The 530,649-nt window shown below is 51.8% G+C and overlaps 18 protein-coding genes, 1 long non-coding RNA gene and 1 pseudogene across 44 annotated transcripts; 8 read left to right on the plus strand and 12 right to left on the minus strand.

Moving 5' to 3' along the window:
- Positions 1-2,099: 2,099 nt before the first annotated feature.
- RYR1 (ryanodine receptor 1) lies at positions 2,100-120,098 on the plus strand. Of its 2 annotated transcripts, XM_072751802.1 has the most exons (105): positions 2,100-2,358; positions 8,104-8,223; positions 9,173-9,277; positions 10,356-10,430; positions 10,525-10,603; positions 10,914-11,026; positions 11,348-11,441; positions 12,531-12,624; positions 12,784-12,858; positions 13,410-13,566; positions 13,704-13,868; positions 15,604-15,725; positions 16,198-16,393; positions 18,614-18,749; positions 18,830-18,925; positions 19,010-19,128; positions 19,796-19,929; positions 20,987-21,228; positions 21,785-21,977; positions 22,973-23,189; positions 24,520-24,624; positions 24,840-24,943; positions 25,321-25,404; positions 26,211-26,518; positions 27,139-27,341; positions 28,744-28,918; positions 29,089-29,297; positions 31,608-32,002; positions 32,948-33,080; positions 33,919-34,079; positions 34,520-34,685; positions 36,680-36,766; positions 36,927-37,153; positions 38,639-39,251; positions 41,197-41,460; positions 41,793-41,993; positions 42,363-42,474; positions 44,298-44,444; positions 45,943-46,216; positions 46,979-47,093; positions 47,180-47,312; positions 47,704-47,798; positions 49,076-49,211; positions 49,429-49,615; positions 49,702-49,810; positions 50,201-50,321; positions 50,418-50,587; positions 52,448-52,668; positions 53,492-53,582; positions 54,485-54,625; positions 55,026-55,189; positions 55,305-55,383; positions 55,637-55,726; positions 56,202-56,342; positions 56,719-56,793; positions 56,895-56,970; positions 57,299-57,422; positions 57,975-58,090; positions 59,607-59,674; positions 59,775-59,896; positions 60,367-60,416; positions 60,829-60,889; positions 60,989-61,227; positions 64,131-64,212; positions 64,909-65,039; positions 65,157-65,489; positions 66,355-66,595; positions 68,796-68,883; positions 68,967-69,059; positions 71,037-71,207; positions 72,948-73,007; positions 73,277-73,414; positions 74,116-74,228; positions 74,413-74,509; positions 74,733-74,839; positions 76,818-76,869; positions 77,001-77,069; positions 78,158-78,257; positions 78,539-78,618; positions 78,709-78,785; positions 79,334-79,407; positions 80,044-80,061; positions 81,192-81,272; positions 84,773-84,861; positions 84,963-85,091; positions 85,185-85,289; positions 87,339-87,420; positions 88,838-89,025; positions 102,749-103,090; positions 105,365-106,171; positions 106,818-106,888; positions 107,453-107,606; positions 108,600-108,686; positions 109,736-109,987; positions 110,967-111,097; positions 113,883-113,925; positions 115,489-115,619; positions 115,714-115,774; positions 116,204-116,350; positions 116,572-116,706; positions 118,679-118,835; positions 119,235-119,299; positions 119,395-119,495; positions 119,669-119,720; positions 119,862-120,098. In XM_072751802.1, exons 1-105 carry the CDS (start codon positions 2,311-2,313, stop codon positions 119,955-119,957), a joined length of 15,102 nt encoding a protein of 5,033 aa, XP_072607903.1. In that variant the 5' UTR covers positions 2,100-2,310; the 3' UTR covers positions 119,958-120,098. The 2 variants fall into 2 exon arrangements, with proteins under 2 accessions (XP_072607903.1, XP_072607912.1); XM_072751811.1 differs by lacking the exon at positions 80,044-80,061.
- Positions 120,099-120,193: 95 nt separating this feature from the next.
- MAP4K1 (mitogen-activated protein kinase kinase kinase kinase 1) lies at positions 120,194-136,105 on the minus strand. Of its 3 annotated transcripts, XM_072751817.1 has the most exons (32): positions 135,842-136,066; positions 135,614-135,671; positions 135,408-135,498; positions 134,640-134,704; positions 133,073-133,128; positions 132,939-132,986; positions 132,721-132,763; positions 132,559-132,631; positions 131,855-131,986; positions 131,347-131,409; positions 131,171-131,252; positions 130,653-130,769; positions 130,344-130,422; positions 129,743-129,801; positions 129,623-129,666; positions 129,498-129,542; positions 128,993-129,121; positions 128,671-128,713; positions 128,050-128,215; positions 127,873-127,955; positions 127,411-127,495; positions 126,323-126,399; positions 126,181-126,241; positions 125,306-125,414; positions 125,161-125,219; positions 124,848-124,951; positions 124,506-124,680; positions 124,188-124,250; positions 123,255-123,344; positions 123,099-123,169; positions 122,148-122,203; positions 120,194-120,382 (listed from the first exon to the last, which is right to left on the minus strand). In XM_072751817.1, the coding sequence occupies exons 1-32, from the start codon at positions 135,938-135,940 to the stop codon at positions 120,313-120,315; spliced, it is 2,595 nt and encodes an 864-aa protein (XP_072607918.1). In that variant the 5' UTR covers positions 135,941-136,066; the 3' UTR covers positions 120,194-120,312. The 3 variants fall into 3 exon arrangements, with proteins under 3 accessions (XP_072607918.1, XP_072607930.1, XP_072607926.1); XM_072751829.1 differs by lacking the exon at positions 128,993-129,121 and having other exon boundaries at positions 135,842-136,105; XM_072751825.1 differs by lacking the exon at positions 124,188-124,250 and having other exon boundaries at positions 135,842-136,064.
- Positions 136,106-137,103: 998 nt separating this feature from the next.
- EIF3K (eukaryotic translation initiation factor 3 subunit K) lies at positions 137,104-147,220 on the plus strand. Its single transcript, XM_026010111.2, has 8 exons — positions 137,104-137,300; positions 138,249-138,347; positions 139,592-139,712; positions 141,173-141,247; positions 143,485-143,551; positions 143,651-143,728; positions 145,627-145,752; positions 147,155-147,220. Exons 1-8 carry the CDS (start codon positions 137,242-137,244, stop codon positions 147,184-147,186), a joined length of 657 nt encoding a protein of 218 aa, XP_025865896.1. The 5' UTR covers positions 137,104-137,241; the 3' UTR covers positions 147,187-147,220.
- Positions 147,221-152,772: 5,552 nt separating this feature from the next.
- ACTN4 (actinin alpha 4) lies at positions 152,773-225,763 on the plus strand. Of its 7 annotated transcripts, none has more exons than XM_026010106.2 (22): positions 152,786-153,069; positions 198,642-198,756; positions 198,993-199,112; positions 202,369-202,455; positions 203,461-203,548; positions 204,209-204,287; positions 205,458-205,539; positions 206,267-206,352; positions 210,624-210,716; positions 212,311-212,541; positions 213,135-213,282; positions 216,702-216,852; positions 219,230-219,338; positions 219,551-219,691; positions 219,769-219,951; positions 220,053-220,187; positions 221,111-221,290; positions 222,082-222,228; positions 223,100-223,180; positions 223,483-223,548; positions 224,130-224,288; positions 224,420-225,763. In XM_026010106.2, the coding sequence occupies exons 1-22, from the start codon at positions 152,908-152,910 to the stop codon at positions 224,576-224,578; spliced, it is 2,802 nt and encodes a 933-aa protein (XP_025865891.1). In that variant the 5' UTR covers positions 152,786-152,907; the 3' UTR covers positions 224,579-225,763. The 7 variants fall into 7 exon arrangements, with proteins under 7 accessions (XP_025865895.1, XP_025865893.1, XP_025865891.1 ...); XM_026010107.2 differs by lacking the exon at positions 206,267-206,352 and adding an exon at positions 207,336-207,421; XM_072751906.1 differs by lacking the exon at positions 223,483-223,548 and adding an exon at positions 207,336-207,421 and having other exon boundaries at positions 152,825-153,069.
- Positions 225,408-237,520, minus strand: CAPN12 (calpain 12). Its single transcript, XM_072751915.1, has 21 exons — positions 237,016-237,520; positions 236,545-236,614; positions 236,292-236,410; positions 235,967-236,100; positions 234,849-235,017; positions 233,407-233,481; positions 233,249-233,334; positions 233,098-233,172; positions 232,325-232,488; positions 232,010-232,239; positions 231,646-231,657; positions 231,273-231,481; positions 231,128-231,170; positions 230,989-231,048; positions 230,547-230,604; positions 230,166-230,254; positions 230,015-230,077; positions 229,245-229,323; positions 226,532-226,648; positions 226,395-226,453; positions 225,408-226,303 (listed from the first exon to the last, which is right to left on the minus strand). The coding sequence occupies exons 1-21, from the start codon at positions 237,250-237,252 to the stop codon at positions 226,277-226,279; spliced, it is 2,175 nt and encodes a 724-aa protein (XP_072608016.1). The 5' UTR covers positions 237,253-237,520; the 3' UTR covers positions 225,408-226,276.
- A 26,483-nt stretch (positions 237,521-264,003) lies between these two features.
- Positions 264,004-268,527, plus strand: LGALS7B (galectin 7B). Its single transcript, XM_072747085.1, has 5 exons — positions 264,004-264,111; positions 265,462-265,656; positions 267,040-267,128; positions 267,848-268,049; positions 268,364-268,527. Exons 1-5 carry the CDS (start codon positions 264,004-264,006, stop codon positions 268,475-268,477), a joined length of 708 nt encoding a protein of 235 aa, XP_072603186.1. The 3' UTR covers positions 268,478-268,527.
- An 8,240-nt stretch (positions 268,528-276,767) lies between these two features.
- Positions 276,768-285,259, minus strand: LGALS4 (galectin 4). Of its 2 annotated transcripts, none has more exons than XM_072751863.1 (9): positions 285,153-285,259; positions 284,623-284,711; positions 283,060-283,264; positions 280,761-280,895; positions 278,632-278,670; positions 278,423-278,452; positions 278,104-278,192; positions 277,799-277,964; positions 276,768-277,714 (listed from the first exon to the last, which is right to left on the minus strand). In XM_072751863.1, exons 2-9 carry the CDS (start codon positions 284,664-284,666, stop codon positions 277,568-277,570), a joined length of 855 nt encoding a protein of 284 aa, XP_072607964.1. In that variant the 5' UTR covers positions 284,667-284,711; positions 285,153-285,259; the 3' UTR covers positions 276,768-277,567. The 2 variants fall into 2 exon arrangements, with proteins under 2 accessions (XP_072607964.1, XP_025866183.1); XM_026010398.2 differs by lacking the exon at positions 285,153-285,259 and adding an exon at positions 285,017-285,150.
- Positions 285,260-286,397: 1,138 nt separating this feature from the next.
- On the minus strand, positions 286,398-295,562 carry ECH1 (enoyl-CoA hydratase 1). Its single transcript, XM_026010105.2, has 10 exons — positions 295,368-295,562; positions 294,743-294,950; positions 294,534-294,622; positions 288,937-289,061; positions 288,798-288,846; positions 288,535-288,599; positions 287,656-287,726; positions 287,495-287,566; positions 286,868-287,018; positions 286,398-286,704 (listed from the first exon to the last, which is right to left on the minus strand). Exons 1-10 carry the CDS (start codon positions 295,489-295,491, stop codon positions 286,600-286,602), a joined length of 1,059 nt encoding a protein of 352 aa, XP_025865890.2. The 5' UTR covers positions 295,492-295,562; the 3' UTR covers positions 286,398-286,599.
- Positions 295,563-298,204: 2,642 nt separating this feature from the next.
- HNRNPL (heterogeneous nuclear ribonucleoprotein L) lies at positions 298,205-312,835 on the minus strand. 3 transcript variants are annotated; one of them, XM_072751950.1, is made up of 13 exons: positions 312,508-312,835; positions 307,565-307,683; positions 306,739-306,976; positions 306,535-306,620; positions 305,916-306,012; positions 305,759-305,831; positions 302,308-302,379; positions 301,916-302,196; positions 300,779-300,900; positions 300,280-300,481; positions 299,327-299,384; positions 299,132-299,227; positions 298,205-298,578 (listed from the first exon to the last, which is right to left on the minus strand). In XM_072751950.1, exons 3-13 carry the CDS (start codon positions 306,961-306,963, stop codon positions 298,520-298,522), a joined length of 1,371 nt encoding a protein of 456 aa, XP_072608051.1. In that variant the 5' UTR covers positions 306,964-306,976; positions 307,565-307,683; positions 312,508-312,835; the 3' UTR covers positions 298,205-298,519. The 3 variants fall into 3 exon arrangements, with proteins under 3 accessions (XP_072608051.1, XP_025865889.1, XP_025865888.1); XM_026010104.2 differs by lacking the exon at positions 312,508-312,835 and adding an exon at positions 310,045-310,323; XM_026010103.2 differs by lacking the exon at positions 312,508-312,835 and adding an exon at positions 310,045-310,323 and having other exon boundaries at positions 301,916-302,379.
- A 19-nt stretch (positions 312,836-312,854) lies between these two features.
- On the plus strand, positions 312,855-337,236 carry LOC112928410 (uncharacterized). The gene is made up of 5 exons (XR_012000343.1): positions 312,855-312,936; positions 317,640-317,750; positions 326,147-326,188; positions 328,641-328,746; positions 335,723-337,236. It is a non-coding gene; the product is annotated as an uncharacterized lncRNA (long non-coding RNA).
- Positions 337,237-337,724: 488 nt separating this feature from the next.
- On the minus strand, positions 337,725-343,140 carry RINL (Ras and Rab interactor like). 3 transcript variants are annotated; one of them, XM_026010102.2, is made up of 11 exons: positions 342,972-343,140; positions 342,617-342,776; positions 341,033-341,135; positions 340,717-340,789; positions 340,566-340,630; positions 340,187-340,336; positions 339,665-340,096; positions 339,011-339,328; positions 338,645-338,776; positions 338,338-338,510; positions 337,725-338,255 (listed from the first exon to the last, which is right to left on the minus strand). In XM_026010102.2, exons 1-11 carry the CDS (start codon positions 343,019-343,021, stop codon positions 338,199-338,201), a joined length of 1,713 nt encoding a protein of 570 aa, XP_025865887.2. In that variant the 5' UTR covers positions 343,022-343,140; the 3' UTR covers positions 337,725-338,198. The 3 variants fall into 3 exon arrangements, with proteins under 3 accessions (XP_025865887.2, XP_072608022.1, XP_072608026.1); XM_072751921.1 differs by having other exon boundaries at positions 339,011-340,096; XM_072751925.1 differs by having other exon boundaries at positions 339,011-340,096; positions 342,617-342,760; positions 342,972-343,114.
- Positions 343,141-344,465: 1,325 nt separating this feature from the next.
- Positions 344,466-361,807, minus strand: SIRT2 (sirtuin 2). 2 transcript variants are annotated; one of them, XM_026010101.2, is made up of 16 exons: positions 361,554-361,807; positions 360,652-360,698; positions 357,635-357,683; positions 357,279-357,392; positions 354,678-354,719; positions 354,414-354,520; positions 354,263-354,319; positions 353,897-353,965; positions 348,883-349,012; positions 347,055-347,114; positions 346,719-346,774; positions 346,524-346,600; positions 346,382-346,433; positions 345,549-345,619; positions 345,361-345,427; positions 344,466-345,237 (listed from the first exon to the last, which is right to left on the minus strand). In XM_026010101.2, exons 1-16 carry the CDS (start codon positions 361,567-361,569, stop codon positions 345,076-345,078), a joined length of 1,176 nt encoding a protein of 391 aa, XP_025865886.1. In that variant the 5' UTR covers positions 361,570-361,807; the 3' UTR covers positions 344,466-345,075. The 2 variants fall into 2 exon arrangements, with proteins under 2 accessions (XP_025865886.1, XP_025865885.1); XM_026010100.2 differs by lacking the exon at positions 360,652-360,698 and having other exon boundaries at positions 361,554-361,738.
- A 114-nt stretch (positions 361,808-361,921) lies between these two features.
- On the plus strand, positions 361,922-372,472 carry NFKBIB (NFKB inhibitor beta). Its single transcript, XM_026010094.2, has 6 exons — positions 361,922-362,197; positions 369,691-369,796; positions 369,876-370,209; positions 371,091-371,179; positions 371,269-371,538; positions 372,323-372,472. The coding sequence occupies exons 1-6, from the start codon at positions 362,019-362,021 to the stop codon at positions 372,416-372,418; spliced, it is 1,074 nt and encodes a 357-aa protein (XP_025865879.1). The 5' UTR covers positions 361,922-362,018; the 3' UTR covers positions 372,419-372,472.
- A 79-nt stretch (positions 372,473-372,551) lies between these two features.
- CCER2 (coiled-coil glutamate rich protein 2) lies at positions 372,552-376,155 on the minus strand. 2 transcript variants are annotated; one of them, XM_072752032.1, is made up of 6 exons: positions 375,248-376,155; positions 374,875-375,099; positions 374,577-374,617; positions 374,338-374,425; positions 373,501-374,033; positions 372,552-372,888 (listed from the first exon to the last, which is right to left on the minus strand). In XM_072752032.1, exons 2-6 carry the CDS (start codon positions 374,948-374,950, stop codon positions 372,799-372,801), a joined length of 828 nt encoding a protein of 275 aa, XP_072608133.1. In that variant the 5' UTR covers positions 374,951-375,099; positions 375,248-376,155; the 3' UTR covers positions 372,552-372,798. The 2 variants fall into 2 exon arrangements, with proteins under 2 accessions (XP_072608133.1, XP_025865880.1); XM_026010095.2 differs by having other exon boundaries at positions 374,875-374,985; positions 375,248-375,816.
- Positions 376,156-376,564: 409 nt separating this feature from the next.
- On the minus strand, positions 376,565-386,201 carry SARS2 (seryl-tRNA synthetase 2, mitochondrial). 2 transcript variants are annotated; one of them, XM_026010093.2, is made up of 17 exons: positions 385,911-386,177; positions 382,982-383,077; positions 381,588-381,635; positions 381,386-381,475; positions 380,916-380,984; positions 380,780-380,834; positions 380,287-380,350; positions 379,965-380,070; positions 379,092-379,139; positions 378,751-378,859; positions 378,450-378,495; positions 378,280-378,367; positions 378,088-378,197; positions 377,467-377,560; positions 377,286-377,378; positions 377,108-377,173; positions 376,565-377,021 (listed from the first exon to the last, which is right to left on the minus strand). In XM_026010093.2, exons 1-17 carry the CDS (start codon positions 386,175-386,177, stop codon positions 376,878-376,880), a joined length of 1,593 nt encoding a protein of 530 aa, XP_025865878.1. In that variant the 3' UTR covers positions 376,565-376,877. The 2 variants fall into 2 exon arrangements, with proteins under 2 accessions (XP_025865878.1, XP_025865877.1); XM_026010092.2 differs by lacking the exon at positions 381,386-381,475 and having other exon boundaries at positions 380,916-381,056; positions 381,606-381,635; positions 385,911-386,201.
- A 5-nt stretch (positions 386,202-386,206) lies between these two features.
- On the plus strand, positions 386,207-389,721 carry MRPS12 (mitochondrial ribosomal protein S12). 4 transcript variants are annotated; one of them, XM_026010096.2, is made up of 3 exons: positions 386,207-386,459; positions 386,747-386,814; positions 389,037-389,721. In XM_026010096.2, exons 2-3 carry the CDS (start codon positions 386,766-386,768, stop codon positions 389,405-389,407), a joined length of 420 nt encoding a protein of 139 aa, XP_025865881.1. In that variant the 5' UTR covers positions 386,207-386,459; positions 386,747-386,765; the 3' UTR covers positions 389,408-389,721. The 4 variants fall into 4 exon arrangements, with proteins under 4 accessions (XP_025865881.1, XP_025865883.1, XP_025865882.1 ...); XM_026010098.2 differs by having other exon boundaries at positions 386,458-386,613; XM_026010097.2 differs by lacking the exon at positions 386,207-386,459 and adding an exon at positions 386,468-386,620.
- A 752-nt stretch (positions 389,722-390,473) lies between these two features.
- On the minus strand, positions 390,474-420,784 carry FBXO17 (F-box protein 17). Of its 5 annotated transcripts, XM_072752007.1 has the most exons (8): positions 420,691-420,784; positions 420,291-420,382; positions 412,067-412,153; positions 397,510-397,872; positions 396,883-396,994; positions 394,231-394,326; positions 393,233-393,368; positions 390,474-391,460 (listed from the first exon to the last, which is right to left on the minus strand). In XM_072752007.1, the coding sequence occupies exons 4-8, from the start codon at positions 397,853-397,855 to the stop codon at positions 391,317-391,319; spliced, it is 834 nt and encodes a 277-aa protein (XP_072608108.1). In that variant the 5' UTR covers positions 397,856-397,872; positions 412,067-412,153; positions 420,291-420,382; positions 420,691-420,784; the 3' UTR covers positions 390,474-391,316. The 5 variants fall into 5 exon arrangements, with proteins under 5 accessions (XP_072608108.1, XP_072608113.1, XP_072608118.1 ...); XM_072752012.1 differs by lacking the exon at positions 412,067-412,153; XM_072752017.1 differs by lacking the exons at positions 420,291-420,382; positions 420,691-420,784 and adding an exon at positions 418,193-418,405.
- Positions 420,785-453,266: 32,482 nt separating this feature from the next.
- FBXO27 (F-box protein 27) lies at positions 453,267-460,605 on the minus strand. 2 transcript variants are annotated; one of them, XM_072752094.1, is made up of 6 exons: positions 460,110-460,605; positions 459,476-459,865; positions 459,161-459,272; positions 458,964-459,059; positions 454,617-454,752; positions 453,267-454,042 (listed from the first exon to the last, which is right to left on the minus strand). In XM_072752094.1, the coding sequence occupies exons 2-6, from the start codon at positions 459,825-459,827 to the stop codon at positions 453,899-453,901; spliced, it is 840 nt and encodes a 279-aa protein (XP_072608195.1). In that variant the 5' UTR covers positions 459,828-459,865; positions 460,110-460,605; the 3' UTR covers positions 453,267-453,898. The 2 variants fall into 2 exon arrangements, with proteins under 2 accessions (XP_072608195.1, XP_072608199.1); XM_072752098.1 differs by lacking the exon at positions 460,110-460,605 and having other exon boundaries at positions 459,476-459,946.
- A 1,304-nt stretch (positions 460,606-461,909) lies between these two features.
- LOC112928577 (ATP synthase subunit d, mitochondrial pseudogene) lies at positions 461,910-462,432 on the minus strand (annotated as a pseudogene).
- Positions 462,433-505,781: 43,349 nt separating this feature from the next.
- On the plus strand, positions 505,782-523,286 carry ACP7 (acid phosphatase 7, tartrate resistant (putative)). The gene is made up of 13 exons (XM_072752104.1): positions 505,782-505,912; positions 506,641-506,924; positions 513,344-513,544; positions 513,856-514,038; positions 514,953-515,076; positions 515,319-515,381; positions 515,471-515,585; positions 515,682-515,789; positions 515,887-515,944; positions 516,036-516,103; positions 516,211-516,282; positions 519,222-519,359; positions 520,872-523,286. The coding sequence occupies exons 2-13, from the start codon at positions 506,813-506,815 to the stop codon at positions 520,935-520,937; spliced, it is 1,308 nt and encodes a 435-aa protein (XP_072608205.1). The 5' UTR covers positions 505,782-505,912; positions 506,641-506,812; the 3' UTR covers positions 520,938-523,286.
- The last annotated feature ends 7,363 nt before the right edge of the window (positions 523,287-530,649 follow it).

Consider the following 530,649-nt stretch of genomic DNA (forward strand, 5'->3'; position numbering starts at 1 on the left):
CAAACACTATTAATATCTTATGATATAATGCACAATGACACAGAATAATTTTATATTATATATAAAATTCTAAGGAGAAATTTAATATTTAATATACAAGTGTGTGCTATAGAATGTATATAAACATAATTACATTGGATTGTGTGGCTATATTAGCCTAAATATAGAAGTATATAATTACGCATGATATAATTCAAGAATATGGTACAACCTTATGTGTTGTGTTATGACAGTTGTATCAATATATCAATATTTAACTATGTGACACATACCAACCTATTATACATTTAACATTTTATGTATAATTTTATTGAGCTGTGAGATATTGTTTTGTTTAGTTTTTAAGATTTTACTTAATTGAGAGAGAGCATGAGTGGGGAGGAGGGGCAAAAGGAAGAGGGACAAATAGACTCCCAGCAGAGTGGGGAGCCGGATGCAGGGCTCGATCCCAGGACCCTGAGACCATGACCTGAGCTGAGGGCATATGCTTACCCGACAGAGCCATCCAGGCACCCCTGCAAGATGCTGTTTTGTATAACTTAATAGATACCATTACATGCTATTGATAATTTTAAGATTATCAAGAAGTTACATGTGTCAATAAGTTATCATATCATAGGCTCTAAAAAGTTTCCTTATGGGATCTTTCCCATGACCACCCCTCCCGTGTGAGGACTATTCCAAATGAGCCCAACTGACAGATGAAGACACTGAGGCCCAGAGGCACGAAGGTGCACGACTGGCAGGAGGCCCAGGTATGTGTGATATCCTGCACGGGACCTCCAGGCCGAACAGCTGCCTGTTTTAGGGAACTGCAGAGGGCCTCTGCCCAAGCTTCCCAGGGCGGGTGGGGAGCCAGAGGAGCCAGTGCCGCCTCCAGGCCTCAGGCCAGAGCAAGAGGTGCAGCCCTCTGCAGTGGGGTGCTGCATAAAGGGGCAGTCCAGGTGGGGAGAAGCTGGGCCTGGGTCTGAGGAATTGAGTTTTTGTTATAACTAGATTTTATGCAAATATCAAGACAATAAAGTGCAATGAGTAAGAACGTAACTCGGGGTTCAGATCTTTTGCTCAGCCTCTGCATGGCCCTGGGCAAGTCATGCCAGCTCATGGTCCTCTGCTTTCCTTATCTGGAAAATGGGCACCATAAGTCTCCTGACTTCACAAGGTTGTTGTGAGAACTACATCATTCATTCCAGTCCTGAGAATTACATGTGGTAAGAACCATGCATTTTTATGTCCTCTTCTAAATAATGTGAATAATAGCAGCATTGTTGGAACAACTAAATGAGATGCGGTAAAAATATCTTTGGGGCCTCAAATACAACAGGCACACAAAAGACATCTGCTATGGCTATTATTTCTGCCTTAGAAGACTTTAAAATGGTGATGATGATGATGATGTAAGCAACACTTACATAATATTTACTATGCATTGGTACTAAGGGCTGTAAATAGGATGGCTCAGTCAGGTAAGCCTGTGCCCTTGGCTCAGGTCATGATCCCAGGGTCCTGGGATTGAGTCTCCCATTGGGCTCCCTGCTCAGCGGGGAGTCTGCTTCTCCCTCTACCCCTCTGCCCTGCTCGTGCTCTTTCTCTCTCAGATAAATTTAAAGAAATCTTTATTTTTTTAAAGAAATCTTTAAATATAAAAATTTTAAGTTCTATAAATAAATTATCTCATTTAATCCTTGCAAATGTCCTGTGAGGTAGGTATTATTAATAGTCTCCTTACCAGTTGGGGAAACTGAGGCACGGAGCGGAGAAGTGACTTGTCCAAGGACACTTGCCACTGCAAGACTAGGATTCAGATCCAGACTGCCTGGCTTGCACAGCCCTTGCTTTTAATCACTGACTATGGTGGTTTTTAAAGTCGGGAGGCCTTGGCGTGCACCCCAGCTGTGCTGTTCTACGTGAAGCGGAGGCTTCCGGCCTCAGAGCCTCAGTTTGCTTCCTGTGAAATGGGAGAATGAGGGCATCTTCCCTACCAGGGAGGTGGAGAGGGGGCAGCTACCTTCCAGAAGCTCCGCCTACAACCTCCAGGCCACCCACGCCTACCTCTGGCCCAGGTTTGGGGTCTGGGGGCGGGGCTCCGGGAGGGGGCGTGGCCCTGGAGGCCTGGCCCAATGGGAGCCGGGGGGCGGGGCCCTCCTCCCAGCTCTGTCCAGCACGCGCATCCTCCTCCTCGCAGTTCCATCGACCCCGCGGGTGCCCCAGAGGTCTCCGACCCCAGCCCACCCCCAGCCCACCCGCCCCGCCTGCGGCCCCCTCCTCCTATTCCCTGACCTCAGCCCGCGCCCCTCGGGCCTCGACATCATGGGTGACGGAGGAGAGGGCGAGGATGAGGTCCAGTTTCTGCGGACGGTGAGTATCTCTGTGTTAGGGGTCTCTGGGGCTATCTCTCGGGGCCCTCTGAGTGTCTCTTTGTCTCGGGATGTCTCTGTCCTGATTGCTGGTGGTCTCGGAGTCTATTCCTCTGTCCCTTTGGGTGGCTGTCACCCTTTGTCCTTTTTTGTCTCTCCTGCTCGCACACCTTTCTCATCATAGAGAATTAGAAGAATTTGGGACTGCAGAATGGGGAGGGGGATCTTCGGCCACCCTCTCTTCTGACTTTAGCTGTTTGTCCCAGAGAAGAGGGGCCGCGAGGGAGCACCCCCTCCCACCACCCTGGAAGCCGGCACTTGGGGAAGGTGGTTCTAATTCCTGAGCTTAATTTAGCTGTTCCCCCTCACCCCCCCCCCCCAACCTAGGCCTGATTCTCTTCTTGTTCCAGACTCTGACCTAATTTAAATTCTTGGGAAGGGGGCTGGGGTGGGCTGGAGGACCTAACTTCTTTGAACTCCCAGCCCTTGAGGGTCTGGGGAGGGGGGACTCTAGGGTTCTGGGTCTTCTTTCCTCCCTCCTCCCTTGTGGGTAGGAGGGCCAAATATGGCTGCTAATGGTCTCTGGGTGGTGTCTCTCCCTAGCCATCTCTCTGGGTTGTCTCTGTGTTGCTGTCTTTCCATCTCTGTCTCCCTGTCTCTGTCTCTGTCTTTGTTCTTTGACTTTAGGCCTTCTGCATTTTGTTCTGCCTCCCTAGCTCTGTCTCTCCTGGCCTCTCTGATCCCCTGCTGGGGGGCAGGGATGGGAATTGGAACAACAGGTGTCCCTCCCAGAATAGCCGGCTTTTCTGGGGCCTGGGCAGGGGACAGGGAGAGGGTGGGGGGGAGGGGCTGCCCATCTCAGAGTCCTTCCCACTTTTCCCTCCAGGGGCTGAGCTGCGTGTGGGGCTGCCAGTATGGGAGGGGATGAGTATGGGAGGGGATGTTCTCTCTTGGGGCCAGGTCTGCTGACCCCGCGCTAGCCCCTCCCCTCCTCCTCCCAGGCCCTGGGAAATGCTGACACAGCATTCCGGGCCCCAGAATAGGACCCTGGTGAGCTGGGTCCGGTTTCCTGGGAGGGAGGAACTAACAGCTGAGACTGGTAGTGAAAGATAGAGACAGCTGGACATTCGGCCACAGGAGGAGGCCTAGCTTCACCCTAGACTCTTGCCCCGGCTCCAGCCCCTTAGCAGACACCATGGGTTGGGCTTTCCCCTCCTCCCTGGCCCTAATAAGACCATGGCCATGGCCATCAGCCCTTGAGCAGCCACTCTACATCAGGCCCCATGCCCAGGGCCTCAGTCTCCTGAGACATCTAATTATATCCTCGCCTGCCCTATCTTCTGAGGTAGGGCCCTATCTTTATCTCCCTGGGAGATTTGAGGGAAACCAAGGCCTGAGTGGTAGAGTCACTTGACCAAGGTCAAGGCCAGGAAGTGCCATCTCTGGATGCCCCTGGGACCCAGCCCTCTTGCTTTCACAAGAGAACTGAGCTCAGACTTGCCAGGTTAACCTGCACTGGCTTCTAGAGCTCTGGCCCTGGCATCTCTTGGCCCCAGAATAGGTCTGTTTTCCTAAACTTTATTGAGATTGTGTAGCGTTTTTCTTACACTTTTGGGACTTCATCCCACCAATAAGAAATAGATTTTATCTTGCAATCCAGTCCATGCAAATACACACATGTTATTTTTATTATTTATTTTTTTACAAAAATATTTTATTTATTTATTCGTGAGAGACACAAAGAGAGAGAGAGGCAGAGACACAGGCTGAGAGAGAAACAGGCACCATGCAGGAAGCCCAATGTGGGACTTGATCCCAGGACCCCAGGATCACACCCTGGGCCAAAGGCAGATGCCCAACCGCTAAGCCACCCAGGCGTCCCACACACGTTATTTTTAAAACCCAACTTTATTGAGGTATAACTGACGTCCCATAAATTGTACCCATTTTAGGTATCATAGTTCAATGAGTTTCGACAAACTTTACACACCCATGTAACCACCATCATAAAGACCTAGAACATTTCCTTTACCCCAGAAAGTTCCTTGTTGCTCTTTGCAATACTTGCCCTGTCCATCTGCTTTATGTCACTGTGGATTCTATCAGGCATTTTCTGGGGTTTCATGTACAATATATGCTCATTTGCCTTCCTTCTTTCACTCAGCATGTTTTTGACATTTATCCATGTAGCGTGTGTCAAGAGTTTCTGTTTGTTGCTGAGCAGTACTGCACTGTGTGGATGTGCCACATAATTTGTTTATCAGTTCACCTGCTGGGGGATTTGGGTCACTTCTAATCTGTGCTATTACAGACAAGTTGGGTGCATTTGCACACAGCTATTTTTTACCGGAAATAAGTTTCATAAAAAGTAGATAAACCTTAGAACAGGAGGGGCATGTTTCTATGTTCTGCTCCCGCTCTACTGTATTTCACTGTTTTTTTAAAGATTTATTTATTTTATTATTTAATTATGATAGACATAGAGAGAGAGGCAGAGACACAGGAGGAGGGAGAAGCAGGCTCCATGCCGGGACCCCGACGTGGGACTCGATCCTGGGACTCCAGGATCATGCCCTGGGCCAAAGGCAGGCGCTAAACCGCTGAGCCACCCGGGGATCCCTTATTTCACTTTTTAAAAAAAAGATTTTATTTATTTATTCATGAGACACACACACACACACACACACACACACACAGGCAGAGACACAGGCAGAGGAAGAAGCAGGCTCCATGCAGGGATCCCGATGTGGGACTCGATCACAGGTCTCCAGGATCAGGCCCTGGGCTGAAGGCGGCGCTAAACCGCTGAGCCCCCAGGCTGCCCCTTATTTCACTTTTTAAGCATGGTGGCCTTGGCCCCCCAAAATGACTTCATTTCCATTTGATGGGTGGTGACCTCTAGCCCTACCTGGGCTGGGGTTTCTCAAAGCATGGCCCATGTCAGTGCCTCCTGGGGGCGGGTCATGGTCCGGATTCCCTGCTCACCTCACTCCAGAGCCGCTGAATCATGCTCTTGGTGTTGGGTCGGAAACTAAGGCAGCAAGGCAGCTGCATGTGTAACCAGGCCACCTCCGCTCATTGTGTGGCAGGAGGAAGTTAGAGAATCTTGGTGTAGTGATTAGGCCTCCAAGTCTCTGGTTTATATCCTGGTTTGTCATTTACTTGCTTCCTAGTGATTTTAATTTTTCTCTCCGAGCCTCAGTTTCTGAATCTGCAAAATGGGCGCAAATATAGATACCCTAAGGATGCAAGGGATCCATGCAAAAGCTCTCTGGGCTCACTTCCTCCTGCTTTCTCGCTCCTGCTGCCATAGCCTCCTGTGACCCTTGCTCTTCCTCCGCACCTGTGGCTCCCTCCGGCCACAGGTCTCTGCACAGGCTGCCCTGACTTCCAAAACATTCGTCCTGCAGAACAGACCTGATTCCCTTCTTGTTATTTGGATGAGGCTCAAATGTCACCTCCTTGGAGAGGTTGCCACTTCACGCCCTCACTGATGTCACCCCTGCCCCCAAAGCCACTCTCTTATATCAGCTTGGGTTATTTTTTTCATAGCACGGATTGCTGACATGAAAATTGTGAATCTGTTCGCTTGTTTGTTGCATGTCCCCCACGAGGATATCAGCTCCACGAGGACAGGGGCTTTGTCTGCTTTATTTGCTGCTCTGCCTCCAGTGTGTAGATCAGGGCCTGGCGATCGCTGATTCAATAATTGTCTGAATGAATGTAAAGCCCTGAGCACAAGGCCTAGCAGACACTAAGTGACACATGCAAGCTGTCCATGCCTAGGAACACACAAGTGGCCAGGGTGCACCAGGGTGTCGAGGTTGGAGGTTTCAGGGCAGAGCAGTTGTGGAGGCCTCCTGCCCCACAGATCAAACCTCTCCTTCCTCCCTGGCTGAGCAGCAGATTGAGGGCCGCCTGTGTGCTCTGGGGGCTGGAATGCGACAGATAGAAGGGCTGGAGGCTGTGTGACCTCAGGCGGGACACTGAACTTCCCTGAGCCTGTTTTCTCAGCTGTGAAAGGAGATAACCACTGCCTGACTCAGTGGTGAAGAGCTGGGGTCTCTATCATTTTTGACTGATGTCAAAATGTTGGGCATTCCCCTATGAACTTTTATATTAGTTAGAATTGTAGACATGGGCTACTTGACTAACATACGGTCTAGTGTCCTAAGAGTGTGGCATATAGATCAAATCCCAGCTAGGTCGTATGACAGCTGTGTGACCCCAGGCAAGTTACTTGACCTCTCTGGGTCTCAGTTTCCAGGGGTTCACATCACAGAACTCATCTTAGAGGATTCAGTAATGAGTTCATACGTGTTAAGTTCTTGAAATGGGACTCAGCACATAGAAAAGACTTTTTTACCTAAAACTTTAGCATCTCATCTTGACATCGTTTCCAGCCTAGAGCGAAACTGCAAGGTTACTTGGAAGAACTCCCACGTGGCCTTAAGTCATTTTCCCCACGTGTGAAGATTTGGCACATCTGCCAAACATTTATCCTTTTCTCTCCCCATTCCTCTCTCTGGTCACATTTTCCTCCTAAACTGTTTGAGGATGAGTTGTGGCCAAGATACTCAAGACCTAAAATACTACAGTAGCTGTTTCCAAAGAAACAAGGGTTTCTTACCAAACTGCAGTATAGTTACCAATGTCAGGAAATGTAGTGTGGCTCTGATGCCATTATCTGTCACCGTCCTGCTTGGCTCTCACCAGCGGTCACCAGGAGTGCCTTGTTGCATGTCCCTTCCACCCAGGATGCAGTCTGGGCTCTGGCATTGCAGTCACGTGTCATCAGCGAGCACTCCTTGGGGGCACCTGGGTGGCTCAGCCGGTTAGGCATCTGCCTTCTGCTCAGGTCATGATCCCGGGGTCCTGGGATCAAGCCCCGTATCAGGCTCCCTGCTCAGCTTCTCCCTCTACCCCTCCCCAGCTTGTGCTCTTTCTTTCTTTCTCAAATAAAATAAAATCTTAAAAAATAATAAATAAAAAGCACTCCTCGCAGCACCTGAGTGGCTCAGTCAATTAAGCATCTGACTCTTGATCTCAGCTCAGGTCTTGATCTCAGGGTCATGAGTTCAAGCCCTGCATTGGGCTCCATTGCTAGGCATGGAGCCAACTTAAATAAAAATTAAAAAAAAAAAAAAAAAAGGGGGACGCCTAGGTGGCTCAGTGGTTGAGTGTCTGTCTTCGGCTCAGGGTGTGATCCCGGAGTCTCAGGATCGAGTCCCACATGGGGCTCCTGCATGGAGCCTGCTTCTCCCTCTGCCTGTGTCTCTACTTCTCTCTGTGTCTCTCATGAGTAAATTTAAATAAATAAATAAATTTTAAAAAAGAGAAAGAGAGAGAAAGCATTGCTTAATGGATAGCTGTTACTGAAACAATACACAAAAGAGCAACTAAAGAAGGCTGAGCTTAAAAGCCATTGAACTTGGAGTGCTTATAGTTTCCACCTCCAGTGGCTCACCTTGCGGACCCCACTGGAGCCAGCAGGACGGGGGTTCAAATCCCAGCTCCTCCCCTTATCAGCTGTGCAGTCTTCGACAATCTGTGCCCCCTCCTTGTGCCTCAGTTTCCCCATTTTAACATGGGGATGACACTGGCTTCTAGCTCACGGGACGTTAGAAGCATGTGGAGCCCGCAGCGCGGGGTGGGTTTTATCAGGCGCCGTCTCTTTGGCGAGGAGAAGGGTGGCGTGGTGGTCCGCAGTGTCTGCGGGAGCCCTGACCCCACAGTCTGCTCGCAGGATGATGAAGTGGTTCTGCAGTGCAGCGCCACGGTTCTCAAGGAGCAGCTCAAGCTCTGTCTGGCCGCCGAGGGCTTCGGCAACCGCCTCTGCTTCCTGGAGCCCACCAGCAATGCCCAGGTCTGCGTGGGAGCCGGGGGGGGGGGGCAGGGTCCAAAGAGGAGAAGGTCTGGGTCTGAAGAGGGGGTTCCGAGAGGAGAGAAAGGGCTAGGAGGGAAAGGGGGCCAGAGGTCTGGGGCAGGTAGCGGTGGAGGTCTGCGGAGGGAGGGGCAGGGGCTCAGGACTCTCAGGAGGCAGGTGTCTAAAGGGGGCAGGGGGCTGGGATCCAAAATTAAAGGGCCTGGAGGGTTGAAGGGATGTTGTTGGGGGCAGGGTGCTGACTGGGGATGGAGTTAGAAGCTGGGAGTGCAGGGAGCCCAGGTCTGAGGGTGAGGTGGACTCAGGGTCAGAGAGTGGAAGAGAGTGGAGGTGACCGCGGCGGGGATGGGCAGGGGGGCTGGGAAACAGGGGCTGTGGAGTCAGATGGCGGAGGAGGCTGAGGCTCTGAGGGGGTCAGAGAGCCTTGGGTCCAAGAGGGAGGGTGCTCAGGAGTCTGAGGTGGCTGGGTAGGAGACCCAGGAGGTAGGCACAAGGTTGGCCCCTCCTGTGATTTGGAGGAGTGTTCACCGGTGTCTGAGGGAGGAGGCAGGAATGGGGACAATCTGATGGTGACGGCAGGGGTGGGGCTTCCTTGGAGATCGCAGGGGAAGGCCGGCGGAGTCTGGCTGTGTGCTAGCAGGTGCCCCGTGTCTGAGAGAGGGCCGCGGCTCCCTTTGAGATTAGGTGGGGTGTGGGGTACTCAGGCGGGGAGGTGGTGTGGAAGCTTCTGTGAGCTTCGGGTGGAGTTAGGTGTTTGAGGGAAGAGGCATATTTTCTGTGATGTTGGTGTGGATTTGGGGGGTCTGGAAGGGTAGCAGAGGGCAGGGGCTTCTTGGGGTGCTGGGGTCAGGTCTGAGTCTCCAAGGGGTTGGGTATGTAGACCAGCACTCAGGAGCCCTCAGGCCCCCCACTCATATCTGCCCACCCCCAGAATGTGCCCCCCGATCTGGCCATCTGTTGCTTCGTCCTGGAGCAGTCCCTGTCCGTCCGAGCCCTGCAGGAGATGCTGGCCAACACGGTGGAGGCTGGCGTGGAGGTGAGGCCCCCAGTCCGGGCGGGCCAGGTGGCGGCCGGGGGCGGGGTGGCACGGGGAGGGGGGCGTCTGGGCTTCCTCACCATCTGCTCTTCTTCCTCTCTCTGCCCCGCCCCTCACAGGCCCTCAATTTGGATAAGTGGGTAGGTCTGGCCTTGGGTGTCACCTGTCCTTCCACCTCTCCTGACCCCAGGGCCCGCCTCTTGGGCCCACATCCTGCACACCGGGGCTGGGGTTCTCCCCACTCCAGTTGTCAGGGGCTGTGGAGCCCAGACAGGCCAGGCAGGCAGGAAGGAAGCAAAGGGGTGGGGGCTTCTGAGCCCCTGTTCCCCACCCGCTCCTTTCTCCTCTCGCCCATCCTTTCCTCCAACCCCGATCCCAGCTCTTCTCTGCATGGGACTCCCCCCTCACCTCCCCCTGCCCCAAGTGTGGGTCCCCTCCGCTCCCAGGATGGGTCTGCCATGTGATCATGGGCCCCATCACATGGCCCCCTCAGAGCATGGGCATGTGACAGCCAACACAGGAGGCATGATGCCATCGAGAGACCGGGTGTCACCCCTGTTCCCTCCCAGGAGGGGCCGAGTCTCCTTGTGCTTGGGGGTGCGTGTGTGTGGCAGCACAGGGCAGGTCCCTACGGGGATGTTCAAATATTCAACAATTGGTAGGACTACACTGGTGTGTACCGGCTGCCGCTTAGCTGTGTTATGACAGGTTACAGCAAAAGCAGCCAAGGTCCCCGGTTTATGAGGTCCTGGGGCTTCCCCGAGAGTCCCCAGGCAACTGGAACAAGGGTTCAGCCTCCCTGAGTGACTTTGGGACTTGGTTAACCAGATAAAGGAGGCAGGGAGGACAGAGTGGGCTTTGGGGAATATAAAATACCCTATCCACGGCTTCTCCAAGACACAGCCCCTACTTTGTGAATGGGGAAACTGAGGCAAAGAATCTGTTAAGGGTCCGAGCTAAGGCTTCCTTGTGTCCAGGCCTGAGCATGGGATTTTATAGGGGAGCATCCTGCCATCTGGGATAGGCCAGATGCCTTTGGGGGTCCTGTCCTCATTCTGTGCCCCCTCTCCCCCCGCAGTCGTCCCAGGGCGGGGGCCACAGGACACTCCTGTATGGCCATGCCATCCTGCTCCGGCACACACACAGCGGCATGGTGAGTGCCAGCATGGGGGCGGGGGGGGGGCAGGGGCAGGGGCAGGGGACGCAGGGCCTGCCAGGAGGAGGCTGACTGCCCTCCCCACCCCTAGTACTTGAGCTGCCTTACTACCTCCCGCTCCATGACTGACAAGCTGGCCTTCGACGTGGGACTGCAGGAGGATGCCACAGGTGCGGGGCTGGAGCGGGAGGGCGGCAATGGGGAGACCGCAGGCAGGGGTCGGGGTGCAGGAGGTGCAGGCGTGGCGGGGCGCAGCAGCCACAGCAACGCTCTGGGGACAGGGGCGCAGGCGACAAGGGGGTCAGCGTGGGGAACCCCAGGCCGAGGGGCTGAGGGCAGGAATGGAGGCCACGAGGCCAGGAGCAGGTGGGGGTAATGGGAGAATTTGGGGCAGAGGGCTGGGGAGGCTCGCGGGCTGGGGATCCCTTGGGGAAGGGCATCGTGGTAGCCCTCGTGCTGACGGCACTCCCCGCCCCGCAGGAGAGGCCTGCTGGTGGACGGCGCATCCGGCCTCCAAGCAGAGGTCCGAAGGAGAGAAGGTCCGCGTCGGGGATGACCTCATCCTCGTTAGTGTCTCCTCAGAGCGCTACCTGGTGAGCAATCCCACCCCCAGCACAGCTACTGCTGCCCCAGGGCTGGGGGCACACGGGACCGCCCACCTCCTCATCCCCGGTCCCCACTCTCTGGCCCCAACATCCTGATCCCGAGTCCTGGTCCCCTGACCTCTGACATCCGTTTCTGGTCCTCGGTGCCCCATTTCCCAGTTTGATCTTGCTTTCCTGACCTGTGATTTCTGATTTTCTGTCTCCTGTCTGCCGCTTTCACGGCTTCCACCTGTGGCTCCTGGCCTCTGACTCTGGATCTATTGCTTACCCCACCGTCGTCTCTGACTGCCACATCCTGGCTGCCCCCAGCACCTGTCCACGGCCAGTGGGGAGCTCCAGGTTGACGCCTCCTTCATGCAGACGCTATGGAACATGAACCCCATCTGCTCTGGCTGCGAAGAGGGTGAGGGGCCCAGGCCTCCTGCCCCTAAGCTGAGACCCCTCAAAACAGACCTCCCGCATTGCCCCTCAAACATGTCCATACTGAGCATTGGAGCCTCAGACCCCAAACCTAGCTCTCCAAATTATGACCCTCATACTTAGATATCCAACATACCCCATATCCAGAACCCTGGAGCTCAGACCCCTAACTCCAAACTCGGTATTGGACACCCAAATCCAGACCCCAAAGCGCTCACGCCAAACTCAAGTCCTGGAGGTCAGACCCTTAAATCCAAAGCTGAACATATCACATCTGGAGCTGATCCCTGAGATCCTGAGGCCTCAGATGACAAGCACAGATGGAGACTTCAGATTCCCACACCCAGACCCCCAAATTCAAACTCAGATACCCAAACCAAGATCCCTAATTCAGACCCCAAACCTCAGCCAACGGACCTCAGACCTCCAAGCTTTAACCTCGAATATCTAAAGTTTTCCAAATTCAGGCCCTCATGCTAGGATCCCATAGCATGACCCCAAAACTTTGACCCCAGTTCTAACACCCATAGCTCACACTCAAACTGAGACTCAAACCACAGATCCTGGAACTCAGGCCTTAATCTCAAACCCAGCAGCTTCTAACCCTGAAGCTCAGATCTCTCTGACTTCAGACCCCAAACCTCAGATACCACCCTCAGACCTCCAAAATCAACACTCAAAGTTCAGACCCTAGCCCCAGACTTCCAACCCCAGACCCCTGGAACTCAGAGGCCAATATCTGGGAACATTAGACTCAAACCTCTGACCCAACCTCAAAATCCAAACTCAAACCCACAAACTCCCCCAACCTCAGCCCTGTACACTCAGACCCACAAACTTAGATTCCCTATCTCAGACCCTAAAGCTTATATCTTCACTTTCAGGCCTCAAACTTAGCCCAAATCTCAGACTGCCACTTCGGATCCTGAAACTCAGATCTCCAACTGCAGACCCCCAGACCCGGCCCCAGCCTCCCACAGGAGAGAAGCAGGACCCCTGGCCTCCACTTTGGCTCCCGGGCCTCCCCAGGGCGCCAGCCCCACAGTGACCACTTTCCCTTGTTCCTCTCCAGGCTACGTGACCGGGGGCCATGTCCTCCGCCTCTTTCATGGACACATGGACGAGTGTCTGACCATCTCCCCCGCTGACAGTGAGGACCAGCGCAGGTCTGGGATGGGGACCAGGGGCCCTGGATGTCAGGCAGGGGGAGGGGTAGAAATAGGCAGGGGGGATAGCATCTCATGGGTGGGGCTGGGGATCCCATCCTGGGAGTCCTGGGAGGCTGGTGACTGAACCTCTGACTTCATTTTCTCTCCTGCCCGTAGACTTGTCCACTATGAGGGGGGATCTGTGTGCACCCATGCCCGTTCCCTCTGGAGATTGGAGCCACTGAGAATCAGGTGGGGGGTTTGGGGCTAAGAGCTCCTGGGGGGCCTGGGAGGGGAGAGACAGTGCTGAAAGAAGATCTGAGAAAGATACTAAAGAGTTGTGAGGGAAAATCTGGGGAGCCCAGGACCCTGAGGAGGGTCTTCAGGGTCTTAGAATCCCAGAGGAGAAGGTCTTAGGGGAGGGTGGGCATTCCTGAGGGAGAGATTGAGGGTCCCCAGTAAAAATGTGGGGAGTAGCCCCGCCCTGGAAGAAGGCTGGGGGCTCAGGGCACCTGGGTGGCTCAGTAGTTAAGCATTTGCCTTCGGCTTGGGTTGTGATCCCGGGGTCCTGGGATCAAATCTTGCATCTGTTTCCCGGCGGGGAGCCTCCTTCTCCCTCTGCCTGTGTCTCTGCCTCTCTCTCTGCATCGTTTATGAATAAATAAATAAAATCTCTAAAAAAATTTTTTTTAATTAAAAAAAAAAAGAAGGCAGGGGCTTGATGAGGTTTGGACCAAGCCTGTGGTGTCCAAGGGAGGACTGGTGGGCGGTCCTCTGACCCTCCACGCCCTCCCCCTCTGCAGCTGGAGTGGGAGCCACCTGCGCTGGGGCCAGCCGCTTCGTATCAGGCATGTCACCACTGGGAGGTACCTGGCGCTCACCGAGGACCAGGGCCTGGTGGTGGTTGATGCCAGCAAGGCCCACACCAAGGCCACCTCCTTCTGCTTCCGCATCTCCAAGGTCAGTGGGGTCAGGGTGCCCTCCCTCACTTGGAACCCCAAATCCAGCCCCAGTCCCCCACTCTGCAGGTTCTCAGGGGAGCTCCCCAATTAAATGCACAGGCCGAGGAGGCTGACCTCTGTCCCCTGCCTCTGCAGGAGAAGCTGGATATGGCCCCGAAGCGGGATGTGGACGGCATGGGTCCCCCTGAGATCAAGTACGGGGAGTCACTGTGCTTCGTGCAGCATGTGGCCTCGGGCCTGTGGCTCACCTATGCCGCCCCGGACCCCAAGGCTCTGCGGCTTGGTGTGCTCAAGAAGAAGGTGGGTGTCTGGCAAGGGGAAGGGGTGGGAGTGCCAGCAGGGGACTGGGAGGTGGTCGTGCTTGAGCCTTCAGGAGTTTGAGGGCAGGACTGAGAGAGAAACTGAGATTGAGAGAAACTGGAAAAAAGAAAGAGGGATAAGTAGGGGGAGAGAGAGGCAGAGAGGGAGAGAGAAACAGAGAGAGAGAGAGAAAGGCAGAGACAAGAAGACATGGAAACAGAAAAACAGAGAAAGACAAAGGCAGAGAAGGAGAGATGGAAAAGACAGAGACAGAGACAGTGGCAAACTGACCAAGAATAACATTTGGCAAATTATTGAGTACCCAGTTATTCTAGATGTGTGTGTGGGAAAGTAGGCGAGCTATGCAGATCTGTCTCCTGCCCTCCCAATTCTGAGATGTGGTCAATGAACTGCCTTTAATGCAGTACATAGCCACTCTGGACAGAGGGTACAGCATGTGCAAAGGCCCTGAGGTTGGAATGAGATTGGCTAATGTTGCAAGACCAGAAAGGAGACCCAGTTTGGCTGGAGCACAGTGATTGAGGGATGAGTCTTAGAAGATAAGGACAGAGAGGAGATGTGAGCAGATCATGTGGGGCCCTGTGGGCCAAGGGGAGGGTCCCAGCTTTTCCTTTAGTGAGATAGAGCCCCAAGAGAGTTTTGAGCAGGCCAAGGAGGTGACCTGACTCAGGATCATGGGGTTCCTTAGCTGCTTGTGGGGAGAGATGGGGCGGGGGTGGGGAGCAGAGCTGGAGTAGGGAGCCCAGGGAGGTGACTGCTGCCCTGATCGGGTGGGGAAAAAACAGTGGACAGGACCAGGGTCGGGACTGAGGAGTGGGGAAGGTGGCCGATTCTGGCTGTATTTTGAGAGTGAAGCCGACAGAACCTCCTGATAGACTGGATTTCGAGGTGAGAGGGTCAGGGGTTGAAGATGATGCCATGATTTTTGTCCTGACATTTCCCACCTGGGAAATGCCATTAACTGAGTCAGGGACAGTGAAGTGTCAGCTCAGGATGACAGGGATCCAGGGACTAGAACAGGGCCCCTCAATATAGAGTGAATGAGTCAGAAGAGTAAGGAGACATCTGTTTTGCAAAAAATGAGGCTTGGGGTTGGATACCCGATCTGAGGATGTAGGGACGGGCCTGGCCCGAGGGGAGATGTGGGAGTTGTGAACAGTGGGTGGTATTTACAGCCACAGGACTGGATGAGGCCCTGGGAGGGTCAGCCCAGGCGAAAGCTGGAAGCCCCGATGGTCTCATCTTACAGAAATGTGGTCAGGCACTCAGTCTGAGACATGTTAAGTTAGGGGTGCCATTAGAGCTCTCCAGTGGGGGGATGTTAAGTCAGTAGTGGGTACCAGGTGGAGAGGGTCTGGCCTGGAGATAAATAAGACAGCGTCAGAGATGAAGAGAGGCAAACACAAAGGGGGGTAGGGACAGAGGCAGAGAGAGATGGAGATAGAGACAGAGAGGGAAAGGGAGAAAGAGACAGGCATGGGGAGAGATGTGAGAGAGCTAGGGCGGGAGACAGAGACAAAAAGGGGGACAGAGAGTGGACACAGATTGGGGAAAGAGAATGGAGTCAGGTGAAGAGGGATAGAAGGGGGTGTCTGGCAGAGAGACTCAGTGGAGGACAGGGGGCAGCTTTGGGGCTGGAGTTTGGATAGAGGTCTGGGGCTGTTGCCCTTGGTGGCCCGGCCCACCCCTGCCTTCTCTGTTCTCCCGCTGCCAGGCCATGCTGCACCAGGAAGGCCACATGGACGACGCATTGTCGCTGACCCGCTGCCAGCAGGAGGAGTCCCAGGCTGCCCGCATGATTTACAGCACTGCTGGCCTGTACAACCAGTTCATCAAGTGAGCCACCTGCCCACTCTGCACCCCCCCCACCCCGGTGCCAGGCCACACCTTGACCCCCAAGCTCCTGGGGGTCACACACCTGACCCTCTTAATCACCTCTAACTTCCACACCGTGTCTAACATACACGGGATCCCTAACCTCTAAACCTCTGAGCTCTAAACACTTGACCCCTGATCTGACCTTGATGACCATGATTTTGACCTCACGTCCCCGATCACCCCTGACACCCAGACCCTTGATCCTGGACCTCCCCAGCCGGACACCTGCTTCCACACCCTCCTGTGCTTACACAGGCGTGAGTCCCAGTCCTAGCTCTGTCCTTGGCCGCTGTCTGACGTCGGGCCAATGTCCGTGTCTCTCCGAGTCTCAGTCTCCCCGAGTCCTTTCGGGGGCCAGGGGGCAGAGACTCGCGAGCCCCCCACGGGAGTCAGCTCTGGGGCTCACTGCTGACGCGTGCGCCTCCCTCAGGGGCCTGGACAGCTTCAGCGGGAAGCCGCGGGGCTCGGGGCCGCCAGCCGGCACGGCGCTGCCCATCGAGGGCGTCATCCTGAGCCTGCAGGACCTCATCGGCTACTTCGAGCCGCCCTCCGAGGAGCTGCAGCACGAGGAGAAGCAGAGCAAGCTGCGCAGCCTGCGCAACCGCCAGAGCCTCTTCCAGGAGGAGGTGAGGCCGCGGCGCGGGAGGGGGCGGGGCCTGGGGCGCGGGGCGGGGCCGGGCGGGGCGGGGCGGAGCCTGAGGGACCCGGGAGGTACGCAGTGGCCGGAGAGCGGGCGGGGCCGCAGGCTGCGGGGCACAGAAAAGGGGCGGGACATCGCGGAGGCGGGGCGTTTGGGCTGGGGGCGGAGCCTCGGGGGGCGGGGCCTTGACGGAGGGGCGGAGCACTGGGCAGAGCAGGGGCGGTGCCTGTGAGCGCCGGACGCCTCCAGCTGCAAGGGGGTGCGGCGTGCCTCGTTCCTTCACCCCGGGAAGGAGGCGGGGCCCGAGAGAAGGCCGGTGCGGCTGCTAGGGCTGTGGAGGCTGTCAGGCCTGGGAACAAGTCAGGGGAGGCTGCGGGACTCACGAGGCCGTGTCTGTGGGGGCTTGGCCTGCAGTTGGGAGGACCGAAGCAGAGGGGGGCACGGGGATGGGGGCAGGGCCGGAGGTGACTGAGCATCAAGGGTGCAGTGCAGGGACGGCCCTCAGTTGGAGTCAAGGGCTGGGGGTCAGTGCGTTTGAGATGTGGGGGGGCCTCCGCTTAGCACCAGGACTAAGGGACTGGGACGTGAGGAGTGGACTGGACAAAGGTCTGGAGATCTGAGGTCTCCACAAGGGGATGGGGGGTATGTTCATTTAAAGGCTAACGGCCTGGGACGCCTCAGTGGTGAGCATCTATCTGCCTTCAGCTCAGGGCGTGATCCCGGGGTCCTGGGATCGAGTTCTGCATCAGGGTCCCCGCAGGGAGGCTGCCTCTTCCTTGGCCTCTCTATGTGTCTCATGAATAAATAAACAAAATCTTAAAAAAAGAAAAAAAAAAGCTAACAGCCTGGCCCTCCTCCTCTCCAGGGACCCCCATCTGATTCAGAAATGATAACAGAACAATAGCAAAGCTTACTTATGGAGGGAATTAGCATATGCCAGCCCAGTGCCAGCACATAGCAGATGCTGTGTAAGTGTTAGTGGTTATTATTACCTTGAATGAAGAGAGGTAGCCTAACTGTTACTCAGCCATTAGAAACGACAAATACCCACCATTTGCTTCAACATGGATAGAACTGGAGGGTATTTTGCTAGTGAAGTAAGTCAATCAGAGGACAAACCTTATATGGTCTCATTATTCGGGGAATATAAAAAATAGTGAAAGGGATTAAAGGGGAAAGGAGAGAAAATGAGTGGGAAATATCAGAGAGGGTGACAGAGCATGAGACACTCCTCTAACTCTGGGAAATGAACAAGGGGTAGTGGAAGGGAGGTGGGTGGGGGGATGGGGTGACTGGGTGACGGGCACTGAGGGGGGCACTTGACGGGATGAGCACTGGGTGTTATGCTATACGTTGGCAAATCGAACTCCAATAAAAAATATACAAAAAGAAAGAGAGAGAGAGAGAGAGAGAGAGGCAGCCACATGCCCCCTGGGGGAGGGGCAGAGAGGAGATAGAGGGGAGAGCAGGTGCACAGGGAGTGGGCTTGGTGGGTTCCAGAACCATAAGGAGGCCAGGCCACAGCTGTGCTCACCTGGAGCAGGGTAAGCCAGGCGCAGAGTGGGAGGAGACGAGGGCAGAGAGGTGACAAGAGTCAGACTATAGTGAGGATTTTCACTTTGGGAGCCACAGGAGGGTTAGGTCTCCTAAGGGCACAACTAGTTGGTGGCAGAGCCACTCTGTGTGACTCTCACCTGGTTGTGCTCTCCACCACGATGTCCTGCCTCTCTTACTAGTGGTATGGTCCCCACGGTATAGATACAGCAATTGTCACAGCAGCGCTATATATGATGGCCAAGAGCTAGAACAGTCCAAATGTCCAGCAGCCCCAGAATGAATCCACAATGTGGCACGCCCACACAACGGTGACAACGGGTGTGGATACTACTCAGCAAGGGAAATGAGCTACAGCCACATGAAACAATGTTCTTGACTCTTTTTTTAAAGATTGTATTTATTCGCGAGAGACACACAGAGAGAGGCAGAGACATAGGCAGAGGGAGAAGCAGGGTCCCTGTGGTGAGCCCGATGGGGGACTCGATCTTGGACCCCGGGATCATGACCGGAGCCAAAGGCAGATGCTCAACCACCGAGCCACCCAGGCGTCCCTTAAAAATTTTTTTTTAAGAAATGAATTAGCAAATCCAAGAAAGGCAAGGAAGAGAGGGCCTGGGACTCCTGTGGTGAATCACCCTGTTTTCCCCAGGGGATGCTCTCCCTGGTCCTGAACTGTATTGACCGCCTAAATGTCTACACAACTGCTGCCCACTTTGCGGAATTTGCAGGAGAGGAGGCAGCCGAGTCCTGGAAAGAGATTGTGAACCTGCTCTATGAACTCCTGGGTAAGGCGCCCCATCCTGACTCCCCTAGGGCTCCCAGAATCTCAGTTCCATTGGGTCTGACCCCCTCTTTCCACCCTCAGCCTCCCTGATCCGTGGCAATCGTAGCAATTGTGCCCTCTTCTCCACCAATCTGGACTGGCTGGTCAGCAAGCTGGATAGGCTGGAGGCCTCGTCTGGTAGGAGAACCCCAGGGGAGGGGATGGGGACTGGGGCGGGGGGGGGCCACATTCCCCTCACCTGTCACTCTGCCATCTGCACAGGGATCCTGGAGGTGCTGTACTGTGTCCTGATTGAGAGTCCTGAGGTGCTGAACATCATCCAAGAGAACCACATCAAGTCCATCATCTCCCTCCTGGACAAGCACGGGAGGAACCACAAGGTTGGCCCCCACACCCCGACCTCTCATCCCCTGAACTCTGAACCCTGACTTTTCCACATACCCTGGAATGCTCCACTTTGCTCCCCAATCTTATCTCTTACCTGGACTCCTCTCCACACGCTTCCATCTCAACACGAGATGTACGTTTAAGACTTACAGTTCTTAATGGATTCTGGGCCACAGCTGTGCTTCATTAGATCTCTGAAATATTTTTTTAAACTTCTAATTTTGTAGCATGGAGGTGGGCTGTGTCTATACTCTCCAGTTTGCCACAGGGTCCTACCCGTCCCCAGTGCATGATTTCTGACCACCTCACACATGTCCCACTTGTCCCCCTGCTGACCCAAAATCTTCTCTTGACCCCCATGCTCTCCCTAACCAACCCTTTCTCTCCTCCCTCTGGCCCTCGCCTCCTCCTCCAGTCTCTCCTTTCTTACACTGCTGGTGCCTTATCTCAGCTCCTGTGACCTCTAGCCTGACCTTTCCCTTTGACCCTTGACCTTCCTCCGTGAGCCTTGACCTCCCACTTTCACCACCTCCTCACAGTCAAAAATCTCCATCTCCCATCCTGGCAAGTTATCCTTAACTTCTGGTTTCCCACGGTAGACCAGCCATAAACTCCCTGCCCTGGTGCTCTCGCAACCTGACCTCTGACCTTGACTTCCAGGTGCTGGACGTGCTGTGTTCCCTGTGTGTGTGCAATGGTGTGGCCGTGCGCTCCAACCAAGATCTCATTACTGAGAACTTGCTCCCTGGCCGTGAGCTTCTGCTGCAAACAAACCTCATCAACTATGTCACCAGGTCTGACCCCTAAACTCTGACCCCAGCCCGGCCTCACCCTGACCACAGATCTCAGAACCTCTCAACTCTTTCCCAGACTCAGAGACTCCACATTCAGGTGGATGTCCCTTCCAATGTCTGCCACCCTAGGACTCAACATTCGGTCCTCACAGATGTCCACTCTTGCCCGAGCTCACCCCTGGCTCCCATTCCTCTTGTCTTCTCTCCCTGCTCCATTTCTGCCTCTGTCTGTTCCTCTATCTCTCTTCTTGTCTGTCTCTGTTTCTGTCTGTGTCTGTCTCTATTTCTTCTCCATTTCTTTTTTCTATCTCTCATTCATCTGTCTCGTTTCTGTTTTTTTGTTTTGTTTTGGGGTTTTTTTAGAGACAGAGAGTGGCAGGGGGAGATGGAGAGAGAGAGAGAGAATCTTAAGCAGGCTCCATGCCCAGTGCAGAATCCAACACGGGACTCAATCTCACAACCCTGAGATCATGATTTGAACCGAAATGAAGAGTCAGACACTCAACAAATTGAGCTACTCAGACACTCCTCTGTTCTTTTTTTTTTTTTTTTTTTTTAAGATTTTATTTCTAGGGGCGTCTGGGTGGCTCAGTCGGTTAAACATCTGCCTTCAGCTCAGGTCATGATCTTCGGGTCATGGGATTGAGCCCCGCATCAGGCTCCCTATTGAGCAGGGAGTTTGTTTCTCCCTCTCCCTGGGCCTCTCCTTCTGCTCATGCTCTCTCTCAAATAAATAAATAAACAAAATCTTTTTAAAAAAAGATTTTATTTCTAAGTAATCTCTACATCTCATGTGAGGCTTAAACTCAAAACCCTGTGATTAAGAGTCACAAGCTCTACTGACTGAGCCAGCCAGCCACCCCTCATCTCTCTCTCTTTTTTTTTTTTTTGTCTCTGTCTTTGTCTCTGCTTTCTCTCTGTCTCCATGTCTCTGCCTTCTGTTTTTCCTGTGTATATCTCTCCTCCTCTTTCTCTCTTTCCCATCTTCACCCCTGTGACAACCTGGCTCTGTTCCCAACTCTCCCTCACTTGCTCTCCTGTCCTGTCTCTCCTGCAGCATCCGCCCCAACATCTTTGTGGGCCGAGCAGAGGGCTCCACGCAATACGGCAAATGGTACTTTGAGGTGATGGTGGACGAGGTGGCTCCATTCCTGACAGCTCAGGCCACCCACCTGCGGGTGGGCTGGGCCCTCACTGAGGGCTACAGCCCCTACCCAGGGGGCGGCGAGGGCTGGGGCGGCAATGGGGTCGGCGACGACCTCTATTCCTACGGCTTTGATGGGCTGCATCTCTGGACAGGTACCTGGACCCTTCCGGGGGCTTTCATCCTTGACTATTGTCCCCAGAGTTTTCAAGACTCTCACCATGTATCTTGGGGTTGTTGGGATCCTGATCCCCAGAATAGGCCAACTTTTGACCCTTTACTCCTAATTTCCCAAGATTCGAACCCTAAAGCTTCCAGAATCTTGGCCTTAACCCATTTCCTCATAGGCTCCTGAACTCTGACCCCAGGAGATGTACGATTTCTGGCCCTAGATATCCTAGAGAACTTCCCAGATTTTTATAACTTCTGATCTTTGACTTCTGACCCCAAAGGTTCAGAGAGAACTCTAACTCCAGAATAACTTTAATCTCTGACCTCACAGCTCTCAAGAGCCTTGGGGGAAATTTGACCTTCTCACTAATCTCAGAGCTTCAGGGTCCTCCATAGGAACATTTGACCTTAGGGTTGCTAGGATCTAGATCCCGTAGGATCTTCTAATATCTGCCTCTTGTCTCTTGAGACCATTGGTCTCTGACCAATGAGGTCTTGAGACCTCTGACTTCTGACCCCTCCCTGATGACCCCAATGCAGGACACGTGGCACGCCTGGTGACTTCCCCAGGACAGCACCTCCTGGCCCCTGAGGACGTGGTCAGCTGCTGCCTGGACCTCAGTGTACCGTCCATCTCCTTCCGCATCAATGGCTGTCCTGTGCAGGGTGTCTTTGAGGCCTTCAACCTGGATGGGCTCTTCTTCCCTGTTGTCAGCTTCTCAGCTGGTGTCAAGTGAGGACTTGCCCTTGCCCCATTGCCAGGCCCCTGACCTGCAACTGTTCCAAGACAGCTTCCCTAGTCACAACATGACCTCCTGTAAGGCCAGGATCTATAGCCTGCCCTCAAGACTGACTGGTCAGATCCATATGTGAAGGTCCCAGTGACCTCTATGTGGTCTCAGACACTTTAGTGTCCTCCCAATGACCCGAACCCTTCTAGTGACCTCAGCTTCTTCCCAACCCCATATCCTTTCAGTGACCTTCAAGTGTCCCCCAAGTTGCACAATGACCTCAGAGCCCCAGACTCTCCCATTTAATTCCCAAATGACTCTTCAATGACTCTACGCCATTCCAGTGACTGCCAAATGACTCCAGAAGTGACAGCTGTCTTCCAGTAACCCTGGACCCTCCCAATGACCCCCGGATAATTTTGGACTCTCCCAGTGACTTCAAGCTCTTAACAACTTCTCATGACTCCAGCAACTCCCAGTAATCTTCCAATTGCTCTATAATCCCCCAGTGACCACAATCCCTCACTGAACCCAATTATTTCAAAGACCTCTCAATAACTCAGTCTTTTCCTAATGATCCCAAGCTCTATGAAGGGCTCCCCAGTGGCCATTCAGTGGTGATTAGGGTTATTTCATAGTTACATCGGATTCTCAGTCATTTCCAAATGACCTTCTTGGTCTCCCAGAAATCTTCTGATATCCCCCAAATACTCTGTTGAGCCAGGGTCTCTTCCAGTGGACCTTCCCATGACCTTGCATTAACTGCTCAATGACCCCACACTTTCTTATTTTGATTCTCCAGTGATTCTCATTGACCTCAGACATTCTCTTTGACATTGTACTTTCCTTTATGACCCTAAATGACTTCCATGACTCTATGACTGCCCAGTGATTTTTCCCAGAACTTTCCATTGATTCCAGGGTAGCTCCCTTACCCCCACGGAACATAGATTCTCCCTGTAATGTGTCCCACCAGTGACCCCACTCTCCCACTTAGGGTGCGGTTCCTCCTTGGTGGCCGCCATGGTGAATTCAAGTTCCTCCCTCCACCTGGCTATGCCCCATGTCATGAGGCTGTGCTCCCTCGAGAACGACTTCATCTGGAGCCCATCAAGGAGTATCGGCGGGAGGGGCCTCGGGGGCCCCACCTGGTGGGCCCCAGCCGCTGCCTCTCGCACACCGACTTTGTGCCCTGCCCTGTGGACACTGTCCAGGTAGTGCCTGCTCTACAAGGGTTTCCTGGTGAGGCAGACCCCCTTAGGAGCCAGGGAGACTGGGAACTGAGCTGGAAGTTGGGAACCTTGTTGTTTAACAGATGGGGAAACTGAGGCAGGGTGGAAGCAAAGAACTCTTAAGGCAGAATCCCGGTTTCCAAGAGCCCTCAGTATAGCCCCCTAAAGAGAAGACGATTATTGTCCCAATTTACAGTTGAGGAAAGTGAAGCCCAGAGAAGTAACCAACCTGTGCTAGCCACAGTCGCTGATTCCAAAGCTGGAGATCTTTTCTACTAGTTTCTTGGCATCTCTTCCATCTGGGCCTTCCCATGCCTCTTGTCCCAACCTGAGCTCCCCACCATCCCACTCAGACATGTCCCTATCAGAGACCACAGAAGTCATGTTCAAGAGCCTGACCTTGAAAGTCTGATTTTGAGTGTGTTATAGTAGGCATGTGGCCTCACTCTTCTGGGCCTCAGTTTGGTCATTTGTGAGGAAAGGAGGATAATACACCTGGATAGAGCCTACCTGGGAGCACGGTCCCAAAGGTTAGATGAATTAATATCTGTGGAGTGCTCAGCCCAGTCCCAAGTAAGTAGTAAGTACTCAGTACAGTTCCTATTATTGGGAGCATTAGTGATATTATTTCACAGTGAATTACCACCCCCTTGTAGCCAAGCCAGAGCCTGGGCCTCCTTCTGGATGTCTCCCTCCCACTGTTCCCAGCTTGTCAGCCTCATGGGCTGTCCACCTGGACTATTGGACATGCCTCCCTGCCTCCTCTCCTCCCCATGGCCCACCCTGATCCAAACTATCATTATCTCTTCTCTGAAGAACCCTAACGATGTAAATATTTATTAGGCACCTACTGTGTGCCAGGCATTTATATAAACTATGTAAGATTTAGGAGTTTATCTAGGTTATATCACTGAATCCTTATGAGGTAAGTATTGTTTGGATCCTCACTGTACAAAGAAGGAAAGACTCATCCATTCATTCAGCAACCACTTCCCGAGCATCCCCTCCAGGCCTGGCTCTGGACTGGGATGGGCAAGGCTGGGAAAGTGAGGCAGCCTTAGGCCCTGGCCTCATGGAGCAACCAGTCCACAGGGAAGTATAGTCCCACTCCCAGATAATTCCTTAATTCTGTGATTCTAAAACCTTACTCAGCAGGGTGTCAACTCTGCAGTCAGGGTGAGATGATGAGGAGCAGGGCTCAGAATAGGAGGAAAGGTCTGGGGGAACTGTTTAGGGCTCATACATGTTCTTTGAAAGAAGGGTCACAGGCTGGAAGGAATGCAGGGACCTCACGAACGTTCCTTACCCTCAGATTGTCCTGCCTCCCCATCTGGAGCGCATCCGGGAGAAGCTGGCAGAGAACATCCATGAACTCTGGGCGCTGACTCGCATTGAGCAGGGCTGGACCTACGGCCCGGTGAGGGGTTGCCTGCAGCGTGAAGGCGTTAGGCTAGACCTGCTGTTGGTGGAATGAGCAGGGAGGGGCCAGTGGTTGGGGGAAGGGACTTTAGGGCACCAGGGTGTCCTTGGGTTTCCTGTGGCAGAACTAAGGGCAGGAGGTCAGGGGTCATAGCCTAGGAGTGTTGGGGGGAAGGACGGGGACCCTGAGGGGTTGACACTGGGTTTCTCCAGGTTCGGGATGACAATAAGAGGCTGCACCCATGTCTTGTGGACTTCCACAGCCTACCGGAGCCCGAGAGGAATTACAACCTGCAGATGTCGGGAGAGACACTCAAGTGAGGAGGGTACCGGGGAACAGGGGCCAGGGCCTGACTGCTGGTGAGGAGGAAGGCAAGGAGAGGCGGGGATCGTGAGGCAGAGACTGACAGAGGACGAGAGAGAGGCATAAAGAGGGCTGGTCAGTAAGAGAGAGAAAGATGTGGAATCAGGGAAAGATGGACACAGTCAAAGAGATATAGAGACAAAGAAGCAGGGAGAGACAGGAGTCAGAGAGACAGAGACCAAGACAGAGAGATGGGGACAGACCCCCAGAAAGCTAGAGCAAGAGACATGGAGGGCCAAAAGGGGCCAGGGTAGGAGGGGGGCCGGGCTTGGGGAGAGGAGGCCAATGGCTGGGAGGCCGTGTGGGGTGACCCTGTCTCCCCCACCCCAGGACTCTGCTGGCGCTGGGTTGCCATGTGGGCATGGCGGATGAGAAGGCAGAGGACAACCTGAAGAAGACCAAACTCCCCAAGACGTGAGTGTGGGTGGCCCCAGTCCCCTCTGGGGAGTACAGTAGGTGGCTGGGGATGAAATGGTGAGGGCTGGGCAGTTGAGGGAGTCTTGTAGGGAGGCTGAGGTCAGAGATAAACGGGCCACAGGGTGAAGGTCATAGGACCAGGGTGTCAGGGCTCTGAAGTCAGTGGGGAGTGTCCTGGAGAGGTGTCAAGATTGCAGAGGTGGGAGTTCCAGAGGGACGATGGGTATGAGTTGGGACCCAAGGCCAGGGTCAGCCATGGGATCAGGGAAAATGAGGGAACAGAGGTAATATCTCCAAGTCAGAGGCAGAGGGTCAATGGAAAGAGATGATAGGTTGTTGGGAGTCCTAAGTAAGGGACCCTAAAATTATAGGTGAGCGATCAGAGGTCCTGGGGATAGGGGCCAGGGTTCAGAGCTCAAGGACTCCAAAGCCAAGAGGTTGAAGGGATAGGGTCCTGAGGTCAGAGGTAAGAAACCTCAAAGCTAGAAGTGAGAGGTCAGAGTTCCAGGGTTGAATTTGAGTCTACCGAAGTCACAATGCAGGGGTCAGAGAGGCCAGAGGTCAGTGAAGCAAAAGGCCTTGCTGGGGTCACAGGATTCTGCATTAAGAGGCCAAGTATCTCAAAGCTTCTTCAGGGGAGTCATGGAACCCCGATGTCAGAGGTCAAAGGTCAGAAATTCCAAAACTCGGAGCTGAGGGTCACAGGACCCTGGGAGCAAGGATCAGAAGTCAGGGATCCCATTGTGCAGAGCCCAGCGGTAGGGGTGAGGGTCTCCCCTCACCAAGCTCTGCCATGCCCACAGGTACATGATGAGCAATGGGTACAAGCCGGCACCGCTAGACCTGAGCCACGTGCGGCTGACGCCGGCGCAGATGACGCTGGTGGACCGGCTGGCAGAGAACGGGCACAACGTGTGGGCACGAGATCGCGTGGCCCAGGGCTGGAGCTACAGCGCCGTGCAGGACATCCCAGCACGCCGAAACCCTCGCCTTGTGCCCTACCGCCTGCTGGACGAGGCCACCAAGCGCAGTAACCGGGACAGTCTCTGCCAGGCCGTGCGCACGCTGCTGGGCTACGGCTACAACATTGAGCCGCCTGACCAGGAGCCCAGTGAGCACTAGCCCTGATCCCCTGCTCGGCTTCCGGACCCCCAGCTGTGACCCCTAACCCCTAACCTCTGGATTATAGCGACAGACAACACGGAGCCACCCACCGACCAAGCACTCAGGGGGCCTCCACCCCTACCCGTAACCTCACCCCTGACCTGTCTCTGACTCCCAAGCCCAGTCTCCATTGGCCACCCAACCCCTGGTCCCCAGCCTTCAGTTTCTCTGCCGCTGGCCCCAACCCCGATTTCCGTCCTCTACCTGAGTCTGACTCTGCCACTCTCTCCCAGGTCCTGCTCTCAACCCTTGAATCTAAACATTGACCCTAATCTTGACCCTTAACCCTAGACCATAACGGTGACTGAGCTGCTTTTCTGTCTGTGTTAGCATCTCTTCTCTGAGGCTCTGCCTGCTAAGGAGACGGTGTGGTGGTCGGGGGTGGGCAGGGAGGGGAGTCTCTCTTCGTAGGTTCTCCCCACCTCGCTGACTAATCTGAGATTCCCCAGCTCATCTCCTGTGACACCAGGAAATCATCCCTCTTCCCCCAGCACCCCCCCCCGCCCAGGTCCCAACCTCTCAGTACTCCCCATCCAGCCCCTGACCCTGCCTGGCCCCCATTTGTAGGTCAGGTGGAGAGCCAGTCTCGCTGGGACCGGGTGCGCATCTTCCGGGCGGAGAAGTCCTACACGGTGCAGAGCGGCCGCTGGTACTTTGAGTTTGAAGCAGTCACCACCGGGGAGATGCGCGTGGGCTGGGCGAGGCCCGAGCTGCGGCCCGACGTGGAGCTGGGAGCTGATGAGCTGGCCTATGTCTTCAATGGGCACCGCGTGGGTACCTCCCTGGGCTCCATTCTGCGAGGCCCTGGGGTCCCTCACACAGCTTGCACACTGTCTGTGCCCCACTGTCCACTCATCCCGGAGTCTGCCCTACTACTCATTCATCCATCATCCATCCATCTATCCACCCATCCCACCCTCCCTCCCTCTCTCCCTGCCCATGCATATATCTTTTTTTTAATTTTTATTTATTTATGATAGTCACACAGAGAGAGAGAGAGAGAGAGGCAGAGACACAGGCAGAGGGAGAAGCAGGCTCCATGTACCGGGAGCCCGATGTGGGATTTGATCCCGGGTCTCCAGGATTGCGCCCTGGGCCAAAGGCAGGCACCAAACCACTGCGCCACCCAGGGATCCCCCCCTTTTTTTAATAAAGATGTATTTAGTTATTTGAGAGAGAGAGAGAAAAAGAGAGAGAGAGAGAGAGAGCACAAACAGGGCGAGGGGCAGAGGGAGAGGGACAAGCAGACTCCCTGCTAAGCAGGAAGCCCAACATAGGGCCCCGTCCCAGGACCCTGAGATCATGACCTGAGCCAAAGTCAGATGCTTAATCAGCGGAGCCACCTAGACACCCTTGTCCATGCATGTATCTATCCATCATCCATCTCTCTATCCAGCCATCCTTCTGTTCATCCATTCATCTACCCACAGATCCAACTATCCCTCCATCCATCTACTCATCTGCCAGATAATCACTTAACCATCCACATTTCCATCTGTTTGTTCATTTATTTGTTAGTTCAGCCTTTCACTTATTTGTAATTTCATTTATTTATTGAATCATTTAATGCATGAATCCATCAATTCATTCATTTACCCACCCACCCACCTGTCCGTTCACCCACCTGCCCTCTTATCCATCCATCATTCTGTCTGTCCTTTCTTCTTTCCCTATATCAACCCATGTAGACTCAATTTCCATCCATTCCATTTTTCCATCCAGCCATACACCCTGCTTCCCATCCATCCATCTCATTACCCGTTTATCTATTCTGGGGGCATATGGGTATATATGAGTCTGTAGAGGGAACACTGGCAGGCTCATTTTTCCTTTCCAGCCCTCCCGTCCCACCCCCAACTCCCCACTACCATTTTGGTGGTCTGTATAACCCCAGCCCCAGCCATGGAAACAGTACAGAACTCAGGCAGAAGAGATGGGATACAGAGATCATTGGGAAGGGAAAGCATGAGAGCCTATCCCTTATATTCCAAGGATCATCGATACAGATGTGGAAAAAGATGGGGACCTTGTGGGAGTGACCCCTCTTCTGACCCCCACGCCCTGAACCCGATGCCTTGTATATGTATCTTTACATGTCTCTCCTTGCTTCTGTATATCTCTGTCTCTCTATGTGTCTCTGCCATGTCACATCTTCCCCTCGCCTCTTCACAGGGCCAGCGCTGGCACTTGGGCAGTGAACCATTTGGGCGTCCATGGCAGTCAGGTGATGTCGTGGGCTGCATGATCGACCTCACAGAGAACACCATTATCTTCACCCTCAATGGCGAGGTCCTCATGTCCGATTCAGGCTCTGAGACGGCCTTCAGGGAAATCGAGGTTGGGGATGGTGAGGACTGGCCTCATGGCCCATTTCTGGTTTTCTTTCATCTCACCTGACCTTACACTACATCCCTAGCCTTGTGCTTTTCCATCCCTTCCTTCCATGGTACCTCCTCCCCTCCAGCCCCTGCCCTGCCCACCTGTCTTCACCTCTGCCCATCCATCCCCTCCCACCAGGCTTCCTGCCTGTCTGCAGCTTGGGACCCGGCCAGGTGGGTCATCTGAACCTGGGCCAGGATGTGAGCTCCCTGCGGTTCTTTGCCATCTGTGGCCTCCAGGAAGGTTTTGAGCCTTTCGCCATCAACATGCAGCGCCCAGTCACCACCTGGTTCAGCAAAAGCCTTCCACAATTTGAGGCCGTGCCCCTTGAGCACCCCCACTATGAGGTGAGGACTGACCCCACTCAGTACCTACTTATCTGCTTCCAAACCTCATTCTTCCCACAGTTCTCTTCCCCAAATTTCTCCTTTCCTTCTGTGATAGCCCGCGAACAGTGTAGAAGGGCATATCAGGACAGTAGTTCCCAGGGCTGCCTTGTAGGGTGTAATGTCAGCAAACCACAACCTATCTGACCTCCAGGTTGCCTTGCTTATTAAGTGGGGAAGGGAAAAAAGAGGAGCTGGGTTACGTGACCCCAGTGGAAATTTCCAGTCCTTAGCACTAGCTCATCTTACAGCAAGGTTTAAAGACATATAAAGCTCTTGGTACGTTTTGGCACCATCCTTACTAATTGCTATCCGCATACACATATTTTTTTTAGTTTATTTGTTTTTAGCAGCTCTTCATTAATTTCAGTATTCTAACTCTTAGGCTCTAATGTCTTTTCTTTTTTAAAAAAAATATTTTATTTATTTATTCTTGAGAGACAGAGAGAGAGAGAGAGGCAGAGACACAGGCAGAGGGAGGAGCAGGCTCCAGGCAGGGAGCCCAACGTGGGACTTGATCCCCAGGCTCCAGGATCATGCCCTGGGCTGAAGGCGGCGCTAAACCGCTGAGCCACCTGGACTGCCCTCTAGTGTCTTTTCTTTACCAGGGTTAAACTTAGCATCAGATGCTGACCATAAAAAAGACCAAAGTTATAGTCCTTTTCTCAACCTGGAAAGAACCTGAATCCTGCATGGTTGAGCTTCAGCGGGTTCTTCAGAAGCAGCCAGACCTGGGTTGGCCTCTTATCTGCTCTGTGGCCTTGGTCATGTGACTATTTCCTCCTCAGCTGTGTTCCCATCCATGGCATTGTTCACATCTCCTCACATAATCCTTCTTCCTCTCTCTCTCTTATGAATCATTTGGCTAAGTTGGAGACATCATGCCTGTTTTTTTAATCTGTGTAAGCTCTGTATCTAACACGGGGTTCAAACTCATGACCCTGAGATTGACAATCACATACTCTACCGACTGAGCCAGCCAGGTGCCCCCATCATGCTTCTTTATCCCTAAACATTTCAATGTGCATTTCCTCAGAACAGGCTATACTTTTAAAGAACTACAGTCATGAAAATCAGGAAATTTAACACTAATACATACTATTACCTAATTCATAATCCATATTCAAATTTTATTAGTTGTGGTGATCATGTGAATTTTATTTTTCTGGTCCAGGATCCAATCCAGGATTACATGTTGCATTTAGTTGTTGTGTCTCTTTCTTCTTCTTCTTCTTCGTCTTCTTTTTTTTTTTTTTAAAGATTTTACTTATTTACTTATTTGAGAAAGAGAGAGATGAGCATGAGCAAGTTGGGCAGGCGCAGAGGGGGAAGGAGAGAGACAAGCAGACTCCACACTGAGCGTGGAGCTCTATCTCACGACTCTGAGATCACAACCTGAGCAAAAACCGAGAGTCAGATGCTTAACCGAGGCGCCCCATGTCTCTTTATTCTTTATTTTTTTCTTTATTCTTTAATGTAGAATGTTCCGAGTCTGTCTTTGTCTTTCATGCCATTACCATTTTTGAAGAGTACAGACCAGTTATTTTGCAGAATATCTCTCATTTTGGTTTGTCAAGTGTCTCCTCAGGATTAGGTACAGGTCACATGTATTTGGCAGGAATACCAGGAGGTTGTGTCCTGCTTGATGCAGGATATCAGAAGGCACATAATGTTGCTATGTCTTATTACCAACTATGTTAATTTTGACTGGCTAAGATGAAGTCTACCAATTTTCCCTACTGTAAATTATTAGTTTTCTCTTTGTAATTAATCAATAATTTGTGGGGAGGCATTTCAAGACTAGGTGAGACTGGATGGGTTTTAAGCAGGGGAATGTCTGATTTAGATCTGAGTTTTGGAAGGTCCCCATTGAGAGTGGATTATAGGGGGTGACAACAGAGGCCTCATGGCCCATTTCTGGTTGGCCAGAGAGGTGCCAGGGGCCGGAGAGGCTGGTGAAACAGAGGCGAACCTCCTAATTCCTGCTACTGCCAGATGTGTTCTCAACCCAAAGAACAGAATACTAGACAGTGGTGAGAATGAATAGACTGACCTGCGCACAACTACGTGGGTGAATCTCACAGACATAATGCGGAGTGAAAGGAGCCAGAGAGAAAAGAGCCCATCCTGTGATTTCGTATTCATAGAAAGTTCAAGAACAGGCACAGCTAATCTGTCATGTGTTCAATCACATGGTGGCTCCGTGGGTACTGGGTTTAGGACCAATGGCCTGGCCTGCCTGCCTGGCTCAGCTTTCCTGCTCCCCCTTAGGTGGCCCGCGTAGACGGCACCGTGGATACCCCGCCTTGCCTGCGCCTGAGCCACCGTACCTGGGGCTCCCAGAACAGTCTCGTGGAGATGCTCTTTCTCCGGCTCAGCCTTCCAGTCCAGTTCCACCAGCACTTCCGGTGCACTGCAGGAGCCACCCCCCTGGCTTCTCCTGGCCTGCAGCCCCCAGCTGAGGATGAGGCCAGGGCAGCAGAACCCGACCCCGACTATGAAAACCTGCGGCGTTCAGCGGGGCGCTGGGGCGAGGCTGAGGGGGGCAAAGAAGGAAATGCCAAGGAGGGGGCACCCGGGGGCAATGCCCAGGCTGGGGTGGAGGCCCAGCCTGTCAGGGTGGAGAATGAGAAGGATGCTACCACAGAGAAGAACAAGAAGAGAGGGTGAGTCAAGGATGGGGCCAGGGTGGGTTTAGGGAACCCCAATAATGTAAAAAACCTGATTGTGTCCCACAGGGCCCCCATATATGTTTAGCGGAGTCAGAATGCTAAGGGAGCCTATTATGCCTCAAGTGAATCCCATTATCTCCCGGGATGCTCTCATTTCCCTGAGAATGTAAAATTGGGGTACACCACTATATCTATGGAGGACTCTACTATCCTTGGGGTACCTGGTAGGCCCCAAAGCATTCACCCAATGGACTTTGTTGTCTATAGACACTAAAGTGGACAGACATTGAAGTGTCTTGAGAGAGTTGACTGTACCCCAAGGCATCCCAGTGAACACCACTGATCTTCTAAATTGGAATCATTTCTGTGTCTCAAATGTGCACCCCAAAAGCTAATTTCAAAGGAGACCCTCAAAAAGGCATTAAACCTGACTTGAAACTAAAAGTTCTTACCCCCTACTAGGGCAGTGGTTTTCAGTGGGATATAGTTCTGTGGCTCTTGGCGGATGTTTGGAAATGATGGATGATTTGGGTTATCACAGTTTGTTGGGGAGGTGCTGCTGCTACTGAGGGAGTCCAGGGATTCTAAAGGCTTTCAGTGTATAAGACAGCACCACATGATGAAGGATTATCCTCTCCTAAATGCCTTTAGCACCTATATGAGAAATGCAGCTGTGGGGGACCATGTGCCCCCAAAGGAGCCTCCATGTCCCCAGAAGCACCTTTAAATTTGGGCATCTGCAAGCACAGAGCACAGCATCCCCAGGAGGGATTATGCTGATGCAGTTGGGAATTTTATCCCTCTAGAGGCAAGGGCTTGGGTATTAGAAATGAGATGTATTTAGGATGGATGTGGGAATCATGAATGTTGTGGTGGACAGGGCTGGGGGGCTGGGCTTGACAGCTGGTTCTCACAGTAGCCTCTCCTCCCCATCACCAGGTTCTTATTCAAGGCCAAGAAGGCCGCCATGATGACGCAGCCACCTGCCACTCCCACTCTGCCCCGCCTCCCTCGAGAGGTGGTGCCCGCAGACAACCGTGATGACCCTGAGATCATCCTCAACACCACCACGGTGTGAACCTGGGACCCTCAACCGAGACCCCTCAGATTTCCAAATTTCATGCTGCAGTCCCTCATAATTGCCCTTACCTGGGGACACCCCAATATACACTGAAGACCACAAAACAGAGCATATACTGATTTAGTCCTTTGAAACCCTAAGTTCATAGAGCTGGGGGACCTAAAAATTGCAGGAACACAATGAAGTACAAGGCACACTGATAAAACTCCTAGGGATCCCAGAATCCAGAGGATATACCAATGTAGACTTGGGACCTTCATATTTGGGTTTACCCATATAAACTCAGTACCCCCAAATTTAATAGCTTTCTGGTATATTCTTGGGAACCAACATTTAACAATTATCGCAGTAGAGTTTGGGATTTCCCAAATCTGGAATGTTTTCTGAGACAGAGAGCCTCATGGTTAGGATTATGGGCCACCTGGATGCTAAGTGGGTACGTCACTTCACTGCTCTATGCCTTCTCCTTTATGGAAGTCTTATGGTTTTCCCGTCTGTAAAATGGGGATACAAATTGTACCCTCTTGATGGTGATTATAAATTAATTTGTGAATTATTTGTTAGCTATTATTTATTGATAACTTTATAATTTGGAGAGGGATCCAAATTTGGGGCATCACAAATAGTCCCGGAGCATTCCCAAGTCTGAATATATAGTAGACACAGAAATAGAGACACATAGACCTGGGGTGTGTATGTCTCAAATCCAGTAATTTTTTGTTGAACTTCAAGGGGACTCTGAATCTAGAGAGACCAACTTAAGAGTCCCAAGGAAGCCCTGTGTCCCCCACCTTCTGGGCTGACCATTGGTCCCCCTCTGCCTCTCCAGTACTATTACTCTGTGAGGATCTTCGCTGGCCAGGAGCCCAGCTGCGTGTGGGTGGGCTGGGTCACCCCTGACTACCATCAGCACGACATGAACTTCGACCTCAGCAAGGTCCGGGCAGTGACGGTGACCATGGGAGACGAACAAGGCAACGTCCACAGCAGGTGCCAGGGAAGGGTGGGAACCACGGGAGGTGAGAGGTCAGCGCTGGGCCCCCGGCTCAACAGCTTCTCTCCCCCTCTACTTCTCTCCTCTCCCTGTTTACTTTCCTCCTCTGGGTTTTTCCTCCTCTTCGGTTTCTGTTTGGTCTTTTCCATTTTGTTTTCCTTCTTCCTCTCACGCTGCCCTTTCTACGTTACCTCCTGTCTTTGCTCTCTCTTCCTGCTCCCCTTCCCTCTCTTCCTCCCAGAACCCCAGCCAACTTCTAAGAACTCTCACTCTGAGGGGCTTGGGGTGTTGGCACTTGGGTGTGCGTGCAGGTGATGGGGGGCTTGGGGATGGAGCTCTGAAGTCACAGTATTCTGGGAGTTTGGGCAAGGGAGCATCCAGTGTCCAGAGCACCTTGGCTAAGGCGCCATGCACTGACCGCCCCTGTTTCCTCCAGCCTCAAGTGCAGCAACTGCTACATGGTGTGGGGCGGGGACTTCGTGAGCTCCGGACAGCAGGGCCGGATCAGCCACACAGACCTTGTCATTGGCTGCCTGGTGGACTTGGCCACTGGTCTGATGACCTTTACTGCCAATGGCAAGGAGAGCAACACCTTTTTCCAGGTGAGTCCAGCCCTCAGCAACTTAGCAATAGTGTCCTCATGTCCCAGGATGCTGGGAAGACCCTTCCCAACCCCCCACTGAGGACAGACCCCAGAGAGACAGGACAAAACAGCTCCTAGCCTGTCCTCAGGGAAGTCCCTGGGAGACCACTTAGTTAACTGTCCACTGAACTGACACCCAGAAAGGAGGATACGGAGCACTGTCTTGACCTTGGAGAAGGATCCACAGTCCCTCTTGGTCCAGGTGATACCTACTGCCAACTTTTCACCAATCAGGGAACACCCTACGATGAAACCTAGGGTGGGCTTTTCTTTCTTGATATTTTATTATGAAAGGTTTCAAACATACAACAAAAATAAATCCTTTTTAAAGAATATTTTATTTATTTATTCATGAGAGACACAGAGAGAGGCAGAGACATAGGCAGAGGGAGAAGCAGGCTCCCTATGGGGAGCCCAATGCAGGACTTGATCCCAGAACCCCAGGATCATGCCCTAAGCCAAAGGCAGCTGCTCAACCACTGAGCCACCCAGGCGTCCCAACATAAAACAAAATTAAAGAAATTGTACAGTGAACGCCCATATACCCACTGGCTTCATCACAAGAACCTACCACTCACACTGGCTTTATCACCTATTTATCCACTTATCCATCCATTAATGCGTCTAACTTGGAATTTATAAAACTTTATTTTAAATGGAGAATTTAAAAATATGCAAAAATAGTGTCTTAGACCTCTATGTCCCCACGCTCTAGCTTCTACTATTACAGCTGATCCTACTTCATATTTACCCTCCATGCCCACTGGATGATTTTGAAGGAGACCCCAGATATCATATGTTTTCATCTCTTTTCAATTTGTATCTCTACAAAAATAAGGATTATTTTAAAAAGCATAACCAGGGGTGCCTGGGTGGCTCAGTGGTTGAGTGTCTGCCTTGGGCTCAGATCATGATCCTAAGGTCCTGAGATCGAGTCCTGCATCAGGCTCCTCACAGGGAACCTGCTTCTCCCTCTGCCTATGTCTCTGCCTCTTTGTGTCTCTCATGAATAAGTAAAATATTTTAAAAAATGATAATAAATAAACACAAAATAAAAACATAACCAACTATACCATTTGTATCTTTAAAAAAAAAACCAATAATTCCTAATTAATTAATCAAATATTTAGTCCATGTTCACTTCTCTGGTTGTTTCAAAAAATGTCTTTTTCCCATTTGTTCATTTGCATTGGAATCCATTAAGGTCATGTATTTTAGTTGGTTGCTATGCCCCTTGAGTCTCTCCTATGTAGATTTCCCTTCTCTCTCTTCTCTGAAATGTGTTTGCTGAAACCAGGCTGCCTGTCCTGAAAAGTTTGCTTCTCAAAGTCCTGGACCAGCAGGATCTGCGTCACCTGGGGGGTTGTTAGAAATGAGGAATCTCAGGCTTCCCCCTAGACCTGCCCAATGCGAATCCAAAACTTAATCCTGGGGAATTCGTGTGTCTTCTCAGCCTGCGTCTGGTTGACGCATCCCCCATGGTGTTGTTTTAACGTTTTCCTCTGTCCCCTGTATTTCCTATCAACTGGCAGCCAGAGGTGAGGTTAGGTTCAGGTTCGGCAAGATGGCTTCACAGATGATGGTGTTTGTGGTGATAGAGGCTGGGTGGGTCCACTGCGGAGATCAGAGGGGCTGGAGGGACAGTGCAGTCAGAAGACCTTCCTGAGTTTTGAAGAATGAGTGGCATTGCCACTTGAACACAAGTGGCATTCCAGGTGGAAGGCATGATTTGCACAATGACCTGGAAGATACGTTGCCACCGAGGGAGCAGGAGGAGGTTGGTGTATCTGGATCAGAGGTGGTGCAGCTCACGAGCAACCTCGGTGCCTAACTTTGGATATGTAGACACCAGGAGGATCAGGCTGGGGCAATCGACCCCAGAGTTCAGGAGCCAGAGTCATCATCACCTCCAGTTCACCCTCTTCCTCACCCTGGCCTCTTCTCCCTTGCCAGGTGGAGCCCAACACCAAGCTGTTTCCTGCTGTCTTCGTCCTGCCCACCCACCAGAATGTCATCCAGTTTGAGTTGGGGAAGCAGAAGGTAGGAGTACAGTGATGGGGCAGGCTGAGGCAGTAGGCGTGGGAGGTCAGGCTGGCAGAGTGGCTGAAAAGTGGGGCAATCCAGGAGGTCTCCCTGGAAGCAGAGTGGCAGGACAGAGAGGCCTGGGAATCCTGACCTGTGCACACCTCCATGCCCCCAGAACATCATGCCACTGTCAGCTGCCATGTTTCTGAGTGAGCGCAAGAACCCGGCCCCACAGTGCCCACCTCGGCTGGAGGTGCAGATGCTGATGCCCGTCTCCTGGAGCCGTATGCCCAACCACTTCCTGCAGGTGGAGACACGACGTGCGGGCGAGCGGCTCGGCTGGGCCGTGCAGTGCCAGGAGCCGCTGACCATGATGGCTTTGCACATCCCTGAGGAGAACCGGTCAGGGCCAGCCCGGGCTCATGGGGGTGGGATGGGTGTTGCAAGTCTTCTGGGGTCCGGAACCCATTCAGTGCCCCCCTCCATCAGTACCCCAGGGCTCCAGACAGCACCCCAGTGGGCCCCAGACCTACCTCAGGGAACCCTGACTCAGCTCGGGCATCCCCAGATAAGACTCCAGGGGACTCCAGACCCACCCAGAAGGCCTTGGGTCCATCTTTGGGACCTCCAGGGACCCCAGACCTACCCTACAGGGCTGGCTCCAAGCCCATCTCAAGGAGCCCAGATCCACACTGAGAAGCCACACAGACTCCAGGAGCCTCAACTACACCTCAGAAGGACACAAACATTACTCAGAGAGGCCTGAATGCACCCCAGGGTGTCTTGGGCACACCCCAGGAGACTGAATGTATCCCTTGGGGATCTCAAACCTCGTCCAGGGGACCCAGACACAATCAGGGTACAGATGGGTTCATGTGTATGGCATGAATGCTCTTAGGTACCCAGAACAGACTCCAATCCCAGACAAACCAGGAGGCTCTGATATGCTTCATCTGTCCTTTATTCATTCATTTAACAGATAGCTCTGAGCTCTTCCTGTGTGACCAGCAGCATTCCATTTTTTTTAAGATTCTAATTTATTTATTCATGAGATCCAGGGAGGCAGAGACACAGGCAGAGAGAGAAGCAGTCTCCCTGCAAGGAGCCTCATGTGGGACTCAATCCTGGATCCTAGGATCATGCCCTGATCAAAAGGCAGACCTGATCAAAAGGCTCAACCGCTAAGTCACCCAAGCGTCCCAACCAGCAGCATTCTAGGCGGGAAACACCAAACCCTTGTGAACGGACATTCTAGCGATGCCCACATATAACTCAGGGGCTCAGACTTGTCCAAGAGGACTCAGACCCATCCCTGGGGAATCCCAGATACACTCACTCACTCATTCTATCTATCTATCTATCTATCTATCTATCTATCTATCTATCTATCATCTGTCTAGTATTTATTGAGCACTTACTATGCTAAGTCCTGTTTAGGTGATGGGGATATAGCAAAAAACAAAACAAAACCCCAAAAGGCAGAAATGTCCTACCCTGGTGGGATTACATTATAGTCTTATTCAAACATAGCCAGGTTACTCAGGCCTGCCAGAGGGAGGTTCAGTCCCAATCTGGGGATCCCAGACATATCTTCTGGTCACCAGATCTCCTCCACCGGCTCTCAGATACCCCAGGGTATCAGACCATCCCAAGGATTCCAGATACATCCCAAGTAGCTCCCAGACCACTTAGGGACTTCCAGAACTATTAAAAGATTCCTAGACCCAGCTGCGCAGACCTCACAGAACCTTGCCCAGCAGCACACTGGGATTCCCTGCTGGGGCGGCCGTCGCTCACCTTAGCATTTCTTTGCCTGTCTGTGGTCTGTGCCCGTCTCCCTCCTCCTCTGTGGGCTCTGTGCCTGTCCGTGGCCCACCTCCGCCGCAGGTGCATGGACATCCTGGAGCTGTCGGAGCGCCTGGACCTGCAGCGGTTCCACTCTCACACCCTCTGCCTCTACCGCGCGGTGTGCGCGCTGGGCAACAACCGCGTGGCGCATGCTCTGTGCAGCCACGTGGACCAGGCGCAGCTGCTGCACGCGCTGGAGGACGCGCACCTGCCGGGCCCGCTGCGCGCGGGCTACTACGACCTCCTCATCAGCATCCACCTCGAAAGTGCCTGCCGCAGCCGCCGCTCCATGCTCTCCGAGTACATCGTGCCCCTCACGCAGGAGACCCGCGCCATCACTCTCTTCCCACCTGGGAAAAGCGCGGAAAACGGCCCCCGTCGCCACGGCCTGCCTGGCGTCGGCGTCACCACCTCGCTGCGGCCCCCACACCACTTCTCGCCGCCCTGTTTCGTGGCTGCCCTGCCCGCTGCTGGGGTGATGGAAGCTCCGGCCCGCCTCAGCCCCAGCATCCCTCTGGAGGCCCTGCGGGATAAAGCACTGAGGATGCTGGGGGAGGCCGTGCGAGATGGGGGGCAGCACGCACGCGACCCTGTCGGGGGCTCTGTGGAGTTCCAGTTTGTGCCCGTGCTCAAGCTTGTGTCCACCCTGCTGGTAATGGTTTCCTCCTGCTTCCCTCTGTCCCATTCTTCTTCCGCATTCCAAATCCTCTATCCATCTGTCCCCCTCTCATTTGTGTATCTAACCACCCATCTGTCTCTCCATCCTCCACCTTTCAATTTATCCTTCTATCCTCTACTCATCCTTCATTCACTTTTCCTCCCATCCATTCATCTGTCTTCTATTAATCTGTTTATTAATCTTTTCTCCCTCCTTTACATTCATCTAGACAACCAACCATCATTCGTTTATCAATCCATCCATCCTCCACCCACCTTCCCATCCATCCATCTATTCATTCAGATACCCCCATCTTCCCATCCGCAAGTCCACCCATTTACTTATATTTCCATTCTCTGCCCATGTATCTCTCCATCCATCCATGTATCCATGTATCCAATTTTTCTTTTCTTTAGATTTTATTTATTTATTTATTTATAGAAATATTTTATTTATTCATTCATGAGAAACAGAGAGAGAGAGAGAGAGAGAGAGAGAGGCAGAGACATAGGCAGAGAGAGAGGCAAGTTCCATGCAGGGAACCCGATGTGGGACTTGATCCTGGGACCCCAGGACCACGCCCTGGCTGAAGGCAGGTGCTCAACCACTGAGTCACCCAGGCGTCCCAGATTTTATTTATTTATTCACGGGAGACACACAGAGAGAGGCAGAAACACAGGCAGAGGGAGAAGCAGGCTCCCTAAGGGGATCAGGCCTTGACCCCAGGACCCTGGGATTTCGACCCGAGCCAAAGGCAAATGCTCAGCCACTGAGCCACCCAGGTTTCCCCCTCCATCTATCCAGTTTTCAATCTAGTTGTCCATTCATCCTTCCATTTACTCATACACGAGCACATCCCTGTTCCATCTATTTATTTATCCACCTATTCATTTATTTATTAAGCTATCTCTCCTTTCATACATCCAGTTATCATCCTCCTTGCACCTGTGCATTCATTCATCCACACATCCATCCACCCACCCATCTACAGATTCATCTGTTCCTTCATCTTCCGCCTACCTATCTGTCCACCAATGCATTTCTCAGTTCATATATATATACATTCATCCACCTACCCACAAATCTATCCAACCATCTACACCCATTCATCCACCCACCATCCACTCATTCTTCATCCTTTACTGCATGTACCCTTTATTCACATACTCATCTAATGACTCACCCACATATCCATCCATCCAAATTTTTATGCACAAACCTACCCACCCATCCATCATCCAACCATCCCACCCTCCCCCCTACTTCTTTGCCTATTTATCTATTTACCCATTCATTCATTTACATACTCATGCACTTATCAAATCATCCATCAACCTACCCACCTATTCATACATTATATATCCTGTCATCTATCTACCCATCTCTCCCTCAGCTTTTACCTTCACCTCTCTATCTACCATCTGCCCATCAATTTCTCTCCCCTTCAAACCTCTACTATTCCATCTATTGATTCAGCCACCCAGTGCTCCCTCCACTTATCCATCTCTCTTTCCTCATTGTTTTTCCCTTTCATCTATCTGCTTTCCCTCCATCTGTCAGCATCTTCATTATGTTTATTGAGTGCTAGCATATACTGGGAGCTATGAGGGCATCTATCAGAGTAAGGGGTGTCCTGCTCCAGAGTCACATATGCTCAAGCTTAGGAGAAAGGACATTTACTAGGCAAGGGAAAGATGCTAATGTTTGGCTACATGGTCTGGGCCAGGTTAGGTGGGACACAGATATGGACCTGAGGGGATGTTAAGGAAAATGGGTGGCAGGGCAAGGAGGTGCCATTTCTTTGTGTAGGAGGAATCATATCTAGCCCATGCAGGAGTGAATCTGACATGTGCAGGAGAAGCAGGTCTGGGGAGTGAGGCTGGGACTTGATTTGGGGGTCTCAAGGGCCACAGTGAAGGACTCAGGTTTTGTCCTGTAGGTGATGGGCATCTTTGCTGATGAGGATGTGAAACAGATCTTGAAGATGATTGAGCCTGAAGTATTCACTGAGGAAGAAGAGGAAGAGGAAGAGGAGGAGGAAGAGGAGGAGGATGAGGAGGAGAAGGAGGAGGATGAGGAGGAAGAAGCACAGGAGAAAGAAGATGAGGAAAAAGAGGAAGAGGAGACAGCAGAAGGGGAAAAAGAAGAAGACTTAGAGGAAGGGCTGCTCCAGATGAAGTTGCCAGAATCTGTGAAGTTACAGGTGGGCTCATTCTTCCTGTTCTCCAGCCACCATCTATCTGGGCTGAGAGACAGGATCTGGTGCAGCATGAGTCTGGACTTTGTTCCAAGGAAGTGGGGAGCTGTGGAAGTGCCACAGATGATTGGAGTGCTGCTGGCTTCAAATGATCTCTCTGGTTGCCATGTAGCAGGTGGATTGGAGGGATGAGACCATTGAGAAGGCGGGCATAAGGATCCAGGCAGGAAATGATGGTGGCAGATAGGGCAGGGCCATGAAGAGGAGGGAGGAAGCAAGAAAAGTTTCAAGGATGGTCTCAGCACCATCATTCCTACTGCATGGTTGTCCTCCCATAGATGTGCCACCTGCTGGAGTATTTCTGTGACCAAGAGTTGCAGCACCGTGTGGAATCCCTAGCAGCCTTTGCGGAGCGCTATGTGGACAAGCTCCAGGCCAACCAGCGGGACCGCTATGGCCTCCTCATGAAAGCCTTCACCATGTCTGCTGCTGAGACTGCCCGACGTACTCGCGAGTTCCGCTCCCCACCCCAGGAGCAGGTACTCTGACCCCTGACCCCAGCTAGCATTACTGTCTAAATCCCAACTTTAACCTCTCCCCCTACAGTGATCACTGATGGTGTTAAATCTCTAAACTCATGCTTGACATCTGACCCTATTGAAATACTTCTCTCTTACTCTTCTACTTATCTCCAAACCAATTTGTCCTCTTCGTCACCTCAGACTGACACTGACTCCATTCAAAACTCTAGTCTTCAGACGGTCTGCATCAACTCATGACCTTAGACAGGGTCTCACAATTGAATCTTTTTTTTTTTTTTTTTTACAATTGAATCTTTGATCCTTGACCTCAGAGTTTCTGCCTTGGGTCTCTGACCCTCATTCTAATAACTTTTGACCTTCCTCTAGATAAACATGCTATTGCACTTCAAAGATGGTGAAGATGAGGAAGATTGTCCTCTCCCTGAAGAGGTTCGACAGGATTTGCTCGAATTTCATCAAGACTTGCTGGCACACTGTGGTAAGAGATCAGAGAACCCATCTCCCAAATTTTCTCTTGAGACCTCTCCTGAAGTTTCCCTAAGATTTCCTGATCTTAAATATTTACAGTATTGGTGCAATGTAATTTTTGGTTGAATGAATGAACAAACATATTAGTGAACAGATAAAAAATGAGTGGAGGGATATTTGTACTGGCATTTGAGTATATTATACATGGATGGATGTCTATAGGCAAGTGAATGGTGAGTGTAAATTGGTAGATAGAGAGATGAATGAATAAAGAAATGGATGAGTAGATGGCTGGGTGGATGGATGGATGGATAAAGAGAAGGATGATGGTTGGATGGGTAGATGGAGAATTGAAAATTGGATGGAGAGATGGTTGGGTGGCTGGAGGGATGAATGGATAACCTCCATTGTTTCTGATAATAAGGCAGCTAATAATCTTTTTTAAAAGATTTTATTTATTTGTTCATAAGAGACACAGAGAGAGGCAGAGACATAAGCAGAGGGAAAAGCAGGCTCCCTGCGGGGAGCCTGATAAGGGACTTGATCCCAGGACCCCAGGATCAGGACCTAAGCCAAAGGCAGATGCTCAATTACTGAGCCACCCAGGTGCCCTAGGCAGCTAATAATCTTACAGAGATTCTTTTATATGTGACGAGTGGTTTTTCTCTGGCTGCCTTTCAAGTTTTCTGTTTGCCTTTGCTTTGAAACAGTTGGGTATAATGTATCTAGGTGTGGCACTCTTTGCTTTTATCCTACTTGAAGTTTATTAAATTTCTTAATGTGTAGATTAATATTTTGCATCAAATTTGGGACTTTGGGGCTATTATTTCTCTAAATATTTTTTTGCCATTTCTCATCACTCTTTCTGGGACTCCCATTATGCATATATTGATATACTTGATGATGTCCCACAGGCTCTGAGGCTCTGTTAGCTTTTCTTCATTCTTTTTTTTCTTCATTCTTTTTTACTCTTCAAACCGATAACCTCTATTGTCCAACCCTCAAGTTCACTGATTCTTTCTCCCACCAGCTCAAATATGCTGTTACCTCTCTAGTGATTTTTAAATTTCAGTTATTGTACTTTTCAGCCCCAGAATTTCTATATGGTTATCTTTTATGTGGTCTACCTCATTATTAATATTCTCTATTTGAGGAGTCATTGGCATCATACTTATCTTTAATACTTTCTACATGGCTTCCTTTAGTTCTTTGAACCTACTTATAATAGCTTATTTTTAAAAATATTTTATTTATTTATTAATGAGAGACAGAGAGAGAGGGAGGCAGAGACATAGGCAGAGGGAGAAGCAGGCTCCCTGCAAGGAGCCCAATGTGGGACTTGATCCCAGACACCAGGATCACACCCTGAGCTAAAGGCAGACACTCAACCACTGAGCCACCCAGGCGTCCCTATAATAGTTTAAAAGACATTTAACATGCTTCAAAGAATGAATAAATGAATAAATATGTGAATATATGGAGAAATAAATGAAAAAACCCAAGAATGTACACAAGAATGAGGAATGAATGAACCAGTGAATGAGTTAAGAAGTGAATGACTAGAGCACCTGAGTTGCTTAGTTGGTTAAGTGTCTGCCTTTGGCTCAGGTCATTATCCCAGGGTCCTGGAATCAAGTCCCATATTGGGACTGCTTGCTTCTCTCTCTCCCTCTGCCCCTTCCTCCCATCCTTACTCGTGCTCAATTGCTCACTCTCTTGTGTTCTCTCTCTCAAATAAGTGAATAAAATAGTTTTTAAAAAAGAAGTGAATGACTGAATAGATGAAGAAGCACACAGATGAATAACACCCTCTCCCTTCTTGACCAACTCCAGGAATTCAGCTGGAGGGGGAGGAGGAGGAACCAGAGGAAGAGGCCACCCTGGGCAGCCGCCTGATGAGCCTGTTGGAGAAAGTCCGGCTGGTGAAGAAGAAGGAGGAGAAACCTGAGGAGGAATCCCCTGCTGAAGAGAGCAAACCCCGTGAGGACTCGGGTCTTTAGGGAGGGGACAGGGATGGGGCAGGCAGCCGTGTGCTTGAGGAGCCAGTAGGTCCCAGATAGGCCAGGCCATGAGGAGTAAGCAAGGGAGGGGTATATTGATGAGAGAGGAGGAGTATGGGGTGCGGTAAGAGAAGAGGTATGTTGGAAGTGTGGCCCAAATATGGCAGCTCTACAGTATGTGTGTTGGACCAGCATGCTGTATGGCCTGCCAGCACAGAGATATACATCCCACCCTGGGGTGGTGGCAGCTCCTGTACCACCACCACGGCTTCCGTGTCCTCATGGCTTTTCTTTGTTTTTCTCTTCTTTTTTTGGTGAAATGATTACTATGATGAGGGATTAGAAAAACAGTTATGATAAATGTTGGTCCAATGGGCCATTATGCAAAATATATTTAATCTCCAACCAACAAAGACAGGTCCCTGAAGTTGGTATAGAGTTTATTCTACAACATTCAAGAAACTGTTATTGGGCCAGCTCTGAGCCAGGAACTGTTGGCAGGGCTGGAGAATGCTGTGGGGAGAAGGAGTAAAAATCTCTACCCTCCAAGAGTTTAGAATATTATAACAGATGCACATATACATATACCATAATGTCAGGTGGCCATGGCTGGCTAAGGAAAAAAATCAAGCTGAGTAATAGGAGACAGAGGGATAAAGATGGAGGGGTCAGAATAGGGGAGTGAGGTGTGCAAAGATCTGGGGAAGATGATTGTTACAAAGGGAATAGCCAATGCAAAGGCCCTGAGGCAGGAACATGCATGGGGTATTTAGAGGCCAGTGTAGCTGGAGCAGAGTGAGCAAGGGGAGGGGGGCAGGAGATGAGGTCAGAAGTGACAGGGCCAGATTGCATAGCGCTAGAAGGTCATGAATTGACACCATCGTTTAGTGCCAGTGCATGGAGGTTTCTCCTAACCTGAGAACATGAGACATCTCTTTTCTCCCAAAATCCTGGGAATGAAAAGGGTTGGGAGAGAAAGAGAGACACAGAGAGAAATGGATGCTGGATGTAGGAGAGATGAGTCCCAGGGAGATGGCCAGGGAAAATAAAACAGTTAATTTTGACATCATTTTCAAATGATGCCAAAGTCCACCAGGTATTCTCGGTGTCTGTTGTCTCTCTTGATGAAAAATCAACAGTGTTTTTATAGAACAAGTGGAATTGTGACTTGTGCTTTCAAAGGTACATTATATATTTCAAAGGTGCTTATAATGTACTCTGGTATTTTGAAGTGATACAAGTTCTTTTTACCTCTTGAAACCTTTAGGGAGCCCTGACTGTCTGGGTGTTAGGGTGAAGAGAACAGGGGAGCTCTTAAGGCAATAAAACGAAATCTTCCAGAATCTGCCTACTCCTGGCAGGTGGAGGGTCAGGGCAGTTAGTAACTGAGAAGCCCTCTGGGAAGAGGGGCCTTTCTGCATTGTTTTGGCTCCAGGCCTCAACCTGGGAGTGTTCTGACACGCATGTCCCCTTCCCAGAGTCATTGCAGGAGCTGGTGTCCCACACAGTGGTGCGGTGGGCTCAAGAGGACTTCGTGCAGAGCCCTGAGCTCGTTCGGGCCATGTTCAGCCTCCTCCACCGGCAGTACGATGGGCTCGGGGAGCTGCTGCGTGCCCTGCCCCGGGCATACACCATCTCACCATCATCCATGGAGGACACCATGAGCTTGCTTGAGTGCCTGGGCCAGATCCGATCGCTGCTTATTGTGCAAATGGGTCCCCAGGAGGAAAACCTCATGATCCAGAGCATTGGGTGAGGCTCTGCCCCCTCTCCTGACTTTGCACATCCCCCCCGGGAAGGAGGGGAGCCCCCACAAGCTCCAGCTTGTCCCCCGGGCTCATGTCCCGTGGATGCAATAATGCCTCCTTCCTCCACTTCTGCTTCATCCTTGTGGTGATATATACTTCTCCCAATAGCTAGCCCATCTCCTTGGCTAATGGCCCCTCCTCTCACCTCTCCATCCAGACCCTGGGATAACAGCTCTTACTCACCTCTTGGCACAATAGTTACCTTCTTTGAGCTTCAGTGTTCATCTCTAAACAGGAAGAGCCATGCCTACCTCATACAGTCATGGCAAGGCTTCCAAGGGCTTTTGCACATCGTAATGATACTGGTAATGGTAACGATAGTACTAAACACTCACTCAGTGTCAAGAGTGTCTCATTCATTCACCCAGCAAGCATTTATTGAGCACCTAGTTTGTGCCAGGCCCTTTCTAGACACTTGGGGATACCACATGCAGCATGGTAAGGATCTCCACCCTAGGGGATCCATGCCTCAGTTTCTTTTTTCTGTAAAATAGGGATAACTATAGTTCTTGGCTTCTAGAGTGGAGATAAAGATTGAATGAATTCAGATCTGTTAAGGGGCATGGTGCCAGGCATGAAGGAAGAACTCAGTAAATGTTGACTGTTATTACAGTGGTGGTGACAGCTCTCCCAAGGGCCTGGGGCTGTCCCTGAACTGGGGCTCCACCGGGCCCCTGGCGACCTCACGTTCTTTACCTGTTCACAGGAACATCATGAACAACAAAGTCTTCTACCAGCACCCGAACCTGATGCGGGCACTGGGTATGCATGAGACAGTCATGGAGGTCATGGTGAATGTCCTCGGGGGTGGTGAATCCAAGGTAAGGGGTCTGTGTGGGCTAGGGAGCTCAGGGCAGGGGGCCATGGAGGGGCAGGCATTGACCACAGGCCCACTCTGCCTCCCCAGGAGATCCGCTTCCCCAAAATGGTGACAAGCTGCTGCCGCTTCCTCTGCTACTTCTGTCGTATCAGCCGGCAGAACCAGCGCTCCATGTTTGACCATCTGAGCTACCTGCTGGAGAACAGTGGCATTGGCCTGGGTGAGAATCCCTGAGCCCGGGGTGGCGGCCTGTCCCTCACGACCCACTCTTGGCGGTCCATCCAGGCATCCATCTCTACTCCTTCAGTCATTCAACAAACACTTATTCTCAACCCACCCTGGCTGTAGCCCTGTGATGAGCAGTCCTGGGGATACCCAGACAGCCCTGGCCCTGGCCCTCACAGAACTCACGGTGCAGCATGACAGATAGACAGTGACAGCCCAGAGTGGTCAGGCCTCAGATGGGGAAGCACAGATCAGAGGACGCACTTGACCTAGGCTGTAAAAGGGGGTGGTCAAGGAGGGCTTCCGAGAGGAGGTGAGATGAGCAGCAGTGAGACTGTCAACTACATACCTCTGAAGAGCTTTCTCACTGCCTCTCGCCCTCACAGGCATGCAGGGCTCCACGCCTCTGGATGTGGCAGCTGCCTCTGTCATTGACAACAACGAGCTGGCCTTGGCATTGCAGGAGCAGGACCTGGAGAAGGTGGGGAAGGAGGAGGCCTGGCCCCTACCTGGCCCCTTGGGGCCCCTGCTGACTTGGGACCCACTCCATGGGATGGTCTAGGATTGAATCAGAAGGGGGATAATTTGCAGGGGAAAGAACAGGAGCCAGTCACATGGGGCTGAGTGCAAATAATCCATACCTCACCCTCCTGCAGCTGCATGTCCTTGGCACATTTCTTGACCCTCTGTGCCCCCCTCCCTCCTCTGCTTCTGTACTAGTGTCAAAGGGCATAGGCTCTGGAGTTCAGCAACTTAGGCTGAACCTAAGTGAGATGGTGCTCTCTCTTGTTGTGTAGCCTTGGACAAGTGACTTAAATTCTCCAGGCCTGTCTTCTCATCTGCAGAATGAATATAATAATAGAATAGGGTTATTCTCAAGATGAAATAACTTAATCCATGAAAGCATTTGTAATACAGCAAGCACTCAATAAGCGTTATCTGCTACTATAGTGTTACTCATTCAACAAATATTTACCGAGCACCTACTATGCGCCAGGACCTTGTCCAAGGCAGTAGGGGTGTGACAGTGACTGAGACAATCAGAAAATCCTTGTCCACATGAAGCTGACATGTGGTTGGGAAGATGGATAATAAACAAGACGAATAAGTAAAATACATAGTGTATTAGCTAGTGACAAGTGTTATGGATGAAAAAAGTGAACAGGGGAGAGAAATATCAAGAGCCAGGAGGGTGTCCAAGTTTAGATACGTGTGATCAGAGAATGCCTCACTGAGAAAGTGACATTCGGGGAAAGCTCTGAAGGAAGAGAGGGACCATATGGACATCAGGGGGAAGAGCATTCCAGGCAGGGGAACAGCCAATGCAAAGGCCCTGAGACAGAAGTGAACCTCATGAGTTTGAGGAACAGCGAAGAGACCAGTATGGTTGGAGCAGACGGAGTGAGAAGTTAGCGGTGGGAAGTGAGGTCAGGAGGTGGCAGGGAAGATTGTGCAGAGGGTCTTAGTGGACCACTGTGAGGGCTCTGGGTCCACCCTAAGTGAGATGGTGCCCCAGGAAGGTTCCAAGCAGGGAAGGGATGCTTCTGTGTAGGAGGAATAGACCGAAGGAGCAGGGAGCCCAGGAAGGAAGCCCCTGGCATGGTCCAGGTGGGAGAGGAGGGTGGAGGATGACGATTATTGTTTGCTGAGAGATCCAGAAATGCATCAGATTGCAGAGCTCCAGGGATGGGCAGGGACATGAGCCTTGGGGAGGAGGTGGTGCGGGTCTGCCTCTGGCTGAGCCCCCTCCGCCCCCAGGTGGTGTCCTACCTGGCGGGTTGTGGCCTTCAGAGCTGCCCCATGCTCCTGGCTAAAGGGTACCCAGACATCGGCTGGAACCCGTGTGGCGGCGAGCGCTACCTGGACTTCTTGCGCTTCGCTGTCTTTGTCAATGGTGAGTCAGGAGCTGGTGGTGGCAGGACAGGGGGCTGGGGCCACTGACCAAAGCCTCCCTCGGGGTGTGGGCCACACCTTGAGCCACTGGCCTAGCCCGGGATTCCTCCTGGTGGGCTGGGGCAGCACGCAGAAGCCAGTGGGGGCCTGGCCTTAACCCTTGGGGCGGGGTCCCTGGGCCGTGGCTCATGAGGCCTCCTGACCGCCGGAGCCGCCAGGTGAGAGCGTGGAGGAGAACGCCAACGTGGTGGTGCGGCTGCTCATCCGCAAGCCCGAGTGCTTCGGGCCTGCCCTGCGGGGTGAGGGCGGCTCGGGGCTGCTGGCTGCCATCGAAGAGGCCATTCGCATCTCTGAGGACCCGGCACGTGATGGCCCAGGCGTCCGCAGGGACCGGCGGCGTGAGCAGTGAGTCTCCCACCATCTCGGCAGAACCGGCCCCCCTTCCCAGTGCCTCTGGCTGCCTCCCCAACGCTGCCCACTTTCCTCTGCAGCTTCGGTGAGGAGCCCCCGGAGGAGAACCGGGTGCACCTGGGACACGCCATCATGTCCTTCTATGCCGCCTTGATTGACCTGTTAGGACGCTGTGCACCAGAGATGCATGTGAGACCCAGAAGTCCAGGGATGGGGAGGGGCACACAGGGCCACCCTTGAGCCTCCTCAGTCAGGCACTGGACAGCACTGATAGCTCTCACTCTGCGGGTGGTCTTAGGAGAGGCAGTTCTGAGGACAGACACACTGGTGACCAAGACAGCCCCAGGCCCAGCTCTCACGGAGCTCCCGGACCAGTGGGGGTGACCAAGCAAGGTGGGCCAGGGGTGGCCAGGGCTGCAGTGGAGAAGCACAGGCCGAGGAGTCAGGGCTGGGGATTCTAGAGTTTGCCCTGCGAGGAGTCCTGGTCTACCTGCCAGTAGATCAGGAAAGGATGGATGGGGTATTGAGCAAATGGGGCACAAGGTGCCTGATGATGTGGCCCACACTTCCTTCTTCCAGCTAATCCAAGCTGGCAAGGGAGAAGCACTGCGGATCCGCGCCATCCTGCGCTCCCTCGTGCCCCTGGATGACCTTGTGGGCATCATCAGCCTCCCACTGCAGATCCCCACCCTGGGCAAAGGTGCGGAGGGGGCCGGACTCAGCAAGGCAGGGAGGCTGAGGAGGGAGCGGATGGGTCCGAAGGGCATCCCTGACCCCCTGCCCTCCTGGCCCACAGATGGGGCTCTGGTACAGCCAAAGATGTCGGCATCTTTCGTGCCGGACCACAAGGCATCCATGGTGCTCTTCCTGGACCGAGTGTACGGCATTGAGAACCAAGACTTCTTGCTGCATGTGCTGGACGTGGGGTTCCTGCCTGACATGCGGGCGGCCGCTTCGCTGGACACGGTGAGCAGCCCGCCCCGCCTAGCCACCCTCCCTGCCTCCAGAGAGGATGCGAGATGGGGCGTGGGCATAGCAGCCGGGCTTCTGTTTGTTCTGGGCTTGTGTACGTATCAAAATCCTCCCTCCCCACCCCCCTCACCCCTGTCAAGATAGAAAACAAAACCAAGATAAACTCTGAGTTCTGGGAGAGGGTGGGTGGAAATCTCCAACATCTCCTCATTCTTATTTAAGAAATAATTCTCAATGATGGCTCGGCACCAAGGAGACAGACCTGCGCACGACAGCAGCAATAATGCTTATATAGATATATAATAGCTACACAGTTAGATTGCCGTAGGGGACAAAGTCAAGTAAGATGAGGACAGAACTGACCGCTGGTGTGGCCACATGGAGGCCACTGGTGACTTGCTAAGCACTTTCAGTGAAGTGGTGGGGGAAGAGCCATACCGGAGGGGGTTACGAGGGTCTGGCAGGTGAGGTATTGGAGTGTCAACAAGTCTTTACACAAGTTGGTGACAGAGGAGGCAGAGGAATGATGGATATGCTGGACAGGTGACCTTGTCCCGGAAAAGACTCTTCTCGAGATGAGAGGAAGAACTGTTGGCTACTTGCACACTTGAACTTGCTAGTACTTGCTACTTGAACATGGCAACTTGATTCTGTAAATACCAGTTTATCAGAAATACTGAGGGCAGGGGCGCCTGGCTGGCCCAGTTGGTGGGGAGTGCGACTTTTGATCTTGGGATTGCGAGTTCGAACCCAGTGCTGGGTGTAGAGGTTATGTAAAAATTTAAAAAATCTGGGAATCCCTGGGTGGCGCAGCGGTTTAGCACCTGCCTTTGGCCCAGGGTGCGATCCTGGAGACCCAGGATTGAATCCCACATCGGGCTCCCTGCTTGGAGCCTGCTTCTCCCTCTGCCTATGTCTCTGTCTCTCTCTCTCTCTCTGTGTGTGACTATCATGAATAAATAAATAAAATCTTTAAAAAAATTTAAAAAATCTTAAGGAGAGAGAGAGAAAGAAAGACAGACTGAAGGCAGAAGAACAAGTTCAAGGACACCACCAGGACCAAAATAAAAATGTAGGCAACTCCACTGGATAAGTTGATCCAGTTTTTTTTTTTTAAAGATTTTATTTATTTATGAAAGACAGAGAGAGAGAGAGAGGGAGGCAGAGACACAGGCAGAGGGAGAGGGAGAGGCAGGCTCCATGCCGGGAGCCCGACGCGGGACTCGATCCCGGGGCTCCAGGATCGTGCCCTGGGCCAAAGGCAGGCGCCACACCACTGAGCCACCCAGGGATCCCCTGATCCAGTTTTTCCAGCAAATAAATAGCATTTAAAAGAATAGGAAAGGAGACCATTACAGATGAAAGGACCTGAGATCCAGCAGCCAGATACAAATGGTTTGGGGGCCTTCCTGGTGCCCTGATCCAAACAATCCCAGCTAAATGTACAGCAATTTTTGAGACAACTGGAGAAAGCTGATCATGAATTTTACACACTTGTTAATTCTGTTGGGTGTGAAAGTGGCGGCCCGGGATGTTGAACAGAAGCATTAGTCCGAGTGGAGATACATATTCAAATTTCCATGGGTAGAGCCGTCTAGGGCTGGGGTTGCATAAAAATATTACAGGAAAAAAGGGGAGCTTGGAGAGGAAATAAGCAGCACAAGGGTATCTACAGGAGACTCTACTCTGGGTAAGGAGGGCTCCTTCTTTGGTTCCTCGACTTCTGTAAGTTTGAAATTTTGCACAGTTCACAGCGGTGACAGAGGCGGGGCGGGGGACAGTGTTGGCGGGAGGTGCGACCACGGCCACCCCGGGAGCCCGAAGCGGGCCTGATGCCCCCGCTCTGCGCCCCAGGCCACGTTCAGCACCACGGAGATGGCGCTGGCGCTGAACCGCTACCTGTGCCTGGCGGTGCTGCCGCTCATCACCAAGTGCGCGCCGCTCTTCGCGGGGACCGAGCACCGCGCCATCATGGTGGACTCCATGCTCCACACGGTGTACCGCCTGTCCCGCGGCCGCTCGCTCACCAAGGCGCAGCGCGACGTCATCGAGGACTGTCTCATGGCGCTCTGCAGGTGCGGCGGGGACGGGGGCTCTGCAGGTGCGGCGCGGGCGGGGGCTCTGCAGGTGCGGCGGGGACGGGGGCTCTGCAGGTGCGGCGCGGGCGGGGGGCTCTGCAGGTGCGGCGGGGACGGGGGCTCTGCAGGTGCGGCGCGGGCGGGGGCTCTGCAGGTGCGGCGCGGGCGGGGGCTCTGCAGGTGCGGCGGGGACAGGGGCTCTGCAGGTGCGGCGCGGGCGGGGGGCTCTGCAGGTGCGGCGCGGGCGGGGGGCTCTGCAGGTGCGGCGCGGGCGGGGGCTCTGCAGGTGCGGCGCGGGCGGGGGCTCTGCAGGTGCGGCGGGGACGGGGGCTCTGCAGGTGCGGCGGGGACAGGGGCTCTGCAGGTGCGGCGCGGGCGGGGGCTCTGCAGGTGCGGCGGGGACGGGGGCTCTGCAGGTGCGGCGCGGGCGGGGGCTCTGCAGGTGCGGCGCGGGCGGGGGGCTCTGCAGGTGCGGCGCGGGCGGGGGCTCTGCAGGTGCGGCGCGGGCGGGGGCTCTGCAGGTGCGGCGGGGACGGGGGCTCTGCAGGTGCGGCGCGGGCGGGGGCGCCGGGGCGGGGGCTCTGCAGGTGCGGCGCGGGCGGGGGCGCCAGGGCGGGGGGGGGCTCTGCAGGTGCGGTGGGGACGGGGGGCGCAGGGGCGGGGGTCGGCGGGGGTCTCTGCAGGTGCGGCGCGGGCGGGGGCGCCGGGGCGGGGGTCGGGGCGCTCTGCAGGTGCGGCGCGGGCGGGGGCGCCGTGGCGGGGGCGCGGGGGGCGGCCGGCCTCCGGCTGAGCCCGCGCGGCGCGGTGCGCGTCTCCGCAGGTACATCCGCCCTTCCATGCTGCAGCACCTGCTGCGGCGGCTGGTGTTCGACGTGCCCATCCTGAACGAGTTCGCCAAGATGCCGCTCAAGGTGAGGGCGAGCCCCCTCCGGCGCGCGGCGACCCCGGGCCCCGGGGCTCGTCGGTACCGCCCCGCCCAGTTAGCCTGCAAACCCGAGGGCGGCGTCCCCATGGAAACCTCTCTGGCCTTCTCATGGGCACACTGGGATTTCCAGGACGGTCGCTGGGCGGCATTGGTACCTCTGACACTCCCTCATCAGTGCCTGATTTGCCTAACAGAGAGCCAGGCCTCACCTGAATTAGCACATATTTGCATGGAGTACACTGCTTTTCCTAATTAGCATGCTTACTGTCTGCCCAGACCACCAGCCTTACTCTTTGCAAATGAGTGCATTTATTTCAATAAATAGCACCACAGCTATTCTGCATATTTGCACAGCGTCTCCTATAATTTTTTTATTTGCCTGCTGGTTTGCATAAGGAGATACCTCCAACTCAGATATCGACTGTTTTACATGATACATCTAAATCAGCCCGTTTCAAATTTGTGTAGTGGATATGGAGGCCCGCTTCCCAATTACCATATATTTGCATGGGGTTCTGCTTATATTTGTGTGCCATGGTCATTCATGGGAGCGCAGACTACTCCGTCCATATGGCCATTCGCACTTTGCACACAGTCCTACTCATGGATTAATATTAGCACACTTATTTGTGTAAAGCGACACCAGACAAATCCAGCTCCAGTTGAATACCCATCCTGACTCTAAATTGGAATGCTAAATTTGCATAGTAAATGGGCCCAGACCACTCTCCAATAAGCATACCATTTTCTTTCATTAGCATCATTTGCAAAATCTGCATCGCCTTCGTAATATAAAAGCCCTGGCACCCCTGGCCTCCTTGGCTTTTCTTTTGCCCGCCACCTACTATGTGCCTCTCATTTATGTGTCCCCCTCCTTCTCCCACCCAGCTCCTCACCAATCACTATGAGCGCTGCTGGAAGTACTACTGCCTCCCCACGGGCTGGGCTAACTTCGGAGTCACCTCAGAGGAAGAGCTGCACCTCACTCGTAAACTCTTCTGGGGCATCTTTGACTCGCTGGCCCATAAGGTCTGGGCACGTGGTGGACGAGGGGCTGAAAGGAACCTGATTGGAGGGTTTGGGGCCCAAATTTGGGGAATGCACAATGAAATTCCCAAATTTGGGGGTTCAGAGAGGGAGCCAGATGTACAGCTTTAGAACCAGTAGAATCTATGAGTTTGGTCTCTGGTTTGGTTGTAGTGCAAGAGGGAATGGGCCTCTAGTTTGGGGGTTTAGGGAGGGGTGATAGAGGGTGGTTTTGAGGGTCCAGGTGGGCTGAGGTTTGGGTTTCAAGAAGAGAGACGATAATTGATGTCTGGGGACCAAGGGAGGAGGGTTAATTATTGGAGGGGTGAGTTTGAAGTCCTAGGGCTCCAAGATTTGAAGGCGCAGCCAGGCCTGCAGTGACCCCCACCCCTGGCGTCCCCAGAAGTATGATGCAGAGCTGTACCGCATGGCTATGCCTTGTCTGTGCGCCATCGCAGGGGCCCTGCCCCCTGACTACGTGGACGCCTCATACTCATCCAAAGCTGAGAAAAAGGCCACGGTGGACGCTGAAGGCAACTTCGATCCTCGGCCTGTGGAGACCCTCAAGTGAGGCCTGGGGGCAGGAGTGGGGTGGGGATGGGGGCTAGGAGAAGGAGAAGAAGGTTTCAGACATGGAAGGAGGGGCCAGCCCCAACATCTGCCCACCCTATCCCCCTAATAGTGTGATCATCCCAGAGAAGCTGGATTCCTTCATTAACAAGTTTGCTGAGTACACACATGAGAAGTGGGCCTTCGACAAGGTTGGTGCCAGGGTCCCCCCTCCCCAGCGACCCCCATTCCTGCTGGCCTTTCTCAAGAGCCCAGCTTTTCCCTGTGGCCCTGGATTTCCCTGAGACCCCCAACTGTTCCTGGGACCTAAAGTCTCCCCTGGAACTCTCAGCCCCTCCAGGGTTTCCCTTGTGTGTGCTCCAGACTGCTGTCTACCCCTCATGCTGCCCCCTGCTCTCAGCTCCATAGTGGCACTACCCTTACCGGTCCCCTCTCCACCTCCAGATCCAGAACAACTGGTCATATGGGGAGAACATAGATGAGGAACTGAAAACCCATCCCATGCTGAGGCCCTATAAGACTTTTTCAGAGAAGGTGAGCAAGTCTTTAGGCCCAGTGCTAGGGTTCCAATATGTAACCTCCAAATTTGGGCATTCAAGGAGGAGGGAGGCCGCTTCATCAGCTTGGATCTAGCTGGGACTGCAGGCTAGGGCTCCTCATCCATGGACTTTGCCTTCTCTCAAAACATAGTTGCCTCCCCTACACCCCGAACTCCCTAGGTTCCTTCTTAGAGTCACAGATACGGGGTTTTATTCCTTGAGCCTACAACTTAACTCCTCTGAGTCTCATGTGTAAAGTGGGATATCGGAATGAGTTTGTTTGGGAGGCCCTGTTACAAAGCAAGTTAAGAGACCTGGGTTCGAATCCAAGCTGGAACACTTCCTCCTAGCCCTGTGGTCGAGGCTTTCCCCTTCTTAGGACACTGGAGGCCAGGCAGTAAGGCTCCTACCTCCGCCTCCCTCCCATCTCATCCCATCCCACCAACTCCCCGGCTTCCTGTCCACCCCAGGACAAAGAGATTTACCGCTGGCCCATCAAGGAATCTTTGAAGGCCATGATTGCCTGGGAATGGACGATAGAGAAGGCCAGGGAGGGCGAGGAGGAGAAGACGGAGAAGAAGAAAACGCGGAAGATATCCCAAAGTGCCCAGGTCAGGGGAGGGGCCTGGGCAGGGGGCGGGGTCACAGGGTAGTGAGCCGCTATCGAAGGGGCGTGGCCAGTAGGGGGCGTGGCCAGACCAAAGGTGGGGTTTGGGAGAGTTGCCCCGCACAGGGAAGAAGGTGGGGTCAGCGGAATGGGGGGGCGGGGAGCGGGGTGCTGGACCAGGCTGAGCGACCTGGGAAGGCGGGGCGACTGGGTCTGCAGAACCGCAAAGGGCAGAGAAGAGGAGGGCGCGGCTTAGAGACAAGGCCTTAGGGAGAGGGCGCAGAGCGGGGCCCAGGGCCAGGTGGAGGGGGTGAGCTGTGTTGGGGCCCGGGCTTCCTGCCAGCCCATCAAGCCCTCCCGTCCCTCCCTCGTCCTCCCAGACCTACGATCCGCGAGAAGGCTACAACCCCCAGCCGCCCGACCTCAGCGGAGTTACCCTGTCCCGGGAGCTGCAGGTGAGCCCCCTGACCCTTCATCTAGGAGGTATGCCTCCTAGGCATGGACGTGTTTGTTGGGGTTGGGGAGGACATCCCCTGACTCTCTCACCCACTCCCAGGCCATGGCGGAACAACTGGCAGAAAATTACCACAACACGTGGGGGCGGAAGAAGAAGCAGGAGCTCGAGGCCAAGGGTGAGGGCGCCCATCGCATCCCCGCACAGACCCCTCTTCACCAAAGTCCTCTAGGCACAGGCTCCAGAGTCATAGGGGTCTAGATTAGAGTTGTGTCACTTTGAACAATTGCTTTCACCCCGCCCCCCCCCCCCCCCCCCCATAACAACACCATCGACTACCCTAGGGTTTTGCTGAGACTATGAGGATCATCCAAAAGCCATGTTTTGGTTATTCTTATCTCTGTTTTGGTTACTATAATTATGCATGCCAGCAGCTGCAGGAGCCACCAACATGAGCGTGGCCTGGGTCTCCCCAGTCCTCTGATTTCTGGTCTTTGCTGCTCCAGGTGGTGGGACCCACCCCCTGCTGGTCCCCTACGACACACTCACAGCCAAGGAGAAGGCGCGAGATCGAGAGAAGGCCCAGGAGCTGCTAAAGTTCCTGCAGATGAACGGCTACGCTGTCACCAGGCACGTGGGCTGCGAGTCTGGCCGGGAGGGGCGGGGAATGTGGGAGGAACCAGGGAGGCAGAAGCCGGGAGAAGCTGGCCTGGGGCGAAGCAGGGCCCGAGAAGGGAGGAGGCTGCGGGGGCGGGGCCTGGAGGGTGAGGGAGGGGCCAGAGAGGAGAGGAAGCCCAGAGGGGTGGGGCCTGAGGGGGCGGGGCGCGGCCAGGGGGAGGGGCTAAAGGGGCGGGGCCGCAGGAGCCGGGACTGAGGCTAAGGGGTGTGGTCAAATGGGCGGGGCCTGGGGAGGGGAGAAGGCCACGAGGGGTGGAGCTTGGGGCCAGAGAGGGGAGGGCTCAAGAAGCGGGGCCAAAGGAGGAAGGGGCCGGGGTGGGGAGGAGCTAGGAGGGGTGTCTGGAGTGGGGGCGGAGTCAAGGAACAGACAGGAACTTGAGGGGGTCTTGGGGTGGGGCCGAAGCCTGTGGAGGCTGGGCCTAGGGGAGCAAAAGGGGAGCTGGAGAGGATTGGGAAACAGGGTGGCCGTCCCTCCGGGCTGACCCCCTCTGCCTGTCCACGCAGAGGCCTTAAGGACATGGAGCTGGACACGTCTTCCATTGAGAAGCGATTCGCCTTTGGCTTCCTGCAGCAGTTGCTGCGCTGGATGGACATTTCCCAGGAGTTTATCGCCCACCTGGGTACGGAGGAGTCCCTCCGTCAGCCGGCTGTACCCGCGGTTTCACCTCAGGCCCCACTTCATGCATTTGTCCTTCCCTCCCCGTATCTCATTATTGTGCCAGACACTGGGCCAAAGGTGTTGAGAACATAGCAGCGAATGAGACCAAAGTCCCTGTCCTCCTGCATTGACATTCCTGTGGTGCATTCAGACAATTAACATCGGATAACTTAGGTTTTTAGAAGACAGTTAGTGTTTTGAGAACAAGAATACACTAGAGTCAGCTAAGGAAAATAGGAGTGGGATGAAAGTGGAACTGGTTAAAAAATTTTTTTAAAGATTTTATTTATTAAAAAAATTTTTATTTATTCATGAGAGTCATAGAGGCAGAGACATCAGCAGTGGGGAGAAGCAGGCTCCCTGCAGGGGAGTTAATGCGAGAGAGACTCTCGATCCCAGGCCTCCAGGTGTTGGAGGCAGATCACATAGAGCTGTGCAGGCATGGGGAGTGCCCTGAGGGGAATGGCACCACAGCAGGGTTCTGAGCCAGAGGGGGCCCTGACCTGCCTCAGGTGTTCACAGACTCCCCTTGGCTGCACTGGGGATGGCATCTGGACGTAGGGGCCAAGAGGGTGAGGACTGGGCAGATTCTGGAACTCTTTTGAGGCTGTTGGTATTCCCCGCACATGTCTCTTACATCCTACTAAGAATCACAGTTGGCCCTCGTATCCCTCCCAGCTTCCCCCAGAGATCCCAGCGTGTCCCTGAGAGCCACCCACGGAGCCCCTCAGATGAGTGGCACAGCAGGACTCACTCAAACATCTCGCCTTGGGTCCCACGTGCTGACTCTGTGCTGAGCACCTCGCCTCTCTGTGCCTCAGTTTCCCCATCTGTCCATCATAACTGGCCACAGTTCTGTCCCTTTCTTGTTGGGTGACCCAGGCTGAGTTATTTCACCTCAGTTCTCTCATCTGTAAAATGAAGAGGGACCCACTATACAGACCTCCAAGTTGGGAAGAGATTGTGCAAGCACATTTCTCACATTTGGCAGGGACGTTGCAAATGTTTGACAATGGGAGCCAGCATTACTATTTTAGTTGTATTTACTAGTAGTAATTATTACGGTCACTGTTATTATTTTCTGAAATTGATTTCCACTCTAAAAGCAATTCTAATCTGTCTGCAGTGACTTCTTGTTTTATTCATTCGTTTATTCATTCCAAACTGATTCAGTGTCAAGTATCAAAGTTCAGGAAGAAAAGGGCTTGTGAGGAAGGGGATGTCCCATGGCCTTACCCTATCTGAGTTTATCCTCCTCCCCATTTTCAGCCTCAGGAAGGGTTTGATCAAGGAGTTAGGGGATTAGATGAAAGATCGGGGAGAGAGGTTCACCTCAAAGCCAACAGAGGGGACTTTATACCAAGAGTTAATCTCTCATCTTTTCCTACCTTTACCCTGGTGTCCCCTCTCTCCAATGGAACACCCTGAGTTCCCCAGCCTTGAACCCACCATGACCCCTGTTTTCCCTCCCCCACCAGAGGCTGTGGTCAGCAGTGGACGAGTGGAAAAGTCTCCACACGAACAGGAGATTAAATTCTTTGCTAAGGTGAGAGGTGGGCTCAGAAAGCTGGAGGGGGCTGGGGACCGGGTGGCCTCCCCCACCCTTCACCCAGTCCCCCTCATCTCTTCCTCTCCCCACCCCCCAGATCCTGCTCCCTTTGATCAACCAGTACTTCACCAACCACTGCCTCTATTTCCTGTCCACACCGGCCAAAGTGCTGGGCAGTGGCGGCCATGCCTCCAACAAGGAGAAGGAAATGATCACCAGGTGGGCTCTGCTTTGACCTCTGACCCAGCCCCCTGACCTCACAGGATTGTGATTCTGGACCCTTGCTGCCCAACTCTGGACCTTAGGGGCTCTGTCCTGGGTGTTGGGCACCAACCACTCCACCTGCAGAGGGAACTGAAGGCTGAGGGTGACCAATTGTCCTGTTGTGCCCGGGCCCAAGGGTTTTCCCAGGTCATGGGACTTTCATGGATGGACTGGCTGCCTGGTCAGAAAGACAGACCAGTCTCCCCAGCCCCCAGCCCCCCCGGTTCTGGTTTCTGCCCCTGACTCTCAAACCTGCTCATCTCCCTGGCCCCTCCTCACCCTTCCTCTCTTTCGTTTTCTTCCCAACCACTTGACACCCTCCTGGCTCTGCTTCCTGTCCCTCTGTCCCTCTAATTGCACCACTGCTGTCCTGGTCCCTTGGTGTCCTCACTCTTTCCTCTGTCCTCCTGTCCCTCTTTCTTCAGCCTCTTCTGCAAGCTTGCCGCTCTTGTCCGCCACCGAGTGTCTCTCTTTGGTAAGTAGCTCTGTTCCCCGAGCTCTTCTCCCTGTCTTTCCTCTTTCCCTGCACTCACCCACCAAGCTCACCCTAAAGCGTTCCTGGTTCCTGGTTCCTGCCTCGATTGGCACAACCCTCACTGTGTTCTTCTTCCACACCTGGGCGCACCTGGGTGCACCTGGGCATAGGCTGGGTCATCCTGGGGACAGGGCTGGGACTGGGGCAGCGGCGGGCCCTGACCTCACAGAGACCCTAGGCTGGGCACTGATGGCCCAAGGGGTCAGGGCTGGGAAGGGGGAGGCACAGCGGGTTTGGGGAAGGACAGGGGCCTATGGGGTCCAGGTGGAGGTGGGGTTCGGGACGAGATAGATGTAGAGGAAGGCACTGCCCTCCAGCCCTTCCTTTACCCTGGCCTGTCCTCCTTCCCCAGGGACAGATGCTCCAGCTGTGGTCAACTGTCTTCACATCCTGGCCCGCTCCCTGGATGCCAGGTACGGGGCACGGCGCCCACTCCCACCCCTGTTCCCCTCGCTTTTCTGAAATCTAGAACCTCAGATTCTAGAACGGGCGCACCCCGGCTTCCCTCCTAGGACGGTGATGAAGTCAGGCCCCGAGATCGTGAAGGCCGGCCTCCGCTCCTTCTTCGAGAGCGCGTCGGAGGACATCGAGAAGATGGTGGAGAACCTGCGCCTCGGCAAGGTGTCCCAGGCGCGCACGCAGGTGAAGGGTGTGGGCCAGAACCTCACCTACACCACCGTGGCCCTGCTGCCCGTCCTCACCACGCTCTTCCAGCACATCGCCCAGCACCAGTTCGGAGACGATGTCATCCGTAAGGACCCCTGGCCCCAAGGGCGGGGGGTCGGGGGCCAATTGGGCCAATGCCAGCCGTCCTCGCGTGCCTAACCCCAGGTGTTTGCGAGTGTGGATTCAGGGCTCGAAGCCAAGCGTGCACTCAGTGAGTTGGAAGTAACAGAATGAGTTAATGAGGATAGGAGTTCAGCTGCTGCTCTAACGGAAAGACCCTAAACCACTGCAGCTTAAGCAAGAAGAACGTATATTTCTTTCTCATGTTACGTCTAGTTATAAGTGGCTCATTATAAGTGGCTCATAATGTCAGAAGCCCAGGTGCCCCCCACCTTGCTACCCTGCCATCTCGGAAAGACTGCCTCTATCCGTGGGGTCCAGGATGGCACGTCATTGCATCCTCAGTCTAGCCTGGAGGAGAAGAGAAGCAGCAAAGAGGAGGGCATTGCAGTTCTTCTGAAGGAACGACCCAGAAGCCATCTGCATCACTCCTGCTTACCTCCGTCTCATTGGCTCAATTTAGCATGTGGCCACGTGTCACTGCAAGGGAGGCTGGGAAAGTGGCCTTTATTCTGGGAGGTCGTGTGTCCAGCTAAATATCGGAGGTCTGTTAGTAGAAAGAAGAAAAGAGCAGAAAAACGTTAAGAGCAGGTACTGGGAGTCCGTTAGCAGCGTGTACCCTGTTTATGCTACCAAACGGCACGTATGGTGCGAGACCCAGCCCCTGGGGTCTTGGGACACATGGCACACAGGGTGCAACATGCCTTTGCTAATGAGACACAGATAAGGTGTTACACCCGGGGTGGTGTCGGGTACTCAGAACAAAGGAGCTTATGAGACGTGGGCTGGACTATGGTGGAGCAAGGGGGAAGGACAGGAGGAGGTGGGAGAGATGCTCAGGAGGCCGAAGGGGTGGGCTGTGGAGGGGAGGCAGGCAGAGTGGGGCCCACGGCCCTGGCCCGGGCCCTGCGGACAGTGGGGCTGCCAGGGGACAGGGGGTGGAAGAAGTAACCAGTTTTAGGGAGATGCTGAGGTCAGTTCGAGACTTGGTGGTTGCAAGGGACCCAGGGAATACCCTGGAAAGTGTCCAGGATGGGCTGGAGGCCCCATGGGCAGTGGGAACTGGCAGAGAGTAGGGCCATGTGTCAGCTCACGGTTTATTTGAAACTAGAACCTCTTGATAAAAGTAAGAAAAGTTGTGCTTGGGTCGGGTACTTCCCCCACCCCTACATTTTATTTAGAAATTTTTATTTATTTTTCTTAAAGATTTTAGTTATTTGAGAGAGAGAGAGAGAGAGAGAGAGAGAGAGAGAGAGAGAGAAAACAGAGGAAGAGTAGAGGGAGAATCAGACTCCTCACTGAGCAGGGAGCCCAACCTGGGGCTCCATCCCAGGACCCTGGGATCATGACCTGAGCCAAAGGCAGACGCTCAATCACTGAACCACCCAGGTGCCCCTATTTAGAACATTTTATTTTATTTATTTAAAAAAAATTAAAAAAAAAAAAAGATTTTATTTTGGGCAGCCCAGGTGGCTCAGCGGTTTAGCGCCGCCTTGGGCCCAAGGCCTGATCCTGGAGACTCAGGATCGAGTCCCATGTCAGGCTTCTGCATGAAGCCTGCTTCTCCCTCTGCCTGTGTCTCTGCTCCGGTCCGCCCCCCCACCCCCGGGTGTGTGTCTCATGGATAAATAATAAAATCTTTTTTAAAAACTTAAAAAAAGATTTTATTTATTTGTTCATAAGAGACACACAGAGAGAGGCAGAGACACAGGCAGAGGGAGAAGCAGGCTCCCCGTGGGAAGCTCAATGCAGGACTGGATCCCAGGACCCCAGGATCATGACCTGAGCCAAAGGCAGACGCTCAATCACTGAGCCACCCCGGTGCCCCTCTTTAGAAAATTTTAATGTATCCAGGAAAGTCAAAGAAAGAGAATTGTTAATAATTTGCCCCATATGCTTAGCCTTTCACTTTCTGGGTGAAAGTGTTTATAAACCATTTTCTCAAACTTTTGAACGTGAGTTGCACACACGGTGACACCTCATCCCTAAGTACTGAGTTTGCATCTTCTGGAATGAGCACCTTTTCTCATTTAATTGCAATATCATTATCACCACGTAGCCTGACTACTTCAATTTCCCCCATTACCCTCAAAATGCCTTTGCTTTTCCTTTTTTTTTTTGTTTTTAAATCAGAATCCAGTCAAGTTTCTCTCATTGCGGGGGCAGTTATGTCCACATAGTCTCTTCAATCTAGAACCTGCCCCTTATCCTCTTTTTGCCTCATGACATTTGTGAAGTTGTTGAGGTTCGTAACCTAGTCTTCCCGCAGCGGGGCGGGTGGAGGACGACAGTGGATGACCTAAAGTTATAGTCAGGATTGGATGTTTGCTTGCATTTTTCCGGAAAGAGTGCCCATCACGTCATTAAAGAGATCCAGGACTCCTCTCTCAGGAAGGAACAACTAGCTTTTGTTGAGTGCCTGCTCTGTGCCATGTTCCAGTTGATTTCCAACCATTAACTCTTTTTACAAAAATATTTTATTTATTCATGAGGGACAGAGAGAGGCAGAGACACAGGCAGAAGGAGAAGCAGGCTCCATGCAGGGAGCCTGACGTGGGACTCTATGCCCGGTCTCCAGGACCAGACCCTGGGTTGAAGGTGGCGCTAACCGCTGAGCCACCCGGCCGCCCTCATTAACTCTTTTGATTCTCACAACCACCCCACAAGGAAGATACTATAATTATGCCCATTTTACAGACAGGGAAACTGAGGCCAAGAAAGTGTTAGTACTTGCTCATATGACAGAGTGGTAAACAGCAGGCCGGCTTAGAGCCCTGCCCTTACCCAGTATCCGGAGACTGGGAGGAGGGCGGGGAGAACTGGGATCGCGGCTGCATCCCCCACCCTCACTCTTCCTCTCTCCCTCAGTGGACGACGTCCAGGTCTCTTGCTACCGAACGCTGTGCAGTATCTACTCCCTGGGAACCACCAAAAACCCTTACGTGGAAAAGTAAGGAGACAGAGTAATATCTGGGGTTGCGGTGGGTACCGTGGGGGCTCAGGGACAGGGGGGAGCAGGAGACGATGGGGGGAGTTCAAAGTCCACAGACCTGCTTGGCGGCAGCTGCAGTTCACGGAGGCGGCCACGTGAGGGCGCTCAGGGGAAGGCCAGCGAAGGAAGTGGCGGCCTCGGCTCGGAGGCCGGATGGGCACCAGGCCCGCGGGATGCCAGGTTGTGCCTCCCTGGGGGCCGAGCTTGCCCTGGCAGGGGGCGCACAGGAATGGGGGTGGCACGTGGGAGCCACAGCAAGCTCGGGGCACCGGGGAGGGCTCTCCTGGGCTGGGATCACCGGTTGGAGCAAGAGGGCACTTAAGCCCAGGGTCGGGCGCCGGGGTGGCTCAGCGGCTGAGCGTCGGCCTTCGGCTCAGGCGTGATCCCGGGATCGAGTCCCGCATCGGGCTCCCTGCGTGGAGCCTGCCTCTCCCTCTGCCTGCGTCCCTGCCTCTCTCTCTCTCTCTCTCTGTGCCTTTCATGGAGAAAAAAAAAAAAAAAAACAGGGACAAGGCCACACCTGTGCCCTCGGGGGACCGCAGTTCTGCTCCCAAGAGTTCTGGGGAGAGGCACTTCCGTGGGGACAGAGGCTGGGACCCAGGACCAGGCAGCAGGCAGGGGCGGTGATGGGAGCTAAGTCGCCCCCTCTTCCAGGCTGCGCCCAGCCCTCGGGGAGTGCCTGGCCCGCCTGGCAGCGGCCATGCCCGTGGCCTTCCTGGAGCCCCAGCTGAACGAGTACAACGCCTGCTCGGTGTACACTACCAAGTCTCCCCGGGAGCGGGCCAGTAAGTTGTGCGCGGCGGGGGACTCCAGAGCTTGTGGGGGGAGAACACTGAGGTCACTGTGGACACTGAGGTCTGGGGGTGATGGGTCGGGGTGCCTGACTCCTCCCCGCACCCCAGTCCTGGGGCTCCCCAACAGCGTGGAGGAGATGTGTCCTGACATCCCGGTGCTGGAGCGGCTCATGGCAGACATCGGGGGGCTGGCTGAGTCGGGGGCCCGCTATACAGAGATGCCACATGTCATCGAGATCACGCTGCCCATGCTGTGCAGCTACCTGCCCCGCTGGTGGGAGCGCGGGCCCGAGGCCCCCCCGCCTGCCCTGCCCGCTGGGGCCCCCCCACCCTGCACAGCTGTCACCTCCGACCACCTCAACTCCCTGCTGGGTAACATCCTGCGAATCATCGTCAACAACCTGGGCATTGACGAGGCCTCATGGATGAAGCGCCTCGCAGGTGGGTCTGGGGCACCAGGCCCCTGAGGACTGGGCACTAGGGTCCTGGGGCTCGGGCCCTTGATCTGATGGTCCGAGGAGGAGATTCCAGGGTCCATGGTTTCGTGGGAGTTGGGGGGAGTCTAGGTTTTCTCAGGGTCAGAAGGCCAGGGGTCATCACAAGGGGTCAGAATCTCAGGCTCATAGGTGGATGGATGGGCCCTGGGCTGGATTCTGAATATCTGGAGCCTTGGAGAGGTGAGGAGCTGTGTCAGAGACAGGCTCCTTACACAAAGGGTCAGAGAACCAGGTCAAGCATCAGGGTCCCTGCTATGGAGGGGGCTGTAGGTCAGAGGTCAAGAAATGAGTCTTTAAAGGACTGGGATTCTTGGCTCAGAAGTTCTGTGTCAGGCGTTGGCTCAAGATAGATTGGGGGCCAGGGCCAGAGGTCAGGGCCAGAGGTCAGAGGCTGGAGTAAGAAACCAGGGGTCACAGAATGAGGTAGGGGTCTAGGTATGGGCTAGGTCAGAGGTTAAAGACTAGGGTGAGAGGTCATGGGCTAGGGTAGGTATTAGGTTATGATTCAGTTGTTGGGGTCAGAGGTCAGGGGCGGCTCTGAGGCCGGCATCACAGGTTCAGCTCAAGGGATATGGTTGGGCCCAAGGCTCAGGGGCTGGATCAAAGGTCAGGGCCTGAGATTAGGAATGGGATCAGAGGTAGAAGCTGAGGTCAGAAAGCAGGGTCAGGCTGGGGTCAGTGATCACTGCTGGGTCACAGGTCCAGGTCAGGCATCATGGGCTGGGAACGGAGGTCAGGAGTGGGATCAAGGGTCACAGGTCAGAGGCCAGCTAGCAGCAAGTCCCCGGCCACCCGTTGTGCCCCTGCAGTGTTCGCCCAGCCCATTGTGAGCCGGGCCCGGCCTGAGCTCCTGCACTCACACTTCATCCCCACCATCGGGCGGCTGCGCAAGCGGGCGGGGAAGGTGGTGGCCGAGGAAGAGCAGCTGCGTCTGGAGGCCAAGGCCGAAGCAGAGGAGGGCGAGCTCCTGGTGCGGGACGAGTTCTCGGTGCTCTGCCGGGACCTGTACGCCCTCTACCCACTGCTCATCCGCTATGTGGACAACAACAGGTCAGCATGTCCCCAGGCGTCCCCATCTGCAGTCAGCCTGACCTCCCGATTCCCTGAACACCACCTGGCCCCCCCACCTTTTGAGTTACTATTAACTTTTTCGACCTCTCACCTGATCTCACCCAACCTTCTGACCACATCCCCTACTGACCACTGCTTCTGGCCCCACAAAACCCAGCCCGCTGGTGTCTGCCCCCCTCTGCTCCTTTATATCTCCTGAGTCGAAGCCAGTGTGAGGCTACCGTGTTGGCTATAAGGAGCCCCGCTTTCCCCTCCAGCACTGTCTCCAGGCTCGGGTGGATGGGGGGTCTGATCTTCGTGGTGAAGTCCAGAGGTCAGGCCTTCTTCCATCACCGAGAGGTCTGGCCAGCCTGCTTCTCCTCAGAAACGGGTCTTTAATAAAAGCCGGAGCAGCTATCAGCCAACTGTTAACACCCCCCTTAAATCAGAAGCACCATTTAGAGAATTATTAACTCCTAGGGGCAGCCTAATCCAGGGATCCTGAATAAATTTCAACTCCAGGTTCCATCCTGGTTGAAAGATTTTTTTTTAATTTATTTTTTAAAAAGATTTTATTTATTTATTCATGAGAGACACACACAGAGAGAGAGGCAGAGACACAGGCAGAGGGAGGAACAGGCTCCACGTCCAGGCCTGACGTGGGACTCGATCCCGGGCCCTGGGCTGAAGGCGGCGCTAAACCGCTGAGCCACCCGGGCTGCTGGGTTCAAAGGTTTTAAGGTTGCATCAGTCAGGGCTGTGTAAGAGAGGGGGCTCGGATTGGTAGCTATGTCTGTCGGAGCAGACATGGGAAGCCGTGGTACGAGTGCTGCGGACATCCGGGCCCACCCGTCCTCCACCCACCCGAACTGACCCCTTCACCCAACCAGCCTGCCCTGTCCCAGTCCCAGTCCCTGCAACTGTCATAGTGCCCCCTCTCCCTCCTCCTGCCGCCCACCCACCCGGGCCCACCCATCCTGCGCTGATGAGCGGGTATTGCCATAGGGCAGGTTCCCAGGAGTCGGAGCCCTGGGTCAAAGAGTTGGGGTCAAGTAAACTGGGGTGCCTTCACACAGTGGAATACTACATGGCGACGAAAATGAGCCAACCCTGGCAACACACAGCAACATGGGTGAATCCTGAAAGAAGGCCGGAAAATTAAAAATGGAATACAGGGCAGCCCCGGTGGCGCAGCAGTTTAGCGCCGCCTGCAGCCCGGGGTGTGATCCTGGGGACCCGGTATCGAGTCCCATGTTGGGCTCCCTGCATGGAGCCTGCTTCTCCCTCCGACTGTGTCTCTGCCTCTCTCTCGCTCTCTCTGAATAAATAAATAAATCTTTTAAATGGAATACATATTCCACCATCTATTTCTGTAACATTCGAGAAAAGATAAAAATAACGCACGTACAGGATGAGGGTCACCTGAGAGGAGGGAAAGAAGAGTGGCTGGGAGGGGCGGCGAAGATACCTCTGGGTTCTAGAAGTGTTCTATTTCTCTCTTTTTTTTTAATCTTTTTTTTTTTTAAAGATTGTATATATTTATTCATGAGAGACACAGAGAGAGAGAGAGGTAGAGACACAGGCAGAGAGAAGCAGGCTCCAGGCAGGGAGCCCGATGTGGGACTCGATCCCGAGTCTCCAGGATCACACCCTGGGCCGAAGGCAGGCGTCAAACCGCTGTACCACCCAGGGATCCCCGAAGTGTTCTATTTCTTGACTTGGGTGGCGGTTGCACAAGTGTGTGCATTTTGTGCTTGTTCGCCAAGTTGACACTTTGTTACCCTTCAAGGAAAAGGGTAGAGATAGAAAAAAGGATCCCTTATTTTATGATAGTCACACACACACACACACACACACACACACACACACACGCACAGAGAGAGAGAGAGAGAGAGAGAGAGAGAGGCAGAGACACAGGCAGAGGGAAAAGCAGGCTCCATGCACCGGGAGCCCGACGTGGGATTCGATCCCGGGTCTCCAGGATCGCGCCCTGGGCCAAAGGCAGACGCCAAACCGCTGCGCCACCCAGGGATCCCCGGGTCCCTTATTTTAAAGGAATGGTTAAGATTTTAAGATCACCTGAATGGCCAGATTGTCCCAGAAAACTACCCCCCCCCCGACTGGGCGGTCCCCTCCTCTGGGAGCTCCCTGTGCGGGTCCCTGCCCCCAGGGCTCACCGGCCCCCTCCGTGCCCACCCAGGGCGCACTGGCTGACGGAGCCCAATCCCAGCGCCGAGGAGCTGTTCAGGATGGTGGGCGAGATCTTCATCTACTGGTCCAAGTCCCACGTGAGTTCCTGTCCACTCCGCCCCTCCTTGCTGTGACCCTCGCCACCCGGTCTGATCCCGACACTGCCCCCCCCCCCCACCAGAACTTTAAGCGAGAGGAGCAGAACTTCGTGGTCCAGAACGAGATCAACAACATGTCATTTCTGACTGCCGACAACAAGAGCAAAATGGCCAAGGTGGGTGCTTTGCTCTGAGAGGACTTGGCGGGGAGGGGGGAGCACCCTCCAGGACTTCCTACCTGACCCCTTCAGCCAACCAGCCTGCCCTGTCCCAGTCACATTCCCTGCAGCTGTCATAATGCCCCCTCTCCCTCCTCCTGCCTCCCCATCTCCCTCCTCCTCCTTTTCCTTCCATTTCCCCCTTCTGCCTCCATCTCCTCCGTCCTCCCCATATACCTTCTTGTCCCCATCACCCTCTTTCCAGGTCCCTCCTCTCTCCTCGTTCCTCCCCATCTCCTTCCTCTCCCTCCTCCCCATCTCCTTCCTCTCCCTCCTCCCCATCTCCTTCCTCTTCCTCCTCCCCATCTCCTTCCTCCCCATCTCCTTCCTCTCCCTCCTCTGCATCTCCTCCTCCTCTCCCTCCTCCCCATCTTCCTCTTCCCTGAGATCTCCTCCTCATTTCCCTCTTTTCCCTCCTTTCCCCTCCTCCATTTCCCTCTTCCACCCCGATGTCCTCCTCTACCCATATCTTTCCTCGTATCCCCACAGCTCCTCTCCCCTTATGCTTCTCAGAACTGCCCTCTTCAGGGTCCTAAAGAACAACTCCCCCACCCCTCCCTGTCCTGAATCGGGGTCTGGAGTGCCCAGCTAGGGGATGTGTGTCAGGCTGGGGCAAGGGAGCTGTGGTAGGACCCACTTGGAGTCGGGCCTGGGGTTCTCTGAGGGACGAGGGTAACCCTTCTTGTCTCTGTCTGCAACCTGATGAAGCAGGCGGGAGATGTACAGGTCAGCCCCACGTCTGGGACCTCCGCATGCCTCTTGGCTTAATACCCTGTCCTCCCCCTCAGCCCAGCTTCTGCGTCCCCTCCGGAACACCCTGCCCCCATTCCCCAACCCCCACCCTTGGCTCCCAGCCCCCAGCCTATTTCTCTCCCTGATCCCTGCCCTCAACCATCCATGCCCTTCCCAACACTCAGCTTTTGGCAATTTACCTTTTTTTTTTTTTAACTTTTGTTAAAAAAAAAAAAAAAAAAAAACAACCACCCCTGAGCTTTCCTCAAAGCATCAAAGCGTTGTGGTCTGAGGTCATAGGGAATGGGGATGGGGTGGGAAAGGCACGCGCATGGTTGGGTTTAAGGCTTGGGCTCTGGAACCAGATAGACTTGGGTTCGGATCCTGACTCTTGGCAGTTGGCTGCGCGATCTTAGTCAGGCGTCTTATTTTTTTGAGCCTCGGATGGCAGCTGGGTGGCGGCCCCAGGCCCTGAGGCCCCGCGAGGACCCAGTGGGATGCTGCATGTGTGGCCTCGGCGGTGTCTGGCACATACGTGGGCCATGCTCCACGCCCTGAGCTGGAGTGGATGTGGCCAAAGCTTGTCACTGGGGCTTCTCTTTGGCATGACTGGGGTGGCCTTGGCCATGGGTCTGCACCCAAGGCTCCAGAACATGGCTGTGGGGCTCTGTGCCCCGTGTTTCTGCTTCCGGATCTTTCTGGATCTCTCTTCCATCCTCTGTCTTCCTGTCTCCTCATCTGTCTCAATCTCTCGGTGTCTCTCTTTTTCTTCCAACTTCTTTTGTGTCTTGAGACTCTTTATGGCTCTGCATCTTTATTTCATTCTTGGGAACTCACTCTTGGGATGTAAAGTATAGGGTTGTGCATAGTGTAGGGGAAGGGAGGTGTTGGACTAAAGTCATTAGGGGTTCCAGGGAGAAGACTACCAGAGAAAAGCCTGGAATTTGGGGAAATCTGGGAGGGTTTGGGGTAGAGGTTGGGAATTTGAGATAGAGGCTGGGTTCTGGGAGGATCTAGGGTGAGGGCGGGGGCCTGAGGTCAGATCAGCAAGGTCCAGGGTGGAAACTGATGCAGGCTCTAAGATCGGGAAGGGATGCCTGGCACCCAGGTGTTGGGCTGGAGTGTGGACAACAGCGGAGGTTGGGGCTGGGTCCTGGGGCTGGGTTGGGAGTTGGGCTGGTGCTGAGCCCCCTGTCCCCACAGTCAGGTGGGTCGGACCAGGAACGCAGCAAGAAGAAGCGCCGAGGGGACCGGTACTCTGTGCAGACATCCCTGATTGTGGCCACGCTCAAGAAGATGCTTCCCATTGGCCTGAACATGTGTGCACCCACGGACCAGGAACTCATCACGCAGGCCAAGAACCGCTATGCCCTGGTGCCTGCACAGCCCCCATTGTGGGAACCAGCACCCACCAGCCCCTGAGACCCTCCTGAACCCCCAGGACCCCACTGGCAGCCCTCTCTTAGGACCCTAATGAATCTTTCTCCAGGACCCTGAGGACTCAAGGGGTCCCTAGGATGTCCTGAGCACTCCCCACCCCAGGATTCTGAGGACTGCCCTCAGGATACTCCCAGAACCCTGGGACCTAAGGACTCTAACTGGAACCCAACTGAAACCCAGGAATACCATTAAGATCCCTGGGACCCGCGGATCATATTGAGCCTTCAAGGACCCTACTGAACACCGCCCCTCTCCCTCAGGACCATGCCTAACTTATTAGGACCCTGAGGGCCCTGCCAAGACACCATGTCCCTCCCAAGACTCCTCTGAGTCCTCCACCAGGACCTCCTCAAAATCCTTGGGACCCATCAAGTCCCCCATGATCCCACTGGCTCTCCCCTGAACCCTGGAGGTCCCCTGAGCCCTCCAACTCACCACCTCTTTCCCCCAGGGCCCTGCTGGCCCCACCCTCCTGACTCTGTTAAGACCCAGCAGAGGCCCCAAAGACTCTCAGGGTGCCAGTGAGTGCTCTGTGATCCTATGTAGCCCCCCAGGATCCTAATGGTCCCTTTCCCAGAACAACACCCAAGCCTCTGATGCATCAAGATTCCTAAGACCAACTGATCCCACCACCCCCAACCCTCTTAAGTCCCCTGAGACTCCACTCCAAGGAGGCCTCCCAGGATCCCACTTACCTTTTTTTTTTTTTTTTTTTTTTTAGATTTTATTTATTTATTTATGAGAGACACAGAGAGAATGAGAGGCAGAGACACAGGCAGAGGGAGAAGCAGGCTCCATGCAAGGAGCCTGACGTGGGACTCGATCCCAGGTTTCCAGGATCATGCCCTGGGCCGAAGGTGGTGCTAAACCACTGAGCCACCCGGGCTGCCCCCACTTACCTTTTAAGGGATAAAAATCCCCATCCTTGTCAGCCATAGATCCCCACAGAGGGATCCTAAGAATCCCTCCCCACCCAGGACCTGCTAAGCTCCTTGACAACCTATTAACTCTTCTGGGGCCTTGACGACCACTGGTTCCCCCTGGTATCACAAACACTCCCTTTCCTGGAACCCTAAAGACACTTTCCCTCAAAACCCCAAGCTCCTCCCAGGACCTGTTGAGTCTTGCCAAGAACCCAAAGAGCCCTCCAGGCCCCCTCTGACTCCTCAGCTTGGTTTTTGAGGGTCCCAGTCTCCTGGGACTCTTCTAAGAAATCTCCCCTACTGATCCCTCCTTTGGCCTCCATAGAAATCCCACCAGTGACTTGAGCTGCCCAATCCCTCATGACCTGTTGATCTGGCCTCTCCCTTATAACCCCCTCACCTCCTCTGGTCTTCAAAAACTCCCTGCCCCCAGCCCTGCTTTGACTCTCCTCTGACTCCCAATCACCCATCGGTGGCCTTACTTGACCTTCGAGAATATTCTCTCATCATCCCCTACCTCTTCTCACACCCCAAGGCCCCTCTAATCCTCACTGTCCCTTCAGGGTGTGACTGTGGCCTCCAGAACTCCCTTCTGACCATTCCTGGCCTTTGGAACCTTTCTGTTTCTCCCAGAATCCACCCCACGCAGCCCTCCGCCAGCTGCTGGGGTGATAGCCTGGAAGGGAAAGGGGTGAGGGTTAAGGAGGACGCTGGGACATCACAGTGACCCAGCCTGGCCATGTCTCCCCAGAAAGACACAGACGAAGAGGTCCGGGAATATCTGCAAAACAACCTTCACCTTCAGGGAAAGGTAACTTCCTTAACCGGCAAACGGAAGGGGCATGTTAGGACCAGAGCGACAATGCCAGCCAAGGGCACTTACTGTGTACCAGGCATCCTGAGGGACCTTAACTTGTGCTCACCCACTGAATCGTCACAGCACCGAAAGGGGGGCGGGGGGCAGCCACAGAAGCCCACCCGCGGCAGAGGGGCCCTCAGACGAGCCCGGCTGGGGAGCGGGGAACGGGGAACCGGTCGGAGAGGGGCCCTCACGTCTGCCACCTGTCCTTCCTCCCTCAGGTCGAAGGCTCCCCTTCTTTGCGCTGGCAGATGGCCTTGTACCGGGGCCTCCCGGGCCGCGAGGAGGACGCCGACGACCCCGAGAAAATCGTGCGCAGAGTCCAGGAAGTGTCCGCGGTGCTCTACCACCTGGAGCAGGTGGCTGGGGCTGCAGGGGTCTGACCCGGAGCCCGCGAAGCTTGGGTCTCGGGGCGGGCAAGGGGCGGGGCAGGGGCGGGCCTTGAGGCTGTGGGCGGGGCCTGAGCTGAACCGCAGGCATCTGGGCGGGGCAGGGGGCGGGCCTTGGCGCCGTGGGCGGGGCCTGAGCTGAACCGCAGGCCTCTGGGCGGGGCAGGGGGCGGGCCTTGGCGCCGTGGGCGGGGCCTGAGCTGAACCGCAGGCCTCTGGGCGGGGCAGGGGGCGGGCCTTGAGGCTGTGGGCGGGGTCTGCGGGTGAACCTTCGGTGGCCTGGGGTGGAGCCTGGAATTGAACTGGAGGCTTGGAATGGAAACTTGGATCTGGGGCAGGACCTGGTGCTTAAATCTTGGACCTAGGGGTGTGGCCAGGGACAGAATTGAGGGGTCTAGGGTGGGGCCTGGTGAAGACACCTTGACTCTGGCCAGGGCCTTGGGTGGGTCTTGGGATTGGGGGTGGGGGCGGGCCTGGATTATGACCCTGGACCCGTGGACGTGGACGCGGCCTAGAAGAGACAGTTTGGTCTGGAAGGAAAGCCCAGGTCAGAACGTTGACTCTGTTGGCGCAGAGTCTGGATGTAGACCGACAGTTTCGCCCCGGGACTGGGAGTGGGAATCAGGTCAGGGGCAGGGTTTGGGGACATGACAGATTGCCCCCTCCCCCAGATCGAGCACCCTTACAAATCCAAGAAAGCCGTGTGGCACAAGCTCTTGTCCAAGCAGCGCCGGAGGGCGGTCGTGGCCTGCTTCCGCATGACCCCCCTGTACAACCTGCCCACGTGAGCCGCCCCCGGGGAACAGGGAGGCTTGAGGGCCGGTGGAGAAGGGTTGGCTGAGGAAGGGGAGGAGGGCGTGCCAACACGACGGGGTCTGGGGGATGGCTGGGGAAGGTAGAGGTGTGGGAGCACGGGGAGGCCTGGAGCGGGAAAGCTCTCGGTGACGCCACGCACCGCTCCCCTGCAGGCACCGGGCTTGTAACATGTTCCTGGAGAGCTATAAGGCCGCGTGGATCCTGACTGAAGACCACAGTTTTGAAGATCGCATGATAGATGACCTTTCAGTGAGCTGGGGCCTGTCTGCGAGTGTAGGGGGCAGGGCTGGATAGGGGTGGGGAGTTGGGCGGGCTGCCTTGGCTGCTGGTTGCACTTCCAGGGGTCACCTTTCACATTGAGGGGTAAGGGGAGGTGCAACATGTGAGGGCTGATGAAAAAAAATCTAGCCCATCAGGGCTATGGGCGAGGGGACTCTAGAAATCCCTTTCCAAAGCCCCACACCTCCCCCAGAAAGCTGGGGAGCAGGAAGAGGAGGAGGAAGAAGTGGAGGAGAAGAAGCCAGACCCCCTGCACCAGCTGGTCCTGCACTTCAGCCGCACGGCTCTAACTGAAAAGAGGTAAGGACCCTTCCTATGTCCTGGGGAAGGAATCTGCATCCTCCCAGCCCCACAGCTGATCCTTCAGTGTCACTTTCCCCAAACAGGCAAGGCCACCGGGGATGATTTTGCAGGCTGAGCACTCGGCAAGGCTCGCTCTTCTGTAGGGTTCGCATCATAGGCAATATTGATTGAAGCTATTCTGGATGAAAGGGTCTTGCTTGAACAAATCAGTAGACCACGAGAAAAAACTCAACATGTTATAACAAATTTCCAATAGATGGAAGAAAGGAGGGGGCTTTTCTGAATGTAATCAAAGGTTTCCTGTAGGCTAATAACAGGCTTGGGAATGAATAGAAAGAAGGATACTGCTGGGAAGGATAACAGGCAACATTTATCAAGGGCTTATTCTGTGTCCGGCACCGTGCTAGGCACTGGACATATCTGTTCTCTCACTTAATCTTCTTCACACTACGAGATAGATACTAATATCAACTCCTTTTTGTGGATGAGGATATGGAAGCCTAGGGACTTATGATCCTCACACATGTGTCAGGAGATAGAAAGTCCAGGGCACAGTGACGGACGGGGCCCCCGGGCTCACTCGGGCTTTCTGCCCTGACATTCTGAGCTTTTGTCTTGTGGTCCTAAGATGGACTGTGGAACTTCCAGACAGGACCACAGGCCGGGCAGAAAGAAGGAGAAAGACTTTTTTCACCCCCCTCTCTAATCAAGATCAAGATCTTTTTTATCCAAGAAGGGCAACTCTCCTTGCCTGGCCTCTGCACAGAGCTCATTGGCTAGAATCCTGACATCTGGCCACCATGAACTACAAGGGAGACTGGGATGCAGTGTCCTGTTTTCTATCCTTTGGAAATCAAGGACTCTGGTGTTAGATTATGCAGGGTTTTTTTTTTTAAGATTTATTTATTTATTCATGAGACACACACACACACACACACAGAGAGAGAGAGAGAGAGAGAGAGAGAGAGAGAGGCAGAGACACAGGCAGAGGGAGAAGTAGCCTCCTGCATGGAGCCTGATGTGGGACTCGATCCTGGAATCATGCCCTGAGCCAAAGGCAGACACTCAACTGCTGAGCCACCCAGGCATCCCAGATTATGCAGGTTCCAATCACAGTACAAGCTGTGTGGCTTGGCCAAGAAGATCTCTGTGCTTCAGTTTACTTATCTGTAAAATGAGGCTAACTATCTAATCTACCTATGTGATCCTATTAAGGATTACAAATCCTTAATTTGTTAAGACATATAAAGCACTTACAATAGTGACTATCTTAGTCTAATCTATTATTACTTAGACTAATCTATTACTTAGGTTACTATTATTACTAATTAGACTAATCTATTACTTAGATTACTATTATTACTAATCTATTACTTACTATTACTATTATTACTTAGACTAATCTATTACTTAGACTAATCTAATCTATTATTACTTAGACTAATCTTAGACTAATCTATTATTACACTTACACTTAATTTGTTAAGACATATAAAGCACTTACAATAGTGACTAATCAACAGTAGGCATTGGCCACTACTTCTGTTATTATCATTATCATTATCATTATTGCTACTAAGGACACCCAAGAAAGTGGTTGATCAAAGGTGTCAAATGAGCCAACACGTGACAAGATGGCCCTGGAAGCTCCAGGCGTCCATCACACTATTTTAGCAACCCCCATGGAAAGGAAGCACCTCTACCAATAGCTCCAGCAAAACTCCCAGAATGAATTCCAGGGGACCAGCATGAAGCCCATGACCATCTCGTACCTATTGCTGTGGCCAAGCAGATTGAAAGTAGTGATTGGCTCAGCCTCTATCACCCGCCCACTCTGGCAGTGGACAGTCTACCCCACCTGAACCACACAGCCTGAGCGTGGGGAGGGGTGGCTCTCCAAAGGAATACCGGAAGCAGTTATAGGATGGGGGTCCTCTCCCCTGGGCCCTGACTATCTCCCCCCTTATTTCTTCAGCAAACTGGACGAGGATTACCTGTATATGGCGTATGCTGATATCATGGCAAAGGTGAGACCCTGCCCCCATCCAGGGCAGGTTCTCTTCTTCCCAGCAATGCCTGGCCACTGCAAGGGCTGGGGGTGGACTGGGGTATCTCCTCTGTGCACTGACCTCATCCCTAACTGATGTCGCATCCCCAGAGCTGCCACCTGGAGGAAGGAGGGGAAAATGGTGAAGCCCAAGAGGAGGAAGTTGAGGTTTCCTTTGAGGTAGGTGGGGTCAGGAGGTCCCTGAGGAATGGGATTAGGGACCCTGGCTTCCATCTTGCCCTATTTATTCATTGTGTGTCCACAGAGTAGTGCTCTGGGCCCAGTCCTGTGCTGGGTGATGCTGGGGACACAGCAGTGGCTGTCAGTCTATTGGGGAGACAGATACACCAGCCAGACAACAGCAGAGTATTCACGATGGTGATAAGGAGAGCCCAGACAAAGTGGGCAGGGCAGGATGGGGGGGAGGCATGGGCAGAGGGGTCAGGGCTGGGGAACACAGAGCAGTTCAGGGGGCTCTAGAAGCCCAAGCAAGGTCCCTCCCCCCCGGGGAGGGGGAAGGGTGTCAGGGGGATTTCTCGGAGGAGGGGATGTCTGAGCAGGAGGATAGACGGAGTGTGCTGGATGAAGAAAAGGAGAAAGGTGTTCCAGGTTGGGGGGGCGGGGGGACAACGTATGCAAAGGCCAGGCAGTGAGAAAGAGCTGGTAAGCCATAGTTAACCCATCCATTCCTGGTTAACAGTAATACCTGCCCTTCTTTATCCATCCATCAAATGACACAATCTCACAGTGGACCCAGTAGCTACAGTATTTGATGAGTAGTAATGATGAACATAAGCAATATTTCAAGATGGCTGCAAAAATAATGTGATATGGAAACATCTGTGGTTCTAACTGGTGACCCACCACGGGTTCTGCTAATATTGCTATGATTTATGTCCTCGTCCACGATGGAAGGAAATGCTACGTTGCAGTCGGAGGGCGATAAACATAAACATGTTATTCCCCCCCCCACCTAAGTTCACAGACCTCTGACCTCCTAGATTTTATCTTCTGACCCCTTGGAGGTCCATGGGCCCAGGTTAAGATTGCTCCATGCCTGGCCCTGCACTGAGCACAAGAGACAAACCATGGACTTCAGTGCCAGGGAATAGAGGGAGCCCACAATTAAAGGAATGAGCCAGTGGGCGTGGTTGGGGAGGGGAAGGGAGGGGAGAGGTGAGGAGGGGTGAGGGATGAGGCTGTGAGGGGAAAAGGCCGGGCTGGTGAGCCAGGACTCACTGGGCCCTGCGGGCCTGGCTCTGCTGCAGGAGAAAGAGATGGAGAAGCAGAGGCTCCTGTACCAGCAGTCACGGCTGCACAACCGAGGAGCCGCGGAGATGGTGCTCCAGATGATCAGTGCCTGCAAAGGTGCCTTCACACAGGCACTCCTCCTGAGCACACGCGCCCTGTCCCCACTGCCCCTAGGCCACCATCTCCTGTGGACCTCGTGGCGCACGCTCCCACCCTGCACACCTGTGCTTCTCACGCTAGCCCTCACACGTTCCACTTGCCTTGCAATTTCCCACTCTTCCTTCCCCCTGGTGCTACGTCACTCCCTTCTCCCCACACCCTGGGGCCTCTGTCTTCTGGGGGGTGGAAAACACAGCCCCCAAACTGAGGGGGCCATCTTTTGCCCCCCACCCCTCCAGGAGAGACGGGCGCCATGGTGTCCTCCACCCTGAAGCTGGGCATCTCCATCCTCAATGGAGGCAATGCAGATGTGCAACAGGTGACAGATGGGACTTGGGAGTTGGGCTAAGAGGGGTGGGAGGCTCCCATGTGACTCCCAGTTCCCCCTCCCCTCCCGCCCCCTCTGTAGAAAATGCTGGATTATCTGAAGGACAAGAAGGAAGTGGGCTTCTTCCAGAGTATCCAGGCGCTGATGCAAACGTGCAGGTGGGTCTAGTGGACATGTCACAGTTAAGCCACTTGGTGTGGCTGTGGCCTTGTCCCCGTACGACTTCCAGGAACAGAGACCTCCTCAAACGAGCTCAAGAGCTCAAATACCGGGGAGGTGATTATAACAATAATAAGAGGCTTTAAAAATGGGCAGCTGGACCCAGAAGGTGGTAGAGAATTCAAGGGGCTCTCAGGCAGCAGGGAACTGGGGCTCTGATGACCCGGCTCATGTGACCACTACCGTCCGCCTTTCTTCTCTTCTGTCAACAGACTTTCTCTCCCCCTCTGGCTTTTGCTGATTGAGGGTTTCTGTTTCCTCCTGATTCCAGCTTGTGCATATTTCATCCCAGCCCCATGTCACTTGACAGCTGCCACCACGTGGCTTCTCCCAATTCTGTGTCCACTTCCTCTTGATTTCAGCTCATGCATGGTTTACTGTGGCACTCCGCCTGATGGGGGGGGGGGGGGTCCTGAAGGTTCTGGAAGAGCAGGCCAGAGGTCTTAGCCCATCTTCCCTATCTTTCCTTTTCTTTCCGCTCTCCCAGCGTCCTGGATCTCAACGCCTTCGAGAGACAGAACAAGGCAGAGGGGCTGGGCATGGTGAACGAGGATGGAACTGGTGAGGCCCTCTCTTGGGCTTCTCTCCTGGGACGTCCTCTTCCTTCCGGATGGCCCCCTCGCCCACACTGCCCAGAGCTCCCTTCCTCCCAGACACCCCCTCCCGCGACCATCCCCAAGGTCCCCATGTGTGGTGGTCCCCAATCCTGCCTGCACATTCCTCCAGAGCCTCCCTCCTCAGGGTCCCCACCCCCAGCTGTCCCTCCGTCCTGTGTTCTCCAACCCCACCCTGCGCCCCCATCACCACACGGACCCCGCCCTCCACATGCCCCGCGTCTCCCACCCTGGTTGCTGTTCTCATTAATGTCCCTAATCCGGGTTAATTGAGTCTCCTCTTTGCCGTGTTGTGACGTGTCTAACTTTTCTGCCCCGACCCCGCCTCCTGCCTCTCCACCTCTACCTGCCCATCTTTCTCTCCCCTCTTCTTTCTCTCCCTCCGCTTTGATCCCCATTTCCTACTCTTCCTCGGTTCCGTCCGTCTCCTCATCGCTCTGATTCTCTGTGATTGTTCTCTCCGTGTTGATGTCTTCGTCCCTGACTGTGTCACTGTTTTTCCGTGTCTCTCTCTGTCTCCTTCCTGTCTCTCTTTTTCCCTCTTTTCTCCTGCTTCCTCCTCCCATCCTGTTGGCTGCCCCAGTCATCAACCGCCAGAACGGTAATTCCCCCAGCCCATTCCCTCTTGCTGTGCTACCGCGCCCCGCTCCCTTCTAACCCCCAAGCACCCCCTCCACCTGGGGGCTGAGGATCTGGGACATCCAGGGTGGCAGGGCCCCTTCCGTGAGGCGCCAGGCCCGCGCAAGGTCTTGAGCCGGAGCCCGAGATTCGGGTCCCAGGTGAGCCACTAACAACGTGGGAGACTACGCGCAAGTCTCTTACCTTCTATAAATAAGCCTGTTTCTCACTGTGTAAAAAAGAAGCTAGAGGAGCTGGCAAAGATCCCTTTCCGGCTACCTGCTCTCAGACTTCCAGACCCAGATTCGCAGTCCCGGGGTGGGGTCGTCCCCACGCGTCACCCGCCCCCCCCCCCCACTCCGCCTGCTCTCTGCGCCCGCGACCCCAGATTGGTCAAGGCTGCGGTTCCATCCGCCAACCGGATTGGCTGCCCCACTCCGGAGCACCCACTCCGATTGGTGCGCGTGCCCCCCCCCCCCCCCCCGCGCCTGCTCTGACTGGCCCGTCCCCGCCTCGCGGCCCTCCCTCTCTTCCCGCCCTAGAGCCCGCGGTGACTGGCTGCTTTCAGATGCCCATTCGGATTGGCCCAAGTTTGCACGCCTTCCCCTCGCATCCCCCGGACTGGCTGCTTTCAAGGCATCTGAGCCAATTGGCTGGCTGCGACCCCACGCCCTGCCCAATCCCCTCCCGCTCCGAGCCTTTGCGTGAAAGTGACTCTGATCCCCTTAATCCATTAACCCCCACTCCCACCCACCCCCCAGGCCCTGGATGGGGGCTAAGGGAGACCCCAGCAGCCTGAACCTCTGCGGGGTGGGCAGACATGCCCTGACAGCTCACAAGTGGTGACGTCAGTGGGACCCTGATGTTTAGAAAGACGCTTGAGGCCCCACCTTCATGACTCAGGGCCCTCGGGTCTTCATCTCCCCATGACTCTGAAGCCGGGACTCCCTGGTGTCGTGGATGCGCGGGGCCCTCACAGCGTCTTTGAAGTGGCGGCTGCTCCTCCCTGCGCTTTGTGCATGCGTGTGCAGTGTGCAAGGGCCCTGTGCATGCGTGTGCTCTGTCCTGGCGCGTCTGACCCCTTCTGCGCGCTGTCCCCCTCCTCCCCACCAGGAGAGAAGGTCATGGCAGATGATGAATTCACCCAAGACCTGTTTCGATTCCTGCAACTGCTCTGTGAGGGGCACAATAATGGTGAGGAAGAAGGAGTGGGGGGGAGGGGGGAGAGGAGGCCGGGGTTGCCTGAGTTCATCTCCAGGCCCTGCACCCCTTATCAGTAGTGGCCTCACCACCCACGCTTGGCCCGACTGTCCTTCATCCTTCCTTTTCAGCCATTATCAAGCCCTGTCCACCCTCCTTCCTAAATGCTTTTCTAATTTCTGCAATCTAGCCACTTTGCTACACTTGCACCTCTTCTGGCCAGGCCAAATCCCCCAAAGGCAATCCGCCCAAAACCAGTTTGCCCCCACCCCCTGCCTCCAATCAATTTGAACAGATGAGCACTTAGCCACGTGCCTTTTTTTTTCCACCACAGGCATTTTGTAGCAGCAGACCAAAAAGTTAAGTAGATGTGGTAGATTTCCATACTTTGGTTCTGCAAAGGGGGCAAAAACCGCATGGCATTTTAAAATGAATTTATCAGAATCACTTCTTAATTTTGCTTATAAAATACTTTGCCAAGAGGAAGGCCTTAGAGATTCTTTCCCAACCTAAACAAGAGTTTCCCCAACTTTCCTTCTGGCGCAGGCAGAGGATGTGCCAAGGATGACACAGAAAGCGAAGGAAACCCATCACTGATGAGAAAATATAACCACCCGTGTTGCACACACAGCTCACAACATTAAATAATGCACAACAAACATTCTACCCAAGGCTGTTTCCTATAACAAATATGCACAGTCTCAAGGTTGAGGTTATGACACATAGCAGATGATTGTGAAACCACAGACTGCCCAGAAACTAACCTTTAGCACTAGAATGGAAGTAATTGTAAATCTAACTTCCACAGAGCTTGCACCTCGTTTGGCTGGTGTTCATTAGGTGAACTCATCTGTAAATTCCTTTCATCTTCACCCTCCTCTGTTCCACAAGGGGTACAGCGTGATCCATTGCTTTGCACTCTCAAAAGCTCTTATGTCCACAGCTGGTTTTCCTTCAAGGTTTATGAAATACCTTTGTGCCACGGGACTAGGATTTTCTCTCTTTAATTTTTAACTGAGGTAGAATCAGTCTTTGGGGCTTTGAAGGAATTTTATTCCCTGGATCTCTGATTTCTTGGAATGTTCTAATGGTTTAATTCCTCTCCCCTACCAAATTTGCAATCCCGTCCTCTGCATAAATGCGTGGGTTCATTTACTAGCCCAATCAAAGAACTATTTGAAACGGCTTTCAAATCTCAGATGCCTTGCATGTCTTGAGTATTTGGTACCATTCAAAGTAGACAAAAGGTTTGTTTCTTGTACTTGTCTATGTCCATGTTCTCAGTTGACAGTTCTCAGTTCTCTCTCTTTACAGGAGAGGGGAGCTGTGTATGTACCCATTTAGGCATGCGGGCCAATCTGAATTAACACAAAGGAGTTAGAAATGAGAGTTGAGAAGAATTGTGTACATTTGCTTATAAAATTTGAGTGTAATCTTCATCTGTAATGTACAACCAGGCAAAATGGGCATTCAGCATGAGGCAGTGATTGTGACATAGAAATTAGATGGACAGTAAAACTTTGGGAGGGGGGAACCTTTCTAGGACGGGTAAAGCCATCCTTTGCAACATGACATTGCCATAAACATTAAAAGGACTTAGCAGAAGCCTGTTTTTGTTGCCTTGATAATTTGATGATTCAGTCATTTGCCAAAGCGTGCCTCAGAATCACTTGGAGGCCTTGTTAAAATACAGACTTCTGGGCCCCATCCCTAGGATTCTGATTTAGTAGTTCTGGGGTAGAGTCCAGGAATTTGTATTTTTGAAAGGTTTCCAGGAGATGCTGCCGCTGCTGGTCCGGGGCCCACACTTTGAGAATCACTGCTCCAAAGTGCAGCTCAACCCACTCTTTAAGACCCTTTAAGAACAGCTAACGTTTATTGAACACTACATACCAGATGGCTGTCCTAAATTCGTATGCATGCCAAGGCATTAAGAACTTCCAAGAGCTCCATAAAGTAGGGTCTCTTGTGACCACCAAATTACATATGGGGGAACTGAGGCACAGTCTGTGCCACACAAAGATTTAACAACTTGTCCAAGGTCACACAGCTGGGAATCCATACAGCCCAACCCTACTTACCTTTCCTGTCTCAGTTCAGAGGTCCCCTCCTCCAGGGAGCTTTCCCTGGCTACCTCAGTTGGGTCAGGCATCTCCTCCTCTGGGCAACTCCAGCCCCCTGGGTGTCCCACCTCACAACCCTGATCATTCTGCCCAGTATTCTTCACCACCACCCCTACCAAACAGTGGGGTTTTAAAAATTATTATTATTATGAACTTCTCAGCCACACACCAAAATTGAAAGGATGGTCTAATAAGTCTCCATGTACCCATCACTCCGCTGTAACAGTTATCGGCTTTTTGCCATAGAACATTTTTAAACTAGTGGGAACCAATTCACCAATGGCTCATGAATCAGTGAATTGCAGAGGCTCACGTCTTAATTCCATTGATATGTCCACGGAGCATATTTTTAAAATATTCTAAAGCCCAGGGTTCAAGCTCAGAGATTCTAATTTAATTGGTGTGGGGTGAGGCTTGAGCCTGGGGATTTTTTTTAAAGTCTCCAGGTGATTTTAATCTTCAGCCAAGGTTGAGAAGTTGAGGACTACAACTGTAGTGGGTTGAAATCAGAATTCTTTTGTAGCTAACTAGACTAGCACAGGACAGAAAGTACCAGAAGATGCGGTACATATGTGGGCATGTGAAACTTGTTTCAGGTATATGTGGATATAATTTCAGGTTAAACAGGGGCACTAGGTCTCAATGTAAAATGGATTCCTTGCTGTAATTTGCCGTTAGAAAAGATTGAGAAGTTACTACTCAAGAATATAAACCTCCCTAACGCAGGGACTTTATTTTCTTTTCCTGCTGTATTCCCGGGGCCTAGAACAGTGCCTGACACATAGTGAATGCTCAATAAATTTGTAGTACCAAAGAGTAAGTGTCCAATCTTCATCTCACATTAGCATATAGTATATGCTCAGTAAATAAATATTGAACAAATGAACAAAAGAAATGACAGATGCTTATTTCTTCTGGCTTTGGGCAGGTGCTCAATAAGTATTTGTTGGGTAAATGAATGAATGAATAACCAATCTTCAGTCTTCCCCAGCACATAATAGACATTCAATAAAAAGTTTTGGAAACAAATGGAAGACTGAATCTCCATTTTCCCGTGCTATACTGTAGGTATTCAAGAGACATATTTGGGGGGAAGAGAATGAATAAATGACTGGCCCTCCACCATATCCAGCATGTATTAGGCCCTCGATAAATTGTTACTATATAAATGAATAAATGATCCTCACCTTCCTCGGACACACAGTAGGTACTGGATAAAGACTAAATAAATAACGATGATGATGATATGCCTTTGGCATACAACAGGCACTCAATAAACACTCATCGCATGAATGAATAAATGACCCGCTGTCCACCTCCCCTAACACCACTGTAGACTCTCGATGAACGAATGACTTTTCATCTCCCCAGATTTCCAAAACTACCTACGGACACAAACAGGGAACACGACCACTATTAACATCATCATCTGCACGGTAGACTACCTCCTGCGGCTGCAGGTGAGGATGTGAGCCGTCCAGGTGTGACCTGGTGGGGGCCTGTGGGGCCCTGGTCGGCCCCAGCACCCCTTCACCCCCTGTCGCCCCACCCCGCACCCCAGGAGTCCATCAGCGACTTCTACTGGTACTACTCCGGCAAGGATGTCATTGAGGAGCAGGGCAAGAGGAACTTTTCCAAGGCCATGTCGGTCGCTAAGCAGGTGTTCAACAGCCTCACTGAGTACATCCAGGTACGGTCCGCCGGCTGGGGCGGGCAAGGCGGCCCCCCCGCACCCCGCAGCCCACCTGGCTCTCACCGAAGCCCTCTGTCCCCCCCCCCCCAGGGCCCCTGCACCGGGAACCAGCAGAGCCTGGCGCACAGCCGCCTCTGGGACGCCGTGGTGGGATTCCTGCACGTGTTTGCGCACATGATGATGAAGCTCGCTCAGGTGCGGGCCCCTCCGCTCTCCCTCCAGCCGTTTCGGGGCATCCCCCAAGTGGCCCGTTCCCAACTCACTTTCGCACCCAAGTCCTCGCGGCATGTTCCAGACCAGTTCCCTCGCGGTGGCCAAATCCATCTTTCCCTCTGGATTGGCTCTGCATGGCCCCGCCTCCTCCTCTGCCACCACCAATCGGCTGGCTTCCCGTCCACACTTCCATTGGTCCGGTGTGTAGGCCCCGCCCCCTCCTACCCGGAGCCCCTCTATGATTGGTTGGTGTTCCTAATCCGACGCCCCGGGGATAGAAAGCGGGCAGCTTTCTAGATCAGGGGCTGGGGCTTGAAGGAATGTTCTGTTTCTTGTTTCGGCCCGCGGCAGATGACGCCCATCTCGGGCATCCATGATGTAAGGTCCCTGTCGAGTCCTCCCACTTCTAGAATCCTGTGCTCCCCCCCCCCCCCCGACCCCTGTGCAGCCTGGTCGGTGTCTCGCCTTGTCCGTTTGCTCTGCTTCTGTCTGGTCTACACATCCAAGGCGGCACCGTCCACATCCTGAACGTCGTAGGTGCCGCAGCTCCCCAGCAGATGGCGCTACCCTGCATACTGAACTCTAATTGCCCAGCAGGAAGCGTCTGGAGGAAGGAGGGAGCCTCTTTCTAGCTACTCAGAGCTGCCACCGGGGCTGGAGGAATCCTGTCCGGTGTCCTCTGGAGTGCAACTTGGAATGCCACTCCGCAGTGTCAGTGCATTCGAAGTTGTGTCGGTGGTGTGACCTTAAAAGTCTAGAGAATATTGGTATTTTAGTGTAGAGCTTCCAATCCTGCAGTGTTAATTCGTTAGCCAAGGACTAGGGCTGGGGTGCGTGGGCGAAATCCAATGCAAAGTGGTGGCTTGAGGTGGGGGCGGGAGGGGAAGAATTTATCAGTTCACAGCAGAGATCCAGGGGCCCTAGAATGATGTCAGCACAAACGCCTGTCCTCTCTCTGGCTTCATTCTCAAGCAGGCTCTCATACTGGCTGGAAAAATGGTGCCCCACGGGTCTGTGCACCCCACTAACAAATCCAGAGGGCAGAGAACCCCTCTTTTATGAGACTTCGGACCTGCGATTCTCAGAGTGGACTGTTGGGGTCACATGCTCACCCCTGAGCCAATCGGCGTGGCCAGGGGAAAGAGCTCTGATTGGCCAGACCTGGTCATCTACCCCCTCCACCCCCAAACCAGGAAAGTGGGGTTAGCCGTGCATGTGTGATTGTCACGCGAAGCAGGGTGCTGGCTCAGGCATCACCTGCAGACACACACCACAGGCACCCACCCAGATTAGGATCTTGAGATTCTGGTATATTGGGATCTTAGAGTCAGAATGCCGAGTTTGGAACTGTGTAAGAATTAGAATCAGCACCCCCAGAAGGAGCATCACTGGGGTAGAGGAGCTTTACATGCCCTTTGTCTGGTATCCTTCCCCCTTCTCCATTATATTAGGTAGAACCAGATGAAATGACCACTCGGTGGTCAAAAATGCTTGATATTGACAAGTTTTACGTAGATCAACCTAATACAAATAGGGAACGTGAGGCAGGTCTCTGACCATGTAGGAAGCTTCTGTAGGCCCTACATGAAGCACTGTGACAGGGGAGGCAGTGAGCCCCCACCTTCTCCCCAGGTTGTTTACTGAAAGCCACCTGGCCAAGTCCTCCAGTCTTTCTTCTGAACCCAGCATCCAGCTTTTTCCATTGCACATTCATTCAACAAACATGTGTCAAGCACCCACCACCCACGCTTCTGCTTTCCCAGCCCCCTCATCTGCCAGCTCTTGCTCCCACATATCACTTGTTGAGCCCGCTTCCCCAAAGTGCCAACCCCACCCCCACAATCTTGTCTCTCTGCCCCTTCCCCTGCTTCCGAGGAACATGTCTGGACTCGGGTCCCCTCGGAGGTAAGAGGAGAGTAAGAAGGGGTCTCAGGCCCTGAAGGTGGCTGGGGAGGGGTGGAAACAGATGGAGGTGGGGGAGGCATCTCTACAGAGACCAGTCATCACATAACCGGGGTGTGGGGTCTCTAGGACTCCAGCCAGATCGAGCTGCTGAAGGAGCTGCTGGATCTACAGAAGGACATGGTGGTGATGCTGCTGTCACTACTAGAAGGTAAACACCCAGCAGGTGGGAGGCAGGGTAAAGACAAGCAGGGAATGGCCCTCAGACCCAGAGACCCTAACTTCAACTTCATCTGACATCGTGTCAGAGTCAAATGGGTTGGTGAAGGGGTCACAGTAACAAGCTCAGCAAATATGTATTGAGCACTTACTATATACCAGGCCCTGCCTGTACGTACCTTAGTTTATTGAATCCCAAGAGAGGGATCCCTGGGTGGCGCAGTGGTTTAGCGCCTGCCTTTGGCCCAGGGTGCGATCCTGGAGACCCGGGATCGAATCCCACGTCTGGCTCCTGGTGCATGGAGCCTGCTTCTCCCTCTGCCTGTGTCTCTGCCTCTCTCTGTGACTATCATAAATAAGTAGAAATTTAAAAAAAAATCCCAAGAGAAATCCTAATAAGGTGGGTGGCCCCGATGCTTTTTAAAGTTTATATACCTAATAGTTATTGATGTATTTATTTGTTCAGTGGGTCAGTTTTTGCTGCCTAATGAGTGTCCTCAAAGCTTAGTGATCTAAGTGATTTAAAACAGCCATAAGTTATTGCTAATTAATAAGACAATTTGGGGCACCTGAGTGGGTCAGTCGGTTAAGCATCCAGCTCTTGATTTCAGCTCAGGTCATGATTTCAGGGTTGTGGGATAGAACCCGGTGTGGGGCTCCACACTCAGCGGGGAGTCTCCTGGAGAGTCTCTCTCTCTCTCTCTCTCTCTCTCTCTCTCTCCCTCTCTCTCTCTCCCCCTCTCCCTCAAAATATATAAAGAAATATTTTTAAAAATAAAAATCTATATAAATATATAAAATTGAAGGGTACAAAAAGAAGCTGGAGCCAGTTTGCTGTAGACTGGGGTGGGATCCCACTTTACCACAGTCTCCACTTCTCCCTGCTGTCTTTACTTTGGCCCTACCTGGCTCACCTCTGGACCTGCTTGGCCTCAGAGGACTAGCAGAAGGCTTGAGCATGTGAGATCTGAGGTCATGCATCTCTGGCTTCAAATCCTCCTCACCCCCTTGCTGGCTCAGTAACCCTGAGCGTGTGACCTTCTCTGAGTCACTGCCTCTTCATCTGCACACAAGGACAGTAACACCCCTCCCCTGCTAGGGTGAGGGCACAGCCCTGGGCACGGCCTCCGGGACCTGCTGGTACCTTCTGGCAGTGTTATCTTTATTGATGCCCCCCCCCCCCCGCTCTCAGGGAGGTGGACCAGGTGGACCAGCCAGGTCCACACCTGATGCTGATGCAGGTCAGGAAACGAGCCGTGTCCTTGGAGGGGAGGCGTGGGAGCTGGCCAGGGAAGCTTCCACCAGCACAGTGGATCCTGGGGGCTCCCGAGCCGGAGAAGGAGGCAAATGAGGTGGGGCTCCAGAAAGGAGGCTTTGCCAGCCCACACTGACCAGGCCCCTGCCCACAGGGAACGTGGTGAACGGCATGATTGCCCGGCAGATGGTGGACATGCTCGTGGAATCCTCGTCCAATGTGGAGATGATCCTCAAGTTCTTCGACATGTTCCTAAAACTCAAGGACATCGTGGGCTCTGAGGCCTTCCAGGACTACGTCACTGATCCCCGTGGCCTCATCTCCAAGAAGGACTTCCAGAAGGTGAGTGCTGGAAGGCAAGGTGGGGTGCAAGCGGCAGTCCTGCCCTGCCTGGCTGCCTGCCTTGGGCAAGACTTCTCTGTGAGCCTCAGCCTCTTTACCTGTAAAATGGGGATAACACCATCTTTGGGGTTATCTTGAAGGTGAAATGCATCAACACAGGTGAGAACCTTTATTTCTATTATCATTATTCATAGTCATAGTATTATCATCGTTACAGATAACAGTTATTCAGCTGATAAACATTTGCTGGATTTCTCCTCTCTGCTGAGCCCTCTGCTGGTACCAGGGACATGGCAATGACCGAGACAGGCACAGTCCTGACTTCATGGGGCTTATAGTCTAACGGGAGAGGCAGCTACTGATGACCATTATAGGTCAAATAATGAGGCTTTTAGGAGGGAAGTGCAGGAACCGGCTTTATGCAGGGGCCCCCTCATCTGCCTCTGTCAATCCTCCCAGCCCAGCTCTGCCCTCAGTCCCTACAGCACCCAGGGTGAGTCACTCGTCTGCTCTGTGCCTCAGTTTATCCCTCCGAGAAGTGGGACTAGGATAGTAACATTAACTGTCTCCCAGGACTGCTGTGAGGCGGACAGTGTGTGGACAGTGCCTGGGACACAGGAGCACTCAAGACATGCTCCCTACTATCATTCCTGCCGGATCGCCCCCCTTACCACTTTGTTAACTGGTTTTTCTTTTTTAAGATAACTCATGGCCTATAGAGAAGCTGCGAGAACAATACATAGACTCTCTGATCACCTTTTCACCCAGATGGCCCAGAAGTGCACTTTTTCCCACATTTGCTCTACCATGATTCTCCCTTTCTTCTTCAGTGTGTTTCTCCCGAGAACAAGTTCATTCCCTCCCGTAACCACAGGACAACTATGCAAGTCAAGAGCTGAGCATCAGTATGACTCTGCTCTCTCCAGATCTTAATTGAGTTTCCAGTCAGGGAAGACATTGTTTTCCCTGCTAAGGAACCCGATCCAGGGTCAGGGACCACCTTTAGACACTATGTCTCTTTAGCCTCCTTCAATCCCGAACCTTTCCTCGATCTGTCCTCATCTTTCATGACTTTGACATTTTTGAAGAATAGAGGCCAGTTTTCTCGAAGAGGTTTCAGACTGTGGGTTTGCCTGAGTTTTCCCCATGGCTCCATTCAGATTGTACGTCTTTGACAGGAGTATCACGGAAGTGATGTGTCCTCAGTGCGTCCTATCAGGTGGCATGCCGCGTTGGGTCTTCCATCGCTGTTGGCTTTAGCTTGGCTCACTTGGTTCAGGTGGTGTTTTGCAGGGTCTCCGCTGCAGAGGTGCCATCATTCCCTTTAATATCCTGTAGGATGTGCTTTGAGACAATGTAAATATTCTGCTCCCCCTCTCGGGCATTGCCATGTCCCTGGTACCTGGGTGGCGTCCACTGGTGATTCTTCCTGAAACAATGAATACTGTGGTAGTTGACAGATGGTGGTATTCTTATTTTTTTCCTTTTTTATTCTTTTCTAACTTTTTAAAAGATTTTATTTATTTATTTGAGAGAGAGAGAGCACAGGAGCGGGGAGGGGGGCAGAGGGAGAACTAGACTCCCTGCTGAGCAGGGAGTCTGGCATGGGGCTCAATCCCAGGACCCTGGCATCATGACCTGAGCTGAAGGCAGATACTCAACTGACTGAGCCACCCAGGTATCCCTCTTTTTAACATTTTTTAGGGATTTTATTTATTTATTCATGAGAGACAGAGACAGAGAGAGAGAGGCAGAGGGAGAAGCAGGCTCCATGCAGGGAGCCTGACATGGAACTTGATCCTGGGACTCCAGTATCACGCCCTGAGCCAAAAGCAGATGCTCAACCACTGAGCGACCCAGTGCTTCAGATGCCTCAAAAGAGGCATCCCTCTTTTTTAATTTTTTAAACTTTTTTTTCTTTTTTTAGAGAGAAAAGGAGGGGAGAAGGGTAGGGGGGAGAGAGAGAATCCTAAACAGACTCCATGCCCAGCACAGAGCCCAACATGGGGCTCCATCCCATGACCCTGAGATCATGACCTGAGCCAAAAACAAGAGTGTAATGAATGCTTAACTGACTGAGCCACCCAGGTGCCCCAACAGGTGGTGGTTTCCCAACTTCACCATACCCTTTACCTTTATTAGGTACCATTTTGCTATATTTGTCCATCCATTTATTTTTATGTATGAATATAGACTCATGCCTTCTTATTTTTTTAAGCCTTCTTATTTTAATCTAGGAGTTGCAACTGCTGCTGCCCATTTAAGAAGTCATTTAAATAAGTTCAGGGTCTCCTCAGTTAAAAATAAGGTGTCCCCAACCTTCCAGGTGTCCCAAGAGCCTCCCTGTGTCTCTCCCTCTTCTCAACCATGCCTCCTGAGGGCTGAGTACCTCTGCTCACTCCTTTCTCACCTCCCACCCTGTCCCTGACTCAGAGCTTGCTGGCTTAGAGTCTCTGTCACTCTCCTAAAACTACCCTGACCAAAGAGGTCAGTGACCTCTTCACCCCTGAACCCTCTCCTCTGTTGTCTTAATATCATTTGCCACTGTCTGTCATTTCCTCCCCTCTGCAATGTCTGCTTCCCTGGGTGTCTGTGTCATGCCCTCATGGGACCCCCCCCCTTCCCTGCCAGCCTCTCCTGGTCTCTTCATTGTTGCTGCTCCTGAGCCCTCCACCTACCAGAAGAAGAGCTGATCTTGATCATGTTCTCACTCTGTGCCAGGTCCCATGTGCAAATAACTTAGGTCATGTTGTCCTTAACAGCAACCCTAAGTGGTAAGAACTATTTTTTATTCTCATTTACAGAAGTGGAAACTGAGGCACAGGGAGGTGAAGTGACATGCTCAGGGTCACGCAGCTAATAAGTGACAAAGCTGGGATTAGAACTTGGACAGTAGGGGATCCCTGGGTGGCTCAGGGGTTTGGTGCCTGCCTTTAGCCCAGGGCGTAATCCTGGAGTCCCGGGATCAGTCCTACATCGGGCTCCCTGCATGGAGCCTGCTTCTCCTCTGCCTGTGTCTCTGCCTCTCTCTCTCTCTCTCTCTCTCTCTCTCTCTCTGTCTCTCATGAATAAATAAACTCTTAAAAAAAAAAAAGAACTTGGACAGCCTGGCTCCAGATTCAACCATTGACCTAGTCCAATAAATTGTCAGTGAACATTACCTGGGTCCCAGGCCCTGGCTGAAAGTCCCAGCCCTACTCTCGAGAGTGGCAGGTTTAGGGAGAGAATCTCAGTGAGCTGGGGAGCCGAAAAGCAACACACAGGAACTAAAAGACACATCATTCATAATTTTTCAATGATTCTTCCCAGAAAGGGAAACTATCAACAAAATGAAAAGGCAATTTATGGAATGGGAGAAAATATTTGCAAACCACAGCTATGATAAGGGGCTAATATCTGGAACATGCAAGGAATACACAATAGCAAAAAAAACCCCAATAACCTAACTTTTATTTTTTTAAGATTTTATTTATTTATTCATGAGAGACACACAGAGACATAGGCAGAGGCAGAGAAGCTCCCCAAGGGGAGGCTGATGTGGGACTCGATCCCAGGACCCAGGATCACAACCTGAGCCAAAGGGAGACACTCAACCATTGAGCCACCCACGTGCCCATAATCTAACTTTTATTTATTTATTTTTAATTTATTTATGATAGTCACACACAGAGAGAGAGAGAGGCAGAGACATAGGCAGAGGGAGAAGCAGGCTCCATGCACCGGGAGCCCGACGTGGGATTCGATCCTGGGTCTCCAGGATCGCTCCCGGGCCAAAGGCAGGCACCAAACCGCTGCACCACCCAGGGATCCCCCATAATCTAACTTTTAAATGAACAGAGGACCTGAATAGATATTTTTCAGGAGATGTACAAATGGTCAACAGGTACATGAAGAGGTGCTTGAGCGGCACAGTCGGTTAAGTGTCTGACTGTTGATATCAGATCAGGTCTCAATCTTAGGGCTGTGAGTTCGAGCCCCACATTGGGCTCCACACTGGGCATAGAGCCTTCTTAAAAAATAAATAAATAGGGGCACCTGGGTGGCTCAGTCGATGCCTTCAGCTCAGGGCGTGATCCTGGAGTCCTGGGATCGAGTCCCACATCAGGCTCCCTGCATGGAGCCTGCTTCTCCCTCTGCCTGTGTCTCTGCCTCTCTCTGTGTATCTCTCATGAATAAATAAATAAAATCTTTTTTAAAAAATAAATAAATAAAGGGTGCCTCGACATCATTCATCATCAGGGAGATGCAAATCACACCCACAATGAGATACTACTGCACACCTGTCCTCACAGAGATAGACAAGAGATAACAAGTGTGGGCGAAGATCTAGAGAGAAAGGAACCCTTGTGCACCCTGGTGAGAATGTAAATTGGTGCAGCCACTAAGGAGAACAGTATGGAAGGATCCTCAAGAAATTAAAAATAGAACTGACACTTCGAGGTATATATCCAGAGGTAACAAAACCATTATCTCAAAGAGATGTCTGTGCTCCCATATCATTACAGCATTATTGACCGGAGCCGGGGTATGGAAATAACCTATGAATGTGATATATAATAGAATATCATTCTGCCTTTAAAAAGACGGAAATCTTGTCTCTTGCAACAACACGGATGAACCAGGAGGGCATTATGCTAAGTGAAATAAGCCAGAAACAGAAAGACAAATACCGCACACCATCACTTACATGTGGAATCTTAAAAAAAAAAAAAAAAAAAAAAAAAGTCGAACTGGTAGAAACAGAGAATAGAAAAGTGAGTGGTGTGAAGGGCTCGGGGGTGGAGGAGATAGGGTGAGGTTGGTAAATGCTGAGTTATAAGATGAATTGAAAAAATGAAATGGGTAGAGATCCCTCCCGACTGTTCAGAGCTTCACACATAACAAGATTTGATGTCACATGCACAACGGTTTGTAGCTCAATATCTCTGTTTCACAAAGTTACAATCTGTAACTTGAAAAGTGCTGTTTTATTTTGTAATAAATAATACAACCACATGATTTAAAAACCAAAATGTAACAAGGTACGAAGTGCAGAGTCTCACTCCCACTGCTTTCTCAGCCTACTCCCCCTCCCTCCCCACTGCTGTGAGTAGCATTAATTTCCTTCATATCCTTGCATCCTTTTGGGGGTTTTTTTTCTTCCAGATTTTATTTTCCTCCTCTTTTGCATAACAGGCAGTGAACTACATACACTGGTCTATATCAATTAATATATTCTGGAGAGGGACAACTGGGTGGCTCAGTGGTTGAGTATCTGCCTTTGGCTCAGGTCATGATCCCGGAGTCCTGGGATCGAGTCCCACATTGGGCTCATCATAGGGAGCCTGCTTCTCCTTCTGCCTATGTCTCTGTCTCTCTGTGTCTCTCATGAATAAATAAATAAAATCTTTTAAAAATAATAATATATTCTGGAGATCAGGGAGTGACCTCATTCTTTTTGTACAGGTGCCCAGCTTTCCATTTTCAGTATATTTTGACGATTCCTTTCTGACAGACACTTGCTTCATTCCTAGTCTTTTGGTTTTATAACTCATGGATAGTTGTGCAAGTTGTGCATTGTACAGAGATACAGTTTTTAGCACAGATATTGTAACTTTGTGCTGCAGATTTCCAGCAGGTGGGACTAAGTGTGCTGAGGAAGGCTCCATTTGGACCACTAGCAATGCTGGCTACAACAAATACCCTTACACATATATCATTCTTTATGTGCAGTTTTATCTAAGAAGACACTTCCAAAAGCGGGATTTCTGGGTTAAAGAGCAAATGCATTTGTCGTTTGGAAAAATTCTGCCCTCTGTTTTTCCCTCTCATTAGCAGCATGTGAGAGTACCTGTTTCCCCACAGCCTCGCCACCAGACCGCACTGTCAAATATTTGGACCTTTGCCAATCTGATAGGTGAAAAACAATATTGCTGTGCAGCTTAAATTCACATTCCTCCTGGTATGGGCGCAGTGAAGCATCTTTTTATGGTATTTCTTTCATATTACCTGTTCAGTGAACTGACCATGTCCTTGGCTTCTTTTTCTATTGGGCTGTTGGTATTTTTCTTCTTGATTTTTAAGAGCTCTTTATGTATCCGGATGATTATAACTTTGTTAGTGATAGGAGTTGCACCTAGGTTTCCTAGTTCATTTTTTGTCTTTTGACTTTGTTTATGGTGTTATAATATATTTTTGACTATGTGGAATTAAATATTTAATTTATTTTTAATGAAATAGGTAATACAAGAGTACATTCTTCTTGTAAAGAAACTCAGAACTTATCACTATGGTTGAGGTCACTTTTGGCCCCCACCCCCAACCCTGTTCTCATCCTACCTTTCCAAAGACTGCCACTGTCATCCACTTTGGTGTACATCTCTCCAGATGTTTATTTCTTTTCTTTTTTAAAAATATGTTATTTAGGGGATCCCTGGGTGGCTCAGTGGTTTAGCGCCTGCCTTTGGCCCGGGGCACGATCCTGGAGTCCTGGGATTGAGTCCCGCATTGGGCTCCCGGCATGGAGCCTGCTTCTCCCTCCTCCTGTGTCTCTGCCTCTCTCTCTCTCTCTCTCTCTCTCTCTCTCTGTCTATCTATCTAAATAAATAAATAAATAAATAAATAAATAAATAAATAAATCTTTTTAAAAAAAATATGTTATTTATTCATGAGAGACACACAGAGAGAGGCAGAGACACAGGCAGAGGGAGAAGCAGGGTCCCTCGGGGAGCCCAATGTGAGACTGGATCCCAGGACCCCGGGATCATGATCTGAGCTGAAGGCGGATGCTCAACCACTGAGCCACCCAGATGTCCCTCCAGGTGTTTATTTCTGCATTTCTGTCCATAGATAGATCTGCATTTTGAAAATATAGCATTGTTTGGGGCACCTGGGTGGGGGTGATATATATATATATATATATATATATATAGCATATAAACCATAAAAACAATGCTATATATATTTTTAAGCAATGATATATATATATCACCTATATTATATATATGTATCGCCTGTATATGTCACCTATATATATATGTATATATATAGCATTGTTTTATGGTTTCCCCAAGTCCGTCATGGTAGACAGAGTTTACACTTTGCAGAGCATATCTTCATTAAAAAGTACTTTGCAGATCCTAAAATATCTACTACAGTTTAGAAGCCCTCTTTGGTGGCTGAAGACACATTTCAGGCTATTCACTTATTCTTGGTCAGTACTGTTTTGAGGATCCCCCCTCTTTTTTTTCAGACTGCAAATATTTTTGTATGTATCTTGAAAGGTCATCCATCTAAAATGTATAATTCAATGGCAGGTTTTTTAGGCATATCCACAGAATTGTGCAACTATAACTACAATCTAACTTTAGAACATTTTAATCACCCCGAAAAAGAAACCCTGTGCCCTTCAGCAGTCACTTCCCATTTCCCCCATCCAGGCCCCTGGTAACTGCTAATCTACTTTCTGCCTCTATAGATTTGCCTATTCTGGACACTTTGTATAAATGGAATTGTCTAATAGATGATCTTCAAAAGGCTTTTCTTTTATAAGGAAAATTACTTTTCCTTTTGTAATAACAAATCACAATGTCATTATCACTCCTAACCAAAAAGGGAATAAAAACAAAACTGAAAGTATCCACAAATTCTTTGAATCACCAAATATTTAGTCAATGTTCACATTTCCAAACCTCAGAAATTTCGCTTATAATTTAAAAAATATTTTCTCAGGGCATCTGGGTGGCTCAGTTGGTTGAGAGTCTACTCTTGGTTTCAGCTCAGGTCATGGTCTCAGGGTAGTGAGATCGAGCCCTGAGCCAGACTCTGCCATGGGAATGGAGCCTGCTTAAGGTTCTCTCTCCCTCTCCCTCTTCCTCCCTGTTCCCCCCCACCCTACTCTCCAATAAATAGGGGCACCTGGGTGGCTCAGTCTGTTAAGCAGTCAACTCTTGATTTCGGCTCAGGTCATGATCTCAGGGTCCTGGATGGAGCCCAATGTGAGTCTCCACACTCCATACTCCATGGAATATGCTTGTTCCTCTCTCTCCACTCCTCCTCTGGCTCTCACTCTTTCTCAAATAAATAAATGAATAAATATCTTTTTAAAAATAAATAAATCTTAAAAAATAAAAAATGTTTTCCGAACCAAGATCCAAACAGGGTCCGCCCATTGCAATTGGCTGATATTTCTTTAAACCTCCTTGTATCAACTGCTTCCTGACTAGCACTTTTCCTTTACCTTGTAGTTGATCTGCTGGAGACCCAGGTTTTTGGCTCCTATAGAGGAGCACTCTCTGATAGAAATACAATGTGAGCAGGGAGCCTGGAGGGCTCAGTTGGTAGAACCTACAGCCCTCGATCTCAGGATTCTGAGTTTCAGCCCCACCTTGGGGATAGAGTTTATTTTTAAAAAACTAGAAATGCAGGGGAACCTGGGTGGCTCAGTGGTTGAGCATCTGTCTTCGTGATCCCAGGGTCCTGGGATTGAGTCCCGCATCGGGCTCCTAGCATGGCACCTGCTTCTCCCTCTGCCTGTGTCTCTGCCTCTCTCTGTGTGTCTCTCATGAATAAATAAAATCTTTTTTTAAAAATAAATTAATTAAAAAACCTATTCAACATCTTACATTCTTTTTTTCATGCTAAGTCTTTGAAATCCAGTATGCAAATCTCAATTTGCTCCAGCCTCCATTCAAGGACTTAGCAGCTCAAGTGGCCCTTGGCTCTCATTGGAAAGTGCCTGTCCTGTTTGTAGAGTTTCCCACAGTTTCTATCTGGTCTAGATAAACTTGTAGTGTCACTTAACGTGCTCCTTCTTCCCCTCTGTTTCCTGTAAACTGAGACTTAGAAGCCCATCAGATGCAGGTATGGGTTGGTTGGTTTGTTTTGTTGGCACATCCTCTGTGGAGATGCATACATTCAACAGGAGGCAAATCTTTTCCTGTTATTTCACCTTTGGTTTGGTCAGCAGCTACCCATGTTCAATACCCAGACACATTAGTGTACTAGAGATCACAAAATGACAATATTCTCTCCCTCTCTCTTTTTTATTTTTATTTTTTAATCTTTTTTAAGACTTTATTCATGAGAAATGGAGAGAGAGAGAAGAGGCAGAGACACAGGCAGAGGGAGAAGCAGGCTCCATGCAGGGAAGAGCAGAGACACAGGCAGAGGGAGAAGCAGGCTCCATGCAGGGAGCCTGATACGGGACTCTGGGTCTTCAGGATCACGCCCTGGACCAAAGGCGGCGCTACACCGCTGAGCCACCCAGGCTATCCCTCCCTCTCTCTTTTTAAAAAAATATTCTCATTTCTAAGTGTTTGACCGTTTACCAAGCATTGCATGGTTTTGTAAACACAAAGCTTCATAGGATGCCCAAATGCTTTACAAATATGTGTTTCACAACATGCTTTTTGATTTCTTTATGGTTTATTTTTTTAAAGACTTTATTTATTCATGAGAGACACACACACAGAGAGAGAGAGAGAGAGAGAGAGAGAGAGGCAGAGACACAGGAAGAGGGAGAAGCAGGCTCCATGAAGAGAGCCCAAAGTGGGACTCGATCCTCGACTCGAGGATCACTCCCTGAGCCAAAGGCAGACACTCAACTGCTGAGCCACCCAGGCGACCCATCTTTATGGTTTAAAAGGCAAGTTCAGGATTTAAAAATTTTTAAAAGATTTTATTTATTTATTCGTGAGAGAGATAGAGACATAGGAAGAGGGAGAAGAAGGTTCCCCACAGGGAGCCCGATGCAGGACTCAATCTCCAGACCTGGGATCAGGCCCTGAGCTGAAGGCAGATGCTCAACCACTGAGCCACCCAAGTGCCTCAAGTTCAGGATTAAAAGGACTTTTTAATTTTCAAAAATTATAATAAAGGGACAGACTCTTCTCTGATTTCAAGATACTTAATTCACTTGAATAAGTGTGTCCTGAGCATCTACTGTGTGTAACAGCAAGTAAAACAGAGTCCCCACCATCAGAGCAGACAGCCCAGTCGGGGGTGAAAATAACTAAAGAGGGCCTCCTGGCTGGCTCAGTGGGTTAAGCATCCAACTCTTGATTTCAGCTTGGCCCATGATCAGGGTTGTGAGGTCCAGCCCCGCAGCTCTGGGCATGGAACCTGCTTAAGATTCTCTCTCTGCCCCTCCCCCTCCCTCTCTTTAAAAAATAAAAGAACTGAACAAAATAATTTCAGTTCTGAAAGGAATTTGCAGTCTGAATGAAATAAGCAGGGTGGCATGCGAGAGAGCATGGGTAGAATAAGCCCAGTAAACTGGGTGGTTGGTGAAGGCCTTTGAGAAAAGGACATTGAAGCTGAGCTGAAATGTGCCACGTGGAGGTGGGGGAGGGTGTGGCATCCCAGACAAAGGGACAGCAAGTCTAAATGCTGAAAGGTGGGAACCAGAGGGACAGCAAGAGGGCCAGCATGACTGGAGAGGGCTGTTGATGGGGACAATGGGAGAGGTAAAGTGCAAGAGGGGAGGGAGGCAGGCAGCAGGCGTGCAGTGCCAGGTTGACTGCGTGGAACACTGAAATTTTTAACCTGAATGAGATGGAGCCAAGGGACGATTCTGAGCAGGGAGGGGTATGTCCTTAGATGTTTATAGGGTCCCCCTGGCCCTGTGTGGGGGAACAGACTGGGGGGTAGAGGGGGACCAGGGACAACAGGGAAGAGGTTGCTGTGAGAGTCCAGTGGGAAACAGCATGGGACAAAATCAGGGTGGGGCCAGAGAGGGGGCAGATATGTGTGGGTTCTTGATCTGTGAAAGCAGAGCTGACAGATTTGCTGATGAATCAGGTGTGGGCGGTGAGATTAAAAAAGAGGAATCAAGGATGACTCAAAGGTTTTAGCTTAAGCAGCTGGGTGGGTAGCAATGCTATTCCTGAGATGGGTAAGACAGTGGGAGGAGAGGTTTTGAAATCAAAAGTTCAGTTTGAACCATTTCCAGTTTGGGGTATAGATCCACAAAAAAAAAAAAAAAAAAGTTGGGTAGGGGCTTCAGCTGTTAAGTGTCTTTATTTTGGGATTTTGGGGAGAAGTTAGGGTGAGGTGTAAACTGGACAATCATTGGTGTGGGATAGTGTCCATAGAGCCTTGGGCCTCAATGATATCTCCATGGAGAGTGTATGTCTCAAGAAAGGGGTGCAGATTCCAGGCGTGGTGCACCCAACCATTAAAATTCTGGAATAAAGGAGGACTCCAGCATAGGAAACTGATAGCAGGCAGAGAACGAGGGGGAGTGGGCATATGGACGATGACAAAGAGGGAGCCGCAAATCACAAGAGCAGAGTCCAAGACTGAATGGAGGGGATGGAGTCCCAGGCTTCCCCCTAGGGAGAGGGTCTTTTAAGAAGGGGCAGTGTCACACTGCATCATAAGGGGAGGAGGCAGGTCGGTGCACTGAGGGTAGATGGTGAGGAGTTCCTGTGTGATTATGTCTCCACATTCTGTGGTTTCTAGAGCCCTTCATGATTTGCAAAGCATGTTACTCATTTAGAAAGCATTTTGCAAAGTTCTTGGCTACAAAGCACTTTTTAGAGCCAGAAGATTTCGCTTCTGTTCATACCTCAGAGCAGCATTTCTCAAACTGCATGCTGCCATTCATCTGTGGGCCACAAAATTAAGTCATGACCGGCATCCTTAAAAATAAAATAGACTAGAACACTGCAGAATGTGTTGCATAGTGAAAGTCAGAATTGTCTCATGAGTCCCCTTCTTTTGAGTCACACCGTAAAATGCACTCTTACTGTGAGTGCAGTCAAAACATCTGAAAAATTGCTCAAGGGAACTTCTTGTAATAAGTACATGGGAGAGCAATACAAGACTGTTCAATGAAAGTGTTGTCTGTAAAACAAAACAAAACAAATAAAACAACAACAACAACAACAAAAAAAACCCACACAAAACCAAAAACTGGAAACAACCTAAATGTCCAGTATCAGAAGGATATATATAGTGTTAGATCTATAAAAAATACTATACAGCAGTTAAAATAAATTCATTTGATATATTTATCAACATCGATAGATATTGAAAACCAACAATCAAATGAAAAAAGCAAGTTTCAAATTATATGATTATGATAGCAATTCTTTAAAAAAATGCACAGGATACTATGTATTTTTTTGACAAAAATGCCAGGATTTAGGTAGTAGAAGTACTGACACAGGTTTGGAAGGATATTATCAACTCCAGGATCGTGGTTACTTTGGGAGAGGGTGGGGGTGGCCAGGAGGGGAACGGACCAAAAATACACAGAAGGCTCCAATCATACCTGCAATGTTTTAGCTCTTAAATATATAGCATTAAAAAAATGTATCAGCATGAGCATTTAAATCTGGGGTGATGAGCATGATGAGCATATGGCTATTTGCAGTTGAAATTCAGAGCTCTCCCTGGTGTCAAGTGTCAATTATGTACTTGCTGGAAGGGGGTGGGGGTAGCACAAAAGGGCTTCGGGGAAGGTTTGGGGTGGGAAGTGACGTGTGTATCAGTCAGGGCCCTAGCCTCAAGGGCCTGGCCTGCAGAAGAGAGGAGTTACCTAACTTGGAGATAGAAGCAGCTGTGCGGGCAGGGCTGCAGGACTGACTTTGAGGGAGACACAGGACCAGCTCAGGGAGGAAGTGAGGGAAAGAAATGCCACAGCTCCATCCTCTTCCTGTTCCCTGACCCCAACTGGATAGACCCTGCCTACGCTCTCAGCGTCCCAGAGAGCCTGTGGGGCAGCCCATAGGTGCCATCAAGCAGGGAGGGTAGACAGCAGGCCTGCAGGGCACATGGAGAGCCTAGGGGCAGCATTTCTTTTTAAATTTTATTTATTTATTTATTTATTTATTTATTTATTTATTTATTGCGCACAGAGAGAGAGGCAAAGACATAGGCAGAGGGAGAAGCAGGCTCCATGCAGGGAGCCCGATGTGGGACTCAATCCCAGGACCCAGGATGGCGACCAAAGCCAACCACTGTGAAGCCCCCCTTTTGGGGATCCTTCACACAAAACCTCTCCCAGGAAACTGAATCTCAGGACAGTCATATAGCTTGACTCCTGGGCTCTGCGCTGCCCTTTGGATATCAAGTGATCACTAAGGTCATCTCTCAGACCACACACTCAGGCGTCCCGGGGGGGAGGGGGGGGCAGCATTTCTTTACCAATTACTACACAAGTGCTGAGTCTCCTCAGTTCACATCTTGCCATCTCTGAAAAAGGAATGTGTCTTACAGGAGACGGTGGCTCAGCTTTGTGGAAATACAGCCTCCTGGTATTTTATTTTATTTTATTTTATTTTATTTTATTTTTATTTTATTTTATTTATTTTATTTTATTTTATTTTATTTTATTTTATTATTTTATTTTATTTTATTTTGGCCTCCTGGTATTTTAATAGCTGGGACAGCCCCATCTGTGCCAACCTGCCGGGTGTCGGCCTTGGGTGCTGCTTATGATTCTGGAATTTTCTGTCGTTATGAAAAGTCCACAACTGGGGCAGCCCCGGTGGCTCGGCGGTTTAGCGCCGCCTGCAGCCCAGGGCGTGATCCTGGAGACCCTGGATCGAGTCCCACGTCGGCCTCTCTGGGTGGAGCCTGCTTCTCCCTCTGCCTGTGTCTCTGCCTCTCATCCTCTCTCTGTGTCTCTATGAGTAAATAAATAAAATCTTTAAAAAGTCCACAACTGTTTCGAGAAGAGCACTGAGGCTCCCGGGGCCACCCCGGTGACCTCTCCCGCTCACCCCGCCCGCCCCAGGCTATGGACAGCCAGAAGCAGTTCACAGGCCCAGAGATCCAGTTCCTGCTTTCCTGCTCCGAGGCCGATGAGAACGAGATGATCAACTGCGAGGAGTTCGCCAACCGCTTCCAGGAGCCGGCCCGCGACATCGGCTTCAACGTGGCGGTGCTGCTGACCAACCTGTCGGAGCACGTGCCGCACGACCCGCGCCTGCGCAACTTCCTGGAGCTGGCCGAGAGCATCCTGGAGTACTTCCGGCCCTACCTGGGCCGCATCGAGATCATGGGCGCCTCGCGCCGCATCGAGCGGATCTACTTCGAGATCTCGGAGACCAACCGCACCCAGTGGGAGATGCCCCAGGTGGGCGGGCCTGCACGTGCATGCTCGCCTCCCCCGCTTCGGCGCACGCTCCTCGCACGCCTGGGCCCCGCGTCGTGGGTGCCCGCTTTGTGCACCCGCTGTGAGGGCCCTGGGGGGGCCCTCGCTCCGCCCATGCAAGCCCAGGCCCGCCCCTTGCACACATGTTATGGGCCCTACTGTGCCCTTGCACGTCCCCGGGTCTCCCCACCTCTTGCAGATTTACCCCTCGCACATGCAGCAGCATCGCTGTGCCCTCACTGGCTGCTTGAACGCCATGCCTGCCACTCGCACACCCACTCCGGGAGCTCTAGCGTGTCCTTATAGTTCTGTTGCAACCACACCCACACGGTCACATACTGGAACACATTGGTTATACATGGTTATACGCCCCTTGCTCATCTGCGCTGCAGCTCCCCGTGTGCCCTCTCTTGGCTGTGGCCTACCCATGCCCTCTCTTCTGTACACTCACCTTGGGGGCTCCGGGGTGCCTTGCTATGCTGGCCTGCCCCTCACCAGTCAGCACATGGGGCTGCAAATGCTCTCTAAGGTCCTGGCACACGACGCCCACTTCTTTGGGGTTCACTCGTGGGTGTACATCCCTTGTACACTCACCCTGAAGATACAGTCCTGGCATACCACATGGTTGTCCACCCCTCACTGATTCACTCCTCCCCCACATGCCCTCTCTGGCATGCCCATGATCACCTGTGCACACTTGGACCACCCTCCTGCTCACCCACAAGAGCACCTGAGTATTGTTGGCGGCCAGGCCTACTCCTCGGCCTGATATGCGCTAACTCAGCCCGTCTCATGCCCGCCCACTAATGTCTGAATGCCTCTTACACACTCGCCCCAAGAGTGTGCTCATGTAGCCGTGGCAGGCCCCCAGCCCACCTCACACTTGGCTTGCTCATAGCTCCTATTCCCTTTTCTCTGGGACTCTCAGGTGCCCCTCACACATTCAGCCTTTAGCCCTGACTCTGTTGCCCTGGTGGCCCTCCTGCTCACACACACTGCATGCCCCTTACACACACACTTCCCGTTTGTTCCTCACCTGCACATTCCTCCACATGCTCTTGCACACTGCTTCCCATCTCACACTTGTAGCCCATGAGGCTTGCACTCCCATCACCTCTTCAACAACTGGGCTGCTCATGTCTCCTTGGTGACACCTGGTTCAAGCACACTCGGGCTTATGTACCACACTGAACCCTGTCCTCATATTCTGGGTCTTACTGCACTGGCTCCCGAGTCCCCGTTGCACACTCATGCTTGCTTCACATGCACTGATGCTAGGAATCGTAGGCCCCTCCCACACTAACACTACCCTCTGGTTTGGGCCCCAGGCCCCCTGCATAGCTGCCCTGTGTGCCCATGTCCACCGTGTACACTTAAGCCCCACATGGCCACATATTGTCCAGATCCTTCTCTATTGCCAGCCAATTCCTCCCTTAGTCCCTGGTGCCCTCTCACAAGGCTCTTGCACGTCAGCCCCCTCACATACTCCCAGGATCCCTCCAGACTTTGCACATTCCCCTGTGTCCCCGGGGCCCGATTGCATACTCCCCACCATCACCATCCTGGCACTCAGGATGTCTCCCACGTCCCTTCATCTACAGGAAGCCCGGGCTCACCACCTGCCCTTCACCCTCTGGCACCTGCCGTGGGAGCTCCACCCACCTCCTCCCGGTCCCCACCTCTCACGTGCTCCCCACATGCATCCTCTTTCTCTTAGTGTCCTTCCTCCAGACACCCGCCGCTGCCTGCTTGCCCCCTCCTGTTCCCACTTTCTCCTTCTGGTCAAGTCCACGCATGCGGAGTGCACCGCCCCCGCTCTGCAGCCACGGAACAGCGGGCTCTGTGTGGCGTTTATTAGGCACCGGGCGCTGTTGTAATCCCTGGGCATCTATGAACCCATTGAATCCGCACACCAACCCTATAACTGAGGTCCCACTATTATCCCCCAGTTGTGGAGGGGGAAACGGAGGCCCCGGGGGTTACGTCTGAATCACCCGGCGACTCCGCGGCAGCGGGGTTGGAGCCCAGACGGGCGGGCTGGCTGCAGGGCCTTTCCCTCCACGCTCCATCTCTCGAAGGAGCGACCAGCATCGAACCCCTCGTCCGCCACCCCTGGGCCTCGGCCCCCCGGGGACGTGACTTGCGAAGGCCCCGTTCCCCCGGCTGCGAAGTGGGGATCCGAGCCCGGCGCCCAGGAATGCTCGTGCCCGCGCGCTCACCCCGCGCCCCGCGCCCCGCGCCCCCCGCCCCGCGCAGGTGAAGGAGTCCAAGCGCCAGTTCATCTTCGACGTGGTGAACGAGGGCGGCGAGTCCGAGAAGATGGAGCTGTTCGTGAGCTTCTGCGAGGACACCATCTTCGAGATGCAGATCGCCGCGCAGATCTCCGAGCCCGAGGGCGAGCCCGAGGCGGACGACGACGACGGCGCGGCCGAGGCGGGCGTCGAGGGCGCCGAGGAGGGCGCGGCGGGGCCCGAGGGCGCGGCGGGGCCGGCGGCGGCGGGCGTGACGGCGCGCGCGGCGGCCGCGGCGGCGCGGGCCCTGCGCGGCCTCAGCTACCGGAGCCTGCGGCGGCGCGTGCGGCGGCTGCGGCGGCTGACGGCGCGCGAGGCGGCCGCGGCGGTGGCGGCGCTGCTCTGGGCGGCGGTGGCGCGCGCGGCGGGCGCGGGCGCGGGGGCGGCGGCGGGCGCGCTGCGCCTGCTCTGGGGCTCGCTCTTCGGCGGCGGCCTGGTGGAGGGCGCCAAGAAGGTGACGGTGACCGAGCTCCTGGCCGGCATGCCCGACCCCACGGGCGACGAGGTGCACGGCGAGCAGCCGGCGGGGCCCGGCGGCGACGCGGACGGCGAGGGCGCGGGCGAGGGCGCGGACGGCGAGGCCGAGGGCGCGGGCGACGAGGAGGCGGCGGCGCACGAGGCCGGCCCCGGAGGCCCCGACGGGGCGGTGGCGGTGGCCGAGGGCGGCCCGTTCCGGCCCGAGGGGGCGGGCGGCCTCGGGGACATGGGCGACACGACGCCGGCGGAGCCGCCCACGCCCGAGGGCTCCCCCATCATCAAGAGGAAGCTGGGGGTGAGCGGGCCCGCGGGGGGGGGGGGGGCCGGGGCTGGGAGACAGGGGGCGTAGGAGGGAGGACGGGGCACCGCCGGGGAGGGAGCCCCAGACGGAGAGCCTGAGACATAGGCCCGCAGAGACGACCCAGAGACAGACAGGGGCCGGCGGTGGGGACCCGCGGAGCGGGCACCCCGAGATGGAGCCCCGCCAGCCGCGGCGAAACAGGGAGTACTGCTGGGAGAGGTGAAGAGGGAGGAGGGACCCCGAAACCAAACCAGACGGGAAACGGGGCCAGCGCCGAGAGCAGCCCGGGGTGGAGTCAGGGGGCTGGGGGAGCCCCCCTCACAGAGGCACATGTTGTGAGGAATCAGTAGCCCACCTGCCCAGGCCCTCCGTGCCCCTGGGGTGCCCCGGGGAACAAGAGCTGCATTGGAGTCCGCCTGCTCCTGCACAGGGCTTTGGCAAGGCGCTCCACCTCTCCGAGCCTCAGTTTCCCCTCTGTGAAGCGAGTCTCATAATCCCTCTTCTGATGGGAGGAGAGGAAAACGCAGGGGGAAATGACCAGGAAGGGACCCCGAGAGAGAGAGAGAGAGAGAGACAGGCAGATCAGCTCTGAGAGGCGCTGGGAGTGGGGGCTCCTCCCTGACGCTTGCCCTGCCGCCAGGTGGATGGAGAGGAAGAGGAGCTGCCCCCGGAGCCGGAGCCTGAGCCCGAGCCCGAGCCCGAGAAAGCCGAGTGAGTAACCTTGGAGTCCAAGGGGCCCGGCCCCTCTCATTGCCTCCCTCCTGGACTGGGAGCCTCCTGAGGTCACCTGTGCCCTCAGCGTCACCCAGACGGGGACGGGGCCCAGAGGATGGGCTCTGTCAAAGGGAGAGGAGAAATGAAGGCTCCTCTCTTACCCGCAAGCCCTCCTGGGGGCTGTTCCTCTGCCCGGAATGCTTTCTCCCATGTTCATCTCAGTCTTTCTCTTTCCTGTTTTGGCTCACCTGTCTCCTTCTCCAGGAAGCTTACCTTCACACACACACACACACACACACACACGCACACCAGCCACCAAGTCGAAGAGGTGTTTCTGGGCCCTCACACACCCCTGAGCTTCCCTCATCCCAGCCCGGACCTCTCTGGGCTGTGCTGCCTGGTGACCATTGGACTGAGCCCCATGAAGGCAGTGACTCCTCACCATGTCCCCGACACCATCTAGACCCGGGCCAAGGATGGGGTAGGCCCCCAGCACATGGCTCTGAGTGATTGAAGGGATTGCCCCGGGCACCTCCTCACTTTCCATGTCTTGCCCTGCAGTGCTGAGAATGGGGAGAAGGAAGAAGTCCCCGAGCCCCCACCAGAGCCCCCCAAGAAGACAGCACCTCCTCCACCCCCTCCAAAGAAGGAGGAGGCTGGAGGCGCAGGCTTGGAATTCTGGGGAGAACTGGAAGTGCAGAGGGTGAAGTTCTTGGTGAGGACCAAGCAAGGGCTTGCTGACACTTCCTTTTCCAGGGAGACCCCTCGGGGCACTCACACCACCTCTTCTCTGCACCCCACCTGTGAGCTCACCCATGCCAGGCTGATCTCTCAGAAGAAGCCAGACTGGCCTGAGGGCAGAGATGTCCCCAGACGGAGTCAGGACCTGGTCACAGGGCAGCATTTTGGGTGGTCCCCCGCTTGGCTCCTCAGCCTCTCCTGCTCAAGACCCTTATTCCAGCCTCCATACCTTTGCTCACTCGGGGCCACCTGCCCAAGCTTCCCACCCCCATCCACTCTCCAGAGCTAAACCCAGCCGAGGCCTGTCTCTTGGCTCTCAGCCTTTGGGTCAGAGCCACCACACCAGTCCCAGCCCCTCCTGTTCGAGCTTGAGGGGAGAACTCCTCTCCTCATCCAAGCCAGGAAGAAGGGAGGGAGTTTAGGGTTCAGGGCTCCACCTGTCCTGCCTCCTGTCCAGGCCCAGCCTGACATGAGGGGCTGAAGGAAACACGTTGGGAGGAAGGTGTTCCAGCGAGGACGCATGGGAAGAACGAGGGGCAGGGAGAGCGCTGGAGAGAGACAGAGAGGGAGCCAGAGATGGAAGTAGGTGTCCTCTGCCTGGGGTACCGCAGACGGGGCAGCCTCACACAGGAAGCAGCATAGCAGGGTGGTCGGGAGCGCGGACTCTGGAGGTTGAGTGCCTGGCCTCAAACCTCTGGTCTCCCACTTCTTGGCTGTGTGGGCTTGAGCAAGGCCTCTCACCTCCCTGAGCCGCGGTGTTCTCATCTGTAAAATGAGCATATGGACCGTGCCCGCTTCATAGGGATGCGGTGAGAGCCACACAAGTTCGTAGATCTTGGTATACAGTAAGCACTCAATAACCACGAGGTTGTGGGACCAGATTGTGGACTGTCGGGTGGACGATGGGGTGAATTCCTCAGGGAAGAAGGTGGACTGTGAGCTCTTTCTGTTTCTCTCCTCATCTTAGAACTACCTCTCCCGGAACTTCTACACCCTGCGATTCCTTGCCCTCTTCTTGGCATTTGCCATCAACTTCATCCTGCTGTTCTATAAGGTGCTGGTCACCAGGGGCCAGGAGGATCCGGCGCTTATCCGGGCTGGGGGAGGGGCAGCTCACCCCCTACCAGGTTCTCCGGGCCCTCGCAGTGAAGGGACAAGGTGTTGGATTAGGGGGTCCTAGGGAGGATACTAGCTGGACACCTGGATCTTGGGGCCCCCAAAGGAGTGTGTGTGGGTATCTGGGTGCATCTGGGGCAGGTGCTTGGGTGGGTGCAGGAGTTACAGCAGGGAACCAGTTCAGGCTTCCATGCCCAGCTCTGCCACTTACCAGCCCCGTGTCCCTGGGTGCGGGCCTTCGCTCCCCCTTCCCCCCCCCCCCCCCCCCCCCCCCGCAACACACACTGAGTCAGTTAAGCCTATTTGCTTTCGCATAAGCTAACATTTGTAGGGAGGAGGAAAACGGGCAGCTCATGGAATGGAAGGAAAGGGCTAAGAACCAGGCCTCCTGAAAGACACAGCGCCCCATGGGGTCTTGCCAGAGATCTAGATACCAGGACAGAGAAGCAGTTCAGCTGGCTTCTGTGGGGTCGAATCCTGGCTCTACCACCCACTGGCTGCATGATGTTAGGCAAGGGACTTAACCTCACCAGGCCTCAATTTCCTCATCTGCAAAATGGGACAATGACAGTGTCTACCCCGGAGAGCTGTAGGGATTAAAAGAGGAGCAGCATGTGTAAAGCACTTAGGACAGTACTTGGCATATGGAAAGTGCTGTGGAAGTGTTAGCTGTGACGAATTTTAGGATTCACGTTAATAGTGGTGGTCAGTCTCTTTAAGGCTCCAGTGTCCAGTTGAATCAGCTGGAACTTAGTAGTCCCATCAGTTCAATAGTCAAATTCCCAGGTCAGAGCCTGATTGGCTAGCTAGGGTTCCAGGCCCACCCTTCATCTTGATTGACAGTCTCATTGAGATTGTATCTGACAGGGGCCCCCAGACCAGCCTCAGGTGTGGAGGCTGTTAATTTTGATCGTGGGTTCTGGGTGAGACAGACCAGGGGCCAGGACGCCAGGGTCCCCGCCCTGACCCACCTCTGCCCCCCTGCAGGTCTCAGACTCTCCACCAGGGGAGGACGACATGGAGGGCTCAGCAGCTGGGGACCTGTCAGGTGCAGGGTCTGGTGGCGGCTCGGGCTGGGGCTCGGGGGCCGGCGAGGAAGCAGAGGGCGACGAGGATGAGAACATGGTCTACTACTTCCTGGAGGAGAGCACGGGCTACATGGAGCCCGCCCTGCGTTGCTTGAGTCTCCTCCATACCCTGGTGGCCTTTCTCTGCATCATCGGCTACAACTGCCTCAAGGTGGGTCATGACCGTGGTTCTGGGGCAGGGGCTGGGTGGGTGGGGTCTCCTCTGGTGGTTGGGACAGGGGACCTGGAGCCAGAGTCAGGGCCAGGGATCTGGGTACAGGACTGGGGTCTTCGGCAAGGACAGCGTTCAAACTGGGAACGAATGGGGGTCACAGCGGAGGAGCCAGGTCTTGTGACTATGGTAATTTGTGGATCAATTTGTGGCCAAATCTGTCATTGCAAATATTACTTTCTGTACACTGATCAGTTGGTGAATGGAGGCCCGTGGGTGTCTGTGGGGTCTCAGACATAACATGGGTGCTAACAGGGGGAGAGTGGATTCCGACACAACGATGCCTGAGGTTTGTGATGCCCCCGAGAGCTTCAGTTTGGGGTCCACGGGGTCTATTTCAGCAAATCTTTTTTTTTTTTTTTAAGATTTTACTCATTTATTTGATAGAGAGACACCACAAGCAGGGGGAGGAGCAGAGGGAGAGGGAGAAGCAGGCTCCCCGCTGAGCAGGGATCCCGATATGGGGCTCAATCCCAGAACCCTGAGGTCAGGACCTGAGCCAAAAGCAGACACTTAACTGTCTGAGCCACCGAGGTGTCCCTAAATTTCAGCAAATCTTGATACTTTGCTATGGGATGAATAGAGTTCTTTTGACTTAGGACTTTGGCATCTGCTGTTCCCTCTGCCCGGAATGCTTTGCCTTGCTTCCAGATCCTTTTACCTGGCTCTGTTTTATACATCCCCCTCCCTTGGGAAGCCCCAGAGTGCATCAGACACCACTTCTGGGCTCTCCTGACTTTCTCCCACCCCAGCCCTGATCCATCGGCCTACCTTTCCCCATTGCCACCCTGATTGCTTTGGGGAAGCTCCTCTGACCTGGGGTCTCACACTCGCTCCGGCAAGATCTCATGGTTCCCACTGAGGCTTTGGTCTCCTCAGGTGCCTGACGCCCACCTCTGTACCTCCCTGCACAATCCAGGTGCCCCTGGTGATCTTTAAACGGGAAAAGGAGCTGGCCCGAAAGCTGGAGTTTGACGGCCTCTACATCACGGAACAGCCTGAGGATGATGACGTGAAGGGGCAATGGGACCGACTGGTGCTCAACACACCGTAAGGACCGGCCCCCCACCTTGGGGCGGGTGGGGGCACAGAACTGGGGTTCTACTCCAGGCCAGGCCTAGTCGTCAGAAGACTGAGGTTCCCTATCACTGGAGGCCCTGACTCAATCTCCCCAAGCCTCAGTCTTCCTCTCCATAATGCTGACAAACTTCTAGTGTGTTAAAGTACCTGTGGGGGTGCTGGTGACACACGGGGATCCCTGGGGCCCAGACCCTGGAGATTCTGGTTCAGTGAGTCTGGGGTGGGGCCCAGGAACCTGCATTTAAACTCCACCCCTGGGGATCCCTGGGTGGCTCAGCGGTTTAGCGCCTGCCTTTGGTTGGGGGTGTGATCCTGGAGTCCCGGGATCAAGTCCCACATCGGGCTCCCTGCATGGAGCCTGCTTCTCCCTCTGCCTGTGTCTCTGCCTCTCTCTCTCTCTCTCTGTGTCTCTCATTGATAAATGGATAAAATCTTTAAAAAAATAATAATAAACCCCACCCCTACGTGTGATTCCTACCCAGCTGCCATGAGTAAGCAATAGGAAATCATTCGGTTTTTAAATTGACCCCAGAGAGGGAATGAGGGTATGTAAGAGCAATGGGGTGGGATTCTGGACTCCCAAACTGCTCTCCCAGCCCACTCTGTCCCCGCCTCCCCCCCCTCCCTGCCCCATCAAGTCCCATTTCATGTGTTCATACAGTGGGGCCTCCTCATTTCTGGAATAAGAACACCAGATCAGGTTCAAAGCCTGGTAATTCTTGGTCAAGTCACAGCCTCTCGGTGCCTCAGTTTCCTAATCTGTGACAGTAATAGCACCAAGGATCTTTTTTTTATTATTCATGAGAGACACAGAGAGAGGCAGAAACATAGGCAGAGGGAGAAGCAGGCTCCCCGATGCGGGACTCAATCCCTAGACTGGGATCAAGCCCAGAGCCCAAGGCAGAGATGCTCAACCTCTGAGCCACCCAGGCGACCCGAGCACCAAGGCTCTTGTAACAATGAAATGAGCTCATGTAGTTTCTGGGCCACAGTGAGTCCTAAATGAGCATTGGAAGTTATTTTATGATGCGGTCGTGCCCAGGAGAAGTGGTGTGAGGAGGGACAGAGGCCACACCAAGGACATCCTGTGCTCTGTCACCATCCCAGGCACATCTAACTTCTACACATTCAAGTACACGTGCTTAACAGAGTCAAGGAGAAACATGTTTATTTTTTTAAAAAATTTTAACATTGTGTTTATTTATTTGAGTGGGGGGGAGGAGCAGACTCCAGACGCAGGGCTCCATCCCGGGACCCGAAATCATGATCTAAGGGGAAACCAAGAGCTGGTGGCTTAACCAGCTGAGCCGCCAGGGTGCTCCAGAAACATCTGTTTAAAGTTGTGTCTGCCCAAGACCTTGACTTCTAAATACCATTTCCCACAAAAAGGAGCCAGGCTCCTTGGAGAAGCAGCTTTCAGGGCTGGGGCAGGGAGGTGCCATCGCCGAGGTCACCCTGTGTCAGAGAGGGCAGCGCGAGGGCCTGCTGAAAGGACCGCCTGCCCGTGGAAGCGGCTCCCGCTGGAAAAACCAGGGGACAGTGAGGAGCCACGCTGAACCCGTGGATCCATGATAACTCTCCACTCCAAACCCCACAAAACCCACTGGCCACCCCTGCAGGATTTGAGGGCCTCCACTTGTGGGCCAGAATCATCCAGTAAGGTTCCACAAAATGGTGTGAGAAAGCACAGCAGTGCCCCAGAGGAGCCGGAGCATACAGGCTGCTGGCTGGGAGCCCTCCCTGCCCTCCCTGCCCTTCCCACGCAACAGCTGCCCCACGGGAGGGCCGTGTGGGGTCTTCCGCACATCCTGGCCCCGAAGGCACACCTGAGGCCTCCCCCAACATGGCGGCCTCCCCAACATGGCGGCCTCCCCCAACACAGCAGGCTGCCCTCCAACATGGCGGCCTCCACAACATGGCGGGCTCCTCCAAAGATGGCGGTGGGGGCAATGGTTGACCTGGGGCAAACTTGACCTTGCAAAAGGTTTTTTTTTTCCTTCATTTTTATTTATTTATTTGTTTGTTTGTTTGTTTATTTATTTATTTTTATTTTTTATTGGTGTTCAGTTTGCCCACATATAGAATAACACCCAGTGCTCATCCCATCACGTGTCCCCCTCAGTGCCCGTCACCCAGCCTCACACACACACACACACACACACACACACACATGCCCACCTCCCTTTCTACCACCCCTAGTTCGTTTCCCAGAGTTAGGAGTCTCTCATGTTCTGTCTTCCTTTCTGAGGTTTCCCACTCATTTTTTCTCCTTTCCCCTTTATTCCCTTTCACTATTTTTTATTTTTTTAATAATAAATTTATTTTTTATTGGTGTTCAATTTACCAACATACAGAATAACACCCAGTGCTCATCCCGTCAAGTGCCCCCCTCAGTGCCCATCACCCAGTCACCCCCACCTCCCTTCACTATTATTTATATTCCCCAAATGAATGAGACCATATAATGTTTGTCCTTCTCCGATTGACTTATTTCACTCAGCATAAGACCCTCCAGTTCCATCCACGTCGAAGCAAATGGTGCGTACTGTGTTGTTTCTAATGGTTGAGTAATAGCAAGAGGTCTTTAAAGCCCGAATCCAAGTGAGATACAGCCGTACTGTGCAGGGTCCCCAGTGAGAAAGCCATGGGAACTGCGACACCCTGGCCTGGCTGGCGACTCCTGCCCTTCCTGCCCTAACATCTTGGTCTCTCTATCTCTCTCTCTCTCCCCCCCCCCCGCCCCCGTCCCCCGCAGGTCTTTCCCCAGCAACTATTGGGACAAGTTTGTCAAGCGGAAGGTGAGGGTGACAACGTGGATGGGAGGGTGGAAGGGCCTCCTGGGCTGGGTCCCATGCTGTGCCACCTGGCCATCCCAGCCCCACAAGGGCTCGCTTTGTGTGCGACCTTGGGCAAGGGGCTGTGGCTCCCCGGGCAGCACCTCAGTTTGCCCATCTGGAAATGGGCGCAGTAATCACACCCCTTCTGTGATGACGTGATACGTGCAATGGGCGTAGCATAGAGCCTGGCACGGAGCGAGTACCAGTGAGTATCAGTGAGGAGGGAAGAGGGGGAGGTGAAGCGGACCGTTCGGAGCGCACAGACTCTCGAGCTGAATGGCCTGCTTTAACCTCTACCTGTGTCAGCCTTTCTGTGCCTCAGTTTCCCTCAGATTCAAAGTAAGGTTGTAAGGGGGCTGACCCCATGAAGCTGTTGCAAAGATTATATGGCCCACTGCATGGGCAGTATCTAACACGTAGGAAAATCAGATCATTCGCTCAACAAGCATTTATCAAACACCTGCTGTGTGCCAGGAATCACTTTAGGGAGCTGGAATCCAGCAGCAAGCACGACACTGGAGCTGGCAAGACAGATGATGAGCACATCCGTAGGGGGTTAGGCGATGATAATGTGCTACAAGAAGAAAAAGCAGTGAAGAGGGGAGCGTGTGCGTGTGCGTGTGCATGAGTGTGTGTGTTGGCCAGGAGGAGGCAGGAAAGGACACACTAGTTAATGAGGTGAAGGGGTGAATCAGGTAGAAAACTGGGGTAAGGGAAGCCTGGGTGGCTCAGTGGTTGAGCGTCTGTCTGTCTTTGGCTCAGGTGGTGATCCCGGGGTCTTGGAATCCAGTCCCCCATCAGGCTCCCTGCATGGAGCCTGCTTCTCCCTCTGCCTGTGTCTCTTCCCCTCTCTCTGTGCCTCTCATGACTAAATAAATAAAAATATTTTTTTAAAAAGAAAGAAATATGGGATCCCTGGGTGGCGCAGCGGTTTGGCGCCTGCCTTTGGCCCAGGGCGCGATCCTGGAGACCCTGGATCGAATCCCACATCGGGCTCCCGGTGCATGGAGCCTGCTTCTTCCTCTGCCTATGTCTCTGCCTCTCTCTCTCTCTCTCTCTCTGTGACTATCATAAATAAATAAAAATTAAAAAAAAAAAGAAAGAAATCTGGGGGAAGTGTCCTAGGCAGGGGGAACAGCCAGTGCAAACCCCCTGAGGCAGAAATGTCTGGTATATTTGAGGAACTGTGAGGAGGTCTGCGGGTCTGTGTGGCGGAAGCAGAGTGAATGAGGGAGGTGAGTGGGAAAAGTTCACAGATGACAGAGGCCCGATTATAGAGGGTTCCTCGACTACCAATCTAATAATAAATTATCCCTTAATGTGGCCAATGAATCAACTGAAACTTTATCACGTTTGGACCCTCCCCGAGGATCTGAAGAAAACTGGCCCTTCTCTCCAGGAAAAAATGCACCCCTAGTTTCTCACACCAAGTTGAGAGTGTCTCCAGAACCCCCCAACCCCATGGAGGCTGGGGCCCTCCCCCACTCCAGCTGCATCCCCACGGCCACATGCTCCCCTGTGCAGGTCCTGGACAAGCACGGCGACATCTACGGGCGGGAGCGGATTGCAGAGCTGCTGGGCATGGATCTGGCCACGCTGGAGATCACGGCCCACAACGAGCGTAAGCCTGAACCACCCCCTGGGCTGCTCACCTGGTGAGTCAGGGACTGCCCTGCACAGCCCCGGGGTGGCCAGGGAAGGTGGCCAGGGCCTGAGCCTCAGGCATCCCCTTCTTCCCACCCCACACAGGCTCATGTCCATTGATGTCAAGTACCAGATCTGGAAGTTCGGGGTCATCTTCACAGACAACGTGAGAAGGGGCCCATCGGTGGGGGAGGACCTGCAGGAGAAGGGCCTTCGGGGGGCTGAGGGCTCCACTCCCAGGTGTCTCTGACCAGGGACTGACTCCTGAGCCCCTGTGCACCCCTGCTCCTATGAGACCCGCTGCCCCCCAAGGCCCCCTGTCCCTCAGGTGCTCTTAAATTCTCAGACCGTGTCCTTCAGCAGAGGGTTCCCCAGCTACCCCTAGGATGGCTTCGCCCCCAGAGTGCTTCATTACTGCAGAGTGCTCCCGATCCTCTAAATACTCAGATGGCACCCCGACCCCAGAGCACTGGACCCGTGTTCCCAGAGTGCTCCCTAACCCCCCAAATGCTCCTTGACCTTCATGAACCCTCCCTGAACCCTGAGTGCTCCCCCATGAGTCCGCTCCCTGACCCCTGACCCTGTGTGCCCACAGTCTTTCCTATACCTGGGCTGGTACATGGTGATGTCCCTCCTGGGACACTACAACAACTTCTTCTTTGCTGCCCACCTCCTGGACATTGCCATGGGGGTCAAGACGCTGCGCACCATCCTCTCCTCCGTCACCCATAACGGGAAGCAGGTGTGGAGAGGACCTGACTGTGGGCTGTGAGCCTGGCAGGGAGGAGCCTGCGGTCTGAGCGGGGGTGGGGGGGAGGGTTGGGCAGGTCCCTCGAGGAGGGGCGAGGCTGGGCGGGCTGAGCCAGGGTGGGTGTGGGTCGTAAGACGCTGGAGGGAGGGCCACACTGACGGTGAGGGCCGGGGAGGCCCAGCACGGAGCTGACGGCCCTGCACGCCCCCCAGCTGGTGATGACCGTGGGCCTCCTGGCAGTGGTGGTCTACCTGTACACCGTGGTGGCCTTCAACTTCTTCCGCAAGTTCTACAACAAGAGCGAGGACGAGGACGAGCCCGACATGAAGTGTGATGACATGATGACGGTGAGCCCCTCCCCGGGCACTCTCGGGCCGGTCACTGACCATCCGACCCTCAGTGCTCCCATCTGTAAAGGGGGTTAATGGTGGTACCCACCCCGTAGACTCATCGCGAGGGTTCCGCGAGCTGAGACTCGTGAGGGACTTTGAAGAGCGCCAGGCTCCTAACCAGTGCTCAGTAAGCGTCAGCCGCCTCTGGAATGCTACTTGAGCCTTTAAAGCTGGTATGAAACTATTATGGGAAGGTGCTGAGGCATGGCGCACCTGTCACTCATGTGCCATGAGACCTTGGGTGGTCCTCTCAACCTCCCGGTACTCTGGTGTCCTGCCCTGCAAAATGGCTGTGTAATAACAGTGCCTACAGCCTACAGCTGGTTTTAGGGCTCAGTGGAGCTCCCTTAAAAGTCATAAAATGGTAATGGCATGAATTAAGATTGCATAGGTGTAGCTGCTCTCATCGTTAGCTATAAAAGTTTCACCCAGGGGTGCCCCGTGGGCTCAATAGGTAGAGCAAGTATGCGACTCTTGATCTCAGGGTTGTAAGTCCAAAGTTCCACATCAAACATAGAGATTACTTAAAAAAATATATATATATAGGGATCCCTGGGTGGCACAGCGGTTTGGCGCCTGCCTTTGGCCCAGGGCGTGATCCTGGAGACCCGGGATCGAATCCCACGTCGGGGTCCCAGTGCATGGAGCCTGCTTCTCCCTCTGCCTGTGTCTCTGCCTCTCTCTCTCTCTCTCTCTCTCTCTCTCTCTGTCTCTCTGTGACTATCATAAATAAATAAAAATTAAAAAAAAGTTTAAAAAATATATATATACACATATATATAAATTTCACCCAAAGTATCAGCATGCCATGCTTGTTTACACTTTCTCTTTTACTCCGACCGTGGTGGTCCTAACCCAGATGGAGCTGGCTCAACTGGAGGCATAGGTCACAGTGGAGAAGAATTATCTCTGGGCTATCTCACGAGATGTCCGGTACCCTGGTGCCATGTTCTCAGGACCCAGTTCAGCTCCTCAGCATGACATCTGAGGCCCCGCCAGACCTAGTCTTGCCCCGCATAGCCCTGTTCCCACCAGTCACCAGCCTTGGCTCTTAACCAAGACGAGGGGTCCTCTCACTTCCTGGGGATGCAAAGAGAATAAGCATAAAGTCTTTTCCAAAGGCCAGGAAGACCTTGCCCCCGTCCCTGCTCAGAACCTTCTGGTACCTCTCCAGTGCTGTGTGATAAAATCGAATCCCTCACTGTGGCTCACAAGGCCAGGGAACAGCCAGCTTTGCCTGAGTCTAACCACAGGCTCTCTTGCTTTCTGCTCTCTGGCTGCCCGTCTTCTTTCGGTTCCCCTAAGACCATGTGTTTCCTCCCACCCAGGCCCTTTGCATCTGACATTCTCTCCCTCCGCCACCACAGGCCCCAGGTCCACGCCTCTCTTTCATTGACACGTCACCTTTCAACTCCAGTGCTGCCTCCTACAGAAAGCCCTCCCTGACCATTGGCGGGCCTCATTTTTCTCCCTGCTCTTGCTCACAGGAGCTCTCATTTCTAGCCTCGCTGAAGCTCTTTCAGTTCCTCCCGGGAGCAAAATGTCTTCTTCGCTCCCCAGTGGTGACAGAACACATGTGGTTTCCTCTGCCTGGAACACTTTCTCCCACCTAACACCTCCTTCAAGTTCCAGCTCCCACGTGTCCCCTCTTCTAGGGAAATCTTGCCTGGTCCCCCTGACTGAGGCAGGCCTTCAAAGCTTCAGAGCTTCCTGTGCTTCCCCCACCCTGGCTCTGTCCCTCTGCCTGTGTTCTCCCTATCACAGCCCTGATCATTTCTGGGCTGTCACTATCTGATGCCATGTTCGTGAACCCTGAGAGGGTGGGGCCCAGAGCCATCTCAGTCCATTGCTATGTCTCCTGTCCCCTGCTCGGTGAATGTTGAGTCACAGAACGCATGACCAGTATGCTTCTCACCCAACCCCACAGTGTTACCTGTTCCACATGTACGTGGGTGTCCGAGCTGGTGGCGGCATCGGGGATGAGATTGAGGACCCAGCGGGCGATGAATATGAGCTGTACCGGGTGGTCTTCGACATCACCTTCTTCTTCTTCGTCATCGTCATCCTGCTGGCCATCATTCAGGGTCAGTGCTGGTCACGGCTGTGAGAGTGGGGGACCCAGTGCCCAGAAGCACATTAGCTCCTTTTAAGAGTGCAGACTGCCTGGACTCATATCCTGGCTCTGTCTCTTCCTACTGTGAGACTTGAGGCAAGTGACCTCTCTGGGTCTCAGTTTCTCCATCTGCAAATGAGGAAATTAACAATCCTAAAACCTCGCAGGGTTATGGTGAGAAGTAAGTCACTTCCTAGGTGTTTTGCTCATAGCAAGTGCTCAATAAAGGCTACGTGTTATTATCTCTGGGAAGCAAGGTGAGATGGGGGAGATGGGGGACGGGAGGCAAGGCTCAGAGGGAGGTAGCCGGAAGAGGGAGGAATCTGAGTTGGGTCAGAGGGTGGGCGCTGACTTGCACCTGCCACCACAGGTCTGATCATTGACGCTTTTGGCGAGCTCCGAGACCAACAAGAGCAAGTGAAGGAAGATATGGAGGTAGGTCAAGTCTGGGGGCGACCCCGAGGGAATTCGGGATCGTGGGGGGTAGGGTGTGAATGGGCCTGGATTCTGATGTCCCCCGTCACCCACAGACCAAGTGCTTCATCTGCGGCATCGGCAGCGATTACTTCGATACGACACCGCACGGGTTCGAGACCCACACGCTAGAGGAGCACAACCTGGCCAATTACATGTGAGCATGGGCCCGCTGGCCAATCAGGGGGTGGGGGCGTGGCCGCCGACCGCGAGGGGCGTGGCACTGAGCCTTGGCCAGTTAGGTGTGGTCTCCAGGTGGTGGGTTCCCAGCCGGCCAATCAGAAGGAGTAGGGTAGTCCTGACCTATCTCCGCTGCTCTCCCATCCCCAGGTTTTTCCTGATGTATCTGATAAATAAGGACGAGACGGAACACACGGGCCAGGTAACGGGGTGTTAATGGGAGGACAGTGGGCAGGGTCTTGGGGAGTCTAAATTTAAGGTCAAGCAGCAGGTGGCAGTAAAAAGCTCGCGTCAGCATGAGCGTTGGAGGATGTGACCATTCTTCCCCACGCCCCAACCCTAGGAGTCTTATGTCTGGAAGATGTACCAAGAGAGATGTTGGGACTTCTTCCCAGCTGGCGATTGTTTCCGCAAGCAGTACGAGGACCAGCTTAGCTGAGACACCCCCAGCTGGCCCTTCACCCCCCACCTCAAGTGCCTTAGTCTTCCAAGTCCCTTGGCCCCCAAACCCGCCCCCAAAGGCAGCTGGGGGACAGGTGACCATGTACTGGAAAAATAAAAGTCTGTGCTATACCCCTGACATCATTGTGTTGGATTCTTGATATTTGGGGTGTGGGTGGGCCTCCGGGAACTCTGCCCTCCCCTTTCCCTGTCCAGAAGAACAAGATGACAGCAGAGGCTGGAGTCATGTTTATTGGAAGATAAGTTCATGTCATGACCACTAATGTGTATGTCTGTTGGGGATGGGGCTGCGGGACCAGTTCCTGACACCGCCACCCCTTCCCATCCTGGGCTCATTCCTGGATGTAGAGGTTGCTGGGGGCAGTAGGATCATCTGCTGGGCGTGTCTCCACCACCACAGGCCTGGGAAAGGAGGAGAGAAGTCAGTTCATTCATTCATCTGTTCATTCATTCATTCATTTATTCATTCGCAAAGGAGTTAACAGAGGCTGTGCCAGCACAGTGCTGGGCTATCACGGTAATGAGCAGACAGGGTCTCTGCCCTTGAGGAGCTCAATCTAGAATGGGAGACCAACATGAATTAGTGATATACAGGAGTGCAAAACAGCATGGGGCGTACTGCGTGGAAACCTATCCTGAAGGGTCAGCCAAGGTGGCCCAAAGAATAGACGGTGGAGCTTCCAAGAGGCTCAGGAGGGAACTTGGTGAAAGGTCAGAGAAGGGCCTAGGGGAAAGGCCTTGAGGTGGGAGAGAGTTTGGGACTTGGTTGCAGAAGTCAAAGTCTTGTGTGCTGTGGCCAGGACTGGGTATTTATCTTGAGGCCACAGTAGTTTTAAATGGGGGTTGGGAGGGTAAGTGACATAATGGGACTTAGATTTTAAAAGACCTCTCTGGCATGTCGAGAGGTCATGAGAGATCCCTGAAGGGGCCCTCACTGGTTAAATGTGGGAGTTCTTGCATCTCAAAGTAAAGAATGGTAGTAATAGATTTTAACACCCAGAATAAAATGGAAATCCATGAGGCTGTGCTGAAATTACACACACACACACACACACACACACACACACACACGGCGGAGAAGGGACAAGCTCCTCCACAGGAGCATGCCAACTAATAAGTGCAGAAATAGGAATTCACCATTTAGTAACTCTCCTCATAATATATTCAGGCAGAAATCATTAATAGATGCTAAAACCAGTGGGTGAAAGTCTGATGAGAAAGAGTATATTTACACATTCACAACAAATCACCCCAAAAGATACTTATTAATACAAAGAGTAGCTTTACAGCAGGTTTCTCTGCTGTAAAACCTGCACCCTACCCAATGCTCAAAGAGAACATCACCCATAATGGGACAAACAGACATGTGTTGATAGGATGCACTGAGAAAGACAAGCCATCACTTCTGGGAGTATTCCTACCCCGAATGCTTAACCTCAAACCTCAAACCCAACTGAGGAATATTCTGGAAAACAACTTTCCTGTACTCCTCAAAAGTATCAAGGTCCTGAAAACCAAAGAAAGCCTGAAGAATTGTTCCAGGCTAAAGATTAAAGAAACCTGACCCTACATGCAGCCCATCATCCTGGATTGACTACTGGACCCCCCAAAAAAGTACTGTTTTTTGGTTATAAAGAGTATCATTGGGCCAACTGGTGAGACTTGGGTGTGTGGATAGAAGGCAGTGAGAAGTCTTAGTGCCATTTTCTTAATTTTGACAGCTGTGTTGTGGTCTGCAGGAGTAGGTCTTTGTTTCACACCCAAATGGTCAGAAAAAAATCATATACATATGAAAGAGGAAGACAAATCAAACATGGCAAAAACAAAACACACAAAATACCCCCAAAACAGTCAAAATGTTAATATCTGGGGAATCTGGATGAATGAAGGGGATACAAGGATTTAAGAATTTTTACATTTATTTTTGCACCTTCTCTGTGAGTCAAAAGTTATGCCAAAATAAAAAGTGAAAATAAAAATTAAGAAACAAAAATGTCCCCTTGGCTGCACTGTGGAGAATAGACTACAAGGGGCAGAGATAGAAGCAGGGAGACCAGGAGAGAGAATGTCCAGGCCAAAGATACAGGTGGCTGGAGACATTGCAAGACACCTCTCCACATCAGAAGCCCCCCTCCCAGGCTCTGTGTTCCCTTCCCCAAGTCCATACCTGGGGGAGCCAAGCAGACGGAAGGTGAGGGTAGGGTCTCTCAGCTCCTGCAACAGCTGGGGAAAAGGTGTGTGTGTCAGTATCTAGAAGACTCTTCCCCTCTCCCTTAAAGAGAATGGGGTGGAGAGGGGGGGTCTCTGAACTTCTAGTCCTAGGTCCAGAAATAATCATTCTTGCTAACACCATTCACCAGCTGTGTGACCCCAAGCAAGTTACTTCTCTGTGCCTTGGATTACTAACCTGTGAAGTCACAGGACCTTCCTGATAGGTGATTGTGGGGATTAAATAAAATACAAACATATAGGGGCAGCATCTGAAACATAGTGTTCTATGAGCTAAGGAGCATTTTTCACTCCATTTTCCAGATGAGGAAAGTAAGGCATGGGAAAGTTAAGTCATTTGCTTAAGGTCCATCAGCCGGATTCCAACCCAGGCAGTCTGTGCATGCTCTTAACCACCCACGTAGCTCTTTAGTGACCCCCCACCTTTGATAGTTGGAGACTGAGGCTCAGAGAGAAGCAAAATCTCTTGCACAAGATCACACAGTGGCCTGTAATGACCTCTGGACCCAAGAGACTCTGGGGTATAGACGAGGACCTGGCCAAGGACGCATGGGTGGCTCAGTGGGTTAAATGTCTGCCTTTGGTCAGGTCATAATCCTGGGGTCCTGGGATTGAGCCCCATGTAGGGCTCCCTGCTCAGTGGGGAGTCTGCATCTCCCTCTCTCTCTGCCCCTCCCCCTGGATCATGCACTCGCTCTCTCTCTCAAATAAATAAAATCTTTAAAAAATACCAAAAAAATTAAAAAGAAGAGGACCTGTCTGAACTGAGACTAGAGGAAGCTTCTTGCCAGGGCTCCACACCCTGACTCAATACTTCTGCTCCATCTGCGGAACCAGAAGACCCACAGGGGAGGGGCAGGGTTGGGGGTGGTCAGATGGAGAAGCTTACCTGGTCTGAGCCTGGAGCCCACACCTGTACTCCGTGCTTCCAAAAGGCCTGGAGCCGACCCCCGACCATAGCTGGGAGGAAAGCAGTGCCCATTACCCTTGGGTATCACTAAGCCTCCCCTCTGGGCAGGGGGGTGCCTCCCAGCCCTGCACATACCCACGGCTTCCACCGCTTCAGTCATGGGGATCTCCGGAGTTCGAAGCCCTGGGACTGGGGCTCCCTCTGGGGTCACCAGCTTCAAAGATCCTAGAAGAGAGGAGAGAGAGAGAGAGAGAGAGAGAGAGTTTTGTTTTTTATTTTTTCATATTTTTTTTAAAGATTTTTAATTTATTTTTGACGCACGCAGAGAGAGAGAGAGAGAGGCAGAGACACAGGCAGAGGGAGGAGCAGGCTCCATGCAGGGAGCCCGATGTGGGACTCGATCCCGGGTCCCCAGGATCATGCCCTGGGCCAAAGGTGGCGCTAAACCGCTGAGCTACCCGGGCTGCCCAACTTTTGTTGTTTTTTTAAAAAGATTTTATTTATTTATTTGAGAGAAATAGAGCGCACATGCAGGCAGAGCGGCAGGGAGGGAGAGAGAGAAGTAGACTCTCCGCTGAGCAGGGAGCCTGATGTGGGGCTTGATCCCAGAACCCCAGGATCATGACCTGAGCCAAAGGCAGACACTTAATGACTGAGCCCCTCGGGCACCCCAAGAGAGGGCTTTAAGAGTGAGGGTCAGAGGGGATCCCTGGGTGGCTCAGCGGTTTAGCGCCTGCCTTTGGCCCAGGGCGCGATCCTGGAGTCCCGGGATCAAGTCCCACATCAGGCTCCCTGCATGAAGCCTGCTTCTCCCTCTGCCTGTGTCTCTGCCTCTTTCTCCCCCTATGTCTATAATGAATAAATAAATAAAATCTTAAAAAAAAAAAAGAGTGAGGGTCAGAAGGATGGAGAATAAATTCATTGAGAAGCAAAGCAGAAAAAAAAAAAAAAAAAGAGAGAGAAGCAAAGCAGGACCCCGTCAAGGCCTGGAGGGGTTCAGCATTTCTGAGCAGCACAGGGTCTGCGAGGCAGATATCCAGGAACAGTGGAGGAAAGGAGGGTCCTTACCGTCCATCAACACCATCACCTTGTCTTCCTCCACCTGGGTCACCTGTACCGGTCCCCTGTGCTCTATTTGACAAGAGGAGGGAGGTTCGAAAGCCAGTCCCGCCGATCCTGCCTTCCTCCGCTAGGCGCCCTCTCCACTCCCCGGCCCGCGGGCCAAAGCCGCCTATCACCGCGGCCCGACGGGCGGACAATCTCAGCAGGTGTATAAATTCCACCTCTGCCCCGCCCCGGGTTCAACCCCTTTCGCAGTCACACCGCAGGCTAGAGCCCGCCCCGCCGCCAGCCCCGCCCCGCAGCCCCGCAGCCCCGCCCCCTCACCTGTGCTCATCTCGCCCAGCCAGCAGGAGAGCGCGCCGAAGCGCACGGTGTGGAAGAGCACGGACTTCGCCGGCTGCCCGGGGCTCACGCCGATGCAGACGGCGGGCAGCTCGGAGCCTGGCCCGGTCAGCAGCGCGAACACCGGAAGGGGCGTCGGCAGCGGGAACAGCACCTGCTGCAGGCCGCACGGAGAGGGGCGGGCTCAGGGGAGGGGGCGGGGCCTGGGTGGGCGGGGCCTCGGGTGGAAGCGGGGCTCCCCGAAGCTCTCAGCAGAAGCGTAGTAAGGAGTGCAAGCCCCTGGCCACTGAACCTCAGAATCCCCAGCCTCTACAGACCCCCTACCCGGACCAGCAGGAACTTGTTCATGGGCTGGTACCACTGAAGCAGGACCACGGACGTCTCCAATGCCCCGCACAGGAACGGGCCCCCCGAGCTCGCACCCTCCGCTGTGGGGGTGGGTAGGGATGGGTTAGGGTCAGTCCTCTCTCCCCTTCCCCGACCCGCTCCTCCCCCCCCAAAGGGCACACATCTTTCCCCAGACTCTGGACAGCCTGCCTTAACCCCACCATCCTCTCCAGTCAATGCAGCCCGAGCCTGCCCCCGGCCCAGCACACCCTCCCCCCTTCAGGTCCACCCAGTAGGGATTCTCTCTCACCCACGCAGCAAGCTCGGCACCCTTTGGTGTCCTGGATCTTGGTGGAGACCATGTTCTTCCTGCAGAAGAAAGTAGGTGCGTAAATGCAGAGGGACGGCAGGAAGGGGGGATTACAGGGGTCTGCGGTGCCCCTGGGGGCTGGTACCTTGCCAGTAGCCGGTGGGGGCTAATGTGAGCGATGGGGCTTCCTGCTCTGGTCTCCTTCCGTTCCAGCAGGCCCAGGATGCTATGAGAATACAGGTGGGGGGTCTTTCCTGCAGTGTGTGTGTGTGTAGGGGGAAGCAGGCAGTTATAGGACACCAGACACTCCCACCTTTCCCTGGCCCTTCACTTGGCCCCATCCCTTTGAAACTCCCAAGGCTTCAAGTCTCAGCATTTTTATTTGTTCATTTCTCGCTCAGCGTATTTTAAATGCCCGCTGTAGGCCAGGCCAGGCACTGTGCTTGGCTCTGGTGATTAATGAGTAAGGTGAAGATGTTCCCTATCTTCCCGTGCTTGCTCAACCACGGGAGAACCTATGGACATTTAACCAGTCAGATGAAGTTATGCACGTTACTAAGTTTAAGGAGAAACCTATCTAGAAATTCTCCTAAGATTTGTCGTCACAGACATGATAACTAACTCAAGAAGCCCATTTGCTTGGTGTTTCTCCTATACATTAGAAGTTCTTTTACACCAAATGTTTCTAAAACAGCAACACAAAATTTTAATTTATAACCCCATTTCAGTAACGTGTGGAATAAGTTCTCATTGGCATCTATACATCGAGGAAATGTCAAGACTCACTGTGGATCTTACCTCAAAACTGGCTTGAGGTGAGACTATTGTGAACCCCATTTTCAGATAGGGAAACACAGATAGAGTCCCACCTCGAAAAGAGGGCTGAGATTTTAACTGTGGGCTCTGTAAAGGGGGAGCCTACTTTTTTCTCCCCCAGCTGTGCCCATGTATCTCCCAACCCCCGGGCTCTCAACCCCTTAACTTCTGACCCCACTCCTCCCACCCAATCCACAGCCAGACCTGAGAGAGACATGAGGACATTGTTGATGGAATACACCCAGGTGGTCCGGCTAGGGAAGAGCTGCAGAGAATGGAGGAGATGGCTCCCATAAGACCCTGGGAACCCCCAACGCCAGCCCCCCCACCCAGGCTCTGGCCTCACCATCTCCAGTGTGGCCTCTTGATCATTCCGGTTCAAGATGAAAATGCCTTCCTCTGCCCCCAGGAGCAGGTGCTGGTCTGTGGGGACAGACACAAGGACACTAGGACCTATGTCATCTTGGGGGAGGCCTCCCAGACCCCCACATGACTGACCCCAAACACTGGTAGTCTGTTCCCCATCCCTGACCCTCAATTCTCTCTTACTCCCACACCTGACATCCCCAGCTCCTGTTTCCCCATATGTGAACTCAAACCCTGACCCAGTTCCCTGAGCTGGTCTCATTCTCACCTACCTCTCGGGCTTGCACCCACAAATCCTGCAAATCCTGACGCCCCCACCCCACGACCTTTGACCCAAACATCAGTCCTGCTTCCCTAAATAGCCCTCTACTTCTGTTCTGTCCATCTGTCTTCCCAGTTCTGGTCTCCAAAACTAATCTTGTCTCAACAGGGATCCTCAAACTTGGGCCCTTTGAAATGTGTTTTTTTCTGTCCAATGCATCCCCTGTACATCCTAATGGTGTTTTTTTTTTTAAATAAATTTTAGTAATTTTTTTAAGATTTTATTTTCAAGTAATCTCTACACCCAACAATGGGGCTCGAATTTATAACCCTGAGATCAAGGGTCGCATGCTCCACCGACTGAGCCAGCCAGGCGCCCCTGATGCCATTTCTTTAACATTTACCCCTCACTGACCTTGTCTCCACATCTTTCACCCTCGAACTCTTCCCTTTCTGCATTCCCACCCCCAAACTCCTGACCCCAAATGCTGACCCCAGCCTCGCTACCATTAACCTCTAACTGAGGTTAGAGGGTTGCAACTGCCCCCATCTTAGATCTCAAACTCTGACTTTTCTGTTATATCTGACACCCATGGCTCCTAGACTCTTATTTTCCTAGTTTCCACCCTCATACTCATCTCCATCCTACCTGTATGTGATCCCCAAACCCCAACCCTGGGCTCAGGTCCTGCCTCAGCTCTGCCCGTCCCCGTCTTATGAAGACCCTCCCTTGTTTCTGCCTTTGTGCCTCCACTAAAGCCCCTGCCCACCCACCCCGTTGCTCTCGGAGACCCTCTGAATACCCACCCTTGGTGGAGGGGTGCGTCCAGGCAGCCGTGCTGTGGATCCGGAGCGGGCAGCCATTGAACAACTTCACGAGCAGGGCACATCCCTGGGCAGGCCCCGGGGGCAGAGCAGCAGATCCAAGGAAAGGAAGGAGGGGATGGGAAGGTGCAGGGTCAAGACTCTGTCCCAAGAGTACCAGCCCTCAAACCCTGCCTCCACTTCCTCAAAGGTTTATCACCTTGGCAAGCTACGGATCCCTCTCTGCCTCTGTTTCCCCATCTGTGACATGGGAATAATGTCTATCTCTGTGATATTACCCCCCATGAAGGCTTACACCCCATAAAGACATGAGGGCAGTGTCTGGTGCAAAGGCACTGCTCACCAAGTGTCACCTCTCATCACTATCACTCTGCCCCTCCCCACAGCCCATCCCAGCCACCGCCCCCCCCCCAGGGTGTGAGTCCTCAGCACAGCCGAGCTCACCTTTCTCTTCATCTTTACTTTCTTGGGGGGTAACAGTGGGGGCTGATCAGGCTGCCGGGTGGGTGGGTTCCAGAGTGAGGGTTCTAAGACGGGGTGAGGGAAAGTCAGCCTCCAAAGGCCCCCCTCCCCTACCCACCCACATTCCTGCCTGCCTCCTGTCCCAGCCCGCCCCGTTACCTGAATGGGCAGTTAGGTGGGGGCTTCGGGTGGCGGGGGGAAGCCCGAGGTGGGGGGTTCGTGGGGGAGGCCCACTGGCACACCGGACCAGCACCCCCGGGCTCAGCTGTCCCTCATCCCCAGTGCCCCCAGTGGGCCCCTCGTCTGATGGAGAACGGAACTTGGGCTAAGGAGATGGAGGAGGAGCAGAGGAAAGTACCTTAGAATATCTCGGAGAGGGCGCCCAGCAGTCCCAGCCCTGCCTCCACCAGGCCTGACGTTGGTCATGGTTCTGACCCTCCCCACAGTGCCCTATTACCACTCCAGGCATCAACCCTGACCTCCCTCTGCCCACCTCGTGCCATCATCATAGTCCAGCAATTAAAGGATTAATGCCGGATAGCTTAGAGCTGGGGTCCCTAAGACCAAGGCCCACCTGGCTAAGACTTTGAATCCCGCCCCCTAGGTTCAAGGAGGCTGCTCCCAGATCCCCACATGCTCATCATCCGGTCTCCCAGACTTCAAGGGACCTGGTGTCCCAGATTCCAGGGTTAAAGTGTCCAGTATTCCAGCATCTAGACCCATCCAGATCCTGGCCTCCTGGCCTCCAGCCCCCAGCTCCAGTAGGGCCCAGGGCCTTACCTTGGGAGGCAGTGGAGGAGGTGTGTCCTCTGCAGGGGTAGGGCTGGAACACAAAGATGAGGTGAGCAGGGGCAGGGAGTGAGCATGGGGGGGTGTGGGTAACAAGGCCGGGGAGGCAGATGGGATGGTTTGGGACTGGAGGTCTGAGGTCAAGAGGATCGGGGGTGACTGGGTCTGGGCTGGAGCTGAGGATTAGAGCACTCATGATACTGGCAACAGCAGCGCTGGATATCAAGTGTGGACAATACACCGGGCCTGAACTGTCGTGGCCACCTAGTGATGCGGGTCACATGGGCTCCCCCGGGGTGGGGCAGGTTCTCACTTGGTGCTGGGCACAGCCTGTGAGCCTACTGCAGCTGGATGTGTAGACCCGACAGGTGGGCGTGAGGCTGACGCAGGCCTGGGGGTGGGGCTGACTGCTGGGGCCAAGGTGGGGTCTCCGGTGGAGGGTCTGGCGTGGGGGAAGTTCCCAGGGGGAAAGATGCAGATGAAGTCTGGGCTTTGATGGTTAGGGGTGCAGTGGAAGTCTGGGGGTCCGAGCAACATCTGGGAGTGGTGGGGGGCCTGGGACGCAGTGGGGGGGGGTCCGGAGGTCAGATAGGATGGAACCGGGGTGTTGGCTTGGGGGGATAGTAGGGGCTGGGCCAGGGAGGGGGTGAAAGAAGGTTGAGGGGGCAGGGGGAGGCCGTAGGGTCTAGTCAGGGGTCCGGGATGAGCAGCAGAAGGAAAACAGGAGCTGAGGTTGGGGTAGGGATGGAAGGGGACGGTGGTTGTAGGAAGGTGGGGGCGGTGAGGGCCAGCGGGGCTGGGGGCCACGCCTCTCTTACATGTCCACGTCATCGTAGTCATCGTCAGATTCCGACAGGTGCCTCCTGAGGAGTGACACCCATGACCATCGGGCGGTTCCCCCACAAAACCCAGGCCCCTCCCCACCACACCGAGGGTCCCTGACCTGGGACTGCTGCTCCGGAAGTCTCCGGGGGGCTGTAAGTGGGCCTGCGGGATAGCAAAGGGTCAGCAGTGCCCAGGGGGAGGGGAGGGCATCTGGGGCCAGCAGAGGGAGGCACCTCACCGTGTGGGTTATGGGTCTGGACTCCATTGCTCTGAGCTTCCGGAACTCCATGTGCCGCCCTGGAAGGGAGGAGGGTGATGCAGTGAGCAGAGGCAATGGGTCTGGGAAAAGAGGAGCCTTTGGGGGGCCCGGGGTCAGGATCTTAGGACCGGGGCTGTCCCCCAGGGGGAAGGATCTTGGTTTGCAGGGGTCTCATCTGGGGGTCAGGGTTTGGGATCAGGGAGGTGGGGGCTCAAAGTTACATAGTGTTTGTCTTCATGGTTCCATCCTGGGGGTGTGACAGAGATTTCTGAGATCTCTTTGGGGGTCCTGGTGTTATGGGAAGTCTCACTGGGTCTGTTTGCAGGTCAGAGAAGTTGGGGGGGTCTCTATAGCCATTTTGAAGTTCACGTGAGGATGAGGTTTTCTGGAGTCTCTTGCAGGGTCAGATAGTGAGTAACAAGGGTCTCGGAGGGTCTGTGTGGAAGTGACGCGGGTCTCGGGGCTCTATCGTGAGATCAGATGGTGCTGAGGGTCTCTGGGAGAATCACTGGGGGTGGAGTGGGTCTCTTGGATCTAGTTTATGGTCAAGGATCTCCAAGCTTAAGGAATCTCTACTCACGACAGCAATCGGCATCTGGGATCCCTAGAGAGCTGGATCGGTGGGTGGACCGGATCCGCCGGGGGACGGCAGGGGGCACCTGGGCAGAGCGGCAGCGGCATCAGGCCATGGCCCCCTGGCCCCCCTACCACCCTGTGGGCCCAAGTGGGAGCCCATAGCCCTGTGCCAAGCCCCCCTACACCCCTCCCCTTTTTCCTTTTAAGAGAAGCAGCAGGAAAGCACTCCAGGCGGTGCGGGGTGAGGGAGGGCAGTTACAGCTTGAGCAGGGGCTGGGAGGTTCCACCGCCTTCTCAGCCAGGGCTCCCTCACCTCAGGCTCCTCATCTTCAATCTCGACCACAGAGGCCCCCTTCCCTGGATTCCTCAGTTTGTCAAGAAGATCTAGGATCAGGCCTCTATGTAGCCTGGGCTGGGATACCAGCTGATGCTAGAGAGGAGAGGAGGGGGCTGGTGTGGGGGAGAGGTTGGGACAGGGGCTCGAGGACCTGGTGGGGAAGGTGCCCACTGAGGGAGAGGCAGGGAACTCTGGGGAATGGAAACTAGGGGATTTTAAGGGGTTGGAACAGATTAGAAGAATCTGGGGTTCCCAGCAAGGGCAAATGGAGAACTTTGAGGTGTCTTAGAGGAGACGAGGCTTCCCCAGGATTCCAGAGCGTACCCAGGAATGGGTCTGGAGACCCTGGGAAATTTGTGAGTTTTAACAGCTCGGGGTATCTTGGCCAAAGGTCTGGGGTACAATTTGGAGAGTCTTGGGGAGTTCCTGGGGAATTCTGGGCAGGGGGCGGGGAGTTAGGGAAGGGCCTTTCAGGGAAAGGAGGGGAGGTTTACACTGAGCATCTTGGTGGCACAGGGTCGTTTCTTGGGGTTCTTAGTGAGGGTGACTTTGACAAAGTTGTGGAAGGCAGCCGACCTTGGGAGGAAGAAGCCAAATCCTAGGTGAGGAGACCAGAAATTCTCCCAGCAGACCCTCCATCCTGGCTCTGCTCTCCCTCGCCCTGTCCTACCATTTGCCTTTTTCTTTTAGCCTGGGGGGCTGGTAGCCACTCTTCGTCATGAGGAAGAGAACTCTAGAAGAGTAAGGAGAGAACGTGGTGGTCAGACTCCCAACAGGGGTCAGACCTCGCGGCTTGAGGGGTCCCCAATAGCACTGAGGTCAGCAGAGAGCCAAGCAAGGGACAGAACAAGAATGAGGTTTAGGTTTTACAAGGCCCTGGGATGCCACTTCTGGGGGGCTCTGTTTACCACACAACAGAGCTGCAGCAACCTCCACGGGAGGCTTCAGATCAGGAATCCTGCCTTGGGGGTTCCCACTGGGGGGGCCTGAAGAAAAGGCTTTCTGGGTTGAGAGGTTCTTTGCAGGGGGGGTCTCAGATTTCACTGTGAGGATGGGGTGTCTCCTGGAGGGGGCCTCCAAGCGAGGGAAGCAGGTGGGGGCAGGGGGTGCTCTGGGTCAGGGCTGGGCAGGTCTCTGGGCCCAGCGGGGCGGGGGGGGGGCTTGTCAGGCCTGCCTACCTGAGAGGGTGCACGTCAAAGAGCGGTGGTTGTAGCTCCGCTAGTTCAATGGCTGTGATGCCCAGGGACCAGATGTCACACAGCTCGTTGTATCCCCCCTTCAAGGCCACGGCCGCCACTTCTGGAGCCATCCTGGGGACAGAGACCCTCAGCGAGCCGGGGGTGACACAAGGAGGGGAAGGGGGCGACTCCTTGGCGTGCAGGTGGGGGCAGGAGGGAGAGAGAGAGAGGAGGAGGGGACAGAGAGCGAGCCAGATGCTGAGAGAAACATCAAGGTGAAGAGAGAGACAGCAATAAAGACAGACACACGGGGACGCCTGGGTGGCTCCGTGGTTGAGCAGCTGCCTTTGGCTCAGGGTGTGATCCCCAGTTTGGGGATCGAGTCCCGCATTGGGGTCCCCAGAGGTAGCCTGCTTCTCCCTCCGCCGGTGTCTCTGCCTCTCTCTCTCTCTGTATTTCTCATGAATAAATAAATAAAAAAATTTAAAAAGACACGCAGAGGTCAAGAGACAGAAAATCAGAATAAAAACCAACACAAAGAGACATCAGTAAATGTAATACTCGAGAGAGAGCCAAAAAGTGAGCGGAATATTCAACAGAGAGGCCGACACAGGGAAAGGAGCTGGGAAGGAGAGTCCTGGTGACCCAGGTGGGGACGGCCACTGCCCCCATGCACCCCTAGCTGCCCGCCGGGCATCCCTCACCAGTAGGGCGTCCCGATGAAAGAGAGGCGTCGAGCCAGCGTTGCCCCAATCTGGGCCGAGATACCAAAGTCGGCTGGAGGCAGAGAGAGATATAGTGACCTGGGGCCCCCACCCCCTTGGCCCCCAGCCAGTCCGCTCCCACCTCCCCCCCATCACACTTACCCAGTCTGACCTCCCCAGCATCATTGATGAGGATGTTGGCTCCCTGGAGAAAGAGGGGAAATCAGAAGCTTGTCAGAGACACCCCCAGCCTGACGCTGCCTCCACACCCTGGCCCTTCCCAACCCCACAGCTCAACACCACCCTGAGTCCTGCAAACACTACTTCCACCTCCTGCCCTCCCCACCCCCCCACAAAGCCACTTTGCTGCCCCAGACCACCTTGATGTCCCGATGTATCTTCTTCTGTGAGTGCAGATAGGCAAGTCCCTAGGGGAGAGGGTGGACATGGGGTGCTGTGAGTCCCCAGGGGCTGGAGCAGGACCCTGCCCCAGGCCCACCGGGTCTCGCCTCACCTGGAGCACTTCCCGGCAGACATAGCTAATCTGGAGCTCTGACAGGGGGCCTGTCACTGCAAAGATCACAGCAGTAGTGTTGGGTGGGAAACAGGCAACCTGGCTCCCCCACACACAGGCTGAGAAGGTGCCATACGGGGACGGGGAACAGATGGGACAAGTGCAAGAGGGAGATGGAGGGATGGTCAGCAACCAAGGCAGGGGACCAGAGGGAGATAGATTCACTCAACAGATATTCACTGTGTCTACTGGGTGCCAGGCACTGCTGTGGGCACTGGGGAGGTAGCCGTGGACAAGAGACAGCGATCTCTGCCCGCGTGGAGAGAACATTCCAGTCGGGGCAACAGACGGTAAACAAGACAACTAAAGCAGAGGGCATAAGATGCTAATAAATAGTAAGAACTAAAACAGCAAGAAACAACAACAGGAAATATGTGTGGGAAGGGGTATGACATTTTATAGGGTGGTCGGTGAGGTCTACTCTACTCGGAGAAAGCAGCAGCGAGAAGATGTGATGAGTCCGGCCTGGAGGGGAACAGAAGAGCCAGTGCAAAGGCCCAGAGGTGGAGACGGCCTGGTGGGTTTGGAAAGCAGCGAAGTGGGTGGAGCGGAGTGGGGGTGGGGGAGAAAGTGGAAGGAGGTGAAGTCTGTCAGCTGGGGTGCAGGTGGGGGCCGCACTGGGCTCGGGCTTGTCTTTGGAGGGAAATGGAAGCCACAGGACTGTTCTGGGCAGGGGGCAATGGGACTTGGCCAAATGAGGAAAGGTTGGGGTCACAGACACCGACACACACACACACACACACACACACACACACACAGATAATGAGAGAGAGAAACGGGAACAGATTCAAACTGAGACCCAAAAGCGCAAAGAAAGACAAACTGAGAAAGACAGAGACGCAGAGATGGAGGGGGAACGATGGAGAGACCACACACACACACACACACACACACACACACACACAGAAGTGGTCAGAGACCAGGTCGGGCAGCCTGGCTGTGTGAGCCACTTCCTCTGAGGGCCTCAGTTTCTCCCCATGTTCATTTATAATGAATGTCTTCCTGGTCTCACCTCTGAGATCTTGAGTTCAAGGACACAGAGAGATGGTCAAAGGCAGAGGTGGCCATCAGAAACTGAGAGGTGATCAGAGGTCCCCCCCCTTCATCCCCACCCTCACATTTTTCAAAAAAAAAAAAAGTAGGGAGAGACAGAGAGAGAAAGAGAGAGGCAGGCACTCATTCACTCGGTCAACGAAAATGGGGACCTGGCCTATGGGCCCAAAGTATAGAGATACTCAAATACCTGAACAGACACATTGGTGAGAAAATGCAGACACAGGGAGTTGGGAGGGGATCACTGCGTGCAGAGGGATTGGGGCCGGATCATCAAGTCCTGGCCCAGGGCCCACTCCATCACCACAGTGTTCCCAGCAGCAACCAGGCCAGGCCTGGGCCCAGAGAGAAGCTTGTTGCAGGAAAGACGGTTCCAAGAAGACACAACCCCAGAGAGACAGTGGGGGTGGATGGGAGGCGGGGAGGTATCCGGATCCCCTTGCCTTCCTCTCACCTTGGTAGATGTCCTGGAGAGAACCAGCCCCACAGAACTCCATGCATATCCAGAACTTCTGAAGCCTACAATTCAAGAGTAGTGATAACAGCAGTAAGAACTTATCACTTGGGGGACAGCCCCGGCTCACCATCTGTCTTGTCCCAGTTCAACAAGGACTTGAATGTAACAGCTGTCATCCTCCTCCCCTTGTCCATCAGAGTGAGATCACCATGTCCATTTTACAGGTGGGGAAATTGAGGCTCAGAGAGGAAATGTATGTTCAGGGTCAACCAAACTCGAACCCGGGTCTTTGGACTCTTAACCAAGGGGACTCTGAACTCTGCTATCCTGCACTAACCCAGAAGACAGAGGAGACATCTCCCAGGTTGGGCAGGGAAAGGGGGTGCAAAGGGGCCCAGGGTTCCAGGTCTGGGGGACAGAGGTCATTACTGGGACACCTGGGATATTAATTTAGGGGTCCAGAGATTTAGGGAATTAAAAGAGCAGAGAGTAGAATGGGGGACCTGAAGGGCAGGATGAGGAAAGATTAGTTTTAGGGGACTTGCTTTCAGGTTTGGTTACTACGAAGGGACTGCCCAGAAATGGGAGTCCTGGATTGCAGATCACATCAGAGAATACTCTGGTCAGAAAGCTGGGACTTCAGACTGGGGATCGAGTTGGGCAGGGGGCCCCAGTTTAAAATGGGGCTCCAGGACTGGAGGTCAGGAATGGGGGTTCTGGACCAGGGGCTGGGCAGGGTCCCTTGGCAAGTTTGGGGCTCATCACCAGAGATAACTCCCATGGTAGGCCACGATGTTGGCATGCCGGCAAGTTTTCAAGATGAGGATTTCCTTCTGAAGTGTGGAAACATCATCGTCTGTGAGGAGGAACAGGAAAGAAAAGGCCACTGTGGAAAGGGAGTGTGGGGGAGGCGATCCCAGTGTCCGGAGAGGAGGCGTAGGGGTGAGGGGAAGGAGCTCCTGTGTCCTCACCAGGCTCCATCTTCACCATCTTCACTGCCACCAGGTCCCCCGTCACCTTGTCTCGAGCCTTGTAAAGGGGAAGTTGGCAGTCAGGCAGGCTCCATTCGCCTGAGTTCCTCCTCAGCATCCCTGAGCCAAAGCCAGGGACTGGGATCCTCTCTCATCCCCTTCCTTTCTTGGGCCCCGTCCCAATGGCTCGCTGGTTTGAGGGTGATGGAGAAGGAGGGGTGTCCTCACCTTGAAGACTTCTCCATAGGTGCCGCCACCCAGCCGCTGCAGCAGGTCATAGTGGTCCCGGGGGTCTCGATTAAAGATGTCGGGGTCCACGAGGTCCATCCCTGGGCGCTGGAGCTGGGCCTGCGCCCAGGGGCCAGCAGGGCCTCAGGGCTCGAGTGTGGCACCTCCCTCCCTCCCCACACGTCCTGCGCCCTGCACCCGCCTAGCCTTGCCTCCGCTGGCTGTGGCCTCCCCCCTCCCCACTCTCGCTTCCTGCCCCAGCACAGGGCTGTGCAGCCGGCTCCACCCCCTATCCCCTGGGCCCTGAGAGCCTGTGAGGGGTAGCTTGCCTTGGGACCCAGGGGACCCCCCCCCAGGACCCGGGGCTGAATGTAAACCAGATGCAAACTATCTTATGATCTGGGGGGGTTGCTCTGGCACCCCCTCCCGCGTTCTGGGCGGTGGCTAAAAACCACAGTTGAAACTCTGCTGAGTGCTTGAGGGTTTGGCCACCATCCGGAGATGGAAGGCCTGCACAGGAGCGGCCATGCAGTGTACGTCCCCGTTCTCCGGGGTACATGTACACACTTAGCACCCACCTGTGTACCCACTGTGCACAGACCAGTAGCCGGACACATGCCTGGATACCCATGTGCATACATGCGGTTGTACCCAGAGCACATACCCCCACGGATGTGACACATGCTTGTGCATTCACGCCTAAAGTGTGCAGAATGGTACACATGTAACTCATGAGAGCACACACAGGGGTCTCTCCCCTTCTGCAAGACTGGAGCCTAAAGGGGCCTGAGCGCCCTGCACCTCAGCCCCTGCACGCCAGGGCATCACAGCTTTCGGGGTGCCTACCCCTGGGGCTGGGGCGGAGGTTGGGGAGAGGTTCAGGGCTCCAGAGCTCAGGATCTTGCCCAAGAGGCCGAGGCCTGGGGCAAAGGAGACCTCAGAGAGCACCTCCCTGGGGAATCTGGCCAGGGCCCAAACGAAGAGATACGGCGCGCATATCGGCACATTTTTGTGAGTTCACGACCGCGCGCAACACGCCGCGTGCACGACGTTAGGGAGCCGTGTCCCCGCGGGCGAGCTCGCGCTCACGTCCCGGGGGCTAGAGCTCGGCGCCCGGGGCCCGGGAAAAGCCTCGCCCCGCCTCCTCGCCCGGAGACGGCGCCTGCGCACTGGGTTACATTAAGCCTTTTCTCACGCTGTCGGTCCAGCTCGGGGGGCGCTTGTGCGCACGCGCCAAATGCGCCCGCCGGGAAGAAAGTCACGTGGCGGCCGCCGCAGGCGCCGCGGAGGAGACAACAACGTAGTTTCCGCTTCCGCCACCTCTTCCTCTTCCGGTCCTCGAGGACGCCGTACCGGCTGGGTCTCCTGCTCCCGCCCGGGTGTGGGAGGCGACGTTCGTCATGGCGATGTTTGAGCAGATGAGAGCGAACGTGGGCAAGTTGCTCAAGGGTATCGACAGGTCTGAGCCCGGCCGGAGGAGCGCTGCGGCCGCGCGGCGTGGTGGGCGGGATTTTGTAGAGGCCGCAAGGGGTGGTCGGGTCCTAACTTGGCCCGGGGGAGGCTTTCCCGCTTCTGGAGGAGTGTGAGGAAACGGCCCCACAGGGGCCTACCTCGCAGTGCTCGCCTTTTTCATTGCTTTAAGGTCTCCCTCTGCTTCTCCGCGCTCTGCTCCTCAGCCTCTCACTGCGTGTGTCACGCCTTTTCATCTCCTTTTTTCTTACCTCTCATGCCATTGCTTTAGCACACGGCACTGAAATCTATTCCATCAGCGCTGGGCAGTGCTGGGGAACCAGAGGTGACCAAGACAGCCCCGGCCCATGCTTTCATGGGGGTTCCCAGTTCAGAATCCATACTAACCGGGCAATAGGCAGTGATAGCCAGCAATCGTCGGGGCCGGGATTGGGGAAGCCGAGCCGGAGAGGATGGGGATAAACCAGGATGGGGGCCTGAGGAGGGGAGAAGGGGATGAGTGGCAGAGATGTCCAGGAGGCCTGGTGTACAGGTTGTGAGACATCTGGGAAAGACCCAGGGCTCTGATGGGGGTCAGAGCTCAGGCTTAGGTGTGTAATGTGGATAAGTGTTATTAGAGGTTATGGAGCTGATTCAAGACTTTGATACAGGGGCAGCCCCGGTCGCCCAGCGGTTTAGCGCCGCCTGTAGCCCAGGGCGTGATCCTGGAGACACCGGATCGAGTCCCGCATGGGGCTTCCTGCATGGAGCCCGCTTCTGTGTGTCTGCTCCCCTCTCTCTCTCTCTGAATGAATGAATGAATGAATAAATAAATAAATCTAAAAAAAAAAAAGACTTTGATACAGTTGCAGGTTACAGTGGCCTTCTCCTCTCTACCCAGAGTGACTGGCCTCAGCTCCTGTTTCTTCTCTGCTCACCCATCTTGATTCTTCTGTAGGTACAATCCTGAGAATCTGGCCACCCTGGAGCGGTATGTGGAAACACAGGCCAAGGAGAATGCCTACGATCTGGAAGCCAACCTGGCTGTCCTGAAGCTGTGAGTCTCTGCCTTCACCCCCGCCTGCATGACAGTGTAGCCCGCAGCGTGCCACTCTCAACATTGGATGAGGCCAGAGTTGGGGGGTAGTCTTCGGGATGTGACTTCTCTTGGTGTGTAAGACAAGGAAGCCAAAAGAGTTGGGGCAGAAGGAGAGGTAGTTTTTTAAAAAATTAATTGCAAAAAAAAAAAAAAAATTAATTGCAGTTTGCACGAATAGGTTGGTACAAAACACAAAAATATGGCTAAATAAGTATAAGTGCAAACCTGTGTGGACATCACACTTATTACAAAATTGAGTGTTGTCAGGTTCCCAGGCTCTTTGCCTTGTGTGCTTTCTGCCAGCCACCTCACCCCTGCCCTGGTAACCACTTTTATGCTCTCATGGTCTGGCTTCATGTGAGTTGACCACACAAGCATGCATCCTGATTAGCTTGGCTCAGGTTTGCCTGCGTTGGATATGACATAAATAGTATGTGACGTGAGCTTTTCTGCATCTGGCATCTTCTGCTTAGCACCAGGGTTGTGAGATGGATCCATTTTTTCCTGCAGCTGCAATTTGTCATTTTAGTATAGTGCTTCACTGTGTTTTAATTACCCTTTCTCCTGCTGATGGGCATTTGCATCCTTTCCCCACAGCCTGTATTGTCATGCTGTCAGTTACATAATTTTTATACATTGTCTCAGTTTGGGTGTCTGTAAAGGGGAGATAAGAACACTTTGTATTTGTGAGGTTGTTAAGATTGTTACTGGTGTAACTGCTGCTTAATGAGCACTCATAGTGTGGTAGCTACTGCGCTGTAAGCTTTGTATGTATTAACTCAGATGTCGTACTGTCTTTGTGAAGTAGATAGGGTTGTTATTGTCCCTTCTTGGAGGGGACTGATGCACAGAGAATTTAAAAGAACTAGTTCAAGGTCACTTGTCAGGGAAGTTTGAACCCAAGCAGTCTGGCTCCAGAACCTCAACCACTGCTTTAGACTATACTTAGGTATTGGTTTGTTTGTGACCACTTAACAGCATTTGCCTTACAGAATGGTTGAGAGGATTAACTGTTCCCATCCACAAACAGGAAAGTGGGTCAGGGAGGTTAAGGTCACAGAGCCAGAGTGCTGTGTTCGGGGTTGGAGCCCAGGCACATGCCAATTCCTGAGCTCTGAGCCACACAGTACTGGGTATCTGGTGAGGCCCAGGGACATGAAGAGGTCTGGGCCTATTGCTCTGTCTCTTGTTTCCCTTCTCAGGTACCAATTCAACCCAGCCTTCTTTCAAACTACGGTCACCGCCCAGATCCTGCTAAAGGCCCTCACCAACCTGCCCCACACCGACTTCACACTGTGCAAGTGCATGATCGATCAGGCACATGTATCCTTCCAGCTTATCCGTCCGGCCGGGTGTGTAGGACGGGGTGGGGGCAAGGTAGATGAACTCCCAGGGAAGTGGTCTGTGGGTTCAGCCACAAACTCCTGGATTTGGTGCAGTACTGGGTGGGACATTTTGGTGGCTGCAACAGACCCGGCCCCTGCCCTCACAGGGCTCACAGTCCAGTGGCGGAGATGAGCCCTCTGTCATTGACAGCCTGCAGTAGTCAGGGGTTGGGGTTTAGGGAAGCCGGGGGAGGCACCTCTTAGGAAAGGCTTCTTGGAGGAGGGAATCTCTGAAAGGAGGGAATGTCAGTTAAGGAAGGGTGATCTGGGCGGAGGGAATAAATATGTAAGGAGGCCTGGAGAAAAAAGATGAGGTCAGTGCTCTTTTAGAGGCAGTAGAGGAAGATTTCAGCACGGATTTCAAAATGCAATTTGAAGGGCACTGGGAAGCCATAGAAGGCTTTGAAACCACACAGTAAGATGGGTAGATTTATGCTTTGAAAGGATTCCTGTGATGGTTGTAGCTGAGTGAAGGCCACCAGGCAAGAGGCAGTGGGCAGGAAGAGCTGGATCGTTAGCTGAGCTTCATTGTGTGTATCTTCTGTGTCTGGCTCAGTGCTGGCCTTCAGTGAATAAAGGTTCAGTGAAAATAAACTGGCTCCTTCCCACCACCTCGCCCCACTTTGCTCTGGTCTGCTGTTTGGTAACTTGTCCACCACTTGGCCAGGTGATCCTCCCACTGTCCTGTGATTACCTGACAAGCTTGGCAGAGTCTCCCTCCATGCTAGGCCCTGTCTTCTAGCGCTCGCAGTCCCAATGCCATCACACTTAACCTGCCCATTGATATCTGAGTTGAGAAATGATGGCTTCCTCTTTGAACCTGCTCTGCCAAAGTGGGTCCGTAGAAGTACCTGCCTTCTGAGAGATTGTCTACCTCCCCCAGGGGTCTTTTCTGGTGGCTTTTCAAAAACAAAACAAAACAAAAAAAAGCATACAGTACACTGTTAGAAGTGTGGAGAAGTATACAGTGGAAAAATGACAAGGCTTCATCCCTCCCCTGTCCCACAGCCACCCTATTCCCCTTCCAGGAGGCAACAGATGCTTGCAGTTCTTGGGTACGTTTCCACAGATAACCCTAGAGTCACACAAGTAGTGTGTGTTCACATACACATGTGTGTCCATCCCCACCCAGATGGTGGGCTCTTATGCATGTTGGTCTGCATCTTGCTTTTTCGTATCCCAGTGTGTCTTGTCGAGTCTCCACGTTGGTTCTCTGAGAGTTGCCTTGATCCCAGTGTGTGGATGGGCCAGCCATTGGTTTAATGTCTCCATCGCTGGATTGTCTATTGCCTTTAGCAGCCGTGTTGCGATGAACCGAAGGTGGGCGGCAGGAGGTGGTGGGCCCAGCGGCAGCCTCCTAAGGTTCAGGGCTTTTTTCCCTTAACACTCTCCCCTTAGCAAGAAGAACGGCCAATCCGGCAGATTTTATACCTCGGAGACCTGCTGGAGACCTGCCACTTCCAGGCCTTCTGGGTAATTTGGCTCCAGGGGCAGGGTGGGTGGCTGGGCTGAGTGGGGCAGGCTGCTGAGCTGCACAAGAACGCACATTTGTCATCTGCCTGCATAACTGTGAGCAGTCCCATGCTCAGTCTTTACAAGTGTGACCACATGGACTTGTCATCCTCGCACTGAGCCAGGATTCCCATGTTGTCCTAGGGCACACATGCATGAACCCTGTCTGTCCTTCCTGTTGAAGTCCTCCATCCTCTGGATGCTCCCTCCCTTTCTTGCTCAAACTGGAGTCCCATCCTCCACTTCTGTAGTTTTTCCCAGTGGGGTGCCAAGGGTCCTTCTCACCTGTCGTTCCCAGACCCATCTCTCTCCCACTGAAACCCTGCAGTCCTGAAGCTTGATATTGGCACTTCCTGCCCCACCTAGTTGGTTTGAGCCCCCTGACCACCGCTCTTCCTTTCATGAATAACAGCTCCAACTCACTGCCACTTGCAGGACCTTAGCGTCCGTCCTCCTTGTGACCTTGGCCCTCTCCCGGTCATGCCCTAGAGCAACTCTCAGTGCATTGGATCCCTGAGGAGTTAAACAAATTGATAGTTGATTCCGAGCCTCAGAGTCTGATATAATTGGCCTGAATGTGGTCTAGGTGTTGGGATATTAAGCAGTTACCCCCAGTGTTTCTGATGCCCAGGGAACATGGGGAGCCACTACCCAGTTCCTGTCTTCAGCAGTGATTGCTCCCTTCTCTGCCCACGAATGTCAAACATAATCCACCCTTTGACTACTTCCTCCTAACATTCTAGCTCACCCCTGTGAGGTCTCCAGCCTGGTGTTCTTGGGCCTGACCAGCGGCCCTGGTCCTCTGTTGGGCTTCCTCCTCCAGCATAAATCTGTACCTGAGACCGTGAGAGAGAGAGAGGCTGGAGGAAGGCCTGTTAGATCCACTGTGCTCCTCATCTCCTGGCCTAGTGTCTAGCTCGCTCCCATCTCTTCACACTCTTCATCCCCTCTCCTCCCTCCCGTCTCAATCTCAATTTGAGCTCGTCTGCCTTGTTTTGTGGGAAAAGAGAAGCAGCCAAAGCAGAACTCCCACGCATTAGTGCTCTTGGCCTCGACATTGACTGGTAGCTGACTGAACACTTTTCTGTTTGAGAGGGTGAATCGGCACTCCCCATCTCAGGCCACCCCTCAACTGGTGCACAGTTCCCCTTCCCTCTCACCCACTCAGCAGCATAACACCAGCACCTCTCCCTACTCTCACAGGGCAGCAAATTTGGCCTTCCCTGATTGTTTCTGTCATCAGACCACGCCTGCTGTGTAGTTAGTTCTACACTACAAAAAGAGAACTCTCCCTGAACCTCCACGTTCACCTTTGTCTCTTGCTCTCTTTCTCTGTTCCCCGTTGAGCAGAAAGTCTCCCATCCCAGGAAATCCCTCAGGGGTTGGGTGGAGGGGGACTGTTGGTTACTCGTGCTCGCGGGAGGGGTTGCCTGTGCTGTCTCTCTTCTCCTTGCTCACTTGAACCCACTGCACTCACTTCATTCAGGCTTTTGTGATCAGCCTTCTTTCCCCCAGTCTCCAACATAAACATGAGCACGCATGCACCATGATACCCATACTGTCTGCCCTGTTGGCCTCCTCTGATGGGGATGCCACACTGTTCTCTCAAATCCTTTTATCATCTGGCCCTCATGACAATTACTCTCCTATATATCCTTCTGTCTCACTGGCTGCTCCCCTTCATTGTCCTTGTAGGTTCTTCATTTCCTGCAGTACTGTTGGAGGGAGCTCTTGTTGGGAGGGTGACCTTAAAGTGGGCGTGTGCATGGTGTGTCTGATGAGGAGCAGCGAGGAGTCCCCCATGGCTGGAGCAAAGGGCTGAGGAGGGTGAGGTGACGGGCAGATCCTGTGAGGCCTTGTAGGCCAAGGTGGGACACTTGGCCTTTTCTCTGAGTGAGATAGGAGCAGGAGGAGGTAGGTGAGTGCAGTTAGCTAATCTGTCTCTGTTCCCTCTTTGGATGTGTGGTTTCTGCCTGCCTGATTTAAACACCAGCTCTGAGGTTTGGGGCAAGTCACTTAGCTGCTCTGAGCCTTACTTTTTTCATCTCTAAAAGTGGACAAAAATAGTACCTTACATCATAGGGTTGCATAGAGAAAAAAAGCTGGCATGTGGGGTGAATGCCCAAGTGTCAGCTTCTATTGCTAATTTTGTTAACTGTAATAATCTTGATGTTACTAACATTATCATTGCCCTCCAGCAAGCCCTGGATGAAAACATGGACCTCCTGGAAGGTATAACCGGCTTCGAAGACTCTGTCCGAAAATGTAAGTCCCTCTCGGAGCCTGGGCTCCCCAGGGGGAAGGGGTAGGGAGTGGCAGCAAGGTCCCAGGAATGACCACCATCTTCGTTCCTTATCTCTGCAGTTATCTGCCACGTTGTGGGCATCACTTATCAGCACATTGATCGCTGGCTGCTGGCTGAGATGCTTGGGGACCTGACAGGTAAGGCCTCTTTGGGTCTCTGGTGCCAATCGAGGAGGCTGGTCAGGGGCCGTGGGCCTCAGTCAGCTCCTCAGATGGACTCATCCCTGCCTCAACAAGTCATTGACTTGACAAGTCAAGTCAATAACAGCCCAGCTTGTTATTGAGGGAGTAAGAAACTGGTATAAAACATACCCTTAAAAAAAAAAAAAGTACCATTCCTTGGGGGGAGATGCCATGGCATTCATTTATTTTATTCTACGTAAGTTATTTGAATGCCTTCTGTGTACCAGACTGTTCTAGGCCTTAGGGATACAGCAGTGAACGAAACAATGGCTCAGATTTGTTCTCACAGAAGTAGCAAAACAGATAACAAAATGAGATGTATAAGTCTAATGTCAAGTCATGCAAGACAGCTCAAGGGGCTAAGGTGAATAGATGCTTCGGTGGAGTCAGGCAGGCAGCCTGAGAGCTGAGCAAACCAGAGAATGCTGAGACAGGGGCGTGTCTGTCTTGTTTACAGAGCCGCCAGGGTACCTGGTGGGAGCACAATGAGGGAGGGGCAGAGCTGAGGGTGGAGAAGTGGTAGGAGGGAGATCCTCAGATACTATGGGGCCTCCTGAGGACTTAGTCCTTTGTCCTGAGTGAGCTGGAGCCGCAGGGAGGGACATGATCAGATTTGTGTTTTTAAAAGATTCTTCCAGGGGCACCTAGGTGGCCCAGTGGAGTTAATCGTCCAACTCTTGATCTCAACTTAGGTCTTGATCTCAGAGTTGTGAGTTCAGGCCCTGTGTTGAGCTCCATGCTGGGCATGGAGCCTACTTTAAATATAATAAGTGGGGATCCTTGGGTGGCTCAGCGGTTTAGCGCCTGCCTTTGGCCCAGGGCGAGACTTTGGAGCCCCAGGATCGAATCCCATGTCGGGCTCCGGTATGGAGCCTGTTTCTCCCTCCTCCTGTGTCTCTGCCTCTCTCTATGTCTGTCATAAATAATTGAACAAATAAATCTTTAAAAAAATAATAATAAATATAATATAATAAGTAAAAAATTAAAAGATCCTTCCAGAAAGAAGAAAGGAAAGAGAAGCATGTTTGTGTATTTATTCATTTTTGGAAAAGATACACAGGAAGAAAAATAAAACTAAGGAAAATGGTTACTCCTTGGGAGGTTGGGGATGAGCACAGGGAGAGAGAGCTGTGGGTGGGGGGTGAGATTTGTCTAAGTACCTTATTTGGATAGGTTTGCCTTTTGATCCAGTAGTTTGTGTGTATGCCCCCAGACACAATTTTTTAGCAGAAGCTAACTTTTATTGGACACTGTGTATCAGGCTGTGTTTTAAGTGCTTTACATCAGGTAGATGTTTTATATCCTGAAAAGTGAAATTATCCTGAAAAGGAGTGAAACAACCCTTAGACTTGAATCAGAAGAGAGGGAGATGAATTTATCAAATTGCTCAGGGTCACACAAAAGAGTGACTTCAAGTAGTAGGATATTTTTTGGCTGTACCTTCTACCTTCTTACTGGCATGTTTTTTAAGAGCAAAACGGCCCGCAAATAAATTCTCAACTGATGCTTTGGGCTTATGGTTAGTGATAGTGATGGCATAATTTTAAAACCATCTCAACGTTGTGTGGCAAAGCAGAGAAGGGAGCTGTTGGAAACCAAGACTTGTGCTGGGAGAGAAAGGGGGCAGAAAAATCAAAGAAGTGGTGACAAAAGCCCTGCTCCATAACTGTGGGAAAGCTGGCAGGCTCCCTCTGGCTGCTGTTTGGAGAATGAATTGCAGAAATGCAAGCCTGGCAGCTGGAGCTCCTGGTGGCCCCTGAAGCAGTTGAGTGGGGAAGGCACCCTGGCCTTCAGCTGCCTGGTACTGGGGGATTGGGGTGACTGAGCCCCTGCACGGCCTGTGTCACCCACAGACAGCCAGCTAAAAGTGTGGATGAGCAAGTATGGCTGGAGCGCAGATGAGTCAGGCCAGATCTTCATCTGTAGCCAAGAGGAGAGCATCAAGCCCAAGAACATCGTGGAGAAGATCGACTTTGACAGTGAGTGGTGGCCCCACGCTTCTGGCTGTGGGACTAAGGAGGTGCCTGTTGACAGGAACTTTCGTAGATACAGTCTGGTTCAGGGCCAGGAAATTTGCATCTGCCAGAGTCCATTGACTTCTCTCACAGGGCTGCCTGCAGAGGCTGAATGACAGTGGAATGATGGGTGTCCTTCCCCAGGACCCTGCAGGGCTTGGACAGGCCTTGCAGGGTGTCTCCACACCCTTACTGGTCCCAGGGGCTCTGTCGTAAAGTGAGTGAGAACCCAGAGCCAGGGGGTAGGCTGCTCCCATACAACCGGGGTCCCCTCTCCATCTCTTGAGTGATTCTGGGGTCTTAGAATGTCTTGGTACAGCGTGGCTTCCTGGTCCAAACCAGCTAATTTGGTACTGATCTGGGGATCAGGACTCAGTGGGCAATCATCTCTGTGCATGGGGCCTGTGGACCTTTGTTGAGGTTCTGGGTGAGAAGTCACTGTGGCAAAAGGCTCTACAGGAGGAGATGGAAATCCAGTGCTTAGAGTGTCTTGCAAGTGGCACGTAGTAAATGTTACTGTGATGGTGATGAGAAGAGCAAAGAATTGTGCCAGGCATTGTTCTGAGCATGTCACTTAATCCTGGGACTATGTGGGGTAGATGCTTCGTGCAGATGGAGGAGCTGGTGTTAATGAACTTGCCTGAGGTCACCCACCTGGGAGGAGGCAGAGCTGTGATTCGGATGCAGGGCTCCTTGCTCCAGAGTCGAAATTCTTTTTATTATTTTAAGATTTCATGTATTTATTCATGTGAGACATAGGCAGAGGGAGCATCAGGCTCCTTCTGGGGAGCCCGATGTGGGACTTAATCCCAGGACCCTGGGATCATGACCTGAGTTGAAGGTGGATGCTCAACCACGGAGCCACCCAGGTGCCCCCAGAGTCGAGATTTTTTTAAACTACTGCCCCAAGTCGGGCACCTGGCTGCTCAGGAGAGCATGTGACTCTTATTCTCAGGTTCGGGAGTTCAGGCCCTGTGTTGGGCACAGAGATTACTTTAAAAAGAAACCAGGGACGCTTGGGTGGCTCAGTGGTTGAGCATCTGCCTTCAGCTCAGGGTGTGATCCCGGGATCCGGGATTAGTACTGCATTTAGCTCCCTGCAGGGAGCCAGCTTCTCCCTCTGCTTATGTTATATCTCTGCCTCTCTCTCTGTGTGTCTCTCGTGAATAAATAAAATCTTGGAAAGGGAAGGGAAGAAGGGAAGGGAAGGAAGAGAAAGCAAACTGCCTTTGTGAAGGGGACCAGGGTCCAGAAAGGGGTTTGTGATATGCCACGCTTGAAGAATTGTGAGTGCCATGGTTGGTGGTTGGAGGCTGGTCTCCCAGTCTTCCCACGTTGACCTGCTCCCCTCTTCTCTTCTCAACAGGTGTGTCCAGCATTATGGCCTCCTCCCAGTAACCTGGCAGGTGTTTAATAAAGATTTGTTGATTTATTTTTTTGTCTCCCATTCCTTTTTTTTTTTTTTTTTCCGCCTCTGCCCTTTTTTTTGCCTCTGCCCTTCGCCCACTAGAGGGAGCCCGGGAGCAGGCCTCCGCCCACTCTGTGCGGGATCCACCTCCATTCCGCATTACACACACACACACACACACACACACACACACACACACACACACACAGTAGGGCTTGGCTTCCGGCTCCTTTCTTCCCTCCTACTTCCTCCCCTGCCCCTTTCCAGCAACCGACCTTCCACTCCCACCTTCCTGACCCATCAGGTCACCAGTAGGGAGCTGGCTGTGTGAATCAGCAAGGAGGAGGATGTGACTAGGATGTAGGAGTCCAGCCCTGCCCCTGGGTGCGGCCCTATCTCTTCTGCCCTCTGGAACACCTAGGTGGACAGGAGTGGGTTCCTGGTAAGGGGAGGCACAACCTTTGCCCCTTGGCCTCAGATGGGGGCACTAGTGGCCCCACAGTGGGCGGAGGAGTGAATGGGAGGGGTGGTGGGATTCAGCCTGCCTCTTACCCTGGCTACTGCTCAGCCCACCAAGCTGTGTGTCCTTGGCTTGGTGACTGCCTCCGTCTCAGTTTCTTCACCTGTGAAAGGGGGATGACACACCCTTGTCAGTTGTGGGGGATTCCATGATCTTCCAGCTAGGCCCCTCATTAGAGCCTAGCTCAAGGTTACAAACTAGTCCTCACCATTCTGCTTGGGGAGACTTTACCAAAAAATCAGGATTTTCAGCCAGGCCATTCCCCTGTCCCTCCCCATCCCCAAGTCGCAGCCTACAGTGGCCAGGAGGCCTAGCTGATGTTCCTTAATCTGCAGCTGGGTTGCTTCTCTGTCTTACACGGTAGGTATTCCAGAGTCTGGCAGGGTGACTTTGGTCAAGTGTCTTCACCTCTGATCCTGCTGTCTGCAGGAAGAAGGGGTAGAGACCACAGTGACTGCCTTTGGGGAAAAATAGAAGAAAAGACAAACCATCAGAGATGTCCAGCCCTTAATGTAAAATGAGGGAGTGTTACATTTCTGTAAGCCTTTACACATGAACTTTGCCTACGAAGAGGGCATTGACAGTGTCTGAGCTGTGCCCCCTTGGCCCTCCCTCATGTGTTTGCATTCACACCCATCATTCTTTTGAGGACACTGACAGGCAGGGCAGGGCAGGATAAACTTTGCCCTGAGTTCCAGACCTGAGCAGGAGCCAGGAAGCAAGATGTACCCAAGCCCTGGGGGCAAAAGGTGTCTCTAGCTCACAACTTGGGAGCCAGCTCTAAAGGAGGGGAGAGGGGCGTAGGACAATACTGGGACGCTGTTTGATTGTGTAAATTAAGGAAAAGGCACCTGCCACCCCATGTGAGTACAACTCCCACTCACCTACTCAGCAGGTGCCTTTGTGTAGAATACAACCTGCACAACTAACTGTGGCTGCTCAGCACCACGTCTTTTCCCACTTAGCCTGCTTTTGCTCTAGGTGGATCCTTTGAGCAGCTAAGAGACTTGGCTCTGGAGTAAGACAGTTCAAACCTCAGCCTACCAACCTGTTGGCAAATTGGTTAACCTTGTGCCTCAATTTTACAGCCAGGGAGAGTACCCACTTCAGAAGTTGCTGGGAGTTCATGCATCCGAAGAGTTGAGAACAGTTTGGCGTTTAGTAAGAGAATACGCTTGGTGCTTGTCTTGTTCACGTGGACTTGGGTGTATTTAGTTGCTTCCATAGTCTCTTCTTGGCACCCCAGTGTCTGTTCATGTCCCACCCTAAGAGGACACAGCCCTTTTTTGTTCACTAACTAGAATTAACAGTGGACTACAACAGGGGCGCCTGGCTGGCTCAGCCAGTAGAACATGCGACTCTTCGTCTTGGGGTCATGAATTCAAGCCCCACATTGGGCATAGAATTTACTTAATAACATGTCAGAAATGAAGGGAGCTTTTAATTTAAACCTCCCTGACAAGCCATCCACTTATCTCAGCCCTTCGTCTGGGAGGTATTTCAGTGTCCCCTGGGAGCCGTCAGGGTGGAGTCAATGACCCATAGCCCCAGTGGCGCTCTCTGCCAACTAGGCCCAGCACAGAAGTCCTGGGTTTGTTCTCCAGGTCACAGCTAACATTCCTGGATCTTTGGCCAGGTCCTGGCATCCCCTGGGAAATTGAGCCGTGCCCAGGCCTCGTCCCCTTCCTTTGCATGCCAGTGGATCTCTTCCAGTGCCTTTGAGAGAGGTGGGGAGAAATCCATGAGTTCCTATACCTGGAGGAGCCATGTCTTCTCATCCCCATCCCCAGTAGTTGACTCCGACACAATCTCCTTTGTTCATACTGTGGGCCAATTCCTGCTCTACTCTAACTCAAACCCTTAACCTTCCTACCTTTCCTGACCAGTCGATTTCACCTTCCCGTCGCCCAGGTCCAAACCTTGGGAGCCATCTTGAGTCTGGATTCTTCATTCTCCTGGCCACCCCCTCCCCCCATCCAATCCATGACAGTAAGTCCCGTCAGCTCCACTTTTCCAAATCCTTCCACTGCCCATCCTCCATGGCTGTCTCCTCTTCCAGGATCTTGGTCCTGACCACATACATCGGGACCACTGTGGCCACTCCCTGGCTGGTCTCCTTGCCCTCCCTCTACCTACAGTCTGTTCCCCTCCTGTGGCCACTGGATCCTAGAACAGCTGCATTGGATCCCAGCCCTGCCCTGCTTAGGGTCCTCCCTGAATTTCCCATTGCATTTTCTTTTTTTTTTTTTTAAATATTTTACTTATCTATCCATGAGACACACACACACACACAGGCAGAGACACAGGCAGAGGGAGAAGTAGGCTCCATGCAGGGAGCCTGACGTGGGGCTCATCCGGGGTCTCCAGGATCAGGCCCTGGGCCAAAGGCAGGCGCTAAACCACTGAGCCACCCGGGCTGCCCCCCCCCCCTTTTTCCCCATTGCATTTTCAATAAAATTCAAACTAATCATGGCCTTAAGTCTATCCATTCACCTAAGATATATTAAGCTTCAATCTTGTGCCAGACACTGCTTCAGAGACCAGGGAAACAGCAGTGACCAAAGATCCCCATTTTCACGGCTGACACTCTTGGAGGAGGAGACAGATAAACATGGTAAATAAGCCAATCAGGTAGCCAGTATGCTGGAAAAAAATAAAGCCAAGGACGGAAGGTGTAGGATGCTATTTTAACTAAGGTGGTCTGGGAAGGTCTCACTGAAGGGGTGATATTTCTGCAGACCTGTGGGTGAGGAGGCTGTTGAAGCCCTGGGCTTCCAGTATGTGGGGAAAGCATTCCAGGCAGTGGTAACAAGGCATCACACAGTACAAAGACCCTGAGGCTGGGAAGTGCCTGGTGCATTTGAGGACCAGCAGAGAAGTCGGCAGTGTTGCAGAACCTCAGAGACTGAGAGGGAGAGAGGGCTGTGACCTGGGAGAGGAGATGGGGACAGGATGGGGAAGGGCCTTGGGGGTCTGGCTGAAGCCCCAGGAGTGTCTTGTTTCAAAAGCAAGGCTGGGGGATGCCTGGGTTGCTCAGTGGTTGAGGGTCTGCCTTGAGCTCAGATTGTGATCCCTGGTCTGGGGATTGAGTCCCACGTGGGGCTCCCTGACAGAAATATAGGCAGAGGGAGAAACAGACTTCTTGTAGGAGCCTGATGTGGGACTTGATCCTGGGACCCTGGGATCACAACTTGAGCTCAAAGCAGACCCTCAACCACTGAGCCACCCAGGTGCCCCACCAAGGAGGGATTCTGAGCAGAGGAGGGAGAGACTTAGGTCAGAGATTTGACTCAGGTGTTCACAGGCTCCCTGGGGCTTCTTGTGGGAAAGAGAATGGGGTAGAGGAATGGGAAAGGAAGCAGGGAGATGGTAAGGAGCCTACTGTGGTGATCCAAGTAGAGATAAGGCAAGAGTGGACAGAGCTAGAGTGGGGCGTGGCAGCAGGAGAAAATGGCTGGATTCTGTATATACTTTTTTTTTTTTTTTTATGATAGAGAGAGAGAGAGAGGCAGAGACATAGGCAGAGGGAGAAGCAGGCTCCATGCACCAGGAGCCCGATGTGGGATTCAATCCCGGGTCTCCAGGATCGCGCCCTGGGCCAAAGGCAGGCGCCAAACCGCTGCGCCACCCAGGGATCCCCTGTATATACTTTTTAAAAGATTTATTTATTTGGGAGAAAAAGAAAAAGCACACACAGTGGGGGAGGAGGCAGAGCAAGAGGGAGAGTCTTAAGCATACTCGGCTTAAGCAGGCTCCACATGGGGTTGGATCTCACGACTCTGAGATCATGACCTGAGCAGAAACCAAGAGTCCAGCACTTAACCAACTGCGCCACCCAGGCAGCCCCCATTTATATTTTTAAGATGGAACTAACAGAATTTCCTAAACTGGATGTGGGGTGTGAAGACAAAGAGGAGGCAAGGATTGACCTATTTGCCCCACAGCTGGAAGGATGGAGGTGCCATTAATTGAAATGGGGATGACTGTGGGGGCAATCAGGTTTAGGAAGATCAGAAGCTTAGGTTTGGATATTTAAATTTGAGAGGCCTGTTAATATGGCAACATCATGGGACACCTGGGTGGCTCAGAGGCTGAGCGTCTGCCTTTGGCTCAGGGAGGAATCTCGGGTCCTGGGATGGAGTCCGCTTCTCCCTCTGCCTATGTCTCTGCCTCTCTCTCTGTATCTCTCACGAATAAATAAATAAAATCTTCAAAAAAAATATGGCAACATCATTTATCTGTATTTGTTTATTTATTGTCACCCCCCCACCATGTGAGCCATTTGAGAACCAATCCTGCTTATCACGCTCAGCACTGTATTGCCAGCATCCAAGAGCAATTCCTGGCACACCACAGATGCTCAATAAATGTTTGATGAATGAATGAAGATTGACAAGTCCCCAAATTCTTTTACCTTCTAGGTCAGCCAGTATCAATTCCAATCTACCTAACTCTCATGTGCATTTTGTGAATCCTCCAGGTCTGGATTCAAATGTCCTCCTTTTCTGCAAAGCCTGCCCTGACTACTGTTTGACATTCCAGCTCATGCTTAATTTTTCTCTTTTTTTTTTTTTTTTTTTTTATGCTTAATTTTTCTCCATAACACTTACCACCCTGGCATACATACTTCCTACGACTCTGTTACCTTCCTTCACTAGAAGGTAGTTCCAAGCGGGCAGGAATTTTTGCCTATCTTGTTTAGTGCCAATGGGTAATAAAACATGATCTGGCACACAGTAGGCGTTTAATAAATACTTGCTGAGTTTGTGTTGCTGACCGGGAAGACACGTTCCAGGCCCGAGCAGGTTAAGGCTTGAAGGCGAGACCCCGCCTCATGAATCATTCATGACCTGGCCCCGCCCACACGCAGAGGACGCGCGCGCTCACGCGGGAGAGAGGACGCGGCGCGTACCTGAGCTGAAGGCGCGGCAGGGGAAGTGGGCTCTGCGCAGGCGCCGAACTCCCCGACGCGGGTCTCAGCGATTTCTGGTTAGGAGGTGCGCGCGCGCGCGAGAGGGCGGCGGCGGCGGCGCAGTGCGCAGGCGCGGCAGGCAGTGCGCAGGCGCTGCGGGAGGGCGGGCTGAAGCGGCCGAAGCGGCGGCGGCGGCGGCGGCGGCGGAGGAGGCTCGGGCAGAGGGGCGGGAGCTGAGGCGGGAGCGGACGGGCTGGTGGGCGAGCGAGAGGCGGCGGAATGGTGGACTACCACGCGGCGAACCAGTCGTACCAGTACGGCCCCAGCAGCGGGGGCAATGGCGCCGGCGGCGGGGGAAGCATGGGCGACTACATGGCCCAGGAAGACGACTGGGACCGGGACCTGCTGCTGGACCCGGCCTGGGAGAAGCAGCAGCGCAAGGTGCGCGGCCCGCGGGCCGGACGGGCCCAAGGGGGGGGCTTCGCAGGGAGGTTGGGGCGCTGGAAGGGGGTTGGAGGTCTCGAGAGGGAATTGGAGGGTCCGTGATGGGAATCGGGGGGTCAGGAGAAGGAATTGGCGGGACCGGGAAGGGATTTGTAGTCCTGAGAAGAAACTGTAGAACTTGAGCAAGGAATTGGGAGCCTGAAAAAAAATAATTGGCGGCCGAGTAGGGAATATGGAAGTCAAAAACAACGACAACAAAAAAAAACCCCAAAACCAAAAAACGAAATCAGCCCGATGGAGGAATTGGAGGGTCTGGGCGGGGAACTGGGGGAAACCGAGATGCTTGGAGGCTCTAAAATGGAATTGGGGTCTGAGGCGGGATGGAAGGGTCAGAGGATGGTTGGGGGTGCGGAGACGAACGGAGGAGTCTGGAATTTATGGGCCAGGATGGAATTGATGTTTGGGGGAGCCTGAGGAGGGGCTGAGAGGTGGAGGGGGTTATTTGGAGTGCAGAAAGCTCTGAAGAACCTTGGGGTTGGGGGAGTTCTAAAGGGGGTGGAGATTCTGGAAGTCTGAGGATGGAGTAGGGGGGTACTAAGAGAGGGATGTGGAGTCTGACGAGTAGTGGGGGCACCTGGGAGACTTGGAAAAGGAGAGGGGCAGAGGAAAGAAGTGGGTGTGAGACTGGGGTGTGGGGGGAGAGGGGGGGCAGGGGTGCAAATGAAAGAAGGTACGGAGTCGTAAGAAGTGTTTGAAGAGATTTATTTGGGGTGTCCTGTTCTGAGTGGGAGGCGGGAGGAGTAAGAGGAATTGATGGAGGGATGGAGAGGTGGAAGGGGGGATGCAGAGGGAACCTGGAGTGTTTTGAAGAGGGGATTCTGAAGAACTGATGGAAGGTTGAAAAGCTCAGCCAAGAGTTTGGAGGAGCCTAAGGAAAAGGTAGTGTGGAAAAGGTGAGCATCCTGGAAAGAAACAATGGGAGCGGCGGAATGGCGGGTAATGAGGGAGATTAGTTTAGGAAAATGAAAGTCTCATTAGGAAGGCAGTGTGTGATGGATGGACTGAGAAAGGAATTTGGGGGGGAGGGCTTCTAGAGGTACAGTCGCAGGACTACAGAGTGTGTTTGGGGGTGGGGGACAGGGAGAGGGTCAGGGAAGAATTGTGTCTTTGGTGGGGTGGGGGGTGAATGGACCCTGAAAGCAGGGTCTGTTCTCAGGTGGTATGTTGGGGTGTGGAAGCTGCTTAGCGGGGGAACCACAGCAGTGAAAAGGAGACCAAGAGGAGTGGGAGGCCCAGAGAAGGTGTGTGTGTGGGGGGGCTCTCCAGTGATAGAAGAGAGGGCTTGTGCGCAGAAAGAGCTAAAGAAAGGAGAGTGTTGAGTGGATGTGTGTGTTTGGAGAGGTGGTTTAAAGTGTGTGAAGAGAGTGGGAGGTACTCGAAGTTAGAAGCTTTTAGTACGTTCAGGAGATCTGAATTTTCTTCCCAGATTTGTCACTAATCAGCTTTGTGGTCCTGGGCAAGACCCTGCCTTTCTCTCTTAGTACAGGTCTGTCATCTGTAAAATGAGGGTTGGGGGTGTGGAAGCAGACCCTTCTGCGAGGCCTACAGAAGTGGATGTGTATGGTGTTGGGACTTAGGGAGGGCGGATTTGGTGGAACTTTTTCAGGAACATAGGGCAGACTCAAGGGGTTTGAGTGAGAGCAGGAGTGTGACTGGAAGCCTCTTAAGGGTATGAATTGGTACCCTGGGGGCCCAAGTGCAGAGAGCCCAGTGAGGAGGGGAAGGGTGAAAGGGGCAGCTGTTCCAGGGCGGCCTGGGGTGGGGCCTGGCATGACCTTGGGTAAATTCCCAAGCTCTGCTTGAATTTCCTCATCAGGAGTGGGGGAGTGGCAGGTTGGTGGTGGTGTTCTTCTCCTTATCTCCACCTATCTCAGGGTGGCCAGGTTGAGATGATCTGATGTGAAAATGCTTTTTGAGGGGAGAAGATCTAGCCTGTAGTCCCAACAAGAATTTGTTGCCTGAGGCCTTGCCAGGGTGGCAAAGGTTAAGGGTCGCCAAGACACTTGGAAAGTTGGGAGGGGAACAGGGGGCCATGGGGTTGTTGTTAAGTATTTTTGGGATCTGACTTCTCCAGCTCCAGGTGCTTGGGAGAATGAGGCTTTTTCGGTCAGGTGGTGGGAAGAGGGGGGGAAACCTTCCTTTTCCCTCCCTTCCTGTCTTCTATGCCTCCCCAGGTGACTCCTTTTGCTAGCTCATTTCCACTCCCTTCTGGCAGTTAGGGTGTGTGCTCCTTCGTGGTTAAGTCTCCCTTGCGCACAGGGTGAGGCCAGAGCACCATTCAGGCCCTGGGTGGGAGCGAGGACTCACCAGAACCCCAAGGCCCTGCCTGCTGTGTATTATTTTTCCCTCTTCCCTTCCTCAAGGACCAGGCAAGGTTGAGGGAAAGGGTGGCTCACAGTGTTCTCTAATACAAGCCGCTTTCAGTTCTCAATAAGGGTCAGATTCTAGCATGTCCTGCTTTATACCTACCGCAGCAAATATTTACACATAGCTGTTCTTTGGGGGAAAATATTGCTTCACCGCTGTGCACTTTCCTATTATGGAATAGGGATCCTTTATGAAATGGGGGAAGGAATGATGGAAAGGAACATGTACACAAATTTGTGCTGTTCTTTTCCTTCTAAGAAGAACTACCCCCCCAACCCCTCAAACAGTCTGGGCGAGTTTTTCTGCATTACAGTGTCGCTTAAGTGAATGACAGGTTGCCCTTCTTGCCTTGCTGAGCCATTGGCACAGGGAGAGTGAGTGGTAGTCCTGTGAGTATCTTGTGCACACTCACGTATCCTGAAAATCTGTTTCCAGGATCACTGCAGTCCCGTAAAGTGCTTGGAGTTGTATTCCAAGTTCCAGGAATTAGGCCAGGGTTGGTTTGTGTCAGGGTGTATGTAGCATCTGATGGTTCTCACTTTGACCTGAAGCCATTTGCTCTGACTTCTAGGGACCCTTGTAACCAACCTGCTAAGTAGGTTATAGAACAGTTCTGACGTGGAAGGCCCTGAGTGTCCTCCTGGGAGATAGGAGAAGGACTGGCCTGGGTTTTGAGTAAATGCTCCAGCAAGTACAGTTCTCTGCCACAGTTCCTTTTCCCAGCGTCTGAGAGGGTCCTGGGTAGCCTTGGTATTATTCCTTGCTCTCCTGGACAGGAGCTGTCTCTTCATAGCTCCTTCAGATGGATCCCCTCTCAACATAGCAAGAAGGATCGCCTCCTTCGCTAAGCTTGCTTGTTCCTTGAAACATCACTGTTTGCAGGGCCTCAGGTTAGATCCCTGACCTTTAGCTTGGGCTCTATCAAGGGTGAGTTAATTATTTGAAAGTTCTGATGGTTCATTTTTCTCCAGGTTTTTTTTTTTTTTTTTTAAGCCTGACAATAGGGGCCTCAAAGTAGCCATCTGTTATTTTGTTCCATTACTGTAATTGCTTTCCTCTTGGGTTCTGGCTAAGATTGACAGGTCCTTAGCGGCTTTCAGAATTAAATAATATACCTAAAAAAAATTAATAGTAATTTTTAAAAACCCCATCAAACTTAATTATCATCTAGAAGTAAGACTATAAATATGAGAGGGGGACAGCTATACTCAGGAGAGGGATAGAGAAAGCTACTCGGCTACTAGCACTATTCCCTCCCCAATCGCTGAAAACGTGTCTTAGAACATGGTTTTCTTTCCTGGTGACTGCCAAAGAGGTGAGGTCTGGGAGGGTGGCCTGGGAGTAACTGCACCCCTTGTAGCCATTCACACTTGTTCAGTTGAAAGTTGGTACCATGAAATGGGAGCGGTGCCTGTTGTTTCATCTAATCCTAGGCGGTCCTGGGCGGCAACCCAGAATTGCCCTCTGCGTTTTGAAACACCCTCCCTGGTTCCGGCTTCCAAGACCAACAAGGAGGCTAGTTAGCTAAGCTACCTGGCGGCAGGGAGCTGACTCATTCTTGGGTTGGAACTGGTGGTAGATGGTTTTATTTAAGGCAGCTGATTGCCTGGCCTCAAGTGGGCTTCATTGTGGCGAAAGTTTGGTGAGCACGTTGGAGGAAACAACCCAGGAAATGAAGGGTAGTGCTATAGTATCCTGGCGAATGCCCTTGCTGCCAGGGAGGTCAATTAAGACACAGGATGGCGCTCTCAAAAAGTCTTCTTTTTTTTTTTTTAACTTTTTAAAAAATTTTTATTTATTTATGATAGTCACAGAGAGAGAGAGAGAGAGAGAGAGAGAGAAGCAGAGACATAGGCAGAGGGAGAAGCAGGCTCTATGCACCGGGAGCCCGACGTGGGACTCGATCCCGGGTCTCCAGGATCGCACCCCAGGCCAAAGGCAGGCGCTAAACCGCTGCGCCACCCAGGGATCCCTCAAAAAGTCTTCTTAATCAGATTTCAGGACAACAGGGACAAGTGTGGATTCTAGTGTTAAGCCTCTGGGATGGAGACTTCTGTCATTTACTTATTTATTTAAACTCCCCCCCCCCTTTTTTTTTTTTTTTTAGAATTTTATTTATTCAGAGAAAGACACACACATAGGCGGAGGGAGAAGCAGGCTTTATGCAGGGGGACTCGAACCCAGGTCTCCAGGATCATACCCTGGGCCAAAGGCAGATGCTCAACCACTGAGCTACCCAGGCGTCCCGACTTTTGTCATTTAAATGTAGACTTCAGTTGCGGCACCTGGGTGGCTCTGTTAGTGAAGGGGCTGCCTTCAGCTCAGGTCATTATCCTGGGGTCCTGAGATGGAGCCCCTCCATGGGCTCCCTGCTCAGCGGGGAGCCTGCTCTTCCCTCTGCCTCTGCCCTTCCGCCTGCTCATGATCTGTCTCTCTCGAATGAATAAATAAATAAATAGATAAAATCTCTAAACGTAGACTGCAGTCCTGGTGGACTTTGGCCAGACAGCACTGTTTTTCAGAGTTACCCTGAGTGATTGTACAAGTTACCTGGCAGTGCTGTCTAGCAGATGACAGAAGAGAGAATGGAATAAAAAAAGAATTGATTTGAGAAGGCTGAAGGAATTTCTAAGACTGTTGAGGTGGACACCTTCAGCTTGTGCTGTATTGATTTGTAGTGTGCTAGGAATTGTACAAACCTTTGACCAGATCTTAAGGCTTCTTAAAACAAGGATTCCCTGCTGCTTCTGTTTTTTTGGGGGGAGGGGAGGAAAGGAGAAGGGCAAAAATAATTAGCGAACACCTGTTTGTCCCAGGATCACTTGCTCAGGTTTTCTGAATAGCCAAAATATCTACATGTTTCTCTCTTCCCTGGCATGGAGTATATTCTAGACCAGTGTCTTGCTCAGCTTTGTCCCTCTTTCCTTCGCTTAGTGATGTCCAAGGTCTCATCTCATCTCATCAGTCAGGTTCAGGTCCCTTCCCCCAGATTCCCTTCCACTGCCTTTATTTATGGATTTATTTTACAGAATAACAAAACACTCCTGTTACCTGGTTCAAATTCCTCTCCTCCCCTTTTCTTTTTTCATGGAAATGGAAGGCAAGCGACAGCAGGTTGGTCATTCAGTGACAGTGGTAATTGAAACACCTAAGAAAGGGAAAGGTAGGCAGACGGAAGTTTCTACTTGAGCGGATGCAAATTCTGTCATCCATGGAGGTTTGAAAGACGTCTTTATATCATGGGTGGTGTGAGAGCTCAAGACAGTATCCTTTAGGATGAGTTTAAAGTTTAAAACATCAAAGCACAGTTACAAGGAAACTTAGTTTTACAGTGTTGGCAGTCAAGGCGCCAGAATTTGTTATAAAGTGTCTGAAAGTGGCACACTAGCACTTGCTTTGTTTCAAGAAGGTTTATGAGTTACATTTTAGTCAGTATTCCAGGTATCAAGGAGTATGTAAGGGTCAGTGAATCAAAAGAAACAATCATATTAAATTCCGGACTCTGTAAAGAACGATCTTATTTGGGTGGGGGGGTGGGGTGGTAGGAGGAGAAGGATCTTGCATCTCCCAGAAAGTGAAATCTTTCAATGGGCAGGGGTGTCTTTACATCAGTGCTGGGAAAGTTTTATCCAAGTAGCAGTCTGCCTGGGATTATAAAAATCTCTGAGACATTCGCCTTGGTGTTGTGCCTTTTTTGGTTGTGGTGTTCTTTCACGTCCCTTCCCCCTCCCCCTTCCTTTGTAAACAATCGATGCATTAACTTGGAATGTCCAGGGAAAGTTTTGAAAAGCTGGTTGGTGTAACTTGGTTGCCTTCTCTTTAGTTGGAGCTGCAGTTACTCTGGGAGAAGCCAGTGGTCTTTTTCTTGGGCATAATTTATTGAAGAGTTATTGGAAAGCCAGTGGATTGAGTTTATTGGAGATTTGATATTTGCCACCTATTTCTATGCTGGCTCCTGCCTTCCTGGGATGAGCCCCCATCTCCCCAATAGTGAGGGCCCATCCTGAATTTCTGGAAAAGACAGTGGCTCCCCAGCCAGAGCAGCATTCCCCCTCATCCCTCAAAATCCTTGCTTCTGTGATTTATCTCCCTGTTTCCTAAACTTCAGCCATTTGTGACTTTTCCATGCCCATTTTACTTTTATATAATTAAGACTTTTTTTTAGAGTTAATTTGCCTTTCTTCAGTTTTAAAAGGAAAAGTTATATAAGTATGATAAATGAAAAAGTCAGCCTCCCTGGCCATAAATAGAAGGAAACTGGGAAAATAAACATGCTGAAAACAAAACTGATGTCGTTAAATTCCAGCTAGGTGTTATTCCTGCTGAAGGCTCTGGGCCTGAGCTCTGCTCCGTTTGTTAAAAAGAGAATTTGGCAAGTATTAGTGAAGTGCTAAAGACCCACAGTGCCAAGCAGAGACGTTCTCTTTGAAGTAATCAGAAGGTTTACAAGAGAATCAAAGGAATAACCTCACAGTGATTCGAGGATTAATGTAGGATATGAATAACCCTTAAAATCTCCCATATGTGCCTGCCACTTTTGGAAAAAACTATCTCATTTGACCCTGGAAAGATTCCATGAGAGTCAGAGCAGAGTGACTTACCCAGGAACACACTGCCTATCCTGCTTGCCCTATGTCCCACATATCACTCAAAATTGGATGACACTGGATATATCTTTGCTTTCTTTTTTCTTTTTTTAAATTAAAAAAAAAAGATTTTATTTATGTATTAGGGAGAGAGAGAGCTCACATGCACACAAGCAGGGGGAGCAGCAGGGAGAGGGAGAAGCAAACTCCCCACTGAGCAGGGAGCCCAATGCAGGGTTCAATCCCAGGACCGAAGGTAGATGCTTAACTGACTAAGCCACCCAGATGCCCTATCTTTGCTTTCAACTGTTAGGTTTTGTTTGTTTGTTTTTTAAGAAACCTGGGCCACGTTGTAAATATAAGAATATATGCTCTTTTTCTTTTTAAGACTCCAGTTTTCGTACACATACACTCTGGAAGTTTGGCTGCCCCCCATGAATACAGTGCTATGCTGTTTGGGTATTTGAATCTGAGATCCTGAGAGGAAAGCAGTGCCCTCCTGCCGAGTTAAGAAAGGCTTATTTAAATGTTTTTCTTCCAAATATCAGAGCAGAACAGATTCTTTGTTTTCCAGTGGAACCATCCACACAGGGCAAGAGTAGTTGAAAGTGGCAGTTACTACTCGCCCAGCACAATGAAGTCATCTTGGGAAATATCGTTGACGGTGTTGAAATGATTGAATGGGATGCTAGAACACCAGCAATACAATAGCATTTGTGTCTTCAGCTTCGGGCAGGAATAAAGAAGACATTGTGGTTTGTTTTATGCTTTTTAAAGTTTCCCCCCCAAAGGTGTGGGTCTGAGTGATGTCTGTCACTGGCTTTCTAGTGGGTTTTTCTTTTCATCTTCTCCCCCTCCCCGATGGCTGTTGACAGTGGGTGGAAGCCACATTCTAGGTGGATGGGAGGCAGTGCGGAAGGCAGGCAGTCGGCTTTGCTCCTTGTTCTCCATGTGTGAGAACAGTCTGGTTTTTTAATCTCCAAAACCCCTAAGATTAAGAGTTTTCATGTCGTACCTCCTGAACAATAATGACTGATTTAAAAATGTCTTAACCATCAGCCATCCAGGCTGGAGGCACAACAGGAAGTAGTATGAGTGCATTTTTTTTCTTTTTTAAATACGTATTTCATTTCGATGGCCAAGAAGGCCAATTTGCGAGTAGAAGAAATGTCACGGGTGGAAGCTTGAAGGTGATTCAACAGCCAGCCTTGCTGGGAGGTTGTTTGAGGGACTGTCACTCTAGAAGGCTTGGTGGGTCTTCAGCTTGTGTTATTGAAATGATAGGCCTTCTTTCACCAAGTGCCAAGGCAGTGCTGGAAGCCTCCTTCTGTCAGGGTCATTGTCCTAGTCCGTGTGTGTGTGTGTGTGTGTGTGTGTGTGTGTGTGTGTGTATAAAATAGTCAGCATATGAATGCCCTATGATCTGTCTACATCTGGGTGTGAGTAAAAGGTATTTACTTGATATCACCATGGGAACTGAGTCGCCTATTTATTGTTTTGGGGAGTGCCTCCACACCAGAGGCAGCACTAACGTTGGAATGTTGGGCTCTTGGGCAGAAATATGATGCCAACTGATTTCCTAGGAAAATATCCAGGGGCATGGTGGCCATGCTGGGTAGGTGGACGAGGAGCCTCTGTTGTGCAGGAATCACAGGAATCACACCGACCAGTCTGGTCCCTCTTATGGATGAGGGGTGAGGGTGTGTGTTTGTGCAGGAGAGAGAAAGAAGGAAAAGCTTACAGCATGAAAGCCCCTGTTGGCTTTGTGGCTGGGACGTGTGCTTTTTCTCTAGGCATTTAGAGTTGGAATTTCAGCTATGTGACTTCTTAATAGCAGGGCAGAATGTGCCTGCATCTTTTGCCTGCTTTCACAAACACTGACAAATTAAAAAGAACTCTAAAGTTTCCAGCAAATCCCAAGTGCGGTTCATTCCATGATAACATTAAAAAAAAAAAAAAATCCACATCCTTCCTACCCCAGCTCCGACAGTAAATAAACTTTTTTCTCCCTGTTGCTTCCCCCTCTTTCCTTTAAGGAATTGAATATCTTTACAGTAAACTCTGAGTCTGATGAAAATTTTAAACATTTTTTACAAAGTGCTTATTTGGCTCCTGCTACCGCCATAGATTGTGTTTGGAAGTGTCAGGTTGTCTTTGCTTTTGGTTTAAAAAAAAAAAAAAAAAAAATATATATATATATATATATATATATATATATTTATTTATTTATTTTTATTTTTTTAGTTTTATTGGTTAGTGGGCACCTGGGTGGCTCAGTGGTTGAGCATCTGCCTTTGGCCCAGGTTGTGATCCTGGGTCCTGGGATCGAGTGCCACATCAGGTACCCCGCAGGAAGCCTGCTTCTCCCTCTGCCTATGTCTCTGCCTCTCTCTGTGTCTCTCTCATGAATAAGTAAAATCTTAAAAAAATAATTTTATTGGTCTGTATGATCTAGTTCTGGCTTATGATATAAAATCAGCATCAAAATTCAAAATGTCTGGAAGCAGCTGGTTTTCCAGGCTGGTTCAAGGGGCAGTCTGATTGATGAATCAACCCTTCTTACAGGCGGGGTCTGCTAACCAGTCCTGGAAGGTATCCAGACAGTAAACATCACCAGGATTGTGAGGCTTCTTTTCTTTTCTTTTCTTTTCTTTTCTTTTCTTTTCTTTTCTTTTCTTTTCTTTTCTTTTTCCTTTTCTTTTTCCTTTTCTTTTCTCTTTTTTGGGGGAGGGGTGGATGTGGGGAGTCATTTGAGCTATGCTGCCAAGCCTGGTAGGATTTGGCTTTCTGTAAAATAGAAAGGTCTGTATCAAGATGTCTTTTTCAAAGATGTCAGGCCTGTAGTCATCCAGAGCTGTGTCTGCTGGGTACAGTAAGAGGAAATACCTAGACGGGTTTGGGGGGCCTTCTTGACCATTTTGGAAACTTTTTGTAATTTTCTTTAACTCACACAAAGACGATCCGCGGAAAAGAATTTGATCCATTGAGAGCTGCAATCCATTTTAGGGATGGTGGGTTAAGGGATCCTGGCCCAAAGCTGCATCAAGGAGTGGCACTCAGCTCTTACCTGCTGCCCAGAAACAGCTTAGAGATTCAGAGGGAACAAGCTTTGATCTTAAAAACAGAAGACTCAAAGTGCATTCAGTTCTCTTTGCAGCTACCTTAGACTTGGGAAAGTTCTGGACCTCTTTAATAAGCAACCACAAAGCAATTCTTGCCAAATACGGCCTGCTCCAGGGCCACAGGGTTAGCTTAGGAGACAACTTTCTTGCCTAAAAATAAGTGCATGTTCCTATCAAACATTCCAAGCATTGTTTAAACATGAGACTTCTGAGTAGCAGTTCAGGCTTTGTGGGTTCAGTTATGTCAGAATGTGGGCAATTTGGGGAGCTCGCTCCCCATTTTGGGATTGGCCAGTAGTCACCCAGGAACTCAGATGACCAAATGCAAACCATCTTCCATCTCATTTCTGTATGTTCTTGGTCTATTTATAGGCTGGTGGGGAAGACAGAGAGCAAGCATGTAAATAAAACAAGGCAATTTCAGATAGGATTGTGTGTTGTAGTGTGAATTAAATACTAATTAATAATCGCTAGTGTGTTACCCTGTGCTCAACTCTATTCTGAGTGCTTTACCTGGACTCACTTGTGTAATCCTGTGAGGTAGGTGGTATTACCTTTACAGGACAGGTGTAAAAATGGAGCCATGAAAGTTTAAGTCACTTGTCTGGACAACAGTGCCAGGGCTTGAACCTCGAAGGTCTGGCCTTCAAGCCTGTGCTCTCATATCTACAAACACTAATCTAGTGATTGGGAATGGCTTGGGGGGGAGGTGGGTGAGGGGAGTAGGGTGCAGTGCAGGTACTTTAGATCAAGAGGAAGATTTCTTTCTTTCTTTGATTTTTTTTTTTTTTTAAGATCTTATTTATTCATGAGAGACACAGAGAGAGAGAGAGGCTGAGGGAGAAGCAGGTTCCACACAGGAAGCCCGATGTGGGACTCCGGGATCACATCCTGAGCTGAAGGCAGATGCCCAACCATTGAGCCTCCCAGGCGTCCCTCTTTCTTTCTGTTTTATTTACTTATTTGAGAGGAGAGGAAGAACAGAGAGAAAGAGAGAGCTCTCTACCTTGCTGAGTAGAGAGCCCAATGCAGGGCTCAATCCCAGGACCCTGAGATCATGACCTGAGCCACCCAGGTACCTCCAAGAGGAAGATCCTGGAAGACAGAACATATTGGCTGTTCCCTAAGGGATGGGAAAGAGGGAGCCAAGAGAACACTACAGGGAGGCTCTTTCAAGCAGGGGGGAAGAAAGTGTGGAGGCCATGAGGAGGAGAAAGAAGGCCAGAGTGGCCAGAGCAGGGCATGTACAAAGGATGGTCCCAGCCAGATCTCTTAGAGCTTTTTTGTTGGAAATGGTGATGAGGCCTAGAATCTGCAGATTCAGTGCCTCTTGGACTCCCATTAGGCCAGGAATCTCCTACTTCCAGAACTCTGGCCCTGTAACCCTTTCCTCTCAGAGTCTCTGGACTGGCCAAACCAGAACTGACTTCTAAAGTGGGAACCCTGGGACGATGGAGCATTAAACTGAACAAAAGCTTCAATTATCCCTCTGCTTATTGCTGCAGTAGACACCTGTGTTTGATTAAAGCACTGGTAACTTTTGAATCTGGAGTTTTACAGCACTGCGGGCTCATGTGGCTTTGTAGTGTCTCTCTTACAGAACTCAACTCTTACCCTCTGAACAAATTCCAGTCCCCTTCAGTCCCATCAAGAGGCTGCTTGATTTATAAAGCATCTTTGGTAAAATGTGGTTCCCTCTTTGAAGTGGGAAGCCAGGAAGCCTGATTTTTTTAACTGGCTCTTTTCCTAGGACCTCCCTTTCTCTGTAAATCCGTCTTCCATTTACTCAATATTTCCCCCTTGTTTCTCTTGGTCAGGTTGAGTTATAGCTAGCATGGTTCTAATTCAGAGAGACATACATGCAGGCTGATTGAGGCGTTCAGCCTTCCATACCCCACTGGAAGCCAATCCAGTGACATTGGATTTCATTTGGCCCATGGCTCCCCATCTGAAGGCACACCTTGTCAGACTAGTTATGTGGCTTTTACTCAGGGAGGAACAGCAACAGCTCTGGGCTATCCATAGACACTCCTGACTGTATACACAGCACTCAGCAAGAAGCTAAGTTCACAGATCATAAGGTGTCCATCGTGAATGTGGGCTGGAATTCTCTCGCCCTGCCCTTAATGCAGCTCGGCTGCAGAAATCATCCCTGTTGACAATATAAAGGAGTGAATGAGTATGAAGGTGTCCTGTGGTAGCATGGCCAGCCCAGCTGCTTCAGCTGGAAAGAAGATGGTGAGGTTTCCATTCTCCTGGCAGCATACCCATGTGAACTTGTTAAATCTTTTAAGTAGCTGTATAGGAGGAGAGATAAGTGTGTGTTTATCTTTATCCTCTTAAATACAAACATAAAACCTCCCCTTTATAAAACCAGTTCAGAGTGGGAAGAAAGTGTATGGAAAATGGAAAACGTGGCCGATTATATTGAGTCCTACTCCACGTTTGGGATACAGCTGTAAGTTTCCACGGTGGGTGGCTTATTATGCATTTATGCTGAGCTGAACCTGCTCCAGGCTGTTCCTGCAGATAGAAAAGGCTTTCTTGGGGTGAGACGGGGGAGGGGTGTGGGGTGTGTGTGGGGGAAGCTGTCTCTTTCCATTGCACTGTAAAGACTTGGAGGAAGGTCTTTTGAGAGACTTCAGCAGCTGTCACTTGGGTAGCAGAATTGGGGGCTGCTGACCAAAGTGTGTCTGCATTTTATAGCCAGCCAGCATGTTGTGTAACATGAGTTGGGGCTTCATGAGCCCTGGAGTCCAGCACTCAGGTAGAAACATGACCGCCAGGGCCAGACAACAACCCTCACTGGGCCCCTCTGCAGAGCAGAGCTCTGCGCCGAGCCTTTGGGGGTATGAAAGAAACCGGAGACCCAACCCACTCTCAAGGAGCTCACGGTGTAATTGGGGAGAAAGCAAAGCCACATGAGACGTCAGGAGGACACTAAGCGGCACACCGAAAGGCCTACAGCACTCTAGCTGTGTCCTGGGAGAGGAAAGGGGTGAATAAGGGCAGGTGGGGTCAGTCATGGAAACTTTCATAAAGGAGGTGAGTGTGCAGGAGGGGTGGGCCTTTGCCCCAGTGGTGTGCAGGTTTCTGGGAGAAGTGTTAGGGGGTCTCTCGTGTGCAATTGAACAGTATTCCTGAGATGTCTCTTTCGAGCAGTCCTGCCTGTTCCTTCCCCTGATGAGCACTGTCTTGTGGGGAGTTTCACATTTGAGGTACCATGTCTGGTATATCTTAACTATACCTTGGAAGCTCTGAGTAACCAGACCCCAGGGTCTGAATCCATAGCCATTGGCAGGTCCTGTCACTTTCAGAACTATTGTAGGCAGGCTGGACCCCTCCCTATGTGGGAGTCTGCCCTGAGTACTCTTTAAGAGTGCTTTCAGCTTGCTGGTGGTCCCTTCAGAATAAGCGCAGGCTTTAGGAAAAGGAACAGAGAGACTTGGTTCTTAGATCTAAGAGTCTCTCCAAGCCTTGTGCCTTACAGCCTCTCCGGGTGTGTGCTGCTGCATAGTCCAGATGACCACTCCAAGCTGGAAGAGGCAGTTCTGTATTGAGATTGCACAAATGAATGGGGTTGACTCCTGACAGCCTGGTTGGCTTGGTGTGCCACAGTTAACATGCCATCCCTAGAATGAGGGTAGCCTGGAAGTGTTCTTCCTTGAAAGTTTATTCTTGCCTGCCAAGCTCGGCTTACAGGTGCTATTCTTTAAATAAATGCCTTAGAGCTGGCTTGTGGAACTTAAGAGTTCCCATCCCCGGAAATACTCCAGTGTGTTTTAAAAAAAAAAAAAATTCATTCAGGTGCTCACGGCCAAATGTGTGACTCAGATAGTACAGTGCCCTTGATATGCTTTTCCAAAATTGACATACTTGAGTTGCACTCTGGCCCCGCTGCAAGATAAGGTTCGGGTAGCTGGCCCATGCTTCTTTCTTTGTGTGGTTTCAGGTTGGGTTTTTCTCCCTTTAGATGATGCTTGAGACCTGTGACATAGATCAACTCATGAAAGTAAAGTAGCGACTGCAATCACCCAGCAGAAGCTGGCTTGCTTGCTTGCTTCCTTCCTTCCTTCCTTTATTTATTTATTTATTTATTTATTTATTTATTTATTTATTTATAAGATTTATTTATTTATTCATATGAGAGAGAGAGAGACAGGAGGAGGGAAAAGTAGGCTCCATGCCGGAAGCCTGACGTGGGACTCGATCCCGGGACTCCAGGATCACGCCCTAGGCCAAAGGCAGGCACCAAACCCCTGAGCCACCCAGAGATCCCCCCCCCCTTTTTTTTGGCTTCCATCTTTTAGACTGCTGGGGGAGGGGGACCAGTAGGTTTGCTGTGGAAAGATTGGTGGCGGTGGTGAAGGTGGAAAGTATTACCTGGAGCGAGCCAGACTTTGTATCTTGGGCACCAGAGCACTGCTTGTGCTGTTAGGGAGAAAGTGCTGCAGACTATTAGCATTAGCCGGTTTCCTTTCCTAGCTTGTTACGGCTTTGAGGCAGACTCTGCCTCATAATCGTTAAGAGATGCTTTCTCCCCCACTTCTGAAAGGCTGTGATGTTAGGGAGGTGGGCTTTCTTGGTGGAGAGAACCTGGGGTTCATTGGTTGTAGTGGGAGAATGCTTGCTCTACCCGTGTTTTGGGAGAGCTTTCTCAGGGAGAAGTTGCAGAATATACAGGGTCACAAAGTTTCTTGCACAATCCCAGGCTCTGAGAAGAGATGCCTGCTCAGCTAGTGGGTTAACCGATAGCACCCAGCCTACCCACCAGACCAGAGAAGGCGGCTCAGATGTCACTGGGATTCAGGCTGTCTCTTGGTCCAAGCAGCTGCAAGCCTGGAGGGGGTGTTGAGAGTGCTGAAGCTCCTGTGGGAGGTGTTCCTGCACTGCCATCTCCAGGCTTGGTTCTGGCGACAGAACCGGGAGGTGGTGGAAGGTGTGTGGTGGGAAGAGGGTCAGAGCACAGCCTTTAGAGGGAGACAGACCTAGCTTCTGCACACATTCCTTCCACCCACTGGCTGTGTGACCCTGGGCAAGTGATAGGGGTTAAGCCTTAGTGTCCTCCTTTGGAAGGGGTCATCATCCTACCTCACAAGATGATTCCAGGATTCAGTGAGATAGTGTATATATAAAGCATCTGGCACAGTGCCTGGCACGCTTCTCAGAATTATTTCAGCGGCTCACCAGCCTGCATCCAGGTGGGCTCAGCTGCTTATGTCTTCTCTCTCTCTCTCTCTCTCTCTCTCTCTTAAAGATTTTATTTATTTATTTGACAGAGTGTGCACAAGCACAAGTAGGGAGCGGCAGGAAGAAAAAGAGGGGGAAGGAGACCCCTCACTGAGCTGGGAGCCCCAATGTAGGCTCCATCCCAGAACTCTGGGATCATGACCTGAGCCAAAGGCAGATGCTTTACCAACTGAGCCACCCAAGCACCCCGCATCTTCTCTTTAAAGGAATTGAAGGGATCCCTGGGTGGCGCAGCGGTTTGGCGCCTGCCCTTGGCCCAGGGCGCGATCCTGGGGACCTGGGATCGAATCCCACGTCAGGCTCCCGGTGCATGGAGCCTGCTTCTCCCTCTGCCTATGTCTCTGCCTCTCTCTCTCACTGTGTGCCAATCATTAAATAAATAAATAAATAAATAAATAAATAAATAAATAAATAAATAAAGGAATTGAAGAGGTCTGCTGAATTGTGCAGCTCAGTGAAAACCCAGAACATGTACCCACTTTCTTCAAGTCTTCTCTTAGGGAGCTCTGAACTCTGAAACCTAGCCAGCACCTTCAAAGACCAATTCTCTGTCAAGTATCTGGGCCTCATTACCTAGGGAGGTAGCTTATTTCAGAGTTGCAAATCCTGAACAGTTTCATGTCTGGATGAGCCATAGGTAGTGCTGGCAAGGCTTTTTCATGAGTAAGACAGCTTATTATTAAGTTTGGGATCAGCCCAGGGGCTCTTTCCCTAGATCCCCTTCTTGCCCTATCCTCTTTCCTCTAAAGAAAAAAAAATCTTTATCCACTCAAGTTAGAAACAACCCACAGCCTCAGGTCATGCTGCTATCCCTCAACTGGTAATGATGTAGAAAGAGGAAGAGCTTCTCACTGATAACCCCAAAAATAACTTGCAGAAATGCTATCACAGGGTGTAGAGGTGTTCCAGTCATTGACCTGGAACATGGGACCTTCTAGAGTGCTTCACAGAGCCATGCTTCTTCCAGGGTTCCTTCCCCAGTGCTTCTCACTGCCTGCTCTTCCATCCTCTGTACTGCCTTCCTCCGGGGGAGCCCCCCCTTCCGGAGGTCACTTCCTGATGCCATTCCTCAACTTAGCCCCTATCCCCCCCAAAAGCAATCAAATCCATAACCTAATAAGGCAAAAGAATGAGGAGAATGTCCGCCTCCCAGCCTCTCCCCTAACAGGGCGCAGGCCCGCAGCAAATTTGGAAATTGGAAAATGTTACAATGGAGGGACAACTGACGATTGGGGGAGTAGTGGGGGTGCAGGCAGACCCTGCTGGAGGGCCACCCGGTTTGCGCTTTCCAAATCTGGCCCACACATCCCTCTTGCACAGAGAAGTGTATGGAAAGGAACTGCCTGAGTCAGCCGTACCTCCTTTTGGGATTCACGGGCCAGGAGAACCTGAAGCATACATAGGAAGAGTCCTCGGTGGGAGCCCCCTTGGAGGGGCACTCCTCCGTCACTCCTGGGACTCACAAATCGAAACACGTTCTCCAAGATGAGCAGTTTTCTTCCCCTTGACTGTGCCAGGGTTGAATTAGCCCGGGCGTTAATTAAAACTTGTCGGCACTTAGAGTAGGGCCCCCCAGAAACCTGTCACCCCTCCTACATCATTATCCCAGGCGAATCAACCCTCTCTGACGCAGTTTCCATTCTCCACTCAGAAGGAGGAACAGCCTCTCTCCGCCTGGGAGCCCAGGTGGAGGGGGGCTGACTGGGCCAGACCTACTTTGTTTTGGAAGGTCAAGCTTAGTAATTAACCTGAACGCTTCTGGGAGGGGGTGAAGGAGAAGGAACCAGCGCTAAAGATGTGCCAGGTCTTTCAAATTGCTAATTATCAGCAGGCATGAGGTCATCCGTAAATATATCTAATTCTTTAGCTGTAATTAAGGTGCTCATTAAAAGTGCAGGGAAGTTTTGGTTTTTTTTTTAAAGGAAAAAACACAAAAAGCCTTTGTTTCAACTTGACAGGATGGTTCAAAACAGGCGGAGGACTCAAGGCACAGGACTAGTTTCCTGCCTTAAGAACCTTTACAGGAAATCCACTGCAAACAATATTGGTGACCCTGCCAAAGAGGCAAACCTGGGGTGATGTCATTGTTCGGAGCTGTCATTGCGAGCCTGGCTTTGGGGGAGGAGGGTTGGTGGGATTAAAAAAGGAGTTTGTGAATGTGTGTGTGTTTAGCTGTCCTCAGAAGAGGCAAATCAATTGAAAAGCAGGGCGGGGAGGGAAATCATAAGTGGGGGGGGGTCTTTGAAATATTCTTAGCTGGGTTCAACTTCTCCAAGTTTAAAAAATTCTCTCTTGCTATTTTTGCTCCTCAAAATGCTGCTGCCTTTTTAAGAGACAGCCTTTTCTGAGCCATTCCGCATTTAGTGCTTTTCTCTATAGTGGGATTTGTGGCCCACAAGGCAGGGTGCTAAGTTCAGCACTAGGTGAACGCTGCCACTCCTCTAAGAACGAGAGGCTCCGTTGTGAAGTGTGGAAACTGAGACACAGGCCTAGTTTTGTGTGTCTGTTTTTTCCACAAAAACCATTTTGGAAAACCACCCATGCCATGAGTTGGCACCTGTAAGTTGTTAATCTTCCCATGTGCCTCCAGGAACCGTCTGGAGCATCTCTGAAAAAAGGACAAGCTTAGCATCTTGTCATTTTTCTTCTGGCTGGAAGTCTAACAGAGAGGCATAAACACAGTCTTAAAATGAAAGCAACAAAAATAAACTCAAACCAGCCCTGCATGAAGACATTAATGCAAAATATGCAAGCTGGCTTGCTATTTATACGGCAGAAGGCAGTCATAAGAAGATCCAGGCCTGGTTAAGGAGAGTTATGTCTTTTGAGGTGCTTGTTACCCAGAATTCCAAATAAACCATGGATGATTTACTCGGAGGAGGTTCTAATGCGGGGTCTCCTTTCATGTTTGCACAGTCTGGTCTCTTGATGAAAGCTCTGAAATGCTAATGCAGGATCAGGATACAGTTTGGAGTGCCCCCTGCACCTTCCTCTCCTTAGAAAACATCCTAACAGCTTTAAAAGGAAGTTTGAGGATTAAATACAAGAGCCATGTAAGTTTCCTGAGGTTCATATCCTGTGATCGGTTAGTATTCCCGCCCCCCCCCCCCCCCCCAACTGATATTTACCCAGACACCATGTTAGAAAACTAACCTACCTCCTCTCCTCATAGCATTTACATTCTGGAGGGGAAGATGGTCAATGAAATTAATGGCAAAAGTGAATTGGATGTTAAGGTGACGTGTACTTATGAATGTGACTTTTGGTTTACTACTCTCTCATAAATTGACCTCCGGGTGAGTCCTGAGCATTTGGTTCCTGCTGTGTGGGTTCATAAGTTCCCCAAGGCTGAGGGATCACTGTGGGATCCAGCTTTTCTTAGAACTGTCCTGGCTTGAGACACACTGCTGGAAAGAGAATGATGTGGGCAAAAAGGATGCTTCTCTGGCCAAGGAAGCCAGAGTTGCAGTTGTCCACCATCAGTGGCATCTAGACTTTGTATGTGGGAGAAACTTCAGTGCCTCCTCAGTCTGGTCTTAAGTGAATGGGTAGAGGAGTCTAGAAGCCATAAGACTGCTGTTTTTATTTACATTGTGTGTGTGTGTCAGCTGGGGAACTGGTGGAGATCATGGTGGGGTGGTGGCAAAAACCACAGCCAGTGCCTGAGAAGATGGCTGCCCTTGGATTTGTTCGAGCTGCAGCTTGATTCTAGATCTGCCTTGGGCATCAGGAGCCATGTTTTTTGTGGTAACCACCAGGAAGCTGAGTCCTATGTGGCCTCAGGAAGTTGGTGAGGTTAGCACCACTTTTTGATGGGCTCGTAGCAGTCCCAGGGCTGACATCCTCATGGTTGTAGTCCTGGGATTTTGTTCTTTGGGAACACTTTGGAAATCATCCCTTGGAATGCTAGCTCACTTGCTAATTAGGTGGAAGCAAGAGTTGAGGGAAGGAGAGAGAGGCAGTTGCAGCCCAGCCAAAAATCTCAAGGCTTGATCTTCAGTGTATGGAAACTTTAGCGCTTTTCTGATCTTTAGTGGAAATAGCTGTTCACTCTTAGCACCAATTGGAAAGTGTGGGCAGCCGAGGGGGGTGTCATTCCTCTTGGGCCCCGTAAAGCCAGTATATCCTGTTTCTAACATTTTCCTGACCATACCTTTGCCCCATGTCAGCCTCCCAGCCCCACCATTTGGACACAGTGCCTGGAAAGAATGGCTTCGAGGTCCCCCAGGGAATTTGATGTTTCCATTCTGGAGTTTGGGGACCACAGAACACCCTCCATTCCCACCTGGGATTTCAGGTTGTCTCTGGGTCTCTGGGAGCATAGCACAGTGGGATGGTGGCCAAAGGAAGCTGGAAGCTGAGTGGGGGTGGTTTTGTCACCCTGGGTGGGTGGTCCTGTCACTTGGGCCATTGTGAGGGGAATGGATGTGAGTGCTTCTGGTTTTCTTCTGGAGCTGAGGGACTGTGGTCCTGGATTACCATAGGGCAGGTGACAAAAACCAGTGAAGTAGCCTGGGTAGGGCTGTGGCAGCCACTGTTCAGCTTCATCTGATTGTGGCCAGGTGGGAATGAGTGTCTGGGATTTCATGTTCCAAAAATTTGGAATGGAGTTTTAAGAGGCAATTAATTCAACTTAAAAAAAAAACAAAAACCCAAAACACAACAACTAGCAAGCTGAACAAAATGGGGCCTTTATGGCTCCTAGAGCTACCCATTTATGACATCTGACCTTGGACATTTGCATGCTCTTGATCCTCTCTGCAGTTTCCTTCAGAAGTTCCTTCTTTCCTCTTGACTGGATTTCTACTGCTTAATCCTCTTACCAGGAAGGAGAAAATCCATTTTCTTTTGCTCCTTGTTGACAGCTCTGATAAAAGGTGGCTGAAATGAATGGCAGTGAAAGCGGGTTGCCTTATCTGTGGTTTTCCATCTTTGGGACCCCCCCCCCCCCCTTACCATAGCTAACAAATAGTTGGCTCCTCAAAATTCTCACAATGTACATGTTTTAGGATCTGGCTCCATGTTTCTGTGAACAAAAATAGCAGAAAGGTTTTTATTGTTGTTTTTGTTTTAGAAGGTCCCGAACCACACTTACATACAAAGGCAGCTATTCTGCACACACAATAACCTGGTGAACAATGCCAACGTTCAAAATTAGCTGCCAGTTCAAAATTTACACCCAAGTGGCAGGTGTACAGAAATACTCATTTAAGAACGATCCCTTTAATTTGACTTCTGGAAGATATTGGTAATCCAGATTTTGTGAAAGAGACCAATTCTAAGATCTTTTCTTAGAAAAACCACAATGCAGCACTAATTACTGATGAGGGTTGATGGATTTCAGAAAAATGGGATGTACTTGGTGTGCAATAAATTTGTTAACTTGAAAAAAATTTTTTGACGCTGATTCCTGAAAAATTCACATAATTTTTTCTAAGCTCCGATCGAGGCTCCTGTTAATTGTATGAATGGTCCCACAGAAAAGGATCCTTGTTGAACTTTGAATTTGGACCTTCTGTCTGGGAAGAGCCAGGAAACTCTCCAGAAAGCCATCGCCCTCAACTTAACTTTTTTGGGCTCTGTTGCCTCCGCACTGGCTTGAGTATTTCCTGGCTCAATTGTTTTCTCAAGCTGGCCTTGAGTCCTTACATGTTATTTGTGTGCCTAGAAATAGCTAGAGGAAAAATGGTTGTAATGCTTTGCATTGCTCACTGCCTCTCCATGGATGGAAAGTCTCTCTGAGAGGGAAAGCACTTTCCACCCAGAAAAACAGCTGGGTGGAGGAGACTTCGTCACCCTCGTAGGCCCGTCACATCAGTCCAGCGGGGTTCTCACACTACCACAGCAAGGAGGGTGATAACGTTCTAGCTCTCCACTGATCGTCAGGCCAAGGTTCATTAGGTAATAGGAGTTCTAAGTGGGTTCCGCTGCCAGCCATTTGGACCATACATGGGTGTTTGTTTTTTTAATCTCTGTCCCTTTTGGTGGATTTGGGATGAATAAAGGAGGAAGGGAATGAATTATGGAGAAAGGAGAGGTAGAGCAATGCATTGGGGAAAAAAAAAAAAAGAGAGAAGGTGAAGCCTCCTCACCCATTTTAGGTAATTGATCCCACTGTGGTTGATGAAGGAGATGAGGTGGTCTACGCATTCACTGTAGGCTGAGCATTTATTCGGTATGTGCCGGAAGCAAGATACTGAGTAAAATGAGATATTCCTTCCTGTCCTCATCAGGCTTACAGCCCAGTGGGGAAGATAGGCTTTCAAAGCAGCAACAACAAAAATCCCAAATACTTAGTGTTCCAAAATGTGATCACGTTTATAAAGAAAAAGCAGATCCCTTTAAGAGGGTGCAGAGGGGAATTCGCTGTCATTAGGGGATGGTGACAGGGAAAGGAGACTTGGATGGTAAGCAGGAGTCAGCCCGGGAGCAGAGTATGGGAAGAGAGAGAATGGGACCGGGGTGGCTGGGGCCCAGTGGGGAAAGGAGTACAAAAGGAGGTCAGAAAGTTGACAGCGGCCTGGATGTGCATCTGGTCAGGATCTTGGGTTTGATTCTAAATGCAATCAGAAAGCATTGATTCTATAAATACATATTTCATGCCAGTCACTGTTTGAGGGCTCTGAGTACACAGCTGTGAAAAACCCCAACAGAACCAGCCCTGCCCTCATAGGGCTCCCAGTCAAGTGGAACACCATGGAAACATGTCCTTTTTTGATGCTGGGACAGGTCCCATGACACCTCATAAAGCATATGGCACTTTTCCATCTTTCCTTAGTTTTATTGTCACATCAGCCTTGTGTATTTTTTGTTTGTGTGTTTTTTTTTTTTTAAATTTTTTTTTTATTTTTATTTTTATTTTTTTTTTTTATTTATGATAGTCACAGAGAGAGAGAGAGAGAGAGGCAGAGACACAGGCAGAGGGAGAAGCAGGCTCCATGCACCGGGAGCCTGATGTGGGATTCGATCCCGGGTCTCCAGGATCGCGCCCTGGGCCAAAGGCAGGCGCCAAACCGCTGCGCCACCCAGGGATCCCTGGGTTTTTTTTTTTTTTAAGATTTTAAGTAATCTCTACACCAAAATGGGGCTTGAACTAACAACTCCGAGATCAAGAGTCGCATGTTCCTCTGACTGAGCGAGCCCGACACCCCTGCATGTTTTGTTTTGTTAAGATTTTAGTTACTTATTTACTTGAGAGAGAGTGTGCGTGCGGGTGAGCATGCACACATGAGCACACACACACGTGCACACACGCACACAAGCAGAGGTGCAGTGGGAGGGAGGGGAAGATGGGGAAGGAGAGGGTCAGCTGACTCCCTGCTGAGTGTGGACCCCCTAGTCACTACCCTAGTCACCACCCTGAGATCACGACCTGAGCTGAAACCAAGAGTCGGGTGCTTATTAACCAACTGAGCCACCCAGGTGCCCTTGTTTGTGGGTTTGTTTGTTTGTTTGTTTGTTTAAAAAGGATTTTATTTAATTTATTCATGAGAGATGCAGAGAGAGAGAGAGAGACAAAGACACAGGCAGAGGGAGAAGCAGGCTCCATGCGGGGAACCCTACATGGGACTCAATCCCAGGACTCCAGATCACACCCTGGCCTGAAGGCAGGTGCTAAACCGCTGAGCCACCAGAGATCCCCGGGTTTTTTTTTGTTTTTTAAAAAGATTTTATTTATTTATTCATGAGAGACAGAGAGAGGGGGGCAGAGACACAGGCAGAGGGAGAAGCAGGCTCCATGCAGAGAGCCCGACGTGGGGCTTGTTCCTGGGACTACAGGATCACACCCTGGGCCGAAGGCAGGCTGCAAACCACTGAGCCACCCAGGGATCTCTGTGTTTTTTAATAGAAGTATAGTTGATGCACAATATTACATTAGTTTCAGGTGTACAGCAGTAGTGATTGACAAGTCTGTATATTATGATGCTGTGCTCACCACAAGTCTATCTACTTGTCTACAGTCTATCTGTCCTCACACAACACTATTACAGGACCATTTAGTATATTCCTTATGCTATAATTTTTATCCCCATAAGTTATTCATTCCCTAACTGGAAGCCTGTATCACCCACTCCCCTTCACCATTTTGCCTGTCCTCCTACGCCTCCCCTCTGACAACCTCAGTTTCCACCATTTGTGTGTTTCTGCTGTTTATTCATTTTAGTTTTTCAGATTCCGTGTATAAATGGATATTTGTCTTTCTCAGTCTGACTTATTTCACTTAGCATCGGCCCTTTTAGGTTCATCCATGTTATCACAAATGACAAGATCTTACTCTTTTTTATGGCTAACATTCCATTGTCTGCATGTATGTGTGTAAATATACCATATCTTCTTTATTCATTCATTTATTGATGAATACTTGAGTTGCTTCCAACATTGGCAGTTACAGATAATGTTGCAAAAAATGTAGGGTTTCAGCCTAGTGTTTTTATTTCCACCTTACAGATGAGGGAACAGATTTGCAGAGGTTATGTACTTGCCCACGGGCACTCAGCCAGTAAGCCGCACAACCAAGAATCAAACCGTGCTCTTCTCTTTCTGATTATTTCTCCCATGTCAGGGCTGAGCGATTGGTTCTCTTCTCTGTGACTTCATATGCCTAAGAGTAATACTCAAGGGCTCTTGGTGATCCTTCATGGACTTCAGGCATGTGTTGGCATCAGACCACCTACGATTTGGGTCCTGGGGAATGGGAGAGGACAGAGTTGGTGATGGCCCTGCTTCAGTAGCCTAGAGTTCTGTGAGTCTGTGGGCATGTCACCTTCACCTCAGCACCTTAGATTGGAGACAAGCATTTGACAGAGCAGGACTGTTGAAACGGTGGTGTGATGTTGAAGAGTTGACTTAGCTCTCTGGCCAAACCAGGTGATGGCAATAGAAGTTGTTTTCTGTGTTGCTGGTGGGAGGTGCCCAGCTACATTCCTTTGCAGGCAAGCACAAACTAGATATTTTTGAAATTGAAGGTCTAAAACCAGCCAAAGAATTAATCCTGGTCTGAAAAGCATATGGTGAGACTATAGCCAACCTGACTTGGGTGTTGCCTTTTCAGCTTTGTTGGTTTTTAATAAGTCTAAAACTATGTCTCAAGAGAAAGGACTTTTGCGAACATCTTAAGCCATGTTCCTTATGGCTGACAGTGGCTAATAGTGAGGCCTGCAGCCATGAAGGGTTCAAGTCCATCTTATGTTCATGTGCACCTTGGCTGATGAGGTGCTGAGCAGATGTTTCAGCTGCTACCATGGACTTTCCTGATGATAGGTCAGCTGGATTGGCCCAACTCTCTATCACCTAGCTGAGAGGCCTTGTAGCAAAGTGAAAGCAGGCCCTGGACATTGGGCGCTCCCAGGGTCCACAGCGGTGCCAAGCAGAGGCTGAAGCTGGGCCTGGTGTCTTCTTAGGCTTTCTCTTGCCTTGGAGGCTGTAGCATGAACATAGGCTGTGAAGCCAGAGAGGCTCCAGTTTGGTCCTCACCCAATACTTACTGCCCAGGGCACCTTGGGGAAGGAAGCGTCAACTTCCTCATCTATAGAATGGGTCCAATAACATATCTATGTCCTGGTTGTCAGAGTCCAGTGAGGTGATGGTGTGGGGCTTGTCTGGCACATTGTAGAGTTCAGTACATGGGGGCTGTTTTAATAACTGCTCAGTCTCCTGGTTTGGGGGTTGGGATGGAGTCTTTCTGAGGTCTCATCCTGTTGGATACGGAGGATCCTTTGGAGGTAGGAGGTTGGGAACTGTTCAACTAGGGAACTGCAGGCAAGAGTGCTGTCTTAGGTCTAAACTTGCAGCCAGCTCCTCTTTGAAGATTGTACTTGAGTTCTAGAAAGTTCAGTTGCTAGATGTCAGCATTAAGCATTGAAGGGGTCTTCATTGAAGCGGAAGTGAGATTCCCAGAAAGAGGTACCAATCTATTATTCATCCTGATTATCTCAGACCTGGCATGGTGGATGGAGCCTCTGTGGCTCAGGGGCAGACTCAGTATTGCTGGGTGAGAAAGCCAAGGCGGGAGAGAATGAGTGCTTTGTATAGCAGTGTCCTGTGAGGGGGCTGTAGACTTTTCTGAGGGAGGCAGGTGGGCCCCCCCAGGGCTCTGAGGAAGCTAGATGAGGTATTATGTGTCCTACAGAGCACCACATGCGTCCTTCCCTCTGGGAAGCCTTCCACCCAGGCAGGGCAACTGTGGCCGGATGTGGAAGGTAAACAGGCAGCCCTTCTGCTCTTTACTATAGTCAGGCCCGGAAAGGCCCGAGCTGTAGCTTTTCATCTCAGGAAGCCCTGAGGTCCGCCTGGCTCTCCTGAAGCAGCCTCATTGTCCCTTTGCAGGAGCATAACCAGGTGCCCCAGCTTCTGCGGCGCCAGCATGGCCAGGTGCCGATGCTGAAGTTTGAGCAGCAACCCTGGGCCCTCTCCCCTCCATTCTCTACTTGGGAGCCAGAGAATATTCTGCTTGAAATCTTGATTGATAACCCTTGCCCTTGGGATCAAATCTGGAAGTCCCCTGGGCCCTGCAGGATCTTCTCACCCCTTCCCATCCTATCACCGTGCTCCAGGCACACCAGCTGCCTCTGCTCCATGCTCTTTCCTACTTGTGGAATCCTTTCCACCCCCTCCTGCTGCCAAATCCCCAGCAATCCCAGCTCCTGCTCATTCATTAGATCTGAGTTTATACTCTTCTTTGTAGAGAAATCATACCTGACCCCTCTAGCCTAAGGTTCAGTACCTTTCTTAGGGGCATGTCTGTCATCTCTATTTCTCCTTTTTTTTTTTTTTTTAATTTTTTTTTTTATTTTTTATTTATGATAGTCACACACAGAGAGAGAGAGAGAGAGAGAGAGAGAGAGAGAGGCAGAGACACAGGCAGAGGGAGAAGCAGGCTCCATGCACCGGGAGCCCGATGTGGGATTCGATCCCGGGTCTCCAGGATCGTGCCCTGGGCCAAAGGCAGGCGCCAAACTGCTGCGCCACCCAGGGATCCCTCTATTTCTCCTTTTAATTGGAACCATCCTTTGCTTTCTCTGCTCACCATGAGACTGTGAAGGCCTTGAGAACAGAAACTGAATCCGTTCTGTCCATGGCTGTGTCCTTAGCGTGATGCCATCGCATGTCTGGCAGATACAAGTGTTCAGTAAATAAATATTTATTGGATGAATGCAGAAATAGCCAATCAAGCAGGTAGAATGGACCTGCCACTTCTCCATCCATCACTTGTTTGAGTGTCTTCCGTGGGACAGTGTCTCTCCTTGATGTTAAGGGTAGAGATTGAGTGTCCACAGGCCCTCCTCTGAGAAGGCACTGTCACTGTCCAGAACCAGGCCGTCTCTGCAGGCCAGTTGAATCCCATCTAAACGCGGCCTCTCTGTTAAGCTCTGCGCTCTGGAACGTCCTAAGAAGTCCTCCCTTGGGTCACTTCCAGCCTCAGTAGGGTAGCCAGCTGTCCTCACAGAGTTGTGCATCAATGCCTGTAGTGATGAGGCACAAATAGGATGCTTTTCGAGTGGGGAAAGGAGGGAAATCATAGTTAGAACAGAATCCTATTCTGTGGAAATATTTAACAAGTTAGATGTCCGCACGTTGTGTGCCAGGCACGGGTCTCGGCAGCGGGACACAACGGTGATTAGGACAAGAGGAAGGCCCCTGCCTTCAAAATGACACAGGTGGCTAAATGCAGGAAGACCTGTCTTTCTTTTTTTTTTTTTCTTTTCTTTATTTAAACTTCGTCCTTTTATACAGAAATTGCTACCTATAAGTCAAATTAACTTATATGGTAGGAGAGCGAAGTGTCTTGTTTCTAGGGATAGCTGGAAAAATCAAAACATAGCCCCATGTTTTAGCAGGCTGGCCACCTTCCTGAAACCCAGCTCACTATTGTACCGTGGTCTGGGGCAGCCCACTCGTCTCCACATCCTGAGCTGAGCCTGGAGACATGCAGGACCAGGAAAGGAAGCTCAGTCGGGCTATCCTTGGTGGCCATTGTTATTTATGGGGCATTGGCAGAGAAGCCCAAACCACGGAAAATCTAGAGAAAGATAGGCTACACGGTGTGGTTGAGCAGAATTTGATAGCTCCTCGTTGCTCTCCAGGCCATGGGACCCAGAATGACAGTCTGCCCTGTGTCTGCTGTCAGGCCTGGCCTTGGGCTTTGTCTGCCTCATCCCTCCACACCTCTCTCACTGTCCACGAGAGCGATGGTGGGGGAGCAGCCACTCTCTGTTCCGAGTCTGTGCCCCTGGGACCTCTCTGTTCGGGACACAAAACCTGAGACTGTTTTTCCTTCTAAATGCAACTTTGTTCTGCAGGAGAGGAGAAAAGCGAGAAAGAGATTATTCGTTTGACTATAGGGAGGTGTGCTCTGATATGCCTCTGAAAAGGGCCCATTTGCCCCAGCAGCCTTTGCTGGGTATAGTGAAAGGAGAGGAGCCCAGGGAACTTAGTGGGAAACCAAAGCTGGGGGCAGTGGACTCTATGTCTCTCTCATAGGAAAACAGAATGGTGCTGGATGGTTCTGTCCTGGGAAAAAGAAGTGGGCTTGGATATTGGCCTTGGTGATTTTAAAAATGTGTAAGCCTTTGCTTGCTGATTCTGTTTCCTCATTTCCCATATACATTTCTGGGCCCCACGGCTGCTCTCTTGGCAATCTCTAGAGACTGGCTAATTTCCACCCCCAAGAGGGGATGGATTTGGCGCTCCCCCTGCACCAGGCACTGTGTTAAGTGCTGGGGATTCAGGTGGTGGTGGCTGCCCTCCTTTCTCAACATCTATGCAGTGCATGATCCTTTTAACACACACACACACACACACACACACACAGGAACAGGAACATTTGCAAACAGAATCCGTATGTACCCATCACCCAGCAGGAGCGATTATCATTTTGCCAAACTTGTTTTCAGCACCGTCCAACACTCCACTTTAGAGTATTTTAAAGACAACTCCAGACGTCACCCATAAATGCGCCTTATGTTTAACTGATACGGATGTATGTTTTCAGTATAACCACACCACACCCTGTCACACTTGATGCTTCTGACCTTGCCTTAAGAAAAAACCAGAAACTCCTCCCCTTTGCCTTCCTTGACATTACCGTCTATTTCTTGACTTCCTCTCATCCCCGTCTCTGGCTCCTTTCCCTCTACCCATCTCTTAAATGTGTGTCCTTTTCCCTGGAGGATTTTTAAGATTTTATTTATTTATTAGAGAGAGAGAGAGCAGGGGCAGGGGCAGGGGCAGAGGGAGAAGCAGGCTCCCCGCTGAGCAGGAAGCCTGACTTGGGGCTTGATCTCAGGACCTGAGGATCCCAACCTGAGCTGAAGGCAGACACTTAACCTATTGAGCCACCCAGGCTCCCCTCCCTGGAGGAGTTTATCCTCCCTGGCCTCTGGTCTTACCTCCCTGTGCAGGACTCCCGTGTCTCAAGTCCCAACATACTCGTTATTCTCCATGCAATGGTTTGCTCACGTATCACTGTCACCTGTTAGGCTCTGAGGTCTTTCATGGAGGAATGTGGCCTTACCTCTCCGTGAATGCTGGGCACCAGTACCACTCCCGGCCATGGGAGCAGCTCAGGAGATGTTTAAATGAGTGACCAAGGGAAAACGTGACCCTTCAGTTTCTGAGTGCTGGCTGCTTGTGCAGCACATAATTCACTTTCAGCATAGCCTAGACTGCGCTCATTCTGCAGGCCCTTCCCTCTGGGGCTTTTCTGCCCTGGTTGGCCATTGCCCTGCCCGTGGGTCACATCCAGCTCAGAAGCCTTGGAGTCATCTTGTGACTTCTCACCCTGCCTGGAGGGGCATCCAGGTTTGCTCATTTCTGTCTCTCAAGTATCTGCAGATGCTCACCTTCCTCCTTTCCTTTGCTACTACTGGTGCCCTAGCTCGGGACCACACACGGGCTGCTTCAGGGTGCACATTCCAGTCAGACTGTCTGGGTGCGGCTGCAGTGCTGCCATTCACTGTGTGGCTCCGGTGAAATGCCTTAACCCCTCTGTGAGGATAGTGCGTCCAGGGGCTGTTGTGAGACCTCCGTGAGTTAATGCTCGTGTGCCCAAGTCTCCTCAGCAGTCTCCCAACTGTCTTCACTCCAGGCCCCTGCTTCATCGCGTGTTAGCCCTGTGAACGTTATCTTTCTGAGACTCATATCTAATCAGGTCACGAAGAAACCTGCCCCTCATGGCCCAAAGAATAATTTTGGAGTTCTTCAGCCTCTCTGCCTTCTGGCCCCATCTCCTCCCACTTCTCAGGGGTCCCTGGACATCTGCCCATTGTTTTTTACGCTCTTGACGTTTCCACCGCTCGGAATGACCTTCTTCCCAGGTCATCCCCTATCAGAACACTGCTCCTCTTTCACAGCCTGGATTGGGTGTCGCCTGACCTCTACTGTACTCAGATCACACTGCCCAGCCTATAGTGTCCCTCTCCAGCCCGACCACACACTCCTTTGGGGGGGGGGGGCGGGGGGGCGGGTAGAGCTGTCAGATTCTGTAGGTCTCCCCAGACTCTTGCTTGTGATTCTCTTTACTTGTCCTGAATCTCAGCTCCTCCAGGAGATGGGAAAGTAACCTGCAGGCCAGTTTTACCTTAGTAGTTGTTTAGTGAAAGAAACTGAGGATTTTTCATCCCCTCTGCCTGTAGTTTGTTTTCTTTCTTTTCTTTCTTTTCTTTTCTTTTCTTTTCTTTTCTTTTCTTTTCTTTTCTTTTCTTTTTTCTTTTCTTTTTCTTTTCTTTTCTTTTCTTTTCTTTTTTCCTTCCTTCCTTCCTTCCTTCCTTCCTTCCTTCCTTCCTTCCTTTTTTTTTTTTTTTTAAAGATTGTATTTATTTATTCATGAGAGACACAGAGAGAGAGGCAGAGACATAGGCAGAGGGAGAAACGGGCTCCACGTAGGGAGCCCACAGGGAGCCCGACGTGGGACTCAATCTCCAGGACCAGGTCCTGGGCCGAAGATGGCGCTAAACTGCTGAGCCACCGGGGCTGCCCTGCCTGTAGTTTTCTTGTTCGAGAGGAGAGTATGCTGTGGAAGTTAGAATTCACGGCAAGGGTTTGCTCCCCCCAGGAAGAATGGCTGCCAACTCCGGCAACTCCGCTGTGGATTCAGGCTGCCTTTCTCTTGTCCTCCCCGTCAAATTCTATCTGTGGGCACCAGGCCAGACACTGAGGGAACTTTGGGATCTAGGCCTTCTTATCTTCCCTTTGTTTGTTGCTCCACCTTCCAGAAGGGAGCAGGCCTCCACCATCTCAGACTGGAATGGCAGCACATGTGGTGTCTGCCTTCTCCAGTCGCCTGCCACCCACGGAGCAGAGAGGATCAAAGGCTTTAGCAGAGGAGGGGAGGGAAGGGAATTCACGTCAGTGGTACCAGAAACCCCCCTTTCCCCTTCCAGAGCTCCACAGAGCCCTGTCTTACACTCATACTGGATCCGGTGGGATGTAGCGGCTACCATGGAAGGGCCACAGCCACTTGGAATAGATTTCACACGGAGGATTTGAGACTTAACACCATGGTATTTTTCAGCAGCACAACTGTGTTTCAAGTTGAGTTTTGTGTATCTGCCATTTTTATAAAATAGACAAAAAGAGCTGCTGAGGGTAAATTTGAGTAGGGGGCACCTGCCCTCATCACTGGCACCCCTCAAGGCAGAGCTCTTTTGGGACTGCTGTTTGAAAATCACTCCTTGTTCACTTCTCCACTCTTGTTGGCCTTGTTTAATCCCAGTGCTCAGAATAGTAGGTGGTGTGTCATAGATGCCCAATAATTTGAAAATTAGAATGATTGCAGTTTGGTTGGGGCTCAGAGCGGTGTCTTCTTCTTGGGGGGTGGGGAGGTAGGGGCTAGGGGCTGCCCAGGAGGGGGGTTGTCTGATACCAGCATTTTGGGCCCAACCTGGAATGAATGACTCTGGAATCCTGGAAGGCCTAGTCAGTCACCTTCTTTGGTTCTCAGGCAGTGTCAGGGAACTGACACCTAGCCATTTTGTTCTCTGTGGACCTGAAAGGCTGTGCCTCCCAGTGCAGCTCCTGTTTCTCCTTTTTGAACTCCTCTGAGACAGAGCAGGTGGTTGGGGCTCTCTGAACCCATAGAGGACTGGCTGTTCTGCTCCAGCCTGAAATCAATTTCCTCCAGGCCCTGCACTGAACCAGGCCCTGTGAACAGAGGGAGGGGTCTAAGCCAGGCCTCCCCTGCCACGTGTGAGAAGGAGAGTGATAGAGCCACTTGGCCTGTGAGCCACCAACCTTCCCCCACTTCTCTAAAGGGCACAAAATGGCAGTTGGGCTGCACCTTTGTTTTATGAGTCACCAGTGATAGCCTGTCATAAATTGTTATTTCCTATACTTTCAGAGCTTTATCAAGCCTCTCCTCTGCAATCCGGGAACAGATTTGATGCAGGGTCAGTTAACACATTGTGTTGAAATCTGTCATTGTGCCCATATAAGGCAAACTCCTCAGGTTACTTTTTACCTTGGCAGAATCACAGGAATGTCAAGGTAACCAGGCCACCTCAGCATAGCTCTGATTCTCGTTGGGTCACCTGACTTGCCCTCCCTCTCCCATGACTCACCCTGCAGCCCAGCGCGAGGCCTGCGGTGCTTATGGTAGATGGAATTGGCCAAGGGCCTCTGGGACTGCACTTGGTTTTGTGTCTTCCTTAGAGTGGGTCAGGTGAGAAAAACTACAGGAGGCACCTTATGTGGTGTCTGACAGCAAGATCCACAAACAAAGCAGTCTTGGTCAGACTTGAGGCTGGTTAGGAGATATGTGGATCCCAGCTCTGACACCTTCCAGCTGTGTGACCATGGGCAGATTGCTTCAGCTTTTGGAGCCTTATCTGTAAAATATAGAGCACTCAGAACAAATTCTGGTAAGCAGTAAGTGTTCAATAAATGTGAGTCATTTGTACAGTTAGATTAGGGGAAGCCTCATACCCCACCCAGTCATAAAAACACCTCTTGCTCTCTCCTCTGAAAGACCCATAGCAGCACTAATGGGTCAGAGAGAGCTGGAGCACTTGAGTCCTCCCTGGAAGACTGACCCCACACCTTCACGACGGCGCTCCATTACCTCTGCGCTTCCCAACACACACGCACAGACAAAGCCACTCCTCTGTCCTGACAGGGCCAGGAGTCAGATCTGCCCCTGAGAGCAGCAGGGGCCTCCTCCTTCGCTGACGTCACACTGCTCCTGGAGACAGTTGCCCCTTACTGCTCTATGGTTTGGCCAGGCCTTAGTACCAGCCCCAGGAAGGCCTGTAGGTGGGGCGAGCCGGAGTGGGAGCCTAGCCCTGTCACTCTGCCAGGGCAGACGGTTTCACCATTTTTAATGGAGCGATTATGAGTCAGAGGTTTCACTCTCTCTCTCGACTGGTTCCTCCCAATCCTGTAATTACCCTTTGGCTATAGAACCTTATTTTGGTTTTTCTTTTTTTAAAAAAATCCTTTCAAGACACTGTTGATACTGTCCTTTTGTGTTCAAGAGATCTAAGACAGAGTGAATATAGCAAAGGAAAAAGACCCCCAGAGCCTGCTTACACGAGGCTAAGGGTTAGAGTGGATAACTCTGAACACCACCAATTACCTCTTGGCAAACTCCGAACTCTAAGCCAGGAATGTTGGGTCTGAGGCACCTCCCAGATTGACGATGGATTCATTCACTCCCTCACCCAGTATTCACTGAGCCTCAGCAGAGGGTGGGCAGGCTGAGGAGTACTCAGCACCTCCTTGGGCCCCCTGCCAGTGCTGGTCCACTCAGGGATGAGAGGAATTGATCATGCAGATAAATGCCCTATATTCTCTTGGCCTCTGAACTCACCCTTCTTCTCGAAGGGATCATCTTACTCCCGGGCTCTGAGTGGGAAGCCAGTGGGACAGAGTACATCTGAAACAAATTTATGTCTTGAGTGTTGCCCCAGGCTCTAGTCGTCAAGAGCATAGATTTCTAGACCAACTAAGTTCTGCCCTAGCCATGTCACCCATCCCCAGACACCCCTCCCAGCTTTCACTGGAGTAGGAGAAGGCTTCTGACCTGATTGGTGGACCATTAAATCAGAATGTCCCAAAACAAGAAAAAGGAAAGAATCACCAAGGAGGAGTTGTAGTTGTCAAAAGCAAAATCTGCCCCACTGTTAGAAATCGCTTGTAGGCCTGGCATAATTACCCTTCCCCTACCACAGCCCAGTTTGTGGATCATGTAAGTTCCAGCAGGAATCAGGCTGTCTGCTAGAGGGTGAACAGAGGGAGAAATGGTGGTATTTGCCCTCCCTCCACATGCCACCTGCCTTTTCACTTCTCAGTTCTGTCGGGGAGTTTCTGGGGTGGGCCTTGGTGGCTCAGGGCAGAAGTAGCACTTGCCTGAATGAGACCGGAGTCTGCTCAGTGCCCCCTCTTGCTTTTTCTCCCCCAGTACCAAATGCCTGTTACCTAGGTAAGCAAGTCCATGGGTGGATTGTCCACGCTGAAATGATAAATCTAAAGACTTGTTTCTTAGGCACCTGTTAGGATTCCAAGCCACACAGTCTCAGGGCCAGAATTGGCTCACTTGGCTATCTTTCTGAAGGATCAAAGTTTAAACCAGACGATCTTTAATCTCTCTTCCTACACCGAAACCTGAGCTCAGCTGTAAGCTATTGAAAGTAAATGGGGTTTTTGTAGTTCAGACTCCCTGTTCTTCAGGTGAAGCGCCCCTGTGCCTGATGGTTTCACAGCAAAATGCCAGGTTGGGTGAGAGGAGGCGGAGGGCATGTCCCCAGTCTCTGCTGCTGCCCTAATTTAAAAACTGCCTTTTGGGAGTGGAAGTTTTCTCTTTTAAAGGTAGCTATTTCAGGTAGGCCTCACCCATCTCTTCTTCCTGCTGAAAAGCTTTCTTTTGAGAGCTGAGTGCTGCCTCTACCTCAACCCTGTGGGCCCCAACCGCCTTTAGTTGAGACCCTTATCTCCCTGTGTACTCTGTGGAGAGGGCAGCGTCTTCCCCCTTGGGGAGGACTCATTTCTTTTGAGTGTAATCTGAGTAGCTTTGGGTTGGCTGGTTGGTTGGTTGGTTTTCCGTGTGTGGGATAGCTCCGGAAAAGGTCCATTTAAGAACAGAAACAAGTTTAGACTGGAGGACCCCCTCCCCTACCCTGGGTTGCCTCTCCCTGCTTTTCTGGGGGGTTTCTTTTAGCTCCATGGTCCGGTTCAGTTCGACAAATCCAGGGGCTCCTTAGTTCTCACTGGGCCTTGGATTCCTCACTTACAGAATGAGGGAGTTAAATTAAAGTGGTGGTTCTTAACCCTGGCAACATGTTAGACTCAACTTGGTAAGCTTCTTGAATTTCATTATTCAAGACCCATCTCCAGGGAATCTGATTCATTTGACCTGGGGTGAAGTAGGCATTTTTATGAAACTCCTAGGTCCCATGTATTTATTGTCAGTTAATCTCCATCAAGGGTGAAAGACATACTAAACAGGGAGAGTTTTCTTTCAGTTTTTTTTTTTTTTTTTTTAAGATTTTGTTATTTATTAGAGAGCACACACATAAGCAGAGGAGGGACAGAGAGAGAGGGAGAAGCAGACTCCCCGCTTAGCAGGGAGAAGTATCTGGAGCTTGATCCCAAGACCACTTGAGCCGAAGGCAGACCCTTAACCGACTGAGCCACCAGGCACCCCAAAAGAGTCATCTTTTCAATAAATAGTGCTGAGACAATTGCATATGCACATGCAGATAATGGAGTTGGACCCCTATTTCAAACCATATACAGAATAATTCCAGCTGGATCAAAGACCTGAAGGTAAGAACTAAAACTATAAAACTTAGAAGAAAATGTAGACATAAGTCTTCATGACCTTGGATTGGCAGTGATTTATTAGATAGGACACCAAAAACACACATAACAAAGAAAAATAGTTATCTTAGACTGAGTGAAAATTAAAAACTTTTTTTTTCTTCAAAGGACACTCAGAAAGTGAAAGTAAAAAGACCTCAGAATGGGAGAGAATACTTGCAAATCATGTATCTGATAAGGGTGTAGTGTCCAGAATATATAAAGAATGCCTACATACAACCAATGAAACGACAAATAGCCAATTAAAAAATGGGTGAAGGGGGGATCCCTGGGTGGCTCAGCGGTTTAGCGCCTGCCTTCAGCCCAGGATCCTGGAGTCCTGGGATCGAGTTCCACATCCGGTGCCCTGCATGGAGCCTGATTCTCCTTCTGCCTGTGTCTCTGCCTCTTTCTCTCTTTCTCTGTGTCTCTCATGAATAAATAAATAAAATCTAAAAAAAAGAAAAAATTGGGTGAAGGATTAGAAACCTTTTCCAAAGAGGTTAATACAAATAGTCCATAAGTACATGAAAAGATGCTCAACATCATTAGTCATTAGGGAAATGCAAATTAAAACCACAGTGAGGGGATCCCTGGGTGGCTCAGCCGTTTAGCCTCTGCCTTCGGCCCAGGGCATGATCCTGGAGACCCGGGATCGAGTCCCACATCGGGCTCCCTGCATCGAACCTGCTTCTCCCTCTGCCTGTGTCTCTGCCAATCTCTCTCTCTCTCTCATGAATAAATAAAATCTTTAAAAACGAACAAACAAAACCACAATGAGATGACACCTCACAACCACCAGGATGACTGTAATCAAAGCGTTCAATAATAAGTGTTGGCAAGGATGCGGAGAAATCAGAACCCTCATACATTGCTGATGGGAATGTAAAATGGTAAAACCTCTTTGGAAAACAGTCTGGTCGTTCGTTAAATGATTGAACATATTGTTGCTGTATGTCCCGGCAGTTATACTCCTAGATGTATATCCAGGGGCGCTGGAAATGCACATCCACTCAAACTTACCCATGAATGTTTGTAGCAGCCTTATTCACAGTAGCATCGGTAGAAATGACCCAAACGTCATTCAACTTGTGACTGAATGGGTAAATAAAATATGACACATCCAAACAATAGGATAGTACTTGGACAAAAAGTAACAGAGCACGGACACCCAGTATAACGTGGATGAACCTTGAGAACATTCTGAATGAAAGAAGCCAGACACAAGGCCACATACCACATTATTCCATTTATATGAAATGTCCATAAAAGGCAAATGCACGGAGACAGAAGGTAGACTAGCAGTTGCCAGGAGCTGGGCGTTGGGGGGACAGAGTGCTCACAGTTTGGAGAAAATATTCTGAGATTAGATAGTGATAACTGTATAGCCTCATGAATAACCTAAAACCTAAAACTCACCGATTTTTTTTTTACTCCGATTTTTTATACTTTAAAAGGGTGAGTTGTATGGTATGTGAATTCTAACTCAATTTAAAAAAAATGGTTCTCCAAACTATGCACCTCCCTCGTTAAAAAGAAGTACGGGCACACCTACGATCCAGCAACTTTGCCTCTGTGTTGCATTAGTCCTCTGCTGTTGGCTAACAAATTCCCTCAAAGCTTAGTGGCTTCAAACAGTATTTGTTACTGTAAAAATTGAGAGAAAAAAACACCAGAAGAGCTTAAGAGTAATTCTAATATACAGCCAGAGGCAAAAACCTCTGGGCTTAAAGGGTCTCTGGAAGCATGAAGAACTAGGTCTGATCATATAGTAAAGGAATACCTTTACTCATTTGGTAGTCAGATAGCCAGGCTAAAGGAAGGGAGGTTTGGGGAAAAGTATGTGGTGTCAGCCACTAGTGTATAACCAGCAATGTGGTGAATCCTAGGGGCGGGGGTGTGGGGGAGCTGGCTTCACCAGCTGCAGCACTGATGCCGTGGGTAGCACCTTTTGGAATAGAAAGGATGCAGTGATGAATAGAGCATCAACTGATCACTTACTGCACACTGTGTGTGTAGCCCTGTTGTTAAACATTCACATCATTGTCTGTTATCCTCATTTTACAAAGGAGGGAGTGGAAAACAAAACAAAAAAAAAAAACAAAGGAGGGAGTGGAAGCTGAGAGAGGTGACTTTGTTTTCTATGGCCACACACAAGTGGCGAAGTGAAGGTTTGAACCCATGTGTGAGCTTCGAGGGCTCTTGCTCTCTGGAGCACCATGCCACTTTGTCCTCTCCTTGGCTCGCCTCCTAGTCTGCTCATTGCTACAGTGTCCCGGCCCAGCCCTTGAACCTGGGTCTCAGCAAGTCCAGTGGCCCCGATGCCTAGGCAAACAAGGCACCTGAGGGCTCCCGTTCCCCTTCCATTGGAGTGGCAGGCCAAGAGCGTGTCTTCCCTGGCTCGTTTTTGGAATATGTACAGTTCCAGGATTTATTTTTGTGAACTGTTGAAAGCAAGCAGTTTTATCCCTAAGTTGGGACTCTCACCAGTATAAAATGGGATTAGAAACCACGAAGTCATCCGTGACTGGACATGAGAAGCCCCCAAACCATTCTCTTGGTTCTAGGGTTTACTGAGCACCAGCTGTGCAATGCGGTGGGGCCCTGCAGCCAACAGGACTCGGCTCTCACGGAGATTATGGTACACTTGGGAGGGACACTGGTTATGGACAGAGGACATAATTTCTGAAAGTAACAAGTACAGCAAATACGACGTAACAGAGTTAAGTGATTGTAGGGTGCAGATATCAAGATCGGAGAAGGCTTTCTGAGATGATGTTATCTGAAGAAAGTCCTGACTGATAGGCAGTAGCCAGCCCTGTGAGGAGCTGCAGGAAAGTTTTAGACTGGTGCTTCTCATGAGGTAGGGACTGCACTCCAGAATCAGCCTGTTGCAGCAGCAGCAGCACATGTGTTTCCGAGAGCTTCACAGGGTGATTGGCTGGGGCGGAACATTGGCTACTGGGGAGGGGGTGTGGGGGAGAGATGGTTTCTGGAGAGACACGCAGGACCTCTGGAATGCTCACTACTCCGCTCTGTGGTATTTATACCTCTCCTTCAACTGGGAAGTCAGAGCTTTTTCATGTAGGCTGAGAAAACTCCGAATAAGGCAACGTCAGGCCAGGACCTAAGAAGCATTCCATATTTCTCTGTAATTGCTTTCAAATTAGGTTATGTCATCATGGGGCAGGCACATGCAGCATGCCCGCTTTGCCCTTGGCTAGCTGTGGAATTGGGTTCTGGGTGGGCAGCTCATTGTGTCCCCCATGCTACAAAACCACCAGCCTTAATTTCCCCCCTCTGGCTGGCCTGCATCTGTCTACATGGTAGCCCTGTTATCATGAGTGGTTCATCTTCTTTTCTCAGCCTGCTCCCTGGTTTCTGTCCCCTTCGGCTGTGGTCAAAGGCAGTGGGTCTTCAAAACAGTACTTATGTGTACAGTCTCAGAACTGTTCCAGAGGCTCACAGATTCCCTGGACAATCCATACAGCTGTTGCCAGGGTGATTGCCTTTTTGCTGGGCTGCTGGCAACCCAGATTCCAGTAGGCTGAGGCATCGGGCCCTGAAAGGGCCTTTATAGTTGGTGGATGAAGCCCAGAGGCCAGGAGAGCAGTTTCTGCTTTCAGGAACTGAAAAGGTGCCCCACTGGGGCCAGGCCTCATCTGAAGCCTGGCAGTAGCCAGGCAGATAGGTGATAAGAAGGGTGGATGCCTATCCTTGGGATAAATAGCTGTCCCTCCCTTGTGTCCAAGCCCCAGACACCCTTCCTGAGGACCCGTGGAAGCAGGAACCATGGGCAGCATCAGAGGCCACACCAGGCAAGGTGGGAGTTCAGGAGGTGGGACGGCGCCCTCCCCCTCAAGGCAGCTGATGCCCCAGCGGAGCGGCAAACCCAACACGGTATTGCAGAGCTGAGGTTTGAAAACTCCCAGCACCTGTCTTGCCTCCGTGTATCCTGGGGGAGTTTGCTATGGCCACTTCCAGTCAGTCCTGGGTCTGGGGAAAAGATGCAGCTGGTCCTTGTAGGTCAGGCTTTTGGCCTGCCATGTGCTGCTAAGGGGGTGGGCAGCACACACAGCAGAAGGCGGGGGATGCCGCATGAGGCAGCAGAGAGTTTTTCCTAAAATTCTGTGAAGCGTGGTGTCAATGGAATCCACATGTGAGGATCTGCCGCGTGAGTAGGAATACTGCAGCCTCCGACCCTGGTCCAGGAGCCCTCCTTGCCAGGGCTGATCATCAAAGCCAGCGTGCTCGCCCCAGCCAAGGCACTTGGCCGAGTCTGTTTGTAGGAGACTGACTTGCAGGAGACTCCCTTTATTCTGGGTTTAGTGGAATTCCAGTTTCCAACAGATACTTCCCTCCATACCACCGCCTTCAGTATTACGACCATGTTTTGTAACAGGGACCTTGTTTTGTAACAGGAAGTCGTTGAGAGAAAGAGTGAAGCAAAGTTTTTCCAGCTGGGTCAGCCGCATCCTGCCAGAACCCTTTCTTGCACTCACCATCACTCTGCCCGCTGGAATACCACTTGGTTGCCCTGGGTCTTCAAATGTTTGTTTCTTATTCAGTGACTGCCCCCAAGTAGAGTTTAACTCTTTGGGGTGGGGGAGGGAGTCATCGATGAATGGCTCATTAAAGGGCCTCCCCCCCCCCCCCCCCCGCCACATTCCTGGCTGCTTAGGTCACCTCCCAAACAATATCCATCATTCATTCCCCCTGCCGCACCGACATCCTGGCCACTGGGAGGGGTCCCTGTGACACAGGAAGGACTTTATGACCAGCATGCTAGACCTCCTCTCCCTCCCCCCACACACAGAGTGACAAAGCAGAAACAGCCCAGGGGCCCCTCTGAAGCCTGCCTTCCCTGGTGCACCACAGCACTGGGAGTGGTGACTGGATCCCAGCAGAACCAACAAGCCCATCTTTCTCCTTCTACCCCTTCCTCTCCCCCACTCACACCCTGTGCTATTTTAACAACCAGAGAAGAATCTTGAACAGGCTGCCAGTGTGCAGAGGCAGGTTCTAAAGCCTCTTCTCTGTGGTTTTCTTCACATGTATTCTCAAAGACAAGTCCACATCCTTCCTTCCTCCCTAGATAGGTCAAGGGCTGGGTGCAGACTCCCTTCTCAGAATGGCAAGGACAGGCGGGAAGCGACAGAGCCACCACTGGTGTTGTTTTGCCTGCCTTGCACTGGGTCCTGGCCACCCTTTAAGAAGTAGGCGAGCTTTGGGAGGCACAGCTCTGCCTGCTTCACTCTGTGAGCTCCCCTCCAGCTCGGGGGCTGGGCTGAGGCTGGGACCCTTGGGACCCTTCTTGACTCCATCCTGCTGGCTCTGACAGGACCCGGCATCCCACTAGGACATTGTGGATGCTCGGCTGCCCTGTGTTTGTGTTGACAGGCTCTGTGACCTTGGGCAAGTCACTTCACCTCTCCCTGCCTCAGTTTCTTTATTTATAAAGTGGAGATGATAATTTACATGATCATGAGGTTGGTGGTTTTAAAGCGTTACTATGTATAAAGAGTAAGAACTAGTAATTAGCAGTTCTTGCATAATTACCTTTGGCATGCCCCTCCCCCCCACATGTAAATTCTGTTTTGCTTCTTCCCATGCCCAGTATCTAATAGGGGTTCCAAGTCAGGATTTGGGATTTATTGGCCAGGTGAATGCACTGAGCGCCCAGGGACATGGCCATTGCTCAGAGTCAGTGCTTACCCTGAAAATGACCTTAACAGTAAAGCCCAACAGAGCTAGATGCCTTGTGCCTTTTCCTCCTCCCACAGAGTGCCTGCCAGTAGCTCTGGATACCTCTCCCCTCACCACCACCCCCCCCCCCCCACCAAGTGAAATGGAAACCTTGAGCTTGCCTTTCTCAGGCACGGCAGTCCATATCTCCAACCTGGCTCTTCTACCTTCCTTCCGCAAGGTTCTCTCAAAGGCTCTTCATTCTCTCTTCTTCCTGGTGGTCCAGCTTCAACCCTCATCCCCTTCAGCTCTCCCCTTACACAGCAGCTGGGGTGACCTTCCCAAGGCCCAGGGAGGTAGGCCTGGCCAGCCTCCTGGCACAGCTTGCTCCCTTCTTCCTGCTCCAACCTGCTGGAGGGCCTTTGCACAGGCTGTTCCTGTTATCTGGAAAGTCTCCCATATTTTTGTCTTAACTCTTTCTTGGTTGTATCAGAGTCTGGGGATCACCTTGTTAGGGAAACTTCCCCGTGTCTGCCCCTAACCACTGGATCAGGAGCTAGCATGCTGAACAGTCTTCAGCTCCCTTTCCGAGGGCAGCAGGGAGGAGGGCACATACCTGCCACCTCAGAGTGGGGCCTCTGGGATTTAAGTCCAGCTCTGTAACTTTCCAGGTGCATGATTCCTGGGGGGGGTGGGGTGGGGTGGGGTGGGTGGGATGTCAACACCTCTCAGACCCTTGGTTTCTTCTGTAAAATGGGGCAGTGGTGGCAACTACCCCACAAGATACTTGTGAAGATGAGAGAAGCTAATATGTGACACGGTGTCCAGCACACAGTGAGCTCTGTTGGAAGTGTCTATGCCAGTTGTAACTCTTACCATTTCCCCTGCGGGTGTTACCTCTGTAGTTTAGTAGTTGTTTGATTGATGAGACCCTCTCCCTGTTCAGACTGGGCAGTCCATGAGTGTACAAGCTGTGTGCAGTGTGTTCACGCCTGGGTAGTCAACCCAGGACCTGGCCTGGGGTCGACACCCAGCAAATGCTTGTCAAGGGAATGGATGTGTTCCAACCCCATGGACCTGGGACGTTGTGGAACGGTGGGGCCTGTTGGTGCTTGGGCTCTGTATTGCATGCTCTGAGAATTTTGCATAGCAGAAGGTGGTGTGGTGGGCACACACGGCCTCTATCTTTTTTTTTTTTTTTTTTTTGGCCTCTATCTTTGAAACCACCCCTCCACACTATCCACCTCACACATCTTAGTCTAAACTGGGTAGGGAGGGGAAGTGTATAAGTAGAGAGTTATTCTCATACCCAGCTAGAAAAAACTGAATCTTTAATATCGTGTTCAGATTCCAGCTCCTACTCACCAGTCACTATGTGAAAAAGTGGCAGTCTCTGGTTGACTTGTTCCCTGAGAATGGCCTCATGAGGTCCTGTTCTCCTTGTCCATGAGCCTCTGGTGTCAGTACCTGCCCCTCATCTTCCAGAAGGAGAAAATAGAGCTGAGCAGGGCATGGAGTGGAAGGGTGGGAGGCCTCTCAGTGGGGTTTTCATTCTATCTGTGGCAGATCCAGGAAGAAATCCTTCCTTCTCACCCCTAGGCCAGGCAAGTGAATATTCTGTGTTCTGCTTAGGACTGTGCCTGCTTCCAGCTAGGGAGACAGCAGTGCCCAGTGCAGAGATACCATTTATCTGTAATACCTCTTTTCCTTGACATATGTATAATACTGAGTGCTTACTTAATCTGTGCCAGGCACAGTCCTAAGTGACTTACTTGAATTACTTTGTTTAATCTTCATTTAAGAGGAGAGGTTACTGTCCCTATTTCATCAGTGAAGAATCTGAGTCTCATTGCTTGCCCAGGGTTATCCTGCTGGCAGGTTGCCTCACTGGCAGAGGCAAGACTTGAATCCGGATCTGTGTGAGTCCCAAGCCCCAGAGCTCTTGTGTGGTCGCCAGAGAATATGAGCAAAGGATGGTGTATGTATTTGGAGGGCAGATAGTACAGTGACCTTGTGAGGATGGATAGCCTGAACCCGACAAGGTGAGATTTGTTCACAGCCTCCACAGAAAGAGGGTCTCCTGCAATTTCCTTTCCACTCCCAACCATGGTGCTGGGGTAAGGGCCTCTGCAGAGGGAAGCAGCCACTGTGCACGCAGATAATTCATCTAGCATTTACTTGATGCCAGGCACTGTGTCAGATGCTTTAAAGCATGTCCATCTTTTAATGCTTACAGCAGCTACAGGAGGTAGGTTCTGATAAGACCATCCTACAGAGAAGAAAACAGGTATAAGTAGGTCAAGGAGCTGGCATTCAAACCCAGACCCTCTGCCCTTTGAGAGCATGTGGGCATAACCCAGGCAGGCCAAGCTGATGAGGGCTGCCGTTAGACAGATCTGCAGGCCCTGCCTGCAGATCAGGGGCCTAGATCTTGGCCCCAACAGCACCAGAGCCCTAGGGGAGGATGGGATTGGTCACTTTGCTACTCACCAGCATGTACTCTCTCAGATACATGCATAAGCAGAGGCCTGGCATTCCCGGCCCGCTGCTGCCCGTGGCTTTGTAGGATGGTTGAATTGCCTACCTGCTCACTGCCCACCACTGCAGTCGGCTGTGCCTTAGGCGTAATGGCACGTGAGATGTGAGACCTGACTCCTACCCCCTCAGAGCGTGCACACATGCAGGCAACATCCAGTAAAACAGAATAACTGGAGAATGCTGCTGAGAGCTGCAGGGGTTTTGTGGTGGCCAGGGCAGGCAGGGGACCGAGAAGGCACTCTGGAAGAGGTGGCAGAATTTCGGGAGAGGAGGAGGTCTGGAAAGGCCCAGCGACGATGACCAGGGACCTGCTATTGACTGAGCACCTGCCATGTGCTCTACAGACATCACCATCGCGAATTGTCACACAGACTATGGCTTGAGTTCTGTCCTCACCGCTGTGTTGCAGATGAGGAGGCAGATGTGTCCACATGGGTGGCATAAGCAGCAGTCTAGCCCTGGTTTGTCTGAATCGAGAGTTGTGGAAGGGGGAGCTGGGAAATGAGGTAGGAAGGCGCATTCCTGTGTTCCTCAGTGAGCACCTGCTTGGTGTCCAGAGCTCATACATGTGGGGAGGCAGAGGATGACACTTAACTGTAAGAGCCCAGAGGGAAAGGTGCCGTGATGAGAGCTGCCCAGAGGAGGTTCAGAACATCTGTGTCAGAATCGGGTTGAGACAAGCAGGTCAGTGTGGGTGTCCCCAGGGAGCTGCACTTGAAGCTGATTTTGAGGGATCAGTAGGTGCCAACTTAGGAAAGGCGGAAGCAGGGCCCAGGCACCCTTAACTGAGGGGACAGCCCCACACGTCTGTGTCCCCCATGCAGAGTGGCGATAGGTGGGGTGGGAACCCCTGGCCCACCCACAGTCTACCCTTCAGATTTGGGTCTGGAAGGCAACCCTGTGCCCATCCTTGCTGTGGCACAGCATGTTAATTAGGCGGCTTCTTTGTCTGGGAGGGGCCTTGTGTTGAGTCTCTGAATGAGCAGGAGTGGTGACAGTTATGAAAACACATGGTGCCCCGCCAGAGGCTCCTTGGAAGCCCCTCGCCCCCCACCTGGCCTCTGCCTGTGCCTGGGCATGGAGTGTGCTCTTGTGTGCTCCTGGCCCTCTGCCCACGTCCATCCTGGCCCCTGTAGATTGAGGGGGCAGGGCGGGGCACAGGGGTTCCATGAGAAACAGAAGTGTGGCATTTTTCCCAGACCCTGCTGTGGGACGCTAAGTGGGCCGGTTTCCCCAGAAGGTGTCTGGACACGTCCATCTTTAACTGATGTGACGTACTTTCTGGAGCTGATGTCTGGTGACATGCCCAGCCAGTGGCGGGCTGAGTGATGGAGGCCCTATGCTCAATATTCTGTGTTGGGGTTTGGGACTTGGGCTTCTTATTTGTGGCCCTTTCTACCCAAAAGCATGTTTTCACCTCTCAGCATCTGCATTCTCTGTGTTTTACGGAAACTTCCTCAGAGACAGCTGCCTAACCCAGGTGGGAGGTGGGTCCCTGCCTCCCACTTGCCTTCCAGCCCCCTTAAGATTTGGAAGAGTGGGATATGGAATGTTCTCCAGGGAACAGAGGATGTCTGGCCTGCTGGGAAACAAACTAGGCTTGCAGAGGGCTCCAAGGGTCTGGGCTCCTGGCCTTTTAGGGTAGGTGTTTGCTGCCAGGCCAGCCAAAGCTCCAAGAGAGACCGATTGAGGAAACCTTGAATTTATAGACAGCTTTTATTTTCCAACTGCTTTCCTGCCCCATGTCATCTCTGTGCTTGCCCCAAACCCCTGAGGGGCAAGGAAGCCAGCGCCAGAGGGGCCCTGTGGTCTCATCCACTTGCTCTCAGGGAAGAAGGGCTCAGTGTGTCTATCCAAGAGAATGTAAGGTCCATGAGAGCAGGGACAAGGCATCTCATTTCCATACTCGGTGTTGGTGAGGGGGTGCTCAGTCACGTTTGCATGACTGGGCTCTAGTCCGCGCTCTGCAACTCACTACCTGGCTGATCATGTGGTGGGTCTATCAACTACCCTAAGCCTCAGTTTCCTCAGATCAACTTGCCTAGGTCGCTTAAGATCAGAAATAGTAGTGCCCACGTTGTCCCAGGGTCAGGGCTGTGGCCTAGCCCTTGTGCTAGGAAGCCCTAACAGCTGTGCTGATCCTCCAAGCCTCTCTGTCACGTTTCCCCAGACATTCACAGCCTGGTGCAACTCCCACCTGAGGAAGGCTGGCACACAGATAGAGAACATCGACGAGGACTTTCGAGATGGGCTCAAGCTCATGCTTCTCCTGGAGGTCATTTCAGGTGAGGCTCCTTTCCACCGCAGCTCAGCCCACACCTGGGACAGGTGCCCTGTAGCAGATCCCAGGGACCTACCGTACTGGGCCTGCTAGAGAGGAGGGTGACGCACAAAGGGCTGCAGTGTGTCCAGGCACTGCTGTGGTGGGGTGGACCAGAGTGCCGTGGTGGCTGGTTCTGGAGAGTGGTGGGGACACTAAAGCTTCCCTTTCCCTCCCTTTTTTTCGGTGTGTGGCTCTCAGGAGAGCGGTTACCTAAGCCGGAGCGGGGCAAGATGAGAGTGCACAAAATCAACAATGTGAACAAAGCCCTGGACTTCATCGCCAGCAAAGGAGTCAAGCTGGTCTCCATCGGGGCAGAAGGTGAGCTCAGATGAGGCAGCACAGTTCCTGACCTGTAGGCTCTGAGCCTCAAGTTCTGTGTTCTGAACAGAAGCCGTGTGGGTGGTAGAGAGAACACTTGGGGGTGTGCAGAGCACCAATATATATCCAGCAGCGACCACAGTGACTACCCTCAGTGTGATCACTGAGCCCACAACCTCCTCCGCCCCTCCACTTGCAGAATAATCTCCTGCGGGGTGGTGGGGGTAATGGCTTTGACTTGAACCCTGGACACCCTCATCACCCTGCTTGTGCTGAGCCGGGGAGACACTGACAGACATGTGACCTGGCATCTCTGTGTGCCTAGAACACCTTTGCCCTTTGGCCCTGCCTGCTATCTGTGGGCAGGAGGGAACAGAGAAGAGGGGGACACTTAAGGCCCAGTGTCAGGGCTCTAGGGTGGGGAGGTGCAAGTCCAAAGGTCAGTAAGTAGACTTTCCTGGCTTCATGACCTGAGGGTTACCCAGGACACTCTGTGCCCCGTGAGGACACCCAGGACTGCGGTCCTTCATTCTAGACCCTCCCACTAGATCAACAACATGCTGTCCCCTCCAGCAGCCAGCTTGTCTTGAGCTCACAGGCGCTTTTGGAGATGAGGTGAGGCCTGATGGAGCCCAGAAGCTCACCATCAGCTTGCACTCACAGTTCAGCTCATTAGAGCAGGATTTCCTACACCCTGACATCCATGTTGTCCCAGCTTTTAGAAAAACAAAGAAAACTAATTGCCATTAATGACAGGGCTCTGCGAGTTTGGCGAAGACTCTAGGCCAGAGTGTGTATGCTGGGTTCCAAGGCTCTGGCCTTGCCTGGGACCTCTTGGGGAGGGGTGCCAAGTGTCATATGCCATGTCGAGGTAGTTGGTGTTTATTTTTAAAAAAAATCGAAACCCAAAAAATCAGTTGGGCCCTCAGATTTTCTGTTCTTAACATGGATCTTTCCTTCTGGCTCCACTCCAGCCTTCTGCTTCTCACAGCTGCATTTATTTTGCTCAAATGCTAGCCTGTAAATACAAGTAGGGGTTAGAGGAGAAACCTGGTGGCACTCATCAGTTTTCATTTGAAGAAAAACTCCGTCGAAAAATGTTCTCTGTTCCTGCCCAAATTGGTTCACTCCCAGTCCCTGTGACTGCTGGGCCCTGAGACAAAGCTGGAAGGCAGCCCACTGGAGGCACCCCAAGGGCTCCAAAATACTTGAGAGCCTAGCCCCTGCCTTGCCCCCTGCCCCTCCATGCAGTCTAGGCTGGAGCAGAAACATGGCTTCGTTATAGGGGCGCAGCTGGTGCATGTGTCACCAGAGAAGAGGTGTTCCCTTCCCCCAATTCCCCCGCCCCCACGGTCTCTCCCTGCGTGACTTGCCCGATGAGGGAGCTGCGGCCTCCTCTCCAGCTGGTGTCCGTCCTCCTGCTCTGGAGTGCCCAGCACTTGGGGGGGAACGCAGTGTAGATTTCCTGACTGGGTTGCCGCCCTTGCCCTAGGCTGGGAAGACTGCCTGGTTTCCGGGTCTGGGGTTCTGAACCCTGGGAAAGGGCCCCACAGACATTGTGTCCTTCCCCTGCTCCAGCCAACAGGCTATGCATGTCTCCTAATCCCAAAACTCTACAGCGGAAAGCTGCCCTCTGCCATTAGCCGGTGGCTTTGCTGTGGAGAGTATCTCTATTATGGCTCACGAGCCCCTCCCTTCCTTCTCCAGTGTGCCCTTGGGGAAGGCTGGGCCTCATCCTCTGGGTGATGATGGCTCTACATTGAGCCCATCCCAGAGGTTTCTGTTCTCCAGGGTTAGTGGACAGGGTCTGTCTCCCTGCACCTGCTGTGCTGAGATGTCAGGGGGATGGGGTGGGCAGAAGGCATTCACGGGACCACCACGGCCCATCCGGCTGGCAGACTGAGGGATGAGGCCACTTGCATGCAGTTCTCCTACCCAGCCCTAAACACATGGTGCCCCTGAATGTTACAGAGGTAACTTCTTTCTAAGCCCCTGAAGCTGAAGAACATGTGATACAGACCCTTTTCTCTCACTCCCGGAAGTTTGAGAGTGTAGTTGGTCTTCTGTTAAGAAAGCATGTCCCTTCCCAGCTGGGCCTATGTCCCCGCTCTCCCTGTCCTGCATCATCTTCCACAAGGGTAAGGTGCTGGTACAGCAGACAGTAGTGCTCACGAAGGCAGGCAGAGAACAAGTTAACCCACAAACCCACAGTTTTATAAATGATGGTCAGTGTGTGAGGGGGAGGGCAGGCTGCTGGGGGGAGGCCCTGGGCTTGTACCTTCTGATTGATGGTTGGAGAAGCCGTTTCGGGGAGGTGACGGCAGAGGCTCAGAGGGTGGGAAGGCCATCTGATGAGAGAGTCCAGGGGTGCACTTGGTGGGTGGGCAAGAAGTGTGCGCTCTTTCGAGCAGGAAAGACCTGGCTTTCCGAAAGGACACAGCCCGAGTATGCCGGGGAGCAAGGGGCTGGGTCACCCCGGGCAGGGTTTGTAAGTGGGATTCAGGAGCACAGGCTTCATTTTAGATGTGGTAGAGCATTAAGCAGGTGAGCAACACAAATCCGATGTACTTTTTTTCATTTATTTTGTGCGTGTGTGTGTGTGTATATACACACACGTACATATACATATATATATTTAAAGATTTTTATCTCTAAATTGAGTGAGAGAACACAAACGGGAAGGGGCAGAGGGAGAGGGAGAAGCAGACTCCTCACAGAGTAGGGAGTCCTCAATCCCAGGACTCTGGGATCATGACCCGAGCTGAAGGCAGATGCTTAACCACCTGAGCCACCCAGGCATTCCCCACCCCCCCACCCCCGCTCCCCACCACCCCGTACCTTTTAACGTGATCTCCCTGGCTGCTGCGTGGTGGTGGGTTACATGAGGCACTTAGGAGGCAGTGTGTCGAGCTCTGGGTGAGACCACAGTGGCCTGGAGAAAGGTGAAAGGACGTGGACAGATTCTCAACAGACAGTAGTACTAGTCCAGCATGCACCTGCCAGTGGAGAGATGTGCCTGTAACAGCATGAGGGAGAGGCTGACAGACAGCTGGGGGTGCCAGCCCGGCACCTGGGATAAGCCTCAGGGAGGAGCAGTCTTGAGCTGGGTGAGAGAACAAGCTGGCCAGGTAGGAAGAGGCTTGTGTGGCCCACAGCACATGTGCAGAGGCTAATCAAAGCTGATCTACATAGAGGCAGAAGGAGTTCCCTCTGGCTTTAACAACCTTCTCACCGTCTGCCCCCTTCCTGCTTGCAGAGATTGTGGACGGCAATGCAAAGATGACCCTGGGAATGATCTGGACTATCATCCTCAGGTTCGCCATCCAAGACATCTCTGTGGAAGGTGAGAGCCCACGGATTGGCAGAGTACAGCCTTTTTGCCCCACCCTGCTTCTAGGTTGGGGCAAGTTAGATGACAGTGTTGGGGTTTTGTCTTCTTGCTTGAGGCCCTGCCCTGTTTCCCGAGTCCCTCACAGGGCCCCTGCCCTGTACAAGAGTGGTTAGTGAGATGCTGGCCCCGGCTGCAGGGGAGGGGGGCCCCAGCAGCTGCCCAGTTCTGGTACCCACGCAGAACCCTTTGGCTCCTGAGGTCTCCGTCTCAGTGGACCCTCACACAGTCTTCGTCAAAGGGGCATAATTGGTCCCATTTTACAGTGGTGGAATCTGAGACACAGCAAACTAGTGATGGAGTCAGGCCTGGCCTGGTCCTCCCCGCACATCAGCACCTTCGTGTTTCTGTTTGACACCCCCACCCTCAGACCTTTGCCTCCGTGAACCTAGGGCCAGGCCAGGCCAGCCAGGAATGAGCTGCTTAACTTTCCTCCGAGCACTTGTGTGTGCCACAGCATGAGAAAAGTTCTCCCAGCCAGTGCGTGGAGGGAGCTCCTGCAGCAGGCCACAGTGGTGACCAGAACAGAAGTGTACCCTGTCCCCAGCACTCCCAGTCTGTCGAGCACAGAGCCATGTGTGGGGAACAAACGACCTGGCCCCCTCCCACTCCACTTCTCTGAAGCAGCCACATCTGGGAGACCCTGAGTGGGCAAAGCCAGCATCAGAGGCTTGTTTGGCACCATGTTCTGGCAGATAAAGGCACAGGCTTTGTGGTCAGAAACATGGCACAGGTTCAGGCCCTGGTGCTCTCCTGTCACTGCCACTTCCTGGGCAAGTGACTGCTCAGGGTTCTGGGTGCAGGTTGGTGGTTAGGACCAGCAGAGGCCTGCCAGTGCTAGGAACAGGAGGAGTTCTTACTACTGGCCGTGCTCCTATTCCGTCTGACTCCTGTCCTTGATCTGAAAGTATCCTTCGAAAGTATTTGAGCCAGTGCTCACTGTCCTTGTGTGTTCCTCAGAGACCTCTGCCAAGGAAGGGCTGCTCCTGTGGTGCCAGAGGAAGACGGCGCCATATAAGAACGTCAACGTACAGAATTTCCACATCAGGTAAGCACCCAGCCAGAGCATCCCAGCCCATTTCCTTCCCTCGCTGCTCCCTAGGACGGAGATCTATTCTGCCACCTACTCTGTTTTCCTGGTTCTGCCCCATGGGTCAGGGCCACCAAGGCAGGAAGTCACGTAGCACAGGCACTGGTCTCCCACAGTGGGCCATCTCCCTCCGCAGTGGGCTGTCCATTCAGGGAAATCTTGCAACGCAGTGTTCAGCAGGTTATGCTGTCCCAGTGGCAAGCACTTGCTCATAAAGTATTGGTCACACATCAGAGGCTGGTGTAAGTGTTTACATGTATTTACTCCTTAATCCTCACAACAATCCAGTGGCGTGTAGGTGCTGTTACTACCCCATTTTACAGACATGGAAACTGAGAGAGCAGGAGATTATGAAACTGGCCCACGGTTACACTGACAGTAAGTGAGAACTGAGATTTCACCCCAGACCATCCAGCACCAGCAGTCACACTCACGGCTTCTCTACCATTCTGTCTCTGGGCAGTGCCTGATGCACGTACACACACACACACACACACACACACACACACACTCTACCTCAATAAATGGGAATTAACCATTCCTATGAATTTCCTGGGCCATCAGTGCTTGTGTGATGGTGAGAGGGCCTCGTTTTAACCTTTACCTTTCCATCCCCAGCTGGAAGGACGGTCTTGCCTTCAATGCACTGATCCACCGGCACAGACCAGAGCTGATCGAATATGACAAGCTGAGAAAGGTTTGCTTCTTGCATTCTCCTTAATGGCCCAGAGATACATTGAGTCTGACCCTGACCCTGGGACGCCTTCCCCTAGTTGGCATCTGTAGCTGGATTCTGTGCTCAGATGAGCTGGGAGAGCCTGTGCCAGCTATCACCAGACCCCAGGCTCTGATTCTTACCTCCCTTGCTCCCCTGGGGGACTATCTCCTTCTCCCTTTATGGCCATTGCGGCTGCCCACAGTTATTTTAGGGCCTGGCCAACCATGCCATCTAGCTCCCCTCCCTTAACCTTTTAGATTCTAGAAGCATTTTCTCTCTGCCTAACGGAGAAGAGTGGTAAGGAATTTGAAACTGTCATTGCTGGCAGGTGTTTCCCGTATAGGGTCCTGTTCTGATTTGCCTGTACAAGGCTTGTGATCCTGTAAGACCAAAGCCCTGCCCTGTAGGAGCTCCCAGCCAGTGGAGAAAGCAGGATAATGTGTCCAGAGCAGACCAGCCCCACAAGGTCCTGTACATGTGCTCAGGCTGAATGGGGGCAGGAAGGGAATAGGACCAGACAAGTGCTGTGGAGGAAGGATGACACATCTGAGCTGGCATGGTCAGGCAAGGGCCCCTGGAGGAGGGGACATACTCACTGGGGGTGGGGGTATGAGCCTGCACTTGGCCTGTTCATGCTCTGCCGAGTAACCCGATTGAGCTCTAGCTGGATATTGACTAAGGCACGTGAGGGAAGATCTTTAATTCTGTGGATAGTGGGGAGACAGTGTGAAGGATGCTTCAGGAAGGCTGGACCTTGGAAGCTCTCAGTTTACTCCCTCCCCGCCGCCCCCCAGTGCTCTCTTAGGTGTGGAGCACACATTTTCTCAAGTTGCAGGACAGAAGTCTTAATCTGGAGTCTGGAGGGCTGGAAAATGTAATAAAAGAGCACACCTGCATTTTCTCTGGAGAAGAGGTCGACAGTTTGCCCCACAAAGATTTCCAGAGGCGTTCTTTTGAGTGGGAGTTGACTGTACCTGGGTATCCCCCTCTAGCCCCGACAGCAGCACAGGGAGCTGAGAACTGCCTAAAGAATGCTTTTAGTCCTACCCCTTCCCAAAATGCTTCCCTTCCGGGCCAGCCTTGGCCCTGTGCTTCTACACCCTGCCCCTGACAGAGTTCTGCCTCCTTCCTTCACCTCCCTCCCGCCAGGACGACCCTGTCACCAACCTGAACAATGCCTTCGAAGTGGCCGAGAAATACCTGGACATTCCCAAGATGTTGGATGCGGAGGGTAAGCACATCCCTTTGTTCAGTCACCACCCTGTTCTGTGAGCATGTCTTGCAGTAACTTGAGGTTAGCTGGCGGTGCCAGTGCGAAAGGCTGAATGAAGCTGGTCGAGCCAGGGACAGGGTGCTGCCTGGGAGCCAGAGTGGGAGCAGCCCGAGCAGACCAGACAGGCTCGGGTAGGGCTGGGGGAGGACTGGGGGAGTGAGGGAAAGGAGAAGCTTGAAGAGGACCAGTTCTGGGGGCTGCATCTCTGAACAGAGCCCTGCCTGAGTCCTGCTGCTCCCCTGGAATGGGCAAGCCAGGTGGCCCTGGAGGGCTGGCTCCTGCAGACAACCAAGTCCGGAGCCCATCAAAGTGGAGTGTTTGTTTTTTCCTTTTCCGGCTTTGCTCCATTTCCCAGCCGCGCACCACCCCCAGCCAGGACCCATGGCTGTGGCCTCTGGTGGCCCCTGGGCTTGACTGTCCGGCAGCCCCTGGAGGCCATTCTCAGAGAGAGGAAGTGGCCTCATTTTAATCCAGTTCCCACAGCCTTGGCCTTTCTAGAGACCACGGGGGATAGAGGGGCTGAGGGTGTGGACAAGCCCACTGGAGTCACCGGGGGTCACTGAACCCATTCTGAGGGTCCTTCTCCTGGGATGCCTGTGGCCTTGGGAGACTTTGGATCCCAGTGAGCGACCACCCCTCCCCCCGCCCCTACTTGGGCAGTTTAACCCTTGTCGTTCACTTACAGACATCGTGAACACGGCCCGGCCCGACGAGAAGGCCATAATGACCTATGTGTCCAGCTTCTACCATGCCTTTTCGGGAGCGCAGAAGGTACCGGGCAGGGCCAGGCCGGCCCACCTTGCCGCCACTGCCCAATGCCGCTGCTGCCTCTCGCCTCCCACGCTCACCTCATTTCTCTTGCAGACGGCAGTGGCCTCTCTCCGACTGGAAGCCACCCCCCCGACTCCAGGCATCACTGCCCATTTAGTCTTTGCTTACGCTATCTATTGAGTGCCTGATATGTAACAGACTCTGTTCCAGGCACCGAGGACACGGTAGTGACTGTGTCAAGCGGGATCCCTGGTGTCACGGAGCTTATATTCTGGTGGGCAAGACAGGGGGCAGGCATGTCCACAGATAAAGTCCTTTCATGTGCTGATGAGCACAGTGGAGAACATGGAGCAGGATGGCTATTTCAGCTGGGGGCCACGCCAGAAGGCTTCTGAAGGGTGCTTGGGATTTATGGCAGGAGCTACCGGATGAAGATCAGCAGGAAAAGCATCTCAGGCTGAGGGTAGAGCAAATGCAAAGGTTCTGAGGCAGAAATGAGCTGGGCTAATTCAAGGAATAGCTGAGAGGAGAAAAATGAGGTTGGAGATGGTAACAGGGCCAAGATGTTAGAATCACAGTAGCCCGGGATCAGGAGTTTTATTCTAAGGGCCCCAGGAGACCACTTGGCAATCTATTCTGGGGTGGTAGGTGGTTACATAAGACATGATCTCACTGATGTTTGCAGAAAGATTGGTTAGCCTTTGACCCGTCTGGCCCTAAGCAAGTCTTCCTTTCTAAAGCCAGTAGCTCATGTCACAAAGCCAGCTCTGGTTAGGAAAGGAATCCTCCTATTTGGACTTCCCTCTCGCCCTCTACAAAACCTTAACGAAACATGCCCACACCGCCGGAGCCGGGGTTTGGCTTCCAGTCCAGAGCAAGCGCTATTCCTCCCGCATGAGCCTAGGGTCCGGCCCCGGCCGCCCTCCCTGCAGCTTTCACTCTCTCCTGCCTCTCTTTCTCTCTCTCTCTCTCTCTCTGCGCAGATATTGTAGGCACTCTGAGGCCAGATGAGAAAGCCATCATGACTTACGTGTCCTGCTTCTACCACGCTTTCTCGGGGGCTCAAAAGGTGAGCTGGGGCGGGAGCACCCCTCGCTGCTGTGGCTGGAGACTCACCCTTGCTGTCCCCCTTATGTCCCCACCACCATTTGTGGTTAGAGCCCTGGCCAGAGGACAGGCCCAGTCAGGAAGGGTTCTCGTGATCATGGGCCCCCAGTGCCACCACTGAGCCAGCGCTGATCCGGTGCTGACACGCCATGGATATTCTCTGTGGACACAGCCCACCCTGTGGGGTGGTGGCATCCCAGTGTCTCAGGATGGTTGAGTCCCACCAGAGCCTCAGTTTGCACCCGTGCTCCTGACCCCTTGGTCACCCTCCCCTTCTTTTATGTAGTCCACACTGGCCACTTTCCTGCTGCCCTGGCTGTGCTCTTTCACAGGGGAGCATTGACCATTTTGGCTCTCTTCACAAGCTCCTTCCTCCTCCCAAATGCCCCGGGAAAGGCTTGGCATTGCAGGTTAAATCCTCTCTTGGTCCGCCAACCCAGCCTGTCGGGCTCCAGTCTCCAGCAGGGCTGCTGACACAGGCAGAGCAGTTGGAAGTGTCTGTTTCCAATAGCAGCTGTCCTCTTCCACAAGAAGGTGTCTGGCTGCCCCTGGGGAGAGAGGCCTGGGCACCTTTGTCCCCTTCATCTGCCTTCCAGTCTCTGGTCTTGGGCAGTATCCGTGTACTCCCAGTGACTTGATACTTGTGTCACCAATTAAAACTGGGCAGGGCGGAGGAGGGGAAACTAGCTCTCACTAATTGAGCACTTACTACATGCTAGGCAGTTCTCCAATGACTCTGCCTGTACAGTTTCTAGGCGAGTTCTGTGTACACCCCAGGGCGGGTGGGTGCTGTTACCTTCATTTAACAAAGGAGGAAGCCAGAGTTCAGGGAGGTAAGGAGCCATTCCTGCAGTCACAGGACAGGGACTATACCACCTATCTTGTCCAGACCACCTTCTCCAGGGCCCCAGGCCCAACGGGGGCCTTCTGTGGGCGGTCTGCTTTGGTACCTCTTAGCAATACGACCTCGAATGAGTCCCTTCCCCTCACCTTCCCCATCTGTAAGACAGGGATCATCCCATTCCCTGTCTTAAGATTGTCCTGAGGATGAAATGACCTCAGGTTGGTAAAGGGTTTAGTTTAGAATAGCGCCCAGCCCCATGAGTACTCCGTCATTGAGCTAGTGGTCAGCAGCCTGTGGGGCTTGCCCCTGTCTACCATCATCCCTCTAGCCCCGTGGCCACAGAGTGAGTTTCGTGGCCTCTCACTATCTATCTGGTGTGTGTGGTTGGAGCTTATGTTTGGAGTGTTCTGCTGGGGGGCACAGGCAAGGGGAGCAAGGGTGGGCAGTGCTGGGATTCCTGGACTCACACCCAACCCGACTAACAGCACGTTTGCCGTGGAACTCACTACTCTGCAGGCCCAGGCCAGCCTCACTGCCTACCACTTCACCAAACTGCCCTCCTGGGCTGAGCACTGGACTCTGCTGTGGTGGGGGCTGGGAGGCCTTGAGGGATTTGTGGGAGCGGATACTGGCAGGAAAGCTCAGGCCAGAGCATTCGGGGGTTTTGGAGGCAGCTGGGCCCCTCTTGTGAGAGAGGAAGTAAAGGCCAGGCTGTTGGGAGCCAGCGGCTCACCAAGGGACGTGCAGCACTTGGGCTTCTCCAGCTGTGGGTGCGGCTTCCCCCAGCCTGTGTTTACTTCTCAAGACAGCAATGCGATGCTTCTATTATTGCTGCTTTTTGTCCTCAGAGACTCAATCCTGTCTCTTAGAAGAGTGCTCTCTGGCATTTGTTTTGTTTTATGAGCACAAGGCGAACTCCAGACCTAGCATGAAGCATGCCCATTCTCTCCTGGAGAGTTTATTTCTGGTCACTAAGCATTTGCTCCTTATTCCTTTGTTCACTCATTCATCAGTGCTGAGTACCTAAAACATCCCCAGCCCTGAGCTGAGTGCCAGGAATTCAGTGGTGAAGCAGAGCACTGGTGATTAGCAGCTCGCACCTTCATGGGTCTGCCCAGCAGGGTGGATTTGAGCGCTGGGGTGCCCCTTGTCTCTCTGAAGTCAGGGCTCAGGGACTGACCTCCACGATGCCCTCACAAAGCTGTGACCTTAGTTCTGTTTCCTGCACTTACTGGGGCTGGGTATTCATCGGCCGAGGCCCTCCTGAACCTCGTCTTTGAGGAGCACTGCCTGGGGCCATTGATGTGTGTCCTGCAGCATGATGCACAGTGTGTGCATGTGTGGGCACGTGTGTACGCACCTGATCTCGGCTGGCCCCCACTCACCTCCCCGTCCATCCCAGAAGCAGCGTGTTGATGGGAGAGGCTGGGCGTCAGTGCCCGCAGCCAGCGGGTCTGGAGCCATCCCCAAGCCTCTCTGTTTTCCTTCCCCACCGCTCTGTAGACCCTCCTCACTATTTCTGTTCCTGTTCTGTTGCCGTTTCAACTTCTCCTCTTGGACTCTTTCTGTGCTTCCTGAAAGGTACCTAGTCTCTTCTCTCCCCGTGTGGCACCCCCTCACTCTCCTTCTTCTCCACTCCTTGAATTTCCACCCCCACAGCAGGACAAGGCAGCACATAGTCCTGTAGTTCTGAGCAGAGACTGGTCACAGTCTTCACTGCTCCTGCTCCAGCCAAATCCCTGGCTCCCTTCTGCCCCCTGGATTGTGACTTCTGCCCAATGAGCCATCAACACCCACCTCCGAGGGGAGGATTAGGAAGGGGACACGTGTACTTTGCCTATGCACAGACTTCTTGGGGGCACCAGCACCTCCTCTGCCACAGCTTCCTGGTGCTGGCCTCTCTGCAGTAGACCTTCCCACCCAGGGGGAGACTCCTTCAGGGCTTGGCCTAGCTGAGGACCCCACCTTGCGTCACTACTCAGCCTTCCTCTCTGTGGGCCTGTTAATCCATTTTTGTCATAGTGTGAGGGGCTCCCTGGCCCCCTTCAACCCCTCCAGGGTCTGGGCCAAGGGATCCAAGGGGCCCAACTATCTGAGGGGCAGGGGGTGTGCCTTAGCCGTAGGCTCTGGGGACATCGGCAGAACCCATCAGGACACAGCTACTCAGGGTGCCATCTTGCTGGAGCTGTGCTTCTCTCCTTCCTTCCTTGGGGAGTGCTGTGTGGGCTATGGATGAGCCAGCTTATAGGGGATGAGCCTGGCAGGAGGGAGGGTCACTAGCTCCCAGGCAACCCTGACTGTGGTGCTTCCCCTGCCCCAGGCCGAGACCGCTGCCAACCGGATCTGCAAGGTGCTGGCTGTCAACCAGGAGAATGAACACCTCATGGAAGATTATGAGAGGCTGGCCAGTGACGTAAGTCTGCTACTCACTCCACGCCGGGTGGCCCCACCAGAGCAGGAGAATTGGGTTGCCTCTTGTTACCCTTGGGCAAAGGTCATGTGACACTTGCAGAGGATTGAGCAGGTATGGCAGTGACACTTTTCTAGATAAGGGCGTAAGGTTCCAGACTGGACTGTGGCCAAGCCAGTATGTGACCTTTCAGGCGAGTCTCACAAGGCTAAGGGGTCAGGGCGGTGTGTCACCATGTTCCCTGGCTCCTGCAGTCCTGAGCTTGGGTTCCTGCAGAGGTACTCAAGGACAGAGTTTGCTGAACACCCCACCACCTCAGAAGTACTGGGGGAGGTCTTTAAAAGCTTCCCATGCCCTCACTATGCAATGATCAATTCTGTAGGATGGAGTAGGACTCCGGAGCTGATAGGGTGACAGGACTGTGGTTTGTCATAGGGGGCCATGTGCCAGCACTTCTAGAAAAGGATCTGTTGTCTCCATAGCAGCCCCAGAAGGAGGGAACTCGTGTTATCCCTTTCCCGAGGGGGGAAACTAGGACCCAGAGGGTCAGGGACCAGGCACGCAGCTAACAGTAGAGGAAAGAGCTGGGTTCAAACCCAGGCAGCTCCACTCCAGAGCCTGAACCTAGAAACTCAGTTGGGAATGTAGTACCTCTCTTCTGGATTCTGAAGCTCCTCGAGGGCAGTGGTTTGACTATTCTTTGAGACTGGTGGAAAAAGCTAGCAGGGCACCTAGCTGGCTGTCGGTAGGGCAGCGGACTCTTGATCTTGGGGTTATGAGTTCAAGTCCTAATTTGGGGCAGAGATTACTTAAAATTTTTTAAAAATTAAAAGAAAAAGCTACCATCTGTTAACCACCATTCTAACACCATGGAAAAGTTAAGATTCTATCTTGGAATCCCATTGCTTCCTAAGAACGGGCAGCTGGCACCATGCATCAAGATGTAAAGACCTAGATACCCCTCTCCTTGGTTTTCTCATTTTGTCAGAGCTTGACATTTGGGAACCACTTCTTCAAGCATATCTATACTGGGCAAGAACTGATTTTCCTCTCCTAGGATTGTTCTGGAATGTCTAGTTTGTTTGCTTGTTTGTACCTTGGCCTCATTGTATGAGTGGCTCATAAAAATACGTGTCACTTTTATCCCCCCAATTTTACTGTTGAATTTTTTACATCCTAGGCCCTTGAAGTGTATGCTGGTCACCTTCAAGTGAGCCCAGCGTGCTGTGGGCCCTGCCCTCGAGGCGCTTATAGCCCCTGAACAAGAAGCAGTGAGATGTCTCTCTCAGTGCTGAGTTCAGCAAGCATGGCAGCAGTGGGCCCGTGTGGTGGGAGGGGCACTTGAATGAGGCCACTTTGCTTAGATCTGTGGAAAAGGAAGCCCAAGAGCAAACACATGAATAAGAAGTGACCAGAGAATAGCGCACTGGTTCAGAGGGGGCACACACAGCCATAGAATCCCAGCGGGAATCCTGGAGAAGTCAGGCTGGGGACCAGGGGTGATCCCCAAGGCGAGGCCCTTGAAAACCCACATCCCTGGTGCCTGTGAATGGGGCCAGACCCCTCCAGCACTCTGAGACGTCTCATGGGCCCACAGCTCCTGGAGTGGATCCGGCGCACCATCCCGTGGCTGGAGGACCGTGTGCCGCAGAAGACCATCCAGGAGATGCAGCAGAAGCTGGAGGACTTCCGGGACTACCGGCGCGTCCATAAGCCGCCCAAGGTGCAGGAGAAGTGCCAGCTGGAGATCAACTTCAACACGCTGCAGACCAAGCTGCGCCTCAGCAACCGGCCCGCCTTCATGCCTTCCGAGGGCAAGATGGTCTCGGTGAGTGCCTGGGGCTGGCCAGCCGGGGTCCAGGGGGTGTGGCCCAATGCCCCAGCCAGCTACAGAGGAGCAGCTTCACGCCACCACCAGGCTTACTGTTTGGCCAACATAGGCTTTCTTAACTGGAAGGCATAGCCTCTGGGGTGCAAGGGTGTGGTAGGGGGTTGCTTGACTCTTTACCACGTTCCTCCTCCCCTCATCACTTCCTGGAATTTTATAGTCATCCCCAAACCACACCTTATTTTGTGTGGCATTGTTTGAATTTTGACCCCAGTTGGCCATGATTTGAGGACGGCCACGTGCTCAAGGCCCCTTTTCAGAAGAGGGATGGTATTCACTGCACAGTCACCTGGCTCCCATAGCGCCGGCCATGGCATTCCTTCATTGTCTCTCATTCATTTAATGCAAAAAATGAATTGTACCCGGCATGTGCAGGGACCCTGTCTAGGCATGTGGATATAGCAAAGCAGAGGCTAGATGTGACCCAGCCCATCTCTGCTGCCTGCCTTGCCATCAGCATCCCTCAGGAAAGTGTTGCCCTGCAGGGCGCCCCAGCTCCCCTTTTTGAGCCTTGATCTCTCTTGTCCCCACAGGACATCAACAACGGCTGGCAGCACCTGGAGCAGGCCGAGAAGGGCTATGAGGAGTGGCTGCTGAATGAGATCCGCAGGCTGGAGCGGCTCGACCACCTGGCAGAGAAGTTCCGGCAGAAGGCCTCCATCCACGAGGCCTGGACCGACGGTATGGTCCTCTAGCTCCCTCAGCATTCCTGTCTCTCACACACGCACACATGTGTGCACACAGCCCCTTCTGTGTCGTTGATCTGTTTGTCAGGCCCTCTTTCCTGCTGCTTGGGTATGTGGCTGTCAGAAATGCTGCTTTGGGCTCACCCAGCCCCAGGGAGACGGAACGCTTCAGAGCAGAGTTGCCTAGTCTGCTCTGGCCTCAGAGAGTGTTTACAGGTGGGCCCCTTCTAGGTGGTCGGAGGCTGTCGTCCAGGAACACTGGCCAACCTTGTCCCAGCTCCATCGAGAAGGGAACCCTTGTCCCTCCACTGCCTTCCCTGAGGATGGTGCCGCTGCCAGGCTAAGGGGGAGAGGGGGACTTTCTGCCTGCCTCCCCGCGCCTGCACACTTTGTGACCATGGACTTCACACAGAAGAGCCCGTGTGCCTGAGCACAGTCCTTATGGGCAAGGCCAGGGAGCTGCCTCCTGGTTTGGCTGCCTGGCCTGCAGCTGGTGAACACTGACCCGCAACACCCACCCAGGAGCTCTTTCTCCCCTTCTGAGGCCCAGGCCCCCTGAAGAATGGCTTCTCCCAAAAGGGTGGCCAGCGGTGCCTGTTTCTCAGAAGCTCTGCAGCTGCCTGTTCCCTTGGCTCTAGATGTGGAATTCCATCATGTCCCTGGCCCTCGGTCAGGACCCACACAGTGGCTGAGATTCCAAGTCCCAGGGGTCTGAAAGCCTTTAGAATTCGGCCAGTGCCTGGGAAAGCCACGAGCCAGGACGCCTGTCCTCCCACTGCTGGCCACCTCCTTCCCGGGTGTGTCCTGCTGCCCCCACTCTGCCTGGCTGGTCACACTCTTTATGTGGCTTAGTGTGACATCCTCCCACCCCACAGTCTCCCATGAGGTCCTCATTGTGCCTCTGAGAGCTCCTCTAGCTGTTGGGCAGGCAGCCCCAACACAGGCCAGAGGCTGAGATCTACCTAGATGCCCCTGTACAGACCCTGCCCCAGCCCTGCCGGCCCATGAACACACAAGCCTGCAAGATCTACAGAGCCAGGGCCCATGTCCCACACATCCCTGGCTGCAGTTCAGCCAATGCCTGCGTCACATTGTGCAGGCTACTGTTTTCTGGCAGCAGCTGCCAGCCCGAGAGAGATACCCTAATCCATCTGCTGGGGAAAACATGCGGACCAGGTAATGAAGAGTTGGCTCAAGAGTCCACTGGGCCCAGGGGTGGGGGCCACTCTCCATCTTGCAGCAGCCTGTGGATGCCAGAGGGAGGGGGGGGTGCCCTTTAGTGCATTTGTTCATTTATTTTTTCATTCGGCTCTTCCTGAGCCCAATACTTTCCCAGGGGGGGCGAGGCCCCTGCCCAGGGAACTCACAACCCCACAGACTCTGGCTTTTCTCTTGTCAGAGGGTTCTGGGGCGTGTAAGTGGGTTTTATAGCATCCGTACTCCATTCCTGAACTCCGCTGTCTCCTCCTTTCATCATCCATGTCCTGCTTCTCCACTGTCCTTCCATGGACTCTGGGCACCACCCCCATGCACTTCCTTTCTCGGGCCTCATGGCCCATGTGATCAGCTCTTCAGCCCCCACCTGGAGCTGTAGGAGGTCCTGGCAGGATGGTGTCCTGAGGCTGAGGGGTGTGGATATGATGGCCCACCAGAGTTCCTCTCCTGGGAATGACTAGAGTTGGACTTCACCCAAAAGGCGTTTAGGAGAGGTTGATTCAGTCTATAGCCAGGGCCCAACTGGTTCAGAGGCCTCCACACGCCCCTGCCCCACCCCTGCCTCCCTGCAGGCACTTTGGCATCTGGCCCTGCCCCTCACGTCAGCCTGGAGCCCCCAGGCAGGCTTGCCCACTCTCGTTCCCAAGACCTAAAGCTTCTGTCCTCTGAACCACTTAGTTCTGCAATGCAGGAGGACAGACTGACTCTTGGCCTCCTTTACACTCCTAGGATCCCACGCTAGCAGCCTCCTTTCTCTGGAGGGGTGGCCCCAGAGCCTGGGTTGAGCTACCATCATTCTGTGCCTCCTTCACCATCCCCCACAGCCTGCAGGGGCAAGGGTCCGTGTGGAGGCTGTGCAGAGGGTTTTGGATCGTCTGGGTTAAAAAATAAAAAACGAGCCTCTGTATCCCTACTGTGGCTGCCCCTTGGCCTAAATCCACAGCATCCATGGCCACGGGCCAGTCCTCCTGACTCTCCCCATTGCACCCCTTGCCAGCTCCCTTACTGAAACTCTGCTGAGGCAGAGAAGCAGTAACCTACTATTTCTGGTTCCCACCCTTGGGAGAAAGCAATTTGGTGAAGGGAATTGCAAGCTTGCCTTTGTGGTTAAGCCTCCTGCCCCAGGGCTGGGGCGGCAGGGCCAGTGGAGTCACTCTCTGCCGCCTCCTGCCCACCAGTGTCAGCCCCATCCTCAGCACGGCTCAAATGCGGATGGTACCAGCTCCGTGCCTGCCCTTCTCAAACACCACCTTATTGAGACTTGAGACTGGGCACTGGTGTAGGCCCCATTTTACAGATGAGGGAACAGGTGGGGAAAGGCTGCGTGCCATCCCACCACTAGGAGTTGCTACGCCAGGCAGGCAGCTGTTGGTCATGGGCTCCGACGCCAAGCTGAGCAGTAGGTCTCTGAGCTGCCACTCCAGGGGTAGCCCCCAAGGGAGCTTACCTGAAGCAGAGCACCTTTGGGTGCCAGGGTTCCCAGCTACCTTCACAGACTGGCCTTTTCTCGTCCCGTTCTCTGCAATACCACCGCATACTTCCAGGGCCTACTTGAGCTTCTGTCCTGGGGTATATAATTAGCCAGGCTCCAGGACTAATAATAGTGTTCTTCTCTCCCTTCAAAGGGCCTGACAATGGGCCCCACCTCACTGTGTGTAGAAGGCCCGTAGGGTGGCAGAGGACACAGAGGTTTGTGATAGGGCCCCACCCCGAGGGAACCTGGCCCCCATGTGCCAGGAGGCAGCCACAAGGGGTTGGGCCCATGGAGAGCTCTGACCAGAACACTCCCCCTTGCCCACACACCACTGGGGCATGGGCTGCAACCCCAGTGGGGCTGGTCAGCTTGTCCAAATGCTGACCCTCCACAGATGGGTGTCTACCTTTCCAGCAGTGGTGGCACAGTTTAGTTCCTACAGTCTACTGATAAAGAGCCCCAAGTTAAGAACACACAGGTTGAATTGGGGTATCTGTCTCAGGCCCCCCAGCCCCACAATGTCTCCCAGCTCCATCCAGGTGAGAGTTGGGTTTAGAGATCCCTTGAAAAGGCAAGGAAAACAGTTCTGGGGGTTTCTAGTCTTCACAGCACCGTCCTCGTGAGGCAGGATGTGGAGTCTGTATCCCGTTTTCTGGGGCTGGACAGCCCTCTGAACTCCCGCGGCCCTGTTGTCTAAACACCTCCTGCCCTCTGCCTGCCCCCAGGGAAGGAAGCCATGCTGAAGCAGCGGGACTATGAGACGGCCACCCTGTCGGATATTAAAGCCCTCATTCGCAAGCACGAGGCCTTTGAGAGCGACCTGGCCGCCCACCAGGACCGTGTGGAGCAAATCGCGGCAATTGCTCAGGAGCTCAAGTATGTGTGGTCTCGCGGTGCCCCTGCCCAGTGGGAGGGCAGCATCCCGAGGCGCAGCCTGCTTCTCGGCCTAAGTGGGGGGTGTCCCGCCCCTCACCCCCATCTCCTTTCAGGGGCCAGGGAGGGGCCTTATGGAATGATGCCTTTTGCCCTCTTGGTCTTAACCCCTAAATGAGAAACAGCAGAATCTATATTCTCAGGCCGAAGAGAGGTCTCTGATGCCCTAAGCTGTCGGGGTCTCTGGGCTCTACCTTTTGCCTGCCACACCAAGGAGAGCCCCCCCTAGCCCCCGCTGCTCCCACCCGCCCCTCCCTGGGGGAATCGGGCGCACAGAAAGCCCATTGTTCTGCCCAGCCCCTTCCCTTGCTCGCTCAGAATACATTTATTGTACGAGCTTCCAGGCAGCCGGGTTCTTGGCTCCCCCTTCCCCGCCCCAGTCAGATAAACTTGTGCACACAATTAGTACACTGAACCTCCAGGAGCCAGTGAATGGGGCCTTATTCTACCAGCACAGCGGCCAGCAGCAGGGAGGGCCGAGGGAGTGGGAGGCCTAGGCCATTACTTCATGGAAAATCCACAGGCCTTGGAGGGGCGGCAAGGCTCCCAAAATAGCTGTCTGCTCAAAAATAGGATGCTTGGCTGGAGCTGCCCTTTCCACAGACATATCCCCCCCCCCCCCCCCATCATCCCTGAAGTTCTGCTTATTTCTACGAGGCTGGGGCCCAGCTGCAGTGCCTGGTGGAGCCCCATGCCAGGCAGGACCAGTTTCTTCCCTGACTCACCCCCTCTGCACCGCCCAGTTGCTTTGGGGGTTGCCCCGTTCTTTCAGCCAGAGGCAGAAGTGCTCAACTGCTCGCCCACGGGGCCTTCACGGTAGTGGGAAGACAATGTCCCTGTTGGTCACTGTTAAGGGCCTCCCTTGGGGTCTCGCAGCCTCTTGTAGGGTTGAGCCTCTGTGCCCGGCCTGCCCAGGTGAAGGAGAGGTCACACATGCAGATGTCCATAGGGACCATGGGAGGTGGGGTGTGGGCATATTCCGCCATGGACTGGTGAGCCCCTGGAGGCAGACAGGAAGCCGGCTGGGGTAAGTGCTCGGCCAGCCTACCTCCCAGGCACAGAGGACAGATGTGTGGCACCCACTCTCCAGAGTGAGGCAGCAGGCAACTGCTGAGGTAATTTTTCTGGACAACAGCCCTGGAGGAGGAAAGGGCTGTTTGGGGTTGCTGTCTCTTCCCCCAAGGATGAGTCAGAGGGCCAAGTGCTGGCCAGAGTAAGCCTGAATAGACAGACCAGCTGAGCGTTGGTGAAGAGCACCAGAGCTCAAAAACCCAGAGCGCCCTGTGTTCCACACACTCCTTTAATGGCCCAGCAACCCCATGTTATGGAAGGGGAGCTGAGGCACGGAGAGGCCGAGAGGCTTGCTCAAGGTGACACTGCTGGGGCGTAGTTGAGACGGGAACAGAGCTCAGGCTGCCTGGCCCCTCTCTGGAGCACAGCCTTGTGCCTTCTCCCAGTCCTTGCCTGTCCCTGTGTCCCACCTGCCTGGTGGAATCACAGGTGGTCCCTGGCCCCCACGTCCCGTTCCTTCCAGACTCGTTTGCTGCTCCCCATCCCTTACACCAGGCCCCCAAGATTTTGCCTGTACATCAACTCCCTGGGAACCTCCTTCTGAGAATATCCAGAGTCTAGAGCCCAGGAGGAAGAAATCTTGGAACAGATGGGAAGAAAGTAGGGGCAGGAGGCATGCTGGTGGCAGAGGGGCCAGGAACTGTTAAGGCACCCACTTCTTTCTTAGATGTATTATTAATTGCTAAGAATGACATTGCAGGCTCGTTACTCAGTTTTTTAGTGTTCATTAAAATAAATCCCTTTAATTTGTGTTGCTACATTTACCTGCTGAGTACCAAGGACTGCTGTCAGCACTTCACGTGCACTCAGTAACTGCATCTCCACAGTGACCCCATGCCCATTTCACAGATGAGAAAACTGAGCTCGAGCTCTCTGGAATAGGGAATTCACGCCCCTGGGATCACACAAGTACAAAATTAGAGCCTGGATTCAGACCTAGGGAACTTTTCCCAGGAGTCCATTCTTTAACCAGTATGCTCTGCTAGACTTCTGAGTGACAAAATCAGTCCCAATACAGGTGTGGTTGAGGGCCACACTCTGGGGACCCCTGCGTTAGTGTGTCATGACAGCAAGTCTAAAGTAAGTGAGCAGGAGCCTCCCCCCACACCTGCCCCGCTTTGTCCCCCCTCCCCTCTACATTCCTCCTGTCTTGGGTGGAGGGGAGGCACTGAGGGGGGTGATGCAGAACGGATGACCTTGAATGTTGCCTGCTGCCTGCCGGGTCTCACCGCCATGTGCCCACCCACAGTGAGCTGGACTACTACGATTCCCACAATGTCAACACCCGGTGCCAGAAGATCTGTGACCAGTGGGATGCTCTCGGCTCCCTGACCCACAGTCGCAGGGAAGCCCTGGAGGTGAGGGACGACATCACCCATGGAGCTCTGTGCCCCTGTGGCTCTCAGGGCTGCTGGGGTTGTGTGGATGATGCCCAGACTCCCGAGCTTCTCCTGACCCACCCCGAGGGGACGCTTTCTGAGCCCTTGATGCCCTGGACCAAGGGCAGGCCAACCACCTGCTCACTGATCACCATCCCTTCTCTGTCTTTGTCCCTGCCGACACACACCAGAAAACGGAGAAGCAGCTGGAGACCATCGACCAGCTACACTTGGAATATGCCAAGCGGGCAGCCCCCTTCAACAACTGGATGGAGAGTGCCATGGAGGACCTCCAGGACATGTTCATCGTCCACACCATCGAGGAGATTGAGGTCTGCTCCCACCCGCTTTTCTCTTGGGACCTCTGTGAGACTGGGCTGCCCCTTCACTCCTCTTCTCCTCCTTCCAGGGCCTGATTTCAGCCCACGACCAGTTCAAGTCGACACTGCCAGATGCCGACAGGGAGCGGGAGGCCATCCTGGCCATCCACAAGGAGGCCCAGAGGATCGCTGAGAGCAACCACATCAAACTGTCGGGCAGTAACCCCTACACCACCGTCACCCCGCAAATCATCAACTCTAAGTGGGAAAAGGTAGGTGGGCTTGTTGCTAGGGCTGGGCCGGGGCTGGCCAGGTGAGGAGCTGCCACCCTGACCACTGTTGCTTGCTCCTCCCTCCCCCCACTGTCCCCCAGGTGCAGCAGCTGGTGCCCAAGCGGGACCACGCCCTCCTGGAGGAACAGAGCAAGCAGCAGTCCAATGAGCACCTCCGCCGCCAGTTTGCCAGCCAGGCCAACATCGTGGGGCCCTGGATCCAGACTAAGATGGAGGTGAGGGCCCGTTGCCCCAGCCTAGAAGATCTAGGTGGGTCTCTCGGGGGAGAATAAAGAAGGAGTCACTGTGAGCAGGAGGCCGCGCGCCCCTTGTGCAGGTCCCCAATACTCCTGGGTCCCTGCTCTGGGAGCAATGACAGCCTCATAAGATTGGAAAGGGTCAGTGATTGTTGATGGAAATGGCAGCACCCTCCAGAGGGAAACTTGGCAGAGGAGTCAGGTAGGGGAGGGTTCGAGTCTCGGGTTTGCCATGCCCGCTGACCAGGAGGTCAGGTACAATAGAACTTCTGCCCTGAGCTTTCTCATCTGCCAGAGGGGTTGGAAACAGTCCTTTCATTGCCTCAGCAAATGTTTTGGGCCCTGCTCTGTGGCAGCCTCATTACAAGCACGGTGTAGCTGGGACCAGGGTGGTCCGAGTACAGACCCTTCTGGCAGGCTCACCTTTGGCACCCAGCCCTGGAAGGTGTGTCAGGAGGCTGATGGCAGCTCTGGGCACGCCTTAGAGAGTGCTCACTCCCTGCCAGGCACCAAGCTGGACGGGGGGGGGGGTGTTGGACCCCATGCTGGCTGTGCCACCCGGCCACGGTGGGATCCCACGCTTCGGGTACTCATGCTTCAGGAGCACAGATGCTGAAGCTGGCCAGGCCTGGGTCCCGATCCTGGCCCTGCCTCTCACTGTGAAGAGTTGCTCTCTTTGGGCCTCAGTTTCCAGGCCTCCCAGGGAGTCCAGGGTGCACTGAGGTTAGGCCTGGCAGCCTCAGTCCAGAAACTCCCCCACAGCTGCTTGTATAGCGGAGAGTAGGACTGGAGGGGACAGTCTGGGAGTGTGGGGATGCCAGCAACAGGTCTCCTCCGCGTGGCTGGTCATGGCCGAGCATCTGGCCACCTCCTGCATGCAGTAGCACCTGCCTTCTGTGCAGGAGATTGGGCGCATCTCCATCGAGATGAACGGGACCCTGGAGGACCAGCTGAACCATCTGAAGCGGTACGAGCGCAGCATCGTGGACTACAAGCCGAACCTGGATCTGCTCGAGCAGCAGCACCAGCTCATCCAGGAGGCCCTCATCTTCGACAACAAGCACACCAACTACACCATGGAGGTACACCCGCCGGGCGCCCCTTCCTCCCCTCCTGCCAGCACTAAGGGAGGTTTATGCAGCTGGCGCAGGCCGGGCCTCTCTAACCCAAACAGGTTTTGCCCAGCAGGAAAGGTGTTTGCTGTTGCCTCAGACTGAAAAGACTAGATTAAGTGTTTACACACTTTTTAAAAATCACACTTTTCCTATCATTTTTTCCATCACTGTGATGACACAGTGTCAAGGACCCACTCCTGGGGGGGTCAGGGGGAGCTGGGAGGGCAGCATTTGCCCCATTGTGGCCTCAGCTGTGTCACCCTCACTCGAGGACCCAGAGCCAGCCAGTGTGTGCATCCTCTCGCCATGGCCAGGTTGAAGTGTCAGGGCTGGTTGTCACCCTTTGGGCAGCCTGAACTTGTTCACAGTGACACAGTGCAAGTGCACTGATACCACAGAGAAACCTGGTTTTTTTTCCCCTGGAAGCTGGTTAAACGTTGCCCACTCTACTTGTGTAGTTTCCGCATGCATGCTGCACATGTTGGGCCCTGGCCCTCAGCTGCTTCCAGCACCAGACATACACAACATGATGTGACCCTGCTGCTTGGCAGAGGCAGTGGATAGGGTGCCATGCCTGTTCCCTGTGTGCAGAGGAGGTGCACAGGAGAGTGTGGGGCTGGGTTGGGGTTTGGGAGAGAGTCAAGGCCTGGAGTGCAGGGAGAGCCAAGTTCAAAGCCTCCTCGCCGCCCCCGTCGGCTATGGCTGTGGTGGTGCCAGCAGCTGCCCAGCCCACACTCACACCCTTGCTCCGCCCACAGCACATCCGTGTGGGCTGGGAGCAGCTGCTCACCACCATCGCCCGCACGATCAACGAGGTCGAGAACCAGATCCTTACCCGTGATGCCAAGGGCATCAGCCAGGAGCAGATGCAGGAGTTCCGGGCATCCTTCAACCACTTCGACAAGGTGAGCAGCTCCCTCTGCCCCTGGCGTCTTCCCTCCCCACTGTCAGTGTCCCATCCTGCCCCCTCCGTCTTTGCATCTGTCCATTCACCTCACAGTGCTGAGTATCAGCCACCACTCACAGGGCCCAGCAGGCTCCCCACCACTGAACCGGGTGCAGAGGTGCATTACCTTGACCCATGGCCTGGGCACGTTTCCTCAGGAGGAGAAAGTGGGGTGGGGGTCCCAAGTCCTGCCTCTGAGGCCATGTGTCCTCACCAACCTGCCAATGAGACCCTGGGGCAGCCTAAGTCCCAGCATACCCAAGATTTGTGACCTGACTGTGTGTCTAGTCCACGTGTACGCAGAACATTCTAAAGATTCAGAAGTCTGGATCTCGTCTGGCAGGCCCACTAGGAAGGCGCTGAGCTCCTGAGTTTGCTGTGGTCCCACCCGCCCTGCTGGGCCCAGTGTGCTATCCACCTCCCCTCTGTGGGCGCACGCTCAGCTCCACCGTGTCAGGCAGGGACCCTGGTGTCCCAGATAGGACAGTGTCAGCTCCTCCCATCCCAAATCCTGGAGGCAAGGAGAGCTCCCTGTTCCCTCCCAAGAGCCCTGGGCCTCGGTCTTCTGTTCTGCACCACTCAGCCCCATGCCTGCTCTGGCCAGGCGGCGGGCTGGCCTCCGACCGCCCTCCAGGCCGCCATGCCCGTCCCCCTGCTCCACTGTCCCTAGCCATCACCTTGTCCACGTTACCTCTAACTCTGTGTTTTCCCCCGATGTGTTCCCCTTCCCCTGTCCTCTGCATGTGACCCTGGCCCCTCTCCCCATGTCTCTGTGCCGGCCTGGTCTCCACACCGCCCCTCGCACACTCCTGCCTTCGGACGCCCGGCAGGACCACGGCGGGGCGCTGGGGCCGGAGGAGTTCAAGGCCTGCCTCATCAGCCTGGGCTACGACGTGGAGAATGACCGGCAGGTACGCGTTCCCTGGGCCCCAGAGGACTGTGGCATTAACTGCTCTTCTTTCTCTCTCCTTCTCTCTGTCTTCCCTCCCTCTCGCCATTCCACCCCTTGCCATGTGTGTGCCATTTCACCGGCTCTCTTGCCTCCTCCCTGCCCTGTGTCTCTCTGGACACCTGCCCCCTTACCTGGTCTCTCGGGGCCGCCTCTGTCTCCCTGGCTCCCGCCACTGTCCTGTTTCCCTGCTGTGCACATGGGGCGGCCCCTCTTGCCTACTCTGGGCCTGGCCTCCTCTGCTGTCCCTGCGTCCTCGAGCAGAAGCAGACAGGCAGCATGGACTCCGATGACTTCAGGGCTCTGCTTATCTCCACAGGATACAGCCTGGTATGCAGCCTCTGCCTCCCCCTCGCTGCTCTGCCTCTACTCCTCCTCCCTCTCCTCCTCACCGCCTCCTCGGGGACACTCCCCCACCAGAGCAGCGCAGCCTTGCCTCCTCCTCCTCCTCCTCTACCTGTGCTGCTTCTGCTGGGCTGGGGTCTCTCCGATGACTCCCTGAGCCACCCACCTCCTTCCCTGGAAGTCTCCCGAGAGAGGAGGTCAGGCCTCTGGCTCTCTCCCCTTTTTCTTTCTCTTTCTCTCTTTCTCTCTTCCCCACCCTCCAGAGCTAAATCGTGAGCCTAGGGCTGAGAAGCAGTAGACCTGTTTGATCCATTCCCCAACTCCCCCACTTCCCAAAGACGTGGGTGGGGAGGAGCAGAGGGAGCACATCCCAGTCTGGACGAGTGGGGCCCTTGGCCTGGGGAAGCCAAAACCCCTGGAGGCAGACTGACAACAGGTGGTTTGTCCTCCGGCGCCGGGCCCCGCTCTCCTGGCTCCGTTCCATGGGGAGAGCATCCACCAGGCCAGGCCTGGCAGTCCTGCCCTGCTCAAATGCTACCTGTCCCCCACCCCACTCCCCCTCGCAGGGTGATGCCGAGTTCAACCGCATCATGAGCGTGGTTGACCCCAACCACAGTGGCCTCGTGACCTTCCAAGCCTTCATTGATTTCATGTCAAGGGAGACCACCGACACAGACACAGCTGACCAGGTCATTGCCTCCTTCAAGGTTCTGGCAGGGGACAAGGTAAGCAGGATACCTTGGAGGCACCTCGGGGGTTGGTGCGGAGGAGCCCTTGCAGCCAGGACTGGTCGTGAGGGGCTGGGCAGGATGGGTGTGGGTGTGGGTGGCCCAGAGTCCCACCCTGCCACCCCCAGAACTTCATCACGGCTGAGGAGCTGCGGAGAGAGCTGCCCCCGGACCAGGCGGAGTACTGCATCGCTCGCATGGCTCCGTACCAGGGCCCTGACGCTGTGCCCGGCGCCCTCGACTACAAGTCCTTCTCCACAGCCCTGTACGGGGAGAGTGACCTGTGAGGCCCCTGCTGGAGAAACCCTGACCGAATGCCCCCTCCTCACAGCCTCCAGGAGGGGCTGGGGGAGCCCTCTGCCCTCCTCCCCGCTGTGGGGGCCGCCCAGGTCCTGTTCCTCTGACTCTGTATCTATGCAAAGCACTCTGTCAGTCTTTTTTGGGGGGGGGTGGGCAGGGAGGGGCTGGGGCAGGCTCTCTCCTCTCTCTTTGTCAGTCGGCCCTTCCCCCTGGAGAGGGGTGAGGGAGACACAAGGCGTCAGCGCTTCTGGTCTGGTAAATATATATGATGTGTTGTTTTGTTTTTTAACTATGTGGAGGGGACAGTGGATTCCCACAGCAAAACAGGTCCCTTCAGGCCCTAGGAATGCCCTCCCCACCTCATCCCTCCTTTGCCTGCCCTCCCCTCTCCCCCTACGAGGTCCCTTCAAGGCCTCCCACATCCAGGCCAAAGCCCTACGTGCCTTGTCCAGGAGCTGCCCGGGCCTGCGTGGGCCCCACAGTGGGCCCAGCAGAGGGCGACACAGCTGCCCGACAGGAAAGAGGACCCCGCCCCTCCCTTCTTCCCTTCTTCCCCCACTTGGCGATTGCCAGGAGGTGAGGGGGTGCAACTCAAACCCCCCGTTTTCTGCCACAGAGGAGTAGGGTTGGGCAGACCAGCCTCTCACCCCCACCCCCTGCGAGCCCCCACCTTGCTTTGTCCAGACACGTGTATCTCGCAGATTTTCTAAGGACCACAAAACAAAAACAAAAACAAAAAAACAAACAAAAAAACCATAAAACAACAAAAACAAAAAATACACAAAAAAAATCTATAAAAAAAAAGGAATTAAAAACTTTCAGAGAATTACTATTTACTTTATTAACTTACGGATTTATTATATAAATATATATTCACCTAGCAACATATCCTCGCCGCCTCTTGCTCATAATGAAGACATAGCTGATTTGCTGCCCTCCCGCCAGCCCCTTACTGATTTCTCTCTGTTGTCTGTCGTTGGGCATGGGTCTCTGGGGACCCTCCTGAGGTGGAGGGTGGGCTGCTGGCCTGGCTGCCTGTTAGTTGATGGGTTTTGCTCCCTTCCCCTCCCCCCCTTTTTTTGAGTTTATTCTGATTATTTTTTTTCTCGGTTTCTGGATAAACCACCCTTCTGGGGACAGGATAATAAAACATGTAATATTTTTAAGAAGGATTCCTATAGTGGTCTCTCTTTATCTCTCTCCTGTGTCTGTTCTCTACTTCTTAGGAGAGCCGCAGGAGAACCTCTTCCCTGAGCAGGGCTGGGCGTGGGAGATCCCTGTCCCCATGAGTGTGTAGACATGAGGGTCTCCTGGGGGGCTCGCGCTAAGCCAGGTCCTGTTCCGAGTGCTAACTGGTGTAGCCTGCGCGAGAGAAGCGCTGTAACCGACCGTCCTTGTTTATAGGTGAGGAGGGCAAAGCACAGAGAAGCGCAGGGAGCTCACCCTGCTGCTGAGTGGTGGGGACGGAAACCCCCCAGGCTGGCTGGCTCCCAGGGCGGTGCTCTGAATGGCTGCTCAGCATCAGAGCATCAGCCCCACGTGCCAGGCAGAGAGGCAGAGGGGTCGGTTCTGCTCAGGCCCCCTCCCTGTGGAGGAATAAACCCCAGGCCAGGCTGGGAGAGGAGAAAAGGCAGGGCTCCTGGCAGCTCTCCCGCCTCCAGCCACAGGTGCTCCGCGCGGAGATCCTAGGAGAAGGTGGCCACCTCCATCCACTGCGGGAGAGAAGACCGCCGGCCTGAGGTAGAGGTCTCCAAGGGCTCCTGCTTGGCCACCTGCGTGCCCCCAGTCCCCAGCCCGGCTCACCTGTCTCCGGGTCAGGCAGATGACCCCCTCACCTCCATCCAGGTGCTGGCTGCAGTGGCCTGTGCAGAGTGGGCCGGTTGAGCGCCCACGGTGGCCCGTGGGGGACCCCACCCCACCCATGCAGGGGCAGCACTCACGGAAGATACAGGTGAGCTGGGCTGCACAAGACACGAAGCGCTCGAAGTCCACCCGCAGACGACTGTCCCGGTAGCGGCTAGTGAGGGCCTGGGTCAGCTGGTTGTTGAGGTGGAAGCCTAGGGCAGGCCACCTCTGAGCCGAGGCTGTCCCTGTGAGCCCCACCCCAGGGGCCTGCTGCCACCTCTCTGATCCCAGCTGTGCGACCACCCGCAGCTCCCTTCACTGCGCTGTTTTCTCTCCTGGGTCGGCCCTGACCCCATAGGTTGCGGGACGCTGTTAGATGGAGAGCCTAGAACGGCGTCTGGCACGTAACGACTGGGTGCCTGCTTTCTTACGCCTCTAGATTCTGGCCAGTTTCTGCGCATGGGCACGGAGAAGATTTCTGTGCAGTTGAGAGCCTTTTTGTTAGCCCTACATGGCATCAGTTTCTTCACAGGAGACAAGGTCTAAACTTTAGAAATCACCTCTGACGAGAAATCTCCATAGGCTTTCGAAAGCCGAAAACCATGGCTCCTCCTTCCCCCACGTGTGCAGATAAACACGGTTCTGAGGCTGATTTCCTGGGCTGCCCCTGGCCCTGGAGCCCCTCTGTGCCCCTGTTCATCGAGCAGATCTCTGCCTGGTGCCATGGACAGCCCCACACTGGCACAGTGACCTCCCGCAGTCCCTCCAGCTTCACCCACCTTAGGGGGGGCCCTCAGCTGCCCCCTCAAATTCCTGTCAGCCTTCGTGCACACTGTCAGCTTCCTCTGGTCCCTCTGGTGTGTCCCCTGCTGCAGGGTCCTGCCCAGGAAAGCCCTCCCCTGGGGTACTAGGTGCTGGTGGCCTTCACAGACCATGCCTCACCTACCCCTCCTCCCCTCCTCCCCTCCTCCCTTCCTGCACTTGGGCTCGGTGCTGTCTTGCCTCCCTTGCCTGTGATGTTCCTTCTGCCCAGAAGGCCCGGTCCTCCCTTGGCCCAGAACATTCCTACTCCTCACGTGGGCCCCCTGCTCTTCCCACCTGCCGCACGGGGCACCTCCTGGGGCTCCCTGTGCCAACCCTGTCCCCACCCTGACCCCTCTGAGCTGTCACCATCATGGGTGGCTCTGGCACGGAAGCCGTGGGCGGAGGAAGGGAAGGGTTTCTGGCCACTGCCAAATCCCCAGAGTCCCCAGCCTCAGAGGCACAGCCAGGAGCAGAGGCAGTGTTTGGGGGACAGTGGTGCCGCAGAGCAGTGCGTGGCTGAGTTGCAGCACGTTGCTTTTCTTGCTAATTCCCCCGTCCCGATCCTGCCCATTTCCAGGGTCTCTGGAACCTGCTTCCTGCTGGCCCACTCCCTGGTACTCCCTCCATACACAAGCGTGACCCTTCCTTTGCTGTCACCTGTAGTCCCCCCTCTCCCCCACCAGCTGGACTTGCCTCACCCTCCTCCCTCTCATACATTTTTAAAAAAAAAAAATTTTAAGGCCCCAGGTATTCATGAGGTCTCATGGGGCTTTACTGACTCCCTGCACTGACGTTTCATCTCTGACCGCCGCCGTCCTCCTCTGCATTTCCTGGCCCTTGAAGCTGGTCCGGCAGGGCTCATGCTCACCTCAGGGCCTCTGTGCTGGCTGTTCCTTCTCTCTATACTGCACCTGCCCCCGTGTCCCCAAGGCTCAGGCCCCCTCCTCCAGGTCTGCTCAAACAGCACCTCCGACCTTCCCTGACCACTGTCTCAAGCCACCTCCTCCCACACGTACACACCTGCTTTCTCTTCCTGTCGCAGCATGTATTACCATGTGGCCCAGACGTTCTGTGTGCACCGCAGTACATTAGCTCCCCACCCCTCTCAACCCAGCACGATCTCAGTCGTCTGGCTAGAATAACAGCAAGAATGTACACACCAGGTGCCCAGTGACATCGATGAGTCGGGGCAAACCTTCCGTCCTCCTCCCTCTCTGGCCTCTGCTCTGTGCGCCCGGGACTCCCCGGGACTCCGTTTCTGTCTGCGTGCGCCACCTCCCAAGGTTCTACTCTGACTCCTCAACCCCCCTGGCTCGGCTTCTTTCCGTGCACATCTCTGGACGCTGCAGCGCCTCCCTGGGGCCTCCCTGCCTCGCAGACGGGGTCAGAGCCAGGCGGCAGCCTCCTGCCTCCCCTGTCTCACCCTTGGAGCCCCGGGTGGGGGGTGGGGATGTGGGAGTTCCCTTCCGGTCCCAGCCCTCCACTCGGGAACTTCCTTGACTTGCCCCAGAGCCCGGGAGAAGCTTAGCTCCTTGGCTCCGTCCCTCGTCCCTCGGGTAGGGCTTTGTGCTACACGGAGGGATGGGGCTGTTCTGCCTCTCCTGGAAGCCTTCGGAAACCTTCGCCGGCCGGGCACGCCGGGCACTCCGGGCACTCCTGCAGTAACGCAGCTGCGTGCCCCGCAGCGCTGCCCCCGCGGCCCATCCCGCAGGCCCCTCCCAGCCACCCCGAGGAGTGGCCAGTTTACACTGAGGCTCCAGGAGGTGGACTCGCAGGCCCGGGGCCCCCAGGGAGTAAGTCCCGAGAAGCAGGATCCAACCCAGGCTCCTGGGAATCCAGGCCATTTTACCACAGTGCCCTGGGGCCCGGGCCTCTCACACCAGCTCCCAGGCTCTCCCCATCTTCCTCCCTCCAGGAGGCCCGGCTGGCTCCCGACAGCCAGGCCTGCAAGAGTATGGCAGGTGTGTGTGGGGGGCAGGTCCCCATGACACCTCCCCAGCGTACCTGCTGCGTTCAGCGCTAGCCTCAGCTCATAGGAGTTCATCGTTCCAGAGGCGTCCTCGTCAAACTTATCAAATGTGGCCTGGGCCGGGAGGTATAGGTCAGTCTCACCTACCCCCCCCCCACTCACCCACCGCCGTTCACCCTGAAGAGGGCTGAGAGGGGGCCTCGGAGGCCAGTCAGCCAGGGTTCCCACCCCAGCTCCCTTTCTTCCTGGCTTGGTTCCCTGGGCGCGCAGCTTTACCCCTCTGAGCCTGTTCCGCAGTCTATAAAGTGGGAATAATCGAACCAGCTGGAATAGGGCGGTGAGGACAAGTCGGGATCCTAGCCACAGGGGGCTTGGTGAGGGCTCAGCAAACAGTGGCTCACCGCTCACGAGTATAGTGGGGCCTCAGACCATTTCCTCACGGGGATCCAGAGTGGTGGGGATTAATGCCTCCCACTGGTAGACAAGCAAAGGCCCCTCAGAGGGGAGACGACTTGCCTAAGGTCACACTGCCAGAAAGGGGCTGAACCGGGGCTGGGATTTCACCCGAGGACCAGAGCCTGTGCTTTCCATCCCTGAGCTATTTAGGGCCCCAAGAGAGACCACAGAAGGGTAGATGGGGCAAGGACATCCCAGCCGATCCCTCCAGGCTGTCCCTCCAAGGTATGATGTGGCCCACCTTCTCCTGCCCCCGGGGCCCTGCTAGCCCACAGGGCACCTAGGTCCTTAGTAGTAAAGGTGCCTCACCCTCCGGGAGGAGAAGGCCCCAGCAAAGCCCCGACCTTACCTGCCACTCCAGGAGATGGCCCCAGAGCTGCTGGAAGTGGTGCAGGGTGAGGCTTTGTCCGTTCTGGGGATGGGGCATCTGGTTAAAATCTATCCCCAGAAGGGAGACAGAGACGCCAACATCCCCACCCAGGTACTGCCCCCTCATGTACCCCAAAACACCGCAGCAACTGCTCGCAGGTCCTGAGCCCGATCTCTCGAGGGGTCCGAGTGTCTCGAGGGGTCTGCGTGCGGGCCCTGGCTACAGGAAACAAAAAACCCCGGGGGACTTCCTGTGTGCTGGCCATCGTTGTAAGTGCTGGGGATTATTGCTGTCCCCACTGTTGGAATGGGGGTACAGAGAGCCACGTGACAGCTGGTGGCCAGCAGAGCAGGGGTCTGAACCCAGGCGAGGGGGTTCCGAGCCGCCTCACGGCAGCTACACTCCCTGCCTCCCTTAGGGGAAGAGGGGGCCTTATGGTGGCAGTGGCCTGGTGGGGTAACACACACGGGGGGCGGGGGCTCTGTGGGGTCCACCTCGGTCCCCAACTCACCAGGCTCCAGGGCAATGCTTAATAAGGTCTGGAGCTGAGCGGCACTGAGTGCTTCCTCCTGGTCAAGGAGAGAGTCAGTTGTGAGGCCATTGGCCCGGGCAGTCTCAGGGCTGTGCTGGGGACACAGCGGAGACAGGTTGGTGGGGGGGGAGGGGGGACCTGTCCCCAGGGCGGCAGCCGGCAGCAGGGAAGCACCGAGCTGTGGGAGTCCGGGAGTCCACAGTGGGAGGCCGCTGACCAGCCTGGGGGAGAATCCGGGAGGGCTTCCGGGGGGAGGCATATGAGAAAGATGAGGCCTTAGGCAGGACAAGGGACGCGAGGGGAGAGCAGGCGCGCCAGGCAGAGGTGCAGACAGGGCAAAGGGCCTGAGGCAGGGTCGAGCTGTGAGCACTGGGAGGAGAGTCAGGAGATTTAGGCACCTGGGAGTGCCGCGAGCCCTCACCTCTCCTGCCAGCTCCTGGAACAGCTGCTCCAAGCCCAGCTCCAGGGGGACGTAGGGGACCTGTGGGGCGGGGCGGGGGGCTCAGTGCGGGGGTGCGAGAGGCCCCAGCCCGCCCCCCTCCGGCCGCCCCGCCCCGCACCAGGAGCGCGTGCAGGTCGGCGCTGATGACGTCGTCGATCTCCCTGCGAGGACAAGGGAGGCGAGTCGGGGCGCGGCCCGGGCCGATCCCCGCGGGGAGGGGGCGGCCCGGGGACCGCTGGGGAGGGGGCGGGCGCCCGGCTCACACGGCCGCGTGGCGGCGCTCGGAGAAGACGCGCAGCGTGAAGTCGGCCTCGTCGCCGGCGCGGGCGGCGCTGGGCACCACCAGGTAGTGGCCGGGGCGCAGGCGGCAGCGGCGGCTCACGTCGCGGCGGGCGCAGAAGGGCGAGCGGTCGGCGCGCAGCAGGCCCGGCAGGAGCGCGCGGCTGCGCGGGGAGTCCCACAGGCCCAGCAGCTGCGGGCCGGGCGGCTGAGGTCACCCCAGGCTCCTCCTGCCCACAGCCGTCTGACCCCGATCCCGGCTCCCACCGCCTGCAACTGTCAGGGCCGACCGCCCCACAGCCTGTCCCAGCCCCCGCCCAGGGTGCACCTGCAATCCCGGGTCCCGCCGACACCCACCTCCTCTGGGATCTGCAAGAAGGGAGAGCGGCGAGTCAGAGCCCACAGCGGGGCGGCCACCCTTCAGAGCCCCCACCCCACCCCCTCGTTAAGCCCCCACACCCCTGTCTCTGACCGGCCACGCCCCTCCCGGCCCCTCCCGTCTGCGCCCTCAAGGCCCTTCTCTGCTCCGTGTCCCCTCCCTGATCCTCCAAGCCTATGACTCTCCTCTGACCCCTGGTCCCCTCCGTGGGGACTGGCCCCCGCCCCCGGGGGCCCTCCCCACCTCAGTCTCTCCCTGACCCTCTCCCCGGCAATCTCCCGTCTCTGACCCCCCCAGGCCTCCCCCACCTCGCGGCCCCCACCCCCTCTAAGCCGGGACCACCTGGAACACATGGAAGCCCACGGTGAGGTAGGTGAGGCCCTGGGCCCTCAGGCGCCGCCGGTTGCGCTGGATGAGTGACAGAAGGACAGTGCACTTGGGGATGCGCCCCCCCCTCGCCGGGCCCCACGCTCCTGCTGCCCCCCAGCCCCCCCAGGGCCCCTCCTCATCATCATCCTCCTCGTCAGGCTCCAGCAGCGTCAGTCGGAACTGGGGGTTGGTCCAGAAGGTTTCTAGCAGGAAAGAAAAAGACGGGGTTACCCGGCCTGCGGGGGGCACCCCCTTGCTCACCTCTCGGGGCACCCTCCGAGGCCTCACCAGTGCCAGGCTGGCTCCCGCCAGAGTTGAAGCCGCGCACCCAGCGGCCCTGGAAGGTGTGGATGTGCCAGCCGCCTCCCGCCGGGCTGGGGCCCAGCACCTCGGGGCTCAGCGAGCAGATCTGCACGGTGTTGAAGTGGCGGAGGAAGTCCCTCAGCTCCATCCTGCGCGGTGGCCGGCGGTCAGGACCCCAGGGCCGCTCCCGAGGATCTCAGCCCCAGATCACAACCCCGCCAGTCCTTAGACACTGCCGAGCGCCCGTCGGCCCACCACATAGTACCGCGTCTCCGGAAGTGACCCCCAGTCACTGAGCCCTCCAGCTCCCCCAGATTGCTCCAAGTCCCCAGAAAGGCCCCACAAATAGCCAAGATCCACGCACTGCCCCCACCTATCATCAAATTGCCTTCAGCCCCCAAATATCAAGACCCTCAGACTCTCAATGGCCAACAAGTATCCTTCAGCCCCCCAATATTACCAGATCTGAAGAAATGCCCCTGATGTCACCAAGCCTCCCACAATTGTCCTAAATATTACCTGTTACCCATGCCCCCTCGACCCTCCCAACATGCCTGTGGCTCCCAGTTCCTCTATTACTGCTGATTGTTCCTCGACTCCCCCGAACAGACCGCAACCCCAAACCCCAAAGCTGCCGCCTTACGGACAGCTTCTCGCAATGCACTTGTCCCAGTCCCTGCAGGCAGGCCTCGGCCCTCCCCACGCCCCTGTGGCCTGGCCCCAGCGCAGAGGCAGGGCTGGGACCCTGGGCCGCTCACCAGAACTCGCCATCCTCCTTTTTCACCAGCAGAGCATCTCGCCACTCGGTGGGGAGCGCATCCCAGCGGGGGCAGCTAGGGAGACGTGGGGTGGGGGCGTGAGGGCTGAGCAGGTGGCGCCGGGCCCCCCCCAACCCCACATCCATCCCACCTGTCGCTCCAGGCCCCCGTCCACTCCACACGGCCCCATGGGTTCCGAAGCCGCAGCAGCCGCACCTTGGTGAAGCCCAGGGTCACCTGGAGGCAGCATTGTCAGTGGGGGTTGGCGCTGGGACACCCCAGCAGCCCACTCATGGGGGGGCCACTCACCTTGTACGTGCCCGTGACTGAGTACGCGTGTCCCTTCACCAGCCCGTCTTCTGTGCGGTACTCGCCCCTATCGCTCTGGGCAGAGGACAGGGGACGGTGAGGCCACAGTGGGGAACCAACTGCTCCTCTGTGTCCCCCCCAGCCTCCTGCCACCAAAGCAGGAGTCAACCAGGGCACCCAGCTGAATGACACAGGGCTCCAAGAGGGCATCGGATGGGTGACGGAAGGCCAGAGAGGGAGACGGACACAGGACAAAATACGTGGGGAGGGGGCCCGGGTGGCTCAGAGGTTGAGCGTCTGCCTTTGGCTCAGGGCGTGATCCCGGGGTTCTGGGATCGAGTCCCACATCAGGCTGCCCGCAGGGAGCCTGCTCCCCCCTCTGCCTGTGTCTCTGCCTCTCTCTCCTCTCTCTCTGTCTCTCTATGTGTCTCTCATGAATAAATACATAAAATTTATTTTAATAAATTATTATATTAATAATTAATTGGGATCCCTGGGTGGCACAGCGGTTTGGCACCTGCTTTTGGCCCAGGGCGCGATCCTGTAGACCTGGGATCGAATCCCACGTCAGGCTACCGGTGCATGGAGCCTGCTTCTCCCTCTGCCTGTGTCTCTGCCTCTCTCTCTCTCTGTGACTATCATAAATAAATAAAAAAATTAAAAAAAAAACAAATAAAATTTTAAAAAAATAATTAATTAATTATTATCATACACACACAGAGGCAGAGACACAGGCAGAGGGAGAAGCAGGCTCCACGCAGGGAGCCCAGCGTGGGACTCGATCCCGGGTCTCCAGGGTCACGCCCTGGGCTGAAGGTGGCGCTAAACCGCTGTGCCACCGGGGCTGCCCAATAAATAAAATCTTAAAAAAAAAAAAAAAAAAAAAAAAACACAGGGAGGACAGAGACACGGGCAGAAAGAAACCCAAAGGACAGACAGCCCACAAATGAGCACGGGGTTAAGCAAAGAACGAGAGCAAGAATTAGATCAACTCCGTGAACGACGGGGCGTGTGACTGGGTCACCACCGATGAACGCATGACTCCGGCTGAGCCCGTGGGAATCGATCCTAGGCCTTTTGCTGAAATTCTCAGAAAGAGGCTTTGCCTTTACTACTTTTTTTTTTTTTTTGGACCCATTGGGGTGATGGGAGGGCCCTGCAGCTGTGGGGGCCCCTTTGGTGCCCATGAGGGGAATGCCTGCCCGAGGGTGAAGCTAAGCCGGAACCAGGAATAGAAAACCACATTCTCCGCGTGCGCTAAGCACCTGGATTCAGCTGTGCCTGAAGCTTGTGTAGCTATGAGAGCACATACATCGCCTTTTGACTTGCTCGAGGTTGACTGGGGGGGCGGGGGGCAGAGCAGCCAATGGGGAACACAGAGGAGGACGCGGCCCCCCACCGCAGCCCTGGCTGGGCTCTGGTCCTGGCGGGGGCTGTCTCACCAGGGCGGTGGCGCCCACGAGCGACTCCTTGGCCAGGGCATGGCGCAGGGCCGAGAAGAGGCCCGGGATGTCCTGCCTCAGGTAGAGCACCTCGCCCACGCCGCCTGTGAAGTCCACGAAAGCCTCGTTCATGTGGCCGCCTCGCATCACCTCATAGGAGCCGTGGAGCCTGTGGGAGCGGGTGTCGGGGGCGCGCGTGAGGCGTGTGCGGGCAGCTCCCACGCCCCCTGGGACCCGGGGGCCGCTGTCCCGGGGCGTGGGCCCGGGGCTGCCCCTGACACCTGCGGGCCCCTGAGGTGGGCCGTGGCACACTCTGGAAGCCCTCGGAAATCGGGCCTGCGGTCCCCGGGCCTCCAGGACTGTGGCATTCAGGGGATCCCAGGGGAGCTGTGTCAGAATTGGGGGCACCCAGGGGGCTATGTCTGAAACTCCGAGTCTCCGGGAGATGTCTGCTTTGGGGGTCATCTCTATGGGGCTTGTCAGGGATTTCAGAGCCACAGGATGGAGGAAAGCAGAGATGGAGGGTCCCGGGGATTACACTCCATATTTGGGAGGCGTGGGGCGCCCGGGGGGCTCAGGCGGCTAAGCATCTGCCTTTGGCTCAGGTCATGATCCCGGGGTCCTGGGGTCGAGCCCCGCGTTGGCTCCCTGCTCAGCACAGAGTCTGCTTCTGCCTGTTGCAACAACCCCCTCTCGCTCGTTCTCTTTCTCTCTCTTTAAATAAAATCTTAAAAAATAAAAAATTTGGCAAGTGTTTTGGGTTTCTCAATGGAGCAAGAGGTCTTCTGAGGTTAGAGGTCCCCCAAGGGGGTACATCTTAGATATAGCGGTTCCCGGGTCTGATAGATGAGATTTCAGGGATTGTGGGTGTTGGCGGGGATTGTGGGTGTCGGCGGGGCCCTAAGGAATGTTCTGTGTGAAATGTCCATAGAGGGAGGTATTTATGATTTGGAGGCCCTCAGGGAATGGTGACATCAGACGGTGTGACATCCTGGGCGCTGTGACGTGGTTGGGGAGGACCCTTGGCAGGGTGTCTAGAGGATCGCAGAAGTTGGGGGGTCTCGGGTTCCCTTGGGGCTTGGGGCCTGCTGGCCGGCGAGGTGCGCCCGGGTCCTTACTTGGCGTAGGCCTTTTCCAGGAGCGGGGCCCAGAACTCGTTCCGCTGATCCGAGCGCACGAACATCAGCTTCCCCTCACGCACCGGCAGCCTGTCGTCCACCACCACGTCCACCCAGCGGCCAAACTGCCAGAGCTGGGGGGGCAGGGGGCTGAGGGCGGGCCCCGGCTTCGGCCACCAGCCTCCAACCGCGCCGGACCCCATCCTCCGCCCCCTCGCCCTGCTGTGCCCGTCCAAGAATGACAGCCCCAAGGGGACAACGTCAACTCTGAAATCCGTGTCACGAGGGGGGAGACTGAGGCACGAGCAAAGGAACTGGGCTTTACCTGGAAGTGGAAGACACCTGCATAGCCATCTTGGAAGCCTTGTCCAGGGGGGACCACCCGGCTCAGGAGTCGGGGGTACAGAGTGAGGGAGGCAGCGGCCGCAAGGAACCAGCAGTTACCTGGGAGGAGAGGCGAGGATGGGAAGAGGGACACTGAGGTGCGGGGAGAGGCCGAGGGGGCACCCAGGGGTGGAGCCGCAGGGTCCCAGCCGCCGCCTGCCGGATCGGGGGGCCAGATGGCTCCGTGGTCCTACCGAGGCGCCCCTGACACACGTCTGTTCGGCTCATGTCCTCGCAGATGAACTGGGGCTCCGCGCAAAACTCCTGGGGGCGACGGGGGATTCCAGGCCTCAGCCAGGGAAGGGAGGGAAGGGGCCACCTAGAGGTCCCCAGCCTGGGCCCCCGGCCCTCGCTGCCCCCCAAGGAGATGCTGGCAGAGCCTGCGGGAGGCACCCGGCTTCCTTGGGCCTCTCCACACCCAGCGGGGAACTCCCAGCCTTCCTGCTCATGTCCAGCCCCCCAGCCCCTCCTCCCTCACACTCAGGGGCCCCGTCCCCCCAATCCCCCCTCCCTCAGACCCAGGGGCCCAGCCCCCCAGCCCCTCCTCCCTCAGACCCAGGGGCCCAGCCCCCCAGCCCCTCCTCCCTCAGACCCAGGGATCCAGGCCCCCCAGTCCCATCCTCCCTCAGACCCAGGGGCCCAGCACCCCCCCCACCACACATTACATGGGGCCTCATCCATTCCACCCCTTTGGCCTTCTCGGAGTCGGGACCCAGCTCGTTGTAGCCAAGGGCGTCGGGGCCAGCAGGGAAGTAGGGGTCTCGGAACAGGATCCCCTCATCCAGGCAGGCTGCTCGGATCGCCTCGTATCTCTGGCCCCGAAAGGGCTTCGGGCCTCTGGTTCCAGGCCCTGCCTCTTCGTCCACCAGCTGGATGGTGACCCTCCCGCTGCCACACGCCATCCGGACACTCTGGGCTCCCGGGCGGCCCCAGGCTCTTTAACCTCCTGAGTCACGGGGGTGGGGCTTCCCCTCCATCTGAGCCCCATCTGCCCTGATGGGGGTCTTTAGGCAGCCAGGAGCCTTCCTTTATAAATACTAATTGATGGTTTGGGGAGCCACAGAGCAAGGGACGCCTCGATGGCGGTTTCCTCCCCAGGGCGTGGGGCCTTCAGTTGTGGCCGGGGCAGCAGCTTAATGGGCTTGGCCCACAGCAAGAGGGAAGGCGGGCAGAGCTGAGGGAGGACCGGCTGCCCCTGGAAGGAGGTCAGTGTGGGGGTGTGTTCCTGCCCTCTGGTCCCTGCCTCTCTCTCTGGGGGGTTGGGGGGGGGGAGGGTACGGGGCCGGGGCGGTGCCTTTACACTGTATCTCTGTCTCTCCATGTGACAGTTTCTTTCTCTATCTGCCATCGTGTCTCTCTTCTGTCTCTGTCTCTCTCTGTCCATCTCTCTTGTCTCTTCCTGTCTTCCTCTGCTGTGTTTTGGGGTTTTTCTTCTGTGTGTGTTTTGGGTTTTGTCGCTGTAACTACCCCCCTCCCCGTGTCTCCGTCCCTGTCTCCGTACCTCTGCGTGGCTGTCTCTCCCGCACCTTCTCTCTTGTGCACCCCCCTGTCTGCCCCTCTGCACCCTTTTCTCTGCCCTGTGGCTACTCGGTCCCCCAGCCCCCCACTGCAGCTCCCGGGGCGGGGGGGCCCAACCTGCCTCCCTCGTCCTGAGCCACCAGGACCCTGCCCCCTCTTCCCGGACAGACAGCGACCTGCTCGCCAGCACAGCACTGAGTGTGGGGTCCGCCCTACACCCCCTGGGCTGGGAGCCACACTCTCCAGTGACCTTGACACCTGATCCGACCCCCTTTCAGGGTTGGGGCCCCCAGGGGAAGCCAGAGCCCCTGGAAGCAATGACAGAAGTAGGTTCTGAGAGGCCAGAGACTCACCGGGTTGGGTCCCAGCAGACTTCCACCCCAGGAGCGGGGCCTCTTGCACTGGCCGAACCTTGTCGCCTCTGCGACAGACGTCCCTGAGTCCTCCCACGGCCTTCCATCCAAATGGACCAACAGATCTTGTCTGGGCCCCCCTGCTGTGTGGCCACCAAAACGGGGTTGTAAACAAGATGCCTTCCTGTAGAATTGCCAAGGCCACCCCCCACCCCTGCCATGTGAGGTGACAGTGGTCTGGAGCACCTGCCAGGGTAGGGGCCAAAAGGCCTGGATTCAAATCCAGCCTCTGCCACTTAGCACTGTGTGTCTTGGGCAAGTCGCTTAACCTCTCTGTGCCTCAGTTTCCTCAGCTCTACAGTGGGGGCAGTCGCAGGACAGCGGACCTGAGGGACCGAGGTGGTAGGTGGGGCACGGTCAGAGCAGCGCCTGACACCCAGGAGGTGCCCCGTCCACATCAGCTGCTGGGACGACGTCTGAGGCCCGGTCCACAGCCACTTGTCACCTCCTGCTGCCGTCGCTTGCACAGCCGCATCTGCCACCGCGCTCCCCTCCGGGTCACAGCCCTCCCCCGTATTTGTCCCCGAGGTACTGCACGAGGACGCGAGGAATGACACCGGCCTGACAGCCTGCAGCGGGCAGGAAACAACTACCTGTGACCCCGGCCCTTCCCCGCCTCCGTCTTCAGGTCCCCGCGGGCTGCTGCTCTTCCCGGCCTGCCTCGCTGGAAGGTTCTGCTCACACCCCACGAACAGGACCCCCGCGATCATCCCTCCCCGCCTCCCGCCTCACATCCAGGATCCCAAATATGCCTCCGGGGCCAACCTAAGAAAAACGCACTGAAGCCAGCGTGGTGGGTGTCCGTTGCTTTGTGAGCCCAGCACCCCCTACCTCCTTTTCTAGAATCAGCACCCCCATGGTTTGGGGGATCCACGGGTCCTTAGCCTCAAGCCCCGCCCCCTCGCTCCGGGAAGACACTCCAGCCAATCAGAGAAGCGCAGCCCTGGCCACGCCCCTCCGTGCCCGGGACTCGGGGCGGGGCTTCTCTGTTCCCGGGACCCCTGAGCCGTCCGACGTCATCCCTGAACCCCGGCCACCCGGTCGGGGGACCCGGCCTGAGGAGGAGGGCAGCGCCGAGCGAAGCGGGGCCAGGCCTCGCGGGCAGAAAGATGCCGTGAGCCGCGCCCCTCGGTCCGGGCGCCGGAAGCCAGACTTTTACATCGAAGGAGCCAATCAATCCTGCTCCTCTCTTTCCCAGTTTTAATTTCAATTTAATTGGGTCTTTTGTTTTTGTTTTTGTTTGTTCGTTTGTTCGTTTTTTTGTCACTAGCAACCGAAAAAACCCTTCCCGATTTGGTTGGCGTGAATGATACCTGCACCCATGCACCAGCCGGAATGTCCCCACATCCCTATGGGGTGAGAGCTCCCCCACAGCCACGGAGTAAGGGATCAGGGGCCAGTCTGCACTGTGTCTAGCCTGCCCCCTCATCCAACCCGCACAGGGTGGAGTGTTCCTGCTTCACCAAGGCTGCACCTGAGCCACTATAACAACAAAAAATCTACTTAAAACACTATCACGAGGGGCACTTGTGGCTGAGTAGCAGCTTCTTGATTTCAGCTCAGGTCACGTTGTGGGATTGAGCCTCTCAGTTGTGGGATTGAGCCTCTCATCAGGTCAGGCTCCGTGGGGAGTCTACTTCTCTGCTGCTCCTTCTGCCCCTCCCCCTGCTCGTGCGCTCTCTCCCGCAGCCCCAATAAATAAATCTTCTTCTTTTTTTTTTTTTAAGATTTTATTTATTTATTCATGAGAGATACAGAGAGAGGCAGAGACATAGGCAGAGGGAGGAGACTCCATGGGGGGGCCTGATGTGGGACTCGATCCTGGGACTGTGTAATCACATCCTGAGCCAAAGGCAGATGCTTAACTGCTGAGCTACCCAGGCGTCCCCTAATAAATAAATCTTTACAAAAATAAAACATTGGGACACAAACATAGTCATGGCCAGCGGTAAGGTGTACAGATGAGAGAGTTGAGGCCTAGAGGAGCGCGGTGCTTTTCCTGTGCTCTCACGGTTTTAGAATCAGGATTTGAATCTGATGGTCCGGCTTACTGACTCTACTATATCGTCTCTCAAAGATTAGTATTCAGAATATATAAAGAGCTCCGATAAACAAACCACAATTGACTCCATAGAAAATGGGCAAAAGATGTGAATAAGCAATCACAGAATCAGTGTCCAATAAGCATGTGAAAACATGCTGCTAATTAAGACCATCTGAAATTCCATCACACCCACTACACTAGGAAGAAAGTTAAGAACCCAGAAAATGGGGGCGCCTGGGTGGCTCAGTCAACCATCTGCCTTTGGCTCGGGTCCTGATCTCAGGGTCCTGGGATAGAGCCCTGCGTCAGGCTCCCTGCAGAGAGTCTGCTTCTCCCTCTTCTCCTGCGTCCCCCTTGTGGGTGCTCTCACGCACTTTCTCTCAAATAAATAAACAAAATCTTAAAAAAAAAAAAAAAAAAAAAAAAAAAGGAAGCCAGAAAATACTAATTGTCAACAGGGATGTGGAGCAACAGACACGCTGATACTTGCAACTTGGTACACGTGAGAAGACGAACTGGCTTTCCTCGGTAAATGCCTACCCCATGACACAGCGACTCCACTCCCAGTTATGCATGTACTAGAGAAATGCGCGGGGTCGCCTGGGTGGCTCAGTCAGTTAAACATCTGACTCATGATTTCTGCTCGGGTCCTGAGTTCGTGTGATCGAGCTTTACGTTGGGCTCCTTGCTCAGTGGGGAATCTGCTTGGGATTCTCTCCTCCCTCTCCCTCTATCCCTCCCCCCACTCACACTCTCTCTCAAATAAATCAACCTTTTTTTTAAAATAAATCTTTAGGGCAGCCCTGGTGGCGCAGCGGTTTAGCACCGCCTGCAGCCCGGGGTGTGATCCTGGGGACCCGGGATCGAGTCCCACATCGGGCTCGCTGCGTGGAGCCTGCTTCTCCCTCTGCCTGTATCTCTGCCTCTCTCTCTCTGTGTGTCTCTATGAATAAATAAAATCTTTAAAAAAATAAATAAATAAATAAAAATAAAATAAAATAAATCTTTAAAAAAAGAGAAAGAGAGGAAGAAATGTGTGTACACATAGCCCAGGAGATGCCTGCAGAGATGTTCATAGCAGCATGGTTTGTAATAGAAAGAAAAAAAAAAAAGAACAAAAAACAAACTCAAATATCCATTGTCAACAAAATAAGAAAATCGTGCTATATTCATACAGGGGAAGACTACACAGAAGCGAAAATTGGATGAATTGCAGTTACAGCACAGGTAAATCTTGGAAACATAGCATTGAATGAAAAAGCAAGCCTCAGAAGAATACCCGCAGTGCAATATTATTCTCTAAAAAGGTATTTTGCTCCAGAAAATTGAAAGCATCAACAAAAGTAGACAGGATGGTATGAGGAATCCCACATCCCCCTCACCCAGCCTCAAAAATTATTAACTCTGGAAATGCAGCCTCACTTATACCCCACCACTACCACCTCCCTCCCCTCCCACTACCCTTCCTTCATATATTATCTCAGTAAATATTTCTTAAAAAAAAAAAGATTATTTAAGAGAGACAAAGAATGGGAGGGAGGGGCAGAGGGAGAAGCAGACTCCCCACTGAGCAGGGAGCCTGACATGGGCTCAATCCCAGGACTCTGGAATCATGACCTGAGCTGAAGGCAGACACTTAACTAACTGAGCCACCCTGGCATCCGTCCCTCAGTAAATATTTTAATACATTGCTCTAAAAAGTAAAACTCTTCTTTTTAAAAAAAATATTTTTATTTATTTATTCATGAGAGACACACAGAGAGAGGCAGAGACACAGGCAGAGGGAGAAGCAGGCTCCTTGCAGGGAGCCTGACACGGAACTCGATCCCGGGACCCCAGGATAACCACCTGAGCTGAAGGCAAATACTCAATCACTGATCCACCCAGGTGCCCCAAAAGGGAAAAACTCTCAAGGAGCACCATAACTAATCCAAATACCATTGCCACAGAAATAAAATTAACAAAAAATTCCTTAATATTACCAAATACCCAGTCAGTATGCACATTTCTGTCTCTGAATGTCATAAAATTGTTAGCAATTTATTGGAATCAGGACTCAAATAAGATGGATTTACTGCAGTTGATTGACATGTCTCTTAAATCTCTCTTAATCTACAAGTTTCTTCTTTCAGCTCTTTGTTTTTCTTATAATTTTTGGCTGAACACCTCGATTATCCTGGAGACTTTGCCAAGGTCCGGGTGAGGCTGATGCACCGCCCCCCTAGTGGCATTTCACATGTGCCTCTGTCTCCTGTAATCCCTGTAATTGGGCATGAAATCTAGACACTTATCCATTGCAGTCTCCGTTTTTCGGCAAATGACACCCCAGGAGGTGTTTGGCTTTTCCATCTGGCTGTCTCTGCATTCGTGATGCTAAGCAGCAGGTGCTCGCTGCCTACAAGTGCTGATGCCAGATGGGGACTGCAAAATGGTGACATTGTGCTTCTGTCATTTCATCTTCCTGTAGTAGCTGGAATATTATACAAAGGGAAACCTCCTTATCTGCTGTTTATTGGCCCTAAAGTACAGTCATAAAAGAGAGACAGGGCTGCCTGGATGACTCAGCCTTAATAGACTGCCTTCCGCTCAGGTCAGGGTCCCGGGGTCCTGGGATCGAGTCCCACATTGATGTAGGGCTCCCCGCAAAGACTGCTTCGCCCTCACCCTCTACCCCTCCCTGCCCCTCCCACCCCTGCACTCGCGCTCACTCTCTCTTGTGCTGTCTCTCTCTCAAATCAATAAATAAAATCTTTGAAAAAAATACATAAAAGAGAGGATGCTTCCTTGATTCTTTCCTTTTATTTGCCAGTTTTTGGAGCATGGCTTGTGTGTGTGTGTGTTTAAGATTGTATTTATTTATTTATTTATTTATTTATTTATTTATTTATCTATTCGTGAGTGAGTGAGTGACTCAGAAAGAGGGGCAGAGACATAGGCAAAGGGAGAGGCAGGCTTCTCATGGGGACCCCAATGTGGGACCTGGGGATTAGGCCCTGAGCTGAAGGCAGACGCTCAACGGCTAAGCCACATCCCTGTTTTTTGTTTTTTGTTTTGTTTTGTTTTTTAAGATTTATTTGTTTATTTATGATAGACAGAGAGAGAGAGAGAGAGAGAGAGAGAGAGAGAGAGGGGCAGAGACACAGGAGGAGGGAGAAGCAGGCTCCATGCAGGGAACCCAATGTGGGACTAGTCAGGGACTCCAGGATCCTGCCCTGGGCCAAAGGCAGGTGCTAAACCACTGAGCCACCCAGGGATCCCCCTTGTTTTTGTTTTTTAAATGTTCTTACATTTGCTTGAATTCCTTTGGAGAGGTTTTGTTTAACAGATTACTGAGTAGTGAGGTTGTGTGAAGGGAAAGCCCTGCCTCCAATTCTTGGCAGCCACTGATACCTCCCCCTAAAGAACTGGTATCGGAGCATGATGCATTGGCTTGAACATGATGCATTGGCTTACGTCAATTCGCATCAAGAGGCGAGTGTGCTGGAGAACCAAGCCCACGCCAAGGGCAGCAGAGCTGAGACTTGCTTAGACTCGCTGAGACTCAGCCTAGACTCGCCAGAGACAAAGCAGTGGCTGATGACGACTCATAGCACCAACAAGAATGGCCTCCCAACCTGTCCTGTAGGTTTGACGAAGTCCCAAGAAGCTGTCTCTTTAGAGGTGCTCTGAACTCACCCTTCATGAAAGGCTCACTTGAGGTGCACCTGACCACATCCTTGAGGACCACATTCAATTAGCCTTGTGAGCTGGTGTCAGGCAACCACAGCCCTTCTGGGGTCACTGACCCATCAGGGGATCATTGAGAACTCATGCTTTGGGCACCATACCCCCAAGTGAGCAGTGAAGGTTCACTAGATTCTTATCACTGTTCAAACAAGGGTGGGAAGTATCGGAGATCTTTTAGCCAACGCTGCTTGTTACCAATTTCACCAATAGCAGCCCATTTTTAACACACATTATGCTAATTTTTTAAAAGATCTATTGGGACCCCTGGGTGGCTCAGGGCGTGATCCTGGAGTCCCAGGATCGAGTCCCACATCGGGCTTCCTGCATGGAGCTTGCTTCGCCCTCTGCCTGTGTCTCTGCCTCTCTCTGTGTGTCTCTCATGAATAAATAAAATCTTAAAAAATAAAAAGATCTATTAATTTTAGAGAGAGAGAGCACATGCGCTTTGGCAGGGGGAGTGGAGGGAAAGTAAAAAAGAATCCCCAGAGAGTCCCTGCTGAGCACAGGGCCCCACACAGAGCCAATCTCACAACCCTGAGCCGAAACCAAGACTCAGATGCTTAACTAACTGAGCCACCCAGGCACCCCAATAATTTTTTATTTTTATTTTTTTTATTTATTTTTTTTCCCAATAATTTTTTAAGTAAACTCTATGTCCAACATGAGGCTTCAACTCACAACCCTGAGACCAAGAGTCCTATGCACTATCAACTGAACCAGCCATGTTCATTAGCTAAGCTAATTATTAATAAGCCACTCGATATATAAATGAAAACCCATTGCTTTTTTTTTTTTTCCCCCTGAGTAGTCTCCACACCCAGCATGGAGCCCAACACAGGGCTTGAACTCATGACCCTGAGATCAAGACCTGAGCTGAGATCAAGAGTTGGTTGCTTAACCGTCTGAGCCACCCCCAAAACCCATTTCTGACATTCATTGTGCTAATTTTTTTTAAAAAGATTTTATTTATTTGAGAGAGAGCATAAAGAGGGAGGGGCAGAGAGAGAGGGAGAAGCAGGCTCCCCACTGAGCAGGGGCTCAATCCCAGGACCCCAAGATCATGACCTGAGCTGAAGGCAGACCCTGAACGGACTGAGCCACCCATGCGCCTGCATCATGCTAATTAATGAAGCCTCTTGTGTTTCTCAAAAGTAAATACTTGAAGCTCTTGTAGTAATTGCCTGTTTGGCTTTTCATCAGATGCTGGCTGACTATTCTGGAAGTGAGTCTTCCAGCTAAGGCCACCCGAGGGCCCCTGGACTGTACCTAATGCCACATATATTTATATCATCCTGTGTCTTAGGTTGAGTTCCTTAGAAATGGAGCCAGAGGGGATCCCTGGGTGGCTCAGGATTTTAGAGTCTGCCTTTGACCCAGGATGTGATCCTGGAGACCCAGGATCGAGTCCCACGTCGGGCTCCCTGCATAGAGCCTGCTGGTCCCTCTGCCTGTCTCTGCCTCTCTCTCAATGTGTCTCTCATGAATAAATAAATAAAATCTTAAAAAAAAAAAAAAAAAAAAAAGAAATGGAACCAGAGACAAAGGGCTGCATGCAGAAGGGCTATTGTGGGGTGGCCTCAGGTGACACTCTCAAAAGGAAAGGGGGACAGGATTGGACGGAGGGAAGATTTGACACACAATCTGGTTGAGATAAGCCCAGACAACACTATGAGGAGATCTGGAGCTGGGGTGGCTGCTCAGAGTTGTTCCCAGTGAAAACAAAGGGGCCAGGGCTTTGTAGCCCAGTAACCATCTGGTCACTGGCATGGGCCACTCCCTGGGAAGGACATGACATTTGGTGAGGCTGTTCTCTGTGACAGAGGGCACGTCCTTTGAGGGACACAGTCGTGAGATGCAGCGGCCCAAAGCCCAGCATTTCCCAGCTCTGCCCACCTAGAGTGTCTCTATGAGGGAACTTCTCCATAGGTTTGTGATTATTTCAAAATCAGAACAAATAGTAGCTAATGACTGCATTGGCTATAGATCGGGCTGGCCTTTGTCCTCTCCTTGCTGTTTTGGTGGCCTCATGGAAACCAAACACTGGGAAAGGAGAGGCAAAGAATAATAAGAAAGCCCTAAAGTATATCAACAAAAACCAGAATAAGTTACCGGGAAGAAGGATTAATTATATCATCTCCCTTGTATTACCTGGGGAGAATTAACAGATCACATTTAATTCTTGACATCGTTAATTAAGAAACCACAGGTTCAAGTATAAGCTGAAAAAAATTTACATGTGAACTATACTTCAAAAAAAAGAAACAAAAAGAGGGACGCCTTGCTGGCTGAGTTGGTAGACAGAGCGACTCTTGATCTTGGGGTTGTGGTTTGAGCCCCACATTGGGTATAGAGATTATTCAAAAATAAAATCTTAAAAAAAAAAGAAAAAGAAAAAGAAAATCTGTAACCATTAGTGGAATAAGAATAGGACATATAAATTTCAAATTAGTAGAGCAGTTTATTTTTTATTTTTTATTTTTAAAAAGATTTTATTTATTCGTGAGAGACACACAGAGAGGCAGAGACACAGGCAGAGGGAGAAGCAGGCTCCCTCTGGGAGCCTGATGTAGGACTTGATTCCAGACCCTGGGATCACTCCCTGAACCAAGGCAGACACTCAACCGCTGAGCCACCCAGATGCCCCATAGAACAGTTTAAAACGAAAAAAAGGGGCAGCCCTGGTCACCTGGCAGTTTAGCACCACCTTCAGCCCAGGGCGTGATCCTGGAGACCCTGATCGAGTTCCACGTCGGGCTCCCTGCTTGGAGCCTGCTTCTCCCTCTGCCTGTATCTCTGCCTCTCTCTGTGTGTGTCTCTCATGAATAAATTTAAAAATAAAATCTTAAAAAAAAAAAACAAAAAAAATACAATCAATTGGCAAAGGTCAAAAAACAGGAAAATGTGGAGATCATACAAAATAAAAACAGAAAAGATGAGACAGTGATCAAAGTAAAGCTAAGTTGTGCAAATGTGTAAAACTTAGGAGAGCAGGTAAACAAACAAAATCAACTGTACTTACATCAAAACACTCTCCAAAAAACCAATCTGATTTAAAACTGGGCAGAGGACCTGAATAGACATTTTCCGAAGAAGAGATACAGATGGCCAACAGACACATGAAGAGATGCTCAACATCACTCATCATCAGAGCGATGCAAATTAAAACCATAATGAGATATCAGCTCCCACCTGTCAGAATGGCTAAAATCAACAACACAAGAAACATCGGGTGTTGGCAAGATGTGGAGGAAAAGAAACCCTCGCGCGCTGTTGGTGGGCACGTAGACTGGTGCCGCCGTCGTGGAAAACAGTATGGAGCTTCCTCCAAAAATTAAAAACAGAATTATCATAGGATCTAGCAATTCCATCTCTGGGTATTTTTCCAAAGAAAATGAAAACACTAACTGGGAAAGATATCTGCCCCTCCCCCTTGTTCATTGCAGCTTTATTTACAATAGCCAAGATATGGAAATAATCTAAGTGTCCATCGATAGGTGAATGGATAAAGAAAACGTGGTACATATACACAATGGAATATGATTTACCATAAAAAAGAATGAAATCTTGCCATTTGTGACAACACAGAGAAACCCACGGGCGTTATGCTAAGGGAAACAAGTCAAACAGAGAAAGACAAATACCACATGATCTCCCTTTAATGTGGAATATAAAACAAACCAACAAAAAACTCAACCTCATAGAGAACAGATCAGTGGTGGCCTGAGGTCGGGGGGATGAGGGTGGGCAAAATGGGGGAAGGGGGTCACAAGGTACAAACTTCCAGTTGTAAAATAAGTAAGTCCTGGGGATGTAATGTACAGCATGGGGACTGCAGTTAATGATTCTTTGTGGCAATTAGTACGTTTTTTTTTTTTTTTTTTTTTTTTTTTTTAGATTTTATTTATTTATTTGACAGAGCAAGAGAGCACTAGCAGGGGGAGCAGCAGAGGGAGAGGGAGAAGCTGGCTCTGCTGAGCAGAGAGCCGGATGCAGGGCTCCATCCCAGGACCCTCAGACCATGACCTAAGCCAAAGGCAGACACTCAACCGACAGCCACCCAGGCTACCCTATAAGTTCTTAGGGCCGCCTGGGTGGCTCAGTCGGGTAAGCAATGACTCTTGCTTTTCCCTCAGGTCACGATCTCATGAGTCGTAGGATCAAGCCCTGCATTGGGCTCTGCATTCAGCGAGGAGTCGGCTTGAGATTCTCTCTCTCTTTCTCTTCCACCTCTCTCTGTCTCTCAAATAAATAAATAAGACTAAAAAAAAAAACGAAAGTGCATCTTAAAAGTTCTCATTAAAAGAAAAAAATTCCATGACTCCGTATGGTGATGGCTGTTTTTTTTTTTTTTTGTTTTGTTTTGTTTTGGTGATGGCTGTTTAACTAGACTTATTGTGATGATCATTTCGCAATGCACACAAATATCAAATCACTGAAACACTTGAAACTAATATATTGTTATCTGTCACCTAGACCACAATTTTAAAAAACAGGACCTAAGACCAGTCTTATCTAGTTCTGGTCCCCAAAAGAAATAAAATCTTGAACAACAATATAATTTTAAAACAATCATAATAAAGTAAAAATATATACAAAAAATCTAGAACTTTTTGTTAAGTTACTGGCTTCTAATAAAAATGATTTTATAAAAAAAAAAAAAATGATTTTATAGGGCAGCCCCGGTGGCTCAGCGGTTTAGCGCCGCCTTCAGTCCAGGGCGGGATCCTGGAGGCACGGGATCGGGTCCCACCTGGGGCTCCCTGCATGGAGCCTGCCTCCCCCTCTGCCTGTGCCTCTGCCTTTCTCTCTCTCTCTCTCTCTCTCTCTCTGTGTGTGTGTGTCTCTCATGAATAAACAAAATTCTTTTAAAAAATTGCTGAATCATTGTATTAAAAAAAAATGACTTAATAGGGGAGTCTGGGTGGCTCAGTTGGTTAGGCCTCTAGCTCTTGGTTTTAGCTCAGGTCATGATCTCAGGGTCCTGGGATTGAACCTGCATGGGGCTCCCTGCTCAGCGTGGAGTCTGCTTCTCCCTCTGCTCCTCCCCTGCTCATGCTCTCTTTCTCTCTAATAAATAAATAAAATCTTTTTAAAAATGACTTTATTAAAAAATGACTTTATTAAAAAATGACTTTATTGTTTCATAACTTTATTGACTTTTGCAATGTTGGTATCTAAAGGTAATGTCATAAAGGCACCTGGCTGGTTCAGTTGGTGGAGCTAGAGATTCTTCTTCTTTTTTTTTTTTTTTTCTTTTTTTTAAGATTTCCTCTATTTATTCATGAGAGACACACACACACAGAGAGAGGCAGACACACAGGCAGAGGGAGAAGCAGGCTCCATGCAGGGAACCTGACGTGGGACTCGATCCCACGTCTCCAGGATCATACCCTGGGCTGAAGGCAGGTCCTAAACCACTGAGCCACCCAGGGACCCCCATGGAGCTAGAGATTCTTGATCTCCATGTCGTGACTCTACATGTTGGGTGTAGAGATTACTTAAATAAATAAAACTTAAAAAAAATAAAGATAATGATACAATTTTTGAGGTTAAAACACCCATGTGAGATGACTATTTTTTTTCCCCAATGATGGACAGAATAACTCTAAACTTGGTAATCCTGTGTTTGCTTTCTTTTATTTTTTTTTTAAATTTATTTATTTATTTATGATAGTCACACAGAGAGAGAGAGGCAGAGACATAGGCAAAGGGAGAAGCAGGCTCCATGCACCGGGAGCCCGACGTGGGATTCGATCCTGGGTCTCCAGGATTGCGCCCTGGGCCAAAGGCAGGCGCCAAACTGCTGTGCCACACAGGGATCCCATGTGTTTGCTTTCTTTTATTTTTTTATTTTATTTTATTTTTTTTAAAGATTTTATTTATTTATTCATGATAGTCACACAGAGAGAGAGAGAGAGGCAGAGACACAGGCAGAGGGAGAAGCAGGCTCCATGCACCGGGAGCCCGACGTGGGATTCGATCCAGGGTCTCCAGGATCGCGCCCTGGGCCAAAGGCAGGCGCCAAACCACTGAGCCACCCGGGGTTCCCATTTGCTTTCTTTTAAATGCGTGTTGTATATTTTATTTGGCAAGTCAGTTCTTATAAAACCCAAACTCCCTTGCAATTCATCTTTGCAAGCAAAATGTTTTTCTTTTTCTTTGCTGAAAAAAAACTTTTCAGTAATATGATTAGTAAGGTTAATTTAATAACTATATATATATATTTTAAGCATCTATCAAACATTTACAAAAACTCTATTTTTTAAAGATTTTATTTATTTATTCATAAGAGACATAGAGAGAGAGGCAGAAACACAGGCAGAGGGAGAAGCAGGCTTCCTGCAGGGAGCCTGATGCAGGACTCAATCCCAGGACCCTGGGATCACAACCTAGGCCAAAGGCATTCGCTCAACCACTTGAGCCACCCAGGTGCCCCCAAAACTCAATTTTAAAAATAACAAGCCATGCAGGCATCCCAAACAATTGTGTTTTAATTATATGCATTATTTTATAGATAGTCTCTTCACCTATGGAAGTTATGAGTGTTTTTAAATTTCTGCTTTTTGTCAGATTTTTGCTTTTCTAATTTTTGCTAATTTCCAATTCTATTGTAATCACTATACCTGCTATGTCTCGTTTATATCTTATCACAATATCTAATATTTCCAGAGTATTGAATGGTAGAGATAGTAGCCAAATTGTCTTTTCCTGATTGTAGTTGGAATTTATCTATTGTTTTACAAATCCCGATACAATTCTTGTTCTTTTTTTCTTTTTCTCTTTTAAAGTAATCTGTACACCAGACGTGGGGCTTGAAGTCGTGACCCCAAGGTCAAGAATCACATGTTCCACTGATTGAGCCAGGCAGGGACCCCTGACTACTATTTTTAAAAATATTTTTTTTTATTTGAGAGAGAGAGAGCGCACGCACAGGCGACAGGGAGAGGGGCAGAGGGAATGAATCTTGAGCAGACACCCTGCTGAGCACTGAGCCTGGAGCCCTGACATGGGGCTCAATCTAACAACCCTGAGATCTTGACCCAAGTGGAAACCAAGAGTCAGCAGCTTAGCCAACTAAGCCACCTAGGTGCCCCTGCTTATTATTTTTAAAAATGAGTTTTGGGGCACCTGGATGGCTCAAGTGGTTGAGCGGCTGCCTTCGGCTCAGGGTGTGATCCTGGAGTTCCAGGATCGAATCCTACATTGGGCTCCCTGCACGGAGCCTACTTCTCCCTCTGCCTATGTCTCTGCCTCTCTCTCTGTGTCTCTCATGAATAAATAAATAAAATCTTTAAAAAATAATAAAGCACAATTGTTAGAATAAATTATAATCAGGAATATGTTAGTAGACTTAAATTATTTTGTTATTAAATAAGAAAGCATGGTGTTCTAGGTGGCTCAGTCGGTTAAGCATCTGCCTTCAGCTCAGGTCCTGATCCCAGGGTCCTGGGATGGAGGCTTGTACTGGGCTCCCTGCTAAGCAGGCAGTCTGCTTCTACCTCTGTCTATGGCTCCTCCTGCTTGTGCTCTCTCTCTCTTTCTTACTCTCTGTTAAATAAATAAACAAAATCTTTTTAAAAATAAGTAAAAAATAATGGAGCAGTAAACTAAATATAGGTAAGTTTTAATTTTTTTATTTATTTTTTAAAAGATTTTATTTATTTATTCATAGAGACAGAGAGAGAAAGGCGCAGAGACACAGGCAGAGGGAGAACAGGCTCCATGCACGGAGCCCAACGTGGGACTCAATCCAGGGTCTCCAGGGTCACGCCCTGGGCTGCAGGCAGCGCCAAACCGCTGCACCACCGGGGCTGCCCTAGGTAAGTTTTTAAATAAAATAAAATAGGTGGAAAAAGTAAACACAAAAGTAAATATAAAGAATTAGATAATCAGAGAAGCAATATAATGGATACAGGCACTGTTGTACACAGTTACAATTTGTTGTTACAAAATATTGTTGGAAGAAATTAGAGATGTCAGTAAATGGGAAGATAGCCCATGTTCATGGATTCAAAGACTTTTTTTTTTTTTTTAAGATTTAATTTATTTATTCATGAGACACAGAGATAGAGCCAGGCAGAGAGCCAGGCAGAGGGAGATGCAGGTCCATGCAGGGAGCCCGACGTGGAACTTGATCCCCCATCTCCAGGATCACGCCCTGGGCTGAAGATGGCGCTAAACCGCTGAGCCACCCGGGTTGCCCTCAAAGACCTTTAATATTATTAAGATGGCAATCCTCCTCAAATTGATCAGCCTGTTTCAGTACAATACCTATCAAAATCACCGCTGATTTTTTTCTTTGAGAAACTGACAAAGTGATTCTAAAGTTTATTTGGAAAAGCTAAGGACTCAAACTAAACAAAGCATTTTGAAAAAGAAAAAAGTTGGAGGCGTCAAAGTTTCCAATTTCAAAATCACAGTAATCAAGATGGTGATATTGGGATAAGGATGGACATGTTGTAGATAGTAAACGGAATAGAATTGAAGATCCAGAAATAAACACAAACATCTATGATTAATTAAATATTGATGAGTGTGTCAAGACCATGCAATGAGGAAAGAACAGTGTTTTCTTTTTTTTTAAGATTTTTAAAATTTATTATTTATTCATAGACATAGAGAGAGAGAGAGAGAGAGACACAGGCAGAGGGAGAAGCAGGCTCCATGCCGGGAGCCCGATGCGGGACTCAATTCTGGGACTCCAGGATCGCGCCCTGGGCCAAAGGCAGGTGCTAAACCGCGGAGCCACCCAGGGATCCCCAAGAGCAGTGTTTTCAGTTGGAAATCCATGCACAAAAAAACCAAAGTTGAGCCCCTACTTCACAACATAGGAAAAAATTAACTCAAATGGTCTCCCTCTATATGTATGAAATGACATTTTTTTTTTTTTTTTGAAATGACAAAGTTTTAAGTACAGCCCAAACTTTAATAATTTTGACTGAGCCGCTTAGGAGTAAGTTGCCAACTTTCTGCCTCTTACTTTCAAATACCTTCTTAATATGTAGTAATGTTTTGTGTGAACATGAACATTCTCCACTGTATATATAAGACAGAAATGAAAAATCAGGAAATGAACACAGATGGATCACTACCGTCCAACCTAGTTTACCAGCTCTGCCAACAGTGTCTTACCTTCCGCTGTCCTCCAAATCTGTAACCTATGGGTAGGTACAACTTAAAAAAAAAAAAATGCTCGGAAACTACATGACACAGATGAATAAAATAAAAAATAATTCACTTAACGAAGAGCCCTGGTGTACCAACCGATGTGAGATTTCTCAGGTCTCCCACTGCGAGAGGAGGACCCACCCAGAAATATACAAAGAAGGGCCCAGAATGAAGAGCGGCTGCACCCTGCGGGAGCTCCGAAGGTGCAGAAAAAGTTGTCCTGCAAGGATCCGAATTCGCCGGATTTGGAGGTCGTACACATTCTTTTGCATCTGCCCACGCTCCTTCACCAACTGCCGAAGCTGCAGCATCCGCAGGAGCCACGGGGAGGCGACGTGCCCACGCCGGGAACCGGGCACATCCCTCCAGGGGCCTGACTCCACGACCCGACCCAAACCCCAGGCCGTCCCTGGATCCGTCTCACAGTCAGGACCACGGCCACGGCAGAGGACCCTTCCTGACACCTCCCGCTCAGAGCCGCGACCTGCCTCCCTCCCAGCCAAGAAGTCACCAGCAGCCGCCGCCTCCGATCGGAAACGCGCCGCCTGGCGGGCGGTGACGGCGTCTGCGCGGGCCCCCACCCCGCCCCCGAGGGCGCTCGCGCAGAGCCAGGGCCCGGCCGCCCAGGCGCCCAGGAGGAAGGAGCGTGCGAACGGGGCGGGGACCGCGGCGGGGCCCGGGGCCTGAACGCCGCGTCTCCGTCGGCTCGGCGGGGAGAGGCGGCTCCGGCTCCGTGCGCGTCTGCCCGGCGGCGCCCGGGCGGGGCCCGTCCCGACGCCCCCTCGGCCCCCGCCCCCCGCGCCAGCCGCCGGCCGGCACCCGAGGGCAGCGGGCGCACAGCTGGCGGGGAGGCAGGCCGCCGGGACCGTCGGGGCGCAGCACCCGTCTCCGTCCGCTGCGGTCGCGGGGGCCAGGCGAGCGGGCACTCGTCCCCGTCGGGCCAGCCCGAGCGCGCTGCAGCCTCCGGGGCACCCCGCACTCCGGCCCGGCCGCTCCGCCAAGCGCGGCGGGAGGACGCGCCCGACACGCCCGCCCGGACCGCGACTCCCGACGCCTCCCGGCCCCGCCGTCGGCCCAGAGCGGGGCTCGCGTCGCGCCTCGGCCGCGGAGCCGCGCGGCGACCCCGGCAGCCTTCGCCCCTCGAGCCCGCCTCCCGCGTGGACGCGCAGGGGACACACACGCACACGAGGCGCAACGCGCGGAGGCTTTATTTGCGCTGCGGGGCGCCGGCGCCTGCGGGCTCAGAAGACGCTCACGGACTCGAGCTGCAGGTCCCCGCCCACCTCCAGGAGGCGCACGCGCGCCGGCGGGATGCGGTAGCGGAAGTGGTGGTACTCGGAGTCGCCGACCACCGCCTGCGGGGCGAGGGGCCGCGCTGCAGGGCCGCGCCGTGACCCGCCCCCGCCCTGGGCCCTGCCCCCTGCCCCGCTAGGGGACCCCGCCCTGGGCACCGGGCCTCGCTCGCGGCTCCGTGCCCTGCCACACCCCTGCCCTCTGACAGCGGTGCGGATGCGCCGGGGGAGGGGAGGGGAGGTGGGGAGGGGAGGTGGGAGGGGGCCCACCCCGCCCTGCTGGCTGCGCTCCCCCCTCCGCCCGCAGCCGCCCCGGTTCCCTGCGGGCGGGGCCTGGGCCTGGGCCTGGGGGGCCGCCTGGGGGAGCAGGGACCCACCTTGAAGCCTTCCTCCGTGGCGATGAGCAGCACGTCGAAGGGCTGCCCGCGCTGGAAGGGAACGCCCGTGCCTCGCTCCTCGCGGCCCCACGCGCCCTGCTCCAGGGTGTTGAAGACCACGGTGGACTCATCCAGGCGGGGGTTGAAATGCAGCGCAGCCTCACTCCCCGGGGCCTCGCCGCACAGCAGGTTCACGTAGAACCTGGGGGGGGGGGGTGCGGAAGGACCTCAGGGGCCTCGGGCCTGCCTCCCCTCTACCAGAGCACGGACCAATATAGAGACCTGGAACGGCGCACACCACAGGGAGGGCTGTAGACTGCGGCCAGGAACCCAGATTCCAGGGGACCCAGAAACTTCTAGCTGGACACATCCACCACACGAGGGTCACCGTGCCATGGCCTGGGTCCCCCTCGATTTCCAAAGCCTCTGAGAGTTGCCATGAGTCATGGTACCAATGGCCAGGGTGCTCCCCATTCCTACACTATCCCCTTTCCTACAAGGCTGAGAACAATACCATGGACCCCATCATTCCTGGTTTCCCCAAACTCCTACTGCAGCCGGACCCCGATATCACAGGGCTGACTGCGTGGCTTTCCCAGATGCCCCAGGCACCCCGCATCACAGGACATATTTGCAGAGTTCCTGGGGATTCCGGCTGGGAGGTAGAGGACTACAGGCAGGAATCCTGAGATTGCCCTGAAACCCCAGTTTCCTAGGGACACACGGGCACCCCAGCTTGTACACAGCCATGGGACACAGAGTGAAGACATGAGATTCCAGAAAGTCAGCCAAGGTCTGGGGATTCCAAGCCCCTGGGGGACAAAGGTGGCCCTGGCATCCTCGGGTCTGGGCTGGAAGTGTCGGGGTGAGCTGAGCCTGGACAACTCCCACCCCGACTGCTGGGCCTGGGCTCTCACCTGCCAGCCTTGTTCGGGACCACACCCCGAATCCTCATCACAGTGCCGACTCGGATGCCCTCGGGCAGCGAGGTCTTGTGGGGCACGTTCTGCAGGAGCAGCAGCGGGGGGGGAGGGTCCGAGGGGAGCAGGGGTGCAGGGGAGAGACGCACATGGGTCACCCCAGGGAGCAAGCGACCAGGACCCCGATCAGCACAATCAGGGAGAAAAAAGGCCCCAGAGAGACAAGGGAGAGGCAGAGGCAGCGGCAGAGGTGGAGAGAGACATGGGATCAGTGGAGACAGGGACACCCGGAGGGAGCCTCCAGGGGCACTGGGAGCCCTGGGACGGGCTGGGTCAACCCAAGAGCCACAGCCCAGGCTCTTCAAGCACCCCTGGCACCCGCTTTCTCCTTCCCAGCAGGCCACCTCAGGCGGGCCCAGGCCCTCCCCTAGTCCGGTGGGGCCTTGGGTCCAAGCCCCCCCAGCCCCCCAAGCCCCCGGCCCCGGGGCACTCACAGAGCTCTCTGCCATGGCTGGGGCGCGGGGCAGGCAGTGGCGCTGCTGGGGATGGCTGCTGGGACCTTATATGAGGCAGGGTGTGGCAGGCCTGGCTGACTCATCCCCCCCTTTCCACGCCCACCACCCACACCTGGCACAGACCCTGGCCCTGGGGCCACCTGGCCCAGCACCCTGTCTCGGGGGACCAGGATTCCCCTCGCTCCCCGCTCCTTTGAACTAATGGTCCTAATGACAGATCCCAGGGAACCACCAGGGCCAGAGGGGACCCCGGGGAACCCCGTCCAGGCAGCCCCCTTCCTGCAGCTTGGCAGCCAGAAGAGAGTATTTTGCCCATTTTATCTGGGGAGACTTGGCCCAAGGGGCCGCGCCGGGGGCTGGAAGCGCGGGCCCCCTCCCAGGCTGGACCTCCCGCCCATGGCTGGGCTGCACCCCGACAGGCTACCTCTGCCCCCCCCCCCCAGAATCCTGACCCCCCCCGCACCGACAGCCCCAGCACAGGGGCTCCCAGGGGCCTGGGCTTCGCCTGAGGGGCGCCTGTGGCCCGGGGGCCCAGAGCATAGGCCCGCACCCAGGAAGTGCTCCCGGACTGCGGCCCAACGAAGGAGTCAGACTTGCCAACTGGGGCCACTGCCCAGCGTCGGGGCGCGCCTGCGCACTCGGGACCCCTGCGCTCAGCCCGGCCTCAGGGGCATCGGCGCCCCCATTCCACACACAAGGAGCCGGGCTCAGAGCGGGAGGCTGATGCCCAGAGGCCCTGGCCCGGCCTCCGCCGTCCCTGTGGCCCTGCCTTCCCTCGGCCCAGGCAGTGTCTGTCTTGTGCCTCGTCCCCAAGGGTGCTCTGGGCCCCAGCCCCGGCCGCGCCTCTGGCTCCCACTGCCTCCCCCAGGTGTCCCTGTCTGTCCCTCCCTCCCTCCCTCCAGAGCTCTATCCTGTTCCACCTCCCAGGGCTGCCCGCACTCTCCCAGCCAGCCAGCTCCCAGGGGCAGGGACGGCAGGGGACCGCTGTCCTAGGCCGCCCACACCCAGACCCAGGAGGATGACAGCAGCCAGGGACCCTCCACCCCAGCCCACTGCCAGCCCCACAGCCCGAGCCCCACAGGAGCACTCCAGGATAGGAAGGGTGGGGTCAGAGGGAGGAGCTGACAGATGGTTCTGGAAGGCAGGGAAGAGGCAGGTGGGGCAGCTGAGCAGAAACCCCTCCTAGCAGCCAGCAGCCCTCCCCCCACCTGCACCACCCTGCTCCCAGCTCCCACTCCTGCCCCACCCCGCAGAGGCAGGAGGCCTGGGGCAGGGAACTCAATGGAAACTCTGGGTGGTGACAGCAGACCCAGAACCTGATCCACCGCCTCACTGTCCCCCAGGCCTCCCAGACTCTCCATCCTCCCACCACGCGAGGCACCCAGGTGGGGCACAGCTTGGGAGCCAGGGCCTCGGAGAAGGAGGCCGAGTACTTGTGTTTGGGGGACCCACAAGCACCCCCAGTTTACAGGGGAGCCAACTGAGGCCCAGAGAGGGGCAGCCTCTCAGCCCAGGCCACAGGGCAGGGAAGCGCCCCGCGCTGGGTGGGGCCCGGCATGGGCCAGGCCAGGGCATGGGGACTCCCAACCCAGGGCCCAGGGGCCTGAGGTGTCCCAGGGTGATGGGCCCACCACCCACATCAGGGTGTCCACTCTCTGGGCCCCGCCTCTGGGTCCCCCCGTCCTTCCCCCTCTTCGCGCCTGGAGATTTCTTCCCGTGTGGCCGACCCGCGAGTCCCAGCTTGACTTGGGTGCTTGGCCCAGTGTTTGCACGTGATCCCTTATGGGATCCTTATGATCCCTTATGGCTCTGAGCTGGGGCTCAGAGCGGCGCGCCCCGCTGCCTCCTTGTTCTCCTCTGTGGATCATCCTCCCATCAGTTCCGGAATGATATTTTCGGGAGCAGTTTTTTCATTTCCAAGGAAGTAGTGGATGTGTTTGTTTCTCAATACTCTCACTCCCCCCGCCCCACCAGCTGTACTTCCCAGGGGGAAACGTGCTCAATGCGCAGGGTGTTGCAGATTGTCGACCAGGGTTTGGGTTTTTGTTTTTGTTTTTTTTTTTTTTGAGATTTAATTATTTGAGTGAGTACAGAATGAGAGACACAGAGAGAGAGAGCAGGATCGGGGGCGGGGTGCACAGCAGGCTCCCCACTGAGCAGGGAGCCCAATGTGGGTTCCATCCCAGAGTCCCGGATCCTGACTTGAGTTGAGGCCAGACGCCTACTCGCCTGAGCCACCAGTCGCCCCTGATGGGGAGATCTGCTGAGTGTGCAGACGTCAGCCACTGCCACCCCCATGGAGACTCCTGGCGCCCCAGACAAGCCAGCTCCCCTCCACTGCCCAGGAAGCCACCGCCACCCCTTGGCAGTTCATGGCCACAGGGTTCACTTGCCATGACCCTCAAGAGGAGGGGTGAGCAGACTGAGTGGCCCGTCCCTGGCCTCCTTGGGGAAGCTACTGGGGTCAATGCAAAGGAACTCACTGTACCCCAGTCCCTGTCCCCCTGGTCGTGGGCACTGAAGATCCCAGGCTCTGCCAGCGGCAGCTTGTTGGGGGCTCGGGCTTGTTTGTGGTTCCCGGGGAAGACCATGCAGGGGCTTCTTGGTTTTGTACAGGGCCATTCAAATGCGGGAAAGGACACCTCTCTAGCCTATTTCTGTTTTTTCTTTCTTTTTTTGTTTTGTTTTTGTTGTTTTTTCTTTTTGAAAGAAAATTTGTTTATTCCTGAGAGACACAGAGAGAGGCAGAGACACAGGCAGAGGGAGAAGCAGGCTCCCTGCGGGGAGCCCGATGCAGGACTCGATCCCAGGACCCCGGGATCACCCCCTGAGCCCAAGGCAGCCGCTCAACCACTGAGCCCCCCGGGGGCCCCGGCTGACTAGGTCTTAGGCCAGAATCCAGTGCAAGCCTCTCAGCTATTTATAGACAGTGCATTTCCCCTGGCGGGTCCCTGCAGATGGGAGGCAGTTTCTGTCGCCTTTGTCCCATTGATAAACTGAGCTCAGGGAACTCTCTTCCATATTCGAAGCTGCACCTGGGAGTTTACCATGGATTCAGGTCTAAGTGTTTCCACTTGTTCCAGCACATTCTTCCAAGTCACAGGAATTATGTATCCGTGCCTGAGCTGGAGATACACTGACTTTCTCTTTCTCCTCGTCTCTTTCCATCTTTCCTCTTTCTTTCCTCCCTCTCCCTCTCTCCCTCCCTTCCTCTCAGACTGCTTGAGATTCTTCCTCCCTCTGCCTCTTCCCTCTCAAACTGTAAATACGTTTTTAAAATAAATAAATAAATAAAAATCCCTTCTGAGCAGGGAACCCAATGGGGGATCAATCCCAGGATGGAGGATCATGACCTGAGCCAAAGGCTACCACTGATTGAGCCACCCAGGCGCCTCAGTAAAATCTTTTAAAAATCTTTTTTATTTTATTTTTTTAAAATTTTTTATTATGATAAAACATACAAATATAAAATTACCGTGTTAATTGTGTGTTTCTTTTTTTTAAAAGGACTGTATTTGGTTGAGAGAGAGATGGAGCGATAGCAGAAGCAGGGGGCGGGGTAGTCGGAGAGGGCTAGGGAGAAGGAGGGGGACAAGGTGACTCCCTGCTGAACGGGGCTCCATCCCAGGGCCCTGAGATCATGACCTGAGCTGAAGTCAGACACTTAACCGGCTGAGCTGCCTCATGTTACTTGTTTTTTAAGTGTACAGTTGAGTGGCACAAGTACATTCATGTCATGTGTGGCCACTGACTCCTCACTCCCACAGCCCATGGCCCCCAGCCTTTACTCTCTGTCTCTATCAATTTTTTTAAAATATTTATTTATTTATTTATTCATGATAGACATAGAGAGAGAGACTGAGGCAGAGACACAGGCAGAGGGCGAAGCAGGCTCCATGCCGGGAGCCCGATGCGGGACTCGATCGCAGGACTCCAGGATCACACCCTGGGCCAAAGGCAGGCGCTAAACCGCTGAGCCACCCAGGGATTCCCTATCTCCATGAATTTTTAAAAAGATTTAGTTATTTATTTGAGAGAGAGAGAGATTGAGGGAGAGTATGAGCAGGGGGAGGGTCAGAGGGAGAAGCAGGCTCCCTGCTGAGCCAGGACCCCTACTGATGTCGGAAGCTTAACTGGCTGAGCCACCCGGGCACCCCTGTCTCTATGAATTTACTACCCCAGGGACCAGGTAGGAATGCAGTCACACTGTTTGCCTTTCTGTGACAGATGAGTATTATTATACACACAAAAGTTAAAGAAATACAGGTGTAAATACGTGCGTGTATGTTGAAGGGTGTCCCATGTGCCACCCCAAAATATGCCCCATTAGTGTAAGGATTATTTTGAACTAATAGCACTTGCAAAATAAAAGAGGCAAGAAGGCCACTTAAAGTCCTATTTGCTTCCTGAGAACAGGGGAGAAAATGTCCCCTGTGCCAGACACTAACCCTGGGCCAGTAGGAGAGTCACATTCTCCACCCCAGTTGAGACCTAGAGAATTCTATACAAACAGACCTTGTAAAAGTAATTCCTCTCTCCCTTTACCCACCCCACAAATTAGGGACTTCTCTGCAATTACCCCTGTTGTTAGCTTAATATAAAAGCACGAGACTTTAGGGTCACCTGGGTGGCTCAGTGATTGGGTTCAGGTCATGATTCCAGGGTCCTGCGGTCAAGTTCCACATCGGGGTTCCCGCAGGGAGCCTGCTTCTCCCTCTGCCTGTGTCTCTGCCCCTCTCTGTGTCTCTCATGAATAAATAAATCAAATATTTTAAAATAAAAAGCATTAGGGTTTAGCGATTTCTTAGAGGCTTTGTTTCCTGAGGAGGCCTCAGGTGGCCGGTGACATAAGTGCAGGTGCCTTTCTCCTGTCGACCTGCTGGATACATCAGTTCGCTTCTTGGGCGCTGCTGAGAAACCTGGGAGGGCAGAGGCACAGGGTCGGGCCCCCCTCCAGGTGCAGACCCATGTCAGGATTCCCACATCCCCCGCCCGGGTTCCCTGAGAGGTGCCCCAGGGGACTCTGCCCCAGTCTTGGTGCCTAAGGCTTGTGCCTTTCCCTACAACAGAAACTCCTAGGGATGGCTGTTTGCGAGCTCCCAGGGAATGTGCCAAGGCAAAAGATGTGCCAGGGAGAGCTTCCTGTGTCAGAGGAGAAGGAAGCTTTCACAGTGCTGGGGACTCCCACAGGCTGATGGGGGACAGGGAACGTCATGCGGAATGACACCGTGAGTAATCCCGAAGCCCTCTGTCCCTACTGATATGTCATCTTACCCTGTCGGGGATGCTATGACCAAAGTACCACCAACCGGGGGGCTTAGAAAAACCACAAATTTATTTCTCGTGCTTCTGGAAGCCTGCAGTCAACACCGGCATATGCGGTGTCCAGTGAGAACCCGATTCCTGATTCATAGATGGCCTTTTTTTTTTTTTTTAAGATTTTTATTTAAAAAAAAGATTTTTTAAATTTATTCATGAGAGACAGAGAGAGAGAGAGAGAGAGAGAGAGAGAGAGAGAGAAAGAGAGGCAGAGACACAGGCAGAGGGAGAAGCAGGCTCCATACAGGGAGCCCGACCTGGGACTCGATCCCGGGACTCCAGGGTCATGCCCTGCACTGAAGGCGGCGCTAAACTGCTGAGCCACCCAGGGATGCCCCATAGATGGCCTTCTTGTCCTGTGTCCTCACATGGCTGAAGGGGATGAAGTTTTGGAATATGGGTGAGGTTTAGTGGGGTGAGGTCCGGAGCCAGCGACCAAAAAAGAATTCTTGAGACATCTTCGGTGCAAAATGGTGGTTTTATTAAAGCCCAGGGACAGGACCCGTGGGCAGGAAGAGCTGCTGCCCGGGGCCTGGGAGGGGTGGCTGATTATGTACCCTGGAGTCGGGAAGGGTTTGAGGATAGTGCACTCTCGGGAATTTCGGGAGCAAGGTTTCCAGCACCTTGAGGGGGTAGCTATTGTTGGGAAAAGGGCACTTATTACCCTCTAATAAAGCCGGAGTCATCAGACCCTTCAGATGTATGTCGGTGGGCCACGTGCTCGGGGGACGATTGCCAACATGTATCTTGGGGACTTAGAGATAAAGGAAATTTCTAAAGGAATTTTTATATGTGAAAGTAGACTCACAGGATCCTGAGGGTCTGGCTTAGGTTGCCTTTTGGCCTTAGCAAAGTATGAAGATAGAGGCAGTTGAGGAATGTCCTTTTGCCTGTTTCAAGGACTTGTCAATGTGCCACCCTGGGCTCATGCTTTGTCCTCAGCTAGTCCTTTGTTCCTCCATCAAAGGGGCAAAGGAGCTCCCTGGGGTCCTGGTGTAAGAGCACCAGCCCCAGTCATGGGGGCTGGGCCTTCATGACCTCATCACCTCTGAAGGCCCCACCTCCAAATACCATCCCACTGGGGATGAGGCTTCACCCTAGGAATCTGGGGGGACACAGACGATAGCAGATGTGAATGATGAAATGATAAAGTTTAGTGAAGATTGTGACATTTGCATCATTTCCCAGCACTTTCCACAAAACGCTGACTAATGACAAAGAACAAATGGGTGATTTCATGGTGGGCCAGGCTGGGAAGTACCACTAGTGACGTGATCTAAGTTAATCCACCCACCGCAGGATACGAGGAGGTGGTGGGCACCTTGATGGGATGCACACGGTGTCCCTTCTGTGGGTCCTCTGCCCAAAGCTTATAACCTGACTCTACTGATGGGGATACCTCGACCTCCAATCTTCCCAGGTGTCCTGGTCTTCAAGACAAAGGAAGACTAGGGAGTCATTCCACACTGAAGGTGACAGAGGCCTGACTCCAACATCAACACCGGGTTCTGAATTTCTCCCCCACTCCCATCCCAGGTGCAGAGGACCACCCTCTTCTGAGCACCCTTGTCACCACCTCTGACGCCACAATGGGACAGCAGCCCTCGGCCCACTACTGTCGCCCCAGAACCCTCCCCCAACGGGGGACCACGTGAGCAGCCCACCTGATGGCTGTAGGACCCAGTCCCTCAGGGATGGAGAGAAGGAAGGAAGGGAGGGAGGTGGGGAAGCAGGAAGGAGGCAGGAGGGAGGCAAGGGGAGAGGAAGGAAGGAAAGAGGAAAGATGGAAAGAGGAAGAGAAAGAAGTCAGTGTATCTCCAGCTCAGGCACGGATACATAATTCCTGTGACTTGGAAGAATGTGCTGGAACAATTGGAAACACTTAGACCTGAATCCATGGTAAACTCCCAGGTGCAGCTTCAATAGAGAAGAGAGTTCCCTGAGCTCAGTTTATCAATGGGACAAAGGCGACAGAAACTGCCTCCCATCTGCAGGGACCCGCCAGGGGAAATGCACTGTCTATAAATAGCTGAGAGGCTTGCACTGGATTCTGGCCTAAGACCTAGTCAGCCGGGGCCCCCGGGGAGCTCAGTGGTTGAGCGGCTGCCTTGGGCTCAGGGGGTGATCCCGGGGTCCTGGGATCGAGTCCTGCATCGGGCTCCCCGCAGGGAGCCTGCTTCTCCCTCTGCCTGTGTCTCTGCCTCTCTCTGTGTCTCTCAGGAATAAACAAATTTTCTTTCAAAAAGAAAAAACAACAAAAACAAAACAAAAAACAAAAAAAGAAAGAAAAAACAGAAATAGGCTAGAGAGGTGTCCTTTCCCGCATTTGAATGGCCCTGTACAAAACCAAGAAGCCCCTGCATGGTCTTCCCGGGGAACCACAAACAAGCCCGAGCCCCCAACAAGCTGCCGCTGGCAGAGCCTGGGATCTTCAGTGCCCACGACCAGGGGGACAGGGACTGGGGTACAGTGAGTTCCTTTGCATTGACCCCAGTAGCTTCCCCAAGGAGGCCAGGGACGGGCCACTCAGTCTGCTCACCCCTCCTCTTGAGGGTCATGGCAAGTGAACCCTGTGGCCATGAACTGCCAAGGGGTGGCGGTGGCTTCCTGGGCAGTGGAGGGGAGCTGGCTTGTCTGGGGCGCCAGGAGTCTCCATGGGGGTGGCAGTGGCTGACGTCTGCACACTCAGCAGATCTCCCCATCAGGGGCGACTGGTGGCTCAGGCGAGTAGGCGTCTGGCCTCAACTCAAGTCAGGATCCGGGACTCTGGGATGGAACCCACATTGGGCTCCCTGCTCAGTGGGGAGCCTGCTGTGCACCCCGCCCCCGATCCTGCTCTCTCTCTCTGTGTCTCTCATTCTGTACTCACTCAAATAATTAAATCTCAAAAAAAAAAAAAAACAAAAACAAAAACCCAAACCCTGGTCGACAATCTGCAACACCCTGCGCATTGAGCACGTTTCCCCCTGGGAAGTACAGCTGGTGGGGCGGGGGGAGTGAGAGTATTGAGAAACAAACACATCCACTACTTCCTTGGAAATGAAAAAACTGCTCCCGAAAATATCATTCCGGAACTGATGGGAGGATGATCCACAGAGGAGAACAAGGAGGCAGCGGGGCGCGCCGCTCTGAGCCCCAGCTCAGAGCCATAAGGGATCATAAGGATCCCATAAGGGATCACGTGCAAACACTGGGCCAAGCACCCAAGTCAAGCTGGGACTCGCGGGTCGGCCACACGGGAAGAAATCTCCAGGCGCGAAGAGGGGGAAGGACGGGGGGACCCAGAGGCGGGGCCCAGAGAGTGGACACCCTGATGTGGGTGGTGGGCCCATCACCCTGGGACACCTCAGGCCCCTGGGCCCTGGGTTGGGAGTCCCCATGCCCTGGCCTGGCCCATGCCGGGCCCCACCCAGCGCGGGGCGCTTCCCTGCCCTGTGGCCTGGGCTGAGAGGCTGCCCCTCTCTGGGCCTCAGTTGGCTCCCCTGTAAACTGGGGGTGCTTGTGGGTCCCCCAAACACAAGTACTCGGCCTCCTTCTCCGAGGCCCTGGCTCCCAAGCTGTGCCCCACCTGGGTGCCTCGCGTGGTGGGAGGATGGAGAGTCTGGGAGGCCTGGGGGACAGTGAGGCGGTGGATCAGGTTCTGGGTCTGCTGTCACCACCCAGAGTTTCCATTGAGTTCCCTGCCCCAGGCCTCCTGCCTCTGCGGGGTGGGGCAGGAGTGGGAGCTGGGAGCAGGGTGGTGCAGGTGGGGGGAGGGCTGCTGGCTGCTAGGAGGGGTTTCTGCTCAGCTGCCCCACCTGCCTCTTCCCTGCCTTCCAGAACCATCTGTCAGCTCCTCCCTCTGACCCCACCCTTCCTATCCTGGAGTGCTCCTGTGGGGCTCGGGCTGTGGGGCTGGCAGTGGGCTGGGGTGGAGGGTCCCTGGCTGCTGTCATCCTCCTGGGTCTGGGTGTGGGCGGCCTAGGACAGCGGTCCCCTGCCGTCCCTGCCCCTGGGAGCTGGCTGGCTGGGAGAGTGCGGGCAGCCCTGGGAGGTGGAACAGGATAGAGCTCTGGAGGGAGGGAGGGAGGGACAGACAGGGACACCTGGGGGAGGCAGTGGGAGCCAGAGGCGCGGCCGGGGCTGGGGCCCAGAGCACCTTGGGGACGAGGCACAAGACAGACACTGCCCGGGCCGAGGGAAGGCAGAGCCACAGGGATGGCGGAGGCCGGGCCAGGGCCTCTGGGCATCAGCCTCCCGCTCTGAGCCCGGCTCCTTGTGTGTGGAATGGGGGCGCCGATGCCCCTGAGGCCGGGCTGAGCGCAGGGGTCCCGAGTGCGCAGGCGCGCCCCGACGCTGGGCAGTGGCCCCAGTTGGCAAGTCTGACTCCTTCGTTGGGCCGCGGTCCGGGAGCCCTTCCTGGGTGCGGGCCTATGCTCTGGGCCCCCGGGCCCCAGGCGCCCCTCAGGCGAAGCCCCAGCCCCTGGGAGCCCCTGTCCTGGGGCTGTCGGTGCGGGGGGGGGGTCAGGATTCGGGGGGGGGCAGAGGCAGCCTGTCGGGGTGCAGCCCAGCCATGGGCGGGAGGTCCAGCCTGGGAGGGGGCCCGCGCTTCCAGCCCCCGGCGCGGCCCCTTGGGCCAAGTCTCCCCAGATAAAATGGGCAAAATACTCTCTTCTGGCTGCCAAGCTGCAGGAAGGGGGCTGCCTGGACGGGGTTCCCCGGGGTCCCCTCTGGCCCTGGTGGTTCCCTGGGATCTGTCATTAGGACCATTAGTTCAAAGGAGTGGGGAGCGAGGGGAATCCTGGTCCCCCGAGACAGGGTGCTGGGCCAGGTGGCCCCGGGGCCAGGGTCTGTGCCAGGTGTGGGTGGTGGGCGTGGAAAGGGGGGGATGAGTCAGCCAGGCCTGCCACACCCCGCCTCATATAAGGTCCCAGCAGCCATCCCCAGCAGCGCCACTGCCTGCCCCGCGCCCCAGCCATGGCAGAGAGCTCTGTGAGTGCCCCGGGGCCGGGGGCTTGGGGGGCTGGGGGGGTTTGGACCCAAGGCCCCACCGGACTAGGGGAGGGCCTGGGCCCGCCTGAGGTGGCCTGCTGGGAAGGAGAAAGCGGGTGCCAGGGGTGCTTGAAGAGCCTGGGCTGTGGCTCTTGGGTTGACCCAGCCAGTCCCAAGGCTCCCAGTGCCCCTGGAGGCTCCCTCCGGGTGTCCCTGTCTCCACTGATCCCATGTCTCTCTCCACCTCTGCCGCTGCCTCTGCCTCTCCCCTTTCTCTCTGGGGCCTTTCTTCTCCCTGATTGTGCTGATCGGGGTCCTGGTCGCTTGCTCCCTGGGGTGACCCATGTGCGTCTCTCCCCTGCACCGCTGCTCCCCTTGGACCAACACCCCCCCCCCCCCCCCCCCGCCCCGCCGCTGCTCCTGCAGAACGTGCCCCACAAGACCTCGCTGCCCGAGGGCATCCGAGTCGGCACTGTGATGAGGATTCGGGGTGTGGTCCCGAACAAGGCTGGCAGGTGAGAGCCCAGGCCCAGCAGTCGGGGTGGGAGTTGTCCAGGCTCAGCTCACCCCGACACTTCCAGCCCAGACCCGAGGATGCCAGGGCCACCTTTGTCCCCCAGGGGCTTGGAATCCCCAGACCTTGGCTGACTTTCTGGAATCTCATGTCTTCACTCTGTGTCCCATGGCTGTGTACAAGCTGGGGTGCCCGTGTGTCCCTAGGAAACTGGGGTTTCAGGGCAATCTCAGGATTCCTGCCTGTAGTCCTCTACCTCCCAGCCGGAATCCTCAGGAACTCTGCAAATATGTCCTGTGATGCGGGGTGCCTGGGGCATCTGGGAAAGCCACGCAGTCAGCCCTGTGATATCGGGGTCCGGCTGCGGTAGGAGTTTGGGGAAACCAGGAATGATGGGGTCCATGGTATTGTTCTCAGCCTTGTAGGAAAGGGGATAGTGTAGGAATGGGGAGCACCCTGGCCATTGGTACCATGACTCATGGCAACTCTCAGAGGCTTTGGAAATCGAGGGGGACCCAGGCCATGGCACGGTGACCCTCGTGTGGTGGATGTGTCCAGCTAGAAGTTTCTGGGTCCCCTGGAATCTGGGTTCCTGGCCGCAGTCTACAGCCCTCCCTGTGGTGTGCGCCGTTCCAGGTCTCTATATTGGTCCGTGCTCTGGTAGAGGGGAGGCAGGCCCGAGGCCCCTGAGGTCCTTCCGCACCCCCCCCCCCCCCCCAGGTTCTACGTGAACCTGCTGTGCGGCGAGGCCCCGGGGAGTGAGGCTGCGCTGCATTTCAACCCCCGCCTGGATGAGTCCACCGTGGTCTTCAACACCCTGGAGCAGGGCGCGTGGGGCCGCGAGGAGCGAGGCACGGGCGTTCCCTTCCAGCGCGGGCAGCCCTTCGACGTGCTGCTCATCGCCACGGAGGAAGGCTTCAAGGTGGGTCCCTGCTCCCCCAGGCGGCCCCCCAGGCCCAGGCCCAGGCCCCGCCCGCAGGGAACCGGGGCGGCTGCGGGCGGAGGGGGGAGCGCAGCCAGCAGGGCGGGGTGGGCCCCCTCCCACCTCCCCTCCCCACCTCCCCTCCCCTCCCCCGGCGCATCCGCACCGCTGTCAGAGGGCAGGGGTGTGGCAGGGCACGGAGCCGCGAGCGAGGCCCGGTGCCCAGGGCGGGGTCCCCTAGCGGGGCAGGGGGCAGGGCCCAGGGCGGGGGCGGGTCACGGCGCGGCCCTGCAGCGCGGCCCCTCGCCCCGCAGGCGGTGGTCGGCGACTCCGAGTACCACCACTTCCGCTACCGCATCCCGCCGGCGCGCGTGCGCCTCCTGGAGGTGGGCGGGGACCTGCAGCTCGAGTCCGTGAGCGTCTTCTGAGCCCGCAGGCGCCGGCGCCCCGCAGCGCAAATAAAGCCTCCGCGCGTTGCGCCTCGTGTGCGTGTGTGTCCCCTGCGCGTCCACGCGGGAGGCGGGCTCGAGGGGCGAAGGCTGCCGGGGTCGCCGCGCGGCTCCGCGGCCGAGGCGCGACGCGAGCCCCGCTCTGGGCCGACGGCGGGGCCGGGAGGCGTCGGGAGGCGCGGTCCGGGCGGGCGTGTCGGGCGCGTCCTCCCGCCGCGCTTGGCGGAGCGGCCGGGCCGGAGTGCGGGGGTGCCCCGGGGGCTGCAGCGCGCTCGGGCTGGCCCGACGGGGACGAGTGCCCGCTCGCCTGGCCCCCGCGACCGCAGCGGACGGAGACGGGTGCTGCGCCCCGACGGTCCCGGCGGCCTGCCTCCCCGCCAGCTGTGCGCCCGCTGCCCTCGGGTGCCGGCCGGCGGCTGGCGCGGGGGGCGGGGGCCGAGGGGGCGTCGGGACGGGCCCCGCCCGGGCGCCGCCGGGCAGACGCGCACGGAGCCGGAGCCGCCTCTCCCCGCCGAGCCGACGGAGACGCGGCGTTCAGGCCCCGGGCCCCGCCGCGGTCCCCGCCCCGTTCGCACGCTCCTTCCTCCTGGGCGCCTGGGCGGCCGGGCCCTGGCTCTGCGCGAGCGCCCTCGGGGGCGGGGTGGGGGCCCGCGCAGACGCCGTCACCGCCCGCCAGGCGGCGGGTTTCCGATCGGAGGCGGCGGCTGGGTCCCCTCCGCACTGGCCGCGGCCCCCGCTGTGGATGGAGCCCACCCCGGTGCGGGCGGCGCGCATTGCCTCCCTCTCAGGGCGGTGGCCTGCGGTCCGCGCCGGCCCGTCGGGAGCCACGTCCCGGACAGACGCTGTGGCCCGGAGCCCGCGCCGGCAGCCGGACCTCCCAACCCGGGCCGCGCGGGCGGAGCCGTCCTCGCTACCAGCGGCGCCCTAGGTTCTGACCGCGCCCGACCTCACATGAAGGGAGCGAGCGTAGGACCTGAGTCTGTTCAGGATCCCGCGTCTGCCCCTGGAGATCCTTTAGGGAAAAGCCCCCCCTCCCCGAGCCCTTGAGACAGTGTCTCCGGGTGGGCCCTGTAAGGAAGGGATCCCTCTCGCCGGGTGGACTAGAGAAAGTCTGAATTCCCTCACGGAACTAGGGAGGTCACTGTCGAATGACTTAGTGTTTATTTTTATTTGCCCGTTCAAGTGCTTGTAATTAACTACAAATTTTATAGATATGACACATTCCTAGGGAACAAATTTCAGAAGTAATTGGTGGAAAGGAAGAGCATTTATTGGCACAACTGGTAAAGGTAGTTGGGGTTTTTATTTTTTTATTTTATTTATTTATTTTTTTTTTGTTTTTTTTTTAGTTGGGGTTTTTAGATTAGACCGTAGTGATCCATCCCAGCTAATTTTATCTATCTATCCTCTATCAAAGTCTTATTTATTTATTTATTATTTATTTAAGAGAGAGAGCAAGCGACCATGAGAGGTGGGGGGAAGGACAGAGGGAGAGGGAGAGGCAGGGTCCTAGCTGAGCGGAGCCGAGCTCACCACTTGATCCCAGGACCCTGAGACCATGACTTGAGCCGAAGGCAGATGCTTAAGGGCCTGGGCCACCCAGGCGGTCCCCTGTTAATTTTTAAAATTTTTTTTTTATTTTATGAAACTTTAACATTTTAAGTAGGCTTCACGCCCAGTTTGGAGCCCAATGCTGGGTTGAACTCAGAAACCTGAGGTCAAGGCCTGAAACTGAGATCCAAAATCAGATGCTTAACCAACTGAGCCACACAGGCACCCCTGTTAATTTCTTGATTTTCTTTCTTTTTTTTTTTTTTTTTAATTTTATTTATTTATTCATGAGACACACAGAGAGAGAGGCAGAGAAACAAGCAGGCTCCCTGCAGGGAGCCCAACGTGGACCTTCCGGGGTTTCCAGGATCAGGCCCCAGCCAAAGACAGCACTAAACCACTGAGCCACCCGGGCTGCCCATTTTCTTGATTTTCACCTTTGTCTTGCAGCAGACAAGCAGAATGTTCTTTTTTTTTTTTTTTAAGATTTATTTATTTATTTATTTATTTATTTATTTATTTATTTATTTATGATAAACAGAGAGAGAGAGAGAGACAGAGGGAGAAGCGGGCTCCATGCTGGGAGCCTGACGCGTGACCCAATCCCAGGACTTCAGGATCGCGCCCTGGGCCAAAGGCAGGCACCAAACTGCTGAGCCACCCAGGGATCCCCAGAATGTTCTTGTTTGTAGAAAATACACAATCAGGTATTTGAAGGTGATAAGGAAGCATATTATCAACTCATTCTCAAATGCGTGTAGGAAGAAAAATTGCTTTACAACGGTTCACATGACAAAAAAAAAGTATTTTTATGCAAAATTTTAGAGCAGGTGAAACTATGTTGTAATGAGAATAGAGAGCCGATCACTGGCTGCCAGGTGCCAAGGGTGTGCTTGGGAAAGAGGATGAGGGACACATTCTGTGCCTTGACTGTATGACCAAGGGGTCATGCAACTATATGTTTTGTCAAAATTCATGGACTGTACACCTAGAGAGGCTGAATTTTATTATTGTGTGTATTATAAAGAAAATTGATATTAAAAACAACCTTAATAAGATTAATTCAAAAAACATGGGGCACCTGGGTGGCTCCGTGGTTGAGCTCCTGCCTTTGGCTCAGGGCGTGATCCTGGAGTCCTGGGATCGAGTCCCATATCGGGCTCCCCGCTGCGAGGCTGCTTCTCCCTCTGCCTGTGTTTCTGCCTCTCTCTGTGTGTCTCTCATGAATAAGTAAATAAAATATATATTTTTAAATGGGGTGCCTGGGTGGCTCCATCAATTAAGTGTCTTACTCTTGGTCTTGGCTCAGGTCTGGATCTCAGAGTGATGAGTTCGAGCCCTGAGTTGGGCTCCATGCTGGGTGTGGAGCATACTTGAGAAGACAAAATGAAACCTGATTTCCCGGTGGTTTATTTTTTTTATTAAAGATTTTAAAAATTTATTCAAGAGAGACAGAGAGAGGGGCAGAGATATAGGCAGAGGGAGAAGCAGGCTCCCTGCAGTGAGCCCTATGTGGGCTCAGGACTTGATCTCAGGACCTGGGGATTACGACCTGAGCCAAAGGCAGGAGCTCAACCACGGAGCCTCCCAGGTGTCCCTTGGGATCTGTTAGTATACATTTTTACTTGATACATATATTTGATATATTTATTATATGTGTGTATATATGTGATGTATTGTCCATTTTATCACTATGAAATGTCCCTCTTTGTCTCTGGTACAATTTCATTCTTTCTCTTTTTTTAAATAGGCTCCATGCCTGTTATGTAGAGCTTGAACTCATGACCCTGAGATCAAGAGTCACGTGCTCTACTTACTGAGCCTGCCAGACACTGCAATTTATTATTTTTGTTTTTTAAAATATTTTATTTAGGGATCCCTGGGTGGCGCAGCGGTTTGGCGCCTGCCTTTGGCCCAGGGCGCGATCCTGGAGACCCGGGATCGAATCCCACATCAGGCTCCCGGTGCATGGAGCCTGCTTCTCCCTCCGCCTGTGTCTCTGCCTCTCTCTCTCTCTCTCTCTCTGTGACTATCATAAATAAATAAATAAATAAATAAATAAATAAATAAATAAATAAAAAATATTTTATTTATTTATATATTTGAGAGAGAGAGAGAGAGAGAGAGAGAGAGCAAGCCCATGGGAAAGCCAGGATAGAGGCAACGGGGGAGAGAGAGGGAGAGAAAATCTGAAGAAGACTCTGTGCTGAGTGAGCATAAGCCTGACTCTGGATGGATCCCTCCACTATGACATCATGACCTGAACCGATGCTCAGAGTCGGATGCTCGATCCCAGGACCCCGGCATGATGACCTGAGCCAAACACACACACTCAACCACCAAGCCACCCAGGCGCCCATCCCCATTTTAAAGATTTTATTTATTTATTCATGAGAGATACATCTTTTAACATCTATTGTGTCTGATAGTAATTTTGTCCTTCTTACTCTCTTATGGTTATTGTTGGTATGGTATATCTCCTTTTAAGTTTTTTTTTTTTTTTTTTTTTAAAGTAATGCCTACACCTGACATGGGGCTCAGACTCATGACCCTAAGATCAAGAGTCCCACACCTCTCAGACTAAGCCAGCCAGGTGCCTCCATGGTTTATCTTTTCTCATCCTTTTACCTTCAGCTTATTGGTGTCTAAGATCTAAAGTGTGTTTTTATGGACAGCATTCACTTGAATCTTGCTTTCTAATCCAGTCTGATGATATGTTACTAATGGATTGCTTCATAATCAATTACCCAATAACTTAGCACCATAAAATTTTTACGATCTTACACAGTTTCTGAAGTTAGGATCCAGGAGGGCCTCACCGAGGTGGTTGTGGCTCTGATTTTTCCACGGAGTTACATTCAAGCTGTCTGTGGAGTTGCAGTCATCTGAAAAAAGCTTTCAAAAACTCTGGCTGTGGCCAAACCCACTCTTTGCCTGATTGGGTATGGCTCACAGGCTAATAGGTCGTACATTTTTAAATAGCTGAAAACAATAAAAATAATATTTCATAATACTAAAATTTATATGAAATTCAAATCTCAGTGTCCATAACTCAAGTTTTATGGGAACACAGCCAGGCTCTTGCATTTCTACTGCCTAGTGGCGGCTTTTGGGCCTCTTCAGTGGAGTTCAGTGGCTGTGGCAGAGGCTAGATCCCTAGATCACCATGGTGGCCCTTACAGAAAAGGTTTGCAATCTCTGAGCAGAAGGCTTGACTCGGACTAGTGGAGCATCCTCAGGGGAGGCTCACACACATGGCTGTTGGCAGCAGTTTTCAGCTACTTGTCACATAAGCCATTACACACGACTGTTCCAGAAGTGAGACTCCTCCAAGAGGAGCGATCCAGGAGTGAGAGAAGCGGAAGTGTCTCTTACAATCTAACTTTCTGCCGTATTGTTAGTTACACACATCAAGCCAGGTACAGCTTAGGAGGGGAGTTCTCAGGCATGTGAGCACTCTTGGAGGCCACCTTGGTTGCTGACTATGGCAACAGTCTCTGCCTTTTGATTGGAATGTTTATTTCATTTACATTTGATGTAATCATTGATATAATCGGCTTCCTGGTTACCTTTTTTGCTATTCGTTTTTACTCTGTTAATCCCTCACTAACAGGAGCCCGAGTGGCTCAGTAGTTGAGCATCCGCCTTTGGCTCAGGGCGTGATCCTGGGGTCCTGGGATTAGTTCCACATCAGGCTTCCTGCAGGGAGCCTGCTTCTCCCTCTGCCTATGTCTCTGTCTCTCTCTGTGTTTCTCATGAATGGATGGATAAAATCTTAAAAAAAAAAAAAAATCCTTCACTATCTTCTTTGGTGTTAAACAATTTTCAGTGAACAATTTAAATTCCTCTACTGATTTTTTTTAGCAGTATTTTTTTGAAAGCTGGTTTTTAAGTGGTCATCCAGGGGTTACAATACACATCTGAACAACTTTATTTATTTATTTATTTATTTTTAAATGTTTTATTTTTAAAAATACAGATTTTATTTAAAAAATAAAGATTTCTGGGATCCCTGGGTGGCACAGCGGTTTAGCGCCTGCCTTTGGCCCAGGGCGCGATCCTGGAGACCCGGGATCGAATCCCACGTCGGGCTCCCGGTGCATGGAGCCTGCTTCTCCCTCTGCCTGTGTCTCTGCCTCTCTCTCTCTCTCTGTGTGTGACTATCATAAATAAATAAAAAATTAAAAAAAATAAAAAAATAAAAAAATAAAAAATAAAGATTTCAAAAAACAATTTTTTAATAAAAAATAAAGATCTCATTTTTAAGTAATCTCTGCACCCAGCGTGGGGCTCAAACTCACATCCCAAGATCAAGTTGCATGTTTTACTGACTGAGCCAGCCAGGCGTCCCACTTACCACAGTCAAATTTAAGTTAATACTGCCTTAATTCCAGTGGAATATAGGACTTTTGCTCCATATATCTCTATTTCCCACCCCACTGTATGCTATTATTTTCAAATATATCACATACAGATATGTGATATACTCTACAACACAGTATTATAGTCTTAATTTTATACAATCTTTTTTAAAAGAAATCAGAAGAGGAGCACTCAGTCAGAAGAACATGCATGCAACTCTTGATCTTGAGGTCATGAGTTGGAGCCCCACATTGGATGTAGAGATTACTAAGAAAAATAAACCAAAAACTATAAAGAAATAAAAAATAAGTAAACAGAAAAATATATTTATTGACTTAAAAAATATTTATCTACATACTTGTACTTCCTGAGGCTCTTTGTTTCTTCCTGTGGATTTAAGTTTTTGCTTGAGGTCAGTTTCTTTTGGTGTGAACGACTTCCTAGAGAGCAGTTCTACTAGCCATGAATTCGCAGCTTTTGTTCACCTGAGAATGTCTTTATTTTGCTTTCATTTTGAAATACATTTTGTTGAATATAGAATTTTTTGTTAACAGTTTTATTTTTCTTAGCAGCACTTTGACTAAATCATTCAATTACTTTCTGACCTTCACTGTTTCTACAAAAGTTAGCTGTTAATTGTACTGCTGTTCCCCTCTATGTGATGAACTGTTTTTCACTTCCTGCTTTCAAGATTTTCTGTGTCTTTTATTTTATTCCAGCAGTTTTGTCTATGATGGATCTAGGTGTGGATCTCTTTGTGTCTATCCTATTTGTAGTTCATTGAGCTTCTTGGATCTATAAATTAATGCCTTTCATGAGTTTTTGGTAAGTTTGCAGCCATTATTTCTTCAAACATGTTGCAGCAGTGATAGAAAACTAAACATGACCCCTCCAGCTTTTCTGGGAGGAGCTCCAGGCTGGCCCCTCCAGGCTATGCTACTGATTTGTCTCTCCACTGCCATCCCAGGGGCAAAAGGGAGTAGTCTCCCCTCCCGTGTGGCCGAGAAGGAAGAAAAGAACATCTCAGACTGGAGGCTGCCCAGGTCAGCCCTCATCCTTTCCCAATCTCCTCAGCATCCATTCCAGGTCTGAGGGCCTACAGTACATCCTTGACCAGTGTTTGCCAAAGAGGCAGAATCATCTGGAGAGTTTAAGAAAAATATTGATCCCTAGGACCCACTACTGAATTACTAGGCTAGAACATATGAAATTAGTGACTTTTAGTCTACAAAAAAAATGGCATATTTATATGGCTTAACTTGATAATGGTCTGGGTTGCGGTCAGGTATCAATATTTTTTAAAAGCTCCCCAGATGACATCCAAGTTTGAGAATTAGATTAGAAGAATAAATGAGAAAATAAACTGAATGAATGAAGGAAGGAAGGAATAGACACCGAGAAATGCCTGAATAATGGCTATGTGAATAAGTAAGTGAGTGAATGAATAATAAAGAAACGAATGAATGAGTGAATGAAAGTGTAAATAAATCAACACATGATTAAATCAACCAAGAATGACTATGGGAGGCCTGGGTCGCCCAGTGGTCGAGCGTCTGCCTTTGGCTCAGGGCCTGATCCCGGAGTCTGGGGATCAAGTCCCATATTGGGTTCCCTGCGTGGAGCCTGTTTCTCCCTCTGCCTGTGTCTCTGCCTCTCTCTCTCTCTCTCTCTCTCTCTCTCTCTCTCTGTCTTTCATGAATAAATAAATAAAATCTTAAAAAGAGTGACATTGTAAGAAGACAATTGAATGGATGGCAGATGGTTATGGAAGGAGGGAGAGATGAAATGAGAGATAAATGCACAGACAGTTGGAAATGGATGGAAATGTAGTTCCTAAAGAGATGGATGGATGACAGGATAGAGAATAAGGAAATGGATGGCTGAACAGAGGGATGAATGGGCATATGGAGGAGGGATGGATGGATGTGATGGAAGACAGATTTGCATGGACAAATGGAAGAATGAAGAGATGAATACGTGAATGAGAGCTGGATGTAAGGACAGCTGAATGGAAAGACAGATGGATGAGTAAATACATGAATGGTTAGATATTTGTTGTTATTGTTGTTTTTAAGATTTTATTTATTCATTCATGAGAGAGAGAGGCAGAGACACAGGCAGAGGGAGAAGTAGGCTCCCTGCAGGAAGCCCAATGTCCAGGATCCCTGGACTCCAGGATCAAGCCCTGAGCCAAAGGCAGATGCTCCACTACTGAGCCACCTAGGCATCTCATGGTTAGATATTTGAATGGATGGATGGCCAGATGAATGGTTGAAGGGTTGGACGGCAAACGAATGGACAAATAGCTGGATAGGTGGAGAGCTAGATACACAGGTGAATGGATGGATAGTGGATATTTTTAAAAAGATTTTATTTATTTATTCATGAGGAACACAGAGAAAAGCAGAGACATAGGCAGAAGGAGCAGCAGGCTCCTCACAGAGAGCCCGATGTGGGACTCGATCCCTGGATAGGGATCATGCCCTGAGCCAAGGCAGATGCTCAACTGCTGAGCCACCCAGGAGTCCCTTTTAATTTTTTTTTATGTTTTAGATTAAAAAAAATTAATCTCTACACTTAAGGTTTGCACACTCCACCAACCAAGCCAGCCAGGTGCCCCTGGTTGGATGTTTAGATGGATGGATGAACATATGCTTGGATGGATGTTTGGAGAGTTTAATGGGCTTTGAAATGGATGAATGGAAAGCTGGGTGCATGTATAGATGGGAAAATGGGCTGTAGAACAATTAAGTAAGTGTGGAGCCAGACCACCTTGATTTGAATCCTCATTTTGCCACTGGTGGGTGATTTGCCTTATTTTAATTTGCCTGTTTCCTCATCTTTTCCAGAGGGATGATAATAATAGTTCCTATCTCCTGGTGTTTTTGTGAGGACTGAATGAGCTGATACATATAAAACCCAAGATCTGTGTCTCAGATATTCCTAGATTTATTGTGATGGGAGGATGGATGCACAGATGATTGGATGGCTGAATGGACAGTGTATGACCAAATCAAGGAAGGAAGAACAGTGAGGGAGGTGAATGGAGTCATGGACACTCATGAGACACCCACAGGCATTTTATTAGGGCCTTAGGAAGGAGTCCTGTGGAATCTTTCCCTCTGTGATTCCAAGGGTTATGGCCCTGGGAATAGGTTAGACTTGGATATAGGACAAGGTGACATCACCCTTAATCTCCAGCATGTCCACGTTCTGGAGGGCTGAAAGGCGATGGGAAAAGTCGAAGAGATGCTGGCCGTTGGCGTAAACCTTGAAACGATCCGTGCCACAGCGAATGGACAGCTGCAGGGAGAGGGCAGGCTTGAGGCCAGGGCCGGGACAGAGGCTCTGGAGAGAAGGGGGGTGGGAAGGAGACCCCAGACTCACATCAAAGAATTGCCCAGGACTAAATGGGTTGTAGGAGAGCTTCCTGTCCTCAGATCCCCATGAACCATTCAGACAGCTGTTCCGAACCACAAGACCCTCGGTCAGGCGAGGGTTAATGTGCAGAGCCAGGTCCCCGGAGGATTCCACCATGAAGTTGATGACAAAGCTGAAGGCAGAGAGTGAAGGAGGTGGGAGTTGGATGGGGGGTCAGCACTGGTTCTCCCAGGGAGGTGATGGGGGCCCAGACTCCTGGGTCTGAGGGAGGAAGGGGGCCGAGGACTCCCACCTTGGTCTAGATTGGGTACCTTTTGCTTGTGAAGGGTACGAAGCCCTTGATTATGACTGTTCTTCGGACTGTAAGCCCTCCTTGCAATCTCTTCCTAAATGGCACAGGCTGGGGGAAGAGAACATGAGGTCCCATCATCCTCAGGTCACCAGAACCCAGGCAGGGACACATTTTCAGAGATGAGTGCCCACTCCTAAGAAATGTCCCCAATCTCCATCCCCTCCCTGCTCTGGCCACCAACTCCACCCTCTCGCTACCTCCCAACCCCACCCCCCATTGGTTCCCACTTCCCCACAAACTACCCACCACAGATCCCTAAGCCCCATAGGACACTTTACCGGGTTGAAGACTGGGGGTCCCTCCATGGTCTGTGAAGTGAGGAAGGAGAGAGATTACTCTGTAACATTCGACACATATTTACGGCACACCAACAACATGCAGGCATATCTCTGGGTGCTGGACTGGTACGACTGGGACCCAACCTCCTTGACTCCGTCCCACTTCTCGCCACCCCCCCACCAGGTGGCCCCACAACCTTCCCACTTACAGGCAGGCTACTTGGCTGCTGCTGGGTGTGTCCAGGACCCTACACAGACAGATGGAAGCACGAATGATGAGGGAGTCTGGGGGTCCTTCGGCTGCCCCAAGACCTCCTCACACCACCAAACCCCTGCCACAAGGAGAAACCCCTCAGCCATCAGTAGGGACTTCCTGGGTAAGCCAGAATTCTCATGTGTGTCTGTGGACACAAAGGCAATGTATGAAGGCAGGCAGGCAATGAGGGAGACCCCAAACTAGGGCCTGGAGGGTGTCAAGGATGCCTGCCCAGGGTAGCCCCACCACCACCATCTAAGGGAACTCTGAGGTCAAAGAGCGGCACTAGGTGGCTTATTAATGGAGCTGAACTTGCCATGTTTAGAGAACTCCAGTGCGCGGTGACACTCACTCCACCCCTTTGGGACAAGTCTGGCAAATGCTATTCTTGTACTCTCCCTTATCCTGCTTCCTCCTGCCAGGGAGCCCCTCATCGCCCCTCTCCCCACTGCCCCTCCACCTGGAAGCTTCTATAAAGCCTGTGCTCCTCAGATCATCTCCCCAGCCCACACCACAGGCAGCCCTGCTCAGCACCCTGGGTACTCGCCGCTGGGGCTCTGGGGAGCCCTGTCTCTCCCCCATCGGCCTCAGGCTCTCAGCCTGCATGGGGCGCTGATCCTGGGTCTCAGGCTCCGTGTCCCTGTCTGTCTCTGGGTCTCTCTTGTCCGCACCTCCACGCAGGCGCAGCAGGAAGGCCCAGCCCTACATCACTGAGAGCCGCCTTTCTGCCTTGACTTCTATTTTCAGCCTGCTGTTCTGAATAGGCTTATTCAAAAATAGACTTATTGTGGGATGCCTGGGTGGCTCAGCGGTTGAGCATCTGCCTTTGGCTTAGGTCATGATCCTGGAGCCTCGGGATCGATTCCCCTGTCGGGCTCCCTGCATGGAGCCTGCTTCTCCCTCTGCCTGTGTCTCTGCCCCTCTCTCTCTCTGTGTCTCTCATAAATAAACAAAATCTTAAAAAAAAAAAAAAAGCCTTATTGTCCTTTCTCTCGTTCAAATGCTGGTTGAGGGGGATCCCTGGGTCGCTCAGCGGTTCAGCGCCTGCCTTTGGCCCAGGGCGTGATCCTGGAGTCTCGGGATCGAGTCCCGGTCGGGTTCCCGGCATGGAGCCTGCATCTCCCTCTGCCTGTGTCTCTCTCTCTATGTTTATCGTGAATAAATAAATAAATAAACCTTAAAACAAAAACAGAAACAAATGCTGGGTGAGGATGAGTGTCGATAGTACACGTGAGCACCCGTAGGCCCCGGGCCTCCTGTCAGATGAAGACATTCCTGCTGTTCCTTCATCTGGGAGGCAGAGGGGCCCCACTGAGCGCACACACACACACACACACCCCGCTTGTGTGTGATCTGTGGCTCTGCCACCTGCCAGCTCTGTGACCTGCGGCAAGTTATTTAAACTCGGTTCCCACATCTATAAACCGGGGCGCCTAGGATCATCAGAGGGCTCCCCTGTCCATGGAGGTGGGGGCCTTACAGGTTGGGGGTTGTAGAGCCCTCAGCTGAAGGACAGGGTGGGAGTCCGGAGTTTGGGCGTCTCTAAGTGCTCCCGGGGCTGTTCTGGTGGCTGGCTGTCCACTGAGGGCCTGGGAGCGGGGTTCCTAGGTGGCCGGGTGCGTGTCTGCCCAGCGGTCACAGAGGCCGCCGGGTCATTTCCAGGGGCGGGTGGGCCGGCCCCCAGCCTCGCCAGCAGTGGGTATCGTGTGCCTTTCTGCCTGTGGGTGTGCAGCGGGAGCTCATTGCAAATTGAAGTGGGTTTCTCCGCGATTAGGCGAGGCAACTTCTCGTGAACTCATCTGCTGTCCCTGTGGCTTTCGAGCCTTCTGATCTAGACCTCCTGACTCAGCTTCCCGCCTTCCTCTTCCTCCAGGAAGCCCTCCCTTTAGACTCCCCAAACCTGCCCTAACCGCTTGCACCCAACACCATCCAGTGGAATGTCTGCCTTCCGAGTGGACTGTTGGTTGCCTTGGGGTCTGTGGCCCAGCTAGCAAAGGGGCTGCCCCTGAGCAGGTGCCCCGGAAATAGACGGGAATGAATGACGGAGAGGAGAGGGCACACAGGGAGGGAGACACCACACACCTGGCCCAGGGGCTGGGTGCCGCCAATGAAATTGATCGATTGAAGCTCCACGTCCCCTTCCACTTGCAGGTGGGTGACCAGCTGTAGGGGCAGCCGGTGCCCGAACTCATAGAAGGGATTTCCATTTACGACCACCTGGAGGGCAGAGGAAAGGGCAGAATCAGCACCCGTGACCTTGGGAAGGCAGAAACAGGAAGTAGGGAGCAGTGATCATTTTAACTTGGAGTCCAGTCTTGGAGGTGAGCTGGATGGCCACAGTCAGGAATCTTGGAGTCTGGGGCACCTGGGTGGCTCAGTGGTTGAGACTTTGGCTCAGGTCGTGATCCCAGGGTCCTGAGATCAAGTCCCAGATCAGGCTCCCCACAGGGAGCCTGCTTCTCCCTCTGCCCGTGTCTCTGCCTCTCTTTCTCTCTCTGTGTCTCTCATGAATAAATAAATAAATCTTAAAAAAAAAAAAAAAGCTCACAGATTGGAGGACAGAAGAGAATGGAGATATTAGTCAGGATAGCAGTAAGGAAAGAATCAAGTCTGAGTCCTGGTTTGGGCACCAAATAGGTTAGGGCTGAGTCTGGCTCTGACGTGTTGGTTGTCTGACCTCAGATAAGTCACTTCATCTCCCTGAGCCTCTGTTTCCCCGTCTGTAGAATGGAGGCTGGCTCTGGTCTGGGCTTGTTGGGAACTTTAACCCCCCCCAGATAGGCATGTCAAAGGCGTTCTGGAAATCCTGTGTAGAGTCTTGCCTTGTTATCATATCTAAGTGTCTTTCGTGTCATTACAGCTCTACTTAGAGTGCTAAGCAGCGGGCACGGGGCTGACAGCAGCTCCGAAGGCCTGGGTGCTTCTCGCACACTAAACACTGCGTGGTCATAGCAACCTGGTGATTCTCTCTTTAGCCCCATAAGCTGGGACAGGGGATTGTCCCCGTTGTTCAAGAAAGCAGAGTCTCCAGGTGGTAGAGTGACCAGCCCAAGGTCACACACTGGGAAGTAGCAAAGCCCAGACCTGAGTCCTTGCCAGTCCAACTGCAAACCATGACGTTAACCTCTGCTGCTAAGGCCAGGAATCTGGGTGCCTGTGTGAGGGCAAATAAAGTCCAGGTAGGTTCTCTAACCCCATGATCCCCCTCCAGGAGATTCCCTGCATCGTTCCGCAGAAGGGAATGTATACAAGGATGTCGCTGGAGTGTCATTGAGGGGAACCAGAGGCAGGAATGCAGGCAACCCAGAGCAGGGATGCAAGGAGGCCCACACTCTTGTGTACACAGGTCACACATTTTTAAAATGCTGGCATGGTAGTAATCAATCACGTGTGGGACTTATCCAGAGCCTGATTCCAAGTGTAGAAAACAACAAACATCAAGGTATTTATGGGATGACAGGACCGCTGACTAGATGTGGGGGCCCGGAAAAGAATGGCCAATGTCTTGGGTGTGGTAATGGCATCGTGACTGTGCTCCTGAAAATCAAAAATGTATGAATAACATGATAGATTTGGGATTTGCTCTTAAATTGGATGGGAAGGGAAATGTGAGAGAAGGATGACAGCAGAGGGACCTGGAGCTCACGACCACCGAAGTTTCCTTCTCTGTGTGTTCAGAGTTCGCCATAAGAAATAGGAAAATTAGGGGCACCTGGGTGGTTCGGGTGACGGTTAAGTGTCTACCTTGGGCTCAGTCCTGGGACCAGCCTCACCTTGGGCTCCCTGCTGGGTTCTCTCGCTCTCTCTGCCCTCGCCGCCAAGCTGGTGCGCTTTCTCTCTCTCTTTTTAAGATTTCATTTAATTATTCATGAGAGACAAAGAAAGAGGCAGAGATACAGGCAGAGGGAGAAGCAGGCTCCATGCAGGAATCCCGATGAGGAACTGGATCCGGGTACTCCAGGACCATGCCCTGAGCCCTGAGCCGAAGGCAGACCGCTGAGCCACCAGGTGTCCCCTTCTCTCTCTCAAATAAATAAATAAAATCTTAAAAAAAAAAAAAAGCAAAAATACACATTTTGCAAGAACACAGAGGAACAAGGTGAGACACATGCAATCTTGGCCGTTCATGGTGGAGGAATAGGAATGAGAAACGAGAGGGGAAATTTTTGTTTTTTTTTGGAGAAAAATGTTTTCACAGGCAGGAAAGGAGGAAAAGAAAAAGGGAGGTGGGAAGGGTGGCGGGGAAAGGGAAGCAGGGCGGGGGCGGGACGAACGGAGACCCCGCCCCCGAGCTCAGACCTCATAGGGCTCCGCGGGGAGGGGGCGGGGCGGAAGGAGAGGGAGGGGCGGGGCGAACGGAGGCCCCGCCCCGAGCTCAGACCTTGTAGTGCTCCGCCAGGACCATGAACACCAGCTCGAAGTGGGTGCCCTTGCGGAAGGGCATGCTCCTCTTCTTCTCCTCGCTGCCCCACTTGCCGCCCAGATGCGAGTTGAACACCACCTTGTCCCAGCCATCAAAGCGGGGATTGAAGTGGAAGGCAATGTCGGAGCCCGGGTGCGCCCCCGCCACGAAGTTCACGCAGAACCTGGCCAAGAGACAGGAAGGGCCGTCCCCTGCAGGATCCCGCCTGCCCAAGCAGAGGACCCTCCTCCGGGAAGCCCTCTCTGACCTACCCTGTTCCAAGGTTCCACAACAGGTCCCTGAACTGGGCGGGAGGGGGGTAGGGCGCCACGACTAAAAGGGGACAACACATTAGGCACTGTTGACCCAAGAGCGGAGGGGTGGGTAGTGGTCCTGAAGTCCAGGGGCAGATTCCCACCGCAGCGCGTTCCCTCACTCCGTTTCCCTACCAGGCCGCCGTGCCCCCAGCCTCTCCCAAGTTTGCAACTGAGACTCCTGCATTTCTGCGTTCACCACGGGTCAGACACTGTCCTAGGAACCCTACATGGATGGGTTCAGGTCTCTCTGCTCCCTCCCTGCCCCACAGGCCACTCCCCACCTGCAGCCAGGGGGGTGCGGAGTGAACACGTGGGTCAGAGCACCACCCTCATGCCAGCATCCCTGAAGTTATTCCAACTGGGCAAACACACCCCCGTCAGGGCCTTTGCACTAGCTGTACTTTCTATCTACTGGCTCCCTCTCTCCCCTCCTTTAGTTCTTTGCTGAAGTGTTCCCTCCCCAAAGAGGCTTCCTCCTCTATTTAAAGGGACAATGCCACACCCCACCCTGCCCCACATCCAGTCCCCATCTCCTTTCCCTATTTGTCTCCATAGTGCTTAGAACAACTGGACCCCGCATATGTAATTTTTATCTTTCCTCTCTCCTCTCTACTAGGATGTTCGCTCCACGTGGGCAAAGGTCTTTGTCCTGCTGACTGCTCTGCCCCCAGTGCCTAGGCACATAGTGGGCACTTAGTGAGCAAAGAAACAATGAATAAAAAAACAACAGTGCCTTGAGTTCAGTTCAATTGTCATCACCAATTTAAGGCCACAAAAAAAAAAAAATGCTAAGACTTATTTTAGTCCTTACTTTCCAGTACTACATGTTTCACACATTGAATCCTCAAAACAATCGCATCTTACAGATGGGAAAGTAAAGCACGGAGAGGGACAGGAGCTTTCCCAGCCGGCGGGAAGGCTGTCAGTGGCAGAGCTGGCCCGGCTCTGAGCCTGCGGGCTGAATTCATGCTATCACACCCGTCAATTCCAATCCAACATCCCAACTCCTGGGCTGCTCCCTGACCTCTTCCAGGCCCCCATACTCCCTGCTCTTGGTCACCAAGCCCCGGACATCCCAGGCTAGAGCAGGTCTTTGGCCATCGGGTACAGTGGCCCAGAGCCCCCTTCCCGAGCAGGGTGAGGAAGAGAAGGGCTCCTGCATTAGAGTGGAAGCCCCTCTCTGCAGCCCCCTCCTAGCCTAGCCTGGTGTGGGGGAGCGTCTTACCTCTTCATGTGCTCACTGGTCATTCCTTGGATGTACACAGACATCCCCACACTGAGACCTCCCGGGATGGGCTTGTTGTAGGGCAGAGTCTGTGGAAGGGAACTGGTGAGGCTTTACCCCTCATGGAGAAGTCCCCCCACTCTCATTAGCAAGGGAGAGGACATCAGGGGTGAGGGATCAGCAGGAAGGTGGAGAGAGCCAAGAGTCAGGGATAGACATAAATAGCCTGAATGTCAGGGTGGGAGTTCAGTCAAGCTTCAGAGTCAGAATTGGCTACATCAGATTTGAGGGTGGGGTGGGTGCCTCCGAGGATCAGGGTGAGAGTAACTGGTGTGTGGGGGTCAGGGTGGAGCTAAGCCAGGACCTGCAGTTAGATCCTGGGTCACTGTCTCACCGGATTGTAGGTGGGCTGGTAGCCGGGTGCAGGGACATAGGCCATCTTGAGAGGCTGGGCTGGTGGCTAGTCCAGCGAGAAGAGATGCAGGAGCAGGGAATGGTGGTAGATGGCAGGTAGTGGGTGGCTCTTATACCTGAGGAAAAGGGAGTGGCTGGCAGGGCAGGATCCACGGGTCCCTCTTCTGGGTACCCCAGGCTCACATCTTTTTCTAGGGTACCCTCTGTGTCCCTTCTCTTGCTAGCCTCACTGGTAACCAGCCAGGACCTGGATCGTCTGGGCTGGGCTGGGGGGACTCAGGTCAGAGACCCCTCCTTTAGGCCTTTCTACAAAGAGGAAGTGCTAGTGAACTTTGGTCCTGCCAGAGCCTTATCAGAGCCCATAAAAGCCTACCCAGACCTTTGTTAGCAGAGGGAGGGTGAGATCAGGAAGGTTGGGCCGGGCAAGACTGCAGGAGTGGCCCATGACAGATGGGCAATGTTAGGAAGTGAAAGGAGGGAGGAACCGGGTGCTCTGGACACCCCTAGGAACTACAAAAGCACCTACATTTATTGCACGCCCGACCCATGTACATTAGACTATCTATAGTGGCTTAAAAGATGATTTCTGGAGCCAGATCTTAGGGTTTCAGATCTTCCCTGGGCCACTTCCTGACTGTTTTGTCTTGGGTCAGTGCCTCAACCTCAATTTCCTCATTTGCCCATCTGTAAAATGGGATTTTAATAGTTCAACCTCCTAGAAGCCTTGAAAGGAATCACTAAGCTAATAATTGCTCAGAACAGGACTTGAGTATAAAAGGCACTAAAGTGATCATTGGCTTCTTGCACTCATTTCAAACATAAACCCAGGAGGTTGGGATTATATTGGGACATGAAAACCGTAAGGTTGTTTTTTTTTTTGAAATCTTAAGTTTAAAGAAATGAGGCAGGGATGTCTGGCTGACTCCGTTGGTAGAGCATGGGACCCCCTTATCGTCAGGGTGGTGAGTTCAAGCCCCACCTCATGTGTGGGGCCTACTTAAAATAAAAAATAAAAGAAAAATGAGGCAGTTGGCCAAGACTGGGTAGCAATGGAACTCTAGCCAGATGCCAGCGTCAGATCCAGCAGGCTGTGCAGTGAGTGGGTGCCAGGCAGGGCGCACACCGCCCTCCAGTCTGGAGCAGCAGGGAGGCCATCTGGAGCCTTCCAGCCCAGAGGCAGCCATGTGACTTTTGCTTGCTCGTGCCGCCAGGCGTTCTGCCGGGCCTGGCCCGCCCACTGCCAGCTCTGAATGGGCATCGCCTTCCGGTTCCATTGGTCAAATCTCCATATGGAGCTTGGAGCCCGCAGGGCCATCCTGGCTCCTTTCGGCTTCCTCTCTCTTTCCAATACAGACACCAGGTTCATTAAGTTGCTTTATTGTTCGGGTGATGATAAGTCAGTCCCTGGGCATAAGGATCAGTGTCATAATGTCAGAAACAGGGAGACCAAGGGAGAAGGCACGGGCGACCATCTTCACTAATCCTCCTTCTCTGCCCATGAGGAAATGGGAAGGAGGTAAGATAAGTCCAGGCCCCAGGCCAGGCCCTGGGCCGCAGCGGTTCTCAGAGCTTGGAGAAGGTGACGCTCTTCAGTTCCTTCTTCTCCATGGCAGCCTGGACCGACTTAATGATGTCCTGGGTTTGCAGCATGCTCATGTTCCAGGTCGCCTGGATGAAGAGGGTAGGGGAAGGCTGGAGTCGAACCAATGAAAAGCAGGGAGGAGGCAGCAGCGCACCAAGCAGAGGACAAGGCCTGCAGAGGGCTGCTGGGACCTGACTGGTTGCTATGGGATCAGAGGAGGGCTGTGATTGGTTGGACGCAGAGCCTTACCATGTAGTTGAGGCCCTCAGTCACCGGATGGTTGCGCGAGTAGTTGAGGTTGATCTTGGTGCTCTGCACTGCCACGGGGCTCTTGGTGGAAATCTCGGCCGCCAGGGTGAAGGCCGCATCAAGCATTCCTTCCTTGTCTGGGAACAACCGGCTGCCGATGAGGGGAACCCGTAAGTGGGGCGCAGGGGGAGACGCGGCCGGCCGCAAAGGACTGTTTCTCTTAAGATTTTTTCAAAGATTTTTATTTGAGAGAGAGAGGGAGCATGAGCAGGGGGGAGCGGCAGAGAGAGGGAGAAGCAGACTCCCCGCTGAGCAGGGAGCCCCAACGGGACTCGATCCCACGATCCTAGTAGGACCATGACCCCAGCGGAAGGCAGTCAGTCAAGGGACTGAGCCACCCAGGCGCCCGAAGGGCTGTCTCCCATGGATGCATAAGTGGCCAATCACAGTAGAAGGCAGAAAACCCGCCGTGAAATGAAACAGTCAGAGCAGCCGCTGGAGCGCAGACTAAAGAACTGACCACACCGAGAGAGGAAGCCCCGGGAATCTGCGAGGATGCACACCCGCCCGAAGCGCCCGGCCCCGGTTGCCCCTAAGCTGTCAACCAGCGCAGGCCGCGGCTCCTACCTGACCAGCCCACTGCCCAGGGCCTCATCAGCCATCATTGTGCGGCAAGTGAAGGCCAGCTCGTTGACCAGACTGCAAGAGGACAGGGTGTATCAGGGGGACAGCAGTCATCCTGGGCCCAGGACACGCCCTGCGGTCCCCTCCCTGGCTCCTCCACCCACCTCTGGTTTCCGATGATTTTGGGTAGTCGCTGCAGCGTTCCCACATCTGCCGCCAGACCTATGTCCACTTCCTGGGGGGAGGAGGGGGGGCATCATGTCAGTCCTTGGTCTGTGGCTTTACTGGCCCCCACCATGCAACCTCAGTGGCAGCGAAATTCTGCATATATGGCAGAGGTCCCACTCCACAGCCACCTCAGAGACTGCCCCCACAACACCCCATTTCATTGCCATCTACCTGCTTTTGCCCATGTAGGTTCCTTCAGCCTAGAACCCAGCCCACCTCCCAGTTCCTCTGCCCTCCCAGCTCCTCTGGGTCGGCCACATCTATCTCCAGATGGAAGCCCTCAAACCCTGTCCATCTGACCCTCTTCCTGCCTCTATGGGCTCCATCCTGGCTCAAGTCCTCTCCAGCACTGATCCCAGCAGCAACCCCAGCCTCACCCCCACCCCCATACCTTTACTTACTCCAAACCCCATGTGGACAGCATGGCCTACCCTTGACTTCCTTCATGGCCAAAGTGTGACTTTTTTTTTTTTTTTTTTTTTTAAAGATTTACTTATTTATTTGAGAGAGAGAGCAGGGGGAAAGGCAAAGGGAGGGGAGACTCCCAAGCACACTCCCCACTGAACATGGAGCCCAATGCATGGGGCTCGATCTCACCACCCTGAGATCATGACCTGAGCTGACATCAAGAGTCAGATGCTTAACCCACTGAGCCACCCAGGCGCCCCCAAAGTGTTACTTCTTAAGGTTCAGAATTGAACCTCACTCTCACTCCCACCCTCTTAACCTGCTCTGTGGCTGCTCGGCTCCCGCCCTGCCAACCATCGCCCACCTCTGAGCAGGATCCCAGGAACTGGAAGCTCAGGAAGGCTCACCTTCACCTGGAAGAAAGCATCCTGGGCACAGTAGCGGATGTCACAGGCAGTGATGAGGTCCACACCTGCGAGGTGGAGGCCAGGGGGGTTAAACAACCACAAGCACCGACCCCTCCTCCCAGGTAGTGGTGTTGTGCCTCTGGGCATCGTTTAACTAGCGATTGATCTGAGGCTGGAGGTCACTGGCTGAGGCGGAGAGGCAGCAGGCAACAGGCACCCCCGCCAGAGCGAGGGCCCAGATGGGTGGTGGATGGCTGACTCACCCGCACCGATGCAGGCCCCATGGATGGCAGCGATCACTGGCTTCGGACACTGCAAGGGAAAATAAAGGGTGGTGTCAGGGCTGGTCCACAGGAGATGGACAGGGTTGGGGAGGGGTACCCTGCCAGCCCCCCAGAGAACCTTCTCGATGACACTGAAGGTCTCTTGGTATCTGGTGATGAGGTTACGGAGATTCCAGCTGATGCGGGCCACATCATCTCCTTGGGGCTGAAGGATTTCTGAAGCCATGTCCATAAGGTCGATACCTGGTGGGGAGGCGTGAGGAGGACCCTGGAACCTCCCAGGCACCACCCTTCCCACTTGCCCCACCCCAGCATTACCCCCACTAGAGGTCAGAACTTAGCTTTAGCAGATTCGAACCCCCAAACCACCATGGGAGAAAGCCGCTTGACACAGGACCTAGCAACGGACTGCATCTTGGGTGTGAAATAAATAAAAGCTAGCATTTATAGGGTCATGATTCACTTTATTCTCACAACAACCCTATGAAGTGGGTCCTATTACTATCTCCATTTTACTGGGGGGAGGGTAAACTAAGGTACATGGAGTTTAAGCCACTTGCCCAAGGTCACACTGGCTTGTGAGTAGTGGCACGGGGTAAGCCCAGAACCATGCACTGGTTCCAGAGGTCACGCTTTTCACCATGGTGTCAGGTGGCTTAGGAGACAAGGGTTTTTGGCATGAGTCAACGGTGATGACTTTCCTCAGGAAGATTCAAAAGATGGAGCAATTTTTGTGGCTCCAACTGCAAGACGATCCCAAATCTGACCTTTCCTCCACTAATCATTCTCCAGGACCCCTACTCTACCGAAAATTGTTTCCCCTGATCTCCCCACTCCCACCCCTGCCCTGACTTTTCTCCACAGCAGCCAAGCGAACTTGTGAGCACATCAGGGTCTTCTCTTCTTCCCACCCATCGCACTTACTTGGAAGAAAATACAAGGTATGTGCCAAAACTTTGCCAGCCCTCATGGACATCGTTTCCAGCCTGTTCCTTTGGGCACAGAGGCCTCCAACAGCTGTTTCAACAACATCATATAGTCCCTTCCCGGGACTTTTGTTTTCCTACCTACAGGTCTCTGCCTAGAATAGTTCCTCCCTCTGTGGTGGTCAGAAGATGGACTCCAGAGGCGTCTGGGTGGCTCAGTAGTTGAGGTCTGCCTTTGGCTCAGGTCCTGATCCAGGGACCTGGGATTGAGTCCTGTATCGGGCTCCCCACAGGGAGCCTGCTTCTCCTTCTACCTGTGTCTGCCCCTCTCTGTGTCTCTTGTGAATAAATAAAATCTTTTTTTTTAAAAAGAAGACTGACTGCATCGTTCTGTTCAGGCCACAGCTCCTCAGAGAGGCCTACTCCGCTACCCTGGCTAAGTAGCATTCCTATCACCCTTTATATCCCTGTTATCACATAATTGTGGGCTTCTCGCACTTAGGGCCTGTCTCCCTCTCTAGGATGTGAGCTCCAGGAGGGGAGTTTTGTCTTTCTGCCCACTACTGCATTTGCATGCCTAAACAGAGTCTAGTATACAGCAAGTGCTCAATAAGGGAACTACAGACAGCAATGCCCACCCTCATTGAGCAGGGGTGCACGGGAGGGAGTGGGGGTAGCGTGGGAGGAGAGGAGGAGCAGAGGGAGAGGGGGAGAGAGAATCTTAACCAGGCTCTATACTCAGGGCAATGCCTGACGAGGGCTCGATCTTACAACTCTTGGGATCATGACCTGAGCTGAAATCACGATGAGTCTGATGCTTAACTGACTGAACCACCCAGGTGCTCCTGACAATGTGACTGTTGAGTAGAGATCTGAAGAAAGAGAGGGAGGGAGCTCTAGGGATATCTGGGATTAGAGCTCCAAATGTCAGGAAGAGCCAGTGCAAAGGCCCTGTGGTAGGAATGCTCCTGATCTGTGTGAACAGCATGGAGGAAGTGGGCAACCAGGTACGTGGGGCCTCACTGGCCAGGGGGTGGACTTTGACTTTTACTCTGAGTAAGACCTTGCTATGAGATGGTTCTAAGCAGAATCATCCCTTGCTTTCTTCCTCCTGGGGTTAATCATTCTCATCCTTTTGCCTCTGAACAAAGTTATTTGATAAAACTGAAAAACCGCTCCCATATCTGGCCACACTTGGGGGGGGTGGGTGTGTGTTTGCGGCCTCCAGGGCTTGTTTAAATAAGAGGGACCTGGAGCACCTAGGTGACTCAGTCCTTAAGCATCTGCCTTCAGCTCAGGTCGTGATCCTAGAGTCCTGGGATTGAGCCCATACCGGCTCCCTGCTCAGTGGAAGTCTGCTTGAGATTCTCTCTCCCTCCCCCTCTGCCCCTTGGCCCCATTTAGATGCTCGCACTTCCTCTCTCAAGTATATAAATACAATCTCTAAAAATAAAGAAATAAGAGAGACTTGAAGATTTTTGGCTCAGGGTATAGCTGAATTTGTGCAAGGTAAATACAGGTAAGACAGGACTCCCCTGTGACCTCGGCCAGGCCACTTCATCCTCAGGGCCTCAGGCTTCTTCTCCACAAAATGAGGGTAAAACCCTCCCCAGAGGTGATAGAGAGGCCAGGCCTGGAGGAGACAGAGCCCCAGAGGTGCTTCGCCCTGGGCCTGCCCTGTCACAGGGCATCCCAGTTACTTCATGTGCCCCATTTCAGCGGAGGCCAGAAGTGCCCGCCGGCATCTGCTGGCTTCCACAGCGGGTCTGTGAAGCCTGTGTGACTCAACAGAACCCACGCTGGCTCCCAGAACAAGCCCAGCCTGGAACCTTGCAACACCTCCTATCCCTGGCTTTTCTGGTTTACCCACACCGCCCAGACCTGCACACCTGGGCTTCTGCAAACGCTTGAAATAAAGGACCAGACCATGGTACGAGGTGTCCTCCTCCCACCTAAGAACTGCTCATTGCAGACAAGCCCCCCATCGGGCTCCCCTGGGAACCTCGAAGTGCTCCAGATCTCATTCATAAACCTTACTCTGTTATTCATTATTCTAAGTAATAATGGCTCCAACAATAAAAGGTCTACACGTTTTAAGGGTGCCTCGGTGGCGCAGTCGGTTTAAGGATCTGACTCTTGATTTCGGCTCAGGGCATGATCTCAGGGTCGGGAGATTAAGCCCCACGTTGGGCTCTGTGCTCAGTCTGCTTAAGGTTCTCTCTCTCCCTCTGCCCACCCCCTCCTGCTCTCACACTTCCTCTCTCTCTCTCTAAAAAAAAAAAAAAAAAAAAAATCCTAGCTCTGCCATTTTCCACTGTGAGAACCGGGCAAGTTTCTTCCTCTCTCTGGGCCTCAGTTGCTTCACACATAAAATGGGGGACGATAATTGCACTTATCTGGAAGGGTTCTGGGGAGAATTAATTAATATGTGGACAGGTCCAGACACTCTGCAGATGTTAAATACGTGTGGGCTACTTCCCTCCTTTTATTTATTTATTTAATTAGTGGTTCTATTCTATCACTGGAACTACTAATTATATTGGGTTTCTTCTTTCTGGCCTTGCAAGTCTTGCTGTTGAAATGAGAGCAGACGGCTTCAGCCAGTTAGGAACTGAGATGATAGCCCCAGGCCTGACACAGCCACTGACGAAGCCTAGTCTTTCATTTCTCTGGCACGAGCTCCGTGAAGAGGAGGGCTGAGAACCAGGGGCTACCTTCCTGTTTCTAGGTCCAGGGCCCCCAGGAAGGGGCTTGCGCTGTGGTGTCTGTTATCCAAACAGATCAACGAGAGGAGAACGAAGAGAGGGGACATGTAAAAATGTTAAGAGGGGAGACAACGAGAAATAGCCTGTTTACTGTCTGTCTTCCCCACTGAGCTGGCCACTCCGTGATGCCAGGGCCTGGGGCTGCCTCGGTCACCACTGTGTCCCCAGCAGCGGGCTGGGCCCTGTGCAGAGAGCAATGTACCCACCTACTGCTTCACTTCTGGAATGGAAGCTGCCCACATAGGACAACTAGCATGTTTTGGGTTGACAAGATATAAACCACCACCTGATGGCACAGGGTAGATTCTGGAGGAAGTTGTCACTTAAAAGAAGGGACTAGCACCGTGAGAATTAGCTGGAGTTCTTTAAAAAAATTTTTTTTAAAAAGATTTATTTATTTGTTTGAGAGAGGGAGAGAAAAAGAACATGAGTGAGAGGGGCAGAGGCAGAGGGAGAGAGAATCTCAACCTGACTCCACACTGGGTTTGGAGTCTGAGCAGGGCTCAAGTTTGCAGTCCTGATATTAGGACCTGAGCTGAAACCAAGAGTCATACCCTCGATCGACTGTGTCACCTAGGCACCCCGAGAGTTAGCTATTTTTAAAGTTTCTAGACTAAGGGGAGGCTGGAAGTTGTGCCTGAAGAACCAGAAAACAGAGTCCAGGGTAACCCTAGCTGCTGGAAAGTGAGGCGGGATATTCCAGAAAAGAGAGAGCCAGAGAAAGGAGCCCCAAATTCTATGGACCATCTCTGCCCAAATCTCTTGCTGACCCATGAACCATGCATGCAGCCCAGCAAGAGATTTAAAAACTGATTCCAGGGATCCCTGGGTGGCGCAGCGGTTTGGCGCCTGCCTTTGGCCCAGGGCGCGATCCTGGAGACCCAGGATCGAATCCCACGTCGGGCTCCCGGTGCATGGAGCCTGCTTCTCCCTCTGCCTGTGTCTCTGTCTCTGTTTCTGTCTCTCTCTGTGTAACTATCATAAATAAATAAAAATTAAAAAAAAAAAAAAACTGATTCCAACTAAGCTGCTAGAACAGGAAATTCAAGTCTCCAGAGGTAGAGAATAGGACCCAGAGTTTCCACATCGTCTTTCCATATCCCAATATCCAGGATACAACCCAGAATTTATTCCAAATGCAAACAAACAGGAGAATGAGACTCAGTCTTTCAAGAGAAAAGATAATGAACATAGACTGACCCCAACGTGACCCAGATGTTGGAACCAGGAGACAAGAGTTTTAAAGCAGTGGTTAAAACTAGGAGCAACAGTGCAAAGAACATGCTTGTGATCAATAACAAACTACAGTAGAGAAACAGCAAATATAAAAAAAAGAACCAAGTGGAAATTTGTGAACCAAAAACCACAGTATCTAAAATTTTTAAAATCACTGGATGGGCTTCACAGTAGAATAGGATGACAAAGGATTCAGGGAATTTGGTCAATGGAAATTATCCAGCCTGAAGAACAGACACGTGGGACAATTAAAAGTCCTAACAGACATGTAACTGGAAATCAGTGCGTGTGTGTTGAAAGCATGTTATTATAATACACTTTAGTGACATTAAAAAACAAAAACAGACTGATAAGTTAAGGGCCTTGGTCAAGGCCACGGATCAGACTTCAAAGCTCATCATTCAGTCATGTTCTATTGGACTCATTTTGGTATTTGAATGTTTTATTTTTATTTTAAAGATTTTATTCATTCATTCATTCATTCATTCATTCATTCATTCATGAAAGACACAGAGAGAGAGGCAGAGACATAGGCAGAGGGAGAAGCAGGTTCCCTGCAGGGAGCCCGATGTGGGACTCGATCCCAGGACCCCGGGTCATGACCTGAGCTGAAGGCAGATGCTCAACCACTGAGCCACCCAGGCCCCCCGTGGTATTTGAATGTTTTAAATTAAAGAAAGAAAAAGATAAAAGTGGAAGTTAGAAGCTGGAACCCTAGTTAGGAAGCACTGCTCTAATGCCAGGAGCAGGGGAGACTGGCAGGGGTGAGGGTGGAGAGCAGCTGGTACCTGCAGTGAATACTTTTCCTGCACCAGAGATCACCACAGCCCGACAGTCAGGGTCTTGTGCTATCTTGTTGAAGCACTCCACCATCTCTCTGGGCGGGGCAAGGAGAGAAGGGCTGTGTCTTGGAAGGGTATCCCGTGCCCTCCTGAACCCTGTCCCCCACACCCCACTCCTGCCCACTCCCTCAGCCTCCATGATCCGCAGGCCCTACCTCCAGAAGGCCTTGTTCATGGCATTCCTCTTCTCAGGCCGGTTCAGCTGCACGTGCAGGATGTGCTTCTGAGCAGCTGTCACCCGAAGGGACTCATAGTTGTGGCCTGGTGCTTCTCTGGGGGCTGCTGTGGAGGCCTCATCTTGCGCAGCGGAGCTCAAGGGGCGAAGGCAAAGGCTGAGGCCCTGCGGGGTGGGCGCCACCAGTCCTGGGGAGATAAAGGAAAAGAAGAGGCTTTGAGGTGAGGACCCCAGGTTGGGGACACAGTGCCTTCAAGAGCAGAAGGGCCCCATTTCATTTCAGTGATGTTAGACTGGGGAACGCGGGTCCCTAAGAAACCTCAGTTTAGGAGGATACAAACTTTCAGATTAGGAGGGCACTTATCAGTGGCCTCAGTGAGAGGACTTCTTCAGACCCTTGATCGTGGGGCTGACCCCACAGGGGGAACGCGAAGCGACCCAATTGTAAGGCACAGGCTTACAGAATTAGGGCGCTCTTTGGTTGGGAGCATATGCACCCCCTGTGTTTAAGGTGCTCAGCCCGGCACCCGCGACAGGCCTCCCCATCCTATGGCGCTTATGACGGCACGACGGAGCAACGGACTCCAGAGGTCGAGGTGACTCACGCCGCATTAGCAGATCTCGGAGACTGCGAGAAGCCACCATCGCTGCCGCCATCGCGACCCAGGAGCTAGCGGAACTAGCCCGACAGACAGGAAGAAGCCAAGGGGGCGGGTACGACGCCACCATGTTTGGCGAGGGCACCGATGCCGCAGCCTGATGGCGCTGGCGCCCATACCTCCGCCATCTTTATTAAGGGCAACCGGAAACAGCGTTTAGTAATGCGCCCTTTGCCCCAGTGGGAACCTGGCGTATTGTTGTTGCTGCACGTTTCAGCCCAGCGCTGTTGCATAATGGTGGGAGACACCGGGGACGGTTGAAATGTTCAAGGACATAATGGCAGAGTAACTGCAGCCTTGCAATTTTGTCATCATGCACTGGGAACTTGTTAACTGAAAAAAAAAAGTTATCTAGTACTGAGCTTACCCTTGTAAGAGAATGAAAATATAGAGGAGCCAACATTGCGCGCTTTGCAATCTGTTTGAACTCGCACACCACCAAGAGGTCGCACTATTTTTGATTGTGCCCTGAGGAAATTGGAGCTTGGGGGAGGGAAAGTACTAGTTGAAGGTATCTGGGCTTCAGGAGTGCCAAAGAGGGCATCTATGCGGCTCTGAAGTTCATGTGCTTAAAATAATTTCTTTAAAAAATAAAACTACTTCGGAAAAAGCCAGTTACCCAAGAACCTCAAAAGTGCCATAAAACTGCTTAAGCATGCTCTTTAGGGAATTGTGCACCAAGACAGAAGCCTCCAGGCAAATGGAATTATAGGAAATACCTTGCCTTCTTAAATGTGTCATAGACGGGTAAGTTCTTTTGGAAAACTTCCATCAACAGAGAACTGTTTATGGTTATTGGAAAACTTCCATCAACAGGGAACTGTTTATGGTTATCTATATAATGGGAAGCTCTGAAGCCACTGTGCAGACGCCAGCATAGGAAACAATTTTAAATTTTAGAATTTATTTCTTAAGATTTTCTTTGAGAGCAAGTGTGTGATAGCACAAGCAGGAGAGAGGGAGAAGCAGACTCCCCACTGAGCAGGGAGCCAGATGCTGGATCTCAAGACCCCGGGATCCTGACCTGAGCTGAAGATGTTTAACAGACTGAGCCACCTGCTGGGTGGCCCCTCTTTAGGATGTTTTAAAGTAAACTCTATACCCAGCATGGGGTTCAAACTCACAACCTGGAGATCAAGAGTCCTATGCTTGACCAATTGAGCCAGCCAGGCACCCGAATAGAATTAGCATGATTGGTTGGTGTAAAAAAGATGGTTATATATGGCTGTTTGTGCATGGAGTACAATACATACACAGAGGATCTTCAAAACTGACAAGGGATAAAACTGGGTGCTGGGGGATCCCTGGGTGGCTCAGCAGCTTAGCGCCTGCCTTTGGCCCAGGGCATGATCCTGGAGTCCTGGGATCGAGTCCCACATCGGGCTCCCTGCATGGAGCCTGCTTCTCCCTCTGCCTGTATCTCTGCCTCTCTCTCTCATTGAATAAATAAAATCTTAAAAAACAAAACAAGACTGGGTGCTGGGAGACAAAACGGGAAAACATTCTTACCCCCATGATTTACTTGAAAACAAATCCTAGAGGACTTAGAAGTTTATGGCTGCAAGGCAACTGTAGTTTCTCCTTTGCAAAGGTTGTTTGAAACCCTGGTGAAGCAGTTTGTTCGTTCCATAAATGCCATGTGACTTCAGATGTTAATAATCAGTTTAAATAACTTCACAGCAAATTACCAAAGTGGGTTTTCTTTTCTAAGATTGTTTTTAAGAAATCGAACTCACAAGCCTGAGATCAAGAGTAGCATGCTCCACTGACTGAGCCCACCAGGCGCCCCAGTGAGCTTCCAGGTGCATATGCATCAAAAAGGCACAACGAACTGACCTTTGCACTTGTTCTCTGCAGACTTTCTTCCTTCCAGCATGAATCAAGGTCTTTAAAGTAGGTTCCTTCCACCTACAGCCCTCCCTCCCCCACGCCCCACTCCAACCATATACACATGTTCCCATTTACCACAATCTCAAGAGTTCTGTCACATTGCAATTGTTAGCTTTCTAAAGTAGACTCTGCATCCAGTGTGGAACCCAACGCCAGGCTTGAACTCATGACCCTTGAAACCAAGATCTGAGATCGGGTCTGATGCTCAACCATCAGACTGAGCCTGAGCCACCTAGGAAGTATCTTTTACGTCAGCAATTCCAGTGTTAGGAACTTACCTCCAGATGAGTATGGGGAAGTTGGCTTGAGGTATTTGCATGCATATAGCAATGGTTTACAATAGCAAGAAACTAGATTTTCCCTTTAGGACCAGGGAAATTAGGACACAGCCCCGACACACTGCAGGGGTAAAGATAAGGAGAAAGCTCTGTATGTGATACAAAACACTGTATAAAGGGTTTTGTTAAAAGTAAAACTTTGTGGTGGGAAGCACACCAAAAATTGTTAAAGGGGCTGGGTAGCAGAATTTCACTTTTTATTATAAGGTTGGAAAATAAAACCTCATAAAAGTATTTACTTGACAGGATTAAGGCTTTTTTCTTTAATCTCTTGAAGTTTTTAGTATTTTCAGCACCATTTATCTTTTAAGTGACTCCAACTAGATTCAGCTTGCTTGGGCAGGGCCCATGAACACCACCAGACCTCCCAAGATTTTCAACAGACTGCTTAATTGCCAGCAGCATTCCCAGGGCTGCGACGACGGCCTGGCCCACCGGCTGGGCCTGTATCTCCCAAGGGCCTGCAGCTGTGCTGTGTCCTGGCCTGCCCGCTCCTCCACAAGAGACCAGGTGGGAGGGAAGCAGACACACCCTAGGATCCCAGTAAGCACGATGTTTATTTTCCAAACAATTTTATTGAATTGTGCTAAGAGTACACGGGCAGCACAAATGTATGAACAGGAAAAAAAAAAATCACATGTACAATAATTCTTTAAAAAGTGAAGGTTAATCTTGGGAGATATCAGGTCCCCTTCCCCTCCCCCTCCAGACTTCCAGCGTTTCCGTTATGGTTAAGCCCACTAACCTAGCATTTAAAAAAAGGAATATAGGAACTTTTGCAAAGGAAAAAAAAAAAAAAAACAGAAACAAAACAAACAGCATAAAGGAAAAATGTTTTCCTGCTCAGATGGGACTCTTCCTGGGCACCTATTAGGAGGCGTGCTGAGCAGTGGAGAAACACAACTTCAGAGTGTAAGGGTATGGACCATCTGCAAAGGAGAACAAAGAGAGGTTTAGCTGGGCTCCCCTCCATTTCTGCAGTTTGACCACAGGGATCTAACTGGTCCCTGGTCACTGCCCACCATGAACCTCGCAAACAAGCCCAATAGTGAAGGCACTTCCCCTCCCCTTCAACTCCATGGACAATCCCATTCCCAGTTCCTCAGCTGGCCCAGGGCCTAAGTGGGCAGGTGTTCCCTCCTGCCAGAACAGCCCCTTCCTGGGTACTATCTGAGCCAGCCTCTGCGACAGACAGTGTTGAGTGTTTACTGGCAGCTTCTGACGCACAGAATGCCAGTCCCTGGAGGAGGAGTCTCAGTAACCCTCAGGCTGGCAGTGGGTCGTGGCAAGCAGCCAGGCTAGCCCTCCCTCCCATGGGGACCATCAGGCTAATCTCCTGGTGACCAGGTATCGCCTGCCCATGTCAGCAACAGTGAAGAGATCTCTGGGGTCCTATGTTGATAGCAGGAGGACAGCTCTGGCTTGAAGCCAGACCACCATTAGGCCACGAGGGGGATGACTACAGGACACACAGATACTCACTTGGGTTTTTCATCTGGTAATGATTCAGGAAGCCCAAAGTCTCCAGGGCATCGCTCTTGGATTCCCACTCCAGCAGCCCAGAGGAGCTGCGTTCACCTGATCAAAATGCACAAGTTTTAGGCCAACCTGAGCAGGAAGCAGGGGGCCACCGACCTACAGCCAAGGAACAGGGAAAGGTGGGGACACTTTACTCACTTTTGCCTGAGAATACTTTCACAGAAGATGGCCGTTTCACTCCCAGCTCATCGCAGATCTGCAAGACACAGAAAATGGATTCAGAAACAGGAACATCACGTGGCAGGACTCAAACAGCCCATGACAAAGTACTTACATTTTCCTGGACATTTTTTTTTTAAGATTTTACTTATTTATTCATGGGGGGGGGGGGGGGGGGGCGCAGGCTCCACACAGTGAGCCCGTGGGACTCAATCCCAGGACTCCAGGATCATGCCCTGGGTTGAAGGCATGCGCCAAAACAGAGCCACCAGGGATCCCCCTTCCTGGACAGTTTTTAAGCTCTGATCACACAACATACTCTAAGGTATCCCCATGACTAAAAAAAGGTTTAGAAACACTACTCTTAACCGTGTTCTCACTACTGCTAACTACCATCATTACAGTAGAAACTGCTTTCTGAAATTCTCACCTGGGTGTACTGGCAGCAAGTGTTTGCTGAACTCATGTGCAACACCCCGGGCCAGAGCAAGGTCTGAAGTCCAACCCTGCCAGTCAGCCAACCTCCCCCTCAGTGTTCCAGTTTCCTCTGATGAGGCCTTAACAAGAGCCTCCCTTCTGATGTTATCTAGGCATGGGAGGGCCTGATTACGTAGACACTCTGAGACTGGACTCTGATCACCCCTCTATCACCCAGACACGGAGAAACCTTTTTCAGCAAAGATGCAGCCATTCTCACTTGTCAATAATAAAACAGTATAGCAAACTTCACCATTGCTAGAGGTTTGATGCCCTTCTCAGCCACTCCATCCTGGTCCCTGCTGCAGCCCTGGGATCCAACCCAGGGCCTGGCAGGGCCGGGGCTCAATAGGAACTGGTTGAAAGACAAAACAAACAAACAAACAAACAAACAACAAAAAAAAAAACGGCCCACCCAGATGGCAGTGGTGAGGGACCACCTCCACCGCACCCACCTCGAAGAAGTTCTCCTCGGTCACCTCCAGAGGTGCATTGAAGAAGTGTAGCACGTTGCTAGGGTGCTGGATACGATTCTTGGCTGCCTGCTCCGGAGTAGAGAACCGATTGTTCCTGGATTCGCTGAAGTCTTTATAACTGCAGGACCCGTCCTCTAGCCCATAAGACTGTCCGGGCATGATAGCCGGTTGCTTGGAGACACTGTGCCAGGGGAGGGGAGCTCTGTTAGACCCCAAGCCCTCCACGCTGGCCCCGTTCCCAACTGAAACACTGTGCGCCTCAGGGGCATTGCGCGCCACAGCTGAGGCGAGGCCAGCTCTCTCCCCCTGCTTCAGCTGAAGGCTGGGGAGCCTGCCCGCCACACCCAACTCCTGCCTGAACAAGCACCCAGTTGCGCTATGCTCCTGCCGGGCCCTTGCTAGAGCTGCCCCATTCCACTTCCCTTCTTTCCTCGGCCCCTCTCCAACGCTCCCAAGCCTGAGGAAACGCAGAACCTACCAGACGTTCAGCTTCTGGCCGAACATGAAGTTGTTGTTGAGGTGAGTGATGGCCCGGTCCACAGCATAGCCATCAGCCATCTCCACCATGGCGGCCCCCGGCTTGCTTTTCATGAATTTCACCTTAAGGAGAGCAACTGTGATCAGCACTGCTGCCCAGCTCTCAGAGACCCTTCTCCCACCACGTCTGAGCTAGTTAAAAACAAGGAACTCCTGGCTCTGGAGCGAGGCTTCCATTTCCTCACTTGTGAAAGAGGAATCCGGAGCAGAGAGAAGAGCATCTGGCCCACAGTAAGGGCTCAGCGCAACGGGCAGTGTTGTCACCTCAGGACGTAACCCATGCGTGCAATGCTTAACGGAGCCCAACAAAAGCCGGGGGCACAGGGAGAAAACAGAGCAGCTACTTCTGTCGTCTGTTCACAGACGCACACGGTCTACGGAGGGCGGGCCACAATGGGACACACCGCCGTGGGTGACAGTACCGACGACCGCGAGAACCCATGCCAGAGGCGCTAAAGCCAGCTTCTGTAGCCTGAAAGCCAGCTTCTACGTAAAGGTCTGTGAACCTGGGCAAGTTATTTACCCTCCGTGCCTCCGCTGCCCTGACTTCTCATCAAGGATTCTAGGAACGGGCAAGTTGCTACGCTTCAAGCCCTTTCAATGCCACGAACGTTTGACCTGTGCTAGCTGTCACTGCTGTGAGCCCCAGGCTAAGCCAGGGGCCAGGAGCTCTTTAGACGCTTTCAGGACTCAGCTGGGTTCGAGACAAGCCACCCGGTCAGAGGTGCACAGCCACCTTTCCTACAGGCACAGCAGGAAGGCCAGTGTTGCCAGATCATCATAAGTTTTCTGAAGAAAATCCTCACACGATGATCTTCGGCCACAATAGTTTTGTAAGTCATAAACGTTCGTGTTAACGTTAATATTTCCACATGAAGAAGTCCTGGTTAACACCCCCGGTTAAAAAACACAACGCCGACGGTGAGGACAAACCAAATGTCTGCAGCTGGCCGCCTGCTTCAGCGAGCCACCCTCTCTGCATCAGCCTGCTCCCAGCCAGGCTCCTTCCCCCACCGGGACGTCTGAGGTTCAGCCCGCTAGGTCTGTAAGGGAAGCAACGGACCTGACAGAGGCTCACCTTCTCCACATTGCCATACAAGCAGAAGACATTGAAGACCCGATCACAGTTCATCTTAGATTGATCCAAGCCATAGACCATGAGCACAGGGCTGTCGGCGTGGGGGCCATACTCGGGTGGTGGGGGAGGGGGTGGGGGGTGCCCATACTGGGGGCCGTAGCGACTTGGGCCCCGACGGTGACCCCCCACTGGTGGGCCCATCCTTCTCCCTTCGTAGTGAGGTGGGGGGGGCCCGTAGCCCTCATCATGGTAATGGCTGTGGTACCCACCGTGGGGCCCTCCTGGGGGGTGGGAAGGAAAGAGAGGGAGGACGGGTGAGAATTTGCGCGGCGGGCGGCGGGCAGGGGCACATGAGCCACGGGAGTCCACGGAGGGGAACCCCCTGCCCTCACCATATTCTGCGGGATGATCTCCCAGGAGAGGGGGCTGTCTCTGGCGTTTGTTAGGGTTGCTGCCAGGGTCACCTGTGGACAGAGAAAGCAGTCAGAGGCTAACTTGGAACAAAGAGGGTCACCCTCCTGACTAGAGGCTAACCTCAAAGCCCTTCAGTTCCTGCAAGCCTTAAGCAAACCCTCCCTTCCTCACTGGAGCTGCTGGGGCCTCCTTCCTGTGGCCTGACCCAAGGTGGGCATGAAGCCCATCCTCAAGGATGGAGCCTGCTTCTCTTCCCCTGCCCATGCCAAATAGCAGATTTCCTTTCTCTGGGAAGGATGAGGCCAGCTTCTGGGCTTTCTCCTGCCCTGGCCCAAATGGGAAGGCCAGCTCTTGGGCCCTCTGGGGAACCTGCAGATGCTACAGAAGCTGTTATATTATGGAGCCAAGAACAGATTTCTAAAATAACTCCCAATAAAGGGAGAGGAGCTTGAGCAAGAAAACCACCAAGATAAAGCAGGACAGAAAGATATAACCTGGCTCCCAAAGTTCCAAGGTTCTAGGAGCTCTAGGCCCCACTTTCTAGGCCCTTTCTTTTGTCAACCCTGATCCCCCCTCCCACCCCATCCCCTCCCCTCCCCCATGTTACATCCAACCCGAGAGGGGGACTGTAGGAAAGGACAAGCAGGGCAACAACAGAACCAGTTCAATTGAGCAGTCATGTACAAGGCATCAACATTCTCAGACCCCGACAATGGCGCAGATCCACCCCAGACCCCAGCTGCAATTCATAGTCACTACATGAATTTAGCGCTCGAGTGGCAGACACTGTTGCTAAGCGCTTTACAGACATCACCGCTTCTAAAATTCCTCACAACAACCCTATGAGGTAGGTACTATTTTACCCCCATTTTACAGATAAGGAACCTGAGCACTCAACTTTTAACTGAGTAGTTAAAAGACACTTTGGCCCAAGGTTACAAAGCAAGTTAGTGGCCGAGCCAGGATTTGAACCCAGGTCTGGCTGACTCCAAAACCCAGGGCTCGAGACCACTGCCCTTTCCTGCCACCCGGCCTGGGTTTTGTTTTCAACAATCAGTCATTACAAAGATGGAAAAGGGCTACTTACAGCAGAAGTACAGAGTACAATGTCCATTTGTCACAAAAAACAAATCTGTATTTTCTCTTACCATTGGACGCTTCAACAGTGAGTTAGCACAGTTCTGAAAGATGGCGTCCCATCAAACATACACTGCGACCCTGCATCACATGGTTTTACAGTCATAAATACAAGTTACGGTACACATCCGCTACAATTTTTCTTTTAAGAATTGTTTTTTAAAAGTCAATGTTTTGATTAAATCAAAAATGGCTCACAGATGTTCTGTCCTCAGAAGATACCAGAAAGTGGAAAATAAAGGTGTATGAAGTGGGTAGTGTCCCTCCATGTTGTCAGCTCCTCACATTGTGTGCTGCAGTGCGGTGGTGCGGTGCTTCTGGCTGTGTAGCGCTCCGTGTGCGTGTCTCCTGGTTATGAAGTGTGCCAGTGGCCCCACTATGCCCGCGCTTTTGGCCTTGGGAGCGCGCCCGGTTACCCACCAGCAGGTAACTGTGTACCTCTGAGCTGTTTGGCTGTCTGGTTTTAGGTCTGTTTGGTTTTTTTGATTTTTTTTTGTTGTGGTTTAAGTTTTTTTTTTTTTGTTTTCTGATCTCCAGTTGGTGCAGATTATGTTGGCAGCCGATGACTGCGGAAAAAATAAAAATATCGAAACAGAAAAGAACAAAAAAAAGGCCCTCCCCAAACCAAAGGACTTAAAAAACCAAAAACCAAAAAACAACCCATATGGCGAGGAATGGAGAGAGGATCCTATTGTCTTGGAGGCCCATGGAATCTACTTCGGTCTATGAAACGTTCTCCGAAAAGAGCGCCGCTGGCTGGCTGGGAGAGCTCTGTTCTCTGTGTTTCCTACTTCTGTGTACATTCTCGGGTTCGAGTTTGCTTGGATTTTGACTTTTTTTTTAATGTTTAGTAAAAAAGCAGTGTCTGCTGCCATGTTGCGTCTCTTTCTCTCTTTGTCTCTGTCTGCCTCTGTCTCTGTGCTTGTAGCTGTTCCTTGGAGCGCGGTGTGGTGTTCTTGATGTAGTGAGCTCAAGTCTGCGGCTGTTTCTGGGGACGTGGTGGAGGCTGCGTGTTCTGTTCTCTCCAGGAAGAGCTAGTGGTTTCTACCCTGTGTGTTGGTGAGCAATGTGCAGAGGCAGAGCCGCTGAAGTATGGTTCCCGAGGGGTGGCGAAGCACCGCCCTCACTCCAGGCCACCTCATCAGCTCTCGTTTTTGCCCCCCAGCCTCGGGGCGGCCAGAGCTGAGAGGCATCAAAACCAATGCACAGCCAGCCCCTGCCACTAGCCCCTGCCGGTCTGCACATCTTCTATTATGTTCCTTGGAGAAGAAATGGTTGGTTGCCATGTTTCTGTTAGCAGTCATGTAATGCCATTGCCCGCTCTGGTACATTCACTCGGTCACCAATTTGCCTCTGACCTCTGGAGGGGCAGCCAGGCCCACAGTGCCCACTGTGAGGGTCCTGGGGAAGAGTCTAGCCCACCCTGCCCACTGCTTCCCAGCTGTGAGGGCGAGCAAGACAGGCCCGCCTAGGAATGGGGGCCTTTGGCCTCCCAGGGCCCGTTGAGAGGTCAGCAACCGGCCTCCTCCCTCAGCCCGTGGCCTAGTCCGACGTATCAGACCAAGATAGACAGAGATGGACGGTCTTGCTGAGGGGGTGCCGCTGTTTTTCAAAGGCAATCCTCGACCTCTCCCTCCTATCCAAGGCAAACCATTCTTGACAGATTCTAGGAAGGGGGTTGTCCATTTGGGCCCCCTGTAGAGATGTTGAGTCCCCGCTACAAGGGAGGTGAGGCATGTCCGCCCTGCTCCAATCCAGGGTGTCTCACCTCCACAAAGTCAACTTGCTCAAAGGCTCTCCTCCAAGGGCCCGGGAGCCCTCATCGCCTCCCCACTCTGCCCCCGCCCTTCCCCCAGCAGACCCTCTCGATAGTGGAGAGCAAGAGAACCATTCCTGGCCCAGTGAGGATGGAGAGTCAGTGACCCTAGGCAGGCTCCTAGAAGGGAAGCAGCAGAATCCATTTGGGAGCTGCTGCTGGTTTATGTAAGCCATTGCCTCACCCTGTGCTCAACGAGGCCCTGCTCCCCCACCCCGTCCAAGCCTCTGCCCTGGCTCTATACCCTCAGGCACATCAAAGGGCCCCCAGCAGCAGCTAGAACCTAGAGACCCCCTCATTCAGCCTCTCCCACTAGGGCATCTTTTCCAAGAGCTGACCACCCCACCGCCCCAGGCCCTCCCATGTCCACAGGGAGCCCAATGGCATTACATAACCCTGAGCCCGGGTCTATGGAGTGCACTAGTCGAGTGAAGGCAAGGCGGGTGTGTTTAAAACAAAGTGGCCATCAGGATTACCTTGTCCACTGAGATTGGGATTTGTGTAGTCCCAAGTATCCTGATCGTTCTTGAACACATTCAAGCGTGTGGGCTGCAGGGACAAGACAAAGCTTGAAATTAGCCAGGCCCCAGTTCACCTGGAAGGTGACAAGGGGCAGTCACTTCCCAGACCTACCTTCGCATATTCAATCTTCAGAGTGCAACAACCCGAGTAAATATCAGCCCCATTGAGCGAGGCCTTGGCCCGCTGGGCACTCTGCACAGAGTCAAATGTGCGTAAAGTTAAGGAAAGCCCCGAGACGGGTGTGCTTTGGGAAGGGCTTCACGGGAGGACGACGAGGGAATCCCCAAAAACCATATACTGCATGTGCACTTAGCTCACTGCCCGGTCACTAGCCGCTTGCAGGAGACGCGCTGGAGCGCTGTCCCAGATGGGCAGTCACTGTCTGGAGTTCCTGTCATCTACACTCACAACCCAAGACCCACAGGTGGCAGCACCTCCCTCTGCCACCATCCCAGGCCAAGCCACTTTTCCTTTGCCCACTCCTCTCTCCTGTGCCATGTCCTTTGACTAAGCCTGGACAACCCCCACCCCCCACGGCACCCTAGACTCTGAGCTTTCACACTACACGCCCCATTCTTTAACGATCCCTCCCATTAGACCAGGGGCTCTGTGAAGAAACCAGGCACATGGCAGGCATCAGGAGCTCCATGCTGGTTGAAAGGATGCACTCCTGCCGAGCCTTGAGAGCACCCCCAACTCTGAGAACACCCCCTTTCCCATCAAAGGATATTCCACCATGGCCTGGACTCCATTCTTCCGGAAAATAACGATTCTCTGGACAGGACCACAAGGGTTGCAGATAGTGTAAAGAACATCCTGTAGAAAGCATACAAGCAAGATGAAAAGGCACTGGCAGGTCAATCTGGCTCAGGGGAGAGGAAGGGAGGAAGAGAGGCTCACGAAAGCATCTGAAAGGCGGCTCATTGGCACATACCGTGGTAATGGAATAGATCGGGTTCAAGATGGTAAAGAGAAGCACGCTGTTGACGCTCCGGGAGTCATCTGAGTCCCCGGGCCGGGAGATCTTCTGGCTGGTAGAGTAATTGACAAAAGCCGGGTGGCCAGCAATGTAGATTTGGTTGTCGGCTGCGTAGTTCACAGCGTTGCAAGCCCCCAACACATCTTCAAACTCCACCAACGCTTGTCTCTTTTTAGGCATTACTACCACATAGCTGGCAGAAAGAACACATATATTTCAGCCCTTGCAGGAGAATATGGACAAGAAAGTGGCATTCCAGATATTCCCTGAACAGACTCATCTCTCTGGACTCCTCTGTACCCCCACCATGGTTTCCTGACCTGAACATCCTGCACCCTAAGTGGCACAACATGCAAAGAGACGTAGGCATCACCTCCTCTGGGGAGCCTGCCTTCCAGAATCCTCCTCCCCTGGCTGAATCAGATGCCTCCCGCAGGCTCCTGGGCTTTCCTATCACAGTGCTAATCACTCTGGATGGGAAGCTATCTGGGAGGGACCCCCAAACAGTTTCATTTGCTACTCTATTCCCAATGCCTAACATGTGACAAAAACGTTTGCTACGTGAGTGAGAGAATGTGGACTAGAAGCTACAAATGGAGGGTGAGAAGACATGGAACTTGCCACCTCACCCAAAGTGTAAGGGCTAAACCCAAGAGTGGAGAAGCCCCAGGACCTAGCCAAAGAACCCTGGGTCCAACTGGTCATGTCACTTCCAACCAAAACCCAAGGACACAAAGGACACCAACTTCTATGTCCAATCCGTGGCCTCTGAATGGAGTACCTGATGGGTCCAAATTCCTGCAAGGCCTCCACAAGGTCAGCTTCCACCACGCCGTCAATCAAGCCCCTGATGTGAACAACCGGGGAGGCAGGGGTTTTGTGTGGGTCATCGTAGTTCTCCTGTGAAAGGAAGCAAAATCATAACTTCATTTCCTGCTGTACAAGATGCAGGCCCACTGTCCTCTGTGTTGTTGGGACCCAATCAGATAAGACACTTAAATGTCAAACAGGGCGGACAACAAGGGATGGCATACAAACCAATCACCCCAAAAGGATTTTAGACCTGCAGAGCACAGGGCCTGAGTGCGTGACCACTTGCCACTGCCTCTTGCTGTAGCTTCTTCTTCTTCTTTTATTTTATTTTTTTAAAATTTTTATTTATTTATGATAGTCACACAGAGAGAGAGAGAGAGAGAGGCAGAGACACAGGCAGAAGGAGAAGCAGGCTCCATGCACCAGGAGCCCAACGTGGGATTCAATCCCGGGTCTCCAGGATCGCGCCCTGGGCCAAAGGCAGGCGCCAAACCGCTGCGCCACCCAGGGATCCCCTTCTTCTTCTTTTAAAGATAATGTATTCATTCATGAGATACACAGAGAGAGGGAGAGCGAGGTAGAGACACAGGCAGAAGGAAAAGCATGCTCCATGCAGGGAGCCCGACGCAGGACTCGATCCCGGAACTCCAGGATCACACCCTGGGCGGAAGGCAGGCGCTAAACCGCTGAGCCACCCAGGGATCCCCTCTTGCTGTAACTTCTGAGGAAGGCAAAATGTAAGATAAGACATGCCCCATATCTTACATTCCTCCTAGAATTTTTCTCTACCCACTGGTCAAGGAAACGGGGAAACAACTGAGATAAGAAGGGCACAGCACTAAGCAGGAAGAACTCAAACAGTTTTCTGCTGCAGTCTGAATCACAACATTCTCTTGGAATGTAACTTTGACCTTTCCCTAATGGAACAAGCCCAGTCAAGCATTACAGTTCCCCACCACTCACCCCCAGGACCAGTCACACAGTAAAACAGCCATGCCCCAGAAGCTGTGAAAGCCAGGGCAGTCTGGACCACTTCTAGCCTTTAATCACCCACCCAAATCTGTGTTGGAAAATACTGCCTAGGCCAGACTAAGGAAAAACAAGATATGAAAAGTCTTTCAGAAAGAAAAGAAACTCCAACCCACACCACTAAAACTCAAGACGGCTCTCTTGCAAGGAGAACTATCTTTCCACCCACACAGAGGGAGACGCCTCTGGGAATCAGGAAGAAAGTAACTTTCTCCATGTCTCCTGGGCTCTGGGCCCAACCTCCTGTCTGAGAGCCACCAAGCAGAAGCCCATGGAACAGGGGCAGAATTGGATTCTATTTCAGGAATGAACCACACAAACCACAGGAGGCACACCCGCCTGATGGTTACCAGCTCAGCAGTTTAGAGTTCCATAGCCCATAAATTCTAATCCCAGCCCCGCCCCCATAGCTATATGATCTGAACAAACTTCCCTCAGCCCTTGGGAGTCCCGAATTGTAATACCACCGTGTAACTCACACAGAAGTGTTAAAGATTTAGCTTAAGTACTTTCAAAATGTGTGCAACAAGGCCTGGCAGAAATTGAAACACTAGAAATCACAGCTACAGGTCACCACCAAACCCTGGAAAATCCTGCAAATGGCTGAACGGGAGAGGACTTCGTGAACTTGGGAGGGAGGGAGGGAATGGGCTCCAAGCCAGGAGGAACAAATGGTGGTCCTTCCCAACTAGGAGGTCAAAGACGTCGAAAACCTCCCAAAACGCCCACCCTCATGGAACATTCTGGTTCATCACCTACTTAAGCCCCGGAACTTTTAAGCAAACTTGTGATGGTTCCAAAGCTTAGTTCAATTCCCACACAGCTAAAAAGACCTTTCGCAAGCCTTTCTTCTGGTTTTCACAGCCCACAAAAACGGGGACACAGTCTGTTCTCGGGGAACATCCTCAAAGTAGATCAACTTCTGTGTCGACACGAACCATGACGCGATTAAGATTTAATAGCAATCGGGCAAAATTCCCCACTCAAGTGCGGAAAAGGCCACCGCCCACCCGTTCCCGCTCACGCGGTGCTCCCCCCCACCCGCCCACGAGGCCCAAGCACAAGTAGTGCGCTTGCGCAGGAGGGCAGTGAATTAAACGATAAAGGAAAAAAAACGGCCCGGCCGCGTGCCCGGCCCCCACACTCCAGCCCGCGGCGCCTGCGCATTGCGCCACCCGCAGCGCGAGCTCCTTCCTCCGCCTCCCACACCCCCCCTCCGCTTTGACTAGCGCGCACGCGCAAGCGCCTGTCCTCGCGCAAACCCCGCCGTTTGCCCAATGCCTGCCCCTCCCCCACCCCGTCACGGCGTGAGGGCCTGGGCGCGTGCGCAGAGGCGCCCCCCCTCAAATGAATACCCTCAAGGAGGAAATTTTTCCCTCCCTTCACGGCCGTCCCCGGCGCCTAGGGCCCTGGCCTCACCCCGCCGCCGCCGCCCGCCGCCCCGGCTCCTCCACCGCCGCCGCCACCGCCTCCGTGCTGGTCGCCAGCGTTGTCCGTCTTGAGCCGCTTAGGGGCTCGGCCGCCCTCACTGCCGCCGCCGTAGTAGCGGCCACCGCCGCCTCCGCCGCCCGCCGCCGCCATCTTCACCATCGCTCCCGACCGCCTCCGCTGCTCGTCCGGCTGCTGCCTCTGCTCCAGCCGCCGACGCCGCTTCTCCGCCCGGGGCAGCAGCCTCCGCGACATGGCGGCGCAGAACCCGCCTCCCCCCGCCTCTCATTGGGGGAGGGACACGCCCGTCACCCGCCGCCCCCACCCGATAGGGGGAGCCACTGGTCCCGCCAAGGGGGGAGGGGAAGCCTCCGCACGCCTCGCGCGCCTATTGGGTACAGCCCACGCCGTTCTGCAGCCGGGCCCGCCCTCGTTTGTCTGGGACACTCCTTATAGGCGAGTGCTTTCTGCCAGTCATTCGCCCGACCCCGCCGCCTTAAAATAAACTCCAATTTGATAGGTCGGATTTCTGGCATGGCCAGGCCTCCCGTGGAGCCCCTGATAGGAAGAACGCTCCCCATTCGCCTGGGGAGCCCCGCCTTCTTCCCGCTTTGATTGGCTCCCTCACGGGTCCATCAAACCGAAAAGCCTTAGTGTTCCAGTCACGACTCCCCCCTTCCCGCGCCACTCCGCAAGGAGAAAAGGAAAGCCCTCCCTCTGGCCTCTCTCCAGTGGTTACTGCAGATGCCCATCTCCTGCGTCTCTACCCGATTAGTCAATGACGAGGGGGAAGGGTCCCCTCGCTTGGACGCTACGACCACCGGTGGTCTCTGATTGGGTGCAGAAGGGAAGCCCTCCCCAGGCCGACGGGCGTTCTTTGGCGCAGTCTAGGACGGGATCGGGGGCGAGGGCGCGAGCGCCCATAGGCTTCCAGGCGTCTCTGGAGGCGGGGCGACCCTATAAACGAGCCAAGGCCTGGGGTACCCCGAGTATTTATTGACATGCTGTGTGTGGCGCCGAGGGCCCGCCCGAGACGGGGGCAGCTGCCAGTGCAGTGTCCCCGCCGCTGTACCTTTTCCCTCCCCACCTCGATCCTTCACGGGGCCGGAGGAATTTTAATAACCCAAACTTAACCCTTTCGGGAGAAAACCATTTGCAGCTGCCGACTGTCTTCGGACCCTGTCAAGTTGGCCGGCGTCATCTCACGCATCCGCTCCGCCTCTAAATTCAGCCAGAATAGCGCCTTTCAGTTTGCACAAAGGGAGGACCCTTCACGCCCCTTTCGACCTTTGCCCGCGTAGGCCCTTCCAGCTACAAACCCCTCCTGCCGGAGCAACCTCTCGCTCTGTCCGTGCAGCAGTCGCTACTCTGAAAGAGGTCCCTGTCCCTACTCGTCCCTGTGATAACTCCTGACCACCCAGGCCAGTGGCTTTCACGCGACTGCCCTGGTCCTGATCTCTGTGGCTCGTCACAGGCTGGTGACTGTCCGTTTTCCCGCGCGGAAGTCCTGTGTGGGTAAGGGAGCGTAGTGACGCTGGCCCCCTACCAAGCACCAGGCACGGCGCACCAAAGGGGAGTCCCGGTGTTCTAGGTGTCCGGGCCCTCCTAACTTGGGGACAGGGTAGGGCAACCCTGAGGATCCCCCCCTCCCTCCGGCTCCGGGGTCCAACGCCGTTCCCAAGAGCCGGGACCCAGGGGCGGGGTGGGGGGTCGAGCCAGGAGCCCGCGTTAGGGGGCTGTCTCTCGGAGGTGGGACGGGAGATCCTGAGCTCAGAGAGGACAGAATCGTGGGAAATAGGGGCGCCCTCCCAAGGACGCTTCGGAATCTTCCCTCCGGTGAAAGGAAAGGGGGTTCCTAAAATAATAGGAGCCCTCGTGGAAACTAAGTTTGAAATGGGGTCAGTGAGCTACGAGAGTGGGACAGGACCGACGGGCCCGCAGATTTGGGGAGATGAGAAAGTTGGGAGCCGGCTGCCGGCGATCTCAATCAGTTCCCGGTCACACAGGGAAAATCCCAAAAGGCCGGCGGAACACCGAAAAGGGCGGGGGGGGGGGGGGGGGGGCGGCGCCTCCAACACGTGATCGTGGCGACGGAGGGAGGCGGGGCGGGTCCCACCGAAGGGCGGGGTCGCGAGGTCCCGACGTCAGAGGAATGCGGTGGGGGGAGGGGGGAGGGGGGAGAGGGGCCCCTCCCCTCCCCGCCCCCGCGCCCGGCCCGTACGCCCCTCGCGCCGACGCGCGCTGCCGGGACGCGGCGGAACCGTCCTCGGCGCCGCGCGTTCCGGGTCGCCCGCCCGCCCGCTCACACCCTCGGCGGGCGGCCGGGCCGTCGCGTTCCCCGCACCGCCACGCTCCCGGCCTCCGCCCCTCCCCCACCCCCTGCGCTCCGGCGGCGGGCGGCGCCTCCCCCCCGCCCCCCGGCCCCCGCCCCGACCCCTCGCCCCCAGCCCCTACCAGCTCGGCGGCGAGCCTGGCCGGCCGTCCGGGATCGAAAAGAGCAGACACTGGGAAGTTTTGGGGGAGGGAGGGGCGGGCCTTAAAGGGACCACGACCTCTTTTCAGCCTGGGGAAAAAAAAAAAACGGGGGGGGGGGAGATCGAGAGTTGCTCTGCGTTTGAATGGAGGAAACAACGCCAGAAGGGAATGGGAAGACTGGTGCGCCGTCGCGTTAGGGCTCCGCGTCCCTTTTCCCCAAACACCCCAACTCCTCACTCCACCTCCCCCCTCGCCATCTCGGGAAGTCACGCAGAGGCTTGGCGGTCACGCCTCATTCCTCCCAGTCAGCCAAGTGCTGTGTTAGTGGAGGTTAATGTTGGGGTGCACGTTGTACGGATGGGGGAATGGGCTCAGGACGCAAGCGGCGAGTCGAGGATCCCGCAGCTTGTAAGTGGCCGTAGCGGGATTTGTCTGCCCCCCCCCCCCCGCACTGCAGTCCCCGCTTGTGGTTATGGGGGCTGCAACATGCAGTGCAGGATAAGGGCGCGGGCTCCGGGCCGGACACCCGGGTTCAAGTATGGAGCATGCACTTACTAGCTCTGGGGTCTTGGGAAGTGAGTTAGCCGTTTTCCCCTCATCCAATAGGAAGGAGAAGGGTAATAGCACCTGCCTTCTAGGGTGGTCTTGAGAGATGCTGAGAATGTCTGGAAGCGGAGGGACCTCAGGCCTACCCCCATTTCACAGATAAGGTAAAAGTGAGGCCCAGAGAAGGGAAAAACCAGTTGAAATACGCCACAAGAAGACCTGACTAGGTCTTACCCTCCTTAACAACCACAAGATGCCATCTGACCCCTGTAGATCCATCCCTGTGTACCCGTTTTCCACCTGTCCTTGACCTGGTACAATGACTTCCTTCTGTTCCATTAACTGCCCAGAGCCCATTCCTGACTTTGCACCTGCTCCTCCTCCTGCCTAAAATACTCTCCTAGGGCTTTGCTCCTCCTCAGACAGACCATGGCTCAAATGCCACTTCCTGGCCCTGTCAGCCTAGTTACTCCCATATGCTGTTATAATCCTGGCTCCTCATTTCTTCTCCCTTTTTGCACTTATTGCCATGTGAAAACATCTACTTGTTTGTTTAATTTGTCCACTAGTCTGGGCTCTTTTGGGGGTGGAAGTAGGTATGTTTCAGTCATTCTAAGGATCTACCCTAGGGTGGTTCATTCATTCAATGGGTGCTTATTGAGGCAACACTAGTGGGGTCACCTGGGATAAAATGGTGAGGAAGATGGGGAAACTTCCCTCCTTCCTGGGGGTTATATTCTAGTGAAATACTTAAGGAAAACATTGTATCAGATGGTGAGAACTGCTTTTCAGAAATTAAAACAGGGGTGGCTGGGTGGCTAGGCAGGTTAAGTGTCAGCCTTTGGCTCAGGTCATGATCCCAGGGTCCTGGGATCAAGCACCTCATTGAGTTCCCTGTAGGGAGCCCGCTTCTCCCTCTGCCCATGTCTCTGCCTCTCTCTGTGTGTCTCTTATGAATAAATAAAATCTTAAAAAGAAGAAGGAGAGGTTGGAGTTTATGCAGGCAGTTTGCTTGAAAGCTTATTCAGAGGAAGTGTTGCTGAGAAGGTGACATTGTTGCAAAGACCTGAGGAGGGGAGAGGAAATCATGTGGCTTCTAGAGGAAGCACATCCATTCCAAGCAGAGGGAACAGCCAGTGCAAAGGCCCTGAGGTGAAAATGTGCCTGGTGTGTTGCAGGAACTGGCTTTGTGGCTGGCTGGCGTAGGATGAGGGGAATGGTAAATGATAAGCGATGCTGCCAGAGACGGGAGAGGGCCAGTCCAGTTGAGAGGGTACTGAGGGGCCTCACAGGCTTGGGGAGGACTTTCACTTTTACTCTGAGGTGGAGCCCCTGGAGGCTTCCCAGCAGAGGAGGACCACGATCTGGCTCAGGTATTCACAGGAGGACTGGGGCTGCCTGCTGTGGGTGTGGGAGACAGACTGTAGGAGGTGGGGTGGGAGCCAGGAAGACAGTGAGGAGGCTGATTCAGGGGGACAGTCTGGAGAAGAAGGTGGATGGGATCAGGGTGGGTGCCATGGAGGGGTTGAAGTGGCTGAGTTGTGAATCTGTTTGGAAAGTAGAGCCCACAGGACAGGCTGAGGGGTCAAAGTTCCCCATGATTCAAAATCCTAACTGCGGGGCTCATAGTGATGGCCAAGGTCACCAGCTCCTTCTGGTGTTCTATCCACTGTGAGATGCTGCTTTTTAAAGGGGGATCCCTTCTCTCTCTCTCTCCCTTTGAGGCAGACCTGTCCCATGGGCTCCCAGGACCAGTTATGTACATCAGTGATCCTAGGAGACATGCATAACTGCTCTCAAGCCCCTACAGCTGGAGGTTGGGGTTCCCTTGGCTGGTATCCCCTTTCTTTTTTAACATTAATTTTTTAAAATTATTTATTTATTTATTTATTTATTTATTTATTTATTTGGGGGTGGGGGTGGAGCGCAAGCAGGATCAGAGGGAGAGATCAAGCACCGGATCAGAGGGAGAGGGACAAGCAGACTCTGCTGAGAGCGTGACAGAGGGCTTGATCTCATGACCTGAGCCAAAATCAAGAGTTGGAGTCCAGACATCCCTAAAATTTCTTTTTTTTTTAAATTTTTATTTATTTATTCATGAGAGACACACAGAGAGACGCAGAGACACAGGCAGAGGGAGAAGGAGGCTCCATGCAGGGAGCCCGACGCGGGACTTGATCCCAGGACTCCAGGATCAGGCCCTGGACTGAAGGCAGCGCTAAACCGGTGAGCCACTCAGGCTGCCCCCATCCCTAAAATTTCTTTAATTAAAAAAAATTAAGGGGCAGGGCACCTGGGTGGCTCAGTCAGTTAAGGTTTGACTTCAGCTTAGGTCGTGACCTCAGGGTCGTGGGATCAAGCCCTGCATTGGCTCCCTACTCAGCTGGGAGCTTGCTTCTCCCTCTGCCCCTCCCCCTGCTCGTGCTCTCTCTCTCTCTCTCTCTCTCTCTAATAAATAAAATCTTTAAAGAAAATATTAAGGGGTTCAGTTGGTAGATCATTTCAGGGGTTGTGAGTTTGAGCTCCATGTTGGGTGTGGAGATCACTTAAAAATAAAATCATAAGGGGTGCTTGGGTGCTGTTGGTTGAGCAGTCTTCCTTCAGCTCAGGTCATGATCCCAGGGTCCTGGGATTAAGCCCCACATTGGGCTCCCTGCTCATCTGGGAGCCTGCTTTTCTCTCTCCCCCCAGCTCATGCATGTGAGCGCACTCTTTTTCTCTCACTCAAATAAGTAAAAACCTTTTAAAATATAAAATCTTAAAAAAATATATTGAGGGGCACATGGGTGGTTCAGTGGTTGAGTGTCTGCCTTTGGCTCAGGTCCTGGGATCAAGTCCTGCATCAGGCCCCCTGCAGGGAGCCTGCTTCTCCCTCTGCCTATGTCTCTGCCTCTCTCTGTGTGTCTCATGAATAAATAAAATCTTGAAAAAAAATATTGATTGGATAACCCATGAGCATGGTACAAATGTCAAACAGCATAAAGTAATTTGTAGTGGACGTCCTCCCTGCTCATCCACATTCCGTTCCAGAGGGGCAGAGGAAGAGGGAGAGAGAGAACTTTAAACGGGCTCTGAGCTCAGTAGGAAAACTGATAGAGGATTCTCTCTCTCTCTCTCTCTCTCTCTCTCTCTCTCTCTCTCCCTCTCCCTCTGCCCCTCCTGCTCATGGGCACGCACTTTCTCTCAAATAAATACATAAATCTTAACAACAGCAGCCAGGGGCTCCTGGGTGACTCAGTTGGTTAAGCATCTGCCTTCAGCTCAGGTCATGATCCTGGGGTCCTGGGATCGAGTCCAGCTTCGGGCTCCTGCTCAGCCAGGAGCCTGCTTCTCTCCCTCCTTCTGCCCACTAGCCCCCCCACTTGTGTTCTCTCTCTGCGTTAAATAAAATCTTGTACTACCTGTTCCCACTGGCAATATTGGAGAGGGTCTGGTTCTTTTTTTTTTTAAGATTTTATTTATTTATTCATGAGACACACAGAGAGAGAGGCAGAGACACAGACAGAGGGAGAAGCAGGCTCCATGCAGGAGCCGGATGCGAGACTTGATTCCGGGTGTCCAGGATCATGCCCTGGGCCTGAAGGCAGGCACTAAACGGCTGAGCCACCCAGGGATCCCTCTTTAGTTATCTTTTTGTTGCTGATTGCTAAAGTAGTTACCAATTGATACATTTTACTTTTTGTAAGATTTCACCAAACTATCCTCTATAAACACTGTAACAATTTGAGTTCCCATCATCACCCTGTAAAAATACCTGTTTGCCCACCATCTCAAAAACACTGCAACATTTTTTTTACATTTGCATTTTTTTTAAAACAACCTAAGCAATAAAAGCTGGTTCTAATTTACATTTGCTTTCTATTTATCATACTGAAAGTGAGTCTAGGGCACCTGGGTGGCTCAGTTGGTTAAGTGTCTGCCTTTGGCTCAGGTCATGATCTCAGGGTCCTGGGATGGAGTCCCTCATTGTGCTCAGCAGGGAGCCTCTTCTCCCTTTCCCTCTGCCTGCCCCTCTCCCTGCTTGTGCTCTCTCTGTCAAATAAATAAAATCGTAAAAAAAAAAAAATTATAGTGAGTCCATCACGCACACGTGCATGTGTGTGTTCACATGCCATTGGAATTGCAGAGATAAAAACATTCCAGGCAGAGGGAGCAGCAAATGCAAAAGCCTTCAAGTGAGAAAGGAAGTGTGGCTGAGTAGGACAAGTGGTGGTGTGTGTGAGAGAGGCTCAGAGAGGCAATCAGGGCAGGTTTGCAGCACGCAGTGGGAGATGGTGGGGATGAGGACTTTGGCCTGAAAAAGGAACCATGAGTGAGTATAAATCCCAGAGTGACCAGGGGATGGCACTTTGACTCTGATGTGGCTGGTGCCTTTGGTTCACGTTGGAGGTCACTAGTTCAGAGGACACAGCATGGGCAGCTAGAGGCAGTGGAATCGGTCATGCCAGGGACAGTGTGTATATCGAGCTCCCGTACAGTTTCCCCAGCTGACCACATCCCAGGTGATCTGGGCCACGTTCTTCAGTCCATCTATGTGGTTCTGGATTCTCTGGTGCTTTTGGTAGGACTCCGAGGCCATGCTGGAGCCCTTTTGTATCCAGGTCCTTTCCAATGGATAATCTGCAGAATGAGGAATCCTTCCTGATGATGAAGACTCAACTCTTTCCAAGAGCCAGGTGAGAATTTCAAGAAATTACAAACTTCATATTTGCAGTAAAGTTGTAAATGAAGGGTTACCTGGATGACTCAGTCAGTTAGGCATCTAACTCTTGATCACAACTCAGGTCTTGATCCCAGGGCTGTAAGTTCAAGCCCGGAGTTGGGGCTTGAACTCCACACTGGGTATGGAGCCTTCTAAAAACAAAACAAAACAAAACAAAACAAAACAAAACAAAACAAAACAAATAATGTTGTAAATGAAAGTGTTTTGGTCAAAAATGAAAAAAACTGGGATACCTGGGTGGCTCAGTGGTTGAGCATCTCCCTTTGGCTCAGGTCGTGATCCCAGGGTCCTAGAATGGAGTTTCCGCATTGGGCTTCCCACAGGGAGTGTGCTTCTACCTCTGCCTAGGTCTCTGCCTCTCTCTGTGTCCCTCATGAACAAATAAATAAAATCTTTTAAAAAATGAAAAAAAAACCAGAATGACTACACAGATTTTTTAATTAAAAAAAAAGTTTAGGGATCCCTGGGTGGCGCAGCGGTTTGGCGCCTGCCTTTGGCCCGGGGCGCGATCCTGGAGACCCGGGATCGAATCCCACGTCGGGCTCCCGGTGCATGGAGCCTGCTTCTCCCTCTGCCTATGTCTCTGCTTCTCTCTCTCTCACTGTGTGCCTATCATAAATAAATAAAATTTAAAAAAATAAAAAATAAAAAAATAAATAAAAAAATAAAAAAAATGTTTAAAGATTTTATTTATTTAAATTTGAGGGAGAGATAGAGAGAGTGAGTGCTTGTGTGCTCGAAAGAGAGAGAGAGAGAGCAGGAGCATGAATGAGGGGGAGGGCAGAGGGAGAGGAAGAAGCAGACACCCCACGGAATAGGGACCCCAACATGGGGCTCAATCTCAGAACCCTGGGATCATGATCTGAGCCAAAGGCAAGTGCTTAACTGACTGAGCCATCCAGGTGTTCCCAGATTTTTTAAAGTAACAACTTTATTGAGATATATTCATTCCTTTAAAGTATACAACTTACTGGTTTTTATTCACAAGGTTGTGCGATGATCGCCACTGTCTAATTCCAGAACTTTCTCATCACCCCCAAAAGAAACTCCACATCCTTTACCAATCACCTGCCTTCAGCCCCCAACCCTTAACGTACTTTCTGTTTATGGATTTGCCTATTCTGGATAGTTCATATAAATGGAATCACAAAATAGGTGACCAGCTGTGTTCAAGGTTCACCCAGGTTATAGGATGTCCTTCATCCCTTTTTTGTGGCCAAATAATATTCCACTGCATGGACATAGAGTATTTGCATTCATCGGTTGATGATCACTACAACTCACTCATCCAGGACTTTAGCTCCTGGCTCATTGTCTCTCATGCTGCCTCTCTCATCGTTCTCAGTGATTTCCATACCCAGGTGGGTGACCCTCGGACCATCCTTGGCCTCTTGGGTTCCTAGATCTCTTCTCCAACAATTTGGTCTTCCCCTCAGCCTCTCCCCCCAATGGTTATGCCTAGACCTTGTCACAGTAAGCACAGCCTCTTGGAATCTCAGCTTCATGCATCTCACTCACTGTGCACTGTATCCTGTCTTTCTATTCATTCTCTCCAAAACCTTAACTCCAACAATTCACTGACCCTACACCTTTCCCTACACCTTTCCTCTACCCCTCAGCGCCCTCATGTCTTCACACAGATCAAACTCCTTGACCAACCATTATGATCACCCCCTCACACATTCACTACACACCTCCCCACTTCACTATACTCATCTGGCAACACCACATTCCTTATTAAATCGAACGTCCCACCTATCGCATGCTTGCATTTGTGCAGCTGAATGTGGGCAGAGGAAAGTACACACCCATGCTAACTGGCCTCGCCTTAAATTCATGCCCACTGATTTGGAGTGGACCCCCTGGTGCTGCTCAGCAAATTCGCCGGGGTCCCTGCTCCCTGGATTGTCCCAGGTGACCTATCAGACCATCTCTTCAAACCTCCAAGAGCTCCTTCCTCATCCTCACTCTCAGCAGTGACCTCCTTCTTGCTTCCTGAGAGAACCACAGTCACCTTCCCACCACGTCCACCCCCTCCTCCTGCCTCGTCACCACCCACTCCGCCTTTTCCCTTGTGTCTGGGGTTGCGGGTAGCTAGCTTATGTTCCCATCTGCTGGGCTTCCTTTTGTTCCCCCTGGATATTCTCAATTTTCTCTTCCCCCATTCAAGAATTTGGTCCCCTGTGGTTCAGGGTCTCAGGAGAGAAATGTGACAGGCTTGAGAGCAGAAATAGGTCAGCTTTCTTTTCTTTTTAAAGCCTCTTCAGGGCTCTAAGCGGAAATAGCTTCACGGTCTATTGAGCTTCAGAATGAAAGTTCAGATGCCCTCGGGGGCCAGTGTGCTAAGCAAGTCCAGTAGAGGGAAAACTCTCAGTTGCATTCCACAGCTGGGACACCCCCTCCCCCCAGATCTACTGAAGCACAAGTGACATAAAGAAAGCACACATATGCACATATTTAAAGTACCTCAGTTGAGGAGTTTCGGCTTGCGTAAGCCTAGGAGGCCACCACTGCAATCAAGATCATGAGACTGAGAATGAACCTATCCATCATTCCTGAATTTCTCCATCCCTGGCCCCTTCATCCCTCGTCTCTCTGCGCAACCCCTAATCTGCTTGCTTTCCGCCACCATCAGTTAGTCTGCATTTTCCAGAATGAAATAATGTAGTATGGATTCTCATGTCTGGCTTTTTTCATGCAACATCGTTGTTTTGCAATTTGTCCATGTTGAACAGGGCCATTGCATGGGACGGTTTATTGAGTCGCCATGATTGGTCTATCAAGTCACCTGTTGGTGGACGTTGGCCTTCTTTCCAGTTTTTGGCAATCACAAGCAGAGGTGCTGTGAATGCTGGTGTCCAAGTCTCTGTGTGAACATATGCATTCATTTCTCTAGCACCACTTCTATGCACCTAGGAATGGAAGGCCTGAATCATATACAGTAGGTATATATTTAACTTAAAAATTATTTATTTATTTATTTATTTATTTATTTATTTATTTATTTGAGAGAGAGAGAGTATATGGGGAGGGGCAGAGGGAGAGGGAGACAAGCAGACTCCCCACTGAGTGGGAAGCCCAATGCGGGGCTCCATCCCATGACCCTGAGATCATGACCTAAGCCGAAAAGAGTCGGACGCTTAATTGACTGAGCCACCCAAGTCCCCCTATATTCAAATTTTTAAGAGGCTGCCAAGGTCAGAGCGCCTGGCTGGCTCAGCTGGTAGAGCATGTGACTCTTGATCTCAGGGTTGTGAGTTCGAACCCCATGTTGGGTGTAGAGATCGCTTAAAAAAATTAAAGGGGCACCTGGATGGTCCAGTCAGTTGGGCGCCTGACTCTTGGCTTCAGTTCGGGTCATGGTCTCAGAGGCTGTGAGACTGAACCCCACATAGGGCTCTGAGCTCAGTGCTCAGCGTGGAGTCTGCTTGGGTTTCTCTCACCCTCCCTCTGCTCCTCCCCCCACCCCCAAGCTTGCTCACTCTCACTCTCTTTCTGTGAAAAAAAAAAAAAAAAAATCTAAAAAAAAAAAGAAAAAAATTTTAAAAAAGAATCTGACAAGCTATTTTCCAAAGTGGTTGTACCATATGTCACTTATTTCATATTAATAATAATAGACTGGTTGAAAATTGAGTATTTTAATTTGTCTACTTCATTTAACAAGTATTTTTTTTTTTAAGATTTTATTTATTTCTTCATGAGACACATGCAGAGGGAGAAGCAGGCTCCCCGTGAGGAGCCTGATGTGGGACTTGATTCCGTGACCCTGGGATGATGCCCTGACCCAAAGGCAGATGCTCAAGCATTGAACCACTCGGGCGTCCCTTGACACGCATTTATTAGGCACTACTCTGTGCCAGGCCCTGTTCTAGGCACTGTGAATTAAGCTGTGAACAAGGCACACAAAACTCCTGTCCTCAGGGAGCTGAGGTTTGACTTCATCCTCTCTCAGTGGGGGTTTAGAGATTGGGATCACACAGACGCTCAGGAGACAGGAGACAGATGGACTGGGATCCAAATCCCGATTGCCCCATTTCCTAACTGTGTGGCCTCAGGCAGGGCCTCTTTTTTTTTTTTTTTTTAAGATTTTATCTATTTATGAAAGACACACAGAGAGAGGCAGAGACAGAAGGAGATGGAGAAGCAGGCTCCACGCAGGGAGCCCGACTGGGGACTCGATCCTGGGTCTCCAGGATCCCACCATGGGCTGAAGGGTGCGCTAAACCACTGAGCCACCAGGGCTGCCCCCAGGCAGGGCCTCTTATCTCTGAGTCTCACCCTATAAAAAGGGAATGGGGATCATGCAATCTTTACTGCCTGAGGTTGTGGCATTGCTGGTTCGCAAACTGACCCCTGTACACAGAAGACGAGGAGAGATCGAAGAAAGAGCCAGACCGCTCCAGATCAGTGGGTGGAAGGTTTAATAAGCTTACATACAAGGCTTGTCTTGGGCGCTGCAAGGTGAATGGGTCTCCCCACCCACCCACCAGAATCTTAAAGTGTATATGGAGGCCTTAACTGGGCTCGGTTACCAGCCCGGTGGTGACAACACCTTCCTCTGGCAGGGCTGTGTCCTTGGAGCAGCCCCTGGTGTGGGAACGGTGGGCAGAAGGACATTCCTTGGTCAGGGGACGGAGGGAGGAGCCTCTGATGGCCTGAGTCCAGCTCGTGGGTCAACAGGCAGTCACGTCCTCTGGATGACGTCCCCCAGTACTCCTCCCCCCTGGCCAGCTCTTTCAATCTTACACACACCCCCTTGCACAATGCGCCCTGAGCATGGAGTTCCACTGGCGCAGCGGTGGCTCGTTTGGTGGCTCATCGGAGGCGGGTAGTACAGCAGCAATAGGACATGTGGAAGAGAGAACACAGATAAAGACAATGATTCCTAAAATAACTAACAGTTTTTCTACCAAGAGTCCCATGATCAGGGACGCCTGGGTGGCTCAGCGGTTTAGCGCCTGCCTTCAGCTCAGGGCGTGATCTTGGAGACCTGGGATCGAGTCCCACATCAGGCTCCCTGCGTGGAGCCTGCTTCTCCCTCTGCCTCTTTCTCTCTTTCTCTGTGTGTCTCTCATGAATAAATAAATAAAATCTAAAAAAAAAAAAAAAAGAGTCCCATGATCTGAGCCACTGATGTATTAAGTCCCCTAGGCTGGGGGTGGGGGAGATTGCTCAAAATATTCACTTGTGTCCCTGTATCATTTAATAAAGATGATGCATTAGCTGCCTTATCAGGTGGGAGTGCACAACATTGTGTGGGTAATGACACGGGTGTCCTTGCCAAGTAGTGATAATGCCCAGAGCCGTGCTATTTTGGGGGGACAGCTTTCTTCATTGGAGAGGTTTTGGTGTAGTGTAAAGGTGGGCTCTGTTGACTATCACTCAGGGCTTCCTGGGCTACTTGAGCAAGGGCTTCTATGTGTGCCATAATGTCCTCTAGGCCAACAGGAGGAACAAAGATAGAGCCAAAGGATGGTTCCAGTGAAAAGAATGTGCCCACCTGGCCTCAAGGAGAGGGAGATTGGCAGTTTTAGGAACTTGACCTGGCTGGGGTGGGGGGGCACGGCAGGCCAGTCGGGTGTGAGGAGATGGACTGGGGGCTGGGGGCTGGCTGCACATGCCTGACCAGGACCCCCACTTCCTCCCCTCTCTCAGTGAATTGTGTGTGTCCCATTCCAGGTATAACACATTTCAACAAGTCCCGTTTGCAGCAGGACAATGGGACTCAGTGGAGACTGGGTAATTCCCACTCGCTCAGGGGTGCGGAGTAACTCCCCCATCCTGGGGGGCTGGCTTATTGCGAATTCCAGGAGATAATGCCTGTCTCAGGTGTGACGGGGCTTGGTGTTCTCAGTAGCAAAGCGTGTTGATCTGCAGTGGGAGTTGGGGCAATGGCTGTTTCCCATGACTTCCATGCCCTGTTGGGTGTCTCAGCGGGGATGTCCAGTCTGGCATTTGGGGCAAAAAGTCCTCCTGGGTGATCATTCACTCAAATGCAATGGGGCACCTTGGTGGCTCAGTCAGTTAAGCATCTAACTCTTGATTACAGCTCAGGTCATGATCTCAGGGTCCTGGGATCGAGCCCCATGTCGAGCTCTGTGTTGGGTATGGAGTCTGCTTGAAGTTCTCTCTCCTCAGCTCTTCCTCCCCTGCTCATGTTCTCACTCTCTCTCTCTCTCAAATAAAAATAAATGAATCTATAAAAAACAAAACAGGGCGCCTGGGTGGCTCAGTTGTTTAAGCATCTGCCTTCAGCTCAGGTCATGATCCCAGGGTCCTGGGATCGAGCCCTGTGTCAGGCTCCCTGCTCAGCAGGGAACCTGCTTCTCCTTCTCCCTCTGCCTGCCACTCCCCTTGCTTGTGCTCTCTTTCTCTGTCAAATAAATAAAATAAAATAAAATAAAATAAAATAAAATAAAATAAAATAAAATAAAATAAAATAAATAAAGTATTAAAGCCTGGGAGGGTACTGCAGTCCATTGAGCCCGGATGGCTTTACCTGTTACTAACCTAATCTGCTGCTCTAATATTCCACTTTTCCTTTCCACTAACCCTGCTGCTTGTGGGTTATAAGGGAGAGGGGACCTCCATTCAATGTCCTGCTCTTTTGCTCTATCTTGTATATTGTGCTCTTCGAAACGTGACTCCTGATCATTGTTCAGCCTATGAGGGTATCTGTACATGCTACCCAGCTTCTCTAATCTCCCTGTTGGTGGCCCCCTGGTTTGCACAGTGATAAGGGAAAACTTGGGTTAGGCCAGATGCTGTGTCCACACAAAGGAGTTTAGAACCCTCACACAGAGGAAGGAGGTCAATATAATCTGTTGGCCAATTCCTCAGTAGTTGGGAACTCTGGTGGATGACCCCAGACTCCTTTGGCCCTTACTTTGGGCATTATTGAGGACACACAGGACATGGTTTTACAGCATTAAGCAAGTCACTGTATTTCTTTCTTTCCTTTTTTCTTTTTTTTTTTAAGATTTATTTATTCATTCATGAGAGACACACAGAAAGAGAGAGGCAGAGACACAGGCAGAGGGAGAAGCAGGCTCCTCACAGGGAGCCCAAAGTGGGACCCGATCCCAGATCCCGGGATCACGCCCTGAGCCGAAGGCAGAAGCCCAACCGCTGAGCCACCCAGGTGTCCCAAGTCACTGTATTTCAAAGGCAGTCTGGCCTCCCTGGCACTAGGCCCTCCACCTGGGCGCTCCGGTGGTCACTCTTTCTATGCTTCTCGCTTGCCAAGGAGTGTCAGTGTCTTATAAGCCACCGAATGGGAAGACAATGAGGACACCTCAGGCTCTTACAGGTAACCCCAAATGTCTTTCCGCATATCCTGACCCCACATGACTTATTCATGATCATCTATCCATACCTCGGCTCCCTGTTGTCCGAGCCACAGGGTTCATCCCTTTAGAACGGCCCAGCTGTCAGGACAAAGGGGGAGCAGCCAAGGCTCAGGAGTGATCATCAGCCAAACCGCTCCGAGTTCAGCCCACTGGCTACCGCTGTTTGTTCGCGTTTCCAGGCACCAGCAGGAGTTTCGCCCACCCCCTCTGTGGGGGCCACCGGGGCCACCGGGGCCACCGGCGGGAACAGGCGTGGTGCATTTGCAGGATTTACACACTCTGCAGGCCCTAGTAGCACCTGCCCTTCTAGAGACAGTGGGGCGGCGGACAGCGCGCTTCTCTGCTGCAAATAGGCATGCCACTTAGTCAAAGTGGGAGTCTGAGTTATGACAGAAGTGGGTCGATGAGACATATCCTCAACTTTCCCTTTGATAAGACAGGAAGTTCTTATCACCACGATACTCCATTCCTTCATGAGAGGCTCTCCTCGGAGAAACGCTGTGTACACTGCTGGGAGCTATTGCTCTGTGGGGCTATATCGGGTTTCTGCCCCCTTCCAGACCTGGGACCCAAATCCTAAGGGTACTGTCTCCTTCTGTTGTCTTTGCCATAGTGCCCAGGCCATACCTTCTGGAGCCCGGCACCATCTAACACAAACGGTAGCCTTTAGGAGATGCCCAAACTTTACTCCGCCCCACCAGCATTTTTGACTTCTCGAAGGTGGCCTCCCGCTCTGATCCCGAGCCCCCTTGTGCCCTTTCTTTACCAGGTGGTACAAGGAATGGAGGCATTGTGCCAGGGGGGAATAGATCCCTCGAGAAACCCCAACACCCCACAGAGGCTAGCACCTCTTTCATGTTCTTGCGGGTCGGATAGGCTGGCATCTCAACAATCCCAGCTTGTGCGACAATGTGCATCTTAAAATAACTCCCTGAAATGTTTCAGTGGTGCCTGGGCCTTGAATTTTCTATGGGTTCACCACCCATCCTCTCCCTTGCAGATGTTCCAGCAAAGTCTACACGGAGTCCTGCAGCAGAGGCAAGTCTTCTCGTGTTAACATTATATCAGTGTAATGGGCCCATTTTCCTGGTGTGAAGGAAAACAGGAACAGATCTCTGGCTACCATCCCATGGCATATTTGGGGGCTCTGGAGGTAGCTGAGGTCCATTGTCCCTCCCACATAAAGGCAAATTGATCATACTTATCAGAAACCTGCACTTGCCAGGCAGGGCACCTGTGTGACTCAGTTGGTTAAACATCTGACTCTTGATCGCAGGTCAGGTCTTGAACTCAGGGTTGTGAGTTCACACCCTGTGTTGGGCTCCACGTGGAACCTACTTTAAAAAACAAGCCACAAGGGTGGCTCAGTGGTTAAGCATCTGCCTTAGGCTCAGGACATGATCCCAGGGTCCTGGGATCCAGTTTGAGTCTCACATCAGGCTCCCCTCGGGGAGCCTGCTTCTCCCTCTGCCTATATCTCTGCCTCTCTCTCTGTGTATCTCATGAATAAATAAATAAAATCTTTTAAAAAAATAAAAAAACAGGGCAGCCCAGGTGGTGCAGCCGTTTAGTGCTGCCTTCAGCCTAGGAGTCCTGGAGACCCGGGATCAAGTCCCATGTCAGGCTCCCTGCATGGAGCCTGCTTCTCCCTCTGCCTGGGTCTCTGCCTCTCTCTCTCTGTGTGTCTCTCATGAATAAATAAATAAAATCTTTAAAAAAATTTAAACCAACCAACCAACAACAACAACATCCCCCTGTACTGGTTAGAGTCTTTCCAAAGAATATCCTTGAAAAAAACAAAAAACAAAAAACAAAAAACAAAGAATATCCTTGAAAACAAAGTATTTTTTCAGGAACACTTTCACCAAAGCATCGGAGCAAAACAGTAACTGTAAATGGTAAGAAACCTTAAAAGAAGCACTGGTAAAGATCTGATGAGAGTTATAATGCAATTGACAAAGAAATTTGGTTGTTTCTATGACCTACATTTTATTTATTTTTTTAAAAAAGATTTTATTTAGTTAGTTATGAGAGACACACAGAGAGAGGCAGAGACCCAAGCAGAGGGAGAAGCAGGCTCCAGGCAGGGAGCCTAACATGGGACTCCATCCCAGGTCCTCAGGATCACACCCTGGACTGAAGGCGGCGCTAAACCACTGAGCCACCCGGGCTGCCCTGTGACCTACATTTTAAAATAAACTGATAACACTATACTAGGACATATCAGATTTTTAGAAATTTCATAAGAATATAAAAAAGGTTTAGCATCACTTCCTATTTGCATTGTTTCTCATGTAATTTATTTTTATTATTTTTTAATATTAAAAAAATTTTTAAAGATTTTATTTATTCATTTGACAGAGAGAGAAAGAACACAAGTAGGCAAAGAGGCAGGCAGAGGCAGAGGGAGAAGCAGGCTCCTCATCCAGCAGAGAGCTAGATGCGGGGCTCAATCCTAGGACTCTGGGATCATGCCCTGAGCGAAGGCAGATGCTTAACTGACTGAGTCACCCAGGTGCCTTAAGATTTTAAAATTTTTTTGAAAGAGAGAATGCACACCCAAGAGTTGAGGGAGGGGTCCCTGCTGAGTAGGGAGCCCTATGCAGGGCTCGATCCCATGACCCCGAGATCATTACCTGAGCCAAAATCAAGAGTCAGACATTTAACTGACTGAGTCACCCAGGTGCCCCTAAAGATTTTATTTTATTTTATTTTATTTTATTTTATTTTATTTATTTTTTTTTAAATTTTTATTTATTTATGATAGTTACACAGAGAGAGAGAGAGGCAGAGACACAGGCAGAGGGAGAAGCAGGCTCCATGCACCGGGAGCCCGACATGGGATTCGATCCCAGGTCTCCAGGATCGCGCCCTGGGCCAAAGGCAGGAGCCAAACCGCTGTGCCACCCAGGGATCCCTAAAGATTTTATTTTATTTATTTATTTTAAGATTTTATTTATTTATTAGAGACAGACAGAGAGAGAGAGAGAGAGAGCTAAAGATTTTATTTTTAAGTAATCTCTATACCAGAACCCCAAGATCAAGAGTCACATGCTCTACTGACAGAGCCAGCCGGGTCCCCCTCCCATGTAATTTAAAACATAAAATAAGCCTAATTAGTTTAATAGCTCCCTTTTATAAGGAGAGAGAACACGTCTTTTGATATTTTGTCTGGAAAATCCCAGAGTTAGTTTGAGGTTAACAAGCCTTGCTTTAGATATGATTTGGGGGGAAGTTTGTCAAAAATATCAAAAGGTTTTAAAACACTTGATTAAATAGGATCATGGGTCACTGCGAAACAATCCTTAGTTACTCATTTAACCAGAGAGACAATGAAAGACTTCACAGGCCAATACAGTAAGTCACATAGTTGTAAAAATACTTAGCTCTTTTAATAGAGAAGAATCAGTTTTCTTAAGCAACCAAAGACCTGATAAAGACGACAGGGAGCATGGGAGGTTGTTTTGATAAAACGGAATCTGTTTTCTAGGCAGATTACCTACATCAAGAAAAGCCTCTCATAATCTCATCAAGAACAGACCAATGGTCCAAGAAAACTGTCCTTTTAGCAGATGAAAGAAAATCACACTTTACTTTTATGTAAGTACACTACTAATACTAAGGCTTACTTTTCTTTAAGCCAATTAAATAGAGCTCTTTTACAAATTAATTTTGGCAATACCCCCTGGAGGTAGAAAAACATCACATATCCATAACATACATCTACAGATGTGCATAAACATACAGGCAGACGCAGAGACCCCAAGCTTTCATTCCAAAGCTTTAGCCCTTGACCTGTAATCTTCTGGAAGTTGTGGACTAGATTTTCTGTGAGGGAACTTCTACAGCAGTTCTGTATTTTATTTAATTCTATTTTTTAAATGATTTTATTTATTTATTCATGATAGAGAGAGAGAGAGAGAGGCAGAGACACAGGCAGAGGGAGAAGTAGGCTCCGCGCAGGGAGTCGGATGTGGGACTCGATCCTGGGACTCCAGGATTGTGCCCTGGGCCAAAGGCAGGCGCTAAACCACTGAGCCACCCAGGGATCCCTTCTATTTTATTTTTTTAAAGATTATTTATTTATTTATTTATTTATTTGAGAGAGCAGAGCAAGCGAGAATATGAATAGAGGGAAAGGGGCAGAGAGAGGGAGAAGCAGACTCCCTGCTGAGCAGGGAGCCTGATGCAGGACTCAATCCCAGGACTCTGGGATCATGACCTGAACCGAAGGCAGACACTTAACCGACTCAGCCACCCAGGCACCCCCATCTGTTTTTTATTTTATTTTTATTTTATATTTTATTTTATTTTATTTTATTTTATTTTATTTTATTTTATTTATTTTATTTTATTTTATTTATTTTATTTTATTTATTTTTAAGTAATCTTGACACCCAAGGTAGAGCTTGAACCTATAACCCTGAGATCAAGAGTCTAGCTCCACCAACCCAGCCGGCCAGGCGCCCTCAGCAGTCTATATTCTGAAAACCCTTTTCCCCCGTTTCCCTCCTCAGTTTCAGGCTATCATGGGCAGTGTTTATATTTCAAAGGCATAAGATTGACATCTTCAAGGGACAGAAAAAATGCTAGTTTTCTCCTAGGAGTTTTGGGACATATTTCTTCATTATCAGCAGTCTAGGGTGATCGCTATTTAAATTTTTCCTTTGGGGCCGCCTGGGTAGCTCAGTCGGTTAAGTGTCTGCCTGCCTTGGGCTCAGGTAAGGATCTCAGGGTCCTGGGATTGAGTCCTGCATGGAGCCCTGCATTGGGCTCCTGCTCAGCGGGGAGCCTGCCCCTCTCTCTGCTCCTTCCCCTGTTCATGCTTTCTCTCTTTCTCTCTCAAATATAATTTTTTAAAAAAAAAATTTCCTTTGTATCAAGGCTCCGACAGCATGGGGCCCGCGGTCCATCTCATTGTCAGGCACTAGGGCATCCTCATCGCTTTCGCAGGGACTGTACCTGTTAGCATCCTAATCAGGCTTCGTACAGGTGCTCGGATCTTAATCTGGGGCTGTTTGCGCCCTCCTAGCTTTGCAAAAGGGCATGATAAGGTCTGCAACTTATTATTACCTTCTCCCACTGTGCTGTGAGCCCTGAAGCTAGCAGAGTAATGGAAACCGCATGTCCTTTTCCTGAATTCAGTTCTTCCGATTCCCTAGGTCCAGCTGCAGCCTGGGGTGGCCAGCCAAACTGCCCCCAGTAGGGGACACCCCTGTCATAGCCATGCGCTTCCCTGCCCTGCAGTGTGCGCCCTGTGTAGTTCCTCAGGTGCATCAAAATGGCCAGCATCTTGGGGGTGTCCCCATACTTGTGCGGGAGTCCCCAGACATCTAACTCCCTTCCGCACCCAGAGGCCTATGGCCAACTGGAGAGTTTCCTTGCAGGTGTGCCTTTCCGAAGGCCCATTTCTTTGGTCTCCTAGCTGATTCCTTAATTGCCAGTTTCCCAACTGGCCCCATACACAGAGGACAAGGAGGGACCAAAGAAAGAGCCAGACTGTTCCAGATTGGTAGGTGGCAGGTTTAATAAGCAAGGGAACTTATTTACAAGGCTTGTCTCGGGCGCCACAAGATGAATGGGTCTCCCCACACACCCACCAGAGTTTTAAAGTTTATATAGAGCCAGATGGTCTCAACAACACCTTCCTCTGGCGGGGCTATGTCCTTGGAGCAGCCCCGGGTGTGGGAACAGTGGGCAGAAAGACATTCATTCCATGGTCAGGGGAGGGAGGGAGGAGCCTCTGATGGCCTGAGTCCAGCTCATGGGTCAACCGGCGGTCACATCCTCTGGATGATGTCCTAAAACAGGCACGCAAGCCCTGAGGCATTAGGCATTATCATGTTGGGGTGGCCAGAGAATATATAGGCAAAACACACAGTGTTCCTCAATGGGTGTCATGCAGTGTCTCATTTTTGATGTGGGAGACCAAGTCAAAGAAAAAAAATTAAATTTCCTTATTATTTCCCGTCCCCTGACAAGTCCTTGAAACAGGCAGAGTGACATTCTTCTAGGAACTCTGCTGCCTTGATGTGAATCCTCTGCTAAGGGCAAAAGGCAGGGATCCCTGGGTGGCGCAGCGGTTTGGCGCCTGCCTTCGGCCCAGGGCGCGATCCTGGAGACCCGGGATCGAATCCCACATCGGGCTCCCGGTGCATGGAGCCTGCTTCTCCCTCTGCCTGTGTCTCTGCCTCTCTCTCTGTGTGTGACTATCATAAGTAAATAAAAATTAAAAAAAAAAAAAGGCAACCTTAGCTTCGCATTATCCCAACCCCCCAGGATCCTGTAAGTCTCCTTTAACGTATAAAAATTCTGTTGGACGCTTCCTTTATCTCTACCCCTGAAGATACATGTTGGCAACCATCCTCCAAGCATATGACCCACTGATAGAGATCTGATCTGAAGGGTCTCGCGATTGAGTTTTTACCAAACAGTAATAAATGATCTTTTCCTAACAATAGCCAGCCCCCTCAGGGTCCTGGAAACCTTGCTTCCAAAATACCTTGGAGGTTTGTGCTCTCCCTAACCCCCTCCCAACTTGAAAGTATATAAGGGGCCACTCCTCACGACCCCAGTGCAGCTCTTCCTGCCCACAGGTCCTGTCCCTGTGCTTTTATAAAACCACCTTTTTGCACCAAGGACGTCTCAAGAATTCTTGCCTCCTCACTGTTCCCCCACCTGCCAGGCACGCACCCACTGCAGGGCTTTTGCCTGGCTTTTCTCTGCCTGGAACATCTTCCCCTAATGTGTGCCTCTGACTTGCATGCCCCTGACTCTCATGCCTGTGACTCATGCTTCTGGCAAAGTTTTGTTCAGGTGTCACCCTCTCTGTGACTTCTCAAAAAGTATAGCCTCCCTTCCTGTTTTATTTTTAATCTGCTATATATATATCAATGGTTCTCAGCAGCAACTTGTTAAAAACACAAATTCCAAAAATAAACCTTTGCGTATAAGGTGAAATGATTTTTTTTAAATAAAGGTTTATTCATTTATTTGAGAAAGAGAGAGAGAGAGAGAGAGCACGAGTGAGAGGGTGAGAGGTAGAGGGAGAGAGAATCCCAAGCAGACTCCATGCTGAGCATGAAGCCCCAAGCAGGGCTTGATCTCAAGACCCTGAGATCATGAGCCCAGTCAAAACCAGGAGCAGCTCACTTAACTGACTGTGCCACCCAGGCACCCCTAAGATTGGATGATTTTTGACAAGCGTGCCCAGCTCATTCAATGGGAGGAAGGCAGTCTTTTAAATGATGGTGCTGGGAAAATTCAATGGATATCCGCATGCAAAAGAGTCAAGACCCTTATCCAACACCACATACAAAAATGAACCTAAAATGAACCAAAGACCTAAATGTCAGAAGTCAAACTATAAGACCCTTAGAAGAAAAAATAGGGGAAAGCTTCATGACATAGGATTTGGCAATGATTTCTTGGAGGTGGCACCAAAAGAACAGGCAGCAAAAGAACACTAAATTGGACTCCACCAAAATTAGAACTGCAGGGCACCTGGCTGGCTCAGGAGGTGGAGTGTGAGATTCTTGATCTCGGGGTTGTGAGTCTGAGCCCCATGTTGGGTATAGAGATCACTTAAAAGTAAACTCTTAAAATAAAATAAAATTTCCTTCTGCTGCCATGTGAGTGGGGGATTGGAGGGGATCCCCTGGACTGGGAACCAGGAGGCAGTGGAGGTTGGGCTGGACCAGGATGAGGCCATGGAAGGGGAGAATGGGGAAGCATGAGAATGGGGGATGCAGGTGTCCAGGGCTCAGGGCTCTAGCCTAGGGACTGGGGAGATCATGAGGGCCCCCTGTAATGGGTACTAGAAGGAGGAGCAGGATTGGGGGAGATGCTCTGGCCAGTTTGGGACACCATGGGAATGGGACCACAAGAGGAGGCATCCAGCAAAAAACCCAGAGCTCCAGTGAACAAGATGCTGGGTGTGACCCCATAGTCCTCAGCCAGCAATATCCCAAATACCCACCTTTTGCGTTTCACTTTCCCATACTTTGCCACATATCCACGCATCACTCGTATACTTAGCTACTGGATACTTTTCTTGAAATCAGCTCAGATTTTTTTTTTTTACACTCAACACGTTTATTTAAATAAGAAATGTCAGGGGGCGTCTGGGTGGCTCTGTTGGTTAAGCATCTGCCTTCAGCTTGGGTCATGGTTCCAGGGTCCTGGGATCGAGACCCATGTTCGGCTCCCTGCTCAGGAAGGAGTCTGCTTCTCCCTTTCCCTCTGCCCCTCCCCACTTATGCTCACTCTCAAATAAATAAATAAATAAATAATCTTAAAAAGAAAACCCAGGAAATATCACCTCACACTAGGAGGTGGAAAACCATTATCACTTGCCATAAATAGAACACATAGTATGAATAAACCCAATGACTCAGCAAAAACCAAGAAAAGGTACCAAGAGCATTGGGTGAAAGGCAGTCAGGGACCGGTTCTTCACAGGGTCTCAGGGCACCACCCACAGATGATACCATAATTCAAAAGGAGGAGATCCTGGCAGCCCCGGTGGCTCAGTGGTTTAGCACCGCCTTTAGCCTGGGGTGTGATCCTGGAGATCCGGTATCGAGTCCCATGTCGGGCTCCCTGCATGGAGCCTGCTTTCTTCCTCTGCCTGTGTCTGTGCCTCTCATGAGTAAATAAATCAAATCTTAAAAAAAAAAAAAAAAAAAGGTGGGGGGGAATCTGACAGTCACCTCCAGTCATGGACAGAATTGTGACCCTCCCTTCTAAATTCATAGGTTGAAGTCCTAACTAACCCTCAGTTTCTTAGAATATGACTATATCTGGAGCAAGGGCCTTTAAAAGGGTGACTAAGTTAGGGGCACCTGGGTGGCACAGTTGGTTAAATATCTGCCTTCAGCTCAGGTCATGATCTCAGGGTTCTGGGATCGAGCCCCTGTGGGGCTCCCCACTCAGCAGGCAGTTCTCCCTGCCCCTCCTGTCCTCTCCCCAACTTGTTCTGTCTCTCTGGCTCTCCCTCACTCAAATAAGCAAAATCTTAAAAAGAAAAAAATAAATAAAGAAGTGATTAAGTTAAAATGAAATCACATGGGTGGCCCTTGTGCACTCTGAAGGGTGTCCTTACAGGAAGAGATTGGGAACTAATGTAACACTGGGTGTCAACTGTACTTCAATTTATTTTTTTATTTTTTTATTTTTTGTACTTCAATTTAATAAATAAGTAAGTGCTTAAAACTTTTTGAAAGAAGAGATTAGGATGCAGAGAGGCACAAAGGGAAGGCCATGTGAAGACAAAAGGAGAGAATGGCCATTTACAAGCCAAGGAGAGAAGCCTCAGAGGAAACCAAACCTGCCGAGGTCCTGATCTTGGACTTGTGGCCTCCAGAACTGTGAGAAACCAAATTTCTGTTAAGTACCCACTCTGTGGTTTTCTTCTATGGCACCTTGATCAAACTAATACAGCCTTTAACTCCATGGGCACAGTTCACATCGCTGGTCATAGGGCCCCTAATGGGATGTGCGGAGAAGGACACAGTGTCTACCTTCAGGGTATACTTCCCTTCACTACAGGACTGGAATCTAATGAGGAAATCCAGAAACTGGGACTGCCCAAAGACATACACATCCAGAACATAAAGAACGTCTACAACTCAACAACAAAAGCCCAAAATAACCCAATTTAAAAATAGGCAAAGGGCTTGAATAGATATTTCTCCAAAGAAGATATATGAATGGCCAATGAGTGCACGAAAGGATGTTCACCTCACCAATGCAAATCAAAACTACAATGAGATACCATCTCATGCTCCTTAGGATGGCTACCATTAAAAAAAAAAAAAAAAAAAGTGTTCCCAAGGACGTGGAGAAATCAGAACTCTGTGGTTCATTGGTGGGCATGTAAATGGGACAGTTCCAATGGAAAACAGTCTAAGATTCCTCAAAAAATTAGACGCAAAATTACCATATGATCTGGCCATTCTACTTCTGGGTATGTATCTAATAGAAATGAGAGAAGGATCTTGAAAAAATGTTTGCATCGGGGCGTTCATCGGGGTGTTATTCACAATAACCAAGAGGTGGAAGCAACCCAACTCTCCACAGAAAGATGACTGGATGAACAAAATGTAGTATATACATACAATGGACTATTATTCGGTCTTTTATTTATTTATTTTAAAATATTTTATTTATTTATTCATGTCACACACACACACAGAGGCAGAGACACAGGCAGAGGGAGAAGCAGGCTCCATGCAGGAAGCCCAACGTGGGACTCGATCCCAGGTCTCCAGGATTACACCCTGGGCCAAAGGTGGCTCTAAACCGCTAAGCCACCCAGGCTGCCCATTATTCAGTCTTTAAAAAGACAGAAATCCTATAACGTGCCACAACATGGATGAACCTTGAGGACATAATGCTTAGTGAAATACGCCAGCTCACCAAGAGACTGTATGATTCCATGTAAAAGAGAGATCTAGCTAAAAATACTTAAGAGGGTAAATTTGGTATTATTTGATTTTTACAATTATAAAAAATGATATATAAATGCATAATAGAAAGACACAACGAAATTCTTGGTGCCCTGCTTGCCCTGAAGGTTCTTGAAGAAGGCGATGGTCTCCTCACGTCTCCTAGGATCCAGCGAGCCCACTCAGTTCTGTCTGAACAGAAGATCAGAGGCCACATCCTGCAGTTCCCCGGTCCCTGCTTCCTGCTTCGCTGCCTGGCGCAACCATTTTAAGCTTTTTTGGTTTTGAAAAACAATTGCAAAAAACTCTCTTCTGGTACCTTTTTTTTCCCTGGTACCTTTTTTATTTGATATCTAGTATTACAGAATTTCAATCATTATGAAATCAAAATGTAAAATTTTAGTGGTAGGACATCTCTTTGGGAAATGGACTGAAGGGGTTTTCCTAGTTTTCTAGTTCATTCCTGTATCAGTTAGATGCATGTCCCTCGTTGTTAGAGTGAGCCTGGGTTGGATATGAATTCTACTCCATTTTTCTCTTTTTTATATTAAGTGATGAATAACTAATTATTAAGTTTCCTGTGGTTGCTGTGACAAATGACTATAGACTCTGGCTTAAAACAGCAGAAATTTCTTCTGCAGCTCTGGAGGCCAGAAGTCTGCAATCGGTATCACTGGGGTGAAGTTAAGGTGTGGACAGGGCTCCACTCCTTCTGGAGGAGCTAGGAGAGCATCCGGCCTGCACTCCCTCTGGCCTTCCTTCTATAAGAACACCTGTGATTGCATTTAGAGCCCTCCCCCAGATAATCTAGAATAGTCTCCCCATTGTAAAATCCTTAAATTAATAACATTTGCAAAGACCCTTTTCCAAATAAGGTAATGGTTCCTGGATTCCAGAAATTAGGACAGGGATATCTTTTGGGCAGCCATCCTCAGCCTGTCGCAGAAACTTTGTCATTGAATCATTCAGCAAGTACTTACTGAACACCTACTGTGTGCCAGGCCTTTGTTTAGACACTGAGAATATAGCCATGCACAAAAGAGAGATCCCTGGGCTCCTGGAGCTGACATTTTAAGGTGGCACCATCCAGAATGGTAGCTCCAAGCCCTGTGTGGCTCTTGAGCACTTGAAATGTGACTAGTCCCAACTGAGATGGGCTGAAATGTAAAACATGCACTGGATTTTGAATATTTTGCACGGACGCAAAAAGAATATTAAATAGAGCAATAATTTTTGAATTTTGTTAAGGACTTTTTTTTTAACTTTTACGTAATCTCTACACCCAACATGGGGCTCAAGCTCACAACCCTAAGATCAGGAGTCGCATGCTCCACCGACTGAGCCAGCCAGGTGCCCCTAATTTTTGGATGTTGGTTACATGCTGAAGTGGTAACATCTGGGATAGATTTGGTTCAATCAGATAAGTTATTAAAAATAATTTCTTATTTTTTTAAAATTTTTTTGTTCTGTAGCTACTAGAATAATATATAGAATTACATATACAGCTTGCATTGTATTTCTGTTGGACAGCCTAAGGGGAAGGAGACTATGGACAACTAACACAATAAATAAATACATTTTATGGTCTGTTAGGAAGTGATAATTTCTATGGAAGAAAAAAATAAAGGTCAGGGTAAGAGAGTATATTTGCTTTCCTGTTGCTCCTGTAACAAATTACCACAAGTTTAGCAGGTCAACACCCACAAATTTATTAGCTTGCAGTTCTAAAGGTCAGAAGTTCAAAATAGTACTCTTAGGGCCTAAAATCAAAGGCTGAGTCTTCTGGAGATTCCAGGGGAAAATCCAATTGTCTTTTTCAGCTTCTAGAGGGTGCCTACTTTGGCTTCCAACCACATCACTCTGACCTCTCCTTGCAAAATCACATCTCTTTCTCTGACCCTACTGCCTCCCTCTTATATATCTTTTTTTTTTTAAGATTGTATTTATTCATAGAGACACAGAAACATGGGCAGAGGGAGAAGCAGGCTCCCTGTGGGGAGCCTGATGTGGGACTTGATCCCAGGATCCCGGGATCACGACCTGAGCCAGAGGCAGACGTTCAACTGCGGAACCACCCAAGTGCCTCTCCCCCTTATATCCTTATATAAAAACATATATTACTATATAAGGATACATAATAATATAAAATAATATATTTAATACATGTATTAAATCCTCCTGTGATTATACGGGGTCACCAGGATGACCCAGAATTATTTCCCCATATCAAGATCCTTAATTTAGCCACATGCATAAAGTCCCTTTGTCCATGTAAGGTAACATATTCACAGATTCTGGGGATTAGGAGGTGGATACCCCAGGGAGGGTCAAGTCAGAGGAGCTGGGCCTTTACAGAGGGTGTTTGGGAGAGCCTCACTGAGAGGGGACATCTGCCTAAAGACCCAAGGAATGGAGGGAAAGAGCAATACGGATACCAGGGAAGGGGATTCCAGAAAGCTGGAGCAGCCGAGGCAGAGGCCCAGGTGTGGGTCTGTTCCTGGGAACCCCGGCTACTCCCCTGCACCTAAACCAACCAGAAGTCGGTGCTGTCCTGGTGCTTCTGGAATCTTGCCTGGAGAGCAGGAGGGTTTGAGACCCCGATCGTCACTGGTCTCTGGGCACAGGGTCTCTCACCCACGGTTCCTCAAAGGACAGGCTGACCTGTGCGGAGGGGCAGGAGCCTGGGTCAGAAAGGCAACGGGTCCAGCGCCCCCCGCCCCCCGCCGTCCGGAGGGACGGTCACCTGGGCTCCGTCGTGGCTCTGTCTGTCCTGTCTGTGCAGCGTCCGCCGGCTGTGCCACTGGCGCAGGGAGGCGCGAGCCTCGGAGCTGAGCCCCTGGGGGGCGCGGCCGGCGTCGGGCTGGTAGTGCGCAATGTGGTGCAGCGCCCCAAACCACGTGGTCAGGTAGTACCCGGCTGGGGACAGGAAGGGGCGGTCGGTGCAGCCCGGCCCCGCAGTGCGTCCGCCTCTCCACCCCCTGCCGCCGGGCGAGGCCGTCGGGCCCGAGGGCGCCCCGGTTGGGTCCCGGCGTCCCGGGGCGGGGGCCCACCTTCTCCCCGTAGCTCGTCGGGATCCAACAGCTCCATGAGAAACTCCACGTCCAGCTGCGTCTCCCCAATGTGCGGACTCCAGATCAGCTCCTCCGTCAGCGCGGGCAGGAAGGCGTCGGCCCCCAGCGGCTCTGGCGGAGGGACGGTGCATGGGGGCGTGCAGGCGCCTGCAGCCCATCCCCAGGACCTCGCGGCGCTGGCTACCCCTCCACCTGGTGGGCGTGCACACGCCCCTTACCAGATCCCACGCCGCCCGCCGGAGCGTGCCACCCTCTCCCCTCGACGTGCACACGGGCGCCCCCACCCGGCTCCCGCGCCCCTCAAGCTACCGCGCATCCAGGGGGACGCAGGGAAGCCCCCTTTACCTTGGTTCTCGCCCCGAGCCAGGCCCGCGTAGACGTCACTGCACACGGCCAGCAGCAGCGCCACCTTGCGGCGTGGGGCGCAGGCGGCGTGGAGGTGCGCCAGGCGCGCGTGGATGCGGCTCCGCAGGGCGGGGGCGGGGCCCTGCCCCGCCAGCCCCGCCCCCTGGGCTCCCGGAGGCCCCGCCCCCGCCCGTAGGGCTACTTGTCGCTGCCGCAGGCGCCGCAGCTCCCCGGCCCGCAGCGTGCGGAGTCGCGTCCACAGGGCGGGCTTCAGCGGCGCCAGCACCGCCCGGCACAAGGCCGCCTCCACCGCGGCGCCTGCGACGGGTTGGGGTGGCTGAGCGAAGGGGCGCCGGCTGCTGCGCGCCCCCCCTCCCTCCGCCGACCCCCTCCCGGCTTCTGGCCACCCGCACGTGTAGACGTGGGTGAGAACACGTGTGGAAGGGGGAGCCCGGACGTGTGAGATGAGCAGAGTGAGCGGAACAGGAGCTCCTATACGGAGGCAGAGGTGTGCGAGTGGACAGGCCAACGGCGCACAGAGACGGAGAGAAAGAAGTTGGCTGCGGACACACACGTAGCGCCAAGAGGTGGCAAAGGAGAACCCGAGTGGGTTCAGGGAATGGCCATAAATTCCCTCCCAGTCCTCCTTATTACCAAGACCGTCGTCCTTCCGGGGGGTCCCAGGCCCCAGGCTCCCAAAAACAGCCCTGACGTCGGGGTCCTTTGATAAGTGATCCTGGAGGTCAGTAAGGAGGTGCCGCACATCCTGAAGCAGCTCTGTGGCTGGGTCCCCAGGCCTGTGGGGGCCTCTGGCATTTGAGGTGAGACGCGCCCTCAGGCCCTGGAACTGCCTGCCCACGTAGCTGCCCCGGGCCCTGGCCAGAGCCTGGATGTGATGGGTGAGCACGTCCTCCGGTTCGTTCTCTTCATCTCTGAAGTCGTCCTCATTTTCGTCCTCGTTCTCATCCTTGTCCTCCTTCTCTGTCTCCTCCACCAGGCTGGCCAGAGCTGGCCCAGCATGGTGCACCTCTGGGCTGAGTGGGCCTTCAACCCAGGAGACCCTGTGAGGGGCAGGGTTCCTGGGGGCTGGATGTGAGGAGACAGTTGGCCCCACAGTACAGTGGTAGTGGCTCCCTCATCCCTCAGGGGCCCAGGGCCCTGTCCCACCCAGCTAACCTGATCTGTGTCTTTCTGCAGTTTCTGGAGGTGTCTCTGGCCGCATCTGCTCCGTCCTCCACCCTCTGTGGGTCTCCACGTAGAGCTTGTTCACCACGGAGAGCACCCTCTCCGACATGCTGAGTTGGACACCACCAATCTGCAGAGGACCTGGGGACCAGCATAACCGAGGCGTCCCAGATGTCCAATGAGCCAGCCCCTGGTTCCTTCAGGGCACCAGGAGACCTAATTCCCAGCCTCATTACTGGCTTGGTCCCCGGCCCTTTGTCACTCAGGCCCAGGGGTCAAGCCTCCCACAGCTCTCTCCCTGAAGTGCCATCCTCCCAGACCAAGCAACCCGGAAAGTGGCTTCCCGCTCCCTTAGGGAGCCACCCCTCACCTGCGTGTTGGTCTCCAGGCCTTAGAGTGGGAGGGGGCAAGAGCAGAGTTCTGGGCAAAACATCCCTGAGAAAAGATAAGGGCGAGCTGCGGTGTGGGTGGGATGTCTTAGGGATGGATCCCCCTTAGCCCTTTTGACGGGTGACCTGTACCTGCTGGCTGAAAGGAAGGCCAGGAGATGGGGCAGGTCTGGCATGCAGAGGTTAGAGTATTTCAGGGACACACCTGGGGGTGGAGGGAAACAAGGGGCGAGGAAGAAAAGGTGAGGGGTGGGAGTCTCTTCCTCAGTCCTGCAATCCCCCAAAGGATCTTCAACACAGGGAAATGTCTACCCCTTAGAGTCCCCATCTTTTCCTGTGTCTTTATGTCTGCATCCCACTTATGGCACCAAATAGCACTTGGGAGATATTTTGGAAGCAAAGCTGACTAAATTTGCTGTGGGCTGGAAACTGGGGGTAGGCTCCTCACCTCCAGGAAGCTTCTGGATCTGGTAGGTGCGGACTTCTCCTCGCGAAGCTCCTGTCCTCAACACCAGGACCTGGCTAGGGTCGTATCCTGTGACCAGGAAACTCTAGGGGGTGGGGTGGCGAGGGTAGCAAAGGTCAGCTTTTTTTTTTTTTTTTTTTTAAGTTTTACTTATTTAAGTAATCTCTACACCCAATATGGGGCCCAAACTCACAACTCCAAGGCCAAGAATCCCCCACTCTGAGCCAGCCAGGCGCCCTGAAGCAAAGATCATCTTGAAGAGGATCTGTACAAATCTCTGTTACTTTGGCCTGCCCAGCATCCATTTCCCTTACTTTGGATTCCACACCCCAAACTTCCTTTAAAGAAATCTGCTCCCTCCCTTGGTTCCTGTGGGTGGGACTAACTCCCCTCAAGCCCTAGGGTTGGTCCCATGACCTGACCTCGCCAATAGGGTGACAGTACTTTCTCACTGTGATTGGTTTAGAGATGGGCGTGTGAATCAAACCCAGCCAATGGAAATCTTCCACAAGATTTTTGTTTCCTCTTTCTTTGGAAGGAGGCCTCTATTTATACTGGCTTTGCTAAGCTTGAGGGATATGGCCCTGAGCTGGGAACACACATCTCTGCCACCACAAGGACAGAGCTCCCTGGAGAAGGAAGCTGCATAGACCAGCTAGTGGCCTTATCCAAGTCCACCCCCTATTCCTTGCAGGACTGTAGCTTTGTCCCGAGCATAATCTGCTCGGTTGGAGAAGACGGATGATGATGTAGGTAGGCGGCATTTCTCACCTCTGGCTTTTATAACTCCCAGGTGAGCTTTATTATTTTTTTTAAAAGATTTTATTTATTTATTCATGAGAGACACAGAGAGAAGAAAGAGAGGCAGAGACACAGGCAGAGGGAGAAGTAGGCTCCATGCAGGCAGCCCGATGTGGGACTCCATCCCGGGACTCCAGGATCACACCCTGGGCCAAAGGCAGGCGTTAAACCACTGAGCCACCCAGGGATCCCCATCCCAGGTGAGCTTTAAAAAATATTGCCACGGCGGCCCCATCCATATATATGGAATCGATTGCGAAGGCTTTTGGTTTTCCTGGTGCAACTGGTGCTTCTTTTTCTTCCTCCTGCCTGGAGCGCACACATGTGCTTGGACCTGGGGCAGCCACCGGGCAACCGTGAAGGGAATCCAAGAGAATGGCAGAGAAGCAGGCCTTGATGTCACTAGAGCTACTGAGCTAGAGCCCAGGCTGCCCTTTCTGAATGTCTTACAAAGATAAATGCCCGTTTGCCTAAGCGACTGTAGAACGCCTGCCCGTTCCTCGAAGCCCCAAACATTGGGCTTTCCGTACAGCTGAAGCAAAGCCAAGAAATGGGATGGGGAGAAACGGACAGGTTCCCTCATGCTCAAGATCCAGGCATTCCTGAAATTCCCTTTACTTCTGGGTGTTTCAGTTATTTGACTCAGTCGGTGGCCTTTTTGGTTTGCCTGGTTTATGTTGTCGGTCACGGGGACCCGGCAGAGTCCGGGCTGATCCACGGCCACATGGGGAAGGTCAGAGAAGGTCCCTGGTTGTGAGTACTCACCCCCGGTGGCCACAGCTCAAGAAGGGCTTCTGCATCCTGTGTGTCCAGCTCTGGGACCTGCCACACCCCTGACGTCCTCCACAGGCGAAGCAGTGGCTCTGGGGTCCCCAGGACCCCTACGGGGGTCTCACCCACTCCATTCACCTGTGACAGAATCGGTCTGGGACATGCAGGGTCCAGGAGACCAGGGGTTAGAGGTGCGCAGTTGGACGGTAAGGTGGGGTCAAAGGCGCAGGAAGAGGTAGCCCAGGGATGAGACGGGATTCGGGGTCTATATGGGGGGTGCGCATTGGGTGGAAGGGGCTTCTGAATCCAGGGGCAGGAGTGGGGAGACCCCAGCCCCAGTAGCCCTCACCTCTCTGCATTGATGGGGCATGCAGGGGCCTCGTCCTCCAGCTGAGCCATCTTCAGGATACGCGAGGCCAGCAAGCCATGGTCTGGCCCCTGGCAGGGAGGGAGATAAGGCTCAAGGTTGCTCCAACCCAGGGGTAATATTCAACATGTTTACAGCCAATATAGCCTAAACCCTGACCGATCAGAACGGACCCAAAGCCCCTGGCCGTGCCAGGTGTTAATTCTTTAGTCACAGGACAGTGGGGAGATCTGGGGATCCCAGGAGGGAGGCCGATGTGTCTTGGCAGGGAGGGCAGGGGTGTAAGGGAGGCCCCAAACTGACAGCTGTTTACCGAGTGGCACAGAAATATTTCAGATTTTGACAACCAGTGCTGCCATAATACAGATGGGGGCCAGTTGGAAAACCACTTCGCCCAAACCCAGCGCCCGGACAGCGCTCAGCCCACAGCAGGCACTCGGGAAATAGGACATGTCTCATACGGCAGCCCCTCCTCCTCCCTTCCCAGGCCACAGAGGGGCCCTCAAATATTCCCCCATCCAACATCTTATTTATGAACACTTTCAAACATTCAGAAAACCCGCATTTTACAGGCAACATCCATAACACCTGCTCCCTAGATCTTACTGTCGGCGTTTTATTTTTTGCCCTATAACACATCTGTCCCTCTGTCCGTCGGACCTCAACTCTCGTAAGCAGGCACACAGCCCTAGCTAGCGTGAGTGATCGCTCGAGGTGGGCGATGTTGAGTGTTTTCTCTGCAGCAGTCCCAGGAGTGGGACCCCTGGGGCCATTCAGGTGTGCGCCTCACAAATACTTTATAAGCACAGGCCCAGACTGGGTGCCCTGGGGACACGATGACGGCAGAACAGGCCCCTGCCCTCACGGGGCTTCCATTCTTGCTTGGGCTGGTACAGGAGACGGGTAGGAGCCAGCTGAGCAAATCAATCAGGCCGCTGAGCAGAAACCCGGGGTTTTAGGAAGGGCAGGTGCCCGTCCAGGGGAGAGCAGGCGGGAAGGGTGGGGCGGGAGGCAGATGCTCTCCTGGGTCCCACCCGAGGTGGTGGAGGGGGCGGCGGGCGGTGCTGGGCAGGGCGGGATGGGTGCAGAAGCCCGACACCAAAGACAGGCTGTGGGGGCTGATGCTGCCGGCTAGGTCCCGGGGGACCCCTACCTGTTCTCCGAGGGGAGGCCTGGAGTAGCAGGAAGTGAAAGTGTTCCTCACCAGAGAGAGAGGAAGCCGGGCGGGCGGGGGAAGAGGCGGGGCTGGGGGGATCTGAAATCAACCTTCCTCTCTTTTTCGGGGCTCCGGCCTTAGGTGAAGGGCCTCCGACGGAGGGGACTCTGGTAGTCTGGGGGTCCAGGGCTAAGAGCCCCGAGGCTTTCTCGCAGCCCCTGGGGCCCCCTGTCTACCCCCCTGCTGTTCCCCATGAGAGCCTGGAGGTGTTCTGCGTCCCTGGGTGCCCACGGAAAGGAACAGGGACGCCAGACAACTGATTGTTAGTTGTTTTCACTTTTATTTTGTATCCAATAAGCAACGTTATCTGCCCCTCCCCACGGAGGAAGTGGGTCCCCAGGGAAGGGGCCCAGCACCCACTTTGGTGGTGGGAGGCACAGACTTGGGAGGCTTTCAGGCTCAGCTGCCCCCAGAGTGTGTTACGTTTGGAGGGTCCACACTCCACCCAGGGTAGACTTGGTCTACTTTGCCACAGGCTGCCCTAGGAGCAGTAGAGAGCCCAGAGGGCTCTGGGGAGCCCTGGGGAGCCCTGGGGAGCCCTTGGGGCCCCTGTCCAGAACAGTTAGGTGTTTAGAGGCAGCTCTGGCCTCAGGAGCAGTTAGAGATTAGGGGAGGTTGATCCCGTCCCCGCGGGTGGTTAGAGACCGCGCGGGCTGTTACAGATGGGCTGCCCAGGCCTCGGCCCCTGGGTGATGTTAGAGGTTCACCAGGGTCAGGGGGCTGGGGCCCCAGTTTTGAGCGGGAGTGGTTAAGAGACTGGGGAAATGTTCTGAGCTCCCCAGACAAGAGCTGCAAGTTAGAGGGGGCCAGGGCTGGCTGGGGCTCTGCTGTCCCAAAGGAACTGGGCATCCTGCCCGGGAGAGGCAGCTGTCATTGGGGTTTCTCTCCCTCCTTGGTCCTGGCCTCCTCCTTGGCAGGAGGTGGAGACTTGCTGGGAGAAGCTGAAGTTGAAGTGCTGGGGTTGGGGGCCCCTGACCCTGCCTGGGCGTCTATGCGGGCATGCTCCTTCCGGACAAGGTCCTCCAGTTCTTTCTGCAGGGGGCAAAGTTCATAGAAGTCAGAGGTCACTGTGCATCATGGGATCACACACAGGACCTGTGGGGCAGGGGTTTGGGGACAGGCTCCGGGTGGGCCGGGGTCGCCTAGACTCCTTACCTTCCATCCGAGGAGGTCGGCAAGGGCCAGGCAGCCCTGGTCACAGTCACCCAGCCAGGCCACGTCCCTGTGGGTGGGAGAGTCAGAGCTCTCAGCTTGTCCCAGGCCCCTGCCCACTCTTCCCAGTCCGCGTGCCTTCATGCCCTCCCTCCCACCTCTGCTGTGACCCTCGCAGGCCCAGGACTCACCTGTAGGCCTTCTTGGAGTCGAAGTCCATGCCTCCTCCAAGGCCCATCATCATCCCCAGGAAAGGGTCAGTCTGTGGGGGAGAGGGGAGCTCAGAGCACAGAGCCTGGAGCCAGGTGGCCTGGGGCTGCTCCCTGCTCTGTGACTTCACTCAGTGACCTGGCCTCTCCAAACCTCAGTTTCCTTATCTGTAGAGTGGGGGCGATTACCAGCCACTCCTGGCATTGTCCTGTCAGCGGGTTAATACTTAGAAAGCGCTTACGGGGCGCCTGGCAGGCTCAGTCAGCAGAGCATGTGACTCTTCATCTCAGGGTTGTGAGTTTGAGCCCCATGTTGGGCATAGGGCCTACTTAAAATTAAAAAATACAAAATAAAATAAAACAAATCAAACCAGACAATGCTTAGAAGAGTGGCTGGCACATGGAGTGTTTGGCTGTTCGAGGAACCACCCCTCCGCAGGGATGAGGGATGAGGGAGGGAGGCCACCTCAGGAAAAGAGCCGAAAGCGGGAGTGGGCGTCTCCTCAGGCTGTGCTGTGGGCCCTGGGGCCTGCTCACCCTGACTCCTCACTCACCCAAAGCCCAGCAGTCCTGTTCTGGCTTAAGCTGCTTTGAGTTACTTCACTTGCTCAGAAGGGGCCAGAGGGACCCCGGGGCTTGTAGAATCAGATCCAGGTGGCCTGGAATCTGACCCCTCCGGGTTCTAGAGCACCTAGTTCTGAGCTGAGGGGTCTCAGTTTCTGAGGAAGCCAGTGAAAGGGAATGTGGGACCCCCGAGAGGAGGAGGAGGAGGAGGAAGAGAAGACAGAGGGGGGCTCACATAAAAGCCAACTCACCTGCCCAGTCTTCTCCTTGTTGATGAGCAGGCGCGGGGTAGAGAGGGGCGCCCTGGGGGATCGGGAGCTCAGTGGTAAGGGTCTGTCCTGGCCACCCCCACCCCCGGCCCCAGCAGCACCCCTCAATCCCAACCCAACCTACTTGCTGATGAGGGAAGCAAAGGGCTGCACTTGCAGGGAGGTACCCATGATGATGAGGAGGTCCACCTTCAGGAAGTCCTGGGGAGGGGGGGTGGTCAGTGAGGGTCCCAGAGGCTAGGCAGGGGCCAGGCTGCCTCCCCCCACACCCCTGCCCTGCAGCTCGCTACCCCTCCCCTACCTGGGGGGGGGCACTTACTGACTGCATGCAGGAGAAGAACCTTGCTGGGAGGTTCTCGCCGAAGAACACGATGTCTGAGGCAGACGGACGGACAGACACAGAGACAGAAAGAGAAGGTGAATCGGGAGGCAGAGACAGGGTCAGAGAGAGAGAGAGAGAATGAGAGAGAGAACAGGCAGCAGCAGAAGGCTGACCCGAGGGGCTGGGGTGGGAGCTACAGAGTAGCGGGCGCAGGTGAGGGGCTACAGGACCCATTCTCCCGGGGACAGATTTGGGGCACCGGTCAGGGGCTCGTGGAGGGCCGGGGTTCCCAGCCCAAGTCCATCCAGGCTGCTCCTTGGCCCCGAGGCTCACCAGGCTTCACCACGCTGTGACATTTCTCACACTTGGGAGTCACCTCGGAGAAGATCTTCTCTGGGTGTGGGGAAGAGGAAGGGAGAGGAGGTAAGCGACTCTGGGCTAGGGTCTGGGGTTGCAGCCAGCCCTCACGGTCCACGCACACCTCGGTCGCTGGGGGGCCTCCTGGGGGTGTGCCCTGCTCACGAAGGCCCTCCCTCCTTAGAGAGCTGCCCCTTACCTCCCCCCACCCATCGCCCTGGGTTCCGGGGTGGAGGGCATGGGGGGCTTCGAGCACCAGGTCACGTCTATTGATTTAATGAATAAACACAAGGACAGATGAATGAGCAGATGCTTGCCCTTTACAGGGGTAACTGGATCCCACCCCCCACCCCCCAACGTGGGCAATAAAGCTCCCCTAGGGGTCTTTGGGGGCAGTTCTATTTTATCCTGGGTGAGAGGCCTGGTGAGCCCCAGGCCTGGTAACAGAGAGGGAAGACATTGCAGACGATCCTGGGATGGGGACACATCCTTAGGCCCAGCTGCCCACCATCCTTGGGTTCTGGGACAGACACCCCCCCACACACACCACCATCCTTATGACAATCATGCTCCTGATTGCTTATTAAGGAAGGAAGCTTGAAACATGCTGTCACTTGCACCCCACAGAATCCTAGCTCATTTGTTCAACTGTTCATTCATTCATTCCTTCAACAGGTATTTAAAGAGCCCTGTTTTAATGTCTGCGATTCACTTTAGACTATTTTGGCACGGACAGCATGATATTTTGCGGGGGATGCGCACACTCTTGCTGTAAGTGACACACAATGGGGTCGTGTTCCTCGTCCATTACCCCCAGCTGCGCGCACTTGAGCTATTCTGGAAGCCTCACCCCAGCGGCGGTCAGCTGGCGTTTTGGCAGAAAGGCCTGCTCCAGAGGCCCCACCACAAATGCTGCAGCTGTCCCTGTCTCACATGAACACCAGAGGCTTTGTGAAACCAGCATAAAGAATGTCAGAAATGGCTTTCCATGGGTGAAATGTGTGGCTTCTCGGGAGCACAATGGATGTCAGACAAAGGCTCTCAATGGCATTCGAGAAATGTGGGCCGGAGGAATAGTTCCCCCCTTTTCTGGACACTCTGCCCTTCCATGGACGGGGACGCTGACTTTGACAAGCCCTGTTGTCTGGACCCCTCGGGACAGTCCCCCCACTGGCCCCCTGCCTTTGTCCCTAACCAGGCCTGCGTCCAGCTCCACGCTCCATGGAACATGCTTGCCTGCATCTGACTAACGGGCCATCGGATCTGGGGCCTCCAGCCCTGTTCTGTCCAGTATGGTGCACGTAGCTACATGTGGCTTTTAACATTTTAATTAATAAAAATGATGGAAAATGAAACATTCAGTCCACCGGTCACGGTAGTGACATCTGTGAGCGCTCCAGAGCCACATGTGGCAGCGGCTGCCATACTGGGCAGGTACGGATTAGAGTGCAGTTGTGTCTCCCTCCGTGGGCCCCTCTTGTAAGGTAAGATCAGAGCCCCTCAAAGGACAAAGGGCCGGGGCCTCAGACCCCACAGAACAGACTGCATGGCTGTCCGGCGACCTCTCTGCCAACACACATCTCTGCGTGCGGCTGAATTGGGTCTGGACCTTGCTCCCCTAATAACCCGGCTGTGAGGTGGTGCTGGGAGCCCACTGCAGACCCCGCTGCTGCCTCAGATCTCAGGGGGCCACAGAGCAAGGACACCACTGGAGCCCACAGCATGGAGCCCCTGATCTTGGCGCCGGAGAGCCGTCGGGAGGCAGGAGGGCATCCGCCCTCGTGGATGACCTCCAGGGCCTCACCTTTCATCCAGCTGAGCGGGTACTCCCGTCGGCACAGGGGGCTGATACAGTGCGAGGTGTAGAAGGTGCCGTGGGCCTCCACCAAGTCCTCAGGCTCCAGCCCGGCCACCCGCTCCAGGGTGTCTATGTTCTGCAGGGAGAGGTGGGGGGAAAGGCTCAGCAGCGAGCCGCGCCCCTCAGGGGCAGGAGCAGGGCGCTGCGAAGAGAAGCAAATGGGACGGAGGGAGAAGGAAGCGAGGGAGAAGCGAGGGGCAGGGTGTGCCCGTAAAGCCCTCCGCTCATTCTCATGGTGCCACCGAAGCGTAAAAGTCACAGATGCTTAACGGCGGGGCCCACGCTCATACATCTGTGAGCCCAGGCCCACGGCCACCATCAGCCCATATGGAGGTTTTCCGCATTATCGGGCCACTTTGTTTCCATTTTTCAGAAAATTTGTTTTGTTAGGACCACACGACGTTAGTGCCACCTGCCAGAAATTTGTTGGCCTTCATGAACAAGCCCTACAATGTCTCTGCTGTAGATAGAGCCCCCTCAGGTGTGGCGTCCTTGTGCAGTAGCCAACCCGCGCAGCTGGATATGGCAGGCCTGGCCAAGCATTAACAGAAATAAGTGAATCGGGAGGGTTTATTTGGGTTTTTTTGTTTTTTTTTTTTTTTAATTTTTATTTATGATAGTCACAGAGAGAGAGAGAGAGGCAGAGACACAGGCAGAGGGAGAAGCAGGCTCCATGCACCGGGAGCCTGATGTGGGATTCGATCCCGGGTCTCCAGGATCGCGCCCTGAGCCAAAGGCAGGCGCTAAGCCGCTGCGCCACCCAGGGATCCCGGTTTATTTGGTTTTAATCACTGTTTTCCTAATTAGCAGTAGGGTTTCTTACTACGGTCTGTTTCAGAGATGGCACAGTAATCGCATTCTTTTCAGACGCAGGTATATCCCTCCTTCAACCAGCCAGGCTGTTCTTCTCTTCCATATAGACATATGAGCGCTCTCATTTTTCTTAAAGCACGCAGCCCCTCGGGAGCAGCTTTTGCTGGCCCGTGAGGAATGCTGCAGAGGCAGGTGCTGACGGGGCACATGGGCACATGCCACCCAGAGATGGCCGGTCACATGCAGCCCCCAGCTGCCCTAGCACGGTTTCCCCGAGACTCCGTGAACAACCGAAAGGGTTCTCTTTCAAGGGCAGACGGCCCCCACTGCTCTCTCTGCTCCCTGCCAGCGATCAGCTTGTTCCCCCAACGGGCAGACAAGAGCCACTGTTCCCACACTCCCTGCAGCTCTCCCCCTTCCTCCTCCCCCTGCTTTAGTTTTGCCTTTGTGACTTGACTCAGTCTACTGACTCCCTCACACATGAGTAAGCAGTGTGCGTGCAAATAATTGTATAGCATGTACAAGAACCACTCAGATGCCTCTGTTAGTCTGAGGCCACTTTTGATAAAGAAACCACAAATTGGAAAAGAACGAGGCTGACCTGTGTGTCCTGATGTTGAAATGATCCCTCCAAGAGGTTAAAAGGCTCAGGAGAACAAGGGCTGTGGGAAAACTATATATGAATGTGTGTACTTGTTTCCCTATGTATAGAATATTTTTTGGAAATATTTTATTTATTTGAGAGAAAGAGAAAAAGAGAGAGAGAAAGAGAGAGAGTGTGTGCACAAGCAGGGGGAGCAGCAGGCAGAGGGAGTAGCAGGTTCCCCACTGAACAGGGAGCCCCATGTGGGACTCAATCCGAGGACCCTGGGATCATGACCTGAGCTGAAGGCAGGCACTTAACAGACAGAGCCACCCAGGCACCCCTGTGATATGAGAAGCCAGCTAGGGGAGAGAGGCTGGGGGCTGGGGAGTATGGCCCCAGGAAGCCCCCTCCTAAAGGACAAAGGGTCATGAGCACATGATGGTAAACGGCAAGTGACATGTGGCTGGGGTGTGTGGCACGAAGCAGGGCATGGTGACAGTGGGCAGTGGCCCCCCAGCTCCAGCCCAGCGCTCCCTGACTCTGGAGGACCTCGGGCGGGGCAGGGTGGGATGTAGCCAGCTCTTCTCAATCTGCAAGAGGAGCCTGGAGTCTGGATTTTCATCTGAAATCTCCTGTTTTAAACCTTGGGTCCCTTTTTGTTTTAAAACACTGTGTCCCCCTGATGGACACGAAGGCAATGGCAGCTTTGAAAAAGCATGAAGTCGGGGGCGCCTGGCTGGTTCACTGTGCGATTCTTGGATCTTGGAGTTGTGAGTTCAAGTCCCACGTTGGGTGGAGAGATTACTTAAAAATAAAATCCTGGGCAGCCCAGGTGGCTCAGCGGTTTAGCGTTGCCTTTGGCCTGGGGTGGGATCCTGGCAACCCGGGATCGAGGCCCACATCGGGCTCCCTGCATGGAGCCTGCTTCTCCCTCTGTCTGTGTCTCTGCCTCTCTCTTTGTGTGTCTCTCATTAATAAATGAATAAAATCTTTTTAAAAAATCCTAAAAAAGGAAGAGAGAAAGAAAAGAAAAGAGCAAGCAGGAAGCTGCTATGTGGGTGTGGATATGGAAGGGTCTTCCACACAGGAAGTTAAGTGAGAGAAAGCCCTATGTGTCGGGTAAAGGCCATGCAGATATTTAAAAGGACGATAAGCTGCTTTGCTGTGGAGATCACAGGGGCTTGAACGAACAGGGCAACTGTTCTCATGTTTGAATGGAGACTTGTATCTGGAGATAAAAATAGCTATCGTACATAGCTTCAGAAGTGCCACATCATCACAATTCGGAAAGAAGTGAAGACAGTGTGTTCCAGAAAACTGGGTCAGTGACTCAAAAAGTGGCTGAGGTTGACGGAGAGGGTGACAAGTTTGAAACAAAACAAAACAAAACAAAACAACAAAATGGTTTCTTGAAACATGAGAGTGGAACTTTTTTTCCACTTTTGCCTCTGTTTTCTGTAATAGGCCTCAAAACATACGTTTTGATGACGTATGTGTAGCTAAATGCGTGCATTAATTATTGCCGGGAGGGGACGGATGCCTGCACCTTTCCCACGGCCCCCAGAGTGCACTGATGCTGGATTTCACGAGAAGGTAGCCCGCCGTCGGCGTGCTTCTGTGCTGGGGCGGAGGCTTCGGCCTCACATGGCTCCACCTTTGAAGCAGATTCGTGACCCGCACACTTCTCCCCTCATTGGCCCCTGCCTCCAGCCTCTTCTACTTGGACATCACAGGACCCCCTTCCTCACCCCGCCCTCCCCATCAGCCCCCTACTTGCAGCCAGAGAGGGATGCCTGGCTCAGGTCACCCCGTCCCACCCCACGTAGAGCCCTCCCGTGGCTCTATCTCACTCAGCCCTTCCTTTGGCCCTAGGATCCCACAAGGTCAGCCCCTGTCCCCCTCCTTGAGCTCGCCTCCTCCATTCTCTCCTGCTCTCCTTTCTGCTCACCCGGATCCAGCTTCTCGAACACACCACATAGTCTCACCTCAGGGCCTTTGCCCTGGCTGTTCCCTTTGCTTGGAACACACTCTCCCGGCCAGATGATCCCATGTCACCCTCCTTCCCTTCCTACAGGTCTTTGTCTAAATGTCCCCTTCTTGGTGAGGCCTTCTCTGATACCTGTTGACAATGGCACCGCTCCCCCACCCCAGCACTTCCAGTTCCCCTTTCCTGCTTAATGGTGCTCCACAGACATCGTGGCACACTGGACGTGCTACCAACCCCGTCTTGTCCATTGTCTCTCTCCCCTCATTAGACTATCAGCTCTAGGAGGGCAGGGATGTTGCTGCCAGCAGGGCCTGGCATGGGGTTTGCGCTCAGTAAACACTCATGACGGAAGATGACAACACAGGGCTGTGGGGCTGATGTCATGAAATCGTGCACAGGGGGCCCTCGGCTTGGAGTGAGCTGTTTGTACCATGTCTGAGCCACATGGATAAAACGGACTCTGGGAAGAAAGGTCAGGTTTATCTTGAGTGGGGGTCCTCCTGGAAGGAGAGGCTGTCCCTTCCCAGGCCACCACCACTGCAAGCCCTGGGCAGGAGCTCCTGTTCCGGTTTGAGAAATCTGGGACTTAAAACAAATTCATCCTCCCCCTGGTGGCAGCTTCCCAGGCTGGCAGGCTCCAAATTGCCAGGTGCAGGAAGAAAATATTAGAACGCCCATTTATATCCAAGGATTCCCTGTCTTTGATAATTTTGGGTTCTAAGGTATCATTTTTAAAAAAGATTTATTTATTTATTTATTTATTTATTTATTTATTTATTTATTGAGAGAAAATGAGCACAAAGAGGGGAGGCTGACGGAGAGAGAGAATCTTAAGCAGACTCTCTGCTGAGTGTGGAGCCTGATGCGGGTCTCTACCCCACAACCCCGAGACCATGACCTGAGCTGAAATCAAGGGTCGGATGCTCCACCGACTGAGCCACCTGGGCACTCCCAAGGGATCAGTTATGGCATGACATTGCTGTCCCCACTATATAATTTCGTCCCCACTATATAATTTCAGTGCTTGTTCACAAAACACATATTCATAGAACAAAGGTAGAGGCGCACTGTTTACAGTTAAGGGGTGCGAGTCCCTGAAAATATCTTGCTGATTAGTCCAGAAGCCAACAATGTGAGCCATTCTTGCCGGAGAGCCCGGGACGAGGCCCTTGGCTCAGCACCTGACACGGATGAGCCATGGCCCATGGCCCATATCAGGCCTTTGTGCAAATTATCAAAAGATGCCCCTTCCTTAAGACCATATCTACCAGTGGGAACACGGTCACAGTGTCCTGATTTCGTTAGACCCACTCACTCTGTGCCCGTCTGCTGCAAACCCTCACCAAACATGAAACCCACCTCGCCAGCCATGGCCTCTCCGACGTGAGGCCCTTTCTCACTACGCACAGGATGGCCCCAGGAGGAGCTCACTGCCATGTCACCATGTACCAAAGGGCAAAGCTGTTCTGGTCTCTGCTTTCCAGAAGGGGAAATTGACGCTGAGCCCGGGCCCCAAGGGGCCAGGACACCTGCGGCCAGCCCTGCTCCTCCCGGGGATGTCCACAGCCGCCTACCTGTGTGTAGCATCGCAGCAGCAGCCCCTTCTCCTTCAGCAGCCGGATGAAGTAGTGACACACAGTTGGCTGGAGGGGAGCAAGCAGGACAATGCTGAGCATGATGGGGCACCTTTGCCACATGTCGCCACGTTGTCGTTTTATGTCACAGAACCATCCTGTTGGCCTTGGGAGCATCCCTATCCCCATTTCACAGACGGGAACACTGAGGTGCCAGGTCACAAGAATGGGAAAGGAGGGAGCAGGTGGCCCGGAGCCCATGTACTTGGTGACCACGTGACATCTGTTAGAAGGGTCCCAGTGGAAGCCTTTCCTGTGCCTGTCACCCCTCAAGCTTTCCCATCACCTGGGCAAAAAACAGCTTACCTTGAACTGGCCAGGATAGAGTTCCTTGGCGAGAGCGAAGAAGGGCTCTGGGTGTTTCTGTGGGAGAGAGAACCGGAGGGCAGGTGGGCACCCAGAGCCAGGCGAACCTGTGGCCCCCACCATTAGACATCCCTGCCTGGGGGGCACGTACCTTGAAGTAGCCAATCTCAAAGATGGCCTCTGGGTAGGGAAGGTGATACTTCTCTAGGTTGGCGTAGAGGCCCGTGGATGGGGAGCGGAAGTCAGGGATGCCGGCGGCTGGTGGGGGCAGAGGCAGGGAGCGATGGGTAAGAGCCTTGGCCCCATCAATAGCCCCTCAAACCCCCTGTCAAGGGCCCAGGCACAGCTCCCTCCAGTTCCTGGAAGAGGGCCCCCCAATGTGGGGGCATCTGGTGGGGGGAGGGCTGGCACTTACACGTGGAGATCCCAGCTCCCACCAAACAGATGACCCTGCGACCTGGAGAAGAGGAGGGTAGGCGTCACATGACCGTACGCTCAGGCCCAAGTTAACGCCGCCCATCACAGCCCCTGACACCCCTGACTCAGTGCCAGGCCCACGGCTGACGTTTCAGATGCACGAAGGGTGTTCCCCAGCATCTTGAGGTGGGTGGTGTTAACACCCTCATTTTACAGATGAGGAAACCAAGGCTCAGGTAGAGGCAGGATCGCACAGTCCGCTGGTGGAAGAGCCAGCGTGGGGATGAGGAATCCCCTGTTTCAAATTATACCAACATGGACAGATTCGAGAAAAGACCACTTGGAGAGAAGTTTCTCCTCCTAACTAGATCTAGACAAAAACACATGAGCTCTTGGTGAGAGGGCTGGGGGAGGGGGTACCCCCAACCCCGGAAGAGCTACAGGTTATTGTAAAAATCTGTGGCCTCGCCTCACCTTTCAGACACAATCTTTTTTTTTTTAAAATGAATTTATTTATTCATGAGAGACACACAGAGAGAGGCAGAGACACAGGCAGAGGGAGAAGCAGGCTCCCCATGGGGAGCCCATTGCAGGACTCGATCCCAGGACCCCGGGATCACGCCCTGAGTCAAGGGCAGATGCTTAACCGCTGAGCCACCCGGGTGCCCTTTTGGACACAATCTTGAATGACCATCTATTTCTAGCATGTTCCTTTAGCATATTCCTTTCCTCTATGATCAAACACACAGCAGCCACCAGGAGTCTGAGAATTTCCAGGTGAAGACTAAAGATTTGCCACTCTCGGCCCTCACCCGATGAACAGCAAGCAGGTAGATAAGGGGGCTTTAGATGCTGGCTCTCCTGTTCACCAGTGGGGGGCAATGGGGGGGACTGGGGTCTTAGCTCAGATCTCCCCTCTGGGCTTCTGCTTCCTGCTCTGTAAGATGGGCACAATTATAGTACCGCCTTCACGGGGCTGTCGAGAGAATGAATTCATTCACGTGAAGCTTAGATCAGTACCTGGCACTGAGCACACACTATATGTGTGTCTGCTATTATTCTTTGAGCCAATTGCACTTCTTGACACCCAGGGTTTGTACGCGTAGAAGCATTTCGTTCCCCCATTTTCCCCTGGCTTTCAGAAAAAAAGATGGGAAGGTGTGGTAGGAGTCGAATCATTTCACAAACACACGGGGCTGTGCAGAAATAGCCCTGTTGCCTCGTCAGCTGCTGGCGGGCAGGCCTGCCACGCGGTACCCTGGCATCTGCCCGTCAGCTGATAGACAGGCGCAAGTGTGGGGTCCCTGAACCGGGTGCCTCTGGGGTGTCCTGTGTGAAGAGGACAGCAAGGGTTATGAAGGCCTTGGCTTTGTCTTAAGAATGCCATCGGACCAGGCTCAGCTGGACCTAGCAGGGGCCACGTGGGAGGGAGCATGCTCTGGATTTAGGGGAGCCTGGGGGGGGGGTGTAATCCTGACAGCTGTGTGACCCTGCAGCAACTCACAACCTCTTTGTGCCTCCACTCCTTCCTCTGTCCAGATCATTCCTATAATGACCTCAAAGGTACAGTGTGAAGATCAAAGGAGAGGATGCCTATCCAGTGCTTAGCCTGGAGCCTGGCAAATGGTGAGGGCTCAGTTAACTCCTGTTAACCAACTGCCCCCAAACTGCTCCCAAACCCAAGTGCAGGAGGACAGAAGGAACAAGAGCTTTGTGGCCACTGCCTGTGTCCTCATAGGGGAGGAGATGTCTGCAGATGGCTGCCTGGCCTGGCCCGGGAGAGGGGGGCTCAGGGCAGCAAGCCTGGACGCCTGAGCAGGGAGCCGGCAGCAGCTGGAGGACAGGGAAACGGGAGAAGACGTCCTCAACAAAAGGCCGTTCAGGACCCTCAAAGGGTCGATTGTTCTAGTTAAGGACTGCCGAGGCCCGGTTTCTCAGACTTTGATGACCTCAACTTGCAGCAAGAAATAGAAATGACGTGGTGACCTAGTGGAGAGGCACCTACATCCCACCCCTGAAACACACTTCCTGTGATAGTCATCGCAGGGCACGTGGCTCTTGCTCTGCTCTGGGCCTTTTTTGGGGCATTTACGTTTATATTCACGGGTGGCACCCCTAAGAGTCCCATGGGGTGATTACTACTGGTATTGGCTTCATTCTGTCCAGCAGGCCTGGCCAGTCAGCAATGGGAGTGTGACCCAGGTCTGGCCAAGCAGAAACCCGGAGATTGGTTTAAGGTAGGAGTGTGACGCAACGTGGCCCAACTGGAACCATTCTTGGCCCTTTTGCTTGAACCACTGGAAGGAGGCGCTCGGCTGGTGCAACTGGCATTCGGTACTGCCAGGAGCCCCCTCCACCTCAACACAGAAAGCAGCGCCAGACAAGGTTAAGATTTTTGACAATGTGGAAGCCTCTGAATCCAGCCATGCTTAACGCCGGATTTCAGTGACAGGATCGATACTCCTTTTTGGGCATAAGCTATTTTTGAGTTGGGTTTGTTACTTGGAAGCAAAAGGTGTGATGGGTCAGGTGGTGGTGGCTGACAAGCCACTTGGGGCCAGGAGTGGGGAAAGTGGCACGAAGCAGGGCCACGACTTACAGCGTTCGCTCTGCATGTAGCGGGTCACCCCCTCCAGGGTGAGGTCGTCCAGCAGACGCTCCTTCTGGGTGCCCAAGCCCAGTGTCTGGGAGAAGAAATTCCGCAGGAAGTCCACTGGCCAAAAAGCAGAGAAAAACATCAGGGTGGGTGTTCAGTCGCGGTGCACAGGGGCCGCGAGTGCCCCCTGCCCCAGACCTGGGATCCCCCACCCTCCCGCAACCAGGGACCTCTAGGCGCTGGCATTGCACCTAGTATTGCATGCTTTGAATGTCAACCGCAGTGGAGGTGACAGGTAACAACTATATCCCTGCCCTAAACCGCTCCCCCAGAACCCCTCTCCCAAGGAGGATACTTACTCTCTGCCTCTCTGCCAGCGGCTCCTCCCTCAGTATCTGAATCTGAGTCCTGGAAGAGGTGGGGGTGGGGTGACCAGGCCCCAGAAGCGGGGTTAGGGAGGGAGGAGAGGGGAGGGTGGCACCCCGGTTTGGTGGGGAAAGGCTCTGGCTGGGAGTGGGTCCAAGGAAGTGAGAGGCGGTGGGGGAGCCAGTGTGCCTCGGCTCTGGGTTGGGCTGCCTGGGTTGGAAACCTGGTCCTGCGACTCCTGAGGAGCGTTAAGTTCTTTGCTGCTCTGAGTCTGATGCTCCTCATCTGGGAAATGGAGCTCAGAGGCAAGGGCACAGCCTGAGGGGCTATCTGAGATGAACCGAGTCAACCCACAGAGGTGCTCAGGGCAGCACCCGGTGGGGTAAGAGCGTGCAGACATGGCCCGGTGTCCACGTCCTCGCCTTGCCTCCCTGCTTGTCCCCCGTGGCGTGGGCCCACTGCCCTCCTCACCAAAGTCACTCCTGTGAATGATGCCAGTGGAAAGGCCTCAGTCCTCACCCCAGGGTCCTCAGCCCTCCTGTTGGAAGCCCCGGGCACCGCCTTGCCATCTCCTCCATGTCATTATCTAACTTCTCCTGAGTCAGGCTCCCAGATGGCAGGTCTGAGACGGTCCTGGGCCCTCCCTCCGTCCTCACTCCACCTTTCCAGGGCTAGCTGCCTCATCTGTGCCCAAGGTCTTGGCCTAGGCACTGATCATGCCACCTCTTAGTCCCCAGATCCGAGGTTCCCGCAGCCCACTGGATGCCTCCCCCTAAGTGACCCTGGCCTCTCTCTCCCGCCATATCTCAGACTGGCCTTGGCCTCTTCCCAGGCCCCAACTCAGTGTGGTTTCTGTCCCCCAGTCTTTGTCTCCCTCTCCTGCCCTCCCACCATCATGGGTCCCCTCCCTAAGGCTCTCCCTGGCCCAGCCTGTCCTCTCTCTGGGGGCCCGGTCTTGGCCTCCTCCCTAAGCTCCCAGCCTCAGTCCCTACCTCTGATTGACTCTACTGCCCTCCGGGTGATGGCCTGGCTGTGTCAGCCCACCCCCTCCGCCCCAAGCACCCCTCTCACTGGCTTTTCCAGTCTGACCATCTGATCATCAACATGTATGGAGTCCGCCCTGATGTCAGCTCCAGGATGGCAGGGATTTTTCATGTTCACCAGTGGACGCCCAGCACCGAGAATGGGGTCTGGCCCCTGGCAGGAGCTCCAGAACTATCCACCACTGATCGAATGGATACTTGCTGTGCGCTACACCAGGGCTGGGCCCTGCAACGGACCTCACAAAAACACAATTCTGACCAACGCACTCCCCTGATTAAAACCCTTCCACTGACCCCGTCCCCCATCATTCTCTGCTCCGGCTCCAAGCCTTTTTTGAACGGGAACCGCCCTTCCAAATGTATTTAAAATTTTCTATAAGCTTTGCAAAAGCTTTGACCACTAGACGATGTATGACTCGAGGCACTCGCCTCCCGTTCCCACCGCAGTCACCATAACCACTATTAACAGTACAGTGGTAATTACTCTAGATTTTTTTCTCTGCATATAAAACTCGTTATTTTTCCAGAAATGGGTCATGCCACAGTACAATGCTGCACCTTGCATCTTCCGCAGAACAATATACCATAGATCCACCTCATTCTTTAAAAAAGCTACATAGTGTTGCATTGTAGGGATGAGCCATAGTTCATTTAACCCGCCTACTGACAGCCACTTGGGCTGTTTCCAGGGTTGCCCCATCGCAGACAATGCTGCAATTTATATCCTCGGATCTCTCTTGCTGGGACTGAGGATCCCTTTTTAACATTAAAACTTTCTGTGACAGCGGTTGAGCCCCGGGAGCCAGGCGAGGGAGAAGCCCTGGCCTGACAGGAAGCTTTCAGACCCTCAGTGTGGCCCTCTGTGCATCTGTCAGGTGCCTTCATCACAGCTTCTGTGCTGCCCTACATCTGAACTGCGAGCTCGCGTCTGTGGGGGGTTGGCGTTCTTTCAGGCTGCAGACAGTGAGCCTCTGTGGAAGGACTCGAGGGCCCTGCCCAGCATGTGAGAGCGACTTGGGCCTAAGGGGGAGCTGGAGGTGCTGGTTGGGGCCTTCAAGTCTTCGTGAGGTGGCCTGGCTACCTCTTCCTGAAGCGTCTGGAAGGCGACGTGCTGGGTGCCGTGGGTTGCAAAGCAGTCCCTGCTCTTCTAGCTGGGGGGCCAGAGGACAAGTTACAGAACAGCTCTGCTGCAGATTCCTCATCTGTGAAATGGCCCCAGTAGGCCTTGCACTGCCCCCCCACTACCACCACCACAGGGATTCTGGGGAGGTGAAATGCTACGATGTACACAGAGCACTGGGTGGAGTACCTGGCTCAATAAATGCTAACCTCAAATATAATTAGCTAACCACCCACAGCTACCAGACCACTGACCACATCACACCCTTCGTGCCCCCCTCCCAGTCCTGGTACAAGCTGTACACTCTGCGTGGAACGCCATTTCTCACTGTGCCTAAGAAACTTCCAAGTCACTCTTCACTTACTGTCATGTGTCTGTACCTCAATCTGACTCCTGGACCGGCCTGTGGATTTGCCCTGGGAACGGACCGGCTGGAAACTGTTGACCCTCACAAAGTTTACTCTGCCTTGAGCTACTTTCATAATCACTCTGGAGGGTCATTTCTAGTCACTTGTCCGTGGGATCTGGGCGTTCAAGGACCAACTTGGATGCCTGTCTCTTCCATGCCCAGCATAAATGAGGTTCAGAAAGGGTAAGGGTAGGGAGCAAGGAAACAGAAAAGTCAGGGAGGGCAGGTCTGGAGTTGAGGGCGCACAGCTTTTTCTGCCAGTCCCCGGAATTCACCATTCCCAGGGGGCCGAACCAGGAGTGGGGGCAAGGGGCTGGGGTGATGCCCTGAGGGCCCTGGGGTAACTGTCTCCCCTCTGCCACCTCCACCCCCCCCAGAGTGTGGGGTGTGGGAACACGTCCATTTCTCTCCTTCCCTCCACCCTTCCCCAAATCTCACCTGAGCCTCCTGCACCTTCCCTGCCTGGGTCTCCAGAGGGTCAGAGGCTGGGGGAGGAGGGGGAGCAGACGTGGTTACAGTGGGGGGCACAGTTAAGTGGGGATAAAGGGCTTCAAAGCAGAGGGGCAGGGAGCAAGAAGACCCACCAACCTAATTATACTGGGGTGGGAGGTGGTGGTAAAAGCTGAGCAGAGGGAGGGAGGCGACGGGGAAAAGCAGATCTTATTAGGATAGACAGTGCTGTCTGGAGAAGTGGTTAGTGAGAGACAGAGGCTGGGGCAGGAAGGTTTGGGAGAGGGAGGAGAAAGTAAAGCCTACAGGCATGGAGGAAGACTTAGAGGTGAGGAAGTAAACAGTAGTGAGTGTGTGTGAGCACGTGTGTGTGCAGGGAGGGTTAGGGTTTACAAACAGAGGGAAGTTTAAAAAAGGAAGAGAGGAAAGAAAATACTCTTAGCAGAGACAGGTTTAGGAAAGGAGGTGCAGTGGGGACAGCACGTTTAGGAGGGGCACAGGAACAAGAGGGACGAGACAGGAGGGGGCGCCAGGGGTCCCCGAGCATCCTACAGTTCCCCCTAACAACCAGGTACCCTTAGCAACCGGGGCCGCGGCAACCTAAGTCCTTAGCAACGAGGGTCCTCAGCAACCGAGGTGCGAGAAACACGCGGTCATTAGTAACTTGGGGGACGTAGCAAACGGACCCTTACAATCTCGCGACCCAGAAACCCACCAGCCTGGCAAGATGGATCACTTAGCAACGACCCCCCACCCCCGCCCCGATTCCCACTGCCCGCCATGCAGCCCCCGTCTCCAGCCCCACCACGCCGGTCCTCGGGCCCCGGGGCCTGCAGCCCTCAGCCAGGCCCCGGTGCGACCCGACCCTCCCACCGGGGCCCCCGACTCACGGTCCGGCTCGGCCATGGGCGCGGGGCGGGGGCCCTCGGGGCTGTCACCGACTGCTCTGTCCCGTGACGGCACCGGAAACAGGAGGGGCAGAGACAGGGCAGAGAACTACGACTCCCAGCAGTCATCGAGGATGCATACAGGCTTTTCGTACAGCGGCGCCTGCCGCTCTCGGGCTAGGAAGACACGGACGGCGGGACTACGAGTCCCAGAGGGCTCCGCGCAGGCAGCCATGTTGGTCAAGGGCGGCCGGAAACTGTGGGAATGGGTAGAGAGCCGCAGTCCGTCTGAATACTCTGAATGGTCACTGTGTGGTAAGGGGGCGGGGCGTGTGCTCTTTAGGTCATTCTGATTGGGTGAGCCAAGGGGGAGTGTTGGGGAATTCCCCGCAGGGCGGAAGCGCCGGGGCTTCAGGCAAAGCCAGCTACAGGCGGGCGGCCGCTGGGGCCCCTGAGGCTTCGGGGGCCATGGCCGGGGTCGCGTGCTTGGGGAAAGCTGCGGAGGCCGACGAATGGTGCGACAGCGGCCTGGGCTCTCTGGGTCCCGACGCAGCAGCCCCCGGAGGACCGGGACTGGGCGCCGAGCTGGGCCCGGGGTTGTCGTGGGCGCCACTCGTCTTTGGCTACGTCACTGAGGATGGGGACACGTGAGTGAACCTTAGGCTGCCTAACGGGGCCCTAGGATCCCACCTCTGATTCCCTATTAGTCTCCTATCCCGGCTCCCTAACCTTTCACTCTTAAATCTAACTTCTGATGCTCGACTTTCTGATTTCTAACTCCTAACCTTTAGTAAAACCAATTTCGTAGCCAACTTTGACCCTAACTCCTTAATTTCTCCGACTCTCCTTTCTTGAGCTCTGCTTCATAGAGCTCCACATCCCTATCCATTGATCCCCAAACTGGGTTTGATCTTCCGGACCCAAGTCCGGAGACCTTTGTTAGAGTTGTGGTCCAGACAGGCTCCTCCTCACCTCCTACCTCCAAATAGGATCCTTGATCCTTAGCCTCCTGATGGATGCGCCTTGAACTTAGATTTCCAAAGTTAATACATGACCTTGACTCATAAGATTCTACCTTCTGAGCACCGATCTTCAGATCTTACATCCAAAGGGAAAACGTCAGCTCCATGATAGCAGGGATTGATGCCTGTTAAGTATTTGTTGAACACCACCACGTTCCAGGCACTGGTTTAGGTGCTGCGATAAAGCAGTGAGGAAAACAGACAAAAATTTCCGCTCTTGTGGAGTTTACATTCTAAGGTGCGTATGTAGACAGACAAAAGGACAGACAGGCTGACAGAAAGACAGGAAGGAAGGGAGGGAGGGAGGGAAAGAGGAGAGAGAAGGAACAAAAGAAACTAAGACACAGACGCAAAGTGAGAAAGGAGAGAAAGGAAAAGAAGAAACAAAGAAAAACGAAAAACAGTATAAAGGAAAGGCAGAAAAATGGTGTATCTGAAGGCAGTAAGTTCTTTGGGGGAAAAATAAAGCAGGAAAACGAGACCCGTAGAGTATCTGGGGGAGAACTCTCCAGGCAGAAGGAACCAGAGTCGTAAAGGGCCGTGAGGGATTGTCCTGGGGTTTTTTTGTGTATTTGTGTCTACTCATCCAGTCATGGTGACTAAACAGGGCTTGACCCATAAGAGGCGTGCAGGAAATATTGTTCTTTCCAAAGCCCCCTGCTGAGGTTTCATTAGTTTTCTTTATTGGTTTTTTGCTTTCTATTTCATTGATCTCTGTTTTGATTTTCATTATTGCCCTCTTCTGCTTACTTTGGGTCTAATTTTTTTTCTTTCTTTCTCTCTCTTTTTTTTAAAGTTTCTTAAGGCGGCAGCTGAGATCATTCATTTGAGACCTTTCTTCTCTAATATTGGTGTTTCATGCTATAAATTTCCCACAGCAGTACTTTAGCAGTCTCTCACAAATTCTGATATGTTGTGTTTTCATGTTCATTTAATTCAAGATACTTTGTAATTTCCCTTTTGATTTCTTCTTTGGCCAGTGGATTATTTTAAAATATGTTATTTAGGGGCGCCTGAGCTCAGTTGAGCTCAGGTTGTGATCTCAGGGTCCTGGGATGAGCGTCCCGTTGGGCTCTGTGCTCAGTGTGGCATCTGCTTGGAATTCTCTCTCCCTCTCCCTCTGCCCTTCCTGCTTATGCTCTCTCTAAAATAAATAAATAAATAAATAAATCTTTTAAAAAGGGGTAGAGGGCAGAGGGAGAGGGAGAGAGAAACCCAAGCAGGCTCTGTTGGGAGCCTAATGCAGGGCGTGATCCCATGACCCTGAGATCAGGGCCTGAGCTGAAACCAAGAGTTGGTCATCCAACCCACTGTGCCACCCCGATGACCCTAAATAAATCCTTTAAAGAAAAGAAATATGTTATTTAGTTTCCAGATATTTGGAAAGTTTTCCAAATGTCTCTCTTTTATTGATTTTTAATTTAATTCCCTTGTAGACTGAGAACATACTTTGTATGACTTGGATCCTTGTAAATTTATTGAGAATTGTTTTATGGTGCCACACATTACGTGTGCACTTGAAAAGAGGGAATATTCTGCTGTTGTTGGGTGTAGGCTTCTCTAAAAGTCAATTAGCGGTCCTATTGGTTTATCGTTTTATATATCCTTACTAATGGTTTCTGTCTCCTTGTTCTATCAATTATTGAGGAGGGGGCATTGAAATCTCCAGCAGTCATTGTGGATTTGTCTCTTGTTCTATCAGGTTTTGCTTTGTGTAATTTGATGCTCTGTTATTAGAGCACGGATATGTAGAATTATTATGTTCTTTTGCTTAGTTGACCTCTTAATCATTACAAAATAACCTTCTCGATACTTGGTAATATTTTTTGCTCTAAAGTCTAGTATGATATTAAAATACTCACTCCTGGGCAGCCCCGCTGGCCCAGCAGTTTAGCACTGCCTTCAGCCAGGGCATGATTCTGGAGATCCGGGATCGAGTCCCACATCAGGCTCCCTGCATGGAGCCTATGTCTCCCTCTGCCTGTGTCTCTGCCTCTCTCTCTCTCTCTCTGTGAGTCTGTCATGAATAAATAAATAAAATCTTAAAAAAACACAACTGAGTCCTGCTTTCTTTTGACTGACTGGTGTTAGCACGGTATATCTTTTTCCACCCTTTTATTTTAACCTATCTTTTAATACTTGTATTTAAAGGGTATTACTTGTAGGGAGCATATATAGTTGGGTTTTGCTTTTTTGTTCAGTCTGACAATTTCTGCCTTTTAACTGGAATGTTTAGACCATTTACATTTAGTTATTGATACAGTTATGTTTATCATCCTTTTGCTAATTTTCTACTTAACATGTCTCCTTTGTTTACCTTTTCTTCTTTTTCTGCCTTCTTTTGGAACCTGTAAACTTTGTCCCGTTGTATTCTTTTTTTTTTTTTTTTTTAAGATTTTACTTATTTATTCATGAGAGACATGGAGAGAGAGAGAGAGAGAGAGAGAGAGAGAGAGGGGCAGAGGGAGAAGCAGGCTCCATGCAGGGAGCCCGACGTGGGACTCGATCCGGGGACTGCAGGATCATGCCCTGGGCTGAAGGCAGGCGCTAAACCACTGAGCCACCCAGGGATCCCCCATTGTATTCTTTTGTTGGTTCATTAGCTTTATGTATTTATATAAAGATTTTATTTTTAAATTTTATTTATTTTGTGGGGGAGGGGCAGTGGGAAAGGGAGAGAGAATCTCAAGCCGATTCCTAGTATGGAATCCCATGCAGGGCGTGATCTCACAACCCTGAGATCAAGAGTCAGACACTTCACTAAGCTACCCAGGCACCCCTTAAGGTGTTTTTAAGTAATCTCTGCACCTAACATGGGGCTCGAACTCATAACCCCAAGATCAAGAGTCGCACACTCTACTGACTGAGCCAGCCAAAAGTCCCTGGTTTATTAGCTTTAACACTTCTGTTGATTAAGTGGTTGGCAAACTGTGGCCTCCAGGAAAAATCTAGCCAGCCATCTGCTTTTGTATGGCTGTAAGCTATGAATGGTATTTACATTTTTAAATGGTCGAAAAAAATCAAAAGGCTATTTTGTGGCAAGTGAAAATTATTATGAGAGTCACATTTCAGACCCCACAGATGAAGTTCTGCTGGAATACTGCTTTGCTCATTCATTTACATATAGCTGGTGGCTGCTTTTATATCAACCATAACAGCAGAGCTGAGTAGGTAAAAGAGACACTAGAATCCACAAAGCGTAAAATCTTTATCTGGCCATTTACAGAAAAAGTTTGCTGACCTCTGCTTTATAGCTTATACTGTACAGCTTCAACTTATGATGGGTGTCATTTCACATAGGGTAAAAGATAAAAGAACCTTAGAATAATATATTTCCATTTGTTCCCTCCTGGCCTTTATGTTATTGTTGTCATACAGTTTAGTTTCACGTGTGTTATAAACTCCACCATACATTGTTAGTAGTTTTGTTTAAACAAACACTCAACTATTTTTTTTTCAAATTACCTTCTAAAGAGACTTGTATAAAAAAAAAAAAAGAGACATAACGAGAAAAAATCTTCCAGATTTACCCACATAGTTGTTATTTTCAATGTTTGCTATTTATGTGTATAGGCCCATATTGCTGTGGGATGTCATTTTCATTTTGCTTGCAGGTTTCCTTTAACCTTTCTTTGGCGACAACTTATCGTCTGCTGGCGATAAGTTCCTTTGGCTTTGGTATATCTAAAAACATCATTATTTTGTCTTTGTTTTTGAAAGATATTTTTGCTGGGTTAAAGACTTCTAGGTTGGGGGCACTTGGGTGGCTCACTTGGTTAAGCATCTGCCTCCTGTTCAGGTCTAATCCTAGGGTCCTGGGATCGAGCCCCAGATCAGGCTCCCTGCTCAGCATGGAGGAGTTTGCTTCTCCTCCTTCTAACCCTCTTCCTACTCTCTCACTCACTCACTCTCTCTCAAATAAAATCTTTTTTTTTTTTTTTTCTCTCAAATAAAATCTTAAAAAAAAGTCTAGGTTGAGGGATGTCTGGGTGGCTCAGGCAGTGGAGCATCTGACTCTTGATCTCAGCTCAGGTCTTGATCTCAGGGTTGAGTGTAAGCCCTGTGTTGGGCTCCATGCCCAGCATGGAGCCTACTTAAAAAAAAAAAAACAACAAAAAACAAATCCTAGGTTGAGTGTCTTTGAATACTTGAAAGGTATTGCCTCAATCTGTTCCCCTGTCTAATTTCCTATATGACATCCACTGTCATCCTTATTTTTATTTTTCTATAAAGTATCTTTTTCTCTCTAGCTGCTTTTGATATTTTTATATTTAAAAAATTATTTTAAAAGATTTATTTATTTTAGAGAAAGAGAGAGCAAGTGAGTATATAAGTGCGAGGGAGGGGCAAAGAGAGAAGCAGAGAATCCCAAGCAGACTCCATGCTGATTGTGGGGCCCAAGTGGGGCTTGATCTCATAACCTAAGGTGAAACCAAGAGTTGGACCCTTAACCAACTGAGCCACCCAGGCACCACTGAGATTTTTATCTTTACCGTTGGGGTTTTGAACCAGATTTTTATGTTGGGCTTTGGTATAGTTTTCCTAATATTTCTTGTTCTTGGGAGTCATTGAGCTTCTTGGATCTGTGAGTTTATAGTTTTCATAAGTTTGGAAAATTTTCTAGACATTATTTCTTCAAATATTTTTTCTGTCCCCCACATCATTTAGGGACTTAGTTTCAAATATTAGGGACTCCTGCGTGGCTCAGTGGTTGAGTGTCTGCCTTCAGCTCAGGGCGTGACCCTGGAGTCCCGGGATCAAGTTCCGAATCAGGGTCCCTGTAGGGAGCCTGCTTCTCCCTCTGCCTGTGTCTCTGCCTCTCTCTGTTCTCTAAAGAATAAAGAAATAAAATCTTAAAAGAAAAAAAAAGTTTCAAATATTGTTAGGCTGCTTGAAGTTGTTCCATAGCTCACTGATGTTCCTTTCATTTTAAAATAGTCTCTTTTGAGGGTGCCCAGCTGGCTCAGTCATTGGAGTGTGAGACTCTTGATCTTGGTGTCGTGAGTTCAGGCCCCATGTTGAGTGTAGAGATGACTTAAAGATAAAAAAGAAATTTAAAAAATTCTCTGTGTTTCATTCTAAATAGTTCCTATCACAAAGTCATTCGGTAATTTTTTTTTCTATATTATTTATTTTTTTAGATTTTATTTATTTATTCATGAGAGACACAGAGACATAGGCAGAGACAGAAGCAAGCTCCCTGTGGGGAGCCTGTTGCGGGATTCAATCTTGTGACCCCAGGATCACCACCTGAGCCAAAGGCAGCCACTCAGCCACAGCGCCACCTAGACCTTCCCTCTTCTGCATTGTTTAATCTCTGCTCATCCTGCCCAGTGTATTTTTCGTTTCAGATGCTCTAGTTTTTATCTCTAGGAGTCTGATTTGAGTCTTTGGCTCCTATCACCCATGTCTCTACTTAACTTTTGGAATGTATGAGAGTCACTTACAATGAACTCTTTAAATGGTCTTGTTTGCGGATTCAAACACCTGGGTCATTTCGGGGTCAATTTCAACTGATTGATTATTCTCATTGTGGATCATGTTTTTCTGCTTCTTCTCCTACCTTGTAATCTTTGAATAGATGCCAAACATTGTGAACTTTACCTTGTTAGTCTGGCCAGTTGTATATCTTTTCTTTTCTTTTCTTTTTCTTTTTCTTTTTCTTTTTCTTTTTCTTTTTCTTTTTCTTTTCTTTTCTTTTTTCTTTCTTTCTTTTTTCTTTTCTTTCTTTTCTTTCTTTTCTTTCTTCTTTCTTTCTTTCTTTCTTTCTTTCTTTCTTTTTTTTCTTTCTTTCTGATTTTATTTATTCATGAGAGATACAGAGAGAAGCAGAGACATAGGCAGAGGGAGAAGCAGGCTCCCTGCGGGGACTGTGATGCGGGACTCAATCCCAGGACCTGGGATCACAACCTGAGTCGAAGGCAGATGCTGAATCACTGAGCCACCCAGGTGCCCCTATGTTCCTATAAATATTCTTGAATGTTGCTTTGGGATGCAGTTAAACTACTTTTAAGTAGTTTGATCCTTCTGGGTTTTGCTCTTGTGATTTGTTAGGTGGGTCTGAGCAGCGCTCTATCTAGGGTTTATTACTACCCACTACTGAGGTAAGACCTTCTAGAGCCTTCTACCCAATGTCCTGTATTTTAGGGGTTTTTCCTAGTCTCACCGGTGGCAACAGGCACTATTCCTGAACCCCTGTGAGCAATGGGCACGTTTCCCTAATCTGTTTATATGGTTTCTTTCCTAGACAGGGGTAGTTTCTCCATATTGGTGCACTGATCAGTCTTCTCCTAAATCCTCTAGAGGTCCCTCTGCAAATCTCCAGCGTCTTTCCCTGTTCAGGTCTCTCCTCTTAGGTTCTCTGTCCTTTGACTCCCCCTGCCTTGCTGTCCCCAGACCCAGCTCCATCTCACTCATATGCAGATGGCCAGAACCCTGCCTGGGTTTGCCCTCTCTATGCCATGTCTTCTCTCAAGATAAGAAATGTGGCAGTCTGTCACAGGTCTCACCTCACTTTGTGTCCTGTGTCTTAAGGATCACTGTCATTCATTGCATGAGGACTAGTGTCCGGAAAACTGTTGCTTCCTACACGGCAGTTTGTCTGTTTTTTTTTGTTGTTGTTGTTATTGATTCAGAGGGAGGGAAATCTGGTCCCTGCTATTTCATCTTGGGAGGAAGTAGAAGTCCCACTTAATAAACACCAATTAATCAAATCTGCTGAATTAATTCTGACCTGACCCTCCTAGATTCTTGACAGTTGGTTTCAGGATTGTGGTCATAGGGCTTAGCACACAGGAGGTGCTCCAGGTTTGTTGAATGAAGGAATATAGGAGTACTTGATGACTACTTTTTTTTTTCTTTTTAAAAGATTTATTCATTTATTTTAGGGAGAGAGAGCGCATGTGTGCGCTCCCATGAGTGGGAGGGGCAGAGGAAGAGTGAGAGAGAATCTCAAGCAGATGCTGTGTTGAGCACAGAACTTGACGTGGGGCTTGATCGCAATGACCTTGAGATCATGACCTGAGCCGAAACCAAGAGTCAGATGCTTAACCCACTGAGCCACCTAGGCATTCCAGGAGTACTTGACCTCTGACCTCTGCTCCTGTCTTTGTCTTCAGGGCACTGCACTTAGCAGTGATTCATCAGCATGAGCCCTTCCTGGATTTCCTCCTAGGCTTTGCGGCTGGCACTGAGTACCTGGACCTGCAGAATGACCTGGGCCAGGTGAGCCACCTGGGGACAGTACAGGGCTTGGGACTAGGTTCTCAGTGCAACCCCTAATCCCTGCCCTCTGCTCCTGCAGACAGCCCTTCACCTGGCAGCCATCCTGGGGGAGGCCTCCGCAGTGGAAAAGTTGTATGCGGCGGGTGCCGGGTTGCACATAGCGGAGCGTGGGGGCCACACGGCGCTGCACCTGGCCTGCCGCATGAGGGCACATGCCTGTGCTCGTGTGCTACTCCAGCCCCGTCCCCGGTGCTCCAGGGGAGCCCCCAACACCTACCTCGCTCAGGGCCCTGACCGCACCTCTGACACCGACCACCCACCTGTTGCCTCGTACCCTGAACCTGACTCGGAGAAGGAAGATGAAGAGAGTGAGGAGGATTGGAAGCTACAGTTAGAGGCTGAAAACTACGAGGGTGAGGGTTTCTGGTCACTGGGCAGGGCTTGGATGCCCAGGCAGAGAGAGAGCACTGGGCTCTAGGCTCAATTCTCCTGAGTCAAGACCCAGGCCCTTGGGAAATAATACTGAGGCTCCAGGGACCCAGGCACTGGAGAACACGTCCCCTCTGAGGCCCCAGATTACTGAGAATCGGTCACATGGGACTCAGGCCCCAGACCACTTGGGACCCAGTCCTGTCACCTGCAGGCCTAGAACTACTAAGATCTAGTTGTTGGGTTCAGGTTCCCCAGCTGGAAGGCACAGCTCACTCTGGATCTCGCCCCCTCCCACCAACCACAGGTCCTAGCCTACCCTGGATGAGGGATCTTAAGGCTCAGATTCCCAGAGATTGACACTAGGTTCAGGGACAGCCCTCGGCCCATTTACCTGGGGCCTTGGCATCTGAATCTTAGCTCCCCCACCTCTAGGCCCAACTACCTGCACCAGGCCCCTTCCTGAGGTCACCCAGGACCCAGTGTTCAAGGCCTACTCCTTCCTCTAAAGTCACACACAGGTCCTTGAACTACTCAGGACCCAGGAATTTGGGGTCCAGATCTTTTGTGAGATAAAGACCAGAGACTCAGTCTCCTGGTCCCAACATCCAGGCTTCCTGTCCAAAGCCCCTAGGTTCTTCACCCATAAGCCCCAGACTTTCCACAAGCCAGGCTTTACACTGCCAGCAGGTTCCAGAACACCAAGACTTAGGCATTGGGGTGCATTTGCCTCTTTGACATACCCAGGAATTCAGGGGCTGGACCCCAGACTCAGTCCCCTCAGGCCATGGTGTTCTTCTCTGGGAGCTTGACATTTGGGGCCTAGGCCCCTGACCTGCATCACATGATACCACTCTGTCCACAGGCCATACCCCACTTCACGTGGCCGTCATCCACAAAGATGCAGAGATGGTGCGGCTGCTCCGGGAGGCTGGAGCGGACCTCAATAAACCGGTGAGCTGCCCTAGGGAGAGGGTGTGGCCGGGAGGGTTGTGCCCCGGAGTGGGGCAGGGCCCCCTTGACCTCTCCGCTGCCCCTTGCAGGAGCCCACGTGTGGCCGGAGCCCCCTGCACTTGGCAGTGGAGGCCCAAGCAGCCGATGTGCTGGAGCTTCTCCTGAGGGCTGGTGCTGACCCTGCTGCCCGCATGTATGGTGGCCGCACCCCACTGGGCAGTGCCACGCTCCGGCCCAACCCCATCCTCGCCCGTCTTCTCCGTGCACATGGAGCCCCTGAGCCTGAGGACGAGGACGACAGGCCTGGCCCCTGCAGCAGCAGCAGCAGCAGTAGCGACAGTGACAGCGGGGACGAGGGCGTGAGTCAGGAGGAAAGACCGGGTGGCCCAGCTGGGGGGTCAGGGTAACAGGCGGGTGGGCAGGGGTGAAAAGAGAAGTTAGGCAGTGTACTGAGATCGACCTTGGGCCGCTGTGATCGGAGAATGCAGGCAGAAGTCCGGGGTGACCTGGATGGGGTGGTGGGGAGAATGTGGGGAGCCATGGCTTGAGTAACGGCGGAGGGAGAACTCAGGCAGGCAGAGTTAGAGAATGAGACCACGGTCCAAGGGACCCGTGATGGCAGTGAGCAGCAGCGGTGGCTGAGAGTGTTGGGAGTGACTTCCCGGAGCAAGAGATGGAGGACTGAGGCTGTGGGAAGGTGACCTCGGGCAGCAGTGGTTCCGACGCTGGCAGCAGTGGGGAAGGACCTTCGCCAGCAGGGAGGAGGCTGTGTGGGGGAAGCCAGGGGGCAGAGATGCTGCGTTGGGCAGGGGACGAGGCTGGGTAGTGAGGGGGGTGAGTAGGGTGAAGAATCTGGGTAGAAGCAGAGGGAGGGGGCAGAGGAAGGAGACCCCAGTGGCTGTGGCTGCCGAAGACGCCAAGAAGCAGCAGGGCCGGAGCCCAAGCAGGAGCCCAAGCAGTGGCGGGTGGTGGGAGAAAGCAGATGACCTTGAATGTGGTGGTTGGAAAACCAGGAGTGGGGAATTTGCGTGGGGGAACTTGGGTGTCACCAGAAGACCCAGTTGTCGGGGCGGGTGGAAGAAGCTGGACAGCCGGTATGGTGACAGCCGCCTGAGCCCCTGTGCCTGCCCCCTCTGCCCTCAGGATGAATACGACGACATCGTGGTTCACAGTGGCCGGAGCCAAAGCCGGCTCCCTCCCACCCCAGCCTCAAAACCTCTCCCCGATGACCCCGTCTGACCTAATTGTTAATAGAATCTCCAGTTTAATAAAATCCCAGTTCTGACAACCCGAGACTAGACTGTCACCGTCGCGGTCCTCTGGTTTATTCCCAGGTCCCCGTCCCTCCAAAATCAAGTGCCACACAAGCCTCTGGTTTTCTTTGTGCTTTATCCACACAGAAGGGTTGGAGTGGGTTACATGGGTGGCCGGGTATGTCCTGAGTCAGCATGAGGCCAGCCGCTCTCCCCAGCTCAGACTCGGCCCCTTGAGCCCACTTGCATGGCACACCCTTCTCCCCATTCCTGCAGTTGGGCATGGAGTGGGCTGGTAGGTGAGCTTTGGGGGTCCATAGTCCTAAGCCATAGGGTGGGCCGGGAAGGAGGCCATGAAGTCGGGGGTCATCCCTCCCTCCTGATCTCCTCCCCCAGAATCTCAGTTGCCTTCTTGAGCTCGTCTCTCACATGCTCCAGCCGCTCCATGTCATGCTCCTGGTGGGATCAGAAATGGGTTGATCAGCACCCACCTCCAAGGGCGGGCCACCTCAGTAGTCACCCCTGAATGTGGGCCATGTCAGTTTGCACAACAGTGGTCATCCTGGTCACTGTGGACCACGATGGGGACCTTGGCGGAAGAGTTACGTTGGCCAACGTGCCCAGCAGCGCGGTTCGTGTGTGTGTGGACTGTCTAGCCAACGGCAACGGATAGGACAAGTAAACTTGGATGCCGTGACCCTTCTGTGAGGTGCTGGCCATTTGGGCTACTGCCACCAATCACGGGGACATCCTACTTTCCGTGACCCAGCAATGGTGTCCATCTGTAGTCCAGTGAACCAAGCAGCAGCCCCTTTTCATGTGGCCAGACTGCTAAGTCAGCTACCTCTCTGCAATACTAGTGGCCATCTGGGAAGTGATGTCAGCATGGAAGCCATCTTGGTCAAGCAGAGGCCTCGCTGGGCTCTTGCTGCCTAGTCCTGGTGTCAGTCCTGGTCACTACGATCCATTTGTGGTGGGTAGTGGTCATGGCCCAACACTGGTACGGGGTTGGTAGCAATCCACTGGCTGTTGGGTCCGCCCCACTTGCCCATCGCCTCCTCCACTCACCTCCTTTTCCGAAGCCTCTTCCTTCTCCTGCTTGGGCTCCTCTTCCGGCTGGTGGAGGTGGTGGTGATGCGGCGAGTCCTCGTGCATCTCTCCACCCGCCTCAGCCCCCTGCCACAGACTGCGGCCCCCGCCTAGCACCTGCAGGCCCTTCTCTTCTGCCTCAAACTGGGCTGTCTCCTCGTCACTGGCCTGCTCTGCCACTCGCTTTTGGGGGCCCCCTCTGCCTTCTAGGCGCCGCTTCCACAGGCCTTCAAAGGATTCTGTGTGCCCCCTCTTCTTCCTTTTTTCCTCCTCCTCCTCCTCTTCCTCTTCCTCGTTGTCCTCCTCTTCCTGGCGGAGCCGGCTCTGAAGCTGCTCATGGATGGTCTGTTCCCGCACCTCGGACTTATGGGCCCTTTCTGCAGCCTCCTCTTCCTCATCCCTCATCTCCTGGCTGGACCTCGTCTTCCCAGCCTCTTGCTTCTTGAAATCCTCAACCAGTAGGGCTTTCTCTTTGCTGGACACACAGCCATAGGGCTCTGTCTCACACATCTCTGGTGGAAAGAGAGGGTGCTCTCTGTGCAGCAAATTGGGGGAACTGAGACCTGGAGGGGCTGGGGTCTGCCCAAAACTGGGAGAGGAGGGTCAGGTCTGGGCCACACTCTCTGCCCCCATCCTGCACCGCTGCAGGGAACCCCGATGGTGGGTCTGGAGGCCAGGCTGGACACTGTGCAGTGCTATGCCAGCCCAGGCAAGGGGACTCAGGGATGAGACACCCCTTCCTCCAGGAAGCTCTGGCCCAAACCCTGGGTGGGGTGGGGACTTCCCAAGAGGAACTGGGGCCTGGGCCCCCCTTACCTTTGTGGAGGAGAGCTGTGCAGGGGCTTCTCTGGGCCTGGCCCAGTGTCAGCACTTCTGTGACCACCTCTGCCAGACAGCGGGTCAGCTGGGGGTGAAGGGTCAGAGGGGAGGTTGAGGGCAGGGCAGATGGGGGTAATGAGAGCAGCAGGAAGTCTGGAGGGGAGATGATCATGGAAGTTGGTCAGGGTGGGCCAGGGTGTGGGGGAGATGAGGCAGGGCAAGGGGTCTGCACTCACCTCTTCCTTGGAGGGTCTTGGCGCCAATGGAGCAGCGGTGGCTGTGGAGGAAGGAGATGGGTGCTGGGCTGGGACCCCCAGGCGCTGTCCTCAGTGCTGATCTCAGCTCCAAGATGCATCCCGTTACTCCCCTGTCCCCTCTTCAGCCTACCTGACAGGTGTTCCCTCCCCACCTGGAAGCTCAGCCCATGAAGTCTCTGGTCCGACCCCAATGGGTGCCCCGTTCCCCCCCCCGGTTCCCTGAGTCCCTGGTCCTTGACAGGTCTCAGAAGTGCCCTCTCCAGTTTCTGGCACTCACCTGCCCCCAGCAGCAGCACCAGCAGCAGGGGCAGTGGCAGCGGGAGCAGCACGGAGGTGGGCCCGCGGTGTTGCATGGTGGGGCGTCCGGACCTCGGTGCTCGGTGCTGTGCTGGACGGCAGGGCAGCTGCTTATAACCCAGGCCCGTGGCCCCGCAGGGGAGGAAGTGACGTCACCACTACCCCTTCCCTGCCTGTGGCAGGGTGACAGCTGCAGGGCGGCCACCTGCCCAAGACCCTCAATTATTCATGGGGACCCACGTCCTGCACCCGCTCCGCTCCAGATAATGGCCCCTTAGTGCCAGCAGGGAGGGAGGGTGTGTCCGCCAGACAGACACGGTCTGATGGGCTTAAGGCTGCACTGGGAGGCTGACCTGGGTTCGAATCCAGCGGCGCCACTTAACAGGTAGACTCAGGCAACTCCTCTTCTTTGGCTGCTTCCTCGTCTGCAAACCTGGGCCTTGTAAACCTGCTTCCTCTGAGGTGGTGGCTGGACTCTGCCTGAATCCCTGCTCCACCACTACCAGCTGCATGGCCCTGGGAGAACCGCCCAACCTCTCTAGGATTGGTTGCATCCTTTGTGAAATTGGCCTGGTGACCCCCTCCTCCAGGTGAGGCTTGGCAGGAGGTGAGGAGTGCGTAAGGTAATTTAGACAGCGCCCAGCACCTTCAGGTCAGTGCTTTTTATTGAGCACCTACTATATGCCCAGCCCTCTTCCAAAGCCGGGGGCTCCAGCAGTGAACAAACTGGGCAAGCTCCCTGTGCTTGTGGAGCAGACAATTGAGAGGCACAGACACAACACTCAAACAGCCTAAGGAAGGAGGAAATGACCGCAGACTCCTGCATCACGAGTGCTAGGGGGTTTACTTTGGCCGGTCAGGGAAGTCCTCTTTGAGGAGGATATTTGGGCCAAGGCCTGAGTGATCAAATGGAGGCATTCGCACAAGATTGAGGGAAAGAGTAGTCAGGGGAGGCACTGCCAAGTGCACGGGTCTGAGTCAGGAACAAGTCTGCAGAGTTAGGCCGGACCAGAGCACGACAAGAAGTGGGCTGAAGTGGAAGGCAGGGGGCAGATCAGGTGGGGCTTTGTGGATCACGGGGACAAGTGTCCTTTCCCCTGAGTGAGATGGAGCAACATGAGGGCTCTGGGCAGGGGAGGGGCGTGACCCAACACAGGGGTCCCACAGGGTCTGCTCTGGCTTTGTGTGGGACCCAGGGAGCAGGGCAGACAGTGAAGTGGCTGCTGTGCCTCTGAGTCACAGCGGACGGGCCCAGGGAGGAGAGAGGAAGGGTGACTTCTGGAAATATTGTGAAGAAGGAGCTGCCAGGGTCTGCTGAAGGAAAGACTGACGTCAGTGTGAGAGAAGCTGGTCCCGGGCCAGGGTGAGTTCCAGCTTCACTGAGTCTGTGCTGCCTACTGGACCCTTCCCTGCCACTGGGGATGGAGGGGTGAGGCTGAAACTGGGGTCAGTGCAAGGTGCCTCCTGTCCTAGAGCTAGGGGAGAGGACTTGGCCTCTCAGTTCTGGCGGTGGCCTCTAAGTTGCCCTCCCTGTGCTCTGGGGGTTGCTGGGGGTTCCTGGCCACGGTCTCCGCAGCCACAGACCCTGGGGCAGTCTGGCACCTCTGCCCAGCTGCCCAGCATCCCCAGCTAGTCGGCCAGGGTCCTTTGCCCACAGATCCACAAAGGCCTTGGTTCTGACCATTTATTGGGGACTTTCTGCTACATCCTGAGGGAGGGAAGGAAGGAGGGCTGGGGACTCTTCCTCTCCTTCCCCGTCCTTACAACCGTCAAGTCCCCAGATGTCCTGCTTTCTGGTGCAGGGTTGGGTTGACCTGACGACAGGGTCACTGGCTGGTTCTGAGGAAATCAGGGAAGAAGGGAAGGGGCTGACACGAGGAATGCAGATGTCAGGACAGGCTCAGGAAAATAGGTCCCGGGTTTCCAGAGTCCCCTGAACTCCAGGAAGCAGCGACAGCCCTGCTGACTGATGAGAGTGAGCTCTCAGCTCGGAACAGGCTGGCCGGGGAGCCTGGACTTCTGGGGCTGGTTGGGGCCGATGTACTGGAGAGGCACGTGAGTGGGGATGGTGATCCGATCGGTGCCAAGGTAGGGCTGGAGGGCAGGGGGCACGAGGACGGAGCCATCCTGGGGACAGAGCAGGCCTCAGGACGCTGCCAGTGCCCCAGGCCTTCCCCCTCTGCCTCCCTGAGGGCGATCCTTCCACCCCTCACCTCTTGCTGGTTGCTCTCCAGGAGGGCGATGAGGAGGCGAGGGACAGCACAGGCCGTGGCGTTCACCTGGGAGAGAGGCATGCTCACGTCCATGTGATGACCTCTACCAGCCCTGGAGAGGCTGAGGCCTAAGAAGGAAGGCTGTGGGGACGGTGGGCAGGGCGGTGCGGGTGCTCACCGTGTGGGCGAACTGCAGTTCCCCGGCCTCCTTCTGGAACATGATGTGCAGCCGGCGGCTCTGGAAGTCCGTGCAGTTGGAGGCACTGGTGACCTGGGTGAGGGGGCGGGCCAAGAGGGTCAGCTGTGGGGGATCCCATTCCCTGTCCCCACTGCGCATCCCCACCATAGTGGGGGCTCACCTCGCCAAAGCGGCCGCGGCCTGGCATCCAGGCCTCGATATCGAACTTGCGGTAGGCGGGAAGGCCCAGTTCTTGGGTGGGCATGTCCAGGACACTGCAGCCCAAGAGACAGTTGTGGTGAAGGTCAGAGGATAAGGAGGGGAGGCACGAGGTGGAGGAGGTGGTAGGATGCGGCAGGGTGTCAGGGGGCAGGAGTGGAGCGGATGGAGCAAAGGACGCCACTCTCAGCACCCTGGGTTTGTAACAGGTAACTGAGGAGAAAGCCCAGATCCCCCGGCCTCTCTGGAAGCCTGACGGATGAGGCAGGAGGGCGCGGGGCTGCCCGCCAGGTCCTGCCCAAAAGGGAAGGGGCAGTGAGGAGCCCCTGGGTGCAGCGCAGATGGGGCGGCACTTAGGGATGGGAGCCACGAGATGGAAGGGGCCCGGGTCTCCACCCCGGAGCGCCCCGCGCTGCCTTGGCTGCCGTCTCCGTCCTGTGGCCTACACGGAGACTCAGACACACACCCTGTATATATTCCTAATACGGGAAAAGGGGCCGGAGGGAAGGGGTGTGAGGGTGTTCACGGTGAGGGAGCACTAGCCAGCCCATCCCTCCTCCCTCACCCCTGCCCTTCTCCGCACCGGAAATGCAGGCCCAGCTCTGTCAAGATCTCCATCTGCAGGGACAGGAACTCATCCAGCAGCTGTGAGCTCTGCTCCAGACCAGGGCCTGTCACCCCAAACATCTCCACCTGGGGCAGCGCGGTGGGCACACGGGTCAGGAGGCCCTGGGCCACTGCGGAGGCCCTCCTCCCCGGTCCCGGCTACACCAACCTTGGTGAAGTGGTGTACTCGATACAGTCCCCGTGGCTCCTTCCCTGTGTCTGTCTCGGCCCGGTAGCAGGTACTAGAACAAACCATCCTGGGGGAGCCAGGGAGGTGGAGTCAGGGAGGGGAGAAGGAACGTCACAGGTGGGGACATGTTCTACAGGAACGGGCATCACCTGATCGGCAGGTCCCTGAAGGCCACGGAGTGGTCCATGAAGTAGCCTAGAGGGAGAGGGGGACAGGATGGGTCAGCCAGGGCACCACCCACTCACAGGAAACCTCTGGGAGAATTAGAAAAGGTGTCCCCTCTGGTATGTGGCTGGATCCTTACTGTGCTGTTGTGCAGTAAACGACCTACACAACTGTACGTGTTGGCCCTGGGATCACTGAGACATCCTAAGCAGGTGGCCCTGGTTGTTCCCCTGCAATCTCTGGAGGCATCCTCACCCCTGCTGTTGCCTCCAGGCAGGTGCTTACCTGCAAGCCCCACCTCAGCTGTCCCAGCCAGGTTGAGGTCTTCAAAGCGGGAGGGGTCGATGTTGTAAATCTGGGATGGGTTGGCATTTGGCGTCATCCCACAGCCTTCCTGGGGAGGCCAAGCCATTGAGGTCAGGGGACAGATGACCTCGGCCTCCATGTTGCAGTCACAACCCCTGATCCTCCCCCAGAAGCTTCTAGAATTGCCCTGGGCTCCCTGTTGTGGCCTGGGACCCTCAACCCAGTCCCAGGGTGGCCTCTGCCGGGGAAACAGGCTGTTCTTTATGAGTGGGGTCCCCAGAACAGGGCCTGGCACACAGCCGGGCGTGGGGAGCACTCACAAACACAGCTCCTCGGAGGAGGTCTGGCACCGTCATGGGGGTGAAGCCCTGTGAAGAGGAAGGGGCTGGCTGAGGCGCACGGCCTGGACCCCCACCAGGCCCCAGGCTCAGAACTGAAGAAGCGACACTGCAGAGCGGGCCCATAGCTCCCGCCTGTCCTTCTAAAACCCATCCCGCCTCAGAGGAAACCGAGGAAGGCCCGAGTGGGGGGGCTTGGAGCCGTCCCTGGGGCCCCTCTCTGCTGGCGCTTCATGGTTTCCTCGCTCAGTTCATCCCGCCCAGGTAGTGAGAGGTGTGGCGAAAGCTTTCTGTGGCTCCCCAGTGCCCTCCGGAAATGGCCGAGTCCCTCGCCTACACCCCACGCCTCCAGCTCCAGTTTCAGCAGCACGTTTCCCGACACCCCCTCTATGCTGCAGGCAGGCACTGAGGTCACACAGCTCTGGGGCCAGCTCCAGGCAGGGGCCATCAGATCCTGGACTAGTTGCGCCCCCTGGAGGCCTTAATTTCTCCATCTCTGAAGCGGGGGTAACAATAGCACCTACACCTAAGGTTGCTTTAAGAATCAAACGTCTTAACAACACGCCTAAAGTGGGAGCCTGGGTGGCTCAGTGGCTGAGCATCTGCCTTCGGCTTAGGTCGTGACCTGGGGTCCTGGGATCGAGTCCCGCATCAGGTTCCCTACATGGAGCCTGCTTCTCCCTCTGCCTCTCTGTGTCTCTCATCAATCAATAAATAAAATCTTAAAAAAAGAATACACCTAAAGCTCTGTAACCAGTGACTGGAGCAGAGGTTACCCCCCACCTCCCCACCTTGAGCCTTTGAGTCTGTGTCAGTGTCACCCCCTCCAGGCAGCCCACCCATCCTGGCCCATACCCGGTGGATGAGCTTGTTGAGTGTGAAGTTGACCAGGCCGTGCTGCAGGAGGGCACCAGCCCCACGCAGGTAATAGGAGCGGTGGCCAGACACATGGGACAGGCGCCTGGGAGACAGATGGGCGGACAGGCGGGTGCGTGTGGGCTGGGGCTGGTGGGGGGCGAGGGGGGCTCTTCTGTACCCCAGGGCAGAGGCCAGCTGCCAGGCGGGGGACCGGGCATCAAACATTCATGCGGAGTGAGGCCCTGGTGGCTGCACACCTGGTGCTGAGCCAGCTGCTGGGGTGGGGAGGGTGGGGAGGGCCACGAGCGGGCGGGCTCACTTCTGCCGGAGGATGTCGAGTTTTTCTGCGATTTCCAGGTGGCCCCGGGGTTGGAAGGAGAAAGCTGGATCGGGATGAAAAGCTGGATTAGAGAGATGGCGGGGAGGAGCGGCAGCAAAAGAGAGAAAGAGAGAGAGAGAGAGAGAGAGAGAGAGAGAGAGAGACACGGGGAGAGAGGAGAGGAAGGGAGGGGAGATGGTGGCAGAGACGGGACTGGCAAACGGAGAGAGGGATGGAGAGAGACACGAAGCAGAGGGAGAAAAGGGGCGAGAGGGTAAGGGGGAGAGAACATTAGGAAGAAGAAAGAGGGAGGTCGAGAGAGAGCCAGAGCCAAAGCCAAAGCCAGAGGGGAGTCAGGCAGGAAAACCCAAGGGAATCAGGGGCCCGAGCGAGACAGGACAGCCTGCCGCGCACACCCAGAGGAGACAGGGCGGAGGAGGGGAGCACCGGGACTCTACAGGCTCCAGCCGCATCCGACCCCGGGGCCCCCCACCTGGCTTGTCTCCGACCACGTGGAGCACTCGGGCCTGGCTCTCGTCCCCGGTGGGCTGCAGAGAGACAGCAGGGGGTCCTGAGGAAGGTGGTCCCAGGCGGACCCCGGGGCTCCCCCACGGCCCATCTCCGCTCACCACATCCGGGTGGGTCCGGTTGGGCAGCTTCAGCGCCTGTAGGTAGAACTGCTCCTTGAGCTGGGTCTCCTTGGGGTACAGGACCGTGAGCTGCTTGCGGATTTCCCGGCCATGTGCCCGCAGACTCTGATACTGGGGGTCCTGGGGGTGGGGCAGGCAGCGTCAGCCCAGGAAGGGGCAGGGTCCCTCAACCACTCTGACCTCGAGCAGAGCCTCGACCTTGCTGGGAGAGCCTCTGTGGTGGACACCCATTGTCTCTTTGGCCCAATGTCCTGAATTTCCTTCTGGGAAATTCCCTCACCTCCCTTCACCACCACGTGGTATATCCAGTGGGTCATGGACTCCGGCCCGGCCTACCAGAACATTCCACTGCCTTGGCCACAGTGATTGGCTCAAAGACAGGCACGTGACCCAAGCACCAGGACTACGGGTGCGGCTATGGGGGGAAGTGGTCCCCTTGGCGCCCCAGCCAGCCTCCCCTTTCCTCTGAGGGGAGAAAGTTGGTCTGGGAACGAGAGGGAAGTAGAACCAAGTATGGAGCCAGGCCCTGGAGCCAGCCTCTTGTTTCATGAACCAACAGATTCACCTGGATGGACAATCCTGTTGTCTTCTGTTACAATGTAGGAATCGGGACTCACTTTGGCACCTGCCCGCTCCCCCCAGGGACGGGACATCAGCCCCCTGTAGTACCTGCTGCACTTGACTGTTGTCCTGGTTAACCTGGTAGAAGAGAGGTGGAGGCGGTGATTAGGTTCGTGGGCCCGGAAGGAGGGAAAAAAACAAGGGGTGTAAGGTCAAACAGGGGCAAGGGGTCAGGGGTAGGTATGTGGAAGGGGTTCTGAATTCCTTGCTCTGCAGGTGCCTGGCCGGACAGACCTTCCTCCGCTCTGTGCCTCAGTTTCTCTATCAGGAAAGCCGGGAGGAGGCAAGACAACTGACAGTAATCACAGCTGCCGCTCCGTTGACTGAGAGCCATGTCACACCTGACTCTGCAGAGGCCTCTCATGCGGTCCTGTCTCTCCATAACCTACTCCATGACGTGGGCATCGGTAAATGACAAAACCGAGACTTGGAGACGTAAAGTCTGTGAATGTGCGACTTCCTACGACCCCGAGCAGCAGACGGAATCAGGCAGACCTGGGTCTGAACGTGGGGTGTCTCCCGGATGCGTGTCCTTGGGCAAATCTCGTCCCTCCTCCGAGCCTCGGGATTCCCATCTGTGAAATGGGCTAATCGGACATCCCCAGCAGGGCTGCTGCGTGGCTTCCGTGAGATGAGTTAGCACTCACTGAACATTTAACTGTGGTCACTTTTGTTGTCTGCACTGGCTGCTGGCCTGTGACGCATGTAGCCCGGGGCCTGGCACGCAGGTCCCAGTGTCACGGGGAGATGTAATGAGTCTTGCAATTGGCCTTCGAGGGGAGGGGTGGGTGGAAAGCAGCCCGAATGCCTGGGTGCGAACCCTGCCTCTGCCACTTCTTTCTGGCTGTGACACTGAGGCACATTTTAACATCCTGGGGCCCCGGCTGTGTCAGTTGTAAATTGGGTCCGTGCTGTTCCTGTCTCACAGACTCGTGAGGGTCGCACCCAGAACAGTGCCTGGCACGCAGTGATTGCTATATAAATGTCTGCTGTTGATTTTAGGATTACTTTTCTGCCCCATGGCAGACGTTATTGGCCATCTAACCCAAGACTATTTGCCCTTCCTCCTCCAATCCCACAGACACCTGACTCAGTTTACCCTCCCTGGGCACCCTGAAGTTCAGGGAACATGGGCTAAGCCAGGGGCTGCCTCTCAAGGAGTCCTAAGGCCACTGTAGTAACTCCATCCCTCCTACTGATGACAGGTGTGGGTGTCGGGCATGAAGGGACCCTGCTGGATGCTTCAGGAAAGACCTCCCTGCTCTTGAAAAAGGACATGTGAGCCACTGAAGTCCTGCTTTCTGCCTCTGGCAGAGTCATGCAAAGAGACGCAGTACTACGCCAGCCATCGTGGACTGCAAGAGGGGAAACTGAGGTAGAATCAGCACAGTGAAGCCCCCCCCACCTAGGACCCCCATGCTCACCAGCAGGGCCCGTACTGCCTCAGCCACAGTCCCCTTCTCTTCCTCCAGACTCCGGATCTGCTCCTGCAGCTGCCTCAGCTCCTGCCATGTTGAGATCTGGGGGTGGACACGGAGGGAAAGGTGTGAAGTGGCCTCTGTCTCCTGCCCCTTCTCGCTGGAGCCTGGCCCTCTGGCCACCTGGACTCCAGTGGCCCATCTCCCCTCCTGCCCTCCCATGCTAGAGCTCCCTGGTGTAAGACACGTGGCTGCCCAGAATTTAGATACATTTCCCAGCCTCCCTTGCAGCTGCATGTGCTCCTGGGTCCAAGACCAACCAATGGACATGAGTGGGCATGTGAGTCTTGGGTCACCTCTTTAAAAATAAGTCCCCATGCTGGACTTTCTGTCTCTCACTTCCTTGGACTGGATGATGGACTCTGAGGAGGGTCAAACCGGGCAGCATCCTAAGGGATGCGGAGCAAGAAGATGAAAGGACCCTCCATGCTGAAGGGCATGAGCTGAGGCCCTGCCAGCACTCACCTCTGAGTCTCACAGATGAGAAGCAGCCTCTGTCCTATGGGGCTGTGTGCTAAACCTGTCCCCTCCACATGCAGGCTCAGCTCTCGTTCATGGGCACCCCTACTGCTGTCTGCTGTGAGGTCCTTCTGTGAGCCCACATCCCTGGGCAAACCCCATTGACCTCTCTGGCTGCAGTTCTCCCTTTGACAAAATGGGGCAAACAACACAGCCCTACCCTCGGGCTGGAAGCCAGAAGGGGAGAGCAGGCCACAAAGTGGTTGGCTACCCATTGGGTGGCTCCCCCTGGATGTCCCCTGAACACTTCACCACTCACTACGTGTAAGAGTGCCTTGAGGAAAAGCATCTCTCCCCCAGATCTGGCCCACAAACTCCCATCCCCCACCCCAGAGCCCTGAGCCTCCTGCTGGATGCCACCCCAGCTCTGTGGCCAGGTACCATGTCCTGACTTTTCTGCCTCGGGAACATCCATCAGGTCTGTCCTCCTCCCATCCCTTGACTCCTGCCTCAATCCAGATCCTGTCCTCTCCCATGAGGACCCCTGTGCCAGCCTCTCAGCCTGCAGGCTCACCTCCTCCAGCCAGAGTTCCTACACAATCCCTCTCCTGCCTGAAAGCACCCATAGCTCCCCAGGGTTCCTAGGAACAATTCACGTGCCTTCTTATTGCCCATAAAGCCACATGCCATATTTTTCTTCAAACTTCATGCCCTAAAGAAGTTTTGCAAGCTTTGGGATGTGATCCATTAGTAGGTTATGAATAATTTAGGATCTCTAAACCAGCACTTTAAAAGGCTATGGTAGGGGTGCCTAGGTGGCTCAGTTGGTCAAGTGTCTGACTTTGGCTCAGATCATGATTGCAGGGTCCTAGGTCCAGCCCTGTGTCAGGCTCTGCACTCAACAGGCAGATTGCTTCTACCTCTCCCTCTGCTCCCCCGCTACGTTCATGCACTCTCTTTCTCTCTTTCTCTCTCATAAATAAATAAAATCTTAAAAAAAAAAAAAAAAAAAGGGATGCCAGGGTGACTCAGTGGTTGAGTGTCTGCCTTCGGCTCAGGACGTGATCCCGGGGTCCTGGGATTGAGTCCAGCATTGGGCTCCCTGCAGGAAGCCTGCTTCTCCTTCTGCCTATGTCTCTCACGAATAAATTTTTAAGAAAGATCTTTAAATAAATAAAGAAATGACTATGGTAAAATATACATAAAATTTGCCATTTTAACCATTTTTAAGTGTATAGTTCAGTGGCATTAACTGCATTTGCACCGCTAAGCAGCCCTCTCCACCATCCACCTCTGGAACTTTATCTTCCCAAGCTGAAACTCTACACCATCTTCCCATTCCCCGCTCTCCCCAGCCCCTGGCAACCCCCACTCTATTTTCTGTCTCTGTGAATTTGACTACTCTAGGTACCATGTATGAATGGAATCATACAGTTTTGTCTTTTTGTGATAGCCTTATTTCACTTAGCATAACGTCCTCAAGGTTCTTTCATGTTGTAGCACGTGTCACAACGTCCTTCCCTTTTTACTGAATCATATCCCACTGTAACGTATGTACCACATTTTGTGTATCTATTCATCCATCCATGGGCACTTGGGTCGCTTCCATCTTTCGGCTCCTGTAAATAATCCTGCTATGAACGTGGGTACACAAATACCTGTCCAAGTCCCTGCTTTCACTTCTTTGGGGAATATACCCGGAAGTGGGATTGCTGGATAATGTGGTAATTCCATGTTTAATTTCTTGAGGAACAGCCGCACTTTTTAAGTAATTTTTCTGGGCCTCAGTTTCTCCTCTAATGAGGGCCATCATGGCACCATAGGGTGGTTGTGAAACTGAAATGAGGCAAAAATGTACAGAGCCCTTAGAACAGGACCATCCTGAGCACCCCAGCAAGGTCTAGCAATATGGTGACTCTACTTCTCGTTCCCTGGCAGGTAGTATTATATTATTTACCCCCTTATCCTCAACACCTGGGACATAGTAGATGCTGCTGAAATAGCTGCAGGTAGAACGATTCATTCATTAAATATTTAGCTGCCTGCTACCTGTGGGGCAGGGGCAGGACTCTACCTCTTACTCTCCAAAGGCAGATCCCTCCACCCTCTGATTTACACCCCACCCCTCATTTTTTGCCCCTTTCCCCCATTTTTTTGTGGTCTTAAGCCTGGCATGTGGGAAGTTCCTAAGCGCAAAGCAGGTATTCAGCAGCTTTATGAAACAGACTCATCATGGGTGTGTAGACACGAGGACCCTGGCACTCCGTGCAGAACTGGCACGTACGTGGGTGCCAAGCACGTGTTGGCTAAACCTGGGAAAGAACTAACATTCCTGCGATAGGTTCGCCCCCTGCCGGAGAGTCTCCTGCAAGCCCGGCGCGGCCCCGCGGCTGACGGCCGGCGCAAGCGCACTCACGATCGCGGGCAGGTCTTCCGGCCGCAGCTCCCCCTTGCGGAGCTGCAGGGCGCGCGCGGCCTCTTCCGGGCATGCGCACAGGCGCTCCATGTCCAGCTCAGGGAGCGCGCTGTAGCCCTCGCGCGCGTGCTCGTACAGGAGGTTCCGGTCTCGTCTCTCCGTGGCGAAAGTTCTCCTCGGGCTATGGCTGCGGACGCAGCCTCTCCGGGGCCGAAGACCCCGACCAGCCACCAAAGGCCACAAGCGGCGCGCCATGGACGCAGCCATCTTGGACAGGGGACAAGGAGTCGCGCACCCTTCGCCCCGCCCACTCCGCGTTTAGACCAATTGCAAAGCAGCTGCGACCCGGGAAGGCGGTGAACGCCGCTCGCGTCTGCGACGCAGTTCGGCAGGAAAAACTGACCGAGATTGACTCTGTCGTTGACCAATCGTGGTCTACGCCCCGCCCCCTCAGCGTACACGACAGGCAGATCCAGCCAATCCCTGGCAGGGTGGCCTCCGGGAGGCGGGGCTAGAGGTCGCTTCAGCGTGCCTGTGGACCTTGCTAGGGTGGGTGATGGAGCCCCTGCTTCTCCAGGACTTCCCGGACCTTTCCTCAGTTTCCCTTCTGTGTGCGGGGTTGGGGGGTGGGGAGAGGTTGCTGAATGCCCGGAGTCTACTCGGAGCGAAAGTAAAATTGACGGAGGGAATTTGTGTCAGCAGCGTGAGCGGTTAGACTAGGAAATTCCTCGGATTTAAGTCCGAAGGCTCTGAGGACGGGATGGGGAGGATTTGGGCCCTGCCCGGGCTACGGCCAGTCCCCTTTTCCTTCCTGATTCTCTTATCCTCCAACGCAGGGACCCTGCAGACGGCGGGATGTCCTGGTCCGGCCTTCTCCGTGGCCTCCGCGCGTCCCTAAGTTATGGTAAGTTGGGATCTCGAGCTGCAGAGACGCAGCTGGACGAGGGTTTTCCGCGCTGGGACTTGGGTGCCTCTGCCGCAGCCCCCGGGGAATCGCGGTTTAAAACTAGGGATGCGTGGCGGGTGTTAGCAGAGCTCGCGCTGCAGGGGTGACGGGGGAAGTCGTTGCATTGGGGGTGTCGTCGGGTCGGTTGGGTCAGTTATCGATTTCTTCAGCAAATACTTATTAAATACCCCCCCCCCCTCGCCCGGTGGGTGAGACATCCAAGCAAAGCGTTTAACTCATTCGTTCAGCTGGTATTTTTCAAGATCCTAGTGTGTGCCAGGTACGGAGGGGGATGCTTAATTTACGTCCTTACTGGCTCTAGGGACATCACATCCTTCTCCTGGCCATGCCCTTTGCGAGGTATTTCGGTCACTTATTCACTCTTTGCAAATATTTATTAAGCACGTTCTGGTTGCCACTCACTAAGGATCACATGACAGGCTTGCACCCTGCCAGGGAACTGGGGTAGATTTTTTTTAATTTTTATTTTTTTAAGATTTTATTTACCCATGAGAGACATACAGAAGGGTAGAGACACAGGCAGAGGGAGAAGCAGGCTCCCTGCGGGGAGCCTGATGCGGGATTCGATCTCAGGATCACAAGCTGAGCTAAAGGCAGGTGCTCAACCACTGAGCCATCTGGGTGTCCCAACTCTGGGCTGGCTTGACATGTGTCTCTCAGGGTAGCCCCTCATACACGTACTCAGGGGGGCGGAGGGTGTGATTATGGTGCCTGTGACACAGTGAGGACATGGAGGGGCATGAGTCTTACTTAAGGCATACCACTTGGAAGAGGCTATCACCAAGAGGAAGAAGAGGAATGTCTCATCCCTTTTAAGGATTTTGCTGTAATTTGACACATAAGGAGACATGGAAATAGACATAGGGCCAGGACTGGCCCTGGATATGGAGGGACTGTAAAGTTTGGGTGCCAAAAGACATCCATGCTAGTGACAGGAAAAGGATAACCTAAAGCCCTGAACTGGGAGCTCCAAGAGGGTGTGCCAAGGGCTGTCTCTGTCACCACTGTGCCTCCAGGATTGGGGCCAAGACAGGGTGCTCAATGAATGTTTGCTGAAGAGGCTCCAGTTATGGTGGTATCTTCTGACATCCTACATCCTACATCCTATCCATAAGCAAGTCCCATCAGTCTGCCTTGAAAATATACAGCTCTGCTCCCCCACACCCCCAGTCTTCTTAGTAGACTGCAGCCACACTGGTCTTTCTTCCTTTTTTTTTTTAAGATTTTATTTATTTATTCATGAGAGACACACACACACACAAAGAGAGAGAGAGAGAGAGGCAGAGACACAGGCAGAGGGAGAAGCAGGCTCCCTGTGGGGACCCTCATGTGGTACTTGATCCTGGGACCCTGGGATCACACCCCGGACTGAAGGCGGTGCTAAATCGCTGAGCCACCCGGGCTGCCCGACTGGTCTCCTTTTCTGTTGGTGTGTCTGGGGACACTGGCTGGAGCAGGATGAGCAAGGGGGCTAGTAGGGGAGATGAAGGTCAGGGAAGTAATGGGGGAAGATCAACTGGGGCCTCATGGGCCATGGGAAGGACTTTGTCTCTTGCCTAAGTCAGAGGGCACCGCAGTGGGGAGGGCTCTGAGCAGGGGAGGGACATGGCCTGACCCAGGTGTCCACAGGGTCCCTCCAGCTGCATGTGGGGACTAGAGTGTAGGAGGAGGGAGGAGTAGAGATCAAGAGACGAGCCTGGACAGGCCCAGAGGCGATGCAGTGGAGAGAGGAAGGGGGTCTATATGAAAGTTCAGCTGACATCATCTACTTATGGGGGCTGGAAGTGAGTATGACAGGGAGGAGGAGGGACCCCTCCCCAAAATATCCCGTTGGGTTGCTCTGGAGATGGCGTGAGTTAAGGTGGGTACAGTGCACAGAACAGTCCCTGACATGGTGTCAATCTGTTCACTTTTATTATTATTTTTAAGCAGCATTAAAGTCAGTATCTTTCTTGCAGCATAAAATGAGTTAATCCACATTAAATGTTTAAAACAGAACCTGACATGTGATGGTTGCCCAGTAAACATTACTACTCCTACTTGTGACCGCCCCTAGACGTAAACACATCCTTGTAAAGTGCTTGGAACAGTGCCCAGAACTCTTACCCCTTCACTGGGATAATAACCATCCCCTGTTGTCCCCGGTTGTGTGTCTCCAGGCCAAGCCCTGGCCTCCCAGCTGTGGACCACCCGCCCCATGGCCACCCTGAACCAGATGCATCGCCGGGGGCTTCCGAAGTGGCCGCCTCCACCTCTGGGCCCCACGGCTGGCCGGCCGCAGCTGAAGGGAGTGGTTTTGCGCACATTCATCCGAAAGCCCAAGAAACCCAACTCGGCCAACCGCAAGTGCTGCCGTGTGCGGCTCAGCACAGGCCGAGAGGCTGTATGCTTCATCCCCGGAGAGGGTCACAGCCTGCAGGAGCACCACGTCGTGCTCGTGCAGGGTGGCCGCACCCAGGACCTGCCTGGCGTGAAGCTCACTGTCGTGCGTGGCAAGTACGACTGTGGCCATGTGCAGAAGAAGAAGTGACTGTCCGGGCCGCAGCAGGCTGGGGTTCACCCAGAACAGGATCTTCCTCTCTGGAGGCCTGCAGTATTCTTGGGAAGCTATTCCAGTTCTGGAAGCACCTGGTCCTGGGTTCAAGTCCTGGCTTCACCTCTTCCATCTGGAACACTGCTTGCCCATAGGGGTTCTGGATGTGAGTTAGGAAAAGCACCCCTCTGTCCACACCCTTGCCTTCCTTGTGTAGTGCATTGACTCAGGGGACCTCTTCTGCTGAGATAAGGAAGGCCCTGTACTGCCGTCCCTGGGAAGGGGTTGCAATAAATACAGACACACACACACCCCCATGGTTGTAATGTGAACCCTCTTGCACAGTATTTGCCCGCTGCGTGGTATTAGCCACTGACGTCCCTTATTGGCTTTAGTTTTCTCCAGAAAATAGCTCTACCCATAGTATCCTCCTTTTTGGGTTTGGTGAAGATTGAATTTGTTGCTCTGAGTGCATGACATGCAGGTGGCTACTCTGTTGGGAGTTTTGGAGTCAGGTAGGCAGCACCAAGGTCCATTTCCCTTTCCTGCAGGCCCAGGATCTGGGCAAGGACAGCCGGGTCCTCCAGCTTCCTATCTGTGGAAGGGGTATTGAAAGGATCGGATGGGATGCACTGCTGCCTGCTTGGGAGCTGTTCTGGGTTATTTTCAGACTCACACACACCTGGGTCTGAATCCTGGCTCTCCCTCTTTGTTCTGTGACTTTGGATATATTTGTTCCTCCCTCAAGAAGTGGCACCAAGAGTAATACTGACCTCACCTGACCACGTGCTTGGCCATGTTAGATTTTACCATTTGGGAGCTGTCCTTCTATCATTGGGCTTGGTGCAGGTCCTGCTTCCCCTGCTTACCTACTGGGTGACCTTGGGCAGGCCATTTAAACTCTGAGCCTGTTTCCTCCTGGATCAAATAACAGCGCCTGCCTTCCATTTACTGCATGGAGCTTTGTACACCTAAAGTTCTCATGGTTGGAAACATCCCACAAGGCCTTTTAGGATTAGGGCTGGGGGTGGACAGTGCATTGATCATAGACAAAAGTCCCCTGTCATTTCACATTTAGCACCAATTTTATTGAGCTAGTTTGTTGGCTGTGCCCAGCTGGGGAGATAGCAGGAGACACCAGGGAGGCAGGCAGGCGCTCTTTCCCTTGTGGCATGCCTTGCTCCTGGAGTCTGTACACCAGAAGAGTAGAGAAACGCAGTCTGTTGCCCAGCAGGAAGGGAGCTGTCCTGAGGTAGGGGCAGGAGGTAGGGTGGGGGGCATGGTTTAGGGATCAGCAGGGACTCCGGAATTCTGAAAGAAACAGCACCAGCCAGGCCCAATGGGCAGGTGCTGATAGGTGGTGCTGGAGGAAGTTGCACAGGCCCCACGTCCGAATCCCAGAGACTCCCCAAGACTGCAGAGAGGGTCCCCTTTGGTGCTCCTGTTAGTGACCTCAAGGATAGACCCCCCGCCTAACCTCTGCTCCCTGCTAGCAGCTGGGATCCCCCCCAGTCACTGTCCCAGGTTGTCAGCAGCTTTCCCCCACTATTCCAAATCCTGGTTTGGCCTTTGTGTGTTGACTCAGTCTACTGACCGACATCCACGCATGTAAGAAAACAATTTGCAAGCAAAGTAAACATCTCTGAGTCACTTTGAGTGACTTCCCCCACCCCAGGAAGCTGGGGCAGTGTGAGCAGCCTGGTTGGATCCCAGTTTCTTGTACAGCATGTGGGCCACCATGCTGAAGCAGTAGCAAGTGGGGTTCACTGGAGGTCTGCTGGGAATGGGCCACATGGGACCCCCACCGTCTACAGGCATCTGGCTCCCGGCTGCAAAGCTGCTCTTGACCAATGATGATGTCCGGCAGATGGCAGTACATTCTGGAAGGCTGGGTCACCCTGGTTGGCTAGGACAGGCGGATCCTGACCCTCACGCTGGAGTGGGTCACCAGGGCACCATAGTGCCCGACCCAGGAACGTGTGTCTCTCCCATACTGCTCAAAAGACACGTAGCGGATGCCCTTGCCGAAGTTGGTGAAGACATGAGACACCTGCATGGGGAAGGAGAGTGAGAAAGTGAGGACCTGTGGGGCCTTCTCTTCCTCCACCTCCTCAACAGGCGCTCCCAAGGACTGGCGAGGTACCAGGCCCTGCTCTAGGTGCTGGGGATACAGGAGTGAAGAAAACAAAAAGGCCCTTCCCTGGTAAAGTTGACAATCTATTTTTTTTTTTTAAAGATTATTTATTTAGTTATTCATGAGAGGCACAGAAGGAGAGAGAGGCAGAGACACAGGCAGAGGGAGAAGCAGGCTCCATGCAGGGAGCCTGACGTGGGACTCGATCCCGGGTCTCCAGGATCATGCCCTGAGCCAAAGGCGGCGCTAAACTGCTGAGCCACCGGGACTGCCCAAAGCTGACAATCTAGAAGGAGAGTCAGACCCTGAAGACAGCTGCAGGTAAGGGGCAGGGGCGTGAGGTTGTTAAGTGAGTGAGTGGAGGCACCACTAAGGCACTATTTAGCAGAGACCTGAAGTGGGGAAGGAGCCATGTGGGGATCAGGACAAAGAGTGTTCCAAACAGGAACAGTCAGCGCAAAGGCCCTGAGGTAGAATTGTGTCTGGAGCAGAGTGAGAGAACAAGAGGTCGTGTCGGGGGTAAAGAGCTGATCATGAGGGACCTTGTGGGCCATGGCAGGACTTTGGCTTCTGGCTTTTCTTATCTTGTGAAGATTTTTTTTTGTTGAAATAATATTCACTTAACAAAATGCTCCATTTAAAACTACAATTTCATGGTTTTTAGTATATTCACAATGTTCTGCAACTATGACCACTAATTCTGGAACATTTCCATCACCCCAGAAAAAAGCCTCATATCCATTAGCTGTCACTTCCAATTCCTCCTCCTAGCCAACCTATCTGCTTTCTCTTTCTATGAGCTTTGCTGCTTCTGGACATTTTGTATAAATGCAGTCCTACAATATGCGGCCTTCTGTGCCTGGCCTCTCACTTAGCATCCCACTGCCAGGGTTCATCCATGCTGTAGCATGGATCCACACTTCATCCCCTTTTATAGCTGCATGTTAAAACTTGGGCTTTTCTTCTGAGATGCAGCCCTCGGAGGAGAGACTTGTGATCTGACTCACTTTTAAATGGGCTCTTTCTGGATCTGTGTTGGGTGGGGAGGAGGAGATCAGGAGAGGAAACAAGGCCACCTCAAAAGTTAATTTTTTTTTTTTTCAGAGAGAGCGTGCCCAAGCTGGGGGTGGGGGACGGAGGGGCAGAAAGAGAGAGAATCATAAGCAGGCTCCGACACAGCGCTCAGTCTCACGACCCTGACATCACGACCCAAGCTGAAATCAAGAGTCAGATGCTTAACCGACTGGGCCCCACAGGCGCCCCATAAAAGTTACTTTGGTAACAGATGTGATGACTCCATGCACAAGCTTGGGAGCCCGCCTGGGTGTGCATGGAGCCCTGCATGCTTATTGTGACTCGGGGCCAGTCACTTAACTTTCCATGCCTCAGTTTCCTCAGCTCTAGAACGGGGATAGAGGAAGGACTTTGATTTGCCCCCCCCTCCCCCCCCGGATCCCAAGCATCTAGAGCAGTGCCCAGCACACCGCAGGTGCTCTGCTAATAAAATGAATCGGTTGGCAAAACTCTTGGAAGAGCGTCCAGGATGAAGTAAGGGCTTGGTGATTGTTAGTGGTTATTGTGAGAGACATCCGGTCGTGGTGAGGGCTGAGAAGGGAAGCTGAGCAGGCAGGCGGTGGGGTGTGTCTTTGCACAGGCCAGGGGTGGTGTGGAAGGCAGTCTGGACCCACCTGTCGGCAGCCTCTCTCAGTCCATTGAAGAACTGGGTTGGGTGAGGCCGAGAACTTGACCACTTCGTTTTCGTACGTGTCCAGGAGGCGGACCCGGAGCCGGTAGATGCAGCCACAGTTCTCTCTTGCACCCCACCTGCCAGGTGGTGGTGAGCCTTGATGCCCCCGCCACCCACCTGGTCTCCAGGATGGGGAGAGGGAGGCTGAAGGTTAAGCCTCCCTGCACCCCAGTAAGGGGCGCACACACCCACACCACATACGGAGAAGTCAGGGCCTGGGAATTTGCTGGGAGGAGCCTGGGTGCTCTTGCGGTGGATTCTAGAGGCTTTGCGTTGGATGTGTGCATGCCCCTGTGTGTGTGTGTGTGTGTGTGTAGGGGGAAGGAGTATGATGTCTGGGGTGGAACCACAACCCCTTGGCTCCCCGACCCCAAGGAGGGGAGGAGGAGCCTGGGTATTGCCGGGGGAGGGGGGGGTGGGGGGGGGAAGAAACTAGACTTTGTGTGGAGGAGCAAGAGCTTGAAGGAAGAGCCTGAGCGCTTTGTGAAGGAACCGAGGTGCTCTGGAACTAGTGCCCCCTGCCAACTCTGCCCCTCTAAGTCTCAGTTCTCAGGACACAGTGCTCTGAACCTTTTTGAGGCCTTGGGTATCCACAGGCCCTTAGGGTTCGTGCTGAGTGTGGGCAATGAGGGTGGAGTGGGTGAGATGGGGCGCTTATTTCTGACCAAGCCAGTCAGTGGCCCCCTTGTCAACCTGGGGCCCCCTGAAGAGGGACAGGGAAGCGTGCAGAGGGTGGGGGCTCTGGGCTCCTCAGGACTCTGCCCCCCCCCCCCAACGCCTCTGAAACATGAGAGCATCCTTTCCCCTCTCACCCTCACTATGAAGGGCGCGCAGTAGCCGTGGCCAGGCCAGGGGGCTGATAGGTGCACAGGGAACCCTTTCAGCAGAACTGCTGCCAGCCCTGAGGGTGCTCAGAGCAGGTTGCCATTTTTTACTCACCAGTCGGCCACACAGATCTCGATCTGGGCACTGTCCAGCAGCTCCTGCCACACTCCCTCCATCACCAAGTCTACCAGCTGCCTCTTGAAGCACCATCTGGGAAGGGGAGATGGTGTAGGGGTGAGGCAGAAAGTCACAGCCCAGAAATGACCCTCCAAGAAGCCTCCCAACACCCCTGTGTGAAGCAGGCCCGTGGGGTTCGCTCTACTAGATAAGATATATGATGGGCTGGGCATTCCCACATCCCCTCCACCATGCTCCATCATGCTCTAGGCTCCAAGAGGCTGACCTGTATGTCCCTGTATGTCCCTAGAACTGTGGGGACTAGAACATGAGTACACATGGAGGCCCAAGTTGAGCAGGGAATTCTGGAGCCTCTTAAAGTGCGGAGCCCCAGGGTCTGAGGTTGCACTGCCTGTATGGATAGGCCTCCCTTACCCTCCCCTTTCTGCTGGGTCAGCCAATGGGAAGCTCTAGCAGGAGAGGGAAGGAGGAGAAGAGAGTAAAATCAGGTTATTTAGCCTCCTGGCTCCCTCCAAAGTGATCACTGAGGGACTGCTGTGTCTCTCCATGGAAGGGCACAGCTCCACAGGGCCTCTCCTCACAGCCTTCCCTCTCTTATGGCTCAGGAACTGCTTCCTCCCCTTACCCTTGTCAGGCCTAGGGCTGGTAATGACCCTTTCCCTCACTGTTATCAGCCTGGGGTTCATGTCGTATCCTTTGTGTTTCCCTACACCTTTGTAAACAGTCCATCTCCCCTAACTTGAATATGCCATCGTCATAGAAATAGTGTAGTCCTGGTGGAAGAGCTGATAAGCTGACCAGTGGAAGAGAACAGAGGGCTCAGGGACAGACCTAGGTATATACGGAAACTGTAAGTGATAGACGCAGGACACCACATTCAAAGGTGGATCAATGTGAAGGATAGGGGATTCCTGGGTGGCTCGGCAGTTTAGCACCTGCCTTCGGCCCAGGGTATGATCCTGGGTACCCGGGATGGAGTCCCACATCGGGCTCCCTGCATGGAGCCTGCTTCTCCCTCTGCCTGTGTCTCTGCCTTTCTCTGTGTCTCCCATAATTAAATAAATAAAATCTTAAAAAAAAAATAAATGGGGCAGCCCTGGTGACGCAGCTGTTTGGCGCTGCCTGCAGCCTGGGGTGGGATCCTGGAGACCTGGGATCGAGTCCCACATCGGGCTCCCTGCATGGAGCCTGCTTCTCCCTCTGCCTATGTCTCTGCCTCTCTCTCTCTCTCTGTGTGACTATCATAAATAAAATAAAAAAAAAAATGTGAAGGATAAAACTGAAGTCACTGGAAGAGATTATGAGAGAATACTGTTAGGATCTAGGGGTAGGGAGAGATTTTTTACACAAAATTTCAAAAGGATTCTAAAGCAAAGGAGAGATGAATTTGATCATATGAAAATAACAGAACACCATGGACAGATACAGTTAATACCAATGGTAGAGTGAGAGATTCCCACAACGTCCAGGATGGACAAGGGGCTAACACTTAAAAGATGCAAGGAGTTCTTGTTGGTTTTTTTTTTTTTTTTTAAAGATTTTTTATTTGTTTATTCATGACCGAGAGAGAGAGAGAGAGAGAGAGAGAGAGGCAGAGACACAGGCAGAGGGAGAAGCAGGCTCCATGCAAGGAGCCTGACATGGAATTTGATCCTGGGTCTCCAGGATCAGGCCCTGGGCTGAAGGCGGCCCTAAACCACTGAGCCACCCGGGCTGCCCGCAAGGAGTTCTTGTATATCAACAGGAATAAGACATCAACCCTAAGAGAAAATGTGAATAGGCAATTTCCAAAAGAGGGAATCCAAAAAGCTGACAAGCACGTGAAGAGATGCTTAATTGTTAGTAAATCAAAACATGCAAATTAAAACATCAAGACATCACTTAACCCCTATATACTGGCAGCTACTAGACGGTTGGGTAAGTCCATCAGAGAATGAATATGGGGGGAGGCAGCGAGGACGATGGGTCTGGGGCATGAGAATAAAGAGCATCAACCAGTCAGCTGTTCTGATGTCTTCGTAGAATTTATCTCCGTCAGAAGCTCGGAAGCCAGATTACCTGGATTCAAATCCCAGCTCCACCATGTATTAGATGACGGCGACCCTTTGCGCCCGTTTCCTATTATATATTTTTTAAAGATTTTATTTATTCATAGAGAGAGGCGCAGAGACCCAGGCAGAGGGAGAAGCAGGCTCCATGCAGAGAGCCTGACGCGGGACTCGATCCAGGATCTCCAGGATCACGCCCTGGGCTGCAGGCGGCGCTAAACCGCTGCGCCACCGGGGCTGCCCCCGTTTCCTATTATAAAGTGGAGATAATGCTATGTACGTCACAGAGTGGTTGTCAGGATTCAAAGGGTTAATATGTGAAGCATCTGGCACCGAGCAAATTCTCCAAAGATGTTATTTTGTTGTCATTATGTCTGTCTGTGTGTTTAATGTCTCCCCCGCCCCCTTTCTGAATGTGCCCCGTATCTCTGGCCTATAAAGCCGTGCCTGGCGGGCCCTCCACAAGTATTTGAATGAGCGAACGAGGGAAGGAGAGGGTGAAGGTGAGGGAGGATGAGGACCGAGGGGTTGGGCCCTCTCCTTCCTCGGGGCCGTGCCCCAGGGATCACGGGCCACTCACTGGAAAGAAGTCACGAAGCAGGTCTGGGAAGGAGCCCCCGGCACCAGCGTTAGGTTCTTTTCCACGGCCCAGCCATTCCCGCCGTGCTCCACCTCCCAGCCTCTGAAGCCCTCTGTGGGACACAGCGGGGTTTTAGACGGGGACTCCCCGGCCACGCGCCGCGCCCGCCAGCCCCTCCCTCCCGCGCTCCACCCCGGGTTTCTAGCTCTGGCCCCGCCCCTAGTCCCGTCTCCCTTCAGCCCCCGCGTCCACTCCCGGCCCCGCCCCCTCCAGCCGCAGGCTTCCGGCTCCGCCTACTGGCTCAGTCGCCCCTCCCACGAGCTGTCAAGGCTTCTCAGTTCTACGCAAGCTCCGCCCCCGCCAGCACCAATCAGCTTTCTCCCGGCTCTTCCCTCCTTGGCTCCTCCCTCCTCGGCCCCGCCCACCGAGTCTACAGCCCTAGCGCGCGCCACCCCCCGCGCTTTCTCGCCCATCCGGTTTGTCTCCCTCCCTTGGACCCGCAGCACCCGGCCCCTCCCACCCCGTGCCTCTCCCGGCCCCGCCTCTTCCCGCGGCCCCGCCCCGGCGCCCCGCCCGGGCCCCGCCCCGGCCCGTTGGCCCCGCCCCGGCCCCGCCCCCGGCACGCACGCTCGCCGCAGGAGTTGAAGATGAGGTTGCGGCCGAGGGGCGCGCGCAGGCAGTAGCGGGCCAAGGCGCAGAGCGGGAACTCCTCGTCCTCGCCGTGGGGCGGGCAGCGCTGGGCCACCGCGTAGAGCGCGCGGCCCTCGGCGCTGCGGTCGCGGGCCAGCTGCAGCAGCCACACGGTGGGCCCGTCCACCACGTCGCGCCAGGCGCGGCACACTGCGCGGCAGCGGGTCACGAGCGCGCGCGGAGGCACGTGGCTCAGCACCTGCACGAGCAGCTCCGGGGGCAGCGCGTCCAAGGCGATGGGCGGCTCCGCGGGCAGCTGCCGCCGCGAGGGCCGGGCGCCCATCTCCGGCCGCCGGAGTCCTGCGGGTTGAGAGGGGTCAGCAGATCAGGGACGTTCGGTCTCCCTACATCTCTCCCCGGACACAAAGTCCCTGCGGCTTGACCATGACCCCATCAGCTCCCGTGGGGGACCGGGACTGCAGGGTGCGGGTGACTGCCACGGCCGTGCAAACCGGGCGCCTAGTTACTGCCAATTGGCTCAGGCGATGGGCTTCTCACCTTGACACCCTCGAGCAGAAGACCCCTGGTGTGAGCAGGGCTCCCCCAGGACCCCTAACCACGGCTTCCTTATCCGGCCGGTGCACTTGCGTCAGGCTAAGCAGTTTTCATGTATGACCATGAGCAACAGAAAAAACCACCGAGGAGGGAACCGTCTCCACCCCGTACCCCAACCTGCCCCAGCTCTTCCTGCCCTTGGAACTCACGAACTGCCTTGAGCAAAACCTATCTCCTCAGTCTCTTCCCTGAACACTCTTGTCACCTCGCTAACCAAAACCCAGCTCCCCTGTGGCCCTTTCAAGCGGGTAAATCTTGCTCCTTGGTGCTGCCTCCAAACCATTCTCCCATCTTCCCCCAAACTGCCCAGCAAGATTCCCATCGGGGTAGATGGTTCGCTACCCTGCCGTGTGCGTCATCTGCTGATCCAGATCACTGCTCACTTCAGGACTTTAGCTCCAGGCTCACTGCCACTCAGGCTGCTCTTCTCAACATTCCTGGTGATTTCCACGTCCAGGTAGATGATCCTTCCTTGGGCCACCGGCCTCTGTTCCCTGACCTGCTCTCCCCTCAGCCTCTCCCTTCCATGGTCACACTTAGACCTCCTCTCAGTAACCACCGTCTTCAGATCTTCAATCTCAGGGAGCTCACTCTCCACCCCTAACCCCTTCACGCTCCAGCTCTTTCCTTCTAGCCCCAGACACCCCCTCCCCGATTCTTCTAGCCCGCTGTGATCCCCCATCCTTTGCATTTACCTCCTTTGCACTAACCCTCATCCCCTCAGTCTTCATTTCTTCCTTATCCAGCTGAAATTGCTTAATCATTAAAAACATTCTTTGCACACATCCTTGTCGCTGGCTCCTCCAACACATGACCCTGGTGCAATCCAGCCCTCTGCGCCCCTATGGCTGTATCCAGTTTAAGGTGGCCAAAGAACGCACAACTCCACTGGCTGGTCTCACTCCAAGGTTGTGAACTTGACCCTCAAGCTGGGAATGCTGCCTGGCAATCAGAATAACGTTTGTCACCCACGGGCTCCTCCTCTCTATAGAGAACTCTTCACACCTTCTCCCCCAGCCCCTAGCTCATCACACCTCCCTCCACCTCTTCATTTTCCCTTTGCTTCTTACTTTGCAGAAAAAATTACAAGTGATAAGTAAACTTGCCAGGTGCCCGCCACCCTGTCTACCACCTGCCCTGTGGCCTCTGTGCTCCCACCAGCCCCCCGCCCGTGACTGCCCTACAAACGTCAGCCCTCTGGGTGGCCTCCTCCCACCCCTCCCGCCCACTTCAGGCCACAGTCTCACAGTTCTTGCTGTCTGCTGCGCCTTGGATACCCCTCTGCACTGGATCATTCTCAGCAGCCCACGCTGTGTCATCCCTCTGGTCTGAAAACAAACCCTCTCTTGACTTCACCTCCCCTTCCAGCTATGGCCCCATTTCTTTGCTCCTCTTTATGGTCAAACTTCTCAAAAAAGGTGTCTCCAGTCTCTGCCTCCAAATTTTCTACTTCTATTCTCTCTTAAACCTTTTTTTTTTTGTATTTATTTATGATAGTCACACAGAGAGAGAGAGAGAGGCAGAGACACAGGCAGAGGGAGAAGCAGGCTCCATGCACCGGGAGCCCGACGTGGGATTCGATCTCAGGTCTCCAGGATCGCACCCTGGGCCAAAGGCAGGCGCTAAACCGCTGCGCCACCCAGGGATCCCTCTTAAACCTTCTTTAATCAGGTTTTGCAACCCTCCCCGTGCCCTGAAATGTCAAGGTCATCTTGGTGCTAACTCAAAGTCGAGGTTCAGTCTTCACTTTGCTTGACCTGTTAGCAGCACCTGACACTGAGGTGACTCTCCCTTCACTTGGCTCCAAGCCACCACACCCCCTGGACTCCTCCCCTTGGCCTGGTGGCTTCTAGTGAGGCTCTTGGGCTGTTCATCCTCCTGATCTGGCAATGTCAGAGACCCTCCTGTAGTCTCCATCACGACTCACTCCCTTGGGGATCTCGCTCCTTCACACACCTCCCACCTGGCCCATCACTGTCTCTCTCTGCTTCTTTCCCTAGTCGTCTGTTCCTCACTAGTAGCCAGGTCGGCTGTGGTGAGCACCTGAGTCAGGTCCTGTCCCTGCCTTGCTCAGAAACCCCCTGGGTTCCACCTCACTCAGGATAAAGGCAGCATCCTCACTGTGGCCCAGAGGCTCCACACAGTCTGTCCCATCACCTGCTTACCCTCACCTTCCCCTCACCCAGTCTGCCCAGCCACACCAGCCTAGACACCTCAGGCCCTTTGCACATGCTCTTCCCTCCACCTAGATCCAGAGGATTGCTATGCTCGTCTCCACACATGAAGTCTTTGCCCAAATGTCAGCTTGTCTATGAGACCATCCTTGGCTACCTTATTTCAAGGCCTTATGACCACCACCTACTCCCCCTTCCCTTATACTTCTCTAAAGCTCTTGTCACCTCTTAACACATCACACATCTAAATATATATACTTTACTTAATGCTTTTTTTTAAAAAGATTTTATTTTAAGTACTCTCCACATCCAACATGGGGCTCGAACTTACGACCCCGAGATCAAGAGGTGAACGCTCTACCGACTGAGCCAGCCAGGCCCCCCTACTTAATACCTTTTTTTTTTTTTTTTTTTTTTTTTTTACCATGGGGGCAGATCTGTTCCTTCTTTTGCATACTGGATACCATGGTGCCTGACACATAATAAATGTGCAATGAAAAGATGTTAAGTGTACGAACAAATGAATCATCACGTCGAAACCCACTCCACAGATGAGGAAACTGAGGCACAGGAAGGTGAAACACCTTTATTTAACAAGAACTCAGTGACTAGGGATGCCTGGGTGGCTCAGAGGTTGAGCATCTGCCTTTGGCTCAGGGTGTGATCCTGGGGTCCGGGGATCGAGTCCCACATTGGGCTCCCCACAGGGAGCCTACTTCTCCCTCTGCCTGTGTCTCTGCCTCTCTCTCTGTGTGTCTCATGAATAAATAAATAAAATCTTAAAAAAAAAAAAAAAAGAACTCAGTGACTAGGCTCAGACCTGGTGAGAAAGTCATTTCATCTTCCCCATCAGGGCAGAGTAGCCTATCAATGAACACCTCCTGCCTGGATCCAGCCAGCCTGGGTTCCAGTTCCGGCCCTGCCTAGAGGGACCATGACCAAGGCCATGTCCCTGAATCCCTTTGTGCTCTGAGAACGAGGATGTTAACAGTACCTACTGCACGGGGTTGTTGTAGGATGAAACGGGTTAATATTTGTAAAGCACTTAAGAAAGATTGCTGGTGTCTCAGAAATAAGAGTGGGATTCAATTAATATTGAACACTAAATTATGTTAGTTGCTATTATTACACATCATGAAAGAATGACAATCATTTAGCTACAATTTCTTCACTGGTGACAGTTATTGGGCCTTTATGAAGCCCCTGTGCTAAGCACTGGAGCTGGGTCATCTCCCGGAATCCCATCATCTTGTTTAATGGGCAAAACGATCATTGGAGCTCGCCCTGGGTTAAGAGGCTTCAATGATCTAATGCTTGTCATGTTGTCTAATGTCTGTAAGTGCTCAACTCATGACAGTTGTTATTATTTTTTAAATAAGCTGATTACGGTTTTGTTAAGGGGTGCCTGGGTGGCACAATCAGTTAAGCGTCTGACTCTTGGTTTCGGCTCAGGTCATGATCTCAGGGTCGTGAGATCGAGCCCCGTGCTGGGCTCTGCACTCAGCGTGGAGTCTGCTTGAGATTCTCTCTCTCCCTCTGCCCCTCCCAGCTGTTGTGCATGTGCGCGCGCTCTCTCTCTCTCTCTCTCAAATAAATGAACGAATCTTAAAAAAGAAAGGAAGGAAAGAGGAAAGAAAGAAAGAAGCTTGTATCAGGCTAGTGATCCATGGACATGGCAAAATGCCAAACACCCCCCTTCACCCTGATACAGAGTGACTGGTTATGACAGGTTTTAAGACAGAGGTTGTGATGTTTCCCAAATGGTTCTTGGGAAAAGAATAGCTAATAATCAGCTGGCATTTAGGGACACCTGGGTGGCTCAGTGGTTGAGCATCTGCCTTTGGCTCAGGGTGTGATCCCGGGGTCTGGAGATCTAGTCCCACATTGGGCTCCCTACAGGGACCCTGCTTCTCCCTCTGCCTATGTCTCTGCCTCTCTCTCTGTGTCTTTCATGAATAAATAAATAAAATCTTAAAAAGAAAAGAAAAGACCTGGAGTCCACACCCCTCTCCTTGACATGAGCAGGCCTCTGTGACCGCTTCAACTTTCAGACGTGACACTGCTAAGTGATTTCCAAGGCCGGGTTGTAAAAGAAGATGCAGCCACCGCCTGGCTCTCTCGGGGCACGGGCCGTGGGCACCCTGAGTCTGGTGCGGAGTGCTCCTAAGTGCTTACCAACGAGCTGTCTAGGAGAAGAAGAGTTTGGGTTCGTAGCAGCTGCTGATGTCTGTGAAAACACACCAACCGTGGCGGATCGTGAGCTACCAACGCGAAGTCCCTGGACTGTGCAGTTTGCAGAGCGGCCCACAATCGGCTCTCACAAGCCAGAGCAAGGCGCACACTGCAGCCACCACAGCCCGAGTCACCCCTGAAGCCTGGTTGCCCCGTGAAGGCAGAGAAAGGCCTGGGGAGCCCCAGCTGTCGGGGTCTCATTCCAGATGCTAGGCCTAGGGCTGGACAAGCTTCCAATGACCCAGACCCTGCCACTGTCCCATGGCCCTGCAAGCGAGCCCCTGAGATGTGCAGCCGAGCCCAGCCCATCCCCAGAGCCATGAAATAATAAGATCAAGGTTTTAGGCCGCTGTGTTGTGAGTAGACTGGTATGCGGCCCTAGCTAAAGGGGACGAGGCTCAGTGACCTGTCCTGCCCCAGATGCCAAAAGAGCCCCCGATGAGAAGCAGTCAGGGCGCGCTGATGGCAGACACAGACCAGGGTTCAAACCCTGACTGCCCGCTTCCTGCCTATGAAGCATACGTATCTCCTTTGAGTGTAGTATGTAATTCAGGAAAACCGTTTCTTTGATTTTTTTGTTTTAAAATCATGTTTTGGGGTGCCTGGTCGGGGGGCTAAGTCGGTGAAGCATCTGCCTTAGGCTCAGGTCATGATCTCAGGGTCCTGGGATCGAGCCCTCCGTGGGGAGCCTGGTTCTCCTTCTCCCTCTGCCTGCAGCCCCTCCTGCTTGTGCTTTCTCTCCCTCCCTCTGTCAAATGAATAAATAAAATCTTAAAAAAAATAAAATCACGCTGTTTTTAAGTCCTGACTGCTGGTCTATTATTATTTTAAAATTCAGAAATCTACTTTATTTTCATTTGTTGCCTGTTCCACGAGGCTAATTCTTTTTCTCCATTTTTTGGCAGTAAAATTCACATCACCTACAATATGCCAATCTTGACCAGTTGTAAGTGGTGACAGTTTGGTGATATTAAACATATTCATGTGCTACCATCACCACCATCCATCTCTAAAACTTTTCACCTAGTAAAACAGTCACTCCCCACCCCTACCCCTCCTGCTAACGACTCTCCTACTGTCTGATTGTGGGATTTGACTATTCTATGTAACTCACATAAGAGGAATGATCATACAGATTGGCCTCTTCACTTAACGTAATGGCCTTAAGTTTCTTCATGTTGTAGCCTATGTCAGAATTCCCTTCCTTTTTGAGGCTAAATAATATTCCATCTTGCTTATCTGTTTATCTGCTGATGGACATGGGTTGCTTCCATGTTTTGGTTGTTCTTTTTTTTTTTTTAAAAGATTTTATTTATTTATGAGACACACACACACAGAGGCAGAGGCAGAGACACAGGCATAGGGAGAAGCAGGCTCCATGCAGGGAGCCTGTCGTGGGACTCGATCCCGGGTCTCCAAGATCACACCCTGGGCTGAAGGCGGCGCTAAACCGCTGAGCCACCTGGGCTGCCCCGTTTTAGTTGTTCTGACTACAGGTATTTTTGTTGATGTAATACCTTTATTTTGCTTTATTTAAATCTCTGGAATCTTTCCCATCTTGAGATTGTGGTCAATGACTTGATGACTCGTGTCCTGGTGCCTACAAGTGCTGAGCAACAACACATTTTCTGCCAGTTGAGGAGCCAGGCTGGCCCAGTCGGTGGAGCTTGCGACTTTGGATCTCAGGGTTGTGAGTTCAAGCCCCGAGTTGGGTGTAGGGATAACTTAAAAATAAAAGCTTAAAAAAAATTCTCTGCCAAGAGAATTTCAGGCAGCATTAAAAATTCTAACCAGGCCCAGGGCGCCTGGGTGGCTCAGTCGGTTAAGCATTTGCCTTTGACTCAGGTCATGATCCCAGGGTCCCAGTCCCAGGTTGGGCTCCCTGCTCAGCGGGGAGTCTGCTTCTCCCTCTCCCTCTCGTGCTCTCTCCCACTCTCTCAAGTAAATATTCAAAACAAAGGCACCCCTGGAAACAAGTGAGCTAGCTTATCTCTCCTCAGCACTTCCTCAAATTGTGTAGGGCCAGATACCTTTTTACAGTGACTGGAAAGTTTTGCCTCAAAATATCTCTATGACTCAGTGATGATACCATTGACATGGTGTGTTTGCTGGAATACACTCACAATAACCATTATTTTAAGATTCTTTTCTTTTCTGGAGCTGGGAAATGCCCGGGCATGGGTCAGCAGTTCTCAGGGGCTTGAGTGCCCTTGGCGTCAGGCAGTGGGGGGGCCAGGTCATCTCAGGGCATACTGGGTCCTGCTCCCAGCGCCTGGGATGGGGAGACTCAGCTGGGGGGCTGCAGAGCTGGGGGCTCCTGCCCACAGGCTTTTCCCTCTCTCCATGGGGCCTCTCCAGCTACTGCATACTTCTGACAAAGACCACATAGTAGAATGTCATCTTCAAGGCTTCCAATTCATTAAATGGTCTTCATTTTATATGCTGTTTTTGAATTTAATGATTTTATTACCTGATATTTTAAAAAAAGATTTTATTTATTCACTCATGAGAGACAGAGAGAGAGAGAGAGAGAGAGAGAGAGGCAGAGACACAGGCAGAGGGAGAAGCAGGCTCCATGCAGGGAGCCCAACGTGGGACTCGATCCCAGGACTCCAGGATCATGCCCTGAGACAAAGGCAAATGCTTAACCGCTGAGCCACCCAGGCATCCCTTAGTACTTAATTTGTATGGATTTCTATCTTTCTTAATTTTAGCAGTTTTTAGTTGATTTAGAAAAGCGATTTTATCAGCTAATAATATACAAAAATAACTTATGGGTAACCCTTATACATTTATCAACACTTTTTCTTGCTGTGATATTTATCCACATTTAAAAAAATTTAGCTCCTTCCTTATTTTTTAAAAGATTATTTATTTATTTATTCATGAGAGACACACAGAGAGAGGCAGAGACATAGACAGAGGGAGAAGCAGGCTCCCGGTGGGGAGCCTGACGTGGGACTCGATCTCAGGACTCGGGGATCACAACCTGAGCCAAAGGCAGATGCTCAACCACTGAGCACCCCCAGGTGCCCCTTTATCCATTTTTGTACTTGAGATATCATTTCACTGACTTGTTTTGTTTCATGAATATGGAAGACTGACCAAAGCATTACTAGGAGGAGTGATACTTCAGGATCAGGCTAAACAATATGTGGGTTATCGTCACTATCTCTCCTTAGGAGTCAGTGTTTATTCCCTGTATAATTATTTCAACTTTCCTGTATGCTTGAAATTTTTCATTATACAGTCATGGGGAGAGAAAAGACCCAACTGTCGAAGACTCAGTACCCATAAAGCCTGTTAGGACCCATCTGTGGAGGGCAAGGGGCCTCCAAGGGTTTTCAGGACCTGGGGCAGCTGCCCCCAGCAGGACAGGTGGTGATCAGGAGCTCCCACTGGAAGCAGGTAATCTGGCATCAAATCCTGATTTTGCCTCTTCCTGGGCATCTCGGAGGTAGGCTGCTGACCTCTGAGCCTCAGTTTTCTTGTCTGTGATATGGGGATAACTACTGCTTTTACCTCCCAACAGGGTTGCTATGAGCAATAATATCCTGAAGCCAGGCTCGGGACTCAAGGAATAAGACCCAAAGGTAATGAAGCAACTGAGAAGTTTTGTTCTGAGAATGAGGATTTGATAACCTAAAAGAGTTAGGACCGAAGATGAGTGGCACATGTGAAGCTCACTGCCCCCTCTAAAGCCTGCCAATTCCCCATGCCACCCCCATTGGACGTGACCTCCTCAGAGAGAATAAGTGAGCAAGCCACCAAGCCAATGCCAATGGTGCTACCTCCAGTGATTCCTCACGGAGAGATATGCAGCACAGTGTAAGCTGGGCTACCTCGGCGGGGGGACTTGGGGTGCATCTCTGCTCTGCTTTCGCACACGTGTGCGTGTCTATTTATATTTCTGCACCAGCCCTATGTTTCCCAGAAGGGATCTCTTTAAAAAATAATCTTTACTGATGTATAACTTCCATCCAATGCAGTGCACACATTTCCAGTGTACAATTTCAGTTGTGACTGTATATGACCGTGTAGCCGTCCCCGCAAGCGGGATATGGAACGTTTCCATCACACACCCAATCCTCCACCATCGCTTCCACCCCAGGGCCGCCGCTAATCTTTCTGTCAGTGTCACCATTCTTTTCTAGAATAAATGGAACGTGGAATAAATGGAATCATATAATGTGCTGGTTATCAATTGCCTTCCAACTCCAAGTTGCCAGACTGTGGAATTTGACCAATTTAAATCTTTTTTCCTGGAATCCCTGGGTAGCTCGGTGGTTCAGCACCTGGTGTAGGCCCAGGGCATGATGTGATCCTGGAGACCTGGGATCAAGTCCCACGTCGGGCTCCCTGCATGGAGCCTGCTTCTCCCTCTGCCTGTGTCTCTGCCTCTCTCTCTCTCTGTGTCTCTAATTAATAAATAAATAAAATGTTTTAAAAAAAATTAATAAATCTTTTTTCCTAAAAAAAAAAAAAAACAAATCAACAAAAATACTTTTCCTGTGCTCCTGTGCCGGCTGACGTGTTGAGTTTCTCCAGTAGAGGGAGCCAAAGGAACATTACAGAAAGAAGCTTTTTTTTTTTTTTTTTTTTTTTTTTGGTTCCAGCTTCCAGTCTTGGTTCCCCCAGGGCAGGCCTCTTCTCAGGCCCCTCCTACTACAGAGTGCAAGCCAACCTTGCCCTGGCACCCACCTCAGGCAGTTTCCTAGTGCCTGAAATGAGGCACTTCCTTGGAAGTGCCTTCCCAAACATCCCAGGGGGACAGACTTCTGGCAAGTTCCAGAGGATGGATTTCCATCACGTTCAAGGTGTAAGCACCACAGGGACTCCTTTGCACCTTGTGAGGCTCCTGCAAGAGTTCTCGAATGAGACCAGGGTCTGGGACTGTCACCTTTCTCAAGCTATCTTGGATCATAGAGGTAGTGGGTGCTCCTTATGTCTCTTATTTCTATATTCTTTAGCATTCTCTTGATTTCTTAGTAGCTATTTCCCTGCCATAATGAATAATTCTGCATATTAAACATTCTCCCGTCTAATTACTGTGTGGTTTCAGTCTCCCGACTGGACTGTGATACAGACAGTATAGGCTCCTCGGGTCTTCTTTCCTTCAGGGTAACATCTATGTGATCCATGCACATTGTTGCACGTATCAATCAGGAGTTCGAGCCTTTTTATTGCTGAGTACTATTCCACCGAACAGGTAAACCACAATCTGTTTATCCCTACTCAGCATGAGGGACATTGGGTTGTTTCCTAGTTTGGGGTTATTCTGAATAAGGCTGCAATGAACACTCACGTACAAGGGTTTGTGTGGACATACGTTTTCATTTTTCGTGGGTAAATACCTAGGAGTGAAATCCTTGGAGCATATAGTAAGTGTTTATTTCACTTTACCAGAAAACACCCAATAATTTCTTTCAGCACAGTTGTGCCATTTGCATTCCCATCAACAACGTAAGACAGCAGCAGCAGCGGTTGCCAGCACCTGGTATTGTCAATTGTCTTTTTAATTTTCGACAGAATGGCTTGTTTATCATGCCTTCGGGAGAGTTTCCTCTACCTGACATTTTCCCTTATTAATTTTAAGCCTTTGCTCTTGAACTGTAGTGCTGACGTTGTTTCTAACTGCAACATATGGGTTACATAAGAATCAGCAGTAAGACAAGATCAAAATTCTTTGCTCTTTAGAATTGTTTGCATGTTCAAAGATTTAGTGTGGCTTCCTCTTGAAGAAGGCAGACTGAGCTATTGATAACCAGGGCCTATACTAGCTTTTATTAGTCTTGGGTAGATTTTTAAAAATTAATTTATTCATTTCAGAGGGAGAGAGTGTACAGGGGTAGTATAAGCAGCAGGAGGGACAGAGGGAGAGGGAGAATGGTGGCAGACCCCCCTCTGAGCATGGAGCTGGATGACGGGTTAGTTCCCATAACCCCGAGATCATGACCTGAGCTGAAACCAAGAGTCTGGGGCTCAGTCTCACAACCCTGAGATCATGACCTGAGCTGAAACCAAGAGTCAGGCACTCAACTGACTGATCCACCCAGGTGCTCCCTGGGTAAAAATCATGGATAGATTTTTTTTAAAGGGCATCCCTTCTGGGTGAATGCAGCCCTGGGGTTGGTGGCCTAGCAATCAGAACAAGGGCTGGATTTGAGCCCCTATTCACACTGTTGCCTCCTGGTCCTGTGCTAGATATCGTGTATCGATGGATATAGTATATCTATGGAAATAGTATATCCTGGAAATAGTATTCCAGGAATACCAAGTTCAAATGCCTACAACAGACAGGCAGTATCCTAAATGAGGCCGCTGGGAGAAGCAAACAGGGAGTAGTGGAGACTGGCAAGCCAGAGGGTACAGCTAGCCTGAAGGCTGTGCCAATACTCGCTCTGGCTAATTTACTACCACGTAGAAAGACGGGCCCACTTTGGCCACATCTTCCAGCTTTCCAAAAGAAACTAGAGATCCCAGTTTTTATGTAAAATCACCCAATTTTTAAGTGTTAGCAATGCATTAGAAAACAACAACAACAACAACAACAACAATTAAAGCACAGTATGGGCTAGATAGGACAGATCTGCAGACCCAGGAGCTGAATGAGTGTGGCCATTCTGTGACTTCTGTACTATCCCAGCTAATTTTCACACCATGAGGAAACTGAGGCCCAGGAAGGCAAAATGATTCACATGAGGTCACAGAGCAGTCAGAAGTGGAGTGGGGATTGGAATCTGGGCAGTCTGATCTTCTCAAAGGGATCCTCTCTAGGGACAGCAAAAGAATGAAAAAGGAAAGTGAACAGAAAGAAGCCCATCACCAAAAAGAAATGTCACTAGATTTCAGAAAGACATAAAGCAGACAAAGTGTAGGGGCCAGGACAGAACTCAAAGTGGGGTAAGGGACCCACGGTCAGGAGTCCAAAGATGGGGGAGCCCAGGCTGGGATAGGAGTGCGAGTCAGGAGTGAGAGGGCAGAGTGAGGACAGAGGTTGCCCATCTTTGAAAAAACCATGCTATGGGCTCCCTGCTCGCCCTCCACCCCCCTCATGTTTTGCTGCATAGATCTCAGGCTGCCCAACATTCACACACAGGAAAAACAAAACCATACGGGATGACTGTTCTCTAAAGGAACTGCATGAGGCTCAGGGAAGTGCCCAGGCTGCTGGTGTCCCTGAAAGTAGCCCTTCCCATTCTGGCAATTGAGAGTGAGCTCCCAGCAAAGACTGGCTTGCTCCATGGTGACACTAATAAGTGTTGTCTCAAAACACAGAGTTCTCAGTCATCCCTTCGACTGGACAAAGAAGCCAGTGGGAAAGCAGAACTGTATTTATAATAGCCCCAAATTTCATACCAGTTACTTTAAAAAAAAAAAAATTTATTTTGTTAAGTAATCTCTACACCCAATCCACATTGCTCGAACTTATGACCCCAAGATCAAGAGTCACATGCTTTACTAACTGAGACAGCCAGGCACCCCATCATACCAGTTACTTTAAAAAAGTCACCCAGCCCCTTGTTTGTCTGAAAATGTGATTGGCCAAGCAAGGATCACCAGATGCTTGAAGAAAACTAGTAGCCTGAAAGAGGAGTATTAAGGTAAATAGGCAGAATTACAGTGAACTGACCCCAGAGGAAACAGAACTCTTCAGAGGGCCAAGTGAACACATAAGGAAATTAGTACACAATGGGATGCTGGGGTGGCTCAGTGGTTGAGCATCTGCCTTCGGCTCAGGTCGTGGTCCAGGGATCCTGGGATCAAGTCCCACATTGGGCTCCCTGCATGGAGCCTGCTTCTCCCTCTGCCTATGTCTCTGCCTCTTTCTCTGTGTCCCTCATGAATAAATAAATGAATCTCAAAAAAAAAAAAAAAAAGGAAATTAGTACACAAGGCTAGTTTTAGGCTTCATGGGGATGTGACCTGCAGGGGCTCCATGCTTGTTGTAATGCTGTTATTACAAACCAGAGATTTTCAATCATTTTTTTAAAAATATATATTTTTTAAGATTTTATTTATTCATTCATGAGAGACACACACACAGAGAGAGAGGCAGAGACACAGGCAGAGGGAGAAGCAGGCTCCATGCAGGGAGTCTGACGTGGGACTCAATCCCGGGACTCCAGGATCACACTCTGGGCTGAAAGCAGGCACCAAATCGCCAAGCCACCCAGGGATCCCCAGATTTTCAATCATTTTTTTTTCAATCATTTTTAAACAAGGGGCCCGCATATGCATTTTGCATTGGGCCCTGAAAATTATGTAGTTGGCCCTGGGTAATGTAGATTAGAGAGGATATCCAAAACACAGTAAGAACAAGATATTATAAAAGGAAGACTGTCTTCTAGAAGAAAAAAAATTCCCAAAAATAGATTGGATAAATTAGAAACAGAAAAATAATTTTCTCAAAAGGGAAAAATTAAAGGGGTGCCTGGCTGGCTCAGTCCATAGAGCATGTGACTCTTCATGCTCGAGACATGTTGTAAGTTTGAGCCCCATGTATAGAGATTACTTAAAAAAAAAAACTTAAAAAAAAGAGGGGGCATTAAAGCTATGACAAACTGCAGGAAAAACAAAAAACTGCTTAGGAAAGTCATGGTCCAACTATGATATACCCTAACTGTATCCATGTTATGTCCATTTAACAAAATTCAAGAAAAAGGAATCCATTTGATCTGGAGGCTAGTGGCATTCTCCTTAGATAGATCTGTTTATCAGTTTTCAGAAGAAAAAGGTTATATCTATGTATATACCTGACATATAACTTTGTGTAAATTTAAAGTGAATGTGTTGATTTGATATATTTAAATATTGCAGTATGATTACCACTTTAGCATTAGCTAACACCTCTAATCACGTCACTTAATTATCATTTCTTTTTTGTGATGAGAACATTTAAGATCTGGTCTCTTAGCACAAAGATTGTCTTCTCAACATATGGTAATGGGAAATCTACATGCAAAAAGATGAGTTTAGGCCTTTACCTCATACCACACACAAATATCAACTCAAAATAAGCCACACTCCTAAATGCAAGAGTTAAAACCATAAAATTTTTAGAAGAAAATGGGAAGAAAAAAATCTCATGATCTTGGGTTAAGTAAAGACTTCTTAGATATAACACCAAAAGTGTGATTCATATAAGGAAAAAAATTGATTTTTTTATCATCAAAATCATCATCAACATCATCAAAATCGAGAACTTTTGCACTTCAAAAGATAACACTGAGAAAATGAAAAGAAAAGCTATAGATTGGCAGTATATACCTACAAATCATCTATCTGATAAAAGACTCATATCCAGAATATATAAAGAACACTTAAAATTCAACAGTGAGACAAACAAACCAATTTAAAAATAGACAAAAAACTTGAAGAGACATTTTGCCAAAGAAGATATACATATGACTAACAAGCGCATGAAAAGATGCTCAACATCATTAGTCATTAAGGAAATGCAGATTAAAATCACAAGGACACACCATCTCAGGCCCACCAGAATGGCTATTGTTCAAAAAATTGGCAAGTACCTGGAGAAACCTGGAGAAACTGGAACCACCACGTGTTGACTGGTGGGAATGTAAAGTGGTACAGCCACTTTGGAAAATACGCAGTTTCTTCAAAGGGTGAACATTAAAAAAAAAAAAAAAAGTTAAACATAAGCATTCCATGAAACCCAGCAATTCTATCACTAGACTGTCTACCCAGGAGAAATAAAAACATGTGTCCACGCAAAAACGTGTTCACAGCATTATCTATTTGGAAACAACCCAAATGTCCATCAACTGATGATTGGATAAACAAAATGTGGATTATCCATACAATGGACCACTGTTCAGCAATAAGAATGAAGTATGGGTACAAACTACAATATGAATGAACCCCCCAAACAGCATGCTGAGTGAAAAAAGCCCGACACACAAAAAAAGCCACATATTGTATGATGTATATATATACGAAATGTCCAAAAATGACATATCTAAAGTTACAGAAAGATTAGTAGTCGCCTGGGGCTGGGCTTGGGAACAGGGAAGTGACCACAAATAGGCACAAGGGATATTTTGGAGGTGACAGAAACGCTCTAAAACTGGTGATGGCTGCACAACTCTGTCAATTCACTAAAAATCACTGAATTGTATACTTTAAAGGGCTGACTTTTATGGTATGTAAATTACATCTCACTAAAGCTGTCACAAAAACCCTGGAAACTCTACAGTGAAAGCCTCTAAGACTTAAATATGGTAACGGAACAGACTGTAGACGTTATCAACCTTGACACTGAAAATAAATGTACAAGTAACAAAAGATGGGAAAAGATGGGAAAACGAAGGTCGGGGGGGAGGGGAGACCAGGACGCTTGGCTCAGCTACTTCCCATCATGGGAATCAAAAGTTGCCAGAACGAAAAATAAGAAGTGAAAGTTGCCAGAACGAAAAATAAGAAGTGTTTTAAAACAGAAAAAGAAAATCTGAAGTTACAAAGGTCAATAGCACATAACCTTTAAAAAGTACAGTTATTAAAAATTGGTGGAGGGGGGAAGCAGGGGAATGCATACAGCAGGCTAAGTACAGTCTCTCATGCACGTGGAAACAGCTAATTCTGGATCCCACTCTCTATTTCTCTGTCATTTCATTATTACCCCCCTCGGTGACCCACGTGCCCTCTGGGCCACGGTGTGGGTGACAAGGGAAGTAAAGTTCCTTCGGCTTTTTGCTGTATTTTTTTTTCCTTTTGCTGTATTTTAACTTGAGTGCGATGAACGTGGTGCATAATAAAGAACATGCTTCTTTTTATTTTTTATTTATTTATTTTTTTTAATATATTTTTTTAAGTTTATTTATGATAGTCACACAGAGAGAGAGTTAGGAGAGAGAGAGAAGGAGAGAGAGAGAGGCAGAGAAGCAGGCTCCATGCACCGGGAGCCCGACGTGGGATTCGATCCCGGGTCTCCAGGATCGTGCCCTGGGCCAAAGGCAGGCGCCAAACCGCTGCGCCACCCAGGGATCCCAGAACATGCTTCTTTTTAAACCAACGAACCAGTCAACCAAGCAGTGCAAATCATCACCATCATTTACTTAAAATGCTATCAGTGAGAACACACATATAGTCCTGATGGGAGTATAAATTGGTCTAACCACTTTGGAGAGGAGATGGACATTTTTTCTTAAAATTTCTTAAAAATTATTTAGTTGAGAGAAAGAGCAAACATGGGCGCAGGCGTGAGTTGAGGGAAGAGGGAGAAGCAGGCTTCCCTCCGAGCAGGGAGCCTGATGCGGGGCTCCATCCCAGGACCCCAGGACCTGAGCCAAAGGCAGATGCTTAACCGACTGAGCCACCCAGGCACCCTTAGATGGGCATTTTTCACTGAAGTTGAAAATATGCCTGTCCCCTGACCCAGCAATTTGACCCCAGAGCCAGGAAACACATACTAGAATATTCATGACACGACTGTTTCTAATAGCTCCAGTCTGGAAATGACCCAGATGCCCATCCACTGTAGGATGTATAAGTAAATTAAGGTAGTCACAGAATGGTACGCTGGGTAGCAATAAATAGGAATTAACAAGCATCCACACCGACCTGGATGAACCTCAAAAGCTTAATTTGGGGTTAAAGACAGCCAGACACACAGGGCACCAAGAGTGTGAGTCCTAGGACAACCAGACAGCCTGAGTTGCCTGGGGCGTCCTGGTCTACAATACCTACAGTCCCAGGGCAACTAGGGTAATTTCCTGGCTTGGTTGCTAAATTGTCTACTCACACCAAGGGTGCTGCTCTCAGAAAGTTCACAAACAGGCTAACCTCATCCAATATTGTTTATAGATGAACACATAGGTCTTAAAATCATATAAAGAAGAGCAAACTAGGAAAATGAGTATCATAAAAGTCAGGGTGGTGGTCCCCCCGCGGGAGGGAGAAGGCTGCTAACCCGACGCACACAGGAAAGCTCTCGTGTGTGGATGTTATATTTCATCATTTAAAAACTACTAATGCTATTCGATAAACACCACTGATATTATCGAACCCCAGAAGGAAATGGTCTCATCGCATCTTAGCACAAATTATAATTCACATTTGCCGAGTGCTTTCTTTGTGTAAGGCACTCCGGAAAATTCTTTCTGCACATCATCTCATTCCCAGGAGGCAGCAATGATATTTCTGGGCGAGAAGGCATCACAAGGCAGGCAAAGGACATTGCTTTGGGGAATTGCTGGTGACAGGCCTCAGAGGAGGGGGTTGGGGTGGAGGTGAATGTTGGCAGGTCCTCTGTGGTCAGTCACCCCTGGCTCAGCCCCACCCCGAACTCTTGCTCATGACCTTGGGGAGATCAGACCTTCCCTCTCTGAGTGGAATTTCCTCTCTGTAAAATGAGAAATGCAGGTACACTTAGAATCCTCTCTCCAGTCTCCAAATCCAAAAAGCTCTGAAAACTGGAAGTCTTTCCCAGACCCATTTGGTGGCAAAAATGAGCCAAACTGATGTGAGGTTTGATTATCCCACCGAGTATGAACACGCATTTCACCGAAGCCATACCTGTGTGTTTGATTACACGGTGCTCCCCGGCGCCCCCAGGGGTCTTCTGTAATGTTCAGAGTGGGTTCCCCATGACTTGCCTCACCTTCAGAAAGTCTGACTTCCCCAACACATCTGGGCCCCAAAGTTTTAGATAAGACACTGTGAACTTCTAATAATTCCCAACTCTTTGTGGTTACGGGAAAATTAAGTGAGATCCAGGCCTGGCCCTGGATGTCACAGAGGTGAGGTGGGATTGGAGCACCCACCTCACCTCCGTGTCAGCATCATGCCGTCGTTGAAACCTCACCACAGGAAGGGGGTGCTCAGGGGACCAGTGCCTAGGAAGTCAGGACCAAACACAGCAGGGCAAAAAAAAAAAAAAAAAAAAAAAGACCAATGGCAAGATCAGAGCCATTGGTTGAATTTTAAAACAGAAAAAGAAAATGCCAAGTTCAAAATCTATCTGAGGGTGCCTGGGTGGCTCAGGCTGGTAGCGAGCCGACTCTTGATCTCAGGTCTCGATTTCAGGGTCGTGAGTTCAAGTCCAGAGTTGGGTGTGGAGCCTACTTAAAAAAATCTATCTTGGGGCGCCTGAGTGGCTCCATGGTTGAGCGTCTGCCTTTGACTCAGGGCGTGATTCCAGGGTCCTGGAATCAAGTGCCGCACCAGGCTCTCTGCAGGGAGCCTGATTCTCCCTCTGCCTGTGTCTCTGCCTCTCTGTGTGTGTCTCTCATGAATAAATAAATAAAATCTTTAAAAAAGCCTATCTCTAGAAAAAAAGAGTAGAAGGAAGGACCCAACTGTGGTTATGATGTTAGCATAGCACACTATGATAGTTAAGAAAAATCCTTCACAACTAATAGCTACGGTTAACTGCAACAACTGCTCTACACAAGGGGCCAGGGCTTTACACAATTTCACAGATGTCTCACAAACAGGTCCAGTTTTGAGCTGGGGAAACAGGCTGGAGAAGTGGAGCCATGGACCGAGGTCACCTGACACGCAAGGGGCAGAGCTGGGATTTGAACCTGGGTGTGGAGGACTCCAGAGTTTGTGGCACCGTACGTAAATATGTCTTGATCTCCTTCTTAGTTTCTACTTTGTCTTACTTTATTTTCCCCCAATTTCATCATAAAAGTTTCATGGAAAAGTTGAATGGAGACTAAAATGCACATCTCTATTATGTTCCATGTTTTGCCATATTTGCTTTCTATCTTTTGATGAATTCTTAAACACTTTGACGTGCATCTTCTAAGAGAGAGTAAGGGGTAATGAGCCCTGGGTGTTATATGCAACTGGTAAATCACTAAATTCTACCCCTGAAACTAATAATACACTATATGTTACTTAAATTGAATTAAAAACAAAAAAGAAAAAAGAGGGATGCCTGGGTCGTTCACTGGTTGAGTGTCTGCCTTTGGCTCAGGGCCTGATCCCAGAGTCCCGGGATCTAGTCCTGCATCAGGCTCCCTGCATGGAGCCTGCTTCTCCCTCTGCCTGTGTCTCTGCCTCTCTCTCTGTGTCTTTTCATGAATTAATAAATAAAATCTTTAAAAAGAAAGAAAGAAAGGAAAGAAAGAAAGATTAAAAAAAAAAAAAAGAAAGAATAAGGGGGCACTATAGGTCTACACTACCACTGAACACCATTTCTTAAGAGACATCCATTCTGCTATCTAATATTCATTCCATGACTGATTTTCCCCATTGTTTCCATGGACTTTTGTAGGGATTTCTGACAAAACTGGGGACTCACACAGAGCTGGGGGTGGTCATGTCCCCCTAATCCCTTTGAGTCTAAAACACTACCCCTCCTTCTATTTTCTTAAAGAGACAGTGCTTCTATAATAGGGGGGAAAAAAGGTAGACTCGTTTCTATTTGATTTACAAACCACATAATATGACTTGATTGGATGAAAAAATTACTATTTAAATAAATATAAAAACTTTATTTAAAAAAATATTAAGGCAGATTCCTCTGCCAGGCCTCACTAAATGGGGAGTCAACAGATCCTATAAATATTTCATGGAACAAGAAACACGTTAAAAAAAACAAACTTTTTTCTTTTTTTCTTTTTTGATGTTACAAAGGCAGCCAATAGAGAAGCTACAAGTAATGTGGGATTACACAGGGAGGAGAGAGACTCGGAGACCAGGAAAGCTGTCTCCATCTATTTTTAGCAAGGGATTACTGGACATTGTCTAAAAGTTGACAAAATAAGAAATAATCCCAGGGTTTGCTTTAAAGGACTGTAAGTAACTACCAGAGGAACAAAAAGGAGCAAAAGTTTAAGCCGAAGCACCACAGATCACGAGTTACTGTTGCCATATCTGAAAAAGTTATTTAATTACATAAAATTTTAGCGGACTGCGGGGCTGCTGTTTAAAGGGCTGGGTTCGACGCAGAGCTTTGTGGGCCTCAGTGCTCTTTGGTTCTCGTGTCCTACTGGGGGCCTTCAGAAAGCATTTCTTTTACAAGGAGGTTCCTAATATTGCGGACTTTCCAAAGTGTTAGGTTACTGGATGCTCTCCGAGGCTGGAGGCTCCAGATCGACAGGAACGAGATACGGAGCGTTGCAAAATATTACTCAACGCTGCAAAAGTTAACTCAGAAGAACAAATCTTAAATTGGGAAGAGCGGCCGCAGCTAAAAACAAACTTGCTAAATCAAGAAGCGGTGCTCGGAGGCTTCTGATTCACCGATTTGGCGAAGGGGCTGCCAGCGAGGAGAGAAATCAGAAAAGTGGTCTGGCCTTTCGCGGGCTGCCGAGTACACGTGTGGATCGGGGACTTTTTTTTTGGGGGGGGGGCCCGGGGGGAGGGTTATCCCAGGGTGGCCTCGGCTGGGGAGCAGCGGAGTGGACGGCGGGGGCGTCCGCAGACCCGTTTTAAAAGCAAAGCCCTTTCCTTTCCGTACGACCTGGGGCCTTTGAAACCTGACTCTGGACTCACTGGGGCGCAGTTGGCTGGCGCGGCCGGGGACCCGGGCGGGGCCCGGGCAGGGGGCGCTGGGGAACGGGACTCCGGGGGACCCGCCCCTGCCGGCCGGGTCCGGGGCTGAAGTCCTTCCCCGGGCTCCCCCAGCTGGGAGTGCGGACCGGACACGGGGCCCGACCTGCGTCCCTACCTGTCCCGGCGCTCACCTGGCGGCCAGCTCGGAGGCGGCGGCGGGCTAGGATCCCTTTCCCCACCCCGCTCTGGGAGGCAGTCAGGGGGCTCCCTGGGGTCGGCCCCGCCCAGGGAGCCCCGGGACCCGCGGCCTGGGCGGTCGGCCCTCTGCGGGGGCGGGGGAGGACGCCGGGCGGCGGGCGCGGGGGCCGGCGGCTCGGAGGTCGGCGGGCGGGCGGGCGGCTGCGGCGGGCGGGCGGGCGCGAGGCAGGGGCGGGATCCGGGAGGCTGCAGGCGCCGGGGGAGGGCCCAGCTGCCGGAGGCCGGCGGGGAGGGGACGCAGCCCCCGCGCTCGGGGACCCGGGGCCCGCCCCTTGGAGCGCCGGCACGTGGCCCACGTGGGGACCTGCTGCGGGCGCCGTGCGGTCTGACACCCGGTGCCCACCGCAGCCACCTCCGCCGGGCGAGGGCCACCTCCCCGAGAGCCTCCGCGGTGGGCCCGGTTCCAGCTGCCTCCTCCCCCCGGTTCTGGTCTTCTCATGCCGGCCTCCTGCCTGCAGCCGCCTCCGCCGTTCAAACGTCTCTCCCCCATCTGGCGGGCGCCGGGGACGGCTTAGCGGTGCCTGCGACCCCGGGCCGGGTTGGGGCGCGGGGTCAAGTGCCCATCCGCAGGGATTCTCGCGCGTCCACGCCGTGTCCCCAGCGTAGAGTCTCAGGACCCGGGTCTGTTCTTGAGTGGAACCTCCCTGCCGCACACACACTTCTCTGCAGCAGCCACAACCCTTGCGCCCCTACTTTCGAAACCCGCCCGCACCCCTCACCTGTAGGCCTATGAACTAACCCGAGGTTCAGCTACCAGTAAGGGATGGGGGCCCGCCCCATTTCTCTCTTGCCCCCTTGGGCCGTCCCAGCTCCTTGCGATTGCCCTCGATCGCCCAGGGGACCTCCAGGAACTGACCTGGGGGCATCCCAGAGCCACCCCTCTGAAGGCCAGGCCTCCCCGGCCAGTCCCAGTCCGTGGCAGGCACCGTGCTAAATAAAGGCTGTATATGCGTGACCCGAGGACGACGCTCACGAGACACTGAGGCCTGGAGTTACGTGGCCTTTGCACGCATTGCAAGTCTCTTGTTTGCGGGGGTCACAGGGCAGGCCAGGCTTGGAGCGTGGGTTCCCCAGGTCCCCTCTGCGGGGAGACCCAGCGAGGCGCCGCAGCGCCATCGTGAGGATGCAGCGAGGACCTGCGCGTGCAGCGCCGGATGAACGTGACCTCTCGTTGATACCAACCGCCTTAAGAAGCGTTTTCTACTGTGGGTTGTAAAACTCTGGTATTATTGGTCGTATTTTTAGTACAGATCCACACACCGTCCTTTACCTGAAAGACTTAGAACTATATGGTTTGGAGTGCGGATTTTTTTTTTTTTTTAATTTTAGAAGGCTGTGGAACGATTATACCATATACGGGTTCTGCAGTATTCCCAGCGGGGTGCACACAGTACTCCACCACCACGTGGTATTTCTGTTTCAAAGCGCATATAGAGGACTACACACTTAATGGAATAGAAGTTATAAATAACCTGATGTCATTTTAGCCGTGTCTTACTGTTTGGAGAGTTTGGGGGCCTAATTAATGAAGCAGGTCGGTTTGTGCGTAACCAATGGCAGCGATGATTTTTAAAACTGATACCATTATTAAGCACCTACTGTGGACCAGGTGCGGATTACATAGTTTATGCAAGTTTACAGGCACTAAACAATTTATTTCATCAAATAATGCGGTTTATTACAGATAAATTAGGGGGAAACCTCACAGAGGGTCCCCGGTAAAATAATTGGATCATCAGGGCAGCCCGGGTGGCTCAGTGGTTTAGCGCTGCCTTCAGCCCGGGGCCTGATCCTGGAGATCCAGGATCCAGTCCCACATCCGGCTCCCTGCTTGGAGCCTGCTTCTCCCTCTGGCTGTGTCTCTGCCTCTGTCTCTCTCTCTCTCTCTCTCTCATGGATAAATAAATAAAATCTTAAAAAAAAATTGGATCATCAAAGGATGCTAAAACCATTGGTAAAATGTTGGAGAACAGTCCAGAATTATTATCCAGCTGATGACTTATTCATTGCTAACGGGAAAAATGTACCTACCTAGTGAGGAGGGTGACACCCTCGTAACCAAATGATCAAACAATATCCCCAATAGATGGACAGCATGATGTCAAGGATCTCTTGATGTGACACTAGAGAAAGCACATAAAATTACCCATGCAGAATGCAGAATTCTTGTAGGAGGAAAAAAGTTAACATTTAATTACCAGAAAACAATCAGACATTGAAAATACATATATATAATATATAAAATATATAATATATAAAATATATAATATAATAACTACCATATGTATTTATATATAATATATAATTTATAATTATATAATGTATATATAATATATACTTATATATAATTGTATATATATAATCAGGGGATATATACCAGGTAACTGGCCAGTACTTTTCAAAAAAGTCCATATCAATACAGCGTGCCCACCTCGACTGGGTCCTTGTGGTGATCCTTGCCTGCTCCTTGCCAAACTCAGATGACGACAAGGCTAGTGTCTGTAGGCGATGGGGCTGTGCTTCCTGTTACAAAAGCTGGACTGTTTCCCTCCGGGCCTCTGGCCTGAGCTGGAGCATGAATGGCAGCTTTGTGTCTGGGTGTGGGCCTTGCCTTCAGCCTGGCCTCACATGTGGGTGGGTGAGAGGCCAGGAGCCCCGCTTGGCGCTGCCCTCCCGGCCTCCACCAGTGCCAGACTAGGACTGGCTTTTTTCAGAAGCCAGCACCCACCCTAGTTAGCATCTCAGGCTATCGGAGAGCTGGATCTCTTTAAGGAACTGCCCTCTGGTTCTTATTTTCCTGTATGTGAATGTTGGGTGGCCTGGGGAAGAGGGGAGGCCGAGGTACAGACTAACATCTGAGCCCCCCTTGGCTGTCTTTTCTCACTCTTACCTACTCCCTGCAACTCTGGTCGTACCAGGCTCCCTCTTCCCTGCAGCCCTTTCCTGAATGCAATGACCTCCTCACTCTGGATCATGTTCCCAAGCCTTTACCTGGTCGGTCTCCCAGAAATGTGTCAGAATCTCTGGTGTGTGGATGGTCTCCACAGTGGCCGAATAATGACCCCCTAAAGACGTATCCATGCCCTAATCCTTGAAATTTGGGAATATTACCTTCCATGGCAAAAGGGCTTTTGCAGATGTCATTGAGTTAAGGATCTTGAGATGGGGGAGATTATCTGGCTGGGAGTAAAGACTCCTAACTCCGAAAGGAACAAGGGGTAGTGGAAGGGGAGGTAGGTGGGGAGACGGGGTGACTGGGTGACAGGCACTGAGAGGGGCACTTGATGGGATGAGCACTGGGTGTTACACTATATGTTGACAAATCAAACTCCAATAAAAAAAAAAAAAAAAAAAAAAAGCCCAGGAGTAAAGGTGGCCACTAGAAGCTCGAGAGATGCGAGGACACTGGGCTCTCCACTCAGTGTCTCCAGAAGGAACCAGCCCTGACAACACCTTGACTTTAGCGCAGTGAAAGTCACTTGGGGCTCTAACCTCCAGAACTGTACTAGGAGAAATTCAGTAGTTTTAAGCCACTAAGGCTTAAAACTGGTATGGTAATTTGTTGCAGCAGCAACAGGAAATGAATTCAGCTCCCTTCCCAAGCCCTTGGGCATTGTCGGTTGATTTATCTTTTTCTTCTCTCACTTTATACCAGTGAGGGTGCAGAAGCATCTCCTGATGACAATTCCTGAGCGATCAGAGGAAGTCCCCTAGCGGTCTCACTGTGTTGTCAGTTCCCTACGAATGAGGGTCGGAATGGACAAGCCAGATGTCATAGGCTGGCAGCCTCCGGGTTACATCAGGTCTACACGCAAGTTTTATTTAGCTGCCAATGTTTTTTTTTTTTTTTTTTTAAGATTTTATTTACTTATGTGTGTGTGTGTGTGTGAGAGAGAGAGAAAGCATGAGCAAGGGGAGGGACAGAGGGAGAAGGAGAAGCAGACTCCCCACCAAGCAGGGAGCCCAATGCGGGGCTCGATCCTGGGACCCTGAGATCATGACCTGAGCCAAAGACAGACACTTAACCGACTGAGCCACCCGGGCGCCCCTAGTTTCCAGTGTTTTAAAGCTTTCTCAGTGTATTTATTTTATCAGGATCATATCATGTATTATATAAAATTTGAAAAGTATTAAAGAGGTTTCCAGTGCTGATCTCTCTTCTGCCTCTGCCCTCAGCTGCTCCCAGTTTTGCCCTGGATTGTGACATGTTCTTGCAGAGCTTTTCTATACATATACAAGAATTTTCACATAATACACACTCTAAACAAACAATAACATACCATACAACCCCTGTTTGACACTCTGAGTTTATTATTTAATATAGTTTCATCCTAGGGATGCCTGAGTGGCTCAGCATTGAGCGTCTGCCTTCAGCCCAGGGCGTGATCCCGGGGTTCCGGGTTCGAGTCCCACATCGGGCTCCCTGTGTGGAGCCTGCTTCTCCATCTGCCTGTGTCTCTGACTCTGTGTGTCTCTCATGAATAAATAAATAAAATATTTTTAAAAATATATAATTTCATCCTTTTGCCCTAATACAACATAGTTTCCTTTTTTTTTATTTTTTATTTATTTTTTATTTTTTTTGAGAGTTTCCTTTTTTTTTCTTCTACAGCCACACAGATCTCCATTGTGTGTACATACCTATTTTTCTCTTGTCCTTTACTGACAGAGATGTAGGGTATTTCCAATATTTTGCTATTAGAAACACGGCTACCAAATACAATGTGAGTCATCTAGCATACTTATTATTTAAAAAAGTATTTTAAAGGAAGAAGGCCCTTTTGAAAAATTTATTTGAAAAAAAAAAAAGAAAAATTTATTTGAGAGAGAGAGAAGTGAGTGAGAACGAGCAGGGGAAAGGGCAGAAGGAGAGAATATCCAAGCAGATTCCCACTGAGTGGGGAGCCAGACCCGGGGCCCCTCTCACAACCCATGATATAAGACCTGAGCTGAAACCAAGAGTCGGACACTTAACCAACCAAGCCACCCAGGTGCCCCTAGTGTATTTATTACTGATGTGGACTATATCACACAGTATACATTTCTAGAAATAGAACTGCTGGGTCAAGAGATATGTGTGTGGCCATAATTTTTAAAAGGCACAATAACAAAAAAAATTTAAAAAAATAATAAATAAATTTAAAAAGGCACAATAATGGTATTGCTGAGGTGGTGGACAAATCGAAATCCTCATACACGAATGCTGGTGGAAATGTAAAAATGGTGTATTCTGCTAGTTCCTCCAAAAGTTGAACATAGAACTACCACATGACCCACAATTCCACTCTGAGGTGTATACTGAAGAGAAATGAAAAAGCATAAGTCCACATAAAAACATGCACACAAATGTTCTTTTTTTTTTTTCAAGATTTTATTTATTTATTCATGAGAGACAGAGAGAGAGAGAAAGAGAGAGAGAGAGGCAGAGACACAGGCAGAGGGAGAAGCAGGCTCCATGCAGATGCAGGGAGCCCGACGTGGGACTCGATCCCGGGTCTCCAGGATCAGGCCCTGGGCTGAAGGTGCCACTAAACCTCTGAGCCACCAGGGCTGCCCACAAATGTTCATAACGAGATTATGCATAATAGCCCAAGGAAGGAAAGACCAAAATCTCCATGAACTAATGAGTAAATATAATACAGTAGAATGATCAGAATGGCTTATTTGGCCGTAAAAAGGAGGCAGTACTGATCCATGCTACAACATGGATGAACCTTGAAAGCGTGTGACAAGTTAAAGGAGCCAGACACAAAAGACCACGTGTTGTACTGATTCTTTTTATGTGGAATGACCAGAATAGGCCAATTCGTAAAAACAGAAACTAGATTAGTGGTTGCCAGGGGCTGCAGGGATTGCCGGGAATGAGGTGATAGAATGTTCTAGAATTAGTGATGATAACTACACAGCGTTGTCAGTATACTAGAAACCACTGAGTCATACGCTTTTAAATGATTAATATTATTGTTCTGTGAATTCTATCTCCATAAAAAAGCGATACTTAAAATAAGGTATGTGCATGAAATTATGTTAGCTACTGCAAAATTGCCCATTATTCACCAATAATGCATGCAAGCAGCCATCTTGCCATGCTTCTAGATTCTCTACCATCCATGGGCCTTGTGTACAGGCAGGAATACTAACTCATCTCTGTGCTCTGAAAAAAAAAAAATCATTAAACCCTTATTCCTCTCAACCAGATTTCCCTAACCACTTAAACACCCCTGCCAAATGCGATCCCCTTCAACTCTTCGCCCTTCTAGTATCAGATGCCTGCAAATGATGTTGTAAAGGACCCAGCGAGCAGACAAAGCTGGCGTGTGATCTAATAATGATTATAAAGCTAATTACTTGTGCTGACGCATGTCACAAATGTGCTGACACCGTGGCTTCAAATTTGTTTCTTTTTTAAAAAATTATTTATTTATTTATTAATGAGAGACACACAGAGAGAGAGAAAGAGGCAGAGACACAGGCAGAGGGAGAAGCAGGCTCCATGCAGGGACCCCGATTGGGGACCCGATCCTGGGTCTCCAGGATCAAGCCCTGAGCTGAAGGCGGCCCTAAACCGCTGAGCCACCCGGGCTGCCCTTTAAATGTGTTCCTTTATTATTGCCATCCCAATTTGTATTCTTCTTTTCCAAGGGAGTTTGCTTGTACTCACCCACCATGAAGAGTCAGGGTTACCGCCTCAGGGCTGCTGAGGTTCTGGTGTAGGTGGATCCGGTTTCAGGATGACCAGTGATTCAGGATCAGTGATGAGACCGGGGAGCACCCACCCCAGGAGCCTTCCTCTGATGTGATGGTTGCTCAGGGACCGTCTGCAGGTTTGGCTCTGAACAAGCACATGGGTTTGGGTCAGGGCCCGGGTCAGGCTTTCCCCTCAGAGTCTCATGTCTTCTGAGCACCTTCTCCCATAGTTGAGGCTGGCGGGGTGGACTCTGCGGTGTTTTGTCCTGAGCAGGACCTGTTTCTATCCAGGTAAACCCAAACTCATTGGTGCAGCTTAATAAAACCCCAACCATATTTATCGTGATTAAAAAAAAAAAAAAAGTAACACCAGATTTGTCAATTTAGCCCTGTTTAAGTGCGCGATGCAGGGGCATTAGCTTGTGTTCTTAATGCTTGGCAACCATTCCTATTCTGTTTCTCCAATTTTCCATCACTTCAAACCACAACTCTGTACCCATTAAGCAATAATTCCTCACTCCCTCCTCCCCATAGCCCCTGGCAACGTCTAAGCTACTTTTTGTGTCTATTGAATTGGCTTATTCTAGATATTTCATGTAAATGGAATAATAGGATATTTGTTCTCTTGTGTCTGGCTTCTTTTGCTTAGCATAACGCTTCCAGGTCCATCCATGTGGTAGCGTGGATCACACGCTTCCCTCCTTCTTACGGAGGGGTAATATTCCATGGTCTGGATGTGCTGTATTGTGTTAATCCGCTCACCAGTTGGTGGATGTCTGGTGTCTGTCCCCCTCTTGGCTACTAGGCATAAAGCTGGTATGGACATTCACCTGCAAGTACCTGCTTCAGCCCTGTATTCAGTTTTTCCAGGAAGATTCCTAGACCACATGGCTGGGTCATATGCTAGCTCCGTGTTTATCTTCTTGAGGACCAACCAAACTGTGTTCCACAGCAGCTGCACTATTTTATACCTTCATCAGCGACGAATGAGGGCTCTGATTTCTCCACATCCTCACCGACGCTTGTTTCCCCTTTTTATTATTATTATTTTTCTGAGAGAGAGAGCACACATGTGCGAGTGTGAGTGGTGGGAGGGGCAGAAGGAGTGAGAAAATCTTACACAGGTTCCACACCCAGCACGGAGCCCAATGTGGAGCTCGATCCCATGACCCTGAGATCATGACCTGAGCTGAAATCAAGAGTCGGTGGGTCAACTGACTGACTCAGTTGGGCCCCTCCCCGTTTTTGTTCTATGATAGCCCTTCTGTTAGATGTGAAGTGTTGTCAACAACCCCCATTTATTTTCCCACCAACCATTAAGATGTGAGATATCAGTTGTCGAATCGCTATGTTGTACGCCTGAAGTGAATGTCAACTGTACTTCAATTAAAAGCATTTTTAAAAATGAAATACTGAACATCATTTACACATAAGGACCTGAGATATCAAGCCCCTACCAGTTTGCCGATTCAGTGTGTTAGCAAACGTTCTAAATTTGGGCCTGAGAAGTGAAAAAATGGGAACTCGTTATGGTCTTACTTTGCATTTCTCCCATGATAAGGAGGCTGATCATCTTTTCTTGTATTTAAGGATGTTGAGCATTTCTTTTCCCATGATTTTTCTGTGAATTAACCTTTGCCCACTTTGCGGTGATTACTGGTCACATGCTATGTTTTAAAACTTGTCTATTAGTGGGACGCCTGGGTGATTCAGGGGTTGAGCGTCTTCCTTTTACTCAGGGCGTGATCCCGGGACCCGGGATCGAGTCCCCACATCGGACTCCTGCGTGGAGCCTGCTTCTCCCTCTGCCTGTGTCTCTGCCTCTCCCTCTCTGTCTCTCACGAATAAATAAATAAAATCTTTTTAAAAATTAAAAAAAGAAAATAAAACTTGTCTATTAGGGGGCTCCTGGGTGACTCAGTTGGTTAACGTCTGACTTGTGGTTAGCTCAGGTCATGATCTCAGGGTTGTGGGATCGCCCTGAGTTGGGCTCCATGCTGGGTGTGGGGCCTGCTTGGGATTCTCTCGCTCAATCTCTCTCTCTTTCTGTGCCCTTCCCCTGCACCTCCACCCCCACTTGGGCTCACTCTCTCTCAAAATAAATAAATAAATAAATAAATAAGAAGAGGTCTGTTGGTTGCAAACAGTGAAAAACCATAGGAGTGATGTCACCTAAAAGTCTAATTTTCCAGCACCCCTTGGCAGTGGAAAGGCCCAGCAGCGTGGCCCAGGTTCTCAGATGGTGGGGAGTGGCTGGAGGAGGTACACTCTATCTATCGGGTACATTCTCTTTCACGTCACGGTCTCCGCCCCGAGCTGTGGTATGCATGGGCCCATCACCTGTCAAAATGCAGGTCTGGCCCTGTGAGCCTATGTGGTGGTAGCCACTGGTGATGTAGGAAAGATGTTGGGGTTTGGAGCTGATGGCCAAGAAAGAATTCTTGAGAGGTCTTTGGTGCAAAAAGGTGGTTTTATGAAAGCACAGGGACAGGATGGTGGGGAGAAAGGGCTACAATGGGGTCATGAGGAGTGGCCCATTATGTACTTTCATGTTGGGAGGGGGTTAGGGATTATGTAAGTCTCTAAGTAATTTGGAAGCAAGGTTTCCAGGACCTTGAGGGACTAGCTATTGTTGGGAAAAGGTCATTTATTACTGTCCAATAAAAACATGAGTCATGAGACCCTTCAGATGTATATGGGTGGGCCATGTGCTTGGGAGATGATCGTCAACACGTATCTTGGAGGGTAGAGATAAAGGAAGTTTCCAAAGGAATTTTTATATATTAAAGGAGACTTAAAAGATCCTGGGGGTCAGGCTTAGGTTGCCTTTTGCTCTTAGCAAAGTATTAACATCGAGGCAGCTGAGCTCCTAGAGGAAGGTCACTCTGCCTATTTCAAGGGCTTGTCAGTGGGCTGTAGGAAGTAAGGAGATTTAATTTTTCTTTTGCCTTCCCCACATTGCCAGAACAATCCTTTCAAAGCACTTGGGCCTCAGCTGGGCCCTGAGCCCTGAGAAGAGAAAAAGACTCTCAAAAGCAGAGCTGGCCGGTCATGTCTTAGTGTTGCTGCTACAACAAAAGGCCCCAGATTTAGTGGTTTAAAATGTCACATATTTTTTTAAATTCTTTTTTTTTTTAATTTTTATTTATTTATGATAGTCACACACAGAGAGAGAGAGAGAGAGGCAGAGACACAGGCAGAGGGAGAAGCAGGCTCCATGCACCGGGAGCCCGATGTGGGATTTGATCCAGGGTCTCCAGGATCGCGCCCTGGGCCAAAGGCAGGTGCCAAACCACTGCACCACCCAGGGATCCCAAATGTCATGTATTTATTCTCCTATAGTTCTGGAGGTCAGAAATCCAAATTGGATTTCACTGGGCTGGAGTCAAGGTGTCGGGGCAGCATTCCTTCTGGAAGAGGCTCTTCAGCAGAATCTGTTTGCCACCTTTTCCAGATTCTTCCAGGGGTGGCGGGCACTCCTGGCTTATGGCCACAGCGCTCCAGCCTGGGCTCCCCTCCTCTCCCTCGGCCCCCTCATAAGGATGCGTATGATTTCACTGAGGGCCCACTTGGGTGATCGAGGAGCATCTCCCCCTCTCAGACCCTGTCAAGTCCCTTGTGCCATATAAGGTGACATTTACAAGTTCTGGGGATTAGGACCTAGATGATGGAGGTCATTATTCAGCTTACCACAGACCACAGTTATTTTATGATCAGAGTAGTGTCCACCCTCCTAGTTATTACATAGCAATTCCTCTATTTGTTGGCTCAGAAATCAGAATGCTAAGTGTGAGGCCAAGGGCCCTAGGTGTGTTGTCCCATGTAAGGCTCCCAGCACCCCTCTGATGCAGGTTCCACTGCTATCCTGAAGGTACAGGCCAAGCCAACTCCAGAAGGGGAGCAGCCAGGGGTCCGATCCGGGAGCCTGCAGCTGCTATCCTGGGCTGACCCATCTACAAGCATAAGAACCACTATTACCCTCAGATGCCCCCTTCCCCCGGCAGAGGCTTTCCTAAGGCTTTGTGTGTGTTGAATCTTGTAAACGGATCCATTGAGGCGTTGGCTGTCTGTGAACTCCCCCTGCCATCACTTTATGAGGTTGGCCACCCCAGCAGGAGAGGCCCCGCTGAATCAGAGAACTAAGACCTTGGGGTCACCCGTTGGTGCTTGCTCACCACAGGGCCTCTCTGAAAACTGTGGGCTCGGGTCCTGCCCACGCAAATCATACTTCCGGGGGAATGCTGTGCAAAGTTTTCTCTAAGGCAGCACTGGCCAAATACCAAGTGTCTGTAACCTGGCTCTCCTTTAAAGACTCAGGCTTAGAAAGAAAGGCAGCCAGTAGCTTTCATCAAGCTGGCCAGCTGAGGTACTGGGAGCCAGTGGGTTGCCAGAGGTTCTGCTGGGCCATAAGAAGAGGATTTGAAAAGAAATGTATGAATCTAGCCTTGAGAAACAATACTTCCCTGGGGAAAGGAAAGAAGAGCCGTGTTTATATGACTGATGGCCTGTGTGCTAGCAGCGGGGTGCCCTGTGATTTTTTTTTTTTTTAAGATTTTATTTATTCATGAAAGACACAGAGAGAAAGAGAGGCAGAAACACAGGCAGAGGGAAGAGCAGGCTCCATGCAGGGAGCCCAATGCAGGACTCAATCCCGGGACCCCAGGAATACGCCCTGGGCCGAAGGCAGGTGCTAAACCTCTGAGCCACCCAGGGATCCCCGCCCTATGATTTATATGAGAGAATATCTATTTATTAACAATTATAATATGTTTTGGGGGGTGGGGAACCAAAGGCATGTACTAAGTACACCAAATATGAGATCTTGGTTGGTTACCATTTTATCATTGATAAGAATGAGGCTGGGGGGCCCTGGCCTGCTCGGTCAAAAAAAAAAAAAAAAAAAAGAATGAGGCTCATTTACAAAAAAGTGAGGGGGGGTTGTTGATTAAAAGATTATACAGAGTATCTTTGGGTTTTGGAAAAGCTGAGATTTAGCTCTTCTTTTTTTTTTTTTAATTTTATTTATGTATTCATGACAGACACGGGGAGAGAGAGAGAGAGAGAGAGGCAGAGACACAGGCAGAGGGAGAAGAGGCTCCATGCAGGGAGCCTGACACAGGACTCGATCTTGGGTCTCCAGGTCACACCCTAGGCCCAAGGCAGCACTAAACCACTGAGCCACCCGGGCTGCCCAGATTTAGCTCTTCTAACAGAGATCCAAGTCAGAAGTTTATTTTGCTCTCCCTATTTCTTTCTAGGCTGATAAAAATGGCTCTGCTCCATGAAATCAGTCAGGGATCTTGGTTCCTTCTGGGCGTTGGTCTTGTCTACATGGTCAGATGGGCTTGTCAGGACTACCACACTCCACATCGACCATGTCGGCTGCAAGGGAGTGTGGGAAATTTAAGTTTTCTTTTGGGAGGAGGGTGTCTTATGCCTAATAAGATTGTATTACTTTTTTTTTTTTTAAGATTTAATTTATTTGTTCATGAGCGACACAGAGAGAGACACAGGCAGAGACATAGGCAGAGGGAGAAAGGATGCAGGATTCAATCCCAGGATCCCGGGATCACAACCTGAGCCAAAGGCAGACGCTCAACCACTGAGCCACCCAGGTGCCCCAAGATTCTATTACTATTGCGTTAGTTAGCTACTGCTGTGTAACAAACTACCCCCACAAACAACTTAGTGACTTAAAACAACAGACAAAATTAGTAGTAAGGTGTTGGCCAGGGCTATGGTCATCGCAGACCAACCACGGGAGGGTGCTTTACTGGCATGCTTGCTGCTAGGCCTCAGGCCCTTGCTGGCTGTTGGCCAGAGGCATCAATTCCTTGCCATGTGGACCTCTCCACAGGGCAGCACGCAGCATGGCTTCCCACTGAGCAAGAGAGCAGTGCAAGCAAGCTGGGAGCCTCAGTCCACCGGCAACCTAATCTCAGAAGCGACATCCCGTCACTTCCCCATGTTCTATTTGCTAGAAGCGAGGCACTAGGTCCAGCCCATCCTCCAGAGGAGGGGACTGTGCAGGGCAGGGACACCGGAGGCGGGATCACTGGGGGCCAACTCACAGGTGCCTCCCACAACAGTGGACTAAGGGGAGGTAGATTTGGGGGTTAATCAGCTGTGTCCAGCCCCATTTCTCTAAAGGAAAGTCAGTAACTCATCCTGGCGAGGGAAATGGCTTCTAGACAGCAACAGAGGACGGAGCATCCATGCGAGCATTCTGGTATCATTAGGGGAGACATTTGTGGACAGAAAAGACTCATTACTGTTTGTTTTTTCTACTTATTTATTTTAGGGGAGGTGGGGTGGGGGCAGAGGGAGAGACAGAATCTTAAGCAGACACCCCTCCACCCCAATAAGCTGAGCATGGAGCCCTACTTGGGGCTTGATCTCACCACCCTAAGATCATGACCTGAGCCAAAATCAAGAGTTGGATGCTTAACCGACTGAGCCACCCAGGCGCCCCTGATGACTGTTTTAAGTTAATCTTCTATGTATTAAAACTACCAATATACTTAAAAAAAAAAGATGGTGGGGGGGATGCCTGGCTGGCTCATGTGATTCTCCATATCAGGGTCATGAGTTCAAGCCCCTTACTGGGCACAGAGCCTACTTAAGAGACACCAAAAACTAAAAGAACTACCAGTAAAAAAAAAAAAAAAAAAAAACCATTATTTTCCTTAAGCTTCAAAGTTCTATTTCCAAATATTATTCTATTGTAAATCTAGTAAATTTTACCAGTCACCTTTGGGGGAGGTCTTTGATTAATGTTCAACCCCTGCCAGTTTCAACCGCTTCGTAGCCCATTTAGAATCTTAGTAAATTAATTTCCCTTAAACATTCTGCTTTCACAATTTTAAACTGTTCGATTTTCTTGGAAGCTCAACAGAATCGCCTAAGAAATAAAAGCTTCCCAGGTGCTTAACTCTCATAATAAATTATAAAAGTATCAAGATCTTTTAAACATTCCAGTACCGTTTACTCACCTAGAAAAATTCTCCTTTACATTTCAGTGAAAAATCACTAGTGTATAATAATGGATTGCTCAATTATGCACTTTCCGTCGGAAGACTTGCATCTACAGGATAAATGTGTCATGTTTTTGCTTATGCCAAATTCTCTTAAGCATTACTTAAGCATTTAAATAACTTTAAATACCGAATATCCTGGATGATTCTTAAACATAACACAGGAGTATTAATTCTGTGGCCTCAATTGACTTTCTTCTTTTATTTATTTTTTTAAGTAGGCTCCACTCCCCACGCGGGCTTGAACTCACAACCTTGAGATCAAGAGTCGTGCTCTACTGATGAGCCAGCCAGGCGCCCAAGATTTCTTTTTCATTTTAAGCCTTGCTTACAATTGGGCATTAAAAGACATTTATAAGGAAAATTTTACTGGCAAGGTGAGGTTAGTTCTTGGCCAGAGGTTTGGGACTGGATTGGAGCTACAACTTTCTAGCTATGAAAAAAAAATTAACAACAACAAAAAACCCAGAAAAAGGCCCCAGAATGCTGAGCCCTTTTAATTTTTTTTTTTGAGCCCTTTTAAAATAGTTACGATAACAAAGGGGCTCCTGAGCTGTAAAGTGGGGGTCCTCGGGCCTGCATCCCAGGTCAGGGCGTACCATGACCTCATATGTGTGCAATTTCACACTCGGCGAAATCAGAGGAAATCTGCTCTGCTACCGGCTTGCTCACAGCTGGATTGGCGTCAGCTGGTCTGTCTGCTGCCCAACTCCCTGCTGCATTCTTTCCCAAACCCCGAGGAGGCTTGCTGTCTGGCCTGGCCACAACCCCTGGAAGCTAGTGAAATGACCTCCAGTGTGTTGAAGGCATCACTCATCACCCCTTACCCTGGCTGTGCCGTGGCCAGGCTGAAGTGAGGGTCGTGACCCCAGAAGTGAACAGAGATGTCCCGGAGGGTCCCTTGGGGACTGGAGATCTGGGATCTGGAGATTGTCCCTGGGATGAATCCGCTCTCACGGCTCTGTCCATGGAATGCGGGGAGGGTGCCACCAGCCTGGCATTGACCAGCCTTGGAAGGGGGGGAGTTGGCGGCAGGGCGTGGAGCTGCTGGGCTCAACTTCTTAAAAACTCCAGAGGCCCTGTCGCCTGGAGGAGGGGATGCAAGGGGCCCACATGGGGGAGATCAGATAACAGGCTGCCTGGGGTGGGGGGGTGGAGGGGTGTGCCGGAAGAGGACAGTGGAAGGAGGCTGGCCAAGTGACTTCAAAGCCCAGCCCTGCCCCTTCCACCCACACAGAGAGGAGCCTGGGGAGGCAGCGCAGTCAGCCCGGGGATGAGCACCTACTGGGCGCAGCACCTGCTATACGCGGGGTGCTTTGCCTGGGTCCCGCTGTCGCGGAGCTAGCTAGATGAGGACTGATCAAGGTGAGAGGTGAGCCTGCCCTGTGACCCAGAGCCCTGTGGCCCCACACGTGGGCCAGATTCTGTGTATATCTTGAAGGAAAGAAATGGGAAATTTGCCGTCGGATTGAATGTGGACGTGGACGTGGGAGAAGGGGAGACAGAGAAGTCCAGCACCAGGCCAGGGGCTTGGATCCGAGCAGCTGGTTGAACGCAGGGGTCTTTTCCTGAAGAGGATGTGAGGCAGAGGTGGGGAGGGGGGCAAGAGCAGGAGCCCAACACCAGTTTTTTCTGGGCGTGTGCTGGGAACTTCACGGAGCACGTTTCTCTAAATGTGGTAACCATAATCTCAGTATGAAATCCATTTTATTATTTTTTTAAGATTTTATTTATTTATTCATGAGAGGGAGAGAGAGGCAGAGACACAGGCAGAGGGAGAAGCAGGCTCCAGGGAGGGAGCCTGACGTGGGACTCGATCCCGGGTCTCCAGGATCATGCCCTGGGCTGAAGGTGGCACTAAACCGCTGAGCCCCCCGGGCTGCCCAAGAAATACATTTTCCTTAATCAGTATCTATATGAGTACACAGAATTTTTTTTTTTAAAGATTTTATTTATTCATTCATGAGACACACACACACACACAGAGGCAGAGACACAGGCAGAGGGAGAAGCAGGCTCCCCGAGGGGACCCCAATGTGGGACTCGATCCCGGAACCCCGGGATCATGACTTGAGCCAAAGGCAGATACTCAACTGTGAGCCTCTTGACAAATCAGTTTTTTTTTTTATTGTATTTCGTTTTTAAAAAGTACTGATTGTGATTTTATCAAATGAGTCACCCCCCCCCCCCCCAAAAAAAAAAAATTGGCAAACAACTGTTCTGAGGTCTAGAAGCTTTGGCTTATTACTGCCCTGGAGAAGGCCGGGAGCCTAGGCCGGAGTGAGTGGAGGGGGGAGGCCAGGGGGAGCTGGGAGGTGGAAGCAGAGGCTCCCGAGGACCCCTCTAGGCATGATGATGCCCTTGGGGGGCGTTCAAAGGCAGGGCTGCTGAGCCAGTGGGGGAGGTGGCAGGGACAGGCCCCGTGGGGCAGCAGGCTGCGTGAGTGTTGGGCAGGGCTGAGGAGGAGGCTGCAGGGGGGTCCGGGCAGGCATCTCTCCGACCTCACTCCTGCAGCGGCCTGGATCTGTCACAGGGTAGAAAGGACACGTGGTGGAGAGCTGGCCCTGGGGCCCCTGGGATCTGCCCTGTGCCGGGTGAGTGAGCACCCGCCTCCTGCCCCGCAGCCCCAGGGGTTCCACAGCTGGATTAGGGTCGTGCAGGAGCCTGGCCGTTTCTCTTTCCCCTCCATCATCTTTAGCTTGTTGGCTTTACCCTCCAGGATGACAGCCTCAGCTGCACGTACCGTAATGACACAGGGGCGGGACGGAGCAGGAAGGCAAGGCCACCCAGCAGAGCTCCCTTGCCCAGAATTGGCCACGTGGCCACTTTTTCTGCACAGGAGTTTTAGAGAACAAGCATCGGGCAGAGGAGAACAGGTGAGCCCCCACGGCTGGCGGACTCTAGTTCCTCTCCTGAGGCTGGTGCATTGCTGCACTGACAAATATCAGGGTCCTGGGGCGCCTGGGTGGCTCAGGCCATTAGGCGTCTGCCTTCAGCTCAGGTCATGATCTCAGGGTCCTGGGATCGAGCCCCGCATTGGGCTCCCTGCTCGGTGGGGAGCCTGCTTCTCCCTCTCCCTCTGCTGCTCCCTTGCTTGTGCTCTCTCTCAAATAAATAAATAATTTTTTGGGGGAAAAAAAATGTTGTAAGAGTGGGACAGACATAAATTTTTTTTTCATGTAATGGACAGAATTAACCAACACGGGCTATCTTTGTCTAAATGGGTGAATCTTGCATCAACATTGAATGAAAGAAGCAGGCCACAGAAGGATGCATGTTGTATTCTTCGTTTATGTAAACTTCAAATGCAGACAAAGCCATAGAGATGAAGTAGATGGATATGTACATGGATGCAAAACACTGGGGGGGAAAAACACAAAAAGTTACCAAAAATCAGGAGAGCAATTTTCTCTCAGTAGGATGGAAGGGGAAGGATAGGGAAGGACCCACAGCCGGCTTCTAAGGGACCAGTAATGTCCTGTTACAGAACTTAGTTGGTGGACACAGAAGATTTTATTTTATTTTATTTTATTTTATTTTATTTTATTTATTTTATTTTATTTTATTTTATTTTATTTTATTTTATTTTATTTTATTTTATTTTATTTTATTTTATTTTATTTTATTTTATTTTATTTTATTTTATTTTATTTTATTTGAGAGAGAGCAGAGGCAGAGGGAGAGAGAGAAGCAGACTCCCTACTGAGCAGGGAGCCCAATGTGGGGCTCGATCCCAGGACCCTGAGATCATGACCTGAGCCGAAGGCAGATGCTTAACGACAGAGCCACCCAGGCACCCCTTATTTTTCTTTAGAAGTCAACACACATACATCCACGCAGTCCAGTCGTGGACAGGGAGGGTTTCCTGGGAGACGGATTGTGAGCTGGATCTGCAGCAGGAGGGGATGGTTGGTGGGGAGCGCTCTCTGGGACTCACATGTGAGTTAGACAGGCGGCAGGCTGGGTGCTGGGAGACTGATATGGTCGCCACAAGGGCCTGGTCCATCCTATGGGGAACGTGAAGTGGGATGGCCCTTCTGGGTTGTTTCTGAGGCACAGAGCCAGGCTTTTGTCCCTCTTATTGACCAGACGGAGAATGTGGACTGTCCCTTGGAGAGAAGCACAAGCTTGATCCAGGGTCTTCCCCAGACAAAGGCTCAGCTATAAGCCATGAGCCACCAGCACTCCTGGCAGCCGGTGGAGAGAATGCTTCCATCCTGAAGAGGAGATCTGGGTGGCATGTTAGTGCACCCACTCCACTTTTCTCCCTATGACAATTCCATAAGAAAAATTTTAAAAGAGCTTTAAAAAAAAAAACAAAAAACATAAATTCTACACCCAACATGGGGCTTGAACTTACAACCCCAAGATCAAGAGTCAGTGCTCTACTGACTGAGCCAGCCAGGTGCTCCTCTACAATAAAAATTTAAAATCTAGGGCACCTGGGTGGCCAGTTGGTTAAGCATCTGCCTTCAGCTCAGGTCATGATCCCCGGGTCCCGGGATCGAGCCCCACATCGGCTCCCTGCTCAGTGGGGAGCCTACATCTCCCTTTCCCCGCTCTCCCCCTGCTTGTGCTCTCTCTCTGTCAAGTAAATAAATAAAATCTAAAAAAAAAAAAAAAAAAAAAAAAAGGCAACGACAACAAAAAAGAAAATCTATTACTGTAATGCACCATATTAACAAATTACAGAAGAAAAAACATTGGATGGGATTCAACACTCATTTGTAATAAAACTTTTATATAATAAAACCAACCAGAGATAAAAGGGAATCATCCACCTGATTTAAGGAGCCTGCCTGTAACAAATACCCAAGTTAATTAGAAAAATTCCCTGTAAAGCACCGAGAGGAAATCTTGGCAAGTCTGCTGGGTGTGAGACCAACAGGCAAAAAAATCAATAGCGCTCAGATAATGAAAGCAACCACCAATTAGGAAGTATAATTTGTAAGGAAAGATTGCATTCTCTTATACAACAACAAAAAAAGAAAGGTGCAGAGCCTAAATGCCAAGAAAAGATGTCCGAGCTCATTTTGAAATAAATGATGAGACTTAATTAAAGGATGATGGAGGTGACCGGAGCAAGGAGACAGATACTATGTCACAGCGTAGTTAAGGTGAGTGAATTAGAGCAGACGCGAAAGGACAGCTATTGCCAAGATTCCACTTATATGAAGAGCCTAGAACAGGCAAATCTGTAGACACAGAAGCTAGAGTGGGGGTGGGTCTGGGGGGAGGAGGGGGGAGTTCTTGTTTAAGGGGTACATTGAAATAATTAATTAAATTGAAATGTTTAGGATGATGAAAAAGTGCTGGAAATGGATAGTGGTGGCGCTACAACATTGTGAATGTACTTAGTGCCGCTGAACTGTGCGCTTCAAAATGGTTAAAGGGCACCTGAGTGGCTCAGTGGGGTCAGTGTCTCTGCCTTCAGCTCGGGTCGTGATCCTGGGGTCCTGGGATCGAGCCCCACGCCGGGCTCCCTGCTCAGCTGGGGGGTCTGCTTCTCCCTCTGCCCCTCCCCCTGCTTATTGTCTGTGCACTCTCTCTTTCTCAAATAATATATTTTTTAAAAAGATTTATTTTTATTTATTTATGATAGACATAGAGAGAGAGAGAGAGAGAGAGAGAGAGAGGCAGAGACACAGGCAGAGAGAGAAGCAGGCTCCATGCAGGGAGCCCGATGTGGAACTCGATCCCGGGACTCCAGGATCACACCCTGGGCCAAAGGCAGGCGCGAAACCACTGAGCCACCCAGGGATCCCCTCTCTTTCTTAAATAAATAAATAAATAAATAAATAAATAAATAAATAAATAAATAAAATATTTTTTTAAAAAACGGTTAAGGGGTGCCTGGCTGGCTCAGTCAGTAGGGCACATGACTCTTGATTTTATGGTTTTAAGTTTGAGCTCCATGTTAGGTGTATAGATTACTAAAGAAAAGAAAAAGTTAAAATGGAAATTTTAATGGGGCGCCTGGGTGGCTCAGGCAGTTAGGCGTCTGATTTCGGCTCAGGTCATGATCCTGGAGTCCAGGGATCGAGCCCAGTCTGGCTCTCTGCTCAGCAGGAAGTCTGTCTCTCTCTCTCCCCCTCTGCCCTTTCCCACTACCTGTGCTCTCCCTACCCCTCACCCCAAGTAAGTCTGCTAAGGGATTCTTCTCTGCCTGCGGCCTGTGATCTAAAATAACTAGACTCCAGACACTGGCCACCCGGAAGAGTTAGAAAAAGTGAACACCGCGTGCTCCTGCCATTCAGATGGCCTCTCAGAAGCTGTCGCACAACGTCTCCATGAGATAGTGGAAGGCTGCCCCGCTGCGAACCTCATATGGGAGTCGTCGGCCTTGCACCGGATTACTGATTCAGGTGGCATCAAGGTTGCAGCCTTTCAGCGAGGGACAGAGGGTTGGGCTGTTGAGTCAGATGGATAAAAAAAGGAGGTTCTGCATATTTTAGAACAGTAACTAAAAGAGGTTCGGGGATGTGTCTACATTCACAAAGAACTGAGTGGGGCACTCTGAAGAAATGCATCAACAACATAGTCGGCCTGAGGCTTCGGTCTTTATTTATTTATTTTTACAGATTTTATAAATATTGTTTATTTGAGAGAGAGCGAGAGAGTGCAAGCAGGGGGAGAGGGTGGGGCAGAGGGGGAGGGAGAGAGAGAGAGGGGAAAGGACCTGGAGCAGACTCTGTGTTGAGCTGAGCGTGGAGCCAGACGCAGGGCTCGATCTCATGACCCTGAGATCATGACCTGAGCTGAAACCAAGAGTCAAACGCTTAACCCACTGAGCCACCCTAGGCGCCCCGAGGTCTCTGTGTTTAGAAGGGCCTGCTTGCAAGGTTGGCCCTTGACTGGCATCCGGAAATTTGGCTTTTGGAGGCGTCCCCACCACCCCCTGATGGATAGGGTGTTTTACTGTGGCCGGAGTGTGGGAACAACGTGGCTCATGCTGAAGTAGCCTGTACCTAATTCCTAGCACGTAGCAAAATTCCAGGAGTAACATAAACCATATTGTTCACACAATCCAGGCCCAGTGAATCACCCTTCTCAGTGCCTTCTCACTCCCCAAATCCAAGATTTCAGATAGCAGCCAAGGGCCAGCCTTGCACACAGGCCTTTTAAAGGTGCTACCCACAACACACTGCTTAGAAAGAGAAAAGAGGGGGTGCCCGGGCGGCTCTGTTGGTTAAGCGTCTGCCTTTGGCTCAGATCCCTCTGCTTCTTCCCGCCTCTGCTGCTCCCTCTGCTTGTGTTCTCTCTCTCTCTTTCTCTCAAATAAATAAAACCTAAAAAAAAAAAAAAAAAAAAAGATAGAGGAAAGAGTAGCTTGGCAGTGAAGGTTGGCAGACACCACCTTCAATCAAGTGCTCAAGGTGAGCCTCATCAATGATAGGGCAAGGTGAAGTCATGCGCCACCTGAGGGGATGCAACGGGGACAAAGTCCCTTCTGTGATATTCTTGCCAAAGACGCTTCATCTGAATCTAGAAGGAAACATCAGACAAAACCAAACTGAGGGACATTCTATAAAGCAAAACTGGCTTATAAGGTTCAAAACTGTCAAGCTCGTGAAAGTATAAAAGAGATAGAGGGACAGTTCCAGATGGGAGGAATCTATAGGACCGTGCAGCTAGGAGCTGTTGTGTGTGACTTTTTTTTTTTTTTTTTAATTAGAGAGAGAGAGAGAGAGAGAGGGCAGCCCTGGTGGCGCAGTGGTTTGGCACCGCCTGCAGCCTGGGGTGTGATCCTGGAGTCCCGGGATCGAGTCCCACATCGGGCTCCCTGCATGGAGCCTCCTTCTCCCTCTTCCTGTGTCTCTGCCTCTCTCTCTCTCTCTGTGTCTATGAATAAATAAATAAAATCTTAAAAAATAAAATAAAACCTTTAAAAAAATAATTAGAGAGAGAGAGAGAGAGACAGAGGGAGACAGAGGGAGACAGAGGGAGAGGGAGAGAGAGAATCCTCAAGCAGATTCCCCACTAGGCACAGAGCTTGTTGCAGGGCTCGATCTGCGACCCTGAGAACATGACCTGAGCCGAAATCAAGAGTCAGACACTCAACCAACTGAGCCCTTCAGGTGCACACCGCCCCCCCCCCCCCCCCATTGCATATGATCTTGACCTAGATCCTTTTGCTGCAAAAAACTATCGGGGCATTCGGCAAACTTGAATGGAATCTAACAATTCCAAGAATGGTGTTGCGAGTCCCTGAGTCTGGCCCCCGTGTTTGGAGATTTTCTAGAAGGGTTCATGGGATTCAGCGTACGGTTGTACTCAGCTAAGACTTACTATAGCAATGTACTAAGGATACCCAGCCAGGTCACATGGGGCAAAGGCACAGGGGGGCTTCCTTCTGTGCCCTCCCTCCCATGAGGGGTCCCAGAGCACGACAACAATGTAACAACATACGTGTGATGTTTCTGCCCGAGGACGCACGCTAGAATTTCAGCATCCGAGGTGTTCCCTGGGGCCAGTCGCATAGGCAGCCTCTGCTTGGCATGTACCAACATTTCGACCTCCAAGAAGGAAGGCAAGTGCTTGGCGTAAACCACGCATTTGCACGGTCCCAGCTCAGGGAACAACCCTCCTCACTCAGGGAATGATGGGAGCACCCTGGGTGCCAAACTCCCAGGTGCCAGCCAACGGCCAACCTTGTGAGCAGGTCTTTCTAAAGATAGCTATCTCGGGCCTGCTGGGCTTACTCTTCTCCGCAGTCCATGCCATCAACCTCTGGCCAAGGCAACCTTGGAGCCAAATTATTAGCAGGAGGACCCTGGTAAGACCAAACTGCAGCACTGGTCTCGGTTATGACCCCAGTGTCCTGGACCCCGCCAGTTAGAGCAAACCCCATTAACCACAAGGATCTGTCCTAGAAAGCCAAGCTTCTGGAGGAACCTTTGTGTCTGGCCTGAGACATCAGCTTAGGGCCAGCCTAGACTTTTTTTTAAGATTTATTTATTCATTCATTCATTCATTCATTCATTCATTCATTCATTCATGAGAGACATACAGAGAGAGGTAGACACACAGGGAGAGGGAGAAGCAGGCTCCATGCAGGGAGCCCGATGTGGGACTCGATCCTGGGACCCCAGGATCACGCCCTGGGCCGAAGGCAGGTGCTGAACCACTGAGCCACCCAGGCACCCAGCATATTCTGATCACCAGGTTGAAGCTGACTGGAAGGACGTCCCAGGCTGAGGTGGTGTCAGGGCATAACACGTACAAGATCAGTCCCAGAGGGCCCAGGTGGAACCCCTAGAAGCAAAGACTTTATAGGAATGAGGACACCCCTGCCCTGGTCAGGCAGGACAGGTTTACAGCGGCCCCCGTGTGGCCTGTGCTGTGGGCCTTGCCACCCCAGGCTTGCCGGGCCAGTCCAGATGGTTCAGTTCTGGCCCTGCTCCCAGAGGGGATCCCCGAAGCAGGTAGTTCCAAACACTTGACTCTTCCGGGCACCAGTTTGTCCACCTCATGGGCACGGATGGCAGGTGTCCACCTCCTGCTGTCGCCTCCTTGGCTCCATCAGCTGTGACCAGGGGACACATGGACATCTAAGATCAGAGTTTGAATTCGAAGCGGTCCAACAGCTTAGAAAGGCGGCCGCAGACATTCCTCTGATTTTTCCTGCTGGGGAGGACAGCAGTGCTTGGCTTCCGGGAGAAGTTCTGGAAGATTCAGATCACTAAAGTCTCTCCCCTGATTCTTTAGCCTCCCCAGGTGCCAAGTTTGTGGTTTTCCAGTTTTTGCTCCAAAATCAGTGTGGCTCATTTGGTAATCATAACCTTACATCCCCCCCACCACACACAAAAAAACTACTTTAAAAAAATTGAGATAAAATCCACACGATATACTTTATTCCATGTTAGCCATTTAAAAATATGCAATTCAAGGGGCGCCTGAGTGACTCAGTTGGTTGAGCATCTACCTTTGGCTCGGGTCATGATCTCAGGGTCCTGGGATCGAGTCTTGTGTCGGGCTTCCTGCTCAGTGGGGAATCTGCTTCTCCTTGCGCCACGCCCCTGTTCGCGTTCGCCCTCTCTAATAAATAAATAAATAAATAAATAAATAAATAAATAAACAAACAATCTTTAAAAAAATGTGCACCTCAGTGGCTTTAAGTACATCCACAGTGTTGTACAACCATCTTCACCATGTATTTCCAGAACATTTCATCCTTCCATAAAGAAACTGCCGCTAAGTAGCCAACTTCCCTCGCCCCCTCTGCTCATCCCCTGGCAACCGCTAGTCTGTTGTCCATCCCTGTGGATTTGCCTCTTCTGGGCAGTTCATAGAAATGGAATCATATCATATATTGCTTTCTTTCACTGAGCATAAGCTTTTCAGGGTGCACTCATGTTGTAGTGTGGCTCAGTATCCCGTTCCTCCCCACCTCCGATCCTTTTGCTGGCTGAATAATATTCCATTGTACGGATATCTTTCATTTTGTTTATCCATTCATCAGTTGATACACATTTAGGTTACTTCTAGTTGGCTGTTAGGAATAATGCTGCTCTGAACATTCATGTGTAAGTTTTTGTTCCAACACGTTTTCTTTCTCTTGTTTTAAAGATTTTATTTTTATTTCTTTGACAAAGACAGAGCGCACATGCAGGTGGAACGGAAGGCAGAGGCAGAGGGAGAAGCAGGCTTCTCGCTGAGCAGGGACCCTGATGCAGGGCTCGATCCCAGGACCCCGGGATCATGACCTGAGCCGAAGGCAGATGCTTAACCGACTGAGCCACCCAGGCGCCCATATACGTGTTCTCAAGGCTCCTCGGTATGTGTGTAGGAATGAAATTGCCAGGTCATCTGGTAATTCTGTGTTTAACTTCTTGAAGAACTGTCAGATTGCCTTCCAAAGCAGCTGTTCCATTTCACATTCCCATGGCCCCACAGTGCCTGAGGGTTCCGATTTTTCACATCACCACCACCATTTGTTATTTTCCATGCTTTTGCTTATAGTCATTTTAGTGGGTGTAAAGTGGTGTCTCATTGTGGGTTTGATTTGCATTTCCCTAATGACGAATGATGTTGAACATATTTCCGTGTATTTATCAACCATTTGTATATCTTCTTTGCAGAAAGGAGTGTCTACCTATTCATGCCCTTTGCCCATTTTAAAATTGGGCTATTTTTTTCATGGTTGAGTGGTAAGAGTTCTTTCTGTATTCTGGATACTAGGCTTTTATTAGATCATGACTTGCAAATACTCTTTTCCATCCTATAGGTTGTCTTTTCACTCTCTTGATGGTGTCCTTTGATGCATACCAGTTTTTAACTTTAAGGGAGTTCAATTTATCTATATCTTTTTGCTTCTGTGACTTGTGCTTTTGGTGCCAGATCTAAGAATGGATTGCCAAATCCAAGGTCATGAAGATTTATTCCTATATTTTCTTTCTATATTCCTATATCTTATTCCTATATTTATTTCTATATTTCTAATTTATTCCTATATTTACAGTTTTGGCTCTTAGATTTAAGTCTTTGATCCACTGTGAGTTGATTTTTGCAAATGGCGTGAGGTAAGGATCTGATTTCAGGGCAGCCTGGTGACTCAGCGGTTTAGCGCTGCCTTCAGTCCAGGGCCTGATCCTGGAGACCTGGGATCGAGTCCCACGAAGGGCTCCCTGCATGGAGCCTGCTTCTCCCTCTGCCTGTGTCTCTGCCTCTCTCTCTCTCTCTGTGTCTCTCATGAATAAATAAAATCTTAAAAAAAAAAAAGGATCTGATTTCATTCTTTTCCATATGGTCATCCTGTTGTCCCACACCATTTGTTGAAAAAGTGATTCTCTTCCCATTGGATTGTATTGATACCCTTGCAGAAAATCAATTGATTGTAGATATGAGTTCTTTTCCTGGACTCTCAAGTTTATTCCATAGATCTATAGGTCTATCCTTATGCCAGTACCACACTCTTTTGATTACTGTATCTTTGTACTAAATCTCGAAACTTGAAAGTGTGAATCCTGTAATTTTGTTCTTTTTTTTTTTTTTTAATTTTGTTCTTTTTGAGGATCACTTTAGCTACGGGAGCCCCTTGCAATTCCATATGAATTTTAGGATAGGCTTATCCATTTCTGCAAAAAATGTAGTTGGAATTTTGATAGGGATTATATTGAATCTATAGATCAATTTGGAGAGTATTACCATCTTGACAATATGAAGTCTTCCAATTGATGAACCTGGGGTATCGTTCCATCTATTTATGTCTTCTTTAGTTTCTTTCTGCAATGTTTGGTAGTTTTCAGTGTACAAATCTTTCACTTTCTTGGTTAAATTTATTCCTATGTATTTTATTCATTTTGATGCTATGGTAAATGGAATTGCTTTCTTAGTTTCATTTAAGATAATTATTGGTTGTGTATAAAAATTCAAGTGAGGGCAGCTTGGGTGGCTTAGCGGTTTAGTGCTGCCTTCAGCCCAGGGCCTGATCCTGGAGACCTGGGACTGAGTCTCACATCAGGCTCCTTGTGCGGAGCCTGCTTCTCCCTCTCCCTGTGTCTCTGCCTCTCTCTCTCCCTGTGTCTCTCATGAATAAATAAATAAAATCTTTTAAAAAATTCAAGTGAAATTTGTGTATTGGTCTTATATTCTGCAACTTTCCTTAATTCAGTTATTAGCTTTAATAGTGTGTGTGTGTGTGTGTGTGTGTGTGTGTGTGTGTGTATGTGTGTGTATATACTTTAGAATTCTGAATTATTGCCTGGGCAGCTCAGTGGGTTAAGCATCTACCTTTGGCTCAGGTCATGATCCCAGGGTCCTGGCATCTAGCACTGCAGCAGGCTCCCTGCTCAGCAGGCAGCCTGCTTCTCCCTCTCCCTCTGCCTGCAGTGCTCTCTCTCTGTCAAATAAATAAATAAATAAAATCTTAAAAAAAAAATCTGATTTGAAAATTCCCAAACTTTTCATCCAGAAGGGTTGGATGCAATAAGGGACAAAAGCACTTTCACAGAAAAACATTCTTATGGCATCCGTTTGGGTTTGCATCTCGGTTATAGCATTTTTAATTTTGGCCTGACTAGAGTTTAGTTCTTTTATCTCTGCAGTAAGGGATTCTCTAGTGTCTTCTATGCTTTTTTCAAGAGAAAAACATTTTTATAAAACTTAATGAGAAAGACACACCATATCCAGGAATTGGTCAGGATGAAAACCTGAATATTCAACAGAATAATTTACTACAACCTTTACCCCTTTTGTCCTGATCATTCATCCAGTGAGCAGCTGGAGAAGATCACTCTCATTCTGAGGACAGCTGCATTTAGTAATCAAGCTGCCTTCCTGAGGTGCATGTATCAGGGGAAAGATGAGGGAAATAGAGTCAGACTATGAGTTTTCATTGTTGCAAACAGCCACTAATTGGGAAAGCAGAACACAAGTCAACAGTGGTGCCATTCGCCCAGAGGGGTCCAGACTCCAATCTGTTAGGAGTGCCCAGAGGGGTCAAAGTCCCTGTCATGGACCCTTCTCCAGCTCACAGCTTTTGGCAGGAATCACAAGATAGAACTACATTAGAAGTTAGTATTTACATCAGAAATACAGAGCTGAGCAGTAGCTTCATTTTAGACAGTTCCATCAAAAAAGAAGCCTTTTCCTGTGGGCATTCTTATGTGACCCAGATGGTCCAGCCAGCATCCACGATGTTTGCACAGTTTAGGGTCCCACAGAGGGCTGTTTTAAATCTGCCAACATCCCAGAGTTAAGCCCTGTTCGTTGAGTGAATACCTGCTTTCCATTGAGCACAGCTCATGCTGAGAAAAAAAAAAACAGTCCTCAGCAGACAGTGTCAGGTTTTGGCTTAGAGTCAGGTCCAGGCAATTAGGATCTGTGAACGCAGGAATCCAGAAAAGCCAGAGGCTTTTCTTCAGCAGCAGCAAAGCTCTGTGAAAGAACCAGAAGATCTTGTTCCAAGTCCAAATGATGAGAAAAGCTTTCGTAAGCCCTTTTTACCTTGTCAGTCTTAGAGCTCCAATTGACCTACTCAAAAGTATTCACTCCTTCAAGAGAGTGAGAAGACAAGCCACAGTCTTGTGAGAAAGAAAATATTTGCAAAAGACCTATGTGATAAATGACTATTTATCCAAAATACCCTCTTGCACTGTTGGTGGGAATGCAAGCTGGTGCAGCCACTCTGGAAAACAGTGTGGAGGTTCCTCAAAAAGTTAAAAATAGAGCTACCCTACGACCCAGCAATTGCACTACTGGGTATTTACCCCAAAGATACAGATGTAGTGAAATACCGGGACACCTGCACCCCAATAGCAGCAATAACAGCAATGTCCACAGTAGCCAAACTGTGGAAGGAGCCTCAATGTCCTTTGACAGATGAGTGGATAAAGAAGATGTGGTGTATTTATACAATGGAATATTACTCAGCCATCAGAAAGGACAAATACCCACCATTTGCTTCGATTCTGGTTGGAACTGGAGGGTATTATGCTGAGTGAAATAAGTCAGTCAGAAGAGGACAATCATCATATGGTTTCACTCATACAGGGAATATAAGAAATAGTGAAAGGGATTATAAGGGAAAGGAGGGGAACCGAGTGGGAAAAATTAGAGAGGGAGACAAACCATGAAAGACTCCTAACTCTGGGAAAAGACCAAAGGGTTGTGGAAGCGGAGGTGGGTGGGGAGATGGGGTAACTGGGTGATGAGCACTGAGGGGGGCACTTGACAGGATGAACGCTGGGTGTTAAACCCTATGTTGGCAAATCGAACTTCAATAAAAACAAATGAAAAAAAACAAAGAACTCTTAAACTCAAGAAAATAAGCAATCTGATTAAAAAATGAAGAAAAGACCTGAGCAGACATCTCACCAAAGACAGACATCCAGAGGGCAAAAAAACATATAAGAAACTTGACGTCACCTGTCATCAGAGAAATGCAAATTAAAACATCAATGAGCTCCTAGTACACACCGATTTCTTTTTCTTTTTTTCTTTTTTTTTTCAGTGCAAGAAAGGTGGTTTTATTAAAGCACGGGGACAGGACCCATCTGCAAAAACAGCTGCCAACGATGCACCAAATCCCGAACACTGACAACATTGAGTGCTGACGAGGGTGTAGAGCAACAGGCCCATTCATTGCTGGTGGGCATGCGCAACGGTCCAGCCACTTTGGAAGACAGTTTTTTTACAAAATTAAACCTACTCTGGGAGGTCGGGGTGGCGCAGAGGCTGAGCACCTGCCTTCGGCTCAGGGTGTGATCCCAGGATCCGGGATCGAGGCTCCCTTCGAGGAGCCTGCTTCTCCCTCTGCCTGTGTCTCTGCCTCTCTCTCTGATGAATAAATAAATCTTAAAAAAAAAAATTTAACCTACTCTTAGCATATGATCCAGGAATCAAGCCTCTTGTATTTACCCCGAAGAGTTGAAACTTCTATCCATGCAAAAACCTGCACATGGACCTTTATAGCAGGTTTATTCGTTACTACCCAAACTTGGAAGCAACCGAGGTGTCTGTCAGGAGGTGAACTGGTAAGGAAACTGTGGTCCATCCGACAATGGGATATTAGGCAGCGCTAAAAAGAAATGAGCTATCAAGCCATGAAAAGACGGGAAGAACCTTAAGTGCATGTTACTAAGCGAAAGAAACCAATCTGGAGAAAAGCTCCATACTGTATGATTCGATCTATGACATTCTGGAAGGCAAAACTTGGAGATGGTAAAAAATTGGTGGTTGCCAGAGGTTGGGAGGAGGGAGGGGATGAACAGGCAAAGCAGAGGATTTTCAGGGCAGTGAAACTATTCTGTGTGGTGCTATCACGGTGGATATGTGTCATGAGACATTGGTCTTAACCCGGACAATGTATGACACCAAGAGTGAGCCCTGTCGTGAACAGTGGACTCTGGGTCAGAAATAATGTGTTGGTGTATGCTCATGGATTGTGACAAACGTCCCTCTCTGGTGGGGAATGTTGGTAGTGGGGGAGGCTGTGCCTGCCTGGGTGTGGAGAGGGGAGATATACTGGATCTGCTCAGTGATCCCACTCAGTTTCGCAATAAACCTATAACTGCTCTTAGAAAAAAAAGTCTATCTAAAAAAACTAATAAGGGGGTGCCTGATGGCTCAGTGGTTGAGCATCTGCCTTTGGCTCAGGTCCTGGGATGGCGTCCCCTCTCTCTGTGTGTCTCTCATGAGTAAATAAATAAAATCTTAAAAAAAATCAAACCAAATAAAAATGAAAAACTAACAATCAAATGAAGGTAAAATAAAGACTTTTGCTGACACATAGTCTGCATCTGTGTGCGTGTGTGTGTTTGTGTGCACGTGCGTGCGCACCAGGCTTGAAAATTAACAGCCACAGAGGGTCAGGCATTTGATCTTCATAAGGCCTCATTAGCAAACTAAAATTGTTTCGAAACTCCAAAGGGGTATTTGCCGGTAGATTGAAGATGGCCTCCTTTTTCTAGTGCATCCTTTTCTCCAAAGGCTCCAATAGGCCAAAATAACAGCAAAAATCATCATTTACAGAGCCTTGTACTTGCTTCCAATGCCCCCCACTGGTGGCAAACATAAGAGAGTGTCGCACACACGCACACCCCGTTTCTGCAGTAGCTTTCCCAGATCCAGATGATCTCTCTAGTGCATATTACAAGCATACACCATTTTCTGGTTTTGTATTCTTTTATGAGATGGTGTGTCTGCTGCAGGCACAAGGGGAGACAGAGGAAAGGCTCAGAAAATCAGTTGATTGCACTCACGGGTCGCAGAGACAGGAGGTGTGCCACGAAGGGCCGCATGGGAAAGACACAGCGTGGCCAGAAGGCGGGAGGCAGGACCTAGGGGAAGGTTTAAACCATTATTGGGTTCCTCTGGAAAGGCAGGGGAGGGTGAACCATTTAGAACTGAGCAGTGTGCATGATTTCTTTCCTTTTTTTTTTTTTTAAGATTTTATTTATTTGAGAGAGAGTAAGAGGGCAGAGGGGCAGAGTGAGAAGCAGGCTGCCCGCTAAGCAGGGGCTCGATCCCAGGACCCTGGGACCATGACCTGAGCCGAAGGCAGATGCTTAACCGACTGAGCCACCAGATGCCATGACTGGGACTACCAGGGTGGTCCCTAATTGCCTGGCACCTGGCCCTTGGGTGATGAAGCCGAAGAAGAGTGCCTCCTGGGGTGCTGGAGCCAGATGGAGGAGGTCTGGCCTCAGATTGGTTCGTTTGCCCATCAAAGGCGTGCTCAGCTCCGTTCTTTGCTACCCCTAAGAATTGGCTAGGAGGCACAGTGTCTCCCCAGCCAGAAAGGTCTCTCAAGCTGTCAAAATGTTGTAATTTACAGAAAACAAACATATGTGTGTGTGTGTGTGTATGTGTGTGTACATATATACATATACATTGATCACTGGTTTTTTAAATCCTACATCCAGATGAAATGATCGTCAAATACAAAGCCATTTTTCAAATTTCCCTTTAACTTTGACATATAATTGATGGATAAGATTGTATTATGAATTTCTCCCTCTTCTCTGCCCCTTTCATTACAAGTTGACTCAAATCCCTAGAAGTAAATTCAGCATCGGGGCGCCCGGCTGGCTCATTCGGTAGAGCACGGGGCTCTTGATCTCCCGGTTGGTCCCATTGTGAGTTCAAGCCCCATGTTGGGTATGGGCCCTACTTAAAACAAAAAACAAAACAAACAAAAAAACCTCCAACATGTAAATTCAGCCTTTACAGGGCTAACATCATGGCTGCTCAGAGATCCCAGCTAGAGTAGTTGGGGCTGCCGTGGCCTCCCAAGCTGAAAAGTTGGAGGGTTGTTGTTTTTTTTTTTTCTCCATCTTTCCTCCCTCTGGTTTATCTAAAACTTTGATCCACCCTGGGAATGGATTTAACTAGTTGTCCTGAAAGCCAGGCAAACTTTTAAATGTTTCAGTTCAACTAAATAAAGCCCATCTTCTGGGAATGTGGCCCCTTTCTCCTGGCATCTGGAGTAGGGAGCAACCACAAATTCACCGTGATCATCTTTTTTTTTTTTTTTTTTTAAGATTTTATTTGTTTATTCATGAGAGACACAGAGAGAGAGGCAGAGACAGGCAGAGGGAGAAGCAGGCTCCCTATGGGGAGCCGGATATGGGACTCGATCTCAGGACCTGGGGATCATGCACGCCCGGAGCCAAAGACAGATATGCTCAACCACTGAGCCACCCAGGCATCCCACCTTTATCATCTTTGACCCCAAACTCATTGGGGGAGTGTTTGGGCCTCTTTTCCTCCTGCCTAGAGGAAAGAGGAAACCAGGCTGAGTTATATCACCATAGCTGTCACCTGCCCAAGTCAGCCAGGGGATCCTGGGAACCAGCGCCCCACAGCTCGGGCCCATTGGTTTAATCCCATAGGTAACTTCTCCCTCTTATGACAGATGGCACCTGGGCTGTTTCAGACCATGGGTAACTCCATCTCCCCAGGAATCAGGGGCTCATCATCCCTCACCCCTCTCCCTTTTCCCCAAATGTTGTAGCCATATTTTAGGCCCCTTCTAGCAGTTCCACCGCCACCCTACTCTGCATGTGTGTGTGTGTGTGTGTGTGTGTGTGTGTGTGTGTGTGTGTGTAGAAGTAAATTCAGCATGGGGGCGCCCGGCTGGCTCAATCGGTAGACTTGAGACCCAATCCCAGGACTACCCCATGCTCAGGTATTTGTCAGAAGGACTCATGGAGCTCAGTACATACTTGTACTCACTGCTGAGATTCACTATAGCTACACGGCTGTTTGCATAGCTGGATCATAAGGGAAAAAGACAGAGACACTGGAGGTTATGGGCAACGTTCCTTGTGTCCTCTCCCTTCCCCAAGGGCTCATGCAGAGTGCACTCTTGCCCCAGCAACAAAAATATAGCAGCAGGTGTGTGATGTCCAGGGAAGCTCATCAGAGACTCAGCACGCCAGGGTTTCACCGGGGGTTAGTCATCGAGGCGCATCTGCCTGGCTCGTACCAAAATTCCAGACCCCCAGAACGACAGCAAGTGTTCAGCATAAGCCATACTCTGCACAAATAGCCTAAGTGCCACAGCCACCCTTGTCAGTTAGGTGATGGGAAACCTTCCCCAAATTCAATCTCGCAGATGCCAGCCAAGGGCCAACCTTGCAAACAGGCAAAGGAAGAGGGAGAGAGAGAATCTTAAGCAGGTTCCGTGCCCAGTGAGGGGCTCGATCTCAGGACCTGAGATCATGACCTGAGTCCAAATCTAGAGCCTGATACTTAATGAACCGAGCCACCCAGGCGCCCCGCCAACAGGCCTTTCTAAGGCGAGGCCATTTGGGGCAGTTACTGAATTGACATGACCATCAGGATTCGGATGGTTGGGTTGCAGTTATGCAGGAGAGACGTAGAAAATACACACTAAAGAATTTTGCAGTGACGCTGGAGATGTACTAAATGTTTCAGGGGGGAAAAGCTTTGTGCCATACCTACAACTCTTCTGTTAAGTTTGAAATTGTTTCAAAATTAAAAAAAAAAAAGAATTTGTTTCAAAATAAAGCATATTAAAAAAACAGTATAGAAGAGGGGAGAACGGATGGGGATGTGGATTGAGGACTGGCCATAAGCTGACAAAGCTGTTGCTGGGGAATAGATACATGGTCATAACACTCTCCTCTCTGCTTCTGTATATATTTCGAATTCTCCGTAACCAAATAAAACCAGCAAAAACCCTGTCAGCAAAGATGCCTTCTAAATGTGGTTATTTCTGGAAGGGGAGGGAAATTACATTGGGGGATACTATGTATTGGTCTTCTTGAATTTCTTCTATACACAAATACACACTCAGGAAATGAGAAGTACAGATAAGCAAAATAAATACAAAATCACCACTACCAGAGATCACCATTGCAGTAACCCTGTAGTTATTATTATTTTTTAAAATTTTAAGTAAGCTCCACGCCCAACATGGGGCTTAAACTCACGACCCCGAGGTCAAGAGTCACATGCCCTATGGACTGGAGCCAGCCAGGTGCCCCTCTAATATTCTTACTCTTCTGAATATATATATATATACACATACAAACCTATATAAACACGCACATCTAGAAGGTAATCCAGGTTGTGAATAGTACGTGTGTGTGTAAAGTGGTATCATTAACTTTGGCATTCACACACACACACACACACACACGTATATACATGATATAACAAATGCCAAAATTAAATCATATGGTTGCTTTTTTTTTTTAAAGGCAGTGGTCTCCACCTCTCCCTTCCTAGATGTTTCTCTTATTCCTCATATCCAGATTCCCCCAGTTAACCCAAAAATATCCTCTAGCGCTGAATTATCCAAACCAGTATCTACTTGAGGCCTACACACTCCCATCTGGTCATGACTCTTAGGTCTGTTTCAACCTGTCACAACTCCTTTTTTAAGAAACTGGCAAAACATGCCACCTCTGGGCGGGTCTGGCTGCTGCTTTGCCCGTCTTTCCCTTATATGGTGAGAAAGGGGTTGAAGGCCCGACCCCTTCAAAGGATCAGTTCACACTGGAATAAAGTCAATGGCCCACTTCACGTTAGAAGGTCTAGGGGTGTCTGGCTGGCTTCATTGGTAGAGTGACTTTTGATCTCAGGGTGGTGAGTTCAAGCCCCCCACCAGGTGTAGGTAGAGATTACTTAAAAAATAAAATCCTAACAACAAAAAAAGACGACCTAGAACAACTCCCTGACCCAGCACCAGTGAACTAGCCACGGCCCTGGACTGGTGTGAGGTTGGCTTGATCCAGGTTCCATCTGGAAAGTCACAAGTGTGGCGTCACTGTGACACTGTACCCACATCCACTGTCTGCCTTGTGCTTTTGACCCTGACTGATGATCTTTGTCTGAATCGATGATTTCCTGAAGGCTTGGGAAAGAACACTGTTCTCACTCTTCCATTCTTTCTACTAAAACACCTTCTATTAGAATTTTCTTCTGTACTGTCCCATCCTCCACTGGGACAGTTTGTTGCTTCAGACCAAGCAGTAATCAAGACAGTAACATCATATTCCTATTTCAAAAAAGTAAGGCACTAAAAAAAAAAAAAAAAAAAAAAAAAAAAAAAGTAAGGCACTTTTGGGGCACCTGAGTGGCTCAGTCGGTTAAGCACCTGGCTTCGGCTTGGGGTCCTGTTCCCAGGGTCCTGAGATGGAGCCCCACGGCTGGCTCCCTGCTCAGTGGGGAGTCTGCTTCTCCTTCTCCCTCTGCTCCTCCCCCTGCTCGTGTGCTCTCTCTCTAAAATAAATAAATAAATAAATAAATAAATAAATAAATAAATAAATAAATAAATTTAAAAAATCTTTAAAAAATGATAAAAGATCTGAGGCACTTTTGGCAAAATAATAAATTTATTGTGTATGATTGGCAGATTGTGTTGCTGATATATTATTCTCTCAATGTTTGCAGAAAGTCTCAAAATAAAAAATAATTTTATACACCATACAATCACAGGGGTCCTGGAGGATCTCCAAACACTTTTTGAGCTATGAGGCCTGGTCCCGGCCTTGAGGCTGCAGGAGGTTGTTTGCCACCCAAGGTGCCTGGAATCTTCCCAGCCATAAGGACAAGATCGTACGTCAGAGGTGAGAGGCCTTCTCTAAAGGGACCGACCAAGCCCCTGAAAGCAGAAAGGACAGGAGACAGGACAGAGGGGGTAGGGGCTGAACCAGAGGGCCTGGGCTGGGGGTAGGGTGAAGAGCCCTGTCTAGAACCGGCATGCCTCCATGCTCACCAACGGGGAAGGGTTGCCCCATGACAGCAGTAGGCAGCTCTGAAGGAAGAACTTTCTTCTAGAAGTGTCCAGAACCCGAAGAGGGGGCCCAGCAGGACCCTCAGAGGGATCCTAGAGTACCTGGGATGCGGAGGAGGTACATGCCCTTGGTTAATGAGAAGTTCTGGCCGATGGTCCCCAGGTCCTGGAAGGCACCAGTCAGGTTGTTCTGCAAGGACGGCCCTCGACTAAGACAGCCGGGCCCGCACGACCACACTGGAATTGGTCACACGGGCTCCATAGTGACCAGCCCAGAACTGCGTGTCCTGGCCCCAGTGTTCGAAAGACACAAAGCGGACGCCCATCTTGAGGTTGGAGAACACGTGGGTGACCTGTAGGTAGAGAAGAGATCGGGCCTGTTGTGCCACAGCCTTCTGGTAGAGGGAATCACATGGTTCCTCATCCTAATTCCTGTCCCCCCCCACGTCCGGGTGGGTTTTGTTTGTACCCAGGAGTGTGACGGAAGTGATGTTAAGGGACTTGGCCAAGTGACTCCCAAAGCTTGGTCAGAAAAAGGCAATGCAGCTTCTGTTGGGTTTTTCTAGAACCTTCCCAGTGGAATCCTGAGCCACCAGTAAGTCGAGTCTGGCTGCCCTGAGGCAGCTGGGCTGTGAGGACATGCAAATCAGACCTAGCAGAGAGATCCCAGATGGAAGTAAATGAAACCACCAGCTGCTGTGCGTACACATGCACACGTATATGTGCATGTACACACACACACACACACATACACACACACACACCCTGCCCTTTGGTTCCCTCCAGCCACTGTCTGAATGCAACTACCCAAGAGGAGAGGGGCCCAGAAGCACCCCCAGCAGAGCCCTGCTTATCGAAACCACAAGAGGTAAGAACTAACGTTCACAGGCCCCACCACCCTCTCCCGTGACCCTGCCAGGGACCCACCTGAAAGCAGACGTTGTTGTTCCACTGCTGGATGGGAACGGGCATGGCAGAGAATTTATCCAGGACAGTCTGGTTGGCATCTAGAAGCTGGACGAGGAGTCGGTACATACAGCCACTGTCGTGTCGGGCTCCCCACCTGTGGGAGGAGGGAGGCCGTCAGGGCTGGACAGGCCCACCTCATCTCTTCGGGTGTCTGCCTGCCTCTCCCCCGGCCCCAGACCCTCTCCACGTCTGCAGACCCAAAACGGAGTCCTCCACTTAGCACAACCGGTGTCACCTGGGAGCTGGGCCCCACCGCAGACCCAATGACTCAGCCTGAGGTAAACGGGGTCCCCAGCGGGTCCGCAAGCACATGCATTTTCGAAGCAGTGACCCAGAGCAATGCCCCTTCAGGCTCCTCCTCTCGTATTATTAAGGTGACAATCGAAATCGCTCATTCTATGTTTAAACAGTGGCAAAAGATGGGATTTCCAATGTGTATGTTGAAAATACAACTTTTGGGGCACCTGGGTGGCTCGGTGGTTGAACATCTGCCTCTGGCTCAGGGCATGATCCTGGGGTCCTGGGATCGAGTCCCGCATCAGGCTCCCTGCATGGAGCCTGCTTCTCCCTCTGCCTGTGTCTCTGCCTCTCTCTCTGTGTCTCTCATGAATAAATAAATAAAATCTTGAGAAACAAAAAAGGGTCTCCTGGAGACTCGGGATCGAGTCCCACATCAGGTTCCCATCAGGCTTGGCTGGCTCAGTCAGTAGAGCGTGTAACTCTTGATCTCAGGGTTCTGAGTTCAAGCCCCACATTGAGTTTAGAGATGATGTAAAAATAAAATCTTTTAAAAATAAAGAAATGGACCACAGGAATCTGAATATATTTAGTCATGATGGGATACCCAGTAACATTTAAAAAAAAAACCCAACAACACAACATCCAATATCCATCAATGGTAAACGGATAAATTACAGTATATTCACATAATAGATTAGTAAACAACAATGAAAGCAAACTCACTGGTTACATGCAATTGGGAATCAATTTACAAACATGTAGTTGGAAGAAGCCAGGAACAAAACATACACTGTGGGACTTTCTCTCTCTTAAGTACAAAAATGGACAGAACTTATCTATGGTAACAGAATTCAGGATGGCAGCTACCCTTGGGTGGTGAGTGATGGGAAAAGAGCTACACACCTAAAATATGTACACTTTATTATTATTATTTTAAAGATTTTTATTTATTCATGAGGGACACACAAAGAGAGGCAGAGACACAGGCAGAGGGAGAGTCAGGCTCCTTGCAGGGAGCCCGATGTGGGACTCGATCCCTGGACCCCGGATCACGACCTGAGCCGAAGGCAGAGATGCTCAACCACTGAGCCATCCAGGTGCCCCTAAAATATGTACACTTTAAATAAATAAATATGTAAACTTTTAAAACTATGTACACTTTTGATGCTAGAAGTTAAAAGTTTAACTCAAGGGTAATGGGCTGCAAAAATAGACAAATAAGTTTCTTACTTCAGAGACTTCACATCGTTCTACTTCTAAGAATTAGATGTCTGCTCTACTCCCACACAATTTTGTCCTCATGGAACAGTGACATATTTTAATTTTCTTCTGATCAGTCAAAAGACTGCCTTTCCATACTGTTCTGTGCCAACCACATATTTATATACATATAAATAGAAATTAAATTTTTTTCCTGTGACCATAAAGCTCCAAGTGTTAACATTTTTCCTTTGGGATTGAATTATTACCCAGCAGTGGTTCTCAGACCTTGCTGCAGATTGGAATCATCTGGAATGCTGAGAAGATATTGTATAGGAAAGAATTTAGTCTGGTCTGGAGGTATGGATGGCCTTTGCTCTCAGCTTCTGGGACGTTATCTCTGGATCCTTGGAATATCGTGGCTGCCAGAAGTATCTTTGCTTGCCTGGGGACCTTGGGTCGTACTGGATAGCCTACCAACGTGATTCCAGTGGGGGCTGACCACAGCCACACAGACAGTCTCACCGTGGGGGCTAGCCACTCCAGAAAGACCCAACAATGTGGCTTAGGATATGTCCGGCAATATCCGTTGACCAGGAATCTGAGTGTAATCACGTGATGAAGCCCCAACAAAATTCTGGGAAATGAAGCTCAGGTGAGCTTCCCCGTTTGGCAATATTGTGTGTATATTATCAATTGGATGCCAGGACGGTAAATGCATCCTGACTCCATGGCGAGGGAACAACCGAAGTTCTGTTTGGTACTTCTGTGTGTGGACACTGCCCTAGCTCTTCTTTCCTTGGCTGATTTTATTTTTATTTAATTTTTAAAAAAGATTTTATATATTTATTCATGAGAGACACAGAGAGAGAGAGGCAGAGGGAGAAGCAGCCTCCCTGTGGGGAGCCCGATGCGGGACTTGATCCCAGGACCCTGGGATCACCACCTGAGCTTAAGGCAGATGCTCAACCACTGAGCCACCCAGGTGCCCCGCCCGCGGCTGATTTATAAATGTTAGGCTTTCCTTGTAATAATCTGTAATCATGTAATAGTTTAGTGAGTTCTGTGCATCTTTCCAGTGAATTATGGAAGCTGAGGGAGGTTTTGGGAATCCCCCAAACTTGCGGCTGCTGTTGAAGTGAGGATGGTGTGGGGATTGTGCCCTCTAACTCTGCAGCCAGCTCCAAACTTTTCCCAGATACTGAGACCCTGCTCCCACCCACAGGCACTGTGATTTAACTGGTATAGGGTCTGACCTGAGCATTGGAAGTTTTAAATGATCCTGCGTAACATACAGCAAAACACGGGGACCACTGATTATTGTGATCAAATGGTACACTCCGACCGAAACAACACCGATGTGTTACTCTAGTTGATAACTAATGATTAAATTAAAAACTATTTTATTGTAAATGTATCTCCTAATGAGGTGGATTTGCATGCTGCGGGGGGGGATAGTTATGATGTCTTTAATTAAGAGTGAATTTGGGGGCACCTGGGTGGCTCAGTTAGGCGGCTGACCCTTGATTTTGGCTCAGGGAATGATCTCAGGGTCCTGGGATCAAGCCTCCCTGTTGGGCTCCGTGCTCAGCTGGGAGTCTTCTAGGATTCTCTCTCTCCCTTTCCAATGATCTCTCCCTGCCTCCTTAAATAAATAAATCTTTTTTTTTTAAAGTGAATTTGGGGCTGCTTGTCTGGCTCAGTGGGTAGAGCTTGCAACTCTTAATCTCTGGGTTGTGAGTTCAGGCCCCACATTGGGCATGTAGCCTATTAAAAAAAAACAAAAATGCAAAATAAGAGCAAATTTGGTAAGGCTGAAATTTCAAGCGGTTACCTTGCCTGAATCTCCAGTAGTCTTTTTTTTTTTTTTTTTTAAAGATTTTATTGATTCATGAGAGACACAGAGACACAGGCAGAGGGAGAAGCTGGCTCCCTGCAGGGAACCTGATGCAGGACTCGATTCCAGGACCCCAGGATCACCACCTGAGCCAAAGGCAGATGCTCAACCACTGAGCCACCCAGGCACCCTCTCCCATAGTCTTCCCATCTGGGGGAGGGGGGCACACACCATAGTGAGGACCTTGCGTTTTCTGTAAAACTGAAGGACTCTGACAAGGGGAGTGGACGAGGACAACCATATGATGCCACCACCAGTGATGTTATGTGTAGCTGGTAATTTTAGAATCAGGGAACACAGCTGTAGAGGATCTGGAATCTCCTCACTAGAAATTATCTGGGTCACATATCCCTTGGAAACTTCACGTCCGCATACCCCAGTTTCAAGACCGTCGCTACAGACCATAAGCTCTGGAGTCAAAGGAGTCTGAGCCTAAAGCCAGGTCTCACCAAGTCCTAGCTGTGCCACCAGAACAAAGCCCCTCCCCTTTCTGAACACCTCAATTGCTCCCAAAGCTCTGAACAATCTGAGGTCTTGAAACACACATTCTTGGAGGATCAAGGCTCAAACAACCAAACCAACCCACTGAAACAGTTCACACTTCCAGAGCGCTGGCTATGTGCTTGACACGTAACCCTATCTTGTAAAGATGGGGAAACCGAGGCACAGGGGGACTTGCCCAAAGCCACTAAGCTGCAGAGCCAGGGACTTGGGAAGCCTGGCTCCAGAATGCAAACTTAGCTAAACTACCCTACACCGCCTCCTCCTAAGGCAAGGCCATGTGGTCCACAGACAAGACTGAGCTGCTCAGAGTCCTCTGTCATTGGGGCCAATCTGGCATCTTGCAATCCAGCTCCATCTGGGGGCGAGGGGAGCGGCCTCGGGGAAGTCACTCACGAGAGGGCCACGGCGCATGGGGTCAATGGGGTCAGTGCTGAGCAAGGGGCTGCCACTGTCATCATACTCACCAGTCGGAGACGCAAATCTCGATCTTGCCACTATCCAGCAGCTCCGGCCACAGACCCTCCTCCTCCAGATCCAAGACCTGCTTTTTGCGACACCAGCTAGGAAGGAGGGAGAAAGGGCAATGACAAGAGACAGGTCTAACGGACGACGGCCCGGCCCCTGCGGGGAGGGGGCGACTGGCGGGGTTGGGGGCATTCACCTGAAGGATGACACGAAGCAGGTCTGCGAGGGCGCCCCAGGCACCGTGGACCTGTTCACCTCCACCACCCAGCCGTCCCCGCCGTGCTGCACCATCCACTTCCGGAGGCCTTCTGTTAGACACCGGAGGCTCAGGCCCCAGCTCGCCGCCCGCGCACCGGCCCGCGGCCACCTGCGCCCCCTCCCTCGCCCCCTCCTCCGCGCGGGCCCCGGCAGCGGGGAGGCCCCGCCCCCGCCGCGGGAGGCCCCGCCCCCGCCCCGGGGAGGCCCCGCCCCCCGGCCGCCCGGCCGCCCGCCCCCAGCCGGCGCTCCCCACCCTGGCCGCAGGGGTTGCGGATGAGGTTGCGTCCGATCGGCCGGCGCTCGCAGAAGCGGCCCAGGAGGCAGGGCCTGCCGTCGCGGGCGGGGGGCAGGCAGCTGCGGGCGAGCGGCAGCAGGGCGCCGTGGTCGCGGGCCAGGATGAGCAGCCACAGGGCCTGGCCGTCCACCAGGGCGCGCCAGCCCCGGCACACCCGGCGGCAGCACCCCAGCAGCGTGCGCGGGGGCACGTGGCTCAGCACCACCAGGAGCAGCTCGGGCGGCAGTTGGCTCAGGTCCAGCGCCTCCTCGGGGTCGGGCTCCGGCGCGGGGACCCGGGCTGGCCGGCCCCGGGAAGCCGAGGCGCCCATGGTCCCCGCCCCCCGGCCCGCGCCGGGCCCGGCGGTGACTGCGGGAGAGCGAGGTCAAGGAGTCAGGGGCCCGCAGCCTCCGCGGCGCGCGCAGCTTCCGCCGGCCCCGCCCCGGCCTGCGGCACCCGGGGGCCGCCCGCCGCCTCCGTCGGCCCCGCCACGCCCCGGCTCGCGCCCCGGGCCCGGGCCCCGGCCCCCGGCCTCCCCGCGCCGCCCTGCCCCGCAGCCGATGCCCCCCGCCCCGCGCGCCCCAGCCGGCCCGCCGGCCCCCGCGTCCTGTACCTGCGACCAGAGTCGGGGCTCGTCGCCGGCGGGCCCTCCGCTGTCCCCGCGCGCCCCGCTCAGCTCCTCCATCCCTTCACTCGCCGGCCCCTCCCTCCCCAACAGCCCGCGGCCTCCCGCCCGCACCCCATCCCCGCTCGGGCCGGCCCTGCGCTCTCCTGCCTCGGGCGCCCCCGCCCCGCCCCGTCCCGGTACTCGCCAGACCCCCTCCTTCCCGGGATTCCCACGGTGGGCCGGGGCGGCGGGGCGGGACTCTCGAGCCGGACCTGACGCCGCAGACGCGGGAGGGGCGGGGGCCGCGGGGATCCAGGGGCCTCGGCCGGGCGCCTCCCCGAGCGCCCCTAACCCGGCCGCCGGCCGCCTGGCGAGGAACCTCTGCCGTTATTTTGGGCAGGCATCCGGGCGGGAGGCCTCCTGTCGCTTCGACTGCAGTTATTTTGGGCAGGCATCCGGGAGGGAGGCCTCACACCCATTCGCCCCTTTAAAAATCCCATCACCTTGAGAGCGGGGGGCCACGTTATCCGTTATCCCCATTTCACCGCAGAAAACAGGTGGGGTAGGAGCCAGATGCATATGCATTTGACTCCAAAAACGAGTGCTCTAACCAGAAATGACACCGACCAACCTTTACAGAGCGTTTGCCTGCCAATCAGGGGGGCAACCCCCTGAGGTAGGTACTGCTGTGTGCCCCTTTCACAGGTGAGAAAACAGAGGCCGGCAGAGGCCAAGTGACTTGGCCCAGGGTCACACAGCTGGTAGGTGACAAAGCTGGGATTTGACTCCAGCCAGGCTGGCTCTAGAGTCCCTGCTATACTAACTCTATACGAATTCTACCCGGTAAAAACAAAATTAAGCCACGCACGTAATTATAAACACCAGCAAATAAAACCAGACATGGATCCTTGGCCACGTGGAACTTACAGGAGGAACAGAAGACATAATAAGCAAATTATAGAGTGTTGGGGAAACAATTAAAAGTCAAATCTCTTGCCAACCCCGGAAAACCTCTCGGTAAACAGAAAAGAATGGAGCAGTTTTATTATTAAGCGTTAAACCAGATGACAATGCGCATGGGCAGTGATGAACAAGAGAAGTGAGATGAAAATTAGTGTGTTAGAAGGTAATTAATACTGTGGAAGAGGGATCCCTGGGTGGCTCAGCGGTTTAGCCCCTGCCTTCCGCCCAGGGCATGATCCTGGAGTCCTGGGATCGAGTCCCGCGTCCGGCTCCCTGCATGGAGCCTGCTTCTCCCTCTGCCTGTGTCTCTGCCTCTCTCTCTCTCTCTCTCTCTCTCTCTCTCTCTGTATCTCCATGAATAAGTAAAATCTTTTTAAAAATACTATGGAAAAATAGACTAGGAAGGGGACTAAGGCACAAGCAGTCTGGGTGGGAGACCCTTGATTCTGAAAGATGGAGGGAATATTACACTGGCCCATTTCTCTTCAATATATAACATTTTCTGTAAACTTTTGACGTTTTCAAACCTATCCAAAAGTGGAACAGTGTAAGGAGCACCCAGCTTTCCGGTTACCTCCTGGCCAGTCCTGGTTTCGTCTCCACTCCCACCCACTTTGCTCCCCTGGAAAATTTGAAGCCAATCTTAGACATCACCCTTTTCTGTCCATAATGAAAAGTAGTTTTTCATGTAACAGGTAAACTGTGGGAATCTTTTTGATAATGGGGTTATGAAATTGGTTATGATCCAAGTATATAAGTTTGGAAGAGTTTTTTTCTTTTTTTCTTTTTTACTATATCATTATTTTTAATGTCCAACGTTTATAATAGGAGGGCCAGGGCTTTCTCCCCAACTTAAGTTTATAAATTTTCGATTGACTTGTGAGGCCAATAGGGATACTTCTTCTTGTCTAATTTGGTTTCTGGGAAGACTTCCTTCGGGTCCTCAGTGGTCAGCTGATCAAATAGGATTATATTCTTCATCTTCTCCAGCTCTTTTTCATATTCTTCAATCCTGGCCTTTGAGAGAGACAAAAACTCAGCACAGCTTTTCACATCTTCTTTTTCCTCAGCATCCACCTGGACAGTGTATTTATCCTCTGGCACAGGAACCTTCAGGGCATTAAACTTCTTCTCAAAGTCATCTGCCAAGCCAGCCTTTGCCACATTGGCCTTGGAGTAAGCCCAGTCGATAGCAGGTGGTTTCTCAGGCAGAGTAGCCAACCTGGAGGTAAGCATCTCATCCCAGGATTTCAGGGAGTTGGCAGTGGCCTTCTGGTTTGGGGGTATGATCTCCCCAAAAGCTACCCAGTCAATGGTTTTTAGAGCAAGTTTTCGCCCAGCCATCTGGAGATCTTTCACCCACCCCGGTGGCCCGCAGTCCACAGCAGCAAGGGCGGAAGAGTTTTTTTAAGGTTAAAAAACAGTTCAAGAACTTAAAGTAGGATAAAAGGGCAACATGGGCAAGTCAGATTCCTTCCCATTCCTCAATTCTCAGAGGTAATCCCCAAACTCCTGGAATTAGAGCCCCAGCTGTACCCTGAGTAAAAAAGAAAAACAAATAGGGTTGCCATGAAGCGTGCTGACTCTTGATCTCGGGGTTGTGAGTTTGAGCCCCACGCTGGGTGTAGAGATTACTTAAAAATAAAATCTGAGCACCTGGGTGGCTCAGTCGGTGAAGCATCTAGATGCCTCCGGCTCAGGGCATGATCCCAGGGTCCTGGAATCGAGTCCCACATCCACTCCCTGCTCCCTGCTGGAGCTTGCTTCTACCTGCCAGCCCCCCTGGTTGTGCTCTCTCTCCCTCTCTCTCTCTAATAAATAAATACATAAAATCTTTAAAATAAAATGAAGTCTTAAATAAACAAATATAAATGGATTCAAGAAGTGCCCACCACCTAGAAGGTAATGAACAGAATTATGGCTCCCAGAAGGGGGGTGGTGTGCAAAGCACCCCAGGAGCCCTTTGGGAAAGTTATAGGAGCGTTTTTGGGCCACAAGAATGGCCCGAAGGGTGTCACTGGGGAGCCGTGCACAGGACAATGCCACTCAGCAGAGAACAGTCCCAGATTCCTTCTCATAATCCAGGTCCTGTGCGTTCTCATGTAGGAGGAGGAAAGCCCGTTAATCTGAACCTAGAACCCAGTTCCATTCTGATGTCAGTGTAAAGTGGGTTAACACCGAATTGTCCACAATGTGGCTAGTGGGTCAGTCGGAAGATTGTACTGGGCTTGGTGGGGACTTGTCAGGTTCTCCAATTCACAAAACCAGAAAACCTCTTCATCTAGGCAGGGCCAGTTGGGGGGTTCATGGAGCTTCGGGGATCCCAGAGAGAGGAAGGAGTATCCTGGGGCTACAGCAGATTCCCCGGGGAAGATTTTTAAAGACTGGGACTGTGAATCATCAGGTCTGCAGGTGTAACAAGTTCCCAGGGGGTTTTGAAAATTATGCCTCTCCTTTTGTCTCACCTTCATATTATAGTTAGGGTTCTCTTATTAACATTTTAAGAGTTATCTGTGGAGGTCGGTTTCACTGTCTAAGCATTTCGTTTCAAAATAGGAAAGGCGGCTTGAGAAATTATGTTGGCTCTGGTGGGGATGGGGTGGGAAGGGCTCCCCAGTGGGGGAGACACCGGCGCTTCTCTCTCCATCAGAGGTGTTTGGGAGGTGGGTGGCAGGGGGGTACCTGCCTGGCCAGTTTGCAGAAAGAGAAACTCTGAAACCTTGGGGTGTTGGGAGGTAGGCTGCGTGCGAGATTAATTCCAAGGGCATTGAAAGGTCACTAGCTTGGCTTCCTTGCCCCCATCTCTCCTGGCCAGAGGCCACTGGCTGTATTTTGATCCCAGGGAAAGAAACTTGACAGCGAATAGGCCCTTTGTATGGAGGGAAGGTCGGAGGGAGCAAACCTTCACTCTCAGGGCCTGGGGAGGTATCTGGACTGAGGCCAGCTCCCAGGGGCTTGACTGGCAGTGAGGAGAGCTCAGTGGGGCATAATCCGGCCCCTTTCTTAAGGTGATTCAGCCCTCCCTGGAATGCCCATCTTTCCCTAGGGCACGGGAGAAGCAGGGTGTCATCGTAAAACCCCCCAGGCTCTCCACCCCACCCAGCTCCTGGGGGAGGGGCGGTAAACAACACCTCCAGCCATAAACAAAAGAGCCACAGAACCCACCAACCTTCTTCCCTCTGGAGAAGTAATTCCTCCCAACTGAAACCGCACTTAGATAGAACGAAGTCCTTAAGAACAGTTGGACTGGAGCCAGCTTTCAAGGTTAAACACAGCGACCAAATAAGAGGCTTTAAAGAATCAAAATACCAGCCTGCCTGGAGGGAGACACATCTAGCAGCCTTTGAAAAGAAATAGGGCCAGGCAACCAAGGGGCGTGTGTATGGGTGTGTGTATGTGTGTGTGTGTGTGTGTGTGTGTGTGTGTGAGTTGTGGGGGAGGACCCAGAGGAGCCGGAGGGTGAGGGGGGGTGCTGCCTCTGCCCAAAGGAATCCACCCTTGTCTGCAGCCTGCGGGACTGTCTAGCTGGAATATTCCAAAATAACAGATCAAATGAACCTTCAAGTATGACAGGGTATTGTGGTTTTGCTAAAAAAGGGAGAGAGGGAGAGAGGGAGAGAGAACCTTATCTTTTAGGTATACACCCTGGAAGTATTTTTGGAGGAAATGATATAATGTCTGGGATTGTTTTAAAACAGTCCAGTGGGAGGAGTGCCTGGGTGGCTCAGTTGGTTAAGGGTTTGCCTTCCACTCAGGTCAGGATCCCAGGGTCCTGGGATCGAGCCCTGCATCGGGCTCCCTGCTCAGTGCTCGCTCTCTTTCTCGCTCAAATAAATAAATAAATAAATAAATAAATAAATAAATAAAATGAATCTTTAAAAAAGGAAAAGAAAAGAATCCAGTGGGATCACCTGGCTGAGTCAAGTCGGTAGAGCACGTGACTCTTGATCTCCGGGTTGTGCATTTGAGCCTCACGTTGGATATAGAGATTACTGAAAAAAAAAAAAATCTGAAAAAAAAATACAGTGGGTTCTGGGTGGAAGTACAGATTTTTTAAAAAAGATTTATTTATTTATTCATGAGAGACTCAGAAAGAGAGAGAGAGAGAGAGAGAGGCAGAGACCTAGGCAGAGGGAGAAGCAGGCTCCCCACAGGGAGCCCGATGTGGGACTCATCCAGGATCCTGAGACCATGCCCTGAGCTGAAGGCAGACGCTCAACCATTGAGCCACCCAGGGGTCCGGGAAGTACAGATTTTTTTAAACAGATCGATTGATCACAAATTGCACTAATCTCAGTCATGGGGCGGGGGGAGAAATTAAAACAAGTTTTAATTTAAGAAATTAAAACTTTACCCCCAGTAAAGTGACTAAAACAAATGAAAACACCAAAAAACTCAAAACAAAACCACTGTGGGAATGTGGCAGGACTGCCTGGAGCCCAGTGCAGGGCCTGCTGGAGATAGGATGCTCCCTTGTGGGAATCTGGGTTTCTAGTACCTACGAGAACTGCACAGGTGCCAGGCACAGGAAGCCAAAAACCATAGGATTCCCCTCTTACGAGGTACCCAGTGCTTGGCAGAAAGGTGGGTGCAGGGGGTCAGGGGCTGGGGTGAATGGGGCGTTATTGACGGGTACAGAGTTTCGGTCTTACAAGAGGGAAAGAGTTCTGGAGGTTGGTTATGCCATAGCATAAATGCCCCTGACCTCAAGAGCCCTCCTCCGAAAACGGAGTGAAGACGGCAAATTTGACATTTTACTGCCACTCAGAGCTTTTTACATTTAAAAATATTGAAATTCCATTTACAAAGGCGATGAAAACCTTGAAGTGGCTCCGAATAAATCCAACAAGAGATATGCAATAACCTGATGAAAAGGGTTTATGAAACTTTATTAAAGGGCGTTGGGTAGAAGTTAATTATTGAGTCACAGAAGAACAAAGATCTACACAAACCCAAAAGCACGTCCTCCGGGCACACATGCAGTTGCAGGCTGGTGAGCACAATCTGCCATTTATGTAGGACTTAAAAACACAGAAAATGATGCTATATGATAATTGTGGGACAGACATGTGCAGAAGGAGCCTGGGGTGGGGGGTTGAGAAGGGGGTGGAGATGCGCAGCCGGGCATTTGGGTTGTCAGAGCCGGGACTTGAAACCCGCCGGTCTTGGCTTCGGGAGCCCTCTAGGCTCTATGCCAAGTTCACGGATTCCTGGCACCTGCCTCCACCGGAGCCCAGAGCGCCAGCCCCTCGCTGCGCCTGACTCCTTCAGCCCGCCCCCGCCCTGACCAGGTGCCCCGCGCAGCAGGTGGGATGTTGGCTCAGGATGTTACCTTCATCCAAGGGTAATCCTGGCAGCCTTGACCTCAGCATCCATATGCCAGAGGTAAAATCCCCACAAGGAACCTACCTCTTCTCCGGGGCCGCGTCCACACCAACACCAGTTCCCTCCACCAGGTCTGCAGGCAGACGGACCCAGCACCCCCTCCTCCTGAGCCAGGCGAGTCATCTGTCTCCTGTCAGGAGCTCGGTTTCTTCCTGAATTAAATGTAGGGGCTGTCTTCTTTCCCCCAGTTGGACGATGATTTCCTGACATAACAGTCATCATGCTGCAGCGCCCCGCAGAATTAGTTAAAACGAACTATGACCCTGTGAGGAAATGCCACGGTTAGTTCACAAATCCCGCAAGCGTTTATAGAGCGCTGACTGTTTGCCAGGCTGGGGGGCACAGGAGCAGATGCAACAGGCAAAGCACGTACCCTCCTGGAGCTAAAAGCAAGTCAGTAAAGATGTAAATAAATGAAGAATATAGGGGGGTGGTAAGTACTATGGGAAAGGGGGAAAAAAGCAGGGGACGGAGGTGGAAAGTCAAGGGGATGAGGTTGCAGTTTCAGGCAGGGCGATCAGGGCCCTCACTGAGAAGTTGACACTTGGAACTGAGATCTGAAGGGAAGAAGGGATTGAATGTTTATCAGCATCTGGGGGAAGGAGTACTCCTGGAAGGAAGGAGAACAGTAAGTGCAAAGGCCCTGTGGTGGGAGCAAGGAATAATAAGAAGGCCTGCGTAGCTGGGGTCCAGGGGCAAAGGGGAGAGTGGTTGAAAAAGGCCCTCAGATTGGTGATGAGGGCAGGCTGTGGGGCCTTTCTCTTTCCCCTGAGTGAGATGGAACCACAGAGGGCTCTAAGCAGGGGAGATGTGACCTGACTGAGGTGTCCACAGGCACCCCCTCCTGCACGGGGGAGCAAAGGCTAGAGGTAGCGTAGGAGGCAGGATGCTGCCATGATAAAGGTGTCGGGAGAGGAGGGACGACTGGACTGGGGCACAGGCATGGGAGCAGGGAAAGGTGGATGCTTCTGGATAGATTTCTAAGGGGAACCGACGGGATTTGCCGGAGCATGGGTGTGGGGTGCGAGAGCCACACCGAGGATATGTGGGTCCCCAGGCACGCATCGTTTTGAAGAGTCCCTGTCTACAGAAATGACTGGAAACGTGTTAATAAAATTCATGGACCCAAGTGGGGTAAGGTGAGTTACCATTCAAGAGTTAGAAAAATGGGGGGTCCCTGGGTGGCTCAGTGGTTGAGCACCGGCCTTCGGCCCAGGGTGCGATCCTGGAGACCCGGGATCGAGTCCCGCGTCGGGCTCCCTGCATGGGGCCTGCCTCTCTCTCTTTCTCTCTTTCATGAATAAATAAATAAAATCTTTATTTATTTATTTTTTTTAAATATTTTATTTATTTATTTATTCTTGAGAGATAGAAGGAGAGAGAGAGCCAGAGACACAGGCAGAGACAGAGCCAGAGACACAGGCAGAGGGAGAAGCAGGCTCCATGCACCGGGAGCCCGACGTGGGATTCGATCCCGGGTCTCCAGGATCGCGCCCTGGGCCAAAGGCAGGCGCCAAACCGCTGCGCCACCCAGGGATCCCTAAATAAAATCTTTAAAAAAAGATTTAGAAAAGTGGGTACCGAAGAAGTACTTCCGTGTTGGCTTGCTGTTCAACCGTGTCCGTGAGATTCCCCCGGGCATCCCAGTTGTCCCTTCGTGCTCGTATCGCCAGATGTGTCATTTCTGGGTGACCTAATAGCCCTCATCACGCAAGACAGGGAGCAATCTGTTAGTCACCGTGCTTGTCTCTGCTAATCCCTGATGCCAGTTATTGAGCCCCGGTTGTGTGGCTCAGGACGTTGCTTCACCCTTTGTGCCACCGGGAGCACCTGCTTCCTGCTTCCATCTGCTCTCAAAGGTTTTACTGGGCTTCGTTGATGAAGACCACGGAGGCAACGCTGACCCGGCCAATCAACGCAGGGGAACGTGACTGAGAATTTTTCTGGTCCTGTTAAGAACTTCATAGCGTAAACCTAGGACACACCTCCCACCCGGTCTTTCTCACGCTCTTCAGGCCACAATCCTTGGCATTCCTGGAGTCGATCAGCCTGTGCCTTCCACAGACCACGCCCGGTGAGGATAGGCCAAACACAGAGAGTGGTCTCACGTCCACCCCACGCAGCTTGACACGGCCCTGGGGCACATCTCGTTGCCCAGCGTCTGGAAGGGCCCAGAACATGGGGGACTCAGGGTCTGGATAGTCCTGGGAGGAAGAAGGTCTTCCTGTCTGCTAATTATGGAGAAGACACCGGCCTGGCCTTGGAGGGCCTGGTGTCTTTTTGGGGGGACTGCAGGAGTTACAGGCCATGAATAGTAGTTTCTGTGGTAGAAATAAAAAAAGATCTTCACATGGGCAGCCCCTGTGGCTCAGCGGTTTAGCACTGCCTACAGCCTGGGGTGTGATCCTGGAGACCCGGGATCGAGTCCCACGTCGGGCTCCCTGCATGGACCTGCTTCTCCCTCTGCCTGTGTCTCTGCCTCTCTCTCTCTGTATCTCCCATGAATAAATAAATAAAATCTTAAAAAAAAAAAAGAAAAAAAGATCTTCACAGATAGCAGAGGAAGAAGTAGATAACCCTTCTCTGAAGGGACATGGCCTCATGCAAATCCAAACATACTAAATCCTTCCACGAAATACTAAAGTTGCTAAATATTTGCTAAATGCAATTCTTAGATAATAGGCCCCTGTCCGGGAGCGAGAGTTCTTGGCCCCTCGAAGGGAATTTTCTAGCTAGACTAAGAATCATATCGACAGGAGACAGGTTAAATCAAATTTAATAGGCGTACATCTGAGGAATGCACACAGACATGGAAATTCCAAGGACACTCGGGCAAAATGAGGTCTAGGTGTCCTCCGAACCAAGGAGAAGGGGTACGGGTCTGGGACTAAGGAGGAAAGCGATGTACTTCATGGGTTTAGTAATTAGAAGTTTGCCCTACATCTGGGTGGCTCAGTGGTTGAGCGTCTGCCTTGGCCTTAGGGTGTGATCCTGGAGTCCTGGGATCGAGTCCCGCGTCGGGCTCCCTGCATGGAGCCTGCTTCTCCCTCTGCCCGTGTCCCTGCCTCTCTCTCTGTGTTTCTCATGAATAAATAAATAAAATCTTAAAAAAGAAAAAAGAAGAAAGAAGTTTGCCCTACCCTACAGATGGGTCACTCGGAAAAGATTTATCTATAATCAATGACCATTATTCTGGGAAAGGCCCCCAGTTGAGATTCTTCCGTGCAGCTAAGGGGGGGGGGGGCAAAAGTTTCTCTTGAGCTCGCCTTCACCTCAAAATAATCCACATGCCAAAGGAGCACATTCTGGGGGACTTGTCCCGAACCCCCTTGCTGTTTAGACCAGAATACAACCCGAGTGTTTAGATACTCTGTATGGGGATCAGGAAGCCTGTGGTGAGGTTTTTTTCTTTATTCAGCCTTTTTCCTTCTGTCTCCTGTGTATCTCCCTTGCGTGTCTCCTCTATTACCCCCGCAGAACATTTCACTCCTGACGCTTCCGATCACCAGGCGTGCGGAGGTCTTTCCCAACAAGCAAGCTGGTATCCTACAACGTAACTCAGTTCCGACACCATCTACCCACAGATGATGGCGGATCCCAAAGGTGAGGGGCTCGGTTCCACGAGGCTGCTCCCCAGCCCTGACCCCCACACACTTCAGACGCCCACCCTCAATCTTGGATTATCATCTGTGCTTCTGGTCAACCAAGCTCTATAGATCAGAGATTGGAGGTCCCAAAGAACCCCGCCTTGAGTGCCACTAATCTGCTAGGCCAGCTCCTAGAACCCAGGGAAATGCACCGACCAGTTGATTAAAGGATATGATAGGGGATACAGATGAAGGGCCAGATGAAGAGGCACAGAGAGGGAGGCATTTCTGTCCCCGTGGAATTGGGGTGCTCTACCCTCCTGGTGTTGACGTGTGTGCCCACCTGGAAGCTCTCCGGAGCCCCCCTACTACGAGATTTGGAGGAAGCTTCCTCACAGAGGCATGAGCAATCATGAACACCACCGTGAGCCCCATCTCCAGCGCCCCCTCCCCTTTCTCTCCACCCAGAGGCACCTCACTTAGAACAGAAGGTCTTCCTAGGGGTCTTATCACTTAGGCGATGACAAAGATTTTGGAAACTCGGTGCCAGGAACCGGAGGCAGAGACCAATATAGATATTTTCTATTGTCTCACAGAGGATATGTTATGTGTTAAGTAATAAAACTTAAGCCTCCTTTATGAGGTTTAACCAAAAACAGAAACAAACTTAAAAAACAGTCCTCAGAGGATGGGCAAAGACTGCCCAAGCCCTGGCCTAGAATCAGGGAAGGTTTTGGGAAGAGTCTTCAGGGCTGCTGGTGACCAGGGTGGTGTGAGCAGATACGAGACACCTGTGCTCGCCTACCCTGCCCTTGGGTGCTGGGGGCTGGGGACACGGGGCAATGAGAGCCGTGGTTTGGGTACACGACTCAGCTCCGGCCCAAAGGTCCGGTGATGACCACGGCCCCAAACTCTGTCCGAGCGAATGAGAGGCGTCCAGTATCAACAGGGCAGCTCTGTTCTGGCAGCCAGCCAGTGGGGGCCCCCAGCCTGCCAGGCTGCTCTCCTGGAGGTGGGGTCCAGCCACAGGGCCTCCAGACAAACCCATCAGGGCGAGAGTCCAAGAGTTCCTCAGCGCTGGGACACCTGGGTGGCTCAGGGGTTGAGCATCTGCCTTTGGCCCAGAGCGTGATCCTGGGGTCCTGGGATCAAGTCCCGCATCGGGCTCCCCGCAGGGAGCCTGCTTCCCCCTCTGCTTGTGTCTCTGTCTCTCTCTCTGTGTATCTCTCATGAATAAATAAATAAAATCTTAAAAAAAAAAAAAAAAAGGAGTTCCTCAGGGCTTCCAGCTGACCCCATGCACACAGGGGTGATAGCCCACATACAGAGGGAGCCTTGGGAGCCCCCCTAATGGGGCGAGAAACAGGATGGGACCCACATGGGCCTCTGCCTAAAGTTGGGGTTCCTACCCAGACAGCATTGCTGTCCTAGCTTAGAGAAGTTTGGGGGCAAGTGCTACAGAGTGCAGGCCCCCCCCAGCTGGGGTGCTCCTGATGGGGTGCAAGAGGAACAGAAAAGTCTGGGGGCATGCCAAAGTTTTCAGTTAGAGAAGGGAAAGGGACTGGCCACCACTTCCTGAGAGGGGAAAATGGGGCAGAGATGGGTGCGGAAGGGGTGCACCCATATCAGGCCTCGGGCACTGGGCCCATCAGCGATCTCAGCACCCCACAATGGGCATCCTGACCCCCTTAGGGGGAACAGGAGAAGGCTCAGGAAGGTCTTGCGCTTCAGCCTGGGGGGCTCGGGAGAACTGGGGGGACAGAGATCAGAGGCCTTGAGTCCTTGAGTGTGCGTTCACGGATCTGTTCGTTCCTTCCTCCCTCTCCTCCTCCCTCAGGGAATCCAGGGGGCCAGGGCTTCATTCCTGCTATTTGTTTGCACAGCTCAGAGCTGGGTGAGCAGCCCTGCGAGGACCCCCGTGCAAAGGCTCACGGGAAAGGCACTCAAAGGGAAGTGTCCCTCTGCCTTGGACTCTGTGAATGGCAGCTGGGTGCCTGTCCACAACCTCGGGACTCAGGCAGGCCCAGAAGCATGGTCCCTGTGGTGGTGACCCCGGGACCCCACTGTGGACCGTGCCCCAGGTGGGCCAGGGACCAGGCCAAGTACGGCTCTCCTCATTCTCTCACACCACCTCCAACCTCCCGGCAAACCCTCTCAGCAAACCCAACTGCACGTAGTCTATCCAGAACCAGCCCCCATCTCTCCCCACCCTGGCTGCTCCCCTGGCCCTGTCCACCCTCATCCCCTGCCTGGACCATGGAAATAGCTCCTCCGTGATTTCCCTGCTTCCCCTTCCCTCGCCCTCGCTGTCTGTTCCCATGGCCAGAGGAACCCTGTAAGTACCTGCACCAGATCACGTCCACCTCTGCTCGGAGCCCTCCCCTGGTGTCATCCCCCAAAGTCCTCTGTGTGGCACCCCGTGATCTGCCCCGATGGACTGGAACTCAGCCCCATGCTCACGCTGCTCCAGCCACTGGGGCCTCCTTGCTATTCTGTGACCACATCGAGCATATTCCACCCCAGGGCCTTTGCACTGGATGTTCTCTCTCTGGGAAACACTCTTCCCCAGGGATCTGCATGGCTCCTTCCTTCCCCTTTTGGGAGGCTTTGTTAGAGTCGAGGATTTGGCAGGGTTGCGTTCTTTCTGGAGGCTCTAAGGGAGATTTCAGTCCTCGCCTCGCCCAGCTTCTGGCGGCTGCTGGTACTCCTGGTGGCCACATGGGTCCGATTCTGCCTCTGAAGTCACATGGCCTCCTCCTCTGTGTAACCTCTCTCCACCTGCCATTTATAGGGACACTCGTGATGGCACTTAGGGCCCCTGGGGATAACCTGGGACAATCTCCCCATCACGAGAGCCTTGACTTCCTCACATCTGCAAAGACACTGTTGCCATATGTGGAGGAGGAAAGATGATGCTTCCCTTTATCCCTCTGATTCCTTGGCTAAGACTCTGTAATAAAAGCCAGATCAACAAGAGGAAGACAAGCAAGTTTATTTGAGAGGGAAGCTGAAGGGATTCCATGAAAATCTACATTTTGCTCCTTTTCTGGCTTCTATTCTTGCTAGGACCTGCAACCTGCCTTTGTATGTCCTCCTTGTAAGGATCAAGGGGTTAATTGATATCTTTGGAGACTTCCAGCACAACAGATAATATCTAAGGAATGAGCAGGTGACAATGACCAGGTGAGACTGTCATGTGCATATTTCAGACAACTGGTGTTAGACCAGTTCTCATTGCCACCCCTTGTCCTGTTCTGACCGGGTTCCTAGGTGCCTGAGAGACCACACCACAATTCTCAGTAAAAACCCCGAATCCGGGCAGCCCGGGTGGCTCAGTGGTTTAGTGTAGCCTTCAGCCCAGGGCCTGATCCTGGAGACCTGGGATCAAGTCCCATGTCGGGCTCCCTGCATGGAGCCTGCTTCTCCCTCTGCCTGTGTCTCTGCCTCTCTCTCTCTCTCTCATGAATAAATAAATAAAATCTTTAAAAAAAGAAATAAAATCTTAAAAAATAATAAATGAAAGCATCATCAACCCCCTGCTGTAGTAAAGGGGGCAGTGGTAGTACACAGCATGTAGAAGCCAAACGGTTGTTTAAATCATCACATGTGGTCACCTGTCATTTGCAGGCTCAGCTCCATTCCACACTTATCTTCTTATTGACCAAGGATGGTGGCCATCATCGACCTGCTTCCTTGTTCTTATTCCTGTTGTCTCCCTGAAACTCCCCTGAGGTGCGATGGGCCTCTAAAGTATCTAACTAACTAACATTCTTAGTCTCCCATGGGTTAGATGGTGTAAGCCCACCACACATCCACCTCAGCAGGCGTCCAGTGCAACAGACTGTTATGGGCGAAAGCCTGCTATGATGTCAGATGTTGTTCCCTGGGTCTACGTGTGGTGGGCACTGTGGCGACCTCCCCATCCCCATCAGTTCTTGTCTGCTGAGGAGACCCCACAGTGGTGGGAGCCTGGCTCAGTCTGAGGGGCTGGTCCTGATGAGTCTAATCGGTGAACCCCATCACCCTTGGCAATAATAGATTCAGGAACAGGCACTTGACCCAGTGCCAGAGGGATGCAAAGGGGTGTTTGCTAGGGGGTTTCCAGAAAAAATATTGTAGAAAATAGGATCATAAATCTAAGAAGAGTCTGTGGTTTACTAGAACAACCTGGAAGAAGAACTGAGGGAAGACGCCTACAAGTTGGATGACTACCACATTCCCCTTCCTTGAGAGGTGTGGATTGGCAGCTGCAAAAGAAGGAAGTAAAAGATAAAGGATTTCCTTTAGGACCATAGGTTATGGGGCAAGCAGCTTGTGAAATCTTACAACGTTGGGAAACAGTGTGGGCTATTGACTCGGCAATCGAGCCATAGATAAGATGCCATTTTGCAAAGCCATCAACAAAGGTACTCATGACACAGTCTTGAGGGGACCATAGTATTGGTCCATGATAAAAACAAAATAAAACAAAACAACCAGAAATCCATCATGTGGATTGAGGTTGTAAGTTTTTCTCTCAATGGCAGACTCGCAGATCTGTCTACCAAGGCAGCCGATCTCTTCCTTGACCTCTCTTTGGAGGGGCACCCAAATATGCCACTTTGAAATCTATATGCCTCTTTGGCATGTAGATTATTTTGAGCTAAAGGCCATTGAGAAGCAGAAGATGAAAAAAAAAAAAAAAGAAGCAGAAGATATAAGAAAAGCTCTAAAGACAGGGCATTAGATTTCCTTTTACAAAGGAAATGTATATTTATAAAGGAAATTTCCACCTGTAGAGAGGTCTCCCACTCCGTACCAGGAACAGGAGGACTCTTGACAATTGTCATCAGTGAAGAAGGCAGGATTCAATCTGCAAAGCAAACCTCACTAAAGAACTCCTATTTGTGATATTTTCCCTGGTCACCTTCCCTTAATTTGCCTCCCCCTCCCAAAAGCCTCAAACTGCTTTATTTTAGCCTCAAATGATATATAAACCCAAGTGCTAGCTGCTCCTTTGGCTCGCTCACTGCCAGGTGCTCCCATGTATAATGTGATTTGCATGTCGCTAAACTTCCATTCAATTTTTTTCTTGTTACTCTGTCTTTGGCCAGATTAATTTACAGGGTTCAGCTGGATAGCCTGAGATGGGGTTAAAAAGGAACAACAGGCTCCAAGTGGAGTCACTTGTGCTAAACTCGTATCACCTAACCTAACTGTGGTTTCAAACTTCCCCAGGAATGTAATCTTTAACCAGTCAGCCTGGAATGTCCTTGTTGGCACTAGGGAGATAATCCCCCTGAGAGCCCCTTTCATCCCCCAAAGGGAGGTGACTTGCCCAAAACAAAGCTCCCTCCCCCCCCCTTTTTTTTGAAGATTTTATTTATTCATGAGAGACACACAGAGAGAGGCAGAGACATAGGCAGAGGAAGAAGCAGGCTCCATGCTGGGAGCCTGATGCAGGGCTTGATCCCAGGACTCGGGACTGAGCCGAAGGCAGAGGCAGACGTTCCACCACGGAGCCTCCCAGGTGCCCCAGCAAACTTGTTTTTAAAGTTTATGTCACTTTCTGTCTGCCTTTAAAAACCTTTCCTTTTCTGCAGCCCTTTGGAGCTCCTCTTTGCTAGATGAGGTGTTGCCCGCTTTATGAACTACTGAATAAAGCCAATTAGATCTTTGAATTGACGCAGCTGAATTTTGTCTTTTAACATATCTGGTGGCAGTGGTGGGATCTAAAGTGAGCTTCTTCTGATGGCATTTGGGGACAAGAAACACTGGCACGGTACCCTGTGAAGACTTTGAGTTTTCCTTGCAAATCATTGTTCTGTAGGTAAATTCCTCTTGATTCTGAGTGAAACGGTGCCCCATAGGGTTAATGAGATTGAAACTAGCAGAAACTTTAAAGCGTGTTTTCCAGAGAACCGATTCCCCGCTAATTGGCTAAGGTGTCTTTTCCAGAGCCCACTAACAAGTCCACTCGCTGTCTCTGCAGAAACCTGGACTCACGGTCAACTGAGAGGGTTCCAGCCTGTGCACAAGCAAGGTTCTGCATTCCTTCCCCAAGATAACAAGATAACGAGCCCAAGATCCCATCCAGTTTACACCGGCTCTCCCGGCATTGCCTGTAGGCCCTTCCCCTCGTCCTAAGATAACCTCCTGACGTCAGGGGCTAAAGTTTGCTCTGATGGTAAGTCTCCACCTCGAAGTGAAGTGAACATGGGACGTATGGTACATATATGTTTGCTCCACGCGCATGCTCCAGCTTTCCTCATGAGTAGTCATAATTTCCCCAACCCTTTTCACCAATATGTTTATAATCTCAACCCCTATGGTTATTAAAAAAAAAAATCTTGTTCTCCTCTTTTAAAAAAAATTTGTGTATTTATTTATGTATGTATGTATTTATTTGAGAGAGAGAGAGCAAATGCAAAGTGGAGGACGGGCAGAGGGAGAGAGAAAGAGAAGCAGACTCCCCACTGAGCAGGGATCCTGATCCCAGGACCCTGAGCCGAAGGCAGATGCTTAACTAACTCAGCCACCCAGGTGACCCTATAAAAAACTCGTTCTCTCCCCCTTTGGGGAAGGGGATTTGAGACTTGCCCTCCCATCACCTCGTCTCCTGGTTTGGCTGCATCTCCAGTTCCTCGCTGCATCCTGGATGTCTCAGTGACTGGCTTTGCTGTGCTTGGGCAGACGGACTTGGGTCTGGTTATGTGAGCTCCACTCTCCTTGGGTCAACCTCCCAATCTAACTGGCTTCCCAGTACAGGACAGGTCGGCTTGCGCTGGCAGAGAGCTCTGCTAGAGCCCAAGCCCTTTCCCTTTATTTCAGACCACAATTCTCTATTAATTAGCGATCCTGTCCCAAGATCCACATGGCAGCGGTTGGTGGCAGCTCTGTTATCCATTCCCTGGGGTTTGCGGGTTCAGCCTTTGCCTAGTTCAAGATCCCTTGAACTGCTTAGCGATGCACACAGGCCCTCGTTTGCCAGGACGTAGTAGTACCCCTCGGTTATTACAGGTATATTAAGGTGTGTGTTGTTTGGCTTGTTTTGTGTAAATAAAGGCTAATCGCTAACATGAACCTCAGAAGTCAAAAAGGCACAAAAATTGAGCATGGGTCAAGCATTTAGGAGATGTTAGAGCACTCACCACCCAAGACTTGTGCTAGGGTAAATGGTCACAGAAGGGGTGACCTTGGTCCCCTGCCGGCCTTAAGGAACTTCTGTGCCACCAGGTACACCATAAAACATCACACTCCTCAACCTGGTGGCACATTCCTTTTAGGTACTAGCTTGGCTCTAAGAAACCCTAAGTTTGGGACTCCTGGGTGGCTCAGTGGTTGAGCATCTGCCTTTGGCTCAGGGCATGATCCCGGGGTCCTGAGATCGGGCTCCCCATGGGGAGCCTGCTTCTCCTTCCACCTGTGTCCCTGCCTCTCTCTGTGTCTCTCATGAATAAATAAATAAAGTCTTAAAAAAAAAAAAAGAAACTCTAAGGTTTAGCTGAAACAAATATAATAATCAACATGGGATCCTTAAACTCTAAAGAGTTGAGTACACCACCTTGTGGCCCACCTGCTTATTTTATGTCTAAGAACTGTGGTCTCAGAAGCTATAAATATCAAATACAAAAATGGCACAATCATACCAAGCTTGTTTTGTGTCCTGAGAACTTGGCTTGGTGACTTAGGGGCCCCAAAATAAGGTGCAACGGAAATGTGGGTTACACCTCATTTGTGGCTGGGGTCCTCCCAACCTGCTGCCAGGCCCTCACAGGAATTACAACCTAGGATGACAGTGGCCATTAGCAAGTGCTGTGGCCCATGTTTATTTATTTATTTATTGAAGATTTTATTTATTTATTCATGAAAGACACAAAAAGAGAGAGAGGCAGAGGGAGAAGCAGGCTCCAATGCAGGGAGCCTGATGTGGGACTTGATCCTGGGACTCCAGGATCACGCCCTGGGCTGAAGGCAGGCAGCAAACCACTAAGCCACCCGGGCATCCTGACAGTGGCCATTAGGAGGAACATTCCAATTAGGTAAGATCATTCTGGAAGTGGACTTAAAAGCAAGGCTTCCAAATCAAACAGAACTGGACTACATATCTTAGTGGGTATGCCCAGAGGGAGCCTGCTTCTCCCTCTGCCTGTGTCTCTGCCTCTGTCTGTGTCTCTCATGAATAAATAAATAAAATCTTAAAAAAAAGAGAGAGAGAAAGGTTTGCTAACGAAAGCTTGGAGATGTACCAGGTACCTAAAAACAAAGAACAAGGGACACCCGGGTTGGCACAGTTGGTTAAGCAACTGACTCTTGATATTGGCTCAGATTGTGATCTCAGGGTCGTGGGATCGAGCCCTGTGGTGGGCTCTGTGCTCAGTGAGGAGTCTTCTCTCTCTCTAATAAATAAGTAAATCTAAAAAACCCACCCCGCATAAAACAATAAAACCCACATAACTCTTACTGCTTCCCCTCTATCCTCCTTTGAGCATTCATTCTAGTAACCTCCTGGGCAAACTGTCTTTACTTAACTGTAAGCAAAAGTCGGCCAAGTTAATACAGATCCCTATCACGTCTACCCTCAAAGTGAGACAGAGAAACTGAAGGGACTCCATGAAAATAAGCCAATTTATCCTTTGCTTCTTTCTCTGCTTCTGTTCTCTCTCTCTCTCTCTCTCTCTCTCTCTCTCTTTTTTTTAAGATTTTATTTATTTATTCATGAGAGACACAGAGAGAGGCAGAGACATAGGCAGAGGGAGAAGCAGGCTCCCTGCAGGGAGCCCAATGCAGGGCTCGATCCCAGGACCCTGGGATCACGACCTGAGCTGAAGACAGACGCTCAACCACTGAGCCACCCAGGCGTCCCTCCTGCTTCTGTTCCCGCCAGGACTTGCACCCCCACCTTACACAGGCCTTAATGTGTGTCCTCCTTGTAAAGGTCAAGGAGTTCATGATTTCTTGAGAATCTTCTAGCACAATAACTAACAAATAATGACCCGGCTGGGTGGTGATGAACATTCCCAAGACCCCTGACTCCAAACACCTCGATGCCAAGACCCCTGGCTCCAGGGCACAAGTGATTTATGGGGGCCACCTGAGCAGTCCTTGTTTGGCCAGTTCCTGGATGCCAGAGAGGACACAAGCCAGACCACTGTCCTCAATAAAACCTCCAAACCCCCAAGCAAAGACTCATTTTTTCCCTTTTTTAAAAAAATTAAATATTTTATGAGAGACACAGACAGAGAGGCAGAGATACAGGCAGAGGGAGAAGAAGCAGGCTCCATGCAGGGAGCCCGATGTGGGACTCAACCCCTGGACCCCGGGATCACGCCCTGGGCCGGAGGCAGGCTCTAAACCACTGAGCCACCCAGGGATCCCCTCTTCTTTTCCTTTGTGAGTCTCCCAGACGTTCGTCTCTATCTGTTCTCTGTCTATCCTCGATAAACTCTGCTCTCAGGTCCTGCTAGCTTGCATTTAATTTCCCACCTGCATGAAGCCAAGGACCCTCCGGGCTGGGCCTGTGGGACCCCGTCTGGGGCCTCAGGCTGGCCCTGCCTGCATTGAAAGGAGGGGCCCTCCCAAAGATGACAGGACTCCGAGGAATTTTTCTGATAAGCTGCTATGTTGTTCTCTTATTAAACAGCCAAAGGAAGACTGAAATTACAATGAAAAACCTTGCCAAATGCTGGTAACTAGCAGAGCTGCAGATGGGATCCTGGAAAGTCTGGCAAAAGCCAGTGAAGGGTGAGAATCGGTGCCAGAGTCAGCCCTCCTGGATCTCGGTCTACAGTTGGAGGGAGACAGAGGAAAAGAAAATCTCTTCTGCACCCGCTTTGGGAGCGCCTCCAGAGCCCAAGGAGTTGTTATATACCGCCAGAAATATTTACCGTTTGACCCAGCTAAAAACTATAAAGTAGCTCTGTGGTCAGAAATGGCCCAAACTTGTGGGGCCTGATGATATATTTTTGAAGGCCTTTCCCTCCAAGCTAAAATAAAATTCTGTACCCAGAAGGAAAGTAAAACCTTGTTTTGTTTTGAAGATTTTATTTATTTATTCATGAGAGACACACAGAGAGAGGCGGAGACACAGGCAGAGGGAGAAGCGGGCTCCGGAACTCGATCCCAGGACCCCGGGATCATGCCCTGAGTCAAAGGCAGATGCTCAGCCACCGGGCCACCCAGGCACCCCGAAAATAAAAATCTTCTAAAGAAGCCCTTGTATAAAGACAACCTACGGCATCACCTTACATTGCAAATCCAACTCGTTGAGTAACGGAGAGCAGGTGTCCTGAGCCTACAAATCTCTGTGAAACTAGAAATTCAGTTCTAGAGGAAGTTCAGAGTTCAGTTCCTTTTTTTTAAAAAAAAAATTCTAATTCCAAAACCTCCCCTATTTATCTTAAAAGGCTTGTAACTTGCACTCTTCCCTATGCCTTTGAGATATAAATGTCAAAGTGGGACTTCAGGGAAATAATCATGATCAGAAGGAAAGCAAAAGGCAGAAGGTCATTTGGAACCTTCGCTTATGGGAAATCTTCAGTGTGTGGAAGCTCTAAGGTCTCTCTCCGTTTGCGTTTGTGTATTTGTGTCTATATACACGTATGTGAAAAAAATATATATATACATGTATGTGTGTGTTGTGGCTGTGTGGTACCTTCCACCTCCGGGTGGTATTGTCAAGGTTAATTCGTAAAAGACCTCTATTTAACTGGCTTGAAGAAAATCAAACACTTACGTGACTTAAGGATTCATAAAAATTCTGAAAAATACAGTAGAAGCTGAGCCAACTGCTTTTCAGGTCCATTGATCTGGGATAGCCTTCGTCAAATAAAATCTAGTTAAAGTTTGGTTTCATTAGAATGGTCATATTAGGGTGCCTGGGTGACTCAGTCAAGCATCTGTCACGGTCCCAGGGTGGGGATCGAGTCCCGAATTGGGCTCCTTGCTCTGCCTAGACGCTGCTTCTCCCTCTCTCTCTACCTGTCACTCCCCCTGCTTGTCCTCTCTCTCTCTCTCTCTCATTCTCTTTCTGTGTCAATTAAATAAATAACATCTTTTAAAAAATAAATAAAATAAAATGGACATTTTAATTGTCTTCAGAATTACCAGCATTAGATATGACATCTAAAGCCTCATAAAGCTTTCGTTTTTAGGTTTTCAGTAATCTCTACACCCAGCGTGGGGTTTCACTCTAGAGCCCGAGATCAAGTGTCTCATGCTCCTCTGACTGAGCCGGCCAGGTGCCCCTCTCAAAGTTTTTGTGGGTGGTCTAAACATAAACCATAAACAGTAGTGTCTCTCCTGATCAGATGGGAGCTCCCAAAATGTGGGTTGACCCAATCAGGTGTAGGGGGGGTCGGTGGTGTGGACAGCAGAACAAACTAGATAGAGGTTTACTGAATACACCATAAAGGGGTGGCGAGCAGGACAGCAGAGGACAGACCACCTGCAAGGAGGCAGCAGGTGGGGGCTGTATTTAAAGCCAGAAGGTGAAGAGGAATGGGGACCCATGGAATTTCCCCTTCTTGAGTATCTGTGCCTGGTTATACACAGCTCATTGGTCAGTTAGCGCCTGTGGATATTTTGAGGTGGGCCGCCTGCTGGGCCTGTCTGTATTGAGCCAGGGGGTCGCAGCCCTTTGGCCTGCATCCAGTTTCCATTGCTCACGCCTGTTGTTTCAAGGCAGCTTCTACAATAATTGTTAAGAACAAGTAAATTAAACAGATGTAAGCAGAATGAAGTTTTTAGGGAAACGTCTTCAACAGTTTTCCTGACCCTTTTTGGTAACCTGAAGCCTTAACATTCTGCTAAGTGATGAGTTAAGTTAAACTCATTGAGTATCTAGATCAATTCAATTCATGAATCATTGAATAGAGCCAATTAAGCCTTCAAATTTACTCAGTTGAATTTTTTTTTTTTTTTTTTTAAGATTCTATCCATCCATTCATGAGAGACACACAGAGAGAGGCAGAGACACAGAGGGAGAAGCGGGCTCCCTGCGGGGAACCCAATGCGGGACTCAATCCCAGGACCCGGGGCCACCACCTGAGCCAAAGGCAGACGCTCAATCACTGAACCACCCAGGTGCCCCTGAATTTTGTTTCTTGACAATGGGTAGAGGAAAAGGTTTTTTTCCTTTCCCTGTACTTCGCCAGGTTACTGGGCAAGGAGGATGCTTTCCATTCCACTCCCCAGGAGGGAGAGGCAGAGGAAGAAGAGCTCAGGCTTGTCTGGTCCCTTCGTGAGCCCTCCAGGACGAGGGGAAATGGTTCCTTGGAGCCCCTCCATGCGCCTCTAATCCTGCCAGAGAGAGGCTTACATTTCAGAGAAGAGGTTCAACCCCGGGGTGTGGGAAGCCCGCTGTGACCACCTGCCGAAGCCTCACCATCGGCCAACCTCCCGGTCTCTGCCTGTGTCTGCTTCTCAGATAGCTCCGACCTCGGCCAAGGGGAGTAGGGGGGCCAGTAGATTAGATCTGCTACTCTGTAGCCAGACTGCCTTGGGTTCAAGGTCAGCCTTGCCCTGTGACTAGTGGAATGGCCAACTACTCATGCAACCTCAGTTTCCCTTCATGTGAAATGGGGGTGTGATGAGCATTTCATTGATCTAAGGGACTGGGCTGGGTGTTAAAATAGATGGGGGGTCAAGGTTAAATCAGCTGTGTTTTTTTCTAAGATGCCTCTCACAAACAGGGCATCTTAGAGTTGATGAAGCAGCACATAGAAAGGCTCAGAAGAGTGTCTGTAGCCCAGAAAGTGCCAGGCAAGTGTTAATTGGCATTGTTACTAGTAGCTGCTCCTGAGGGCATCCCCCTCACTCTCCAGGGAGGGTCCCTCGGGAAGACACAGGTTCTCTCTCTGTCTCGAAGCCCAGCTCTGTCTGCCTGCCCCTCTCCCTTCCTCCTGCCCGACTCAGACAAGGAGGCGTGTTGCGCTGGTGTAGGCAGCCTTCCGGCGACGTGAGGCTGAAGCTGAGACCGAGAGACCGCAGAGCAGGGAAAGGAAAACCTGTGATACCAACACGTCTCCGAGCATCAGACAGACCAACAAATCTCAGTATGTTTCCTGTTAACTTGCAACCCAGAGCATCCTCATTTGGAGTTTGTGTTTGCGCGTGAGTGTGCGCATGTGCGTGTGTAAATGTTCTCCCAAAAATACTGGTGAGTTTCTGAGAGCTCTGATCACGGCCTGTTTTAACTAGTGCTTTTTTGGCCTCTTGCCTATTCCTGAGCCCCTCGGTGGGTATTCTCTGCGACAGCTCTCTTTCCCCACCTCGTGCTGCAGACCTCTGGGGAGCCCAGCCCGGTCCTCTGATTGATGGGTGACTCCGAGATGTTGCTGTCCAAAGATGTCCAAAGGCACCCCCAACTCCCCAACACTATTGACACGACATCAAACACTTGTGTCTCCAACCCTCGGGGGCTCAGGCCTTGCTGCATCCCTTCAGGTACCCGCTCAATCATCCCTGTCCTTTCTACATCTCTGGGCCAGTTTTCCACCCTTGACCAACCAATCTCAAAGTCATGACTTATTTCTTCCCAGGACATCATATCCCAGAAGGGAGAGCACGCTACAGAGATTTTAAGTCGCACCAACACGAACCTTTTTATGTAAAGAGCCACATGTTTTCCTTGAAAGAATGGTAAAGGGCACCTGGGGGGCTCAGTCGTTAAACCTCAGACTCTTGATCTCAGCTCAGGTCTTGATCTCAGGATTGTGAGTTCAAACCCTGCGTTGGGCTCCATGCTGGGTGTGGAGCCTGGAAAGAAAGAAAGAAAGAAAGAAAGAAAGAAAGAAAGAAAGAAAGAAAGAAAGAAAGAAAGAAAAAATGACTTTGGTTTTCCCTTTAGAGTAGGGATACAAAGTTACCTCTTAAAATTAAGTCTAAATTGATCTAAAGAAAAATATTCGATAAATAATGGTTATAGTAGACCCTCAACATGGCTAAAATACTCAAGTGGTACATGGGCAGGTGAGGTTTGGGAAACACGGCCTCAGAGAAACTAGCTTTTTCCAGGTGATAGACCCAGATTGTATGGTTTGGGCATGAGAGTCACCTTTCATTTCTCTTGGGTCTTCTCTTTATATGCATGGGTGCCCAGCACCTAGGTGGCCAAAGCGAGGGCTGGTGGTTGTCACCAAGCGGCTGTACCTTTGTTAGAAGACCAGAGAGATTCTATCTCATAATTTAAAGCTGAAACTTCTAGGAGACTTCTGCTGAAATAGCACCTGTAGGTAATGCCCACATCCATGTTTCTTGATGCCCATGGAGGGGTGCGGGTGGGAGCTAAGGAATATTGGATTAAGCTGCAGAATGGGAAAGATGTGGGCTCATTTCCAGGCCTTACCACTTCCTAAATATGTGATAGCGACAAACTACCCAATCTCCCTGACCTCAGTTTCCTCATCTGTAAAATAGAAATGACTAATAGTGAAAACTACTTTCTATTCTGTGGGAACTAGGAGGCACCTGGGTGGCTCTGTCGGTTGAGCAGCAGATCTCTGGTTTCGGTTCAGGTCATGATCTCAGGGTCATGGGCTCCATGAGTCTGCCTGAGATGTCCTCCCTCTCCCTCTGCCCCTCCCCCTGCTCACGCACATGCTCTCTTCCTTAAATAATAAATAAAATCTTTTTTTTTTTTTTAAAAGAAGATGCTTTGAATGCTTGAAGCTAATTAGCTACAGATGGAACGACAAATTTAATGACCCCCTGAGGAAAGAATCAGACAAATTAGAATGTGGGACCTTATAAAGAACAGCTATTCTGGACTTGAAAAAGCCAGTATCATAGAAATAAAAGTATGGGCATATGGGAGACTATTCCAAACTAAAAGGGACTAAAGGCATGTGACAATCAAATGCCTCCCAAGAAGTTTTTTTCAAAATTTTATTTATTTTTTATTCATGAGAAACACACAGAGAGAGGAAGAGACACAGGCAGAGGGAGAAGCAGGCTCCTCTCAGGAAGCCTGATGTGGGACTCAATCCCAGGACCCCGGGATCACAACCCGAGCCAAAGGCAGATGCTCAACCACTGAGCCACCCAGGCGCCCCAAGAATGACCTGATTCTTATCTGATATGTGCCTAAATATTTAGGATGAATCGTCATCATGTCTACAGCTTACTCCCAAATGATTCAGAAAAAAATAAGGACAAGGCAAACATAGCAAATCATTAACAGTTATTAAATCTGGACAGAGGTAATGGGTGGGGTTTATTATACTACTCTAACCACTTTTCTGTAGGTTTGAAACTTTTTAGTAAAAAAGAGGTTTTGGCAAACACAACACTCACAATGACAGAGGATTCCACTGACCAAAGGCAGGGCTGGAGCCCCCCAGGGGGGTTCGGGAGAGATAGAGGTTCTACTCGATGCTCAAAGTTACTGAAGATGGAGATAGAGTGTCCCTGAGCTAGTGGACGTGTCGCTCACCCCACAACCAAGCCCTTCTTCCTGGCTTAGAGGGCCCCAGTTTTATTCAGGTACAAGATCTGTGGGAAGAATGATGGGAGCACTTTGGGGGAGTTTATCCTGCTCAAAAGAACCTGTGTGACTACCTACACTCCTAGAGTTGGGAGGTCTGTGACTGAGAGAGGGCGTGATGAGGGGGATTCAGCACAATGCACTGGTCTATTTCTTGCCCTGGTTGCTGGTTATGTGAGTGTTTGCACTGTGATAATTAATTTATGCTGTATGTTTATATAATTTTTTGGGTGTATATAACTGTGTGTGCGTGTGTATAAATGTTTTCTTTCTTCTTTGTGGCAGAAGTTGAATGAAGATATAATCATGCAAGAAGCACTGGAGGCCGTCTTAGGACAATGCAGTGACAAGGCCCAAGATGGCTGCCAACACGTTGAAGATGATGGAGGAGAAAAGTGGTCAGAGACGTCCCTTGCTGCCATCACTGAGCCACTACACTAACCCAGGTGTTATATGTCTCCTGGTTACCAGGAGGAATGAATGTCCTTATCTCCAAAGCCTCTTGGGATTGGGTTTCCTTTGACTATATCCCAAAGCATCTTGGGTATTGTGTTGGAGTCTCCAAGACCACCCTTGGATTTAGTAATTCACTAGAAGCACTCACTAGACCCAGAAGGTGTAATGCTCCCAGTTATGGTTTTATTACAGTGAAAGGGAAAGTGTTTATGGGGAGAAAACACAGAGGAAACCAGGCACGAGCTTACAAAAGTCCCCTCCCAGGGGAGCTACACAGGACGCACTTAGCATTGTCCTCCAGCAATGACGGGTGACAACATGTGCAAAGTGTTGTCCACTAAGGATGCTTACTTGTGCTGAGGAGTCCAGGGTTTTTTTGTCTTTTTTTTTTTTTTTGAGTCCACAGTTTTTATTGGGGGTCAGCTATGGGGGCACACGGTCTTTGAAGACTGACCGAGTCCTGAAGCTCCAGAGGGAAGGACGTGTTCAACTGCAAATTACACTGTCCACACAAACTATCCAGACAAACAGGTACAGTGTGGTTTAACACCTCAAGTGTGCAAAACATTCTTATTACAACATTCAAAGAGCTCGATTGTCAGGTGTCCGCCAAGAGCCAATCACAAAAATAGGAGCTTCTTGGGAGTGCACCTCGGCCTGCGGCATTAACTGTTTTCTGCATAAGTATAAGTATAATCATCATCCTCATTCTTTTGAGTAAATGGAGGTCCAGGGGGGTTAAGAAATGTGCTCAAAGCCACCCTAACAAATACCGGAGCTCTTAAGTCTTTGGCATGATGGCTTCAAGGGTCCCCTTTCAAGTTGGCTGTGCTTCTGGGGCCCACTCTCCAGACCAAAGGAAACATGAACGTGGGCTGGATTTGGCCCAAAGCCTGCATCCTTGGGATGCCTGGAGATGCCACTGAAATACTTATAAAGGAGTAAAAGGGGGTGAATCCTCAAAGGTAAAGGCAAGGAAGTTAGAGGAAGTTAGAGGAATTAGAGGAAGACCCCTACACAAAGGGGTAGAAATGTCAATGCATTTCCCAAAGAAGTTGGAACTCAACTTGTTTCAGGAGCAGTTGATTCTGGGACAGGAAGAGGGGCCCAGAAACTGCAGGAGGCACCGACACAGGAGGGCCCAGGGGGGCCTGGGGATAAGCGGAAGGGGAGCCAGAATCTGCTTAATTGGGAGGAGCTATTTTGTCAAGCAATACTTTTGGAATTGTAGTTATTTTCTTTTTCTTTCTTTCTTTCTTTCTTTCTTTCTTTCTTTCTTTCTTTGGTGCTCCACACCCAACATGGGGCTTGAACTCACGAACCTGAGATCAAGAGTCACATGCTCTTTCGACTGAGCCAACCAGGTGGCCCCTGGGATTGTGGTTGAGAATCATTTCTGGAGTGGCTACCTCTCCCCAAGGGGGTGTTTGGGAAACTGGGGGAGGTTTTTGTCGCAAGGGTTAGGGGAGCCACCAGTACTTCCTGGACAGGGGACCAGGGCACCAGGATGCCAGATGTCCCATGAGGCTTCCCACAGTGCCCCAGATGGAAAGTCCAACACCACATCCCGTGAGATGCTGGTGGAGGTAAACAACCTGTTTATAATTACCCAAGTCCAGCACTGAGCTCCACTTACTCATAAACAAAGTTATAAATTTTCTGAGACTGCAAATACCGGTTGTAACAAGGGAAGTTTGTTCATTGTTCACCATTGGGTTCTTTGTATCGCCAATACAGTGTGCTGTGTCTGTCTTGTTTGTGGTAGTCCAGAGAGCATTCGGGAAGATTCCGCCCCTAGCGCACACCCCCAACCCCATCATTATGTCTTGCAGCTTAATCAGGCCCGAGTCTTTCATTATTGTATTACAAATTACTTTCCTCTTATTCTTTCTTTATATTACAATGAGGGCATTATCTTGATTTGAAAAAATGTGTTTGTATGTGGGTAGGTTATATTATCCATAAATTTTATTTCAGGGTAGTAAAAGGAGCATTTAAAAATATTATAACATTAGTTTATGGTGATAAAAATCAGAACAGCAGTTACCCTGGGGAGTGGGTGGTGGGTGGTGAGAGGTTTGACTGTGAAGAGGCACAAAGGAACTTTCTGGAACGATGAAAATGTTCTTTACCTTGATTGCGGTGGTAAACAATTGCCCAAAATCATCAAACTGCACACGCAAAGTGGGCTTGTTGCAGTGTAATTGTAATGTAAATTATACCTCCCTGAAGTTGAATAAAACATACACTTTTAAATATCTGTGCAGAAAAATTTTTAAATATATATTTGTTACAGAAAGGAGGCATTGGATCTGCTAAGGCCTTGAAATGAAAGATTAAGTGGATTTGCATGGGAATCTGAAAACAGAAACAAAACCGTAGCAAACAGACCATTGGAGCTGATGCTACTTTGCAAATCTTGCACAAGTTATGCAAAACTTTCAACTAAATAATAAATACGCATGGGACGCGGTGGCTCAGTGGTTGGGCGTCTGCCTTCAGCTCAGGGCATGATCCCTGGTCCTGGATCGAGCCCTGCATCGGGCTCCCTGCAGGGAGCCTGCTTCTCCCTCTGCCTCTCTTTCTCTCTGTGTCTCTCATGAACAAAATAAAATAAAATAAAATTAAATTAAATTAAATTAAATTAAATCAAATTAAATTAAATAATAAATATGCAGATGTGTGTGCATGCTGGGTTATGATGTGGATACATTTCTGATTCTGCACTGTAGTCGAAAAACTTCGAAAACCACACCCTAAAATAGGAATTGCCAGATGTTCGGGGCGCCTGGGTGGCTCAGTCGGTTAGGCATCTGCCTACAGATCAGGTCATGATCTCAGGGTCCTGGGATCGAGCCCTGAGCTGCTCCCTGCTCAGTTCCCTCCCTCTTCCTTTGCCCACAGCTCCTCTTACTCACTGTCTCTCTCTCTTTGTCATCAAATAAATTAAAAAAAAAAAAAAAGGAATTGCGAGACTTTCAAAGTGATCATTCAAGTTTCGCCACAATCCGGACTCAAGGTAAAGTTTTCGCTGACAGTGGTGGAAGTCTCCTCTCATCGTTTCCTTGATAATTTTTGATTCTTTTACAGCAACCTCATCAGATGTGATTAGATCACCCTGGCTTTACCTGAGAAGCTTGCCAGTCAGGAGCTTGTGTTTGCAAGAAGATTGGATGTAGTAGCATTTCTTCTAGAAATGGAAATCACAGGCAAGGGAGAGAGAAGGGGGTAGGGTAAGAAATCCAAATCTCTGAGATTTGGAAATCTCAAAATCCACATTAAGAAATCCAAAATCCAAATTAATGTCTAAATTTGATCGATCTAGAATTAAAGCTCACAAAATGAGAAAGGTGTAAATTGTATCACCCACAAAGAGCTGATTTTTCTGCTATGTATATAGATTTCCCACAAATCAGTAAGAAATGGAACAATCCCGTAGGGAAAAAAGGTACACAGAGCCTACGAACAGATAGTTCCTAGAAAAAGAAACTGAAATAGCTCTTAAATATATAAGAAGGTGTAAAATGTGATTTGAAGTAAAATAAATGCACGGTAAAATAACCCTGAGGGGCGCCTGGCTGGCTCAGTCAGAAGAGCATGTGGCTCTTGATCTTGAGGTTGTGAGTTCGAGCCCCACATTGAGTGTAGAGATTGCTTAAATAAACAAACTTAAAAATAGTAACAGGGGCACCTGGATGGCTCAGTGGTTGAGCGCCTGCCTTCCGCTCAGGGCGTGATCCCCAGGTCCCGGGATCGAGTCCTGCATCCGGTTCCCCGCAGAGAACCTGCTTCTCCCTCTGCCTATGTCTCTCCCCCTCTCTCTTGAATAAATAAATAAAATATTAAAAAAAAAATAACAGTGAGATACCATTTTTTTTAAAGCAGGCTCCCTGCCGGCACAAGACTTGAACTCATGACCTTGAGATCAAGACCTGAACTCAGATCAAAACTGTATTGCCTAACTGACTGAGCCACACAGGAGCCCCACCATTTTTTAATAAAGCAAATTGGTAAAGCACAAAAAGACTGGCAATGCCTTGTATTGGGCAAGACCCCCAGGGAAAGGGCACACATCGCTGCTGGGAGTGTCAACTGATACAACTTCTATGGCGGACAGTTTGTGACATCTGTCAGATTTAGAAATGCACCTACTCTCTAACCCAGAAATTTGTGTGTGGGGGAACAGCACAGGCACAGAGTACAAAAAGATGTGTGTACAAGGTTCTTCATGGCAGTGCTGCTTGAAATAGCCAAAGATAGGGGACAACCTAAATATCCCTCAGAGGGGATTGTTGACCTAAGTCATGGTCCTCCCAACATAGCATAATGTGCGGCCGTGACACAAGGATCCTTCAATCATAGTCACCAGTGACCTCCACATTGCTACATTCAAAGTTTAATTACTTCAATATCCTTGGTCTACCGGGAGTATTTAACTTGGCTAAGGGTTCCATCCTTCCTTTGTCCTCTGGCTTCCAGAACACCATGTCTGTTGACTATTCCTTCTCAGTGTCTTTCAAGGCTGGGTCCTTAGTCTTTATCTCTTCCCATTGGGGTTCCCAGCCAGTTTAAAATGCCATTAATATGCTGTTGGTTCCCAAATGTCTCTCTCTGGCCCAATCTCGTCTTGAACTCTAGACCCCTTATCCAACTGCCTGTTTGACACCTCCATTTTGATGACTAAGGGTTATCTCCATATGAACACACAGAAAACCAAATTCCTGATTTCCTAGTCTGTATCTTCTCTGTCTTCCCTATCTCATCAAAAGGCAACTCATCCTTGCAGTTGCTCAAGGCAAAGTCTTGGAGTTGTCCTTGATTCTTCTGTCTCTCTCTCATCCTCTTTCCCATGTGACGTCAATTTCTGTTAGTTCTACCTTCAAAAATCTATCCAAAACATGTTCACCTCTCACCACTCCCATGCTACCCCCATTTTTGGTCTGGTCCATCCTCATCTCCAGCCTGGACCATCTCATGGGTCCCGCTGCTTCTATTCCCCCTCCTGGTGTCCACCAGAATTGATTAAAATAGACCCTAGGATCTCTCACTGTGAAATTTCAGAGCTCTGGGGACACACAATGTTTTACTAAGCTTAGGAAAGGGAAGGTCATCAACCGCCGTCACCAACAGCAAAAACAAAGGATCAAGAGACAGAATGGTTTTAAATATCTCAAGCACAATACCGATTTTTCCTTGCCTTATGATGGGGTCACGTCCTGATGAACTTATTGTAAGTTGAAAGTACTGTTAAGTCAAACGTGCATTTAATACACCCAATCTGCTGAACATCATTGCTTGGCCAAGCCAACGTTAAACATGCTCAGTGCACTTATGTTAGCCTACAGTTGGGTAAAATCATCTAACACAAAGCCTATTTTACAATCAAGTGTTGAACATTTCCTGTTATTTACTTATTTATAATTTTTTAAAGATTTTATTTATTCATGAGAGAGAGACACACACACACAGAGAGAGAGAGAGGCAGAGACACAGAGGGAGAAGCAGGCTCCATGCAGGGAGCCCAACGCAGGACTCGATCCACCTGGGCTGCCCAACTTATTTATAATTTAATTTATGTTTTAAAATAAACTCTACTCCCAACATGGGGTTTGAACTCATCACTCCAAGATCAAGAGCCACTTGCTTTACTGAGACAGGCAGGCGCCCCTCATGTAATTTATTGCATGCTGTGCTAAAAGTGAGAAGCAGAATGGTTGGGCAGCCCCGGTGGTGCAGCGGTTTAGCGCCGCCTGCAGCCCAGGGCATGATCCTGGAGACCCTGGATCGAGTCCCACGTCAGGGTCTCTGCGTGGAGCCTGCTTCTCCCTCTGCCTGTGTCTCTGCCTCTCTCTCTCTCTCTCATGAATGAATAAATAAATAAAATCTTAAAAAAAAAAAAAAAAGCAGAATGGTTGTAAGTGTACCTGTTGTTTACCCTCATGATCACAGGGCTGATCACAACTGCAGTTTGCTGCCAATTCCCAGCATCCTGAGAGGGTAACATACTGCATATCACTAGCCTGGGAACAGATCAAAAAGTTAAAAATTTGAAATGTAGTTTCTACTGAATGGGCATTGCTTTTGCACTTTTGTAAAGTCAAAAAATTGTGAGTTGAATCATTGTAAGTTGGATTGTCTGTACTGCCAACCAGAGGACAAAGGAGCGATGCTTTCAAATGCCTGAAGGAAACTACTTCCTGTTCCTGAATTCTATAGCCAGCCAAACTATCAATTAAGCAAGAGGGGAAGTTGAAGACATTTTCTGAATGACAAGCTTTTAAAAATTCACCTCCTGAGGAACCTTCCTCAAAAGGCTAGAGGATGTGCTCCACCAAAAATGAAAGCATCACTAAAAAAGAGGAAAAGGGGCACCCTTTGCTCAGTGGTTGAGCATCTGCCTTCAGCTTAGGGCATGACCTGGGGTCCTGGGATCGAGTTCCCCATCAGGCTCCCTGCAGGAAGCCTGCTTCTCCCTCTGCCTATGTCTCTGCCTCTCTCTGTGTCTGTCATGAACAAATAAATACATACAATCTTAATAAAATAAAATAAAATAATAAAATAAAGTAAAATAAAGGAAGAATGGGGATCCAAGACACAAGGGCCCCTCACAGGAGAGAAGTCAGGGGAATCCTAAGGATGATAGAAGCCCCAGCATGGTAGCTGGGTATCAAGGTTAGAGGTCAACCAGCAGGTCCAAGCAGGACCATGTGACTCAAGGGACACTCATGTTGAGGACTGTCATCCCCAACATGCCAGCTGCCACTGTACTGTTTTGTTTTGTTTTGATTTTTAACCTGAGGAGAAAAATGGCTGGTAGACGTGAGCCACATTCTTGTCTGTATTTGACTTGTCTTGGCCATGACCCAGGCCCTGCTCTCCCTCCAGTGGCTGCTGATTCCCCCAAGGGGCTCATTTCTCCCCTAGTAAATGTGCTGCTTGGCTCTCACTCATGAGAGCTGTGGAAGGCTGGGGGTTTTCTCAAAAGTGGAAAATGTAGGGCTGACCACATTCCTGCTGGCTGTGTGGGACGCATCCCACATGCCAGCCCTGACAGTTAAGTTCATTTATGGTTAGCCTTGTGCTTTCTAGCATTCATTCAGGCCCTCCTCCAAGGAACTCTCCAGAAGGGGTTTGTGTAGAATCTCAAGGAAGCTGACACCAGATTGTGACCTGGATATGGTCCAGCTCATCCTCTTCCAAGGACTTCCACTCAAGAGTGGCTGGTCTGCTCTTTCTTTCCACAGGTGGATGGCTCTTTCTCTTCACACTTTTTTCACCCCTGCAAAAAGTTTTCTTGTATTTACTTGGGCCAGAGCTACACACTGGCTGCAGGAGGAAGCTCAGGCATGAGCCCTGGCACCAGGGAGATGGATGCCAGACGGGCCCCTCAAAGGCCCCGGGGCTCCTGAGTTTCCTAGTCAAGTTGCCTTCTCTTATCACTTTTTAAAAACTCAACCATAATAGTGGATAAATAGATATTATTATATACTAGGATCCCAGTTACCATGAGAAAGGTGTTTGTGCTATGACAAGAAAAACGTAGAGTTTGTAGTCTAGCTGATAATACTGTACTGACGTAAATTTCTTAGTTTTTTTTTTTTTTCGTACCAAGGTTTTATAAGATGCTAACATTAGAGGAAACTGGGCAAGAGGCATACTGGAGCACTTTGTACTACTTTTGCAACTTTTCTGTCAATCTAAAATTATTCTAAAATAAAAAGTCTAAAAAGAAATGTCACAAGGTACCTGGTTGGCTCAGGTCCACAGAGCATGAGACTCTTGATCTTGGGGTTGTGAGTTCAAGCCCCACGTTGGTGTCAGAGCTTACTTTAAGAAAAATAAACGGATAAATAAATTTTAAAAATAAAAAGAAATGTCAACCATCATGATGTTGGAGGAATCTTGCATAGGTGATAAACTATAATAAAGAAAAGAAAAGGAAAAATTAACACAGAGGACATGGTAATGTTTACAGGGGACTTGGGTGCTAAGGCAATGAAAATTATCTGGTTCCTTACCCAGGTAATGGGTTTGCAGGCTTTTTTCTTTCTTTCTTTTTTTTAAAGATTTTATTTATTTATTTGACAGAGAGAGAGCACAAGCAGGAGGAGTGGCAGGTGGAGGGAGAGGGAGAAGCAGGCTCCCTGCTGAGCAAGGAGCCTGATGCAGAGCTTGATCCCAGGTCCCCAGGGGTCACGACCCAAGCCCAAGGCAGACGCTCAACCTACTGAGCCACCCAGGCACTCCAAGATTTTATTTATTTGAGAGATTGAGAGAGAGAATGAGAGCACAAGTAGGGGTGTAGGGGCAGCAGGAGAGGGAAAAGCAGACTCCCTGTGACTGGGGCTCAATCCGAGGACCCCAGGATCACGATCTGAGCTAAAGGCAGACATCAGCCAGCTGAGCTTTCCAGGAACCCTGAGTTTACAGGCTTTTAAACTGTTATTCTTGGGGATCCCTGGGTGGCTCAGCAGTTTAGTGCCTGCCTTTGGCCCAGGGCACCATCCTGGAGTCCCGGGATCGAGTCCTGCGTCGGGCTCCCGGCTCGGAGCCTGCTTCTCCCTCCGCCTGTGTCTCTGCCTCTCTCTCTCTCTATGTCTATCATGAATGAATGAATGAATGAATAAATAAATCTTAAAAAAAATAAACTGTTATTCTTTAAGCTGTGCATAAGGGTTTTATACTCTGTGCTATGTTGTATGAAACAAAATACAACATTTAGGGAGCGTCCCACACAGTGCTGAGGAGTAATCTACTACCACCAATGACTCTCCCAGCCCGAGTGAACACACATCATAGGTGTTCAGTTCTGCGTTCTCAGGGAAAATCCCCCCCTCCCAAAACAAGACCAACCCCCTACAGGCTATTCTACTCCATAAGCATGTGTTTCACCATTTTGTTAGTTCCCTCTCACTGCACAACCACCTTTCTCGTGGTAACCGTGCTCCGACATGTCATACTATCTATTTTTAAGATGTCGTGGATCCCAAATGCAAGCTAACCATGTTCAGCGGTGTTTTGTCATTGTTCTCGGATTTCAACCTCAACTTCTAAATCACTGTTCAGCAATCGACTCTGATGTTTGAGGAAAAACAGGACGTCTGCGTGCTGGCTTGCCCAGAGGCAAGAACTTTATGCATGGCTTTCCTCATCTGTGAAGTGGGTATAATAAAATCCCTATCTCTCAGCCTTGTTAGGATGTGTAAAGCACGTCGAATGACGGCCTAGCACTCACTAAGTATGGAAAAGTTCTTTTTTTTTTTTTTTTTAAAAAAAGACATATAAAGAATTTTTTAAAAGGCAATTTTAGGGGCACCTGGGTGGCTCAGGGTTAGGTGTCAGCCTCAGCTCAGGTCATGATCCCAGGGTCCTGGGATAGAGCCCCGCATTGAGCTCCCCGCTTCTCCCTCTCCACCTCTTGTACCCTCTGGTGCACGTTCTCTCTCTCTCTCTCTCTCTCTCTCTCATAAATAAATAAATAAATAGGGATCCCTGGGTGGCGCAGCGGTTTAGTGCCTGCCTTTGGCCCAGGGCGCGATCCTGGAGACCCGGGATCGAGTCCCACATCGGGCTCCTGGTGCATGGAGTCTGCTTCTCCCTCTGCCTATGTCTCTGCCTCTCTCTCTCTGTGTGTGACTATCATAAATAAAAAAATTAAAAAAATAAATAAATAAAATATGTTTACAAAAAGGTAATTTTATATGACATCTTTTTAAAACTCTTACATATTGATTTTAAAGTCAATCCTCTCCTACCCCTCCCAACATGACTCCAATGGAAAATGTAGCCAAATAATGGTACAATAAATAGTTGGGCAGATAAATGTGATGAGAGTTCACATTTGTTGAGGGTTTACTCTGTCCCAGGCCCCAACTCTGGATCTAATGGAACCATCCTTCCTACCCCGTGACTGGACAGTGTTGAGAGATACCGATGGACTCGAGGCCTGAAATCCAGTGTGTGATGGCTGATGTCTCTGGGCACAGGGATGAAATGAAGATGATGGAGCCCGATGGTGAAGGCCCCAGGGACAGGAGGCCCTGGAAATGAATCTCAGCTCTTCTGCTTACTAATGGGGTGATCTCAGGTAAGTGAGTTCACTTCTCTGGGCCTCAGTTTCCATTCTAGAATGTGAGGATAATGAGGAGGGGTGTGGACTCGACACGATCACGCTCATGACACCTGACACATAGTGAGCGCCGAACTGGCTCAGGCCATGATTATAAGGATGAAGCCTCAGGTAGGCGGGAGACTGAGTGTTCAGGGGGGTTGCCCTGGGCCTGTCACAGGAAGCTTCCATCTCCAAGAGGGCGAGTCACCCTTCCTTCCTACCATAATTTGAGGCAGAGTGGCATCTCCCAGGAGGTGAGCTGTGCCCTGATCACACCTCTCACCTCCGGTGGCTCACAGGTCCCCTGACACATGACATCATAGGCAGAATGAAATAATGGAGCACAGAGGTTGGGATGAAAGGAAATTGTCTCTGCTTATCTCTTCCTCCCAATTTCAAATTCTTGGACCTAGCACTTTTGGATTCCTCTTTTTTTTTTTTTTTTAAAGATTTTATTTATTTATTCATGAGAGATGCAGAGACGCAGAGACATAGGCAGAGGGAGAAGCAGCCTCCTCACAAGGATCCCAATGTGGGACTTGATCTCAGGACCTTGGGATCACGCCCTGAACCAAAGGCAGATGCTCAACCACTGAGCCACCCAGGTGTCCCTTTTGGGTTCCTCTTGAAGCAGCCAGGCCCCAGGGGATGGGCAACGGTCATGGTTACCCCCAGTGAGGAAGTAAAGAGTGGGCTCGTGCTCCCAATAGTGATTGGGATTCATGTATGCAATCGTTTACCAAATCTTTATTGTACACCTACCATGTGCCAGACAGACCAAGTCCTTGCCTTCTTGAAGCTGATGGTCTCGTGGGAAAGTTAGACAATAGACGTAACACAGAGGTAAATATTCTAGTCTGATGCAAGGTGATGAGTGCTGTGTGAAAACACTGGGCAGGGTGTACCCTGGGCAGGGTCGGCCAACTGCCACCTGCAGATCAGATCTAGCCCGTCACTTTTTGCACAGTTCCCAAGCTAAGAATGCTTTTTACTTCTTTTAATGGTTGCAAAAAGGAAATCGACAGATTTTTTGTGGCCCATAAAATTTGCATGAGATTCACATGTCAGTGTCCATAAATAAAGTTTTATTAGAACACTGGCACGCTCATCGGGTTGCATACTGTTGATGGCTGTTTTTGTGTTATAGCCACAGAGCTGAGTCGCTGTGCCAGGGACCATATGGTCTGCAAAGCCTAAACTATTTACTACCTTGCTCTTTACAGAAACAGTTCGCGGATCCCCGGCTTCGGGGCTTGGGAATGGTATGTGAAGGTGGATTGCTATTTTATGTTAGAAAGTCAAGGGGAGGGACGCCTGGGTGGCTCAGTGGTTGAGGGTCTGCATTTGGCTCAGGGCATGATCCTGGTGTCCCAGGATCGAGTCCCACATCGGGCTCCCCGCGGGGAGCCTGCTTCTCCCTCTGCCTGTGTCTCTGCCTCTCTCTGTGTGTCTCTCATGAATAAATAAATAAAATAAAATAAAATTAAAAAAAAAGGAAAGAAAGTCAAGGAGAGCCTCACTGACAGAGGGACATTTGGTCAAAGCCTGAAGGAAAGAGGGAGGGAGGTATGCCGGCATCAAGGAAGAGTGTTTCGGGGAGAGGGAACAGCCAGTGCAAAGACCCTGAGGTAAGAGTGTGTCTGGTGTGTTCAAGAAACAACGCGGAAGCCCCTGTGTCTGGAATAGAGTGAGCAAGGGCGTGATGGTGAGGGAGGAGGACAGAATGGTGACGGGGCAGGTTGTGTGGGGCGGCCCACAGGAGGGCTCTGGGCAGGGGAGGGATGTTAACAAGCTCCCCCTGGTTGCACGTGGGGAAGACTGTGGGGTCAGGTTGGGCACAGGGAGACCAGGGAGGGGGCTGCTGAGACAGTCCGGGAAGGGAACAATGGGCAGATGCTGGGGAAGGGAGAGAAGTGGGCAGATAAATTGGAGGGTGGAGGTGACAGTATTTCTCAATAGATAATACCCTAATTGGGGAAAGTCTCTCCTAACAGTGTCCCCATCCTAGGCCTTCCAATCAGACACAGCAGGGTTTTACTTCTAACTTGACGTACCCACTGTGTGGTCTTAGGTAAGTGGCTCGATCTCACTAAGCCTCAGTTTCTCCATCTGTTAATGGGGTTAATAATCGGGGTGCAGTATCAATGAGATCATTCACCTAAAGCATTCGTAATAGTGGGACGCCTGGGTGGCTCAGCGGTTGAGCATCTGCCTACAGCTCAGGTCGTGATCCCAGGGTCCTGGGATCGAGTCCCACATTGGGCTCCCCGCGGGGAGCCTGCTTCTCCCTCTGCCTGTGTCTCTGCCTCTCTCTGTGTGTCTCTCATGAATAAATAAATAAAATCTTTAAAAAATAATAAAGCATTCATAACGGTGCCTGGCCCATGAGGAGGGCTCCGTGCACGGCAGCTAAGATAATGAGGAGCATTCCCCAGGGGGGACCTCCGGATCTGTCTGCCCAGGTCACTGTCCCTGAGCTCTATCCTACCTTCTCAGGAGGAAACTGCCCAGTTACTGCTGACCTCTGCTGGATCCCATACTCCTCCCCTGCTCTCACCTCGCCAAGTCAGTGACCCAAAGGCCACACAGTGAGACGCTAAGCCCTGCTGAGCCTCGGTTTCCTTAGCAGTAAAACGGGCCTCCTAAAGTCTGCATTACAGATGGTGAGGGCCATGAAACAAAGCAATCCATATACACGGTGCCCGGCCCACGCCAAGTGCTCAGGAAACAATCGCTGCTCTGTTTCTCCAACCACCATCACCCACAACAGCTACAGGGATCTCTTCAAATATTTCCCCCAACACTTTATTATGAAAAATTTCAAACACACAGGAGAATGGCAAGAAGCTTACACCAGTTTCCACCGCCCAGACTCTACCATTAACATTTTACTGTTCTTGCTTCATCACACATCTATGGCTTCTTCTGTCCAGCTATCAGCCCATCTTATTTTCTTAGGATGAATTTCTAAATCCCAAAATATTTCTGTTAAGATCTTTGAGGACTCAGCTGGCACCAAGCACCGTTTTCATCATCGTTCTTAGTTCATTATTTGCACTCACTCAGTTCTCACAGCAAACCCTCTTAAAACATGTCAGGTATGCGGTAGAGTGTGTTATCCCCATTTTACAGATGACGCATTTGAGGCATGGAGAGGCAAATGCTACTAAATGCTGGGACTGGGTTTGAACCCAGACTCTCTGGCTCCAGAGCTCTGACTTTTATTCATTCGTGACGTCTTGCTTCTCCTCAGTATGCGTGAAATATCCTACCCACTGGAATATCATGCAGCCAGTATAAAAGAATTTTTAGAAGAGTCCAGTAAAAATCATATAGGACTATGGCATAGCCATGACTCAACCCAGATCCAGCGGCGAAGAAAAAAATGCTCCAAGGAGGGGCATCCACTGTCACCAGTGGTAGCTTAGGGGTAAATGGACACTGAGTGATTAAATAAAATCGTTTGTTACTCATTGTTACTACTATTAATTGAGCTCTTTCTTTGCACCCCACCCTGTATTGGCTTTACATGCTGTATCTTTCCGAGCACTTGTGAGGCAGGCACTGCTATACCCATTTTAGAGATTAGGAGCTGAGACTCTGAAGGGCAGGACTTGCCAAGGTTATTTGGTCAATAAGCGGCAGAACCAGGGTTCAAATCCAGGTTTACCAGTTCCCGGAGCTGGGAAACCTTTCTGGCTCTCTCTAATTTCTTAGTTTTCAGTAATAATATGATTTACTTCCATAATGGAAAAGTACTCTTCTAAAAAGAAGTCTCCTTAAAAAAGTTAACTCATTTATCCTTATTTTATTAGCCACCTGTACCATTTTAATAAAAATTTTTTAAGATTTATTTATTTATTCATGAGAGACACAGACTGAGAGAGAGAGGCAGAGACATAAGCAGAGGGAGAAGCAGGCTCCTCAATGGGAGCCTGATGTGGGACTCGATCCCGGATCCCGGGATCACGACCTGAGCCAAAGGCAGGCGCCCAACTGCTGAGCCACCCAGTTGTCCCCTATTTTAATAAAACTAAAAGCCCTACCTCACCCCCCACACAAAAATCAGTTCCTGACAGGCCACCAACCTGAATGGAATGCAAGATGATAACATTTTTGGAAAACAGCATAAGAGAATATTACATGTCTTGGATCTATGGAAATAGCTAGTTTCTTAAATAAGACATAAAAATAGCTATTCGTAGGAAAAGATCAAGGAATTGAACTGCACCAAAGTGAAGACCTTCTGTTTATTAAAATATGCCATTAAGGGAATGAAAAGGCAAGCTATATAGTAGGGGATATTCATAATACAACCAACTAACCAATGGCTTGTGTCCTGAGTATATAAAGAACAAATCCATTTAAAAATGGACAACCAGGGCACCAGAGCGGCTCAGTTGGTTAATCGACCAACTCTTGATTTCGGCTCAGATCATGATCTCAGGGTTGTAAGATCGAGCCCTGTATTGGGCTCCACGCTCAGTGGGGAGACTGCGTGAGATTCTCTCTCTCCCTCTGCCCCTCTCCCTGTATGCATGCACCTGTGAGCTCCCTTCCTCTCAAAAAAAAAAAAAAAAAAAAAGACCATTTGAAAAAAAATGGACAATGCAATAGAAAATTGGGCAAGATGGGGTGCCTGAGTGGCTCAGTCAGTTGAGTGTCAGATTTCTGATCCCTGCTCAAGTCATGATCTCAGGGTTGTGAGATCGAGCCCCACATAGGGTTCTGTGCTCAGTGGGGAGTCTGCTTGAGATTCTCTTTCTTTCTGCCCCTCCTCCTGTTCACACACATGCACCCACGTGCACTCTCTCTCTCTAAAATAAATCTTAAAAAAAAAAAAAGAAAATTGGGCAAGACACTTGAACAAGCACATCATCATAAAGGATATTCAGAAGGCCAATATGCAAACAAGAAGATGTTCAATGCAAATGCAAATTAAAATGCAAATGCAAATCAAAACTACAATGAGCTACCACTAAACGTCCACCAGAATAGCTCAAAACAAAATGCCTGACAAAGCCAAGTGCTGATGAGGATGTAGAATAATGGAAATTCTCCAACATAGAGGGAGAAGAAGACATTACAACGACTTTGGAAAACTCTTTGGTCGTAGCTACTAAAAATAAACATATATGTCCTATGATCCAGCCATTCTATTCCTGGGTTCTTATCCAAAGGAAATGTGTAATAAGTTGACCCTTGAACAATTCAGGGTTTAGGGCACTGACCCCCCCCATGCAGTCAAAACTCTGAGTATAACTTTTGACTCTCCCGAAAGGTAACTATGAATAGTCTACTCTTGACTAAAAGTCCTACGAATAACAAATAGTCAATTCACATATATTTTGTATGTAAGATGAACTAGATTCTGTATTTTTACGATAAAGCAAGCGAGAGAAACAAAATGTGATTAAGCAAATCACCAGGAAGAGAAAATATAGTTACAATGCTGTACTGTAAAAAGTCTACATATAAGTGGACCCGCGCAGTTCAAACCTGTGTTGTTCAAGGGTCAACTGTATATGTCCCTTGAACATATATATGTTGTGAACATACTAGAACAAAATGTGCACTATATGTAGCACATATGTATATAGCAATACTGTTTGCCAGAGCAAAACATGGAAACAACTTAATTTCCATCCATAGTCGGTATATAAACATATAAAGGTATTGTGGTGTCTTCACACAATGGAATACGACTCTACAATGAGAAGGCATGGATTGCGCTCATACACCCAACCTGGGTGAGTTTCACAATCATAATGTTGAGTGAAAGAAGCTAACGCAAGAGTTCTTTTTTTTTTTTTTTTCCAACACAAGAGTTCTTACTGTATAAGATTATTCACATCATGGGGAAAATAAGCACAATGAAACTGTCTACAAGAAGGCATACTTAGGCAGTATAAATTAGGTAAAAGTCACTATGGTGGGTACCTTCACGTGGAGAGAGAAAGTAGTCCCTGGGCAGGGGGGGGAAGGAGCTCACGGAAAGCTGGTAGGATTTGTTTCTTCATCTGGGTGGTGGTTACACAGGTATGTTCCCTTTGTCATAATTCGTTAAGTGGACTATTTATGTTTCAGATACTTTCTGTTCGTATGTCATATTTCACAATAAAGAAGGTTCAAATAATTTAAAAATGATTTGGAAAAGTGACTTCATCACACCCTTATCTTACAACCGAGCGGCTCAGGTGTCTAAGGCATAATGATAATTGGAAGGGATGCTCACGGCACTTGTTTTGCACAAGGCACTGTTTTAAGTTGTTGATATCTGTTACCTTATTTAATCTTTATTTTAAAGATTTTATTTATTTATTCATGATAGACACACACACATACGCACACACAGAGAGGCAGAGACACAGGCAGAGGGAGAAGCAGGCTCCATGCAGGGAGCCTGATGCGGGACTCAATCCCGGGACTCCAGGATCATGCCCTGGGCCAAAGGCAGGTGCTAAACCGCTGAGCCACCCAGGGATCCCCCTATTTAATCTTTTTTTTTTTTTTAAGATTTTTATTTATTTATTAGAGAAAGTGTGTGAGAGAGAGAGCATGAGGAGGCAGGAGGGGTAGAGGGAGAGGGAGAAGCATACTCCCCACTGAGCACAGAGCCTGACTCAGGACTTGATCCCAGGGTCCTGGGATCATGACCTGAGCTGAAGGCAGACACTTAACCGACTGAGCCACCCAGGCCCTCTACTTTATTCCATCTTCACAACGACACTATGAGATTGTTACTGTTATTAGTGACATTTAACAGAAGGGGAAACTGAGGAACTGTGGTGTTCAGTAACTGCTTAAGTTAGTCAACGCTCGAGCTAGATCCAATCTCAGGCCATCGGGCCCCAGAGCAGATGCTCTGTTCACTACCACAAGGTTCTCCACCCTGAGGAGAAGAAATAAGAGAAGTGGAAGGATATTTCTCAAAACACAAAGCTGTCTGGAAAGAGGAACTGGAAATAGTTCACCGGAGGTCCTGAGAGTAGGAGAGGGCTGAGGTCTGAGCAGGAGTCGGGGAGGGGCCGCACAAGGGCTGCGAGTCCTCGTCCACCACATCAAGGACCAACATGTGCAAATGCAGTGAGACTTCATGGGAGCTGAGGGATGGGATTTAGGGGCACATGCATCTGGATGAGAAAACCAATGACCTCCTTGCTTTTCTTGCCCTTTTCTTTGCCCTTGGCAGTCCTCAGAATGTGGTTGGTCTGAGAATCCCCAAGATCTTTTTTAGGGCGTTAATGAGGTCAAACTATTTTCTTTATCATACTAAGACGTGTTTGTCTTTTTCATTCTCCAAAGGTGGCTTGACCCGTGGTGACGTCATTGATAGGCTGGCTAATGGAATGTACGCATGTGGATTCGTGTGTTTTAAAAACTTCTCACTTTAATTTTCTTTCCTTTTAAGATTTTGTTTATTCATTCATGAAAAACAGAGACAGAGACATAGGCAGAGGGAGACGCAGGCTCCCTGCAGGGAGTCCGATGCGGAATTCGATCCCGGGACCCCAGGATCCCGCTCTGAACCAAAGGCAGATGCTCAACCACTGAGCCCCCCAGGCGTCCCTCATTTTAATTTTCTCACATGATAAATATCAATAGATAGAACCCATTACACAAAACCTCTTTGGAGTCCTCCAATATTTTTAAGAGGGTACCATTTAAGAACGGGCTGCTGGGACAGAAATATACCATGTCCTTCTGTCCTATTTGCAGACTTGCAGCTCTGCCACAGGAAGAAATCAGGGGCCCCCGGGGGGCCTCAGTCGGTTAGGCGTCTGACTCTTGATTTCAGCTCAGGTCATGATCTCAGGTTCATGAGATCGAGTGTTGCTTCAGATTCCACCCGTGGAGCCTGCTTAAGATTTTCTTTCCCCCTCTCTGCCCTTCCCCTGCCCTCCCCTCCCCATACCTCCCACAGGAGCGCAGCCTCCCTCTCTCTCACAAAAAGAAAGAAATCCAAGATGTTTTCACATCCCACTGCAGTCACTTCAGCCCTCTCAAGCATCTTCTTTACACCCACTGAAGCTTCTGAGTTACCATCATTTTTTTTCAACCTGAGCTAGATCTCAAAGTTTCATGCATTGAGAAAGAAGCACATATCTTACCGCATCACATACTAGTTTAAAAAATATTTTTGGGGGGCGCCTGTCAGAGGAGCGTGTGATCCTTGATCTTAGAGTCATGAGTTCGAGCCCCATGTTGGGTGTAGAGAGTACGTTTGAAAAAAAAAGATTTTATTTATTTATTCATGAGAGACAGAGAGAGGCACAGAGACATAAGTAGAGGGAGAAGCAGGCGGGGAGCCCGATGCGGGACTCAGTCCCAGGACCCCGAGATCACACCCTGAGCCAAAGGCAGACGCTCAACCACTGAGCCACCCAGGAGCCCCGGGTGTAGAGAGTACTTAAAAAAATAAACTTAAAAAAATTTCTATATCCATAATTCAGTGGCATTGGTGTCTTTCATGCCGCTGTGAGTTTATTTCATGCCTGTAAAAACATGATTCTGAGAAGGGCTTCAGCAGCGCTCCCTAAGTGTCTCTGGCACAGAAAAAGGTTAAGAGCCTCAGCTCTGGAAGAAAAACAAAACTGAGGGCGAGCTACAATGGGTAGGAGTGGGAGTGGGTGCTTGAGGGTATTTGAGTACGGCTGAAGGAGCTGCTTATTATTACATTTTAAGCTGTCACAGAGACTCTAGAGGGTGGGGAAAAATCCAAACATCAGGCGCATCTTGAACCCTTCCCAGGCTCAGAGTCAGGCTCGGAAATCTGTGTACCCAACCAGCCCAACTGCTATACTTTGAATTACTAAAAGCCAAGTGGTCGGGTCATTTTATCTGCTGACAGGAAGGGAGAATAATGAAAAGCCTGGACACCTCCCCCCCCCCAACTTTTCCTGCTGCTGGGGGAACCCCTGAACGTATTTTGTGGCAAGCCACTCTCAGCCTTCAAACAGCTCACCAAGGTGTACAGGAAAATTCTCACTGGCTCCCACCTAGACCCCAGGGCAATTTCTGGAGTTCATGCATTAATAATAATTTTAAACAAGAAAAAAAAAAAAAGCTGATTCTCATCCAGCCCTTACTCTGGGCCAGGCCCGTTCTCAGCATGAAATTTCATGCCTCATCTGGTTTAATCCTCGCAGCAGCCCATAGGGTATGTACTCTTGCTACCTTCGTTTTACAGGTGAGGAAGGCCAGGCTCAGCGAGGTTAAGAAACCCGCCTAGGGCGCCCAGCTCAGAAGCAGCAGAAACCAGCCTTTTCGTGGATTTTGATGTCGCGTATTCAGTGTGCCCCCGAGGGGACTGGGGGTTCCCTGGGGAGAAGCCGAGGGCCAAGCTTGGGGAAGGAGGCAGGAGGAAGGAATTTCGAGGACGGTGAGCGGGCGGGAAGGGATAGGGGAATCCCCTGGGTCGCAGGCCCCACACCTGGGGACCTCGGGATCTGGCAGGGCAGGGGGTGGGGACCAGTGTCCGTGCCCTGGGGACTCCCGCAGCCGCGAGGTGGGGCGGCTGGGGGACGAGCGCAGCCTTACCTGTCCCGGCGCTCCTCCGGTGGTCAGCCTGGAGGTGGCGGCTGCGGCGTACCAAGCCCTACTGGGTCCCCCTTCCCACGCCCCACCCCGGGGGCGGGGGTGGGCGTGGGGCGCCCAGGACCGGCCGGACCTGTGCGACCCGGGGCCCCGGTTGTCTGGGGAGCCTGTCACTTGGGGAAGGCCGGCTCTTCCGGGGCTGGGACAGCTGTGGGCGGCTGGATGCCTCGGTGCCGCGAACTCATAAATACCGCCGCCGCCCTGGTGGCGGGAGACGCGCGTGCGGGCGGCTGGCGGGCGCCCCAGGGTGAGCCGGGCCCGGGAGGGAGTCCCCCGCCGCTGACGGGCCTGACCCGGGCTGGGCCCCCAGCAGGTCCTGCGGGAGCTGGGGAGCAAACTGGAGCCGGCCAGAAGGGCTGGGGAGAAGGGACTGGGTAGCAGGTGCAGGGCTGGGGGGCTGGGGGGGTTGGGGGGGAGGTTGGGGTCACCAAGGCAGGATGGGATGCCAGGCAGGCGGCAGAGGGCAAGCGTCCGCTCCAGGTAGGATGGAATTCCGGAGGCACCTGGGGATGGAGTGGAGGATTGAGGTCACTAAGACCAAACACCAAGCCTGGAGGCCAAAATGCAGGGTGTTGAGGTCTGAGAGCCCGGGGCGCTGCTAGGGATGGAGCGACAGGTCCGGGGAGCTGGGGTTGCTGAGAGGAGGCTGGAATGCTGGGGAGGGGGTTGCCAAGGGCAACTTTCTAGCTGAGCCCCCACCCCTCCCCCAAACCTCTCACTGATCAGGGGTGAGCTGCGGTTAGGACCCCTGGGTTCCAGTCCGGCTCCATCACACCCTAGCCGTGCCCTGAATCACTGTTGCTCATTTGCCTCCTGGGTGATCCGTGATCCGGTGATCCGGCGGTGGTGATCACGGTGGCCACCACTGAGGAATGCTGGGAGGCTCCCAGGAGTTAATATATGCAAAGTGCTTAGCACACAGCGAGTCTCAGAACACTTGGGGCTTGGTAGTGATCGGATTTTTTTTCTCTCTAGCATCCGGATAACCATCCCCTTGAAGACCTCCTCACCATCCTGCCTGCCTCCCCCGACATTGCCTGATCTCCCACCCTGCGTCTTCCCAGCCCCTTGGTGCTGTTCCTGACGGAATCTGATCTACTGCGGACCCCTCCCTTCTCGGTCTGCCCTCCCCCACTGTCCCCTTACCATGCGCCCCCTCTGTCCCTGCCGGTCCTGCTGCTGTCTGCTCCTGTTTCTCTCCCTGGGAGTCCAGGGGGCCCCAGAGGCAGCCCCTGAGCAAGTCCACCTGTCCTACCCAGGTAAGTTCTGTGGCCACTTCTGGGAGTTTCCCAGGGAGGCCCAGGGGGTTTGGGGGCTCAAGTATCCCCTTGTGGATTGCTGTGGGAGCCTGGGCTGGTGGCCTGGTCTTCCTGGACTTCGGTTGTGTGCCTCTGTTGAGCGGGGGTCCCCAGCAGCGGTGCAGCTGGCTGTGTGGGAAATGATTCCGGCGTCCAGCCTCTCGTAAGCGTCCTTCAAAGGGACCACTGGTGTGGTCGTTGTGTCACTGCTCCTTGTGTCCCCCCAAAGCTGCCTCCTGGTCCTTGATCTAGGGAATCACAGGGCCCTGTGGTGGTCAGGCCTTGGACTCTGGACCCTCTGGACCCAAACATTTTGGGTTTCAATCCCCGCTTTGCAACTCACCTGCTGTGTGACCGTAGGCGAGTGACTTAACCTCTCTGGCCTCAGCTTCCTCATCAGGACAGTGGGAAAATATTAGTGTGACCTCATAGTGGGGAGTAAATGAGAGATAACCTGTGAAGTGGCAAAATGGGGTGTAGCCATGGTTCTCACACGTTTTTGTCGCAGGGCCCCTTCGCGCGGCTAAAAACGATTGCGAACCTTCAAGAGCGTTAGTTTATGTGAGTTATACCTGTAATATTTGCCGTGTTAGAACCCGAAACTGAGGCACTTAAACATTTTTAAGCCGTTTAAAATGAACAGTAATAAAGCCGTTCTGTGTTAAGGTAAATGGCATTTTTTCATGAAAAATAACGACTGTACCAAAGGGAACAAATTTAATGAGAAGCGTGGCATTGGTTTACATCTTTTTAAGTCTCTTTAATGTCTGGCTTAATAGGAGACACCCGGGTCCCCCCCCACATCTGCTTCTGCTGCTGTTGTGATATGTTGCTTTGGATGATACATATGAAGGAAATGTGGTCTCACAAGACTTGGGGTTGAAACACAGAGGAGAATTTTAAAAGGAGTTGCAAATAATTGTGCCTATGCACAGCCCTTTCTTTCTGTCTGGCTTTTGAATAATTTCAGCTTGCTATTTTCAAATAATGTTAGATTTATGGAAGAGGTGCAAAGTTAGTGCAGGGTTTCCGTATGCTCCTCACTCAGCTTCCCCTAATGCCAACGTCTTATGTGCCCGTGGTCAAAGCTAACAAATGAACCTTGGCGTTATATCACTAACTGAACTCTGGCCTTTGTTCGGGTTTCACCAATTTTTCCACTAATGTCTTTGTCTAATCCAGGATCCGATCCACCATCCCACACTGCATCTCGCTGCTGTGTCTCTAGTCTCTTTTGCTCCTCAGTCTTTCCTTGTTTTTTGGGTTTTGGGTTTTGGGGTTTTTTTGTGCGTGTGTGTGTGTCCTTGACACTCGTGAGGAAGATCGTTTCTTTTAAAGATTTAATTTATTTGAGAGAGAGAGAGAGAGAAAGAAAAAATAGGGGAGGAGCAGAGGGAGAAGCAAGCTCCCTACAGCGCAGGGAGCCTCACTTAAGACTCGATCCCAGGACCCTGGGATCATGACCTGAGCTGAAATCAAGAGTCGGACGCTCAACCGACCGAGCCACCCAGGTGCCCCAGGAAGATCGTTTCGTAAAGCTGAGCTGCCCTGTAGAATCTGAAACCACTCAAATGAACTGGCTTTGACGCTCATTGACCAACTGACCTTGGACGAGGCACTTTGCCTGGAGGCCTCTGTAAAATGGAAGGACAGTAAACCCATCTCGTGGTGCTGCTGTGAAAATCCAGTGAGATGACAGCTGTCCCCTGTCCGGCCGTCACAGTAACAATAGCAAATAAGCTCTTACTAAATGCCTCAGAGGGATAACTCACTTAGCCTCACACTGGATCTTAAGCTGCCGGTCCTAGAGTTACTCCCATTTTTCAGAAGAGTAAACTGAGGCTGATAGAGATAGAAGAGTCTGACACCTGGGTCACACAGTCTGGGATTTGAACCCCTGCTGGCCGGCTCAGCAACCCAGGATATTTGTCTTAAAACTTCAACTTTTACTAATTTTAGATTTCACAGAAAATTTACAAAAATATTACAGAGTTCCCATATCTCCCTCACCCGGTTTCTGCTACTCTTACATAATTATGGTATGTGTTTGTTTATTTATTTTAAATTATTATTATTATTTTTAGAGAGACATAATGTGCATGTGCGTGCAGGGGAGGGGAGGAGCAGAGGGAGAGAGAGAGAATGAGAGAGAGAGAGAGAGAGAATCTTAAGCAGGCTCCATGCCCAGCTTAGAGCTGATGCAGGGCTTGATCTCACAACCCTGAGATGATGATCTGAGCCAAAATCAAGAGTTGGATGCTCGGCAGCCCGAGTGGCTCAGCGGTTTAGCGCCGCCTTCGGCCCAGGGTGTGATCCTGGAGACCCAGGATTGAGTCCCGGGTCAGGCTCCTTGCATGGAGCCTGCTTCTCCCTCTGCCCTGTGTCTCTGCCTCTCTCTCTCTGTGTCTCTCATGAATAAATTAAAAAAAAAAAAGAGTTGGATGCTTAACTGGCTGAGCCACCCAGGTGCCACAATATGTTTATTAAAACCAGGAAGTTGGGTGCCTGATTGGGTCAGTCAGTTAAGTTTATGACTTTGGCTCAGGTCAGGATCTCAGTGTCTTTGGATTGAGCCTTGAGTCAGGCTCCCTGCTCAGTGGGGAGTCTGCATCTCACCCTGCCCCTCCCCCTGACTCATTTTCTCTCTCTCTCTCTCTCTCAAATAAATAAATAAAATCTTAAAAAAAAAAACACAGGAAGTCATTAACATTGGTATAATATACTATTAACTAAACTCTAGAATCCGCTGGAATGTCAGCAGTTTTTCCGCTTGCTTATTTCATTATTTAGCATTTGGCTGCCCTTCTTAGTCACCTCCAACCTGCCAGTTGCTGTCTTTCCTTACCTTTCAGGATCTGACATTTTTTTAGTACCGAGCAGTTATTTTGTAGGGTAGCCCTCATTTGGGGTCTGTCGGGTATTTTCTCCTGATTGGAATGAAGTTACCTGTTTTGCTGGCAAGACTATCAGAGCTGCGGATGTTGTGTCCTGCCTGGTGCCTGGTATCCGAGCGCACGATGCTGACGCAGCTTATTGCTGTTACTGGTGGTGTTGACCTTCACTGCGTGGTTACAGTGGGGCCTGCTGGGTTTCTCCACCATAGGATTTTTCTTCTTCCTTTTGTGGTTAATAAATACCTTGGGGGGAGGGCTGCTGGGGTGGCTCAGTCAGTTAAGCATCCAACTCTTGGTTTCAGCTCAGGCCACGATCTCGGGGTCATGAGATTGAGCCCTGCGTGAGGCTCCAAGTTTAGTGTGGAGCCTGCTTAAGATTCTCTCTCCCTCTCCCTCTGCCCCTCCCACTCATGCCCTCTCTCTCTCTCAAATAAATAAATAAATAAAAATAAATAAATAAATAAATAAATAAATAAATAAATAAATTGGGGGAGGCTCCTTAAGACCATGCAAATTATGTTTCTCTTAAAACTTTAACCCACTGATTTTAGCATCTGTCTAAAGATCCATCCGAGGTGGATCTTGCCTGAAATAATTATTAGCGTGGTGTTTGCCTAATTATGATTTTGTGACTTTCTAATTCCTTCTCTCCATCTAATGGAAATTTTACTCTAAGGAAAGCTATCCCTTCCCGCCTCCATCCATCCATCCATCCATCCATTTATTTATTTATGTATTTCAGAATAGACTTACAAATATCTATTCTGATATAGGTTAAATCATTATCATTATTTATTTTGTGGTTCAAGTTGTCCCAGATTTGGTCTTTTGGAATTCCTTCGGATCGGCTTCCGTGTTCTTTCCACAAACCCCCATCATTTCTTGAGGACTCCCCCACTTTCTGGCACCACATGTCACTCCAGGCTTATTTGACATATTTCCTTCCCCATCGTTGGAATCAACTGCTTCCCCGAGGAGCCCGGGTTTCTTTGCCACAGAACGGGTATCTAGAAACTAAGATCTGAGCACTAGGTGTGCTCGTGGCTACTGAGGTATCACAGCTTCCAGGCCCTTCACAAACAAAGCTAGGCAACGTGTGTGTGTATTACACACACACACACACACACACACACATCTCCATTTCCATATCTATCTGTACATGTATAATCGCACTTACCGTGAGATCATACTGACACCTGTGATTCTAGTCCGACATCACGGGCTTATTCTAGCCCTCTTCTGTCCTTATTTATTTATTTATCTCTTATTAGCCTTCTTTCTCCAGCATTGTGAAACTTATCTCCCACTTTTACAGTATACTTCGGTGTTTGTTCGACGTGAGTAGGGGCATAAAGCAGTCTCAGAATTGTTTGGATCCCTGTGAGAACACTTACTAGGTGACAAGTATGTGCAGTCCTTTTCCTCTGTAGTTTTTTTTTTCCTCTGTAGTTTTTTTAAAGTTTTTTTTTAAAATTTTATTTTTATTTTTTTTATTACCGAGGTATAAGTTAACATCCAATGTTACGTTAGTTTCAGGTGTACAACAGAGTGACTCGACAATTCTATTCACTACTGGATCTGTCACCATGCAACGTTAGCATGGTATGCTTGACTATATTCCCTAGGCTGTCCTTTTTTCCATCTCTATGACTTATTAATTATATGACTGGAAATTTGTACCTTTTTGCTATAGTTTTATAGTGTCCAGTCGAGACCTAGTCCGTGGTTAACCCCTCTTCGGTGTGGTTGCTCTATTTCCTTTTTAAATATAGTGACATTGGGACACGTGGGTGGCTCAGTGGTTGAGAGTCTGCCTTTGGCTCAGGTAATGATCCCGGGGTCCTGCAATCGATTCTCGCATGAGGCTCCCCATGGGGAGTCTGCTTCTCCCTCTGCCTGTGTCTCTGCCTCTCTCTCTGTGTCTCTCATGAATAAATAAATAAAATCTTAAAAGTAAATAAATATAGTGACAGCCATTGGTTAGAGTTTACATTCCACACTGGCTTCTCCCTTCATCCCAGGTGGTTGTAATCGTTAGTGTGATTTTAGGGGTGCATGAAGGAAATATGAAATGTGACTATAATTCTAAGAATCAGAATTACACACAAAAAAGGTCATGTTTTCCCTTCTGGTCTTTTTCTGCTCCGTTCCTGTCTCCCTTTTCTACCCCGTTCTCATCCACCCCATGTAAGTAACCCACGTCTTCCCTTTCTCCTGACTCCTTCCTGTATTTCTTTCATGCAGATGAGTAGGTACCTGGGTGCTCTTCCATGAAGAACAGATGACCATAGACAAGTCTTGTGTGTTTTGCTTTTTTAATTTCACTGGACGTCCCAGATGTCATTCCACAGCACTTCCTAGAACGTGTCCTCTTTCTTTGGATAGCTCCCCTGTGCTCCACTGTCTGGATGTTACATAGTCTAATGGGGTCCCTCTCTTGTGGATGGGCATTTTGGTTGTTTCTGATATGCTGTGATTACAAACAGCAATGAACAATCCTCTGCCCATGCATTCTCCTGTTGCCGGAATAAGAACACGTGCTCTTGACATCAGACCATACCGTGTGGCAGGTTTAAAACCTTGAGTTGGGGGCACCTGGGTGCCTTGGTTGGTTGAGCATCTGCCTTCAGCTCGTGTCATGATCTTAGGGTCCTGGGATGGAGCCCACATCGGGGCTCCCTGCTCCAGTGGGGAACCTGCCCCTTCCTCCCACTTATGCTCTCCTGCTCTCTCTCTCTCTCAAATAAATAAAGTCTTATAAAAACAAACCTTGATTTGGTTGCTGGCATTTAAGAATTTTGAGCTATCACTGAAAAGTTTGGATCTATCTATCTCTATCTATGTGTCCATGTTCCTGGAATATAAAAACCCACGTAATAGAGACTTCCTCTAGAAGTAGACAGATTTAGGGGCACTGAGCCTGCTTCCTGCAAGGCCGCTATCACGGGAGTGGTAATGGTGGCCCCTTTAAGGTAGGGAGGGGTGGACAGTTTGCTGCACACCCCAGAGCTCTCTGCTGCCTTACTCTTTCCAGCTGGCCTTTGTTCCTGTTTATATTGCCTAGCAGGGGTCTCAACATCTGGGTTTATAACCCCTAAGTGGTATCATGTCTGTAAAATGTTTGGCACACGGGCTGCACGAGTAAATCAAGATATTAAGAATCCTATCCACTCACCCATGGAATCCTAACCACACGGTTCCAAGTGCTTCTCTTGTATTTATTCCCCTAAGCCTCATCAAAATCCTTAGATACTATCATTATTCCACTTTACAGAGTTGGAAACAAGCTCAGAGAGGCGAAGTGACTTGCCCAGGGAAGCTCAGCTTGCAGATGGCAAAGCTGAGGTCTAATGCGGGGAGCTCCGGAACCCGTGTCCCTAACCACTAACTTGTCCCTGAGCTGTTGGAGAGAGTCTGTGTCTGTATGTTCTTCCCTGCTCCGGCTCAGGCCTCACTGCCCGCCCTGGCTCTGTTCCTTTCTTGCAGGTGAGCCTGGCTCCATGACTGTCACCTGGACCACGTGGGTCCCCACGCGCTCTGAAGTGCAGTTCGGACTGCAGTTGACAGGCCCCCTGCCGCTCCGGGCCCAGGGCACCTTCAGCCCCTTTGTGGATGGGGGCGTCCTGCGGAGGAAGTTCTACATCCATCGAGTCACGCTGCGGGGGCTGCTGCCCGGGGTCCAGTACGGTGAGAGGGACCCCAGGCCCAGGTGTTGAGGGGGTGCAGGAAGAGGAGTGTGGTGTCAGCGGGAAGCCACCGTGGGCAGGGGGCTCAGGCCGGGCTGGGAACGGCTCTGCTCATCTGGAGCCTCTTGCATGAGACTCCGGGATGGAAATGGGAGGTGCTGGGGTCTGGGGTGCAGTGGACCGAAGGGCATGGGTCAGAACCCCTCAATCCTCACTTCCTCTCCCCACCAAGTGAAGATGGATTGTGGGGGCTGTGCAGAGGAGGCAGCCTGGGGGGCGCCTAGCTGACTGTGACCTCCCCCTTGCCCTCAGTTTACCGCTGTGGCAGTTCTCGGGGCTGGAGCCGTCGGTTCCGCTTCAGAGCCCTGAAGAACGGTCCCCACTGGAGCCCCCGTCTGGCTGTGTTTGGGGACCTGGGTGCCGACAACCCGAAGGCCTTCCCCCGGCTGCGCAGGGACACCCAGCAGGGCATGTACGATGCTGTTCTCCATGTGGGTGAGGCATCGGCATGGGTGCGCCCGGAGGTGGGGGGTGGGGCTTGGGGGGGAGGAGGCAATCCCGGGGCTCTCTAGGGCACTGTGCTGGGGTGAGTGTGGTTCTAAAGGGGACAGGTGACGAGGCCGGCCCCAGACGTGGTGTCTGTGGTTAACCAGACTGCCCAGGTTCAAATCCCAGCTCCAGCACGTAGAGCCGTGTGCCTTGGTTTTGTCCTCTGTGTTATTATGATGAGAGCTAAGGCTGGTCCAGAAATCACGGGACTGTCGTGATGACTACATAGGTGACATTGCCTGGCATGCTGTAAGTGCCACGTGCTCCTTGTCATTATCATTGCTGCTGCGGCTTCAGGGGACAAGGACACACATGGGAGATGGAGATTGGGCCTGATTGGGTTCACAGCCACAGACTGGAATCGACTCCCAGGGCCTGATTCCTGGATCTTTACTAACGAGCCATGTGATCTTGCATGAGCACTTAACCCCTCTGGGCCTAAGTTTCTCCATCTGAAGTGGAGCGATAATACCATCCACCTCAGAGGGTGTTTTGAAGGTTCAGGTGATCAAGTATGTAAAGCATTTGGAACTATGCCTGGTACAAAACCAGTACCAGATCGTGTCAGCGCTGTCCTGGGAGGGGACAAGAGGGCGGGCAGAGATGGGAGCCAGTGCTCCAGATAGGAGCACAGGAGACCAGCGAGGTCTTGCAGGGTGCAGGGGAGGGAGGGTCTCAGGGGCCAGAGGTTCAGGAAACAGCTCCAAGTGCACATGTGGGTGGGTGTGAGGTAGGGATCAGAGAACCAGGATGGCTCAGGGCCAGGGGGTTGCACAGCTGAGCAACCAGGGCTCTCCGTTCTGGCGAAGGGAGGGCCAGGTCTGGGTCCTCACTCTCTCCTCGGTCCCCCTGCCCCCCAGGAGACTTTGCCTATAACATGGATCAGGACAACGCTCGTGTCGGGGACAAGTTCATGCGGCTCATCGAACCTGTGGCCGCCAGCCTGCCATACATGACGTGCCCTGGGAATCACGAAGAACGCTAGTGAGGGCCCGGGGCTTCGGGGTGGGTGAGGGTCTGATGGATGCAAACAGACATGCCTCCCTTACTTAGCATCTTACCTTAGTGTCTCATGCTGCAGCAGCGCCTTAGTGGTAACAAGAGGAGAGGAGAGGAGAGGAGATGAGGGCTGGGCTGGGAGCCAGACCTGGCCTGACAGTGGGGAGATAGGGGCGGGCTCTGGGACCCCAGACCCTCTCCCCACCCTTTTACTTCCTTTTATCCAGCAACTTCTCTAACTACAAGGCCCGCTTCACCATGCCAGGGAACACCGAAGGCCTGTGGTACAGGTAATCTGGGGGACCGGGGTTGGGGGGACTGGAGGGTGGGAGATGCCGAGGAGACCCCACCTCTGAACCATGCCCTTTGACCCCTCCAGCTGGGATCTGGGCCCTGCACACATCATCTCCTTCTCCACCGAGGTATACTTCTTCCTCCACTACGGCCACCACCTGGTAGAGAGACAGTTCCACTGGCTGGAGAGCGACCTCCAGGTAACCTGGGGGAGGTCCCCCATCATCCCTTGACCAGCCTCCACCCTCTCCTCCCTCCCCCCACCCATGCCCCTCACTCTGGGCCCTTCTCTCTAGAAAGCCAATAAGAACCGGGCAGCGCGGCCGTGGATCATTACCATGGGCCACCGGCCCATGTACTGTTCCAATGCTGACCTGGATGACTGTACGTGGCATGAAAGCAAGGTGAGGACCCCTCCCTGGGTCGGGGTGCTGAGAGCCAGGCGGGGGGCCGGTCTGCACCACCATTCACCCCATTCACCTCCTTGCTCACCCTGTCCAGGTTCGCAAAGGCCTCCGTGGCAAGTTCTACGGCTTGGAGGATCTTTTCTACAAATACGGTGAGTGACCCGGGGGACTCCTGGCCCCAGGCCCCAGCCCCTTCCATCTCTCCAGGACCAAACGCCTTGACCCCAACTTGTTCTGTCTCAGGGGTCGACCTGCAGCTGTGGGCTCACGAGCACTCATACGAACGGCTGTGGCCCATTTACAACTACCAGGTGAGGTTCAGGAGGTCCGAGGGCCCCTCAGCTGGTGTAGGTGGATCCCTGGATCCCCAAAGTGTGGCCTGGTGTGACATGCGCCTCCCCCTTCTTCCCTTCTCCAGGTATTTAACGGCAGCCGAGAGACGCCGTACACCAACCCTCGAGGCCCTGTCCACATCATCACCGGGTCTGCTGTGAGCAGCATGGGGAAGGGTGCCTTTGGCTTCTTGCCTCTTCATTTTTACTGCCTCTAATACCAGCCTGCGTGCCATGTGTTCCTATAGCTGCTGTCACCACCTCTCAACCTTAGAGCTTAGGTAGCCCTAGTAGCAGGGCCATTGTACAGATGTGGAAACAGAGGCTCAGGCAGTCAAATACTTGTTCAGTCCCAGGTTCGCCAAGTGGCAGGGGTTGGGGGCATGCCCAGGTGTACAGGATGGATCCAAAGACAGAGAGATTCTTATTATCACTGCAACCTGAACTCCAGACTCGATTCACCTTCCACCAAACCTCTCACTGACGACCGCTTTCTGTTCCCGGATCCCACGCTCAGTTTAGTTCTTGTGTCTTCCGAGTCTTTCCTTGTCTTTCATCCTTCACATTTGGAAGACTCCTGGCCAGTTGTTTTGCAGAATGCCCCTTGGTCTGGGCTTGTCTGTCCTTTTGCTGAGATTCGGGTTACGCATTTTGCACAAGACAGTCACAGAAGTGATGTTGTGTTCTCCTCGGTGCGTTGGGTGGGGGGTTCCTCCCATCCATGTGTCTCATTCCTGGAGATGTTTCCCTGAATCGCCTGGTTAAGGAGGTGTCTGCTGGGTTCCTCCGCTGTAAAGTTGTATTTCCCTTTCTAATTAATTAGTAAGTATCTTCAGGGAGATACTTTCCGGCCATGCAAATCTCCTGTCTCTCCTCAAACTTTCACCTACTGATTTTGGAATCCCCCTATGGGTCTTGCCAGCAACAATGATTACTGTGGTGTTCTAATGGGGAGTTGCTATTTCCCTCATTCCTCCTAGATTTTTTCATTAGAATCCTCTCACGAGGAAGAGTCCCTTCCGTCCCATTTCTGTAGTTTGTTAGTGATTTATACCAGTGTGGACTCATGGGTGATTATTTTATCCTGCGGGTGATTATCTGATACTATTTATGCCACTGCTCACCTTGCCCCCGTTTGGGCCACTGGAACCTCCTGAGGTCAGATCCTATGTTTCTTTGTGTGGCCCTGTCATTTCGTGAGCACTTCCTTATTTTTTGGCCCAAGAGGGTGCTCCAAGATCATCTTGTGTTTTCCCACCCTTCCCCTCTCCACCTTGGAGTCACTTGTTTCTGCAAGGAGAGAGAGCTTATTTTTTAATATGGTTCTTAAAGACTAGTAGGATCAAAGTAAGAACCACTTGTGATAAAAATTCAAACAGTACAGAGGGGCAGGAGGTGAACCCCAGGCATTCACACCCCCGTCTTCATCCCTACTCTGGTGCTCTGTCTCTTGGATGGCATTTTAGAATGTTCTCTGCATGCACAATTGAGTAATTGTCTTGATAGAGATGTGTTACTATATTACCCACTTTTTAAAAACAACTTGGATCATGCTTCATGCCCTAGGGGTTCTCAACTTTGGTGCACATTATATGGGGAAGTTTTAAAACTGCAGCATCTGGGCCGCATTCCAGAACAAACACCAGAATCTCTGAGAACGGGGCCCTGGCATTGGCCCAGTGCAAAGCCACCACCTGGAGCAGGAAATAGAATGTTATCAGCACCAGATGGCTCCTCATACCCCTAGGTGATCGCTATTCTGAACGTTAATCAGCATAGATTAGTTTTTTCTTCCATTTTAAATTTTGAAATTATTTCAGACTTACAGAAAAGTTGCAAAAATACAAATACTCTCAATATCCCCTTTACCAATATTTCCCAAACGGGAACATCTGTTTTTTGTTTTTGTTTTTGTTTTCTTTTGAGAGAGAGAGGGCATGAGCAGGTGCTTGTGAGCAGGGAGGGGAGGGTCAGCGGGAGAGAGAATCCCAAGCAGGCTCCACGTCCAGCACGGAGTCGGACACAGGGCTCAATCCCATGACCCTGAAATCAAGAGTCTTAGGGCAAGAGTCTTAGGCATCAAGAGTCATGCGCTGAAATCAAGAGTCTTAGGGCACCTGAGTGGCTCAGTCAGTTAAGCATCTACCATCGGCTCGGGTCATGATCCTGGGGCCAGGGGATCAAGTCCCCACATCCAGCTCCCCGCTCAGTGGGGAGCCTGCTTCTCTGTCTCCCTCTGCCGCTCCCCCTGCTTGTGCTCGCTCTCTATCAAATAAATAAATACAATTTAAAAGAAAAGTCATATGCTCAACCAACTGAGCCAGCAGGCACCCCAACCACATCTGTTTTAATCTCTATTTGGTCTTATTTTATTTGTCGTAGCGATTATTATATTATTAATATTTTATAATATTATATATAATTAATGATTATTAATATACTCTTTGTCCTGGAGAGATCATTTGGGACTATGCCAATACCTGGCTATTCCTCAAACTTTCACCACTAGTTTTACCATCGATTGATGATTCTTGCTTCCATTCATTATTATAATGATGGCTGCAGAATGGTGATTTCCTAAGGTCCCTCATGCTCTCTGCTCATGTCGCCTGGCATTCTGCTACAAGGATAAACACCCGTCCTCCCCCAGGCACCGGTGACTTATAAAAAGCTTTCTTGGAGGGTCTACTGTGCCCCCACTGTTGAGACCTCCAGGTTTCGTCTCTGCTTCAAATTGTGTTTTCTCTTTTATTATGCATCTCGGCCACCTCTCCGTAACACCCTGCTTTGTGATGGCTATGCTAGAATTTAACTGACCGCCACTGATGGGCATTTGGGCACCTGCCAGCTCAGGGCTTTTACAGAAAATGCTGCAGTGGGCAGTCTTTTACAGCCGTGCACTTTTCTAGAAGTCAAAGACCCGGGGGTGCAAGAAGCCTGGCTGGGTGAAAGCTCAATCCTGAGCATTAGTGAGGTCAAGTCTTAGCAGACTTTGTCTTCCCTGGGGGCATTAGGGTCCCGGCCTGGGAGGTTGTTTCTGCTCCTTGCGGGGCCTTCACCCACCCCAGCCCTGGGTCTAAAGGCTTCTGTCTGGCAGGGCTGTGAGGAGCGGCTCACCCCCTTCTCCCTCTTCCCGCGGCCCTGGAGCGCTGTGCGGGTGAAAGAGTATGGGTACACGCGGCTACACATCCTCAACGGGACCCACGTCCACATCCAGCAGGTGTCGGATGACCAGGTCAGTGAGCAGTGGCCCAGTCACCTGCCTGAGTAACCAGGCCCAGCGTGTTCTGGAGTCGGGTGGCTAAAAACATGGATTCCAGAGCTCGCAATCTTGGGTTCAAATCCTGCCTCCACTTCTTGCCAGCTGGCTGACCTCGAGCCACTTATTTCAACTATCTGAGCCACGGCTCTCCCATCTGTTAAAGGGGATGACAATATTTATATGAAGTGCTTAGAACAATCTCCAAAGCATGGTAAATTCCATAGGTGTCTATGAACCTGAAGCAGTGGGTGGTGGGAGCAGGTGAGAGGGAAACCAATATGTTGTGTGTGTAGCAGAAGCAGCTTTCGATGGACCCAAATCTTCATGGTTTACCTTTCTTTATTTTTGCCATCGTGATTTTATTTTATTTTTGAAAGATTTATTTATTGGGACTCCTGAGTGGCTCAGCGGTTGAGCATCTGCCTTTGGCTCAGGGCATGATCCTGGGGTCCCGGGATCGAGTCCCGCATCGGGCTCCCTGCAGGGAGCCTGCTTCTCCTTCTGCCTGTGTCTCAGCCTCTCTGTGTCTCTCATGAGTAAAATAAGTAAAATCTTTCACAAAAAAGTTTTTAAAAATTAAATTAAAATAAAGATTTATTTATTTATTTGAGAAGAGTGGGTGGAAGGACAGAGGGAGACAGAGAATCTCAAGCAGACTCTGAGCTGAGCACAGAGCCCGATGCAGGGCTCGATCTTACACCCCTGAGATCACGACCTGAGCAGAAACCAAGAGTCGGACGCTTAACCGTCTGTGCCACCGGCACCCCTGCCATTGTAATTTTAAAATAATAATAATTATGATTTCTTGAGCACCTGTTGTATATCAGACGCTGGCCTAGATGCTTTACATCTAGTAGCATTTTAATCACCACAGCAATCCCTTGGGATAGTTTTTCTTTCCATTTTGCAGGTGAGAGAACTGAGGCTCAGAGAGGGGAAGTAATTTTCCAAGGGTCACACAGCTGGAGGGTGGCAGAGCTGGGCTCTATCTCCAAAGACCACGTTCTCTTTATTATAAATAACTACCCTTTATTGAACGGTGCACGTACCGGGGGTAGGCTTTAGGCTTACGTGTCGATCACATTCAGTTCTCCCCTGCGTATAGAATAAGGAAGTGAGGCTCAGTGTTGGGTAACATTCTTAGGGCCATGTAGAGAGCTGTTGCACTGGGATGTAAGTGAGGCTTGTCTGACTCTAGGGTTTGTGCTCATAATACACCACACCTTACCCAGTCCTTGCCCAGGATCCCCTTTTAAAAAGCCCTCTACAAATAATCTCATTTAATTCCCACAACATCTATGAGGTAGGTACTGTTGCTGTCATCTCCACTTTTCAGATGAGGGAAACTGAGGCTCAGAGAGGCCTAGCAATTCTTCCAAGGTCACACAGCCCATTAAAGGCAGGGCTGGGGTGTGAATCCAGGTCCTTGGCCCCGGAGTCTGGACTTTGAGCTCTCACTACCTCCTTTGTTTTTGTCCCTTGCAGGATGGGAAGATTGTGGATGACGTCTGGGTGGTGAGACCCCTGCTTGGCCGGATGATGTACCTCTAGGTACAGGGGCAGCTCTCTTCAGGAACCCCGGGCCTCGCTGCCTTGGCTAGTATGACCGGACACTGCCCAGGCCCAGGTGGAGAGTCAGGGCGGGCCTTGACTCCCAGCCCTCCTGAGGGCCCATGTGGGGTGGCTGCAGCCCGGAGGCAGCCGGGGCGGCTCTCCCCTCCTGGAGAGGTGGGGGTACCCCCTGGCTGTGATGGGAGGGCAGGTATGCAGACACAGAGCAAAGCAGGGCAGGTGTGGGGCGGCACAGCCCTGCTCTCCTGCATAGCACTGGCAGGGCGGGGCGCCCACAGGGCCTCGGAAATAAAGAGGCTTAGAGCTGTGGCTCCGTGGACTCTGCACTTCTGGGGGTGCCCCCGGGCCGTCTCCTCTCCTGCCTGCAGGGGCGAAGGGCATCTCCTACCCTAAATCAGCAAGTGGGCACGGCTGTCATGACCCCAGTCTCCGGCAGGTGGCGTCGGGGGCCTTTCTCCTCCTAGACCCGCAGTCAGTGCTCCTGCCGCCCAAGGAGTGCCCACAGTGTCGCCCTGTGCCTCAGTTTCCCAGCCCAGCACCAATTTATCCTGGAGGGGAGAAATGTTAACACTCCTGCCTCCAAGCTGGGGGTGCTTACCAGGCTTAGGATCTCACAGACCTGCTGTTTCCCTCTCCCTTTCCCTTCCTTTTCTCCCCCCCTCTCTCTACCCCCTCCCTTGCATGGGTTCAACCACTATTTATTGGGCATCTACCACGTGCCAGGCCCTGGTCTCAGTCCTGGGAGACAGCTATGAACAAGCCAGAGATCTCTGCCTTTGCAGAGCTGATATTCTAACCAGGGGGTCAGACCGCAAGCACAATAAAAAAGAAAAATATATAAAGCAGGGTAAATATTGGTAAGCACTCTGAAAAAGCAAGGAAGGAAGGGGCATGAGGGGGGACAGTTGCAGTTTTTGCAAGGATAACCAGGGAGGCCTCACTGGGAGGGTGATGTTTGATCTGAAGGAGTCTGAGGGAGAAGCAATAGGGGCAGAGTGTGTTCCAGGAAGGGGAGCAGCTGGTGCAAAGGCCCTGAGACAGAAGCACGCCCGCCCTGCCAGGGTGACAGTGTGGAGGCCCATGAAGCCCGGGCCAAGTGAGTGCGGGAGATGGGGACAGAGAGGTGAGGGGGAAAGATCATGCGGGGCCTTACAGGGCCCAGGGGGACTTTGTCCTTTATCCACAGGAGGGCTCCGAGCTGGTGACAGGCACATCTGAGTGCAGGAGTCCTAGGCCGAGCTGGGCGCGGGGCCCCAGGGCTGAGGGCTTCCCCGGGGCAGCGGGTGGGCTCCCAGTTCTGCAAGCCGACCTCACATTATTGCTGCATGAGCTGCACAGGCTCGGCTTCCTCACACGGACACCCCCCGCCACCCCTCACTGTGCCCAAGGCACGCCAGCTTCCTGCGGTTTCTTGAATTGCACGGAGCTCTTTCTCACCCTGGGCATGCCCTCTCCCTGGCTCATCCTGGGCTGGCATCTTCTCAGCCCGAGGTCTCAGCCTCCCCTGACAGCCCCAGCGAAGGGAGCTGCGATCACCTGCTTTACTTCATTTCTGGCTCTCAGCCGCCTGGAAGCCTCTTACTGATTTAGGCTTGTTCTGGGTCAGTCCGGCCCCCTGGGGCCTAGAGTCTGTGGGGGTGGAGACCAGGGCCATCTCGTTCATTTGTGGGTCTATCACCTCCCCCACCCACCCCTCCCAGATCCTCTTCTCAGGCTGGGTGGTGCCCACCCTGGGCCAGCAGTGTCTGGGGAGCAGGGGGTGTCTGTCTCCCCCACTGGACTGTCAGTCCCCAGAGGGTGGGGCCCAGAGCTCACCCCAGCACAGCCCAGCGCAAGAGAGGTGCTTCATAAATATTAATGGTGCCACATGCCAGGCTCTGGCCGGACACTGCCAGGGACACGCCGGGGACAGTGATGAATCGGCCCCAGCCAGGCCCTGTAGGAGTTCATGGGCGAGCAGAGAAACGCGGTTACCCAACTCGGGTGACACGCAATGAGGGAACGCCACGGAGGGATGCGCCCAGCCTGCGAGGTCGCCAGCTGCAGAGTCACGCATTGCACGCTGCAGCCAAAGCCTGAGCTGGCGCCCTTGTAGGCCTGGCCGCGTCCGTCCCAGGCCAGAGGGGTTGGGGGGGGTGGAGGCTGTGACCACGAGAGCAAAGGCCTGACACTGGGGCTGGACAGAAACTGGGTTTGGATCTCGGCTCTGCGACTTCCTGTGGGATGTGGAGTCACCAGCCCGCTCTGAATGTCAGTTTCATCATCTGTCACAAAAGAATGATCGTACTTTATGGGATCACCTTGGCATTAAATGAGCCCGAAAGCCTTGATGTTGTCCATGACTCTTCTTTTTCTCATGTCCCGCATTTAATTAGCCAGCCAATTCTGTTGACTTGGTCTTTAAAGTGCATCTAGAGGGACACCTGGGTGGCTCAGCAGTTGAATGTCTGCCTTTGGCTCAGGGCATGATCCCAGGGGTCCTGGGATCGAGTTCTGCATCAGGGTCCCCGAAGGGGGCCTGCTTCTCCCTCTGCCTATGTCTCTGCCTCTCTCTGTCTGTCTCTCATGAATAAATAAATAAATAAAATCTTAAAAAAAATAAGTAAAGTCCATCTAGAATCTGTCCCCTTCTCCCACCTTGGTCCTATCCACCTGTCCCTTGCCTCCTACCTGGTCTCCCCTCTGCTCCCATCCCCAGCCCCCATAGTCTGCTCTCCACTTGCAGCCGAAGGGACCCGTAGGTACCTGTGTCAGGTCATGTCTTTCCTCTGCCTGAGCCCTCCTGTGGCGGCATCTCACTTGGGATAAAAGCCAGAGTCCTCCCTGTGGCCCAAGCCACACGATCTGCCCCCATCACCTCTCTGTCCTCACCTCCCACTACTTGTCCCTGCCCACTCTGCTCCAGCCATGCTGGCCTCAACTGTATCAGATGACCCTCCTCTGTCTGCACTGGCTGTTCCCTCTGCCTGGGACACTGCCCCCGGGTACCCCCATGGCTCTCTCCCTCCCCTCCTTCAAGTCTGTGGTGAGGCCTCTCCCCTGACCACCCTGCTTAAATTAAAATAGCATCCCACTGCCTACCTCCCATCACCTTTCCATTCCAGTCACTTCCACATTGTGGCCTACTATAGAGATATATCTTTATTTTTTAAAGATTTTATTTATGTATTTGAGAGAGAGCACAAGCAGGGGGAGGGAGAAGCAGGCTCCCCGCCCAGCAGGGAGCCCCACACGGGGCTCAGTCTCAGGACCCTGGGATTACGACCCCAGCTGAAGGCAGACACTTAACCAACTGAGCCACCCAGGTGCCCCTGGAGATAATATCTTTAATGATTTATTCTTTAGCTCCTCCACCAGAAAGTGAGCTCTTGGGGCGTGGGGGATTCTGAGATTTCTCCCAGTTCTGTTTATCCCTGCGATTCTAGTACCCAAAACATAGTAGTTGTTCAATAAACACTGGTTGAGTGAATGAGGAGAGGCAGGAGAAACCCAGATAAAATGTTTAAAGCAGCACTGGCATCGAAGGAGCAGGTGATCAATAGCAGGAATGACGGTAATTTAGGTGAATCAGATAAAGGCCCAGCCCTTGGGGCTCCCACTGCTGGGCATGCAGGAGACAGGCATGTCTCGGTGATTGCAACACCCATGATGTGTGACAAGCACAGGAAGTGACAAGTTGCAGGAGTGAAGACCCAGCAGCATCTGGGAGGCAAAGCCGAGCAAGGTGTTTTGTTTTGTTTTGTTTTTAAGATTTTATTTATTTATTTATTCATGAGAGACACAGAGAGAAAGAGAGAGACAGACAGACCCAGAGACACAGAGACACAGGCAGAGGGAGAAGCAAGCCCCATGCAGGGAGCCAGATGTGGGACTCGATCTCAGGACTCCAGGATCACACCCTGGGCTGAAGGCAGGAGCCAAACCGCTGAGCCACCCAGGGATTTCCCCCCCACCCCCCAGCAAGGGTTTTGGAGGCTACACAAGATGCCTGCCTAGCAGGCTGGGAGTGACTGCTCCCGGGAGGGGCAACAGGGTCCCAGGGACAGTCTGTGAGGTGGCTTGGGGTCTATGGAGAGACAAGAGGGGAGGAGCTGTGGGTCTCAGGATTTATTCATTAACAAATATTTATTTACTGAAGTCTTTCATTGCTCACATTGGCCAGAAATGGTTTTTTTGTTGTTGATTACAGTTAAGAACCAGGGAAGAACAATGCACCCACCGTGATCCAGTTGTAGATACTATGGTGGCTGAGATGATATTTTGGCCCTTGTGAGGCTTACATTCTACTGGGGGAAGTAGAGAAGAAACTGTGAAGACAAAAATACTATTGCCTGAGAATTCTTGATGGTTATCCGCACTGTGGAGAAAATACAGCGGGGATTAGAGCATGGGAAGGCAAAGGGTGATGTCAGTATGGTGCCCAGGAAAGGCCTCTCTGAGGAGGTGATGTTGAAGCCAAAGGACAGGGAGCTGGTCAAAGCAAAGACCTATATGAGGGATCCAGGTAGAGAGACCAGCAGGTGCAAAGGCCCTGAGGCAGGACCAAGGGTGTGTGTGTTTGAGAAACAGCCATGAGGCCAGGGTGACTGGTGTGGAGTGAGTAGAGTTGCCAGATAAAATACAGGATGCCCTAAATTTGAATTTCAGAAACAGTACATAAATGTTTAATCTAAATATTTAGTCCCAAATATTGCGTGGGGACACCCTTATACTGAAAAAAAAATGACTTGAGGTTTATCTGAAATCCAAAACTAGCTGGGCATCCTGTATTTTTATTGGCTAAATTTTCATTGTAACCATAGGAATGAGCAAGAAAGGATGTGGAGGAGAAGAGGCCATAGAAAGGACAAAAAGTTCCTCTCGGCATCCCCGCACACATGCCTGAGGAGACAGGACATTCTTTGCATTCTTTGGGGACCTCTGTTACTTGGTGTCCCTACTGCCTGGGCGAAGGTCCTTCCTCTCAGCCCTCTACCCCATCCTCCATCCAGATCTTTGCTGCTGCTTTCCAGCAAAAAAAAAAAAAAAAAAAAAAAAGAGATAACATCGTTATTTTATTTCAGGGGAGAAAGTAACACATTCATTATTAAAAAAAAATCAGGGGTGCCTGGCTGACTCAGTTGGTGGAGCATGCAACCCTTGATCTCAGGGTCATGGGTTTGAGCCCCACGCTGGGTGTAGAGATTACTTAAAAATAAATTCTCTTTTAAAAAAAAGAAATTCGGGGGTGCCTGGGGGGGCTCAGTCACTTAAGTGTCTGGGTCTTGGTTTCACCTCAAGTCATGATCTCAGAGTCGTGAGATCGAGCCAAACACGGGCTCTGCGCTGAGCGTGGAGCCTGCTTAAGATTCTCTCTCCCTCTCCTGCCCTTCTTTCTGCTCAAGCTCAGTCTTTCTCTCAAATAAATAAATAAATAAATAAATAAATAAATAAATAAATCTTTTTTAGATTGAGGTAGTAGTTGTAAAGTGCTTAGCACAGGACCTGCTACAGAGAAAATCTTCAGTAAATGTTTGCAGTTGTCATTATCAACATGCTTGGCACACAGATGGCATTCAACGAATATATTTATTGAATGAATCTGAGCAGTCTTTTTTTTCTTTTCTTAAAAAAGATTTTTTTTTTAATTTGAGAGAGAGCAGGGGGAGGGGCAGAGGCAAAGGAGAGAGAATCTCAAGCCAACTCCCCGCTGGGTGATGAGCCCGATGCAGGGCTTGATCTCAAGATCTTGAGATCATGGGGGATCCCTGGGTGGCTCAGCGGTTTGGTGCCTGTCTTTGGCCCAGGGCGTGATCCTGGAGACCCGGGATCGAATCCACGTCGGGCTCCCGGTGCATGGAGCCTGCTTCTCCCTCTGCCTGTGTCTCTGCCTCTCTCTCTCTGTGTGACTATCATAAATAAATAAAAATTAAAAAAAAAAAAAAAGATCTTGAGATCATGACTTGAGCTGCAACCAAGAGTCAAGTGCTCAACTGGCTGAGCCACCCAGGCGCCCTGAATTTGAGCAGTCTTCAAGAGCATCAGATTTGAGGTCAGACCTCCCGGTTAAAATTCCGGTAAAGCTGCTTACATGTGGGGGGACTTTGTTCCACCTTCCTCCCATGCCTCAGTTTCCTCTTCTGTGAAATAGGGATCCCATCTTACAAAGAAGTGGAAAGGATTAGGTAAGTTCACGTAGCCAAAGTGTTTAGAGAGACTCTGGTATAGCAAGCAGTGAAAAAAAATCGGAAGCAATCTAAATATGCAACAATAGGGAAATCGTGAAGTATGGTATGATACATCAATAATTAAAAAACAATGATTTTTTAAAAATCTTACTAGAATACCACTAACGATGAATACAGTTGATCCTTGAACAGCGTGGGGGTTCAAGGTGCCCATGCCCGCACAGTCAAAAACCCAAGTAATAACTTTTGACTCCCCCTAAACTTAACTACTAATAGCCTTGTGTGACCAGAAGTCTAACCAATAACAGAGTCAATTAATGCATATTTAGTATGTTATATGTATCATATGTTATATTCTTACAATAAAGTAAGCTGGAGAAAAGAAAATGTTATTAAGAAAATCATGGAGAAGAGAAAATACATTTATGGTGCTGTACTGAATTTACTGAAAAAATCTCCTTATTAGGAGACTGATGCAGGTCAAACCTGTGTTGTTCAAGGGTCACCTATACATTCACATGCACACCTTTGTCTCTTTTTTTTCCTTCAGGAACAATTCTTAGGGACGCCTGGGTGGCTCAGTCAGTTAAGTGGTTAAGCGTCAAACTTTAGTTCAGGTCATGATCTCAGGGTCCTGGGATCAAGCCCTGCATCAGGCTCTGAGCTCAGTGGGGAGTCTGCTTGTCCTTTCTCTGCACCACCCCTGCTCCTGCTTTCTCTCTCTCTCAAATAAATAAATAAAAATCTTAAAAAAAAATTCCTAGAAGTGGAATTGATGGATATTACCAAAAATCTGCTCCAGATTGTAGATCGTAGTCCTATATATGGGGTATGAGAGTGGCTGTTATCTTATATTCTCATCAGCACTGATTATAATATAAAAAATATTTTTCTGGGGCACCTACGTGGGGCAGTCAGTTAAGCCTCCAATTCTTGGTTTTGGTTCAGGTTGTGATCTCAGGGTCATGAGATCAAGCCCTGCAGTGGGCTCAGGGAGACATTCTCTCTCTCCCTCTGCCCCTCCCACTCATGCTCTCTCTCTTTCTTTCCCAAATAAGTAAGTAAATCTTTAAAAATATTTTTTTCCAGAGAGACCAGAAAAATAAAAAGCATCTGTTTAGTGTCTCTTTCATTAATTTCTTATTTGCCAGTTTCATTTTTTCTTATCCACTGTCTGTACTTGAAATTTTTGTTCATGTCCTTTGCCTGTTTTTCTGTTGTATGTTCACTTTTCTTATTGATTTATAAATGCTTTTTACATATGAAGGACACAAAGCATTGCCTGCCACTTCTATACTGCTGCTTCTTTTCCCTTGATGTACTGAAATTCATTATTTTTATGAGACCAAATCCTCCTCATCTGTTTCCATCTATTGGGAGTCGCCACCTCACCACCTCTTCCAGGAGGCTCTTTTGGAGCTGATTTTCTCTCTCAGAGCCATGAAGTAGGAGGGCCTAATTACCCATCCTTAGGAAACCCCTGGAGCAGATCTTGCTGGGCTTGTTCAGGTCTGATCTCCGCCAGAGATTCCCCAATTAAGTTCCAAGGGGGCTTCCCCAAACGTGGGTTCTAGAGACTAATGCCATGCAATTTGAGGCAAAGGCTGCACCTGGCCCTCCTCCCCCATCACTGGGACCGGGATAAAGTGCTGCCATCTCAGCTACAAGACTTGATTTTAAAATCAAGTTTGGACACTGTGCAGCATACAGATTTCAAAAGAGCACAAGAACAATAACATTTAATGCTGGCGAGGATACTTCAAAGCGCATGTTCCCTCTGAACGCTGGTGGGAGTGGGAGTTGGATCCTTGCAGCACAATTTGGCAATGCGTGTTCAGGCCGCGGGGAGGCAGCAGAGGGAGGTTAGCAAGAGCCTCGCCCCGGAGTCAAAACTGGGGATGAGCCCTGGCTCTGCCCCACTAGCTTGTGCGACTTTGAGCAAATAAAGTTACTTTTCTAAGCTTCGGCTTCCTCTGCGGAGCCGGAATAACCATAGCCCCTGTTGTTAAGATGACACGGCTTAGCTCCATGCATGGGAACTGTTACTATTATTAAATCGTAAAGTTGTACATTTCCTTTGACCCAGTGGTTCCATTTGTGGTAATCTATTCAAAGGAAATAATTAGAGATGTGCATAAATATTTAACTGCTAGAACTCGGGCGGGGGGAGTATCATTTATGATAGCAAAATATTTATCACAGCTTAGATGTTCAACAAGAAAGGGTGGTTAAACAAATTAGAGTTCATTGATAGGATGGCATCTATGCAGCCATTAAAACTAATGTTCTTGAAGAAAATGATGTGGAAAGATACTGGTGATATTTTTAATCTTGTTTTTGGAAACACAAAATCCCTTATAAATGTGTGTCTCTGATTCTGTTAAAAACAAAAAGGGTAGGTACATGTACAGAAAGAAATGACTCATCCTGCCATCATTCATTCATTGCCTCCCCCAGACATTAATTAAATGGCTACTATGGCCTAGACACTGCGCTGGGGTGGAGCAGTGGGGGGGATGCACTTAGCATTTAAGAGTATCTCGGAGGGTGTGGAATTAGGCCTCACCCAAGCATCCATTCAACAAATGTTTACTGAGCATCGTGCACTGGGCACTGGGCATGCACAGTAAACAAAACAGACAAAAATCCATGCTCTCGTGGAGCTGACATTTCAGTAGAGGAAACAACCCAAATAACTACAATTAGCTAATTATCTAGTTTGTTAGAAGGCGATTGGAGCAGGAAAATAAGAAAAAGCAGATGAGGGGAAGGGCTTAGCAGCATGCCAGAGGGATGTTTGCTGCTTTAGTTAGGGTAGGAAGGAATCACCCTGATAAGGTGATATTTGAGTAAAACCCTGAGAGAGGTAAGGGAGGGAGCCCTGAGGATACCTGGGGAAAGAGTCTCTTCCGGACACAAGGAGCAGCCCATGCAAAGACCTCGAGGAAGGGGAATGCCCGGTATCTTTTCTGAAAGAGCAACGTAGCTGGGGCCCAGTGAGTGAAAGCGTAGGATAGGATGTCTGGGTTTAGCTTATGGATTTTGTTGTTGTTGTTGTTTGTTTTCTCGTATTTTCCTTTTTTTTTTTTTTTGGATGAATTATTTTTTTTTTTTTAAAGCTTACAGAAAAGATTAAGATCAAACAGTGTCTTGGTTCCAGTTCAAGTTCCTGGACTCGGATTGTGGTTCAAAACTCATTATCTACTTCCTGTAATCCTGAGGCAGCTAGTTCACCCTTGTGAGCCTGTTTCTGTCCCTGTAAGATGGGTATTAATACTAGGACAGGGTTGGGACGCCTGGGTGGCCCAGGGGTTGAGCATCTGCCTTGGCTCAGGTCGTGATCCCTGGGTCCTGGGCTCCAGACCCCCCTCCGTCTCCCTGCAGGGAGCCTGCTCCCTCTGCCTATGTGTCCCCCTCTCTGTGTGTGTCTCTTATGAAGAAATAAAGTCTTTTAAAAAAATAATACAACAGGGGTTTGGTGAGCATTTAGTGAGCATTTAGTGAGACTATGCAAGGGGCTTTTG

This window comes from Vulpes vulpes, chromosome 1 (genome assembly GCF_048418805.1).
Source record: "Vulpes vulpes isolate BD-2025 chromosome 1, VulVul3, whole genome shotgun sequence".
Taxonomy (NCBI): Eukaryota; Metazoa; Chordata; class Mammalia; order Carnivora; family Canidae; genus Vulpes; species Vulpes vulpes.

What these genes read in the sequence shown, in the direction of transcription:
- RYR1 (XM_072751802.1), top strand. Translation starts at nt 2,311, where the DNA reads ATGGGTGACGGAGGAGAGGGCGAGGATGAGGTCCAGTTTCTGCGGACG. An exon ending in GAACAGTGGCATTGGCCTGG is followed by an intron (nt 47,313 to 47,703) that starts GTGAGAATCCCT and finishes TCGCCCTCACAG; the next exon opens with GCATGCAGGGCTCCACGCCT. An exon ending in GATGATCAGTGCCTGCAAAG is followed by an intron (nt 78,258 to 78,538) that starts GTGCCTTCACAC and finishes CCACCCCTCCAG; the next exon opens with GAGAGACGGGCGCCATGGTG.
- MAP4K1 (XM_072751817.1), bottom strand. Translation starts at nt 135,940, where the DNA reads ATGGACCTCGTGGACCCCGACATCTTTAATCGAGACCCCCGGGACCAC. An exon ending in TTTGACGTGCACCCTCTCAG is followed by an intron (nt 131,410 to 131,854) that starts GTAGGCAGGCCT and finishes TTACTCTTCTAG; the next exon opens with AGTTCTCTTCCTCATGACGA. An exon ending in GTGCCGAGCTTGCTGCGTGG is followed by an intron (nt 124,952 to 125,160) that starts GTGAGAGAGAAT and finishes CCACCCCCACAG; the next exon opens with CGGAGGGTGCGAGCTCGGGG.
- EIF3K (XM_026010111.2), top strand. Translation starts at nt 137,242, where the DNA reads ATGGCGATGTTTGAGCAGATGAGAGCGAACGTGGGCAAGTTGCTCAAG. An exon ending in GCCACTTCCAGGCCTTCTGG is followed by an intron (nt 141,248 to 143,484) that starts GTAATTTGGCTC and finishes ATTGCCCTCCAG; the next exon opens with CAAGCCCTGGATGAAAACAT. An exon ending in GATGCTTGGGGACCTGACAG is followed by an intron (nt 143,729 to 145,626) that starts GTAAGGCCTCTT and finishes TGTCACCCACAG; the next exon opens with ACAGCCAGCTAAAAGTGTGG.
- ACTN4 (XM_026010106.2), top strand. Translation starts at nt 152,908, where the DNA reads ATGGTGGACTACCACGCGGCGAACCAGTCGTACCAGTACGGCCCCAGC. An exon ending in GGTCTCCATCGGGGCAGAAG is followed by an intron (nt 199,113 to 202,368) that starts GTGAGCTCAGAT and finishes TCCTGCTTGCAG; the next exon opens with AGATTGTGGACGGCAATGCA. An exon ending in ATGAGAGGCTGGCCAGTGAC is followed by an intron (nt 210,717 to 212,310) that starts GTAAGTCTGCTA and finishes ATGGGCCCACAG; the next exon opens with CTCCTGGAGTGGATCCGGCG.
- CAPN12 (XM_072751915.1), bottom strand. Translation starts at nt 237,252, where the DNA reads ATGGCGTGTGGCAGCGGGAGGGTCACCATCCAGCTGGTGGACGAAGAG. An exon ending in AAGGAGGATGGCGAGTTCTG is followed by an intron (nt 232,489 to 233,097) that starts GTGAGCGGCCCA and finishes GCCACCGCGCAG; the next exon opens with GATGGAGCTGAGGGACTTCC. An exon ending in AAGCATTGCCCTGGAGCCTG is followed by an intron (nt 230,255 to 230,546) that starts GTGAGTTGGGGA and finishes TGTTTCCTGTAG; the next exon opens with CCAGGGCCCGCACGCAGACC.
- LGALS7B (XM_072747085.1), top strand. Translation starts at nt 264,004, where the DNA reads ATGGTCTTCCCGGGGAACCACAAACAAGCCCGAGCCCCCAACAAGCTG. An exon ending in GGAGCTGGCTGGCTGGGAGA is followed by an intron (nt 265,657 to 267,039) that starts GTGCGGGCAGCC and finishes CTGCTCCTGCAG; the next exon opens with AACGTGCCCCACAAGACCTC. An exon ending in GTCCCGAACAAGGCTGGCAG is followed by an intron (nt 267,129 to 267,847) that starts GTGAGAGCCCAG and finishes CCCCCCCCCCAG; the next exon opens with GTTCTACGTGAACCTGCTGT.
- LGALS4 (XM_026010398.2), bottom strand. Translation starts at nt 285,061, where the DNA reads ATGGCCTATGTCCCTGCACCCGGCTACCAGCCCACCTACAATCCG. An exon ending in AGCAGCCAAGTAGCCTGCCT is followed by an intron (nt 278,453 to 278,631) that starts GTAAGTGGGAAG and finishes CTCACTTCACAG; the next exon opens with ACCATGGAGGGACCCCCAGT. An exon ending in GTACCCTTCACAAGCAAAAG is followed by an intron (nt 277,965 to 278,103) that starts GTACCCAATCTA and finishes CTCTGCCTTCAG; the next exon opens with CTTTGTCATCAACTTCATGG.
- ECH1 (XM_026010105.2), bottom strand. Translation starts at nt 295,491, where the DNA reads ATGGTGGCGTCGTACCCGCCCCCTTGGCTTCTTCCTGTCTGTCGGGCT. An exon ending in TGGGGCCTGCATCGGTGCGG is followed by an intron (nt 288,600 to 288,797) that starts GTGAGTCAGCCA and finishes TCCACCTCGCAG; the next exon opens with GTGTGGACCTCATCACTGCC. An exon ending in ATGCTTTCTTCCAGGTGAAG is followed by an intron (nt 287,727 to 288,534) that starts GTGAGCCTTCCT and finishes TCCTCCCCCCAG; the next exon opens with GAAGTGGACATAGGTCTGGC.
- HNRNPL (XM_026010103.2), bottom strand. Translation starts at nt 310,308, where the DNA reads ATGTCGCGGAGGCTGCTGCCCCGGGCGGAGAAGCGGCGTCGGCGGCTG. An exon ending in CAGGAATTTGGACCCATCAG is followed by an intron (nt 306,977 to 307,564) that starts GTACTCCATTCA and finishes TCTTTCTGCCAG; the next exon opens with CTATGTGGTAGTAATGCCTA. An exon ending in TCCCAATCTCAGTGGACAAG is followed by an intron (nt 302,380 to 305,758) that starts GTAATCCTGATG and finishes CTCTGTCCACAG; the next exon opens with GTGACCCTGGCAGCAACCCT.
- RINL (XM_072751921.1), bottom strand. Translation starts at nt 343,021, where the DNA reads ATGGCTCAGCTGGAGGACGAGGCCCCTGCATGCCCCATCAATGCAGAG. An exon ending in TGCAGAAAGACACAGATCAG is followed by an intron (nt 340,097 to 340,186) that starts GTTAGCTGGGTG and finishes CCTCACATCCAG; the next exon opens with CCCCCAGGAACCCTGCCCCT. An exon ending in CGACGAGCTACGGGGAGAAG is followed by an intron (nt 338,511 to 338,644) that starts GTGGGCCCCCGC and finishes TCCTGTCCCCAG; the next exon opens with CCGGGTACTACCTGACCACG.
- SIRT2 (XM_026010100.2), bottom strand. Translation starts at nt 361,679, where the DNA reads ATGACTGCTGGGAGTCGTAGTTCTCTGCCCTGTCTCTGCCCCTCCTGT. An exon ending in CTACATGCAGAGCGAACGCT is followed by an intron (nt 354,720 to 357,278) that starts GTAAGTCGTGGC and finishes CCTCTTCTCCAG; the next exon opens with GTCGCAGGGTCATCTGTTTG. An exon ending in CCGACCTCCTCGGATGGAAG is followed by an intron (nt 345,238 to 345,360) that starts GTAAGGAGTCTA and finishes TGCCCCCTGCAG; the next exon opens with AAAGAACTGGAGGACCTTGT.
- NFKBIB (XM_026010094.2), top strand. Translation starts at nt 362,019, where the DNA reads ATGGCCGGGGTCGCGTGCTTGGGGAAAGCTGCGGAGGCCGACGAATGG. An exon ending in TGCAGAATGACCTGGGCCAG is followed by an intron (nt 369,797 to 369,875) that starts GTGAGCCACCTG and finishes CTGCTCCTGCAG; the next exon opens with ACAGCCCTTCACCTGGCAGC. An exon ending in GTGACAGCGGGGACGAGGGC is followed by an intron (nt 371,539 to 372,322) that starts GTGAGTCAGGAG and finishes CTCTGCCCTCAG; the next exon opens with GATGAATACGACGACATCGT.
- CCER2 (XM_072752032.1), bottom strand. Translation starts at nt 374,950, where the DNA reads ATGCAACACCGCGGGCCCACCTCCGTGCTGCTCCCGCTGCCACTGCCC. An exon ending in GGTGCTGCTGCTGGGGGCAG is followed by an intron (nt 374,618 to 374,874) that starts GTGAGTGCCAGA and finishes CTTCCTCCACAG; the next exon opens with CCACCGCTGCTCCATTGGCG. An exon ending in CACAGCTCTCCTCCACAAAG is followed by an intron (nt 374,034 to 374,337) that starts GTAAGGGGGGCC and finishes TCTTTCCACCAG; the next exon opens with AGATGTGTGAGACAGAGCCC.
- SARS2 (XM_026010093.2), bottom strand. Translation starts at nt 386,177, where the DNA reads ATGGCTGCGTCCATGGCGCGCCGCTTGTGGCCTTTGGTGGCTGGTCGG. An exon ending in AGGCAGTACGGGCCCTGCTG is followed by an intron (nt 381,636 to 382,981) that starts GTGAGCATGGGG and finishes CTCTTCTACCAG; the next exon opens with GTTAACCAGGACAACAGTCA. An exon ending in TTCAGGGACCTGCCGATCAG is followed by an intron (nt 378,368 to 378,449) that starts GTGATGCCCGTT and finishes TGGCTCCCCCAG; the next exon opens with GATGGTTTGTTCTAGTACCT.
- MRPS12 (XM_026010096.2), top strand. Translation starts at nt 386,766, where the DNA reads ATGTCCTGGTCCGGCCTTCTCCGTGGCCTCCGCGCGTCCCTAAGTTAT. An exon ending in CCGCGCGTCCCTAAGTTATG is followed by an intron (nt 386,815 to 389,036) that starts GTAAGTTGGGAT and finishes GTGTGTCTCCAG; the next exon opens with GCCAAGCCCTGGCCTCCCAG.
- FBXO17 (XM_072752012.1), bottom strand. Translation starts at nt 397,855, where the DNA reads ATGGGCGCCCGGCCCTCGCGGCGGCAGCTGCCCGCGGAGCCGCCCATC. An exon ending in TGCTTCGTGACTTCTTTCCA is followed by an intron (nt 394,327 to 396,882) that starts GTGAGTGGCCCG and finishes TCCCCTTCCCAG; the next exon opens with ATGGTGCTTCAAGAGGCAGC. An exon ending in GAGATCTGTGTGGCCGACTG is followed by an intron (nt 393,369 to 394,230) that starts GTGAGTAAAAAA and finishes ACCACCTGGCAG; the next exon opens with GTGGGGTGCAAGAGAGAACT.
- FBXO27 (XM_072752094.1), bottom strand. Translation starts at nt 459,827, where the DNA reads ATGGGCGCCTCGGCTTCCCGGGGCCGGCCAGCCCGGGTCCCCGCGCCG. An exon ending in CCGCAACCCCTGCGGCCAGG is followed by an intron (nt 459,273 to 459,475) that starts GTGGGGAGCGCC and finishes GGTGTCTAACAG; the next exon opens with AAGGCCTCCGGAAGTGGATG. An exon ending in ACAACAACGTCTGCTTTCAG is followed by an intron (nt 454,043 to 454,616) that starts GTGGGTCCCTGG and finishes CTCTACCTACAG; the next exon opens with GTCACCCACGTGTTCTCCAA.
- ACP7 (XM_072752104.1), top strand. Translation starts at nt 506,813, where the DNA reads ATGCGCCCCCTCTGTCCCTGCCGGTCCTGCTGCTGTCTGCTCCTGTTT. An exon ending in CGATGCTGTTCTCCATGTGG is followed by an intron (nt 514,039 to 514,952) that starts GTGAGGCATCGG and finishes CCTGCCCCCCAG; the next exon opens with GAGACTTTGCCTATAACATG. An exon ending in AGCAGGTGTCGGATGACCAG is followed by an intron (nt 519,360 to 520,871) that starts GTCAGTGAGCAG and finishes TGTCCCTTGCAG; the next exon opens with GATGGGAAGATTGTGGATGA.